The 552280-nt window shown below is 34.4% G+C and overlaps 67 protein-coding genes, 6 long non-coding RNA genes and 2 other non-coding genes across 126 annotated transcripts in view; 41 read left to right on the plus strand and 34 right to left on the minus strand.

Annotated features, from left to right (window-relative positions):
- Positions 1-1757, plus strand: part of LOC108199904 (malate dehydrogenase) — a 3039-nt gene extending 1282 nt beyond the window's left edge. The window contains exons 3-7 of the mRNA XM_017367929.2: positions 44-219; positions 479-744; positions 861-996; positions 1112-1223; positions 1380-1757. Of these exons, the coding sequence (XP_017223418.1) occupies positions 44-219; positions 479-744; positions 861-996; positions 1112-1223; positions 1380-1474 (785 nt within the window). The 3' untranslated portion in view covers positions 1475-1757. The remainder of the gene's footprint in view (positions 1-43; positions 220-478; positions 745-860; positions 997-1111; positions 1224-1379) is intronic.
- Positions 1758-2752: 995 nt separating this feature from the next.
- Positions 2753-11287, minus strand: LOC108198926 (uncharacterized). 2 transcript variants are annotated; one of them, XM_064082587.1, is made up of 3 exons: positions 11228-11287; positions 9019-10133; positions 2753-2948 (listed from the first exon to the last, which is right to left on the minus strand). In XM_064082587.1, exons 2-3 carry the CDS (start codon positions 10130-10132, stop codon positions 2935-2937), a joined length of 1128 nt encoding a protein of 375 aa, XP_063938657.1. In that variant the 5' UTR covers position 10133; positions 11228-11287; the 3' UTR covers positions 2753-2934. The 2 variants fall into 2 exon arrangements, with proteins under 2 accessions (XP_063938657.1, XP_063938656.1); XM_064082586.1 differs by lacking the exon at positions 11228-11287 and having other exon boundaries at positions 9019-11221.
- Positions 11288-16328: 5041 nt separating this feature from the next.
- On the minus strand, positions 16329-18584 carry LOC108198920 (transcription factor MYB4-like). The gene is made up of 3 exons (XM_017366689.2): positions 18279-18584; positions 17666-17795; positions 16329-17109 (listed from the first exon to the last, which is right to left on the minus strand). The coding sequence occupies exons 1-3, from the start codon at positions 18409-18411 to the stop codon at positions 16695-16697; spliced, it is 678 nt and encodes a 225-aa protein (XP_017222178.1). The 5' UTR covers positions 18412-18584; the 3' UTR covers positions 16329-16694.
- A 1554-nt stretch (positions 18585-20138) lies between these two features.
- Positions 20139-25891, minus strand: LOC108197322 (uncharacterized). The gene is made up of 7 exons (XM_017364905.2): positions 25698-25891; positions 25498-25592; positions 25106-25206; positions 22761-22830; positions 20819-20846; positions 20674-20734; positions 20139-20502 (listed from the first exon to the last, which is right to left on the minus strand). The coding sequence occupies exons 1-7, from the start codon at positions 25708-25710 to the stop codon at positions 20394-20396; spliced, it is 477 nt and encodes a 158-aa protein (XP_017220394.1). The 5' UTR covers positions 25711-25891; the 3' UTR covers positions 20139-20393.
- Positions 25892-26849: 958 nt separating this feature from the next.
- Positions 26850-34937, plus strand: LOC108199533 (cryptochrome-1). 6 transcript variants are annotated; one of them, XM_064082835.1, is made up of 6 exons: positions 26850-26923; positions 27454-27843; positions 31237-31458; positions 31667-32373; positions 33310-33958; positions 34596-34937. In XM_064082835.1, the coding sequence occupies exons 2-5, from the start codon at positions 27531-27533 to the stop codon at positions 33955-33957; spliced, it is 1890 nt and encodes a 629-aa protein (XP_063938905.1). In that variant the 5' UTR covers positions 26850-26923; positions 27454-27530; the 3' UTR covers position 33958; positions 34596-34937. The 6 variants fall into 6 exon arrangements, with proteins under 6 accessions (XP_063938905.1, XP_063938907.1, XP_017222868.1 ...); XM_017367379.2 differs by lacking the exon at positions 26850-26923 and adding an exon at positions 26979-27354; XM_064082836.1 differs by lacking the exon at positions 26850-26923 and adding an exon at positions 27110-27127.
- Positions 34938-35784: 847 nt separating this feature from the next.
- LOC108199749 (serine/threonine-protein phosphatase PP1) lies at positions 35785-41290 on the minus strand. Its single transcript, XM_017367702.2, has 4 exons — positions 40846-41290; positions 37858-38417; positions 37554-37775; positions 35785-36181 (listed from the first exon to the last, which is right to left on the minus strand). Exons 1-4 carry the CDS (start codon positions 41018-41020, stop codon positions 36176-36178), a joined length of 963 nt encoding a protein of 320 aa, XP_017223191.1. The 5' UTR covers positions 41021-41290; the 3' UTR covers positions 35785-36175.
- A 3686-nt stretch (positions 41291-44976) lies between these two features.
- Positions 44977-46614, minus strand: LOC108198429 (tetrahydroberberine oxidase). Its single transcript, XM_017366184.1, has one exon. It carries the CDS (start codon positions 46612-46614, stop codon positions 44977-44979), a length of 1638 nt encoding a protein of 545 aa, XP_017221673.1.
- A 9992-nt stretch (positions 46615-56606) lies between these two features.
- Positions 56607-57937, plus strand: LOC108210173 (geranylgeranyl pyrophosphate synthase, chloroplastic). Its single transcript, XM_017381454.2, has one exon. The coding sequence runs from the start codon at positions 56712-56714 to the stop codon at positions 57807-57809; it is 1098 nt and encodes a 365-aa protein (XP_017236943.1). The 5' UTR covers positions 56607-56711; the 3' UTR covers positions 57810-57937.
- Positions 57938-59229: 1292 nt separating this feature from the next.
- On the plus strand, positions 59230-63904 carry LOC108211374 (probable prolyl 4-hydroxylase 9). 3 transcript variants are annotated; one of them, XR_010286604.1, is made up of 8 exons: positions 59230-59572; positions 59701-59814; positions 60398-60555; positions 60826-60928; positions 62186-62281; positions 62869-62934; positions 63026-63293; positions 63388-63904. XR_010286604.1 is itself a non-coding variant. In XM_017382960.2 (8 exons), the coding sequence occupies exons 1-8, from the start codon at positions 59432-59434 to the stop codon at positions 63481-63483; spliced, it is 891 nt and encodes a 296-aa protein (XP_017238449.1). In that variant the 5' UTR covers positions 59231-59431; the 3' UTR covers positions 63484-63885. The 3 variants fall into 3 exon arrangements, 2 of the variants coding, with proteins under 2 accessions (XP_017238449.1, XP_017238457.1); XM_017382960.2 differs by having other exon boundaries at positions 59231-59572; positions 63026-63142; positions 63388-63885; XM_017382968.2 differs by lacking the exon at positions 62186-62281 and having other exon boundaries at positions 59231-59572; positions 63026-63142; positions 63388-63887.
- A 15075-nt stretch (positions 63905-78979) lies between these two features.
- Positions 78980-79968, minus strand: LOC135148370 (uncharacterized). The gene is made up of 2 exons (XR_010286508.1): positions 79780-79968; positions 78980-79400 (listed from the first exon to the last, which is right to left on the minus strand). It is a non-coding gene; the product is annotated as an uncharacterized LOC135148370 (long non-coding RNA).
- Positions 79969-82503: 2535 nt separating this feature from the next.
- Positions 82504-82905, plus strand: LOC108198430 (extensin-like). The gene has a single exon (XM_017366185.1). It carries the CDS (start codon positions 82504-82506, stop codon positions 82903-82905), a length of 402 nt encoding a protein of 133 aa, XP_017221674.1.
- Positions 82906-83702: 797 nt separating this feature from the next.
- On the plus strand, positions 83703-94595 carry LOC108214560 (uncharacterized). 21 transcript variants are annotated; one of them, XR_010286321.1, is made up of 14 exons: positions 84336-85633; positions 86061-86173; positions 86351-86398; positions 86670-86725; positions 87095-87200; positions 87728-88739; positions 88827-88940; positions 89668-89751; positions 89890-89947; positions 91255-91420; positions 91805-91929; positions 93288-93375; positions 93757-93856; positions 94022-94595. It is a non-coding gene; the product is annotated as an uncharacterized LOC108214560 (long non-coding RNA). The 21 variants fall into 21 exon arrangements; XR_010286328.1 differs by lacking the exon at positions 86351-86398 and having other exon boundaries at positions 84338-85633; positions 87728-87797; positions 87934-88739; XR_010286323.1 differs by lacking the exon at positions 86351-86398 and having other exon boundaries at positions 84340-85633; positions 87728-88205; positions 88645-88739; positions 93731-93856.
- A 5617-nt stretch (positions 94596-100212) lies between these two features.
- Positions 100213-100590, plus strand: LOC108198432 (proline-rich 33 kDa extensin-related protein-like). The gene has a single exon (XM_017366187.1). The coding sequence runs from the start codon at positions 100213-100215 to the stop codon at positions 100588-100590; it is 378 nt and encodes a 125-aa protein (XP_017221676.1).
- Positions 100591-102730: 2140 nt separating this feature from the next.
- LOC108197755 (repetitive proline-rich cell wall protein) lies at positions 102731-104023 on the plus strand. Of its 2 annotated transcripts, XM_064083447.1 has the most exons (2): positions 102731-102905; positions 102969-104023. In XM_064083447.1, exons 1-2 carry the CDS (start codon positions 102731-102733, stop codon positions 103754-103756), a joined length of 963 nt encoding a protein of 320 aa, XP_063939517.1. In that variant the 3' UTR covers positions 103757-104023. The 2 variants fall into 2 exon arrangements, with proteins under 2 accessions (XP_063939517.1, XP_063939516.1); XM_064083446.1 differs by having other exon boundaries at positions 102731-104023.
- Positions 104024-108944: 4921 nt separating this feature from the next.
- LOC108198802 (ethylene-responsive transcription factor 1B) lies at positions 108945-109714 on the minus strand. Its single transcript, XM_017366579.2, has one exon. The coding sequence runs from the start codon at positions 109609-109611 to the stop codon at positions 108976-108978; it is 636 nt and encodes a 211-aa protein (XP_017222068.1). The 5' UTR covers positions 109612-109714; the 3' UTR covers positions 108945-108975.
- A 12640-nt stretch (positions 109715-122354) lies between these two features.
- On the plus strand, positions 122355-123844 carry LOC108198433 (RING-H2 finger protein ATL16). Its single transcript, XM_017366188.2, has one exon. It carries the CDS (start codon positions 122742-122744, stop codon positions 123789-123791), a length of 1050 nt encoding a protein of 349 aa, XP_017221677.1. The 5' UTR covers positions 122355-122741; the 3' UTR covers positions 123792-123844.
- Positions 123845-126637: 2793 nt separating this feature from the next.
- On the plus strand, positions 126638-130473 carry LOC108197530 (electron transfer flavoprotein subunit beta, mitochondrial). Its single transcript, XM_017365177.2, has 4 exons — positions 126638-127099; positions 127559-127639; positions 129673-129767; positions 129955-130473. The coding sequence occupies exons 1-4, from the start codon at positions 126746-126748 to the stop codon at positions 130178-130180; spliced, it is 756 nt and encodes a 251-aa protein (XP_017220666.1). The 5' UTR covers positions 126638-126745; the 3' UTR covers positions 130181-130473.
- An 890-nt stretch (positions 130474-131363) lies between these two features.
- On the plus strand, positions 131364-135019 carry LOC108198434 (uncharacterized). Its single transcript, XR_010286485.1, has 3 exons — positions 131364-134523; positions 134669-134733; positions 134806-135019. It is a non-coding gene; the product is annotated as an uncharacterized LOC108198434 (long non-coding RNA).
- Positions 135020-143777: 8758 nt separating this feature from the next.
- LOC108218374 (protein FAR1-RELATED SEQUENCE 5-like) lies at positions 143778-147161 on the plus strand. Its single transcript, XM_064083807.1, has 2 exons — positions 143778-146061; positions 146347-147161. Exons 1-2 carry the CDS (start codon positions 143778-143780, stop codon positions 147159-147161), a joined length of 3099 nt encoding a protein of 1032 aa, XP_063939877.1.
- A 1536-nt stretch (positions 147162-148697) lies between these two features.
- LOC108197316 (CASP-like protein 5B3) lies at positions 148698-152587 on the minus strand. The gene is made up of 3 exons (XM_017364898.2): positions 151983-152587; positions 149216-149348; positions 148698-149100 (listed from the first exon to the last, which is right to left on the minus strand). Exons 1-3 carry the CDS (start codon positions 152111-152113, stop codon positions 148906-148908), a joined length of 459 nt encoding a protein of 152 aa, XP_017220387.1. The 5' UTR covers positions 152114-152587; the 3' UTR covers positions 148698-148905.
- Positions 152588-153528: 941 nt separating this feature from the next.
- LOC108198436 (1-aminocyclopropane-1-carboxylate oxidase homolog 1-like) lies at positions 153529-155105 on the minus strand. Its single transcript, XM_017366190.2, has 3 exons — positions 154503-155105; positions 154074-154395; positions 153529-153908 (listed from the first exon to the last, which is right to left on the minus strand). Exons 1-3 carry the CDS (start codon positions 155009-155011, stop codon positions 153624-153626), a joined length of 1116 nt encoding a protein of 371 aa, XP_017221679.1. The 5' UTR covers positions 155012-155105; the 3' UTR covers positions 153529-153623.
- Positions 155106-160590: 5485 nt separating this feature from the next.
- LOC108199070 (1-aminocyclopropane-1-carboxylate oxidase homolog 1) lies at positions 160591-162398 on the minus strand. Its single transcript, XM_017366825.2, has 3 exons — positions 161848-162398; positions 161290-161611; positions 160591-161196 (listed from the first exon to the last, which is right to left on the minus strand). Exons 1-3 carry the CDS (start codon positions 162390-162392, stop codon positions 160945-160947), a joined length of 1119 nt encoding a protein of 372 aa, XP_017222314.1. The 5' UTR covers positions 162393-162398; the 3' UTR covers positions 160591-160944.
- A 995-nt stretch (positions 162399-163393) lies between these two features.
- Positions 163394-172906, minus strand: LOC108199068 (1-aminocyclopropane-1-carboxylate oxidase homolog 11). The gene is given in 9 exon segments (XM_064083922.1): positions 163394-163891; positions 163996-164317; positions 164422-164767; positions 164853-164857; positions 165767-166020; positions 166163-166316; positions 166318-166527; positions 166796-166998; positions 172453-172906. Coding segments are annotated over 9 exon segments (2067 nt in total). The 5' UTR covers positions 172774-172906; the 3' UTR covers positions 163394-163639.
- A 286-nt stretch (positions 172907-173192) lies between these two features.
- Positions 173193-174986, minus strand: LOC108199067 (1-aminocyclopropane-1-carboxylate oxidase homolog 1). The gene is made up of 3 exons (XM_017366823.2): positions 174233-174986; positions 173812-174133; positions 173193-173712 (listed from the first exon to the last, which is right to left on the minus strand). Exons 1-3 carry the CDS (start codon positions 174778-174780, stop codon positions 173458-173460), a joined length of 1125 nt encoding a protein of 374 aa, XP_017222312.2. The 5' UTR covers positions 174781-174986; the 3' UTR covers positions 173193-173457.
- Positions 174987-175663: 677 nt separating this feature from the next.
- On the minus strand, positions 175664-177386 carry LOC108199071 (1-aminocyclopropane-1-carboxylate oxidase homolog 1). Its single transcript, XM_017366826.2, has 3 exons — positions 176806-177386; positions 176251-176572; positions 175664-176108 (listed from the first exon to the last, which is right to left on the minus strand). Exons 1-3 carry the CDS (start codon positions 177312-177314, stop codon positions 175845-175847), a joined length of 1095 nt encoding a protein of 364 aa, XP_017222315.1. The 5' UTR covers positions 177315-177386; the 3' UTR covers positions 175664-175844.
- A 392-nt stretch (positions 177387-177778) lies between these two features.
- LOC108198437 (1-aminocyclopropane-1-carboxylate oxidase homolog 1-like) lies at positions 177779-179609 on the minus strand. The gene is made up of 3 exons (XM_064083921.1): positions 178814-179609; positions 178402-178723; positions 177779-178303 (listed from the first exon to the last, which is right to left on the minus strand). The coding sequence occupies exons 1-3, from the start codon at positions 179332-179334 to the stop codon at positions 178043-178045; spliced, it is 1104 nt and encodes a 367-aa protein (XP_063939991.1). The 5' UTR covers positions 179335-179609; the 3' UTR covers positions 177779-178042.
- Positions 179610-180207: 598 nt separating this feature from the next.
- On the minus strand, positions 180208-181882 carry LOC108199065 (1-aminocyclopropane-1-carboxylate oxidase homolog 1). The gene is made up of 3 exons (XM_017366822.2): positions 181225-181882; positions 180721-181042; positions 180208-180621 (listed from the first exon to the last, which is right to left on the minus strand). The coding sequence occupies exons 1-3, from the start codon at positions 181824-181826 to the stop codon at positions 180367-180369; spliced, it is 1179 nt and encodes a 392-aa protein (XP_017222311.1). The 5' UTR covers positions 181827-181882; the 3' UTR covers positions 180208-180366.
- Positions 181883-181946: 64 nt separating this feature from the next.
- LOC135146709 (uncharacterized) lies at positions 181947-190277 on the plus strand. Of its 2 annotated transcripts, XM_064083920.1 has the most exons (14): positions 181947-182445; positions 182553-182594; positions 186524-186918; positions 187056-187268; positions 187351-187443; positions 187522-187644; positions 187742-188242; positions 188341-188601; positions 188713-188993; positions 189084-189245; positions 189339-189440; positions 189539-189605; positions 189697-189795; positions 189901-190277. In XM_064083920.1, the coding sequence occupies exons 3-14, from the start codon at positions 186538-186540 to the stop codon at positions 189988-189990; spliced, it is 2373 nt and encodes a 790-aa protein (XP_063939990.1). In that variant the 5' UTR covers positions 181947-182445; positions 182553-182594; positions 186524-186537; the 3' UTR covers positions 189991-190277. The 2 variants fall into 2 exon arrangements, with proteins under 2 accessions (XP_063939990.1, XP_063939989.1); XM_064083919.1 differs by lacking the exons at positions 186524-186918; positions 187056-187268; positions 187351-187443; ... (7 more) ...; positions 189697-189795; positions 189901-190277 and adding exons at positions 182922-185406; positions 185487-185592; positions 185678-186433.
- Positions 190278-191263: 986 nt separating this feature from the next.
- Positions 191264-193074, minus strand: LOC135148291 (1-aminocyclopropane-1-carboxylate oxidase homolog 1-like). Its single transcript, XM_064082742.1, has 3 exons — positions 192299-193074; positions 191887-192208; positions 191264-191788 (listed from the first exon to the last, which is right to left on the minus strand). Exons 1-3 carry the CDS (start codon positions 192817-192819, stop codon positions 191528-191530), a joined length of 1104 nt encoding a protein of 367 aa, XP_063938812.1. The 5' UTR covers positions 192820-193074; the 3' UTR covers positions 191264-191527.
- A 618-nt stretch (positions 193075-193692) lies between these two features.
- LOC135148290 (1-aminocyclopropane-1-carboxylate oxidase homolog 1-like) lies at positions 193693-195445 on the minus strand. Its single transcript, XM_064082741.1, has 3 exons — positions 194710-195445; positions 194206-194527; positions 193693-194106 (listed from the first exon to the last, which is right to left on the minus strand). Exons 1-3 carry the CDS (start codon positions 195309-195311, stop codon positions 193852-193854), a joined length of 1179 nt encoding a protein of 392 aa, XP_063938811.1. The 5' UTR covers positions 195312-195445; the 3' UTR covers positions 193693-193851.
- A 2993-nt stretch (positions 195446-198438) lies between these two features.
- Positions 198439-212741, plus strand: LOC108199064 (actin-related protein 9). Its single transcript, XM_017366820.2, has 21 exons — positions 198439-198572; positions 198660-198732; positions 198862-198980; positions 199085-199144; positions 199477-199542; positions 202479-202581; positions 203735-203943; positions 204024-204144; positions 204896-204960; positions 205509-205598; positions 206138-206188; positions 206517-206648; positions 208164-208253; positions 209008-209078; positions 209175-209374; positions 209456-209499; positions 209578-209627; positions 211564-211609; positions 211780-211830; positions 212055-212200; positions 212354-212741. Exons 1-20 carry the CDS (start codon positions 198570-198572, stop codon positions 212196-212198), a joined length of 1788 nt encoding a protein of 595 aa, XP_017222309.1. The 5' UTR covers positions 198439-198569; the 3' UTR covers positions 212199-212200; positions 212354-212741.
- Positions 212742-213471: 730 nt separating this feature from the next.
- Positions 213472-213598, plus strand: LOC135148603 (U11 spliceosomal RNA). Its single transcript, XR_010286680.1, has one exon. It is a non-coding gene; the product is annotated as a U11 spliceosomal RNA (small nuclear RNA).
- Positions 213599-213820: 222 nt separating this feature from the next.
- LOC108197081 (enoyl-CoA delta isomerase 2, peroxisomal) lies at positions 213821-216239 on the minus strand. The gene is made up of 2 exons (XM_017364570.2): positions 215640-216239; positions 213821-214299 (listed from the first exon to the last, which is right to left on the minus strand). Exons 1-2 carry the CDS (start codon positions 216092-216094, stop codon positions 214032-214034), a joined length of 723 nt encoding a protein of 240 aa, XP_017220059.1. The 5' UTR covers positions 216095-216239; the 3' UTR covers positions 213821-214031.
- A 2476-nt stretch (positions 216240-218715) lies between these two features.
- Positions 218716-226070, plus strand: LOC108197020 (DNA repair protein RAD5B). 2 transcript variants are annotated; one of them, XM_064082827.1, is made up of 19 exons: positions 218716-219739; positions 219863-220402; positions 220791-220924; positions 221059-221194; positions 221281-221334; positions 221424-221567; positions 221670-221821; positions 221958-222042; positions 222235-222453; positions 222595-222738; positions 222833-222985; positions 223276-223343; positions 223441-223563; positions 223645-223744; positions 223972-224084; positions 224187-224760; positions 224863-224934; positions 225026-225124; positions 225731-226070. In XM_064082827.1, the coding sequence occupies exons 1-19, from the start codon at positions 218867-218869 to the stop codon at positions 225851-225853; spliced, it is 3906 nt and encodes a 1301-aa protein (XP_063938897.1). In that variant the 5' UTR covers positions 218716-218866; the 3' UTR covers positions 225854-226070. The 2 variants fall into 2 exon arrangements, with proteins under 2 accessions (XP_063938897.1, XP_017219975.1); XM_017364486.2 differs by having other exon boundaries at positions 218716-220402.
- Positions 226071-228725: 2655 nt separating this feature from the next.
- Positions 228726-231227, plus strand: LOC108222944 (protein MAIN-LIKE 1-like). The gene is made up of 3 exons (XM_017396935.2): positions 228726-229605; positions 229707-230190; positions 230343-231227. The coding sequence occupies exons 1-3, from the start codon at positions 229034-229036 to the stop codon at positions 231225-231227; spliced, it is 1941 nt and encodes a 646-aa protein (XP_017252424.2). The 5' UTR covers positions 228726-229033.
- A 1044-nt stretch (positions 231228-232271) lies between these two features.
- LOC135148528 (uncharacterized) lies at positions 232272-234651 on the plus strand. The gene is made up of 2 exons (XM_064083808.1): positions 232272-233354; positions 233452-234651. Exons 1-2 carry the CDS (start codon positions 232272-232274, stop codon positions 234649-234651), a joined length of 2283 nt encoding a protein of 760 aa, XP_063939878.1.
- A 4323-nt stretch (positions 234652-238974) lies between these two features.
- Positions 238975-239310, plus strand: LOC108198697 (hypothetical protein). Its single transcript, XM_017366475.2, has one exon. The coding sequence runs from the start codon at positions 238975-238977 to the stop codon at positions 239308-239310; it is 336 nt and encodes a 111-aa protein (XP_017221964.1).
- A 9025-nt stretch (positions 239311-248335) lies between these two features.
- LOC108197642 (protein PSK SIMULATOR 3) lies at positions 248336-250730 on the plus strand. 2 transcript variants are annotated; one of them, XM_017365314.2, is made up of 2 exons: positions 248339-248749; positions 248895-250730. In XM_017365314.2, the coding sequence occupies exon 2, from the start codon at positions 249005-249007 to the stop codon at positions 250415-250417; it is 1413 nt and encodes a 470-aa protein (XP_017220803.1). In that variant the 5' UTR covers positions 248339-248749; positions 248895-249004; the 3' UTR covers positions 250418-250730. The 2 variants fall into 2 exon arrangements, with proteins under 2 accessions (XP_017220802.1, XP_017220803.1); XM_017365313.2 differs by having other exon boundaries at positions 248336-250730.
- A 4288-nt stretch (positions 250731-255018) lies between these two features.
- On the plus strand, positions 255019-256505 carry LOC108197690 (AT-hook motif nuclear-localized protein 20). Its single transcript, XM_017365380.2, has one exon. It carries the CDS (start codon positions 255429-255431, stop codon positions 256272-256274), a length of 846 nt encoding a protein of 281 aa, XP_017220869.1. The 5' UTR covers positions 255019-255428; the 3' UTR covers positions 256275-256505.
- A 21253-nt stretch (positions 256506-277758) lies between these two features.
- On the plus strand, positions 277759-278223 carry LOC108198438 (zinc finger protein 11). Its single transcript, XM_017366193.1, has one exon. It carries the CDS (start codon positions 277759-277761, stop codon positions 278221-278223), a length of 465 nt encoding a protein of 154 aa, XP_017221682.1.
- Positions 278224-281002: 2779 nt separating this feature from the next.
- On the minus strand, positions 281003-284016 carry LOC108199173 (cellulose synthase-like protein G1). The gene is made up of 8 exons (XM_017366904.2): positions 283366-284016; positions 283175-283258; positions 282878-283009; positions 282579-282791; positions 282371-282470; positions 282080-282258; positions 281628-281975; positions 281003-281556 (listed from the first exon to the last, which is right to left on the minus strand). Exons 1-8 carry the CDS (start codon positions 283957-283959, stop codon positions 281092-281094), a joined length of 2115 nt encoding a protein of 704 aa, XP_017222393.1. The 5' UTR covers positions 283960-284016; the 3' UTR covers positions 281003-281091.
- A 2075-nt stretch (positions 284017-286091) lies between these two features.
- LOC108197233 (uncharacterized) lies at positions 286092-299953 on the minus strand. 5 transcript variants are annotated; one of them, XR_001801966.2, is made up of 10 exons: positions 299797-299953; positions 299587-299668; positions 298457-298576; positions 297018-297093; positions 295575-295831; positions 294944-295060; positions 293571-293619; positions 290863-291453; positions 286491-286553; positions 286092-286402 (listed from the first exon to the last, which is right to left on the minus strand). XR_001801966.2 is itself a non-coding variant. In XM_017364794.2 (9 exons), the coding sequence occupies exons 3-8, from the start codon at positions 298550-298552 to the stop codon at positions 290885-290887; spliced, it is 1164 nt and encodes a 387-aa protein (XP_017220283.1). In that variant the 5' UTR covers positions 298553-298576; positions 299587-299668; positions 299797-299953; the 3' UTR covers positions 286092-286402; positions 290863-290884. The 5 variants fall into 5 exon arrangements, 2 of the variants coding, with proteins under 2 accessions (XP_017220283.1, XP_017220282.1); XR_001801967.2 differs by lacking the exon at positions 299587-299668 and having other exon boundaries at positions 299797-299931; XM_017364794.2 differs by lacking the exon at positions 286491-286553.
- A 4524-nt stretch (positions 299954-304477) lies between these two features.
- Positions 304478-318066, plus strand: LOC108199355 (TNF receptor-associated factor homolog 1a). 3 transcript variants are annotated; one of them, XM_017367137.2, is made up of 13 exons: positions 304478-304617; positions 305203-305405; positions 307591-307702; positions 308851-308939; positions 309019-309087; positions 309188-309317; positions 310087-310245; positions 310433-310781; positions 313024-313136; positions 314160-314310; positions 314760-315226; positions 315306-315501; positions 316236-318066. In XM_017367137.2, the coding sequence occupies exons 2-13, from the start codon at positions 305222-305224 to the stop codon at positions 317847-317849; spliced, it is 3633 nt and encodes a 1210-aa protein (XP_017222626.1). In that variant the 5' UTR covers positions 304478-304617; positions 305203-305221; the 3' UTR covers positions 317850-318066. The 3 variants fall into 3 exon arrangements, with proteins under 3 accessions (XP_017222626.1, XP_017222627.1, XP_017222628.1); XM_017367138.2 differs by having other exon boundaries at positions 314163-314310; XM_017367139.2 differs by lacking the exons at positions 304478-304617; positions 305203-305405 and having other exon boundaries at positions 307588-307685.
- A 2843-nt stretch (positions 318067-320909) lies between these two features.
- LOC108199213 (inhibitor of trypsin and hageman factor) lies at positions 320910-321662 on the plus strand. The gene is made up of 2 exons (XM_017366941.2): positions 320910-321066; positions 321237-321662. Exons 1-2 carry the CDS (start codon positions 321042-321044, stop codon positions 321428-321430), a joined length of 219 nt encoding a protein of 72 aa, XP_017222430.1. The 5' UTR covers positions 320910-321041; the 3' UTR covers positions 321431-321662.
- A 254-nt stretch (positions 321663-321916) lies between these two features.
- LOC108197792 (syntaxin-related protein KNOLLE) lies at positions 321917-324057 on the minus strand. Its single transcript, XM_017365495.2, has 2 exons — positions 323208-324057; positions 321917-322469 (listed from the first exon to the last, which is right to left on the minus strand). Exons 1-2 carry the CDS (start codon positions 323814-323816, stop codon positions 322140-322142), a joined length of 939 nt encoding a protein of 312 aa, XP_017220984.1. The 5' UTR covers positions 323817-324057; the 3' UTR covers positions 321917-322139.
- A 903-nt stretch (positions 324058-324960) lies between these two features.
- Positions 324961-325990, minus strand: LOC108198943 (uncharacterized). The gene is made up of 2 exons (XR_001802223.2): positions 325673-325990; positions 324961-325436 (listed from the first exon to the last, which is right to left on the minus strand). It is a non-coding gene; the product is annotated as an uncharacterized LOC108198943 (long non-coding RNA).
- A 741-nt stretch (positions 325991-326731) lies between these two features.
- LOC108197740 (DNA repair protein XRCC4) lies at positions 326732-331108 on the minus strand. The gene is made up of 5 exons (XM_017365436.2): positions 330846-331108; positions 330595-330737; positions 329841-329969; positions 328156-328278; positions 326732-327101 (listed from the first exon to the last, which is right to left on the minus strand). Exons 1-5 carry the CDS (start codon positions 330979-330981, stop codon positions 326865-326867), a joined length of 768 nt encoding a protein of 255 aa, XP_017220925.1. The 5' UTR covers positions 330982-331108; the 3' UTR covers positions 326732-326864.
- A 2866-nt stretch (positions 331109-333974) lies between these two features.
- Positions 333975-339992, plus strand: LOC108197102 (ureidoglycolate hydrolase). Its single transcript, XM_017364610.2, has 12 exons — positions 333975-334334; positions 334538-334623; positions 335035-335109; positions 335474-335602; positions 336136-336222; positions 336377-336579; positions 336659-336761; positions 337182-337273; positions 337539-337601; positions 337887-338127; positions 339323-339363; positions 339617-339992. Exons 1-12 carry the CDS (start codon positions 334134-334136, stop codon positions 339712-339714), a joined length of 1419 nt encoding a protein of 472 aa, XP_017220099.1. The 5' UTR covers positions 333975-334133; the 3' UTR covers positions 339715-339992.
- Positions 339993-342182: 2190 nt separating this feature from the next.
- LOC108197058 (protein WVD2-like 4) lies at positions 342183-346590 on the plus strand. 3 transcript variants are annotated; one of them, XM_017364538.2, is made up of 8 exons: positions 342183-342364; positions 343298-343370; positions 343736-344681; positions 345032-345123; positions 345228-345321; positions 345419-345490; positions 345672-345782; positions 345999-346590. In XM_017364538.2, exons 3-8 carry the CDS (start codon positions 343749-343751, stop codon positions 346293-346295), a joined length of 1599 nt encoding a protein of 532 aa, XP_017220027.1. In that variant the 5' UTR covers positions 342183-342364; positions 343298-343370; positions 343736-343748; the 3' UTR covers positions 346296-346590. The 3 variants fall into 3 exon arrangements, with proteins under 3 accessions (XP_017220027.1, XP_017220026.1, XP_017220028.1); XM_017364537.2 differs by lacking the exon at positions 343298-343370 and having other exon boundaries at positions 342184-342364; XM_017364539.2 differs by lacking the exon at positions 343298-343370 and having other exon boundaries at positions 342186-342364; positions 345035-345123.
- An 11612-nt stretch (positions 346591-358202) lies between these two features.
- Positions 358203-364306, plus strand: LOC108199719 (uncharacterized). Its single transcript, XM_017367662.2, has 6 exons — positions 358203-358735; positions 360801-360966; positions 362430-362603; positions 362696-362779; positions 363529-363610; positions 363713-364306. Exons 1-6 carry the CDS (start codon positions 358350-358352, stop codon positions 364168-364170), a joined length of 1350 nt encoding a protein of 449 aa, XP_017223151.2. The 5' UTR covers positions 358203-358349; the 3' UTR covers positions 364171-364306.
- An 862-nt stretch (positions 364307-365168) lies between these two features.
- LOC108197142 (small ribosomal subunit protein uS19x) lies at positions 365169-367272 on the plus strand. Its single transcript, XM_017364657.2, has 4 exons — positions 365169-365310; positions 365430-365578; positions 365685-365742; positions 366825-367272. The coding sequence occupies exons 1-4, from the start codon at positions 365308-365310 to the stop codon at positions 367071-367073; spliced, it is 459 nt and encodes a 152-aa protein (XP_017220146.1). The 5' UTR covers positions 365169-365307; the 3' UTR covers positions 367074-367272.
- Positions 367273-369808: 2536 nt separating this feature from the next.
- Positions 369809-370877, minus strand: LOC108198439 (transcription factor bHLH92). Its single transcript, XM_017366194.2, has 2 exons — positions 370531-370877; positions 369809-370325 (listed from the first exon to the last, which is right to left on the minus strand). Exons 1-2 carry the CDS (start codon positions 370843-370845, stop codon positions 369933-369935), a joined length of 708 nt encoding a protein of 235 aa, XP_017221683.2. The 5' UTR covers positions 370846-370877; the 3' UTR covers positions 369809-369932.
- Positions 370878-373367: 2490 nt separating this feature from the next.
- LOC108198646 (transcription factor bHLH92) lies at positions 373368-375606 on the minus strand. Its single transcript, XM_017366419.2, has 3 exons — positions 375216-375606; positions 374452-374751; positions 373368-373745 (listed from the first exon to the last, which is right to left on the minus strand). The coding sequence occupies exons 1-3, from the start codon at positions 375534-375536 to the stop codon at positions 373626-373628; spliced, it is 741 nt and encodes a 246-aa protein (XP_017221908.1). The 5' UTR covers positions 375537-375606; the 3' UTR covers positions 373368-373625.
- A 2473-nt stretch (positions 375607-378079) lies between these two features.
- LOC108197497 (phosphoribosylformylglycinamidine cyclo-ligase, chloroplastic) lies at positions 378080-383182 on the minus strand. 2 transcript variants are annotated; one of them, XM_064083492.1, is made up of 9 exons: positions 383053-383182; positions 382169-382558; positions 380354-380450; positions 380175-380274; positions 380035-380094; positions 379297-379469; positions 379047-379149; positions 378802-378960; positions 378080-378560 (listed from the first exon to the last, which is right to left on the minus strand). In XM_064083492.1, the coding sequence occupies exons 2-9, from the start codon at positions 382530-382532 to the stop codon at positions 378390-378392; spliced, it is 1227 nt and encodes a 408-aa protein (XP_063939562.1). In that variant the 5' UTR covers positions 382533-382558; positions 383053-383182; the 3' UTR covers positions 378080-378389. The 2 variants fall into 2 exon arrangements, with proteins under 2 accessions (XP_063939562.1, XP_017220625.1); XM_017365136.2 differs by lacking the exon at positions 380175-380274 and having other exon boundaries at positions 380356-380450.
- A 2250-nt stretch (positions 383183-385432) lies between these two features.
- LOC108199789 (CRM-domain containing factor CFM3A, chloroplastic/mitochondrial) lies at positions 385433-390927 on the minus strand. 2 transcript variants are annotated; one of them, XM_017367765.2, is made up of 10 exons: positions 390647-390911; positions 389866-390556; positions 388752-389235; positions 388537-388667; positions 387264-387614; positions 386784-386940; positions 386419-386711; positions 386105-386164; positions 385923-386012; positions 385433-385840 (listed from the first exon to the last, which is right to left on the minus strand). In XM_017367765.2, exons 1-10 carry the CDS (start codon positions 390757-390759, stop codon positions 385565-385567), a joined length of 2646 nt encoding a protein of 881 aa, XP_017223254.2. In that variant the 5' UTR covers positions 390760-390911; the 3' UTR covers positions 385433-385564. The 2 variants fall into 2 exon arrangements, with proteins under 2 accessions (XP_017223254.2, XP_017223253.2); XM_017367764.2 differs by having other exon boundaries at positions 389866-390927.
- Positions 390928-391663: 736 nt separating this feature from the next.
- On the plus strand, positions 391664-394094 carry LOC108197879 (DNA-directed RNA polymerase V subunit 7). Of its 2 annotated transcripts, none has more exons than XM_017365614.2 (2): positions 391664-391904; positions 393390-394094. In XM_017365614.2, exon 2 carries the CDS (start codon positions 393402-393404, stop codon positions 393927-393929), a length of 528 nt encoding a protein of 175 aa, XP_017221103.1. In that variant the 5' UTR covers positions 391664-391904; positions 393390-393401; the 3' UTR covers positions 393930-394094. The 2 variants fall into 2 exon arrangements, with proteins under 2 accessions (XP_017221103.1, XP_017221102.1); XM_017365613.2 differs by having other exon boundaries at positions 391666-391852.
- Positions 394079-397728, minus strand: LOC108198440 (E3 ubiquitin protein ligase DRIP2). The gene is made up of 7 exons (XM_064082387.1): positions 396696-397728; positions 395967-396066; positions 395541-395874; positions 394997-395388; positions 394853-394903; positions 394651-394723; positions 394079-394547 (listed from the first exon to the last, which is right to left on the minus strand). The coding sequence occupies exons 1-7, from the start codon at positions 396835-396837 to the stop codon at positions 394329-394331; spliced, it is 1311 nt and encodes a 436-aa protein (XP_063938457.1). The 5' UTR covers positions 396838-397728; the 3' UTR covers positions 394079-394328.
- An 8557-nt stretch (positions 397729-406285) lies between these two features.
- LOC108199234 (DNA-directed RNA polymerase V subunit 7) lies at positions 406286-406813 on the plus strand. Its single transcript, XM_017366963.1, has one exon. It carries the CDS (start codon positions 406286-406288, stop codon positions 406811-406813), a length of 528 nt encoding a protein of 175 aa, XP_017222452.1.
- Positions 406814-408033: 1220 nt separating this feature from the next.
- On the minus strand, positions 408034-409865 carry LOC108197634 (auxin-responsive protein IAA14). Its single transcript, XM_017365304.2, has 5 exons — positions 409517-409865; positions 409002-409234; positions 408755-408890; positions 408359-408420; positions 408034-408225 (listed from the first exon to the last, which is right to left on the minus strand). Exons 1-5 carry the CDS (start codon positions 409726-409728, stop codon positions 408188-408190), a joined length of 681 nt encoding a protein of 226 aa, XP_017220793.1. The 5' UTR covers positions 409729-409865; the 3' UTR covers positions 408034-408187.
- A 4507-nt stretch (positions 409866-414372) lies between these two features.
- Positions 414373-415730, plus strand: LOC108197580 (auxin-responsive protein IAA4). The gene is made up of 3 exons (XM_017365232.2): positions 414373-414789; positions 414882-415181; positions 415285-415730. Exons 1-3 carry the CDS (start codon positions 414599-414601, stop codon positions 415358-415360), a joined length of 567 nt encoding a protein of 188 aa, XP_017220721.1. The 5' UTR covers positions 414373-414598; the 3' UTR covers positions 415361-415730.
- Positions 415731-417842: 2112 nt separating this feature from the next.
- On the minus strand, positions 417843-422117 carry LOC108197221 (transcription factor UNE12). Of its 2 annotated transcripts, XM_017364778.2 has the most exons (7): positions 421810-422117; positions 421624-421716; positions 420715-420834; positions 420538-420603; positions 419237-419302; positions 418568-418645; positions 417843-418458 (listed from the first exon to the last, which is right to left on the minus strand). In XM_017364778.2, the coding sequence occupies exons 1-7, from the start codon at positions 421993-421995 to the stop codon at positions 418231-418233; spliced, it is 837 nt and encodes a 278-aa protein (XP_017220267.1). In that variant the 5' UTR covers positions 421996-422117; the 3' UTR covers positions 417843-418230. The 2 variants fall into 2 exon arrangements, with proteins under 2 accessions (XP_017220267.1, XP_063939415.1); XM_064083345.1 differs by having other exon boundaries at positions 418073-418458; positions 421624-422108.
- A 2533-nt stretch (positions 422118-424650) lies between these two features.
- Positions 424651-434043, plus strand: LOC108199676 (acylamino-acid-releasing enzyme). Of its 3 annotated transcripts, none has more exons than XM_017367606.2 (18): positions 424651-424817; positions 425731-425906; positions 426075-426378; positions 426794-427015; positions 427108-427326; positions 427480-427554; positions 427894-428029; positions 428872-429023; positions 429108-429190; positions 429315-429421; positions 429528-429606; positions 429793-429970; positions 431148-431208; positions 431365-431487; positions 431911-432108; positions 432744-432812; positions 433390-433466; positions 433585-434043. In XM_017367606.2, the coding sequence occupies exons 1-18, from the start codon at positions 424666-424668 to the stop codon at positions 433646-433648; spliced, it is 2475 nt and encodes an 824-aa protein (XP_017223095.1). In that variant the 5' UTR covers positions 424651-424665; the 3' UTR covers positions 433649-434043. The 3 variants fall into 3 exon arrangements, with proteins under 3 accessions (XP_017223095.1, XP_063938485.1, XP_017223096.1); XM_017367607.2 differs by having other exon boundaries at positions 424658-424838; XM_064082415.1 differs by lacking the exons at positions 433390-433466; positions 433585-434043 and having other exon boundaries at positions 431911-432126.
- Positions 434044-440502: 6459 nt separating this feature from the next.
- On the plus strand, positions 440503-442665 carry LOC108197258 (3-ketoacyl-CoA synthase 20). The gene is made up of 2 exons (XM_017364830.2): positions 440503-441470; positions 441757-442665. The coding sequence occupies exons 1-2, from the start codon at positions 440715-440717 to the stop codon at positions 442537-442539; spliced, it is 1539 nt and encodes a 512-aa protein (XP_017220319.1). The 5' UTR covers positions 440503-440714; the 3' UTR covers positions 442540-442665.
- Positions 442666-444802: 2137 nt separating this feature from the next.
- Positions 444803-445494, minus strand: LOC135148393 (uncharacterized). Its single transcript, XR_010286561.1, has 3 exons — positions 445305-445494; positions 445152-445201; positions 444803-445015 (listed from the first exon to the last, which is right to left on the minus strand). It is a non-coding gene; the product is annotated as an uncharacterized LOC135148393 (long non-coding RNA).
- A 1904-nt stretch (positions 445495-447398) lies between these two features.
- On the plus strand, positions 447399-452215 carry LOC108197239 (la-related protein 1B). Its single transcript, XM_017364799.2, has 6 exons — positions 447399-447894; positions 448589-449156; positions 449223-449376; positions 449477-449567; positions 450967-451038; positions 451710-452215. Exons 1-6 carry the CDS (start codon positions 447604-447606, stop codon positions 452004-452006), a joined length of 1473 nt encoding a protein of 490 aa, XP_017220288.1. The 5' UTR covers positions 447399-447603; the 3' UTR covers positions 452007-452215.
- An 830-nt stretch (positions 452216-453045) lies between these two features.
- TRNAE-UUC (transfer RNA glutamic acid (anticodon UUC)) lies at positions 453046-453117 on the plus strand. The gene has a single exon. It is a non-coding gene; the product is annotated as a tRNA-Glu (tRNA).
- Positions 453118-477840: 24723 nt separating this feature from the next.
- LOC108200025 (GDP-mannose 3,5-epimerase 1) lies at positions 477841-481651 on the plus strand. Its single transcript, XM_017368082.2, has 7 exons — positions 477841-477988; positions 478868-479278; positions 479882-479975; positions 480070-480199; positions 480311-480443; positions 480929-481136; positions 481241-481651. Exons 2-7 carry the CDS (start codon positions 478869-478871, stop codon positions 481394-481396), a joined length of 1131 nt encoding a protein of 376 aa, XP_017223571.1. The 5' UTR covers positions 477841-477988; position 478868; the 3' UTR covers positions 481397-481651.
- An 11363-nt stretch (positions 481652-493014) lies between these two features.
- LOC108200000 (uncharacterized) lies at positions 493015-494895 on the minus strand. Its single transcript, XM_017368050.2, has 3 exons — positions 494064-494895; positions 493773-493962; positions 493015-493682 (listed from the first exon to the last, which is right to left on the minus strand). The coding sequence occupies exons 1-3, from the start codon at positions 494475-494477 to the stop codon at positions 493153-493155; spliced, it is 1134 nt and encodes a 377-aa protein (XP_017223539.1). The 5' UTR covers positions 494478-494895; the 3' UTR covers positions 493015-493152.
- A 9541-nt stretch (positions 494896-504436) lies between these two features.
- On the minus strand, positions 504437-513450 carry LOC108199562 (pyruvate kinase isozyme A, chloroplastic). The gene is made up of 6 exons (XM_064082738.1): positions 512715-513450; positions 508888-508978; positions 508593-508786; positions 507628-507749; positions 505853-506331; positions 504437-505159 (listed from the first exon to the last, which is right to left on the minus strand). Exons 1-6 carry the CDS (start codon positions 513225-513227, stop codon positions 504858-504860), a joined length of 1701 nt encoding a protein of 566 aa, XP_063938808.1. The 5' UTR covers positions 513228-513450; the 3' UTR covers positions 504437-504857.
- Positions 513451-516848: 3398 nt separating this feature from the next.
- On the plus strand, positions 516849-520310 carry LOC108197467 (protein BOLA2). Its single transcript, XM_017365100.2, has 3 exons — positions 516849-517013; positions 519801-519823; positions 519920-520310. The coding sequence occupies exons 1-3, from the start codon at positions 516951-516953 to the stop codon at positions 520116-520118; spliced, it is 285 nt and encodes a 94-aa protein (XP_017220589.1). The 5' UTR covers positions 516849-516950; the 3' UTR covers positions 520119-520310.
- Positions 520311-520449: 139 nt separating this feature from the next.
- Positions 520450-521939, minus strand: LOC108197413 (uncharacterized). The gene is made up of 3 exons (XR_001802003.2): positions 521797-521939; positions 521132-521196; positions 520450-520925 (listed from the first exon to the last, which is right to left on the minus strand). It is a non-coding gene; the product is annotated as an uncharacterized LOC108197413 (long non-coding RNA).
- LOC108197412 (fibrillin-5, chloroplastic) lies at positions 521763-524340 on the plus strand. Of its 3 annotated transcripts, XM_017365021.2 has the most exons (7): positions 521766-522181; positions 522276-522391; positions 522855-522977; positions 523677-523775; positions 523856-523900; positions 523986-524059; positions 524156-524340. In XM_017365021.2, the coding sequence occupies exons 1-7, from the start codon at positions 521887-521889 to the stop codon at positions 524238-524240; spliced, it is 837 nt and encodes a 278-aa protein (XP_017220510.1). In that variant the 5' UTR covers positions 521766-521886; the 3' UTR covers positions 524241-524340. The 3 variants fall into 3 exon arrangements, with proteins under 3 accessions (XP_063939368.1, XP_063939369.1, XP_017220510.1); XM_064083299.1 differs by lacking the exon at positions 523986-524059 and having other exon boundaries at positions 521765-522181; XM_064083298.1 differs by lacking the exon at positions 523986-524059 and having other exon boundaries at positions 521763-522181; positions 523677-523900.
- A 3146-nt stretch (positions 524341-527486) lies between these two features.
- Positions 527487-531500, plus strand: LOC108200057 (uncharacterized). Of its 4 annotated transcripts, none has more exons than XM_017368116.2 (3): positions 527487-527643; positions 527777-527994; positions 530919-531500. In XM_017368116.2, exons 2-3 carry the CDS (start codon positions 527803-527805, stop codon positions 531279-531281), a joined length of 555 nt encoding a protein of 184 aa, XP_017223605.1. In that variant the 5' UTR covers positions 527487-527643; positions 527777-527802; the 3' UTR covers positions 531282-531500. The 4 variants fall into 4 exon arrangements, with proteins under 4 accessions (XP_017223605.1, XP_063939251.1, XP_017223606.1 ...); XM_064083181.1 differs by having other exon boundaries at positions 527488-527599; XM_017368117.2 differs by having other exon boundaries at positions 527489-527643; positions 527790-527994.
- Positions 531501-532336: 836 nt separating this feature from the next.
- LOC108200056 (protein LIKE EARLY STARVATION, chloroplastic) lies at positions 532337-536608 on the plus strand. The gene is made up of 6 exons (XM_064083180.1): positions 532337-532725; positions 532871-532987; positions 533102-534844; positions 534934-535607; positions 535754-535944; positions 536075-536608. Exons 3-6 carry the CDS (start codon positions 534370-534372, stop codon positions 536442-536444), a joined length of 1710 nt encoding a protein of 569 aa, XP_063939250.1. The 5' UTR covers positions 532337-532725; positions 532871-532987; positions 533102-534369; the 3' UTR covers positions 536445-536608.
- Positions 536609-544019: 7411 nt separating this feature from the next.
- Positions 544020-545617, plus strand: LOC108197721 (calmodulin-like protein 11). The gene is made up of 4 exons (XM_017365411.2): positions 544020-544214; positions 544381-544538; positions 544738-544818; positions 545238-545617. Exons 1-4 carry the CDS (start codon positions 544139-544141, stop codon positions 545373-545375), a joined length of 453 nt encoding a protein of 150 aa, XP_017220900.1. The 5' UTR covers positions 544020-544138; the 3' UTR covers positions 545376-545617.
- Positions 545618-552280: the final 6663 nt, after the last annotated feature.

Here is a 552280-nt window from a genome sequence, read left to right on the forward strand (position 1 = left end):
TATTTAATCTGACTATAGCTTTTCATGTTACAATTTGTACCAGGTGTTGTTGCAACAACTGATGTTGTTGAGGCATGCACTGGAGTTAACTATGCAGTAATGGTTGGTGGATTCCCGAGAAAAGAAGGCATGGAAAGGAAGGATGTGATGACAAAGAATGTGTCCATTTACAAGAGTCAAGCTTCAGCTCTTGAGAAGCATGCTGCTGCAAACTGCAAGGTAACTGAATTTTTCACTATTATAGTCTATAACATGAATCCTAATGAAATCATGTAATAGATGTTTGTATATTATTGTTTATGTGAAGATACATGCATTTGATGTTTAGATTTTATCAGGGATGTACATGTATGTGTAATAAATGCCATAAGGAATTAGTACGCTCGCATTGTAGCTGCTGTTGATTATTCTTATGCACTCTATCAACAACTGGAATGAGGGATAAATAATTTGAAATTGTTGATATTTCTTGATTCAGGTCCTGGTAGTTGCAAACCCTGCCAACACCAACGCGTTGATCTTGAAGGAATTTGCACCATCCATCCCTGAGAAGAACATAACTTGTCTTACAAGATTAGATCATAACAGGGCACTTGGTCAAATCTCTGAGAGATTGAATGTTCAAGTATCCGATGTTAAGAATGCTATCATCTGGGGAAATCACTCATCAACACAGTATCCTGATGTCAACCATGCAACTGTTGGGGGAAAGCCTGTCAGAGAGCTTGTTGCTGATGATGAATGGTGAGTCGATAAGATTGTCTATTCTTGTTTATGGGTTCGTCATATTCGATGACGTTAACTATGAGAACTTGTTAAATCTGTTCCCATATTTGAACTAATGGACTGCTTTCGTTCAGGTTGAATGGAGAATTCATTAAAACTGTCCAACAACGTGGTGCTGCAATTATCAAAGCTAGAAAGCTCTCCAGTGCATTATCTGCTGCTAGTTCAGCTTGTGACCACATTCGTGATTGGGTCCTTGGGACACCAGAGGTTAGTCCTGTCTAATTTTGGTTTTCTGTTTAGTGGTACTTTCCGATGTTGGTGCTCATAGTTAGGTTATGCAACTGTTACTTGGAATTAATTGTCTCCTACTTGCACATTCTAGGGTACTTGGGTTTCTATGGGAGTATACTCTGATGGCTCATACAATGTGCCAGCCGGGCTTATCTATTCCTTCCCAGTAACCTGCGCTAATGGAGAATGGAAAATTGTTCAAGGTTAGGCTGCCTTGATATCAAAACATGCTACATGGTTATTATCTTTAGTAATGAAGTCATAAAGCAATGTTTTTAAGCAAATTTTACTTTGTTGTGCCTTAATTTATATATTATTTTGCCAAATATGTGTCTTAATTTTACTTTGACTCATTGCAGGACTTTCCATTGACGAATTCTCAAGGAAGAAACTGGACTTGACGGCTGAGGAACTCAGTGAGGAGAAGGCATTGGCATACTCCTGCCTCTCTTAAATTTCTCGTCTTCTGCAACAGTGTGGAAACTGGAAGAGAACAAGATTAATAATGCAACTCTCTTGAAATTGCAAAACGCTAATGATGCAAGTGCTCATTATGCAGATCCTCTTTGTTGTCGGATCTATATGTAGTTTTGTGTTTTAAATTCGGGCAAACTTAAAATTTAGGCTTTCAGATTACTGTCATGGAGAGTTGATATGGATGTTGCTTGCCCATTGTGATAAAAAAGGACATGTATTTTTCATTTGCCTTTGATTATTCTTAACACCGTTGCTTTTCACTGTGAGCTGGTGCGATTGTTATGTGTGTTTCCTGTGGATGTCTTTTTCACTTATAATTTATGGCATATATATCAATGTTTTATCCAAAAATGATCTCGGGGAAAACGTTTATATTTTTTCAGAAGTAAAAACAAACATCTGTAAGCGATTAAGAACCGGTTATGCAGCAAGGCAAGTGTAAGAGCATCTCCAAGGTTAATATGTAAACTCATTAGCTATAATGCTCATCTAAATGGACAATACAATTTTTTTGCTAACAGTGAAGGTTTTCACTCCAATGATGTTATGTAAAATTATTATAAGCTAAAATTATACCTAACAACCTAATTGATTCAACAAATCTATTGAATCATTCTTTGTAATCTATAATTTTTTTGCTAAAGGGTGATGGTTGGAGTGCAACTTTTTTTATATATTATGTAAAAGAGCCACGTAGATGACACATAGGATGACATATAGATTTTTAGCTAATAGTTTTCACCCATTGGAGATACTCTAACAGTTTATGAAGAAATCTAGTCCTTAACATTATGAAAAAAGCTTGATTTGCGTGCCGAGGATCACGTAAAGAAGACACGGGTGAAGTATGATCTTGTGATGGGTGAAATATATTTGTGGACACGAAGGAACCCAATAATATACGTTACTTTTTTTTAATAATTTCCTACAATAATTAAAATGTCAGAAATCTGAAGTCTTATGGTCCAATACGACATTGTAATCGTGGAAACCTGAGCTACATTATTTTTCGCGAGCAAGTGCTTTTTAGAAAAAGACGCGACTCCAGGAAGGGTCTCACTCTCCTCAGTAGGGGAGAGCATGACCGGTTCGGCTCGGTTTCCGGATAAAACCGGAACCGCAATCATATATTTTCGGTTTTTAAAATCAAAAACCGCAACCGCCGGTTCGAATTTGGTTTCAGTTTAAAAAAGCTCGGTTCGGTTTTGTAACACCCCACTTTTACAATGGGGCTAAACGATTAAATAATTCTAAATTCATTCAGAAATAATATAATAATTTAACAACCAAAATGTCAATATGGATAATAAAGTCTGAAACTCCATGATAATAAATCCAACAAAGTCTGAAACCAATAGAAATATAAGCTCTAAAGTCTTATTATAGCCCCTAACAACGAAAGCAACTAAAGGTGGGTGTCACTCATCACGATCCCCGCTACCCCTGATTACCTGCGGAAAGAAAGCAAACGAGAGTGAGCCAATGCCCAGTACGAATATAAAAATAGTGTAGGTGCAAAGAGTATCAATAATCTCGAAACAATGATTACAATAAATTGGTACAAATAAGTACCTCAAGTCACAATAATCGAGATAAACAATGAACTATAAATAAGACTCAATGATGAATAAATGACACAATACGGGTCTCTTACACAAAACTGTACTTGCTCAACTCCAATCACCGAGCAAATACAGAACAATGATTTCTTCTTCGGTTATCCACAAGAAGAAATAAAGAATGTATGAAACATTCCACAAAACAATAACGATCATGATCTTCTCACGTCTCATACCCCAGAAACGTGCTCGTATGCTTAAATCACCGATACGAGTTGGTGTCTAGTTCACCTTTACTACGAACTCCATGTGAACATTGTCCGTGATTTACCCACACGGATAAGTTTAAGAGCCCAAACAATTACAAAAGTTGCCGACTCAATGAACAAAATATATACAGTGGTACAATCATAAAACGAAAGGAAACAATAGGAGTCAAGGCAACAATAATTCAAATATATGAAGGCCAAGTGAAAAGAGTGATGTGCAATAACAAAAGAGATTTTAAGAATGTCAAAATAATAAATATCATAAATATTTATTATTTAAGTAAAAGAGAGAAAAGAATAGAATCCGTACCTGATATAACAACACTAATTTAGTTGTGATCAAAACTGAAGCTACTCCTCTTTATGAATCTATAATCAATTTAAATTAATTCAAACATATCAGTTTTATGCATTTCCAAGTTCAATCTTGTCACTATAAATAGTATATATATATCACGTAAAATACAACTAACCAAAATAATTTAGGTGTCTTCCAACTATTATTCCAGGAGCGACATATTGCATAAAGAATTAAGTAAAACAATAACCATGAAGCCAATACTAGAACCTGGTTACTACAACTAGTTATAAATAATATTATAAACAAATAAAAAGCATAATCATCGTTTAGGCACTCAAGCAGCACAGCGTGGCACCTGGTTCTATCACCAGACTTTATAAGCCATCAAACTACTTCAATTTAACCAACACTTATTACTGCATTAACTAGTAACGTCAGCCGGAAGGGTACAACTACAAATAATAATAACAACAACAACGTATAATAATAATAATAACATATAAGCATATTTAGTACTCGATAATATTGTTATTAAATCTATATATAATATATAATATAGCAAGAGAATAAACTACACACAATCATCTTGAAGTTCAGATGCATGCACATATACACATATGCTTATACTTACTTACCTTTAATTTAATAAAAATAAAATAATCTCACACTTTAATAATAAACATAAGAAATATTATTGTTTTAAAGAATGGTACTAGTTTTAGTAACGGAACACAAGCTCGAGAACATGGTTATGAAACAAGAAATTTGGTGAGGATTAAAGTCATAATTATTACAAATAAAAATAATAAATACAGTAACTCTCTATTTTAAAACACAATAAAAGGATGCAGTGATTTTGAAATCAGACTCTCAATTATTTTTAATTAAAATAACTAGCAAAACACATTATCAAAATCTAATTTACCAATATATAATAAGGCAAACTCTACTTTATAAACAATCAATCCTCCAAACACTAGTACACTGCCCAAACTCCCGTATCTACGTAATAGGGTTCGGCACATGAGTCTGGACACCTTAGGCTTATAACCACACTGAATTATCAACAAGTACCAAACGTAACAAAGTTACAGTTCCAATAAAATAGGATATTGCCAGAGTATTTAAAAAAAACAATACATGTAACCCCACATATAAACCTTTAAGAAAATAACCAACAGTAGGAAATTCACATTAATAATCACCATATTAAAATATCATAAATATATGTACCCAGATTTCAATTATATAAATAAATTAATTAATTAATATAAAACCCAAATAAAGGAAGAATATGTACAAATGTATTTTGATGTAAAAAAAATACAAAACTAAATGAATAAATTAATTGGTAATTAGATATACAAGAGGTATTTTGCTTACCGAAATAGAATGCTCTCAAAATGATGAATGCAGCACAGCGTATAATTAGTATACTAATTATGAACCTGAAATAAATTCAACACAATTAATATAATTTTTTATAAGTGTAACAAATATATTTGGGTATGAAGATTTGAATCAAACCTCCACCATTTACCAAGAATTACCAGTATGTAACTTTCTCGTCGCACCTTCCTTAATAATATGCTACACCTTGTATATTGCACCAAAATCTATCCAATCATGTACTGTGTTTTACTACCGCATGCATACTCTCTCACGCTTGCCACCAGTAGAATAATTATATTTAACTCTGTTGTGGATGACTTAGATGTGTTCTCGAAATTTATAGTAAATAAAGATAAGTATGCTTTAAAGATTAGCATCAAAATATTCAAAATATTATGCCTCATCTAAAGTTTAGTTACAGTTTTATCCTAATCCTTAACCAACTAATTAGTCGATTATGCATATCCACAATAATATTTAGAATATAAACCAAAGATTGTTTTAATATTATTTTATAATATTAATAACTAATTAAATAATAAAAACCTGGTTGTTATATCCTTCCCCCCTTAACAATAATTTCGTCCTCGAAATTAAAGGCACGAACCTGATTCAAAAAGATATGGGTACTTTGCGCGAACAGACTCCTCAGTTTCCCACGTAGCTTCTCGAACATCATGGTTCTTCCAAAGAATCTTAACAAAAGGAATCGTGTTTTTACGCAAGACTCTCTCCTCTCTCGCCAATATAGCCTCGGCCTCTTCTTCACAAGACAAGTCCTCTCGAAATGCGTCCAAAGGATACTGAACAATATGATGTGGATGGTAAACATATTTTCTCAAAAGTGATGCGTGGAATACATTATGAATCCGTGATAACTGTGGTGGCAATGCAACTCTATACGCCACTGTTCCGACTCTCTCAAGAATCTCGAAAGGTCCAATATACCTCGGACTCAATTTACCCTTTTGACCGAACCGCTGAATGCCCTTCGAAGGAGATACTTTTAGAAAAACGTTGTCACCAACTTTAAACTCATACTCTCGTCGACCTTTATCTGCATAACTCTTTTGTCTTGACCGGGCCTGTCTAAGCCTCTCTCGAGCTACCTCTACCTTATCGGTAGTGACCTGAACCAGATCGGGACCCTCCAAAAGTTTCTCACCCACTTCATTCCAACAAGTTGGTGTTCTACACTTGCGCCCATAAAGTGCCTCAAAGGGAGCCATACCAATGCTCGCCTGCCAACTGTTGTTGTAAGCAAACTCCACCAACGGCAGATACTCATCCCAATTTCCTGACCAATCCAATGCACATGCTCGTAACATATCTTCCAAAGTCTGAATTGTCCGCTCTGACTGTCCATCTGTCTGTGGATGAAAAGCTGTACTGTAGTTTAGTTTGGTACCCCATGCTTTCTGAAATCCTTGCCAAAATTTTGAAGTGAATCTAGGGTCTCTATCAGAAACAATCGAAACTGGAATCCCATGAAGTCTCACAATCTCATTCCTGTACGCTAGTGCTAAACCCTCCAAGCTCGTACTACCACGAATAGCCAAAAAGTGTGCTGATTTGGTAAGCCTGTCCACAATCACCCATATTGCATCATTCTTCCTCAAAGTCCTCGGCAATCCCATCACAAAATCCATACATATGTGCTCCCACTTCCAAGTAGGCATTTCCAAAGGCTGTAACAATCCACTGGGTCTCTGATGCTCTATCTTCACCTGCTGACAAGTCAAACACTTTGAAACAAACTCGGCTATATCACGTTTCATACCAATCCACCAAAAATGTTCCTTTAAGTCATGATACATCTTTGTTCCACCTGGATGAATTGAAAATGGTGACCGATGAGCTTCCTCCATCACTTCCTCCCTAAGTTCCTTGTTATCGGGCACACATAATCGGTTACCCATCCAAACAATACCCTGATCATCAATGCGAAGTTCGGGTTGCTTTCCAGCTTCCATGCTCTGTATAAGGTACCACAACTCTCCATCACCATCCTGAGCTGCCTTAATCCTCGAGATAAGACTAGGCTCCACGTGCATACTTGCCACCATACCAACAACATCATGATGATAAAACTCCAAGACAAACTTCTCAATATCGCGTTGAAGAGGTCTCTGTTGTGTCATCAATGCTGCCAAATTCCCAAAGTTCTTCCGACTCAAGGCATCTGCTACCTTATTAGCCTTCCCCGGATGATATTGAATACTCACATCATAATCCTTCAATAGCTCAATCCATCGCCTCTGCCTCATGTTAAGCTCCCTCTGGGTAAAAATATACTTCAGACTTTTGTGATCAGTAAATATCTCACATTTATCGCCATACAAATAGTGTCGCCAAATCTTTAGTGCAAAAATCACGGCCGCAAGCTCTAAATCGTGTGTCGGGTAGTTCACTTCATACGGTTTTAGTTGCCTTGAAGCGTAGGCGATCACCTTCCCATGCTGCATCAGTACACATCCAAGTCCCTTCTTTGAAGCATCACTGTAAATCACATAACCACCCATTCCAGATGGTAGAGTCAACACTGGAGATGTCACAAGTCTCTTCTTCAATTCCTGAAAACTAGCCTCACATTCGTCAGTCCATATAAATTTGTTGCTTTTCCGAGTCAACTGCGTCAATGGCATAGCAATGGTCGAGAAACCCTCAACAAAACGTCGATAATAGCCAGCAAGTCCAAGAAAACTCCTCACCTCCGTCACAGTGCTAGGTCTTGGCCAGTTTGTAATAGCCTCCACCTTTCCAGGGTCCACCTTGATTCCGTCTGCTGATACGATATGTCCCAAAAAGGCAACCTGATCGAGCCAAAATTCACACTTCTTATACTTTGCATACAATTTGTGCTCCCGTAGAGTTTCCAATACCACTCTAAGATGCTCCTCATGTTCCTCTTTAGTCTTTGAGTACACCAAGATGTCATCAATAAACACGATCACAAATTTGTCGAGAAAGTCTTTGAATACCCTGTTCATCAAGTCCATAAAGACTGCTGGTGCGTTGGTCAACCCGAAAGACATTACTAAGAACTCGTAGTGCCCATACCGAGTCCTAAATGCTGTCTTAGGGATATCGCTTGCCTTCACTCTCAACTGATGATAGCCTGAACGAAGATCAATCTTTGAGAAATATTTTGCCCCCTGAAGCTGGTCAAATAAATCATCAATCCTGGGTAGTGGGTACCTATTCTTCACAGTAATTCGATTCAACTCCCGATAGTCGATACAAAGCCTCATCGAACCATCCTTCTTCTTAACAAATAATACTGGTGCTCCCCATGGTGAAACACTAGGTCTGATGAAGCCTTTATCAAGTAATTCTTGCAGCTGTTCCTTCAATTCTTGCAGTTCAAGCGGAGCCATCCTATACGGAGCCTTAGAAATTGGTTGCGCATCGGGTAACAAATCAATAGAAAATTCCACCTCTCTATGTGGTGGTAATCCATCCAAATCTTCTGGAAATACATCAGGAAACTCACGAGCCACACTCACGTCATCAAGTTCAGTCTGCTCCATAGAAGAATCAACAATATGAGCCAAGTATCCCTCACAACCATGTGCAATCATCTTCTGTGCCTTAATGGCTGAAATAAATTTTCCCAGAGAAGCAAGCTTAGAACCTTGGAACTCAAACTCGGGTGAAATTGGGTCGCCAAAAATTATCTTCTTCTGCTGACAGTCGATAGTAGCCTTGTGTTGTTCCAACCAATCCATCCCCAAAATAACATCAAAGTCTCGCATCGGAATAGGTAAGAGATCAACAGATAATTCCCTATCTTCAATTCTAACCACACACTCAAGATATTGAACATTCACAGACATATTTAACCCCATAGGGTTAGCAACAGAAAATTCAGACAACAATATAGTAGGTGCAATGCATAGATGTTCGACGTAAGATGTAGAAACAAATGAATGTGTAGCACCAGTGTCAAATAAGACTGTAGCATCACAATTACCAATCGGAAGTGTTCCTGTAATGGTACCTGAAGAGTTAGCCGCATCCTTTGCAGTGAGAGAAAACACGCGTCCAGAACTTTTCTGCTCATTCTTCCCAGTATTATTATTCTGGTCCCCAGACTTCTTTAATGGTGCCTTGCAGTCCTTGATAGTATGGCCTTGACGGCCACAATTGAAACATGCTCTGGAAATCCAGTGACAAACACCACTGTGCATTTTCCCACAGTGTGCACAAGCAGACCTTCCTCCATTCTGACCAGTTTGACCGCCTGACTGACTCCCAGATTGATTGCCTGACCTGTTTTGCTGATTCCCCTGATTCCCATTTTTCTGCTGAAAGCTGCGGGTGTTGTACCTCTGATTGTTCTGTCTAAATCCGCCCGAAGATCCACCATTATTCTGGAATTTGGGCGGATCATCATCTCTCTTCCTCTTCTGACCCTGCATGTCCTTTTGTTTACGAAAATCAGCCTGATGAAGCTCCTGGTCCCTGGCACTATCAACTAAGCTGTCCATAGTGGTGTAGCGGTTGGCGATAATATGATTCCGGATTGAAGTCTTTAGAGCCCACTTGAACTTCATAATTTTATCAGCATCGTTCCCAGCAATAGACCGAGCATAATTAGCCAACCTCTGAAATCGAATCTGGAAATCTGCCACAGACTCATCCTCCTTCTGAGCAATATTCTGGTACTCACGAGCATACTCCTCCCGAACACTAGCAGGAAAATATCTCTGATCAAAATGTGCCTTGAACACATTCCAGGTGAGAGTGTCCTCATACCCAGCTGCATGAGAAGCCACCACTGACTTCCACCAAGTACTAGCATCCCCCTCAAGACGGTAGATACCAAAACGAGCTTTCTCCTCCTCAGAACAATTTAGGACCCGAAATATTTTCTCCATGTGATCAATCCAAGCCTCAGCATCCATAGGGTGTTTAGCTTCCTTAAAAACATTGGGCCGCTGCTTCATAAAACGGTCAAACATAGTCTGGCCTTCCTGATTGGGCACATTACCAGGAGTATTCTGCCTTTGCTGATTAGCTACCTCCCTAACCATGTCCAAGAAAGTTTCCCTGTCCATCACGATCTGTTGTCCTCCTGCATTATTTCTCGAGGTATCTCTTCTAGGCGGCATCCTGCAACATTTATTATGAGAACACATATAGAGTGAATATCGAGTAAATATCGCAGTTATATCAAAATCTTACTTCTACCCATACGAAGTCAACCCAAAACTCACAGGTCAAATGCCCTAAGGCTAGTCTACAGAATCATAACCTGGGCTCTGATGCCAAAAATGTAACACCCCACTTTTACAATGGGGCTAAACGATTAAATAATTCTAAATTCATTCAGAAATAATATAATAATTTAACAACCAAAATGTCAATATGGATAATAAAGTCTGAAACTCCATGATAATAAATCCAACAAAGTCTGAAACCAATAGAAATATAAGCTCTAAAGTCTTATTATAGCCCCTAACAACGAAAGCAACTAAAGGTGGGTGTCACTCATCACGATCCCCGCTACCCCTGATTACCTGCGGAAAGAAAGCAAACGAGAGTGAGCCAATGCCCAGTACGAATATAAAAATAGTGTAGGTGCAAAGAGTATCAATAATCTCGAAACAATGATTACAATAAATTGGTACAAATAAGTACCTCAAGTCACAATAATCGAGATAAACAATGAACTATAAATAAGACTCAATGATGAATAAATGACACAATACGGGTCTCTTACACAAAACTGTACTTGCTCAACTCCAATCACCGAGCAAATACAGAACAATGATTTCTTCTTCGGTTATCCACAAGAAGAAATAAAGAATGTATGAAACATTCCACAAAACAATAACGATCATGATCTTCTCACGTCTCATACCCCAGAAACGTGCTCGTATGCTTAAATCACCGATACGAGTTGGTGTCTAGTTCACCTTTACTACGAACTCCATGTGAACATTGTCCGTGATTTACCCACACGGATAAGTTTAAGAGCCCAAACAATTACAAAAGTTGCCGACTCAATGAACAAAATATATACAGTGGTACAATCATAAAACGAAAGGAAACAATAGGAGTCAAGGCAACAATAATTCAAATATATGAAGGCCAAGTGAAAAGAGTGATGTGCAATAACAAAAGAGATTTTAAGAATGTCAAAATAATAAATATCATAAATATTTATTATTTAAGTAAAAGAGAGAAAAGAATAGAATCCGTACCTGATATAACAACACTAATTTAGTTGTGATCAAAACTGAAGCTACTCCTCTTTATGAATCTATAATCAATTTAAATTAATTCAAACATATCAGTTTTATGCATTTCCAAGTTCAATCTTGTCACTATAAATAGTATATATATATCACGTAAAATACAACTAACCAAAATAATTTAGGTGTCTTCCAACTATTATTCCAGGAGCGACATATTGCATAAAGAATTAAGTAAAACAATAACCATGAAGCCAATACTAGAACCTGGTTACTACAACTAGTTATAAATAATATTATAAACAAATAAAAAGCATAATCATCGTTTAGGCACTCAAGCAGCACAGCGTGGCACCTGGTTCTATCACCAGACTTTATAAGCCATCAAACTACTTCAATTTAACCAACACTTATTACTGCATTAACTAGTAACGTCAGCCGGAAGGGTACAACTACAAATAATAATAACAACAACAACGTATAATAATAATAATAACATATAAGCATATTTAGTACTCGATAATATTGTTATTAAATCTATATATAATATATAATATAGCAAGAGAATAAACTACACACAATCATCTTGAAGTTCAGATGCATGCACATATACACATATGCTTATACTTACTTACCTTTAATTTAATAAAAATAAAATAATCTCACACTTTAATAATAAACATAAGAAATATTATTGTTTTAAAGAATGGTACTAGTTTTAGTAACGGAACACAAGCTCGAGAACATGGTTATGAAACAAGAAATTTGGTGAGGATTAAAGTCATAATTATTACAAATAAAAATAATAAATACAGTAACTCTCTATTTTAAAACACAATAAAAGGATGCAGTGATTTTGAAATCAGACTCTCAATTATTTTTAATTAAAATAACTAGCAAAACACATTATCAAAATCTAATTTACCAATATATAATAAGGCAAACTCTACTTTATAAACAATCAATCCTCCAAACACTAGTACACTGCCCAAACTCCCGTATCTACGTAATAGGGTTCGGCACATGAGTCTGGACACCTTAGGCTTATAACCACACTGAATTATCAACAAGTACCAAACGTAACAAAGTTACAGTTCCAATAAAATAGGATATTGCCAGAGTATTTAAAAAAAACAATACATGTAACCCCACATATAAACCTTTAAGAAAATAACCAACAGTAGGAAATTCACATTAATAATCACCATATTAAAATATCATAAATATATGTACCCAGATTTCAATTATATAAATAAATTAATTAATTAATATAAAACCCAAATAAAGGAAGAATATGTACAAATGTATTTTGATGTAAAAAAAATACAAAACTAAATGAATAAATTAATTGGTAATTAGATATACAAGAGGTATTTTGCTTACCGAAATAGAATGCTCTCAAAATGATGAATGCAGCACAGCGTATAATTAGTATACTAATTATGAACCTGAAATAAATTCAACACAATTAATATAATTTTTTATAAGTGTAACAAATATATTTGGGTATGAAGATTTGAATCAAACCTCCACCATTTACCAAGAATTACCAGTATGTAACTTTCTCGTCGCACCTTCCTTAATAATATGCTACACCTTGTATATTGCACCAAAATCTATCCAATCATGTACTGTGTTTTACTACCGCATGCATACTCTCTCACGCTTGCCACCAGTAGAATAATTATATTTAACTCTGTTGTGGATGACTTAGATGTGTTCTCGAAATTTATAGTAAATAAAGATAAGTATGCTTTAAAGATTAGCATCAAAATATTCAAAATATTATGCCTCATCTAAAGTTTAGTTACAGTTTTATCCTAATCCTTAACCAACTAATTAGTCGATTATGCATATCCACAATAATATTTAGAATATAAACCAAAGATTGTTTTAATATTATTTTATAATATTAATAACTAATTAAATAATAAAAACCTGGTTGTTATATCTAATTGGCTCGGTTTCGGTTATAAAACCGACTAATATAAAAATGAAAAATAATATACAAACGAGAGACAATGGCGCATGTAATCTGTGAAATCAGAGCCTCAAACTAATCTACTAAACCAAAGTTGCTGACATGATTATCAGGCTTAAAGAAAAGATGGACGAGCCTAATGTGAATGCTTACCAGATTCTGATATTCCTATGTTTGAGCTTTGAAATCAAAATTTATACTACAAGCTTATGACTTTCAAAGTAATAAATTAGAAATTTTAAGGAAGATTTACAACCTTCAAAAATTACCTGCAGTTTCTAGTTACATTATCTTATTCAGGAAGTTTCATAACACTTAAGCTAGTAATACCAAAGAGGCAGTGCATGAAATGATTTTGCAGCAGCTAAAGCAGGACAGAAAAAGAACATGAAGAATTTGGTGAAAAAATGGTTATCGGAGGTTTGAAAGGCAAGTAGATGATTCAGTAGGAAGCCTGGAACCCAAAGCATACAGAAGAAATTAACATTAGCCCAACTCATAAAATATAATATATTTGTTTCTTTAAAGTTGTTTTTAAATTTAAAATATATATTATTTATTTATTAAATAATCGGTTCGGTTTTAACCAATAACCGGAACCGAACCAATAACATTGGTTCGGTTTTTTATTTTTCGATTTCGGTTTCGAATCGATTTTTTCGGCTCGGTTTTTACCGGTTTTTATCGATTTTGGTTTTTTTCGGTTTTTTGCTCAGCCCTACTCCTCAGTCCTTGGCTCCTAGCTACTAGTCGAGGCCAGAGGCCGGCTCCAGCAGCTGGAGAACCTTAGAGCATCTGCAACACGGGGTCGTTTATTGCCTTGATCCACGAGATTTTAGAAACGGCCAGACACTTTCTTTAATCTAGCGTTGCACCAACTTATAAAAAGTGGCCAGTCCCACTTCCCCGGGCTCAGCCCACTTTGTTATTTATATTATTTCTATTCCTGTTTTCTATTTGGTTGACGCAAGTCAGCAAGATGGAAGATTATTATACACTATAAAATAGGTAGGTAAATTATTTTATATCGCTTGTGCGTTGGAGCACTTTGGCTCAAGTCCAGTTTTTAATTAGCTGGGTCCAAGAGAAGAGGAAATGGGCTCCTCCGTTGCTGATGCTCTTAAACTCTTTTACTCATGTGACATGATGATATTTCATTTGATTTTCGTTTCACTTTTAAAATAGCTACGCTATAAACTTTAAAATTTATATTAGAACTTTTTGAAATAATATATGACATATTTTTATTTTTTTCGCATCAAGTAGCAGCAATCATCCATCACAACATAACTAAGGAGATATTTTTTTTATGTTAAACTGATTTCCAGGTCAGCTTGCGCGTACTCGACTAATGTGATTGCACATACTTGCACACTCGTACTCCTTTTGCACACTCAAACCCTTGAGCATAATAGCCACTTATTCTCGGAGCGTCCGGAAATTGGACTCGTGACCTCGAGACAACACGATTTAAACGCTACTACCCAACCATCTATGTTTAATAATTTTTGGTTAAAACAAAACAAGAGAACTTGAGAGAAGAAATAAAAAGAGAAAGTGAAAATTCTTTTTCGACGTATTCTTGAGTTCATAATAAAAAGAGAAAGAAGTTTTTAGAAAGAACTTCAAATCTGACATTTCCAGCTGCATAACATGAGTGTATTTAACAAACCAACTTGTCAATAAGATAAATATTTCTAAAATGCACAAGTAAAGAATCGAAAAGGGCCCGCAAGGGTTGGTTCAGCTGGTTAAAGAGAGGACATGTATCCTCTTGGTCACAGGTTCGACTCCCGAAGGGAGCAGAATTTGTGATTATGCCTCCTGGATCAGAGCCTGTCGCGCTTAGGTGCGGTTTACCTTGGTTCACGTAGTTTGCTAAGGCTATTGTGCGGTTTACCTTGGTTCACGTAGTTTGCTAAGGCTATTGTGCGGTTTACCTTGGTTCACGTAGTTTGCTAAGGCTATTGCGTGAGCTCGTGGGTTTACCCAGTGCGCACCCGAAGGGTAGCGGCTGCGGGTTCCCACGTTAAAAAAAAATAAAAATAAAAATCGAAAAGGTACAACTTTTACTGGGCATCGAAAGTTGATTCATTTTCTATCTAGAAAACATTATAAACTGCGGATATATAACCAATTATTATATATTATAAGTATCCATTCAAGTAAGAAGCTCTGTTCTAAAAGTCGGTGATTAATCACGATTAATCACTGATTAATCCTGTTCCGTAGCTCGCCGAACTGATTAAATCTCCGATTAATTCGATTAATCCCAGATTAATTCAATTAATCACCGGTTAATCCCTATTCCGTAACTTCACTGATTAAGTTCGATTTCCGCTTTTTACAACACCGGTAAAAAAGCAACACTGGCAAGAAGATAGAGCCACAAAAGTGTGCTTATTAACAACTAGGAAATATTCTAAAAAGCAGTGTTCTAAAAATCGCCGAGTCGGCCGAGTACTCATTCCGAGTACTCGTTTTTAACCCCTTGTCCGATCCGAGTTCCGAGTAATCGAGTTCAAAACCGATTTATTAAAAAATCGGTCAGAACTCAGTTTGACTCCGAGTACTCGAGGTCAAATCCGAGTTTGACTTATCATTTTTTTATTGTTTTATTTGAAAATTATTTCAAAAGACACTAAATGTAAATTTATATATGTTTTGGCTTTTTTTTTTAAAGTATTGACATTACTTAAAAAATATATGTGTTTTATAATTAAAACTTGTGAATGATTATTATGTCAAAAACTATCAAACATGTAACTTTTATTTGAACTTCATTATTTCAAGTGTGTTATTAAAATATTAATATTATTAGATAGTTATATAATTAATCAGTATATAACTATATATGAGAGAAAAAATTCATTAAAAAAATACCCGATTAGTTATCCGATAACTCATTCCGAGTACTCTCCCGAGTTCCGAGTACTCATTTTTCCGGAACCAAACCAAGTTAGACCGATTTCCGATTTTTACAACCTTGCTAAAAAGTAAGTCTGTTTATCTTTCTTTTCTTCTACAATACAAAATCTCTCAGACGGGAAAAGTAAACCCACCTGAAATTTATATCAAAAATCAGATTTTCCCATATAAATCCTTCTATACTTCTTCCTCTCTTCCTGTATATACTGCTGATTATGTAACAATTTGACCATCCCCGTGCAAGATGGTATTTATGTCGCAGTAAATTTATAATAGTAAATATTGTAAAAAAGACTAATTTAAAGTGGGATTTGCATCTTACCTTTACATTCCACGCAAATTTGTAGAGACACACATATGTTTATTCTATGTACCATGTACATTGACTAATTAAAGAGTGCAATGTTTTGACAGTATAGAAACCAGGCCAAGCAATTGACTAGCTTTTCTGATGTTGAATCCCTAGCCAAAAGATGAAGACTTCACCAGCCATGGAATTTATTCAAACCCAAATCAGATAACATCACTAAGCATGCATCAATTCAATAATCTCCAGCAAAATATCCCTTAGAATTCTGGTAAATCCTGCAAGTCCTCAGCTTTTATAAGAAGATTATACCAAAAGTCCTTGCCATCATTCCTTTCCACATCTTTTGATTCCTGATCCGGTTCGAACCACATTCTTAAATCATGATCAGGAATCTTCGACGAATTTAAATTTTCATGCTTAACAATATCTTGAGTCAGCATGGCCTTTGAGTATGTGACAGATGAGAGTTCACTAGAACTCTGCTGTGAAATCGATCCGCACCCAAATCTGACAATCTCATTTTGGGACTGAGGTTCGAATTCCTTGATTTTCTGTCTCTTGGACCCTCTAGTGGATTGATAGTTTTTGAGCCTTTTCTTTATGCGAGTATGCCAAACATTTTTAATTTCATTGTCGGTTCTTCCAGGTAATTTAGCCGCCATGGCGGACCATCTGAAAATCAGTCCAAAACCATGGATTCATAATGTGCAAGTGCATGCTATAGTGGTCTATTTAGTAGTGGACAATAGAAAAGGTTAAGCAAATCCTATAGATAATCATGGCACACTAGCTTAAGTAGATATGGAAATTTTTTCACAGGAGTATTCTACATAGCAATAATTTTACAATTGGAATATAACAAATCAAGAAGTATGATTCAGATATCGAATCTTATCATAAGCTCTAATTATTCTATGTGCCCACATTATATATATTGCCTATTTTTTGGTTCCCATATGCAGTGAAACAGAATCCCAAGAACTTGTCAGTTTTAGCTTCAAGCGATTACACTTTTCAAATTTATGGTCTGTATAAGTTAAAGTTATAACGAAGTTTTCCATGCATGATGTGTTTGTCTCGTTGTGTTAGTATAATATAGAGTCTGAGAGGGTCTGCATTTTGTATTTATTTATTCCGCAAAACAAATCATGTGTGAAATTTCATGTTTTCTATTTATTAAATTCTGCAAAGTGAACATAATAATACTAGTATTTGTCCTAAGACTCACCTGTTGCCGAGCAATTCGTGTAGCTTAATGATGGTCTCCTCTTCTTCTTTGCTGAAATTTCCTCTCTTGATATCAGGTCTCAAGTAGTTTATCCATCGGAGTCTGCAGCTCTTCCCACATCTCAGAAGACCTGAAAATAGAAATGCATGGAACAGATCAATAGATCAACATTCAATCCATATCACATAATTATATATAATTATATAGATCATTGAACACAATTATCAGATATGTAATTTGATATCAAATTTGCATGTCTTCAAGCAAAAGTTGGTTTTCGCGAGATTAAGGGTCTGTTTGAGAGTACTGTTAAAAACTGTCGTGGTGTAGAAAAAGGTGATAAAAGAAATGTTTTGTAGCAATCATATAGTTGTTTGGTAATATTTTTTGGTATTTGTATATTTTGAGTTCTGATATAAAAAAAATATTTGTGATAGAGGTTTGATTGTGAAATTTATGCATGCTACTGTCTTCAACAGATTAGCCTTCATAGCAGGACATTTTACACAAACACTAAACTTAAACTTCTGTATCCGTAGATCAAAGTTCTACGAACATTAATTATTTTTTTTTAAAAAAAAGAATAGCTATTGGAACACAATTACACAATTACCTGCTTGTTTTGGAAGAGCCCTCCAATTTGCATGGCCATTTTGTTGGACGTGAGAAACGAGAAGTTGATCTTCTTCCGGAGTCCATGGACCTTTCTTAAGTCCCATCTTATCGCAGCAAGGAGCTCTCACCATCTCTGCTACTATACAAATACTGATCTTGATCAATTGTGACAGTCAGTCTTTGTAATTTACACAAGCTCTCCCTTCTTATAATCCTGTCATTGACGACAGATAGGGAGAGACACACTTGGGTCACAGAGGATGAATTATTTATGCACTTCGCATATATATAATTAAGTTTCTACTAGTCTTGAGTGAAATTTCCAGGAAAGAGAATATATATGCATTTCTTAGCTTGTTTTTATAAGAAAATACTATTTTATAAGACAGCTTCAAGTACTTAGGTTTTAACAGAGATTGAGTTTTTATTGGTCAGTAGAATTTTAAGAGTGCTGAACACTAGAGTCCTAATCAATTGTCCTTTAGCGCTTTGGTAAATAAGAGATATTCGGAATCAAGTTTGAGATGATTTTTTTATTTTATGGTTGATGTTTCGTTTGGGAAAAATGTTTAATATTACGAAGACGTATCCCACTATTTTTAAGTTTTAGTAATTTTATCTGTTTTTATTTTATAATTAGAATAAGTTATAATATTATTTTAATTTAACACACAAAAAATATAACACCACTGAAATGGTAAGTTTTTATTTATATTATATAATATAATAAAAGAACAAGACATAGCGAATATTGAACTTGTTTTAAAGAATTCGATTTTAAAGAATTACCAATTTTACTTCATATTCTCTTGGTTGTTCCTCCATTTCAAATTAAATATTTGTTTTGACTTTTTCATTGAAATATATATATTATATAATTAAAAAAATAATATATATATATATTATTAAGAAACATACACACTTCATTTTCAATAATATTTTTCAGATTTTCAAAAAGTATACTTCAGCTAAAGTTGGACGTGATATGCCGACTCTGTTTAAGTAAGAGATTTACATGTTTGGAACACGCTGTTAGAAAACCTCAAAAACACAATCACTTTTTCCGCTGTTTCATATCAGTGGTTACTTGATGGATTATGAGCATGTTTGTCTCGTTTAAAGTGACGATCGACAGACTTTAAAAAACTTCACTAATCAGAAAAAATAGGTTTCAAATATATGCGAAAAAAGGAACCCCGGAATTTCAAGTCTCATTCAATTTGGGTGTGAAAAATATTGAGTAAACAAAAAAAAAAGATGGTCAATTACACGTGAATATTGGTTGTTCTTATTTTCGTGCAAGGCCAAATAAGACGGAGATGCTTGCCCTCTCATGTCTCCGCACACACTCTTTTCTTAGTACTTGCACTCTTCACAAAATGAGCAGAGGATACAGCTCTTTAGTAAGTCCTCCCTCAGTCCTTCCAGGAAATTTACGTACACTGGTTACACGCATTTTGAGGCTCTCGTAAAGTATAGTTCTATAACATTTTTTTTTTATTTATCTGAATAAAAGTTTAAATCTCAAACTTTTTCCAAGAATTATTTTAAAAATATATATAATATAATTATACTTTACAAGGGCCTTAAAATGCGTATCAAAAAGTAACGTAAAAAACCTGGTGGGACGGACATAGTACTAAACAGTAAACAGTGGAGAGAGGCAGACTCACGAATTTTCATAACACAAAGATATTAACAATTTTTTATAGCATAATTGATCGGGAGATAGACTATTAGAACTAAGAGCAGAACTAGACTTCAAGCATCTTGCGTCTCATTTACTTTACTGCATTTTAGGCATTGCAAACTAATTTAATAACACTAAAATCGGTCATAGTAAGTCATAATACACCTGTTCACACCAAATATAGTTTCACTTTTCCAAAAATACATTATGGATGTGGATGGTTATCGCCATCAGGTATTACATTGCTGTATAATCAAGCTAGGGGGGGGGGAGCGTTTACACATACATGTATAAGAATCTGCTAAATATATATAAATTTCGAACATGAGAAATAAGTTACAATGACTTGTTGAAGGTTACTGCCACTCCTAATGCACAACAATGTTACATGCAATGTTTGAATTTCGATTGCAAACTATGCAGCTATCTCATGCCCATATCAGGATCATCTTCATCATCAGGATCCAAATCGCTTGAAATCCTAAATTTTTTTCCATCTCGTGGCCCTGTTCTTCCCCTTTTTGGTTTTCCCCTACAGTTTAGATACCAAAAACACTAAATTCACATCTTAAAAAATCGTGTTACCTTAACTTGTTGCATAGATCCTAAATATTAAGACTTTAAACCTTGGTATTTATTCACACATGATATAGACAAAGTGAAAGTAAAAATTGGACTACAGAGGGATGAGATGTGTGCTTACGGTCCATTGGATGTTAGGGCTCCACCCTTCGGTCGACCCTGACCCAAATCTGACTTTCCGTCTATAGAAAAAGAGAAAGGAATGAAAATCATTTATATACGTACTGAGAAATGAAAGATATAATATATTCATTCTAAGACCTCACCTTCTCTTCCAATTCCTAGCTCTTCTGCCTGTACATAAAAAAATAAAGTGAATATTTGACAATGTGGATCTAACGAAAAACCCATAGCATCTCTAGTAGTCTAGTGCGGAAGAAATTCTCTATGAACATATCACTGGATATCCCAATCCAGGAACACTGGCATTAGATAGCTCTACTAGCACTATTATGTTGATAATTGATGAGCAGATCTACTACATATATTCATTTAGATTCAGAACTTGTTACAGTTATTCCAATTGACAAACTCTCTCGACATATATCTGACTGCACACTTTACTGAATCAAACAACTATTCTTTGCCATTCAAGGCTTTGTGGTGCACACATTTTTTTATAAATAAGAAGATAAATTTGTATGTGAATATATTATTTACTTGTCTACCATCAATACTCTACTTTCATCACTTTCAGTCTTCAGAGGAAGCAACATGCTTGGCTTTCACTTATAGACCTAATCCTACTGATGGCTATTCCGGATTATGTTCATGGGTTTGCCATAATGCTAATTTATGGTCAACAACTGTACAATGTGTAATACATGATGTCTAAGGATCATATGAGTCGCCAACGAGTCCTGACTCATGATAGCTGAGACGTGATTTCCTCCACTGGCTCTGTGACTGAGCGGTACAGCTGTATTGCTAAGAATTCTACACAAGGACTGGTTGGAAAGGGTAAATCTTAACAGACAAGGTTGCTAAAATCTAAATGATAGATTGGCAACCATAAACACAGGAAAGGGCTTCAGTAAGATTAAAATTGCAACCAATACAGCTGCAAGTTTGACATCAACAAAATCATGGTATCCAACAGATATCCAATTGATTGAAAATAGTTGTCAAGGCATTGCCTAAGCGGCTAGGTGACAGAAAATGGCTAGGCATCCGAAACGCCTTAGTTTTCACCTAAGTTTGTATAATTTCATTTCGACCCAGACCACCTTACCCAAAACTATAATCTTCATCTACAAATACCCACCTCTCCCCTTTGTATTTTTCACTTAGTTTTTAGAATAGAACAGCCATTAGTTAATTAATATTTTTAATTTCTAGATCTCATTTCTCTCGCTTGTAAACACATTTTTAATTTAATAAAATCTTCATTTTCGCTCTGATCTTGTCTTTTAGATCTACTTTTACATTCACGCCATAAGCCCCATTAAAGATCCATTATAATGGTGGGTTCATGAAAGTGATTTAGCAGCTAAATTCCACGGGGGCTCCGATATATAATTAATTTGTTTATAATTCTCTCCTTTTTTTTACACATTGTTTTTATTTAATTAGTTTATTAATCGAGATGTGCTGTTCATTCCAGTGATTATGTGTGTGCGCCGGACCCTTCCCCCGTCCTTTTCTCTTCCACTCGCACCTAACCATTTCCACCGCTGCTCACACACAAAACCACATGATCTGAAGCTTTGTTTATTTACTAGTCACCGCCGCTGTTTGCATTCCCTTACATGATCGCTTTCATTTTTTATTTGTTTTTGTTAACTTGATTTTGCTTAATCATTTTTATTTTCATTTTTTTTGTTTAATATTTTTTTTGGTAATTGATTAAATAGACTTACATTTAGGTTTGGTAATTAGATTAATTTACATAACTTAATTGTTTGTAATACTAAAAAAATATTAAATTCATCTCAAAATTAAAATTTTCTAATTCAATTCAATTAAATATTAAGGATTTACGAATATAATTCTAGTCCTTGCGGTACGAACTTCACATACTTTAAAATGTTAAAACGATGATCGTGCACTTGAGATATTTTTTGCACATCAACTCCGCTATAGAGGCAATAACTTCACAGGTATGATTGATCACAAAATAAGTAGTATAAATTGTTTACAAAATTTGTAGTATAGCATTAAGCTAAAAATATAAATTAGAAAATCCAAGATCCAGATTTTTAGACATACCGCAGGTGAGGTAACTGAAGAAAGTGAGAATAGCCTATCCTCAAGCTGAAACTTCTTCGATCTCTTCATGCTGTGCAACAATGATATCCAAAAGTTATGCCATTAGATAATACAATCAAGGATGTCTTATCTTAAACAACAAATAGAGCTTGGAAAGAAACGATATGACTAACATGAATAAATAGGTTGTGGATGCCAAGAAGTGAGCATTACGAATCCGGTAAAAAGGATTCTATCTAGGGGCGAGCAGAGAAAACCGAAACCGCAAAAACCCCCTAAAAAAACCGAAAAACCACACCGAAAAAAACCAAACCGCAAATAAAACCGAAAATAACCGAGATAAAAAACCGAAATTAGTGGTGCGGTTTTATTTTCGGTTTTATGCTAAAACCGCACCGAAATTAACCGAACCGAAATATATGTATTTAAATATATATATATATATATATATATATTATTAATAATAATAAGGACCTTAGTCATTTTTAAACTTCACATCTAATTTTATATGGAGGTTCTTCTTCCATACTTGCATACTTGCTGAGTCACTTAAATAACCGGGCATCCAAATATTCGGACGAGCTCTTGATCGTAAACTAGGGCTATTGTGATTTGCCGCAAACCAGAAATATTTCCGTTAGTCTGCTAATCAAATTTTATTATGAAACCTATTCTATTATTTATGTACTTTTTGAAAACTTTTTATTTGAATTTCATGATTAGTTGATTTTAGGTAATTTTATTGACTTGACATCATCTAATTTCTTGTCAAAATATGTATGTTTTAGTTTTTATTGTGTATTAAAGTTTTTTAGATAAAAGTATGTAATGTTTCCTATATCCTCATATAGAAACAATAGTAAATAGTAACCGAACATATTGTACATATTCATGAAAATTTTATATTGTTTTTAAAAAATCATTATGCACAAGAGTAGCAAATAATAGTGGAAAAACTGAAAAAAAACCGCAACCGTCTAGTGGTTAACCGCAACCGAAAAGCTGTTTTAATTGGTGCGGTTAAGGTTAATGATGATTAACCGAACCGAACCGCATTCATCGGTTTGGTAACGGTTAATGTCCGGAACCGCATCAAACCGCACCATGCACACCCCTAATTCTATCAGTTGTAACTAAACTACACATCACACTGATGTGTGTTTATTGATTTTTATAGAATCTCAAAAATATGCCCAAAGAGCCTAATAGCCTATATTAATCAACATTGGCAGAGGGGAAAAAAAATTAGTTAATTGAGTTGACCATAAATGATAATCCAGAGTTACTAATTTAGACATTAAGCATTGCAATAAGTAGCTTTCAAGCCATTAGTCATGACTCGGTACAGGAAAAGACTAAAGAAATTCCCAACTGCCCACACAACAAAATTTACAACAGGGTTACAACCTGCGCAGGGAATATGCACTACCTCGTAAAACATTATATCTCGGAGATCACACTTAGGTCTATGTAAATTACAGTATATGTAAATTATTCATATGTTTTCGAACATTCCAGGCGTGTTCTTTTTATTTTATTTTATTTTATATAGAGCCCTGTTAGTGAAGCAGGGATCTCTTAGTCATTGATTTTTCCAATAGGGGATATTAATGAATGAAAATTAAAGTACTAGTTCATTATCAACTGTTATTATCTAGATTTAAGAAATAATTCTATACATTTTTAGGTAAATGCTACTATCTCTTGAAACATTCTAAAGTTGGTTATTAACATTAGCAGTAATCTTTTGTGCAGTAATTTTTAGAGCTTTGAGTATTTTGTTTGGGACAACTGATTTCAGATTTCAATTAAGTTTCACTATCATTTAGTTTGCTTCCATCCAATTTATGAGATTAAGACTTGATTTTAGCCAGACTCAACTGGAGATTCCTAGTGAATATGACGCACAAAATTTGAAAATATTAGCAAGCATTTTTTCAACACAAAAGATGAAGTGTCAGTGTCGAATTGCCAGTATCAAGTGCGATTGTTGAGTGCCTGATCCTTTTTTCTCGATGCGAAACACAGAGTTCGCATAACTTATGAATATATCATCTGACTTGCCCATTGGACTGTATTAGCTTCTCTATTTCTTCAAGTACTTTAAGCCTCTTTCATCTCTTCTTTATCTATTTTCTGGCCTTCTTAAAAACATGTGAATTTCTGGAATTATAATAAAGTCTAACAAACATGCAAATTAGACATTCTTTGACAGTGGAATCAACATACACTATGCTCATTAACAGAGCAAACAACAAAACATATATTTTAACAGCATATCCAACATAAACTAGGAAATAAACCTTAATGATGGGGAATAAAACTAAAACTAGAAACATTCATACTTCGTGGTGTTTTTCGTAGACGAAAGAAAACCTTCAAAACCCCTCCAGATATTTCCGAAATTGCTTGATTCTTGTAAGTAGCTTGTCTCTAACTCATAGACCTACAGCAACCCCACAAACAAAGTTCCAAATTCACCCTTATATTCGACTCTAAACAATGAAACCAACAATACATAACTTAAAAGGAAAAACATTCATTAATGGGTTCAAACACAAATACTACATGATAGTAAACTAACAATCCATTCTGCACTGCAAATATAATTTCGAACCACAAAATTTGTATTAAATATTTTTACATCTTCCCCACAAAATGTGAAATAATATTTTGGCATCAAATATCACAGAACACAATATACAAACACATTCTATATAAATTAAAACATGCGTACTTGTTTTTCGATAGAACGAAGCTCTTCCTGCAGCTTCTGCCTTTTCCCCAGAATCGAAGTAAGCATGGCTTTAGGGTTGTTTTGCCCTCTTTGCCCTAACACCCATCATCAAAGATTACATTTTTACACACAATTTGTTCAACTTTTGTTATGACAACAATATAATTACAAATAGGGGGGACAATTAGAGTACTTTTTACCTTGAGAATCCATTGTTTGTGCCAATTCCGGGCCGGAGTTGAGTTGCGAAGTCGTTAAGTCGATTGAATTGAAAAGTTCACTGTGAAAAAAGATGAAATTGAAGGGAAATTGGGTTGTGTAAATTGAATTCTAGGGTTAGGGCAACCCTAATTGATTCGAAGAGAATATAATGGGCGTATCTTATTCTTTGCGTATCGGATTAATGAATTAATTAATCATTAAATAATTGCCTCCTAATTAGATATTCCTAATTCTTTTATAATTCTACTGAAATTACATGAAATAAAATACTACTCAAAATAGTATTTTTATTTTGTCGGGAAAGGAGTTCTGATCATATCTTGTCTAAATATTTTTTTTTTATATTTAGTTGCAAAAATGTGTTGATGAAAATTGCAAAAATGTAAGAACGGTTTAACTTAATTTATAAGAAATCATTATTCTTTGTAAGTGAATTTTTTTTGATTGAAAATAATTTTTAATTTAATTATCTAGATAACTTTATGATAATTATAATTTAGTAGATATAAAAGCTATTAATTTCACAGGATAGCTAATAATATTAACTATTATTGTTCAAATTTCAAAGCGAAAAGAAATTATCAGAAAAATTAAATTTTAACTACTCAAATGTAATTATAATGCGGATATTGTTATTAAGACTTAGAACTTTAAATTTGCAAATTGAAATGAGCTCTCACTCTTTAAAATTTTTAGAAATCTCATATTTCTCTTTTATTTTTAAAAAGTATCATGATTTATGTATTATATCTTGTTGGCAAGTATATATAGGACCGTTGCTTGTTGGACTAACCTTATTTTCCGGAAATAAAATCTTATTTTTGAAGAAAATTGTATAAATTTCAATTTGTTGGAAATAAATCTATATTATTTTGTTAAATAACGAATATAAAATAACTCTCTAAGATTTATATCCGAAAAAATTATTGAAAAATAATTTTTTTTAAAAAATAAGAGCTTTGTTTTTACGAGAGGTGCCCAAACATGCGCATAATATAATTCTTTTTTTAAATGAATTAGCACCATGATTGTATATTATAAAATTCCTTAGCACAAACAGTGCAGTATAACCACAAGTAGTCAAGTTGATAACCATGCAATTTATGACAGCACAGTAACGAGTTAACTAGTGTCCAAATACAGAAGAAGATTTGTATAAAAGGAGAAGTGGGGGAGCTGTGTTGGCATCTACCAATGAATCAGTGTATTATTCCACCCCTCTTCACCTATTTTTGCTGTCACCATCAATATAATGAATTACAGATGGACTTATATCTACTACTTATTTGTTTTTTCTTTTCTACTTGTCTGTGGTGGTCCTGTGGATATTATTGTTTATTATGTGTTTTCTTTTTTTTTTTTGGGATTTCTGCAACTTACTCATGTCATACAAGCCTACTGCCTGCTAGTTAGTGCTACTATATTAAAGTTGCTGTTTTCTACACTTCTTGAATTATTTGATGTTGTTATAAACTGTTTTCTGCATCTGGGTTGCTCTCTTTTGTGTATTTTTGACTTTTCATCTGCTTAATTTGGTCAAAGTTTTGAACTTTTGTTATGGTGTAGTCGTGTTTTTAAAGATCTGAACTTTCTGGTAGAATTGTAGAATTGGGCTGTGTTAAGCTTGTATAACAGGTAGCTGTTGAAATTGAAGTTTTTGTTTGCAATTTTTTGTCTTTGGGTTTCATTTCATTTCTAAAAACTTACTTGGGTTCTTGCATATGGGAATGTTAGGTTTTAGTTGATCTTGGATTTGGAGGAGTTTGAAGTGAAAAGATATATACTGAAGTGAAGGATTTAAGTTGGTGAAGATGGATGGGAAGTGTAAGACCATTGTTTGGTTTCGGAGGGATCTTAGGATTGATGACAATCCTGCCTTGGTTGCCGGTGCAAGAGATGGTTCCATTCTGCCTGTGTTTAGATGGTGTCCACAAGAAGAAGGGCAATTTTACCCGGGACGAGTTTCAAGGTGGTGGCTCAAGCAGTCTCTTGCACATCTCCAGCAATCCATGGAGTCCCTTGGTGCTAAACTTGTCCTAATCAAAGCACAAAGTACTTTTAAAGCTCTTTTGGAATGCATCAGTGCTGTTGGGGCAACAAAAGTAGTATATAATCATCTTTATGGTATGATTAGTTCTGCTTCTCCTGTTTTGTTTTACACTTATTGGCTATCTGACCCTCACTATTTTGTTTCAAGCGCTATTAGTGGTTACGTATATATCTTAATTTTAGGAAGTAAGTTCACTTTATTTTAAGGGATCTGAACTCAACATGCCACAAGTCATTATATATGTTAACAACTCTATATATGCGTCAAGATACTTAGAGATCAAAAGAGGTCTCAGCGGAAGCTCTGGCTTGTTTATATTATTATTAGCTTTAAATACACAACCTCATTTTACAGCAATTAGTTATGTACCTGTAGAAGTTTATGCTGTCATTAATATGATCATCCTAGTGTGATAGAAAGTTTAATGCTTTACCCACACTGGGATGCAACATTATTTTTCGATATTAAGAGATTAGACATGTTATCTCATACAAACTTGTCATCTCATACGCATGTTATCTCATACAAACTGGTTTGTAATCTTTAAATAAAAAATTGTTATGTGAGTAATGTATGTTAAGTTGGAATGGAAGTTTCAGATCATTTTCTTATTAAGCGGTAAATGCCTGTAATAGATTAAAACGTGTACAGTAATGTGACTAGTACAGTTACACTGTATGGGTTTTCATGTGTTCTCAACTACTCTGAAGTCTGACCTCATATAATGCTATTTATATGTAAACTTAAGTAAACACAATATAATGCTAAATCTGTTAATTTTCTGCTAGAATGCTAAACTTTGAAGTACTGTAATTTAAGATTATGTTTGTTTGCAAGCAGTGTAATCCCTTTCTTCAGACTTCACTATTTAATATACTCGTTTTATCAGATACTTGATCACTAAAAATAATCCTATGAACAAATTTTTATCACTTTCTTGTTAGTTTTGGGGGTAAAGTTTAATCTCATCCCCTCGCTAGGTAATATAATCCCAAAAAATTGAACTTAAAAATTGGTTGAGAATCTGTCCATAAGAAAATTTAGGGTTTAATAGAAAATTAGAGTAGATAAAGTAGCAGTACAGCTGCTCTTTCCCCACCTCTGGCTCCGGATAGCAATAACATAGGTATGTTCAAACATTTGCTCATACCTTGTAGAATCAATTGCACACGTCTGCTAGACTTTGTAAAAATCTGGGGAAGTCTCAGTCTGCTATTCACGCCTGATTGAGTAGCTTAAAGGGAGGCAGGTGGAGTGTGTAGATGGGCTTTGAACAAGAGCTGGCCATTCTTTTGTCAGAGTGTAAAGAAATATAATCTGGAGAGAGAAAAATCGAAGGACATGCAAGATGTCCCCGGAAATTTAGCCGATGAAACTTTAATGTCTGTAAATAGAAATCATGTAACTGAATTGCAAGTGCATCACCTAAAACAAACAATATTTAAACCCAAAATAATAATCATAAAGTTCTTTAATTAAATTAGTAAACCTTACAAAGAAAAAATATAATAATAAAAGATAGTACAAAGTAAACCTCAAATCACAAGGGATCCCTTAAGTCCTTAACATGTAGCACATTATAAATTGTATTGAGAATACACAACATAATTAAATAGAAGGGAGTTAAGCAAGACACTAAAACTTTCAGAAATAAGTTCACCATATCGAAACTCTAGAACATGTACAATTCATCAAAATATAAGCATATACCATAAATCAGTCGCTAACAGAAAACATATAACATTATGTTTATATACAAATTCCATAAATCAGTTCAGGTACGGTGATCGAACATCCAGTATTCAAAACATTCACAATCAACACTCTACAATAATTCAAGCCGCAAAACATATCTATCTCTAAGTATTATATATGTAGCCTAGGTAGATCAGCTAGTTTACAAGTTCTGAAATCAAGCATTGGACCTTTCTAATCAAGAAATTTGTTAGGAACTTGATAAATGAGTACAAAACAAGTATACAACACATAATATATATTTTCTAATTAACATAAAGACAAGAGATCAACAGTTATATATATTGAAACTCGAAAGATGAATACGAAATCTTACGGTAATTGGAGATCCAGTATTGAGCACACTTTGACCTTTAACAAGCCCTTCCGTACCATCCATAGCATTAGACCTCACCATAATCTCCCCCAAGTGCTGCACAACTTCCAGAACCAACCGGATCGAGTGATCCATCACCTCCCACACCGTCTATATTGGTGCCAATCCGTCGTCAAATTTCACATCCATGATGGCCATTCTTTAAATATATAAATATATAATAATAATACCTGGACTCGGTGGATGACATTCCCGTGAAACAAACAGAGGGACTGGAAAATCAAGTGATGCCTGTGTGGTGGAAATGGTGCTCCTAGTGGTAGGATAAGGTCCAGACTTTATAGTTCAATTCTCATCTCCCCTCCCCATACTTGAAAAAACATGAACTATCAAAAAAGAAAAGAAATACTAGCTTACTTATGCAACTAAGCCATTTATTAGTCTTAACATGTACTCAAGGATACTTTGGAAACCATTGGTAGAAGTTTACTCTATTAGAGCAAGTCTGGTGCAATGCTATTCTTGGTTCTATAGCTACAATTTGGTACCTAAGGCAAAGCAACACAACTTTTTGGTACCAAATGAAACAACACAGCTCCTTGGGAGTTTCATATTTGGATCCAAATATGATAAACATACCTGGTTCCAAATTTGAAACTAAGGAAGAATTTATGCATCCTTGCCACATCATCATTGATCAATAACTAAATTGGAAGGGAATTAGTTAAAGAATTACTCTCTCCGTCCACCCAAATGGTTACACTTGGGTTGGGCATGGAGATTAAGAAAATGAGTGAAGTAAGGAAGAAAAAGTAAGAAAAATGAGTTGATTGATGGGACTGATTGTTAATTAATGTATAAAGTAAGTAGTGGATTTTGTTAATTTTTTACTATTTTCGGTAAGTTTTGAAATGTAAAGAATCGAAAGGGACATCCAAAAAGGAAAGTTAAAGAAATAATTGGGACATACTCAACGGAGGAAGTATTGTATTGTACATCAGCAAATACCAGAAACAAATGGAGTAGGGATAAACTTAAAAGAGTTGGTTAAATTTGAAACTAGTGTGCAACTAACATTGGAATGCACCTTTTATTTTAGCACCAAAAAGTGTTTTAGGACGAAAAAAGACTTTTTGTGCTATATTATAGCTATAGCTATAGCTATTTTGCATCTAGCAATGGACTTGATCTTAGTATTAGCAGCAGGGCACTTCTATGAAGTACACATCCCCTCACACCCGATCACAGTCTCTAAATTGGAATAATGAGTTCCAGCCCATGGTCTCTGGGGTAGGATGATGAGATAATATCCTCTTTAGGAATTATTTTAGGCTTCTCGTGTTTAATTATAAAATACTCCTTTGAGGTCTTTCTTATTTTTTTATTATTTTTTCAGATCCCGTTTCACTTGTTCGTGATCACACAATCAAACAAAAGCTTGGGGAACTTGGTATATCAGTGGAAAGCTATAATGGAGATTTGTTGTATGAACCATGGGAAATATATGACAATGATGGACATGCCTTTACAACCTTCAATGCATACTGGGAAAGGTGCTTAAAAATGCAGAAAGAACCGACATCTCATCTTCCTCCATGGCAATTAGTTCCAGTTGAAGGTACTCTAATAGTGTAATGCAATGTTTATCTAACTTGCATCTTGTTTTGTAATTGAGTTTCCAAGACTCCTACTGTTTAGACCGTTAACAAAGTTGTGGGGATAAATGACTGCATTCTCAGAGTTTAAATATTTTAGCATCAAATGAAGAAAGAAAAGCTAAATAAGTAACTGCAATATCTAACTGGATTTTAATGTGCAAATTACAGGAATAGTAAGCGATTGCTCAATTGAGGACCTGGGTCTGGAAAATGAAATGGAAAAATCTAGCAATGCTCTATTAGGCAGAGGATGGTCTCCAGGTTGGAGCAATGCCGATAAGGCTCTAAACACATTTGTTGAACACAATCTGATTGACTACTCAAAGGATAGGGTAACAGTTGCAGGGAACTCGACATCACTCTTCTCACCATATCTTCATTTTGGGGAATTGAGTGTGAGGAGAGTGTTCCACTGTGTACGTATGAAGCAGATATTGTGGACAAAAGAAGCAAATAGTGTTGGACAAGAGAGCGTTTCCCTGTTTCTTCGGGCTATTGGGTTTCGAGAATATTCTCGTTACATTTGTTTTAACTACCCATTTACTCATGAAAGATCATTGCTAAGCAACCTGAAGTTTTTCCCTTGGCAAGCGAATCAGGACCATTTCAAGGCTTGGAGACAGGGTCGTACTGGTTATCCATTAGTTGATGCTGGTATGAGAGAGCTTTGGGCAACAGGGTGGATGCACAATAGAATAAGAGTGATCGTTTCCAGTTTTTTTGTAAAATTTCTGCTTCTACCATGGCAATGGGGAATGAAGTACTTCTGGGATACACTTCTGGATGCAGATTTGGAAAGTGATATACTTGGTTGGCAATACATATCAGGGAGTTTGCCAGACGGACATGAGCTTGAGCGTCTAGATAGCCCACAGGTGAATTGTGATTTCTTTTCTGTAGAATATTAATTAATACCTGTTGACATGTACACAAGGTGTTAGCCAAAACTACGAAAGAAGGTCTATATGTCTTGGTACCTATATAGTTGTGCTATCATCATATACCTCAAAGAACTGTTCCATTTATTATTGCTATAAAATCATTTAAATGCAAGTAGACCAAAGGATTCTCCCTTAGTATAGTGGTAACTCCCTTGCTCAAATTTTGTCAAAGAAAAGGGGTGTTTGTGTGTTTAATTATATAAAACAAAAGGTCTTTCTGGTGTGTGCCCATGGGCACACACTAACAACTACATTTTGTGAAATGGAGGGTTTTTACTGGTCATGTTTTTTGTGCATATGCAGGGGGGCCATGATTATTAATGAGATTTAGCCAATAGAAGTCCTCCACCTACTCAAAAAGTGGTTGTTAGTGTGTGCCCATGGGCACACACTAGAAAACCTGTAAAAAAAATTAATTAATTCAATATGAGGCTAATTTTTAATAAAATTTATAAACAGCATTCAGTACTAGCATATTTATTTGTAAGTTACTGTACGGTGAGGTTTTCTGCAAGTACCTAGATAATTGCTTTTTCTCCTTTTCCTTCCATTTTCAGTTTTGACTAAGTAGATGACTTGCTCATAATTCTCAAAAAACCACAAATAAATTTGTAGTAAATTGTCATCTTCTTCTTGATGTCATTATTAGCTATACTCTTACGAATACAGTAGCTGTGTTTATCTTTTTTGGGTAAGGTCAATTACAAGAAATTCAAATACTCAAGCAGACATGTGTCTCCCCTAAGACCTCAACCTCTTGTTACCAAAGGTGGAGGGTCTCCACTAGGCTACAATTCTATGGATCTAAATAATCGAGTTTATGGTGCTATTTACTGAAACCTCGGATCTCATAACTTAATTACAATACAGGTCCAGGGATTTAAATTTGACCCTGAGGGTGAATATGTGAGGCAATGGCTGCCTGAGCTAGCAAGAATGCCCTCTGATTGGATCCATCATCCCTGGGATGCACCTCCTAGTGTACTTAGATCTGCAGGGGTGGAATTGGGATTGAACTATCCAGTACCTATTGTTGACATTGACTTGGCAAGAGACCGTTTATCTGACGCTTTACAGATTTTGCGGGAAAGAGAAGTTGTTTCAAGAGCGGAGAAATCTGGTGGAAATGATGAAGTTGTTGGGGATAACTCTGACTGTATTGACAATTTAGCAATTCCAAAGGTTGTTCTTAAGGAGAGGGCTCCTTGCTCTGCGACTTCTTCTCACGATCAGCAGGTACCTTCAATGCAAAATTTTAAGACTGGCTTCTCTAGTCGCAAGCGATTACTCCCTGTTGAAGAAGGAAATCTTAAAAAGAACATGAAAATAAGTAATAGTGAAGGTGAAACATCAAAGATGGATGATGACTTGTGCTCCACAGCTGTGTCGTCTTCATCAAAGAAGCAGACAACTTGTAGCAGGACTTCCTTTTCGGTTCCCCAGTCCTCTTCAGTATCTTCTGATCTAAAGCAGCCATCCAATGTAGAAATAGATATGGAGAATAGTTCAGGCAATTAAGGTAAGTAACTTGCCATTGTTTATGGCTTAGAGCTTATGTTTCCACGAGTTTCTTATATCTGTAACTTGCACGATAGGTTTCTCTTACAGAATGTTTATATTTATTGACATGTAATGTGCAGGACTAAATAAACCTAGAATACGAGCCCCCTTATAAGGTTATAGTTCATAGACTTTGCAGGTCATGTTTGCCTTTATAATATCTTTGCTCGCAATTTGATCTCCTTCGTAATAGAATCTATATTACTGTTCTAGTGTGATTTACCCAACAGCTTCATTAGAATAAAGTGGAGGGAACATATTACATAACACCATAAGGAAATCTTTCCATGAGAAAGTTAAAGAAAGACCAGATATAGACAAATATGCATGTCAAAAAACCTCCAGTCCTGGAGGACAGGGTTCTTATTCGGTTGCACTACTGTCCTTTTTATTCAGTTCAGGATTTCATAAGGGTAATGACATTTTTCCCAACCGCTCTTTCCAAATTAAGTCCTCTGTAATGTATCCCATGTAATTTTTTTTTTTTGTTGAAGTAGGTTATGAGCTCACTACGCAATACTCCATCTGATCTTGGTCTTTCTTGAAACTTGTCATCTTTGTAAAATGTAAGTGCAGTACGTTGCATTGATGTGCAGGATACGTGGGAGTATGATGGTTTAGCATCTGATTTCCTCTTAGCCGTGTATGCACGGAAAGAAAAGGATTGTTGGAGTTGCTTCTCTTTCCCAGCTGTGAGGTTGTGTATATTTATTCTGTTGATTACACGGTCCAGTGTGTTGTATCATTCAAATTTGAGTAGCAAGACGGAACCAAATATGCAGCAATGCCTTTGTGTTTGACATTGTGGATGTTTTCAGTAGTAATAAGTGACACAATGTATTCAAATACAGTGATTCTGTATATTACATATGGTATAATTTACATGTTTGTAGAACATATGCAGAATGTGCTTAATGGAAAGTTAGACTTTTAGCAGACTTTGTATGGTTCAGTCTCATTATAAACTAGTGCTGGTTACTGACGAGGTGTCTGCTTCATTATTAAATTTTTTTAACTGGGATCCAAATATCAAACTCATGTGTTAGGTTTTTTTTAAAAAACAATTTAAGAACACCAGTCCCACTTGCACGGTAAATCATTTTTTACACTCTCGAGGATACCCATCGAAATTCTTTTTACACTTTCGAGGATACCCATTTCCGATTCTCAATTCAACCCACGATCCAAATCCCCGTCGACAAATAGCAATTTGGGTACAATATTGAGCTGATTATTTTGCTATTGGGTACAATATTGAGCTGATTATTTGTCAAAGAACTCACCGATTTTCAACAGCCACTTTCAGTCCATCTTTTAATCTAGCATTTATATTTTGCTCTTTCAAAATTTTAACCAAGTGATCAATGCTTTTGCAAGACATCATCATTGAGATTGTTAACTGCAGAAGACAGGCTACAATGGATCATCAACTCAATTTTGATAATATGCAAATGGATTCCAAACGACCTCATCTATTTCAATATCCATCCTAAATGTGCAACATTAACATGTATTATATTATCGGAAGACCAATTCATGATCACCATGAAAGAAAGATTAGACAACTATCCTCTCAAAAAACAAACCAGAGACTGTCACTCATCTATTGCAGAATCAGAAAAATCAAGAACCTGTAAACATCTTACCCTTTTGAAGACTGAAGCTCTGCTTTCGGGAGGATGGACTGGCTTCAAAAACCAAAAAACTCGGGGTAAATGGGTTTGCTAGAAGATGCCTGCTTTTAAGTGATTACCTGAGTAATCTATGATGAGTAAATTATAAACATTAGGACAAACAGTGACCACATGCATCACATTAAAGTGCAAAGCACAGCATCAACAGCCTAAACTTTAGTTCCTAACAATGTTTTGATTTCCCCATTATCATTTAACTTCAAAAAGAAAAAAAAAACACAACAGTTTTCTTGTCAGGGTAGACGATCTTTGTCCCTTGCCAAAGCAATTTGCAAACATTGAAAAAGAAACGCTAATTACAACCCTCCAACTCTGTCTATCATCAGGAGGTTTGTGCTATATTTCAATCTGCCAAAGAGTGCTTCCGGTGATCTGATCTTCAAGCAAGAAAACTCCAGTTTCTTTGACAAAAGGCTTTCTCTATGTACCACAGATCCCAAACAGCATCCTTAAGAGACATCGGATATACATTAAGATGTTCATCATACCTTCGCACCCACAAAAAAAACTACATATTAGTAAAGCATAGTACTAAAATTCAGTATTGAAATATATTTTGCCCAGCAGTGCTAGCATCTTTAAGCTTTAAGCAGCAGTGCAGCACTAGGCAAGGACGGGTTGCACATGCTTCTATAGCAACACTTAAAAGCACTAGAGAAAAGGAAAAACTAATGATTATAAGGGGATCGCTGATTCAATAACATTGGGTGTGGTTGGGGTGTATGAAATTTACAAAAAGGATAAATTTCGCACTAGTGTACAGGCAAACATTAAAAAATTTCATTCCTTCCTCCTTCCCATTCCTAATATTCTAATCTGCACTAAACCCCTAATTTGAGTGGGAATGCTACTCCTTTTTTAGAAGCTCATCATATAATTTGCACCTCCTAATTTTTGGTGCTACTCTTCTCTCTCAACTCCAACTTTTCTCCATTGATTTTGTTGACAATGTTAAATTACATACCAACCAAATCTCTAGAGGTTTGGACTGAAGCCCATATGATATGGATGACATTCAAACTATGCAAAAGTAACTACAATAATATTCATGGATGTAAGCACATATACTTATCATTGCAGCAGAGACCCGGAAAAAAACACATGTATGCATCCAGAATAATTTATATTGACTCATTAGAAGTAATAGCAGTCACTGGTTTGAAGCAAACAAATATTTCTCAGCAAGTAAATTATGGTTAAAAATCTCAGACTCCAAAAGGCTAATGACTTATCCTCCAACCTACAATTGGTTGAAGGAATCATGAAATTCTTCCTACCATTATGGCCAATTTATTCATGTCTTTGAATTCTTAAAGTGATCTTAACCCCGCCACTATGACAATGGATGCTCTTTCGGTTTTACAACCCGTCTTCTTTCTTAAGTAAAGCTTGAACCCACCAATATGACAACCGACAATAAATGCTTCTTCCTTCTTTCTAACTATCTTCACAAATATTATCACAGAAAATTGTCTTCACATCTTTTCGTCCCTTCACTTTCATATATTCTAACTTTTGGTCTTTTCCCTACATTTTCCTTTCCACACAACAAAACAGGCTAGTTTCTAATTTACATGCATCACTGGCACTATCATTTCACTTGGTATATTAATAGCCTGTTTGTCTGAGCTTAAGATTGTGACTTATGACTTAACGTGACTTAATGCAATAAGCTAGGAGTTTAACATGTCTTGATAATTTTGACTAATTAATAACTTATGGGTTATCAAAAATGTAATAATATAAATAAAACTTATGGGTAATTTATGACTTATGGGTAAATTTTATCAAAAAAGTTTAATAAAATGAAGTCGCTGAAAAAGTACCTCAAACTAACTTCTTACTTAAAAGAAAATATACCTTGTTTTTAATAAAAGGGCTTCCTTGCTTAGTCGTTGTAGTACTTCCAAACCCAAATTTTGGCTTCTTTTCTGCAGGCTTTAATATTTGGAACGAGCACATCAATGTCTCATCCACACTCATCATAGCACCAGCATTATCAAATTCTCCACAGTAATTAGGAGCTGAAAATATAGTTACGAGTTGTCTATCCGCAAAAAATTCATATCCATCTTCTACAACCTGCAAAGAAGAAGTGAGCGTAAAGAAACTGGGATCCTGACTTCTGGTGACATATAAATACATAAAAAGACCCAATATCGACCTGGTGAGCGCGGCATATAAGGTCAAGATCCAGCTTCTGAAGAAATTCCGTCACCTTATCAGCTCCAAAGGTAAAGGAAACCCCCCTATCATTCATTCCCCATCCCTTTACATCGTTAGTAGGGTCTGACCACAGTAGATCACAGAGCAATCCACTATCTGGCACATCCGTTGGCCGCTTTAAGTTCCTGATTTGATCCAAATGAGTCAAGTCTGGAGAAAGGCCCCCATGCATACATAGTATCTTTTCATCAATGAGAGCAGCCACAGGTAAGCAGTTAAAACAATCTGTGAATACTTTCCAGAGCCTCACATTGAATCTTCGCTTACACTCATCATAGAATCCATATATACGATTAACAGAGGCACATTCATGGTTGCCCCTCAACAGGAAAAAGTTCTCTGGATACTTTATCTTAAATGCAAGGAGAAGGCATATTGTTTCCAGACTTTGTTTCCCACGGTCAACATAATCCCCCAAGAATAAGTAGTTGGATTTGGGAGGTAAACCACCATACTCAAAAAGCCTCAGTAGATCAGAATACTGACCATGTATATCTCCTGTGGAAATGTAAAGACGATGTATTATAAGAATGCACAATTCTAGGACCTGTACAAATTAAAGAATGTGTTCTATATCTGTGTAACACTTCAGTGGAGAAGTTTGTACATATTATCAATAATACTGTACCATTATTTAAGGACATATTAAAGTCCTCCATAATGTTAGGTATACATATAAGGAAGAATATCTTCATTCATGGGATGACCTAATAAAGAAACAAGAAAAGTTGCATGTTTTGATTTTTCCCGTCTCGTGCATTACATGACACTATACATTGTAAGATTTGACAGCATGTTATATACACGGAGTAAAGATGACAGTAAGTCTAAAAGGGGCATATTATTTAACGTCTCTAGGTGAAAATAATTTAATGCACATTTTAAGGCTCAACCCGACCTCTCCCGCACAACCCCTAATACCAATTGACCTCTAGTTGATTGGCTAGTCAGAAATTACCCATAAAAACTTATAACAAGAAAACAACAATACAACAAAACTGATATTAGACTGGCTTCACATTCTGTACCTGGATGATACAAACTTATCAAAAAGTATAAAAAGCTATATTTACACAAAATGCCATGAATTTCTATTATTATACAAGGAAACAGCTCTTTTATATGCCGTAGCTGATGGTTTGTTTAACGTCATCTGTCGGCAACAAATGGAGCACACTTACTTAGTCTGCCTAGACTATCAATTATCAAATATATGTTCTCCACCATATTTTGCAATCTGACACGACTTTCCAAAGTAGATAGACATGACGTACTTGCATATCTTGTCGCATCTAATTTCACACAAATATACAAAAACCTTAGACTTCATACTGAAAGTTAAAAAAGGGTATGAATACAATTTAGTTGGTCAAAATTGCTCATCAACTTAGAACAAGAAGAAAACAAAATCTGAATTTACGTCATCCTTCAGCAGCATATAAAATTGATGACTATCCCAACTATAAACCTATGCAGAAGCTCTCAACCATATCTTGTAATCTGCTGTGACATACCAAAGAAGAGATGAACACAAAACATTGTAATTTAATTTTAACAGCCCAGTTCAAGGAAGCTCATTTAGAAAGCACCAACTACGTTAAGCATGCCAGTAAGTCTAAAAGGGGCATATCATTTAATGTCTCTAGGTGAAAATAATTTTTTGCACATTTTAAGGCTCAACCCAACCACTCCCGCACTACCCCTAATGAGTACCAATTGACCTCTAGTTGATTGGCTAATCAGAAATTACCCATAAAAACTTATAATAAAAAAACAACAATACAACAAAACTGATATTAGACTGGCTTCACATTCTGTACCTGGATGATACAAACTTATCAAAAAGTACAAATTTAGAAGTTATATTCACACTAAATGCCATGAATTTCTATACTTTTACAAGGAAACGGCTCTTTTATATGCTTAGCTGATGGTTTGTTAACGTCATCTGTCGGCAAGAAATGGAGCACAATTACTTAGTTTGCCTAGACTGTCGATTATCAAAAATATCTGTTCTATACCATATTTTGCAATCTGACACGACTTCCCAAAGTAGATAGACATGAGATACTTGCATATCTTGTCATATCTAATTTCACACAAATATACAAAAACCTTAAACTTCATACTGAAATTCAAAAAAGGGTATGAATACAACTAGTTAGTCAAAATTGCTCATCAACTTAGAACAAGAAGAAAACAAAATTTGAATTTACGTCATCCTTCAGCAGCAAATAAAATTGATGACTATCCCAACTATAAACCTATACAGAAGCTCTCAACCATGTTTTACAATCTGCTGTGACATTCCAAAGAAGAGATGAACACAAAACATTGTAATTTAGATTTTAACAGCCCAGTTCAAGTAAGCTCATTTAGAAAGTACCAACTACGTTAAACATAAAAAAGACATCTGCACAAACAACAAAGAACTAGCAAATTCCAACACAAAGCATTCAAGTCCCATAATCCCCTAATTACGAACAAATAAACTTAAAAAAGTTAGTTACAGAAATAAAAAGTCCAATCGAGTATAACATTCGATGGACAGTTCCACACGACATTTAAATTGACCTATTACCATCTCCAACCGCAACAACCTTCATAAGTTTCTATGTGCCCACCATATCTTAGCAGCTCAAATCAGTACTTCTACCACACATTACTAGTTCCAACAAAACACAAACATAAATACACAATCAATAACACACAGAGCAAATAATCAACAAACCAACCAAACAAACCATAATCATAACATAACATCAAAACCCCACATAAATTCTCACAGACCCACAATCCAAAAATCTCAAAACCCCCAAAACCCACGTCAACAAGAACAACACAAATTCACAAAACCCCATTTCACAAAACCAAAAACCCACAAAAAAAAACACAAAATCACCAACAAAAAACCCAAAAAATATACCACAGATCTTGATAGGAGCCTCAAGCTCCAACAAATTAGGCTGCTGCATAAACACATCTTTACTCTGAATACAAAGCTGCCTAATTTCAGACTCCGACAGCTGCACTTGTTTCCCCGGCTTGCCTCTCACTTCAAGCAACCTATTAATTATCCCATCAAGAGCCGCCGCTTCCATCCTCGAACTCAAGAGGGGTTCAAGAAAAGGGTAGAAAAAGAAAGATAAAGCTGGGTTTGTTGAAATTAGTACTCAAAGTAGCAAAACAAAGAGGAGTGAATTGAGGGTGTAAATGGAATTGGGGTTTTAAAACATTCGTTTCTATCGGTGGATTAGCCGCTCATGATAAAAGTGAGAAAGAGGGATTCCATTGAGAAGAAGAGAAAAGAGATGGTGGGCACGTACATTATACACACATTTTATATGGAACAACGCGGACAAGTCAACGCTGGTCTTCGACTGGGCTCATGTTTTCTAGGCTCGTCCATGGATATTTCTATTTTTATTATTTATTATTATTATATTTATATTTATTACTCCCTCCGTCCCGGTCAATAGTATACATTGGGGGACGGGGGCGCGGCACGGATTTTAATGCTTTAATAAAACATACTTCCGCAACTTATTTTTAAGATTTTCTTTTTCTGTATAAAAATATAAATGTTGTATTTTTATACAGAAAAAGAAAATTTGAAAAATAAGTTATGGAACTATGTTTTATAAGAGCCTTAAAATGCGTGTCGAGCAGTGAAAAAGAAACGTATACAATTGACTGGGACAGAGGGAGTAACTATTATCAAAGTTTTAGGGGGTGTTTGTTTCCGGCTTAAAAGCCGGATTTCTGGTTTATAAGTTAGAAGCACTTATTTCGTACAATTTGTGTAAAAAGTCAAGAATCATTTATAAAAAGCTAGGAATGCTAGCTTTTGTTTCAGGGTTTCTATTTATTTCCCAAACACTTTAATCACTTATAAGTCTTAACTTACTTCTAACTTCTGCTCCACTTTTTTATTTTAAGCAAGAAACACTTATGTTAAGCTCACTCAAACGATAAACCAACTCATCTTTCAAACCCCGCTTATTTCACTTATTTTGAAAAATTATTTAGGTTAAGAATTTCTTTTTTCCAATTTTCTATTATTGTAAAAATACTATAGTGTCAATTTTTTAACTTTACAAAACTTTTTATTCTGAAAAACAGAGGTTTTCTAAATTGGAAACATGTTTTATAATGTTTATGTGTTTTTAAACCACCTCCCAAGTCCCAATTTATAAAACGGAGGTATTACTGCAAATGAATAATATCTCTCTGTTTTTAGTACTATTTTAGTTATAATTCTATTACAAAATCTTCCAACATTTTTAAACACAAAAGAGGAAGTCACATTAGATATTTTAATTACAAGTCACGATAAAATATATTATAAAAATAATTAACTACATCATAAAAACAAAATACACAGAAGAATGTGAAATGCAATCCTGCCGATTTAGAATAATGTCAGACGCTCACAGGGATTTCATTTGAATCAAGAATCTGGGATTTTATTTCCAAAATTGCAAATCCAAATTCTTAATTTGGTAATAGAAATTTCAAATCCACGAAAGTCAAATTAAACTTAGAGGCTGGTATTGTATCATGACTTTTAATGACAAATTTTGGGAGGATGACTTTAATGGATTTTATAGACTTTTAATGACTCTCTTTGACTTCTTAAGATTTCAAAAATAATTCATGACTCCCGAGACAATGACTTTTAAAAACTTTAATAGACTTTTTTTTACAAATTCATGACTTTGAAATACTTTAATAGACTTTTATTAAAATCATAAATAGCCTATCTGAAATCCTATAGACCTTTTGCTATACCCTCTCGATCTTCTGCTATACCCAAGTTGGGTGTATGTTCACAAATCTGGCGACTACAAAGTCGAGTGGGTGTATGTTCACAAATCTGGCGACTACAAAGTCGAGTACAAGGTATTATTGCTGTATTATATATACTATAATACTGTTTACTGAATCATATTTATAAACATAATGTTAATTGTGATCTTGTATCATATTATCTTTAAAAAAGGCAAAAAAATCCAAACTATGCAAAACATTACCCAAGCATTTACTCTTCTTTGTATCATTACTGTGCGGAAGGTAATATTAAAAATCAACGCTTGCTAATGAAGCAACAAGTGGTCAAGTACAGGTGAATTACTCGTATCCTTTGTGGCTTGTAAAAGCACATGTTGCACTTGTCACTCGTCATAAACCTTATGCATTCTTTTTCATCTTCCAGGTGTGGAGAGCTAGATTACTGATGTAGCAGTACTCTGCAGTGAAATATCTTTCAATATCCGGGCACTAATACTACCACTATTGATGGCAATACAGCAAACACAATGATAATAAAGCATCATAATAGAGAAAAAAATGAACCTTTTTCACAGAGGATGAATTGGAGAGACTCGACCGGTTAATTGAGGGAAGATAAAGTCATGTCAAATCTTTTCAAGAATGGCCTGACAATTTTCTGAAAAAACATATGCAATTTTCCATAGAAAGTCATTAAAAATCTATCAATTATATTTTCCCACCAAAGTCATTGATATATTGAATAACAACTGACTTTTAATAACTCTTTAGAAGTTGTAATTCAATACCTCAAACTTTGAAAGATTTTTTAAAAATCCTGATACAATACCTCTTTACTTTTAAAGAGTATTTAAAATTGTAATTGAATACGCTTAGATTTTAAAAGTCAATAAAAGTCATTAAAAATCATGATACAATACCAGCCCCTTACTTTTGCGAATACAGTATTATAGTTTATCATGAAAATGTTTTCTCGTAGAAAAATTATTGGATATAATATCTTTAAGAAATTTATTGGGAAAATGTAAAAGAAAAAACCTCGAGAATTTTTTTAAAAAACTTTATTAGAGAAAATCTTGAAAAAAGTACTCAAGATCTGATGATATAGATTATAGGTGCAGGCAGGACTTAATCGGTTCTCTCAGGATCTCTCGATATCTCTCTTTTTGTGTGTGTCTTTGCATGGGGCGTGTAGTGTCTATATATTGTGTATTCTCATACCTCTTCTACTCCCCTTTCCTTTTGCTCCTTTCAACTTTGTCTTATAACTTTTCATTTTGTCCTTATGGTGGGGCGGTTGTCTACCTGTTTCTGTGACAGACTGCTGAGCCTATGTGTTCACGGACCATCGAGGCCTTGGACGAGTAGCATGACCAGCGGAGGAAAGTGGACTGGGGCCGTTTGGCTAGCCTAAAATAAGTGTTTTTTGCTTAAAGTAAAAAAATAAGTAGAAGTTTGAAGCAAGTTAAGACTTATAAGTGATTAAAGTGTTTGAGAAATAAGTAGAACTGTAGAAGTCTTGAAACAAAAGTTAGCATTTTTAACTTCTTTTAAGTGTTTCTCAACTTTTTACATAAACGGGTCAAGAAAAGCCGAAGCTGGCTTCTCGAAAAAAGAATTACTTATATTATGCACCCAAACAGGCACTTAATCTCTTCCCTTCCTTTTCTAATTTCTCATACCAGTACTACTGTTTATGCAGTTGAGTTTGTAAAAAATAAATCTTATCGGAAGTTGTAGCAAGTTGATCTTTCATTTTGAAGAATTTAACATAGAGTTTCTTGAACTCTATCGGTAAATATAAATAATATTTCTTCACTTTTAATCATCTTTTCACAATCCTTTCTGTCTGATTTTTATCTGACCGCTGAGAAAGCTATCAGCACTAGAAGGTAAAAATAATAGCCTTGTTTATGCAATATGACTAACTATGCATACAGATGAGACTAAAATAACTTGCCATACGTGAAGAGAAGGTAACTAATATACATCACGTAAGAAATCAGAAAACAAACAAAGTTTCATACGCATGTTGTTCAGAGCTATTCAACTTGGTAAGCATCCAAGCATGCCAACATAGACTTATAGTTTGAAAAATGTATGTTGGTTTGAAGCCATTTTGACCTGTGAAATATTCAGAAGAACAATAGCTAGATTGATTTTCCTACCAGAGCAATATGTCAAATTTATCCAACAATTATATATGTTGTAATTAGTTAATATACGAGACAAGAAGATGAGGATTATGATCTTCCATATGTTGCGATTAAATTGGGAGGGGAGGGATACTTTGCTCATGCCGGAAAAAATTATCAGGATCAACCACCGACTTCACCGCGACTAATCTGTCGAAGTTCTGCTTGAAATATTTTCTACCCCATGCACTTGCTTGTTCGTAGCTTGTCGGACCATTTTGGTTGTTCACTCCCAAATCCAGATCATTGTAATTAACGTACGCAGTTTGGAACGGGTTGGAATACGGCATTAAGTAATTGTAGATGTTTCTGATCCATCTCAGTGATTTCGCAGCATCTCCATCGGTGGTGACTCTCATGTATGTCATGTACAATGTTCCAGCGCGATGAGGGAATGGAATTGCAGACTCGGGAATCTCATCCATTAGGCCTCCGTAAGATGTGAATCGCATATTGGCTGTTGGTGGATCTGTTTGGAGCAGAATTTTCCATATCCCATCTAAATCATCTCTCGAGATTGGCCTTTCGACGAATGTTGATTTGGCCTTAAAGGGAATGGAATATAAAGATCTCCCCAGAAGTTGAGTAGGGGAATCAAGGGGACTAAAAAGGGAAGACATGAGTAATGCTTGAATATAATTCATTTCCATGAAATTTTCTTCTTTCAAACCCAATTCAGGGAGGCTTTTCGACATCAATGCAAAGAATTGGTCTCGTGGCCCAAGAAACGAGCCATAGAATCTCAAGCTCACCGTTTTGTCACCATCATTTGATCTTGAACCTGAACTGAGGACAGTCCTGAGGATTGGATTAGGCATGTTTTTCCAATAAGGAGATGCCGCGACTCTGAGATCAACTTCTTTCGGTAGCCTAGGCGCAACAAATTGCCACTTGTACAAAATCTCACTCGCATTTTGTTCCAAAAATCTGTCCACTTGAAAAATGGTCACATTCCTTGGAACATAAACGAGCCTCAACTTCCACGAAAGAATGACACCAAAACTCGAAGCCCCGCCCCCTCTGATCGCCCAAAAAAGATCTTCCCCCATACTCTGTCTATCCAAAATCCTCCCATTAACATCAACAAGACGAGCATCAACCACATTATCAGCCGCTAGCCCATATTTCCGCCTCAAAGGGCCATATCCACCACCACTTATAAGTCCAGTTACACCAACCGTGTACCACACGCCACCAGGAAACGCAAGTGTTCTGCTTTTCTGCGCAATGTTATAGTACAATTCGCCTAATGTTGCACCGGATTGGACCCATGCAGTGGCCGCCACCTCGTCGACATTGATCGAACGGTAGTTATTCATGTCAAGTAACACGAAAGGGACTTTCGAAACATAAGACAGTCCCTCGTAATCATGTCCTCCTCCTCGGATCCTCATCTGAATTCCATGTCTTTTCGAGCAGTAAATGACTGTCTGGATTTGGGAATCGAGCATTGGCGTGACAATGACAAAAGGCTTAGGAGTGCTGGGAGTTGCGTAACGAAGGTTACATATGGAGGAACGTAAGACAGAATTGTAAGATGAGTTTTGTGGAGTGTAGATAATGTTGGATATGGAAGGTGAGTTTGGAGTTAAGCGAGAAAGGCATTGTAAGAATTGTTGGCGAGAATCAGATGAATATTGTGGAGCTACTAATTGAAGGAGTGAGAGGAGGAAAACAAATGAACGATGAAGAGTAGCTGAGATTTTCATTTTTGTTAATGATACTGGAAGAGTTTAGGTAATTGTGATATTTATAGCGGATTAGTGTTATACAGATGTGTACAAAAAAATTTGTACATAATGACATAAAAATTGGGTGAAATATTTTAATTGAGACAGTTCATGTTGTGAATGTAGAAGATCATTAAAACTCACCACATATCAATTGTCATCAAATACAAATTTTTGTACAAAATTGTATATACCAAGCATTTTTTTTTATAACCTGTGTTCTCATGTACCAACATCAGCGCGACTAAAAAGATACTCCCTCCGTCCCCTTTTACATGTCCTTTTTGAAGAAAAAAAAATTTGTCCCAAATTACTTGTCCACTTCTCTTTTCAAAGCAACTTTTTGTATGTTTTTTCAAAATGTAACAACTTCCAATGTTTGACTAGCATATATATATACACAACTCTATCTAATTCATTACATTTATTAGGGATATGTATGAAAACAAGATATCCACCTAACATTTTCTTAAGATGCGTTATTTTTTCAAAAGGGACAAGTAAAAGGGGACGGAGGGAGTACATGTTTAGCAAATAAGCTCTTCTAGTTAAAAAACTCGAATAAGTTCTTATTTTTGTTTAAGATTATGGTTCAATGTATCGTTCTTAGAAGCCTGTAAATTTTCGAGAATTCAAATTTTCAAAAACTATATAGAATTAAATTGTTTGTTTGACAAAATAAAAAGAGAGCAACTTTCAGCAAAATGTGAATACTCACACAACATGATAAGTTACGTGCCTATTTTCCCTCTTGTTCCTTAGCATTTTATTAAAAGAGGCCGTTTGAGTGAACTTAAAATAAGTGTTTTTGCTTAATATAAAAAAGTTAAGTAGAAGTTAGAAGTTAGTTAAGACTTATAAGTGATTAAAGTGTTTGACAAAAAAGTAGAAGTAATGAAACAAAAGTTAGGAATCGTAACTTTTTATAAGTGTTTCTCGACTTTTTACAAAAACGGTACGAATAAGTGCTTTCAACTTAAAAATCCACAAACGGGGCTTAAAAGCCCTGCCAAACACCCACTAAGAAATTTCTATAGAAAGTTAAAAGTCATGTACCCGCCAAACACAAATATTATTATCTTTGTTTATTTATTAGAAGTGGAAGCTGTTTTTTGCTTCTATTTTTTTTGACTCGTTTGTGTAAATAAGTAAAAGCATTTTTAAGAAGTCGAGAATGCTAACTTCTCTCTCTGGACTTCTACTTATTTTTCATACATTATAAACTTATTTACTTATCACTTCTAATCCATTTTTTTACTCTAAAGAAGAAGTCATTTTTTTTAAGTTTTCCCAAATAGTCACATTAACTTCTTATTTATTATAACTAGCTTCTTAACCCGTGCAAAGCACGAGCTGTTTTAAATTATTTTATTATATATGTTCATCATTTTTAAATTAAAATTATTTGTATTATAAAAGTAATTTGGATTGTACATTTATTTATATTTTAAGTTATATTATATGATGTCTATATGTAAACATATCCTCACTATTATGATATTTATTAATATATGAATACAAAAAATATACACTGTTTAAAATTTTATTATATAATTAAATCACCACCCATTTAAAATTTTTGAAAATTTAATTTAAAAAATGACATTTTTGCTGAATTGGAGTCTTTGTCATATAGTTATATATTATATTTATAATTATTCTAATATATATATTTATAATTTTTTAAATCATAATAATTAAATATTCTAAAAATCGGTCGGTTGACTGATTAATCGATAATCAGACGGATTTTTAATTTGATTTGGTAAAATTCGGTTAAATCGGTGATTATTTGGTCAAAACTGGGTTAATTAGACTAAAATCAGGTAGAATATTAAAATTTACAAAATTTGTGAGGGAAATTTAAAATTTTGAAAATGATTATATATATATTATATATATATAATATTAAATTAATTCCAAATAATGTTCATGTTAATATTTATGGTGAGTAGGGACAGATTGATCTCTTTGGATTAAATTATCATTATTTTTGTATTAGAAATATAATAAAATTTGGCAAAATTCAATCAAAATCGATGGCTAATTGGACAAAAATTGGATTAATAGGTTGAAATCAGACCGAATATTAAAATTTGGGGGTAATTTAAAATTTTAAAAATCATTATATATATTTATTATTTTTACATATATAAAATAAATTTAATTCTAAGATTAAGTCATCTAACTTAACTGTATCTAGGTTTACTAAAAATCCCCCAGCTTATGTTCAATCTATTCATATGTGCGTCAGTTTAAGTTCAATCTATTCAGCATTCTCTCCATGACTCTTTCTTTTATTTGTGCATCTCTCTCAAATTATGTATATTTTTTTTGTATGTTTAGATAAAAATTTAGTATAACGTGTTTTGATCTCTTTTGCTCTCTTATTCAAATTATTTGATCCATCCGATTTGCGTTTTCAACTGAATCAAATATTGGGATCTCGAACTCACCGACATCTGGAAGGACATCTTTGAAAAGGACTCATTTTAGGTGAATATACTCCACAAAATTAAGATGTACTTTTTCTAATTCACACTCTTAATTGTTTATGTGATCCGTTGATAATGTAAATATGTTCATCAAATCTTAATATTATTATTCGTAAAATATATCTTTTGCATTTTGATATTTGCTTGCGTAAGAATAAGCTCTTTGCAATCTTGAGTCTTGACCAAACATAGATTTTTGATTTAGTGTTAATATGTTGTTCTTACGAGATATTAGATTCCGGGGAGATGGTGGTGGTCTGCGGTGGTGGTTTGCGATGGTGATTGTATTATCTTTGACTAAATTTTTGGCATAATTTATGATTTCGGTTTTATAAAATTGTATTTAATTTTCGGGTTTAATTGTCTGCATTAAATTTCTAATTTTTTTCGATTACAATAGAGACAAATTTTATCATGCAATATTATTTCCTTTTATAGTGATCGACTCATGTGTTTATATTTTAAATTTTGATATTAACCATTTTAGTAATTGCTATAGAAAATTTAATGATTGATGTTTTACTTAGATTCCAAGTACATTGTATAAAAATTTGAATTTCTTTAATTGAAATTTCCTTTATCATTTTAAAGTTGATTCATTTGTACAAATGGAAATTATTTGAATTTTTTTGAAAATGTCTTGATTCTCATTTAATCGGTTAGTATGTTAATTGTGCCTCTATTGATGGCTAATTTTGTGCCATTTATGGGTGGCCATAATTGATGACATATTATTGGCTTGTAAGGGGCAATTATGTGCCACTTTGTTGGCTGCGATATGTGCCACTTTGTTGGCTGTAATTATGTGTCATTTTGTTGGCTTGGTAAAAATTGTTATTTTATATTTTTGGTATATTATTTTTTTCCTTCGTGTCTCACCAAAGATCCATCTTTGGTTGAGACTTTAATTAATTTCCTTTTCACTACTTAAAAGGATATACACATGATTTTAATAATTATTATTTATTGGATATATTATCCTTTATTTTTTAATAATATATATATATAATCAGTCATATATATGGACTTATATTCTCCCTGTTTCATTTGTTTATATTTTCAGGATGCTTGGAAGAAGACGGGTTTTTCTTTTCGGACATTAAAGTTTTATTATCTAAATTTCCCCGGTCATCTTGCATGTCCGATGGTTAGATGATAAGTTTTCTTGGATGAAAGAATTATCACGGTGAATTGGCGAATCATATCGGTTGAGATTCATTCTCATTTTAAAATAAATAAATAAATAAATAAATTTAATTCTGAATAATGATCTTATTAATCATTTTGATTAATCGCCAATTTTCTGATTCCTGCTTTTTTATAACAGTGGATATTATTTATTTATTATCAAATCATAAATATTAGTTTATTTATTAAATCATAATTATGAATATAATATACAAATTTGTATATATAATAGATGCATAAATATGAAGTAATTTAATGTATATTAATGATTAAACATTAATGTCTAATCATTAACATACATTAAATTATGTCTAATAAATACATTGGTGTTAAAAGTCAATAATGACCTCTCTATATATAAAAATATGCATTTTAAATTAAGGGTAGTATGGTCATATTGAATTAAATTGATCAAAGTTCTTCTATTAGATATATAATAGATTTCATAATAATTTCAAGTTGCACAGAAAATAACTTTTCATTATTTACTAAACGAACACTTATGAGCATTTAGTGCAATTTTATTACCCACAGTTAAGAAAAAATATTAAATATTAAAAAAATAAAAAATCTTCTTAGAATTAATCTTACTTCTTAAAATTTTTGAAACTCTTGGATGAACGGTCTACTCTCATACAGACTTTCTAAGAATGTTGGAGACATTAATTCTTGCTGTAAGAGTATTTTTTATCAACTAATTTTCTTCATACATTTGGCTGAAAAAAACAAATTTTACCTCTTTTTGAAAGACGAATCGTTGTCGTCAATATAAGGACAAAATTAACCATGCAAGCCCGCTGCCCGAACCAACCTTCAACTCTAGAGTTATAACAATTATAGGAACGTAAAACAAATAAGCATATGAATGATCAAGTCTGGACTTTTATAATGGGAAAATAGGTTAGCGATTTTAAACAAATATTCGTTCTTGAATCTTGATTGTCATTTCCCCTTTTTGTTTCTAGATTCCTGAGAGCGAGGCCACCGCCAGCTAACGTGCTGGCTTACGATCACAACTGTAAATAGCGATGGATAATGTGGTATGTGGGTCAGGGACGAGCTACATAGGGGCCAGAAGGGGCCAGAAGGGGCCATACCCCCTAGGATTTCCCAAATATTATAATTTATATTATATAATTTTGAAAAAAAATTATATTTTATCTGTATATTTATAAAAATATAAAACTTTGGCCCCCCTAAAAAAATATTTGTTCGCTCTTAAGAGATAATTAACATTGTAAGATGAAGTGTTAATTTTTAGATTTATCTAATTTATATATTAGACCAAATTTATAAATAAAAATAAACAAAAATATGGATATATATACAATTATACTATTTAAGAAAAAGATCATGAAATGTGATATGTGATAAAGGTATACGTCAGTATAATTCTTTTACAAAAACAAGAATTTTTTGTGGAGGTCTTTCTTATCCGAGAAACTTATACGTCACTTCTTCATTTTCGTAGAATAGAGTTAGTCCTCGTGCATTATCAGTTTTTTAATTAATATTAATATTTGTCTGCTAATTGTCAATTCAAATTTTATCATCCAGGTAATATTTTTACTTGTTTAAATTATAGTTTGTCATCTTCTAAATAAGTATAATATTTTTTTTTGTAAGGTTAATAAGCATACTATTTAGTTTTTGAGATATTGTAAAAATTTTACTTGCTCTTGTTTAAAATACAACTAGCTTATAACCCGTGCAATGCACGGGCGGTTATAAAATTGCTATTTTATCGTATATATTTTAACTTAAACTCATATTTTTGTGAGAATAAAATTATGATAGAATGATATGATTAAATAGATTTTTTATTTAACAGATGGTAAATTCTTAATAGTTAATTTCGTCAAATGCCTAATTAAAAATTATGTCGAACATATATATTTTACTGAAAATGTTAAAATATGTTTTTTTTTCATGTTATAATTTAAGGAGATCTATAAAACCAGATATAAATCAACCAATCAATCTTTTCATATTTCGTTATCGATAATTAACAATATAGTATGGAACATATTAAGTTAAAAGAGACGCGTAAAATCAAATACTGATCCATCATACTAACCTAAATGTTTTGTTTTAATAGATAATAACATATATATTATAACATGTTATAAATTAAGGAGGTTCGTGGGTCAAATACCAACCGGCTCACCGAACTCGACTGACCGACCGACTAACTGAACTTTTCATGTATCAGATTAGATTTAACAGTATGATAATATATATTATACATTTATAATATTACTTTTAAAGTGAGTCCATTGGAGTATTTAAAAATAATGTTAATGCATGTATTTTGGTTGAAAAATATCACAGATTATTTATTAATAATTATATATAATAATATTATATTTTTATATATATGTATCCCGTGTTAATTTTAGAGGATCCGTTTGTTTGGTTAGAATATATAAAAAAAGATGATGTGTTTTAGTTAAAAAGATAATTACTTTGTTTGTCGATATTATTTTAAATAATGGAGTTTTTTTAGTTAGAAAATATAAAAAAAAGAACATATTTTAGTTAAAAAGAATAATTGGTATGTAAATAGGCCCGTATTTTGACGCAAAAACCGGCTGACCAAACTTTCAATGTTTCGGCTTTAATAATATAGTATAGATGCGTATATATTTTTTAAGGTTTGACTTTAGTTTTTGATATAGTCAAATAGGTCTTATATTTGTTTATGTTTTGATCAAATATTTGTTTTATGTTTCGATTTGTTTATATTTTGTTTGAAACCCACTAATTTTGTTTGAAACCCGCTAATTATAAAAGTTCGTATAAAAAGCCCGCGTACCGACCGACCAAATTTTTTAATGTTTCGGTTTTAATAATATAATAATATATTTTTTAAGGTTTGACGTTAGTTTTGGTATAGTCAAATAGGTCTTATATTTGTTTTATGTTTTGATTTATTTATATGTTGTTTGAAGTCCGCTAATTATAAAAGTCCATATAAAGGCCCACGTACCGACCGACCGACAAAACTTTTAATGTTTGGGCTTTAATAATATTGTTTTATTTATGTTTTGATTCGTTTATATTTTGTTTGAAACCCACCTATTTTGTTTGAAGCCCGCTAATTATAAAAATCCATATAAAAGCCCGCGTACCGACCGACCAAACTTTTAATGTTTCGGCTTTAATAGTATAGTATAGATAGATATCATTTTTTGAAGTACAATTTCATTTAATGTGTGTTACTTGCTAATCAAAGATTATCGTATAATTTAGAGTTACTATGATGAGTTTCCTGATATTTTATACTCTTATATATCTAAAGAGAAGGAAAATGCTAGAGACCCCAAAAAATTGTCCCAAATAATTTTCCCAAATGATGTGTCCAAATCTGATTGGCTGAATTCACTCCCATAATAATGAGACCCCCCTGCAGATTCATCAATCATCCAATCATAACTAGCCACTTGTTTGCCACATCATTTGGTAAAGATTTTTGGGAATTTTTTTTGGGGTCTCTAGCATTGCCCCTGAAGAGAAATAGCTAGATATTTTAATTGACACAACTATATATTTGATTTCATGGTTTAAAAGAGCGCAAGGTTCTAATATAATTTTTTTACTAGTATTTTTATATTTATTTTATATCGAATATTTTGCTGTGCTGACGAAAAACTTTACTGTGTCCGAAGAAATTTTTTTGGCCCCCCTTATAGATGTTTGCTAGCTTCGTCCCTGATGTGGGTGTTTGGCACGGACTTATAAGCCCGACTTGTGAATTATAAGTTTTCGCACTTATTTGTACCGTTTGTGTAAGAAGTCAAGAAGTACTTAAAAAAACTACGAATACTAGCTTTTGTCTCACGGCTTCTACTTATTTCCCAAACACTTTTATCACTTATAAATCTTAACTTGCTTTTAACTTCTACTTCATTTTTTTATTTTAAACAATACGCACTTATTTTAAACTCACTCAAACGGCCTCAATATCTATCTTAAACGTTCCTGCCATCTTGCTTTGAATATATCAATGAGACAATGGAAGTATGGAACCCTGTTTGAACACAATTCTAATATGCACCATTTTTGAATATTTGTCTGGAAATAGATAATATAACCTATCATTTGATGTTTTGTACGCATTAATTTTTGATAGTCAATGTAATCTATCATTTGATGTTTTATACGGATTGTCTTTGTAATTTCATTATTCCTTCGTTTTTGATATCAGAATTCTAGAAAATATGTGACAAACACATGCACTTTTTGCTTGTTTTGATACCAAATTACCAACACACATGCCACATATATTGATGCGTAAGGGCATGCACTTATAATAACCACTTAGTAATTGATTTTTCCAGAAAAACTCTTCCTGGAGAAGAAAACAAGTACACTAAATACAGAAATATTTTGAGAAACTTGTGTTAAGAGCATGATTTTTTCCTCTGTTTCAAAGCCTCAATTCACAGACGAAAGGTTACTTGCCTTCGGGAATAATTGGTTAGTCACTTGCCTGGGATTCCTTGCAGGCCCTCCTGGAATCTTGAACAGCATTACAGCAGCAGATTAGCCTGATGGTTTTCTAGATAGATGTTGGATACTAAAAATCGATTATTAGTAGATTAAAAAAAAATGTTGAGTGGGAGCAAGATCTGAAATGAGTCCTTTTTCGCTAAATAACCTTGTAACTTTCTTTTATATGTGTCAAAAAATTGGATCTCATTTGATAACAAGTGAATGACCGGATTAATACGTTTGAAATTCTTCCTCTTGAGTCTTGATTAAGATCATTTATTCATTTGTTTAGTACTACTATTATTTATTTGGACAGGACGACTTATGAAAACAGAGTCCAAAAAAAATCCAAGCCCAATAACAATAAGAATGACAAAAGTCCAGGATCCCGAGAGGCCGAGACGAGGTCGAATGTCGTGGGTGGTCCTAAAAGACACATAATTAAATGTCAAAGAATATTTGCAGAATGATTGTTTGTAAGTATGAGGAATAATACATCTCATGGTTGGCATGCACCTGTATCGGATCCCCACATGTAATGACACTCCATATAAATCTACGCCTGCCCAGGCACGCACCCTGCTCAGGTACCACTGGACACCTGCGGCGATCCTTCGATAAACAGGTTTTTTTGGCTAATTTTTGTCACACATTTTAAGATTTTTAAGCTTTTATTCAAAAAAATAAAAATTAAGAAAATGTTATTGAATTATATTTCATGAGAGTCTCAAAATACGTGCATACAGGGAAGGTGTCAGCGTAGAAATTTTTCAAAAAAAACTGTTGTTTTTAAAACATTTTAGTTATTTTTTCTATACCACGCACTCAGCTGGCAATATTTCCAAATTTTCCATTCTATTTCCCGTGCAGTGACAAAACTAGACAAGACTAATGCAGCTGAACTTCGAAATCAGTAATTTAACTAAACTTTGATGTCGACAGATAAAAATAGGAAATCTATCCTGAGCCCTTCCAAAAATGAACGACATGGATTTTATTTTTTTTCATCGGATCCCTAGAAATCGTCATCTCGTCACTATCGCCATTGGCTCTGTTTTTTCTTTGCCCCCTCTCCCATTATGTTAAAAAGATTTTTTTTAATGGCTGGTTTGTTAATAAGCAAGTACTCTAAATTTGACTAGTTTCATTAGCAGCCACATTTCATTTAAAACATTGGCAGGAAACATTAAAGCAGACATGGACTTCAGTCGTGGAAATGATGAAAATCGTTTGCGTATTTATCCAAAGCACTCATATGTTGAAAAAAAGTATTCGCGATCTTTTTTACTAGAATTTAGATTGTAGAAATATATTTTTCGCAAAAATATTTAACTATATCTTAGGAGTAAACTCTTAAGACACAAAAAAGAACTGCTCTTTGTTCCAACCAATTTTTCGCACTTTTTTTTTCTTATTCAATTTCATACATTTCAAAACTTATCAAAAATTCTCACCATTTTTTATCATTTTTTTTCCATTTTCACACTATTTTTACTCCACTGTCTTGTCTTTTTTTTTATATATATTTTTTAACCTTCTTTTTATATTTTTTAACCTCCATATACTCCGTCCCCCCGAATTGTAAGCAGACACTTTAATACTTTTCTAAAGTATAATTTTATAACTTTTTTTAAAAATATTCTTTTTCTGAATAAAAATTTGATAGTCAAAAAAAAATCTTAAAAAGAAATTATAAAATCATATTTTATAAAAAATATTAAAATGCATGCCAACGTATAAAATTAAATAAGACTGTGTATGTAAACAAATGACTCAGACCGAATGAATAATTTTTTTTGACATTTCCCTTCTTGTTTAGTACATCTCTATATCTGTACGAACCTTCACTAAGCTGCAACAGAAAAATTCTCTATACCCAGAACAAATCCTTACTTTGGAATGGCAAGTGTTATGAATCTAAGCATAACCCATTTTTGTAGCTCCCATCTTAAGCAGAAATCACCTAACAAACTTGTTTTCCATGGCCTCAACTCAAACCCTAATTTCTTGAAATCAAAGCCACCACAAAATGTCATCCCATATTCATCTCTGTCCATATCTTCCGTACAAACAACTAAAATAGTCATGGATTCATCGCCCACACCCTCCACATTTGATTTCAAGTCATACATGCTCGAAAAGGCCATTTCTGTCAACAAAGCCCTAGACGCTTCAGTCTCACTCCAAGAGCCTGTCAAAATACACGAGTCAATGCGTTACTCCCTCCTTGCAGGGGGCAAGCGTGTCCGTCCTCTTCTTAGTATTGCAGCCTGCGAGCTTTTTGGAGGGCACGAGGCCGTGGCCATGCCCTCCGCTTGTGCTGTGGAGATGATCCACACGATGTCCCTCATGCACGACGATCTCCCTTTTATGGACAATGATGATCTGCGTCGAGGCAAGCCTACTAACCACAAAGTCTATGGTGAAAGCGTTGCTGTTCTTGCTGGAGACGCGATGTTAGCCCTGGCTTTCCACCTTGTAGCTACTGAGACCAGAGGAGTCTCGTCGGATCAGGTGGTTAGAGTGATCGTTGAGCTGGCTAAGGCAATAGGCGCAGAAGGGTTGGTTGCAGGACAGATTGTGGATGTATGTTCTGAAGGTGATCCTAATCTCGGATTAGAAGATTTGGAGTTTATTCATCGGAGCAAAACTGCAGCATTACTGGAAGGTTCGGTTGTGATGGGGGCAATTTTGGGAGGTGCAAATGATGAGGAAGTTGAGAAAGTGAGAAAGTATGCTAGGTGCATTGGATTGTTGTTTCAAGTAGTTGATGATATTCTTGATGTCACAAAGTCTTCCAAAGAATTAGGAAAAACGGCTGGGAAAGATTTGGTGGCCGATAAGACGACGTATCCTAAACTTATTGGGATTGAGAAATCAAGAGAGTTTTCTGATGAGTTGAAAAGGGAAGCTATAGATCAGCTTGCTGGATTTAATTCAGATAAGACTGCGCCTTTGATTGCTATGGCTAATTACATTGCAAATCGAGATAACTGAAATGTGTTTAAAAATCAGAACTGCTTAATTCTGTTGCTCTAGCATGTTTAAGAAGAAAATGCTGATATATTTCCAGAACTAGTTGGTTAATTTTTCATGAATAATCAGCACTTATGTTTTTTCTTCCAGGTGAGTAGTTGGTTAATTTTCATGAATAATTTAGTATTCTGATATCTATAGCAGTTAACTACGCGAAATTGTTCATGACCAAGCTTCAAACTACCTTAATCAGACTTAAAGTATAAACAACCAATTAAGCTTGGACTTTATAGTTTACAAGAGAGCAACAAAAAAGACACCATTCCTAATGTAGTGCATAAATTGTTGAGCTGGAGTCAAGCAGAAAGAAACAGAAAGTCGATGCATATCTATTGAAAAAGTAATTTGTCAAAGCACAATCATAGCAGGAAATTTAGTGAAACCCTGATTGCAGATCACAATTTAGAAAGTATTGCTAGCTGGAATCCAATAAAGGTGTGAAACAGATGAGTTAACTAGTTAACAGATGAGTTTAGATGGAAAAAACCAATGAATTACAAGTGACGAACAAATATTAAAGCAATAAAAGGGGAAGATGTAATATTGCTTCAGTTCATTGTTCATCTTCAACTGATGCTCAAAGGAAGATGTTAGTTGATTGTCAAAGAAGATACTTGCTGCTCTTTTCATCAAAAAATAAGTATTTGATCTTTGAAAACAAACTGGCCGCAACATCACCTAGAGATGCACTATGGAGTCCAACATATTAGTGTAACTGTGTAACCCTACCGGACGTAAATTAGATGAGCTAGTTGACATTGAGCACGTAACTTAAGGTGTATTGACCGTTTAGTTCCGAAACATGTTTTTTTAGTTTTTCTTTTGTAAATGAAAATTTCATATTTTAATTTTTATTTGAAAAATAAAATTTTAAAAATAAAAAGTGTAGCTATGCGATTAATGAATCTTAAATTATGTGTCCGAAGTCAACGAGCTCGTATAATTTAGGACGGAGGGATTAAGCCACAACACTCGTGAGAGAGATTTTCTGAGTAAGCAGATCCTGATCCAAAGATAATCTCAGCCAGATCTCAAGTCAAAAACTCTACTCTATCCTACACCATCATGAAACATTACTGATTCTAATCACCCTCATCGAAATTTTTTATCACCACATTTATTCCATTAACAACAACCAATCATTATAATTAATTTCATTAACAATACCCGGAGGATATTTGAATTTTTGGCACACACTTTAAAGTGTTTTGATCCGATAGTTAAAAATATTATTTTTGAAATATTCTTTTTCAAAAAAGTATGCAATCAAAATTTTAATTTACAAAAAAAAAATTAATAATAATAATTAAAATTAATATAGTCTTATTTGAGATGAATTTTTTTAGTTGACCAAAATTAATTACTCTCAACATTCCCCTCCGCCTAATAATCGAATCTGAGGAGAAAAACATGGCAGATAGCATCTCTCTAAAGTGCCAAAACCTGACAAAAGTAATGTCCCCAACGTACGGGAAATGAATCCAGTGAGCTTCCACTCAGACTCACCTGCAGTGTTGATCAATAAATCGTGTTCCGTCTGTTTTGTCTGAACTTTTCAAAATCAAAAGTAATGTCCAAGAAATATGGAAATATTACATTCCAGGAAAATGAATTTTAAAGGAAGAAGTGCGGGACGGCGGAGCTTACGGGTGCCTCCCACTTTCTTCCTTTGCTTTTTCTTCTTCATTTGCGGTCTTTTCGCTTCGAAGCTTCTCTCTCGTCAGGTAGCTTCTCCGAATCTTTTGTCTTTGAGATATTCAAATGAAAATCTGAGACGAGTTGATCAGAAAAACATGCAAAATAATAGTCGCTTTGACTTTTTGCACGTAATTTGATTTTTAATATTTCGCAGGAGGTATCAACTGGATTACACCCAAAATTAAAAGTGCAGGAGGAGAACAGAGAGTTTCATCCATTGTCGCATGGTGAGACGGGAGAAGATTCGTTAACTCATATTCCCTTTCAGGTCTTCGATTTTAATACCGTTCTCCAATTTCCTTTGTAACTGGTATATGTCGAATTGGAGTAAAGACTCCTGTGTAACTTAGTGTCGGCCCATATTAATTGAGCAATATAATCTCTTTGTGTGCGCTATAGAGATGTTGATAATAAGGATATATAGTATTTCATTCAATAAATTTTTACATAATTAGCCACACAAAAAAAGTATGTACATTTCTGTGACGGCAATAAGATGGAGGCGAGGTAACGTTATGCTAGTATATATGATATATGGTCATTACTTATTTTTTAAGTAGAATGCTTTCTGGGAAGGGGATTGAAAATGCCAACTTTATCATCGATTCACATATTATCTGTCAGTCTTAATGTGAATAGGCCAGACAGGATATGGATAACCTATGTCTTGTATGTTCTTATGTTGCTTCCAAGACTTCTTGTGTGGCAAATTTATTGTTTTTCATGTGATTTCTACTGACATAATTCAATATTTTAGGTAGGTAATGTTATCATAGTTTGGATTCTTTATGTTTTAGGTTAATGCTCGTTCTCTTTTGAACATATTTGCTTGCGGCCTTGTACTTGTGTAGGTTCTAAGTTGGAAACCTCGTGCGTTATACTTCCCTGGTTTTGCAACGCCTGAACAGTGTGAAAGCATAATTAAGATAGCAAAGGCAAGTCTTGAACCTTCAACCTTGGCTTTACGCAAGGGAGAAAAAGCAGAAAATCTTAAAGGAATTCGCACAAGGTACATATAATATTATGTTGTGCTCCAACTAATGTGGAGACATATGCACATACTTGGCAGTTGGCATGCAGTATCTTCTCAAGTCTATTCTATTTCTTGATCTACAATTTGAGTACCTTGTGCATCAGATTGGAGGAAACCTTAGTCATGTAAAATTCTATCAAAAAATCAATTATATATGAATTTAGTTATTTTAGCATGTGACTAAGAATAACACTACCATATGGAAAATTTACAACCTTAATGTGATCGCATCTCTGTTTATATTAGCTCCGGGACATTTATAAAGGCATCTGAAGACAAAAGTGGAACCTTGGACATCATTGAAGATAAAATATCAAGCGCCACAATGATCCCTCGCACTCATGGTGAGGTATGCAAGTCCAACTTTAGCTACTTTTCCAATCTGTGCTATCCTGTTTAGTGAAAACAATTTGGTCAGTTAGTTAATGTACCTTTAGTTATGTAGATTAGTTTCCTGCTAATGTAATTTTTTTGTAAATTAATGGTGTCTCGCCAAACCACAGAAACCAGGTAGTCTTCTTCACCATGTAAATCAATGGTACCTTATAAAACTAGAGTTACCAGCTGCTGTTCTCAATGTGGCAAAGTACTTGTTACTATTGGTGTATCCAGACAGTTCAGTAGTTCAATTTATCATGCTAGGTGTTTCAGTAGACATCATTAGAACATATATAGTGCTCTGTAATAAACACAGCACAGTACCAATATTCGAATTCACAAAACTTACAGAGCATAGTATCAAAAACTATAAAATTAAATTGTCATGTTTCGGCATTGTTATATTCATTTATTTACATGTATATGTTTTAGTATTAAGTTTTATCTTGAACTACATGCAATAAATATAACTGCATATTTGAGCAACATGCTTTAGAGCACAGAGTGCTGCTGTCGTGCTGTACTGAGTACCATACTTGTAGCACATGCCGATAGAGGAGAATGACTAAATATATTAAAATCTGTACCAAACTGATAGATTCAAGCAAGCGACGGCGCAGCAAAATACATATAAAATAGCTCCAGGGAAAGGATTGACACGCTTATTGGGAAGGTGACCACCGAAAATCAAAACCTACCACATCTGATTTCCCAACCTTGTTGTGATAAATATTTAGATATTATCCCTAGTTAATATCAATCTCTTGGTTCTTAGCACTTCGCTTCCCCCTAGACCCTCAGCTTGCAGAAATTCTACAGACTATGCAAGTAATAAAATCTACATCTAATGGGAGAGCCAATCACAAAATTACATATTATAGTGTAGAAGTCTTTAGTTTAAATTAATTTATTTCTTGCTCGTAAAGTGTCTTTTTAGAAAATCAAAGCAGAGTTAAGTATCCTGTTAAGTAGGTTTTTTACAGCCAGCTTATCTTCTACTTTATTACTTAATTACATATGATAGCTAATATTGATTTACTGGCTATATGATAGCTAATATTGATTTACTGTTAAGTAGGTTTTTTACAGCCAGCTTATCTTCTACTTTATGGTTCATTACTAAATCATCATTAAATTATATCATTATGCTTATTGGTTCAAGGGAAGGCTGACCCCTTTGTGTTTTATTGGAACATGAGAACATCTAAGCTCAGCAGTTACGTTTCAGGCGTTTAACATCTTACGGTATGAGATTGGACAGAAATACAGGCCACATTACGATGCATTCAACCCTAACATATATGGACAAGTGAAGAGCCAGAGGGTATAAATGAACCAATACTTCAGTCAGTGTTCATCCTCTTCAGATACTAACAGTATAGTGTATGACATGTGCATTTCTTTCATGCACATGAAAGCAGCATTCTGAAACCTGTAGTGGGTATTGTTTTTATGAGTATTCTGTTTATTTCCTTCCCATTTCGTTTATGAGTATCGAGTGGTTTTTCTGGCTGAGTAACCATTTTACTACTCTAGTCGGCCATTGATTTTGGTTTAGCTTGTATAATCAATTTTTGCACCTTGAAGGAGTCACTAATTATATTTAAACCAGTTTAGTGGAATGCTTTCAGTAAGTCCTTTTTAAACCGGGTACATAAATCCGTGTTACATCTTCAAACTATGCTTGATTGTAGTCTTACTAGAACTAATAATGATCTTGTCCCCAGTAAATATCAAGGTAAACAATGAATTTTACGCTTATCCGTAGTTCTTGATCTGCATCTGATAAAAAATTTCATGCTGTCTGAAAACATACCAAGCAAACAGGTTTATGTACTCATTGCTTATCAGTATCAATTAGCAAGTTTTATTCCACAATTTTAAACTCACTTGTGGTGCGTAATTCCACAGGTTGCTTCTTTTTTGTTGTATTTATCCGATGTTGAAGAAGGTGGAGAGACTATGTTCCCGTATGAGGTTATCTCACAACTAAAGTTTTCTATATTTTGTTTTTATGTTTTCCCTTTTTTTCCTCTCTTTCTGATGAAACTATCGCTTTACTTTGCAGAATGGATTAAATTATGACAATTACGATCCTGATGCGTGTGCTGGCTTAAAAGTAAAACCAAGAAAAGGCGACGGGCTTCTATTTTATTCTTTGTACCCAAATGGGACAATTGATAAGGTAAGTTTTTTTTCCAAAATTACCTATTCAGAGCGGCAATGGAAATATGCAATATTAGCTTCCTGGGATCTCATGCCATAGGCTGAAGATGCTGCACTGCTACATATCTACTCACAAGTATAGTGAAGTACTAATGCTCATTGTGAAATATGTGTGTGCACACAATGCAATGATCAGTTTCTTGATTAATGCTAGCTCATTGTGACATTTTCTTGGTTTTAATTATCGGAGTAATTACACTGCAGGCATCACTTCACGGGAGCTGCCCTGTAATTAGAGGGCAAAAATGGGTGGCAACAAAGTGGCTCAGGAATCAACTGTGGGTACCTAAAGGAGGGTGAGGTCCTGCCCTAAAGTTCTGAATTTTACCTAGCATTGATCCTCTTGTCATATACTTTCTGCATCCCACTTCGCGACAAGAAAATAGAATAAAACTGACCACCGGACTTGGTTGGTAAAGGAGGTCCAGGTTACTAACCGATCAAATTTTCATATTCAAAGCGGGGCTTGGTTAGTAAATGTAACAAACTGAGGTCCAGGTTTAGTTGCTACCAACTCGGTTCATTTATACTCTCGAATTGCCATAAGCCATTGCTGCTAACTCGAGAACTTGCTGGCACTTTAATCAGAAAGTGTAATCTGTATTCTTGAGAGAACTACAAATCTTGTCCTAAACATAAGCCTATAAACTAAAGAAAAGAGGCTTGAAATGAAATACTGTAGGCAACAAATCATCAATGATGAGTTCCTTAACCAGGATTCATGTGAAACAATGAAAATAAGCAACAAGTTGAATTTGGAGTAATATACACGAACCAGACATGACTCATGATTCATGCTTAATTCACTAAAAAAAATTGTCAACTTCCGACCCCATATAGCAAGTCAGACATTGCACTAGTTTACTTGAGAATTGCCAGCTATCTTAAAAATAAGTCTCATGGGATTTACACTCAAATTATCTCTGTTATCCCGTGTTACGTTAATTTACTTTTTGAACACAAATATCAAACTATTTAGGTTGTGTTAGCTTGTATAAAATGAAATGACAAGAGAATAGAATGAATTTGTACTCTATTTGTTTTGAAAGTAAGTAGAGAAAATGTGTATAACTTTCATTCCTTTCATCATTTCATTTTATCATATTTTGAACTATAAATCTAATTCACATGTTTTTGACGAGGAATGCTCCATTCCATTTTTTCACTGTTTTCACAACAATCTTTGTCATAGAAAATCTATACTTATTCTTTCACTCACCATTGTCTGATACGGAAATAGACAATTTTCAAGTTTAAAGTCGGAAATGATTCAAAGTCGGGAGCTACAAGCCCCACCAAACAGCCTCTCTATCGCCAACGGGTTTCCTGCAGGGAAATGCATATATTAGGAAGCGTAACAGCTATTCATGTCAGTGACAACTTACCAGAAACTCATTTTTGACTATTGAGTACCTGTTTAAATTTTAGATTTAGCTTAGAAAAGAAGATCATGGTATGAATAACCATCTAGTATCCTGTCATTTCTGATGCCAACTGCCAAGTTCTCTTCACAAAATGTGGCTCAGAAACGATTACAATGTCCTTGCCATTATCATCAATCAATCCATTTTGCAATCTCATCAATTGCTTTTCAGTCTTACCTCCTTTTTATTCTTCATAATAATTCCGACATCTATCTCGAACCTTCACTAATGCCCATGGGCACATGCTAAGCGCGGAATTTGATATGTTTGGGAGATTTTGATTGGTGTGGTTGTTATATTTGCAGAGAGTCCACTATTATTAAAATATGAGAGCCAATCAAAATTTCTCAAACTTCTAAAAATCTACGCTTAGCATGTGCGCATGATCACATACTAGAAAAACCGTATCTATAAGGGTTCCTCGATTCCGTATCAATTTAAAGTTTAAAACTTTCTCAATGGATTACAACCAGATCAAGTCGGCTCGTTCTGTTCAGCAATGTCAACTATAAAGACAAATCTATCATTTTAAATTCACAGAAAAGTTAAAATATTCGCTCCCCACCTATGACCAAAATGAAAATTCAATTTAAACCAACCATGCTTACAAATTACAATGAGCTGACCCAATCTTGTATATAAATATGTAAAACGTGCCGCGTTTATACAAGTTAGAGCACGTAGACTGATTTTGACTAAAATCTCGTGAATATCAACCCATCTTGTGAATAAATACATGATCGATTGTAACACAACATCCCATAACGCCAAAATGTCATTTATCTACTTGAGCCTGCTACTCATTTTCGGATCAGCGGTCACTAATTTCCCCTCTGCTCTTCGGTATCCAAATCACAGTCCCGTGTCAGTGTCAGAGTACAAGCCAATACCACCTCCCAAGCCTTCACCAGAAGACAAACAGCTGTTCCATAAACCACCGATCCTGGTCATTTTACGACATCCAGAAACATCAAAGAAAGCATCAGCCGGGAGCCACAGGCCAAGTCCTGCCTCCTCACGCCCTGTGTCTTTCAACAAGCCACTACTGCCACCAGCACGTCCTGAAGACCCCCCGTCTCCTGCTAACAACCCTCCACCTCCTACTCGCGAGGCCTATGTTGGACAGCCTCGGGGAAGGAATACAGGGAACTAGATTAATCTCTTCTGAATAATTGTATTTTGATTCATCAGTGTGTGCTATTCTAGTTGCAGAAAACTACTTTATCATATTACATGATTTAAGTTTTAACGAAATCAATAAACTTGGCCCAGTGCTTCTGAAGTCCAATGTTCCAGCTTCAATCAACTTCAAGACAACCACATCCTGTTTATCAATGTCAAATGTCAACTAATACTGACAGTTTTGCGCCTGTGATTTCCACAACCTCCAGGTCCGAAAGCGGAATTATTGTGAATCCTGTATTCTTGGCCTTGAGAAAAAAAAAAAACTCTTATAAGAACCCGTCTTCTCTATATGATCATACACCATCCGAAACCAAACTGCACCACATGTCTGTATACTACTTGCACCTACTACTCGTTTTAGGAGCCGTGGTTCTCACTGCTCCGTCCCTGGCTCTCCGCTATCCAAATCATAAGCCCCAATCGAAGTACACGCCAGTATCAACAGAGTCTGGACCGCCAATTTTCAAGCCTCCACCAGGATACGAAATGTTGTTTTATAAAATACCAGTTCCGTTTAGTCCTCAACATCCAGAAACTTCAAAGAAGAAACCATCACCCGGGAATCACCGGCCAAGTCCTGCTTCTGCACCTCCTGTGTTTCCAAGCGAGGCGCCACCAAGCCCCCCTCCGCCTTTGCGGTCAGCACCAAGCCCACCACCGCCTTCGCGATCTGACCACATGTATGTCCACCACCCTTGACAGGATCCGCGGAGAATAAACTACACCAGTAATATGTAACCTTTCTATACATAGGATTTGATTTCTTGTAAACTTTTGATTAAACTTTAAGAAGCCGTCTTCTTGATTGAATAATGATGTTTAAATTTTGTCATCAAATATATATACAATTTAAATTTATAATTTCTTGATTAAGAATGAGGATTTGATCTGACCAATGCAACCATTTAGAACTAATTTGTATCACTCGGGATATTATATTAAGCCACCACCGCCTTCTGACCCTCCCGATTTTGCTCGCAAATGTTTACACCCCATGACGCCATTCGACTGAGTATTCCAGGAACTCTATTACCTCCAGTCCTCCAGTTTATTAGGCCACTTTATAGAAGCTGCGACTAGTTGACTATGCTTGTCCTAACATTACAATCAACCAAGTATTCTCCTATGAGAATAAAAAAACGCTCCTGTAATCACTTATTACAGCAAGTTCAAATAACAGACCAAGTTTTTTTGTTAAAATAAATAATGTCTTATATTGATTCCAATTTCAGTCAGAACTATTGATTCTACGCATGCTTTACATCTATACTATACTATAATAAGCCAACATGGTTATAATTTGTAGTTCAAGATTTTAGTTATATTTTTTGGTTTGGTACTCTCTTTTGGTACTACAAGTCTACAAATGTGGAGTCTATTTGTATTATAAACAGTTTCAAATACTAAAAACACTCATAGCAATACATTATCATATAATATTTTATGAAAAAAATTATAATTATGTTATAAATAAAATTATAAATATACAATTTTGAATACCTTTTTTTAACAAGAACTTTCGTATAATTTTTTTTAACTTTAACGTATTCTATTTCAATATAACCATTACATAACCCTTTCTAAATCTAATATTAAAAGTTATTGTTGTCAAAAAAACCAAGATCACAAAATTACGTTGAAATTGGATTGAATAGATTACTGAATCTTTCAACGGTATTACACGATCGGCTATGTTTGGAAAAGATTAGAATTTTCTGATTTTTTTATTTTTAAATCTACGTGTACTAAATTCGGAGTAAATGTAATAAAATCCTAATATATATAACTATATATATATATATATTAGGGTTTGTCCATTTTTAAGTAATCAGGAGAAAATATAGTTAATTGAATAATAAAATTTAATTAAAATTCAATCCATTAATATTAAAATACTAATAAAATAATGTTAAAATTTAAATTATAAATAATAAATTACGAACGATATACCGCTCGTGCTTCGCACGGGTTAAAGGCTAGTAAATCATAAAACATGAAGATAACATAACCACTAATGAAAGAAGCGCCTACTTGCCTTTAAAATCAATCATACATTTGAATCTATATTTTTAAAATTATCACATAAAGAAAGTTTTCCCATTTTTGCGCTCCCGTTCCTATTCTATTTTCTAAATTTTTCTATATTTTCCAAGCAGACAAGCGTAAACCTAAAGACCATTCACAATGGGAGGCCATTTGGTGAGTCGGGTCACTCAAAATGGAAATAGACAGTTGTTTTATCTCTTTTTTGCGTTGCATGGTGGGTAAAGCAAAAAGTAGACATGCCCGCTTTCCTGGCCACGGCCAACTCCTGTGACTTTGCAGCAGTCGCAGATTTTTATTATATAATAATTATATGTCCAAACAAGCGCAGGTCATGTTTTGTGTTTTTTAGAAAAATGAAACAGTATACTCCCTCCGTCCCAGTCATTTGTATACAAATGGCTGGGACACGGAGACCAATAAATTGTGTAAGAAATGAGTAAAGTTGGATGAAAAGTGGGTAGAGTGGTGGGACCCATTAATATTTAATAATAGATTTGAGATAGTGGAGAAAATTAGTGGGTGTAATAGTGTTTATATTATTATAGAATAGAGATAGTGGAGGAAAGTAGTTGGTGTAATGATACTCCCTCCGTCCCATTTTAGTTGTCACATTTGGTTTTGTGCCGGTCAAATTGACCAAAGTTTGACTGAAATTTATTAATATTTTATCAATTAAAAAAATAAAAAAAAACATGTCACCGAAAATAACTTTTAATCTACTTTAAGATGTAATTTTCAGTTTTTTAAAATAATAAAAGAGTGAATTGTAATCTTTGGTCAAAAATTAGTCAATTTGACCAACAAAAAAGGAAATGTGACAACTAAAATGGGACGGAGGGAGTATTTTATATTATAAAAGTTTACTACTTTTGGAATGTATACAATTGATGGGACGTCCAAAAAGGAAACTGTATACAATTCACTGGGACGGAGGGAGTAGTAATAAGAATGTGGCCAACCTGAGTTGGTCTTATAGCAATGGAGTGCTTTGGCCATTTTTTTCCAAAAGCCATTTGAAGCTTATGTGGCTACAGATGGGACTGGCAAAAAGAGAAATCGGGCGAAACTCACTGGGATGCTCTGTGTCCAAAGTTTTCCAGCTTCAGTGAACTCCAAGACAACTTCATCCTGTTCATGAATGTCAGCTAACAGTAAGGGCGAGCAAAAAACCGAATAAATCCGAAACCGCTAAAAACCGTTAAAATCTGAACCATATAAAACCAAACCGAAACCGAAAACTTAAAAACTGAACCCGAAACCGATTATTCGGTTCCGGTTTTAGCTAGGAACCGATCTGAAAAAACCGATCCGATTTTCAAAATAAAACTTATATATATTGTATATATCATCTATGTCATATATTAATGGACTTAGTTTTGTTCTAATATGATCCCAGTTGATATAGTATTTCTACATCTTGCAAGGTCTCTGAAAGACCATACTCTTGAATTATCCAAATTCAAACTGTGAGCTAATTTTTGTTTAGCATAGCTGATGCCTTAAGCTGTTTTATATAACTTCTCCCCATATATTTGACAATTTAGAAAGAACTTAAGTTTAATTCTTTAGTCTACAGCTTAAGACAATTGTAGTGTTGCGTGCTGCATAAATGAACCAGACTGGTTCCAGATGAGAAACTGAGGCCTTATGAAGCTTGTTGAAACAATAGAATGAGTGCACAAATTAATATATTGATATCATTAATTCTATCGTATCATTTGGCGCAATTTTTTATTGTTTATGTATAATAATTTATTTTTATTTTTTTCATGCGGTTTTTTAACCGAATCCGAAATTTCGAAACCGAAACCGAAACCGACGATGAGGTTGCGGTTGAGGTTCTTGATTTTCAAAACCGAGGGCATGCGGTTCTGGTTGCGGTTTTATCCAAAAACCGCACCGAACCCGCTCTCCCCGAACTAACAGCGACAGTTTCTTTGTTTGTGACGCGCAGAAGCTTTAGGTCTGAAAGCGGAATTGGTATCCACAATTATTACATATACGATCTGTAGGCCTATAGGGATGACCAAGAACTCCTTATAAAACACCTCCACTCTAAATGATTGTACACCATCCAAAACCAAACTAGGCCACATGTCTGTCGACTACTTTCTTCTCCTACTCGTTTTGGGAGCAGTGGTTCTCACAGCTCCTTCCATTGCTCTTCGTTATCCGAATCATAATCCCCAACCAAAGCACAAGCCAATCTCATCAGAGCACCAACCGCCACTTCATAAGCCACCACAAGAACACAAACTGTTGTTTCATAAACCACCAGTTCCATTGAGTCCTCAACATCCAGAAACGTCTAACAAAAAGCCAATACGCTGGAATCCCTGGCCAAGTCCCGCCTCTGCACCTCCCGTTTATGCAAGTGATGTTCCACCACCGCCCTCATCTGTCAGCTTGAATAATCACCACGCTTGACACAATCCACAAATAATAAACACCACCAGATACAGAGCTCAGAGGTAGCATAGGGTGACCTATCATATAGGAACGAAAATATGCAACCTCTTTATTTATATGATTTCGTTTGTTGTCAAATTTTGTTTACAAAGAATTGTACTGGCCGTTTAGTGATTGAATAATGATGTTATCTAAGCTACTTGATATTCTTATTATCTTCAGAAAATTGTGATGATATATAAACAGACTAATCTTATGCAACACGGCAGGAACATCCTGTGTATACCAGGAAGCCACCAAAAGGTCCAGAAGAACCAGAAACTCCTATGTGCCCTGGTAACGAGCCATCGCCGCCTGCCTGCGAGGCTTGCACTGCATATGCTTACTACTATGGACACCCTCCGGCAGATAAAACAGGGAACTAGATTCACCTACACATAATTAAATATAAAGATTCCGTCTCAACAGCCCTGCCACTGGTTTACTATATACCAAGTAACATATAATCTGCATGTCATAATTTCTTTACTGCAGTTTCATGTAGTTATTAACGTGTAAGAGGTTAATTGATAGTTAAACCATGTCATACTATTCCAAAAAAGAGCATCAAAGTGAGATAAGAGGAGAGCTGTTAGACCTATGGTCATATAAAACACTGCCCTGTAAAACTTTCAACATGTAAAGCCTATACAATCGGAATAATAAGGGGGAACTATGTTCTTTACATGATTCATTTTAGTTGTTAAGTTATTTGACTGCTTGTAACCCGAAGTCTGCGATTCTTGCCAAGGCAGAGTAGAACTGTTGGAATTATGATTCAAAATTGTAACCGAAATATTAATTAGTTAATTTTGTTTTAATGTTGATTGATTGGAGAAATATTTGTAATTGATTAGGCTATATGAGTGGCACTAATCATGCTTATTTGTTTGATGTTAGCTCTATATAAAGAGCCTTTTGATTAATGAAAATATAAGTTTTCATGTATCTCATATAAGCTTCCACCTAATATTATATCTATCTCCCTCTGTATCTTAAAACCAACAAGAACACCTCCCTCCTCTTTCTTCTTATTGATTTACAACCAGGTCAGTTCTAACGTCCAACAATTCAGCTCCAATGTTACCCTCATCCTGTTCTTAGATGTCCACCAACAAATACTTCTCGGAAAGTCACAGAGCCTCGAGGCCTGAAAGCGAAACTAATATTCAGAGAAGTTGTAAATTTTGTGTTCCAGGCCTGTAGTGATGAGCAAGGATTCCTATAGAAGTCATCCATCCTCCAATACACCCAAATGTTCCTCAACTTCTTGATCCTATTCCACATTTTTGGAGAAATGGTTTTCAACGTAGCACGAATGAAATTGTGAAGTTAAGGCTTTACATGATTACATTTCTTCATTAAGTTCATAATTTGAGTAGAAAATAGAACCTGAAGAATGACATGCATATAAAAGGAGTCCAGGCGTCCAGCAATTCAAACTCTTGGGTGCTCAGGCCGGGCTGTTAAGAATTATCAGACCTACTATGAGCTCCAATTGAATCAAGCCAAAAAAAAGGTATAGCATAACTAAGAACTTCTATAAAACCCTTCTAATCTAAATGATCATACACACACTCTAGAATCAAATACACCCAATCTTCTACTTGCACCTACTAGTCACTTTGGGAGCAGTAAGAACATGGTTGTTGACTACTTGCACCTATGATTACCAGTGTATGGACCACCGGTCCATACACTACTATGATAATGAACGCTCCTGTGATCACTTCACAGTTGGTGTCATGTCTTGTACATCATCATCACAAGTAGCGAAAAAATCTAGAAAACACAGCAGGAACAATGTGATCACTAAAGTTGTCACATTTTCCCCATTCCTATTCTATTTACCGGATGGTTTACAACTGTTAGCGCCTTAAGGCCAATTTTTGTAGCTCGAATAGGCTCAGATAACCCCATCCTTTCATGGTCATAATTAAAGACAGTTCTAATCTTGTTCACGACCTTTACTCCTCTATATTCTAGGCCTATAGCTGATGACCAGGAACTAATACTTCTATACAAAAAAACCACCCACTGCTCATTTCTTGATCAATATCAAAACGAAAATACATCAAAATTGATGGTAATGATCAACTACTTAAACCTAGTGCTCATTGCGGGAGCAGTGGTTCTGACTGCTCGTTCCCTTGCCCTTCGCTATCCAGATAACAGTCCCCAATTGAAGCACAAGCCAGTATCACTAGAATATGGACAGCCAGTCCATAAGCCACAACCAGAGTCTAAACTGCTGTTTGGTAAAGCACCAGGTCCAGTCATCCATCAACATACAGATATGTTGAAGAGAAAACCTTCACATTGGAATCACATGCCAAGTCCGGCCTCTGCACGTCCTGTGTATACCATCGAGCCACCGAAGCATCCTGTGTATCCAGGTAATGAGCCACCACCACCTGCTTGCAAGGCCTCGACTGCGTATGATTACCATTATGGACACCCTCCAACAGATGAAACTGGGAACTAGATTAACCACCACTTAACTGAAATTAACCATCCTATTCCTGTCTAGCCATGCTATGCAACCAGTTTACTATTTCAGCAAAAAAATCAGCCATGATGGAGGCAGTTATTGTATTTTAACTTTATTTTAGCAACAAAAACCATTGTTTTGTGCCAGAATATAGTAATAGCTGCAAATGTATTTAACAATGAATTTGCTCTTAAGCATTGATTGAACCTAGTCAGTCCAAGGCTTAGTTATGTTAAATATTGATCACACATTTTGGCTGTGATTACATTCAATCTAATGTACTTTGAGTTAATAACCAACATGAGGTAACATCTAATAGCTAAAACAAATTACAAAAGTATTGAGAAGAATATGCAGCAAAGTGAGATAAAACGAGAGCTTATAGTCAGAAGATCGTATAATCACCAGGCTGCAAATAATTAAAGGCTCAAGTCCAGACAGGATCATTCTACTTATTGGCTCAATAGAAGACAGGATCATTCTTCTTATTGGCTGGTCCCGTGGTCCGGCCTGGAAACACCCCATGTGACATAATTGCTACAGACCGTCCCCCCTTATGGTGATATCCCTTTCAAAAATGAGTTAAGAGACTTCATCAACGACTTGTAAGCTGTGGTCTTCAATTCTTGCGTTGGCAGAGTCGATGAATTCCTATTCTCTCTTATTTTCCAAACGGTTTACAACTAGCTAGTAAGTCTTAAAGTCCAATATCTCAACTCCAATGTACACCAAGACATCCTCACTCGTTCATCAACGTCAACCAATAAAGACAGGTCTTTTGTTAAAATCCACACCTCTACATGTGGAAGAAAAAACTAACATTCAACAATGTAGACTTGCATCTTTTCAAGTCCTGTAGTGATGATCAAGAACTCCTATAAAAAGCCATCCTACATTCCTTCCATCCTAAGATACAAAAAAATGTCTCTCGTCTACTTGAACTTACTCCTCATTTTCGGAGTATTGGTTCTCAATTCCCCTTCCCTTGCTATTCGTTATCCAAATCACAAACCCTCACCAGAGCACAATTCTATATCACCAGAGTACAAACAGTTAGTTCACAAGCCACCACCAAAATACAATCTGCATTTCCACACACCAGCAGTCCCAGTCATTCCACAACCTTCAGAAACGTTTAAGAGAAAACCAGTCTTAAATAACAGGCCAAGTCCGGCTGCTAGACTTCCCGTGCATTATATTCCTAGGGTTAAACCGCGTGCACCACCACCACCGTCTACTCAAGAAGCATTGACAGCCTATTTTCACCACCCTGGACACCTTCCAGCAAAGAAAACAGGATACTAGACAAACCTACAGTTCACTAAATTCAACAATCCGATCCGCGATGCTATGCAACTAGTTTACTACAAATAATTCTTGTGATTTCATTGTCATTGTGTCCTAAACTGGGCTTTAATAACTCACCTTGATACTGGACTAAATCTGCCCTTTCAAGTGTCTATTATTATTTATCTGAAGTTGTAATTAGGAATCAAGCCAAAAGGTAGTTCTGAATTGTCAGTTTAAGATGTTTTAGTCTTTGTTCAGTTTAGGCTTTTTGGAGAAAAAAAATCACCTCCTGAATCCCAGTTATAAAATCTTTATTGCAGAATTCAGACTCTAATTACATATTCGGTCTAGTATTCTTGGAGAAGAAATCGCCTCTAGACTCTGATAAGGTTTAATTAAAAAGCTTTTCAGTTAACCCATTAAAGGCCTAAGAATTTATCTATTACAGAACTTTTAACTGCACCAAACTAGATCTATGTACAACATCTGAACCAAAATGCCTCTTTATTGCTTGAACACGAGGGCGAAAAAATACACATATTCTTAAGAGTACAGAAAATTCGGAGTGTACATATAATTCCAGTTGACATGAATGACTAACATGGATCTTATGACGTAGCTGGACAACGTAGCTGGACATAGGGGTGAGCATCGGACGGTTTGGGCGGTTTGAAGGGTCTAAACCAAACCAAACCGAAATAATCGGTTTCTCAAAATCTCAATCCAAAACCAAACTATTATGTTTAAAATCCAGACCAAACCAATCCGTTTAAAATGGTTCGGTTCGGTTCGGTTTGGTTTCGGTTTAAACCGTTTTTTATATGTAAAACAAAGTTAGCAACAAAATTAAATTTTAACTTGAAAAATAAGGAATGAAAAATTCAATTTATATTTTCTATTTAATCATATTTAAAGAGGATACAAGAATATATTAGCTTGATAGATAAAAAGAGACGGAAGAAAATAAAAAAAAAATGTGATTCGTATACTTTTATAAAAATATAAATAAAAAGAATGGAAACATTATACATACATCGAAATTAATATCATAAAATAGAATAAATAATATTATTAAAGAAAATCTTTACTAGGATACATTTTATATGTTTAAGATTTTACATTTTTTCGTAGATTATAATTTTATTTTTAATAATACATTATTAGTACATGTATATTAATATTTAAATCTACACATTCGGTTCGGTTCGGATTTATCGGTTGGTTTGGAGGTAAAAACCAAAACCAAACCAAAATAATTCGGTTTTTATAATTTGAAACCATAACCAAACCAAACCGTTATTAAACCGTTAAATTCGGTTTGGACGGATTGGATCGGCCGATTTCGGTCGGTTTGGAGAATTTTTGCTCACCCCTAGCTGGACATGAGAGCACGTCCTATAGATTAGCTAAATGAACTCCTTCACTCATAGATGTATCAAAAAAGAGGTACTTCCGTTGCCTAAATCCCCAGCACATCCTCAAATCTTCTACCGATTACCTATTTTTTTAGTAACCTCTAGCAGTAATCTATTCAATATATATGAATAAAAAATTCATCTCCCTCTTCTTTCTTTATCTTTTCCCCACTTCTCTCTCAAATTTATTATTTTGGAGTTGACACAGATTACCTAAATCACTAAAAATCACTAAGATTCATTATTTTGTATTATTAATAAGTAACGAGATAGGTAATCTATTGGACTTGCTTTAAACTAATACTAACTTGTCCCACTCATTTCTTACAGTAACATTTTTCACGGCTTGACACGCATTAAAGTGTGTGCCACATCCCTGTCTCACAATGTTAAGAATTGAGATAGACAGAGGCTGTATAGTTCAGTACCCTCTTTGTAACGCTTCAAGGTAAATAGCGGGACATAACGGATAAGGACATGGTCTTTGTCGCATTATACCCGAGCCTCAGGCCCAGGGGTGACGATTTCGGGTAACGGGTCGTGTTCGTGTCAGCAATCGGGTCGATTTCGGGTCAAGTTAAAATCACTTAAAATTGAATAAAACTGAAAATTGAAGTTATTAGAAATGAAATTATAATTTCGGGTCATCTCGGGTCCATTTCGGGTCAATCGGGTGATTTTCGAGTCACTTTCGGGTTTCCGTCTCAATAAATCGGATTTCAGGTTGGGTCGGGTTCGTGTCGGGTTTCGGGTCGTGTCTGATGTTGCCACTCAGCTCTCAAAAATGAAGTCACCGCCTCACTGGTCCCATATAACACTCATCCATGCATACAGAAGATTATTAATATAAAACTCAAGATTTCAAACTTTAAAGTATTAGTGGAAGTTTGTTAGGCAATTTAAGCACCTGCAGTAGTACCAGTGGCCAACTTGGTGCATATCGGCATATACATATCAGGATCATATTGAAATTTATACTTAATTATTACATGATTCCCATGCATGCTCAAGACGTATCAATCATTTGTCATTTGTGAGTTGTGACTTCAACACTAAATCCAGTTAGAATTTACATAGATGGAGACAAGTGTGTGAAGATAACAAAGGTTGTCATTAAGGGCACAGCATAATAGGCTTTTATTGTGTAATAGTATTTCTACTTTTAAATTAAAAAAAATAGTGGATATTAATAAATAAATTTTATATTTTGATTATACTAATGAAATTATATGTTTGATAATTATTTTTATAGGGGTGTTAGCTGGTTTACTAAACATGTTTCATATTCTGCTCACATCCAATCAACTACTACCCTCATATATTTTACCTATATTATTTACACGAGTCAGTCACTGTTTCTTCATAAAACTACTTCCTATTTTCATTTATATAGTAATTAATATTATTACTGAAATTTTCTTTAAACAAGCTTGTAATCTTGTAACAAATCTCTGGTCGAGGGGAGATTAACTAGGTTTGTCTGTTTATTTTCTGTCTCAGCAAATTAGCCAAAAGAAACATCTTTACGCACATGCTCTAATGAAGTACTGTAAAAATTAGTCCCCGATTGAAGCACAAGCCACTATTACTAGAATAGGGACAGCCAGTTCAGAAGCCTCAACCAGAATCTAAACTGCTATTTGGTAAATCACCAGTTCCAGTCATCCATCAACAGCCAGATATGTTGAAGAAAAAACCTTCACATTGGAATCACATGCCAAGTCCGGCCTCTGCACCTCCTGTGTATACCATCGAGCCACCGAAGCATCCTGTCTATCCAGGTAACGATCCACCACCACCTGCTTGCAAGGCCTCGACTGCATATGATTACCAATATGGACACCCTCCAGCAGATGAAACTGGGAACTAGATTAACCTACACTTAACTGAATTTAACCATCCTGTCCCGCCATGCTATGCAACCAGTTTACTATTTCAGCACAAAAATCAGCCATGAATGGAGGCAATAATTGTATTTTAACTTTATTTTAGCAACAAAACCATTGTTTTGTGCCAGAATATAGTAATAGCTACAAATATTTTTAACAATGAATTTGCTCTAAAGCATTGATTGAACCTAGTCAGTCCAAGGACTCGTTATGGTAAATATTGAATATACATTTTGTCTGTGATAACATTCAATCTAATGTACTTTGAGTTATTAACCTATAAGAGGTAACTTCTAATAGCTAAAAAATTCACAAAACTAATTAGAAGAATATGCCGCAAAGTGAGATAAAATGCTTAGATCATTCTACTTGTTGGCTGGTCCGACCTGGAAACACCTCGTGTAACAGGATTGCTAGAATCCCTCCCCCCCTTGTGCCGATATCCCTTTCAAAGATGACTTAGAGACTTCATCAATGACTTGTAAGCCACGGTTTTCAATTCTTGTGTTGGCAGAGTCGATGACTTCCTATTCTCTCTTATTTTCCAAATGGTTTACTACTAGCTAGTGTCTTAGGTTGTGTTCACTTGGGTAGAATGGAATGGAGGGAAAATTTAATGAATTTTATACACTAAAATGGGGTTGATTAGAGAAAATGTCTTTAATTTTCATTCCTTCGATCATTTCATTCATATTATTTTAACTAGAATTTTAACCCACATGTTTTGGAAAGAATGCTCATTTCATCTTTACATATTTCCTTACAATCTTTATCAAAAGAAATTAACACCCATTCATATTTAGTCATTATTAGCTCTTGCTTTCTTCTTTCTCCATAAAATTTCTGTATAATTTTTCATCCCATTCGCCTCTCATTCCATTCTATCCAAGTGAACACAGCCTTATAGTCCAATATCTCAACTCCAATGTACACCAAGACATCCTCACTCGTTCATCAACGTCAACCAATAATGACAGATCTTTTGTTAAAATCCATACCTCTTCATGAGAAAGAAAAACTAACATTCAACAATGTAGACTTGCATCTATTCAAGTCCTGTAGTGATGACCAAGAAACGGTATAATAAGAATGTGGCCAGCTTGAGTTGATCTTATAGCATTGGAGACTACAGACGGGACCAGCAAAAAGAGGAAGCAGGCAAAACCCACTGGGGGTGCTCTAAGTCCAAAGTTTTCCAGCTTCTTCAAACCCCAAGACAAGTTCATCCTGCTCAGGAATTGATATCCACAATTATTACACATATATTCTGTAGGCTTACAGGGATGACCAAGACCTCCTTATAAAACACATCCACCCTAAATGATTATACACCATCCAAAACAAAACTACACCACATGTCTGTCGACTACTTGCTTAGCCTACTCGTTTTGGGAGCAGTGGTTCTCACTGCTCCTTCCCTTGCTCTTCGTTATCCGAATCATAATCCCCAACCAAAGCACAAGCCAATCTCTTTTTCTTTTTTTTTGCTAAATAAAATTTTATAAGAAAACAGGGAGAAACAAGATCTAGGGGCATACCCCGCGGCAAGGACTTGATACAAGCATCAAAGTCAAAGAAAGGAAATCTGCTAAAGACAGGAATCCACTGAGGGAAACAGCTAAACAACAAGAACTAAAAAAAGACTAGCCCAGGAACAATACACAAACTACAAAAACTACAATTGAAACTGAGCATAAGGCAAACTAGTAAATAAGACATAAGAAAGATGGGTCCCGATGCACCCATTTTCTAAATCAGAGCACCAACCGCCACTTCATAAACCACCACCAGAACACAAACTGTTGTTTCATAAACCACCAGTTCCATTGAGTCCTCAACATCAAGAAACGTCAGAGAAAAAGCCAATACGCTGGAATCTCAGGCCAAGTCCCGCCTCTGCACCTCCCCTTCATTTAAGTTCTGTTCCACCACCGCCCTCATCTGTCAGCATGAATAATCACCACCCTTGACACAATCCGCAGAGAATAAAATCCACCAGAGGCAGAGCTCAGAGGTAGCACAGGGTGACCTATCATATAGGAACGGAAATATGCAACCTCACTATGATTATGATTTCGTTGTCTGTAAACTTCTTTTACAAAGTATCTTATTCCCCGTTTAGGGATTGAATAATGATGTTTGAATTTTGTTATCATCAGATATCTTTTATATTTATTAGAATTTCATTAATTGTTTATAAGGGGTTCATTCTCAGAAATGTCACATAGATATCCCATGTCTGTGATCCACCATACCAAGTTGCAACTAGTTTACTATATAAGCTTGCTGTTTCAGTTATTAACTTATAAGAGATGAAGTATAGAAACTAGAAAACACCATAAAACAAATTAAAAGACTATGCATGAAGTGAATATAACAGAGCTCACCGTCCGGATTGTAATACTTACAAAAATTTAACTCCCTCGTATACTGAAGGATGTGGACTGTTGCTTCGGTTTGGCTAACTCCAAATTGGATCAGGTTTTACATTTTTTGTAGGAAAGTTATTCATCAAAAACTGTATTCTACTTTATATTTTTACTTTTTTTTAAGCTACTCAATATTCTTATTATCTTCAGAAATTGTGATGATATATAAACAGACTAATCTTATGTAATACGGCAGGAACACCTGTGGCTACTTAAAAGTTGTCACATTTCTTCCATTCCTATCCTTTTTTCTTCTTTTCTCAACGGTTTACAACTTGGTAAGCCTTAAAGTCCAATGCTTGTAGCTCCAGTAGACTCCAAGACAACCCCGTCCCTTGAAAACCTTTACTTAGATAGCGAAATTAGTGTCCACTGTTGTACATTCTACGCCAATAGTTATGACCAAGAACATCTATAAAAACCAGTGTTCTAAAAGTCGGCGATTAATCGGGATTAATCGCCGATTAATCGCTGTTCGGTCGGCCACCGTCTCGATTAAGCGTTAATCGGTGAAAAAATCGTTTTTTTAGGAAATCGGCCAAAATCGGGATTAATCGGTCAGAAGTCGGGATTAATCGGAAAAAGTCGGTCAAAAATCGGTGAATTTAAAAAAATTAAAATAAAAAGAATTTTTTTTTAAAACTTTAAATTTAATTACCTTGATTCTTTTAATATTAGCTTCTAAACTATAATTACATAAATTTGCAATATCTTCTTTCGCAGAATTAATTAAATTCAAGTTTATATATGAGATGACTGGACTTGTATATGTATATCAGTGTTCTAAAAATCGCCGAGTCGGCCGAGTACTCATTCCGAGTACTCGTTTTTTACCCCTCGTCCGATCCGAGTTCCGAGTAATCGGGTTCAAAATCGATTTATTAAAAAATAGGTCAAAACTCGGTTTGACTCCGAGTACTCGAGGTCAAATCCGAGTTTGACTTATCAATTTTTTTATTGTTTTATTTGAAAATTATTTCAAAAGAGACTAAACGTAAATTTATATATGTTTTATTCTTTTTTTGCAAAGTATTGACATTAATTAGACAGTATATGTGTTTTATCATTAAAACTTGTGAATGATTATTATGTCAAAAACTATCAAACAAGTAACTTTTATTTGAACTTCATTATAACAGTTGTGTTATTAAAATATTAATATTATTAGATAATTTTATTATTAATCAGTCTATAACTATATACGAGAGAAAAAATTAATTAAAAAAAGCCCGATTAGTTATCCGATAACTCATTCCGAGTACTCTCCCGAGTTCCGAGTACTCATTTTTCCGGAACCAAATCGAGTTGGACCGAGTTCCGATTTTTACAACATTGATGTATATAAAGGCATGTTTTGTGTTATAAAAAATCATTAATTTTTTGATTTTATATGACTATAAATTTATACTATATATATATATATATATATATATATATAATTTAAAAAAAATATTAAATTGATTACGATTAATGATCCGATTAATCACTCCGATTAATCTCCGATTATCCGATTAATCGCTGGACGGTGCCTTCACCGACTAAGTCCGATTCCCGCTTTTTACAACACTGATAAAAACCATCAATACGTCTTTCTATGATCAATATCCAAATCCAAATTCACCATAATAGATGTTTATAATCAACTGCTTTAACGTGGTACTCATTTTGGGTGCAGTTGTTCTGACTGCTCCCTCCCTTGCTCTTCGCTATCCAAATCATAATCCACATTCAGTGAACAAGCTGATATCACCAGGGTACAAACCACAAGTTCATAAGCTACCACTAGGATACAAACTACTAGTTCGTGAACCACCAGTCCCAGTCATTCCTCAACAACCAGGACCATTGGAGAAGATACCATATTCAGAAAAATGTGTAAATTTTAAATTCCAGGCCTGTAGTGATGAGCAAGGATTCCTATAGAAGTCATCCAGCAGTCTACATTACAACATCTATCCTCCAATGCACCCAAATGTTCCTCAACTTCTTGATCCTATTCCACATTTTTGGAAAAATGGTTTTCAACATAGCACGAATGAAATTGTGAAGCTAAGGCTTTACATGATTACATTTCTTCATTAAGTTCATAATTTTGAGTAGAAAATAGAACCTGAAGAATGACATGCATATAAAATGAATCTAGCAAGTCAAACTCTTGGGTGCTCAGGTTGGGTAGTTAAGAATTATCAGACCTGTATTCGAGCTCCAATTGAATCAAGCCAAAAAAAAAAAGGTATATGATAACTAAGAACTTCTGTAAAACCCTTCTACTCTAAACGATCATACACACACTCTAAAACCAAATACACTACTTGCACCTACTATTACCAGTGTATGGACCGCCAGTCCATACACTACCATAACGCTCCTGTGATCACTTCGCAGTTGGTATTATGTCTTGTACATCATCACAAATTGCTAAAATCTAGAAAACACAGCAGGAACAATGTGATCACTACTAAAGTTGTCACATTTTCCCCATTCCAATTCTATTTACTGGATGGTTTACAACTCTTAAGGCCTTAAAGTCCAATTTTTGTAGCTCGAATAGGCTCAGACAATCCCATCCTGTTCATGGTCACAAAGAAATATCCACTGCTCTATATTCTAGGCCTATAGCCGATGACCAAGAACTAGAAATTCTATAAAAGACATCCACTGCTCATTTTTTGATCATATCGAAACCAAAATACATCAAAATTGATGGTAATGATCAACTACTTAAACCTAGTGCTCATTGTAGGAGCAGTGGTTCTGACTGCTCGTTCCCTTCCCCTTCGCTATCCAGATAACCGTCCCCAAATGAAGCACAATCCAGTATCACTAGAATATGGACAGCGAGTTCATAAGCCACAACCAGAATCTAAACTGCTGTTTGGTAAAGCACCAGTTCCAGCCATTCATCAACATCCAGATATGTTGAAGAAAAAACCTTCACATTGGAATCACATGCCAAGTCCGGCCTCTGCAACTCCTGTGTATACCATCGAGCCACCAAAGCATCCTGTTTATCCAGGTAATGAGCCACCACCACCTGCTTGCAAGGCCTCGACTGCGTATGATTACCATTATGGACACCCTCCGGCAGATGAAACTGGGAACTAGATTAACCTACACTTAACTGAATTTAACCATCCTGTCCCACCATGCTATGCAACCAGTTTACTATATCAGCACAAAAATCAGCCATGAATGGAGGCAATAATTGTATTTTAACTGTATTTTAGCAACAAAAACCATTGTTTTGTGCCAGAATATAGTAATAGCTGCAAATGTATTTAACTATGAATTTGCTCTTAAGCATTGATTGAACCTAGTCAGTCCAAGGCTTAGTTATGTTAAATATTGATCACACACTTTGGCTGTGATAACATTCAATCTAATGTACTTTGAGTTAATAACCAACAAGAGGTAACATCTAATAGCTAAAACAAATCACAAAACTATTGAGAAGAATATGCAGCAAAGTGAGATAAAACGAGAGCTTATAGTCAGAAGATCGTATAATCACCAGGCTGCAAATAATTAAAGGCTCAAGTCCAGACAGGATCATTCTACTTATTGGCTCAATAGAAGACAGGACCATTCTTCTTATTGGCTGGTCCCGTGGTCCTGCCTGAAAACACCCCATGTGACATAATTGCTACAGACCGTCCCCCCTTATGTTGATATCCCTATCAAAAATGAGTTAAGAGACTTCATCAACGACTTGTAAGCTGTGGTCTTCAATTCTTGCGTTGACAGAGTCGATGACTTCCTATTCTCTCTTATTTTCCAAATGGTTTACAACTAGCGAGTAAGTCTTAAAGTCCAATATCTCAACTCCAATGTACACCAAGACATCCTCAATCAACCAATAAAGACAGGTCTTTTGTTAAAATCCACACCTCTACATGTGGAAGAAAAAACTAACATTCAACAATGTAGACTTGCATCTATTAAGTGCTGTAGTGATGACCAAGACCTCGTATAAAAAGCCATCCTATAGTCTACAAGGTAACACGACATTCATCTCAAGATACACCAAAATGTCTCTCATCTACTTGAACTTGCTCCTCATTTTCGGAGTATTGGTTCTCAATTCCCCTTCCCTTGCAATTCGCTATCCAAATCACAAACCCTCACCAGAGTACGGACGGTTAGTACACAAGCCACCACCAAAATACAATCTGCATTTCCACACACCAGCAGTCCCAGTCATTCCACAACCTTCAGAAACGTTTAAGACAAAACCAGTCGGGAATAACAGGCCAAGTCCGGCTTCTAGACCTCCCGTGTCTCATATTCCTAGTGTTAAACCGCGTGCACCGCCACCACCGTCTACTCAAGAAGCATTGACAGCCTATTTTCACCACCCTGGACTCCTTCCAGAGGAGAAAACAGGAAACTAGACAAACCTACACTTCATTAAATTGCAACTTGTTTATTGAAATCAGAGTTTCTGATTCCATGTTCTACCTTATATTTATCAAATATTCTCCTTTGTAGATCAACGCTCCTGAGGTCGCTAGTATCAAGTCTTGGTAACCAAGAATAAGTCCTATATATCCAGTATTCTAGACGTTCTTTCTTTTATTTGCCTATAAAAATAGATTATACACACTCTTGCACTTGTGAATAAAACTATCTGCTCCATTGTATATGTATCTCAGAATGTCACCTTAGTTCATCATGAATAACAAAAAACTACAACTAAAACCTTGCTTGTCAAAGTCTCAAAGAACAAGGTGCTCTTTCACACAACTATACGCACAAATTAACATTAAATAACATTTACAGAAGCTTGTGATTTCATTGTCATTGTGTCCTACCTGGGCTTTAATAACTCGCCTTGCTCCTGGACTAAATCTGCCCTTTCAAGTGTCTATGTATCTGAAGTTGTATTTAGGAATCAAGCCAAAAGGTAGCTCTGAACTGTCAATGTAAGATGTTATGTAGGAATGCATTGTCTTAGTCTTTGATTCAGTTCAGGCTTTTTGGAGAAAAAATCACCTTTGAATCCCAGTTATAAAATCTTTCTTGCAGAATTCAGACTATAATTACATATCCGGTCTGGTATTCTTGGAGAAGAAATCGTCGCCTCTAGACTCTAATCAGCCTCTAGATTTATGTACAACATCTGAACCAAAATGCCTCTTTATTGCTTGAACTGACGAGGGCGAAAAAATACACATATTCTTAAGAGTACAGAAAATTCGGAGTGTACATATAATTCCAGTTGACATGGATGACTAACATAGATCTTATGACGTAGCTAAACAATGTAGCTGGACATAAGAGCACGTCTAATAGGTTAGCTAAATGAACTCCTTAACTCATAGATGTCTAAAAAAAGAGGTACTCTCATTCCCTAAATCACCAGCACATCCTCAAATCTTCTGCTCATTACCTATTTTTTAGTAACCTCTAGCAGTTATCTATTCAACATTTATAAATAAAAAATTCATCTCCTTATTCTTTCGTTATCCTTTCCCCACTTCTCTCTCAAATTTATTATTAAAATAAACTATATAATACATCCTACTACTCTTTTTGCCACTTCTTACCAGGGCATACCCTAAGAGTTCATGCCTAATTACACTCCATGCCACTGAGTCAAATATTGACTGTCCAAAACTTTTCACTGCTTTACTACACGTCAAACGACAAACGCAATTCTTCTTCCCTATTTCAGAAACAAACGAAACTGCAGCTGTAGTACCGTCTGCTTTGCTTCCTTATTTGCTTTGCTGTGATTTCAATTCAAAATTCAAATTCATATCATTCAAACTCATTCAGATCTCATCTCTTTTCATACCGAAGCTCTCTCACCTCACACCTCCACCTGCTCCATGTAAGTGCTCTTCTCTCTCTCCCTCTTTCTGCCCCCTCTCTCCCTCTCTCCGGTTGTCTCTATATCTCTCTCTTTCTGTTTCTTTATGTTTCCATCCGTCTCTCTCTTTCCCTTTCCCTATTCCTCTTTTTCAGTATGATATATGGTTCGTAGATATTTGACTCCGGCACATATTTTTTTTCTTTTACATATCTGAGTTTTGATGTTGCAGCTGTTTAGTTTATTTTTTAATTTACATCCTCTCATGTATTTATTGATGAACTTGAGGTAATGTTTGTCTGGGAATCTAATTTTGATAGGTGATTTTACTTATATTCACGAAGTGTTTGATAAAATGTGTCATTGAATATTTTACTTTTTTCATTAGTTATAGTGGGTGTGTGTGTATATTTTTGTATTCTCATATTTTTATTCTCAATATTTGCAGTCCTAGGTGTACTCGGTGAAGATTTTGGGGGACGTTCAAACTTTGTGTTATTGGATGGAAGGCAAAAAGATGATGGTCAGTAGTGCGACATTGGAGAATTCTGTTTGTTGCAGGTTTGACGAATTTGATGTTACTGCTTTCTTTGTTGTTTCTTCAACATTATTGTTTACCATTTATTATAATGTTTATTCTTTTCCTTGGTTTGCTATTGTTTGTCTGTGCATAAGCATATAGTAGTCATAAATAAGATAACTGGGTAACTATACTAACATTACACATGACTACGATAGATAACAGGGCAACCAAGTGTTCTCTATTATGTGAGTTCAATCTTTCAGGTATTTTATGGTTGTGAGGCAAATGCTGTAACTTTCTTATGTTATGCTTTTGTGCAATTATCTCATCCTCCCTCAGTATCGGATATAACTCACCTGAATTGTTTCAATCACCCTCACTGAAACCCAAAAATATGATACATGTGATTTTTTAATAATGATAAAAATTTAAAGATAGTGGTACTGGTACTTTCTAAATTGTTTGTAATATCAAAATGAATGAAGGTTTTTAGATGTATCTGTAATTGTGTGATTATGCTATTGAACACTGCAGGATTCTCTGCGGCTTCTGATGCAACACAAATCTCAGTCCTTACTGATGCCTTCAAGGTATGTACCTTCAATTTTGACTCAGGGAAAATGAGAACGAATTCAGGTTCTTTTATATGTTATTTTATTTAAATCTTGCTGCATACTCACAATTTGAATTCAACTAAAATTTTAAGTTCTCTATCATTTCAAACTGCTCATATGAAAATGAAAGAGGTGTTCTGAACTCTGATTTTAAGTTCTTTATCATTTCAAACTGCTCATATGAATTTGAATTAGAACAATTATGCTACTAAACAAGTTAAACTACTTTGAATTTGCATCACAGTCATACACACAACTGATATCTTACTAATAAACTTAAGCAAATGGCAGCATAGCTTAATTGAGATTTTTTGACTAATCTTTGTAAGTTCATTCTGAATGCAGGTGGCACCTCTGCTGTTTCAAGCATTTTCAACTATGGATGGAAGAGGAACGATATCTCTAGGTTTCCGGGTGAAACCATTGCTCAAGTTCTTCTCCAGTTTCTATGGTGAGGGTGTCAGTGTATATACTTAAAACTTTGGGCGATAATATTTCTTCGTTCATTTGCCTTCCTTGCGAGAACTTATATGTGTGTGTGTGTGTGTGTGTGTGTGTGTGTGTGATGCCTCTGTAGTGTATATAGATTTGGTGGATCCTAGCAGATATCTATTTTGTACTGCATCAGTAGTGTTCCTTTAGCTATAGATTGAGTTTTCAATTATACAAATGATTTGGAGTTGTGTTTAAATTTCAGTTGCATGTTTGCTGTTTATAACAGTTTTTAATTTATTAATAAATTGTCCTCCTGTTGATCATCTGTTTGTGTATGACATCCTGACCATTTTTTCATTATTACAAATTAGTTTCTAAGATCAAAATTGTGGGAGCTTCTCACATTTGGTATCTGTTGTATGGAAGTATGGTATTGGCATTTTTTTGAGGGTTGAATAGGCCTCAGCAATTTATGTTGTTAAAAATGACGTTAATGTGAATAGTTAAGATGCTGATCGATATGCCATTTATGTTGTTATACAGGCTTGGAAGCTCACAGATCGCAATTGTTGTCACCACTGCCATTTTTCTCACTTTTCTATCCTATTTATATGTATGTTTATGTCAAACCCCCCCCCCCCCTCCGGCATTCATATTTATACAAGCTATGGATATCCGGTTTTAGTTCAATAAAGTCATGCTTTAACATCATTCATGTCGAGGGAGCATTTCTCTCTACATTGTTGCAGGTGACAGGAACTCTGCAGAAACAATTGCTAATGTGCTCACATCAATTCCTCGCATTCCAGTTGAGCTGCTGATTTGGTTAAAGGTTGGGGATTCAAGATTAGAAATTGCCAGTCCAAAATCTGCAATATGTGCAACCATGTTTTTATCAAGCAAAACGTTGCCTGGTTTTAGCAATGAATTATGCTAGATATGCAGCGATGATGGAGATAATTGAGTGCACAGGCTACATCAATTGCTACTTTTATTCTGGCATGAAGGCTCAATATTTGAGGTTTGATGGGCCTATCATTACTAAAATATTTATGAATACTCAGTTGCACAACACACATACAAATATAATGCTTTTTTTTACTACTCAGCTTGCTCATTTTCTTTACATTCATTTTTAGGGCATTTCTTTTCGAGCTTTCTTCTTCATAATCTCCATCTCTCTCTTTCTTCTTTTTTTCATTTTCTCTTAAATTTAAGCAAAACCACTTGACTACTCCATAAATATATATACCTATGTTTTAGGCTGCATTGTTCACTATTCCACTCACAGGAAATTGACTCCAAATGTATGAGCATGTGTCTCGGAGTGCATAGTTTTGTACATTTTGAGGAATTTTGTGGGAGTAAGAGAGATAGTAAAAGGAGCACACATTCATATCTATGTTGTTAATGTGAATAGTTAAGATGCTGATCGATCTGTCATTTATGTTGTTAAAAAGGCTTAGAAGCTCTCAGATCCGAAGCCTCTAGCTGGATACTTCGTCATTACTTGCAACTTCCTAACAGACAACAGGCTGGTGGAAGTTTGTACACAGTACACGCTTACTTAAAAAATGGTGGAAGTTTGTGAAATTTGGTGATATTAGTAGAGGTTAATTCTGTGAATTTTTGTGTGTTACAGGGGAGTGAGTAGTCATCTTCTGATGGCAACATCACCGTCTCTGAATTCTTCGCCTTCTGCTGACCCTCCTATACCACACCTCTCAAGGTGAAATCAGAAATTTAGAGAGTTTCGGTATGTAATTCTATTACTTCTGCTATTAGATTTCTGTTTGATACAGTTTGATTATATGTTGAAATCCATATTATGTCATGAGATATGTTATGCAGGGGGCACTTTGTCAAGTTAAAGGTATTGCTTGGTTGGTTCAAATGCCTAATTGTACTATGAAAAGTGCTTTGGTCTAAAATGAGATTTTGCATGATATTGTTGAAGTGTTGAAACACCAGTATATGGGAGATGGAACAGTACAGGAGGGTGAGAAAAATAAATGAGTTGGGGGGAATGCAGTGGTTGAGGGTTGACAGTTTTGCAGAGTCCAATATTTGGGCTCTGTATGACTCTGTTACTCTCCCCATATCCCCTTATAAAAGTATTATCTATAAGTTGACTATCTCCCTTATTGGTGTGAACTTAGTGGCCTTAGATGTAGTCTGATATGCTTCATCATTCCATTCTCCAATAAGGAGATAGAAATTATTACTCCTAGATTTGATCTTCTTCTCTGATTAGGTGATCGGTTAGGATTGTCATATAGGAGTACAATATATATAATGCACCAAGGCTTTTCGGGGAGCTTCTTATGCTGATTTTGTTTTCGCAGCCTTAATCTCAATGGCTGGGGAATGATGATATCTCTTTGTTTTTCTTTGATTTTTATTTACAATATTAGATATTAACAAAATATCTAGCATGTATTTGATGAAGTTCTGAGATAAATTTTTTTTGTTCCTTTTTGCAGGTCTAAAATTTATAAGGTTTCCAGAATTTATAAGCTCAAGTTTGTTCTCTAGGAGGGGCAAACACATTGGGTCGTGCGACAAAGGTTATTGTCATGAACCGTATTTCTTCTACTTCCTGCATAAGCTTAGTTCTTCATTTTATTTCTGAATTGTTATTGCATTCCTACTGTTTGATAAAAGCTCTAAGAGAGTTTGTAATCACTTTTGAATTGCATTTACAGCAGTAGTGGCTACTGAATGTTGAAGGAATGATGAAAGTTGTGGATGAGAGCAGGAGAGGTATAAGATAAGTGAATTTGGAGGATTTTGTTTTATGTTCAAGGGTATTCTCTAATTTTTACTGATCATGTATATTTGCAAGTGTACATTTATGTTTTTATGTTTACAAATCAGTGAAAAAATGCTCTAGACACCATAATATGTCTACCTGCCTCTGATTTTCTTTAATTTGAAGAAGAATTTGGTTAATGGTTTGGTAGGCTTTTTAGATTCACATAAATCTTCATATTGAAGTTAAGATGAAACTTTCATTGGAACCTCTTATTTGTTTTTGTCTGATTTCTTATTTTTTAATCATATAATTGCTTTGCAGTAATAGCTACTGGGCCACAAGTAGACTAACCTCAATAGAATAAAGAAATTTCATCGACCTAACAAGTTCTATATAGTATAGTGTTTCAGTATCTTTTAATTGTTTCTTTCTTGATGCAATACCAGGGTAATAACATGGTGGTGCATAAAGATTAGAATAAACGTACCCAGTATATTTTGCTTCTACAGTACAGTTTTGGGTGGGTAGGATGTCTGCAGACTTCACCTCCATCTTAGTATTAGTGAGTCTGTTTCCTAAACGACGCCTGGCTCTGTCAATGCCAAACGGTGGTGCCTATGTAACAGTCTGATGCTCTGTACTTCTGTACTTGGTTTATGATAAGATACTGATTGCGGTCACTGTATTTGGCATCATTTGAGAAAATTGAAGCAGCATTGTCAGCTTAAAAAATGTACCATTTTAAACTTGCATGTGAGTGTTAACTATATTTTCTTAATCAATGACTAAGCACATTCATTACAAGTGATAGGGTTGAGGCGACCCAAGTACACACTTTCTGTAGGTTTGCCTGTCCATTCAATTTTCGTGGAAATTTTCTGATTAATATATTGAACTGGATTTTTGCTTAATTTGAGATTCCTAAATATTGGAGCTTTACATATGGGTTTGCAAAAATCAAGATTGATTATTGTTTTGACTCTTGATGCATACATGGACTGATTTGACCTTTATATAATTGAGAAGTACCCTTTGCTAAATTTAACATATTTTGATCTTGGTTCTTCATTTTGTGAATACTAAATACTATAGCCAGCCAGTCAGATCCTTCAATTAATATTGTCAAAGGTGTTTTGGTACATTCTTATGAGTCTAATAATAAATTGCATTGGGCTGGAGTTAATGTTATGCTTACTAAGAACTAGCCAGTTTTTTTCTGCTTTTGATATCATCATCTAACATTAAAAATGATATTGTTTTTCTGTTGGTTTTAATCAATACTCCTTTGGATTGCTTTTTTATTATTGTTTGACAGGCTGAAGTAAATTCAGTTGTAGCTGTGGAACATAACAGTGAACGGTCTAGAGCTGCATTTGTCATTGGTGAAACAAGAATCCTGTGTGAATTTGCTGACATTGCTCCTGATGAGAATTCTTTTGTCCAGAAACAGGATGAGGTGTCCAGCCTAGCCTCTCAATCAAGTATACCTTCTAACTGGTTACGTACTGAAATATTGAAAATGCAGCATCTCTAGAAAATGCATGTTCTGATCAAGCTCAGAACCACATTGTAAATAAATAAAGGTCGGAGATTAGTTAATTAAAATTACTAAAACACAATAATATATATTACACACAAAATTTATTTGTTTACATATTTAATTTAGAAAAAAATTAAATATGATTAGGAAGTAATTTATCGAGAGGAGTTTGGTAGGGATTGAGGAGAAAAGTAATGAGTAAGAATCTATTATGAGTGAGAAAAGGTACAAGAATCCTAATTTTTGTATGTTGGAATTTGATTTGAAGTTATCACTTAGAATTTGAGTAATGGTGCTTAAATGGTTGAAATTCTGTTTGTTGCAGGTTTGATGAATTTGATGCTTCTCCATTAACGGTAGAGCCTATTACTTCAGCTGGATATATTCAAATGACCAAGGTGCAAGAGGCAACAATTGCTGCTTGCCTTAAATTTGCTGCTTGCCTTAAAGGTATGTTGACTACTAAATAAACATGTAATATTTTAATATTAACCATCGTGTTTACAAGTATATTTTTATGTGTCCCAATTCTTCCAATATTGTTCATTATTAATGATGTCAAGTTTTATGAAGAGAGGTAGACCAATTGATTTTGTAGGATTTAAATGATTAGAAGCTCGAGATCTTTCTTGCAGTATTTGTTTATGTGGCTGCTGACAGTGTGGTCACTTTGTATAAAATTTGGAAACCAACTACATAAGCAGAGAGAACAGTATAAGAAAAACTGTAAAGATTTATCGAATCAGATATTGCATTCAGACTGTTTTGTATGCTGGTAATGTTCAGAGGGACTAATATATGAGAAGACTTCAATTTGGCCTTGCACGTCTATTAAATAACATCAAAGAGACAAGAACTTTTCAAAATCTCGCATCCTACTACATTGTATGAGGTTATTAATTTTTTAATAACAGAAATATCATTTCGTATAGCATTATAACATCTGAGTTACGTGTACAAAGAAAAAAACATTCAAAATGTGTTCATGTAAACATGCCTATATTATATGCTATGTTATAGGGTAAATAATGGGTGATGAAAGTCCTAGAAAGTGCAAGGGCCTCCCTGTTTCATTGAAGAGAAGCACTCCTAAAGAAGAAAGCAAGAGATATTGCAATGTCAATAACATTTCCCAGGAAATATCATGTATCAAAATTAAATTTTGCTATGTTTCCTTAGGATGATAAAAAAAAAAAGGTTATTATTTGGTGTAATGTTAAGGTTTTAGATTGACAACTAAATATTTGATTTGGCACTCTTTGCCTTGGTGGCTTCGGGTAAGTTTGTTTAGCATTCTCTTAACTATTTCTGTTACTTCGCTATCTGGAATGGATAAGTGTAGGAACTATGCCTATATTATTCAGTGTAACAGTTGAAATCTATAAACTGGATTAGGGACTTAAACTTGGCTGTAAGTTGTAACTGTTGCAACTACTTTGTTAAGAATCTCGCATTTTGACTTCTAGAGCTTGCTCTTGGTTTCTCAATCCCTAGCAGATTATAGTCTCCAACTACTTCTACTTGGTGCTATTACCTTGCATAAAAAACTAAATCACTCTATTTTGTTTCTAAGATTATATATCTTTTTTGACTCTATATGTATTGTTAATGAGTACATAAATGAGCAACAACTGTCTTTTTTTATGTATAGTAATTCCTATATTTTTTTTAAAATTTCTATCTTAAATTTCTGGAGCTGCTCACTGATGTTGGCATGAGCTGATGAGCATAACAGATTAGAAAGATTTTCAGGACTCTACAAATTCTTTATTGCTTTTCCTATTTCACATTATTGTTTTCTTTTGCAGCTAATAATTGCAACACAACCGGATCCAGAGCATGGGAATTCGCCAAAAATTGTAACTGAAGATAACATCAAGTTACAGCTGTGTCAAGGTATGTATTCATTTGTAGTATAGTTTTTAAACAAAAATTTATATTTTAGAACTTTTTTTAAATGAGGACTAAATGAAGAATACATCGCCAAGGAAACATTCTAAATTCTAAATTTATATGCATATGATATTTAAGCCTTTTATATTATTTTGATATTTCCATCGGTAAGATCGTGCAAAGAGGTAAATGCTTTTGCTAAAGGTAGTGAAATAATTTGAGATGGGGAGAAATCCTTGCTGGGAGAAAGTGGGATTGAAGAGAGGGATATGGACTGCTAGAGAAGACGAAATCTTGACAAAATTTTATTACCCTTGGGGCCTTATTGCATTTCTTTACCACTTTTTACATTTTATAGAGAAGTTTGTGCATGTTTCTGCGTAGAAGTACATAGAGGACTGCGCGGGTGCGACTGCTGTTGCTGATCTGTCACCTCCATTAGCATGTTCAATACTGCTTCATAGCGTTCAACCAGTTCTTTCTGGTAAAGTTGTGTGAAGTGTTGTGTTAGTTTCAAAGACTTGGAATCATGAATCATAATTGATTTTAAAAAAGGAAAAAGCCACTTTCAAAATATTTTCCATCACAACTATCTTTCAGTTTGTCACAAATTAGCCACTACTGACCGACATAGGCGTTTCTTTTACAGAGGTTGCTGTTGGGGCTGGCTATGCTATTACTTAAGTGGAATTCCTATTTGATTTGTGCTTGGCTATGCTAACCAATTGCAATTTAAAGGGAGTCCGTCTAAGTTATGTCGACTTATGAGAGTAGAAAATATATTAAAGAGTGATGATCCCTAACCATCGATCGCCAGGAGTGGCTAAATAATATTAACAAAAAGGAATGTATCTTAAATTATAATCCAATGCGACCAAATCATATGTAACAAATGTGTGCATATACATGTACTTTGTGGTTGATGTCTTTGGAATTTGCTGCCCAATGTCAACCCTCAGGCACCCTTAGCTCTGTGTTGACATTTAGATTGAAAAATGTAAGCTTTACGTTCGTTAGTTGATATGGAATGGAATTGAAAATTGTGAGTGAAATTTAAGGAAGGAGGATGTGATAGTGAGGAATAAAATGATTGGGATTGCTGTGAAGAGGTTGAGTGAGGTTGTGTGATTGGAATGAAAGTTATGAATGATTGTATGTGTAGTTTTTTCTTAGGAATTTGTACAAATTACATATATTTTAAATTAAGTTGAGCATTTGTATTATCTGGACTGATGCTAATGTAAATGTATTTTGTGTAGATGTGTAAAACCTTTCTTATATGCGCTTTTATTTATAAAGAAAAATCAATCCTTTACAAAGTGAAATTCTTTCTTTGGAAGCAAATTTTCTGTAGAATGAATGAAATATCCTATCCAGACAAATGTATACTTCATACAGATTTGGGCCTCTTATTGGTTCCCTCTTACACCCTTTTTTGTTCAAAAAATCTGTTAAAGCTGATGTAGAATTCACAGAAGTTTTCAAAATGCATAAAGCCTGCACAAAGAACACAAATATTTACTATAGTTGTTGATATGTTTCAAAATTGTCTTCTGAACTTTGAATTATTAATTTCTCGCACTTAGCTTCTGATTGATTCCTCGGGGTAATCAATATATCTTTTACATTTATCATCACTGGATAAAAGTTTTGGTCTAATGATCGACTTTGATACAAAGTACTCAAGCTTCCAATTTTAATTGAGGTCCATCCAGACATGACTCAATTAGCCTGATAAATTATAAACAAAATTTGTCTTCCAGTTATAATCAATAATTTTTATAATAATAAAGTATTATATATTATATTTAAAGTGGATCTAATATATTTTCGTAAAATCAAAATTCTAAATAAATATAAATCTTTAAAAAAACTTGGGATTTTCTACTTCTCAGACGTGACCAATATAACATTCAAAAAGAGAAAGAATTTCAAAACAATTGTTTTACACTTTCTAAGAAGTATTTGTAACTGTAATTGTATATTTTAATTTAGGCAAATGAGACGCACACTTTAAAATATAAATTTATAATTTTTTTCTCAAGATTACATTATCGTAAATACACATAGAAGATCATTTATAAGGTCTAACTATGATTCATGTGCCCGTCGACAAAAATGACATACATTATTTATAAATATATTTTAAATGATTGAATTTTAAGTTTAAAAAAATGAATGAATTTTATAAATATACAAAATTTATTTAAAATAAAAATCATTAACCATGCGTAAAATAAAATAAAAATCATTAACCATGTGTATTATCATTAAAGATCGAGGTATGGCCGCCAGGCCATGCCGAGAAATTTTTATCGAAAATAAAATATTTATATTGAATAGCTTTTTATTTTAAAAAATATAATATATTCGAGTCATAAGATCATGTTTACATATCATAATTAGATATAATTGATCCATTGAGATTATCTTAAAATAAAATGCTTATTACTTATATGCGAGATATTAATCACAAACAAAAACTAAGATTCAATTTATGAGAAATTAAATAATAAAATCAGTTATTTTAATAATATAAATAAATTTAAGAATTTTATGCTATTATTTTTATAGAATAATGATGATATTTGAATTTATTGTCATTAAAGATCGAGGCATGGCCGTCAGGCCATGCCGAGAAATCTTTTATCGAAAAGAAAATATTTATATTGAATAGTTTCTTATATTTGAAATATATAATGTATTTCAGTCAGAATATAATGTTTACATATCATAATTATATATAATGGGTCCATTAGGATTATATTAAAAGAAAATGCTTATTACTTATATGCGAGATATTAATTACAAGCAAAAACTAAGATTTAATTTATGAGAAATTAAATAATAACACCCGTTATTTTGATAATATAAATAAATTTGATAATTTTATACTATTGTTTTTATAGAATAGTGATGATATTTGAATTTATTATCATTAAAGATCGAGTCGTGGCCGTTAGGCCATGCCGGGAAATCTTTTATCGAAAAGAAGATATTTATATTGAGTAGTTTTTTATATTTGAAAAATATAATATTTTTCAGTCAGAAAATAATGTTTACATATCATAATTAGATATAATAGATATAATGAGGCCATTGAAATTATCTTAAAAGAAAATGCTTATCACTAAATATCGAGGCATGGCCAGAAATCTTTTATTGAAAAGAAAATATTTATATTGAATAGTTTCTTATATTTGAAAAATATAATGTATTTCAGTAAGAATATAATGTCTACATATCATAATTAGATATAATAGATATAATGTGGCCATTGCGATTATCCTAAAAGAAAATGCTTATCACTAAAGATTAACGGCCATGCCAATAAATCTTTTATCGAAAAGAAAATGTTTACATTGAATAGTTTCTTATATTTGAAAAAAATAATGTATTTCAGTTAGAAGATAATGTTTACATATCATAATTGGATATTATTATAGTTTTGAAAAAAAAATGTAATAGTTAAAACAATATTATATAATGTATTAGCAAAAATAATACAACAAAAACTTATGATCTCCTTTTTAATATGTGTGTTCGATGGAACGGGAATTTCTAATGAGTATGTTCAATGGAACAGGAACTTTCACAATTTGTTTTGAAAATAACCCAACATATTTATTTGGACCTAAGGATTTATAGTGTGTCTAATCAAAGTAACATTTCATAACAAATTGTTTAATTTATTTGGGCTTAAGGATAAAGAATTTATAATATTTTTTTGGTATTTCCTTTTTTGGATTTCATAAAAAAAATTGACATTGCGACCTACAATCATTTCAGGTTCTAAAAAAAATTGTAATAGTAAAAACTATATTATATAATATATATCTAAAAAAACAACAACAAGCACTTATGATTTAGTTTTTAATAAGTATGATCGATAAATATGTTGCCAAAAAAAATATTTTTTTTGGACAAAAGTTGAATTTTTGTTATGAATATGAACACCTTAAAATAAAAATTATCTTAATAATTAGATTATTATATACTTCAATAATATTATCAAAATAAAAAAATCATCGATTTCCATGCGTAGCGGGCATAAATACTAATGTTCGGGAATGATTCTCACACTGAATCTTGAATCTAGACCACTGTTTAGAAGGAAGAATACCTATCTGAATCAGAAGCCCTTGACAAAATGAAACAACCCATTAGACTTATTTGGGCCTAAGAGCCTAAGGATCCACAATTTGGCAGATGAAAGAAACATTTCATAATAAATTGTGTAATTTATTTGGGCCTAAGAATTAAGCATTTATAATATTTTGTTGGTATTTCATTTTATGGATTTCATAACATAAATTAACATTGCCACCTGTAATCATTTAAGCTTTTCAAATAAATGTAATAATACAAAATATATTCTATAATATATTTCGAAAATAAAACAACCAATTATACAACTCAATCTTCAACAATGTTTTGGGCCTGAAAATCCACAAATTGACAGATCAATGTAACTTTGCATAAGAAATTTATTTTAACTATTTGGGCCTAACAATTGAGAATTTAGAAAAAAAATTGCAATATTTCATAGTACAGCCAAATAGTATAGACATTTAATTTTGACAAACAAAATTTCATAAATGAAAAGAATTAAATATTCAATTAATACACAATATATATAATTATAAATATGTCTTCAATGCAGAGAAGAACAACCGTCACATTAAAAAATGTTGGGGGAAGAATATTGCACAGCACCATAGACTTGACATGTAAATAGACTTGACAGTATCACAGTAAACATGCATGAAAAATGAAAAATCAAATCTTACGCTTACTAACTTATCACTATTCAAACATATATTCCATTCTTCTTTTTCTTCTTCTTTTTACAACTTCTTCGGTATATATAAATAAATATATGTCAACATCTAATTTTGCAAGTTACAAAATATACATTATCGATAACATAATATGTATTTCATAATTTAAAATAACTTAATTACGTTGAAAGGTACTTCTAACAAATATAATAATTAGAATATACAACAAATTTATTGATATACTAAATTGTTTCAAAGAACGACTACTTTTAGGGAAATGTTGAAATATTTTATTTATACTTTCAAAACTATAGTTCCACGCCAGTAAGTTTTTTCCTCAAGTTTCAAACATTTATTTTGAAAATAAAAAGATTACTAAATATAGAGGTTTTGAAAGAATACAAACATAAATGCAGAAGTCATAACGTTTAAACTAAATTTCGATGATACTTCTATATCATTTAAATTCAGTAACTTAACATTAATATGTATGTATTTCTAATATGTATGTTCGATGGAACGGGAAATTTCGCAAATTGCTTTGAAAATAACCCAATAAAATTATCTGCGCCTAAGGATCCACATTATGTCAGGTGCAAGTAACATTTCATAATAAATTGTTTAAATTATTTGGGCCTAAGAGAAGAATCAAGAATTTATATTATTTTTTTTGGAATTTGTAATAGCAAAAACGATAGTATATAATATATTTTAAAAAAAAACACCAACCAATGATTTTTCTTCGAAAAAACATGAATTTCCTTTATAAATATGAACACCTTAATATACCAAATTATATTAATAGTTAGATTATTATATATTTCAATAATATTAATAAACAAAAAAATCATCGATTTCCCATGCGTAGCGGGCCTAAATACTAGTAGTAATAAGGGAACAAATATATGAATTGTTATTGGAAGTGACACAGATTACATGAATCACTAAGGGGGTGTTTGTTTCATGGTTAATGGGCCCGGTTAACGGGAATCGGAACCTTAATCCCATGCATAGTTGTTTGGATTAGTTATTTGGTGCTAGGGAATGAGAACTCCAATCCTCTTAAGTGGTTAAATCATACAAATATATTTAACAATAAATTTGCTCTAAAGCATTGAAACACATTTTGCCTGTGATAACATTCAATCTGATGTACTTTGAGTTATTTAACCTATAAGAGGTAACATCTAATAGCTAAAACAAATCAAAAAACTATTGAGAAGAATATGCAGCAAGGTGAGATAAAATAAGAGCTTATAGTCCGAAAATTGTATGATCACCAGGCTGCAAATATTTTAGCTGTTAGCGGTTAGCTGTTAGCGGATTAAATTAGATGTTTTGACTAGTGGATTGAAATAGATGCTTTGACTAGCGGATTAAATTAGTTGTTTCTCGTAAAACTGTTTGGTTAATAGCTGATTGATTAGCTTTTTCTAACCCAAACCAAAACCTCTAACCCAAAAATCAAAGTAGCTTTTTCAAAATTAGCTTTTTGAGTCCAAACCTCTATTTCAATCCGCTAACTACCAAACACTTGTATTAGCGGATTCTAGTGGTCAAACCTCTAACTCACCTCAAACCTCTAATTTTGCCCCAAATCTCTAACTTCAAAACAGAGCCAATATCATTCTACTTATTGGCTGGTCCGACCTGGAAACACCCCCTGTAACAGAATTGCTACAAGTCGTCCCCTCTTATGGTGATATCCTTTCAAAAACGAGTTAAGAGACTTCATCAACGACTTGTAAGGTGTGGTCTTCAATTCTTGCGTTGGCAGAGTCGATGACTTCCTATTCTCTCTTATTTTCCAAATGGTTTACAACTAGATAGTAAGTCTTAGAGTCCAATATCTCAACTGTGATGTACACCAAGACATCCTCAAGCATTCATCAATGTCAACCAATAAAGACAGATCTTTTGTTAAAATCCAGACCTCTACATGTGAAAGAAAAACTAACGTTCAACAATGTAGACTTGCATCTATTCAAGTCCTGTAGTGATGATCAAGAACTCCTATAAAAAGCCATCCTACATTCCATCCATCCTAAGATACAAAAAAATGTCTCTCGTCTACTTGAACTTACTCCTCATTTTCGGAGCATTGGTTCTCAATTCCCCTTCCCTTGCTATTCGCTATCCAAATCACAAACCCTCACCAGAGCACAATCCATTATCACCAGAGTACGGACAGTTAGTTCACAAGCCACCACCAAAATCCAATCTGCTTTTCCACACACCACCAGTCCCAGTCATTCCACAACCTTCAGAAACGTTTAAGACAAAACCAGTCTGGAATAACAGGCCAAGTCCTGCTGCTAAAGCTCCCGTGTATCCTGGTGATAAACCGCGTGCACCACCACCACCGTCTACTCAAGAAGCATTGACAGCCTATTTTCACCACCCTGGACACCTTCCAGCAGAGAAAACAGGAAACTAGACAAACCTACACTACATTAAATTCAACCATCCGATCCGCCATGCTATGCAACTAGTTTGCTAGAAATCAAAGTTTCTGAATCCATATGTTATTATCAGCCAAAACATTCTCCTTTGTGGATCAACGCTCCTAAGGTCGCTAGTATCACGTCCTAGTGACCAAAGAATAAGTCCTATATATCAAGTATTCTAGACGTTTGAGTCTAAATTACATATTAGTTCTTTCTTTTATTTGCCTATAAAATAGATTATACACACTCTTGTACTTGTCAATAAAACCATCTGCTCTACTGTATATGTATCTCAGAATGTGACCTTAGTTCATCATGAATAACAAAAAACTACAACTCAAACCTTCTTGTATGCGAAGCTTGTCAAAGAAGATGGTGCTCTTTCAAACAACTATGCGCACACATCAATATTTAATACTCCCTCCGTTAGGATATAATAGACTCTTTACTTTTTTTCACGACTTTTTTTCAAATACTTTTAAGAGTTTTGACCGCATACTTATAAATATTATTTTCAAAATCCATTTTTGTGAATAAAAATATTAGTAGTATCAAACTTTTATTCTAAAAAGAAAATTTTAAAAATAATATTTATAAGTGTGCGGTCAAAGCTCTTAAAGGTACGTGAAAAAAAGTCAAATGACTATTATATCCTGACAGAGAGAGTAACATTTATAGAAGCTTGTGAATTCATTGTCATTGTGTCCCATAAACTGGGCTTTAATAACTCACCTTGCTCATGGACTAAATCTGCCCTTTCAAGTGTCCATGTATCTGAAGTTGTTGTATTTGGGAATCAAGCTAGCTCTGAATTGTCAGTATAATTAGATGTTTATATAGGAATGCATTGTCTTAGTCTTTGATTCGGTTTAGGCTTTTTAGAGCAAAAATCACTTTCTGAATCCCAGTTATGAAATCTTTCTTGCAGAATTCAGACTCCAATTACATATTTGGCCTAGTATTCTTGGAGAAGAAATCGCCTGTGGACTCTGATTAGGTTTAATTACTCTTAACTGAACCAAACTAGATTTATTTGCAACATCCGAACCAAAATGCCTCTTTACTCCTTGAACCTACTAGTTTATGAGTGCCGAAAAATACACATATTTCTTAGAATACAGAAAACAGAGTGTACATATAATTTCGGTCGACATAGATGACCACTCATCCATGCATACAAAAGATTACTAATACAAAAATCAAGATTTCAAAGTATTAGTGGAACTTTGTTAGGCAGTTTAAGCACCTGCAGTAGTCCCAGTGGCCAACTTGGTGCATATACATATCAAGATATTGAAATATCAGTAGTATACTTTATTACATGATTCCCATGCATGCACATGACGTATCAATCATTTTGATTTGTGACTTCAACACTAAATCCACTTGATAGATTCATGGATATTAAATTTTACATAGGAGGAGACAAGTGTGTGAAGATAACAGATTTACTAATCATGTTTCAGATTCTGCTCACATCCAGTAGTAAATTACCACCCTCATATTTTACCTATATTATTTACACGAGTCAGTCTCTGATTCTCAATAAAACTACTTTCTATTTTCATTACTATAGTAATTATTATTACTGAAATTTTCTGTAAACAAGCTTGTAATCTCGTAACAAATCTCTGGTCGAGGGACGAGGGAAAATTAACTAAGCTTGTCTGTTTATTTTCTGTCTCAACAAACTAGCTAAAAGAAACATCTTTAGGCACATGCTCTAATTAAGATGAAGTAAAAATTAGTGAGAGTGGGTTGGTGGTGTATCTGCAATCACAAAACGTAATCTCAATCAGATCAATTTAAGTACTTAATTATACTTAGTGCTCCACTAATCCAACTTCACTCTGGATCACTATTCTTTCCGATTTTAAGCATGCATTCACATTTCAAATTTTCTACTTTCCTCATACTTTTAGTAAAAGAATGTCTTAAGGTCCATAATATCGTTCAACACTTGTCTAATCACCTTATAAAATACTGCAACTCTTGTTGAAAATCATTACAAACACTGCAATTGTATAAGCAAAACAAGAAAAAGTATTTGTCAGGTAGTGATCCCACACTCCTATAAAAACCCATGCAGTATCACTCAGAAGTTACAACATTAAGCAGCAACACAGAGCAATGTCTCTTAAACTACTACTCTTCATTGGGGTGGTGGCTCTTGCCACTTCTTGCCTGGCTGAGCTAAAATTGCCGATTCATGAGAAACCACAACCGGTTCACAAACCACCATCATTTCACAAGCCACCCGTTTATGAGCTAGAAGGACATCATAAACCACCATTTCACAAGCCACCTGTGCATAAACCCCCGGTTTATGATACAGAAGAACTTCACAAACCACCATTTCACAAGCCACCAGTGCATAAACCCCCGGTTTATGATACTGAAGAACTTCACAAACCACCATTTCACAAGCCACCAGTTCACAAACCTCCGTCAGTTAATTATGAAACAGAAGAACTTCACAAACCACCATTCCACAAGCCCCCAGTGCACAAACCACCAACAGTTGATACCGAAGAACTTCACAAACCACCATTTCACAAGCCACCAGTGCACAAACCCCCGTCAGTTAATTATGAAACTGAAGAACTTCACAAACCACCATTCCACAAGCCCCCAGTACACAAACCACCAACAGTTGATATCGAAGAACTTCACAAACCACCATTCCACAAGCCCCCAGTACACAAACCACCAACAGTTGATACCGAAGAACTTCACAAGCCACCATTCCACAAGCCCCCAGTACACAAACCACCATCAGTTGATCCCGAAGAACTTCACAAACCACCATTCCACAAGCCCCCAGTACACAAACCACCAACAGTTGATACTGAAGAACTTCACAAACCGCCATTTCACAAGCCACCAGTACACAAACCCCCTTCAATTAATTATGAAACTGAAGAACTTCACAAACCTCCATCTCACAAGCCCCCACATGTTCCTGAACTACAAGAACACCACAAACCACCTTCTTACAAGCCCCCAGTACACAAACCACCTGTAGCTTTCCTGGCAGGAAATGCGCGTAAAACTCTACCTAGACAGCAAATAGAGGGCACAGTTAATCCCGAGGGAGTGAAGCCAGAAGGACATCACAAACCACCATTTCACAAGCCACCAGTTCATCACCCATAGAGAGGTACCAGTGCAAGAGCTTGCATGATCAAGTTGCATAATGTATCCCTAATGAGTTACTAGTAATGTTTGGTCTGAAATAAGAGAGTTGCTGCTTAATGAACTTTAGCTTCATATAACCAGTATCAATCATCGTCTGTATTGAGAATGCTTGTAAGATGAGCAATAGCTCAATGCATTTTTTTTTTGCATGTTTTAAATTATGAGTGTGTTGTTCGTTGAGTAACTTCTTGTAATCTGTATGACACATGTGTGCATTTTGTTCAATTATATTCAAATTTTCACACTATAATCTAATAAGTATTAAACAAATTAAAATTTTAAATAATCATTATAAGTGATAATATATATAGATATATAGATATATCTACATATTTATAAAATAGTTCACGTACCAATTTAAATTAGTACTTGTATATAATAAAAAGTAAAGAATAAAATCAGATTTATTATAACTAATTTTGTGACATCATAAATATTTTGCGAGAGATTTTAAATGGAAAATTATTAGAATTAATATAGTGAATTAAAAGAGATGCCGGCGAGTGATTTTTTTAAATAAATTTATTATATATTTACTTGAAGTGTTATATTTTATGTATGATTCTTATAGGATTTCAAACTTAAGCCTCGAGAGCAAATTGTAAAAATGCATCTATAGGATTTTAGGCAAATTATTTGAATTATGCTACATGTTTAATAGATTAATATTGAAATTATAATAGTATTTGTTGAGATCAGATGACTTCGTTATAATTTGGGTTGGAATTATAAAAGGTATTAAAAAGATGTTGCAAATGAGGAGCGGAGTGGAAGGGGATTCTCGAACGTGACTTTGAAAGAATTGAACTGGCTGAGTTTCGAATAAGTGTAAGAGATCAACGTACAAGCCCAATACTTCAATTTCTAGAAGCCTTACTTTCACGATGGGTTAAGAATTTACATTGAGCCTAATCTAATTTAGAAGCCCAAAATGACAATAGAAATTTGGGTTAAACGAGAAAATTTTAGAGTGTTGCAGCATTTTTGATGAAATTGATTAGTATAATGGTTGTCCTTTGATGATGCTGTACTTTGATCATCAATAAAGTCGATTTGAGTTGTAGCTTGCTTAGAAGCGGTAAGAAATTATGCTTTTATTGTATTTTGCTGATTAATTATTGTTCACATGTTTATGTTGGTCGGTACTCCCTCTGTCCCAATCAATTTTATACAGTTTCCTTTTTGGGACGTCCCATCATTTCTATACATTCTAAATATAGTAACTTTTAATAATATAAAACATTATTACACCCACTTCTTTCTTCCACTATCTCCATTCTATAATAATATAAACACTATTACATCCACTATTTTCCTCCACTATCTCAAATCTATCATTAAATATAAATGGGTCCTACCACTTTACTCACTTTTCATCTCACTTTACTCACTTTTTACATTTTTTCTTGGTCTCCATGTCCAAACCAAATGTATACAATCTACCGGGAGGGAGGGAGTATATGATACCCATGATGGATTTGGTGGTTTTGTAAGTTATAGTGTTTTTTATTGAAGAAAATTTTGGCTTTATATACAGGGCAGATGATGGGTTTGAGTATTCCCCCTTCACCTTTTTTAGTTGTCATATTTTTATTTTATTGATCAAATTGATTAATTTTTGACCAAAAAATATAAGTCACCTTTTCTTTGAAAACTACATATTAAAATAGATTAAAAATTATTTCTGATAACATATTTTTTTTCTATTTTATCAATTAATTAAATTTCAGTCAAATTTTGGTTAATTTGACCGGCACAAAGCCAAATGTGATAATTATCGTTTGTGTTGTGGGTGGTGTTTGCGCAAAGGTCGTGTTTATATTTAAATTGGAAGTGGATAAATTGATGGAGCAATAAAAATAGGGTTTGTCTAGTGTGGTGTGGTTGGTGTGAATGCAGGGGCTATCATTATTATTAAAAAAATATAAGTCAATCAAAACATAGAAAAAGTATCAAATTTTGTGTTTATTGTGAGCCCATAGACACACACTAGAAAAACCAATAATAATACGGTTTTTCTATGGTGTGCCCATGGACACACAATAAGCCCTAACTCCTATGAGTTTGGAGCATTTTTATTGGTCATCTAATCATAAATAAGAATGGCCCCCCTACATTTACATCAAGTCCACCAATCAAAATCCACCAAAACCATCAATTTTAATGTATAATGTGTGCCCATGGGCACACACTAGACAAACCCATAATAATATGGTAAAGTAAAAGATCGACTAGAATATTGAAGGACTTTTCAGTTTATATAAACCCATGCAGCATGATAAGCGACAAACTAGTCATAGGTGCTTCCGCTTGGTCAAATTCAAAACCCCCAATGTATCTGAGTCGTATCGCGACCCAATACATCGTCCGCATACGAAACATTCAACATACATCACTTCTCTATTCTCATTAAATTTACTGTCGGTCAAATTAATACTCCCTCCACCCTTTTTAGTTGTTACATTTGGTTGTGCCGGTTAAATTGATAAAAATTTGATTGAAACTTATTAATATTTTATCGATTGGAAAGGTAAAAAAAAAAATTCACCGGAAATAACTTATAATCTACTTTAAGATGTAGTGGGTGTTTGGGAGCATGGTTTATGAGCTTAAAAGTCCAAAAGTCTATTTCCACTTATTACTTGTGCATTTGGCAAACGTGAGGAAGTGCTTAATTAAACGAAAAGAAGCTCAGAAAAAAGTTAGGTTTCCTACCTTTTTTTTGGACTCAACTTCTGCTTCTTTCGATTTCTAATTGAAAATGACTTCAAAATTGCCAAACTAGTACCAACTTATAAGTTAAACACTTAAAAAACTTAAATTCACAGTATCCAAACACTTTTGGTAGCTTATAAGTTCAAACCAATTTCTCACTTCTAATCCAATTCTTTACTTTAAGCAATAAGTCACTTCTTTTAAGCTCAGCCAAACGGCCCCGTAATTTTCAGTTTTTTAAAATAATGAAAGAATGACTTATAATCTTTGGTCAAAAGTTAGTCAATTTGACCAACAAAAATAGAAATAAGACAACTAAAAATAGACGGAGGAAGTATAATTCAAACAATACATCCCCTCTTTTTATTTATATGATTTACGCATTTGAGCAGGGTTGGATAGCTCAATGGTGAAGAACTTATTCCTGTCGTCCCAAGTCTTGGTTCGACTTTGGCTCACCATTTCTGACAACATATAAGGCTATAATGTCAAGGAACCAGTTACTCTAAAACCTCAAGGTGTTAGAGAATGGCCCTTTCCAGGATCTTATATTCTAACATTCCCCCTCACTCGAGAGCCCATTTATGGGTCGAAGAGTGGATCACGGGCGCTCATCTTTGGAGCATTAATTTGCCATTCGTGCCACTATAAATTGTGAGAATATTGGGGGTGGCAGGGATCGAACCCGAGTCCTCCGCCAACCTGGTTCTGATACCATGTCAAGAAACCAGTTACTCTAAAACCTCAAGGTGTTAGAGAATGGCCCTTTTCAGGATCTTATATTCTAACATATAAGTCATATTTATCAAAAAATAATATGATTTACACATTTGGAAAAAAACATGTAAATGGGGACGGATTTTGAAAAAGGATTCTACCAATACTCAGACCAGTTTTCTTCTTCCTCCAGTTTCTCATAGTTTGTTCATGACAAAAATTTACAGGATTGGTTAACAGAACACTAAAGCAGACAAGATAGGATGCATTGTAACCAGGGCCGGCTCAATCAAATTTGGGGCCCTAAGCAAAATCTGAAAATGAGGCCCATACATATTTATATATAATTTTTTTGGTGTAATATAAATTTATTATTATAAAATCCTTACCTCAATGTTGGATGTTGAATGATGAAGATGAGAAAGGTACCAAAAAGGATTACAACTGTTTAGTATCTTACATATGAACTGATGCACACAGTGAAAGCTAAAAAGACAAATTGAAAGAGTAATTTTTTATTCTTAATATTTTATCATTTATATAAACAAAGAAAAAAAAACTAAGTAATTTTAATATTGATAATTAACATTTACTTTAATAAACTTGATATTACATTTAACTAGCAAAATTATTTATGACACATACTTGTCTTTAGACTTCTTTTACGTCTGTTACTATTATTTTTTGTATTTGATTCTATACATTTTGTACATGAAATATATTGATAAATGGTATAATATTTTCATCACAATTATCCGTGATATATATTTTAATTTTTTTGAACAAATATTTATATAAATATGATAAATTTTATTTATAGAAACATGATAAAATAATTTATATTTCAAAAATATTTCAATTAAATGATAAATAATTTAATTATTCTAATTTTTAAATAATAAGTCATTTTATATTATTAATTAAATGTATTAAAGAAATTAGAATTGTTTGATAAAATTTTGTTTTCAATAAATTTTTTATTAAAACAAATATTAATATTTGTGTATACATATATATAAAGGGATTTTAAATTTTTGGGGCCCTTTTTGGTTTGGGGGCCCTAAGCAACTGCTTAGTTTGCTTTAAGGTAGAGCCGGCCCTGATTGTAACTACAATTCCTGAACACAGAATTCAGATAAAATCTGTAATAAGATGGTAGATCGTAATCGGTGTACAAGACATCGGACCAATAATGTTTATAGAAGGAAAGGTAGTTCGGCTGAAACACATTGATTTGGTTCTGGATGCCGAAACGAGGTGTGTGCTTGAAGCATTGCAATAGGCTGCAGGAAAAGGTCTCCAGTTTGTTTGTGTTGAGACGGACTCGTTGTTAATTAACAGTTCAAGCTCTGCAAAATCGAATAACCAGTGTGCTAGAGATTGATCGTGTAGTTGAGGACTACTTGAATTACTTACAAGAGTACCTTCATTTTTCGGTAATGTATGTTCAAAAACAAGCAAACAAGGATATTTTTCGCTAATATATGTTCAAAAACAAGCAAACAAGATTATTCATAAACCGGCAATATATTCTTGTTTAATTAGCTGCTTTCAGTTATTTACGTTTCCTCCACATATGTTTAATTAGCTGTTTTCAGTTATTTACGTTTCCTCCACGTATGTTATTGGAGACTATTATGTACGATGATTTATCTTAATGAAATAATTTTGTTAAAAAACAAACATCAGACCAATAACATATAAAATCAGAAAATAAAACGAGATGAAATGAAATGCATTAATCTTCACCTAGCAGTACTCGAATCATCAGTTAAATTCAAAAGCTCTTCCAAATACTCAGCACCCAAGTCCTCAAACACAACATTATCTAACATTTTCACTTCCCCTAAGTTGGTCTTACTACTCGTCCTGTTCAAATTTCTTCTCCTCATCGAATGCTTCTTCTTCAAGGCCACCACTGGTGAACAACCCTCCTCGCAACTCTGCTTCATGTCGCGCAAAGATTCTCGAACTCTCTCCACTGGAAAATTCAGAATTGCACCCGAACCACGCACCGAAAATGCAGCTTGATCATAGGCCAAAGCAGCTTGCTCTGCACTGTCAAATGTGCCAAGCCAAACCCTCACTCCATTTCTCGTCGAATCTCTTATTTCTGCTGCGAATTTTCCCCAAGGCCTTCTTCGGACACCTCTGTAAGATTTTTGTTTATTTTGTACCAAAGTTTTCTCGCGTGTTGAGCTAGCTTCGTCGTTAATTAGTGATGATTTTTCCTGTTCTGCTTGTGACAGGACTTTGTACAGAAGCATTTCTTCCGAATCGTTTATGTTGAACGGAAGATAATTGTTGGAATTTTCCGGGGATCCGAACGAGGATTCGGGGGAGTAACTAGAATTCGAAAGATGGAGAAGTGATGCATCCATTTAGATTTGTTGGGAATATTTGATTGTAAGAACTAAGAAGTAGTTATTAGATTTGTTCATGTTTCTTGTGGCTGCTATGAATATATAGGAGTGAGGTGGTTTAAAATGGATATTAAATGCATTAATGGACTAATAAGATGATGGACTTTGAATGGGTTGAAAACAGTAAATTGGAAAAAAAAAAAATGAATGGATGAGATGGGGAGATGGTCAAAAACGAGAAAAATGCACGCACGAGTCGGGTGAAATATGTACCTCGATTGGATTTGTCAACAAGATGAACAATTGAACATGCATTGATTTCTTTTTCAACCGCCTTATAATTTCTCTCGTGTGATTCTTCTTTTAAAAGTTTGCCCAGTGAGTTAATCAATACAAACTATCTGGTGTCTCGAACTATCTTGTGTCTCGATTTATATTCGGCTCAAAATATGATAAAATCTCATATTTATTTTAAAGATGATCTAAATCTGACGGAAAAATTAAGTCAGATGACCCAATATGAGCACTCCTATATGTGATCACATTAGTTCTCATATTTCATAATATGGTCCTACCTGAATATGATCTACCTACATAAAATCATAAGTTTTAATTTAAAATTATTATATTTTATAATATTATGTTTATTTAGGCTAAAAAAAATATTTGAATAACTGAAATAATAATGATATTTAATGTTATTATATCATATTTGGTGGAACATAAATTACGCGGTTAAAAAATAAAAAATATGATATTGAATCATATTCCGTTGAGATCTGACCTCAAATACCCGAGATCGGTTTATATCAGAATAAAATATCATGAACTCAAATCTGGTCAAACTAAAACTAATATGATTCCATGGCAAAAAAAAAAAAACTAATATGATTCATTGACAAATCATTGGCATCCCAAAAAAATGGCACGAATAACAATTTTGATAACAAAGCACTCGACAAAGATTCATCCAAAAAAAGTTGATCTCGGTTTTATTAGAAAACAAAAAACTATTATGGGAGAGTGAAAGGGGTAGCAACTCCAATGGACTCCTCAAACAAGCTCTTAACTCTAAAATTTAGGAGGATATGAAAAATTAGAGCTCCAATGGGCTCCTAATAGCTCTTAAAAATTTAAGAGTTTCATCTCTTTCCTTTCTTTTAAAGAGTATCTAGATGCTCCTAACTTATTTTCATTGAATAAGAAAATCACTTCCTTTTATTTCTATTCACTTCTCTCTCCAACTTTTCTCTCAAATAATAATAAAAATATGAGTTAAGAGCAACTATGAAAAATAGCATTGGAGCTCACACGTTATTCAATGTACTAACTCATTACAAGCCACATTTTATATTATTGTTTAAGGAATGATTTAGAAACACCATTGGAAATGCTCTTAAGTCTTAATAGGTGAAGGTGAAGAAAGGAGAAGCGCTAGTTTTTGAGTCAGACTCTTAAAACACTAATTTCAGAGAGGATAGTAAAGTTGAAATATGATATATATTTTTTTAGCGGTTTATGCTCGAAAAAGACTCAGTTTGATTTCTTGCAACTCTTAATATTTTTATAATTATTATCAACATGGAAACAAATTTATAATTCAAAAATGGATATTTCTGATTCACTCTCGACGGGAAAATGTTAAAATGCAATATATAACTTCTACCACTATCATTATGTTAGATTACCACTTGTTAATTTTATCTTATATCTTCTCAATAAATTTAATAAAAGTAAATATATATATATATATATATTTGTAGTTTACATACATTATTGTAATAACTATCATCACTATATACTAATGGATTACATGTTCGTATAATAATTTTATGTAAATTCTATATTTCACTAAAGAAAAATAGAAAAATAATGCATGACATTCATTGAATATAAAGTTCTAGAATGGTCGTACTGACGTCCTGCAGTTATAGTAGTAGTATTCGTATAAACTTTAGCGGTAGGAGAGTGACCACTGCTTATTCAGTTGTTCTGGTCCACAAGGGTTGCTGGTATCTTTGAAAGGGCGCAACATTTCTTTAATTTCTTTAATATAAGAAACTATTTGTCATTTTCATTACTTCAATTATTCTTATGATTGTTCGAAGAAAAATGTACAACTTTCAAAATTATTTCTAATAACGGGTTATCGATTAATTATAAATATATTTTCATAAATACAAGGAATCTCTCATATATTTGATTAATAATAATATAAAACCTAGTGTATTTATCAATTAAACATTCCCTAATGAATTCAAATTACATAAAAATTAACTTCCTATTAATTAATAACCAAATAAACACTTATAATTACCATTATCCTCGCCTTAATAAGTTAATGGGACGACGGATCAACACACAATGCCATTAATAGGAAGACGAGCATGACATGATAGAATCTGCATAAATAGATACTGTATCAGCTTCTAGAATTCAAGATGTTAATATTGGAAATTTCGAAAACCGATGGACTATTAGATCAATATTTTGTTTTAAAATTGTGTCGGATCTATAGAGGAAAAAAAAGTTACAAAATTGTATTAATAATAAAGTTTAGAAGAAAATTGTTTATGCGTTCTTTATTTCTAATTTGTTTCATGTTAACGTATTTTATATTTAATTTATTTCATATTAACATATTGTATTGTGTTTGGTTATTGATGGTTTTCTACAGGGTATTGGTTACAGATATATTTATTTTAGAAAAATAAAAACCATGAATAAATTATACTCTATAATTAGAATCAACATTTACTTAAAATTCATATCATATGTCTGAAAATTTTGGTGTATTTGTGTCTTCAATGTTGAATGACGAAATTTAGCCAAAACAAAATGTTGAATAACGAAAATAAAAAATTACTGTCAAAATCATTAATCAGTAGGCAAAAATTAAAGTCACTCCATGTATTCTTGTTCAAAGATGCAGTGCTCCCTGTTTTCTTCTAGACAACTTGTATTTATGTCTTCTTTGTTTTTGTGCAAATTAATGGATAACCAAGACGTCTCTGCTTTGTCTTTGACTTCCTTGGTTGAATCACCGAATACGTCATCTTCTTCATTCCTCTCCAAGGAAGGAAGTGGAATATTTTGAGGTTATGCGGGGATCCACTAACATAAATTTTGCCTGGTCTGGTCCCTTGAAAATTTATTTTATGATTTGTTACTCTTTCCAAATCATGAATACACAGTCAAAATCGAATCTTGCTTGCGTCCAACAATTCATTGACATGATCCGGGTAAATTTACAATTCAATAAAATATAATAAGATACCGCGTTCACTTGTCTGAAATAAAATTTATATGTGAATTGAATTCGGGAATGATTGAAAAAAATATTTATAATTCTCATTACTTCAATCATATTATTTCAAATTATTAATCTAATTCGCAAATTTTGGTAATCAACATTCAATTATTTATATTTATGTAAATCTAAGCGGTACACCCGTAGACTGTATGCTCACGGAGGAATGAACAAAACCGCAAAAACAATCAAGATGAATATAATTATGAAAATGTTGATCTTCATGGAACTTACTCCCTTTGTCCTGATATGTTGTTTTAAGTTCATTATTTGTCCGTGTTTTAGAAATGTTATAAAATATAATCTCATAACAATTTTGTGAAAAAATTGAATAACTATTTAAATGTCAAATGTTTATTTGAAAAAAATATATTATTAAATTATATTTTACAACAATCTTAAAATACATGTGAAAAGTAAAGTGAACAAAGGGAGCAATTCTATTATATAGAGTATGACAAATGAAATATTTATTTCAAACTCAATCAATAAAATGATCCTTCACGAAACTTCTATATCACAATTAGTGCACTCATCATGCATTAATCACAAAATGTGATAAGCGACAGTTACAGTCATTAAATATATAAGAGTATCAGTGTATCTTTATAACGCTTTATTGATATTAATTGTATATTCATTTTTGTTTTATCTTTTAAAATTTTATTTTTGTACAAAACTTTTATTTTAATTCTAAAAAATGTCATAGAATATAGAATAAATTTTTTATCAAATTTTATATGACAACTTTTAGTTGATTTCCTCCTACAAATAATAATGAGGCCCCTCTGCATATACACTAATTTTCTAATTAAAATAAGTCATCTAACTAAAATCAACCAAATTGATATTTATAATAATTTTAATATTATTAAAAAATATATAATAATTAAAATTATAATACAACACATAAATAATTAAAAGTTACTTGATAAATGTGAATATTTCAATTACCTTGTTAGTAATTAATGTATTGTTACAATAACGATGCATTATATACAAAAAAATTAGATATAATAAATGCTTAAAATTCATTCAGATCAGAACCTGTGCCCTGAGGGCACAGGTTAGACAGCCCCTAATCACAAAGGATATGATCACCGTAGATCAGAATATGATCACCCTGAATTAACAAATACGAGAATGTTAAATTACACACCCCATTCCGGTCAAATCTTTAAGTTTGGCTTGTGCATAGAAATTAAAAAATTATGTATAAAGTAGTGGGAAAATGAAAGAAAAATAGAATGTATTGATTTTTAATGTATAAAATGGAGATAGTGAAGTAAAAATAGTGAGAAAAAAAGAAAATGGGAAGATAATAAGACTCATTAACTATTTTTGATGCGTTTCAAAATCAAAAAATTGAACAGAACAACTTAAAAAATTATAAAGAAATGATCGGGACACACGGGAGCATAATCTGTATATACCCCTTTCTTCGTGGGTCAAAGATGAGTTCACCACGTGGTGGTCAAGACCACGACTCTAAATTAGGGGAGAGCGGATTCGATTTCGGTGCGGTTTTTGGAAAAAATCGCAATCGGAATCGCATGCCCGCGATTTTAAAAATCAAAAACCTCAACCGCAACCTCATTGTCGGTTTTGGTTTCGGTTTCAAAACTTCGGATTCGTTTTTTATCGGTTCGGTTTCAGTTAAAAAACCGCATGAAAAAAAAAGAATAAATTGTTATACATGAACAACTAAAACTAAAGCCAAAATCAGATTTCACTGGTGTTAAGTTTTTGCAGGTCTCTTTTATCGTTTTCCTGCAGTGAATTTTACACTTTCATACAAGTTTAAGCATAAAGGAACCAGAATTCATAGAATCCCACAAACTTAGTGAATAGAGGATGGCTTCTGCTGTGCTTCACCAAATCAACTGTAAATCAGGCTAAGAATAAGATTCATACATAAATTTAAAATCTAAATTTTTTATATAAATTATAAATACTATATATATAATATATATATTATATAGATATAATATTTTAAAAATCGGATCGGTTCGGTTTTTTTCGGATCGGTTTCTAGCTATAACCGGAACTGAATATTCAGTTTCGGGTTCGGTTTGTAAATTTTAGGTTCGGTTTTATACGGTTCGGTTTTAAGCGATTTTTAGCGGTTTCGATTTCGGTTTCGGATTTATTCGGATTCTTGCTCACCCCTGCTCTAAACAACAGAAAGTTACATGCTTCGAACGTGTCGAAACTTATGGGGCCAACGGGCTCCGAGGGAATCAGAAATTTTTATACATATATATAATAATTATCAAAAAAGAAAGAAAAATGATTCATACGTAGGACTGATATTTAATATATAGAGTAATTATAATAAGAAAAATAATAGATATAATAATTTTTATATTATAAAATTTTATTTTTAATAAATTTTAAAATGCAAGTGTAAAAGAACTGGTCGGATTAGTATTTAAATATGTAAAACTTCATCACGTTAAACCCTAGTTTCTTCATCAACGAGGTGGATGGGAATCTAAGGAGGCAATCAAAAATGGCACATTGTATTTTGAGTCCTAGTCCAAGAGCGTACATGTGTTTAGACGTTTTATGCACCATATATACAGTTTTGTGATCATTTGATAAATATCGAGTTTAAAATAACTATTTATCTCTTCAACAAATTTTTTTAGCTAGGTGGTCGAAATGAATTTTTACACGATTAATTATCATAGATGTTAAAAAAATATTATAATTAATACATATATATGTTATAATCATGATTACTGAAAATTTATGTTGTATAAGAGATCTCAGCATAAAATTGCATGTTATATAAGAGGTCTCGAAATACATCTGCTCGGATAGGCGTCCACAATTAAGCATTTATTGTTAAATTTAGCAAATCAAGTGCTTAAATTTCCAATTCCAAGGATACGGATATATGCAGATTATAAATTTGCACTCAAGTACAGTGTACAGGCTAAGAATAAAAATACTGTCTTTTGATAATTTGCTGCTGAATTTTTTATAAAAAAAATTCTGTTTTAAGATGATATTGTGCTCTAAACTCTTGCACTTCGTGTGATCTTAACACACAAGTGTCACCTCGGGACGACATTTTTAGCTCACATAAATTATCTTTGTCGCACTATTTATTTTGATGGAGTGTGACAAAATAAACAGGTAAAACATATTCCTATGCCAGTCTAATCGATGTTGGGGACTTGGGGTAATACATCGTGATCGGTGTGATACGAGTATCTGATCGAAAGATGCTCTATCACAAAGAATAAAGAAATCATGCTAACTGGCAATTTCTTCCAGCAAAAGTGACTACTGAGTTGAACATTCTTTGCGAGTCTCGTGCGTGGAAAATTTCATAAGAGTCGAGAATTTTTTGTTGGGATAGGACTGATAGAACTTTTTTTTGGTGAAGAGAGGGACAGATGGAACTTTAGTAGTTCATCATTCTGTATTTTAGTTGGTGTTTAGATCGTGACTGGTAACAAAAATCAGGATTGAGAATTGAAAAATGAGAATGAGAGGTATAAGAATTAGTATTGTCAAGCGGAATGTAGAGAATGATTTATCCTCCAAGTAGAATTGTGGTTCTCATTCCTTGATATAAAACTGCCAATCCAAACAAAAACATAGTTTGGTGTTCCGATTTCATAGCCTGTTTGGGAATCGGGATTTCATTTGAATTACTTGATTTGATTAAATAAGCTGTTTGAGAATTTAGATTTGGATTTCATTTGAAATCCACACGTTCAAATATTAGTATAAATTTGAGAATTTGAAATGAAAACTCAAATCCTGTCATTTAAATCCATCGTTTGAAATAAAATGCAGGTTTCCAAACGGCCTCTTAACTAAATTCATTAATGATGAACCAAACTGAGGTGACGTTCGAGTATGATTGATGAAAATAGCTACAGAAAATGGAAAAAAACCAAAAGTCTGACATCGTGGTGTTGGACGACGACCACGAAGGAAGTACACGGCAGAAATTCGAGATTTGTCTCAAAATGGACAGCAACTGTGGCTCAGAACATTTGAGACTGCTAGGAAGCTGCGTTTAGTTTAAGAGGTCATTGTGCTATCACAAAATTTCCGAATGAGTATAAATATTCAGCTGTCCAATTGTCATTATCAGCTATCATCATCTTCATCTACTTTTACTAATGATGGGAGGTCACTGAGTGAAAAAATTCAGATACAAGTGATCGAGTTTGAGGAGCTTCTTGTCTTGCTATGAAACCAAATAAACATGAGTCTAGGTTGCCAAGAAACAAATAACACGTACGATCACAAATGCGAGATAATATTAAAATCTTTTATCAGCAAAATAAACAAGAAAAAAAAAAGTTGCTTGGTTATACAGTCGTTCTAGTCCATTAAATAGCCGACTGTGCTGAGAAGTCTCATGAAAAAACTATCACCTAGCTGGATGTTTTGATGTCTAAACCGGAGATTTGGTGTTATGCAGACATTCGTAACAACTTTTCTATTGAAGTTTTTCACTTGGAAACAGTTTTCAGAGAAAGGAAGCTCACAAAAACACTATTTGTAGCTTCAAATGTTATCACATATATTTCGCTATATATTCTCATTAAAATATTATCATTTTCCGATATATTTCGGTATAATAAAATATTTTTGACTTAAAAGTCAGAAACTTGAAAAATGCTTGGCTAAACATTTTCATAATTTTCAACTTTTCTAATAAAAGAGTGCTTTTCATCGAACTCAATCTATGCACTCAACTGAGTTATTTATATTTACATAATTTGTTTTCCTAATGGGAAATATTAGGTGTCTTACAAATTATATTCATTTTCCTTCCAGAACTTGATTTGCAATGTTTGATTGGTTACACTCAAATCAATAATAATAAAATCGTCTGTATTTAAATAAAACACCCAGCTAAAATCAGCTATTTATTTATCACGATTTAAAAAAATAAAATAAAATTTGAGAAACATAACACTAATATTTAAATTATCGTGTGTTTCACATTTTACAATTTATATTATCTTGCAGTGAATATTTCACAAAACTTGTGATCATACTCGAGACCGTGTTGGCGCTTGTAAAACTCACTTAAACACCACAATTACAGTATTACATTACATATATCCGGCATTATCATTACATGGGTGGTTTTCTTATATTTATGAAACTTGCCTTTCAAAAAAAAATAAAAGAATATCCGGAATTATTTAAAAAAAACAAGAACAAAGATTGTTGTATTAAACTAAGGGGTCATTTGTTAAATCTGGACAAATTATTCTGAATGGTTAAAATTTCTGAATGAATTATAAATCTGGATGTCAGAGAGTAGGGTCATTTGATAAAATAAAGTCAAAATATCTGAACAACAATATTTATATTTTTCTAAAACTTAAATTATTTATTTATTTTTATTATATAGAACATTATTAAATTAATCCTATTTAAGATAAAAAATTGTAATAAACTAATTTCATGATTATATTATTTTAAGATAAATTATTTTTTATTTTTATCAATTATCTCACATTTATTTATAATAATATTTGCATGATAAAATTCATGCAACAATTAATTATTTTTTTAATCATAAGTAGCATTCACATGTATATATGTATATATATTTGTAATTTAATTAGGTATTTAATCTTTTTTTATATAATAATTTAGTGTTTCTAAAAAAATTCTATTTAATAAGTTATGTAAAATAGAGTTACGTATATAATATTATTAAAATTACATAAAATGTGAATTTAATATAATATACAATTAGAATGGGTGCTTATCTTGCATGAAGTAAATTTTTATAAATAAAAGCAGAAATTCCACCGACAAGAGTATCTGGACGGGTTCAGTTAAAAATTTTGGAGTGACTCGTTAAGAAAGATTTTGTGTCGTTCAGTAATCAAAATGAGTAATCAAACGTTATTAACCAAAGAAGAAAGACTCGTCCAGTTAACATTGTTCCGTTCACCCGTTATCAAATGAGACCTAACTCGGACATGTTAATATTTAAGCTGCTGGTATTAAATTATTCATTTTATCATGCAATCGGGTCGCACAGTTGCATTTCAGATTTGAGATACTCCGTTTAATTAGTCCATTGGGCTTGAGCAAAAGTATCCTCGAGCTTCAATAATTGGGTCAATACTCGATCACCCGCATGCAGCATGCTCTCCGATAAAAAATTTAACGAAAACCCGTGCTGGGGGTAAAGAATTGTGTGCAAAAATTTGCACATGATTGTTATGTGTAATGTTTTAATTAAAATTCGTTATTATGTACAAAATTTTACACACAATTCTGTACATCAAACATTTTTCTTTAACGAAAGATATGATATACAACCTTTTACCATTATAATTACACTGTTGGAGCCCGTTTGTATAAGATTATAGCCAAAATCCAAAATAATTGTATAAGTTGGCATTCGGATAGTTTTAATCTTAAATATTTTGATTTATACTCCCTCCGTTTCTCCCATTTCTTATCAAATGGGTTGTGCGCGGATGTTAAGAAATATGTATAAAGTAGTGGAAAAAAGAAAGAAAAGTGGGTGAATTAGTGAGACCTATTAATTTTTAATGTATAAAAAGAAGATAGTGGAGTAAAAGTAGTGTGAAAAAAAAGTAAAAATGAAGAAGTGGTGGGACCTATTGACTATTTTTAATAAGTTTTCGAATATAAAGAATTATATGAGATACCTTAAAAAGGAAAGCGTAAAGAAATGGGAGGGACGGAGGGAGTATTAAATTTCATCCTTACATTAAGATAATTTTACTTAATATCATAATGTCAAATTACACTACATCCCTGAGTAGTACTCCCTCCGTCCCCCTGAGTAGTATACATTGGGGGACGGGGACGCGGCACGGATTTTAATGCTCCTGCAAAATGTAGTTGTGCAATCTATTTTTAAAATTTTTCTTTTCTGAATTAAAGTTTGGATGTTATATTTTTATACAGAAAAAGAAAATCGCAAAAATAAGTTACGGAACTATATTTTATAAGAGTATTGAAATGCGTGTCGAACAGTTAAAAAGAAACGTATACAATTAAATGACACAGAGGGAGTATACAAGAGCAAGGATGATCATCTTCGAGGATTTAATCATTGTTTTGTACTATTAGAGCTTGATATCATAATGTCTGGCATAATATTTTCGATTATTATGCATTGAGTTATATCTCTTTTATTTCTAAAAGAAGGTTTGGAATAATGTGCTCCAATTTTGAATGTCTGGGTGACAAAACATACTCACAAAGACCATGTTTTCTCCAAGAAATGCACGTTCTCCACTAATATTTAGTCATTTATAGTATTTCAATTTTCACAAGCAATGTTGAATTGAAGCGTTAATGTGAGCGGAAATTAAGCAACATATACTTCTTTGAAGTAGTGTTATAGAAATCGGGAATCGGACCTAATCGGCTGAGCTACCGATTCAGGGATTAATCGGAAATCGGGGATTAATCGGAAGGATTAATCGGTGTGAAAATCGGATTTATTTTATTATTAAAATATTATTTAATATTTAGTTATTATTATATTAGCTATTTAGTAACTAATATATTTACTATATTCATAAACTTTATAATTACTCATATTTAAAGTAATATAGTACTTTAATTCTAATAATTTATCATATATACTTCAATTAAGAAATATATATAAGGATTAATCGGATTTTAGAAATCGGATCGGTGGCCAACCTTGCAGGGGATTAATCGGTTAAATCGGGGATTTTTAGAACACTGCAGTTTGAAGTAATATTTACTTTTTTAAAAATTAAAAGTACTTAAATCAGATTATTCGGATGCAGTTGGATCAAACTGATACCAATAGGTTATGACAAAAAAAAAAAAAAAAAAAACTGATACCAATAGGGTATTTATCAAATCTTAAAAAAATTACCCGAGCAGAACTCAGTCCAAGGGATAAAGGTTCTATTTTATTTAACACATTGTTCCATCCTGCCATTTTAATTTGTAAGTGCAGACTTGGTGGGAAAATTAAAATGAAACCATGACCCACGAGGTTCCCGTTCTAATAGTGTTCGCACCACTCCAATCCCTTTCATATATTCAAATTTCATGTTCTAAACATTTTCATACCTCTTTATTGTCACACTACTGTTAGCCTGTCATAATTTAATTATTTTAAGAAAAGAAAATTTGAAAACGGTATCTATGAATCTAATAGTTGGAAATGAATAAAATTTGGCAGGTTCAGAGAACATTGTTATTATTTGATTCTCATTTAGAAGCAGATGGTAGTGCCAGCACCAAGGTTGTATTGTGATAATGCAAGGCAAATAATTAATGGATCCCATACAAGTATTACCCGGATAGGTTGACAATGAAAAAGTCGGTTGGATATAAAGTTCTTTATCATGTTTTGTTTTAAATATCGTCAACAAGGGATGAGGAAATCAAATCAAATTATAAATCAATCGGTTCAAGTTGGGTGGGTGACACACATGCATGAAATATGTGTCTTTTGTTTGATTCATTGCTTGTATCTGAAATTAAAGAGTGCAATTTTGTAGTTTATGTTCTGTTATATCCAAGAGAATACAGACATAATCGTCGAATTTCGAATTCGACAAAATTAGTTCTTTCAAGTGTATACACGGGTAAGCAAAGGTGAAAAATTGATAGGTATTTGGTTTGGTGGTAATTTTATGGAAATTAGGTTTATTCAGTCTAAATTGAATAAACTGAAATACAATTCGGTTCAATTTGACCGTTTCAATTTTAAAAATTATATTTCGGTACGCATCGAATAAACAAATCCAAACATTATATAATATAGATTTATAGTGATATTTTATGTATATATAACTCATATGTTACATTGTAATATTTAATTCGTAATGCATTTATCTTCGATGAAATAGTGGTGATTTATTAATATTTTCTTATATAAATCAATGAATTTTAGTTATATATATATATTAGTTTTTTTTTTTCAGAAAAAATCGGTTCTTTTGATCTAAACTGGAATTGAATTGAATTATTATTTTTATTTATAATAGCATTTCAACCCAGTTCGATTCAAAAAATTAAAAAAAATTCAGTTTTCAGTCAATTCGATTCGGTCCGATTTTCAGAATCTATCGAGACTCACCTGTAGAATGCTCACCGCTAGGTGTATAATTATCAATGCGGTTCTATTACATATGCTCTCCTCGTCCCTCGATACATGTTTATTTTAAAACAGTTAACAGTTAAATTGACTATGATTTCAATCAAATTCAAGAGAAATGTACGCAAGTATGACACGGGCAACTCACAGAACTTAGAACTAGTAGTGTAACCAAAGTCATGCTGTACTAGTATGAAACACAAATGTTTATAGGAAAACCAAAACAAAGTCTCAACTTGAGTGTGAAAAGATGCACTGTAATAAATTCCTCATCCCATCTTCAAGGTTTGGTTCACAGATTCATATCAAACACTATAATACTAGTAGTAGTTATAACAGTCATGCTACTATATACCAGAACTGCAGATTAATCAGAGAAAAAACACTTAAAAATTCCATTTGACAGCCAATCTCTCTCATTGGTTGGAGAGAGATTCTCCTCAAGGTCCCCCCAACAACTAGTCTCTCTCCCTGTGCTTCCACATTTCTCATTTAAATATATGAATCTTGTTCATTACTCTATACAATTTACATGTATATATCACCTAGACATTTTAGTCTCCTCCTTGTCTTGATACTAGGCTGACCACACTTGCATTTCTTGTTTTTTTGTGCTTTCTCCCCATCTCTCTCTTGACATCTTCATGTGTTTTCAAGATCTCAAAAAACAAGTCCATTTTTTTATATATCTTTGGTGATAATACTAGCTCATTGTCAATGAATCTCATGAGTTTGAGCATTCATGTATCTCAAACTATGTCCCAAGCAATAAGCCCACCAAGCCCTTCTCATCTTCATTCTTCACACAATGGCTTTCCAATTATAGTAATTGCTATAATTGGTATATTAGCCACAGCTTTCTTGCTTTTGAGCTACTACATTTTTGTCATCAAATGCTGCTTGCATTGGCAAAGAATCGACATTCTAGGACGTTTTTCGTTGTCTAGAAGTCGTCGTCGAGATGACCCTTTAATGGGCTTCATGTCGACGTACGACAACAGGGGATTGGACGAATCGGTGATTCGTTCAATCCCCATTTTTCGGTTCAAAAGAGGAGAGAAAGAAGACCCTCAAAAGGGGAATATTTTTTCAGAATGTGCAGTTTGTTTAAATGAGTTTCATGAGCAAGAGAAGCTGAGAATGATACCAAATTGTGGTCATTTGTTTCATATTGATTGCATTGATGTGTGGCTTCAAAACAATGCAAATTGTCCACTTTGTAGAACAAGCATTTCATTTGCACTTCAATTCCCACTATTGGATCCAAGTTCAACATCTCAAAATCAGGCCCAGTATCATGACAATTTCATGGGCCGGGAAGAAGATTATGTTGTGATTGAATTGGGTGCAGAAGAGAAAACTCCAGATGGATCAATGCCAAGGATTCAAGAAACAAGACCACCTAGTCCTAGTCCATCCCAAAAGAAGTTAGGGCCCAAAACTGTCAAGAAAAGGTCCAAGAAAGATGGGCTTAGACAAACAAGTATGGGGGATGAATGTATTGATACCAGAGTTAAAGATGAGAGATTATTAGTCCAGCCCATTAGAAGATCATTTTCTATGGATTCTGCTGCAGATAGACAGCTTTACTTAGCAGTACAAGAAATTGTGAATCAGAAGAGTAATGGGCATGTTGTTAGTGAAAGTGTGAGTTGTGAAGGTTGCTGCAGTAGCAGAGTTAGAAGATCAATTTTTTCGTTTGGGCAGGGGAGGGGATCAAGAAGAGAAGTTTTACCAGTGCAATTAGAAAAAAAATGTAGTTTATAATTTTATTTACAATTTTTGAATTTTTTTATTATTGAGGATTTGTCTGTTTTACATATTACTTGTGTATATAAACTTATACAAGATTTTGTACTGAAAGTCTGAAACAGATTAGTATGCAGTAGTTCTCACATTTTGGTTGAGCTGATGGAGTAGCTCTCTCTGCAATTCTGCATCATTTCTTGGCCTCACTTTTTATGTGCATCTATACTCTGCTTGATCGGAGTCTGTTTTTATGAAATAAGTACTTATTTTTTCATAGAATAATGAATATGAAGTATTTCTTTAACATTTATATTCAAATAAGATGTAAAAAAAATTAAAAACTTATTTTTTAATATAAGATATTGCCCAGACACATGTTGCCCTTAACTTAGAATCTTAGATGGGCCCAACAGCTCAGGTAATTACACTCATCCTCCGTAAGCCCGTATTATCCAGGGTTCCTAAGAGCAACCCAATGCAACTTTCCTTATATTTGGTCTAGGTAGACAAAATTTAGGGGTTAGGTCCAACGCAACTCCCTATTCTCTAAAAATTTTAGGGGAGGGAAAACTCATCCCCTTATTTGAGGGAGCAAAAAGCCAACCCCTATAATGCCACATCATCAATATTATCTATAATATAACATATATTTACTCCAACTCTACCTCTTCTCACATATATTATCTTAAATATTGAATAAATACTAATTTTTAAATTAAAAGTAACATGTATAGGTAATACCATTGAAGTAAAATAATTTTTTGCTTACTTATATTTTAAGTAATCATTATTTTATTATATTTTAAGTAGCCAATATAGGGATTACCCTTGGAGATGCTCTAATATCGCTTGTCAAAATCCTTATTGCCATACTTCCTAAATTGCCTGCTAGTGTCAAAAAAAAAATTGCCTGCTAGTATCAAAACTCAAAGCCTAATATCAATATCACCAAAAACAAGTTAACGCGTTTCTTACTAAAGCTATAAAATTAAATAAAATAATGAAAATGCAGTAAAATGGACACTCTGACACGAAGAAATAATTACTTGAAAAGGAGTAAATCAAAGTATGAAATTTGAATTTTAGCAAATTAACTATATGTGATTTATGAAAGTGTAACTCGAATGTAAAACCCTTAGCTAAAAAAGTAAGCTGTTTTTGAACTCACCCAAACAACACTTTTTGAATTCTCCGATTCCAGCTTATAAGCCTGTAGTTAATGAGACCATTTGTCCTTACTTAAAAATTTTGCTTATGAACCGTTTGGATGAGTTTAAAATAAGTGTTTTTTGTTTAAAATAAAAAAGTGGAGTAGAAGTTAGAAGCAGGTTAAGACTTATAAGAGATTAAAGTGTTTGGGAAATAAGTAGAAGTCCAAAAACAAAAGTTAGCATTCCTATCTTTTTATAAGTACTTATTGACTTTAACACAAACGGTACAAAATAAGTGTTTCTAACTTATAAACCCAGAAACCGGCTTTACCGTTCAAACAGCCTATATATTGCGGGTGTTTGGGAGTCATTGCTTCTTGCTTATTTTGACAAAAAACCAACTTCTATATTTTAAAGTGACCGTTTGGGAAAGAAGCCGGTAGTGCTTATTGTTAAAGTTGAAGAAATAAAGAAACTACACATTCCCTAGCTTTTTTCTCGTACTTCTTCTCTTTTCACTTCTTTGTGTTCATTTATATCATTTTATATTTTAAATAAATTTGTCATGTATCTATTTATATTAATAATTCACATTATAATAAATCAAATTATCTTTTTGAAAAAACGGTCTTATAAATTAAAAATAGTGAACCTACAAATTATGTATTAGCCAAACACTTACAGGGGTGTATTCGATTGGGATTTTAATGCATTGTTTTTAGTCTATGGATTTTAATGGATTGTATGAGATTTTGATTTTGTGCGGATTCTTGATGAAATGTCGCAGAGTTGATAGGATTTAGGTACAATGCTTCAAAATCTCATTGAATTTGGTGGGATTTCAAAAAACTTAAAATACACTGAAAAATGCCACAAAATCCATCATTTTATGAAATGAAAAAAAATCCATGAGCGTTTGAATACCATCAGATTTTAATGGATTTTAAACAATCCCAATTGAATACTATCGGATTTTAAAGCATAATTTAAAATCCTAATTGAATACCACCAGATTTTGTGGCATAATTTAAAATCCCAATTGAATACCTCAAGATTTTAATGGATTTCAAACAATCCCAATCGAATACCCTCGGATTTCATGAATGCAAAAAAATGCTTTAAAATCCCAATCCAATACACCCTCTTAACTTATAATTCTGAATTTATTTATCATTTATAATCAACTTCTCCACTTTAATCAATAAGTAACTTCTTTTAGGTTAAGCCAAACACCCCCATTATAAGTAAGAAGTTATTTATCGGTGCAAAGTAAATTTTAATTTATATTTTTGGATAACTTCTTTTGGTATTTATAATTTATAGGATATATAATTATTAATATAAGTTATATATTATCTTTTGTAATGAACCTTTATATTTTTATAAAATTGAATTTGTAAAAATAAAATAAGTGACTAAAAAAGGTATGATGTTCAATTTATATAAATTTTTAATTTTTCACTAATAAATTATTTTTTTAATTTATAAATCAGGATTTTTAGTTCCAGCCAAAAAAAAACGTGTATAACTCATTTACGCAAACAGTACAAAATGTAGGCTTCGAAATTTGAAAACGACGGCCAAACGCCCCATAATTTATTCGACAAAAATGTTTTTATTATTGAAACTTCAGATAAATGTTTTTTCAAGATTATCGAAAGGGGTGTGCCGTGTGCTAACTGCTAAGCAGCCTGCCAAAAATCATCCCATAATACATCCACTGTGTATTATTAATACTGTTCCCCAGGACGCTGGACTAGATCACTAGCCCCCTGATTTTTAAAATCAAAATTAGATACCGATTCCTCATAGTTTCAAAAAATGAAGATCATGGTTGCAATCAAAAGAGTGGTTGATTATGCTGTAAAGATTAGGGTGAAATCAGACAAGACAGGTGTAGAAACCAACAACGTTAAGATGTCAATGAACCCTTTTTGTGAGATTGCTTTAGAAGAAGCCCTTAAGATCAAAGAATCTGGTTTTGCCTCTGAGGTTGTTAGTGTTAGTATGGGTCCCACCCAGTGTGTTGATACTCTTAGGACAAGCCTTGCTATGGGTGCTGATAGGGCCATTCATGTTGATACTAAAGAGATGCTTTATCCACTTTCTGTTGCTAAGCTTTTGAAAGCTTTGGTTGATGTTGAGAAACCTGGGATTTTGATTCTTGGCAAGCAGGTTTGTGATTTGTATGTTGTTTTGGTGTAAAGATGATGTTTTTTGAATTGGGTTTTTCTTGGATTTTGATTTTGTTGAGTACTGAATGAATTTGAGTGTTCTTGTTCATCAGAGGATAGGTTTGTGTATTGTTTGTGTGTAGGTCTATTAGTATGTGAAAATTGTTTTATTAATTACTTGGCATTCATCTTGAGCTTGCGCATTGCCAATCTGAATCTCAAGTTATGTTTTCTCATTTAGAGATTTAAATTTATGGCATCACTTGGCTTAGATTGATTCAGATATGTCTTGTTGTAATATATTGGGTCTTTGTGGTAATGTGGGTTCTTGACTTGATCTAATTATGCTTGTTAAATTTATTGGCTGATTGTTGCTCCAAGATTATTTAGCGGTTCAATAACTGGATTTTGGTTTAGTAAGCTTGTAGTTAGTGTCCAATATCTAAAACTTTTTGCATAGGCAATTGATGATGACTGCAATCAAACGGGTCAAATGGTAGCAGGGCTTCTGAACTGGCCGCAAGGGACCTTTGCTTCTAAGGTTAGCTCCATTATGCACAACCCTGAGATATAAAGCTAATTTAAGAGTTTAGCCTGTTTATTAAACGTGGTACCATCATTTTATGGTTTTTGTAATCTTAAAATGGCCACTTTTGTCATGCCCATGTATTTTTTTATTTTTTTTGCATTTGTATGTGCTTGTTGTTGTTTGGTAGATAACTCAGTAATAAATATAATCCTCACTTCAATGAGTTGTCTAGGAGGCCATAAGTTTCTTTAAAATGTAGAGGAACCTATATTTCATGTTAACATGTAAGGCCTTGTTAAACAGCCTATGTAGAGTGAAGCATGAGTTGCAATATGGATCTCTAAAGCCAATTCTCAGTAATATGTTTCCCACGAGTTCCTTAACTACAAGACGACCACTCCAATTGACCTAATACTATCTATGAACACTGAAATTTGTACAGATGTTTGACCAAGTATTGTTAATTAAATTTTTCTAAATTCTGATTCTTCTTATCATTGCTGCAATTTGGCCGTCAACTCCGTTTCATAATCCACCTTTATATGACCTGTTTACCTGTAGAATCCGCTTCTTCTGTCAATTAAGTCATTGAAGTGGAAAGTCAAAGGGTATTTTTTTTTCTCACGGTCTATATTGACCAGTGACGTAGCTATGTAGGGGCCAAAGGGGGCCATGGTCACCCCCGGGGCCCGGAGGTCCTTGTCACATCAATACATTTTTTTTTTTTTATATGTATTTTAGTTTTTGGCCCCCCTCCCAACCGTTAAATTTATTACATATAGGATTTGGTTCACTTTATTCTTTATAATGTTGATAGTTTAATAGATGAATTTCGAGATTTTTATGTTAATTACTTTATATTTTTATTTTTTATATCAAATATGTTTTAATATTATTTTAAATGGACCCCTGTTGAGTTTTACGTCTGGCTTCGTCCCTGATATTGACTCAGATGTTATGATGTTGTGTCCCAATTCTATGAGCTCCCTCGTTGCTATTTACTAAAAAGAATATGCTTCACCATATGGATTATCAGCTGGTGCTTTTGCAGACTCCGATAACAGTCTCTGTTTCAGATTCTCTGCTCCTCATCAATATCCATTCCACTTATGCTGTCATAATATGATTCTGCCGAATTTCTTAATATCCAGTATATCTTTTTTTAAAGTTTGTGCTTCTTCAACTCAGGCACGCAGTCCATGTTTTATTGAGTAATAGTCAATTACAGTAGTCCAGAGACCTGCACATCCTACACCCACTACGGTCCAACTCTCAACCTCTTGTTACCAAGAGAAGAGAGGTATCCACTTAGCTATGATGCTAGGGATGATTGCAGTCAACGTTTAGATTTGAAGTCAGAGATACTCATAGTTTTCTACTCCTTTTAGTATTAGTGAATGATGAAGCTCTACTATTTTCAAATGTGTGGCATTTTGTTTGCTAATCCACGCAATATATGTTTATGATCTGTTTATATTAGGAAATTAAGAGGTTAATGGGGTTTTGAAGTTGGCAGCTGATGCTTCCGAATTAATATCATAAGCTAATTGTATATTAGAAATTATTATTGTTATTATTTATTATATTTCTTTAAAATAAAAGCTGGAATATATATATGGGCCATCGCTACATAAAAAACACCCTTCTATAAAGAGCACTATAGAATTTAAGCCTATAATTTCAATTACATTCTGGTTTTAAATTAGTTAAGCTTTTATTATGATTAATAATAGAATTTAACAACAAATTCGGATTAAACGTAACTTGATTTTGTGTAAATTTTATTATTTTATTATTCAAAAATGTATATAAGATTCTGTCTTACATTCTATGCACTATTTTGTAACATGTGATTTTCAAATTTTATATGGGACTCAGATATTAACTTCGATATGTTATGCTTATTTTTTGTCAAAAATATTGACTCTAACCTTGACGAATCATCTTTTATTGAAAAATAAAGTGTTAAGATAGTGTTTTTTATTGGTTCTCCGTGAAGTGCAGCCATATATATAATGATGTAGTTGACCAACCCTTATTTTTAGGTTGTGCTAGACAAGGAGAAAAATGTTGCAACAGTAGACAGAGAGGTGGATGGTGGAATCGAGACTCTGTCACTAGACTTGCCAGTAGTACTCACGTAAGTGCTGATTTTCCCACTCATGTGTCTTGTATAGCTTTTAAAGTGGCAAGTAATGTGCTTGGTTGTTTCAACGAAACAACCACCATCAAAATTCTGCAGGGAAGTGTTTTTATTTTATTCGTTGTATGTTTTTTCTAGTCATTATCTGCATAAACTCATGGTTGGCAGTACATTTGTCACACAGTACTGATTTGAGGCTGAACCAACCGAGGTATGCAACACTCCCTAACATAATGAAAGCAAAATCCAAGGTCATAAAGAAATTTACACCACAGGATCTGAATGTCGAAATAAGGTCCGACTTGGAGGTTGTTGAAGTTACAGAACCACCAAAGAGAAAAGCAGGGGTTCTCGTTTCTTCTGTGGACGAACTAATTGACAAGCTAAAAAACGAGGCTCGTGTCATCTAATTACTCCAAGTTTGGAGAATTGTCATCTACAGCAGAAGTACAGAACAACATAATCTAATCTCCAGCCTTCCTACTTGGGTGGGAATTTCAACAATCAACATTTGATTTCAGAGGGAATGTATTTCTTGTGCTGAATATCGAGTGAAATGTTATGAACTACATACATATAAGAATTTCTTCATTGCATCAACATTCTACCATGGAATGCATATAAGAACATTCCCCAGTAAACAAATAAATACTGCCATCTGAAATTGAATTTTATATTAATAAAGATTGCATGTTTGCATTAACATGGCTTCCAGGGAGTGATGATAAAGTTAGAGGAAGAGAAACATTGTACGATGTTTTTTTACTAATATTGTTGTGCAGAAAAAAAATGACTTAATTAATTTATCTTTTGAATTCATTCTTCAATTAATATAAGTAATACAGTTAATAAATTCTCATGTATAATAAAAATATCTGAAAAATAATTATTTTTACACAGTTACGTTGAAAGTGGATATGTGCTCAAGATTGTCAAATACTTATTTTTAAATTAGATTGGCATTAATTACGGGATTTCTTTTATTGTCTATTCATTATTTGTCTCTATTAACTTTAATTAGAACAGTTACATTTTAAATTGTGATTGTGATCGATAATAATTCTTTATGAATATTAAAGTACCATTTATGTGAGTAATTAATTATGATTTTATTGTGCCTTTAATGGTGTTTTGTTCCAATTTGAATGTCATTTTTATGGCTTTTTTACCTCTTTTGATGACCATTATATATAATATATTTAATCAATTTTTATTGGTTTTTCGATATGAATTGAAAATAAGTAAAAAAGAGATATTAGTTAAATCTAAAATTAGAAGAGTTGAAGGAGAATGACATATTTTATTAACTAAATATCAATAAATTGATAAGTCCAATTATTTCCCTTTTTTGATTTATTTTTATATTTGGATTAATACTTTATATTAAGGATAATAAATTTTATTCTATTTAAAAAAAAAAAAAAATAGACCAAGTAAATAGTGAAAGAGAGATAGATAGTGGTTGGTGGATCTCAAAACTTATCAAATCCGATTTATGAGCACTTTAGAACATGTGGCTAACTCTTATTTGTTATGTAGGTTTGTATGATTCCAGCTTCTTTAAAAAGCCTATGTTTCTTTCCATACAAAATGTTACACCTCTCTTTCTCTTCATCTTCTATCTTCCTCAGTGCAGATCTTTCTCTCAGCAATTTTCATCTGCAATCAATTATATTCATAATCGCAAAAATCATATGCGTTTGTCTCTGTGTTCTATGTTGATAGATCTATTTCGCATCATTTTATGAACAAAAGCTACATGTATTTTATTTTGTATCTATGAAAAATTATGCCTACAACAATTTTTCTTTGTTTAAAGAACATTAATTATAATTCATTTAGGAACACAGTGATAGTCTATTTTTTTCAGCTAGGAGATCAAATATGCTTCTTTGTCTTGTTGATGGGATTAATATGTTCCTGATCAATTCGTTAACAGAAGCAACATATACATGGCATTGTGCCCACTTTGTTATGTGGTTCATATCTGTGAACAACAGTGTGGGCTATGTCTATATTATTAGACATTTATAATACAAAAATATATTTCATCAGGATTTTAGAAATCATATATTATTAATAAGATATATTATTTTGCAAGTATGGTTTATATTTCTATTAATAATTTTCACTACTTAAATCTTGAAATTTCCAAATTTTTTTTAGTAGAGAAAACTTAACAAATTATATATTTTGTAAGATTGTATTCATTTATATGATAGTTCGGCAATGAAAATCAGATCATATTGATGACTAATAATTCTTAATCTGTTATTTTTTCTATCAAAAGAAAATTATAATTTTGTGAAATTAGTTTATAAGCCCTAAGGGATTGCAATTATCTTATAATATATATTATAATTTAATCAAATAAAATAAATTAATAAAGTTTATAAAATTATATATCTCTAAAAATTAATATAATAATTCATAAATTATGATCTACTCAAACAAATATGACCTGAATAATATAATAGGTACACACTATTAAAACTTGATTTCATCTTTTGAATTTATTTTAACTATAATAAATAATAAATTCTTTAAGACTTATTTTTAAATAATGTGCTATATCTTTATAATTATATATATATCATTTTAATATACATAACTTTATTTTTTTTTGAAAAAAATATACATAACTTATTGAAAATGAACTTACTTTCAAATGTCATGTTATTTTAGTTAAAAAGCAAATTGAATACTTAAAATATAAATTCGTTGGATATATATTTTAAATATTTTTCAAACACAATGAATTTAGTTAAATATTATTATTTCTCAAACAACAATCCACAAACAATCCATATGTTATCTAGGTTGACGGGTAAGCTGTTACAGCAAATCCAAGAATGCCCTAAAATCATGTCCTAAATCAAAATTTAAGGTATTTGAAGTAAAATGGTGCTCCAACAATATCGTAGTAGTGCCTCAAAACACTAGGACATCAAACAAATGCCTTATTTTTGAGTCACAATCATGCACGCCCTAAACCATTTCTATCAATAAAATATTAGTTTACCCACATTCCAACACACCTCTCTTCTCTTTTTTTTTTCAATTCCCTCCAACAATAATTCAAATATACTATTATTTAAATAATAAGGCACAATAATAAGGCATATTGTTGGAGTTGTTATATTAAAATGATGTCCTAAATCACTAGGACATTATTTTTTTATTATATATATAGGGCACTTGCTAGGACATTGCTGGACTTGCTCTTAGGTGGTTGAGTGGTGGAATGAATATGGTTGAATTATAATATTTATAGTAATTAATTTAGAATATTATTAAATTAATATTTATATACATTTTTGAGTTATTAATTTCATTTTGTGTTAATAATTTACATAAACTGATATAAATGATAATGAAAATAAAAGAAAAAAATTTTGATTCCTGAAATCGAGGTTTCATATCCACCTCCCCATGAGTATGAGATTCACGGGTTTGAGGAATAGGTTTGATGAAACAAAATTCTTAACCAAACACCAGGTATTGAAATAAACAAAACTCATGCGAGAAAATCGTTAGCCAAACGATTCCTTGCTATGAATGAATATATAATTTATATTTGAAAATTGTAATATTCAGACTAATTAAGATTTTAGATTTTGAATATAGTACGAGTCATTGATTTTTGGTTGGAAAACCAAAAGCAGTATTAGACAATATATTCGGAAGTTTGTGAAAAATAAATTGATTTTAGTTTCGAATTGGTCGGAAACCAAAAATAGTATTACATCGTATATTCGAAAGTGATGAAAATAAATTGATTTTTTTTAATAATAAATATCACCAAAATTAAATTGATTTTAATTTCGAATTCCAACATTATTTTTTGATTTAGTGATCTCCTTCCTGCCGCCTGCATTAACCAGCATAGCACCGGATAGATGTCAAATGACTTTGTCAACGAATTTTTCTAAAATTTCAAATAGGCTAAAATACATTTTTATCATTCAAATTCGTCTTGGTGGACACACCAACCATGCATGTTCAAAAAAATCCTGTTCGACCATACTAGTTTAACCAATCGTACTCCCTGACCACAAACCGGAAAAATGAACCCAACACACAGGCGTTTGTTGTGCACTCGCGGTTCAGTGTAATGCAAAATTGGCAAGCTTCTCTTCTTCCCTCTTCTTTCTCGCACTCGCACAGTGCATGAATCAACATAGTTTGTGAAATTAAATCAGTTCTATGTATATGTTGTTAACTTGTTATTACTCTATTGAAAACTCGTACATCTTCAACATCTAAACTAACCAGCTTAACTCAATTTGATGGCCACTTGTATACTCGCAACAGCTCAGATTGCCGGCAATGGAGCTCCGGTCTCCATTGCCGTCGTTGAACCACTGTCGTCATTTACTTAAACCGTTTTTGCTGTAATTCTTCTTCGTAATACTATTTTTCGCAGGTAAATCAAATTTTCATGCAATCATGTAACTCCCAGTATCTCTTTTGATATGTCGTAGGCTTGTGTCTTTAGGTTTGCTTATTCTGGTAGTTCTAAGTTTTAGGGCTTAAATTTGAAATAACCATCCAAGTTTGCACAAATGTACACACCAGCCACCAAAGAAAAAAACTCGATAGCTTGGGCATCCAGCTTCTGAATTTGTACAGTACGGCCATTTCCAGAGCTAATGACTCGGGTTCGTGAGAGAGTGATTTACACTCTCTGATTTCTGCAGGTGAATGGTGAAGAATTCAGGAGTAAACAGTGGTGAACATGACAACCATCAAGGTTTGTAACTTTTTCATTTAAGTTTCCAACGGTTATAAACAACAAGCACCACTCATTTCATTGCATTTTCTCCATTACACAATGTCTTCCTGCAGTTCTTGTAGTTACTTCTCACCAGGTTTGTGTTCATGTGGTCTGAGTCCAGTGTTGAGGACTTCATGGACTGATGCTAATCCAGGGCGTAGGTTCTGGGGTTGTAGCCAATACATGGTATGAAAACCAGCTTATGTATGCTTTAGATTTCATGCATTAGGCTTGTAACATTTTGGTTGTCAATTGCAGAGAAATCAAAGACGAGGTTGTAACTTCCACTTGTGGCATGACCCGGCTGTTGGAGATAGAGCAAAGAACATCATTCCTGGCTTACTCAGAAAGATTCAACGACTCGAAGAAGAAATGAAGAGAAACAGAAAGAAGGAGAAGATGCTTGTATTTTGTTTGATTACCACAGTTGTAATCATATTTGTGCTTCTTGCAGTTTGTGTGTCCATGTTCATTTAAGGAAGCTGAAATGTGTGATTTCATTGTTGTTGTTTTAAGTTCCTTGTCATTCTGGTTTGTTTAATGTAATGAATTCATTCAGTTATCTATGTTTTGAGTTGATCATCTTTGTTGCTTTGTGAATCGACTTTGTAATGGTTCATGCAATACATAACCAATTTAAGAAGCTAATTTTATTTAATTAAAAGATCTGCCAGTTACATGGCAGCATTCCATCAGACCAACAACCCAACCAACACAAGACAAACACACAATAACAGAATCCAACTTAAAACAGAAATGAAGAAACATGACACAGACTAAGCCCTCTTGTCTGCGTTCAAGAGGCCGCGGATGAAGCTGGGAGGAACCTCCAGGTCTTGAAGGCCACCATCTCCAGACAAGGCCCTGGTGGCAAGAGCATTTGCAGGGAGATACTGGGGATGTGGACCAAGTCACACATTTTCCAAGCCTCAGACATGATCATCCTGATCATGCACACCAGCTGGTAAAGATCATCGTTTTCATCAGGATGAAGGACCTGATGGACAGCAACCTCACTCTCACATTCCACAGTCACTGTCTTCCTCCCATTCTCCCAAGCCAGCTTTAGCCCATACCAAATCGACCACAGCTCTGCAGTGACCGGAACCGCCAAGCCGATCATGCTCTCACAGCCCCCCAACCACTTACCATCACTCCCTCTCATTATGCAGGCTATGGAGGCCCTCAAATGAGACCTATCAAACATGCCCTTCACGTTCACCTTCACCGAACCTACGACTGGCTTGCTCCATGTCGACATTTTTGCCTAATACTAGTGTATAAACTGAGATGTGCTTGAATGAAAAAACAAGCTGGAAGAGGGTTTGTTCTTATAGCCAGAAATCTGTCAATGCATACAATTCCAAGGTATGAACCACCAATGGGCTGATGACCACTATCCTTAAAACATGTTCCCAGTTAACTATGGCTAAGTAAAAGGCTAAGTTCCAAGAACAGAAGACTAGACATGCATTGGTTGAACTGTCAGCTTTTGAAGTGAAAATAATGTTACACAATAAATGAGTAAATTTAACTGAAACTATAAATTAACCACTACAGTAAGCTTGTAACCGTATATATTAGCATATCAAATAGTTCAGCAAAATACGGTGAGCATTTAGTCACCTTTAATTTAGAGTTAACATGTTACAAGCATTAAAATATTCCAAAAGAGCACTAATAAGACAAGCATAAGTTAGATAGAGATAGTGACATATAACATTCTAGGCCTTGGTCACCTTGTCAGCATCCACTTGTTCATTCCCTCCAGCCTTGCTCCCTTCACCTTCACTGCTATCCTGAACAGCACCCTCAGCACCAACATTCTTAGCAGCCATCTCTCTTGCCTTTGTTAGGGCACCTTGAGTAACAATGAAATTTCCACCTTTTGTGAATGAAGCTGATGAAATCTGGACACCCCCTACTACTGACTTCACTTGAGGCACCTCACAAGGCTTGGCAAGGCCATGTAGATTAGGCCCAAGGTAATTAGTTGGAGGAGTTTGAGCTGAAGATGTCCTACCACCACCACCTTTGCATGTTGTTCCTTTCTTTGTCTTCCCCTTGCCTCCCTTCAATATCAGCTTCTCTTTTTGTTTTCCACGTTCACAGCCAGGGTTCTCAAATGGTGGGGTAACATGATCAGTCCTTGAAGGCCAAGCTGGCCATTCAGTTTCAGGTGCCACAATCACCTCAGGCCAAGCAGTTTCAGCACCCACATTCACCCCAGTCTCATGTGCCACCTGACTTCCTTGTGTAGCTGCCACTTGTTCAGGCACATCCATTTCAAGGATGCAGTCATGTTGGTCATCCCCCTCATCATCAGCAGCATTACCATCTTCTTCATGTGTTGAGGCTGTAGCTCTCCTGCAGGTTCTTTTATTGTGTCCTGGCTTGCTACATCTTGAGCATCTCACTGTCAGTTGGCAACTCCTTAGCAAATTGGTGCTTCCCCCAATCTGTGCTTCTTCAGTGTCCTTCATGTCATTACCATCATGCCTCCTTTTTAGTTTAGGCCTTCCTGGTTGCTTCTGCACAAATGGTGGAGTGACCACATGGCCACTCTTTGCCCATTGTGCCTCCCCATTCATAGGGTAGACAATGCCTGAGTAGCACATCTTGTAGGTCCTAACAGAGTAGGCCACATCAACAAAATCAACAGGATCAAGACCAAGCCTATTCATAGCACAGATTGCATGATGACAGGGTATTCCAGTTAAATCCCACCTCCTACATCCACAAGTGCCTGTGTTGAGGTCCACAGAGAATTTGTGACCACTGACAGTGTTAATTTCAAACTGATTATATCCTGCATAAGCAGAGTAGCATCCACCACTCCAATTCCTAAATTTGTTCAGTAGTTTGTTTGTCTTTGGAGTAATCTTTAATTTCCCCCAGTGCTCAGCTTCTTCCCTCTTAATCTGAATCCTCCTCATCAGATACTCTCTAATCATCTCCAACATAACTAGAATCCCTTGCTGCCTAGCAAACACAATGGACCTGTTAAAGGCCTCACACATGTTGTTCAACAAAATATCACATTTGTTGTCCAACTGAAAGTGTGACCTTGACCAGTGGTGTGCTGGAATAGCAGCCAACCAGTCATAAGCCTGAGGACTCTCTCTCTTTATCATGTCCATATACTCTTCATACCTATCCACAGTTGTGGTTCTAGCACAACACCAGAGCTTGTCTTTAAGAGACCTTCCAGGAAATTTTTGTTTAAAATTGTTGTGTAAATGTCTCACACAGAATCTGTGCTCAGCAGCTGGGACCTCTTCTCCTACAACATTGATCAATCCTTTCTGCCTATCACTTATTAGAGTCCACCCTTGTCCACTACCCATGTCAAAATCCTCCTTAAACAACTTCATAAACCATCTCCAGGTGTCTGCTTTCTCAGCTTCAACTACAGCATAGGCAAGGGGGAACATACAGTTGTTTGGATCAACTGCAACTGCAGTTAAGATCTGGCCTTTGTACATGCTCTTAACATGAGTACCATCAAGACCAACAACTTTCCTACACCCTACTTTGTAACCATGTTTTAGGCCTCCAAAGCAGATGTAAATTCTTTTGAAAACACCAGGATGACCTATAAACAAAATGCAGAATCATAGTAATAAAACAAGACAACCATATTGTAAATTCATACATAGGGAACATAGTGGAAACATACCTTGCTCAAACTCAAGCTCAACTGTTGAGTTTGGATTTCTGGCAAGCAGCTCAGTCCTATAATCCCATAGTTTAGAGTACTGCTCAGCATCTGATCCATGAATTATCTTCATTGCCTTCCTCTTTGCTCTCCTTAGAACATGTGGCTTGAAATCTATGTGCAGATCTGTGATAGCCCTCTCCCTCATAGAATTTATTGGCCAGGTAGGATTGCTCCTGAACTCATTAAGATAGTGTTTTGCAAGGAAGCCAGAGTGAACCAAGGGCAAGCCCCTTTGCTCCCTAACACAGTTGTGTTCTACATTTAATTGATGGGTGGAAAACATATAGGGTTAGTAAAGAAGGGTTAACATGGTAAATAGCAAAACATAAATAAAAGGTTAAAGTTAATAGAAAACTGCAATGGTCCACATGTTTTATAATACCTGGACCCATCTGTTTTAGCTGGAATACTTTATCAAAGTTCTGAGATGCATACATAAACCAGGGGCAAGGTGGTTTGCATGCTGCCCTCAACCTCTTCCTATCAGACAACACAAACCTCACCATCCTTCCTTCCTTGTAACTGTGTTTGGTGATTGCTTCCCTGCACTCATGGTGATCTTTGAAGGTCATTCCAACTTCCCATTGAGGGTCATCACAGTCTTTGTAGACAGGCCACTTGATCTTCTTCATCCCTGGAACTTCCTCTGCAAATATTTCTTCAAAAAAGATCTCCAAAGAGTCAGAATCTGAGGTATCAACAATGCCAGCTTCTGAATCAGATTTGTCCTCACTTATGTCATCTTCATTGATCAATCCAAGATGATTTTCAAGCTGACCAACCCACTCTGCAGCACAATCCACATTTTCAGCAAATAGGTGGTCATCAACCTCACCAAATGAGTACTCACTGTCGGAGAAGTGGTAGTCTTCGTCTAGCTCTTCAAGGTCAAGAAATTCATTTGTGTCAGCTATGAACTCCTCAGGATGCACATTGTGGTAATGCTCAGCAGTAAGCTCCAACTCAGTATAGTGCTCCACATATATATCAATCCTATAGTTGTTCTCTTTTCCATACCCAATCATCCTTACACAGTCAGTTTCATTCTGAAGTAGCTTCATACCAGCATCCATTGGGAGTGTGGGTACCTTGTAGTACATAGTTTTCAACCCACTATACCCCAAGCCATCAACTTTCCCACGGATTTCATCATAACTTATATCATTAATACCCCAGAAATCATACACAGTAAGCTGTCCCCCTACGTACTCAGTGTGTGGCAACCACTTCATCATTCCTCCATGATACAATCTAACACTTAGCATATTATCATCATGACCTAGATTTTAGTAAATATGAGGCACATTAACACATGTATGTCTAACATAATTCAACACCGTATGCCAACACAAGAACATTAATTAAATACTAAGCTTAAAATACTAGGTTCAAACATAAGTACATATATATTTCGACATTGTAATATCAGTCCTCAAATAAAATGGAATGCAGATGTGAAGATGTAACTCACCGTAAGGTGGAGAATCAGCTTGGTCCACAGGTCGAACAACCATTGAAGGGCGAATAATCCTTCCATTCATCTCTTCCATTGCACTTACCAAGCTCGCTCCCTCTGTTTTAGCTCTCTGTTTGCTCTGTTAGACAAAATGTTCAGATCCACAATTGTGTTTCGAGGGCTCGAAAACTAAACTTTAAATCACAAAGCTATCTACAGTCTTACCACTGTACTTTGTTTTAGATCCTCGCTTCAATCTTCTCAGTGAACCGCATCTGAGCTACACTCCCTTTCCAAATCGATGGTTCTGGCCAATGTGTTGGGTTTTCAGAAGTTGGATGCCCAAGCTATCGAGTTTTTTTCTTTGGTGGCTGGTGTGTACATTTGTGCAAACTTGGATGGTTATTTTAAATTTAAGCCAAGTTTTACAGAGGTGTATTGGATTGGAATTTTAAAGTATTTTTTTGCATTTATGAAATCCGATGATATTCGATTGAGATTGTTTGAAATCTATTAAAATCTTGGGGTGTTCAATTGGGATATTAAATTATATATACTACAAAATCCGGTGGTATTCGATTGGGATTTTAAATTATTCTTAAAATCTAATGGTATTCAATTGGGATTGTTTAAAATCCATTAAAATCTGATGGTATTCAAATACTGAAGGATTTTTTTGCATTTCATAAAATGATGGATTTTGTGGCATTTTTCAGTGTATTTTAAGTTTTTTGAAATCCCACCAAAATCAATGGGATTTTGAAGAATTGTGCTTTGATATTTTATGAAAAATCCGCACAAAATCAAAATCACATACAATTCATTAAAATTCATAGACTAAAAACAATCTATTAAAATCCCAATCAAATACACCCTCGTTAGTTTCTTTTCGGGGTCTCTGTCGTAGACTCTTCTCTTAATGAATTTCCTGACTTAAGCGGGAAAAAAAAAATTAAGTATCAAATTTTGATTTCTTTAAGCATTTAAATATAGAGATAGTTTGATTTATAAGAAGTTATTTATTACTTTTTGATAATATATGGTAATTATAATCGATAAATAAATTTATTAAATTTATCTATAAGTTAGTGGTTTATTTGATAAATTAATTTTTAATTAAAAATATCAAATTTATTTAAATATTTATATAATTTCAAATATATAAGGATTAGTGAAGGGGTATACGTGTATATTAATTTTTAAACTATTTCAAATTTATATGTAAAGATAATATAATAAATATAAGTAATTCAACAAGTGAGTAAAAAAAATTATGATATAAAAATGGATTTATTTTTTAAACATATTTTTTTTTTACTTTTAATCAAAATTATGATGCTTCAAGTTGGTTAAAAAAATAAATATAAATATTTAAATAACCAGAATAACAAGACCCTTATATAGGAAAACGTTACAAATTTACAGGAAAATTTTGACGTCTTAATCGTTATTTATATATAATACACGTGCTGAAAATAATAAAAATTTTATTATATTAATTTTGAAAAAAAATATGTTGTAAGTAATCGAAATAAATAAATGATACAAAATATATTCACGAATTAGCTGGAATGAACCGGAATACTAACTGAATTATATTAAATTGATGTAATAAAATTTAATTTATTATACTAGTTTCTAAAAAATAATTTAGTGATTAGTCAAAATAAATAAATGATACAAAATATTTGGGAATTATTCGTGATTAATCGAGGTATTATCGGAATATATTATAATAATATAATAAAATTTGATTTATTATACTACTGTAATTTTTTAATATTTATGTTTTGATTAACTAAAACAAATAAATAATATAAAATATATAATTTCTAATATTAAATTTATTCAGAAATGCTAATTGGAGATAATAAACTTTGATAATAATATAAAAATTATTTTTTTTTTTTTTGAAAGGCTAAATTCATTAATATAAGAAAACTCCCTCGGGAGGGAGACAAAAGAAACACCGGCCAAAGCCACCCATATCTCTAGCTTATATCATGAACGACCAAACTAGGCAAAACTATAGAAACTAGCCTAGCAGTACAATGGGAAACAAAACAACCAAAATAAACTACGCCGAAATGGGAAAAGCAGGAGAGATGCTCGCAGAAAAGCGACATGGATCATGCCTGCATGACCATGCCTCCCTCCTCCGCATCCAAGTCGTCTTCATAGACGAAATCATGGAGATCTTCCTCCTGGTGAGCTTGCGCTGGAGGGGCTAACTGGAAACCTGCATCACGCAAAAAGGTAGCAGCTGGACCTATCACCAGAGGACCATCCACTTCGTTGGCCATGATTGCTTCCAAATCTTCCATTTCAGCCTCGACCAACTCCACTTCGAGAAACTCAGGATCATGCGGACCAAGACCAATGTCCAGGTCCATAAGCTCTGCCGCGCGCCCTAGGGGTTCCGAGAAGAGAAACACCCTCCTAAACAGCTCAGATCCCAGAAGAGCTAGGTAGGTTGCGACCTTGTTGCGGCTAGCATACACAAAACGCACAGCACAGTTCCAAGTCTGATTGTTTTTCAGCACCAAGATCTGTTGCACAATGCTGGAAATTTCAGTGGTGGCATTAGCAGCCGGGAATTTAATCGCCCCAAATGCCTCAATGTTGTCAGTTTCAACAATGACACGACGGGAGTCCCCTAGAAAGGCTCGGCGCATCCCACTGAAAATCGCCCACAGTTGGTTACCCAGAGGAGAGAGCCTTGGCATTGAACCCGCAGCACAAAAGATGAGTTCACCATTAAACCTACGAAGAATCCATCCCAAAAATTATTTGCATCTTCTTTAGTTAGAAAGGAGGGGTGGTGAGCTTTTGTACGAGCATGGTTATCAGCTGTTGCTACAAACAAGAGAATATACAAGGAGACAAGCACTCAACATTCATCTACCACTCACTCTCTTTTCAAGCATCTGTATTCTATGGGTTATGGTCGGGGAGTTTGTTTGTTGAAAATTGCATAGTTGAATCGTATTTTTTTGAACATGCATGGTTGATGTGTCCAATAACGCATATCTTAATGGTAAAAACGTATTTTAGCCTTTCAAATATAATTATGTTTAATATCAATTTACATTGTATTTTAACCATTATATGTACGCTTTATGTTAAACAATATTCAAAATAAATATAAATAAAAGATAATTAATTTCCTCCCATATTTCGAATAAACAAGGATCCAATTCAAATTAATCAATTTTCTATCTCTATTAATATTCACAGTTCACATTATTTTGTCTTTTTCCAAACTTCATAGATCTTTAGTGTTGGCAATTACACAATTAGAATGACAAATCTCAACATCAAAGATAAAAAATCTTATTTTATATTATTATACTTTATAGATTTTATAGGTATGCTTTTTTATTTTCATTTTCCACGCAATGGCCATGCCAATGTAGTTGGGAACCTGGGATACGTATCGCAAATTATTCATGCTAGCAGGTTGTCTTCGTTAAAAAAAGTACTATAAGATGATCCGTCACAAAATTGACTACAGTAACTTCTTCCTCTTTGATTGGGCAATTCAAAGCCTTCTTCTTGCATGCTCAGTTCAAAATCAAAGGCTTCCCCCCCCCCCCCCCCCCGGCCCCCCGCCGCCAAGTATTTCTTGGGCTGGATATGAAGGTCATTCAAATAAATCTTTACATATAACAAAAGGGTCCTGTTCCCTGGTTGTCAGGGAACGTTTATTTGACACATGGTGCCACAGCCGTTGGATCATCGGATCGATGATCCAACGGCCGTGGCAAAAGAAAATATTTTTTTGTATCCGCGCTTAAAAACCGCTGACACTATGTCTATCCGCGCTTTTTTGCGCGGACACATACCTTTTCCGCGGTTTTTTACCGCGGACATTCCAAAATGTTTTGCACGCACACTTTATAACCTAGGTGATCAACTTCACTTGTGTTCTTCTTTTGGAAAGTGCAGTGCTGATTTTGTGTCCTTCTGTGGCAAGAATCTGATCCATCTTCCATCTTTGTCTTGGGTAAGCTTAATTTGTAGTAGTGTTTTGTTGATTTTGTTTGTACAATAATGGATAAAATGTTTGCAAGATTTGAAGGTAGAAAAAGTTTGAAAAAAACCAAGAATGTTGATGTACATGATGATAAGGTTGAATGTGGTCATGATAGAGACAATATTAAGTATGTTGAAGTTGTTGATAGTGATGATGAGGAGTTAGTTAGTGAAGAATTTGATGAAAGTGATAAAATGTATGATGATATAGGTAGTATGCATGAAAGTAGTGGTAATTTGCATGATCATGGTGAGGATAATGTTGATGGAGATGACCCTATTATTATTCCCCACTTGAATCAACAATTTCCTAATTTACAAGCCGGGGAGAATATGTTTAGGGCGTATGCTTTAAAGAATGGTTTTGCAATTAAGATACAAAACACACAGAAGCGTGCCAAAGATAAATCCATATATGGTCGATTGTATGTTTGTAATTTAGCGGGAGAAACTCGTGGGAAAAACCCCGTTGATGACGATGAAATTTTGATTGGTAGTCTTGGTAGTGTTAAGGGCAAACGGCGTAGAGATGTGCTTCCTAGGAGTGGTTGCAAAGTTAGAATGTACTTGGTTAATAAGAAAAAAACAAGTCATTGGGAGATAACCGGTTTGGAATTAGAACACAATCACCAAGTTGTTACCCCTTCTAAGATGAGTTTGATAAGACGGGAGAAACGTGTTAGCGCGGCACAAAAAAATTTGATCAAGAGCTTATATGTTTCGGGTGTCCAACCAAGACAACAAATGAATATATTTGGTAAAATGCACGGAGGAGCGGAACAAGTAGGTTTTAACAGCCAAAATTTAAGAAATGTCGTACGTGATTTTAGGAAGGACAACATGGGAGTTAATGATGCTCAAGCCGGTTTGGATTTGTTGTACCGTTTGCAAGAAGAGAGCGGCGGTAAGTTTTTCATCAAGACTCTCCTCGATGACGAACAAAGATTGAAGTGTCTTGTATGGGTCGATCCCCGCTCTTTGATGGCCTACAAAAACTTCGGTGATGTGGTTGCGTTTGACACTACATATCGAACTAATAGGTATGCTATGCCGTTTGTGCCTTTCACCGGAGTCAACCATCACTATCAATCAATACTTTTTGGTTTTGCACTCGTTCGGGATGAATTGAAGACAACTTTTGAGTGGGTTTTGAGTACTTGGCTAGAAGCAATGGAAGGCAAAGAACCCTTGGTTATCATAACCGATCAAGATCAAGCCATGGCCGCGGCTATTGAATCACAACTTCCGAACACATCACATTTGTTATGCTCATGGCACATTAGCAACAAATTCCCCGAGAAACTTGCAACATATTATTCCAAGGAAGGGTTTAAATTCGATTTCAACAATTGCATATATCACTCTTTGACTGAAGTTGTGTTTGAAGATCGGTGGAATGCTTTGGTTTTGAAGTACAATTTGGAAGGCAATACATGGCTTCAAGGGTTATATGCTTTGAAGCATAAGTGGGTCGAGGCTTACACAAGAAACACTTTTTCTGCGGGTCAAAAGACCACATCAAGAAGTGAAGGAATGAATGCATATTTCGATGCCTATGTTGGTTCTTGCACCGGTTTGAAAGATTTTGTAGAGGGTGCACAAAAATCTTTGGAGAGGCAATTCATGCGTGAGAAAGACGAGGATTATGTGACGTTTCATAGAAGTCGTTGCATGCAAATGAAAACCGCTATGGAGCACCACGCAGCTTCCATTTATACGAAAGAAATGTTTCGAAGATTTCAGGAACAATTGGTTGAATCATCTAAGTACTTTGTGGAGAAAGATAGAGATCGGTCCTTGGAAGATGTTCAAGACACGTTCTACAAATGTTATAGACCGTTGATGCGTGCTTCTCAGAGAAACACGTATCTTGTATCATTCAACAAGGTGTCATTATGGGGTTCATGCATTTGTAAAATGTATGACAATGTTGGCATACCATGCCGTCACATTATTGTCGTCTTGACGAAGAGGTGTGTGGCGGAACTACCGGAACATTTTGTCAAACGGCGTTGGACAAGGGACGCCAATAGAGTTGATGGCAAGTTGCCATATCACTCGTCCGAATTTCAATCACAATCTCATGAAATGACTCCCACGGAAAGATTCAACCACATGACATTACTTACCATGGCGTTTAGTCATAGTTGCATGGCATCGAAAGAGCGGTATGAGTATGCCGTTGGGGTTATTAATCGGGAAACAGAAATACTTGAGAGCATGCCCGTTGACGGGGTCGAAAATGAAGGAGGTGAATTAAATCCAAAAACAACTCAAGAAGGTGGTGAGAAATTGCATGAGAGTATCCTTGACCCCTTGGTGTCGAAAACAAAGGGACGGAAAAAAGAGCACCGCTTTAAAAGCACCGTTGAGGAACTTACAAAAACAAAAAGAAAATGCCGATATTGCAATATGTTGGGACATGATGTTAGGACGTGTCCCAAAAAAAAAGAAGATGATTTAAGAAAAGCTCAAACTGGCCAATTGTAATTCACATTTTAGAAAAATTTCTCTTATGTTTTACTTGTGGTTTATTTGTCCTTCGTATGAGTTGGTGTAACTAACTTGTTCTTTGTTGGATTTGTAGGTGAAATGGCCGACGGTTCGGATGATGAGTCAGTGTCACACGTCAGCAACTCAATCTCGGACTCGGAAGAAATGTGTGATTCACCTAGTTTTAGCTTCTTGGAGGACGCGATTCGTGAGCTCGACGAACTTGCAGAAATGTACGAACCACCATCCCACTCGGAAGAAATGTGTGATTCACCTAGTTTTAGCTTCTTGGAGGAAGCAATTTATGAGCTAGACGAATTGGCACAGATGCACGAACCACCTCCCCAATTGGAGGAAGAAGACACCGAGTTGTACCCGCCTGAGGAAGCGGCCTACCGGTCAAGAAATTGGACCGAAGCTTGTCAGTGGTGTGCAAGCGATAACATGTTCGAAAGGGTGGCTTATAACTTGACCCCATATTTTCTACCTATTTTGAACTTGGGTAAGGACTATCCCGACGGGCCAAACAAAGTATCGTTGTGGGATGGTGGTGATATTGTGACGTGTGATAGGATAGCCGACATTATGAAGTTGAGGCCTCGCCCGGGTTGCACGCGTGACCAAATGCGAATTGAATATGTCAAGGGGTGGGTGTCCAACCTTCGTGGTGATGATACGGGAAAATGGATAACGCGCAAAGAACCATGGAGCAAATTTCGTCTCTACGATGGGTCTAATAGCATTCATGTCACACTATGGAATGATCACAATACGCATGCCAATGTGACCGAAGGTGTGCTCCGTGAAGGTTGTGTTGTTGTGCGTATTGGGTGGCATGCTTCATTAGAGCCGATGCGACGCCCGGGCATTCCACACACCGACTATCGGGAGGCTTCTCCAACATTTTAGCAGTGTTTAGTTAGTTAGCTTCCCCGTACCTGATTAATGTTGATTTCAGGTTTTATATGTATTTTTGTGTAATCGCAACAAAATAGACACCGTTCGATGTATTATTGACATTGAAATGACAATATTATGTAGTAATTTCTTTGTTAGTGCTAACATTGTCAAAATGGTACGAGGTTTTGTCATTACTTTAATTATGGTGTTTCTAGTCTATTGTAATTTATTTATGATTTTGATTTTTGAACGTGTCTATTCGCGGCAATATGCATGCAAAGTTCACAAAATTGTTCAAAGTGGTCATTTTCCAAACAAATGGCAATAGGTAATGAAAACTTATTGTATGAACTTTTAAAAGTCATAATGTGGTTAAGGGGTCCTAGAAGAGTATATATGAGCATGAAAGACAGTAAGAGGAAGGGAAAAAAAAAAATCTTCCCACTGGAATATCCGCGGTAAATAACCGCGGACACTCCAGTCCATCCGCGGTTTTTTACCGCGGATACTCCAGTGGGGACAGGTGGAATGTGCAGTCTGTTTCTGCACATTCCCACCTGTTTTCAACAGTGTCAAACAGTTCAAATTACATACAAACCTGAATAAACAGCATTCCAACAACAATCTCCCAAAAAAAAATTTGACCAAATTTTTCGAAGCCTTCAAATATGCCCCAAAACGTCAAAAATTCTCAAACATCCAAAAAATGAGCATACTCCAAAAATTCTCAAATTTAATCACAAGATAGAGATTGACATTCCTAACAATATGCAATAAAGGGGCGGGGGAAACTCAAACGAGAAACACATAAACAAAAATTGAATGAAAGGGGTCGGGGGGTGGACACGGTCGATAAACGACCGATATAATCAACAACCAAGATATATTGAGATTGAAATAAAGTAAACTACATCGTTCAACTTGAATATATATAACGTAAATGTCATAAACTACGAAAATGTCATAAACTACGAGACTAAGAAAATGTCATAAACTACGAAAATGTCCTATTCCTTGGCTCCTTCTAGCCTTTGCCGCATAAGATGACTAGGGATTCGCCTCGCTCTCCCTTTCTGAATTATAAGATAATTGCACTTGACATTCTAAATGATACTGCTCCAAAAGCAAGCTGTTAAACCTTCTTTGGGTCAATAGAGCAGAATTATAAGATAATTGCACAATGCCTCATAATTGGTAACTTTTCAACACACAGTAGCTTGCTGAAAATTGGTTGCTATATTGTTATTTATAACAACCACTAGGCCTGGTCTCAGGGGCGGAACCAGGATTTGGAATCCACCTGGGCTAGGTAAAAGACACAGTAAAATATTCGTCGATTACTCCCTCAGATCAAGTTCGAGGTGGGGACTTCATTTCCCAGCCTTCCCCCATATATATTTTTTCCGTCCCATCTCCGTCCCATTCCCCGTGGGATATCTTCATTTCTTATTCAACATCATAGTTGTGAAAGACATCAGCTGAATGAATAGAGATATACCAGCTTTCTTGTAATTCTAATATCTTTGCACTTCATTTATAACATGATTATGAGCCTTAAAACTAAAGTACCATTTTATACATACCATAATTCTTTACAAAACCTTTGAGCAAGTACAAATACATTTCTGCTTCTAAGTATACTTCCAGTTCTCTTTGGTGTAGACACATTACAGTATATCAAACCCACACAAAGAAAAAAATGAAAGAATTCAAGACATGGACTGCACAGTATAGCGAGAAGTATGGAACGGGCCTAGCCTGCAGCCAAAATCCAAAACATAATTACAGAGGATATTCCTATTGTTACCCAGGTTAAGAAGGCCAAACCAACTGCCATCTGATATTTTTGACATTCTTCCCCGAAACTGCATCCACCCAAGTCACTGAAGTACAATACTGTAATACCAGCTGAGGATGCTGCTGCAGCAAGGGACAATGTTGCTGTGACCTGTGATATTCAGAAGAAAACTATGTAAGACAATTTTCATAGATTATATCGTAAATAAATTTTTTAGTTGGTATAAAATTAAGAATTTAGATAGTATGATGGTTATGATCCTCACCCAGTCTCCGACTACAAAGAGGCTAACTAGACCAGCATTGTGGATCACTTTCTTCTTTGCCAAGGCATATATATCCAAAATTGCAAGACCAAAACTCCAGAGAATTTGCAATCCCATTGAAGCAATCAAAAAGCTGAAAACACAACTTTGGAACTTACTCAAGAGATTAGGAAATGGGACAACAAAGTAAAATTGTGATGCATTCACTCAAAGACCACTGTTTGCACATCTTAATCTTGAAAGCTCTATTTTACAACCCACAAAGAGTAATAATTCTAGGCTCATACATATAAATTTAGAAGTCTGGCTAATATTTAAATCAATGTTCTTTTGTCAAAAGGAGTGTAAAATAATGTGTAGGTTAGTGTCAGGAGGGTGTCAGATAACCCTGAATGCATAATTATATAAACACTTACGTATTGCATATGTTCTGACTTGTGACTGGAAGTGGAAACAAGATGTGTATGCCTTAACTTTTGAATTGTTCGGCAAACAAGCAATACCAACAACAAAGTAACAAGTATACAGGATATTTTACATGACAGAAAGAGGATTCAATTGTCATGTCTTTTAGAGCCAATAGTAAGGAAACTCTATTGATGCAAGCAACATTGGTAGTTGATTAATTAGCTTTGGCAAGGAAAATATATTACTTAGGTTGCGTTCACTTGGATGGAACGTAATGAGGAGCGAATGGAATGAAAAATTATAAAGAAGTTCTATGGAGAAAGAAGAGTATATGAGAAAATAGTGACTAAATATGAATGAGTCTAAATTTTCTATGATGATGATTGTAGAGAAACATAATGTTGAAGTGGAATAAGCATTCCTTCCAAAACATGTGGGTCAGATTTTTAGTTCAAATAGTTTGGAATGGAATGATTGGAGGAAGGAAAACTATAGACCTTTTCTCTAATCACCCCCGATTTTTCTCTAATCACCCCCAATTTAGAGTACATGTTCCATTCCATCCAAGTGAACGCAGCCTTAGCATCCAAGGGCAACTGGGCAACCAGCTCCTCTTTAACTTTCAAGTCCAATGTACTAATACCAAGAACTTATGAGGCCACATCTTAGACTTTTAAAGTTCAGGAGCTCTGATCAACAGAACCAAAAACTATAAGATATGAGAGTATATTAAATACAGTCACACAACATTTCTAGCTCTTGGCTTTCCAGAGTACATATTGCTTTGAATTTGATTATGTCTGCACTTCAGTTGTAACCATTTTGATTACAAGAGATGCAGGTCAGATTATGCCGTGGCATAAGTTTTTCCATCCACTTTCTTATTACTCAAGTTTGTGTCAGTTACATGGATCAAATTGCCCTTTTAACCCGTGTACCATATCTGATAGTGTATAACATATGTTCATATGATATGAGTGTGGTTGCTGGAAATTTATATGCAGAGTTTAGCCAAAAGACAATAAACTGATCTTTGTATATGAATATACATGCAAAGCTGCTAGAAGCCTGACAATGGTAAGCTATGAGTAGCTCACTAGTATTATGGTAATAAGCTCTAAAAACTAAATGAGTGAACAACAGATAAAATTGCCGGTATTATCAAATTGCTTATCAATATCAGTCTATGTATATAAGCATGCGACATAGTAACAGATCAAGTAAATAACAATTTGGAATAAACATCAGGAAGTAATGCTATCAGGATTAAGGACACTTTCTTGCTTCAATAAAAGATTGTTTAAAGTTTTGAATTTCTCAAGAATTCCAAAGTCCAACCTCTATATAGCAAACTGCACTCTGCTCTAGCTGTCAAGCACAATCACACCACCCTTCATTTACATTAACAGAGCTAATTAAGCCCAAGTCGGCCACGTGTGATCAATTTACTTACCTAGTTAAGGCCCAAGCGAAAAATGTTTTAGGAATAAGATAACTACAATGATGGTGGGAAATCCAATCTTAGTTATTTAAAAGTTTAACCAGTTATGATGATAAAAGGATAAAATAGGTAGCTTGTGTTGATATAATTAACACATATAATGGAAGTTAGAGCATCTTCAAGGGTAGAAAACCCTTAGCTAAATTATCTATGTAGCATCTAGGTGGCACTCTAAGAACTCCAACCTTCTATTCCCCTTCACAAAAAATATTGACAATGATATTTCTGTGGCTATATCTATTGAACCAACAAACCTCTAAGGTATAATTTTAACTAACCATAATTATACTTAACACTATTTGAGTAGTATACACTGTTCCCTTAGCTAAAATATTACACAGTAAATATTTCATCATATTTTAGCCCTCCATTTTAGCTATTACCATTGAAAATGCTCTTAAGAATTCATCGCAACCATCCACTAGTTATAACCTAATGGTTTCCAGTGTAACTGATAATCAGTATCTTGTTTTTCGTCCAAGATGATTTTTAGTTGAACACCATCGAAAGTAGATATAACGTAAGTAGAATTGTTGGACCCAAACTTGTACTCCTAAAAGTAGAAAACCTACAAATAAGTAAACGGTCTTTCTAATGTGTGCCCAAGGGCACACAATAAGCACCAACTCTCATGAAAATGGCTTCTTTTGATTGGTGGAATTGGTGTGAATGCAGGGGGGCCATCAACATTTATTATCTATCCACCAATCAAAAGCTAGTAATCTCATGGGAGTTAGTGACTATTGTGTGCCCATGGGCACACCATAGAAAATTCGATAAGTAAATTACCCCTTCTTTGTTGTTATTGCAGATAGAAATTGATGCAGCAAAACAAAAATATGAGAAAGAAGAATATACCAGAAAGCAGTGAACTCAAAAAAGGTACTAGTAGTGGCCATAGAAGCAATAGAACCAGCTGCAAAGAAGCACTGCAACATTCTAAGAATAAGTGCAGTAACAGTCCCTGGTGTCCCAGCAAAATCCCTCATTTCCTATTCTCCAAAAATCAAGGGAAAAAACACAAAACCTTGACAAGTTAATCTAAACTGAAATCCCCCACAATCATCCAACCAAGAATGATACAATATCATGCACCAACAAACACCCACATTCTTTTCCACCTTCTACAGATAATTCAAGAAAATTACCCTTCTTGATTACCAGAAAATCCAAAATTAAAGCAAAAACAAAATCAAGAAACTCCAAATTAGGATATACCCAGATACGAAATCACAAATGGAGAAATACCCAGATGAAATCACACAAAAATAGAGGCACCCAAATGAAGAAAATCAAATCTTGATGAGATTTCGTTTTGTTGGTTAGAAATAGTTGGAGAGAAATTTAAAGAAAAGGAACAACTTTTCACTTTACGCAACCCTGTGAAATACAGTCAACTAGCGTGGGCAGGTAGAGCCAGATAAGCAGTGAGGGGGGAAATTCTTGTAATTTTGCACTAGCATTAATGGCAAAATATAGTGAGGACTCACCAATAATAATATTTGCGGCAATTAATTCTAGAAGGTGAAAGTAAAAGTTGACACTGGGATGCTGGAATTTAGGACATGACAAAGAGCACCAAACTGTTTGTGTCGTGTGTTGCAGTAGTAGATTTGACAGTTTACCTAACACTTGTGTTCGAGATTTGACATTTTATTCTTGTCCCCAATTTGACGTGTATCAGCCCTCCAATTTTATAAAACTATTTTATGAATGAATTTATTTGAGAGTTTGAAAAAAATTGAAATTTGTTTATAAATTTTATAAGATGATTTTGATTGTCCTAATTAAAATTAGCAGATTATCAAATTCTAATATTTTAAGATTAAATCACTTCTGGTAAAAGAAAAAAAATTTGTATTTTTGTTATACACTTATGATAAATTTTAAGATTATCATTATGGAATATATTGTATCAAATTCTAATATATTTAAAATTATACTGTGTTTTCTAACTAAATTGGAGCCCTGCATGGTCAAAACACACTTAAAAGTCCAGTTTCTTGATTTATAAGTTAGAACCAAACTAGGAGCAGTGGAAAAAAAATGTATTCAAATAACACTTTTGCTGCTACAATTTTGGTTTCATGTCAAAACCGAGTGTTACTGACCGATCCTCGCATCAGAGTTTTGGTTCATGTCTTAAGTTTTAACTACGTCTTAGCTTAGAAGCTCTGAAAACCTTGTACAATTCACGAGTTACAATTATTTTGATCAGAGTTACAGAGATATAGTATATGATACAACTGAGACCTCCTCCGTTCCTCCCAACAATTTATAATCATGTTACTGATTTTATCTTCATTTTAGTACAGGTTTTTGTTCAAGTGCAAACCAATGTATATGCAATTGTTTTTCACATTATGTGAAGTAAAATTCTTAGAATTGGTGGTGGCAACTTATACAAGCAGATGCAACTGAGAATTACAAACATTTCTTTTACTCAACAATGCTCCGTGCCACGAAATTTCATGTATAGACTACATTCTTGCACATATATTATGTTCTTCTAGTTATAGGCTTATAGCCAAGCTTAAAAGGCAAAAGTGCAGAGGTTCCATCGAGGCCTTTGTTGTAATAGTGTGTGATGAACTCCTTAACAGTAGTCTCCCTATAGCAACACGGGTTTGTTTCTGACAGCAACTCCTTAATTGGGCCATATGACCTCGATGCAATTTCCTCTCGAAAGTGTGTTCTAAAGAAACTTGCCACTGATATCCTTGGACCAATTTTCTGTGCCAAAACTCTGTGATTTACACTCTTGAATTTGTCGTTGGTTATGAGCTGCACATACACAGAAATTCATCATCTTATAAAATGTTACGTATTCAATTTTTTCATTATTATAAGCATTACACATTTCCAATTTATGTTGCAGAACTAAGCAGGATACTCCTTCTATGACAGTAATTAACAAATGACAGGATAAAGTGACGAAGGAAGCCTTACTTGCAAGAAGTCACCAATGTTGACGACTAAAGCTCCACGAACAGGAGTAACATCGATCCACTGGCTCTTATGCATGACTTGGAGGCCGCCAATATGATTTTGCAAAAGTATGGTAATGAAACCACTATCAGAATGGTTGCCAGTAGCTAGAGTAAGTTCGGGTTCAGGGCACGAAGGATAGTAGTGACCAATTTGGAAAAGCCCTTCAGCACAGGCTATATCTTTCAAGTAATTGGGAGCAAGTCCAAGAGCCTCAGAGATCAGTTCCAACACACTAATCCCCATCTCCATTATGTACTTTGAATAAGTAAACATAACATCTCTGAAATTTATTGTATCACAAAAATGTAACATAACGCAATAAAATTACATAAGATCTAGTTTACATATAGCCTAGAACAGCGAAAACAGAGTTAAATTTGTGAATACCTGCAAACTGCTGGCATTTCTTCGGTTTCAGGGCACTCTGGAGACATAATACAGAAAATGGTATCTCCCCAATTGGCAGCAGGTCCTTTATACAGATCAAAGTTGCTATAATACAAAAACTTTCTAGTGAAATCACGCGAGTAGAATGGCTTCTTCAGCTCGGTATCTTGCTCATGAAACTTACGAACCCCCTCTATCATTTCATCCATCACAGTTACCGGTATATTGTGATTGATAACTTGGAAAAAGCCCCAGTTGAGACAAGCATCTTTAACTTTCTCAATCACTTCACGACGTAAAGTTGCATCATTGTCAATGCCTTTGAAGTCGATGTTTGGGAGAGTAAACTTACAGTCTTTGGAGCCTGATTTTTGATGATAGCGAGCTTGTTCATGCACAAAAATTCGAGGGATTTTTGTGGCACCAGCATCTACAATCCCCTTGACACCAGCTTTCGAATCATCAAATGCCTTGAGTTCTTTCTCTCGATCATATTCTTGTGTGCTCATTGCTTGGATATCTCCTATATAGTTGTGAACACTGGCCTATCTTTAAATTTTAAATAGAGACTCACCTTGTGATCTACACTCTTGCACAAATTTAAGACTTTGCAGAAAGGAATCTCACTATATCCATAACAGTGAGTAATATATAATATCCGAACTGCACGTGGGTTAACAAATAATTTAGGTTGTCTACGACTACAAGTCCAAGAAGATCCCATTTGCATTAAATTGCTAGGAAGTTACAGTCTTAGAGAGTTACAGCCACGTTTATTTGAAATATATTTTGAGAAATTTATATAAATATAAAGCAAGTATTTAAATAAATAATATATATTAATTATTTAAATATTTATTTTGAAATTATTTGTCATTTATTTTCTTATTGATGTGAATATTTAAATAAATTAAAAAGTGATAAATATTTTGAAGAGACGGAAACATCTTTTATTATGTAACCGGCAACATGAATAAGATAAAAAAAATCTTGAAATAGGTTGATTTGCTTTTCCTATGGGAAACACCGATGACTTGACTAGACAAAAAGTTCTGTGACAGGAGAAGGCTTAGACAGAGCAGAGTGAAAAAAAGAGTGAGAGAGTGGAACAAATCCTATATTATAATACCTGAGTCTACCCAGGTATGCAGTTAACCAATCAGAAAAGAGGAATTATTTTAGGACCAATCAGAATTCATTCCTAAATTTTAGACCAATCATATTGATTCTCCAACTTTCCTTCTACCACTGTATGCAGTTAACCAATCAGAAAATAGGAATTATTTTAGGACCAATTCATTCCTAAATTTTAGACCAATCATATTCATTCTTCAACTTTCTTTCAACCACCTTATGCAGTTAACCAATCAGAAAAAAAGAATTATTTTAGCACTAATATTATTTATTATACAATATAATTAATCAACTCTTTTTCATTATCTGATTATAACTCAACTAATTAGACTTCTTTTCATTATCTAATTAAAAATAATCTAATTAGATAATAATAGAATTTGAGATTTACTTTAAGTAATTTAATTTAATTCAATTCAATTTATGAAAAAATAAATTATTTTAGAATGTTAACCAATAAAAAAAAAGGAATTAATTTAGTACCAATATATCATTCCTTATTTTAGGCCAATAATATTTATCCGTTAACTTTAGATAATTTTAAAACAAATCAGAGTCCATCCTCAAATGCAGTTAACCAATCAAAAAAGAAGAATTATTTTAGGACTGATTAGATGCCAATCCTAAATTTTAGACCAATCATATTAATTCTTCAACTTTCTTTCAACCACCTTATGTAGTTAACCAATCAGAAAAAAAGAATTATTATAGCAGTAATATTATTCATCATCCAACTTTTCATCTATTAAATTTTATCCAAAATATTAACCACATACAAGTTAATCATGAGTTAGTCAATACAATTTTTTATTATACAATATAATTAATCAGCTCCTTTTCATTATCTGATTATAACTAAACTAATTAGACTCCTTTTCATTATCTAATTAAAAATAATCTAATTAGATAATAATAGAATTTGAGAGGGTGAGTGCCTTTTATAACCACTTTACACAGAATATTGTCCAAAATGACCATGTGCGGGAACAGTGCCCTAAATGACCACTCAAACACGCATTCACCACATGCGTGTATAGAAAACAAAAAGAAACAAAGAATACGCATTCGTGATATGCGTATCTGGTGTTGAATAATCACATCCACGCATTTTCTACATGCGTATGCCACCATTTATGTGGGCCATCATTTATGTGGGCCACCTATCATTCTGCAATATTTGCATGCCATCTCACGTGGTCAACTGGTACATGTCTTTGCTTAAAATATTACTCCCTCTGTCCCATTTAATTGTATACGTTTCTTTTCAACTGCTCGACACGCATTTCAATGCTCTTATAAAATATAGTTCCGTAACTTATTTTTGAGATTTTCTTTTTCTGAATAAAAATATAACATCCAAACTTTAATTCAGAAAAAGAAAATTTTAAAAATAAATTACACAACTACATTTACAGGAGCATTAAAGTCCGTGCCGCGTCCCCGTCCCCCAATGTATACAACTCAGGGGGACGGAGGGAGTATAACACAGCTTGGAGGCAACTGAGCAGAGTGAATACGCATTTGCTATGTGCGTCTTCTTTACATTTAAAAAAATAAAATACATACGCATATGTAAGATGCGTGTTTGAGTGGGTAAAATGAACACATTTTCTGTATATGGTTATTTTGGACACATGACCCCTGAAAAACAGTTATTTCTGGCATTTTCTCAATTTGAGATTTACTTTAAGTAATTTAATTCAATTCAATTCAATTTATGAAAAAATAAATTATTTAGGATGTTAACCAATAAAAAAAAGAGAAATTAATTTAGTACCAATATATCATTCCTTATTTTAGGCCAATGATATTCATTCGTTAACTTTAGATAATTTTAGAACAAATCAGAGTCCATCCTTAAATTTTTTTTATATGAATAATCAATAATTATATGTTTAGATCAATTTGATAAATCTTTTTTAAAATTATACGAGTCTCCACACCCTACAGATTAGAACGAGCTTTTTATTTACTCGATGGCAAAGAAAAACAGTTTCCTTATGTTGCGGTGGATAAAATATTAACATGTTACATGACGTGCATGGTCTTTCGAGTATTATATGATATATAAAATTATATATTTACTATTTTAGAAAATTAAATTCACACTTAGCCAATATAAACATCGTTTTTATAATTATAAATATATAATTATAATGTGATTGGTTAACTGCATACCTGGGTAGACTCAGGTATTATAATATAGGATAAATACAAGTTAGCATCCAGAATGACCAGTTTTCATAAACCTCACAGTGATTTTATAATTTACTAAGACAAATTTTTTATTAAATCCATAAAATTTATTGACATAAGTGAATTTTTACAAGATATACACTTTTACGGTATACTCGATTGAATTTAATAATTTTTATTATTTCATAAATATGTTAAGTGCATACAAATTATCAGAAATATGGCTATAATGACAATTATGCAAATTAAATGAATATGCGTATAAATCAATTAAATTATATAATATAATAATAACGACTGATATTAGGCATGTTCCACCCGATCCGATCGACCTTAACCCAACATTACTTTATTCAATAGAGGAAATTAAAAAACATTATGACCTTGAAATTACTCGCCCGCTCGCGTCCCCATTCACTAACTGGCTCCCCAGTTCTCATATATATATTATAAAAAATTTATACATAAATATTACAATATTGTTAAAATTAAAATAATTTTATACAAGTCCACCCATAAATTTTCATATGACTAAACAATATTTCTAATTTGTTGCGGTGGTTAAAATATTAACATGTATTACGTGACATACATGGTTTTTTGAGTATTATATAATATAAAATTAAATATAAAATATTTATAATTTGTTGCGGTGGTTAAAATAATTTTATACGAGTCCACCCATAAATTTTTATATGACTAAACAATATTTCTAATTCATTGCGGTGGTTAAAATATTAACATGTATTACATGATATACATGGTCTTTTGAGTATTATATGATATAAAATTAAATATTTCATATTTTATAAAATTAAATTCATACTCATCTAATATCGTGAAAATGCCCTAAATAACTAATATTTATGTAATGCATGCCCAAAATAACAAACGTCGAGTTTGATGCCTTTTTGATGCCTCTTTTAATCAATCAGTGGCGCATTCAAAGGATGCGCGTATATGAATCAAGTGATTTAACCACTACGGGGTACTTCTGATCCAAATAAAGACAACCCATGCATATTTCTTCATATCCAAAATAGCTTTGGACTCCGTGATGCTGTATGTATGATCATATATGTGTTTTCAAAAGCGAACAAAAAAAAAATGACACGCATTCTGACTATGCGTGTTTGTTGGTCACGCATACTATATATGCGTAACTTGCAAGCAAATTCAAAATTTAGTCTAATCCTCACACACGATTGATGCTCATGCACAAAATCAGCCAAAGCATGCGCATTAACTAGATCCGCACTCAGTATTCGCATTCAGAGAATGCGACTCTTTGTGGTTATTTTGGTCCATTTTAGTGTGGGTGATCATTATGGACAATATGCGCAGAAAATGAGTTATATTGGATATTCACCCTCTAATATAAACATCGTTTTTATAAGTGTAAATTTATAATTATAATGAGAAAAATAATATAAAATAAACACAAGTTAACATACAGAACGACAAATATAGAAATCTCACAATGACTTTACAATTTATTAGGACAAAATTTTCATTATGTTCGTGATTAAAATAGATATAGAAATAAAATATATTTATCTTCTTAAATTCATAAAATCTTATTTACATGAGTGATTTTGTTACAAATTTATACCTTTAAGGCATGCTCCATTGAATTTAATAATTTATATTACTTCGTAAATAAGTTAAGTGCATACAAATTTTCTAAACTATGGCAACGAAAACTAATCATGCGGATATAAATGAATTTTTGCGTACAAATTAATTAAATTATATATTATAATAATAATGACTGATATCAGGGGATGCATCCACCCGACCCGATCGACCTTAATCTGACATTACTTTATTTAATACGGAAAATTGAAAAAATTTATGGCCCTCAAATTACTCGCCCAGCTCCCTTCCCTGTTTACTAACTGCCTCCCCAATCCTCATATATACTATAAAAAAATTCATACATAAATATTACATAATTGTTGACGATAATATAATTTTATATGTACATTTTTTATTCTCATATTAGTTTTCAATATCTCATATTATAAAAACAAATTAGTTTAGATCAACATCGGTGCAAATTCAGGATTCAGTATGAAATTGAGATAATTCAGATTTTGGATCCGAAACCGGGAGCAGGGATTGCATTCGCATTCCATGATCTCTAAACGATAGTCGATCCTTATATAATATTTGATTGAAAAGAAAATATGATTATTTCATTTCATATAATATGAGGGTGTTGAGCAGAGTATTTAAGAAATAATATTATTTTTCTTAAAAATTTATACCTATATTATGTAATAAAATTATATAAATGATAAAACAATATGTACTTGAATTTGTAAGTATACAAACTTATTTTTATTTTATAAAAATAACCATTCGGTGCGTAGCACGGGTAAAATGCTAGTGAGAGATAAATTGGCAGTAGTGACTAGTGAGTGAAAGAGCAACTGTGCATGAGATTAGTATTTAGTAGGATTGAAGGTGACAACATTTTTGGTTGCATAAAGAGGGATTCCACTTTCTCCATCACCATAAATCAGAACAGTGTCTGCATTAACCGATCTACTATGTAGTCGACCTCTCATTAACTAACCAAGATGTACAAATTCTGCACTAAGCGCATGTGTATATTTAGATCTTATGTGAGGATTATTTGTCTATAAGTGCTATTTTGATTCAGATATGACATGTGGGTTTTTAATTGTTTCGTTTTGATAGATAGTGACTGTTTGATTAACCTGTTTCATTAACCTTCATATAAAATACTATATACCAACCAAACACAAATTTGAACTTCCCATTTCTTATAATTTTCATAGTAATGAAATAATTTCTCATTGTTAACCAAACAATCATATATATGCATCAAACTTTTCTTTAAAGGAAAAGTATTATTATGGACCTATATGTGAAGACTTCCTATGTTTACCACAGGGTCTTCATTCTTCAGGCACACGATGATTATTAACACACCAGGCTTGCAAAAGCATTATTCCAATATATATGACTTATCAACTTTGGAAATTTTATTACAGGACAAATTATTCGTCTGATTTTTATATTTTATATTTATTCATATTATTTATTTTGGCGTCGAGTTTATTTTCATCTTAGTTGCTGAAGTTTAGAGCCTGAAGGCCAGCAATGGAGCTTCCTTGTCGAACCCTTCTGAGAAGGAGTGTGACGCCAATTCTTTAACAGTTGTTTCTCTATACTTGGGAGGATTGTCTTCAGAAACCAACTCTTTGATAGGTCCATATAACTTTGTAGATGGCATCATAGCCGTGCTAAAGAAGCAAGCTACTGATACCCTGGGGCCAATATTGTTCGCCACAACTCTGTGCATAACGCTTTTAAATTGATCATTTGTTATAAGCTGAAAAACAACCATCAAACAAGAATGAGAAACTTGAACTAATCTTCTTTTTAGTCACTCGATGTACACTACATTTGAATTTGTAATGCTTGCCTGTAAAAGACCTCCAACGTTAACTATAAGCGTTCCTGTAAGAGGTGGAACATCAATCCAATGGCCTCGGTGACGAATTTGGAGTCCACCAATTTGATCTTGAAGAAGTATTGTGAGAAAACCATTGTCAGTGTGTGGGGTGGCACCTTGTGTGAGTTCTGGCTGCGGACATGGGGGATAATAGTTGCAAATAGACGTAAGCCCCTTGGCACATTCCATATCGTTCAGGTGATTAGCATCTAGTCCCAGAGCCTCGGAGAGTAATTCAAATAATGTAAGCGCCAGTTTCATCATTTGCTTCGCATACTCCATCTGGATATCCCTGCACATTTTAAGCATGAAATGTTCAACTTTTAAGGCATTTTTATAACCATTATAACCCAGACCGAGCCATAAAAATTTAGATTTTAAATTTTTATTAAGAAAAAAAATCTTAAAAATAAGTTATAGAACTATACTTTATACTTTACAAGAGCATTAAAATACGTGTCGTGTCCCTGTCTCCAAATGTATACTATCCAGGGGGACGGAGGGAGTATCATTCAGAATTAAGCATACCTGTATGGTGCTGGCAGTTCCTCTGGTGTTGGAGGAGAAGGAGCCATAAAACAGGAAAGTGTGTCCCTCCAATCAGCTGCAGGTGCTCTAAACAAATCATAATTGCTATTATACACCACTTTTTTGCTATAGTCACGCGTGTAAAACTGTCTTCTCACCTCAGTGTCTTGATCAAAGAACCTACTCACACTCTGAAGCATCTCTTCTAATACATTCACAGGAATTCCATGATTGGCAACTTGAAAAAACCCGAATGTCTCTGATGCATACCGCACTGTTTCCACTATACCTTGACGAGTCACCAAATCCTTGTCAAGGCGTTCAAGATCAATGACAGGAATGCTAAATTCTGAGCACTTGTCATATGAGGTCTTGTACAAGGTATGAGGTGGATGAATGAATATCTCCGGAACCTTCCCAAGTCCAGCATCTACAAGTCCTTTCACCCCGGCTTTCGTGTCATCAAAAGCTTGTACTTCTCTGCGACGGTTGGAATAAGATGTGATCAAAGGTACTGCTGCTTCCATGGTTCTACCACTTACCATGCACCATCTTGTGTTATCTGCATCTTATATAGTTATATTTTGAATGCTTGGATTTCATGGGCCACACCAATAATGAAAAAAATTAGTTAAGACAGCTCCAGCCAACAACAAGCTGTTCCCCAAGAAACTACTAACGTGCAGCTTTGCTATATTCTTCGCCACACAAATTATTCATAAAGTTCATTGACAACTACATAGAACAACCGCTTTCTAAATAAAAACATTAAAATAACACTCGCCAACTCCATCTTAAAGTCATGTATAATCGCAAGTCATATATAATTACCAAAACTTCATTTTAGTGTCATACATTATTAGCAAAACTTTCACTTGACAAGTATTGATGGATAATTAGAAAAAATTTAATATCACAACTTGACGACTTCGTTTTAACAATTATTTTCATAAAATTTCTTCCCCAGACTGAGAAGGCTTCGATTTCATATGTTTGATTCCTAAACCCGTGTTCTTGTGAGATTTTTTTGCTAAACTGAAATCTATGAAAGAAGTTAAATGTGTAAAATCAAACTCTGCAAATACCTACGTTCCTCTGAGAATAATTTTAGCCTAAAATCTCCCTAGAAGTACAAACGAGCTCCAAATTTCGTTTTAATACTTCTATAGAAATGGTGAAAAAGATTAACACTTTCATTAAAATGACGGCATGGCAGACCATATGTAATCCACATGACATTCTCAGAGTACTCTGCATGTAATATTTGGTGTTTTATAATCTAAACTTAGTCATTAAAAAATTGAAATATTGTATCAGTTTCGTCACTGACAGATGGTATCCTTGGACCTTGATTCAAATTTTCAAAGTAGTGAAATGACTCATTTGATATATTTGGATACAACAAGTGATGTATTTAATACTTAACCCTATAAACTACTGTAGATCTGCATCATGTGTTTCCTGAACTTTTTGCATTTATGCTCAGTGAACTCATGTTCTTTATCACAAGGAACTGTGTAATGAGGGATCTATAGACCATTGCATGATAACAGTTAAGACTATGGTTTTAAAATTAAATTCCACTGGCAGGCATGAATTAGAATTTTATTCTGTAGACATAGCAGTTGATGCAACTACATTCTTTGGATTCGACTTAAACATGTTCTGAAACAAGCACAACATTCCCAAATCTCAATCACTCAATTTGCAGAGTAATTCATTTCAAACCATACAATCAATCATAGCAATAATTTTTTATTCTGGTGTGGAATTTCATCTCGGTTGATGAAGTTTAGAGCCTGAAGTGCAGCAATCGAGATTCCCCACCAAGCCCTTTTGAAAAGGCATATGATGAAAATTCTTGAACAGTTGTTTCTCTATACTTGGGAGGATTATCTTCTGAAACCAACTCTTTGATGGGTGCATATAACTTAGTAGATGGCACTACAGAAGTGCTAAAGAAGCATGCTGCTGATACCCTGGGGCCAATAACATTCGACACTACTCTGTGCTCCACGCTTTTAAAGCGATCATTAGTTATAAGCTGAAAAACAATCATTACACAAGAATCAGAAGAAAAAAGAATGGAAAACTTGAACCAGTCTTTGCTTCAACCATTTAATGTCACATTGGAACTGCACTACTTGCCTGTAAAAGATCTCCAACATTAACTACAAGCGATCCTGGCAAAGGCGGAACATCAATCCATTGATCTTGGTGAAGAATTTGGAGTCCACCAACTTGATCCTGAAGGAGTACAGTGAGAAAACCACCATCCGTGTGTCTGGTGGTGCCTAATGTGAGTTCTGGTTGCGGACATGGGGGGTAGTATTGGCATGCAGATGTAAGCCCCTTGGCGCATTCCATATCTTGAAGATGATTAGGGTCCAGTTGAAGAGCCTTTGATAGTAATTCAAATAATGTTGTCCCCAGTTTCATCACATGTTTTGAATAATCCATCTGGATATCTCTACAAATTTTAATCATTAATTTTTAAATTTTCAGCTTCACTGGTAGGAAAATATAGGTCACATTTACAAAGATCCAGAATTATCATATTAAAATTAAGCATACCTGCATGGTGCTGGCAATTCCTCTGGTTCAGGAGGAGGAGCCATAACACAGTAAAGTGTGTCCCTCCAATCAGCAGCGCGTGCACTAAACAAATACAAATTGCTATGATACGCCACTTTTTTGGTGTAGTCACGCGTGTAAAACTCTTTCTTCACCTCAGTGTCTTGCTCAAAGAACCTACGTACTCCATGAAGCATCTCTTCTAATACATTCACTGGAATCCCATGATTCACAACTTGGAAAACACCAAATGTCTCAGATGCACACCGCACTTTATCCACTATCTCTTGATGACTCTCTTGATCTTTATCAAGGCCTTCAAGATCGATGACAGGAATACAAAAATCTTTGCACTTGTCACCTGAGTTCTTTTCAAAGACATCAGGTGGATGAATGAATATATCCGGAATCTTCTTAACTCCAGCGTCTACTAGTCCTTTCACCCCGGCTTTGGTGTCATCAAAAGCTTGTAATTCATTCTTCCGGTTGGAGTAAGATCTGTGGGACTGTTCTGCTGCTTCCATGGTACTATCAGTGACCATAAACATCTTGCATTATGTGCATTATATATTGTAATTGCTATTATTTCTTGCCACGCCAGTAGTTCAAAGATAAATAATTGACAGCTCCATCTAACAACTAGTTTCCCAAAAATACTCAAACGTGGAACTTGACAGCTTCATTTTGATACGTCATACATAATTAGTAAAACTTCATCTCAGCAAGTCATGCATAATTTGCAACAATAATGATAATATCTGCGTGTTATAGTTATCTTTTCGAATTGCAAATGCATGAATTTATCATATTTGCTGGCAAATGGTTACAAGATAACATTTGATGCATCTCAGAGCATTCGCATCTGGTGCCTTGTCCTCATCCTTGTTAAAGCAATTCTTGGCGGCTGGTGAGGTAATTGAGAGTTGTATCATCAACAAGTTTCAAGTCACTGCTCCGATTTAAGTAGGTGGCTGCGCACCAGGGGCGAACGCACGTAAAATGATGAGGAGAAATTTGCTAATCAAAGCAAAAATTATTATCCTTAAATCATAGTAATATATTATTTTGACATTGTATTACTTGTAACAAGTCAAATATAAAAACAAAAAAAATTCCAGAGAAACAGAGTAATCCATAGACATATTGAATATCCCCTTTAATTCACATACAGACATGGTACATAGGTGATTAATTTATCACTAATCAACTATGATAATTTAACTACCAAACAATTCATCTTGAATCTTTAGAGCCTGATCTGCAGTAATGGAGGAAGCCATTAAGCCCTTATGAATACGAGCACATAATGAGTTCCCCTTGATCCATATCAATAGCCTAGTTAAGCAACTTAAAAGCTGATAGTGCAGAGGTTCCATCGAGACCTTTGTTGTAATAGTGTGTGATGAACTCTTTGATAGTAATTTCTCTATAGCGTGGCGGGTTTGTTTCAGATAGCAACTCCTTGATTGGGCCGTATGACCTTGATGCTATTTCCTCCGGAAAGTGTGTTCTAAAGAAACTTGCCACTGATATTCTCGGGCCAATCTTTTGTGCTAATACTCTGTGGTTCACACTCTTGAATTTGTCATTAGTAATGAGCTGCACAGATAAAACAAGTTCAAACAATTTGTAATCTAGCCATAGTTTTGTACATAATGATCAGTACTACTAACATAATAAACTGTTACTGCAAATGAGCTAATATATAATGAGTTTTTCATGACATATAACATCCCTTTACCTGTAAAAGGTCTGCAATATTTACTATTAAAGATCCGGGGACATGAGGGATATCGATCCACTCATTGTCATGAATAACTTGGAGGCCACCAATGTTGTCTTGCAAGAGTATGGTAAAAAACCCGCTATCAGAGTGATTGCTGGTGGCTAGAGTCTGGTTCAGGGCATACAGGGTAGTAGTGGCCAACTACGAAAAGGCCTTCAGCACAAGCTATGTCTTTCAAGTGGTTCCTATCAAGTCCAAGGTCTTCAGCACAAGCTATGCCTTTCAAGTGGTTCCTATCAAGTCCAAGAGCCTCTGAGAATAGTTCCAACAGTGTAATTCCCATTTTCATTATGTGCTCTGAGTAATCAAACATGATGTCTCTGCAGTACAGGATAATGCACAAAATCAAAAACCAAGAACTTGTCAATATTCAAAATATTATGTATCTGGTTTTTGAGTATATATGATACTACTCAATTCTTGGATAAAATTGAGCAGAGGCAAAACTAAGCAAACATTTAATTTTCGACCTACTAAAAGAAGAGTAAGTTTTTTTTAACTGAGATTATCACAACCATGTAGTAGCTTATAGGTTCAATCAATTTCCATCCACAAAAACACGCATAATTCAGGAGTCTTGACATGTACCTGCACACTTCAGGCATTTCCTCCGGCTGAGGAGGCTCCGGAGCCATGTTACAGAAGATAGTATCCCTCCAGTTAGCTGCAGGTGCTTTATAAAGATCAAAATTGCTATTATACAGAAACTTTTTCGTGAAATCACGCGAATAAAACAGCTTCTTCAGCTCAGTATCTTGCTCATGAAACTTATGTTGGGTTTTAGTTTCTATCTATGAGATTAAAAGCCCAATAGGATTACCCTTGTTTTGGCCCACAAGGAGATAAAAATAAAGGGAACCCTATATATAAATATAGGAGGATATTTGTGAAAATAAGCAAGAGAGAAAATAGGCAAAAGAGATATATTGTGTGAAAATTCGTAGGTAATTTTCTGGTTGCGTTGGCTGCCTTATTTTTGCGTTTCCCGGAGTTCCAACGGTCGGATCGTCCTGAATTTCGGACAGCATCTTCCTAACACCGATATCTAAATTCTGAACGGTGGAGATCGGATTCGGAGGTGTATTTGAGGGGCTGGGCAGTAGCTAAAGAGCCGTGGAGAGGCTGAACCTAGCCGTGGGTCTTTGTTCTTTTGTTGCTTATTTGATTCCATACTTCTTGACGAGTTATTCCAAGAGTGTGAAGGTGATTGTATTCCTCTAGTTTTATCTGGAGAAGAACTTGGTGTATTACCCATATAATTTATCATAGTGAATTGTTTGGGTGGACTACGGTCCCGTGGTTTTTACTCCTTTCATTGAGGGGGTTTTCCACGTATAATTCTTGGTGTCTTGTTTATTGTTTATTGTTGCTTTACTTGTTTGTTTCATCGAAGGTTCATACAAGTAGGGATAAGTATTGTCCAACGAAGATTAATTCCGCACTTAGTTGTTGCCGTTGTGGTCACTTTTTCCCATCAGATTGGCATCAGAGCCAGGTTATTGTTTTTGAACTTGTTTGAACGATGGAAACGAATACGAGTAGAATGGTTAATTTGAATGGTTCTAATTATCATGTTTGGAAAGGGAAGATGGAGGATCTTCTTTATGTGAAGGAATATTATCTTCCCGTGTTTACTACGGAGAAGCCTGCAAATAAAACCGAGCAAGAATGGACTATTTTGCATCGACAGGTTTGTGGGTATATACGGCAATGGGTGGATGATAATGTTTTGAACCATATTAGTGGAGAGACACATGCGCGTACTTTGTGGAACAAGCTCGAGCAACTCTATGCTCGAAAGACGGGAAATAATAAGTTGTATTTGATTAAACAGTTGATGTCTCTGCGATATCAAGATGGCACTACAATTTCTGATCACTTGAATGCATTCCAAGGAATTATGAATCAGCTTGCTGGAATGGGTATCAAGTTTGAAGATGAGATACAGGGATTGTGTCTTTTGGGTACTTTACCAGATTCTTGGGAGACATTCAGGATGTCTTTGTCGAACTCAGCTCCGGATGGTATTATCAGTATGGAACTAGCTAAGAGCAGTATTCTGAATGAAGAGATGAGAAGAAAGTCACAGGGTTCCTCTTCACAATCAGAAATCCTAGTCACCGAAAGGAAGGGGAGAGCTCAAAGCAGAGGTCCAGCCAATAGAGGTAATCAACGGAGTAGTTCTAGAGGTAAGTATTCTAATGTTGAGTGCTATCATTGTGGTAAGAAGGGACATACGAAAAAGTTCTGCAGAAAGTTGAAGCGAGAAAATAAAAAGAGCTCAGACAACGATCAGACGAAAACTGACAGTAGTAATGATAATTCTGTGGTGATTGCTACTACTGATGAGCACCTGATCTGTTGTGATGGAGACATTGTTAACCTTGCACAAGATGATTTGAGTTGGGCTATTGATAGTGGTGCTTCGTGTCATGTTACGTCACGAAGGGACTTCTTTACATCTTATACTTCTGGTGATTTTGGAGATGTTAAAATGGGTAACAGTGGCATATCAAAAGTTGTTGGCGTCGGTGAGGTATGTCTGAAGTTTGACACGGGCATGGAGTTATTTCTTCATGATGTGAAGCACGTTCCAGATATGCGAATGAATTTAATTTCAACAGGCCTTCTTGATGATGAAGGGTATGTTAGCAGCTTTGGTAATGGTCAATGGAAGCTCACTCGGGGTTCTTTAATTGTTGCAAGAGGAAAGAGGTGTCCAAAATTATATATGACACAACCTAAAGTCTCTACTAGCATTGTTAACGCTGTGGAGAATGTTGATATGATCGATTTATGGCATAAGAGACTTGCTCATATGACTGAAAAAGGAATGAATATGCTGTCGAAGAAAAAGGTACTATCTGGTCTGACTGATATACATTTGAAAAGATGTTCTCACTGTGTTGCTGGCAAGCAAAACAGAGTTTCTTTTAAGAGTCGTCCTCCCTCTCGTAGAGAGCATATACTTGACTTGGTGCATTCCGATGTTTGTGGTCCCATGAAAACCCGAACCAATGGTGGTTCATTATATTTTGTTACATTCATCGATGATCATTCAAGGAAGTTGTGGGTTTATACCTTGAAGACTAAAGATCAAGTATTAGACGTGTTTAAGCATTTTCAGGCTTTAGTTGAGAGACAGACTGGGAAGAAACTGAAATGTATCCGGACAGATAATGGAGGGGAGTATACAGGTCCCTTTGATGTGTATTGCAGACAGCAGGGTATTCGGCATCAAAAGACTCCACCAAAGACACCTCAGCTTAATGGTTTGGCAGAGAGGATGAACAGAACACTAGTGGAGCGGGTCAGATGTTTACTTTCACATGCTGAGTTGCCGATGTCTTTCTGGGGTGAGGCACTGAATACTGCGGTAAATGTGTTAAATCTCTCACCTTGTGTTCCTTTACAGTTTGATATTCCAGATAGAGTTTGGAGTGGTAAAGATGTTTCTTATGATCACTTGCGTGTCTTTGGATGCAAGGCTTTTGTGCATATTCCCAAAGATGAAAGGTCTAAACTAGATGTGAAGACTAAAGAGTGTATATTCCTTGGTTATAGCCAAGATGAGTTCGGTTATAGGCTCTATGATCCAGTTTCAAAGAAGATCGTGAGAAGCCGAGATGTTATCTTTGTTGAAGATCAGAGTTTGAAAGATGTTGGAAAGGCAGAGTCAGTTCCTCAACATAATAATGATCTGGTTGATTTGGATCCAGTTCCTCCAAGACATGTGGACTCGCAGGTTGGAGACGATGCTCATGATAATGACCAACATGACACTAATACTGATATTCCCGAAAATAGTGACATGGATGATGATGCCCATGAGGAATCACCGGTACAAAATGTTCCACCATTCGTTCCACTCAGGCGGTCTAACAGAGATCGTCATCCTTCCAACAGGTATTCTGCTGATGAGTATGTTCTATTGACTGATAGTGGTGAACCTGAATCTTATGCAGAAGCTATAGAAGATGAGCACAAGAAGGAGTGGGTTTATGCCATGCAAGATGAGATGAAATCCTTGTATGAGAATAATACTTTTGAGTTGGTGAAGCTACCTAAGGGAAAACGAGCTTTGAAGAACAGGTGGGTTTACAGAGTGAAGCAAGATGAGCATACTTCACAACCACGGTACAAAGCTAGGTTGGTCGTCAAGGGATTCAGTCAGAAAAAGGGTATTGATTTTGATGAGATTTTTTCTCCCGTTGTTAAGATGACATCAATTCGTACGGTGCTTGGTTTAGCAGCTAGTCTTGATTTGGAGGTTGAACAAATGGATGTCAAGACAGCTTTTCTACATGGTGACTTGGACAAAGAAATCTATATGGAGCAGCCTGAAGGTTTTCAGGTTAAAGGTAAAGAGGGGTATGTTTGTAGACTTCTAAAAAGTCTATATGGTTTGAAGCAAGCACCAAGGCGATGGTATAAAAAGTTCGAGTCATTTATGAAGAAGCAAGGCTACCGTAAGACTATTTCTGACCATTGTGTTTTTGTTCAGAGATTTTCAGATGATGATTTTATCATATTATTGCTTTATGTGGATGACATGCTTATTGTTGGCAAAAATACTGAAAGAATTTCCCAACTGAAGCAACAGTTGAGTAAGTCCTTTGCCATGAAGGACTTGGGGCCAGCGAAACAGATTCTTGGCATTCGTATTCATCGAGATAGAGTGGCCAAGAAGTTGCATATATCACAAGAGCAATATATTGAGAAGGTGCTTTGCAGGTTCAACATGGATAAAGCTAAAGTTGTTAGTTCTCCTCTTACTACCAACTTTAAGTTAACTGAAAAGGATTCTCCTTCTACGAAGGAAGAAATTGCAGAGATGGATGGAGTTCCATATGCCTCAGCAGTAGGAAGTTTGATGTATGCTATGGTATCTACGAGACCTGATATAGCCTTTGCAGTTGGGGTTGTCAGTCGTTATCTTACAAATCCGGGTAAGAAGCATTGGGAAGCAGTTAAGTGGATTATGCGATATCTTCGAGGTACTTCCAAATTGGGTCTTACTTTTGGGAATGATAAACCAGTGCTTATTGGATATACAGATTCTGACTTGGCAGGTGATAAGGATACATTGAAATCCACTTCTGGATATTTGATGACTTTTGCAGGGGGAGCAGTCTCATGGCAATCTAGGTTGCAAAAGGGTGTTTCACTTTCTACGGGGGAGGCAGAGTATGTAGCAACAACCGAAGCTTGTAAAGAGTTGTTGTGGTTAAAGCGGTTGATGCAGGAGCTTGGCTTCCCGCAACAACGCTATGTGGTTCTTTGTGATAATCAAGCAGCTATCGATATTGCTAAGCATCCAACATTTCATGCAAGGACGAAACATATCGACATGAGGTATCATTGGATTAGAGACGCTCTTGAAGAAGGGTTGTTTGAAGTGGAAAAGGTACACACCGATGATAATGGTTCTGATATGTTGACAAAGTCTTTAGCTAAAGGGAAGCTAAAGGTATGTTGTTCGATCGCCGGAATGGCGAACTCTTTCTCATAGTTAGAAAGGGGGAGATTTGTTGGGTTTTAGTTTCTATCTATGAGATTAAAAGCCCAATAGGATTACCCTTGTTTTGGCCCACAAGGAGATAAAAATAAAGGGAACCCTATATATAAATATAGGAGGATATTTGTGAAAATAAGCAAGAGAGAAAATAGGCAAAAGAGATATATTGTGTGAAAATTCGTAGGTAATTTTCTGGTTGCGTTGGCTGCCTTGTTTTTGCGTTTCCCAGAGTTCCAACGGTCGGATCGTCCTGAATTTCGGACAGCATCTTCCTAACACCGATATCTAAATTCTGAACGGTGGAGATCGGATTCGGAGGTGTATTTGAGGGGCTGGGCAGTAGCTAAAGAGCCGTGGAGAGGCTGAACCTAGCCGTGGGTCTTTGTTCTTTTGTTGCTTATTTGATTCCATACTTCTTGACGAGTTATTCCAAGAGTGTGAAGGTGATTGTATTCCTCTAGTTTTATCTGGAGAAGAACTTGGTGTATTACCCATATAATTTATCATAGTGAATTGTTTGGGTGGACTACGGTCCCGTGGTTTATACTCCTTTCATTGAGGGGGTTTTCCACGTATAATTCTTGGTGTCTTGTTTATTGTTTATTGTTGCTTTACTTGTTTGTTTCATCGAAGGTTCATACAAATAGGGATAAGTATTGTCCAACGAAGATTAATTCCGCACTTAGTTGTTGCCGTTGTGGTCACTTTTTCCCATCAACTTACAAACTCCATCGATCATTTCATCCATGACACTTTCTGGAACACCATGATTCACAACTCGAAAAAATCCCCAGTTCTCACAAGCATCTCTAACTTCTTTAACAACTCTGCCACGCGAACTCTCATCGATATCAATATTTTTCAAGTCTATGCTTGGAAAACCAGATTTGCTGTGCCTTGAAGATGGAATTTGACTTATTTGAGCTTGATTATGTACAAATATTCGAGGGATTTTGGTGACACCGGAGTCTACAAGTCCCTTTACACCAGCTTTTGTATCATCAAAAGCTTTTAACTCACTTTGTCGATCATATCCTTGTTTCTCCATTGTTTTGGTAGCTCAAATGTTGTGACTACTGAGCTAAAATAGTGAGCAGATAAGATGATGTGGCGCGATGTGGACGCATTTTTTCCTGTATGACAAGGAAAAATTTAATCAATACTTATCAACAACGTCACTGCCTCCGTCACTTTTTGGTCATATGTTATAATCATATTATTAATTTGGAATCTCTAGAGCCTGATCTGCAGTAATGGAGGAAGCCATTAAGCCCTTATGAATACGAGTATGATACATAATCAGTTGGTGTGTTAGGAGTTGTCCCACATCGGTTGTGGGAGGGGTATAAAGCTAGAATATGAGTAGTCAGAACATTTCTAAGATGTTTTATTGGAGGTGTCCAAAAACAAAATCGTGCGGATATCACACATAGTATCGTCGTGATTTTAGATTTACCAATCCCGTCATCAGTAGAAAAAACAACATTTTAAAACCATAACAATGTTTTCATATGATACATGAAGAAGATTTCCTGCGTGTGCCACAAGAGATCCAGGAACAAGACAACATTAACTCAGTGATTACCGAGAGCGACTAGTAGGTCACTAGTCTTGCAAAGTATCACTCAGTTTAATATATCATAACAGCTAATCAGCTTGAGTGATTTTGTCACCAAGCAAATTATTCTTATATTATTATACATATTTATCTATTTTGGACTACAAATTTTATTCATTTCAGCCTGAAGTGCAGCAATCGAGATTCCCCGTCCAGCCCTTTTGAGTAGGAGTATGATAAATATTCTTGAGCTGTTGTTTCTCTATACTTGGGAGGATTATCATCTGAAACCAACTCTTTGATAGGTCCATAGAGCTTCGGAGATGGCATTAGACCAGTGCTAAAGAAGCATGCTACTGATACTCTCAGGCCAATTTTGTTTGCAACGACTCTGTGCTCCACACTTTTAAAGCGATCATTCGTTAGAAGCTGAAAAAACAATCATTAAACAAGAATGAGAAACCTGAACTTGTCTTCACTTCAATCATTCAATGTACACTACACAACATCTAAATTCGCAATACTTGCCTGTAGAAGATCTCCGATGTTAACTATAAGTGTCCCCGGAAGAGGCGGAACATCAATCCAATGATCTTGGTGAAGAATTTGTAGTCCACCAATCTGATCTTGAAGAAGTACAGTGAGGAAATGAAAATCAGTGTGTTTGGTGGTGCCTAATGTCAGTTCTGGCTGCGGACATGGGGGATAGCAATGACAGAACAATTCAAGCCCCTTGGCACATTCCATATCTTCTAGGTGATTAATGTCCAGTCCCAGAGCCTCGGATAGTAATCCAAATAAAGTAATCCCCAATTTCATTACTTGTTCTGAAAACTCTATCTGGATATCTCTACAAATTTTAATCATAATGGTAAATTATAAGCTTCACTGGTAGGAAAATATAGGTCACATTTAAGATCCGGAATTATCATATCAAAATTCAGCATACCTGCATGGTGCTGGCAATTCCTCTGGTTGAGGAGGAGGAGCCATAACACAGTAAAGTGTGTCCCTCCAATCAGCTGCCGGTGCACTAAACAAATAAAAATTGCTATAGTACACCACTTTTCTTGTAGAGTCACGCGTGTAAAACTCTTTCTTCACCTCAGTGTCTTGCTCAAAGAACCTACGTACTCCATGAAGCATCTCTTCTAATACATTCACTGGAATCCCATGATTCACAACTTGGAAAACACCAAATGTCTCAGATGCACACCGCACTTTATTAACTATCTCTTGATGACTCTCTTGATCTTTATCAAGGCCTTCAAGATCGATGACAGGAATACAAAAATCTTTGCACTTGTCACCTGAGTTATTTTCAAAGACATCAGGTGGATGAATGAATATATCCGGAATTTTCTTAACTCCAGCGTCTACTAGTCCTTTCACCCCGGCTTTGGTATCATCAAAAGCTTGTAATTCATTCTTCCGGTTGGAGTAAGATCTGTGGGACTGTTCTGCTGCTTCCATGGTATTACCAGTGACCATAAACATCTTGTGTTATGTGCATTATATATTGTAATTGCTATTATTTCTTGCCACGCCAGTAGTTCAAAGATAAATAATTGACAGCTGCATCTAACAACTAGTTTCCCAAAGATACTCAAATGTGCAACTTGAAAGCTTCATTTTGATATGTCATACATAATTAGTAAAAGTTCATCTCAGCAAGTCATGCATAATTTGCAACAATAACAATGATATCTGCATGTTTATAGTTATTTTTTCGAATTGAAAATGCATGAATTTGTCATATTTGGTGGCAAATGGTTACAAGTTACAACTGGTGCCTAGTCCTCATCCTTGTTAAAGCAATTCTTGGCGATAGTCTGAACTTCCTAGACACTAGTGAGGTAATTGAGAGTTGTAAATTAATTCTTGGAAGTTTGTATCGAGTTTTAGTTACGTTTATTCAGGAAAGTGCTAGTAAGGTAGTCAGTAGTGTAGGAAGTATAAATGGAGAAATTACGTAAAATCAAATAATCAATAATAATATAACAGTATATATTAGAGGCACTTGAAAACCACACTATATTTAAAACAAATAAGCTCTTTCACATGGTGTTTGAAGGTGTTGTTGCTTCCATCTTCCAGGATACAACGAATAGAGGTGATCTAAAGCACTAGAGACCCGCCTCCTACAAACCGAAAACTGAACAAATAGTCTTCTATCTCACAAGAACTGAACCCTGAACCTACAGCTCTAACATGAATGAGTACAAGAACGGTGGCTGTGCAAGGGGCGAACGCACGTAAAATGATGAGGAGAAATTTGCTAACCAAATTAAGAAAATGTTTTTATCCTTAAATCATTGTGATATATTATTTTGACATTGTATTACTTGTAACAAGTCAAATATAAAAAACAAAAAAAAAATCCAGAGAAACAGAGTAATCCATATACATATTGAACATCCCCTTTACTAATCAACTCCAATAATTTGACTACCAAACAATCTATTTGAATCTTTAGAGCCTGATCTGCAGTAATGGAGGAAGCCATTAAGCCCTTATGAATACGAGCACATAATGAGTTCCCCTTGATCCATATCGATAGCCTAGTTAAGCAACTTGAAAGCTGATAGTGCAGAGGTTCCATCGAGACCTTTGTTGTAATAGTGTGTGACGAACTCTTTGATTGTAATTTCTCTGTAGCACGGCGGGTTTGTTTCAGATAGCAACTCCTTGATCGGGCTGTATGACCTTGATGCTGTTTTCTCCCAAAAATGTGTTCTAAAGAAACTTGCCACTGATATTCTAGGGCCAATCTTTTGTGCTAATACTCTGTGGTTCACACTCTTGAATTTGTCATTGGTAATGAGCTGCACAGATAAAACAAGTTAAACAATTTGTAATCTAGTCATAGTTTTGTACACAATGATCAGTAGTACTAACACAAAGTACCAAAGTGTTGTTAATCTACCAGATTAAACGAGTTTTTTATGACATATAACATCCCTTTACCTGTAAAAGGTCTGCAATGTTTACTATTAAAGATCCGGGGACATGAGGGATATCGATCCACTCATTGTCATGAATAACTTGGAGGCCGCCTATGTTGTCTTGTAAGAGTATGGTAAAAAACCCGCTATCAGAGTGATTGCTGGTGGCTAGAGTTAGTTCTGGTTCAGGGCATGCAGGGTAGTAGTGACCAACTAGGAAAAGGCCTTCAGCACAAGCCATGTCTTTCAAGTGATTCCTATTAAGTCCAAGAGCTTCTGAGAATAGTTCCAACAGTGTAATCCCCATTTTCATTATGTACTCTGAGTAATCAAACATGATGTCTCTGCAGTACAGGATAATGCACAAAATCAAAAACCAAGAACTTGTCAATATTCAAATATTATGTATACTGTTTTTGAGTATATATGATACTACTCAATTCTTAAATAGAATCGCGCAGAGGCAAAACTAAGCAAACATTTAGTTTTCGACCTACTAAAAGAAGAACAAGTTTTTTCTAATTGAGATCATAAATGTACACAAAAACACGCATAAATCACAAGTCTTGACATGTACCTGCACACTTCAGGCATTTCCTCCAGCTGAGGAGGCTCCGGAGCCATGTTACAGAAGATAGTATCCCTCCAGTTAGCTGCAGGTGCTTTATAAAGATCAAAATTGCTATTATACAGAAACTTTTTTGTAAAATCACGCGAATAAAACAGCTTCTTCAGCTCAGTATCTTGCTCATGAAACTTACAAACTCCATCGATCATTTCATCCAGGACACTCTCTGGCACACCATGATTCACAACTCGAAAAAATCCCCAGTTCTCACAAGCATCTCTAACTTCTTTAACAACTCTGCCACGTGAACTCTCATCGATATCGATATCCTTAAGGTCTATGCTTGGAAAACCAGATTTGCTGTGCCTTGAAGATGGAATTTGACTTATTTGAGCTTGATTATGTACAAATATTCGAGGGATTTTGGTGACACCGGAGTCTACAAGTCCCTTTACACCAGCTTTTGTATCATCAAAAGCTTTCAAGTCACTGTGTCGATCATATCCTTGTGTCTCCATTGTTTTGGTAGCTCAAATGTTGTGATTACTGAGCTGAAATAGTGAGCAGATAAGATGATGTGGCGCGATGTGGACGCATTTTTTCCTGTATGACAAGGAAAAATTTAATCAATATTTATCAACAACGTCACTGCCTCCGTCACTTTTTGGTCATATGTTATAATCATATTTATATACCCCTACTTCCGAAAAATTGATAACTTAACTACCAAGCAATTTATTTTGAATCTTTAGAGCCTGATCTGCAGTAATGGAGGAAGCCATTAAGCCCTTATGAATACGAGTATGATACATAATCAGTTGGTGTGTTAGGAGTTGTCACACATCGGTTGTGGGAGGGGTAGAAAGCTAGAATATGAGTAGTCAGAACATTTCCAAGAGGTTTTATTGGAAGTGTCCAAAAACAAAGTCGTGCGGATATCACACATAGTATCGTCGTGATTTCAGATTTACCAATCCCGTCATCAGTAGAAAAAACAACATTTAAAACCATAACAATGTTTTCATATGATACATGAAGAAGATCTCCTGCGTGTGCCACAAGAGATCCAGGAACAAGACGACATTAACTCAGTGATTACCAAGAGCAACTAGTAGGTCACCAGTCTTGCAAAGTATCACTCAGTTTAATATATGATAACAGCTAATCAGCTTCGGTGATTTTGTCACCAAGCAAATTATTAATATATTATTACACATATTTATCTATTTTGGACTACAAATTTTGTTCATTTCAGCCTGAAGTGCAGCAATCGAGATTCCCCGTCCAGCCCTTTTGAGTAGGAGTATGATAAATATTCTTGAGCTGTTGTTTCTCTATACTTGGGAGGATTATCTTCTGAAACCAACTGTTTGATAGGTCCATAGAGCTTCGGAATCGGAGATGGCATTAGACCAGTGCTAAAGAAGCATGCTACTGATACTCTCGGGCCAATTTTCTTTGCAACGACTCTGTGCTCCACACTTTTAAAGCGATCATTCGTTAGAAGCTGAAAAAACAATCATTAAACAAGAATGAGAAACTGAACTTGTCTTCACTTCAATCATTCAATGTACACTACACAACATTTAAATTCGCAATACTTGCCTGTAGAAGATCTCCGATGTTAACTATAAGTGTCCCCGGAAGAGGTGGAACATCAATCCAATGATCTTGGTAAAGAATTTGTAGTCCACCAATCTGATCTTGAAGAAGTACAGTGAGGAAATGAAAATCAGTGTGTTTGGTGGTGCCTAATGTGAGTTCTGGCTGCGGACATGGGGGATAGCAATGACAGAACAATTCAAGCCCCTTGGCACATTCCATATCTTCTAGGTGATTAATGTCCAGTCCCAGAGCCTTGGATAGTAATCCAAATAAAGTAATCCCCAATTTCATTACTTGTTCTGAAAACGCTATCTGTATATCTCTGCAAAGTTTAATCATGAAATGTTCAATTTTCCTAAGCCAAATAATAGGCAATAGTTGTAAGAACATTATGATTTTATATTAAGCATACCTGCATGGTTCTGGTAATTCCTCTAGAGGAGGAGAAGGAGCCATTGAACAGGAAAGTGAGTCCCTCCAGTTAGCTGCACGGCCAGTAAACAAATCAAAATTGGAATTATACACCACTTTTCTGGAAAGGTCACGAGTGTAAAACTGTTTCTTCACTTCGGTGTCTTGCTCAAAGAACCTATGCACCCCATGAAGCATCTCTTCTAAGACAGTCACCGGAATTCCATGATTCACAACTTGGAAAAAACCAAATGTCTCTGATGCACACCGCACTTTGTCTACTATCTCTTGATGACTCATTGGATCTTTGTCTAAGCATCCAAGATCAACTACTGGAATGCTAAATTCTTTGCACTTGTGATTTGAGTTCTTGTCAAAGGCGTCAGGTGGATGCACGAATATACTAGGAATCTTCTGAACTCCACTCTCTACGAGTCCCTTCACCCCGGCTTTGGTGTCATCAAAAGCTTGTAGTTCTCTTTGGCGATTGGAGGATGATGTGGTGGACAGTGGTGCTTCCATGATACTATTACTGACCACCTTTCTGAACTCTCTGTATTATACTATATGATTGCTCTTATTTTCTTTGCCACATATACAAGGGACAATGATTTAAAGATAAGCATATGACAGTTCCATCCGGCAACCACCAGTTACCTCAGAAAAACTCAACTCTATCTTGCAACTAATATCTTGAGGGGCTATATTTATCTTGTATGGTCTCAAATGCATGATCCTTTATTCATAAATTGTAAATCTCTATATGCTGTTAATGCACAAAATTCAAGTTGAGATGAGGCCAATAATTCAATGAAACAACTACATGCTGCAACTTGCCAATTTCATTGACTAGCTCAGGATGACACACACTTAATAATATCAACTCAACGAACTACATTGATTATAAAAAATCAAAAATATCAGCTAATGTTCCTAAATAATTCTCATTTCATTCCGTTTTCTGCGACCAAACACAACATTAGATTTCAGCGACGCCACACAAACCAATGAGCTGATTAGAACATAAACCGGGCCTCCTGCAGAATTTATTCACTTTCTGACATTTTTGGCCTAGTAAGCCAACTTCAATTTCTGTCAGATAGCTTGGATAGACAAGAAGGGTGTATTGTTGTGAGCTAAAAAGAAGTTGGAGAGCTCCTGCAGCTCTTGTACCACAAATAATTTATTAAATGAAATATATTTTTTTAATTTTCTAATCTAGCAAACTCTTATCAAAAATAAATTTTTATACTGATTATTTACTTTACAGTTTGCGTAATTTTTTAAGCTTTATAACATTTTCAATTTATGATTCAAATTTCATGTATTAATAAGTTTCGTATATTACATAAACTCAATTTTTTAAAACTATTTGAAAGCATAACTACGTTCACATTCGGAGAAAGATCCTCAAGTTTTCTAGAAGAGAAATAGGAACATCAACTCACTGTTTATGATGAAGAACTCTTAGTCCAGTGATCTTGCAAACATATGGCTATAACAACTAATCAACTTGTTGATTTTGATGCCAAACAGATGATACATTAATTATTTTCATATCAGCCTAAAATGCTGCAATCGAGATTCACCGTCAAGCCCTTTTGAGAAGGAGTGTGACACATACTCCTGAACTGTTGTTTCTCTGTACTTGGGAGGATTATCTTCTGAAACCAACTCTTTGATGGGTCCATATAACTTTGTAGATGGCATTACAGAAGTGCTAAAGAAGCATGCTACTGATACTCTTGGGCCAATATGATTCGCCACTACTCTGTGCTCCACGCTTTTGAAGCGATCATTAGTTATAAGCTGAAAAAACAATTATTGAGCACAAAAGGAATAAGAAACTCAAATTTGTCTTCACTTGAATCACTCTTAATAAAATACATTTGAATTTGCAAAACTTGCCTGCAAAAGATCTGCAATGTTAACTATAAGCGCCCCTGGCAATGGCGGAACATCAATCCAATGATCTTCGTGAAGAAATTGGAGGGCACCTATCTGATCTTGCAGAAGGACGGTAAGGAAACCATCATCAGTGTGTTTGGTGGCGCCTAATGTGAGTTCTGGCTGTGGACACGCGGGATAGCAATGACCAATAAATATAAGCCCCTTGGCACATTCCATATCTTGTAGGTAATTAGGGTCCAGTCCCAGAGCCTTCGATAGTAATTCAAATAATGTAATCCCCAGTTTCATTACTTGTTTTGAATACTCCATCATTATATCTCTAAAAATTTTAATGATTAAATGTTAAACTTCCCAGCTGTTGATAAAACCAAACCAGGCCAAATATAGCCTCGTAGGTAAAGACAGGTTCATGCATATCTTAACGGGTATCATTTGAATCAGTAAAGTCATGCATATCTTAACGAGGTATCATTTGAATCAGTAAAGTACAAATAGACATACCTGCATGCTGCTGGCAATTCCTCTGGTTGAGGAGGGGAAGGGGCCATAAAACTGGAAAATGTGTCCCTCCAATTTGCTGCTGGTGAACTAAAGAGATCATAATTGGTATTATACACTAATTTTTTTGTATAATCGCGCGTGTATAACTGTTTCTTCACCTCACTGTCTTGATCAAAGAACCTATGAACTCCATGAAGCGCCTCTTCTAAGACACTCACTGGAATCCCATGGTTGACAACTTGAAAAAAACCAAATGTCTCTGATGCACACCGCACCTTTTCCACTATGTCTTGACGACTCGTGGGATCTTTGTCAAGGCACTCAAAATCGATGGTAGGAATGCTAAATTCCTTACACTTGTCACTTGAGTTCTTGCCAAATGCATCAGGTGGATGAATGAATATATTAGGAACCTTCTGAATGCCAGCATCTACAAGTCCTTTCACCCCGGCTTTGGTGTCATCAAAAGCTTGTAGTTCTCTGCGGCGGTTGGAATAAGATGTGATTAATGGTACTGCTGTTTCCATGGTACTACTAGTGACCATCTTCTTGTGTGTTATCTGTGTTATAAATTGTGATTGCTCTAATAATCTTGGCCACATATACAAGGGCCAATAATTCAATGAAACAATTACATGCTGCAACTTGCCAATTTTGTTGACTAGCTCAAGATGACACAGACACTTAATAATATCAACCAACTACACTGACTATATCATTACTCTCATACATACTAGAAAAAGTGCAAAAGACATCACCCATTTAACAGCGGTCGGTGATGCCACCGATGTTAAAAAGGTTTTTAACATCGTCAAGTTTTTAACCGATGTTAAAACCATTTCTAGCATCGGTTTATAAAAGAACCGCTGTCTAATCTCCATTTTTAAAAAAATTTAAAAAAAGCGCCCAGTACTTGTAATTATTTTGTCTATCTTATTACACACCCCGCTTCTTTTATTACACAAAATACACCTCCCCGCCCTTAACCAAATATTTGCTCCCCGTTTTCCCCCCTTTCTCCTCTCGACTCTGCACTGCTCTCTCTCTCGACTCTCTCTCTCTCGCATCTCCTCCAGCTCTCTCCCTCTCATATCCATCTCTGAGCATCTCTCTCTCACCTCCATCTCTCACCAGGCTTGAACTCATCTCTCAGCAGCTGTGACCAAAACCCTAGTTTTGAATTAGCTACAATGGAGCTTGCTTTGGGTTCCTAACTTCTTGGTATGGTTTTGGGTCTTTTGATTTTGCTATTTTGCTCTTAATTTTGGGTCTTTTTGCTTGTTTGCTCTTGCTTTGTTTTGTTAATTTCTTGCTCTCCTTTTCGGCAGATCTGGAAGTAGCTTTCGAATTAGCTTTCGGGTTGTTTTAAGGTATGAAGTTTCTCATTTTTTGTTTGATTGATTTGATTTTAAAATTTTAACAGCATGCATTAACATTCTTGTGTTCGATTGGTATTTTTTTGTTTGTATATTTCATATCTAAACACCAGGAGATGCTAAGCTTAGCATCTTACAGTTATGTGTACATTTTTATATATCATATATAAACATTAGGAGATACCTTGCTGGTTTTGTGCTTATTTGTTTTTTATATATCATATATAAAATAATTTAGGATCCTTGCTGGTTTTGTGCTTATTTGTTTTTTGTGAATATGTATTAAATTGTATTTCTTGTGTATGTTTGAATGATAATCAGGTAGGTTGGTTTGGTGATACCTTCTTGTGAAATTTATGGATAAGTCGTGGATTTTGAAAGATAGGGATTCATTAGACTACGAAATAGGGGTTGAAAATTTCTTGATCTTTGCCAAAGAAAATGCAGTTGATTGTAAAAACATTCCTTGTCCGTGTGGTCGTTGTGGTAATTTCAAAAAATTTTCTGTGAAAATCATCAGAGGTCATTTATATGAGAACGGTTTTAGTTTAGGGTACACTGAATGGATTTGGCATGGAGAAAAATGTGTCGAAACTAGGTCTTCAGCTGGTAGTTCATACCCTCCTGACTTGAACAGAGTTGCTGCCACACAAACAAAACAAGTTTGTGAGGCAGCATATGGTACTGGTGATTATGATGAGGAGGCACATGAGTTTAAGAGGTTTGTGGCCGACGCTGAACAACCTCTGTTTGAGGGTAGTGAGTGCACTAAGTTAGAGTCGATGTTAAAACTGCATAATTGGAAATCGAGGTTTGGCATTAGCGATGCTGCCTTTACCGACTTGTTGTCTTCTGTTGGCTCTTTCCTTCCAAGTGGTCATGTTTTGCCTGTTAATGCATATGAAGCAAAAAAGAACCTATCTGATCTAGGACTTGATTATATAAAAATCCACGCATGTCCTAATGATTGCATACTGTATAGGGGTGTATATAGTGAAGGTTCCAAGTGTCCCAAGTGTAATTTATCTCGTTGGAAATTGGGGAAGGATGGTAGAGTTAGGACCAATGTTCCAGCAAAAGTTTTATGGTACTTCCCTATTATTCCCAGATTTAAACGGTTGTTTAAATCTCCTTCTACTGCTGAAATGATGTCTTGGCATGCAAACCACCGAATTCAAGATGGCCTGATGCGCCATCCAGCCGACTCTCCTTCTTGGAGGAATATCGATCATAGGTGGCCCATCTTTGGTAGTGAGTCTAGAAATCTTCGCTTAGCGTTGTCGGCTGATGGTATAAATCCACATACTAATAAGCTAATCAATAGGTATAGCTGCTGGCCAGTGGTGTTGGTAACTTATAATCTTCCTCCATGGCTATGCATGAAGAGGAAGTTTATGATGTTAACATTATTAGTTTCTGGTCCGCATGAGCCGGGAAATAATATAGATGTATACCTACAACCAATGATTGATGATCTAAAAAAGCTCTGGGAAGAGGGGGAACCAAATGTTTTCGACGGGTATAGTAAATCTTATTTCACTTTAAGAGCAATATTGTTGTGGACGATAAATGACTTCCCTGCATATGGTAATCTGTCTGGCTGCGTTAATAAGGGGTATATGGCATGTCCAATATGCTGCGATGATACCATAGCTAAATACTTGACTCATAGTCGAAAAATGTGCTACCAAGGCCATCGTCGGTACTTGCCTCGACATCATCCATATAGGAGGCAGAAGACAAGTTTTAATGGAGAACAAGAGCATGGACAGGCACGTGAACCCCTTTCCGGAGAAGAAGTATTAGCGCAGCAGCAAGAAGTGAAGTTTACTTTTGGGAAAGAAGTGAAGAATTCCCAGAGGGTAGAATGTGTATGGAAAAAGAAGTCAATTTTCTTCGAGTTAGAATACTGGAAGTTTCACCACATTCGCCATTGTCTCGATGTAATGCACATCGAAAAAAATGTCTGTGATAGTCTCATTGGTACCCTTCTAAATATGCGGCATAAATCTAAAGACAGTGAAGCATCTCGCCGTGATATGATGGAGATGGGTGTCAGGGGTGATTTAGCTCCACAAGTAGGAGAAAAAAAAACCTACTTGCCCCCTGCACCTTATACTCTGTCAAAGGCGGAAAAAAAGAAAGTTTTGTCATCATTCTTATACATGAAAGTTCCTTTTGGACATTCATCAAACATCAAAAATTGTGTGTCGATGTCTGATATGAAAATGTACGGGCTAAAGTCCCATGACTGCCACATCCTCCTCCAACAGTTGCTCCCTGTTGCCATTCGATCTGTTCTTCCGAAACATGTTAGAATCAGCATAATTAGATTGTGTTTCTTTTTCAACTCATTGTGTAACAAAGTTGTAGATGTATCAAAACTAGATAAACTGCAATCAGATGTGATAGTGACTTTGTGTGAGCTTGAAAAGATATTTCCCCCCTCGTTTTTCGATGTAATGATACATTTGACAGTCCACCTGGTTAGAGAATTGCGTTTATGTGGACCAGTTTTCTATAGATGGATGTATGCATTTGAAAGGTTTAATAAAGTGTTAAAGAGTTATGTTCGAAATCGTTATTATCCGGAGGGTTGTATAGCCGAAAGCTATATAAAAGAAGAATCAGTTGAGTTCTGCTCAGAATTTGTTGGACAGAGTGGCACTGCTGGACTTCCGAATGAAAAAAGCAAGCTTTCGGGTCCATTATCTGCTGCAAAAGTAATATCAGTTGAAGAAAACGAGCGAGACGAGGCACATCTGCATGTCCTTCAAAACAACTCTGAAGTCTATCCTTATATTTTGTAAGTCTAAGCTATTACTTGTAACTACGTCTTCTTATATATTAGATACATCTTTTTTGTTTAATATTGTCATTTTTCAGGATGCATAAGGAGTATCTTGAAAGACTTTACCAAGGGAAAAAAAAAAGTGCTCAGTGGATGATGGGTGAACACAATCGGCTATTTGCTGATTGGTTTGAAAAAAAAGTAAGTTTGGCCATTGTTTATTTTTATTCAAGTATTTCCAATCATGAAATAAGATTGAATTCATTTTTTCCGGTTATATGTGCAGGTTAGCAATGAAATTAAGGAGAATGTTGATAGTGTTTCTGAAACGATTAGATGGTTGGCAGGAAAACCATCTTATTATGTTTTGACATATGGAGCATATCTAGTTGATGGAGTCCGGTACTTCACAAAGGAGCGAGATGATTTGAGAGTTGTCCAAAACAGTGGTGTTTCTTTAGTGGCGAAGACAGTCCAAGTCTCCAGTGCTAAGGATTTGAATCCCGTGGAGAGCGATATGAAATTTTATGGAATGATCTTAGATATATGGGAGTTAGATTATCATGAATTCAAAGCTCCCCTGTTCTTGTGTAAGTGGGCAGAGAATGAGAGAGGAATTAAGGTAGACGACCTTGGATTCACACTTGTGGACTTTAGTCGACAAGGGCACAAGAAAGATAAATTTGTGTCTGTTGACCAAGTAAAGCAAGTTTTTTACGTTGAAGATCCGATTGATGCTAGATGGTCTGTTGTATTAACCTCTACGACTCGAGACTATCACGATGTGTATAATGAAGATGATTTAGGAGACACGGTCTTGGAAAATCCCCCATTCTGCTCTGCTATACCCACATGTGATGTTGATGCCCTTGAGCATAGTGTTAGTCATTGTAGACAGAACATTCAGGGAATTTGGCTTAAAAAGTCAACCTAGGATAAGTTTGTTGTTTTTAATATATTGCATCTTTTTATTTGCCTTTACCATGTCTGATTGTTAGACTTTAATCTATTGCAATATGTGTTACGTGCATTTTTTAATTTTTCAACGTTATTCTTTTGCCTGCTTACTTTCTAACTATTCACCTGTATTTTATAATTGTTCACCTGCAATTGGCTTATATTGAATCAACAGATTGAAGGAAAAGAATGGCACCAAAAAAGCAGAAAGTTAAGAAATCCAAGAAATCCAAGCCGGCAGCTGTGCAGGATAATGCTGATCAGCTGGTTGATGCAGGACAAGAAACACAACCTGAAATTACACAATCAGAAACTACTACTACAGAAACTAAAAAAAAACGATATGGAGGTGCTCGAGGTCCTTCGTCTATGTATAAAGTGGTGGTAAAAAAGGCTCAGGGCAAGAAGTTCAAAGTTAGATGCAATTATATTGGAGTTCCAGTGGGAAGAGTTAGGCACACTTTGCAGTCTTACATAGGAATGTTGGCGAGGACTATGATTCCGATCGATATTAAAAGCTGGCCATTTGTCGAACGTGAATTAAAAAATAAGTTGTGGATGGATATCCAGGTAAAATCTAATAAAATAATAAAATTACATAGTCCTATAGACTTATATATAGTTGTTAATTGTTTAGTAAATGAATTTTCATGTGTTATATATATATTTAGTACTGTTGACTTATATATAGTTGTTAATTGTTTCAGAATGCTTTTAAAATTCCTGAGGAATGTGAGTCGCTTGTTCTGAAGTCTGCTGGAACAAAGTGGAGACAATTCAAATCTGAATTGACTACTGATTATGTCATTCCATTTAAGGGAGACAAGAAGAAACTGCGGAAGCCTCCAAAAAAGTACGGATTTGTTGGTAAAGATGTTTGGAAGAGATTTGTTGCTGAAAGGACGAGTGATAAGTGGATGGTATTGTTTTACATTTATTTTTAAATCACATTTGCATTTTAAATTCTTCCTTTAATTCCTTTATTGTCTATTATTTTTTCAGAAACTTCGTGCAAAACAGAGCAAAATAGTAGAGCAACGGAAGTATCCACATCGGCTGTCCAGGAAAGGCTACATTGGTTTAGAAGAAGAAGAAGTACGAAATTCCTTACTCTTATTGTAATTTCCAGTTTCATAATTAATATGATTATAAATACTCTTCCATTCTGATCAGGTGAAGGCGGGAAGGTTGAAGCCTGGAGAGAAACCCGATCGAGCGATTCTCTGGAAGAAGGCACGTCAAACAGCGGAGGGTATGGTAGTTGATACCGGGTTGAGTGATGTTCTTAAAAAAATTGTAAGCTATAGTCTTTGTGTTTTGTTTTTTAATTGTTTTATTAATCAATTATGTGCATTTTATGCTTTCTTTCTGAATGCACACGTGGTGTTTATAGGATAACTTACTAGAGATGAAGAAAAAAGGTGAATTTCAGCCGTCTGGAAGTGATGACGTATTAACTAGAGCACTCGAGACTCCCGAGCATTCAGGCAGGGTTCGAGGAATTGGAAGTTATATCACCCCAAAACTATGGTTTGATTTGCCAAAAGAAAAAAAAAGAAGAATTACCAAGAGTGAGCTGGAAGATCGTGATCGTATAAGGGATGAGGAAATGGAGAGAACAAGACAGGAGATGGAGAGAACAAAGCAAGAAATGGAGAGTTACAAGGAGGAAATGGAGAGAACAAAGCAAGAGATTAATGCGCTTAAATCTCTTCTTAGTGCATCCAATATTACATCCTCTCCACTGTCGGACAAAGACAGTTGTCCAGTAGAGAAAGCAACACATAACCAAGGAGCGGTTATACCAGCAGCTGCACCAACTTTGAGGGAGGAGTTGATTGTTGATGCCGATATTGAATATGTTGGTGGGGACCCCCCTCCACCCGCAAAGAAGGTAAAAAGTTGTGTATATATACTTATAACTAAACAGGAGAGATAATTGTCCATAGAAAACACTATATGTACATGACAATAAATACTATCTGAATGCAGGGTCCGCGATCCTGTGAGTTGTCTGTAGACAACATAGAAAACAAGGTTGCATTCGGCACGATTTTTGATGATACAGAATTGAATACTGTAGTTCATGGTGTGCCTATCCAGCCTGGACATGTTCGTGTTGCGGTGGACGGAGCCATCCAGGGAGATGCCTTACTTCCTGTGCCAGTAGAGGGTGAACTAGAGACTGTGAAACAAGCAATTGGTTCTATGGTTTCTTGGCCAGAGGACTTGATCACTATTCCACCTGCTGTGGTATTCCTTACTTTGTATCCATTTTATTGTATTTACGTGTGTTTTATTTACGTGTCTGTGTTATTTCTAGGAAAAAAATGTGTTATTGAAGTTCTGATTATTTATTTGCAGAAAACAAGAAAGGATGCATCGAAGAAAAAAGACAAAATTGAGATGCGAAATGTGGTTGCTAAGTTTAAGAAAGTGGAGGTAGCTAACAGTGTGCCCAATGGTTTTAACTCGTTGTATAAACATGCAACAACCATAATGAAAGAGACTGGGGACTCTATTGCAATTCCATGTGACGTTGAGGTGTTTGGTTGTGATAAGGTTATCTACATATTGCATGAGAATTTAATTGCTTTATTAAAATTTGAAGAGATTGGCCAAGCTGCAATAACAGCACATATGTCGTAAGTTTTTTTACTCCATATTCTTGTTTCATTTTCGATATTAATATTGCAAAATACTGTGATATTTTATTAATATTTATTTATTTGTAGTTACTTGCACGGTATGATTCGTGAGAATAATGAAATGGATGTGTATGGCTTTATTGATCCTGGGGCCACATTTAACCTTAACAAGGAGTTTGAAACTTATGTTGTTAAGCGGTTGATGAATGGCAGCTATGATCGCATGTTCTTGATGCCGCATAATTTCAAGTAAGTTTCGACAGCCTTTGTAATTATGATCTCATGTTCTTGATTGAGATTTGGTGATGAATCTGACCTTACTTAAATTTTAAATGAAAACAGTTATCATTGGATTTTGGTCGTAATTTATGCTGGTGAAATTTTTATCCTCAATCCTCTGTCGCATCCAACTCATTTTCCTCACTTGGAAAAACCATTATTAAGGTGAATTCTTTAAATTTGTTTGTCAAATTTAAATGTATCTATGTTGAATTTTCTTATTGTCCCTAAAACTAAGGACACGAAAACATTCTTTACTGTAGTGCATTTAAGACTTTTAAAGCTCAGACTGGAAGGGGAAACACTGTTCCTAAAATTAAAAATTTGGCTGTAAGTATATTTTAGCATTTGAATATCAGTGATCAGCAGATCAAATTTTATGTTTGTTGTGCTGATAAATAGTAAACTCTAATTTTATTAGGGATCTCCTAAGCAACCAGGTGGCCGTGAATGTGGTTACGCGATTATGCGCTATATGAAAGATATAATCGAGGATAAAGAAATGACTTTTATAACTAAGGTATAGATTTGGTGTTCTGATGCAAGTACTTGACTATTATTGCTAGGTTTTTTGTTTTATACAGCTGCTTAACTATTATTGTTGTCTGTTTCTTATACTTTTCAGTGGGCTAACAAGAGTCGTAAATCTTACAAGATGGAGGAGCTGGATGAGGTTCGTGTAGAGACGCTTGCCTATATCCAAGACAAATTGTGATAGATATGGCCTCCTGTCCAGTAGCTAGTTGTATATATCCTGGTCTGCTCATATTTTGGTCTAGTACTTGATCGATCTTCAAACATTATGCTATAACATTTTGTCTAGACATGTCGTACTTATGATTCAGATCGATAGGTACTAGTTAATGAGGTTGGTAGTTTTTGGTTGGTTGGAGAAACTAGTGGTATTATTTGGTTGGTAATTGTTTGGAATTATATATGTTGGATGGATTCTTGAATGGTACTTTTAGAAGATATTGGATGTTTGGATGGAATTTATATAAATGGTGATATTATTGGTAGTTTTTGATTTGTTGGTTATTGGTAGTTTTTGGTTGGTTGGTTATTGGTAGTTTTTTGTTGGTTTCTTGAATGGTGATTTTGGTTTTTTGGTTCATATATATATAAAAGGCAGGGGTGACTTGTAAACCAAAGCAACAGCGGGCACAAAATAAATCAATGTTGATACATGTAAATGACAACGGTTATAATTAAAAAAACAATGTCTTTAAACACAGAACACATCAGTGCCTTAGAAGAAGATGATGTCCTATTGAGTTTTTACATCGGTTACTTATAGGCAAACAAGAACCAAAAATTTGATATTACATTGGTAAATCTAAAATAGAGATGTCTTTGTACTATTTTAACATTGATTTCTTAAAAAAAACCATGTTAAAACAAGTTACTACATCAGCTAACTAGAAAGGGGTGATGTTAGAGGTTCCTATGGACATCATATCGTTTTTAAGAAACGATGTCTTTATCTTATTTTCTCTGTAATGTGACATGCTAAAATTGACATATATCAGGAGATAAACCAATATTCAAATAGAAATACTGTCATTAAATGTAATACAATTCAAAAACGACATCAGAAACTAAGTGCGAGACGATGTCTTTGTTTGTATTTAACATCGGCTCACAACCGATGTTAAATATGTAGGACCTTTCTCTACACATGCGAAGACATCGCTTACAAAATTTTTTAACATCGGTTGTGAGCCGATGTCTATTGCTCTGTTTATTTTGAATCTTTAGAGCCTGATCTGCAGTAATGGAGGAAGCCATTAAGCCCTTATGAATACGAGTATGATACATAATCAGTTGGTGTGTTAGGAGTTGTCACACATCGGTTGTGGGAGGGGTAGAAAGCTAGAATATGAGTAGTCAGAACATTTCCAAGAGGTTTTATTGGAAGTGTCCAAAAACAAAGTCGTGCGGATATCACACATAGTATCGTCGTGATTTCAGATTTACCAATCCCGTCATCAGTAGAAAAAACAACATTTAAAACCATAACAATGTTTTCATATGATACATGAAGAAGATCTCCTGCGTGTGCCACAAGAGATCCAGGAACAAGACGACATTAACTCAGTGATTACCAAGAGCAACTAGTAGGTCACCAGTCTTGCAAAGTATCACTCAGTTTAATATATGATAACAGCTAATCAGCTTCGGTGATTTTGTCACCAAGCAAATTATTAATATATTATTACACATATTTATCTATTTTGGACTACAAATTTTGTTCATTTCAGCCTGAAGTGCAGCAATCGAGATTCCCCGTCCAGCCCTTTTGAGTAGGAGTATGATAAATATTCTTGAGCTGTTGTTTCTCTATACTTGGGAGGATTATCTTCTGAAACCAACTGTTTGATAGGTCCATAGAGCTTCGGAATCGGAGATGGCATTAGACCAGTGCTAAAGAAGCATGCTACTGATACTCTCGGGCCAATTTTCTTTGCAACGACTCTGTGCTCCACACTTTTAAAGCGATCATTCGTTAGAAGCTGAAAAAACAATCATTAAACAAGAATGAGAAACTGAACTTGTCTTCACTTCAATCATTCAATGTACACTACACAACATTTAAATTCGCAATACTTGCCTGTAGAAGATCTCCGATGTTAACTATAAGTGTCCCCGGAAGAGGTGGAACATCAATCCAATGATCTTGGTAAAGAATTTGTAGTCCACCAATCTGATCTTGAAGAAGTACAGTGAGGAAATGAAAATCAGTGTGTTTGGTGGTGCCTAATGTGAGTTCTGGCTGCGGACATGGGGGATAGCAATGACAGAACAATTCAAGCCCCTTGGCACATTCCATATCTTCTAGGTGATTAATGTCCAGTCCCAGAGCCTTGGATAGTAATCCAAATAAAGTAATCCCCAATTTCATTACTTGTTCTGAAAACGCTATCTGTATATCTCTGCAAAGTTTAATCATGAAATGTTCAATTTTCCTAAGCCAAATAATAGGCAATAGTTGTAAGAACATTATGATTTTATATTAAGCATACCTGCATGGTTCTGGTAATTCCTCTAGAGGAGGAGAAGGAGCCATTGAACAGGAAAGTGAGTCCCTCCAGTTAGCTGCACGGCCAGTAAACAAATCAAAATTGGAATTATACACCACTTTTCTGGAAAGGTCACGAGTGTAAAACTGTTTCTTCACTTCGGTGTCTTGCTCAAAGAACCTATGCACCCCATGAAGCATCTCTTCTAAGACAGTCACCGGAATTCCATGATTCACAACTTGGAAAAAACCAAATGTCTCTGATGCACACCGCACTTTGTCTACTATCTCTTGATGACTCATTGGATCTTTGTCTAAGCATCCAAGATCAACTACTGGAATGCTAAATTCTTTGCACTTGTGATTTGAGTTCTTGTCAAAGGCGTCAGGTGGATGCACGAATATACTAGGAATCTTCTGAACTCCACTCTCTACGAGTCCCTTCACCCCGGCTTTGGTGTCATCAAAAGCTTGTAGTTCTCTTTGGCGATTGGAGGATGATGTGGTGGACAGTGGTGCTTCCATGATACTATTACTGACCACCTTTCTGAACTCTCTGTATTATACTATATGATTGCTCTTATTTTCTTTGCCACATATACAAGGGACAATGATTTAAAGATAAGCATATGACAGTTCCATCCGGCAACCACCAGTTACCTCAGAAAAACTCAACTCTATCTTGCAACTAATATCTTGAGGGGCTATATTTATCTTGTATGGTCTCAAATGCATGATCCTTTATTCATAAATTGTAAATCTCTATATGCTGTTAATGCACAAAATTCAAGTTGAGATGAGGCCAATAATTCAATGAAACAACTACATGCTGCAACTTGCCAATTTCATTGACTAGCTCAGGATGACACACACTTAATAATATCAACTCAACGAACTACATTGATTATAAAAAATCAAAAATATCAGCTAATGTTCCTAAATAATTCTCATTTCATTCCGTTTTCTGCGACCAAACACAACATTAGATTTCAGCGACGCCACACAAACCAATGAGCTGATTAGAACATAAACCGGGCCTCCTGCAGAATTTATTCACTTTCTGACATTTTTGGCCTAGTAAGCCAACTTCAATTTCTGTCAGATAGCTTGGATAGACAAGAAGGGTGTATTGTTGTGAGCTAAAAAGAAGTTGGAGAGCTCCTGCAGCTCTTGTACCACAAATAATTTATTAAATGAAATATATTTTTTTAATTTTCTAATCTAGCAAACTCTTATCAAAAATAAATTTTTATACTGATTATTTACTTTACAGTTTGCGTAATTTTTTAAGCTTTATAACATTTTCAATTTATGATTCAAATTTCATGTATTAATAAGTTTCGTATATTACATAAACTCAATTTTTTAAAACTATTTGAAAGCATAACTACGTTCACATTCGGAGAAAGATCCTCAAGTTTTCTAGAAGAGAAATAGGAACATCAACTCACTGTTTATGATGAAGAACTCTTAGTCCAGTGATCTTGCAAACATATGGCTATAACAACTAATCAACTTGTTGATTTTGATGCCAAACAGATGATACATTAATTATTTTCATATCAGCCTAAAATGCTGCAATCGAGATTCACCGTCAAGCCCTTTTGAGAAGGAGTGTGACACATACTCCTGAACTGTTGTTTCTCTGTACTTGGGAGGATTATCTTCTGAAACCAACTCTTTGATGGGTCCATATAACTTTGTAGATGGCATTACAGAAGTGCTAAAGAAGCATGCTACTGATACTCTTGGGCCAATATGATTCGCCACTACTCTGTGCTCCACGCTTTTGAAGCGATCATTAGTTATAAGCTGAAAAAACAATTATTGAGCACAAAAGGAATAAGAAACTCAAATTTGTCTTCACTTGAATCACTCTTAATAAAATACATTTGAATTTGCAAAACTTGCCTGCAAAAGATCTGCAATGTTAACTATAAGCGCCCCTGGCAATGGCGGAACATCAATCCAATGATCTTCGTGAAGAAATTGGAGGGCACCTATCTGATCTTGCAGAAGGACGGTAAGGAAACCATCATCAGTGTGTTTGGTGGCGCCTAATGTGAGTTCTGGCTGTGGACACGCGGGATAGCAATGACCAATAAATATAAGCCCCTTGGCACATTCCATATCTTGTAGGTAATTAGGGTCCAGTCCCAGAGCCTTCGATAGTAATTCAAATAATGTAATCCCCAGTTTCATTACTTGTTTTGAATACTCCATCATTATATCTCTAAAAATTTTAATGATTAAATGTTAAACTTCCCAGCTGTTGATAAAACCAAACCAGGCCAAATATAGCCTCGTAGGTAAAGACAGGTTCATGCATATCTTAACGGGTATCATTTGAATCAGTAAAGTCATGCATATCTTAACGAGGTATCATTTGAATCAGTAAAGTACAAATAGACATACCTGCATGCTGCTGGCAATTCCTCTGGTTGAGGAGGGGAAGGGGCCATAAAACTGGAAAATGTGTCCCTCCAATTTGCTGCTGGTGAACTAAAGAGATCATAATTGGTATTATACACTAATTTTTTTGTATAATCGCGCGTGTATAACTGTTTCTTCACCTCACTGTCTTGATCAAAGAACCTATGAACTCCATGAAGCGCCTCTTCTAAGACACTCACTGGAATCCCATGGTTGACAACTTGAAAAAAACCAAATGTCTCTGATGCACACCGCACCTTTTCCACTATGTCTTGACGACTCGTGGGATCTTTGTCAAGGCACTCAAAATCGATGGTAGGAATGCTAAATTCCTTACACTTGTCACTTGAGTTCTTGCCAAATGCATCAGGTGGATGAATGAATATATTAGGAACCTTCTGAATGCCAGCATCTACAAGTCCTTTCACCCCGGCTTTGGTGTCATCAAAAGCTTGTAGTTCTCTGCGGCGGTTGGAATAAGATGTGATTAATGGTACTGCTGTTTCCATGGTACTACTAGTGACCATCTTCTTGTGTGTTATCTGTGTTATAAATTGTGATTGCTCTAATAATCTTGGCCACATATACAAGGGCCAATAATTCAATGAAACAATTACATGCTGCAACTTGCCAATTTTGTTGACTAGCTCAAGATGACACAGACACTTAATAATATCAACCAACTACACTGACTATATCATTACTCTCATACATACTTCTCCAGTGACGCTCTCCTCAAAGATTCCTTGTTACAGAATCAAAAATATCAGCTAATATTCCTAAAAGATAAAATCATAGTATTGCAATAACAAAGTATATATATGCAAATAGTTGTATAAAAGCATCAACAAGACAGTTCGATATTAGCAACTCAACACAAACAAGTGAGCTGACTTAAACATAGAACATAAACCTTCCAACGTGAGGAAACTACAGACAACATATGTTGAACCCTCAGCTACCAACAGGGGTGTAAATGAGCCGAACCGAGCCCAACTCTAGAATGCTCGCTTATCGTTTGTTAAAAAATTAGCGAGCTCGAGCTTGGATTTGAGCCAAAAATATTGTTTAATAATCGACTCATTAAAAAATAACTCTATTTACGAACGGCTCGCAAACCGCTCACAAACATGTCTCACGAGCGGTCTCACGAACTTTTGCTCACGAACCGATCATTAACTTACGCTCACGAACATGTCTCACGAATTTTTGCTCACCAACCGCTCATTAATTTTGTTCACGAGTTTATTTAATAAATTTTGCTAAAGAGCTAGCTTATGCTCATAAATATATTTACGAGTTTGTTTGCTATTAATTTAATTAAAAAAGTAAATCAAGTATTTTAATTTATGCTCTAAGGAATCATGAGCCAAGTTCACGAACCATGTTCCCGAACTCATAATTCGAACTTGTTCGCGAACTATCGAGTCGAACTCTACTGTGCTGGTCAAGTTCAACTCGTTTATAAAATGAACCTTAAAATTGTGCTCAAAATCGATTCGTTTATGAATCAAACTTTTTTCGAACCGAACACCGAGCGGTTATCGAGCGTATCAACTTATATACAGCCTTAACTACCGCCTCTTGCAGAATTAATTCACCTCTGCTAAATAAATTATAATTCTAATATGTTTAATCAAAATAAATTAATTTTAAATTTTGTCGATATGTTATATAATTATAATTTCAAATAATAATGTTTTTCTCTTCAATTAAACCTATTTATAATCAACTACATTTTGATAGAATTTGATACTAATAAATCTTTTAGACTCTAATAAATAATAGATTCTATTTTGAAAAAATATTAATCAATTTTTTTCAAAAGTTAGAATCAATTTTCGTCAATTTAAAATCAACTAATATATTAGAATCATATATTTTTATTAATATATTAAATTATGAATTAAATACACTTCTTTTCTACAAAATGAATACTATAATTAGATATCTAAGATAAATGAAATTTAATATATAATATTTATTTTCCTCATAATTTATATTATTTATTATTAATTTACAACATATACATTATTTTATAATTAATATGAGTTTATAATTTTGTTATATATTTTATATATATTTTGCATTTTAACTTATTTAAACTATCTTTTGTATTTTCATCTTACCACACAACTAATTCATGAGTTTAAGCTCCCCGTCATTTGTTATTGATATATTAAGTAAAAGTAGGTATAAGTAATTTAAGATTTGAGGCTCCAACTAAGAGCAAGTCCAATAGGTTACCTATCTAATTACTTATTAATAATATAAAATAATGAATTATAGTGATCTTAGTATTTAGGTAATCTATTTTTAGTGCGAACTCTAATAGCGATCTCTATATTTGTTCTCCTAAGATTATTTTAATAATAAATTTGAGAGAGAAGGGGAAAGGGAGGGAAAAGACAGAGAAAGAAAGAAGGAGAAAGATGATTATTTTATTCATCTATACTATACTATAATAAGCCAACATGGGTATAAATTGTAATCCAAGATTTTAGTTATATTTTTTGGTTTAGTACTCTCTTTTTGGTACTGCAAGTCTACAAACGTGGAGTCTATCATTTTTTGGTTTGGTACTCTCCTTTTGGTACTACAAGTCTACAAATATGGAGTCTATTAATATCATATTGTTAAACATTTTCAAATACTAAAAATACTCATAACAATCCATTATTGTATAATGTTTTATTAAAAAAATTATAATGATGTTATAAATAAAATTATAAATATACAATTTTGAATATCTTTCTTTTAACAAGAACCTTCATATAACTATTTTTAACTTTAACGTGTTCTATTTCAATATAAACACGAACTATTACATAACTCTTTTTAACTCTAATCTTAAAAGTTATTGTTGTCAAAAATCAAGATTACAAAATTACTATAATAAGCGGGTATAATTTGTAGTCCAAGATTTTAGTTATATTTTTTGGTTTGTTACTGCAAGTCTACAAACGTGTAGTCTATCATTTTTTGGTTTGGTACTCTCCATATGGTACTACAAGTCTACAAATATGGAGTCTATTAGTATTATATTATTAAACAGTTTCAAATACTAAAAATACTCATAACAATCCATTATTATATAATATTTTATTAAAAAAATTATACTGATGTTATAAATAAAATTATAAATATACAATTTTGAATATCTTTCTTTTAACAAGAACCTTCATATAACTATTTTTAACTTTAACGTGTTCTATTTCAATATAAACACGAACCATTACATAACTTTTTTTAACTCAAATCTTAAAAGTTATTGTTGTCAAAAAATCAAAGTTACAAAATTACGTTGAAATTCGATTGATTAGATTACTGAATCTTTCAAAGGTATTATACGATCGACTATGTTTGGAAAAGATTTGAATTTTCTGATTTTTTTATTTTTAAATCTACGTGCACTAAATTCAGATTAAATGTACTAAAATCCTGACACACACATATATATTAGGGTTTGTCCATTTTCAAGTAATCGGGAGAAATTTAATCCATTAATACTAAAATACTAATAAAATGATGTTAAAATTTAAATTATAAATAATAAATTACGAACTATATACCCGCCCGTGCTTCACACGAGTTAAAGGCTAGTATATATTAAATAGGTAATGGTTAGGAGTTACTCATAAATAAGTAATGGTTAGAAAATCTGAGGTTGTGCTAAATAAAAAGAACTTTTTTTTAATACATTAACTAAACGTTAGTTTAGGAGTAAGTTTTGGTAATCTATTGGACTTGCTCTTGTTGGACCTGTATGCAAAATCAATTGATTATTTAATTCGGTTTCTCCGCCAGAATTTGAGTACACTGTCAAGTTTGGGTATATCACAATGGTAAGAAATTCGAACCCACTAATTTCTCAAATAATCACTCTGATTCTACAAGCATTAATCAATTCTTTTGTAAGTTTTGTTTCACAGGATTACCTCAAAACTGTAATTCCTTCTCAACTCTTCGCTGAACGTGGCTCCAATCTCGTTGTTATCAATCCCGGTACTCCCCTAAACCCTAATTCACAGAGAGAAAGAGAGAGAGAGATATTCAGAGAGAGAGAGAGAGAGATTATGTTGTTTATTTATTATTTAATGTTCAATTGCAATTGAAATGAATTGATGTTGTTAGGTTCTGCAAATATAAGAATCGGACTAGCTCAACAGGACACTCCTATTACTATTCCGCATTGTGTTGCTCGTCGCACTACTGGAGCTAACTCCACTCCAAGACGAAATGTGCAGGATCAAGTTAGAGTTTATCCTCTTTTGTGTTGTTCTTATCATTTTTTGAGGTTGTAATTGTGTTTATGTGTTATTGTTGTTGACGAGTGTGGTAAATTTGTGGAATGTAGATGCTCAATTCTCAAGTTACAACTGCTCAGCATATGGAGCGTGAGAAGGCTTATGATGAAGTAAGTTGACGAGTTCTTGTTTTCTCGACTTTTATGGTCAACTTGTAGCAAATCCTATTTATGGAACTAACGTGATTGGTGAAAATTGAAGTATAGTGTTTTGTGTTAGTAGTACTTTTACTAAATTATTACAGTATTTATTTGGAGTGAACCAAAATTGAAATTGCTCACTTCAACTTGAGGTACAACATATGCTCATTTTACTTTGTGAAGCCAAAGTGTCGGTCTTCTTGTCTTGTGGACCAGGGGTGGTATAATTTTATGAGTCAGGAAGTGTGCGTATGTGTTTGATTAATCAACCAGTTTTTGTTTTTCGAAATTTATTTTTGCAGATTGCATCATTATTGAAGATCCCATTTCTAGATGAAGAGCTTGGAAACAACTCAATACCGCGTAAGGTACAAGTACAACTAGATTAATGGTCAAAATTGATGTTTGGTTATTGTTGTATTTTTTATATACACCTCTAGTTTCTTTTGTACTTATATGTGCTGGTTTTATTGACTTTACCAAAAAATTGAAGCCTGCAACTATTTGTAGCCTACTATTAGTTTTGTCTAAATAAATAAGTACAGTTAGATGGTGAACTATGTAAGAGCATCTCCAATGTGAGGTGCCAACCAAAGTTGCTAAACATGCTTATTCATCAAAAATATCAATATTTTATTTTCTCTTTCTTTTAAGTTACTTTTGGCACCCCTCTTATCAATATTCACTCCAATGGTTGGCACTTGAAGTTGTCAAAAATACTATAATTTTGTTTATCTAAAATTAGATAGAATATTATAGGCTTTCATGACAATAAATGAATTTTTCCCATTTTGGGAGGGTGCCAAAAATTGGCAACTTTGCTTGGCACCCCTATCACTCCAATGGGTAGCCAAAAAGATTGTTATGTCATGTCATGCCACATGGCATTTTAGCACCTCTCTTGGCACCCCCGTTGGAGATGCTCTAACTATTAACAATTTTTTATAATGTTAGTTTGTTCTCAACTATATCATTCATCATATATTCTGTAAATTATATTTTAACATGTTTCTGGACATATATTTTGTAATATGTTTGTTTTTACTACTATAATTTTACAACATACTTCAAATATTTTCTCAACTATTATTAAGATGTATTAAGCATCAATTAGACATGTAACCTGGATAATTGAACCTTAACAATTCCCATGACGGCTAGCCGCCATTGGCTTTTATTGATGAATTCTCATATTAACACAATAGATGACTTTTTCATGTTGCATTAGAATATGAGTATCAACTAAAGGGGTTCTCCCTATAGTGGGGATTTGCCCATTAGAGTTGGCCCTATGAGTTGATGAGTCGGAAAGTTCTCACATTCTAAAGAGCTAGTTGTGGAATGAGTGTCCTATTAGACTTGATTATTGGAGTAAGATTGAAATATTTGATTGCCTGTCTTCTTGGGTTGTGATCCATAATTTTTTTTCCTTTCCGTGGTTGGGAAACCCTTGAGGTAGTGGTTTTTTTGTTGTTAATCCACCCAAATTCATCTTGATTATTGCCTTTATATCTTAATCGTTGTTTTCCCTGTCAAATGGAATCGGAGTCAAAAAATTGGGAATTATTTACTTTTTTCAGAGTTACTGTTAATAGCGATGTTACTTACAAACACCCCCCTCTTATATGCTCGACGTGGCCGGGTAGAGCTCTGATACCATTTATAACATTCCAAGCCCACAACTAGATGCATACCGGACCCAACAACCCACCACAGGTCGGCCCAAAAGTGCTAGCAAATTGGTATACATAGTTATTTACTTGTGCTTATAAAGGCCCAAATACTCTTCATCTAAACGACGCGGAACGATGTGGGATGTTACATTTAATCCTCCAGAAAACCCTAATTCTGTATAGCTCAACTCGGAACTTGAATACACCTTGAACTCCTAATTTCTAAACCTTGATTCCAAGTCAAATTATAGTCTGAAATCCATCTTTAACATGTTGTTGCCCTAGTCGCCTCCAGTGCATGCTATTGTAGGAACACATCATTTGGTAAAAACCGGTACATATATCTTATATATTTATTTATTAGTAGACTTAATTATGGTCGAGCTGTGTGGTTTTGTATCTCCTTACATATGTATGTTGTAAGTTTTAACTGCAGACTGTTTGAACTTACAAATTTGGGGATAGTTTGGCCTTGGGTAAGATTGGATGTAGTTCAATCTCCCAAGATCTGTAATCACTGTTCTTGTTTTTTGTTTATCATTATATAAAATAATTTGCTTGTTGAGTCTTGTTCATGTTATTGGGCTGCGTCATTAGGCCATGTCTGCACTCTGCAGGAGGCAGAGTTGGTGCAAGAGTTGGCACGAGTGAGGAGAATGGATAGTATATTGGTTGAGAGGATTAAGAGGATAAGATGATTCACTAAAGCTAAATTTCAATGAGAAAATTTTTAGATAAGAATTTCTGGAGACATCGAATTAGAGTAATTTATTTCTTTTAGGGTAGGTTGAAAGTTTTAGCATGAGGGAGTATTGGGGTTGGGGACAGTAGTTGGTGGTTAGGGTGCTTTTGCATGCTATTTTCTGCACAATGTTTTTATGTGTTTTCATGTCATTATTTTGCATGCTGTTTATTTGTTATTTTAGTTTGTTATTTATCCATCTTTACTCTTTAGCTATATACTATAGCATTAGATTTTATTAATGTTTGGTGTTGCTTAAGTTGGGTTTATGCGGAAATAACCTCTCTACTTTTTGTGTGTAGAGTATGGTTTGTGTAAATCTTGCCCTTTATGCTTCTTTATGAGCGGGATACACGGGGTGTTTGGTTTAGTGTTTTTAAGAGCATCTCCAATGGGCTCTTAACTCTAATTTAAAGAGGATGTGAAAATTTAGAGCTTCAATGGGCTCCTAGTGGCTCTTTAAAAATCTAAGAGTTTCCTCTCTCTCTCCTCTCTTTTAAAGAGCATATAGGTGCCTATAACTTATCATCATTGAATATAATATTCACTTTCTTGTAATTTTATTCACTTCTCTCTCATTCTCTCTCCAACTTTTCTCTCAAACAATAATAAAATATAAAATAAGAGCAAGTATAAAGAGTAGGGTTGGAGTTGTCACGATATTCAATGCATTAACTTGTTAGGAGCGATATATTATATTATTCTTTAAAATATGATTTAAGAGCACCATTGAGGATGCTCTAACTGTTGCATACTTTTTTACTTTGACCCTAAATTGTAACTATGACCAAATCTTTTATATAATTTTTAAGCTGTATGTGAGACTATAGGCTTAGGGATACTCTATGAGTGTAATGCACTATAAAAATTGATGAAAATTATGGTGCAGATGGGTCGTGTTGATGGAGTGGTTTCGCAGGGTAATAAAAAAGAGACCGCCTATACTTGGACTGATGTACTTGAAAGAAATCCTGAACCATCTTCTGTACTCGGTTAAGTAAATCTTCTTATTGTTTTTGTAATTCTTTTCTTTTGTATACTTTTTTCCTTCTATTAAGTGACTCTATCTTACCAGCCTTGAAGGACATACTGACATTTAACATGTATAGTAAAACAATGATTGCTCATATTTTATTTAGCAAAAAAAAATGATTGCTCATATTTATATTTATAATAATTGGGTCAATCTGTGACATCAGTAATTGTCTTTTTTCCTATACAATATATTATTATCTATTAATTGCTAATGTTGCTATGGTTTATATACAGAAATGTGCACTTAGAGTGGCACTTCAATGTTTAAACAGAAATTACTTTTAATTGACAGATAGTGTATAATTAATATTTCTGTTTTTTGAAACATTTCTCAGCTCCCATGGTTTGATTGTCACTCTGATCTAAAGAGAACCTGGTTTTACCTTGAATTTCCTTGCACCAAAAATCTCTACCCTGCAATTTTATTGATGGTTCACTTGCCTTTTTGAATGCAGAATTTTATAACTCATCCATTTTCTTTCATCCAACTTCTTCCCACATTAGTGTTGAGTACATCTACTTCATTGTTAACATGAGGTTCATCTTTACTTTGACTTGGGTGTAATCTGTCCTATTTCAAAAATAGTTTCATGAACTTGAGTTATTTGTAGTACAAAAGAGCTGTAAAGGTAATATTATCATGTCAACTGACTCAACTATGTTGCTTATATCTTTGTAATATAATATATTGGAGTATGAGCTAAAGAGCCTGGAGACAAGGGAAGGGTTATTTACTCGGTTCTTGAACACAAAATTAGAGACATTTGAAGTGTTTGAAACTGATTCCATTCTGTAATCTTAGCCGGATCAATCATGTTCTCCCTGCCAGTGTAGCCTAGTGGGTACCCCTTGTCAACATATCGAGCCTCAACAGAGACATTGCATGTGAACATGCGAACATTTAAATTTCTGTAATTGACCTCTACACAAAAATAAAATAAATTAAGAATAATCATGTTTTTCTTGTAAATATTATCAGAAGTATCAGATATGGAAGTGTGTTTCTAAAGATACCATATCTTGTGTACTTTCTTATATATTTTTTGTGTTGTAGTACGATGCTACTATGCAATGACTCCGTGTTGAGGTAATAGTGCTTGAATGTTGCAGAAAGTTCTTCTGATAAAGGTGAAACAAGTGCATCCCCTGCACAGCTGGAAAACACTAGTATTAGTGAGCTTCATTCAGGTCAACGGAAATATAGAGAATGTATCTACGGTGAAGAAGCTCTAAAAATATCTCCCACAGAACCATATTGCTTACGCCGTCCTATTCGCAGGGGTCATCTCAATGTATCTCAGTACTATCCTATGCAGCAGGTAATGTTAGTTCGTTGCCAATATGTTTTCTTGCATGGAATGGGGATTGATGTACACTTATCGATGATAACATAACATAGGTACTTGAAGATCTTCATGCTATCTGGGACTGGATATTAGTTGAGAAACTGCACATTTCTCAAAATGATAGAGATATGTATTCTGCTTTGCTTGTCGTGCCTGAAACCTTTGACAATCGAGGTAACTAAATCGTTATAACTCTCATTTCCCTCTGACACCTCAATATATTTTATCATCCATCTGTTACCATGTATACAGTAAAGACTAAAGATCAATACCTCTATATTTTATGGAGACATAAAAATCTTCCAAGATATAACACATTAACACTATATCTTTAATTTCAAATTAGTTGGTATTGTGACACTTATATGAGAATATGGCATTACTCAACGGGGCCTCTTCCCATGAACATGCTTTCAGAACTCAAATAATGTCACTATTAATTCCCTAGGTTAGTCTTTCTTTTGTTTTGAGAAGAGGTTCCACAATTATCATTTTTTTCCCATTAATATTTAGGTAAAGACCATTGGTGATAATTAGGACATTGCTTTTAAAAGGTAACCTATATTCTGGGCATCGATGAACTGAAGGTTATGCAGAACTGGGTTAACGTAATAGAATCTTGAGAAAAATCCACTCAAATATTATACAGTTTTATATTAGTTTCTTGCAGAGTATCCAAAGCTTCTTTATAAAGTTCTCACTGTGCAGTGTGGCGAACATGCCATACAGTTAGTCACTAGACTATGTGCTTCACATCTTTTTGCCTTCCTTTCAGTAAAGCTTTGCATGCTATCATGGTTTTTCTATGTCAAGCTTTTTACAATTTTTAAAAAAAATTGTATGCTAAATGATGTAGTCAGTTACTTTACTATCTAGATTTTTATTTACTTAATGGCCAATGGCTTTGACTTTTTGTGGTTCTTAGAAGTAAAGGAGATGTTGACTATTGTACTACGGGATTTGGGCTTCAACACAGCTGTAGTTCACCAGGTTGGAATAGTTCCTTCAGTCATCTAATATATCTATGTTTCTCTATCTTAAGCATATGAAGGTCTAATGAATAAATGCTGTTTAAAGACTAATATAGATCGGTTGTAGTTATCCTATAGTGTGCATTCCTTGAACTATCATTAGCGCTCCAGCCTCCAAGATAACATCTTTAATGTTGAAGTTTTGGACTTTCTTTTTATCACTTCGCGTTGATTATTGCAGATATTCCAAAAGTAAGACAATGTTGAATCTTGAACATATTATTCGTCCAAACACGTTATGTATATGAGCCTGAAAGAAAGCCGACTACATATGCTAGGGTTTATACATCTTGAGACCTTATTGTTCACCGACTATTGCTTTTTCTTCCTTTTTTTCCTTAATTATATAACATCATGTGGCACTGTTGTCTTCTAAAATTTTCTTTTTCTAGACATGCATGCATATATTTTGCCCTGATCTCCTATAAATTTATTTTTTTATATATATGTTTTGCATTATATTTACACTTTTTTTATATATGTTTTGTTGTGGACTGATTGACCCAGGAAGGTCTTGCTGCTGTATTTGGGCATGGGTTGTCAACAGCCTGTGTTGTTAGTATGGGTGCTCAGGTGACTTCAGTTATCTGTGTCGAGGTAAGATAGAATTCTTTTAAGTACTAGGTTTCTGTTGGGCAATCTTTTATTGACAGGGTCTGTAAAGTATCTTACTACATTACAGTAAAGTTGGAAAATTTGAATCTGGTTTACCTTTGCTGATTTTGTTTTAATATAGTATATTAAGATAAAAAAAAACTGCAGTTCCATCAATCGTGAGTTCTGGCATATACAATCAGCAGTGAGCACTGTTAACACCTAGATAGTGCTGTGACAATTGTTAACAGTAGAACAACTAGTTAAACAGTAATACAGTACCTGATTTGTTCGATATTTTCCACATTCACTTGAAGTACCGCCATCTGTTTATTAATGTCAGTAGTAATCTGCCTTCTATATGTCGTTGCTGGTACTCAAACTTGCAGTATATCCTTGTTGCTCTCGACAAATATAATCTTACATAGATGACTAATTGACTTAAGTTTTGTCAGTATTGAGAATTTCAGGAATGATAGCCACCAACATGTTAGTTTTGTGTATTTATCTTGCATCTCCTTATTTATTATCTTACTTTTCAGGATGGAGTTGCTTTGCCTAATACACAAATTATCTTAAATTATGGCGGAGAGGTGAACTCTTTTTTCTTTGTTCTTCAACCTTGTCCACTAATATTTTTTAAATGAATCTTATTAAATTTTCACAAGTCACTAATTTCATTAGTATTATCTGTAACAACCACAATCTTTTATTGGATGACTGATTGAGGTAAATAAACTTAAATGAAACATTTTCGCTAGAGGAACTTATAAAACTTTTATGACATTGCTGGCTTGCTGCACTAAATTAGTTTTGTTTCCTACCCCTCTGTTGCTGGAGCTTAATTCTTTTCTCAGTTTCTTTGCCAAGCATATAATATTGTCAGTCGTGGCTAAATATGTTACAACTGTACTTTCTAAGGATATATCAAGATGCCTTCTCTGGACTCAGAGACATCATCAAACATGGCCACCCATTCGTACTGACACTCTCATGAAGCCTGTGGATTTGTTAATGCTGAACAGACTGAAAGAGTCCTATTGTGAGATCAGAGTGAGTATATGTTAATTGCTCTTTTGTATCATTGTTAATTTTGCCTTGTAGTATTATTTTTGTCATTTCATTAGCATTATCCAAACTTGCATGTTTGAAGAATCTTGAAGGAAAGCTTAGTAATAGCATCTACCCTTGGCAAACTTAAATAGAATAGAGGATTGTGTTCATGGGAAAAAAATAATTATTTGTATATAAACTCTGTTGTGATAATTCCCTTGAAGTAAATAAAAATTATAAACACTTGCGTGTTTTACTAAACTGAACAGCAGAATTAGAACTTGTATATGTGTATGTGTGTGCAATGTGTGTCTGCACATAATTAAATGTTTATTTATATTTGTTAGCTTGTACGTTTGTACTTTGTAGTAAAGTTGATATTTTGTTACCAAAGCAATAAGTAATGTGAAAGTTCCTTCAATTTGAAGGAAGTGGGAAGCCAGGATTACCACAATAAGAGGGTGACTGAGTGGCTCCCACATATAGCTTTCGCAAAACCCTCGGGAGTAATTAATATAAACCCATTAGGAGTCAATCTGAGCACAAAGCTGCACTCATCTCTGAATACACCAAAGCTCCAAGCCACTACATGAATGAAAACAGCATATAGGGAGAACACGATCTACACTGATCAGGGTCTAATCCACTACCACATTAATTAATGGGGTTTTATATCAAACTAGCCACCCATTACGTCAAAATATCTCACTTGACCCACCCATCTCATCGGGGACTCATTTAAGCCACTATAAACTAAATATATATCATTAAACCCACATCACTATTCATATCTCTTTACTTAATCATTTATCAAAAATTAACAGTTTAACTTTTTACTGCAAAACCACTTCGAGTACTTTCATAATTGTCTCGGGTATTTATCAAAATAATTTGGGAATTCCTAAAGTAACATAGCGACGTAGTTGAAAAAATATATAGCTATAAATATATATATTTGTGTGATCACCCTAACTATGTTGCTCTATAAATTCCCAAATTATTTTGATAAATACTAGAGACAATTATGAAAGTACTCGAAGTGATTTTGTAGTAAAAAGTTAAACGGTTAATTTTTGATAAATGATGAAGTAAAGAGGTATGAATGATGATGTGAGTAAAATGATATATATTTGGTTTATAATGACTTAAATGAGTCCCCGATGAGATGGGTGGGTCAAGTGGAATATATTGACGTAAAGGGTAGCCTGTTTGATATAAAACCCTTGATTAATGATAGTGTTGTTGAATACTCAACCTCTCAATGCTATCAAGGGAGAAAAGAACCTTTAGGCCACAGCTTCTTGACCACATTAATATTGATCTTACTCAAAGTGTTCCTATCTGTAAGACAATCCCTTAAGTGTGTAACACCTTATTATTAAGTTTCTGCCTTGAATTTTTTTTCCTTATATCAGGTTTTTCTGGGGAACCCCCCATCATGTACCATAAATTAAATGTGATTGGCAGACAGTAGTTATATATATGTAGAATAATTTTTTTGTCCTTTTTCTGCAGGAGGGGGAGGTTGAAGCTGTTTCTACAGTTCATTCTTATGAGGATGGCATGCCAGCTGGGTCGCACAAGACGAAACTAACCGCTCTTAACGTATTTACATATTGTTACTGTGATTTATTGTTGTTATGTCAGATTAACTAATGTTTGTGTTATACCTACTAAATTTGACCCGATAAATCACTCATTAGGATGCATGACTTCGGAGAAAATATTATCTTTTTCTTAAGTAAAATCAGTTACATATTTTATTAAATACTCAGGCATGACAAGTCTTAAAACTTTTCATCTTCTAATTGCTGAAAAAGATTTGACAAAATCAGGAAATTTAAATTATTTGATATTCTGCTATTCTTGCTCTCCCTATTTCCCCAATCTCTTTCATTGCAAAATCCTTTTTGATTAGTATCACAATTTATATGTAATGTACTGTCAATCAATCCAAGAGGCAACTATTTTTGTGTATCTGCTTAATCTTAGTAATTTATTTCTCCATCCGCCCCATTTTCACTTTGACTTTTGGCATGAATTTGTAAGTTCATAAATTAGTATTTATATATAACATTAACTTATAAATTATAATTGTTATATCAAATAAATTTTCTAGATTCAAAATTTAAATTTGATACAAAAATTAAAATTAAAAAATAGACATAAATGCTATTCTTCTACGCTTCAAAATGCATGCCAGAAGTCAAAGTACAACTGAAAGGGGGCGGAGGGAATATTTGTTACAGTTTCATAGTTAGTGCTAATAGAATTTGTAATATATACATTTAATTATCCTATTGAGATGTAAGTAGTCTACTTTAGCGTCGACATGATTCATGATAATTTCTTGAAACAGGTTGCCCCTATGGGTCTGTTCTACCCAACACTTTTGGTTCCAGATGTGTATCCTTCACCACCACGGTCTTGGTTAGTGATAACCTTCAGTTATATCTACTGTTGCTATCATTTACTTTAATTAAAAAAAAAGTGATAGCCTTCTTCGTACTAATGATTTTACTTCAGGTTAAGTGATCACGAGGATATGCTGGAGGACACATGGCATATGGAGCTTCCCAGAAGAACAGACATGTCAGATGGATTTTTTCCTGGGATGAGTGGTGGAATGCCTATGTGGGATAACTACCCCATATTTCAAAACAAATCCAAGAAAGAATATAAGATTGGTCTGGCAGATGCTATCTCCAAGAGCATTCTATCAGCTGGTATGTGAAACATCTAATATGTTCAATTGTGTTCCACTCTGATTTATAGATTTAATGAATCTATATCATATACAACTGCAGGGCGCATAGACCTTCAGAGAAGATTGTTCTGTAGCATGCAACTGGTGAGTTTAAGCTGCATGCAAGTATGTTAATTAAACATTTAGTAGCTAAAAGGAGATTACCTTTCTTGGTGCTTTTAGATTGGTGGAGTGGCTTTGACAAGTGGTCTTATTTCTGCTGTAGAGGAGAGGTGTGTTCCAACTCCTATATCTTTCAGTTATAAAATTTATGAATGCACTTGTGCGAGGATGTTACAAAAATTGATGCAAAATGCTGTAAAAAGTTGTGAGTTGTGACATATTAAGAGCTACCATCTGAATAACTATTAATTTCAGAGCTTGTTTACAAGGCTCGGAAATTTATCATCAAAATCTTATTTTTCTTGCCTTTCAGATGTTGCATGCACATGTTGTAATACTAACTACAGATGTCTTGAGTTGTTGCCAAATTGTCATGTCTGAAAATAATATTGGTAGAGAAAAATAAAACCAAATGCTAATTTTACAATTGATACCTTGTTTAAGGTTCAATATTTCGATTACATATATGGAGTGTAGGAGCATTAATGGAAATGTGTAAGAAGTTTTAGGATATCTCTTGCCCATCATATTATCTTTCGACTTTAATCTCATAAATTACTTCGTATAGCAATCCATTAGTTTTGTTATTCATTTATGTTAATTAGACCAAGTGTGCAGCTTTCTGCTTACATGATGGAAGCAGTTGTCAGATTTGCCTAATGATTTTTTAATGGTCGTATCATTTGTTATTGTGGGTATATAAACTAGATCGGCAAGATTATTATACTGATCGGCTAAGCAATAGGATCAGAATATCATCCCTTCAACACCCAATTAAGCATTTAAGCTTTAAGTTCTCATTTTCCTAAAGCTTTTTCTAGTACTTATATTTTTCTTAACAGAAGAAGAACATACACTTTTATTTAGGCGTGTATCCGCATCAAGTCTTATCAAGAGACATAATCAAATATTTGTTATAATGCATGATATTGTTTTTCAAAATTTCAACATCACACCTGGAACACTTCTTATCCTTTACATGGATACTCGTATCTGTAACAGTCCATTAAATTAGAAGATTAACATCAGGAATATTATTTTTGCGATGCGCCATAATTGGCCTGTGATAAAAAAAATTTATTTTTCCGTCATTTATCTTCAGCATTCAGATCTCCTTTCTTTTAATATAATATTCAACTTCCTCAGAGCTATGTAATGTGTAGTTTTTGTGTTGGTCAAGGCAACTTTAAAAATGTTCTACAGTTACAGTACAATTTTCAGTCTCCTAATAATTTCACTCATATGTAGTCAAGTCACCTTAGTGTTTATGTACATTTAAAGTGATATTTAGAGTGTCCCTTTGCATTTTTGTCCTGTGATTCAGGTCTGCTGTCCTGTTCTCTCTGTTGTCAATGTTTCTTAGCAGTTAGCTCCTAGTTCAAGGGTGGTGAAAATGGAAAGATAATGTAACTTGGCTTTTCCAAAATCCGAGACTGAGGGAAGGGGGTTGGTGATTTCTAGAGCATGTTATAAATTGGTGGCTGTAGAAGTATTTAAGTTGATCAACTTGCATTAGCAAAATCCAGAAACATTAGGCAAAGGTCACTCCACTACTTTTGGTGTGGGGTGATATTGCTTTTATGTTACATGTCCTTTGTTTCATATGAAAGTTGACAAAGTGAATTATTTTAACAAGAAGGAAGCATCCTGCTAAGATTTGACACCAAAAGGTATTTTAATTAGAACTCCTTATGGAAGAAACCGTACTGCTTAGTTATTAGCGGATCCTACATCCTAGTTGTTGTCAACTCTAAATATGCTATGAGAGATCTTCATCCAGAGCCAAACCTCTTGGTGTATGCATGTGCACCAGTTCTGTGGCTAAACTGGATTATAGAGTACTCAGTATTTGTCAGCAGTCTCATTAGTAGTTCTATGTTACATCTATATTACCTATTTGTCTCATTGAGGATACTACCCAATCTTGAACTCTACCAGTAATCTTTACATGTATTACAGCAAGAGACTTGGACAACTACCTTAAGAGATTAATGTAACTTCTTAATTTGTTTTTACACGTGATTAGAACTTGATTTTCTGTTGCAGAGTCTTGCATGCAATACCTTCAAATGAAGCAATTGATACTGTTGAGGTTAGTGTGTAGTCTTATCACTCTCGCTTATCTTAGTCCATCCCTTAAAAAATGATTGAGATTGATTATCTGCTTCCTCATTGAGTCAGTTGAAACTTGCTTGATATAAGTTATTCATTGCCAATATTTAACTTGGGCTGACATGATCAACTTGATATGTGTTTCGATAGGTTCTGCAAACAAGAACAAATCCATCGTATGTGTCGTGGAAAGGTGGAGCGGTAATTCAACCACATCCTTTTATCAATAAGTTATTTCATGTGCTCCACTTCATAAAATACAAAAGACTATCTCTTTAATATGTATAATGCTGATAGCTGTAACTAACATATTAAAGACCCTAACTAACGATATTAGTTAGTTGAGAGATCTTGTGGAATGATTGGCTCAGAGCTTCAACTTTATGTGTCATTAATTGTCTTTGCATCTGACCTGTGAATTGCAGATCCTAGGTATTTTGGATTTTGTGCGGGATGCTTGGATACATCGGGTGGACTGGATCAAAAATGGGATTCACCCCGGAAGTGGCAGGAAGTACAAGGACTCTTATTATCTTCAAGCACAAGTAATGTGTTACATGAATAACTAGAGGTGATCTCAGTTCCTTAAGCAAGTATATATCTTTTACTATAATATTCATGTCACCCGTAGTATGCTGAGTTCCCCTTCATATAAGATATAACTAATCCCCTGGCCACGTTCATCAGTGTGTTCACATTCTCACCTAGGATATATTACTTGCAGGCTGTTTTTTCCATCCCATGTCGCAGTTTTGGGAGATAAGTTCATGTTATGTCAAAGCCCCCCTGCTATAAGGTTTGCAAAAGAAGTTGAAGTTGGATAAATTCTTGAAGACACGAACAGGAAGGAAGAAAGTGGAAGTTAGAAAGTTTAATGTAGTGAGGATGGGTTTTATCAAATGTTGAGAAAACATGGAGTTGATAGCTTTTTTTGCCAGGTGGAGTTGGTAGCTTTGACTTGTGTTAAAAACTTAAAATGTAAACTTTTGTCAAAATTAGCGTCTCGTAACCCAGTGTAAATCTTCACAGATGTGATCAGTTACCAAGCTGAAACCTTGACCAATTTGACATGCTACCAATTTATCTTGTTGCGCTGGTCAGTAGCACACTTATCTCGATATAATGTAGTATATAAATTATCTACCAATTTATCTTGTTGATACATGTATTTAATTGAATGTAACATGAATAACTAGCACTGGTTGATACATATACTGACAAGATGTTGTGATGTTGTCAGGCTATAAATAACACCCCCTTCTCGATGGTCCTTTGTAAAAAAATTATTTCGACTTAGTTGAGTCTTTTATTCCTTTTTATTTATCATTTTTATTATACAGTTGAACTTCGATAAAGTTATAATTGATAATGTAATATTTTCAATAAAGTAATTTTTTCCTGGCTCAATATAATGTAGATAATGTATGTATATTCACGATATAATAATATTTTTTGTTGGTCCAATGTTATTAAAAGTTTAACCGGTTATTTAAAAAAGTTTAACTATATCATACATCTACCTTGTAGTAAATCAACATAATACAATGGATAACATAACAAATATCGATAAGGATGAAAAGATGTTCTTTTTCATTTGTCTATTGTTTATTTAATATCATAGAAGTCAGCACAACATATATTTTTTAAATTGGGATGGAGAAACTGAAAAAATGAAATTATTGGAATGATTTTTGGCACACTATTCTGTAAAGAAGATAGATGGCACCTTGTTGCAGTCTTGCAGATGCGTGAGAGAGAGGAGAAATGTCCCACATCGAGGAAAAGAAGATATACACACCAGGGGAGTAGTATATTAAAAGGGGGCACACAAAGGGTGAATGTTAAAAGGGTCAGTTGGCTAAATATGCCACGCTCATCCTTGAATGGTGAGTGCTGTATGGCTATCAAGACATATGGCTGACATAATTTGTGCAACTCAAAGGGTTGGCTCGCTTTGGTCGACCCTACTATTCTTTAGTCCTAAATCTTATCATATTCTAAAATTTAAGAAAGAAAACATTGTTTTCTTTTAAGAATTTCAAGAGGTATAAGAAACCGAGGAAAAACCAAGTTTGAGTTAATTGCTACTGGTTCTATATCAAGAATACTAAATTATTCTCTGTTGAAATAGTTACAAAGACCTTTTTAATGCTAAAACTAAAATTTCATAAATATTTATTAAGGGCTGGTAGATGAAAATAGCATTTTAGTAATTCATTGCCTCTGGTAAAAAAACAATAAACTAACTCCAGGTCCAGAATTTAAAAATTACAGAACTCTGCTTTACAGTTCATATTCAATTGATCCCATACTCTACAACATCATCAATATCTTATTGCCAATTTTTACACCAAACACAACATCAACGCTACTCAACTTATTCCTAACACGGCTGAGCAAGATCAAAGCCGTGATGTTGTTGTGCCTGTACCATCCAATCCCACGAGACCACATAGTTCTGGATACAGCGACTTTCTTATCTCACTGTACACTACTCCGTCCCATTTCCTCTTCCCCAATTTCTCCGCCAGCTGCATTGCTGCTTCCACTGTCTTCTCTCCGTCATCGTGTGCTGAGTCGATTAATCCCATTGCCACTGCATCCTCTGCCTTCACCTTCATTCCGTTCAACAACACGTTCCTCCGTGCTGCTGGAGATGCCACCTTCGCTCTACAGTAAAATCAACAATCGACAACTACATAAAAACTTCATAATTCAATCACAAAATAGCATTGATCTTATCAGCTTAATTTGTACTCTATGATGCAACCAAAATTTAACTCAAAACTGAAACCCTTGTGAATTTACTAGTAGCCGTATCATTTAATATTGATTCTTGAACTACAAATCAGAGTGATAATAGTCAATAGCTAGTGGCCGGCTGCCCGGATCAATCTAAATTGAGACTTCAACCTTAATCCAAACCCCAACGAAGCTACTAGCATACTGGTTATTGCACCTCACCTCGGGCACACCACATCCTACAGTAGTTGAAATTTGAACCTCTGGTAAATGACTACTATATTGAACCTCATCTTGCGAATGACTTGAATCTCGATCCAAACTACTAGCATACTGGTTCTTCAACCTCACCTCTTGCACACTACAGTAGTTGAAATTTAAACCTCTGCTACATTACTAGCACTATATTGAACCTCATCTGTTGTAACTTGTAACACTAAACCTCAAAGCCTAAGAGCAAGTCCAATAATGTCCTAGCAAGTGCCCTATATATATAATAAAAAATAATGTCCTAGTGATTTAGGACATCATTTTAATATAACAACTCCAACAATATGCCTTATTATTGTGCCTTATTATTTAAATAATAGTATATTTGAATTATTGTTGGAGGGAAGTAGAAAAGAAAGAGAAGAGAGGTGTGTTGGAATTTGAGTAATCTAATATTTTATTGATAGAAATAGTTTAGGGCATGCATGATTGTGCCTCAAAAATAAGGCATTTGTTAGATGTCCTAGTGTTTTGAGGCACCACTAGGACATTGTTGGAGCACCATTTTACCTCAAATGCCTTAAATTTTGATTTAGGCCATGATTTTAGGACACTCTTGGACTTGCTCTAACTTTAATTCCAGTAATTTATTATATTCACCAATTTCTACCGAGTCTTGCAACTCGAACTTCATTGAACTTCATTGAATTACAAAAAGCATACTCGAATCTTCAGCCTCTGTTAAAAACTGCCGTACATTTTTATGTATCGGTGCTAAGCCTCAACCTCAGTATAGAGCTATACACTCAATTGAACCTCCAACCCCCACTTACAACTCTAGTAACTTATGATTATTACAGTAAAACCTCGATTAATTAATGACCCACAATAAATTGAACTACAGATTTTTGATCCCACCAGCATAACCCTACATCGATCAACTAATAATCTCAAATAAATTAATAAAATTTAGCAATGTGATGTATTGTAAACTAAAATTAGTTAAACTATATCAATCATATCAAATATCAACAAAAAAAAAAAAATCCAATTCATACCTGAAAAAGGTACTAAAATAATCCGGAAGAGTCAACCCAATATCAACCTCACTCATATACATAATCCCACGATCCCTCCTCATAAGAACATGATCATGGCTCAGCGCCAGCACCATCCCCGCCGCCGCCGCATGCCCCGTCACGGCGGCCACCGTCGGCATCGGCAAGTCCATCAAATCCGCCACCACCGGCCTGAACAGCTCGACCATCTCGAGAAGCTTGTCCCGGGCCGACCCAGAAGGGCCGGCGGTCTTCTCAGCCCAGTCCAAGTCAAAGCCGTTGGAGAAGAACTTGCCTTGGGCTAGAGTGAGAAGAGCAGAGCCGCGCGTGGACTGGGCCTTGGCTTGGGAGAGATGTGATCGGAGGGTGGAGATTAGGGTGGGGTTGAGGCGGTGTTGGTCGTCGCCGGCTAGGGTTAGGATGAAGATGTTGCCGCGTTTTTGTAAAGTACACATGGTACGAATATGATAGGAGAGGATATGATACGATGGGTTTTGCGCTTGTTGTTTGGGCGAGCGAGGAAAAGTACAGGAATGGGATCTGAATAATCTGGTATACTGGAGTCTTTACAAGTTTTGAAAATGTTTTGTTGGACACGATAGCGTAAGCATTTGAAATTAGAAATCGGGTTAAATGGACATTAAATGTTTAATTCAATATTATTTTCAGTCATTTATTGAATTAAATTTTTTATCTAAATGTTTTTGTTCATTGTTAATAATAATATTTGGACAGTTTTTAATATACAACTAACTCAAACGAAACCAAACATATTCTGTATATCTCGCTTGGAGCAGGATCTGATGAGGGTAACATGTACGCAGATCATGCCCCTACCCTTCCGACTTAATTCACAATAAATAAAATAGTGTGTGATATGATATTAATATAATACCTTAACCTATGCCTTCTTCACATCAGATTTACCTAAAAAGTTCCCTTTGTTGATGATGGATGACAATGATCAAGAATGAAAATATCATACTGGATAAAAACTACCATTGCACACTTTCTTGAATTATATTGATTTCTTTTTGTGTAATCCATTCATGTGGGTTCTCTTTTATCTACGCTGACAAAGCAACAACCCCCGCTACACTAACCGTCACAAATCCAACGGAGCCTATTGTTTTCCCACCCCATGTAATACATTGTAGATTATGTTGACACGAATTCAGACACCCCATCACAAGAGTACGGTCACGCCAAAATTATTTAGAAACAACGTGGAACCTTGTCAAATCTTCCGACGAACCAACATCCGTGATGATCCATTGGTATGCACGATTTTAACGTAGATGATTCTAAGCTATGAACGTTGATCGCATGTTGCTATATAATTTATGTGAATGAAGAAATTGTAACAGTATATCAGGCAAAACAAACCACCCATTAATAAGTTTGATTTTACCCGAGCAACCTGTTAGACTTGTTTGTGATTTAGTTTGGTTGATTACTGTTGCAAAGATAGTTATAAATTTGTAATACAAGTTTCCTATATTTCACATATCGTGTGTATAAACCACAACATGTCGGGTCTGAAAAAGAAATGGATTAAATATCTAAAGTTCTTGTCTTCATTTGAGCGGGCCAATAAGTGCTTGTTTGGTTACCAATAGGAAGTTAAATCCTATGTAATTTGAAATTATTATGGAAATTATAATAAATGGGAAGTTAAAATTTGTGTTTGGTTGATAGCTGATTTTTAATTTCCTACAGGAAGTGCAAGTTACCAAGGGGGGTCAAGGTCAATAACTTCCTATGTTTTGTAGCCCTTCGACTCATGTGTATAAGAAGTATAGCAACATTTTACAATAATTTTACGATATGAAAACAAGATACAACATAAGCATTAATATTAATAGTGACTATGATATGTCACTTTTAATCTCCCATAGTCAATCCTCATGTATGATTTATGAAAAGCTCCGGTATATTTAGGAGTCGTTTGGCGTAATTAAAAAAATAATTTATTACTTCAAATAAATAATAGAATTCTAAGTGATTTTATCATTTGATTTATAAATTATTAAAAGTGTTTGGATAATTTTATTTATAAGTCAATTAAGATAATTTAAATTTATAAATTGAAAAAAACTCATAATATTAAAACACAAGAAATTTTATATATAAATTAAATCTATTACACATTAAGAATTTAAAAATTCTATAATAAATTGCAAATCAATGAAAAGGTCCAAAAAATCAGCATTTCCGACATCCAGCTTGTGACTTTTAAATCCAGAAAAAAAGGACTTGTTTTTGTTCTTGCGTGGTTAATGTAAAGATTTTGGATATGCCGGATTTTATGGAGTTTGATTCGGTAATAAAGATTTGATGGCGCTGTAATTATGGTCGACAGCTCAAACTGATTATGATAAAATCGATATATGTACATATATGAAATTCAACAAATCAATTTATTGTGCCTTCATAAAACTATATTAATCAGTGATATGATCTATTTTATGTTTGTTGTTTTTAAATGCGGTGTAATATTATTGAATTAATCCCCCTCTTTCTAAAGGAAAAAGTTTGAGCTATATGAAAAAATGAAAATGGTACCTGGGTTTTACCAAGTCCAGGAACAAAGAAGAACAATGTCGGCCCATATTCTTTATCACCTGACTCATAAAGACGTCTCCGCTTCAAATCCTCACTGAATAAAAACAGGTCAATAAATACAGTAAACATGTATAGTATGAATGTATGATACATCAATTTGAGATGTTTTAATCGATAAAATTATTATATAAACAGATTTATTATTATATTTAGTAAAATCATGACCAATTATATATGATTAAAAAATACTTGAATACTCAAACATTTTCAGATTAAAATCAAAATCAGGAAATTAACCAGTAAATGTGAATCTCGAAATGTATTCAATATTCCTCCCCCTAATTACCCGAAGAATCACGGCAGTAAATTATTCTACTTCCCCGCCAAAATATTCACCAAACCCAAGGAAATTTCACCTCAGTAAAAAAATTCTCCCTCTCGCGCCAAACAATCAGTGTAGCCTATTAAACATTTTCGAAATCACCCGCGTAAGTATTATTAAACCCCTTCCCGCCACTTTTCTCTTCTCAATAAAACCCCTCCACTTTTTCCTAATCAGACCATTCTCTCTTAACCCTTCATTTCTCTTCACATATCAATCCATTTCAATTTTATATTTTTTAATATAATTTTAAGGGTTTTGATCTGGGTTGGGTCTAGAAATGGAAGCAATGGCTTTAGATGGCATTGATGTAAAGGAAGAGGAGAATATGAAGGTAATTAAATCGATATTTGGGTGTGATGTGCCTGAGAGCAATGTTAAATCCGTGTTGTTGAAGTGTAAAAACGATCTGGGTGTTGCTATTAATGAGATTCTTGATAACCCTTTGGTTTTGTCTTCGGATTTCGGGGTTAAGAAGACGGTTACGAGCACCGGGGCTCGTGTGATGGCGCAGTTTAAGGGGGAAGAGGGTGAGGAGTGTGTGGATGTGAAACCCCTTTTGGAGTGGAAGGTGGAGGGGAAGGGAGAAGGGGAGGTTGATATGGGGCCTCACTGCGCGTTATGTGTTCAATGGAATCGATGGAATGGTGGTGAGGGGGGAGATGAATGTGAGGGTGTGGTTAAGGTTGAGGAGGAGTGTGGACAGATTGTTCGAGAAAATGGGGATGGGATTATTTGTGTTGAGGATGAGGGAGGGAGTGAGGGTAAGGGTGTGGTTAAGGTGGATGAAGAGTGTGGAAAGGGGGATGTTGAAATGGGGTGTGAGTGTGGACCGGTTGTTCGAGAAAGTGTTGATGTGGTTTGTGTTGAGGATGAGGGGGGGAGTGAGTGTAAGGAGGTAGTTAAGGTTGAGGAGTGTGAAAAGGGGGACATTGAAATGGGATGTGAGTGTGCACCAATTGTTCGAGAAAATGTTGATGTGGTTTGTGTTGAGGATGAGGGGGGGAGTGAGTGTAAGGAGGTAGTTAAGGTTGAGGAGTGTGAAAAGGGGGATATTGAAATGGGATTTGAGTGTGCACCGATTGTTAGAGAGAATGTCGATGTGGTTTGTGTTGAGGATGAGGGGGGAAATGAGTGTAAGGAGGTAGTTAAGGTCAAGGAGGAGTGTGAAAAGGATATTGAAATGGGATTTGAGTGTGCACCGATTGTTAGAGAGAATGTCGATGTGGTTTGTGTTGAGGATGAGGGGGGAAATGAGTGTAAGGAGGTAGTGAAGGTCAAGGAGGTGTGTGAAAAGGGGGATGTGAAGATGAATTGTGAGGGTGAGCCGCCTGTTGAAGAGGGTGTCGGGGAGAATGATTTTGTTGAGGATGAAGCAGAGAGTGCGTACAGGCCTCTGGTCAAGGGGAAGAAACAAGGTGGTGTGAAGCGAAACAATGACAGAGCTCTTGTTGTGAAAGATGGAGCAATCATGGTTGAGCCGTTGTCTTCGGTGCCTGCGAAGCCGAAGATGTCTATGTATGATAGGTTGAAACCTTCTGGTGTGAAGAAGCAAAAAGTGGAGGATAATGTGTTGAGTACTGTTGTGATTGATGATGCGGATTTTCCGGAAGAGGAAGATTGGTTGTTGGTGGGAAGGACTGCCATTACTGGGCTTTCGACAACTAGAGGGAGGAAGTTGGAGAATAATGAGGTTGTCCACTTGGCATTTCCTGGCAGTGACATGAAATCGAAGTGTAGTTCACCATTTATTCGGTCAAAGACAGTTGCTGCCTTGTCGGGGATTGTTCGTTTTTCAACCACAAGATATGGAGAGGTAAATATCTATTTTCAATGTCAAATCCAAATCCTTTTACTTTCATTCAGTTTCCAAATCAAATTAACTATATTTGTCAGTCATTTGGTTCACATTGTTAATATTAGCATTTTTTTAATCAGTCACTTACAGCTACTTGAACTATTGGTCTTTTGTAGTCGTGTTATTGCTATATTGTTCTCATTATACACTTGAAAGTTTATGCAGTTATTCCTTTAGCCCCAATGTTGGTCACCAATTAAATAATGATCTCGAAATGTGTTTAGAAATCTAAGTAGGTTTTACTTTCTTATAAACCTAGGTGTTAATAGTTGGGCTGCATCAATTCGAGCTCACTTGTTAGTGTATATACTAATGCATGAAATTTGTATGTTCATGGTACAAACAGATTGGTCGTCTTCCAATGGAGTGGGGGAAATGCCTCATTCCACTAGTTAACTCTTCTAAGGTGAAAGTTCTTTGTCGGTGCATAGCTGTTCCTACAAATCTGCAGTTGATGCAAGAAATATTGTTGTATGGAAGGTAAATTGACATTTAACTTGGCAAGATGTTATCTTTTGTTTGTAATTAGCTTTCTTATTTATACTATTGGTTACAATTATATTTCCTAAGACAAACGTAAAAGTTCTTACGTTTATTCTTTCTTTTGCTGGCAGCTTTTATATTCATCGTTCGCTTTTCACAGAAGTCACCAACTCATCCTGGAAGCTAGATGCTCCTTCTAACATTGACTCAACTATTTATCCTCTCTTGACTTTGTTCAAGTTACTAAAGATACAACCATATCAGAAGGTACTTTACATAGTGGAACTGAGACTTTTCAGATGCAATTCAATTTTGCTGTCTTATTGATATGTTTTTCTATTACTTTCAATCAGGCTGAATTTACCCCGGAGGAACTTCAGTCAAGAAAACGTGGTTTGAACTTAGATGTATGTTTGAAGGCCTGGCTCAACGTGTTTTATTTGGAAACTAGATAGGTTAAGATAATTTTCAGCTGTAACTTTTTAAATATTGACAGGATGAATCTAAAGAATTTGCTGGTGTGTTGCCCGTGCTGAAACGAGGCAAAGGTTGCCAGCCAGACCATGGTAAAGATGAGCAAGCTATACTGGAATCATCCTTAAACAAGCTTGTTGGTGCTGCAGATGTGTATAACTTGGAGGTAAAATTATTATTGCTCAAACATTAATATATGAGTTATTAAATTGTGAGTTTTCAATTTTGTTTTTCTCTCTTTATCTTTTGGTTTTTTTATAATGTATAGGAGATGGAACCCCCAAGTACTCTTATGTGTGACTTAAGACCATACCAGAAGCAAGCACTCTACTGGATGACAGAATTGGAGAAGGGAGTTGATGCCGAGAAAGCAACAAAAACACTCCATCCCTGCTGGGCGGCATATCGCTTATGTGATGAGTATGTTTCCCTGCTGAATCTTCAGATGATTAAGCAACAGTGTTACAATGGAGTCTTCAGTAACATCCTAGGTTGCACTTATCATATTTGTTATATTATGTATAGTTGATGATTGAAGCTTTTTATTTTTTAACAGGAGGGCTTCTTCCATACATGTGAACGTCTTCTCTGGTGAAGCAACAACTCAATTCCCAACTGCCACACAAACTGCCAGGGGAGGGGTGAGTTCTTCTTTAGCCCCTTCACGTATTAGTTTAAAATTATATAACAAATATGCATAAAGAATATAATGAAATGCATACTGATATTTTATTCTCTCTTTTAGTTCTTTTACACACTCTTTTATGTTATATAATCTTGTGCATGTTTTTTAATTGCTGGAATTGCTTTTAACTCAACATGCATATATCTAGATTTTAGCAGATGCAATGGGGCTGGGAAAAACTGTAATGACAATAGGTCTTATACTTGCAAGACCTGGGAGGGGAATTCCTGAAGCTAAGCATATTGTTCCGGAAGCACCAATTGACACAGAATATCCAACGACAAAGAGAACAGATAATGGACTGTCAAGAAAAGCAAGAGGTGGGACTCTTATTATATGTCCTATGGCATTGCTAGGCCAGTGGAAGGTTAGTAGCTTCACTAGTGTGTGGTATGAGTAAATAGGTCCTTGAATTCTTCTGTCAAGTTGAGTTTCATTGGTTTGCAAGTGTCTAATTATATCATCTTTCTTTGATTTTCTTGGATCAACATTCTTATTATATGTGCAGGATGAGCTTATAACCCATTCCAAGCCAGAAAGTATTACAGTATCTGTTCACTATGGTGGTGAAAGAAGTAATGATCCTGAGGTCATAGCAGAACCTGATGTAGTTTTAACAACTTATGGTGTCCTAACTGCAGCTTATAAGAGTGTAAGTTCAAATTCATTTAACTATGTTTCTTTTGTTAATACCAAGACGAATGAATTCTAATGGCTGCTTGTTACTTTTCTAATATTTTAACCAGGATCCAAATAACAGCATCTTTCATAGAGTAGACTGGCACAGGGTGGTGTTGGATGAAGCTCATACCATAAAATCCTCCAAGACTCAAGCTGCACAGGCAGCCTTTGCGTTGTCCTCATATTGCAGGTGGTGTCTCACCGGTACACCTCTTCAGGTATTTCTCCACTATTTTGCAGAAGTGCCTCTTTTGTGTGGGTATAAGCCCTGACTATTAATAGATCCTCACTCTTTTAAGTGCCTTTGCAATGCATGTGTATTGTACAGCTCAAGGGGATTGCTTGTGTGATTGGGGATGCTTAAATTGGTTGTAATTAAAAATTATGCTATATATTTGCTATTTTCTGTGTCCTGTCTAAAAGCTGTTCTTAAATTAAAACAATTTTTATGCATTTTGTGCTGTTAATATATGCCGATCTAAACAGACACAACTACTTATTTGTGCAGAATAGCTTGGAAGACATCTATAGTCTATTATGCTTTTTGCATGTCGAGCCATGGTGCAACTGGGCATGGTATAGCTTTTTTGACATAATTTTCTATCTGAAGTATCTCCAGAAAAACTACTTCGAAGGCAATATATTTATGCTAAAACAAAAATACTTGATACAGGTGGCACAAGTTGATTCAGAAACCCTATGAAAATGGTGATTACCGAGGACTTAAACTGATAAAAGCTATTCTGAGACCATTAATGTTAAGGAGAAGTAAAGATACTGTGGATAAACATGGAAGGTAAAATTCTACTCTGTTTTTTATATTACTGTTTTGCAGTATTGCTAGCATATTCATGTGACTAGCTGCATGTCAAATCAGGCCAATTCTTGTTCTGCCACCAACTGACATTCAAATCATTGAATGCAAGCAATCAGAAGCTGAACGTGACTTTTATGATGCTCTCTTTAAGAGATCCAAAGTAAGGTTTCCTTTAAACATATATCGTCCTTGTGTAGGTCTGATTAATTAGTCTCTATAAAAATATTGCTATATGATTGACAACGGATTCGTGATCCAAGTTACTTGTACAGTTGTACTGTAGTTTGAAATTGTAATGCATCTATATCAGTCCCTAAATGCATTGTAAATTTACTTGATTATAGTTAGGCTGCTTACTAATGAAGCATCCTTTAATTCTATTAACAGGTTCAATTTGACCAATTTGTGGCACAAGGAAAAGTTCTCCACAACTATGCAAATATTCTTGAGTTGTTACTTCGGTTGAGACAGTGTTGCAACCACCCATTTCTTGTAATGAGGTGGAAATTCAAATAAATCTTTAAAATATAGTAGAACAAAAGTCTTTTCATTTTATTTTAACAATTTTCTCACAGTGACAATGTCTTGTTCTCAATCTGCAGCCGAGGTGATTCACAGGAGTACGCTGATTTAAATAAGCTTGCAAAGAGATTCCTGGAAACTGATCCTGATTCTGCAAATCCAATTCAAGTTCCTTCTCGAGCATATATTGAAGAGGTTGTTGATGGTATCAGGCGTGGTGATAACACGGAGTGTCCTATATGCCTGGAGTCTGCGGATGACCCTGTACTCACACCATGTGCACACCGAATGTGCAGGGAATGCCTTCTCTCCAGCTGGAGAACTCCAGCTGCCGGACAGTGCCCAATATGCCGCCATATACTGAACAAAAATGAACTCATCACATGCCCATCTGAGAACCGGTTTCGAATTGATGTTGATAAGAACTGGACAGAGTCTTCCAAGGTGTCACATCTCTTAGATTGCTTGGAACAAATTAGGCGTCAAAAGTCTGGTGATAAAAGCATCATATTTAGCCAATGGACTTCATTTCTGGACCTCCTGGAAATTCCTCTAAAGAGGAGAAATATTGGGTTCTTGAGATTTGATGGAAAATTGTCACAGAAACAAAGGGAGAAGGTTTTAAAGGAGTTTAGTGAGACTAATGTAAAAATGGTAAGAAATACAAACACTACTTTGCATCTGGTACAATGTTCTCCAGACAATAAGTGATGAACTAGTAATTGCTAAATTAAATTCAATTTTTGCAATTTTCAGGTTATGTTAATGTCATTAAAAGTTGGCGGAGTGGGCTTGAATTTGACTTCAGCATCAAATGTCTTTCTCATGGTACACTTTCATATCAAGTATCTTTATTCCCCACTCACATACCTTCACTTTTATTACTGTCATATTTACACTCTGATCATAATTTCTATAGGATCCTTGGTGGAATCCTGCTGTGGAAGAGCAAGCAATCATGCGTATTCATCGCATTGGTCAAAAGAAAACAGTTCGTGTCAGAAGATTCATTGTTAAGGTAGTTATCTATTTCATCTTTCTTCTCACTCTCTGAACTTTCAATTTGCTTAAATTCAGATGATTAGCTCAGAATTTTGTATTCTCCTTACTTTTGCAAAGCTCTGCAGTACAACCTCAAATAGATTGCTTCTGCAAACTATAAGTTATTTTAAATGCCTTGTGACTAATTGTAACTTATAAGCATTAATCTGGGTATAATATTCTTCTATAAACTAAAATTAATGCAAGCAAGGACTAAGCACCTGCTGCAATGTGTGATTCTGAATCTGATTATAGATTAGCATGATAAGATGTGATAAGTTTCGGTTCTCTGATATTTTATCTTTCAATCACATTCTAGGCTCTATTATCATGAGTTCAAGTGTTCTGAATTGGTCTATAGTTTGCAAGTGTTTAACCTTGTTATGTGTTATTCTATTAGCAACTAGTAATCAGTCCCTTTTAGAGTTTTAGTTACATCAAAAACAGGACTCTCAACTACTGGTAGTTCAACTACTATAAAAAAAACTCAATTGGTCGAAAGACTTGAACTGATTTAATAATTAGTGTCAATAATCAACCAACCTTGCAACGGGTTTATATAATTCTTTTTTTATTAATGCAGGAAACAGTAGAGGATCGAATGCAACAAGTTCAAGCGAGAAAACAAAGGATGATTGCCGGAGCGTTAACTGATGAAGAAGTCCGTTCTGCCAGAATCGATGAACTCAAAATGCTGTTTAGATAATTCATTCTTTCTTCATTTTTCATATTATCTGGATTAGCAGGTAGTAGTATTATGTAGCAGTTAAGATGAGTAGTGACACATTTTCCTCATTTTAGCATGGAGGAATGCTTTTGTTACTAGTGATGCTACTCTATTGTAAAGCAAAACTTAACCGAGGCCTATCTTCAACTTTTGGTGCTTGTATATTTATGATATGGAAGTATATATTTTCAGGGTACATGGTTTTTCGTTGTTGATATTTTCTTGGAATAAAATGTAATAATCATGATATATCGAATCTTGTCAAAAAGATACAAATAATCCATGTTTAGACCAAATAATCTGAACCAATCAAACTGAATGAGTTATTTTTCTTTTAAACTGAATAAATTGTACTGGGTTAGAATTCAAGTAATTTAAACTTGAAATATTATGAGTGCTTTGAATAGTTTAAGTGATGAGATTACTTTATATTGTCTGGCAATCGGATCGACCAATCGGCCAACCAAATTCATGTGCTTAATGAACTTGATAAAACACGTAACAAAAAATATGCTGCGTTCTTTCAAAAAAAAAAACCTACGTTAAAATTAAGAGTTGTTTTTGTGTATCACGGAAAATAAGGGGTGTTAAAAAGTGAAACGCAACTAATTTCAATAATACCATAAAAATACAATTATTTTGTTGAAAAGGAAAACAATGGTCCACATATGTTGTTTATAAACACCACCCACAATTTCGTAAAAGTTTGAAAAACAAACAGAATAAAATAAGTGTGGGACCATATCTTTCTTGTTCTTGTTCATTCAAATCGTATTCAACAGTCGCCACTTTGACTGACAAATAAAGAAACCCATAAAAAGATAAATACTCGAATATTCTAAAGACGAGAAAAGATAAATGAGTAGCTACTCCCTCCGTCTCTAAATACTTTTCCTGTTTGTACTTTTTACGTTTGCCAACACACATTTTTAATCGTTAATATTTTTCATTTCGTAGTAGCATTAAAAATAAAAACTTCACTGTATTAAAGTACTCGTGAATACGAATCTAACAAGATCACTCATGACTATATTTAGTTTTATAGATTAGATGTAAATTAGTAATTTGTCTCATGTTATGAACAGTACCGACATCCCAAATAGGAAAAGAATAAAGAGACGGAGGGAGTATTTTTGACAAGGAAATGAATATTATTTTATTTTGAATTTGCTTAGATCAGAACCTATCCAACAGTAAAAAGGCCCTGAATAACCATATTTTAACTTTTAATGCCCATAATAACAATATTTGATAAAATGGCCCCTAATAACCATTAGAGACGCGGCTGTATTAGCGTCTATGTCTGAGACTAAGACGCTACAGCGTGTAGCGTCTCCCCCTTTTTTAATATAGACCCAAACGCTACACGCAGTAGCGTTTCCCTTTAATATAAATAAATCCTCTTAAAAACAACGGCTAACATCACAGAGGAGAGGAGAGTAGTGATATATACAGAGGGAGGAGAGGGTGATTTCTTAAAGTTATATATAACCATCTACTGAAGCGAGCTGATTCAACGACTTATAACCTATGGATTTCAATGTATGTTCTTCATATTTGGGCGATTTTAATGTCAAAAATGTTTTAATTTTCACTGTTTTGACATGCCTGCTATGTGTTTGATGAATGTTTCTTAAAGTATTTCAATGCCTGCTATGGATTTCAATGTATGTTCTTTCATATTTGGCCGATTTCTTAAAGTGATATATGCCTGCTATGTGTTTTGACATGCCTGTGTTAATCTATGTCCTGCTATGTGTTTGTTGTATGTTTCGCAAGAATTCAAAGACAGCTGACACAGATTCTTATCAAACTGATATCATACTGTATGGTGCTCAATTGCAGACCTCACGCCAAGCAGCAATGTATATGTATTAATTTGAAAGAAATATAAGCTGTAAATGAAAAGAATCAGTACTGTTAGGATAGCATTAACTATGAAAACACCTCTAATATCTTGATATAATTATGGTCTCTCATTCGAATATAATTATGCTCTTATCATCTGGGGGAACACAAAAAAATTAAAACAATAATAAAACAATGCTTAACTTTTATCTTGCTCCGAAGTATGAATTTCTTGACTAGTTTTCTCCGTAATCCGCCTTTCGGGCTCCTGCCATTTTACAGTATGTTTTTTTACTTTGTATTATTAGCCTGTGCTCAAGATTGCAGTCTCAATATGTGCTCCTAGCTTGACTTATATTTGGATGTATTATCAGATTACATCTTAGTTTTTGATATTTGTAAAACGATAGAAATTCCTATAAATTTTAACAACAGGACTCCTTATAATTCCGTGCACTGTTTCTGTTTCTTGAGATCACAGAAGTTTAATTCATGACAATTTTTTAGATTTTTGGAGGCAGATGAGTAAATATTGTCATGACCGACCAATATACCGATTTTTAAACTCTGCCGATTATTATTTTGTACTGCACCCCTGCAGGCTGCAGCTGCTTATAAACAAAAGGTTTCTTGATCTAATGCACCAGAAGTGAAACAAAAGGATTTTTAATGACCTAGCTAGCGTTACACTACTTGAAAGTGTTGAGAACTTATTTCCGCGCACACATACATTGCTTTTGTTATTAGCATGATTAATATTGACAGGATATGACTATCTCTTTATTATGTATTATTATATGTCTTTGGATGGCTAATTAATTATGAGAATTGACATTAGCATATTAAGACATGATTTATCGGTGAATAATATACATGCTATTTTATTATATTATTGGTTATTGGATTTACATGATACTATTATATACCATTCTGCGGGAATCGTAGTATTTGTATTGTGTTAATTTAATTAGTTTCTATCTAAGGTTAGTATGATGTGCTGACTTTGTATTTCCTTGTTTTTGTTCACAGGCTATTATTAGAGACCAGGGACCTCGTGATCCTAGCCTTCTTCACCTACAGGCCACTCATAGGTCTCGTTCTGTCTGGAGAACTGGTGCTGCGCCCTCGCAGTATTTCAGGCGTCGTGATGCCAACCAGTCTGATTTGAACATTGATGTTCGATTGATCCCCATTCTGCAGGCAGCCGGTTTTTATGGGGTAGCTCGGGTATCCACTCTTCAACTTGATTGGAGTTTGCTTGGTGCTCTGGTAGAGAGATGGCGACCAGAGACACATTCATTCCACCTGCCGATGGGAGAGTGTACTATTACACTGCAGGATGTTGGTGTCTTGCTCGGGTTACCCATTGACGGAGAGCCCGTTATGTGTCCTGTAGGCCCTCCACCTGGACAGAGATGGGAGACCATCGTTGGTGAGATTTTTGGACAGATTCCTCCACCCGAGGCTTTCAATAACTCGAGGCTACGGCTCACATGGGTAGAGGGTCTCACTCCAGCGAGATTACGTGATGATGCAGGCGTTGAGGAGATCAGGCTTCACGCCAGGTGTTACTTGCTACAGTTGTTTGGGGGGTCACTGTTCACCGACCATTCTGGTGGACTTATACACTCCTCGTGGGTTCATTTTGTTCGTGACCTGGAGGCGCTCGGAGGCTATGCATGGGGTCCAGCTGTTCTAGCTCGTCTATACAGGGAGCTTTGCAATGGTTGCAAAGCGAGTATTAAGGAGGTAGCTGGATGCCTTCTCTTACTGCAGCTATGGGCATGGGAGAGGTTGCCCACTCTTGCCCCTGTTCGGACCACTGTTCCATTAGAGGATGTTGCTTTTTGGGGGCATCAGCTTCCAGGACCACATGGAGCCAGGTACATAGTAGCTGTGTTTTTACTGGTTTGTACATTTCAAGTTGTGAATTGTCTTTTTAAATTGACTAATGTGTTTTTTTGTATTCCTATGATGTCTATAGGTGGCTTGTTGGACATTCATTCGTTGAGAGTGATGGAAGCACTGTGACTACGTCTCGGGCGGCATTGGATGCGCTTGCTCCACATGAGTTTATTTGGGAGCCTTATGCTGGGATTCTTGATACACTGCCAGACTATTGTTTAGCCGGCCGTCATCTCTGGCGCTTTCGCGGCCCCATGATATGTGTTTACATAGTCGAGCCACATCAGCCGGACAGAGTTGCTAGACAGTTTGGCATGATACAGCGTATTCCCGATCAGCCACACTACTCCCACGAGCATCACGGTATGACGCTGAGGGGCCAGAAGGTCTTGGATTATGCAGTCGTACATCAGCCCAGTATGACACACTGGCAGCATCGTCTGGAGCATATTTGGATTGATGACGTGATTGATGGTCATGCTACAGTCCCAGAGTACATGGATTGGTACTTGCCTCGGACTGTGAGGTTCATTAGTCAGTTGGGTGCACTGCATACCCACCTGGTAAGTATTTTTTGACTATTATATCTGTACTTTCTGTGATATGTGTCGTGTGTATTCCTTATCTGTAGTTGGGGTATTAGTTGTATTAGTCGTCATGCTTTATTTGATGGGTTCTAGTAGTTGATATTGCATTTGTATTCGTTGTATTTCAGGGAGTTGTGCTAGAGACTATAGCAGCCAGGACAGCAGACGTCCTCCCGGATATGTCCCAACTAGCCACTCAGAGTCTGCACCATCTCCGAGATCGGAATGCATACAGGTTTGATCCACGTCAAGTTGAGGAGCAGGATGCTAGACAGGACGGGGGAGGGGAGGATGCAGGTGGTAGAGGAGGCCGTGGTGGTGGCAGGAGAGGCCGTGGTGGTGCCGAGAGAGGCCGTGCTCGTGGCAGAGGAGGCCGTGCTCGTGGCGATGGAGGCCGAGGCAGTGGACGGTTAGTTGATGAGCCGGATGATGATGCTGATCATGCGGATCATATAGGTACAGGCGAGGATCGAGGCCCAGAGTCTTCTGCTACTGCTGCTACAGCTACTGTTGCTGATGCTTCTGCTGCTGCTGCTACTGCCACAGCTACTGCTACTGTAGCCGAGGCTTCTACTCCCCATGCTGCTGCTGCTGCCACAGCTACTGCTACTGTAGCCGAGGCTTCTACTCCCCCTGCTGCTGCTGCCGCTGCTACTACTACCGCCGGTGACTGGTGGCCTAGTTTTTCTCTAGGCCTAAGTTTGCCTTCACAGCCAGTACCTGAGCAGCAGACTTCTCAGATGCCAGATACCAGTACAGAGCAGCCTCCTCCTGTTGTGCAGCGTCAGCATAGGATTCGACCTTGGCATGGTACACCAGAGGTACCCCCTTTTGACTTGGGCAGCTCATCACAGTCTACACAGTCTACGCAGCCTAGTCAGCCTAGTCAGCCTAGTCAGCCTAGTCAGCCTGCTACGCAGCCTATTGTACCCCTTTTTGATGTCTTTTTTGTTCGCCGGTCAAAGAGGGCTAAGAAGGTTCCTGACTGTGGTACTGGTTCACATAGGGGATGATTATATTTGTCGGTTTTTGATGATATTCTAGTTATAGGATGCTGAACTTGTGATATATGATAGCACGGATCTTGTAAATATTTTAATTTCATGTCGTATGTTTCTGTTTTAGTATAGCTTCAATGTTTTAATAATTAAATTGGCCGACGGTTAGGGTTTAGGATGGAGGGAGTAGGGCCGGTAGGCCCTACTCCCTCGAGCCTAAACCCTAATTAAGCGAGGCTGAAGGGCCGAAGGCCCTGAAGCCGAGACGCCGGCGGAATGATAATTTTATAACCGTTAACATTTAGGGTTTAGGTTTGGGTTTTAGAAAGATTAATTCATACTGCATATAAATTGGCCGACGGTTAGGGTTTAGGATTGAGGGAGTAGGGCCGGTAGGCCCTACTCCCTCAATCCTAAACCCTAATTAAGCGAGGCTGAAGGGCCGAAGGCCCTGAAGCCGAGACGCCGGCGGAATGATAATTTTATACCTTAATTTAACTTAAATTAAGGCAAGGTTTTAATTCAAATTTCCAGCAAAAAAGATTTGATATTTTTACAAATCATTTTTAATATACATTTTTAATTTAATATACATTTTACAAATTCATTATACATTTTACAAATCATTTTTAATTCAAACAAATGCGTTTTTAAATTAAAAGAAATTCAATAATTAGTATGATGAACACGCTACTGGCAGTAGCGTTTCTTTAGTTTATATTAATATAACATACAGACGCGAAAGCGTGTAGCGTTTTAACAGTTAATGAATATAACTTGCAGACGCGAAAGCGTGTAGCGTTTTCCTTTAACAGTTAATGCATGAAAACGCTTTTTAAAATAGCGTTTCAGTTTTCTATAAACCTGCTAGACGCTAGTGCGTCTAGCGTTTTTGGTTTTAAACCTATACCCCAACAGCAGAACGCTATACTCCCAGACATAACACTTGTACTGCCATACACATATACACCACACTGCCATACATTTTGTGCCCTAATTCACCCTAATTCACCCAAAATCTGCCCTAATTCATATTTCAAACATTCTATACATACAATCATGGCTTCTGGTTCGGGCTCGGGTTCGAAAGCTGGGAATACGGTTGTTGGATGGATATACCATGACGGTAATATTATCGAATCTCAATTAGAAGGTTTTATTTATGATAAACCTGTTTCAAAGCATGTTAGGCTCGATTTATCTATGAATTATGCCAATTTATGTGCTTTGTTACATTCCAAGTTGAAGATTGATAGTAGTAGTAGGTTGAGGATATTTTATAGGTCTAAAAATCCCGATAATTTGAAATTCGGGATTATACCTATTGAGGATGATGATGATGTAGAATTAATGTTTGGTGTTGTGGTGTCAAAAGGGATGCCATTTTTTGTTGAACTTTATGTAGAGAAATTGTCTTGTGATGGAAATTTGGTAAGGAGTAGTTCGAGTGTGGGGGAGAAGAGTAGTGGGCGTGATTCGGGGGGTAGTCATTTTAGACATGATCAGGATGTGGGTGATAGCTATATGTCTGTGGATACTTCCCATTTAGAGAGGATGACCTCATTCGACGATGTCGAGGTTGAAAATAATGAGGTCCCGTTGGAGTTGAAGGAGGGAAGGTTATTTAGCACGAAAGAGGATTTGATGCATGTGGTGAAGCAATACCACATTCAGAATCACTTAGAGATTGGAGTGATACGATCAGATCCGAGTAGTTGGTATGTTGCTTGCAAGTATAGAAATGATGGTTGTATTTGGAAGTTGAAAGCTAGAAAGAGGACTTCACATGGTAAATTTCAAATCATGGAGAGTGTAGGACCACATACTTGCTTGAGCACTACCATCACACGAGATCATCCCAACTTGACAGCCTCGGAGATTGCTGGAGTGATTAAATCTCAAATTGTTGCTGATCCGACAATTAAGGAGAAGGTGTTGTTAGCCACTGCTAAAGATAAGTTTGGATATGAGCCGGGCCGAAAGAAGATTAGGAATGCAAAGAAGATTGCATTGGAAGATATTCATGGCTCGTGGGAAGGATCATATGAGGACTTGCCACATTTGATGGAAACTCTTCAGTCCTTCAATGTGGGCACGAAGGTGGACTGGTGCTTTAAGGAGGATGATGCAGAGCACCTAGAGGTATGTTCTATCACCGTGTAATTTAATTCATTTTCATTAAGTATTTGGACTCCGTTATTCATTTTCTAATGTAATGTTTGTTATTTATTTGGAACAGGAAGTGACATTTAGGAGATTGTTCTGGGCTTTTAAGCCATGCATTGATGGCTTCGAGTATTGCAGACCCGTCATACTGATAGACGGGACTCATTTGTATGGACCATATCCGGGTGTTCTTCTGAGTGCAACAGCTGTAGATGGTTTTAGTCACATTCTACCATTGGCGTGTGCTATAGTGGAGTCGGAGAACAACTCTAGCTGGGAGTGGTTCATGGATAGGTTGAGGAGCTTGGTGGTTGGTCGGAGGCACGGGATATGTATCATTTCTGATAAACATTTAGGGATCATGGCAGCTATGCAGAAGGAGGGATGGTGTGAGCCACTTAATCATCATCGGTACTGTGTGAGACATTTTGCCACAAACTTTGCCACCAAATTCAAGAAAGCTGGATTGAAGGATAGATTGGTTGAGTTGGCATATCAGGTCCAGCCTAAGAAATTTGAACTACTATGGGGTGAGTTGTTGGCACTAGAGCCTCGAGCACTTGCATGGTTTGAGGACAAACCAGTAAGGAACTGGTCACTGGCACATGACTACGAGCATCATCGTTTTGGCATCATGACTACCAACCATGCTGAGAGTTGGAACAATGCAATTGTCGATGCTCGGAGGCTCCCGCTTACTTCATTGGTGCGAGTACTATTCCATAAGACGGTTGAGTACTTTGATCAACGTCGCCTTGAGATTGCAACACAAGTATCGAAAGGTAATATTTTCACCAAATATGCATCCCATCTCTTGAATCGTGCTGTAAGACGTTCCACGGGTCATAGTGTGAAGATATTTGATCGGGGGACTTGGTTATTCCAAGTAGTTACAAGGAAGGATGGGTTGAAAGGGGGAAACACACACACGGTTCGTCTTATGGAGTCTAGTTGTACTTGTGGAAAATTTCAAGCTTATAGAATCCCTTGCTCCCATGTAATTGCATGTTGTTCACATGTGAGGATGGACTTCCATGGGTTTGTTGGTGATTGGTATAAGTTAGAGAACCAATCGAAGATTTATAATGGTATCTTTGAGCCAATTCCAAACAAGGGTGATCCTCGATATCCTACCGAGCTTGCTTTCCCGAGAGTTGTGCATGACCCCGATATGGAGAAGAAGAAGGGCCGAAGAAAATCAACGAGGTACAAGAACGAAATGGATTTCCAGAGCCGGGGAAAGCATGGAGGGACTTCATCGAGAGATAGTTGATTCTCTAGTTGTTTTTATTGTTGTAGTACTATGGTTCAAGTACAATTTGATATGGTTGTTTGAATTTCGCGAAAATTGGAATTGTATGAATGATTTATGATATAAATTAAATTTTATGTTGTTATGAATTAGTTTATATTGTCCATGCAATTTACATTGAATTGGTGTTTTAAAGTTTTGGTTTTTAAGTTGCGGTTGGAGTTTTGTTTTTTTAGTGGCAGAAGGCAGTAGCTTCTGCCTTGGTTTCAAAAATTTAACAGGACAACGCTATTAGGTGTAGCGTTTTAGTGTTTTTATTGAACTTAGACGCTACACGGTGTAGCGTTTCTGCTGTTTAACAAAAATCTATATTTAGAACTGAGACGCTACACCGAGGAGCGTTTTTGTTGATTTAAAGAACTGAGACGCTATACGATGTAGCGTTTGTTGTTTTAACAAAAAAACAACTTTTTTTGTAACTTAGACGCTACACGATGTAGCGTTTTTGTTGTTTTAACAAAAACGCTACTCTAAAAACGTCTCTACTGGTTATTGAGGGCCATCTTCCGGGTATTTGGTTATTTAGGGCATTTTGAACCTAAATATGGTTATATGGGGCCAAAACCCATCCTGTTGATAACAATATTAATCTCACCCACTCTGTACTTAACGTGCACCACTCTTTTTTTATATGGAGTTTTAGGGGACACGTTGAAGCAATCCTCGCCGTTCGATCACTCGTTTTATTGCTTGTTTTGTGTTTTGTGCGTTGGAAAACATGGAGGATCTCACGTGATGGCGAATTCGATATGATTTATGACATGATTTGTCGCACCTAAATTCAGCACAAATATTATTTATAAGATTCTTTTTCGGGTAAACACTATGTCAGTCACTATCCCAAACTTAATTAACTTGTTTAATTTTAATATACTACGATTTAGAGTTTACTGACAGTATAGTCATACAATTTATTTTTAAAATTTAATTTTATAAACCAAAATGTTAAATATAAATTTTTTGTTTATGAAAAAAATTAAATTATGGAACTAGACGGTCAATATATCTAAGTTATGTGTTTGAAATTAATTAGCTCTTTTAACTTGAGATGAAAGGAATAATAAAAATTCATTCAACTTGTCAACAAAATACGTCTGGAATTCATTAATTAATTAATTTACTTTCTTTGTTTTGAATTTTTATCACACACTGTCAAATGTTTTAACTATCTATCTAAAATTATTATATATAAGCCTTTTTGTGAATAAAAATATATAATATAGTATAAAAAAGTTATCTTATAACTAAAACAATTATAATATATGTCCAAAAATTAAATAACTGCAAAAATCAAATAATTTATACAAAAATCTATACTATACTATTAAAGCCGAAACATTAAAAGTTTGGTCGGTCGGTCGGTACTTGGGCCAAAATACGGGCCTATCTATATAACCAATTATTCTGGGCCTATTTATATAAATAATTTATTCTTTTTAATTTGGGTCAAAGTACAGGCCTATCTATATAACCAATTAATAATAATCCTTTTAAAACTGAAACATTAAAAGTTTGGTAGGTCAGTACTTGGGTCAAAATACGGGCCTATCTTGGGTCAAAATACGGGCCTATCTATATAACCAATTATTCTGGGTCTATCTATATAACCAATTATTCTTTTTAATTTGGGCCATAGTACGGGCCTATCTATATAACCAGATAATCCTTTTAATTGAAATATATTACTTTTTTATATTTTTGACTAAAAAACTCAATCTTCTAAAATAACATTGAGAAACATGGTAATTACTTTTTTAACTAAAATATATTATCTTTTTATAAATTTTCCAACTAAAAAATTAATCTTTTACAATTAATACGGACATGGGCGACATATTTATACGTAAAGATGTGTGCCAAAAGTATAAAAGTCAAATAATAAAAAATAGAGGGAGTATTATTATATTGGTCGGGCGGTCGGTACTTGGGCCGAAGTACGGGCCTATCTATATATATAACCAATTATTCTTTTTAACTAAAATAAATTATCTTCTATATATTTTTTAGATAAAAAAAAATCAATCTTCTAAAATAATATCGAGCAACATAGTAATTGTCTTTTTAATCAAAACGCTTTATCTTTTTTAGATTTTCTAACTAAAAAAACCGAGTTTTTACAATCAACACGGGCGCCATATATATAAAAATATAATATCATTAAATATAATTATTAATAAATAACATGTGATATTATTCAACCAAAATACATTAATAACATTATTTTTAAATACTCTAATGATCTCATATTAAAAGAAATATTACAAATCTGTCATATACTATATATTATTACACTATTAAAGCCAAAAATAAAAATTCACTTGGTTGGTCAGTTAGTTGAGTTTGGTGAATCGTTTGGTATTCGACCCACGGAGCTCTTAAATTTATAACATGTTATAGTATATTTTTTATTATCAATTAAACCAAAACATCAAATTTAGGTTAGTATGATGGGGAGGTATTTGGTTCATGCGTATGTTTTATACCATATTATTAATTATTATTAACTAAATATCAAAGGTTGATTGGTTAGTTTATATCTGAGTTTATAGGCCACCTTAAATTATAACATGTAAAAGAAAATAATTTAACATTCTCATTAAAATATATATGTTCGACCTAATTTTCAATTAGCCATTTGACGGACTTAACTATGAAGAATTTATCCAACTGTTAAGTAAAAAATTTATTAAACCATGTTATTCTATCATAATTTTATTTTTACAATAAAATTAGGTAACTTTAAAATATATATAATAAAATAACAAATATGTTAACCGCCCGTGCATTGCACGGGTTATAAGCTAGTATCATATAAATCAAACAACTTATAAAGAAAAATAAAAGGTTCTACTCAAAATTATACCCGTAAAAAAAAAGAAGAGAGTGACGTCGGTACGGGGAGTCGTGAGCTTTCGGTCAGAATCTGGGGGTGGAAAGAGTTAAAGAATACACGGGTGCCCGTTAAAGGGGCGTCAAAGATGCACAATTTCACTACCTATTATTTTTGTTATATTCCCCTACACTCTTTTGACCATTTTATATGCATCTTTTATGTCTATTTTCATTTTGTTTTTGCTTCCGGGTGAAGTGAAGTTTGTTCAACTCACAAATTTTGAAAATGTATCTCAACTTTGATTGCTTCCTCACAAAGTCTAATCAATCATGTGGAAGTCTTATTTATATGATTAGGTCAAAATATCCATTTATTTGTCGAACATCGTTTGGATAAGATTAAAAAAAAATAAAATCTTATTTAAAATTAAAAAATAAATTAGAAATGTGAATTAAATAAGTTAATAAAATGTTTAGAAAAGAAGTATAAGCTCCGAAGGAATAGTTAGCATTCTTAACCAAAAGTACTTACTCCCTCCGTCCTCCTAGGTAGTTTACCTTGGGGACGAGACTCGAGAGTTCGGCACGCATTTTAATATTCTTAGGAAAAATGTTTTCGTAATTTATTTTTTAATTTTTTCTTTTAAATAAAAATTAATGTTTGAAGAAAATCTCAAAAATAAGTTACGGAACTATGTTTTATAAGAGTTTTAAAATGCGTGTCGAGCAGTTAAAATAACTGTAAAAAAATGAGTGAGACGGAGTTTGTATTACTTTTTATACACATAGATAAAAAAACAAAAATTGTTTCTGTGAAACAAACTGCCCTGAGACGTTAATAAAACTGAGTTAGAATAAAATATAATTTTTATATATAAATCGATTTAAGCAAGAAAGTTTGATATTGAGGTGTTCAACCTTAAGAAAACCAGCTAACAATTGTTGTTAGTCAAATCAACCAAAGCCGACTTTTTCAGAAACCCAACTCATCCCAGCTACTCCCTCCCTCCCACAATACATGTCTCTTTTGGAAGAAATTTTTGTCCCATAATATTTGTCCACTTTTAATTTCCAATGCAAAAATATTGATATTATTCCAAAATTACCCTCCTTGAAAGTTGTATGACAATTAATAAGGGTTGAATAAGAGTCTACATTCATGCATTTATTAGGGGTATAAGTAGAAATTTTTATATAATTAATATTTTCTTAATATGCGTAATTTTTTCAAAAGAGACATGTATTGTGGGACGGAGGGAGTAATCATAAACCCAACTTCTCACATCCAAAAAGACACACATTTGCCAAACACGCCCTTAATACGTGTCCTCCACACGCCCTCTCTCCCCTTATATAAACCACTTATCTCTCTCCCCTCTCTCACAAACAAGCTCTCTCCGTTCACACTTTCACATCCACAGCTCATCTATACACACATAAATTATATCTATCATGTCCGATACATCCGTGAAGAGCTCCGGCAATCGGCGACTATCAAGCCGCCTCCAAAAACGAGCTCCGGCGTCGATAAAAATCTCTCCGGCGACGGACTGGAACGTCGCGATCCCGTTATTATCGCCGCTCGACGGATCTCCGCCGTCTCTCCCGCTCCGTGCATCGGAGATAAAAGATTGTCGAGATAATGCTCGGAAAAACAACGTGACTGAAAAAGCTCCGGCGCCGGTGGTGTATAAGAAGTGGCAACATCCGGCGGCGCCGTTTTGTTATAACGAGACGGCGCCGATGAGGCCGTTTATGTTTTGTACGGCGGTTTCGGATAGATCGTGAAGAAATGTGATTGATTAGATCTAGATATGTATGTACACTGTAGTATGTGTGTGTGTATACATGTATTGGTGTATGTATAACTCACTTTGACCGGTTTTAATTCGATGTAGATTATATTTTTGGCAACGAGATTTTAATGGATTCGAGATGATGGTGAAGTAGTTTGCTGGTAACTGCATAAGTGAATCCCGTGAAGACAATAGTATGAGTAAGAGCATCTCCAACGGCGTTGGCTATAATTGTTGGCTAAATTGGACCTGTAAGACATTATGTAAAATTTGCTGAACCTGTAAGACATTTTGCTTCAATGGTACTGGCTATATTGGTTGGCTATAATTTAAAAATAGTATGTTATTAATATTTTAAATTGTTAAAATAGAATATATCAGTTCAATATGGTAATAAATGATGTACAATCTTCCTACAGATTTTCTTACAGACCTGTAGAGGTTCGACAAATTTAGCCATCCATAGGAGGTTGGCTAAATTTATAGACAACAGCTGATCATGGTTGGAGTTGGGTTTTTGGAGCTGTTGGCTAAATTTTTTTATTTTAGGTATGCCACCTCACTTTTTAGCCAAGGGCTTTAGATGGTTGGAGATGCTCTAACGCACTAAAATCACCTCAAATAATATTACATGGCATCAAAAAATATCTAGTCAAATGTACAATAACTTTTTAAATAATGCTAAACCATTCGAAATATAGAATACATATTTCAAATTTTGTGTATAATAGGATTATTATATTTATGAGGGAATATTTATAAAAATGAAATAATTTGTTATTTGAATTTTTTGAGAAATTTTCTAGATGTTCTCGTATTTCCCTTTTATTTCCGCAAATAGAATGGGGTAAATAATTAATTTTAACTAGAAACGGAAGTCATTTTATTTGGATGATTTATATACATGCAATGTCTATCATTATTAGCAGAAGTGTACACGATTCCAACCTTCGGGTTGGATGGGTTAACAGAATTTATTAACCCAACCCTAGTTAAATCGTATTTGCAAAATTTCAACCCAAACCAATTTGTAGTATCAGTTTGGATCGGTTTGATTCGGTTAATAAATATATTCATAAATTTAATCTTATATTCTCATTCATGTTTGTTTGCTACTTAGATATATCAATTTAAGGCTATAAATATATCTACGTAACAAACAAACAATATTCATGTTGGTATGCTCCTAAACAAACATAATAATGAATTTAATCTCATGTTCTTATTCATAATTTTAGTCTCATATATATATATTTAAATAGCAAACAAAAATTATTATATTAAATTTAGGGAGCACACAGATACAATAAAACTAAATGGACTAAGCTAATATGTGATGGATGGATAAATTTATTATGTTCTCGTATTTTTCAATCGGGTTCGGTTGGATCGGTTTATAAAATCCGAAACCTATGTTCAACCCAATTAAATCGGGTTAATACTTTCTCAATCCAATTATTTATCGGGTTAAAAAATTCTATATTGGATCGGACGAAATATGATCGGTTTGGATCGGTTTGACCAACCCGTGTACACCCTTAATTATTACTCCCTCCGTCCCCCTCATTTGTTTACATTGGGGGCTCGGCACGCATTCTAATGCTCTCGTAAAACGTAGTTCGATAAATTATTTTGAACTTTTTTTCTTCTGAATAAAAATTTGATGTTTAAATTTTTATACAAAATAGAAATTTTTTAAAAATAAGTTATAGAACTATGTTTTATATGCGCCTTAAAATGCGTGTCGAGCTGTTAGGTATCAGCCCATTACAAGGTAACATGGACTTTGGTGATCCAAAATATATAAGGATAATAATTGTATGTTTAGACAATTATTAAAAGATATGTCTTGGTCACAAAGATAGAAGACCTAGTTGGAAATTTTAGTTGGAAATCAGAATTGGATTAGGACTATGTGTAGCTGTTTTAGAATTAGATTCTGATTTGTCTAGTTTGAGATGGCTATATATACATAGTCATATTGTGTTTGATAGGTGTGCTCAAGATGTAGACTTAGGTATCGCTTGCGGGCGGAAACCTGAGTAGTAGGCTTGAGTATCCAAGTTGGTTTGACTGTATTATTGATAACGGTTTTTATTAATAATACAAGTTGGGACGTGGGTTTTCCGCGTCAAATATATTGTTTTGTGTGTGATTTGCATTAGAAGATTGAATCTCGTGTTTATCCCTAACAAGTGGTATCAAGAGCCCAGGTTAGGATCGTGATTGATGGGGTTGAGGATAAATTCGGGATTCAATCGAGAATGTAGAGTATGGTGAATTTTGTTAGCAGGAAGAGACAAAGTTATGTGCGGTTTGACGGTTGACTTGCACCGTGGATCAATCATGATGGACTCAATATGGAAGAAGATTGGATGGTTCTTCTAGAGGCCGGAGGATTGTGAAAGCAAGGATCGGGTGACTCATGGATGGAAGAGCACTCGGGGTTGATGCACGTGATTTTGTAGATGGATAAAATTTGGAAGAACGAGACATGGAGATTCTTGTTCGAGGGGAGGCATTGGCGGATGGAGGTCGATGTCTTGATCGTGATTGTTGATTGTATTGGGCTGAAGGGGAGGATTGTTAGGTATCAGCCCATTACAAGGTAACATGGACTTTGGTGATCCAAAATATATAAGGATAATAATTGTATGTTTAGACAATTATTATAAGATATGTCTTGGTCACAAAGATAGAAGACCTAGTTGGAATTGGATTCTGATTTTAGTTGGAAATCAGAATTGGATTAGGACTATATGTAGCTGTTTTAGAATGAGATTCTGATTTGTCTAGTTTGAGATGGCTATATATACATAGTCATATTGTGTTTGATAGGTGTGCTCAAGATGTAGACTTAGGTATCGCTTGCGGGCGGAAACCTGAGTAGTAGGCTTGAGTATCCAAGTTGGTTTGACTGTATTATTGATAACGGTTTTGATTAATAATACAAGTTGGGACGTGGGTTTTCCGCGTCAAATATATTGTTGTGTGTGTGCTTTGTATTAGAAGATTGAATCTCGTATTTTTACTCCTAACATCGAGCAGTGTGAAAAAATTGTAAACAAATGATAGGGACAGGGAGAGTAGTATAAAATGAACTAACCATACATTATCAACTACATATTTCTGAGAAAATAATCTGAGAACACGAATCAAATGATCCCGAAGTGTTTTTAAGCTGAACTGGACTTCCGATTTCAAATGGTTAGAATACGCAAGTTTTAGGTCGATTTTGATTTCAGTTCGGTTCTTATGCTGGCCCCTGAATGAGTTGGATTACAGACTGGAAAATTGTTGAAAGTTCACTCCAAATACGAAGGCACGGGCCACAGTGTTGTCCCAACTCCCGATATAGAAAGTAAAATTGTTTTGGCAACTTTGGTTTAGCTTAAAATAGAAGAGCTTGCTATGTGAAATGGGCTTTTATGCTTTATGGGTTGAATTTAAAACTGGGCTGTAACGAGATTTGCCTAAATATCTAGACCAAATATAAGAGATGCTAATAATTGTGGCTCTTCTTTTCATTCATTAATTTAACAACGATATATAGTCAGATAATGATTTCGAATGATAGATGATGAGAAAAGAATTGATAATCTCAAGAATGCTTTCGCAACTTTTTATTTTCTTTTCTAATCACAAAGTTTTTAATAATTCAACATAATTATCCAAATCAAAAGATTTGGCCACAAAAGGCACAAGTTATTGACCAGAAATGAGTAGTCACTTGTTAATTCATCTGCATATTGCTTTACTAACTTTTAACATAGTAGTTAGAATATTGGTGGCAAAAAGAAGAAAAGATTGTCAATAACACAGACAAAAAAGCAACCTCTCCATGTTCATGACAAGCAATCTACATATAAACATGTCAATGAATATACAGTATTGGATTTATGTAAACCTGAGCTTTTTACATAAGTTATTATATATAATTAATTTATTTGTTAGATAATGTAATGCCGAATAGAGATACCACTAGCTCTATATTTTACTTTTTTATTATAATGAAATGCTTATCAAAGCATAATTGGGTTACATAAATTTGGAACAAAATACTAGTGTGTTTGGCCACGGCTTAAAAGCCGGCTTCTGGATTTATAAGTTAGAAGCACTTATTTCGTACTGTTTGTGTAATAAGTCAATAAGCACTTATAAAAATCTGAGAATGCTAACTTCTGTTTCTTTCCAAAACACTTTAATCACTTATAAGTCTTAATTTGTTTTAACTTTTATTTTACTTCTTTACTTTAAACTAAAAGAACTTATTTTAAATTAAGCCAAACGACACATTAATTTAATCTAAAGATTGAGTAACAAGTCACATACAGATACAAAAAGTATATGGGAGCAGTTGAAGTGTGTAGACTTATATTCTTACACGAAAGTGACACCAAACACATACTTCCATGCAAAGGTAGCGAAAGTTGGTGCAAATTTATCTGGCATTTGTTCTATTCTCTATTTTCTTTCTTTTGGACTGCTAATTCTTCTAACCTTCTCTACTAAACTTACATTAGTTCTTTATGTATATTGTCTGTGTTACAACTGTATCCTTGATCCCATGTTTAGGTAAATGAAGTGAACTGAACACGAATAAAATCTGAATTTGGCCGGTGAGACTCGTTTAGTTCAATTTGATATGTAATAAACTCTAGGTTGAATATGAAAAATGTGCTCCGTAAACGAGTTTGAGCAGTGTAAACTAAACTAAATGATAGAAATATCAAATATGACCAGATAGCATAGGATATGTCAAAGCAGTTTGAAATATTCTGCCGCGTGTTTGAATAATTTTTGGAATAAATATGTTTGGTTTTAAAATTTTGTATTATTAGTCGTCATAGATTATTTACATAATTATATATTATATTTAATTATTAAATAAAGAAGACAATACTTGAAATAAAAAATATTTTATAAATGATTTTATATGACATTAGTGACATGATATTAAAAGTGATTGTTAACCCAGACAGTCTTTTTTTTTTTTTTATATATATTTATAATCAACAAAAATATGATTTCTTATACTTTTAGAGATATAATTTAGGGGCCGTTTGGGTGAGCTTAAAATAAGTGCTTTTTGCTTAAAATAAATAAGTGGAGTAGAAGTTAGAAGCAAGATAAGACTTATAAGTGATTAAAGTGTTTGAGAAATAAGTAGAAGCCTTGAAACAAAAGCTAGCATTCTTAGCTTTTTATAAGTACTTCTTGACTTATTACACAAATGGTACGAATAAGTGCTTCTAACTTATAATCCAGAAGCTGAACTTAAAAGTCGCAAACAAACACCCACATAATATTTTAATTCACGCACAAACTTAGGAGTAACTTTCAAACAGACACTCAATTTATTCGGAAGGAGTTGAACACTGTGTAAGATGGGATAAAAATATTTTAGGTGTACAATATGAGATAAATTAATCAATAGTATAATTTCTCGATGGATAAGCACACGATGATCAGAGGTATACCAGTTGTAACATGAAAAAAAATGGTAATCAAATCAATAATCATCTGATTTTCGCATAATAATTGACATTCTGCGTATGTCTTTACTCATTAGTCAAATGCAAGGCAACAACTCCCACTCAGTTTTATGTATAATGCAGAGACGAGAAAGAGTTTCGATACATCCGATTTTAAGTATAGCTATAATACTCATCGTGTATGTTGTATAATATTTTCATTTTTGACATACACTTTTAACTGTTTTGAAAAATAAATCAATATGTTATTCTTTAGAATTATTTTAATATTATCAAATTTTTAATTCATCAATTATTTTATTATCCGCTCGACCATTTAGAGCATCTCCAACCTTACAAAACCTTTAGGTAAAAAACGAGTTGGCATACCTTATATAAAAAATATAGCCAATCTGTTGAAAAAAGCACACTCCAACCACATGAAACTGTTATCTATAATTTTAGCCAACCTCCCATGGATGGCTATATTTGTCGAACCTCTACAGGTAAGAAATCTGTAGGAAGATTACACATCATTTATTACCATATTAAACTGATTTATTCTATTTTAACAAACTAAAATATTAATAACATACTATTTTTAAATTATAGCCAACCAATATAGCCAATACCGTCGAAACAAAATGTCTTACAGGTTCAGCAAATTTTACATAATGTCTTACGGGTCCAATTTAACCAACGATTATAACCAACGCCGTTGGAGATGCTCTTAAATATGTGTGTTAAAAATCAAAATCTCAGATTAAAAAAACAAAAAGAGTATATTGAGCTTGGACGAGTATGAGCTCTAACTTATGGACTTATAAATCTTAAGTAACTTGTTCATACGATAAAAAAATTATAAATGTTTATTTTTAGTCACGAATCAAATTGTACTTTATTTTTAAAAGAAAGTATTATCGTAAAAACTGAGAAAAAATTCCTTAAAATTGTTTATACAAATAATGTCAAGTATATCTCGCAGCGACTGACTGAACGACAAATCGCGTTGAACGAAAACTGATTTCGTTAGAGCATCTCCAACGCTAACATTGAAAACTGTTAGCTAAATGATGCTTAGCTAAAATTTTATTGAACCTGTGATTTTTGCTCCAATGGGGTTAGCTATAGCTATCAGCTATATTTAAAATATTATATTTTTACTTTTTTTGAATATATAATTAAAATACATTTAAATAAATTTGCTATGCATGAAAATCAATGTTGCATTGTATAAAACTATAACAAAATTATAACATTTTTATATTTATGTCAATATGTTAAAATAAACATTATAAAATAAAAAAATAATTATAACACTTAATAATATTACATAACATCATAACTTTATAAATTAAAAATATAAATAGTATATCTATATATAATATAATGATACACATATACATAATTTGTATATTATAATATTATGTAACTTAAACTTACTTGAAATATGTCAAGTTATATACTGATTATTAGAATTTTTAAATGTAGGTAACAATAAAATCATATTTTTACACTTTTATTAAATAACATTTTTATTTATAAATTAAAAATTTAAATAATACATCTATACATATAGTAATTATGAACATATATAAATAATTTTTATATTATATATTTAAACTATAATTTAGATATTTTAAATTAAATATTGAAAAAAGATTCAAGTTAGTATGTTATATATTATAAATAAAAAATAATAAGATTTGGACTAAATAAAATAATATATGTGTGTGTGTGTGTGTGTGTATTCAATATAAGTAAAAATATACAAGTTAAATATATATATTTTAGCTATATATATTCAATATTTTAAATTATATATTTAAAAAGTGATTTAAGATATTATATTATATGTTATAAATAAAAATAAGAATTAAAAGAAGGCTTGGTTTAGACTACTGAGAAGATGTTTTGCAAGTTAAAGGTGACGTGGATTGTTTTAGATGATGGCAGGAGGATCAACAAATGTGACGTCCCCTTTTTTCGGTAGGTAAAATTATACCTAACAGGAGCCTGCGTTGGAGTAGTCATTTTATAAGACAGTGACACGTAGATATTATAGCTAACAGTTGTATAGGGTCGGAGATGCTCTTAGCATATACTAAAACAAGCAACGATCTTTGGCAATTGTCTACCATATTTCCTTATTGATAGCTTTTGACTTTGAAATACGTGTTCGCACAATTTATATTCTCCCACCAAATTGTTACAATATGCAAATTTCAACCCTTTTAAAGTAATATATGTGCACATATCATAAAGTAGTTCAAATCATTTTCCCCCTCCATAACTTCCTCTCCTTCACGGCAACAACTCGCATATTGTGCATGTTCCTCCTGTGAAGTTTAATACAAAACACATTCTCAATGCTTTCCCCTCACCACAAGATTTAACCATAGATTAATAGGTATAAAACTAATTTCACAAAATTATTATATTACTTTTCATTCATTTCTCATATCATATTATCATTCTTGTCCTGAGGTTAAGTAACCATTTCATCAATACCGGTTTAAGAGCGGTGTCAGGTTCGAGTTCCTCGACCCCTATTTTTAATTTAAAAATATATTAATATATGTGTTTGTTATTAATAATTTATCTTCGATCATGAAAGAGTGAAGAGTGTTGAAGAATACGATCATATTAGAACTTTTTATCTGACATCTTAAAATTTTAGATCAACTCGAGTTTTAGTCCAATTACAACCCGCTGAAATGGCATGCCAACTCACAGTCATGGACATGGCATATAGGTAGGGCTGTACATTCAATCCGCTCAACCGCATCAACCGCAACAACCACCCGCAACCGATCCGTGTATTATGGATAACCGCACAATGTGGGCGGTCGCGGATGAATTTTTTAATAACCATTAATTTGCGGTTTGGTTGCGGATTCATTTTTTTTAAAACCGCAAAAAACCAACCGCAACCGCCAACCGCACATTATATAAATTTAAATATTTTTATTATATATGTTTATATATTTACATATAGATATGTAAACTACAGAGTTTGTCTGTTTGAATATGGATGAAGACTTGGATGGTTGATGAAAATATGAAGTCTGGAAAGCTCTGCTTCAAGTTATATATTCCAAGATTAGTTTGCTTTTGTAACATGTAATCAGATTTGTGTATTAACTTTATGCAAGATTTTAAGTGATAACTTATATATTTTTGAGTTAAAGCCTCTAATTTATTTCATGCTCTGACTGGAAACTTATATCAGAGTATATGATATGATAGAACTTCTTTGTCTAACTATTTTAGCGGTTGAACCGCAACTCAAACCGCAACCAACCGCAATTATGTGGATGGATTTGGTTGATTTTTTTTAACCAACGGTTTGATCGCGGTTTGAGATTTTAGAAAACCGCAAGTTGCGGTTTGATTCGGTTATTACCCTCCAACCGAACCAATCCGAACCGCGTACAGGCCTACATATAGGTATGTTGTGCACACGTAACGCTTCAAAATGCAACTCTCCGAATAAACAAATATGAACAAGAATCTCTATACAAATAAAAATGAACAAGAAAAGACCAAAAAGAAAAGACGTAGAAAAAGAATGCCACTACTTTGTGGATCTATCAATCAAATTTGTGATCCCAACACATCCTTTATCTCCCTTTGTTTTTCTTAATTTTTTCCAAATCTTTTTATTCAACACGGAAACACTCCCACACGTTTCTCAAATTATTTGCATGTAATTTATGTACTCGCATTTCTTCAAATTTTTGTCTCCAATTTGAATTCTAACTCATTATTAGTTGACTTCGTTTTTTCAACTAATGGAATCCAGTGTTGTTGCATGAACTTAAAGTGTTCTTGATTATACTTCCCGCTGGAGGTTCGGGTTTGAGTTCGAGTTCATATCGGATATACTGTGTATAGAGTATATAGAAGCTGTGAGCAATGGTGGTTGAGACGTGGCTACTGAAGATGACAAGCCAAGTAAGTGCAAATTTCAAGCATGCCCTTCTTGAATCTTCAAAAAAATCAAATGCTAAAAAACAAGAAGTAAAAGAAAGTACTGGAATTCTCTGTTTTGAAGTTGCTAATTTGATGTCGAAAACTGTTTTACTCCACAAATCATTAGGTGATAAAGAGATTTCTAAGTTGAAGAGTGAGTTGTTGAATTGTCAAGGCATAAAGAACCTTATATCTTGTGATGAGGCTTTTATTTTTGAGCTTGCATTATGTGAAAAGATGGAGGAGTTGAATAGAGTAGCTGGGGTGGTTTCGAGATTAGGGAAAAAGTGTAATTTACCAGCTTTACAAGGGTTTGAGCATGTGTATGGGGATATAGTGAGTGGAGTTCTTGGAGTGAAGGATTTGGGTTTTTTGGTTAAAGATATGGAGGCAATGGTGAGGAAAATGGAGAGGTTTGTGAATTTAACAGGTGCCCTTTATGGCGAAATCGCGGTTTTGAGAGAATTGGAGATAACCACCAAGAAGTTTCAGCAGAGTCATCTTGAGGAGACAAGGAAGGCTTTTGAACAGAAATTGATGTGGCAGGAGCAAGATGTGAAGCATCTTAAGGATGTTTCACTTTGGAACCAGAGTTTTGATAAGGTTGTGGAGATGTTGGCAAGAACAGTTTGCACCCTTTATGTGAGGATTTGTAATGTTTTAGGGTCAGAATCAGGGCAAAGAAATGATGGTTTACGTCAGTTGAAGGCGGATTGTGGAGTGAAATTTGGTCGGATTGATGTGAAACTAGAGAATTCTGTCGTGATCAGGAGAGGCTTGAGGAAGAAGAATGGGGGTGATATGTCTGGATTGACTGAGAGAAATAGGATGGAGAAGAGAAAATCAAATGTCAGGCCCAAGGTTGAGGAGCAACTGTTTCGAGCAGAACATTTAGATATTCTGTGCGGCATGGGTCGAGGAGGGCTATTCAAGGAGTGCCTAAATTTAGGTAGTCCTGGTACAAAGGTGGATGATGATAATGAGTGTAGTGGTCTTGAGGATAGAAGTGTCGCAGGTGGTGAGAAGAGGAATAATCTAAAACACTCAGGCGGCGTTGTTTCATCTCAAACAAGTAGTACTTTCAGTTTCAGTGAAGCTAATTGTTCCAGATCTACCCTAAAAAGTAGTTTCATGGACTATGCTACTCCTAGCACCATTGGAGGCTCCGGATTAGCATTGCGTTATGCTAATGTAGTAATTGTCGTAGAGAAGTTACTTATGTATCCTCATCTTGTTGGGGAGGAAGCAAGAGATGATTTATATTTTCTGTTACCAACCAACTTGAGAATGTCATTAAAGACTGGTCTCAAGTCTTTTAAAGAAGATTTTGCAATATATGATGCTTCTCTGGCTCATGACTGGAAGGAAAGGCTTGACCAAATACTGCAGTGGCTCGCTCCTCTAGCACATAACATGATCAGGTGGCTAAATGAAAGAAATATTGAGCAGCAACAAGTTATTAAACGAACAAATGTTCTCCTGCTCCAGACTTTGTATTTTGCTGATAGGGTGAAGACGGAGGAGGCGTTATGTGAAGTTCTAATTGGTTTGAATTATATTTGTCACTACGAGCATCAACATGATGCATTACTGGATTGTTCCAGCAGTTTTGATCTTGATGATTGTGTGGGGGACTGGCAGTTGCCATAGGGAGGTTCTCTATACATAAATGTTGGCTTCTTTGTCGGATTAAAATACAATGATTGCAGTCAGTTTGCTGATCTGAAAGCACTTCTACGATGAACTCTCTGACAGATAAACTTTAGCATAGTGTAAATATATTTTTCTCTTTGGACGAGTAGCGTACTTTAGTGTTTTGTCACTGAAGAACTCTGCTTCAGGAAATGGAGTTCATTGCATTCTTTGTGAAGTTATACAGTTTTAGTCTTTCAGAGTAACTAATTCAAAACTATGGATATATATTTTCTATCATTTTTGTACATTATATCTTTTTTCTTTTAAATTTGTCCCGTCTTTTTTGAAGACCTATATTAATGTTTTTTATGAACATTTGGAACATACTGATGGTAAGGACCAAAGTTACGTCCACCCTAATGGTCTGTCCAGTTTTAAGGGCCGAGGCCTGGGAATGGTCTGAGTTTAGAATCCGACAGACTGCATGAGCTAGATTTCCTGTTTCAAGAAGCTCAGTGATCTGGAGATGATCAGGCAGAACTTCAAGAGTTCTCTTCTGTTATCTGATATCTAAAAAGGCTGGCAGAAATTTCTGTCACCTGAAGAGCATATGCAAGAAGCAAAATTCATATGAGTTTGTAAGTTTACTTTGCTATTTTGTCAGAGTTACAGCTTCGTCACTCAACTTTAGATCAATATTAAACATGGTGAAGTAGTGCTGATTTATGTTTGTGAGCTCTATCACATAAACTTAAAACGACACACCTAAGTTATCCGAACTAGTAAGGTGTACATTTGGAGAACTCCTGACTGAATCACAGGTATTCAGTCAATGTAGAAGTGTGATTCTTGAAATTGTAAGTTATGTGGATCATTTGGAGTATGACTCTCGCAAAGTTTCAGTTTAAACTTCCTCTTTGTTTGCAATGTTGGTTTTTCTTGCCTCTGGTATTTACTTAATTAATAGTTTAAGATGTATATATTCTTATTTTCATGTTGCCAGTTATGGCGGTTTCTATAGTCTGATACATCCATTTTTTGCCCAGTGCGTTATGCCACAGTGCTCCAGGGGTGTGGTTTGCTCTTGCCAGGGATATAGTATGTGATCCTTATACACTTGCGACGACACTGAATAACCATTTGCCCTGCAATCCCAACTTCTTTGTAGTATGCAAAAAGTGTTATTATGTTAAGAAGTAATACATCTTACTCTGATGCTCGACTTCTGTTTCACTTGCACTGAATGTTTCTTTTTCATCTGCAATTTTTTTCCCAGACAATTAAAAACACTCACCCACCTGATCCTCATAAGTTTTACCTTGGACATTCCGGAGCGAGAGACATACTCTTAGCTGTCCCGTTTAACTTTGAAATGATCAAATTAGTCAATTATCTGCTGGCTTAACTTTTAAATTGTCAAATTAGCCAAAATTTGACTCAAACTTGCGTATATACCCCTCCATCCCAATTTAAATGAGTCAGTTGATTTTGGGAACACAATTTAAAATGCATTCACCATTGTACTCCTAGAGAGCATTATTCACAATTTAAACGAGTCCGTTGATTCTGGATATCTCGGTAAATGATGCGGAGGTCGTGATGGAATGGTCCATAACCATTATTACTCCTAGAGAGCATGCCCTGTGGTTGAATTCTCTGAGGAAGCGCTTAGGCGCTCAAGCTGTTACGTCCGTAAGTAACATTGAATTTCATTTTCCTTTTTGTTAATATCGTCTTTGTATATATTGACTTCATTTCATTTGTGTTTTCTTGTAGATCATAGCTTATCTTCAGGCTGTCGTTCTAACCCTGAGGAAGTTGAGGACTGAGAAGACAGTCTAGAGAGGCAGTTGTCCCGTCAAGAGGGCAACTACAAAGTTTTGGTTAAATTCGGAAGGCGAGGTTGATTCTCAGGACTCAGGAGGAGACAGAGACCACCATTGGAACCTCCTTAACTATTTCTTCTTAGTATTTTTAAATATTGCATTCGGTATGTGTGATATTTGCTTCTTTATATATTTCGTAATATTTTTGTGTGTTATCGGTTTAAATTATTATATTTTATTATGTTCTTTTTGAGTTATCTGTTTAAATTATTATATTTTATTATGTTCTTTTCGAGTTAATGTCAGAGTTGCTCGCTTTACTTTTCGATATTTTTTTGTTAAAATAAAACCAGTGATAGACAACTTGCGACGGATATTTATGATGAAAATTCAATTTCAAAATTTTTCTTTATTTTTTTTCCCTTCCGGACATATTGTTTAAATAGTTATCTTACGACGGAAATTAAATCTCTGATTTTTCTTTAAATTTTTAATTTTTTCTCCGGACATATTGTTTGAATAACTATCTTTTAAACAGTTATCTTGCAACATTTTATGACAAAAACTTAATATGGGAATTCTCGTGACGGGTTTTTTACGAACTATGTTTGTGTATTTTATTTTAATTTTTTTTTCATAATAGTTTATTTTGGATACTTAAACTTGCAAAGGAAAACATATGACAATTTGCTTCACGGAAGAAACTCATTTTATTTTATTTGTCGGTATTAAAATTTTAATACTAAAATATTATATACGCGACGGAAACGATTCCACTAATATGCCATATGTTTGTGACTGAACATATGCTGATTTTAATATTCTGTCATACGTATTTCATAAAACCCAATTTTATTGTAATAAATATTAATTAATTTAGCTAAGTATTATATTCAAAATAATTTTTTGATATCTTGATAACGTTGGATTTGAGAAAATACTCTACAAATTTATCATAAATCAAGAATCATCTATAATCTTTATTCATTTGAGGTTATTTTGTTTTGCATGCACTTTGTCATATACGGATTTGTGTATTGAGTACCGGAAAATCTCTCATAATTCAAGAATGATCAATCATTTTTATTCATGTAAAATTATTTTATTTTTCAAGACACTTTGTCATAGACGAACCTGTGTATTGAGGAGAGGCGTCTTACTCAACTTTGCATTTTTTTTTTACAGATGGTGAGTGTATTGAGTATTAAGAACGTACGTGCCTCACTCAACTTTTCTCTCAAATATAATAAGATAATATAAATATTTACATTATCTATTATAATTTATGTGATCTCGTTAGTTTGAGAATACTCGTGAATGCGATTTTAGTGAATTCAAACCTTTTGAATACTTGGTTTATGTGATAATTAAATGGTCATTTATTTGACAAATTAAAAAATGAAAAAAAATCAACAAATCATTGCACTAATCTTTTAAAAATTATAGAATGAAATATGAATGCATGCTATTCTTTTAAATAAAATGTCCCACTTAAAATAATTTCTATATTTATCATAACATGTTAAACTCAAGTCATACAAGATCTCCAACTATATTATATTAGAATGAGAGTGTTCCACGGCGCACACATTGCGACATACAATGCACAATCTCAAAAACCATATCCTTTAATCAATCACACAATAACTCTTCGCTCTCGTATGTTACCCTCCGTCCCCTTTTACATGTTATTTTGCTTTTCGAAGAGTCAAATTGATCAAGTTTTGACTAAACATTACTCCCTCCGTCCCCCTGAGTTGTATACATTGGGGGACGGGGACGCGGCACGGACTTTAATGTCCTGCAAAGTGTAGTTTTGCAATTTATTTTAAAATTTTTCTTTTCTAAATTAAAATTTGGATGTTATATTTTTATACAGAAAAAGAAAATCTCAAAAATAAGTTACGGAACTATATTTTATAAGAGTATTGAAATGTGTGTCAAGCAGTTAAAAAGAAACGTATAGAATTAAATGGGACAGAGGGAGTACAAATTATCTATACATTATTTTTGAAATCTGAAAGTTACATATTAAAATAGATAAAATACACCATCTAATGATATAATTTTTATTATTTTTCTTAATTATCTAATATATGTAAATTTCAGTTAAAATATAATGAATTTGACTGGTCAAAAGTCAAAATAGACATGTAAAAGGAGACGGAGGGAGTATATCATCTTGTTTGAAACATCGATCAGGTGTACAAAGATTTGTTCTTAGATTACATTCAGAAGGTTTCATTATTTTCATTTCGGACCAAGTTAGCCCACAACCAAAGACCGACAACTTTTTAAATTAAATCGGCCGTTTCGAGATTAATCCTTTTTATTTCTTATACCAACATTGCAAAATAGCAAGTATCTACAAGTACTTCTAATATGACGACGAAGTAGCTCTTTTTCATTCTAAAATCAGTATTTTTAATGGAAGCATGACATATTTTCCCACTTTGGCAAACTCTTCCCTCCAAATTCATTACTATCTCTCAATCTGTCCATCTCGGGCCGCCCTGCTTTTGTTATCGAGACAACGACGTGCAACCTACCTTGGGAGGAGCATGGGACCCACAAAAACCCTAAAAGTTTTATAGAGCAAAACAAGAGCTAAAAACCAAAACTCCCCAATAAGCAAACAAATTAGCTCATCAAATCAAAGAAACCAAGACCATTTCCATGTACAATAATACCAACCCTACATACAAACACTATTGTTTTAACATTTTTTAATATTCTAACCGACTGTATATGTTTGTATCACCATAGTGCCCTACAATATTTTTGTCTTAGCTTTAGCCCAATAGTATATATAGCCTGGTGTGCCTTTACACTTTAATTTCTCTTTAGGTGCTCATAAGTGATTCTATTAACCCATTATCAATTACACAGCTTTTGCATCTCACCTTACTTTGTTCTCTTAGCTCTAATCTATAAGTACTAATTAATCCTCTACTTTCTTAACTTTCTCTCTGTTTCTGTTATCTTTCTGTATCTTAGTTATCATCATACTTCATCCTCCAAACTATTGCATCTAATTCTCTCCTTTACTTTCCCTTATTCATTTCATAATCATAAAATATATATTTGTTCAGCATTCGAGATTGTTGTTGCTGTTTCTTCCCTCTAGGTCAAGAAATTAACGATTTTTTTTCGTTTTGAGTTGATTGCTCGGTAAAATTAAAGCCGTTTTTGTTGTAGTGATGGCGAATCCGTGGTGGACGGGGCAGGTAGGGTTGCTTCCGGGGATGAATCCCGGAGGCTCCCCGCTTATGCTAAACAACAAAACGCAACAAGATGTGGCGATTAATAATAATAATAGCGGTGGTGATGAGGAAGATGAAGATAGAGATAATTGCGATGATCCCAACGAAGGAGCTGTCGTGGTGGGATCTCGTAGACCTAGAGGCCGGCCTCCAGGTTCGAAGAACAGACCTAAACCGCCGATAATCGTGACACGTGACAGCCCTAATTCGCTTCGCAGCCACGTCATGGAGATCGCAAGCGGAACCGACGTGGCAGAAAGTATAGCTCAATTCTCTCGGAGGCGACAGCGTGGCGTTTGTGTGTTGAGTGGGAGTGGCTCGGTAGCTAATGTGACTCTGCGGCAGCCAGCCGCGCCTGGCGCGGTGATTGCGCTTCAAGGAAGGTTCGAGATTCTGTCCCTCACAGGCGCGTTTTTGCCTGGGCCAGCCCCGCCTGGATCGACGGGGCTGACCGTCTACTTGGCAGGAGGCCAAGGCCAAGTAGTAGGAGGGAGTGTCGTGGGGTCCCTTGTGGCCGCGGGACCCGTTATGGTCATAGCGGCCACTTTCACTAATGCAACTTACGAAAGACTACCGCTGGAAGAGGATGAGGAGGAGGGAATTGTAGCTGGAAACGGCGGCGCTTCGCCACCCGATATCGGAAGCAGTGGACAGCATTCGGGCTTGCCTGATCCATCGGGTCTTCCGGTTTACAATATTCAGGCGAATCTGGCACCGAATGGTGGACAAATGAGTTCTCATGATGCGTATGCTTGGGCTCATGCATCTCGGCCGGCCTATTGAGATTGATTTTTCCAAAAAAAAAAAAAAAAAAATCGGAAAATTAAGGTAATTAAATTAGTGAATAATTAAGTTGGTGTTTTGTGTTACGAATGTGAGAAATTAAGTTGAAACAAGTTTGTGTGTTTATATGTAGGCCAGAAGAGTGATGTGTAGAAGAGCAAACACAGTCTTTAATTTTTACATATGTAAATATTCAACTTAATTATCTGTTCTCTTGATTGCACTTTGTGTTGGCAATAAAATGTTGTTTCTTTAAAATATTGTTTTATAGGATGATGGATTAAGTTATCATATACACAATCTGTTTATCACAGAGTAAACATGAAAATATGTTGAGCAAAGCATAAAGAATGAATGATGAAGAATGTGAGCTGTTAGTCTATTGGGTTTCATATCCTAGGATTTCATTATTGTAAGAATTAACAACTTTTGAAGCTGTTAATTAGAATATTTAAGTAATACATTATTGTACTTGTTCAGATTTCTGTCACTAAATTAAAGGGATGATCACACTTCTTCCTCTCTTCTGGTGTTATATTAGCACAGCCTTCGCTAAATATATTTTTAATTTACGAGGATTGATGTGATCTCGTTATATATTAGTTTACAACTTCAGGTAGTCGGACTATTTTCGTCTTAAAAACTTTAGAAACGAACTTGTTTTATGCCTATCTAGCTAGTGACGTACTGTTCTTCGCTAACACTTGAGACTTTTGCCGAGGAATTATATATTAGCTAAGCTAAAGTAAATTAGGGTTTCAACGAAACTAGAAATAATTAAAACAATACTCTTCCTATTCAATACGTATCCCATTTTAATTAATATTTGACTTTTCAATACGTATGTTAACTATTAAGGTGTTTAAAATATAGTAGTTACGTCCTGAACAAATTTAATTTTTTTTTGAAATTAAAATTTAGATTCTGGATTTTTATTTGATTTAAATTTTATTAACAATAATTATAATCTACTTATCTACTTATTATATTATATATATAGTAGCCCAACACGTTCGTGTCAAGCCTCCCTCCTGAGCAAATAAATTACCAGCTCCGAACCCGAGCCTAACTCCGAACCTAACTTCTTCTCACATATATAAAAAAATGTTTTTCTTAGGAATTGAACCCAAGACCTCTCCAACACAATTACACCACTTAAACCACTTGAGCTACACAATCAATTAGTTTTTTATTCAAAAGCATTAATCACATACATTAAAACTGTTGTATTTATATTATTTTCAATGTCTTATTTATTTGAGATAGGTTATTATTTGAGTTAAGTCTCATATGTTGTTTGCATGATAGATTAATATCTGTAAATTAATTATTTGCGTGAATAAATTTAAAATTTAAAAAGAATCTGAACAATCGGGCTCGAACTGTGATTCAGATTTCTAAAAATAAATATAATTTTTATTCAAATAAAATTAAGATTTCAGTGAGCATCTTTAAAAAGAAAAATTGATGGACTTTCAACATGGACTATGTCATATTAATGTTTTTAAAAAAATTATAGATATAAGAATAGTGACAAAGACATTATAATTTATATTCAAATAAAATTGAGATTTCAGTGAGCATCTTTAAAAAGAAAAATTGATGGACTTTCAACATGGACTATGTCATATTATTTTTTTTAAAAAAATTATAGATATAAGAATAATGACAAAGACATCAAATTTGGTGTTAGAAAATATATCTAAATGATGTACTTTTGATGATATATTCATTTGAAATATTATGACTTGTGATATAAAGGTTAATTTAGGGTAATTCTATATTGTTAGTCAAAAGTCAACCAAATTATAATAAAAAACATTTATGTGACTTACTAAAAATAATTGAGTTATAAATTTTACTTGGTTAAAATAAAATAATGCAGAGAAATAAGTTAAATAAAATGATTCAAACTACAATTAAATTAATTAATCATCTACAAATTAAACTAATAAAATATTATTAATTCTGAACCGGATAATCCGACGCGATATGGTGAAAACTAATATCTGACTAAACGGGACTAAAAAAAGAATAATTTTCCTATAATCCAGAATATCGAGTACCTGCTTTGGTCTTTAACAATTGAACATGATATGCTACATTTCTCACCTTAAGAAATACGAGTATCAACATATTTAAAAATGTGAGTTTGCACAAAGCTATAAACGTAATTACACGACTAATTAAACTAATGTTATTATGAACTTCATTGGTATCTACTCTCTTTTTGCTATTTGAAATTTCAGCATTTTGAAATCTAAGACATTGAATTAGTATATAATTGATATGAAAATTAAAAGGGTAAGCCACATCAAAGGTGTCAAAAATTTTGTGGGTAAAATTATAAGGTTAGTAGTTCAATCGATGCTTTTATAATAAAATAAGTATGAGTGTTTTTTCATAAAACACATGTTACAAATTCTATTTATATGTGTGCAAAATATGCTAAAAGAGAATGTGTTTGATGATTTGCCCTATCATGTATCGCTTAACTATTACACAAACCCGCGCTCAAGAAAGAAGAAATAAATTTAAAACAGCGCGGACCACACATCTTCATCTAATCATGATTTTGGATATCGTAATTCACATATCAAGAATAAGTTTTCAACAAAATCATGTTTTTTTTGTCAGGTCACATCATGTTATATCAGATGAAATAATCTAATTTTCAACAATAAATTACAGATTCTATTGATGAGGTATAATATAGTTAATATCTAAAGGTAAAATCAATTTGAGATCTAAGACATTGAAGTACTATATAATTGATATAAAAAATAAAAGGGTAAGCCACATCAAAGGTGTCAGAATTTTTTTTGGGTACAATTATAAGGTTAGTAGTTCAATTGATGTTTTTATAATAAAATATGGTATGGGTTTTTTTACATACAACATATGTTTCAATTTCTATTTGTACAAAATGTGTGCAACATATGTTATAAAATAATGTGTTGATGATCTGCCCCATCATCACCATGTATCACTTAACTATTACGCAAACCTATGATAAAAAAGAAGAAATAAAATTAAAACAACGCGGACCACACATCTTCATTTAATCATGATTTAGGATATCGTAATTCACATATTAAGAACAAGTTTTCATCAAAATCATGTTAAAATAGATGAAATGATTTAATAATTTTCAACAATAAATTACAAATACTTTTAATGAGGTATAATATATTTAAAATCTAAAAAATCAACATTAATTTCAAATATAATTTTGAACATGTAGATAATATGATAGTGGACTCTATATCCTAACGAATCTGAATATAGAATAATCAGTTCAAATGGAGTTTTTGATCCATTTTTTTTAATAATATGGTACTTATTGTTACTATTAATATTATTAGGTTGCAAATATTACATTTTTATATTTACATATTTTGTCAAAGAATAAAACGTAATAGTTACATTCGAAATAATATGATGACACATGAATATTATTTATGATACAAACACGAACTAGGCCCGTGCCTCGCACGGGCTTTTATGCTAGTTATACTTATATGTGATAGTTTTACTATTTTGAAATACGAATCACAAGTCTAATGAATTCTAACCGTATTTTAAGGCTAATGGTTGTCTTTACATTTGATTAATGATCGATCGCCATCAAAAATTTGATTGATTCTTTAATTAATTCGATGATCTAAATTAAATTTATTATTATTTATTTAAAATTATGAATTAAACACCTTTTAACTTTTAAAGTTTCAATCTGATTTTTGAAGGTGACAATAAAGAAATAAAAGTTGTCTAGTTTGACAAAAATAATAAAATTATGATTAATTTATCTAAAAATATAAATTGAACTCTAATGAATATTAAATAAAATAATAAATTAGGGCAACAGATCGAGGGATGTCTTCATGTCTACACTAGAATGAAAAAGAAAAATAAATAAATTACGAGATGTTAGATACGACATGCTTGATAGTTCGTTATCCAACAGAAAAATGATTTTGTCCTTGTAAGCACCCCATCCACTCGTTTTTAATATACAGCAGTGCCCCGTCCATATATCCACTTATATTTATTCCAAGAACAACAAGCATTATTAATTAATCATCAATATATATATATATAAAGGAGGATGCGGGCGTCTCTAGAATTGTTCGATTCAGTCTTCTGATTTTTCTTAAATTTCGGATAGAAAATATAGTTATAATTCAAAAATTCAGGTTTAAGAATTCTAAAAGTAATACAACTCTTTTCTTATCAAATTCTAAACATGATACAATTCTTTTCTTATTTAGTATTTCTTATTGAATTCTAAAGATAAGACAATTCTTTTCTTATTTAGTAATCCTAATAGAAATAGGATTATATTTATTCAAACTAACAAAATCATAGATAAAATACAATTTATATTTAAGATTTGTAAGGTAATACGTACAATTTATATTATTGATTTACTCTTATAATTTTCTTAATTTTCGAATAGAAAATAAAGGATTGTAAAGATAATAATCATTAAAAAAACTGATAGCAACAAAAATTAGAACCATAAAAGAATAATAACTTTTAACTAATAAATAGGCATCAAAAAATAAAAAAAATTAACAAATAAAATAATATATAAAAAATAGGAATCATATATTAATTTTATGATAATGTAAATGGGTCTTGATTAGTATTGTGTTTGACGGGCACGGGAGGCGGCCCAAACTAATTTTTATCTAAATAATAATAATTTTTTTATTAGTATTATGTTTGACGGGAAAGTCGCTAAAATAATTTTTATAAAAGAATAATAATTTTTAACTAATAAATTGGAATCAAAAAATAAAAATAATTAACAAATAAAATAATATATAAAAAATAGGTATCATATATTGATTTTATGATAATGTAAATGGTTCTTGATCAGTATATCGTTTGACGGGCACGGGAGGCAGCCCAAACTAATTTTTATCCAAATAATAATAAATTTTCTATTAGTATTATGTTTGACGGTAAAGTCGCTAAAATAATTTTTTATCTATGTTATAATATATTTTTTTGTTACACAATTTAAAATAATCTCTAATTTTGTCATAATTAGAATAATTTTTATTAGTATTGTGTTTGACACTAAAACGACTCAAACTAATATCTAAATTATACTTCCTCCATCCCATTTTAAGTGTCCTGTTTAACTTTTGAATGGTTAAATTGACCAAATTTTAACTGAGATTTACACATATAATATAATTTTTAAAAGTAAAAAAAATTATGTCATTATAAAATACATACAATATACTATAAAATGTAATTTTTAGTTTTTCAAAATAATAATGAATTTGTTTTTTATGCTTGGTCAAATTTGGTCAATTTGACCGTTATAAGTCAAAACAGGATGCTTAAAATGGGATGGAGGGAGTAATGTTTTGTTATAAGTATTGTGTTTGACAAGAGAGCGACTCAAACTAATTTTGATCTAAATTATAATATTTAATTTATCATAAAAATAATAATTATGGATTAATATTGTTTTTGACGGGAGTGGGGTTCGAACTAATTTTATTATTAGTATTGTGTTTGACAGGATGATCACTTAAACAAATTTTTATATCAATTATAATATTTTTTATTTGTAATATGTTTAATGGGAAGATGACTCAAAATAATTTTTATCCTATTATAATTCTAATTCATATCAAAATTTATCACGCCGCCGCGAAGCGCGATATATAATGGAGGATGCGAGCGTCCTATAATTGCTCGATTCAGTCTTCTGAATTTTCTTAAATTTCGGATAGAAAATATAGTTGTAATTCAAAAAATCAGATTCAAGAATTCTAAAGATGATACAATTCTTTTCTTATTGAATTCTAAAGATGATACAATTCTTTTCTTTTTTATTTAATATTTCTTATTGAATTCTAAAGATGACATAATTCTTTTCTTATTTAGTAATCCTAAAAGAAATAAGATTATGTTTAAAAGAAATCAACTTGAAGGATTTCAAAAGTTAATATAATTCTTTTTTTTTTCAGATTCTAGAGGTAATACAATTTTTTTATTATCTAGGAATGCCAAAAGGAATATGATTATATTTATTTAAACTAATAATCATAGATAAAATACAATTTATATTTAAGATTTGTAAGGTAATACGTACAATTTTTATTTCCGATTTAGTCTTATAATTTTCTTAAATTTCGAATAGAAAATAAAAGATTGTAAAGATAATAATCATTAAAAAACTAATACCAAAAATATTAGAACCATAAAAGAATAATAATTTTAAACTAATAAATAGGAGTCAAAAAATAAAAATAATTAACATATAAAATAATACATATAAAATAGGAATCATATATTGATTTTATGATAATGTTGATTAGTATTGTGTTTGACGGGCACGGGAGGCGGCCCAAACTAATTTTTATCTAAATAATAATAAATTTTCTATTAGTATTATGTTTGACAGGAAAGTGGCTAAAATAATTTTTTATCTATGTTATAGTATATATTTTTGTTAAAACGGGACCACAGTTCAAAATACTTTTTGTCCAATTATAATCTTTAATTTTATCATAATTAGAATAATTTTTATTAGTATGTGTTTGGCAATAAAGCGACTCAAACTAATATCTAAATTATAATGTTTTGTTATTGGTATTGTGTTTGATAAGAGAGCGGCTCAAACTAATTTTGATCTAAATTATAGTATTTAATTTTATCATAAAAATAATAATTATGGATTAATATTGTCTTTGACGGGAAGGAGGTTCAAACTAATTTTATTATTAGTATTGTGTTTGACAGGATGACCACTTAAACAAATATTTATACCAATTATAATATTTTTCATTTGTGATATGTTTAACGGAAAGATGACTCAAATAATTTCTATGTTATTATAATACTTATTCATATCAAAATTTATCACGCCGCCGCGAAGCGCGGCTTTTTTCACTAGTTATAAATAACTTCAAATCAATCTAAAACTCCAAACGAAAAGTAATTCGCGAGCTGCTCTGCGCGCAGTTCTAATGATGATTACTTTATAATCTAGCTTTAATTATATATAAATTAACGAAGGTCTCGCAAACATGAAGGGCCCTCTTCACATGAAATCACGTGTCATGGTGCTTAAACAATCACTAATTATGAATCACCCTTTGTTTTAACTTTAATACAACATTCCAACGCTAAAGTCGTAGTGTTCTGGACCCTCTATTTGTTCAATAATTGTTCAACGTTTTGGATTAAAGAAATCAACAATGAGACATATTCACCCAATTAACAAGTGGCCTCGTTTGGACCACTTGCAGATGAGTGCAGATTAGATTAAATTAATCCAAGTCGTACATCACCATGAAAGCAAGCGAATCCACTAATTATGGATTAATGAAATTCAGACCGCTAATTAGTATTTAATTACTGGCAAACATTGAAATCAGTGGTGGGGGCTGCAATATTATTATAAATGTCATCAGCAGTGGTAAATTATCTGCTCTAACAACTATTTGTCGTTTTTGTTAATTTCAACTCTGTGTTTTGATGACTTGATGGTGCGATCCAATCGATCAGTTGCTGATTGCACTACCTGTTTTGTGGACTACTCCGACTTAACTTCATACTCAGTAATCAGATATGATCTAGAGGGTAAGATAACGGGTGTGATTATGTAAAGGACCTTCTCATGATGCAGCAAACAAACCGAGCACAACATGTAAAGTAATTATAGGGGAATAAGGGGTGCCACCGTGCCTGGTGAATGCCCTCCGGAATCTGAATTTAAGAGTCATTTGGACGAGTTTAAAATAAGTGTTTCTTGCTTAAAATAAAAAAGTAGATTAGAAGTTAGAAACAAGTTAAAACTTATAAATAATTAAAGTGTTTGGAAAATAAATAGAAGCCGTGAAACAAAAGTTAGCGATCCTAACTTTTAACAAGTGTCATGGTTGTCACGGCGCTCGACTAGTCGACGACTAGTCGAGCAGTCGAGAATGGGAAGTCGACTAGAGAAAAACTCATATTTCGTCTGACTTGTCGACTGACTGGTCGATTGGGCGACTAGTCGAGTCGACTAGTCACTTGGATCCTCGACTGGTTTTAAAATTGACCCAAACTTGGTCAAAACTCGGTCAAGATCGAGCTGAACTTGTTTTAACCTATAAAACATATCTTCAACCTTAATTACATCATATAACAGCTACCAGCGACGACTAGTTCACTGCGTTTGTTTTCCACTAGTTCACTGCCCAGATGTGCAGATTGCAGAGTCAAAATTCTGCGGTTTTATAATCTGCAGGTTTTGCATTCCGCTGCTGAATGTTCTTAATTAACTCTGCAGTTAATTGTGTTTGGCATGTTTTATATAATTGTTAGGTCCAAAGTATCGTAGAAGGGGGGGTTGAATACGATACTCACTACAATTTGAAATTCTTTCGAATCTTGCGGATAAATAAATTGCAGTCCTGTAATGGGTTTCGTGTTCCGGATATTTATTGGGTCAGTTTCTGAGGATATGAAAATATTAAACCAACACACAATATTTTCCAAGGTATATCCGTATATTGATAAATACCTCGAAGGTGCTATAAATCCAAACCCGAAGGTTGGCTGCAGAGACTACAATACACTCTACACACAAACGCCTATCAAAACAGATCTTCTATCTAAGCTCTCGTATGTGTGTAGTGTGTGCACTTTACAAAGTGTGTAATGTGGGTAGTTGTAGTTGTATATTCAAAATGAAACACAAAGCCTCTATTTATAGACTTGGGATTCAACACTCAGCTGGTGCTTGTTCTTGGCGCAAGGAAGCTTTCAACCAATCAGAACAAAGCTTCCTCGTTCCTTGTATTAGCTTCCTTGCTCCAATCTACCTTGCTCCTCCTTCAACTTGCACCAAAACAATTCAGAAGAAATGTTTACATGATTTAAATGGCGCAAGGAAGAAATAAGAATTGGAAATTCCTTCCTCGTTCCAGTTAAATCAATTTAACAGAATTGTTTAATAAACTGGCGCAAGCAAACCAATATCTTCCTTGTTCCAATTGGCGCAAGGAAGACAATTCCTTCCTTGTTCCAATTGGCGCAAGGAAGAAGTGGCTGGATGATGAATTTGGCGCAAGGAAGAATTATAATTAATAATTCTTTCCTTGTTCCATTCTTGGCGCAAGGAGGAATTATAAATAATAATTTCTTCCTTGTTCCATTCTTGGCGCAAGGAAGAATTAAAATAATTAATTCCTTCCTTGTTCCATTCCTTCCTTGTTCTTTTCTAGCTTGCTCCATTTCTTCCTTGTTCCTCTCTAGCTTGCTCCATTTCTTCCTTGTTCCTCCTTCAACTTGCGCCAAAACAATTGTTGAATTCGTTTTAGTGGCGCAAGGAAAGAATAAAAGTCAGAGGTTCCTTCCTTGTTCCAACCAAAACAATTCAACAGAATTGTTTAAGTTGATTCTAATATATTTTGGCGCAAGGAAGTCTTTTGAATAAATCAAAAGCTTCCTTGTTCCTCCTTTAATATCATGTGGCGCCAGGAAGATAATTGGCTCCATTTATTCCTTGTTCTAACTTAGAACAATCTAGCACACCTATATATATACATATATGTTACACATATATACATATAAGTGTTTACTAGTTAATTTGGAGGTCGCTTTGCCTTGACTTGATTAAGTTATTCTTGATTGAATCCTTCGAATCCAATTCACACGTACTGACGTCCTGTGTACTGGTCTGGTTCACGAACGACTAATACAGAATTGATTCTCCGTCTTCTTTTCTTGACAACGTACTTAATCAGTCACACCAGACTTGAGTTTTGCTTCAATTTGTTGATTATAAATAACCAACCAAGATATCCTGAAATATCTTGCTTCAGGGGTTGCACTGAAATCTTTCGAGTACTTGGACAACATCTTCATTGCTTCCACAATCTTGAATACTTCAATCTTTATTCTTCACTGAGGCATGAACATATTAATGAACTTCTTCCAGTGAACTTATTCCTTCAAGACTGTAGATGGCTTCTTCAACCTTTGTCTTCGTATCTTCCGATTTCGGTGCAGGCATAGTGTTATTTACTTGTCCTGTTCTATTGTTGAGTTATCATCCCTATGTAACAGATAGAGTTGTCTTTACATTTAGACTTACAATAATTTTTTGTTTTCTGCTCTGTTTTTCAGCATTAGAACTGCAGTGTTTGTTTTACAACTTGCTCTATTTTTCTCTAGTTGTTTTGACCATAATGCATTCTTGTTTGCTATAGCCTACATGTTCCATTATACGGTGTTATTGTAGTCAACTACATTTGGTAGGTAACTAGGTATATACTATCGACTCGCCTCGACTTACCGTCGTGACAATCATGATAAGTGTTTCTCGACTTATTACACAAACAGTACGAATAAGTATTTCTAACTTATAAATCTAGAAGTCGGGCTTTTAAAATGCAGTAAACAAACACCCCCTTAGATTCATCCGGTATAAATTCTTTTAAGAAAGTAATATTAAATTCAATCCTCATAATATTAAATTTACATATATATTGAGATTCATATGTAAATTTTGAGGCCGGGCATTGCAGATGATGACGGCAACATTGACACAAGCGGAGGTGAGGAAGAGAGGTCCGGTACAAATTTCGAAGATCGTTAACTATGCCAATCACCTAATATTAGATCATAAGGTGGTCGTGTGATTAAGGATTAAACTCTTTTATATGTAATTTAATTAACGGCGCAATTTTTGTAACTTTTGTATGATGACAGAGATAAAATTTTGTAATAACGATTACATTTTGTTAATCTTATGTATTAAGTAATTTTTTGTGTTTAATATTTGAGATATGAAATTCTATTTGGTTGCGCGTTTGTGTATATGTAATTCAATTTTGAATAGATTCATGAGTTTGAGTTTATGTTGTGGACATGTGTGTATGTATATTGGACGCCGAAACAATGACATGAAATCGGAAAACAATAGTAGACATTTTTTTTTTGAAAACTCCCAACTTGTAATTTATGACGGACATTTTTGTCCGAAGTTTCTATATCCCAGAAATTAATGACGAATTTTTTTCCCGTTATTTCTAAATGATATAACAAAATTTTGATTGTATTAAATCAACTACCGATGAAAGTGTCTCCTTGTTAATTCAACTTAAAATTTGAGAAATGAATCTCATATTTTAATACAACTAGCTTCTTAACCGCAAAGTACGGATTGCTTTAAATTATTTTATTTAATACATGTTATATCCTTTTGTTCATCTTTTTTAAATTGAAATTTCATATTTATTTATATTTTAAATCATATTATGTTGATATCTATATGTACACATATACTCACTATTATAATATTTAATAAAATATAAATACAAAAAATATATACTATTTAAAATTTTATTATATAATTAAATTACTACTCACCTAAAATAATTGAAAATCTAATATAAAAAATGAAATTCTTGCCGAATCAGAGTCTTTGTCATAAAGTTATTTATATATTTATTATTATTCGAATATAATATATATATATATAATATTTTATTAAATCATAATAATTAAATATTCTAAAAATCGGCCGATTAATCAATATTCAAACATATTTTTAATCCGATTTGGTGAAATTCAGTTAAATCGATGATTAATTGGTCAAAATTGGATTAATCATTCAGGTAGAATACTAAGATTTATATAATTTGTGAGGAAAATTTAAAATTTTAAAAATGATTTTATACATATATTATTTGCATACATAATATCAAATAATTTTAAATAATGATCATGTTAATCATTTCGATTAATCGTCAATTTTTTGATTTTCATTTTTTACGATACGGGATATTTATTTATTTATTAAATCATAATTATAAATATCATATGCATATATGTATTGGAGTTTTAATTATAAAGCAATTAATGTATATTAATGATTAGACATTAATGTCTAATAAATACGTCAGTATTAAAAACCAATAATAACCTTTATATATATAGATATTGTATAATGAGCAAAAGGTAGAGTTGTCATTTTGAATTAAATTACTCAAGTTTGCTCTATTAGATATATAATAGATTATAATTATGTTATAATAACTGAGGAAAGTTAACTTAATAAAATGATAAAAAAAAATCTTTCCTTAATCTATCTTGAAAATTTGGGATCATACTTGATAATATGACGATAATTATGTTGTAATATTAGAATATAACATGGCAATGCTCGGTAAGCAATTTCAGGGACAAGAGTTAAACACAATTTTGGTAATATGGCGGACCGTTTGATAAAGAACACCAAATTTCGGCGTTCTTTATTAAACGGTCTGCTAATAGAGCAGCTTATCAATTAGCTAGAGTCTTGTATTCATTTCCAGATCGAGTGTTTGATCATAGGAGTTCTGTCCCTATATGTGTTAAAAATGTTTTATTGTCTGATTTTGTGACTTAATAAAATCTCCTTGTTTGTCAAAAAAAAAAATGAAAGATATCCATAAATATCTCAGAATTTTTATTCTTTTTGTAATATATTAGAAAAATACAAAGTATTCAAAAATATCTCAAACTAAAGTATCCTTGTTCGAACTATATTTTCCACATCATGAGAACACCCTGGTGGGTGGAATCTCCTCCACGTTCTTCAGGAAATTCATTCAGATCAACGTCTAATTTGACATCATGATTCAAATCAATTTTTAAGTTTGTAATGCTTTTTTCTTCATTTTTGTCTACTCTTTTGTCTTCATTTGCACCCTCCATTATCTAAAAGATGAGTACTTTAAAAAATAAGAATGAAATAGTGTGTAGAACAAGTATACGTATGAGTTTATATGGAAACAGAGAAGGAGATGAAAGAGTTCAGATAGATGACATTAAAGAGAGAGTAACGAGAAAATGAGAAAATTTTATAACAAGTCAAAAAGAATCAATTAAGAATAAGTAGGTGAGTGAAACTAGATTCTTGAGGATAAAAAACGGCTAATAAAGAACGTCTAATATAGTGGAATTGAGGGAATATAATATAGAGATTAGGGGTGATCGCGGTCTGGTTTGGTTCGGGTTGGAGGTAGAACCGGAACCAAACCATACATTAGCGGTTTTTTAAAATCTCAAACCAACCCATGACCCGCAAACCAATTAACTCGGACCAAGCGGTGCGGTTTTTGATGGTTCAGTTAAGCAGATTGATCGGTTTATGACTAAGGCTTATAATCAAAGACGAGGATTTATGAATAATACTAGAAAATAAAGTATCATTTTGTCTCCATTTACACAATTTCATGTAGTTAAATTAAAATACAAACTTTAGTGTAATAAAATGCATAAACTTGAATCGAAGTCGTGGATTACTGAATTGATATGACTTGTAGTTGGTATTGATAAGGTAAGTAACTAAACAACAGCCTAGCAATTATAAACTAAAAAAATGAATATATTTATATAAAATTAATATTATATATATAATATTAAATATTTATATTATATATATAAATACGCGGTTCGGTTTTATAACGGGTTGATTTAATATAAAACCGAAACCAACCCACAAACCACGGTTTTTTAAATTAGTCGAACCGAAACCGTAAACCTCATTTCGGTTTCGGTTTGGATCGGATTAATATCGGATTGGTTTATGCGGATTTTGCGGTTTAAACCAGACCGTGATTACCCCTAATAGAGATATTTATGGATATATGTGACAATTTTAACATGAAAAAAAAAAATTTGTTCAAGTTTGTAGGAAATTTAATCCCCACATCAATCTCAACCCTCTCATAAGTCATAAGAATCATTTTTCATTATTACACGTCATCATACCAAGTTACCAACACCCACATATCAGTCACCTTTGTCCAATGTGTTTTCGCCGATAGGTGTGCTAAATCAAGTCTTAAATCCAAAAATAGGGAATATGGGATAAAATTGCACTCCAACACTATGCTAGTGATGTGCTAAATCACTAGCACAAGCCTCCCCTTCCCTATTTTTAGAATATGCTAGCCACTTCTAAACTATTTTTATCATTAAAATATTCATTTCTCTCTCTCCTTCACATCATTTCCTTCTCTTTTTTCCCTCTCTCCTCCACTATTTAATATTATTATAGTAATAGGGAATGGATATAGGGAGTACTATTGGAGCTCATGTGCTAAATCTTGTGCTAAATCACTAAGACATATTATTTTATAATATTTTTAGGGAACCTCTTAGCATAGTGTTGGACTTGCTCTTAATGCGTGAAGATTGAAATTAAGAGTGAATTTTTAAGTCCCCGCCAAGTCTAGTTTAGCAGGCTGGATCGCTTCTGTAAAAGAAGTACGGGCCTTAAGGCCCAAATTCAACATTATAAATCAGTTTTCCCTCTGTTGTTTCAACGAAAAGCCCAGATGAAAATCTTAGCCCGCCCAGAATCCATCATGCTTTATCCGGACAAACTTTTCTACTTCATTCTCATAGTTTTGGATCCGAACGCATTTTTTTTTTTTTTTGCTAAATGATCCGAACGTATTCTTCTACTAATTTATCTTGTTACATATAAATTTACGTGGTCAAATTTATCCGTTTTTAATTGTAGTGAAAATAAGTCATTTCAAATATATATATCCTACCTTTTTTTAACTTTAAACATGACTTATTTTAGTATTAAGCGACTTTCTAATTTATTAAAAATAAAAAAGTTCAGTTCAAAGTCGAAAATAACCTAAAATTAAAGATTTTAGATTTGCAAATTAAACAAGCTCTTTTTTTTCTAAAGCAGGCTCTTAGTATTATCATTCGCGTGCTTCCGAAACTGGCAGCGACATGTAATTAGTGATAAATTGCAGATATGGATGCGGAATATATGAAGAATCAATGTAAAACTACTAATCTATGGAGAGTTTATACAGTAAACTTGAAGGTGTTAACAATGGTGATTACAGCTCTACATACTTGAGAAACAAAGAGTACAAACTAAACTGTAAATCTTAAGCTACAAGAAATGAATGTCTAGTTGTTATATAGGCATATGGACTAACTGACTACTCTAACAGAACCCAGCTGTCAACTCTGTAACAAAACCACTACTGCTATGCTGAGCTGGACTAACTATATCAGCTGTATTCTCAATATCCCCCCTCAAGATGGGAGTAGGAACCATTCCCAGCTTGGATAATAGAGAATTAAAGTGAACAGAAGGTCCAACTTTAGTCAGAACATCAGCTAGCTGGGATTTAGTTGGCAAGTATGTCAGTTGAAGTAAACCTTCCAAAACCTTGTCTCTAGTAAAGTGGCAATCCAACTCAATATGTTTTGTACGCTCATGAAACACTGGATTCTTAGCGATATGTAAAGCAGACTGGTTATCACAATGTAAAGTCACAGGCTTAAGATCACGAACATCCAGTTCCTCAAGTAAACGAACTGCCCAAGTAACTTCTGCAGCAGCTGAGGCCATTGCTCTATACTCAGCTTCTGCTGAAGATTTAGAAATGGTGTGTTGTTTTTTTGATTTCCAAGTAACAGGAGACTGTCCTAACAGAAGTACATAACCAGTAACTGAACGTCTTGAATCAATACACGAAGCCCAATCAGCATCTGAAAAAGCTTGCAATGTTAATTGATCAGTAGCTCTTAATAGAATCCCTTGATAAATTGTCCCAGCCAAATAACGAATTGTGTGATGAAGAGCTGCTAAATGAGTGTCCTTTGGAGCATGCATGTACTGGCTCAAGGTTTGAACAGTGTAAGATAAATCTGGCCTAGAATTGGTCAAGTAATTTAACTTCCCAACTAGAGACCGATATTTCTCAGGATTAGAAATGAGTTTGCCATCATCCTGAGACAATTTCAAATGTACTGGTAAAGGAGTACAATTTGTCCGTGCACAATCAATCTCAGCTTCTTCAATAATCTCTTTGGCAAACTTTTGTTGACTCAAAATAATTCCTTCTGCAGTATGAGTAACCTGGATGCCTAAAAAATAATTCAGTTCCCCCAGATCCTTGATACCAAACTGAGTATCCAAATGTAACTTCAAACTTTCAACTGCTGATAAATCATCACCAGTAAGAACTACATCATCAACATAAACAGCTGCAATGCAAACTTTACCATTGTTTCTTCGAATAAACAGACTATAGTCATTTTTGGATTGTTGAAACCCTTGACATATCAATTCTTCAACCAATTTTCCATGCCACTCTCGAGATGCTTGTTTCAAGCCATATATCGACTTTCGAAGTAGACAAACCAAATTTTCAGGATTAGGCAAGCCTTCTAGGACACACATATATACCTCTTGTTTCAATGTACCATGCAAAAATGCATTATTCACATCTAGTTGGTGCAATTTCCACTTCTTTGAGGCTGCAACTGATAATAGAATTCTCACAGTACTCATCTTAATAACAGGAGAAAATGTCTCCTCATAGTCCACACCAAACTTTTGATTATATCCTTTAGCAACTAAACGAGCTTTGCACCTTTCTAAACTTCCATCAGATTTTAATTTGACTTTGAAAACCCATCTGGAACCGATTGCTTTCTTGTTTGGTGGAAGAGAAACAAGATCCCAAGTATGATTAGCATGCAAAGCATCTAACTCTTTTTTCATTGCCTCAACCCACATAGGACTAGCTGCAGCTTCCTTGTATGATTTAGGCTCAACTATTGTACATTTAGGAGCTGTTAAAGCAGAAGGTGATAATGTGACTACATTACACCAATGTTCAGATGAAACCTGATCAATTTGTGACTCCTTAACAGCATGATTACACTTATAAGAAGACAAGTATGCTGGTGGCTTAGAGACTCGAGTGGATCGTCTCACAGGTTCTGGAACTTGAACAATATTGTCTAAACTTAAATCATGAGTTACAGAATTATCATGATCAGCATTAAGATGGCTGTGAGAAGAAGTACTGGGAACATTATTAGAATGACAATCAGTAGGATGATGATTTTCACTCTGAAATGTGTTCTCAGGAAAAAGAGAAGAACTGTTGTTATCATCAGAAACATAATCATATGTTTCCAAAGAAGTAACAGCAGGTAGATAGATGTGTATGGGAAAATCATCAGTTTTATCAATTGAATGATAGGGAAAATGTTTTTCATGAAAAATAACATCACGAGATATAAAAACAGAATCTGTCTTAAGATTTAAGAGTTTATATCCCTTTTGAGAGTTTGAATACCCAAGAAACACACATGCCACAGAACGAGGATCAAACTTACTCCTATCTGCAGCAATTGTGGAAGCAAAGCATAAACATCCAAAAGTTTTGAAGTGCTCATAAGATGGAATCATACCAGTGAGTCTATGGAAAGGAGTGTCGTTGTTAATACTCTGCAGGGGAAGTCTGTTGATCAAGTAAGTGGCACAAAGAACACTTTCATTCCAGAATTTAGCAGGTATTTTGGATTGGAACTGTAATGACCTAGCAGTTTCAAGCAAATGACAGATGCTTACGCTCCACAACTCCATTTTGTTGTGGAGTATAGCTACAAGAGGTCTCCTGCAGAATACCTTTTGACATGAAAAACAGTTTCATTGCTCCTTGACAAAGTTCTGGTGCATTGTCCGAACGGACCCTCAACACTTTACCCTTGAATTGAGTATCAACATATAGTAAGAAATTAGACATGATTTGCACACATTCAGTCCTTGATTTCAACAAATGAACCCATGTAAAACGAGTAAAATCATCCACAATTGTCAAAAATTGATTGCAACCATTATGAGAGCGTATCTTATACGGTCCCCACACATCAATATGAATTAACTCGAAAGGAGCACTAGTTTTGATAGAGCTACTAGTAAAGCTTAACCTAGTTTGTTTAGCCATAGGACAGATCTGGCAAATAACATTGGCAGAATTATTCTTCAAATGAGATAGAACTGGTATCTTCTTCAATCTATCAAAAGGAGCATGTCCAAGTCTAAGGTGCCAGATGTTTAAGTCTTCTTTCACACTAAGTTGAGCTGCTGGACTGTGATGTTGTAAAGCTGAAGTAGTGTACAAACCACCATGTAAGCTACCAAGAAGAGCTGGACTCTGTCTCTGCAAAGGGCTCTGTAGCATACATTGAGTTCCATTAAAAATCACAGAACAATTTAAATCTGCACAAAGTTTCTGAACAGATATAAGATTGTATTTGAATTTTGGAATATGCAACACATTGTGCAAAACCAAATCAAAAATCTGTACTGTACCAGTATGCAGAATAGGTACTTTAGTGCCATCTGGTATGACAATGAACTCAGACTCACCAGAAACAGGTTTATAAGAAGTAAACAGACCAAGATTAGAGCAGATATGATCACTAGCACCACTGTCTAGTACCCAAGTAGATGTATTAACAGTTCCTGATGCTAGACATATCTTACCAGCCAACATAGCATGGTGAGTAGTATTTTGTGCATCTGAACTTTGTTTATTGAGTAGCTCCATGAGTTGCTGGTATTGTTCTGCACTAAAAGTATTAGTATTGGATGGTTCTTCAGAATGTGCAACTGCAGCTACCCTTTTGTTCTCCTTGAAACCTTTAGGATATCCATGAAGCTTGAAGCAACGATCAATGCTATGACCTGCCATCTGACAATGAGTACAAAAGTAGGTATTTGGTTTCTTGGTATTGCTATTACCTCCACTGCCATTGTTTGAGTTAGTAACAAATTTCTTAGTATATGATCCTGGTTTCTGAGAATTGTTCTTGAAATTCTTTCGTGTATCAGCCACAAATGCTAAGGACTCTGTCTGTGTAGTGAGATTAGACAAAGTCTGATGTCTTTCCTCTTGGGCAAACATTCGATAAGCATTAGAAATGCTGGGCAAAGGTTGCTGCATCAAAATATTTCCACGAACATTAGCAAACTTCTCACTAAGTTTCATCATAAACTGAAGCAATTGATGATTCTTCTCCTTCTGGACAATCCTCTGATTGACATTACAAGTGCATTTGTTGCAAATACAAACCACTGTAGGACTAGCATCATTCAAAGCTTCCCACAAACCCTTGATTTCAGTAAAAAAATCAGATATAGTTTTGGTGTCTTGAGTTAAGTCAGCCAATTGCTGTTCAATAGAGTAGGTTTGTGTCATGGAAGCACAACCAAACCTCTCCTCAAGATCAAGCCATATTTCTCTAGCAGTTTTGAAGTAAAGAACACTTCGAGATACAGATTCATCAAGATTATACAAAATCCAAGTGCAAACAAGATCATTACACCTCTCCCAAACCTTGAGTTCATCAGTATTACCAACAGGCTTGATTGCAGAACCATCAATAAAAGGAAGCTTGTTCTTAGTAGACAAACAAAGCAACATGGAACGTTTCCAACTAGCATAATCAGATCCATTAAACTTGAAACTAACCAGTTGAAAAGTGTGAGAATCAGAAGGATGTATGTAATAGATGCTAGATGGATCAGAATTATTGGTAACAAGACGACTCCAAGGACCAGAATTACTAGAACTAGCCATGAATGAACTCAACAAGAAATTAGGGCACAAATTTCAGAAGATCAACAAATACAGAGAACTATGTGAAAGGAACTGTAAATCAACAAGAATTAGAAGATTTACACCTGAGTCAAGTAGAAACAACAAGAACAGATCGCTCATGGAGATCGCACATGGAGATCGCACATGGAGATCGCACAAATGGAGAAAACAACCGAGAATCGTGTAGATCGCTCTGATACCATGATAAATTGCAGATATGGATGCGGAATATATGAAGAATCAATGTAAAACTACTAATCTATGGAGAGTTTATACAGTAAACTTGAAGGTGTTAACAATGGTGATTACAGCTCTACATACTTGAGAAACAAAGAGTACAAACTAAACTGTAAATCTTAAGCTACAAGAAATGAATGTCTAGTTGTTATATAGGCATATGGACTAACTGACTACTCTAACAGAACCCAGCTGTCAACTCTGTAACAAAACCACTACTGCTATGCTGAGTTGGACTAACTATATCAGCTGTATTCTCAATAATTAGTTCTAAGGATTTAGGTTCCGCATCGATAAATACGAAGCTATATACGTATATGAATATTATAGTCGCAATTTAACATTAAATAATAATAATTTGAAAGAAAAAAGGATCATAGACGGAAAATTTCAAATATCCGGAAAATCGAACGGGACGGTGCAGGCTTTCCCGTGACAGTGTTGTGTAGCTTTGGCCGTCTGTTTACGTATTTGTAATAAGCACACCAGCTGTATATGTTAGTCATTTCAGGCATTTGGTTCTACGTAACGAAATTGCACATCTGTATACTGCACTGCAACTTTAGGTTCGAGCCACTTGTTTACTTCCAACATAAATAAATACATTCATCATTACGGAAGACAGTATGCGCACGGCTTTACTTGATCAAATTCGGCGTTGATCATCTCAAAATAACGAGGGAATTAATTAAATATGTGCAACAAATCATTAATTTCCGTCCATATTTGTACACATAATTATTCTTGTGAGGAGCTATATCAAGTATCAAGTAGCTAGCTGTGCCATATGGTATCAACCGAAACGCTTTCTTACGCGCTTTGTTCCATCTCGCATTTATTTTATCACTACACATATAATGATCGACTTTTAACAATCGATTCATAGAAATTTAGATACTCGGACATGCACTACAACAAAACACGATATTTACGTCGTAAATTAAGACTAAAATATGTTATAAGTTCCAAATTTATGACAAAATATTTATGTCATTTTTCTCAAGTCGTAAGTTCGGTGCGCAAGACTTCCATCGCGAATATCATGTTTTGTTGTAAATGAAGAGTATTCACTACGATATAATAAGATAAAATTTAATTAGTGCGAGTGTAATTTTAGATAAATACACGCATATGTATAAAAAATCGGTTTTATTTTTCATGACCCATTTATATATGTAGAGAACCAGAAGCGAGTAGGAATATTAATCCCATTATAAGTATAGAGAAAAGAGGATCGAAAAGAAGTGCAGATGAGTCATCCTACGAAAACCTAGAAATAGTCGCATTGACAATGAATGACTTGTGTGGAATCAACCTAGTAAGAGCTTCTAAAACAAGACACGAGAACGAGAGACGACGGAGAATGACAGATTCATTTGGAGCCAACTCACTCGTATATATATGTTCATGTACATCTTTTCTCAGACACAAACACAACTAGCTTGTCGGTTTTCAACTAGATACTTTCAAATTTCAAGTCTCTTTAGTAGCTACATATCAGTTTATTCATAATCCTTACTTGTTTAGATATATAGGATCACGTTTCAAACCAGCCGAATGGAAAGGCACGGTTCATATGAATCTCAAACATTGTTTTCGATATCAATTTCCTCATTTAATAACCCACATTTATTTTGTTTTTTCCAGAGAAAAATTAAATAAAAACAAAGTAGCTTTCAACTTATAAATCAAACACAGCCTCTTCCATTGTCTTTCTTAGTCAACCTGATCTGCTCTCACATCTTTAACTTCTGCACAAAGAAACAAAGCTTTTTTGCTTGAGATCAAGAATCGAAGTATATATGGATAAGTCTGGACAGGAGAAGGTTCCGGAAGCTTCGGTCATCGACAACGCTGCAGGCACGGGGCGCTCCTACGAGTGCAACTTCTGCAAGAGAGGGTTCACGAATGCGCAAGCTCTCGGAGGCCACATGAACATACACCGAAAAGAAAAGGCCAAGGCCAGTAAGCCAAGTGAGGTCTTTCGTGGGACGTCTTTTTCGAATCCGTTCTTCAGTGATCATGAGTCTAATTCTAATTCTAAGTGTGGTGAAGCTGATTATAGTCGTCAGTTTAATTTGTCAGTTCCAAACCCTAGTCAGGTTCCGTATGTGAGTTTGAAGAACTTAGGTCCGAATTTGAGTCTGGATATGGGGTCGTGGAGGAGTTTTAAAGAGGATGAAGTTGGAAGAAGAGATGAAAAGATGGAGAATGAAGTGGATCTGGAGCTGCGACTTGGTCATGATCCGAATAGACCTAATAACTAGTAAATTGAGTTCGAACTTGGTATATATCTATAGGTGTTACATGAACAGAAAAGTTTGATTGTGCCTGTTGATCAGAAGGGAAATGAAGGTGTTCAAGTGCAAGATCGAATCGGAACAAGTGAAAGACTATATATGTAAATGAAGCTCTAGTTTCATTCGCGGTACATGCGGTTAGTTGCAATTTAAGTTCCTCGCTCCATATTATATTTGCAGTAAATAAGTAATTAGATCATTGTATATATTGCATAAGAATCTGAAAGTGATCACGCGTTTATGATCTGGTTATAACTGATCAAACGTTCTGATTCCTGATTAATTACTATGATATATATGTACATTAATTACTAGTTAAAATATCTTCTTGTTCATCATCATCAATACGATTTGCTGTGATGCTAATTAATGATTATGATCAGTAAGTACTGATCACTGATCAGTATGATAATTAGACAGCAAACATGACTGAGAATGTATACCAGATCATGTAATCATCTGCTAGGAGTCTTGATTTCTCATCTAACCACTTATAATATTGTAGCTTAAATCTTAATTAGCAAAATAACTAATCAGTAACATCGATGTTGATCATCTCGAGTTAGCAGCTGAGTACTGCAAACTGTTATACATTTTATATGTACTTAACTAATAATTTATAATATGACTAGAATGGAAAAAATTAAGAATAAGAACCCCCGTAGTATGATTCTGATCAGATACATTGATCTCAGCATATAATTAAAGTAGCATATATCATCTCGGTTACCTTGTATGTAACATGGTATCACTAGGCTGCCTAGTTTCTGCAGTTGTAGTGACTAGTGTACATACATGCTGTTGCTTGTTTGGACTAATTCATGATGTTGCAGTTGCATGTCAATTTTAAAGGAGACAAAAACTATAAGGATATAGTAAAGCTTATTGATTTGTGATATAAGTCAGAAACTATATCAAGCTGGATGGATATATTTTGTTCATCTGCTTAGTTGTTGTCTCCAAAAGATTAAAGACAAGAAAATTTTAGATTCATCAACTACATACACTTTAGGTGTTTGGTACATGAAACATTCTTGAAGCTAAAAGAATAGTAGTTCATTGCCCAATTTATGTATTCGATACATGAAACATTCTTGAAACTAGGTTTAGGTATTCGTTACATGAAACATTCTTGAAGTAGTTAAGACTAGTTGATTTTTGTCTAGTTTTGGTATTTGATGCACGAAATATTCTCGAAACTAAGAATAGTAGACCATATTATGCTACATGTATTACAACAAATTAACACGGACATAAATTTATTCTTCCTTAGTTATAATGTAAAAACGGCGTTGTACTCGGACACTTTTTGATTGTTTTTTAATTAAGAAAAAGTATTCAAATGAGTAACTTATGGCGGCAAAGAAAGGACCATCATCATAAATACGCGTCGTTTCTTCTCACGGGAAAAACTAGTATTAGTCAAGTACTTTATATCATAATTTAATAATTGTACTTGCGACGGGTTGGATCTCCGTCATAATATTGAATAACTTAGGATCAAAAGGACCATCTATCATATATACACGTCGTTTCTTCTCAGGAAAAAAACTAGTATTAGTTAAGTGCTTTACGTCATAATTTAATAATTAAAATATTGTACTTATGATGGATTAGATTTCCGTCATTATGACAGTTTTTAAATTTCGTCGTAAGTTTAGGCGCGCAGTAAATCAATCACAGGTTATCCATCATAAATCAGTGATAGTGATGCATACATGATATACTTCTCATCTGTTAACAAGAATTCTAGTAACTGTATATTCAGAGCATCGCTGCGCGCAGAATCACATTGATGTGCGAGTTTTGCAGTTAACCTTGTTTATAACTTAGCTCAACTATAATAACTTAATAAGCCTCACTCAGCGTGACACATATATACATAGAACGGCCGAGGAAATGACTATGTTTCTTGTTTTAACGGGGGATTATCAAGGATAATATATACTACTCCCTCCGTTTCAAAATACATGTTCACTTCAGAATAAAAAAATTGTTTCAAAATATTTATCCACTTCAACTTTCAATGTAAATTTATATTTCCAAATCAAGCATACCCTACATATTATATTGAATTAATGACTTAATACACCTCTTTTTTCTCACAATCCACTTTTCTTAAATTATATATGATTTTTTTAAAATGGACATGTAATCTGAAACGGAGGGAGTAACGTATAAGAATTTGGGAGTCTTGAAACCGCTGTACTAATTCATAGTATTGTTTTATCGATTATTGTGTATGCTTTTGTTTGAACGAGCAGTCCAGGCCGTCTAGCTTTGGTAATATATTTCATAAATCTTTTTTATTTTTGTAATATATGTGAGTTCAGCATTTCAGTTGGATTTGAACCCGAAGAAATTCGGATGAAAAATTTGACTGCTTTTGTGCAAATAATTTGATTTCGCTACAACAATTTCTGCCATTTCCGACTGCTATTTAAGCTTCTCGGTCAAAAGCAGGATTTCTCCAACACTCCTGGATATCGTTTGGTTGTTGCTCAAAAACAGGCGAAAAATTATTTGATAAAACGACTTTTCTTTTCTGAACATCACTATTTAGCTCAAAACTGTTTTTAGGAAAATCACGTGCTCTCATGCTTGTGTAAAAACTAAAAAGCTGTTTTTCACTATCAAATAATCTCAAAATATGCATATATCAGAAAAATTTATCAAACAATTATCTGACTCCTACGACAACACTATTTTTACCCGCATTTTTCCCTTTTATCGGAAGATTACCGCAACACACTCAATTCATCTCCAGTACATAAAATAAAATCCATGTGTTTACAAGAGCTATAGATTGTACATGCCCAAATTAAAACGCATTCATCACTTGAATCTTTTTGGTATGAGCCCCTGAAGTATGGGAAGACTGAGGACTAAATTGAATGAACAAAGAAAAGCCTGTCCGAACATTTCTTCCCAGTTGTGCTTTGTCATTAGCCTTCTCATGCCACCTAGAAAACATACTGTGTTAAGTATGACTAGCAATGTTAATGGGATCATGAACATCTTGGCGCCACTGAAATCGAATTTTCCCTTCATATATTTCTCCAGCTTTTCTTGATCCACGGCTTTGTTTGTCAGTCTGAAGCTGGCTTTTGTCATGCCTAGCCACTTCATTAGGACATCCAGGCTTCCGAAAAGCAATGCTGTAACGGACTTTATCATGAATATTCTTTGCTCATTCCACCATGTCCTGATGGATCCGCCACTGGATAGGACTTCGTATAGATGTTGAATGAGGGATGATGTGTACACCCCAGCAAATGCTGCAAACCATGGGCTTGAAACCTGCAAAAAGAATAACCGTGGTGAAATGAAATGATGGATTTCATTTTAAAGACGGGGGGTGGTTCGTGTACCTTAGGGAACAAGGGAATGCCGGTTAAGAAACATAGGGGAGAAATGATTCCGTATAATAGGCAAGGGACTGAGAAAAGTGGCATGAATGTGAAGTATCCGTAGCAGAGACTTTGAAGCATTGTCGTATTTGACAAACCATAAGTCATTGGACTAAACTTGGAGAGGCCGACTTGAAGCAATCCAGAGGACCATTTTATGAGTTGAACCAATGCATCTTTCATATCAATGGTGGTACATCCCAAGAAACATGGCCTTTTGGGATACAGATAGACCGAACGCCATCCTCTGTTATGCAAACGATAACCGGTGAATGTACTCTCCAATAGACAATCATAGGAGTAGCCAATCTGTCATCACATGAACAGAAACTTAAAAAATTTCCCATGAAACTTACATATTGTCGTATTAAGCCTAGCACGCGTTTCAGAAAGAAACATGTTGTGATACTTGCCTCTTTACCCCATTGTGTGTCCTTTTCGTAGTCACAACAAGCCAGAGCCTCTGCCTCTTTCATGACTGCTTCTGATAAATTTTTCATTTTACCGGAGTTGTCCTTGTTACTGCCTTTTAAGGAGGCAATGAACTCGGTGGAACTGCCAAATTGCTTCTCTGATTCCTGAAGAATTTTCTCTGTAAATCAAAGTAAATGGAAACATCAACAACATATTGACTAGTTTCTTCCTTTTACAGCTCTTAGATATAGACTCGATGTTTAAACAATTGCTTCAGAATATGAGCAAACCTTCTTGATAGGGACTACAGTATAGTGCCTTTTTGTTCAAGTAATATCCTGTCCCTGCACAAACCGTTCCTCGTTGGCCATCCATACCTTGATATTTTGTCTGAGACAAACAGATTTTATCAGTCATTTTCCGTAGCTGAACTACAAAGGGTCAATTGATTATCAATAACTAAGGTACAGAAGCTGCAGCTGGTTTAATTTACTGCACCTTGTAAGCTGCTCTTGCCTGGCCATCATAGATATCGTTGTCACTGACATTATAGAAAATTTGAGGGTACTGTACATAAGAGAGATCGCGAGACATCTGAGGATCAAGATGGAAGCACATGGATTGTCTTGCAGAGGCAGGGTCGTTGCAGTACATATCACAGTCCAACACAAGTATGTAAGGGGCATTGCTCATTATGCCAGAAACGCGAAGCTGAAACAATGTTGGTATGCAAATTCATAATCATTATGTAAAAGTGACAGAGGAGAGTAAAGTAGCAAGATTTTTATTGTGCGTACAAGTGCATTGAGGGCTCCAGCCTTGAAACGATGAGGACGAGTTGGCCTTTTCTCACGAGACACATAAACTAGAAGAGGCATCTTATGTTTCTTGTCATTCTCCCTGTCCTTGCTCTTATCATCATGTATTACCTAAAATTCAATGAAAAATACATGCCAGTATTATAATATGTGATATCTGATCATAATTCTTAAAGGCACTGACAAAATTCCACAACAATTCTTGAATTAAGGACCTTAACTAAGGTATGAGTTGTTCTGTCATTGAATTGAATTCAGTTTTGGATTAGTACATACCTCAATGTAAGCAGATCGATCATGCACAACACTGTCTTCTAAAGCAGCTTTCTCGACGTTCACCTTGAACACCTCATATGCAGACTGCAACACAAAATACTCTTTAGCTGGTTCTGTTTTTCACTATCCACTCTAAAAAACACTCTGACAGTATCATACTCTAAATTTCCTCTTACAAACAACATGATTACCTTCAATTTTGCTTCCTCCGCCTTAAACTCATCGCTCCTCAAAACGCGTTCATCATCTCCCAACTTGGAAAAAAATGCCTCAGGACATCTGGTCTTGACATCATATTCTCTACAAAAGGGCAACCAAGACTCTGCAAACAGACACGCTTCCTTAATAGCATAAAGTGTTGATGCAGCACCCCCATCATCAGACAAATAAACGCTAAGCCTATCCGACGGATAATCAAGAGCCATAGCTGACAAAACAGTGTTCATCACCTCAACAGTAGGCTCTTTAGTAGGATCAGCAGTGCAAATAAACACATCCACTCCCGGTAACTCCCCATCTGCAGGAAGATTCTCAGGAAAAACTGTCCTAGCCACGGGCCTCCATCGAAAAGCCTGCATCAGTATCCAAATAAAAGTAAACATGATCTCTGCAATTGCCATAAGCCCCCAAACAAAAACTGGCACAGTCCCATCATTACCAAAGATGTGAGAAACTCTGTAGTATAGTAAGCTTAGTATAGCTAAGAAATGAAAAATAATGTGAATTCTGTTGATTATAGTCCTCGGAAGCTCGAGTTTGCAGGTCTGAAGAGAGACTGTGGCCATTTCTGATCTTGGTCAGCTCTGGCTGCTTGATCCTTAGTATTTGAAGGGTCTGAAAATACATATTAAAAATGCAAATCTGTCAACTTATAATTACAATTCGGATGTTTGTAGTTGTTTAATGATCCGTGTTGACATATGTTTTGAACATTACTCATAAGGTCCTTTTCATGCAAGTATTTTACTACTCAGTTGATTTCTTGTAATAATCTACAGTACAATGTATGAATTCAACTGAGTTGGAGTGTGACATCTTTGTAAGTATGCTTGGCTTCATGTTTAAGGATTAAGCACCTTGTTAATATGTTCTACCGAATAGAATAAATTGCAGGGTGAGTGGAAGGTTAATCCACAATTGCTTAGCTAAGTAACGTACGGAATTCATAGTTGATCGTTAATCAAGTGAAATCTTAATAGACGAGGATCGTGCTTGTTTCTGTGTGAGTGGCCTATAATTTTACCGTGTACGTTGGTTTTTGATTAGTTTTACTGTCTTGTAAACGGATCAAGTTCAGATTAAAGGAAAATTATTTAAAACGGCATGAAATTGAATATCTAAATTTAAGATAAATAAATTTGTATTTGTATCAGTTTCGATACCGCCGTCTGATACTTTAACTAATTGTCCACTACTACGTGTGTTTTCTATGTAGTACTTAAAGCATATCGGTTGAAGTAGATTCTATGAATTGAAAGCCCTTTGAGTAATACCAGTTTCTTTCAAAACATATGACCTTCCGCATGTCATTTTCAGGTAAATTGGAAATAATCTTGATAAATTTAATTGTGAACCGGATCGTGTTATGTGTTTAATTCACCGGTTATTTCATGACTGCACATATTGTTTTCCTAAAATTCAGGGCCGGACAGAATATATGTGATTTGACCTACGTCAGTTTCTTTTTCTTACCCTATTAAAATGCTGTAATCAAATTATGCTAACTGCTGCTGTATAAGACAAAACCCCTTACCTTCTTCCTCGTTTTGGAGGCAGTAGCATAATTTAGGGTCCTCGTCTGGGTCTGCGACGCGGACCTATGATCATTAATTGAATATTTTACGATAACATTTTTCTGACATGTCCAGCATTTTTTAACTAATTTGCTCACAAATCTAACAAAAAAAGGGAAAAGTAGTTGTCTCTTATCTTTGCTCTCTTCCTTCTTAAATCATTTTCTTTCGCTTATTTTACCTTTGTCTAATTCTTTCACATTTGTCTTATTATATTTGAACATAAGCATTTCTTTCTAAATAGTAAATTCCAACCAGCCTTGTATCTTCTTAGTTCTTACCAACATATAGTGTTAATCAACACACCAGTGTTGATTTTAAATCCTAAAGAATTTCAATCATATCCAAGAATAAATAGGGCGTAAAAATTATGCAAGGCGTATGTTTACAACTCATGTAGAGTCTTCTCAATTCTGTCTGCGTTTTCGATATTTGTATTTTATTCTTTAAAGTGAAATTTTTTTAAAAGTAAATTGACCACATAATTGTTTTTAAAAAGGAAGAATAAGCGTTTTTAGAATTTTGATTTATAAACAAATATATGAAAATTAAATCATTATCTACAAAAGGAATAGTATAAAGGGTTTGTCTACTGTGTGCCCATGGGCACACACTAAGCACGGAAACTCATAAATTCGGTGTGTTTTCATTGGTGTGGTTAGTGTGAATGCAGGGGGCCATCATTATTAAAGAAGTGTAAACCAATCAAAACAAGGAAAAACTATCAAATTTTTGTGCTTATTGTGTGCCCATTGACACATCATAGAAAAACTGTAGTATAAAATAAAGTATAACATCAGCCAGGGTACATAAAAGTCAAACAACATATTTAAAATATGTTGGTGGCTACATTTTCCATTTCGCTCAAGAGAAGGCATCAGTTTCTTCATTCAATCGTCTTTGTTTTAGTTTTAAGTTTCAATATGTGGATCTTTCAGAGCAATTCTACTCTGGTAGACTACATAATATTACTATACAAGCAGTGCACTGGAGTTGGTTCTAAGCTTTGCTTTAGCCTATTCCATGAATTTATTTTTTCGGGAGTTCTCTTGTGTGTTTCAGCATTTGTACACTGAACTTGGGTTTTATTTATCAAATTTGAATGCCGTACGCACATACCAACCTGCGCGAAAATTGGACTAGAATATAACAAGCTTGCAGTGAACAATCGAGTAACGCGTTAATTATATGTACAGACCTTTAACTGTTACAATACATGTATGCATATCAAGTTGTTTCAACTCTTCCTTTGCTTTTTCTCGAGCCTTGAGGAAAAGCAATATCACCGTATTTTGTCAAAAGCTTCAGCCATAGGTTCAACAGAACAAGCTATACTATGCTAGCAGCCCAAACAATTCCCAATTTCCTTTGGATATATTCAGCAGGTCTACCAATGCGACCAATTACAGATCCATCTCTTTAAACTTGAGTCTGCCTGAAATTTAAACATATTAACAATTTAAAAAACTACTGTGTAAGCAGTAATGCAATATGCAGAGCAAAAGGAAAATTTATGCTATTACCCCTGAACATGATGCAGATATGATAGTTGACATGGGCATACAAAATAGATCTTCACCATCTATCTGCAATCAAACATCATGAGAGGAAGATTCTAGATGTCAAAGAAAGCAAATAATCAAAACCTGTCATCAATTACCTAAAAACTTGCTAAAATTATTTTTCAAATTGAACAGGGACAAAGTTCCAGCTAGGGGGGGGGGGGGGGGGGTGTCAACAAGAAGAATATGAATAATTTCCATACACAGTGACAATAACAGTCATTTTAAAAACATATAGCAAGATCGCACTATGGCTGCAGAGAACACTTCAAATGATAACCCTGTGACAACCAAAAGATGTGTTTTTGCAAAGATAAAAGCATAGTATCTGCGAAGCACATGAAGTTTATGATTTATTATTTAGATGACAAGTACTGAGCAGGGATAAGCACAAATGTAAACATACATGTAATGATGTAAATAACAAAAATCATCTTATTAATGATGAGGGTGACCATGTTTTAATTCATGATGAGGATATTACAGCGAGATGAGGTCGGTATTTTGAGGATATTACAGCGAGATGAGGTTGGTAATTTTCAGAGTTATTTAACGCAACTTGAAGGAGGGACATTGTATTAGAACAAAAGATCGTTTACAATGATATTGGTATGATTCAAGATATTACTGTAGCATAGGAGTGGTGTTAAAATTGCGATTAATTGCGCTTCGCAAGTAGGCGAAGGTTCCGTGATTTGAGCGATTTAGCGCAATTATGAAATTGGCTAAAAATCACGCTTATATTGCGATTACTCGCGGAAACTCGCACTAAAAAATGAAAAACTTGCAAAAGTATAAAAAACTAAAATAGCCAACTCTACTTCTCTCGACCCTCTCTCTTCATCTCTCTCTATGTCAACACTTTTTCTTTGATAGCATCGTCTTAAATATTTAGCATTTATGCTAAATTTTAAATACCATTTTCAACGTTTGTTAGGTGTTCGATTAAATTCTCCTTAGAAATTAACCACTTGGGCCATAGTAAAAGATGACTCGAAATGTTGGCATTGGGTCATAGTTAAAGATGACTCGAAGTGTTGACATTGTATGAAAATATGAGAATCAATTGGAGAAAGACAAGTGAAAAGTTCAATATTCATTTTGCAAGCATACTACATTTGAGCTTGCGTCTTTCTTTATTTTGCATGTTCCACAAGCAGAGCTGTGCACAACCTTATGCGTGATGGGTAAAGGTAAGACATTTGCGCTACATCAGATTCCAATTAACGTGTGGCAGTATATGACTAAACAGGGTGTACGACGGTTGAAGGCTCTTTTTAATGTTATACTTCAAACAACCAAGATGTCGAGTGAGTGGCGGTTAAGTGTTGTACCTATCTATGAAAATAAAGGTGATGCCCAAAGTTCTAGTAACTATCGTGTTACTCTCTCCGTCCCTTTTTAGTTGTCTAGTTTTGACTTTCAATGGTCAAATTGACCACATTTTGACTGAACTTCATATATATAATACAATTGAAAAAATATTAAAAAATTATATCATTATAAAATACATAAAATCTATTTTAAAATGTAATTATTAGTTTTTTTTAAATAATAAAAGAATTGTCCTGAAACTTTGGTCAAAAAATGGTCAATTTGACCATTAAAAGTTAAAAGTGAACAACTAAAAAGGGATGAGGGGAGTATTAAGTTGCTTAGTCATACGATGAAAGTCCGGGAACGAGTTATTGAGTGCAGGATTAGACGAATTGTTACCATTTCAGCAAATCAATTTGGTTTTATGCCAAGGCGGCCAACCATTGGGGCGATTTATCTCATTCGTTGCCTTGTGGAGAAATATCGAGAGCATCGTAAAGATCTTCATATGGTGTTTATAGACCTTGAAAAGGGTTATGATAATGTATCACGGGTGTTTACGAGCGAGAGAGATTCCGTCGGTATATATTCGAACCATCCAAGATATTTGTTCAGCGATGGGAACATGTGTTAGGACACCGGTTGGAAATACTCGGTATTTTTCAATTGAGACCGGACTTCATCAAGGGTCGGTATTACGCCCTTTGTAATTATATTCCCTCTTTCTCAACCATTTCTTTACACTTTCTTTTTTGGGATGTCCCGTCCAAATCTTTATGTTTCAAAACTTACCAAATATAGTAAATTTATAATATAAAAATCAACTAACACCATCACTTTTCTCCACTATACTTTATACATTATATATCAATCGGTTCCACCACTATCTTCACTTTTTTAACTCTTTCACCATTAGTTTACCTATTTTCTTAACCTCCATGCTCAACCCAAATGTAAACATTTGGGTGGGACGGAGGGAGTGGTTGTTTTGGATGTGATTACCCAGGACATTCAACCTCTTGTGCCTTGGTGTATGATTTCTGCTGATGATATTGCCTTAATCGTTGAGTCTCGAAACGAGGTTGATGCAAACTTATAACAGTAGCATGCATTGTTGGAGGTTTACGAATTGCGTCTAAACCGTTCCAAAATTGAGTACCTTTTTGCCAATTTCAGCAAAGAGATTCATGAGGATGATGTAGTTGTATGTATTGCTGAGGCCTGTGTACCACAAACTAATACCTTTAAGTACTTGCACTCTATCACCTAGAGTAATGGTGATATTTCTACGAATGTGACGCATTGTATTTCGGCAAGATGGCTTCGCTGGATGTTACTACTATAGCATGTTGCGTGATGAAAATATAACTTTTAGGTTGAAGGGTAAATTCTATTGATTCACAATCAGACCGTCATTACTATATGGTTCTGAGTGCTAAGCATTAAGAAAGGTTCAAAAGCGTAGGCTAGAGACAGTAGAAATGCGTATGTTGCGTTAGATTTGTGGTAGCACCATGACAGATCATATACCGAATGTTACTTTGCGACACCTTTTAATGTTGAGTCTATTTCTAAAAAGATAAGAGAGGGGCGTTAACATTGGTATGGACACGTTCGACGCAAATGTAACTTGGTCCCGGTTAGAAAGGTTGAAAACATATTAGTACGAGGCAAGAGAAAAAGAAGTCAGCCCTGTGGAATGTGGGTTGATCAATTAAGTTTAGACCTCGGAGACTTAAATCTCACGAGTGATATGACATGATATGACATTAGACAAGAATGATCGGAGACGGCGTATTAGAGTGGTTGAGTCTTAGTCTCATGGTTTAGTCTATACAGAGGGTCAATTCACTCTAAAGAAACTCATGGCTCAATTCTCATGGTTTATAAAGGGTCAGTTCACTCTAAAGAAACTCATGGCCCTTGTTGATCCTGTTTTGAGGGTTACAGCACTTTGGTTTGAAGAAAAGACTCGTTGATCCGGTTTTGAGGGTTATGGCACTTTGGTTTGATGAAAAGACTCACATCATTCAATGACGAAGAATTTCACAACAAAGGTAAGTCCCATGTAAAGAAAATCATGGGCCAAGATACTATTTAGATATATGTCACACAATACTTTGTCTAGCCCTTAGTTATATTGTCTTGCCCTTAGTTGGGGTCTTCACAGAAACAACCTCCCTACTCTTTCAGTGTTACCCTTACATTTTACCCTCCAAGACCCTACTCTAAGCGGGATACTCTGGATATGTTTGGCTTGGTATCTACTCCCTCCGTCCCAATTTATTTGTCTTGTTTGACTTTTCATGGTCAAATTGACCAAACTTTGACTGTAATTTACATATATTAAATAATTTATAAAAAACATATTACTAGAATCTATATCTATTCTACTTTAAAATGTGTTTTTCCAATTTTCAGAATCATGTAAGAATAATTACTAATTATCGGTCAAAATTTGGTCAATTTGACCATAAAAAGTCAAACAAGACAAATAAATTGGGATGGAGGGAGTATTTACCATTATACTACAAGCAAAGTACTTTCCTTTCTAAAAGGTAAACTAAACAGATTGTACCAGCAATTCAACATGTAAAGCAATTATATCACGAAAACACCACCACGCAACATTTTCAGCTTCATCAAATCACGTACTTTTGAACATCCGCTGCTTTTGCAATTTGTGAAACTGCACTTTTCAGTGCAAAAACCAAGTAATTAACTATAAACGTGGCACTTGTTCAAGCAGCAGCAGCAAAATGAACTGAAAATAAATGCAATGTAAACAGCAAATACTTGTAGAAGGTACACATAGACCGTACTAGACTTGTATATGCATCAGAAGTCAAATGAAATGCACTTAACCAGAACCAGTGTGCAACTAATACAACTTCAAGATTCTATATTGCATTCCACCAAATTTGGTCGCTCTCAGGAAATAATAGCAAATCTAAAAGATAATGAACCCATGCTTGATTGAAGATTGTGTTGTACAATATCAAGTATGCAAACTTACATTTGCTTTTTCTGGAAAGCAGTCATTTTGGTGTGGAAGATCCTCGGTGTTCCACAAGCTTCCATGAAGGCGTCGTACCATTTGGCAAAGGAATTCCAAAATCTAAAAAGCCCTTCAGCCACTGAATCTTGTTTGCAAGTTCTTCTAAATCCATAATCACAGCATCCAGTGAGTTAGAGACCGCGATATTCAAAGGAGGACTCCCGCCAGTTTTAACCTTCTTCACCGCTCCCTCAGAATTATCTAAGTCTTCAGTGCCAGTGTGGACAGCAGTCTCATTAGAAGCACATTTAATATGTGAACTAGAAACACTATCTGATAGACTTGGTTTCTCAACAACACTATCCCTCATGTCCAAGTCCTCAAGTCTACGTGTCCTGGGTACAATGCTCCCAGATGCTCTTGACATGTCCCTCAGTTTCCCGCTGCCAGATTTTTCGGCAGTGTGTAAAGAGTTTGCTGAATTATTAGAAGAGATCGAACCATCAACTGGTGATACAGTTTTATCGACAAAATCCTTTGATCCTTCATCCTTGTAATCGATGTCACATTTCATATGTCCCGCAGCAGGTGTATCGGTGTTTTTTATTCCTGAAAAGGTAATCAGGTAAACAATACAATTATATGCCACATACTTCACAATACATGCTTTAAGAGCTGGCAATCACAACAGTTATTATTTTGCATAGAGTTATAACTTAGAACACTACCGGTGCTAAAAGCATCAAACACAGTGCAATTACAAAGTAAGAGGAGGAAAACAATATGGCTTCAACTCACAGACCTAATGTCTAAGCCCCAATGTCTAAGCCGCCTTGATTCATAAAGGCAGAAAAGATGGACTTGTTAGCATTCAAACATAAGCAAATTTCCCGATTTCAGATATTACAGAAGTCGCTGCTTATAGCTCATAGTACCGATCAAGTCCAAGAAAAACAAAACTCTGAATCCAGACTTAAATGTGTCTCATTATGACTCGGCATTCCGTAGAGTAAAACAATCCATAAATCGCATTCTTAAGACTTGAATTCAAACAGTTCATGAACCAACCATAAGATCCTCGATTGCCATTATTTCCAACCACTCTCTTCCACATCCTCGATTGACACCAACCAACATCCATTACTCCCAATAAAAATCATAAGATCTAGAATTTACACATGATCCAAAATTTGCATTACTAAAAACATAGTAAAGATCCTCAATTGGCATGACAGAAATCCCACGCTCATGTACACAAAGTACTACAGCTTTAACGACTACGTGATTCACAAAACAAGGTATTTCAATTCTAAAACACTGTGAGAATTCATAGCCAGGCTACTAATTGTAAGGCTGGTTCAAGAATCCATCACCGGGCTACTAACTGCAAGGGTGGTTCAATATACATACGTGTCAGAAATGGAGTTCGCTGTCTAGTGCTAGTGAGACTCCGATGACGATGACTATAAAAAAAATGGTGTGGTAAAAGGGGGAAGGAGGATCAGGGGAGTGCTAGATGAGGTACTGACGAGAATATGTCAGTGATGAGCTCGTCGTCGGGTAAGATGAACTCACCAGGGTGGGAGAGTGCTGGAGTGTTAGATGCGGTTTGACAAGAATATGCCGGTGATGAGCTCACCTTAGAAGAGAAGTAAAGTATGACAGAGGAGAGTGTTTTTAGGTAAGGTGCTCTGAAATAGGGAGGTTGGGGTTTGGTTCGGATTAGATGTGCTATATTTAAAATGAATGATTAAAATTAGTTTCTAGTTTTTACTGTAATTTTGGTTTTCATTTGAGCAAAAGCAAATATATATATATACTGCACACACACACACACACACACACAGATATATATATCTTATCTCTGGCTCCTTAATTGTCCTAATTCAAAGTATATGAGCCCTAAACTTCACAAGTCTATGTTATGCGGACTCTACATCTCTACCTTAACAATTTTCTCCCACGCTGACTTCTGACACAACATAGGTGTCCAATCATCTATGTTGCATCCAAATACTTGACCCTGTCAAACAATTTGAGGCCTCCAAGGAATATAGGTCATTTATAATACTTCTATTTTATTGGGATTGCTCGGCATGAGGGTGCCCTCAAGTATAAAAACCTTACGTTAAAACATTTATAAGTGTGAGATCAAGAGTATTTTTGTGAATACCGAGGGGGCTGTATTTACGAATTTGCCCTTTCAAATTGTATTGCAAGATCTTTAACCTCCGGAAAACTGCCGAGGAAACCCTCCCAGCCAGTTCTTTATTTTATCATATGTATACTCGACTATCATTACATCATATATAACTGGTACAACTTCAGGGTTATACAATGAGAACTAGAAATGACAATAATTATAACTTCTGCCCTCATTGATTGATTATTTCAGGCTCTCCTATTTTATCTACATCATTCACACTCTCTCCATTATACATTATAAACAAGATTTCCGACACATCGAATTATGTTTTGAACCAATTAAAATTTCTAGACAAGTGCAATGCATGTTCTTGCAAGCCCTCGCAATATCCCTGTCCTCTTAAGTTAGAAACAGCTACTAAAAATTTAGTGGTGAACAATAATTAAATACAGAACTAGTTCTACCAAATCTTTACTTGTTAAGTAGCAACAATTGGGCAGTCTTCTGACACTTCTCCTACCATGGTTATTTTGAAGTTTGAACAGTGCTAATATTTAACCATAAAAGCTACTGGTGTTACCTTGCTTCAGCTGTTGCATAAGGCGAGAATAACTGTAACTTTCACCTTCCTGTAACATACACCAGGAATAAGTTAGGTCATACAATAACACAACTAGACTGCTTCGCAAATATTTAATGCTCATAGATAAGTTAAAACTAGAAAAAAGTAAGATAGTAAGAAAAAATGTCAAACAGAGATAACATCAAGCCCAGGTGCACAGCTGAAAATAAATAAGATTACCACCACCCCGGTTAAACAGACTTGCAAAAGCCAACAAAGGACAGGAAACACATAAAATGGATGAGTAAGCATACAAGTATCAATGTACTATATAAATATAATTTAAGTTGAAAAAACAAAAACAAAAAACCAATGATCCTAAAATGTCTTATAAAGTAATCATAGTAAAGCATATTATTTTTTTATTATAAATATATATAATGTAACTTGTAAAACAAAAATACTAGCTTATAACCCGTCCACGCACGGTTTATTTATAATATTTACTATGTTATCGTATATATTGTAATATTTATTTTTATTGTGAAAGATAAAATTATGTTAAAATGATCTGTGTTTTTAGAGTAAAATAGATTTCTTAAATAATTAATAAATGTGTTTGAGTTAATATATTCTTATTGGGTGTGCTAAATAAGTTTTTAAGTCAACATGTTGAATAAGTTCTTAATAGTCAAACCCGTCAAAAGCCTAATTACAAATTGACCCAATAAAATTATGTTGGAATAATATGCGTTTTTCAAGTAAAATAGGTTTTTTAAATAATATGTAAAGGTGTTTGGGTCAATATATTTTTATTGAATGTGTTAAATAAGTTTTTTATTAACATGTTGAATAAGTTCTTAATAGTATTACGCCCGTCAAAAGGGTAATTAAAAATTGGCCCGAATAGATATGTTTAATGAGAATGCTTGAACATATTTAATTATAATTAAAGGACTCATTAAAGGGAGGCCTGTAGGCCCAAAAAATCCGACCGACCGACTCAACTTTTAATGTTTCAGCTTTTATAATATAGTATAGATTTGTGTCAGAAAAATCTGTGTTTAGCATAGAAAATTAACCATATGTGAGACACTAATAAACATGGGCATAAATATTTGGCATATTAGCTTACAAATAGTGAACATATCACATGTCATTAATCGAATTCTTAAAAATACGTAATGATACAATATTAAGGCGGCATATGACACTATCTATATGGAGTTAGCAAGTTTTATTCGTATCAGTATGATTCCTGTATACACTCTCAAACTCTTATGCTAGGTAGAAGCTAATGTCTGCAGATCCTTATGTTGCCCCAGCAACATGAAAGCATCTATTCGAGGAACAGTGTATAAAAAGAAAATATAACGCACGGAAGAAACTACCTGCAAACTAGGAGCTCTCCAACTGCTTTCCGGAGACCAATCTAAAGATGGGCGTAAATCCTTGCAAGAGACGATATAGGTTCTGCCTTCACCCACAGGAGGTGGTATTAACGTAACCTAGTAAATTTGAACATTACAGTTCCAAGATTAAAGAAATACATCAATAAATATATAATTTTACTATATAATATTCATTGATACAAAAGCAATACATTAATTGATATGAACAAAATCTTTGGGAAAGTAGTTTGTAGTGCAAAATCTTTATAATTTAATTTGTTAATGTCATGCCTTGCTGAAACAAACATACTATCTCAGCTTTAGCACATCAGGGCCCTTTATGAGGTGCATGTCTCAAATTTGCAATCATAAGGAGGCATTGAATATATATACTCCAATAATTTGTTTACTTCTACTGGTGCACCTCATTTTAGTAAATAGCGCTCCAGCCATTAAATAGGAGTTGAAGGCTTCTTGCATCAACAATAAAACTTTGCTATGATAATTTCGGTATTTATAACAAAGGTAGTCAGCTTACTGGATCTTGACAAGTCCCAGGCGATGTTTTGTAGAAATTTTGATATTGAAAGAATTTAGCTTTTGATATGGTTTAGCAATTTAGCAGTCATACCACAGCTTTTCCATCATTAAGAACTTCGGTTAGTCTTCCGGTCCAAAAACAGCCATCAGTCAACCAATCTACCATATCACCCACTTTCCAGACATCATCCGTTCCTATACTTACTTCTGTGATCCCCTTGACAAGAGGTAAATTGATTTCTTCGCACGTACGAGGATACTGTGGGCGCACCATTAGTTGCCTTTCTTTCTCCTTTCCCTTCATCTTTATCCAAACTGACAATTGGTAGATCTTTAACTTCTTGACCTCTGTACAAAAGCAGTTCAGGTAACTTGAGGAGTATATGTGCAAGATATGCTCGCTACTCTCCATAATAAACATCAGGAAAGTGGTAACTTTTATTTTATATTCAAGTAAAAAGTAATGGCATAGCTTATAATTAATAAGTAGCACCTCTGCCAGCAATTTTGCATTAAGCTAGAAAGTAAAAAAAACAAAACGTGGAAAAGAGGTGCACAATCAACACAATATTGCAGTTTATGAATGATACAAAACAATAAATTACTTGAATACGAGTCATTTTAGATGATAGTATATAAAGGGTGTCATCCAGTGAATGGGGATTATGAAAGAACGCATAACATGATTTGTTGAGTGTAATCTTTTATTTAAACAAAGGTCCCCGCGGATTCCCTGTGTGAACTCTAAACATTCATGGTTTGTTTCCACTACCCTCACAGAGCATAAATGAAGCAAATATGTAGAGAATCCCATTGCCTATGATTCCAAACAATCACAGATTAGTCAGTGTAAGTGATTACTCAACTCCCAAAATTTCTCTTACATAAAGCACCTCTCAGAGATTTACACCCACTCACCAAAAGCTTTCTCACTCACCAAAAGCTTTCTCAATTATTCTTTAATCTAAACCCTAAAACCGAACCCTAGATTCAAAAAAAAATAAAAATTAAACTTTTAAATTGATTTCCTAGTGGCTTGATAAATAAATGATTTTGAATGCGCCATGAGACCTCCTACATGTAAAGTAGGTTTTACATGTAAAGGAGGCTTGTCCGTATCACATAAGTGAAGCTTGTTAAATAGGTTATTTGATCCAGAGCACCGCTACACACCCGGTGGGCATGTAAGATGCCCCCATTAATTTGATACAGTTTCAAGGATTCATAAGTTATAATCATTGACTGGTATTCTCTGAATTGATTACGAAGGTTACTTGTGTCCATGTAAATAATCCTACTTTCTCCTAATTTGTCTTTTGTTAATTTTGTTAACTTTATATTGAGGATAGCGATATTCATGCATAAGCTTTGACAAATAATAATTCCATGACCTAAAGTAAAAAATTCCTAAAAATTACACCTCTTGACCAAACCCTGACTGACCAAAGTGGGCATATGATGCATACAAGTAATCATGTGGAATAAGAAGATAATATGATTATAAGAAAATAATATCAGCAGACAGGTTACTTACTCTTTTTTTCATCTGGGAAATCAATATATTCCAGTGCATGCCAAATGTGGCCGTTCTTCACATATATCTCATGTATCTGACAAATGAAAACAAATTATGCACTTAATGTGTGGAGAGCAAAAGTAAAAAAAAGAACATAGAATGTTTAAGAATTTAATAACAATAAAATTTAGAGAAAAAATATTAGCAATTGTATTAAAATTTATTGGAGCGCTAAATTTCACTCTAGCCATTGTTCTCCCATATCATTCATCAAAAAACCATAGTAGGGGAACTAAGAGATTTTGACATCACAAATTAGGAGTGAGCTATAAACTCCAGAAAATATTAGGAGGGGGCGAGAGAGAGCGAGAGAGAGGGATGAAGGGATATCACAAATTAGGAGTGAGTCATAAACTCCATAAGAAATTACGGGGGAGAGAGAGGGAGGGGGAGGGGGGGAGGGAGAGAGAGAGATCCTGATGTACTTTTGGATGATCCCGATGAGGACGAAGATTAGTTCCCGATGTACTTCTGGATAATCCCGATGAGGACGAAGATGAGTTCTAGTCAGGCCTTAGGTTCCAGCTATTACAGGAATCAAAGAACTATGACAATAATTTAATATCTTTGGAATTCTAAAACTTGTGATACGGGAATTAAAGAAGTATGTCAATAATTTAATATCTTTGGAGTTCTAAAACTTATGATACGTACTTTATTACTTTTATTTTATTGTAATATATAAGAGTATACTAAGGAAATTAGGGTTCTCATTGCTTTACATGAGCTCACCTTCTCATCATCACTTCGTGACTCAAGCTTTGAGAGACCTTATCACCTCAGACTGCCTCACTCTTTTTTCAACTAATCTGAGAGCCGCTAATGATCTATCATGTGGTCGTGTTCTTAAAATCAACGTAACATGTTATAATCATTAGATGATACTCACTGTACATCAGTATTAGCATCAATTTTCTTGGATCACCAACAACTTGCAACAAAACTTAGCCCCAACACAAATGTTGCAACGTTTTACTCACTAAAATGACACGATATGCAAATTTTTACTAAAAAAATTATAACAAAAAACTTGAATGTAAATATGCTTTTCTCAAGTGGTCAAGCCTGAAAGGAAAAAAAAATAGCAAAAACTCATTCTATGAAGAGAATCAAACTATTTGGCACCTAGGGCCTGCCCTACTTCTTAGGCAGGATTGCCTGGGCTGACAGACACCATAAAATAGTACAAACTATTACACATACATTAAATGTGTATATATCATTATAACGGCAAGTATGACGTAACTTAATATTGTTTCTGGTAATCCTGGTTCCCACATGAAAAAAAAAAAAGGCCAACAGATAACATATAGGAATATAGGAAACTCATAAGAGCTGGAATAGGGGTGCTTTGATCATTTAAGTCAGCTATAAGATATAACTAAGTTGGACGATACCTTGCATCTAAACCATGCACCACGATAACCCTTCTCAAAAGACTTTGCCTCAGCCAACTGTCCAACTTTAAAAGGCAACAGATCAGGGTTCTCCATGTTAATTTCACAACTGTGATATAGCTGCACCAAAGAAACAGATATATTTAAAGCACACTTCTTGAGACATTTCATAACACAGGGAAAGTATATCTATGAATTGACAGGGATACTTAATCTTGATATACACATAACAATCAATATGCGCAGAACTTCTGCATATTAAAATTCAGTTCTCTTTTCCAGCTTCTAAGAAATCGACCTAAGATTTTTCATTCCGGAGAGCAACAACACATTTGTCATTGTATCATAACTTCTCCAAGTATGCAAGAATTATAGGACAACTTGCATCACAAGTTAATGTTAAAATGCTATACACAACACCTTAAGTTTTTTAATTTAAATTTTAATAGAAAATTATTGGACCCGAAAAAACCTCATACCCATAAAGCCAAGGACTTGATGAAAAACTGGTGACCAGAACTATCAACGCAAATGAGCAACAAAAACAAAATTTGAGCAAAGTTTGCTGCATCTCTTGCAAAATATAACATTCAAGAATCATTTCATGAAGTGAAAGATTTTTGGGGTGAAATGTAAGCTTCTAACCAATATTGCATGCATAAGCAAGGAGCAACCTCATAGATCATAGCGGTGAAAGCGAAACCAACGCCCATATCCTGCCCAATATCTTTCAGGACTACATAGATCCGGAGTCCCAATTGACCCTAACCGAGCTCCTCTATATACCTAAAGTATCCTCTATGTGCAGTCTAAATACTCTAAACCAAGCATGAATTATACCATTAATTCAATACTCCGCAAAATAGATCAAGTTTCCAAATAAAATTCTCAAGTCCTCAAAACTTGTGCATTCTTGTCACAATTACGCAACTTTCAAGCAAACAGCTTATCGAAACCCTAGACCTAATTTAATTTCACAATTATATGAACACGAACACACCCACATATCGTAATCAACAATTAGCAAACTAAACAAATATCACAACTTATCAACTATCATGCGTCCAAAATCAAGACCCGATAGCAATTAATTATACATACATACACACATAATAACATCCAATTCATACCTTGTACTTGGAGATTTCTACTTGTTCAGTCAATTCAAGAAGATTGAACTACTTAAAGCTAAATATATATGTATGAATGATCCTGCCAAAGTTAAGAACATGCATTGTATTAAGTGCAGATTTTGTGGTCACAAAAGGAATTAAAAGATTAATTAATGAAACTAAATTAAAATACTAGAAAGGATAGAGAGATAAATAAATAAAAAATACCTAAAAAACGGGTATATTGTTCAAGAACTGCAAAGCCCTGACTGAATGAAGGTGAGAAGCCGGGAATAATATAACCGGGCGTGCGTGATGCGAACGTTGGGATTCGTGCCCAGAGTTATGTGCAGATGCAGCGTACTACAGTTTAACATAAATTTTATACTCCCTGTCACATTTAATTCTATATCTTTTTCACTGCTCGACACGCACTTCAATCCTCTTATAAAACATTCAATCCTCTTATAAAACATACTCCCTCCGTCCCTTTTTACATGTCCACTTTGACTTTTGACCAGTCAAATTGACTTTATTTTGACTGAACTTTACATGTATCAGATAATTGAGAAAAATAATAAAAATTATATCAATAGAAAGTACATTTAGTGTATTTAATACGCAACTTTCAGATTTTAAAAATAATGAGTAGATAATTTGTAATATTTAGTCAAAAATTGGTCAATTTGACTCCTCGAAATGCATAATGGACATGTAAAAAGGGACGGAGGGAGTAGTTCTATAACTTATTTTTAAAATTTTCTTTTTCTGAATAAAAATATAACATTCAAACTTTTATACAGAAAAGAAAAATTTTAAAAATAAATTATAGAACTATACTTTACGGTAGCATTAAAGTCCGTGCCGCGTCCTCATCCCCCAATGTATACAACTCAGGGGGACGGAGGGAGTACTATTTACTACTCCCTCGGTTTATTTTTATATGACACTTTTGATTTGTGCACGTTACCTTTAGGTAAGTTGACCGGACAGTAGAACTTATTATTTTTAATTAATTTTTTTTGTGAATTAAAATTTTAATTACATATTTTTATTCAGAAAAAGAAAATTTCAAACATAATACATTTAACTATCCGGTCAAAGCACTTAAAAATGTGTGTCAAAAAGTCAAACTGTCGTATATTAAAAAACAGAGAGAGTAATTACTGTACTCAGTTTATTTTTTCTATACAATGGTCAACCGGTTTAAAATTAGGTGCACAGAAAAAGTTCCCCCAAATCTCCCATATTCTTCAATTAATACTCAAAATAAAGAATTATAAAAAATGATCCTAATATAGATGTCGATAATTTAATATTTTTAATTTTGAGATGAAAACGTGTTTCACCTAACCGATGCAGTGTTTTTAATAATAACCAAAACGCCACACGATATAACGTTATTATATGGTATTTGAGAGTCATTTTCCTAGTTCTTGATATTCAGGGCATTGATGATGAATACATGGGTAGTCAGACTCAACACCAAAATTATTGATTGGTAATTTGATAGTTATAAAAAGATTCGAGGATAAAAATTTTAATTTTAATATTATATAGGCATATAAGGGGTGCTCTGCGTTGATTATTTGTTACTATTATTTATTATTTATTATACTAGCTTATAACCCCTTGCACGGGAGCTTTTTAATTATTTAGAAACTTTTTAAATGGTGTAGAAAAATTTAAGTTATAAATAATAAATTAAAATTTGAAATTATGATTTGTTTGTAAGTTAGAACTGTTGTAAAAATATATAATTTTTATATGTTGTTGGTATAATTTAACATTTTATCTTAAATTTTAGTTGAATCGAATCCAAAATATTGATTTTCCATGATTTAACGGTTATGAGTAACTTAATTTAACACATTTGTCTTTAATAATAAAAATATTTATTTTGGATTATAAAAAATCATAAACACATGAAAGACAGATTTTGTTTTGGATTTAGAAAAGGAATTATAAACATGCAAGTAGATATCAGTTATCTTATGGAACAAAAGTTAATTTTGTTCTAATCTAACGGTGCTTATTTTTTTAATATACGATCCAACAGGTGATAAGCTTTTGGACCATACAACCATGCGACCAAATTATCCCACTTACGCTTGTTATATATAAGTATATAATATGTTTTAGTTATGCAATTTTTATTGGACATTTTAGATAAGTTTTGATTATTCAAACCCATCAAAATATTTATAAATAAATTGGTCCAAGATTCTTTTTAATGAGAATGTTTAAAATTATATGTGAAATATCAATTATACTTTTGTTTTCTTGAAACAGAAGTGTTAATCTATGATAAAAAGCAATATGGCATCTATATCAATGATCGAGTTTTTCAAATACTAAATTGTAATCACATGTTCTCGTAAAGAGACAATTAAATGATATTTTGAAGAAAAAATATATAAAAATACAAGTTTCCGCTTCATGCATTCTCGTTCAATTACTAGTATTCTATGTCCTAATAAAACTATCGATTAGAACTGCGATTCCATACAAAAATTCATTAAAAGATAAAATTCTTTACTAAAATGTAACATATCAACGAGTAATCAATTTGTTTGGAATATATGTTTAACAAAATAGAATATATACATGTGACATGAGTATTAACGAGTGAGCTGCGTATTTCAGAGAAATATGTTTCTTTCAAATAATTAGAATTTAATATTTACATGTGATATATTTTATATTTAATTTATATTTAATTTTTTTAATAAACACACATAATGTCATGTATATTATAATACTAAATTATGAAGGTTTAAAATTAGGGAAATCTACAAAACTACCTACCTTTTCTTTTATTGTTTTCAAAAATACTACCTTCCAGAATTATTTTTAAAAATACTTTTTCATAAAATTTTTTTTTCAAAAATACGGTTTGCAACTTTTGCAACCTCATTTGCAACTCCAGGCGGCGCCAACCGTGTTGCAACCTTATATATATAAATATATATCGATTCCGAAAATGAGGTCGAAAATGACATTTGAAAACTGGAACTTTAAATAAGGATTTGTAATTGCATATATGGTTGCATATGGTTGTATTCAGTTGCATATGGTTGCATTCAGTTGTTTCTATTGCAATCTAATGGCCCCGCCATGGGCACGCCATACATCTGTTGTTACTTACAGTTTTCAGTTGCATTTAGTTGCAACTGAGGTTGCAAATGAAATTGCAAATGAAATTGCAAAAGTTGCAACTGCAGTTGCAACTTCATTTGCAACTTTTGCAATCTCATTTGCAACTATATATATATATATATATATATATATATATATATATAGAGAGAGAGAGAGAGAGAGAGAGAGAGAGTCATGCTCCACTACAAACCCTCTTATTCTACAAACTAAAAACTCAGCTGCAATATCACTAAAACATAAACACGAAATCACTAAATCTTTCAACAACCCCACTTCCACCTCCATCATCTCAATCTCAACCTCCACCTCCGGCAACTCCAGTCCGTCGCCCCCTGCCGCCTTCTCCACGTCTATCGTCCCTCCAGTGCGCCTCCTCCATGTCCGTCGTCCCTCCAGTCCGCCTCCACCTCCACCATCCCATCCACCTTCTCCTCCTGCACCACATCACATGCCTCACCTCCCGCGACTCCGTCGCCTTCATCTCCACCCCCACCTCCACCACCGCCACCGACATCAGAATCGAGTACAAGAACAGATCCCGTGATTTTCACCAAAATTCTGGAAATTTTCACCAATTTTACAACACAAATCACTGAATTCTGAAGAGAATATCACTAATTTCTGAAGCGCGTATCACTAATTTGTATAGCAGGAATCACCGATTTCTGTAAATATATCAACAGGTATTTCAAAGCTTTAACAACGTTATAAACCATGACAGAGTCTAGTCGTTCACGAGATTGGGAGAGTGAGAGATAGTCGAAAAAAGATCAGTGAATCAGAAGGGAAATGACGGAGGTGGTGATGGCGGAGAGCGGATGGAGGTTGTGATGGTGGAGAGACGGCGATGATCGTGGGGAGAGGGAGGGACATAGTTGGTGAGGATGACGGTGAAATCAGGGCGGTGAGGTGGGTGGTTGCGTTTGTCTGGGTGTGAAGCAGACGTGGAAGAAGGGGAATCGGGCAGATCTAGGGGTTGCTTTATGCTGGGTTATTAGTTGAGGTGAGTGCCTTTAGTAATTTAGGGAGTTCCAATAGTGGTTTTTAGTTTTTATTTTAAGATTGGTTTGTAATTGATCATGAGCCTATATATATATATATATATATATATATATATATATATATATATATGTCGAAATAGAGGTCGAAAATGGCAACTGAAAACTAGAAGTTGCAACTTACAGTTTTCAGTTGAATTAGTTGCAACAGTTGAAACTTTCTATTTTTATTTGCAACTTTTGTAACCTCATTTGCAACTTTTGCGGCTGCGCCGCCCAAGGTTGCAAATGAGGTTGCAAAAGTTGCAAACCGTATTTTTGAAAAAATAATTTTATGAAAAGGTATTTTTAAAAACAATGAAAAAGATGGTAGTATTTTTAAAAAAAATAATTTTACAGATGGGTATTTTTAAAAAGATCCCTTAAAATTACTCTTTATTTTAAAAAAGCATAATTAGATACAAGTCAATAATAAAAACAAATAAGGATTTTTTAAATAAATTTGTAAATATCATTAATTATCTTGTTTTCAGTTCTTTTTAGTTAATATTCTTTTATTCAAATTTTGAACTTTGTCTTTTCATACAACAATCGTAGGATAAATTTTTAGTTTGCATTTAATATAAAATTTTACTCACTACATATGTATATATTATGTTATGTTATTAAAATTGAATATCTAAATTATTAAAAATAATAGAAGCACTTAAAGAAAATATTATACTAATTATTATTTGCGCGGATGCATTCCCCGTTGCTCTGACCTTATACCCCAAAATCTCTATTTATTTTAACCTTTCCTCGCTTCACCCTTTAGACCTTTAAATAAACTACACTGTGCGTCCCTGTGTATCTATCTCTGCCATTGACGACCTGCTCTTATTTGCTTAAGGTTCGTTTTTTTCATCGATCCACTTCTTGTGATTTTTACCATATTGCTTATCTTCTTTAGTATATTTTTTGTTGTGGGGTTTTAGAATAAGCTCCAATTAGTCTATTTTGAGAATCTTTAGCGATGATATTTTTTGGGTTTTGATTTTCTTGAATTGGGTTGTGAATAGATTTTTAGGTAATGGGTTGGTAATTTTTGTATTGATTTATTAATATTTTTTTTGTTAGTGATGATTTTGTGGAGTTTTACAAGTCTGTAAAGGGTTTATTGGAATTTGAGGTTTGATTAAACCCTTCCGTTTTAGTTGTATTTTGGGCTGTGAATTTTTTAATCTGGATGACTTATGTGCATACAGATATTTGTATGTAAGTCGAAAATATGGTTGATTGTTGGAAAAAAAGACACTTTTTGGCTGAATGTTTTTGGAAAAGCATATATTTTTGTATTTATGAGTACTGTCTAGTCAGCATGTACCCAATTTTTGAAGTGGTGTTTTGAGTTGATGGTATCTTTTTTTTATGTCATGAATGCTAGATGGATTAAAATTTGAATTTGTTATTAAGTGATTGAGGTTCATGTGTTCAGGAGTTTCTTGAAATTAGACATGGCTGGAACTGCAAGTGAGGATTCGGCAGTTGGAAGATCTTTTGAAGTTAGTTTGGGTGGACAGCAGCATAGTCAAGCTACCAGTGAAGCATTAGCAGAATGGCGGTCTTCTGAGCAAGTAGAAAATGGGTCCCCTTCAACTTCACCGCCTTACTGGGACACGGATGATGATGATGATGGTGGTATGCTATTTTTTTGTAATTATGTTTGTGCTTTTTATGTTGGCGATTCAAGTATGTGCAGGGAGAAAAGAGTAATAAGTCTGTCTGGGTGATTTTTCATTTTTTCTTAGTTTGTTGGTCCCCCATATTTTCCCTGTTGCATGTTTAAATTAAATTACTATGTTTCTAACTGAACTGTGAAACTGGAGCTGGGAAGGTATTTCTGCTTTATGATCACTTCTCAAATTGTTTGTTCATACTTGTTGCATTTAAACCCCCTTCTGTGGTACATACCTAATATGTTTTACTCAATTAATTAAGTTGTGGCATGATCCATCCTCTTTTTCTCTGCTTGAATATGTATATATGGTGACTAGCCAACTATATAGTGATATATTCTGTTCAAGCTTTGCAAAGTTTTTATCATAATATTTCCATAGGGAATTATATCCCTGGGTCATGTTATATTTAGCATACAAATTTGAAGATGCGCTATATAAACAAGTAAATATCGATAGAATATCCGACCAAGTACAGATAGATGTCAGTAACTCCAGATGATCTTCAGCATACAGCTAATGGGTCAATCTGACTGATTCATGCATGTGTTGATGACACTAGCATGTTTTGATTCTCCAACTTAATGGCAATGGGTAGCTTAGCAGCTGAAGGGGTTCATGTTGATGCAAAAACTTCAGACGTAATTAATGAAGATGGAGTAGAATATGTCTGCAATGATGTGAAGTGAGCACATCAGGCATTTGCAGGGAAAACAGAGAACTTTTTATCAGTCTGATGCTTGGTTTGTTATGCTGAAATTTGTAATAATTCACCGGTGAATGGAGATAATTTATTTAATACATGAAAGCACATTAATCCTTGATGTGATTATGATAAGATATGTTTGAATCCCTTCCTCGTCCTTCCTCTCCTTCAGATGTCTTGCAGTTGCAAGGTGAAGAAAATGATACAGTTGCTCTGAACAAACAACCTAGCCTTGTGCGAAGGATATTATTTCCTTACCCTAAATTTCTTTTGGCATATGATTTGGTTAAAGGTCAATACCGTGACACCAATACACAACAATGATATATGTGTGTGTGTGCATGTGTGTGTGTAATTCAGTCAGTAAGTTGGTTTTTATAATACTCCATTCTTGTGTAGCTATTAAAAAAGTATGCCACTGACTACAGTATATATGTACGTGTTTGGTAATTTTAAGACAATATATTATTTAGTTTTGTTATATTAGAAGTTTGGAATCATAATTAATAGCAAGGAATTAAATCGTTGTATATTAAAGTATATATTTCTTCTCAATATTCCGTTCTTGGCCTTTTTTTGCCGCTTCTTTGTATCGTTGGCATACAAGGGACTTCTTTTAACAATATTACTGTGTTGGTCATACAATCTTACCATAGTTGTCCTGTTTGTATCCTATGATAAACTGTTAAATTGATGAATCAAGGTATTTCCTAGCACTGAAAGTAATGTTGTGTATTAGTTACATATTAAGAACCCTAATTACACATTGAGTTAATCATTGATGCACCTGTATACACATTGAACTGAAAAATATTTGACCTTTTCAGAGATCGTTACATGTCACGTACATTCCTCTTTTTTTGACATGTTTGGTCCTTCGGATCTGAACTTATTGCCTTTAGTACTTCAAAAACGAATAACCACCTCTTCTTTTGAAAAGATAAGATGCCAGTGAACTTTATCAGGCCATAAATCCGTATTTTTAGATATTTGTACAAGTGGAAGTAATGAGCTGCTTCCTCATTTGTTGGCATTTTGTATGTGTTGGCTTTTTTGAAGGCCTCATATCTTTGGATATGTGTAGGCATGCCTGATTGGTTAAAAGGTACGTTTCAAATCTGATCTTAAGAAAACAAAAGGCGAGGATGCCAAACTCCTTTAAAGCGTATTATCTTTTAAGTTCTATAGCAAATTTGGAAGGAGCATATACTGGATTGTTGTTAGCAAATTCCTTCCTCATAAGCTGTTGATGATGGGGTTTTCAAATGTGCTTTTAGTTTTGTTGTGAGGCTGTTCTTGTTGTTTTCATACTTTGAATTTTGTTATTCTATTGAGTTTCCTCTTCGGCATTGTACATGAGCTATATATTACTACTTCTAGGCTTTGTAACTAGTTTACATTGATTTTTTTACCATTCATCAATCCCTTCATTGCGTTTCAGGGCCAAAACCTTCTGAGTTATATTATAAGTTCACTTGGAAGATTGAGAAGTTTTCCCAAATTAACAAGAGAGAACTGAAAAGTAATGCCTTTAAGGTTGGCGACTACAACTGGTAGGCCTTATTAGCACATATATTTTGGCAAATTCGACTGCTGCTTTGTACTGTTATGATCTTAAAAAATGTATTTTTATATTAATTGGGTAAATTTTAAGAGTTGATGTTAACGAACTTGTTTGTGCTCCTCATGAATTTTATATGTATGTGCTGTGCATGCTCTGCTTATGGATGAGTGCTTCTCTGACTCATAAAATTACCGTGTACATAATTGTTGTGATTACATGGATTCCGATACTTAACATGCATATTATTTCTTATGAATAGTGTGTTAAGGTGTGCCTCAAGAACTGTACTTGTCGTAAAATGTACAACTAATTTTGGAATGTAGACAATGCAGGCTTGTGTAATTTTATTTTGGGATATTCTCTTAAAGTTTTATATATAGACAGTGTAGGCTTGTGTGATTTACTTTTGAGATGTTCCCGGCAATACGATGGTGGTTTTGACTTTTATCACTGGTACTATCTACTGATAGTATTGGGTTTTGCGAGAGGTACTGTTGAGAACACCCCATTGGAGATAAACATTAGAGAAATCATAGTGAAAAAAGACGATTAATGAGAAGACTAAAAATAAGACAAATGAAGGTCAATATCCTAAATTGTTTGTTGCTTTGAGAGATGAAGAATATTGAAGGAAGTTTCGCCTGATCTTACTTGTATTTAATCAGTAATTGTTGATTAGTTTCTTGGTTTGTCAACACGAAGGGCCTAAGACTTCCAAACTCAAAAGTTTAGGTGTACCATGAGTAAGTCAAAAAAACGACCTGGGAAAAGCCAATCTCACAATGGTGCCACTGAGAATATTCCTTGATTTTTTGATCCTTCTCAAGGAAGCCCGCCATAATATTGCTGCGGTGTGAATGAGGTGCTTAAGTGATGCATCGTTTAGACAAATGTTCCTTACACTTGACCTTTTTCTTTTCTTGTCGCTCTTCCTCTAACCAAAGATTCTCTTTGCAGCAGTGTATAGGAATTTTATGTATCAGTTACACTTTGTCATGTCACTTCTCTTAGTTAATGTGGATTTCCTTATATAACTGGAATCATTCTACATGGGATGTCGTACTATCTTATGTGGTACGCTTTATTAAAATGATGTGATGTTACAGGCCCTTGGCTTAATTGCATATATTATGGCAGGTACATATTGATTTACCCTCAAGGCTGTGATGTATGCAACCATCTCTCGTTATTTCTCTGTGTTGCCAATCATGACAAGCTTCTTCCTGGTATGATAATGCAAGTGGTGTTTTTTCATGCCATAGTAATAAATAGATAATTTTATATATACTGTTACTGTTAAAACAGGATGGAGTCACTTTGCACAGTTTACAATTGCTGTTGTTAATAAAGATCCGAAGAAATCCAAGTATTCTGGTAAGTTGTTACTTTATTATGTACAGTTTTATGTTCAGATTATAACAACTCATTTGCTGATTATGGTTTTCAACTTTATCACTGTATTCAACTTCTGGAGATACATTGCATCGATTTTGGAAGAAGGAGCATGATTGGGGATGGAAAAAGTTTATGGAGCTATCAAAAGTGTTGGATGGATTTATTGATGCAGACACTCTTATAATCAAAGCTCAAGTGCAAGTTATCAGGTTTAACACTGTTTTTAAATGTTCACTGACATGCTCCTTTTTTTTCCAAAGTTGTTAACTCACCTAGTTAATTGGCTGTTCATCGTTATAATATATTTTCAATGGCCACTGTATTCTAGTATCTTCTTTCTGCCATATGATATTGAGATGCTGATGAATCACGTGTATGTCAAACCATTCTCATGCTTGCAGAGTTGCAGTTAGTATCTAAGGGCAAATAGCATGCATGGTAAAGAAAATACTCACCTTGTATGAATAATTTTTTTTGAACATTGAATTACCAATATATGATGATTTTAAATATAAAGCAATTCTTCAGGAATCCCCACTCAGTGTTGGGCAGAATATACTCTCTCTGTACCCCAATCTGTACCGAATATGAACTACTTGGCTTGATAATGGTTTTTACCAATGGGGTCAAACTTGGTCAAATCGGGTCTACTTGGTACAAACTTGGATATTGGAGTTTTTAAACTATATATATCTCCTGGTACACTTTATTTAGTTTTGCCACCGTTAAGAATTTTTTTCGTTCTCGTGTTTGTAGATATTTATGATTCATGGCTCAGATGCTGCTATAATGTTATCATATATATTTAATTTGGTATCCTTGTATTCTCAAGTTCTTCAGTGTATTGTTATTTCGATGTTTTGGTGATCCACTGATATTTTGAATTTTTTTTATCATTGGTTCCTGAAATGTCTTTGGTTGTTCCTTAAGTATCTTTTGTATAAGTTACTGACTACAGCTTACTTCATTCTTATTTAGGGAGAGAGTTGATCGCCCATTTCGATGTCTTGATTATCAGTATAGGAGAGAACTTGTTCGAGTATATTTGACAAATGTAGAACAAATCTGCCGTCGTTTTGTGGAAGAGAGAAGAGGCAAGCTTGTAAGACTTTTAGAGGATAAAGCCAGATGGTCCAGGTAGATGATGCTATATGTATTCAGTTTATTTTGGAGAAGGAGACTTTTTCTCTTTGTTACTATCACTTCAATATTATCTGTCTATATTTTGATGAGCTTCTTAACTTTTGTGTTGTCAATCCTCTGATAGTTGTGGTTCATGATTTGGTTGTCATATGTTCTAATAAAAAAATGTGATCCCATTCAGCTTTTGTGCTTTCTGGCTGGGAATCGATCAGAATGCCAGGCGTTGTATGTCGAGGGAGAAAACTGATTCAATGTTGAAAGTAGTTGTCAAACATTTTTTTATAGAAAAGGAAGTCACATCTACTTTGGTTATGGATTCCCTGTATAGTGGGCTAAAGGCCCTTGAAGGTCAGACCAAGAGCAAGGGAGGAAAGGGAAAATCTTTAGAATTGGAAGAACCACCAGTCCCAATTGTTTGCATGGAGAAAGACACATTTATTTTAGTGGATGATGTCTTATTACTACTTGAGAGGGCTGCCATGGAACCGTTGCCACCAAAGGATGACAAGGGTCCACAAAACCGTACCAAGGTCAGCAGTATGACATATTTTGTGTAATGATTTATGTTTCTATTTTATTTATTTTATTTAGAGTTTGTTAGCTTGAATTACAAAGGGTAGTAAAGTAAGTGTGATAAGTGTCCATATATCTCCGAATTGCAACTGCGCTTAGGGTAAGGAATGAAGCCAACCGATTGGTGATTAACCTCAAGGCCTTGGTAATTTTTGGAAGATCAGCACGTGCAGTATATGTATCTGCATATGTGTACTTTCATAGTGAAAGTCAATTTGTGATGCTGGACAAGAGTTGAAAAGAAGAAAAATTATAAGTAGATAGGTTTGGCTAGATTAACCGCAAAAAACCCAGTAGTCTTAAGATGACTTAACTGCAGAACCTCTGGATCTCTATAGCACAAAAGAGAGGAATTCTTTTGAATTGCAACCAATAACAAGGAAAAAAGAAAAATCTCAATTTCAATATGAAGGTCTTCTTGTTTCCCATGTAGGAGTAAAGCTTAACCCACAAGGGTCCTAATAACAAGGGAACTACTAATAAAGAGAAAAAAAAAAAAAATCCTTTTATTACTCAAATGTCTTCAACTAGAATGTTTGTAATACTCTGTCGTAATATGATTGAAATCCTATTAGAATACAATCAATTTTATTCCTGATTAATAAAATTAAGTAAATTCAAAATAATTCGATAACTCCTTGTTCTGCATCATTATGAAAACAATGAGCAAAATATAAAGTAATATGGAAACTTGTGTGTATTGTTGGTTTTATTAATATTTAATGCATTATGTTGTGACCTCGGTCCAAGCTTAGTATTGCAGGTATTTAATATGTTCTAAGAGTTATATGTATATTACAACTTTATTCTCAATAACTTTAAACTCTTTAGTTCAAGTAGAAAGTCAGCATGTAAGAAAATCATAACGTAAAGTTATCTCTGTCTATGAGAAGATGTTAGTGTAGATTTATCCAGTGTTAACTAAGGCTTTGTGGTCATCTGCACTAAGTTTGCAGGTTGAAATCATTTCTGCATGAAACTTTCCTTGCAACTTCACTCAGAAACAGAAAGGATGAAGATGGTGATTTTATTATTGAGGGGATTAATGGATTATATGCCAAATGATCCTATTTCTTTAAGAAGCAATTTAAGAAGTTCTTAAGATTTTTTGCTTCCAGAGATCTGTTATCTTATGTTTCTCGTTATATCTAGGATTGGATATTGATATTAGAATTATGTATTTGACAGGATTATCTAGTATGCTTTCTTTTACTTCATATTATATACAAAAGAAGGAAAAAGATTATCAGTTATGGGGCTGTTTGGTTAAAAAATTTCTTGCTCTTATAAGAGGCAGATAATTACCCCTATAGTTAAACAGGCCCAAGGACATTTTGATCTTGATGTGGATGTTAGACCTTGTTAAGAGTACAGGTTTAATAGAGCTATATCCAAAAAAATTAATGAGGAGTTAGAGGTCAAAAAGTAGGAAACATGGGTTCTGTGAAAGAGAAATTAGAAATTTGAATGAAAAGATCACAGTAATATGGTTGCGAATTCTAGCTGGCTAATTACAGGTTTTTAATAGCTCTTGAGTGGGGACTGAAGTTCTGAGTTTATAAACTCTGATTCATTTATCTGGAGTTAAAATAAAACAAGTATTTGATTGTGCAATATATTTTAGCTATTTATAGGACTTTCTTTCTTTCCCTTTCCTCTTATCTTAACAGGCTGGTTTCTATGTAGTAAATCTGGTACATAAAACTGAATGTCAGAGTTAGAGTAATCTTGTAATTTTGATTCTACAAATGATGTGGAGAACGAAACGATTGTAGTAATCAAATTTTTGATATGATTATTTGAATATGGGTATATTTTTTACTTGAGCATTTTAATTAACTATATGAAATATATTAATGTTATATATATGGCAATAGTTATCAATCAGGTTCTCTAAAATGATTAGGATTAATTTTTTCTAGATGTAGTTATCATATGTTAATCAGATCAAAATTATATTAGCTGATAAATATTTAATAAGCTTAAGGTTTTTATTTGTGTCTATGCCACTTACTTGAGGTTCAATCCCTTGTTTTCTGTCCATTATTAACCTTTACTGTCAATTAACTGAACAGAATTCATTCTGATTTGTGACTGGATAGGATAATTTCTTGTAGCATATCACCCTCTTTTTCTTTCTATGTAATATACTGGTTTGGACTGTCTGCTATTCCCCAATTCTTACCCTTTACATGTCAGGATGGTGGTCCTGGGGAAGACTTCAGCAAAGATTCTATCGAGCGCGAAGAAAGGCGCCTTACTGAACTTGGTCGCAGAACTATCGAAATCTTTGTGTTAGCACATATTTTCAGGTACCTATTAGTAGTGGGAAGTTTCTCTTTGTTTCTAAAGATCTATATTATATAATTCTATACGATCACTTTATTTTGGTTGTTGAATATTATTTTCTGAGAGTATACATGTCTTTCAATCATTTTCATCTGCCCGCGAAGGTGTAAACGTTGCTTGTTGTGTTGGATGTTAGCTTGTTGGTTATCTGTCAAAGGATTGTATTTGCTGGTCAGTCTCGGTAGCATTCTGTAGATAAAATGTTACTATAAATTATCTTGTTACTATGAGTCGAATTAAAAACTGTAAGTCTAAGGCTTATTATGTTATATCTATCTTGAAAGCTCACATCTCATTTTTGTAATCCGATGTACAAATTTTCCAGTTCTTCAGTATGTCCCAATTTAAAATGTCACGACATAATTTATTAATGCTCCAAACTTCACAAAAGAGAACCTTGAACTTCTCACAGAATATAGTTGTATGTCAAACATTTATAATACCGAACTAACAATATGAATAGTCAGATACAGGGGCTGAACACACTAAAACAAACAAATAATATACTGATTAAATAAAACAATTACAAGCACACATTTACTCAAATCTAATCTTCTACATGTGTGCACTATGAACTGTCTAATGCCTCTTAGTCATCAGCGACAGTAATAGAAGGAAGTGCTCCAGTTTCGTGCTCCGCTTTCTTAGGTGTTAAATACAGATTGCTTTGTCTTGCACACCGAAAAATCATAATCAACCTTCTTCAGGGTTTAGCGGAGTTCTTTAGGAAGAAAAATTGGTTTTTAGAATTTCAGCAGATAAAGGTAAAGGGTTATCAGGTAGAAGGTAATAAACTATCTCAACTGATTTAATCCTTCTTTCTATGTAAATGTATATGCATTTGAAACTTAGGCCTAGTCTGGAGTTCTTTGATGATGGTTTGCTCTAACTTTTGATATGGGACACTTAGTCGTATTATTAGTGCTTGATAAACATTTATATGCTTTTCTTACTTGATCTTCAAGCCTTTTTTCTCTATTTTACAGCAGTAAAATTGAAGTCGCATACCAAGAGGCTGTTGCTTTGAAGAGGCAAGAGGAGCTCATACGTGAAGAAGAGGCAGCCTGGATTGCTGAAAATGAGCAGAAAACAAAGCGTGGTGCAGCTGATAAAGAAAAAAAATCTAAGAAGAAACAGGTTTGACAATATTTTTACATTTAAAGAGTTTCAGCAGGACCACCTTCGGCTCATAAGATGAAATATATATGGTCCATACATGATTATGTTTTGCTTCGTGTGCATGTAAAATTCAAACCCCATTCTGCTGATAGATATTTACTTAAATTAAATATTGCCTGCTTGTAAAGTTGTATTCCTCATATATTTTCTCAGTGTGGGTAAAAAGTGAACAACATAAATGGGAAATAAGTACAACTCATTATATAAGTGCGCACTTTTAGTTTTTCACAAACTTGAGAACTCTCTTTCCTTATAATCACTCACTCTTCGTAACCAGTTAATGCTTGGTAGCTCGTAGTTTGTCTTGATATTTGGAGTATTGGTGGGTGGATTGTAAATCTGACAGTCTTTTTTAAAATGCATAAAATGTTTAGACGCAAAATATTTATTCTTTTCCTACACTTCAGGGAAAACATAAGAGAAATAATAATCGGAAAGGGAAGGACAAAGGGAAAGATGAAAAGCATGGTATTGTCGTTGAAGATGAGGCTGAACTAGAAATCAAAGACGTCAGCAGAAATCAACTTTCATCTGAGGAACTAGTTGGGGATCCTGATCGAGTTGAAGATGTTTCTGATATCTCAGATTCTATAGATTGCGTTCCTGAACTACTTCATCCTGATTCTGAAGATAGAGATTCTAGCGCTGTTAATTGGGATACCGACACCTCAGAAGCTAATCCACCCACAGAAGCCAGTAGCAGTCGCGTGACTGATATCTTAGCTGTACAAAATGGAGAAAAAAAGAGTTCAACGATAATGGATGATAGTTCATCAACATGCTCGACTGACTCGCTGCACTCAGTTACTACTGTAAATGGGAAGTACAAAGTGAACTCTTTCCAGAAACAGAAAATCCAAAAATCACCTAGCAGGTAACCTATACTTTTTCTTCTTCTTTTAATGTTGTAAAACATGGCACTTCTTAAAATCAAATGCTTCAAAATTTTTTAGAGGTGAATACCAGCAAGGTAGAGTGACTTACGAAGCAACAAGACTGGCCGTTGATAGCAATTCGTCCGATGCTATATCTGATGGGAGGCAGTTACATGATGTATCTGAGAGCTGCAAAGCTGTTGATTCTGAGGGTGCCTTCTTGCACTCGCCACAGCACCATGTGCAATGGACTGAAATGCGTGCCACAAAGAAGGTATTTGATTGCTTTCTTGCGTTTTATATTTTAAGCCATTCATGCCTTGCAATTTGCATATAGCTTACAACATTGATTATTGTTGCTTCTCTTTTTGTTAATGGTCAGGGACATTAAGTTTGCTTTAGGATTGTTTGTGTGTGTGGTCTATTTTTACCCCCTTTGTCCTTGTGTGTTTCAAATGATCAGTACAAAATTTTAAAAATTATTTGCAGAGACGAGTAATCAGAGGAAACATACAAAAAACTGTATCCCTTCGCTTATTTGTTGACTGTATGTGTGCAGGGTCTGTTCTGGATCAACCAAAAACTCAAAGTAAAAACTTTGAATCGCTAAGATTCAACAATATAATTTAGGTTGTGACAAAAAAATAAATAAATATAATTTAGGTTGTCAATTCTTCTTAATCACTGCCATATTTTCAGTCGAGGGTTCACTGATCCCAACCTACGGTCTAGTTGCTTGTTCTCATCAATGTCACTCCATTTAAGTCATATCTCCCTCAAGTTTCCACCATTTCCAACTTGGGGGTATGGCACATCTTAAAAATATGAAGATTTAGCATGTAGATTACTGTTGGATATTAGGCTGAATATACATGTTGTATTATGTGCATGGATGTAGATGCATTAGACTGCTAGCTTCTTGTTTCGTTCATAGAAATACAATTCATTTGATCTTAAATTATATGGATCCTATGACATTGTTTTTTCATACCTTTGTAATAACTCCAGGAGAAAGATAAATCTCTGCAAAGGAAATTGATGGAGACGGAGGATGTTGATGCAAAAAAGCCTGCTCAAGTGAGGACAACCGGATCTTTATCCACTCCCAGAAGCCCTGCTAAGAACCTTCCGACCCCTGTTCGGTTGAGATCTGAGTCACAAGCTACTGTTTCATTGAATCTTCCATCCCCTGTTCGTTTGAGATCCGAGTTGCTAGTGACTTCAGCCAATGACACAGTCACGGTTAGAAAGGCGTCCTCAGAAAGCCCCATACTAGCTGATCAAACAGCACCGATAAATTCAACCGAAACTGTAACGGAAGCTTATTCTCATAAAAATGCAAGTCCAAGACCATTAAAAAAGTCCACGGCTTTGCATGTTCCCATCTCAACTGCAAATTCGATAGCTCAGCAGGTTCCTGTTCCTACTGAAAAAGCTAAGGTACAACTGGAAGTTACAGCTGAAAGGCCCATATCTAAGGTCTCAGTTACAACTGAGAAGCCCACAGTTCAACAAGTCATGTCCAGGCCTCTAAGTGCACCCTTAGTTCCAGAATCCCGACCACCTGCTGCTGTTGTTTCTGTGGTTCAATCAGCACCTGCATTGTCACGTTCAACCAGTGCAGCTGGTCGGTTGGGACCTGAACCATCGCCTGCCACTCCTAGTTATATTGCCCAGTCATATCGAAATGCAATGATAGGAAACCACGTCACTATGTGTTCAGCCAGTTACAGTCAGCCTCAGTCTCCAAACGCAGCTGTTAACTCAACTCACTTGCACTCTCACTCACAGCCGCCCTCCCTGCTCGCTCCATTATATTTTCCACAGACTTCTGAGAGGATTGAACCAAACTCAATCAGACCGGGCCTTTCATTTGGTATGGTTGGTCATGGTTCTCGTGCAGATAATAGCAGCAGAAGCATTAACTTTGATCCTTCTATGCTGAGTAACCTGCGGAACGGATCTCAGTGGACTAACAATCTGCGTAGTGATAGCAGCAGAAACATCAACTATGATCTTTCTTTGCATAATGACATGCAAAACTTTGATATTCACAATTCTATGCGGAGCAATCCTCGAGATCACTTCCCCATAGAATATCCTGCTGGACCATCAGGGCGTCAATATCAAAATGTGCAGGCTGAAGATTTTCCACATCTCGACATTATTAATGACCTGCTTGATGATGAATATGGAATCGGGCTGGCAGCCGATGCAAGTTCAGGAGTTCAGAATTTTGTCAACGGACCTCACCATCTGAATCGGCAGTTCACTTTCCCAGGTGAAATTGGCATGTTGGGTGACCCTGGTCCCTCAAACAGCTCTTGCAGGTTTGAGCGAAGTCACAGTTATCACGATAATCAATTTCGTCATAACTACAACTCTGCAGGAGGTCAGTTCAATTCTAATCTGAATCCTCAGGCTAATCTTCAGCCTTACCCAAATCTTCCAATTGATGGGTTAATACCACCGAATCAGTGGCAGATGGCCGCTACTGATTTATCTTACTCAAGTATGAGAAGACCACAGGACGATGGTTTGTCGTATCACATTCCAAACTATTCAAACTTGGCATGTGGAGTTAATGGTAACATCCTGTTCCGCCCTTCAAATGGACGCTGAAAAAGTAAATTCAGGTCGGAATTGGCTTGTCCATAATATAACAGGCTTCTGTCCCCTGGTAACGAATAATGTTTCGATGCACAAGTATTGGTCCCATTAGATTTGATTGAAGTTGTAAACCTTTGTTGGCAAGAAAAGTATTTTGTAAAGAATGATAACCTTTCTCTATATTCCCCACAGTTAGATTTTTTAATTTATAAAATTTGGGTTTTGTTAATTACATGGACTATGGATGTTGGTTAGAGGCTTAGAGCTTTAGCAGCTTCCTTAATTGATACCTGATACTTTACAGTGGAGATAGATTAGATGACCATACTAAACATGTTGGCACACCAGGTTTTATTTAATCTGTCATTTTCAGAATGAATTGCAACCATGTACGAGGTTAGTATTAAATTATACACCAAATTCCACAGATTAAATAAACAAGCTCTAAAAAGTCAAAGTCAGTGACTTGGCCAACTGAAACACTTCCAAAGAAATTGTTAAGCGAGAAAGTTCCCATCAGGAGCCCAGCATGTTTATCCAAATTACTCAGAGCAATCCAAGCATTAAGATGATCATAATAATAATATAGTAACAGGTTATGTTCAGAGAAAACCATTAGGGAGTGAACCTTAGAACCATTACCTTATTTCCAGTATTAGTTAGGATCCTGGAGCAGAACTTCAAATGAAAATAAGTATTAGTTAGGGTTCTGCAACAGAACTTCAAATGAAAAAAATATCTTGTTTATGTATTATATTTTAAAATTACATTTGAACACACAACGATGCAAAAAAACATTTATTTAGATTTATATCCTAAAAATTTATGAAAAATATAGGGTTTCGTAGCAGACCTTAGTGGTTCTATGGTTCTATTTTAAGTATTGGTTCTTTATTAAGCGCGACTCTAATATAACATATAAATAAAGTTATTATCATGGTCAATTACTGCAAATTAGTTGTATGCTATATGGATTTGAAAAATACCAGAGGATAAGTGAGGAGTTATGAAACCTTAGTTTTCAAGTTGAAACCTTCTTATTTATATATCTGTATATGATTAGCCAAGAGCCTAACATACGGTCAAAAATCCACACCCCTTGGACAAGTAGATATAATAAAGAATGGTCAAGTTGTGCAAGATTTGTCTATAAATACTCACATATATTCTCCAGGATCACAACATCTCAATTTCATCATAATACATTAGAGTATCTACAGTACTCTACAGACAACAAGAAAAATGAGAAAAATCCTGAGCTCTATCTTGGGAATTCTCCTGCTTCTCCAGGCATGCAAAGGTGGTAGAATTCTAAATGAAAAACCAGGCATAGAGCTGCAGTCTCTTGAAAGAGGACTAGTACCTCCTTCTGGTCCCTCTGGCTGCACTCACATTCCTGAAAGTAGCGGAACCAAGTGTCCGATGATCGGAGAAATGCACGTTGTTGGTCGTGCCATGGATCGATTCGCAGCCTACCCCAACGTTGTCAATCCGTTTTCTGTTGCTACTTGAAGCCAGAACAGAAGCAAGGCTTCAATATGTTGTGATGTATAGGTGCATCACATATTCACATGAATATACACTGCAGGCGTAGCTGTGCTGTGCAGGACTTTGTTTTACAGATTTCTTCATGTAGTTATTTTATTTATTGTTCAAATAACATATTCCATTTATTTCTTGGCGGGATACATAATTCGATAACCATGAAAAGATTGGAATATTTATATTTGTTATAGGATAAATATAACAATATTTATGTATTTATTATCATGCTCAGTGTCTGGATCATTAGTTTACGCGCACCTTAGATAATTCCAACTTGGAAGGTGACTTTGAAATCATCCCACACGGCCACACCATATATATACACAAAGAGGTCTGACAAGGCTGTCGCATACCTATCCAATAATAATTTTAACAATTCTTCCTAACAGTGTAGCAGGGCAAGTCAGAATCGATCCCACAAAAATAAATATATCAAACACCAGTTATTTCTGATCAAATTCTACTAAGCAAAGAATACATAATATTTTAGAGATGATTATACTAATTATACGAAAGCAAATAAGAATTTTATCAATTAATTTAAAACATCCAGAATTAAGTAACCCCATTAGCATGAATCAATGCAATTATGACTCGCTACCCCAACTAATCAGATATAATACTCAAGAGGAAAGATGTGCCCTATAAAATACCAATAACCTCTTCCGAGTATTAATGGCTTGGTTATCCGAGTATTAATGGCTTCTCTAAATATACAATCAAGCCTGTTTCCATGATATCATGCAATTTAGAGACATTAAACACAACATCCTGACTTCCTAACAATCCATTCTACCATAATGTAGCATGTATTGTTTGATCAACCGAGCACTGTGTATTTACGACGGAAAGGATTTCTTTGTAAGTTTTTACGAAGAAAAACCCATCCATCATAAATTCATTTATTTAATTTTTTTCTAATTAAAAAATAATCAAAAAGTTCTTGTCCTCGAACGACGCTTTTTTGGTAATAAAACATAAGACGGACTGCATGTTGTAAATTTTAACTATGATCATAATGAAATTATGGCCCTATCAGGTCGACTTATGAGTCCCGTCCGAAACTTGGCCAGACTTAAAAAAATTGCCATGGATTTTTGAACTTACTATTTGAGTAAAAATGACGGAAATTTTCCGTCGTAAATTGATAATTCATGACGGATTTAAGACTTAATTTCCGCGATAAATAACCCAGCTTGCTGCAGTGAAGGTTACAATCAAAGACAAGGACTAAATAATGAAAACAGAAGCTTGCTGAAATAAAGAAATAGGAGCCAGCCAGGAAGCTCAGAGCTAATGGACAATTGAACAACTGATCAATGTTCAGACTGGTTATCGGCCCATATATAGATGCTCTGAATAAAAGAAAGAGAGGCCTGCATGTTTCATTGACTACGTATTCATATCCAAACGAGTACAGACTAATAAATTTGTACAAAACGTGTTTAAACTGCTCGTTCAGCTTGCTCTAATCGATTTATTCTGGCCGGCCAGCTTGCTAGACTGCAGTTTAAGCTTCTGATGCTCACACACAAAACCATAAGGTCCCTGTGCTTATAAATACTCCTTCGAATCAACTCGATTTCCTCATCCAATCAGATATCAAGTTTATTGAGTATAAGTGTTTATCAGCAGCATCTCAGTTTCATTTTTCTGAAAATGTCGAGCCGTAGTTGCAGCGGAGGTAAAAAACAATTAACATAGAATGCAATTCTAGTTTTCTTGACAGTTATATACTCCTTCCGTCCCTCTCATTTCTTAACTTCATATTTAATTACCTACGACGTCTATGCACCTGCATTACGTATTTCTGCATATGTATGTGTAATGCTTATAAATAATTCTATATGACAGGTAAGAGTTCATGGAGCGAATTAAATGGCATTAACGGGGACCTAGCAGCACAGATCATCGAAAGAGAAAACACAAGCGTGAATGCTGTTGTAGTTTCAGAAAATACGCTTGGTACAACGGATTTCAACTGCTTTAGGGTCAGGGTAAAAGTTGATAGCAATGGCATTGTCACTTCCACCCCAAGAATCGGTTAATCAGCAGCAGCAGCAGCCTATTATGCGATTTAACCAGACGGAAATTGATTGATGTGATTTTTCTTCTCAACTATTACACATTGTTGTATTTATGGAGTGTTGCTCAAAATTTGTTATTTGTGTCTTTATCATCTAATGCATTGGTTGTGTGTCTGTTTGGTGATGTATCATATACTGTATTTATTATCTTTAAATTCCTGTACCCGGTGTGAAATGAGACTGATTTTAAGAACCTCTGATTTGTTTTTGAATTTTTCTTTTGATGACCTCAAATCCCTGTGATAAGCAAGCATTGAGCTGAAGGGAACTGGTCGGAGAATTGAATAGACCTTGTCCGACTGTAAAGTTCAGGTACAGAAGATTAGAAACCGCAGAATAGTTTATGTTCAGACCTACTAACTTGCGATAAACAAATGGATCAGGGGAAATCACATCAGAGTCATAGCAGAATGCATTGTGCATATGTTAATCTTACTTTACAAATCATTCGACCAATTAAAATATTTCTATAGATTGTAATATAAAGGATACAACTCGAATTTGACACCATCCCTAAAGGACAAGTCCTAAAACAGGACTAGCCATTTTCTTAATCAGTTTCATGATGCCTTAAACCACCATAACATCTCACGAGACTGGAGTTGATAACATTCTAGATTCCGCGAATCACAACCAAAACCCGAAATTTAATACTCTTCTAGTCTTCTTCCTAGGACTTGCTAAAGCTGGTTGCAATTGGGATAACAATCACAAGAATGAGAATCAACAATAGTATGATGCCAATGCACATACACCTCCTGCTGCTCTTCTGGTATCCCTTTGCAGTCTTAAGATTCTTGGATCCATCACTGACATACTGTGCTGCATTCATCACATGGTGCTCAATGTCATCCATTTGCTCCCCTTGAGCCTCCACCATCACGGCCATATCCAAGAACACCTGGTGTAGCTCCAGCAAGCTCTTCTCTATCTCTTTCGCTGCGTCGTGCCTGTCCTGTATCTCAACCACTGTCTCAAGCACTTTTCCCCTCCCATGTTCCTACATTAACACCACAACATCACATTATTATTTTACACAAAACAATACGAAACCTTAAAATTCATTACTGATATCCATTTAGCAAAAAACCATCAAATTAATTACCATATACCAAAAGCAAGATACCCCAGGAGCAAAAGACTAACAAACACACTCACACGATATACCCTCATATTACAGGATTTCATCTATAAGAAGTTCAAGATACCTTAAAAAACCATTAAATTAATTACCATATACCAAAAGCAAGCTACTGTACCCCAGAAGCAAAAAACTAACAAACACACTTATTATGTACCCTCAAATTACAGAATTTCATCTATAAGAAGTTCAAGATACCTTAAAAAAAGCTTCTTTTTTTTCCACACTCACGCTCACACTCACACATACACATGACCTATGACCAGATCATCAAATCAGCGTAAAACCCGCAAATTGCAGATATTCATCGAATATAAAATTATTACCATAAGCAAAACTGGACAGTACCTAACAAAATACTTTTAAGTATTTTTTTTCCTTTATAATTACTCACAATTCACAAACAATTAACAAATTGCAAACGGATAGACCAGAACCCCTATCCAAGTTAAACATAGACCACTTTCTACTACTAATAGACACACACACACAAATATTTGTCAAATTTGCAGAATTAAATACCAAATTTCCTGATTCCAACATCGAACAAATAATACCAAATGAATTACATAAAATTTGAATTGAGTTAGGTTATACCTGAATAGCTTTAGCCAAGAATTTTTCACCACCATTTTCATTAGAAATAATTGTCTCAATCACATCCTCATTCGGGTATTCACCAGTCACCGTATAGTACTGTCTTCCAACACTATCTTTATACTCAGTCATCATCCTCTGCCTCAACCCCTGAAAATCCATCATCAGCTCCTTCAGCTTCTTCCTCAGCCCATTCGTAACCGCAGACCTAGTACGGTCCACTGGAGTGCCCTCTTTACACCCCGAAAGCCTCCTATTCACAGCATTAGACCGGTCCATATCTTCCAACTGACCCCTAATTGATTTGGCCTTTTTGAGCACCAGCACAATGTTTGAATTGATCTTGTTCCGTATCGATTTCAAAGCTTCGGGCTTGTGAAGTGACTTGCTTTCTTCACTTGATTGCTGAAGCTGATTCAAGATTTCCCTGATTGTATTCATCTCTTCTTTGACAGTCTCTGCTTCGGATAAAAATGATGTGAGGTTTTGGTCCATCTTGTTAGTCTTGGACATTTCGATATCATCATCGAGGCCAGCTTCGAGATCTTTAAAAGCTTCTTTTTTTAGATTCTTATAGCTCTCCCATGATTTTGTCATTAGATCATTCATCTTGTGTGTGTGTGAGTGAGAGAGAGAGAAGGGGGAGAGAGAGAGAGAGAGGGAGAGAGAGATAGATAGATAGATAGATAGAGAGAGAGAGAGAGAGAGAGAGAGAGAGAGAGAGATGGTGCTATCAGATTTGGAGTGAAGAAGATGGAGTGAGCAAGGATTAGATTTGGGAAGATGTTTAATTGAAGTACCTAAGGTCTGAGTTCTCTGGCAAGAAGTAACCGTTGAGGTTTTCTAACGGCTAGTTTTTGGGGGAAAAAATACCACAAGGGATGAGAATCAATAAATATGTACGTAAATATTTAAATAAGTTCCTTTTATGCCATTTGTTCCTCGCCCTATATGCAAAGTGTAACTTTGTCAATTGCAATATAATTTTTTAGAGAAACGTTATTATTTGAAGTTTTTTGCTTACTTTTTTTCCAAATGACAGTGATAAATATATGTATGAATTAAATTGGATAAATTTTTCAAATGACGTGATAAATAAGTGTGTGTTTGTGAATAGGGCTTATCGGCTTAAAAGTTTAGAAGCCCACTTCCTCTTTTTTATCATCTGTTTGACAAATGATTTGAAGCACTTAATAAAGACAAAAAAAAGTCCAGAAAAGAAGCTACAAAACCTGGTTTTCTTGGGACTCAGCTTCTTTCAGCTGAGTACACTCGTATCAAAACGTACCGGAGATTATGTTAGACGTAATGATGTATTATTACAGCATAAGTTACTCTACATTATCACAAATATATTGTCATTTTATGTTGCTCATAACTAGAGAAATAGAATTGTACTATTAATTCTCTTGTTATTTGAGTTTTAGTTAATGGTTTGTGGAGTTGCTCCAGATTAGCACCAATATATTATCATTTTATGTTGCTCATAGCCAGCAAAGTAGAATTGTGTGATCAATTCTTTTGTTATCCTTATTTGAATAGTACATAACTGCACATATTCAATGGCTGCAGAATATCTTCAATGGCAATGATTTTTGTTCCATGCTACAAAGGTATGAACTTAATTTTTTACTCCCCTAATCTATATGCCAGTGGCATCCTACTCTTGTTTATTTTTCTAATTAATCATGATAAGTAATTTTGATCTGCAAAAAAACTATCGGCTCACAGTCACACTGATAAGTCCAATATCTGTAGCTACAAACCAAAGCCATCACTATATAATATAATTTTTATGACTTTACAAATGAATCATTCTGTTAATTACAAGGAAGTATTGATTTTGCAGGATATAGCCATAAAATAAGCAACTGCATGCAGCTCTACAGAGTTTAAAAACTAAAATCACATAGAAGAAGCATGATCATCAGACAAATAATAATATTGTCTGTCAAGAGACCATAAGATTGTGTTATTCTTCGCAACACTCATCGCTGCAGAGAAAACAGAAGATTTGCCTAAAACACGTCCCACAACATCTGCAGCATCCACAGCATTCACAACATTCACAGCATCCACAACATCTGCAAGTACATCCACAACATCCACAACAAAACCAACATTTACAGCCTTTTGATTTAGTTTCTACTGGACCAGCCGGTTGCGGAGCTGCACCTCTCATCGGGTAACCAGCCGGTTGCGGAGCTGCATACGAGTCTGGAAACGCACCTGCAATACACGGATTAGTTCATATTAGTTCCATATATAAATTGATTGAATAAGTACTCAAATCACGGATTTTGTTAATAAACTGTTTGGAAAAGAAGCAGAAACTCTTATAGAGAAGTTAGCATTCTTAACTTCTTAGAAGTGTTTCTACTTCTTTACACAAACAGGTCATAAAAAGCAGAAGCCAGAAGCAGAAGTTGCTTCTGTGAAACAAACCGGCCCTTACTAACACAAACCTTGTTGCTGCTCTATATTTTTGTTTACCATGACTACTGTAGTGTTTTAGTGTAATGAATTTAGAGCTGTAGTTGGAGCTGAATATATGCAGTGTTCATGAATCTTCTTGTATTGTTTACAAAGTCGAGTTCATAAGTCTCCGATGTAACAAAGTCGTCATGACAGGTCTGCTACGTTGCGTGTCGAGTCAATGTATAGTATCGTGTGGAAACCAAAACTGCACCAAGTGGTGGATTTTTTGTGTGGCTGAAATTCTAAATATGTGGAACGTGATAGCCGTTTCATATATTTGAAAGTGATTATTTTCGTAATTATATCCGACCCATATCAAAAGAATATAACAATCGTAATTTTTATAAATATGAATACTATGCTCAATATCAATGTCGAAATCATGTCCATGCCCCGGCCACACTAGGCAATTAATGGTAGAAATTTATGGATTTTGACGGATTAGAATTAATTTAATGTATTTTGGTTAATTTTAATTCTACACAAAATGTCACATAAGTTTGTAGATTTGAATATAATTTTGTTGATTTGAAGGGGAATGGTGATGATTATGATATGATATAGTTTTCGACGATTATTTCAGAAACTCATATTATAGCAAATTTAACAAAATACATATTCATTTTTATTTTCAAGACATTGACTATATTTTTCATTTTTAATATGTCAACTCACTTTTTACTTAATTTTGTTTTTTTTTTTTTCTTTCTAACTTGTGCTTGTACTTTGGCAAACTCAGTAGTCAATATAAGAAAATGCTTTAGGATCTTGTTCCCTGACAACCGCGTGTTAGATAAGGGTTATCTAGGACCGTAGATTTATATTTCGAGGGCCCAGATCCAATCTGAAATTTTAATGTATCCGCTATAAATATCCGCGGACAGGCCTTTCGCGGAAAATATACGCGGATACATTAAAAACCCAATCTGAGCCTTTGAAATATAAATCTAACAGCCCTCGTACACTGTGTTAGATAACCCCTTATCTAACACGCGATTGCTAGGGAACAGTACCCAATGCTTTATATCTGGAACAAGTCTAAAAAGGGGAGGGAGAAGCCGATATGACTTAGAAACAGGGTTTTGTCAGTTTCATGTACATTTCTAATGATGAGATGACAGAAGATTTGTAAATTGTCACAACTCCACATTAGCCACGCTTGGCACAATTTAGACTTGACTACTTTCTCTTTCTACCATGAGGCCTGCTTGCTAATATATTCTTTGAACTACTGGGAAGATCCTTGGAGAGCTCGTCCTCACCCTTCTCATCATCGCTTCTCTCATCAAAACTCTCAGTTTTATCAGTAGACACTTCTTCGTCTTCTTCCTCCAATTTCCCTGAGGCTCCTTGTTTTGATAGCCGATCGCGAAGCTCTCTTAGTTTTGCCTTCTTCGAGTTTAGAACTCTAAGAAACTGAAAAGCAAATGGGGTCAATGCCAATTTTAGTAACTAATGTATATAGCAACCTTGGTTGATAACTTGATATAGATCATCCTATGATTTTTCACTAGACATTTTAAACTCCAACCATACAAATAAAATGTAATTGTGAAACTTAAAGAGTATATCGAATTTCCATATAATTTGTGAAAGTTAAAACTATTATTCCGCAATACAGAGTTTATAATATTGGAGCTATAACAAATTAATGCCCGGAATATTCACTTTACGCGCACACAAATGTCCAAGCACAGTAAGAGGCCATCAGAAATTCAGTGCACTATCAAACTAGAGGGGTTTCCATCAATTCATTTAACATTGGGTTATAATTCATGAATGTCAATATCCAAAAGGCGATTATACCTATATGTAATTGCTTAACAGAAAAGATAGACATCATAGAATTATTAAACAGGCTTATTTGCCGCACAGTGACATTATGAACTATAAACTGATTTGACCAATTACTAAGCACCTATCCAAATTGAAAAATATACTTGCATAGACTTTTAGTTAAAAATAAATACATTTTGTGTATCTAGGCTATGCCCATGGTGGCTTGGTCTAAATCTGTAAGTTAGGTCCTCAATTTGCAATAGAACCCAAGTACATATCCTACTGTGAGCAAATTTCACAAGTGACAAAAGAAGTTCACCTTTTAGTGGTTGAGAATATAACCCTAGATAAAGGAAACAGAAGCACATAGTAAGCCAATTACAACATTAATTTACAATGCACACATTTGATGAAAATCGGACCATCAAACTAACCGTTCAAAGCCTTACTCTAACTATTCAGTAGGGACCTCATTGTGGCAATGAAGTATTAAAGTTGTATTGCTTCTTTTGTAATTCCAAGTGACATTAATTTGGATTATAAAATTCTAACTAAAAGCATTTGTGAAATATTCACGATTTTCTAGAACAAAAACCACCATAACATATCATCTAACGACATAAACTTAACAACTCTGAACATGAAGACTAAAGATAAGATAGGCTAGGGACATTGAGTATCTAAAACACACCTTTTCATAGACTGCAGTCTCAAATTCTGCTTTCTCGCTGCAGAATTTCTCACTTTGTGCTAGACATTTTTCAGCCTCCTCTTTTAGCTTCTCAGATAACTGGGTTTTTTTAACCACTTCCTCCTATTCATTCAAGATACAAGAGGAGTAAAGGAGCAAGTCAGTCATCTAATATTTGACCATTTACTTCAACATAGAACAGAAAATTGCTCAGAGATAACAAATTTCCTTTGCAAACCACTGAACCAGTAAAGAAGATAGTGAAATATACCTATATAATGATTTATAACATAAACAAACATAAAATATATATAAAATATATAAATAGAACTTCACTTGTAGTGAAATATAATGTTGTGGCCTAACATTGTAAATTTAGCGGGGAGCAAAGGTTCCAACCCAAACAGAACTGCAACCTGAACTAAAAGAACTGAAAACCACAATATCAAAATTATGATAAGTGAACCAGAACTGTTTTATTGAAATAACCGGACCGGAACCAACCCGTTCGGTTCCGAACCAAAAGAACCAAATTATTATTTTGAAGTCAAATATATTTATTTTACATAATATTTCTTGCTCTAAATTCATTAAATTTGGCAGATATATTTGATAATAAAGTATTATTTATTAAGTGCAGATCATCTTGAATGCAACTACACTGTACAAACTACAAAAACAGCATATTAAAAAAAACAGAATCATAATACATAACTGATAACTAGATAACTAAAAAATATAATACAATACAATATATGAAAAGTATATATATATATATATATATATATATATATATATATATATAATATTATAACATATATATTTGGTTCAGTTCTCGATTCATGGTAATGGAACCAAATGAGAATCGAAATTCTAAAAAATTAAGAACCAAACCAGACTCGAAATTTTGGATTTAGTTCGGTTCCCAGGTCAATCCTCGCACCTAATTGTAATACAATGTAAAGTTCATAGGCTAAAATTGTAATACAATGCAACCATGTGGAGATGAGGCCATCTAAATGCATTCAAGAAGCTGTTTCTTACAATTAGAATCTACTCTGTAACACAAATCTAACAGATACGTTACATTAAGTACTTTAGTGACTTGGGGATCTTGATCACAAAACTTCCAACTTGAATACAAAAAATATGCACAGATGTCTTAAACAAATTCAGCAGAAAAACTAATGAATATAGATAAAATCTTTGACTTTCACCTTCGGTTAACACCTAAATGAAAACTCTTTTAGACATCCTCGTGGGAACACATTATTGTGTTCCTTAATGCTAGGGAATTATTTTTTAGGGTGGAGATAGTGCATTCTGACTCAAGATTCGACAACACCAGTGATTACCCTAGAAAGAATGCAATGAAAGAGAACAAGTTATTATCATTATTTACCACTGTATGGAGGTAATGCATTCTTACTCAACGATCGACAAAACTTGTGATTACCCTAGAAAGAATTCAAGGAAAGAGAACAACATATTATCATTATCTAACAAACTACCACTATAAAAACCATATACAGTCTCTGCCAATTAAAGAACACGATGAAAGAAGATGTATACTCAGCTCACTCATCTATAAAAGATGCTAAAGTATCATGGAAACAGTGTAGCATCATTTTAATACAGCATATATTGTTAGTCATAAAATACAGAAGATTAAGGAATAATCGTACACTCAAACGTATGTTTGAATCCATGAGAAAGTCCAATATTAAAGCTGTACTTTGCTTGCTGTTAGATGATGGCCGACACTTCCATCGCCACTCTAGCTTAGTCCCTTCCCTTTCGAATGTCCATGATAACTGCATTAGCACATCAAATTCAAGTAAATTTATCCAAGCTTGTTGATACTCTAAAAGACAAATTCCAAGCATATGCAATTTCTTAGAGCAAGTTACTTACTGCAATATAAAATATATAATATCTATATTTTACAGGATTCTTATAAGAAGAAATCAAAGCTTAAAACACATCGCATATTACAATATTAGTAGGAAGTTTAATAATGGCAAGCATAAGACTGCGAGTTTAGTGATCACACCCGTAAAGTGCTAGCCTGCTAGGTACAGACTAACCAACATATAGGCACCCACACACATCCATAAACAAAAGAGAACACATAAATATGAAAACTCTGATCCAATTTCCACACAAGCTTTCTTCTTTATCCTTCGTTGAAACTTATCAGCCACCAATGTTAACCATCAATCTTTTAAAAATATTTTTACCATCGAATGATTACAATGAAGGCACTCGATTAGTCATTACTAATATGCCAACATATTTCTGAATTACCAAGAGTAATTAATATGATTCACAAAAAAAAAAATTTAGCATTGCCTTGCAAATTTAAAAAGTAACCACCTCATACAAATCACACGATTGGGGGGGGGGGGGGGGGGGGGGGGGGGTAAAGCAAGTACTAACTCTTTTATGGCCATTGGCAGCATCATTGAACCCGTAAACCGACTCGGGATGCTGAAACCCCAAATAACGTTCAGCCAACTGAATATATTCAGAAACGGATTGATCCCACTGAAAAGCCCTATCCTTAACTTCCTCTTCTGATCCTACACACACACATAATAATCATAATTTCCTCTACACAAACATGATACATAAACATATACTCACATACACAAAAATGAAACTAATTTGTGGATAAAAAATATAAGTACCATTGCAAGACCAAGCATTAAGGCCATCAGTTATCAAGAGTTCAAAGTGGGAATTGTACCAAGTGCCTTTTACAAAAACGGGTCCGGAGTCGGGTCCGATATCCAGTTTTAAGCACGTGTGTCTGCTTGCTTCCATTGTTGCACGCCTTTTGTTCGACGTTATGTCTCAGTAAAAGAGATAGACAAGAGTTCCTACATTTAAATTCAAGTGGCTTGCAAAGCTGTTATTTATAGACACTGTTTGGTTTTGTCAAGGTTGACAAAGTGGAGTGGTGTGGTGTGTTCAATAAGCTTTTGGTTCTTCTGTGTGTGTATTTTTACGGTTTTATAAAACTAGTGTCAAAATATCTTACTTCACCAATTCATCTTATTAAAAACTCATTTTAAATCATTATAAATTAAAAATATAAGTATCATTTTATCCACGTCTTTATTCATACATCTTATCTAATTATTTATTAAAAATTAATCATTTGTCTTTTATTATAAAATCACTTCGAGTATTTTCATAATTATCTCTGAGATTTATAAAAATAATTCGGGAATTTTTAAAATAACATAATTACGGTGATCACATAAATATATATACACACACCTGTATATATTTTTAACTACATAGCTAGGGGGAAATCGGATCGGGAATCGGAGATAGGTTTGAAGAAATGTGAGGAGTTGTACCCAACCCGATTCGAATCGTCCCCGTTTCTGACCCATGCCCGAAAAAATCTCTAAATCCCCGCATTATCTCTGTCTTTTTTTTTGACTTTAAATCAATTTGTGATTTGTTACACAAACGACTTTCATTTTAAATTTACAACCAACTTTAAACTCCTAATTTAAAGCCTAGGCAACCAGACTCTAGAACTTGTGAGTTTTGAATCAATGAAAGTCAAAAAGTGTATATATATAACCGCAAAAGTGGAAAAACTAAGAGTCATAATATACATATATAATATATTTTACATTTTATACTTTACAAATAGATGAATCATGGGTGTTTTTAGTGTGTCTGTGGACACATCAATAACTACTCTTTGTTTATATGAAGATTTTGGTTACTTAAATGAAAATTTTTGATTACAGAAATTTTTATACATATAGAAAACGTATTATCTACTTCTATATATTAAAAGAGAACAAGGGGCAAAAAGAGCCAATAAAATGGCTGTGAAATGACTAACATATCCTTATTCAACAAAAAATAACAAAAATGCCACCATTTTATCATAAATGCAAAAATTGATTAATTTTATTGAAGTGAGCATTCAAACCTCTATCCTCGAGAATTTAATGCAAGATCATAACTTAATAAATCAGTAAATCTTTTAGGATGCTTTTGATTTTATTATAACTTTTAAATAATATTACGGTTATCCAACTTTCATATATTAAAAGAGGACTATGGGTAAACGTAACCTATAGAAAATTATTGTTATATCTTTATTTAACAAAAAAATAATAAATATGATAATATTTTATGATTATTGTTAAAAATAGATTAAATATTATTGTTATGGGATTGTTAAAATCAGACAACACTCTCATAATATATATTGTATTTATATTAATTATTATTATTATTGAATAATATAATTTGATGTTATTATATATATATATATATATATATATATATAAAATATGTTTTGTTACGTAAATGCACATTATTTATCATATCATAATTTTATTTGTTGTAAGAATTTTCAAATAATATAAATTAGTTTAATTTTTATTATGACATTACATATAAATAATAGATGTAAATTCAATTGTGAAGTTAAGTTTGTTATTTTTGTTATTAGACTTATGTTGTTTGAGTTTAAGTTTTATGCGAAATGAGTCAAGTTTGAATCACTTGTGAACACCTCAAACAATTTCAATATTTTATTTTATTTTTTTAGTTTTGGTTCGTCTAGAATTTTGATTTAACATTATTAATTTAAAAAAACTTATTAAATGAATTCCAATATAATATTACCCAATATCGCAAGGAAAAAGTGTACAAGAAAAATATAAAAACATATAATAAAAATTATTTATTTTTATCTATAAACAACTCGAGTACGAGTTTAAAGGTTGAGTTTGAATTTACACAATAATAAAACTCTACTCAAATTCCTTAACGAACAGTTTTTGTTGTTTGAACTCGACAATGAACCGAGTCGAGTCGAGTTCCTGACAAACATTTGTGTTTGTTTACGGTCCTAATTTCATTCTTCTTCTTCTTCTTTTTTTTCAACTAAAAAGTCTAAAATCTTCAAACATAGGAAAATGAAAGATGTCATTTCGATATTGGTCAAAAGTTAGGGACAAGACATGTACGATTACCTTCATAACACAGAATATAAAAATTGTCCCTAAGAGCACAATTTTTTTTTTCATGAATAGGATGTAGATATTAAAGAGAACGTGATCAGCGTAGAAGCATCGGTAAAAAGCCTATTATCGATACTAGAAATATCCTTCTTCAAAGATCGCAAGAACGTCTTTAAAAGAGTGTATGAATATATCTTAACGTGCATGATGAAATATGTCACTTATATGATTTTAAAATGTCCACTCAACTTGGAAGAGAATTTGATTATTATTCGATTATAAAAACTTTATGTTCATTTTCAATCTAAAATTAATAAATAGTCCGACCACTTGAATAAAAAGAGCATAAGTGGATGTAATATATGATATTGAATATAAGTTTAATTTTCTCATGTCGAACACCATCAAGCTTTTTTTGTCTAACCGATATATAAATTTTGTCAATAATTTCACATCTGGCATCATTTACATTTTTCAAGTACAAAAATATATTAAAAAAAATAGATGAATTAATAAATATATATTTCAAAAATAAAAAAGTATCAAAATTTAAATTTGTTAAATATATTAAATAACAAATTTAGAATGTGATTTTAAATCAGAGACCCGTGCCTTGCACGGGTTTCTACGCTAGTTACTAATTAAATCTGAACCAATAAAAATTTGTAACCTGAAAAAAAAAGAGGATGATTGTCTACTCATTTTATTAACTGTTGTGACAAAGGAATCTTTTTATATCACACCAATTCACATAACTGGAAACAACCGAGATTTGTTTATTAAGCAAAGATTCGTCGTTTATTACGACACTATCCGCATCACAAGTTCATAACCCACCTGCTCCATAATTTACCGTTCCACTCATACTCTCATGTGTACTCCACTGCAGTACTTTGTACTTATAAACTCATTTTCACATATACACATCTCTCCGTGCAATCAAACACCCCACAAGCACAAATCACAAACACAAAAATGGGTTTCAAGCTTTCATCTTTTCTTGCAACCCTTTTGTTCATATGTTTTATTAACTATGATACAGTTTTGTCTAACAAATTTGAGCAAGACCCAGTTACAAAAACTATGCATGACTTCTCTGGGTTCCCAATTCAAGAAACCCACCTGCCCAATTCACTTTCTTTGCTATCTGTTGATTCCCAGACTTTGCAAAAACAGGTTGTTTTCTAATCTTCAAGATTTTTTTATTTCATATATATTGTGGAAATTTTTGAAGATAATAAGGGATATATCTCATAAGAATATGATTGTTTGAATATGAATAATGCTAAGCATTTGATTTGTGTTACGTTTCCCTTAGTATCCCCCTGTTATATCACTTTTGTTGCACTTATTCAGAATTATTTGCCTGCCTTGCATAGATTGATGAGCTTTCGACTTTTTCGGATTCACCCGCCCCATCTGTAACAAGGATTTTATACAGTGATATGGATGTATTGGCTAGAAGGTAAGCAGTGATAGATTCTGTCTTTTTATTTGTCGATGATTCGTACAATGCATTGATGTATATGGGAAGTATATATATTTTATCTCTGAAATGCGTTTTTATGAATGAAATGATACAATTCATATATTCATTTCAGCTATCTTTCCAAATATTTTAATGTTGTTGACTTTGGTCCTGTGAACTATAAAGCAGGAACCATATGTAAGGCGCTTAACGAATAACATATAAGATGTGGTTTGATAGTTAACTAGCCAAGTTAGCAGGCTACAGGCTACAATCATATTTATTCTTGAAGATCATTATTAAGTAGTTGTCAGTCCGTCAGTTAACTATCTGCATCCTCTGTTCATTTGTTATAAATCCAAAGTGTAAATTTTACCCTTACATGGTATGGTTCATTTAAACTTGCAGGTATGTTAAAAATTTAATGGGACTTGCTGGTCTCTCTGTCAGAGAAGATGCTGTGGGAAATATCTTTGGTCGGTGGTATGTACGTGTCGTAAAAGTTCTATATCATAGTTATGGTTTTTAGGGTTCTATATCATAGTTATGCCTGGAATTGTATTTGATTGAGCCTAAAGCATGTACCTGTTGGCGCAATGCCGAAGTCCCAATTGGTCTTAATCATACTCATACTATCTGCTGCAAATAACACAGACCATGATACCATGCTTAATCAGCGATCTCAATAAGTTGCACGCCAACAGTTTCTAGATCTTATAGGTGTAAATCATAGTCTCTCAAGTCATTATTTATATTTAGCTTTAAACTTTCTGGAATCATAACAAATCAGTCGGAGGCTTTACATGATATGATTTTTCTTTTACACTGCTTTGTACTCTTGATCCAGGGAAGGCTATGAACCAGAGATTGGTGCTGTTGCAACTGGTTCTCACATAGATGCTATTCCATACTCTGGAAAATATGATGGGGTTGTTGGTGTATTGGGTGCTATAGAAGCCATTAATGTACTGAAGAGGTGTGCTGATACTACTATGCAGTTCATATAAGCTATACTATAGTTTATAAAACACACACACACACAGCATAGTATCTTCATATATGATAGTTTTGTGCCAAAATGAGTCATTTTCTCATGTCCATCGGAAAGTGTTTCAGTAGATTGAGGACCTAAAGTGATGGAATGGCAATAAATGATATGATTGGTAAGGATTACAGTAGACATGCTATATTTGGTTGATGGTTCTATGTAAAAAGACTCACCATTCTCTCCTCAGTTGACGTAATCTATATAGATGGCATATATTATCCCCTAAATGTGAAATTGCATGCTTCCTCTAGATGATTTAGGTATTATAAATGCAAAACTATACTGATATCTATATCCGATGCCAACTTGATTTTGCCTTCATTTGACCAATTGAAAAAACTTAGTTCCAAGAAGCTGCAAGTTTTACATCGATATATGGCACTATTAACAGTATGTAGATATTCTTATGCCATATCCTTTTCTGCAGCTAATTTCTATCTACACCTTTTCAATATGTACAGGTCTGGCTTTAAACCTAAAAAGTCATTGGAGGTGATCATGTTCACCTCTGAAGAACCAACAAGGTTTGGGATCAGCTGCTTGGGAAGGTATGGACCATTATTAATTCTGATTTCTGTTTATTGGTAACTGTTTAACCTTTTCATTTTGTCTTTAATATCTTGTTTGTTTCTTGCCAAGTATATTTTATGTGAATACATGCTTTTCTGGTGGCGTTTATCATATTTTGTTTGTAATGTGCAGCCGCTTACTAGCAGGGAGTGAGGAGCTTGCTAAAGCGCTGAGGAATACGGTTGATAATCAAAATACTTCATTTTTTGATGCAGCAAGCTTTGCTGGTTATGAAAAGGATGAAGAGAAGCTATCAAGTGTATTTCTAGATAAGGGAATTTATTCAGCATTTATTGAGCTGCACATAGAGCAAGGCCCTATACTGGAAAAAGAAGGTTAAATTCTATTTTAATAATCATGTTATGGTCCACAAATTCTGTTTACCAACCAACATACTCTTATTTTTTTGGTCAGGTATTTCAATTGGTGTTGTGACGGCCATTGCGGCTCCTGCAAGCATCAAAGTGGATTTTGAAGGCAATGGAGGTCATGCAGGTGCCGTCTTAATGCCAGATAGGTAAGTATATCAGGGGATACTAGTTGCCTGGCCTTGGCCACACTCTAAATTATATATCTATTCTGATCTCAAAGATGAAAAAAGATAACCATGAAATACTTTTGACTTTTTGAGGTATCATTTTTTTTTTTTGCATATTCAAATATATTAATATCGACTAGATTTCTGAACACAGCAGTACATATTTTATTTTTGTCATTTATATTTCACCAGTATCGTATCTATATTAGGCGATGTCTTATATCTGCCTGGAGTATATATCCTGCTTATTTGGCTTTCAATAGTTTCAGAGTAATCTGTAATTCTGTCAAAAACTATAATTTTTCCTTTCTTGTTTTTATTTTATTTACTATTATTATGGTGTAGCACTGCTTTGATTATGCCTATACACCTTAGTCCTTGCGTAAATAGTTGAAGCAGAAATGATGCAGGACTGGCTGCTGCGGAACTGGCATTAGCTGTGGAGAAACATGTACTGGAATCTGGATCAGTTGACACTGTTGGCACCATTGGTTAGGTTTTTCTTTGATCTTATATATGCACCTATATATGCCATATCCAAAACACAAAAATGTACCATCAGTCATGCTAGAGCTTTGGGTGTCTAAAGAAATCACAAATCTACCATATCAGCACTAGCTTTAAACATTCTTGTAAAACTGGCCTTTGTTTAGTCAGATGACACAGTATCTATTTGTGTCCACCTAAGCAAGTGGTCACTTTCTATCTGGTGTTGACACTATATTTCTCAGTTTAAAATGGTGTATGTTTCTCAAGGTATCATGGACCTGCATCCCAGAGCCATCAATAGCATTCCAAGTAAAGCACACCTGGAAATAGGTATGTCTCACAGGTGATATATCTGCAATTTTTACTTTTTTCAAACTAAAGCTGAAAAACTGCTGCCAACACAGGCTAGTTCTATTTTTTTTCTTATGTTTGTCTTGTGTTTACAAGCTTGTGGTGATATATTACCTACACTGATATTGCACTGTATCTTTTGGAAGCTAACACTAACCAACTATATTTTTATATATTAAACAAAATTTTCTCACGTCTTGTGCATTGCAAATGGTTCTTACATCTCGTGCATTGCAAATGGTTCTTACATCTCGTGCATTACAGATACACGGGACATTGAAGAAAGCAGAAGAAATATTGTAATTGAGAAAATTCATCAATCGGCTATGGCCATATCAAAAAAGCGTGGTGTCAAACTTTCAGAATTTCAAATTGTCAACCAAGATCCTCCTGCCCTTTCTGACAGTTCAGTAATTAAGGCAATGGAATTAGCAGCATCAGAGCTAAATCTGACATACAAAAAAATGATCAGCAGAGCTTATCATGATTCATTGTTTATGGCCAGGTAAGTTAAGTGGCAACCAAACTTCAATCCTAGATACTTTAGACCTTCATACTTCACAGCAACTGCCCTAACTATTAATATGTTAATGAGAAACAATAGTTTGGCCTTACTGTTATTGTTTTCACTTCAAAATTTTTTGCAGTGTCGAGATTAGTCTGTGAAAGCATAAGGGTTTCTAATTAATGGTTTTCTCTTATTAGAAAATCAATACAGTATCAAGATCTTAGACCAGAATGATCATTGGATGAGAGGACACATTAGAAATATCTGGGAATACAAACACCATTTATTGAAACTGCATTGCCATTATTAAATTTATAGTTATTCTGCATAAGGGACCATTCAGGACTGGCCTAGCTTTAGGCCTTCAACTCTATCACAAAACATGTTTCATTGTTTATATTATTTTTATTAGCATTCTCCTTAAGTTTAGAATCTAGATGGAAACAATAGAACCAGCTGTAATTGTCATTGGCTTTTTCAACAAATCAGGTTGTTTGTAGACTTGGTATTAAGAATTTGTGTTATTGTGTATGTATATGAAAATTTGATAGTTGTGTATGCCATGAAAGCCTGTGAGAAGCTATCATTATGCGGGACTTTAGAAAATACTACTCCACATGCATTTCAATGAATAGTTGATGTTAATGTGATGAATATAAATCTAGATGCAGCTAAGATTAGGTATGGAACTTCTCATATAGCATCATAATCGGAAAATAAAGTGTGTGCAATGATAAAAATGAGGTGTAGGTATTAAGATCATAGAACTTACATCTAAGACGACTTATATTTGTTCCCCTAAAATTGTATATTATCCTTGGAATGCACTGTTGTCTCTTGTAAAAAGCTTCTGTCTTGAGAGATTATGTTAGATGTAATGATGTATTATTATAGCATAATGAAAGCTCGAGCCTGTAATCTACAAAATCTTCAAATTCAATTAGTTAATGGTTTGAAGAATTACTTCACATTATCACCAACATATTATCAATTTATGTTACTCATAAGTCATAACTAGCGAAATAGAATTGTGCTATTAATTCTCTTGTTATTCGAGGTTAATTAATGGTTTGTGGAGTTACTCCACATTAGCACCAATATATTATCATTTAATGTTGCTCATCGCCAGCAAAGTAGAATTGTGTTATCCTTACTTGAATAGTACATAATTGCACATGTTCAATGGTTGCAGAATATCTCCAATGGGAATGATTTTTATTCCATGCTACAAAGGTATGAACTTAATTTTTTCCTCCCCTAGTCTATATGCCAGTGGCATCATACTCTTGTTTATTTTTCTGATTAATCATGATAATTAATTTTGATTTTATAACTTTAAATTAAAGCGGAAAAACTATCGGCTCATACAATCACTGATAAGTCTAAAATCTGTAGCTACAAACCAAAGGCATCACTATATTTTATATTTGTTGTGACTTTACAAATGAACCATGCTGTTATTTACAAGGAAGTATTAATTTTGCAGGTTATAGCCATAAACCTGAAGAATTTGCATCCCTTGATGATATGGCAAATGGGGTCAAGGTATTGGCATCGACCCTCGCCAAATTATCCTTACACTGATGACCACTTCCTTGACATCCCTCTACAACTGAAAACCTTCTCAAATGATCGGAATTCTGCTGTATTAAATTTATCTGGCATGTAATGATTATTAGTATATGATTTAGTTTATATAAACATAAAGAAACTGTCAGTTGTTACTGTAACCGGTGAAAATGGGATCTGGGGAGCTGGTATTAGCAGCACAAATAATTTCAAGTCCCCCTTAATTGATGTTCTCTTTGAATTCAAATACTACAGTATATCAGGTAGTAGAAAATAGTACCTTTTGATTTGCAGTTGTGTGGGGATCAAATTTATCAAAAGGATAATCTGCTGTCAGCCATACAGTTTTGATATCAACAACTGCATATTACTGGAGCCCGTTTGATTGAGTTTTGACTTATAACTTAACATGACTTAACATTATGACTTAACTGAAAGCTTAAAATGTTTGTTCGGGTAATTTTGACTTATTAATAATTAATGGGTCATTAAAAAAAAATAACAATAATAACAAAAATGATTTATATGTAACTTATGTTTTAGGAGTATTTTTATTAAAAAAAAGTAAAAAAAAAGTAACTCAATGAAAAAATACATCAAACTTTACCTAATTTATAACTTTTAATCAACTTATTACTTATTATACAAACACATTATTTTTCAACTTAAAAGTCAAAAATAACTTAAAACTCTTTCAACCCCAGACTCTGTTGCTGAAAAGTATTCTTTCACGTAACAGTATTCTGTGATGAAAGTATGAAACACATAACATCAACACAACCGGAATCAATAAAACTATCTTGTGCCACTAATCAATTGCGACGTAACTTCTTTATGTCAGAAGGATTTTCTTCATTATGCTCCTGGTTGGACCTCATTCTCTAATTCCTTGGTATTGGATGTTCCTGATTGTTCAAGAGCTGCTGGCTGTGGCCTCGAAGCAAAATTATCCAAGAATCATAAGTTGAAAAATCATTTGAATCCAACTACATATGATAAGTCTCTTAGATAATCTTCAACTTTATCTGCAGCGGCTGCCACTTCTTTTGTGATCTTACAAAGCACGTAGCTTTGGTAGTCAGGAAGTAAAAATTCATGCATATGCCCCTCATCATCCGTCGATAAACACAAAATCCGGTTGCTAAAGTGAAGTGTCAACGGAATTACCAACGAAATAAATTATTAGTAAATGGTAATATCCTGGTAAACTGTTATCAACAAAAATATACTACCCGTCGAGAAATTTACAACTTATTTTAATTAGCAGATAAATCATTATCCAAATTAAATATCCATAGAAGTTAGATCATTATTCAACATCATATCATGTAACCCACTCATTTAAAAGTTTAGGATATTAGAAGAAGAGTTTATATGAAAAACATATTATTTGGCATAAATAATTGATAAAATGATATTTATTATTATTCTAAAAATTAATTATTAACTGTTATGAAAATTAGTCCAAATGATACTAGATGTCTTCCTCTAACTTGCAGTTCCCCTAAAAAAGAATGAAGCCTTCCTTGCACTCCACTCTCCATGCTCAAGCTCAACCAACTCAGCAAATTCATTTTCAGTGGATTTATTAAGTTTTACATAGGACACTGAATAATTTAATGAATTTTCTTTTTTATTTTACAATTTCTTATAAGAGTGTGAATTCTTTGGATGGGTGTCGGTCATGGACCTATACGAGTCATCAATAAAATATAAAGTTACTTTTCAATAGCTAACAGGCTGTGCAAAAATAGAGCCAAGCCAACTCAAATTTTGAAAATGATAACTTAGCCATTTGTAGTCAAAACGTGAGATGATAAAAAGGGGAACAGGTAGAAAAAGATTATAAGTGGGGGTTGGGATAATTAATTAGATGGTGTTGTGGCTTTATCGAAAGGGTTAAGTGGAGTCATCATATGAATCTGGCCCTGCATAATAATTGTGATTAGCCCATAATAGTTACTCTTTTAGCTGATATAATACCAACATTTTGACAAATCATCTGCTTAAGAAGATAATTTGTCAATTCTAGGCTTAATTTAGTAGTAAATAAATTTGTAATTATTTAAGTGGAGATTTTGTACCAAATCTGTTTTTCAAAATGACGTGAAGTGTTAGAAATATAAGCATAAGATCCATAAATTAGCATCCTCTAACACTTTGAGATTTTAGATGGAATGATTCTCTATATGATATCAGAACTCAAGTTTGTGGGAGGTTTAAAATTTTAGATGGAGTGATTATCTGCATGAATACTTAACATTTTTAATTATTTATAAATGTAATTTAGATTTTCCAAGCAAAGAGCACGAATTGTCATATTATCGTTAAATCGAAAGATGACACAAAATTAATCGACTAGAACGCGAAATATAATCCGAAATTTGAATATATTTTACTTCGAAAGGATATAACTGTCATTTTCTCATGCTTATGTTTCACCTAAAATGAAAAAAGCACTGAACACCCCTCAGCAAATTCAGAAAGATTCTGTTAAGTGTACTAAACGAGACTTTAATTTAAAACTTCTAAACGCCGTTACTGTACTTTAACCAGCATACCCCTGTATATAAATATGTGTATGTTCTGTAGCAGACACACACAAGTTCACACACTAGCTACAGCAAGAACTCAGATAGCCCACCAAAGATCAAAGCTTTAATTTGTAAGAAACCTCTCTATTTTTCTTTACTTGCAATCTTTTTTTACTTCTTGATCTCTTTGTGCATGCTGTGATGTTCTTTTAATCTTTTTGGTTGATGAATAGATCTATGTAAATTGATGATCTTCATTGTATATGGTGCTTCATTGTGTTCAAATATTTTTGTTTAAGTAAGGTGGTGCTTTAAAATTAATTGTTTAAATTGATGATCTTCATTTTATATGGTGAATACTGGTAAGTGAAAGAATTGGAGCTTTAAATTTTATATGGTGAATGCTGGAGTGGTGGGTTTTGATTGTTTTGCAATAAGACACAAGATATGAAATTGGGTGGATTTTAGTTGTCAGACTTGTATATTTAATAATATTTAAATCTGTGAGAATATTTGGCATATCATTCTCTTTTGCTTCATGTTCATTCTGAGAATATTTTGTGTTCTGTTTATTCACCTTTTTAAGTTATATTGTGTGTCAGTATCTAAATTAAAAGTTTTGTTTAAATTGCAATGACAACAAAATGACTGTAATCGTTGGTATAATATGGCTTCCGAAAATGGTTTTTTGTGCTAAGAATGGACTTGCACTCCGATGTTAGTTGCATTTTGCCACTAAATAATTCCAAATTTTACTAAATTTTTGTATATCTCTCCCAATTTTCATTTCTAGTGCATCAACTTAAATTTCATTTAAGGTTGATTGGTGATGTGCTAGGATGCATAATCCAACCTTGGTTGCAATTTTGGAACGAAGTGCGCATTTATGTGTATTTGTATGTAGATATGCGACTTCTTTGGAGTTGTGGTTTTCTGAACTTCTTAAAAGTACAGAATGCAACCAAGTTAGTCATTGCATTGGACTTGCTCTTAGCAAATGTGGGTGTGTGATCACATTTGAAATAAAATTTTGTACTAATCCAGTTATTCATGTATGTTGGGAGGTATTGTGTATACGTGTGTGCGCGCCTGTGAGCAAATAGCTATCTATTATGATGTTCATTGGATTCGGACCAAGTAATGTCTACCCACCTTGCTTTTCTTTAGTTGTAACTTGTTTGTTGCTTTACTGGCTTCTTACTTGGCTTGATATTTAATAATTCTTCTTATCTGTTTTTTCAATAATTTATTCGGAAGACTTTTTTATATTTTAAACATCTTCTATTTTCTGTCTTGTTAATTTTACATATTCAGGTGTTTTTGGTCTGTGTTTTCATCTACTAGTGTGTTTAGAACTCATCAGAATTCAATGTATTTTAGTTGATAACATAACAGAGGAAACTGATTTCCTGGATTTTTTGGCACATGTAGCATATTTTGATTCTCATGCCTGTTAAAAATTTAGTCTTTTAATACAAATTTATTTTTGCTTGTTTATGTAGTTGTAATCTTTTGATGGAAGTTACTGATATCTGCATGGATAAGGAGCCGGATCATGTTGTTTATGTGAATGGTGATTCCCACAATTCAAACCATGAAGCTGGATGTTTTTATGATTTTCTGGATTCGCACAAGAATACTATAGAAAGCCTGGAACCCAGTATGCAGAATATCAATGATGAGAAAGAAATTACCGAAGCTAGGGATGCTGATGTGAAGGGCTGCACTGCTAAAGTCTCTGTTCAAATTACCAAAGCCTTGAAAGATGAAGAAAAGGAGGAACAAAAGATACCAAGCTCACAAGATAAGTTCTCCTTATCAGACGAGAATATCAAATCGGAACCTGAGGCTCAAAATGACAGGAAAGTGATTGCCGAAGCTAAGGATTCTGAAGTTAAGGAATGCACTGTTGAAGTCTCTGTTGAAAATTGTGAAACCTTTACCGCTGAACAAAAGGAGGAACAGGATATACCATCCATTAAATGCGAGTTAAGTTTATCAGAGAAGAAGATCAAATCTGAACCTGAAACCATGAAGGATGAGTGCCTGAAAGAGATTTCTGAAATTAAGGAGTGTGAAGTGAAAAACTGCATGACTGTAGACTCTGTTAACATTTCTAGAGCCATTGAGGCTAAAGATGAAAAGGAGCAAGTTATCACAATCTTGAAATGTCAGTCTAGCTTATTCGAGGAGAAAGTGGAACCGGAAACTGAAATCAGAAAGGACGACTGTAAAAGCAATGGAGGTTTGGTGAAACCTGCAAACAAAATTATTGCTGGAAATGCCAAGACAAAACATACTGTTCCACAGCCATTTGCTTTAGCAACTGAAAGGCGTGCTTTAAGTGGAACGCGCCCCACTAAGCCTGAGACGGAAATTTGTGCTCCTCCGAGTAAATCACCTCATCCAAAGAGTTTACAGACCCCGGTTTCTAAGAAGCAATTTGAGGTAAAGGCCATTGTTAACAGCTATGTCGTCATGCTTTAATCTTCCTTTTTTCCCCTTCTTTTACATTTATTCACTTCACGCTACAGACAGGAGTTATTTTTCATAACAATGCTACTGTATTTCTCTGTTAAGTGTTTTAACTGTTGATAATATGTCCTCGGATCCTCATCTGCTCTTACAGAAGCCTATAAATTTAGCATTTAAGCCTCATACGTATTTAGCTGGTTTTGTGAGAACACAATCTATATGGCCTCCTCTTGTACTTGCTCAAAGATTGTTTCCCCTGAATGTAATATTAAAGGAATGTTCATTAAGGTATTCTTGGTACTTATTTTCTAATCATTCCTTAGCAGATTGTCTCACCCTTGGTAGCAAGGAGACCATTACAACCTACTAACAAGAAGCATCCTGATGATGATGATTCCTGTTCTGTTGCTTCCTCGTATCCTTTTCATCTCAATAGTTACCTTCTGTGCTTATTTAATCCTTTAATTCCTGTATTTCCCCATCTAACATGGTTAAGTGATGATCCTTAACTATGCAAAGAATGGCTCCATCAGCAAGGACTACTAAGCACAGGATAACTTTTGCATCTGCTCCTCTGTTCAGGTCCACTACACGTGCTGAGAGACGAAAGGAGGTAGTTTTCTTATCCCTAATTTAGCAAATTTTACATCTAAGAATTTAGAAGTAAAAAACATGCTACCACATATTTATATGTTTTTCCCATTTATTAGTTCTATACAAAATTGGAGGAAAAGCACCAAGCAATGGAGGCTGAGAAATCTCAGTGGGAAGCAAGGACCAAGGTAAATCATTACATTCGTAAAAAAAAATATAAATCTGAACCTGATACTGTGAGCTATCAGTTTTTATACTAGCAGTTTATGCACTCTTAGTCTGCAGACACAATTTCCCACTACATATGCATCTTGCGTCGTACATTAGTCTTTTATTTTCTGTAAATAAATCCATCTTTAAATTTTTTAGGAAGAGAAGGAAGAGGCTCTTAAGAAACTAAGAAAGAGTTTGGTGTTCAAGGCAAACCCAATGCCAAGCTTTTATGTTGAGGGACCACCACCAAAGGTTGAATTGAAAAAGGTAACCTGACGATTATTCAGCTTGAATTGAGAAGTAGGCTCTCTTGATTATCAGTTTATGAAATTGAAGTGGAAAGATTGAAAATCTCTGAATTTAGTAGTAAAATTTATTTAATTAGCAGCAAAATCTGTACCTAAACTCTCATGGCAGGTTTTGGATTTCTTTAATCTACTTACAATGTAGAATTATATAAGTGATCACTTCATTAAATTTCAGCCACCGCCAACTCGTGCAAAATCGCCCAAATTGGGCAGAAGGAAGAGCTGTAGTGATGCAGCTGGTCATGATAAAGGTATAGGAGTCTCTGGCCAAGGAATGCGGTACAGTCTTGGCTGTCACATAGATGGTGCAACAACTGCTAAGAAGGATATGAAGGACAATTTAACCGTCAAAAATGTGAATGTTACTTCTAAATTTCAAGATGAGCCCAAGCAGATATCAAGAGACAAGAAAGCATCCATTTCACCGAGGATGAGAGCCCAAGGGAATTTGAACATTACTGTTCAATCATAAGTCTTGAGTTTCTTAATAATTTATTCAGGAGAAGAAATTTGTTGTGATTCTCGGGGCTACATAAAAAGAGTGCCTTTGGATTTCTGAAGCTGCAAGTACTTGTTGCAGTAGTTTGCGTAGTATTTAAGTGTAAATTATCTTTTAAGTTATTCGCATAATCAGGAACTTAAAGTTCCTATTTTATTGACATCTTGTAAGTTTAATGTGTGGAGAGGCCAAATTTTTTCTTTAACTTGTTTAATGACATGGACATTGAATATAGAAGTGTGGATGTAAACACACCCCTTTGCTTCCAGATCCTTCATTAATAGTTGAACCCTCGACCTCTTGTTATCAAGACAACGGGTTAGTCACTTGGTCACGAGACTGGGTCATGACAAAGTCTTGAATCATCAGAGAAAACATGCCTAGCCGGTTTTTATGTCACGAATAAGATTAAAGCGCAGTACATGCTAAATAAGTAGAAGAAAAATTGTTATGCAAAAAGGTCCCAAGCTTTGTTCAGACTTCTTATAATTCCAAACTTGAATTCAATCAGCAAGTTCTTATAATTCAGACCCTGAATTCATTATTCAATCGGCAAGTTTCACAGACATATTTTCCGCTCTTGTGCAGGGGTAGGTACCCCGAGCTGGACGCAAGAGCCAAGATCAAGTGGTAGAGTGGATGCCAACTTTAGTCCCATATCAAGTCCTGTATTGTGTTAAGTTAAAAGAAGAATTTTCATGTATGTAAGGAGCCAAACAACTTATCTGGAGTTAACGGGTGTCGCGTTGCCCAGCAAGTAGCATTAGAGCTCATGGCAAAAAGTTGATTCTGGAGCTGTAGGTCGTGGTTGGAGATCTTAGATGGCTTGTGTAGAAAGTCTTCTTGACATTATAGTTGGTCACGTGGCGTGAACTTCACTTGAAGATTTTGAATAACTTATCAAAAAATTTCCATAAACTAAAGTAGGTCGAGTTGTCTTGAATATAAGCACCCAGACAGTGCTTGAATCATGACTCGATATCTTGGATAGCTTGTGTCGAAAGTCTTCTTCACAAGATGATTGCGTATCTTTCTTTTGGCTTATTTTGATAATTTTATAATTTACGCAGGCAAAGAATCGGTCGGTAACATATCTATGAACAAAAATTGAAAACTCATCGTCATATATAAAAGCGAAGAAAATACGAAACTACAGGGCGGGTTAATTAGGCCATCTACAGTACTGCACGATACATGCAAGCTTACAGAGCGGACAAAGAGTAGTGATAATTGCACTTGGTTCTGATATGAGTTCGTTGGCAAGTTGCAGACACTAGTATTTTCGAACAAGACACCAGTTAAGCCTTTTAACCATCTGGAATTTGTGTATAAAAGCCGGAGTCCAATAATTGAATTTGTCAGTACAAACCCTACCTCCTTCTTTATTCGTCAAACCAATCATACTTGTAACAAAGCAAGTAACGTTTAGTTGCTTTGGCCCGTGAAACTAGTTCAGCGACATGGTACTTCAGATTAAACATTTCAGACCAGAGTAAATTTCACTCACAAGAATGTACGATAGGGTAAAAATGTATGAAAACATTATTTTTGTTGATTGCAAATCCATCGGCCACCTCATTTCTACTCGCTCGATTCTTCACTAGATCATTTCTATCGGAAAGACGTATTTCATCTTTAATGGAAATTTATAAATATGCGATTCATGCTCTTAAAACATAGATGAAAAAAAGTCGAGACTAATATATTCTAGCAGATGGAGTATAAACGATACGATTATCGAAATATGACCATCAAATTATATATATAGAACAATAACAATATATTATATCTTTAAAATATAAATATAATTATTAGAAAATACCATTTAACAAAATTTAAATATTTATTATTCTATGTTATAAGTAATGTTTTCAGCTTCTTCAAAACGAAATGATCTTTAGTGCATAATATCCTTGAATTTTGAAGATTTCAATTCAGTTCAAACTGATTAGCTAACAAGAAATATATCAAAATTTCATTTTCATGTGATTAATGGATTATGATGTACAAAATATGATATATCAATGATTTATAGAATTACAAAATAATCTGACAGATAAATAATTTATTTTAATTGGACAGTTTTTATGTATGTAAGAGTAATGTTATTAGTTTATAATTACTTAATTGAGTGAATCAATCATATATTATCAATTAAGATTTAGACAAAAAAATTGATTATATTTTTCAGGATATCTAATTTTTTTGAGATTATAATGAGTTAAGTTTCATGTAGTCCACATATTTACTGTAGTACCGTAGACCACGTATGTTCTGCAACTATAGAATGACATAAAAACATTGTAAAATGTATGAAACTTGTTATTTTGTGAAATACATTCTATAAATATCACTATTTCATGAAAAATATTGAAAATCATTTATGTTCGACAAGTAGAACACATATGTTCTGTAATATGTAAATATGTTCTGCAAACTTAACATGTTTTGCAGAATAATGTGTTTTCACTATTTACCTTGTAGAATGTTTAACAAAATAATGATGTTTATAGAACATGATTTGCAAAATAACACATTTTGCAATATTTTTATGCCATTTTATAGTTGTAAAACATACGTGGTCTACGATACTACAGCCTGTTTAACTGCCGAAAGCTTTTAACTGGGGAGCAGACACCCTGTAATTCCTTTAAGCTCAAGCTTAGAATCATCACATTAACCAATTCACACTTACGTATCACATTATTTCTTTTTCCATAAGTAGGAAAGTAGAGGGAGCTTCCTTCACTTCCATTTCAAGAACTAGCTACTTAGTTTTGTATTTTTAGCTAAAAGTCATAGCTTAATTGGGCAATATCGTTTCTAGCTAGATAATTCTCTATCTTTTGTTATTGCTGTTAGTAGATCCCACATAATATCTTTCTATTCAAAATTTTTATTAGGAAAAAGGGCTTTTTTTAAAATATCTAAATTATAATTTAAAAAATAAAATACGATCCAACTATATATGTAACCTCAATTATTAGTGGCAAAAAATGAAAAACAACTGTTTGCAACCAGCATTTCAATAAATTGTATTTTTTGAAAATAATGTTGAAATTTTATAAAGATAATAATAAGACTACCAATATAATGCAGAAAAACTAACACTTATATTTACAAACCAGAATACACTTAATGACTACATTGTGTTCTCTCTGTTGTAAATAAAACTGAACGTACATGTAGGATATATATACCCTGATAGAAACTGAATGCAAGAGAAACACTAGCTAATAACTACTTCCTACAAATACTCCAACATCCCCACTTATTCAAAACTCCTCTTGGTATTACTGAAACAAACAAATAACCTATTCTATCTCCTGTTAACCTGGTTTACGTGATTCAGCACTAACCCAAATAAATAATACATAATAAAAATATTATTATCTAAAAACATGTTTTAGATTAAATCCCAACAAATAATTTTAAAAGTATGACTATTGTTACAAATTCCAAAAAAAAAAATGCCTAAACAAAATTCTGTTTCAAAATATTTTCTTCTCAGGTACATGTAGCCATGTAGGCGCAAGAATAATGAAATGAGTTTCCTAATGAAATTCCCCTCTCTCAAATCTGAAAAAATAAGAAGTGAGTGGTGTGACATATTATACGCGTCAAAGTTACATTACCTTATAATTGTCACATGTCAATCAAACTCATTTATCTTCTCCGCAGGTATATAAAGGGGCCATGAATAACCTTGCATGGTTACATACAAACTCAATATTTCTCCTTATAGTCTCTCTCTTTCACACACACATACTCTGATACTCATAAACATGGGCTGTGGGGAATGCCGTCTGGTTCGAGGCCAACCCGAAGCACAATATCATCGATTCATCGGAATGATCTCGGACCAGGCTTCATTCCCCCCAGCTTCTGTGAATGATCACTCAATTCCCAGAAAACTGTTCATCACTTGCTTCTTTTTCACTCTTATCATTTTCCACAGATCTCAGGTACATTTACACTGTATTTATATATAAGTTGTGTTGTTTGGCTGTTGCTCATTATGTCTGTTCTCAGAAATGTATTAAATCAAGTATTACTATCATACTAAATTAATCTTCATGTTGATTTATGGTGGACAATTCAATTATATGCATGTTGATGATATTATCTTAGTTTTGCAGTTGCATTCATAATTCATATCCATTAATTGATTCTTGAGTTATGGCAGTTTCTTCTTTATTTATGTTCCTTCTGCATAGAAACTTGGCAGTTGGTGAATCAATTATATTGCTCATCTTTGCATTATGAAAAAGTTGAAATACTTATCTAGTGTAAGAATGGTAAAAATGAACTTATCTTTGCATAATTGCATGATATCCCAATTTATTGCAGTAACTAGAACAATTTTGATATTTTTTTTAAATCCATTTAATGAAAATCTAAATTTTAATTTATCTTCATTTTGATAAAGGGAACTAGTACATTAGAATCAGGACTTTGTTTTCATTAAACAAGTGTTATTCAGAATTTTGTGATTCACAATTTCTGTGTCTTGTGAGAGACAGAATTATTTAATTATATTACCTGATTTGGAGGTTGTATATCTTAAGCTTTACTTTCGGATTTGGTCCACTTTGAACCATTTATTTCTTGAAGTTTTCACCAAATACCAACTTTGATAGATAGTGATGATGGGCTAGTGTGTAAATATGACTATTTACAATCATATAAAGGTCAAAAGAAAAGTAACTCTTTGTTTAATCTTTTCTACCCTTTGTTTCTTTTTTACCTTGCTCTATACTTTGCTTGTGTTGAGTAACAAAGAATATGAACCAACAAATCTACAAAGACCTTTAATCAATAAATATTAACTTTAACTATTTTTGGGTTTTTATACCACTTTATTATTGTTGTGAATAGAAAACCAAAAATTGAGATTGTGATTTACCATTGAGATTTTACCATCTTTCTTTTTCAAACCTTATGGGGTTAGGCCCATGTAATCATGACTTTCTTATAAGTCATTGGCCCATTCTAAAATTGATAGTAGTAGATACATAGTAGGGTCAAATTCTACCCAACTAGGGACTTATGGACATTTGGAAGGAGATGTAAAACCATGTGGGCTTGTCCTTGGACATTATGTACCATATTGTCCCCACGTTAAAGTGTCTTAATCCACAGTTAATTTTGTTTGTTGTAGCTATATTCAAGTACTTGAAAAGAAAAAGGGTCACAAAATTTAACAAATTTAATTAAAATAGTTTATTTGTAAATAGATTTATATAACATGTTTTCAATATAAGCATGTGCTTGTTTGGTAAAATAATTCATTCAAAATACAGAGACTTATTTTCATGAAAAAGTATTTATTTAAAAAATTTCTAAAAGATAAATAATTTAGAGACTTATTTTCATGCAGAAGTATTTATTTAAAAATTTTCCAAAAGATAAATAATTTAGATGTGTGATATAAATTGAATTGGTTATGAAAATTAATATTTTCCCGTGTCTGGTACATAAAAAAAAATACGATTAAAAGGAAAAGAACAACGTTTCAGACTGACAGGTGTGGGTTATGGCCATATTTGGGGATCAGCGGTTAGCGGTTAGGGCATTGAATTAGATGTTTTGACTAGCTGATTGAAATAGATGTTTTGACTAGCGGATTTGACTAGCGGTTTCGTGTAAAACTGTTTGGTAAATATCTGTTTCATTAGCTTTTTATGACACATACTAAAACTGCTAACCCAAAAAGCTTCTCAAAGTAGTTTTTTGAAAATTAGCTTTTTGAGCCCAAACCTCTATTTCAATTCGCTAACTATCAAACACTATTATTAGCGGATTGAAATGGTCAAACCTCTAACTCACTCTAAACCTCTAATTTTTTTCCCCAACCGCGAACTTCCAAACACGGCCTATATATATTAGGGCCCTGTTTGGAAGTCAGAGGTTTGGGACAAAATTAGATGTTTTGAGTGGGTTAGAGGTTTGACCACTAGAATCCGCTAATATAAGTGTTTGGTAGTTAGAGGATTGAAATAGAGGTTTGGACCCAAAAAGGTAATTTTGAATAAGCTACTTTGAGAAGATTTTTGGGTTAGAGGTTTTGGTTTGTGTCATAAAAAGCTAATCAATCAGCTATGTACCAAACAATTTTACGAGAAACAGCTAATTCAATCCGCTAGTCAAAACATCTATTTCAATCTGCTAGTTAAAACATCTAATTCAATCCGCTAACAACTAATCCCCGAACAGGGCTTAGGTGTCTGAAAATAAATTATATACAGAAGGGGGCTAGCACTTCATGTCATATCCTCTTATATCAAGTTCCACTATATCATTACAAATGTGTACATAATATATTAGCCACCGACCTATCCAACCGTGCTCATTGGCATATATTAACTTGTCTAGAATCTTGCAAATTTACTATTTTTTAAAATATACAAGTAATTAAATTACAAAAATACCTTATTTACATCCTCATTCCTTTCGCGCCCTCCTCTTACTTTCCTCTTTTCGTGACTATCTCTTTCGCACTCTCTCTATCTATTTCTTCTACTTAATGGAGCATCTGTCTGAACATCTAAACACACCCATACTATAACTAACCCAAACGACACGGACGAAGATGACGACAACGACGTTGGAGTATAAGACTCTATCTTGGACGATGAAAGCGAAGATCGAGAAATCATCGAAAGAGATCTGGTGGCTGAAGTTGATCCAGGAGTGGAGGGGTTGGTGGGTGCTGGTGGTGATGGAGAAAAAGTTGTTATTGGCGGAGGAACATTGATTGATGCCGACAGAGGTGTTGACGGTGCCAGACGTAGTGGAAATGACGGAGATATTGTAACATTGATTGGTGCCAACTGAATTATCAAAAGATGATTTGAAGCTCTTTGTAACTGCTTATAATTGGTTGTTTTTACTTGATTTTATCGGTTTTTTTAGTTAGATTTCATGGTTGATTTTGTGATATTAATATCGGCCGGTACTCATTTTCGTCATTTGCAACTTATTATACCGTTAAAAAATTTACTATTTATGTATTAAAATCCAGCATTCTAAAAAAATTTCTGAGATATCTCTAGTATTTCTCTTTGATAAAAAAACTAAGATCAAATTTTGATATCAGACCAGTGTCCCCCGCAATATTATAAATCCCGAATAATATCTTAAAACCCGATTTTAATGCATAAAATTTTGGAACAAACAGGGGGAACCATGTATTGATAATCATTCTATATGATAGTTAATGACAGAACTCCGGCTTTTATTCTATCATAAAGACATTGAGTTGACAATTCAAAATCATGGAACTACAACATGCAAACATTTTCCATTGTTTTGATTTGTTTTTGGAGTCAACACAGGGGACAAATTAAAAAGCGAAAAATGATTTTGCAGAAAAAGAAAAAATATTATTACGTTCTTCTATTATAAAGTATAAAGCTACCACAATATGAAGATTGAGCAAACCTTTGAATATTACACTTTCTATGACTTGACTATAGCTGATCTTCATTATTAAAGCATCCAAAGACGAACACTGAAAGGACTGGGAAAAGTAAAATCTGTCTGATCTTGAAAGAGAAACTGTAATTTGTTGGGGGCAAAAAGTTGTATTGCGATTCGATCCCACAATGTTCTCCTACCAGTTTTCGTACTCTATCTTCCTCAGATTAATGAAATGTGATTCCCATTTTTTTTTATTAATATGAGTGTAGCCAATCACACATTATCATATAGATTTGAGAAAAAAATTTGAAAACAAATTTTGAGATGCTTAGCATTTTTTTATTATTATCTGTTTTGTGATGAAATCCGTGTAAGTTCAATTTTAAAAACCTCTCTAATAGGAGATATGAGATTCGATTTAGGTGACTATGTTGATTTTACCTGGCTCCCGTTTCATTTGTTTAATTTTTTCTAAGACTAAATATTTATATTTTCAAAATTATTATATAAAAAATATACTTTATATCCTATAAACTCTTTTTCATAACCAATGCATTCATATAAAATATAAAATTTTTGGTCGACCATTCGGTATTAGAATCTCAAGATCTCCTTATAGACCGTTTGGTTCAAATTTTGGAAACGGAATGAAGTGCTGAAAGGGAAATGAGAAGAATGGAAATGAATGATACTGAATTGTTTTACCATTTGGTTCTGATCCCAAAAGAGAATGAAAATTCGTGTGATTAATCTTATATTCAATTTTTTTAATATTATATAATTTCAGAACAATCAAATATATTTATATTTGAAACCAAAATAATTTATTTACATTCTTATAAATTAAAATAGTTATTAATTAACAAAAATAATAAATTTTAAAACAAATTGACATGTGAATTATATCACAATTATATTTAATTAAAAAACTAATTTGAAATTATTTTTGATTTTAAAAACAATTAATATGAAATTTTTTTATAAATTGTTTAAGAGATGATTTATAGCTCAAAATAGATTAAAGGTGAAAAAATGGAAACCAAATAGCTACGTGAGCGTGGAGAATGGGTTACGAGTAATATGAGGTAAATTTATTACTAAAATAGGGAAAAGGCAATGATGATTTTATGAATGAGGCTTATTCTTTTTCCCCATTATTTTATAAATGAGGCTGATTCCCTTTCTCTTTCTTAGTTATTTCTTGGTACTTTCTCTTTCTTAGTTATTTCTCACCAAACAGCCCCTTAATATATAACATTTTATTGTTGATATTTTTATTATCAATTTAAAATATTAAAATTGTGGTGGATATTTGCGCCCACACGTCTCCTTAATTTATAACATGTTTTTATGAACATTTTTTTTATTATAATTCAATACATTTAAACATTCTCATTAATTAACATTTTAAATTAATTTTTTGATGAATTAAGTATTACAAAATATTCAAAATCTTTTAATAAACATATTATATTTTAATAATTTATAAATCATTACTTTTTTTATAATTTATAATATAACCTTCTTTTAATTCAGTGAAATGGGCCATACACATAATATAGTTGTTGTCTGCCCAGCTGCGCTGATGCCCGTGAGGAATGAACATAGGGGAGTTTGGACAAACTTAAAAAAAACGATTTCTTGTTTAAAGTAAAGAATTGAATTAAAAGTTAGAAGGTAGAAGTTTGAAAGAAAAGTTAACATTATCAGTTTTTTAAAAATACTTTCATTTCTTTACACAAATGGATCAACAAAAGCAGAAGCTTTAGATTCCTCAAAACAAACAGCCCCACAGTCATTTTAGTACTTTTATTATTGCTCAAAAGTTGAATTAGTTGGTGCTGATACAAGGGACAAATGTAACAGATATTCACTCTTTGACCGATTGTATATTTAGGTATAGTTTTATACACATCTGGTATACCACCTCATCTTGAATATTAGACAGTTGAGGACTTGATGTAAGAGCATCTCCAACGGCGTTGGCTATAATCGTTGGCTAAATTGGACCTGTAAGACATTATGTAAAATTTGCTAAACCTGTAAGACATTTTGCTACAATGGTACTGGCTATATTGGTTGGCTATAATTTAAAAATAGTATGTTATTAATATTTTAAATTGTTAAAATAGAATATATCAGTTCAATATGGTAATAAATGATGTACAATCTTCCTACAGATTTTCTTACAGACCTGTAGAGGTTCGACAAATTTAGCCATACATAGGAGGTTGGCTAAATTTATAGACAACAGCTCATCATGGTTGGAGTTGTGTTTTTGAAGCTGTTGGCTAAATCTTTTTATTTTAAGTATGCCAACTCATCTTTTAGCCAAGGGCTTTAGACGGTTGGAGATGCTCTAACAACCGCTCTAGATCTGGCTGTCATTTATATGATCACAAAGTTAAATTTATTCTTTTAATTTAATAAATATATGCCGGGGCTAAAGTTAAAAGACAATGTTCTATCATATTAAGGTTAAGAAGAAATGCTTGACAAAAAAATGAAAAAGATATATTAATTAATATGTTAAAGGCTCTCTTTGTTGAATATTCAGCTATGATATCTAACTCTTTAAGATAATAATATAAGGGATCAATTCTTTAAGATAACAAGATAAGGGATTGATTGAGAAGGTCGGGAGTTTGATATACTACGGTCGGATTGAATAGAGGATGGAGATCAAAAGGCTAAATTGTAAAAATTATTTTGAGAAATTTTTTGAGGCAAAGGTTTTGACATGTGTCATAAAAATCTATTCAAACAGCTATTTTCTGAACAGTTTTACAAAAATCGCTAATTCAACCCGCTGGTCTAAACATATATTCCAATGAGTTAGTTAAAACATCCTAATCAATCCGCTAACAACTAAGCGCTAACCGCTTATTGCCAAGTAGGGCCCGTACATAAATTCTTCCATTCTTTGAGATAAATTATTAAAGAAGTTTTTTGTAATTATCTACTCCCTCCGTCCCATTTAATTTTATACGTTCACTGTTTGACATGCACTTTAATGCTTCTATAAAATATGGTTGTCTAACTTATTTTCACATTTTTATTTCCTGAAAAAAATTTAATAATTAAATTTTTATTCAGAAAAAATATAAAAATAAATTATAAAACTACTCCCTCCGTCCCAGCCAATTCTTTACGTTTGGTTTGGGCACGGAGGTTAAGAAATATGTATAAAGTAGTGGAAAAGAGGAAGAAAAGTGGGTGAAGTGGTGGGACCCGTCAATTTTTAATGAATAAAAGAGAGATAGTGGAGTAAAAGTAGTGTGAAAAGGGAGTAAAAGTAGTGTGAAAAGGGAGGAAAAGTTGGGAAGTGGTGGGACCCATTGACTATTTTTGGTAAGTTTTGGAATGTAAAGAATTGGATGGGACATCCCAAAAAGGAAACTGTAAAGAATCTGGTGGGACGGAGGGAGTATATTTTGAAGAAGCAGTAAAGTGTATACCGCTCCCTCGTGTATACAAGGGACAGAGGGAGTAACTTACAGTGATAAAATTATGGGATCGTTTGTTTGAGTTTAAAATAAATAATTCTCGCTTAAAATAAAAAAATGAAGCAGAAGTTAGAAACAAGTTAAAATTTATAAGTGATTAAAAGTATTTGGGAAAGAAGTAGAAATCATGAAAAAAACTACTATGTTTAATTTTTTTAAATACTTCTTAACTTTTTACATGTGATACAAATAAATATTTTTAACTTTACATCTCCTCCAGTTTTAAAAGCGGGGCAAACACCCACTATAGTTAAATTTTCCACAAGTACAAGCACAAGCACATAAAGCATAGAGAGCAATTAATTTTAGCTAACAAGTGTGAAATCATTTCTGAGTTCTGACTATGAAGTATGAACTGGGTAAGGACAAGCTGAACAGTTACTTAACTGGCCTGCAAATACCTGTACACAGATATAAAAAAAATGAAAAATGAAATAAAAAGTACTTCCTCCGTCTCTTAATACTTTTCTCATTTGTACTTTTCACGTTTGCCAATACACACTTTTAATCATTAATATTTTTAGTTTTGTATTAGTATTAAATATAAAAATTTCACTGTATTAAAGTACTCATAAATACGAATCTAACAAGATCACTCGTGGCTATATTTGGTCATATAAATTATACGTAAATTAGTAATTTGTCTCATGTCGTGAACAGTTCCAACATCCCAAATGGGAAAAGTAAAAAGAATCAGAGGGAGTATAATATCTTTCTTACAAGTTACGTACAACTCACTTCCCCAATCCATGCCCACTATTTTCTACCAACAAATTATATCCCCACGCAAATAAAATAACAAAATATACTTATCCATCTACAGCTCATACATCCACGCGCCTACCTTCTCCGTTCGTTCCACGCGCAACGCTTTCCATTTCAAACTCTCCGCGCGTAATTCACACGTCCCCTCATCTCCTCTCCACACCTCTCTCGCATCCACGTGTTTCTCACCGTTTTTATCTATAATTAACTCAATCTCTCTCTCTCTACACTTTCCCTTCTCTCTTCCTCCTCTCTCTAGAAATCCCAATTATCTAACAACCATCTATACATACAACCATCTGTACGTATACATGTATGTATAGATCGCCTTAATATGGAGGATTTCTTCTTCGATTTTCTCGATTTCGTGAAAAAGCCTTCGATCATCGAAACATTCGTCGACATTTTGTTGTGCTCCGTGCCGATTTGGCTGGCCGTTGTTATCGGCCTTCTGATTGGCTGGTCGTGGCGGCCTAGATGGACCGGTTTGGTGTTCTTAGGGCTCCGGCCCAAGCTCCGGTTCGTTTGGACCTTTCCGCCCGGGTTTGGAGCTCGCCGGCTTTGGCTTGCGTGCACGGCTTTATCGGCTTTTTCGGTGGCGAGCCGGTTGTGGTCTAATTTTAGGCTGAGTAGGAGGAAGAGCTCGGCTGAGTCTAAGAATAGAGTTGATAGTGGCTTGGATTTAGGCGACTTGTCGGAGTCTGGTGGCGGTGAGATTCGGTGAGCTTTCGTGTTTTCGGTGTCGTTTTTCGAAGAATTGGTGTTTAATTTGTTTTTTTATGAAGTTGTATGTGCATATGTTTTTTTTTCTCATATGTTATTGCATTTTGTTGTTTTTTATATTAATTATGATAATTTAAGTTTAGAACTAGCTTGGGTTGATAATTGGGGGGAAGTTAGGTTAGTACAAATCGTGCGAAGTTAGGATTGGTGGATGAGGTAGTTACGTCTGAATATTTCGTGGTCGAGCTCCTTTTTACTTTACAGTGCAGGTTAATTGACTACTACTAATTTACTTAGTAGTCAGTTAAAGATATGTGTGTTTCTGTGTCTCTGTTTGCGATGCCTGTGTGTGCGTAATTGCTCAACTCAGATGCTTCAGCTGTTCATTAAATAGATTAAACGGAAAATGCATATAGAAGTACTCAATTGACAAATTACCGAATGCTTAGGCAGAAGACGGGAGATTGCAGAATAGAGATAACAAGCATTATATACCATAGAAATGCATTTCATGAATAGAAGATGAGGTTTTGCACCTCCTTATAGTTAAGTTAGAGCTTGGTATTGATGGCAGTAGGTCATGATACGTTTTGGTATATATGTATGATATGCTTGAAACTATCATAACATTTCTAATATTTAGAGAAATGAAGTTCTAGGTATATTACATTCATTCATGCCAGCTACCTTCATCTTGTCGAGCATTTCCTACATATATTTGAAGTTGCTATAGGAATTGAATTCCTAATTGTCATTTGTCAACTCCGTAAACTGTCTCTGTTTTTTATTCTGTCTGTAATAGGCTAATAGCATTGTAGGCTTGTCGTTTATAGAGTTGCAGGAAATGATTTCTGAAGAGTGCAATTTAAAAGACATTGCTAAATAGTAGATCCTGCTGGAAAGACTTATTTTTAGGTGCATTAGTTAATAAAGTTTGTTTGATGAATTACTACTCTAGTATTGGGGCGGAAGTGGTTGATTTGTTTTGCTCTAGTTTAATTCCATGTAATCCAAGGGTGTAATGTGTTCTGAGCTTGGGGAATAGGGAATTGATCCAGGCTGCTACATCATGTAATGTATGGTGACTTTTTAATGTTCACTTCTTGCTTCTGTTAAATGAGGCAAACTAATTTCACATATGTATATCATGTCAGATAGATGTCCTCTGATTTATGTTTGTCATTGATGTAAATTAATCAAACTGCAAATTACAGCTACGGCATACTTATTTAGTTTTGCTGCAAGTGATTTTTTTAAACATGAAGTTGGAGACTGGTTATATCTGATTATTTGCTGGTACCAATATGATTAGTCAGATAAGCTAGCCGTGAATGTATAATTGTGATGATTTGGCTCTACTGCTGGAACTTGGGTAACTGAACCGCTTTTGATTGCACAGAATAGTCAAATTACCGTTTTCGTAATTAGCATTCCATGACAGCAATGACACACATTTGATATGCAGGGAGTATAGACTAGACTATTTCAGGTTGTAGAAATAGCAACTAGATCAATGCAGGGATTCCAACTGGAATTTCTCGAGGATATGTTCTGAGGAACGGTAACTGTACTCTCAAGGAAAAGCGTCTTCCTTCCAATCTGAATGCAGCTGTGAAATGGAAGCATAGCATAGCTTAGTGCTTCTTTGGAAGATATATCTTGTTTCAATAATAAGATTCATACCTTTATAGGCATTAATAAAACAAGTAATGTTCTCTTTAATTTATAACTGGTCTAAATTTTAGAGTTTTTAGTTATGAAAACAAACTGGAATATTTGAATTGCTTAATCAAACTGCACAAACTGGATAAAAGAGGAGTGTGGATTTATTATAGAAGCATACAGATGCATCTGGCATTGTGCTGCTATATGCTTCTATTTAATTTTTTAGCATGCTCTATTTTTGAATGACCACTTCTCTGTAGTAAGAAGTATAATTTTATGCGACTTTTATTTAGCCTTCGGTTCAGATAATAATAACCCTAACCCTATATGAGACTATGCTTGAAGTTATATAGGATGAAAACAGAAGTTCCTTCTCTAATTGCTTTTGTATCTGAAGGCTGATCAATGGAAACTCAACTAAAGAACATGATCTTGTCACGAAGAATGATCTTGAACACCTGTTGCATCTTCTAGATGGAAAGGGATGGGATAGGCCGTGGCAATATCTCATGGATCGCTCTACCTCAAACATGGCATATCAAGCCTGGCACCACGAGCCTGAGGTACACTTGAACTTGACATTGTTATCTGCTTTCACTTGCAATGTTTTAAGTGTTGTATGTGGTGACTCTTTGTGTCAAATTAGGAAGTGTTGAAGACTTTTTGAGTTTGTCTCAGTAATAAAAGTTTTGATTAGTTTGTTACATTTTAAATTTTATGTACTTAAATAGGAAAATGAACATGGACTAGTTACTGAATTGGCATTTAATATGTTCTGGATGATAGAGCTGTGCTTTGTTATGAGTCTTATGACATATATGGTGAGAACCTTTTGGCGTTGGGATGAATATTTGAAATGTGAACTTGAAGTTGTTGTGAACGTACTTTCTTGAGGGAGCATCTTTTGCTTAGACATGCACAAAATCAGTGGACTCTGGCGCATTTTTTTTATTCACTCTCTTTTATATCATCATAGATTATTTGGTCTGTTATTTAAAATAATGCGATGATTTTGATAGGAATAACAGTTCATTACACATTTTTTTTTTAAAATTAGTAGACTCTTCTATATAATAGTAGAATCTTGTTTTGTTATGCTGACTGTGATAGGGTCTGGTCTCTTAAGGACTTAAGGTTTTATCTTCTATTTATACTCTTGTTGGATGGCTATACTTTCACACACTTTACTTTTCCACATCATTGTTCTTTGCGGTCAATTATTTTTCTTATGTGGTTATTGTACTCTTGGTAGTGATGACTTTGGGGGTTCAATCACGGTGAATTCCCAAGATTATTACTGTTTTATTACTTATAATTATTATCATGCATCAAGTGGGTAGTGTGTTATGGATGTAGTCCTTGATCATCAAGTTGCAGTTGTGAAATTTCATTAAATTTTGGTTTTCTTTTGATAATTGTATTGAGAATCAAGAGGACATCCTACATTGATGTTATAAAAGACCTTGCAGGAGTTGCAACTTGCAACATAGAGGATTTCTTTTTCACCTGTGCCACTTGGTAATGGTATCTGTATTTACTTGTTAGATAATTGTGCACACTGCCGTAGTATTACAAAGAAAGTAGTTAATGAAGACGTCCTTGCTAGGGGTCATTAGTAAGCTCAATTGGATAGGAGAGAGCGCAAACAAAAGCTTCAAGTATGTTTTGTTTATTTGGATACAGAACTCAATACTTATAATGACTGTAGTCTGATGCAAGAAGATGCTTAGTTGCTTACATACCATGGATATTGGACTGTAGTAATTTCGAGATATAGTAATATGTAAAATTAATCTAGATATTTACGCGTAATTCTATGCCCTATGATTCCTTTATCATATATAAAGATGTCAGAGCTGACTACCCCAAGTGTTGCCTAATTTTTTTACTATATGAGTAAACCTTGACTGCACTCTGCATGTATTAGTTCGTTTGAGATTTCGCTTGTGCATCAGATATTTGTGTTCTATTTTGTTGTTTTCCATTTGTGAAAATTATTAGCTGATAATGCTTTATAACATGTCAGACTGGTGTCATATACAAAAGCAGAACTGTCTTTGAGGATGCAACTCCGGAGCTGGTTAGAGATTTTTTCTGGGATGACGAGTTTCGGCCTAAATGGGATCCTATGTTAGGGTACTTTAAGATGTTAAATGAATGCCCTAATACAGGGACATCAATTGTCCACTGGATCAAAAAGGTTTCTTCTTAAGCTTGCATCTTTGTTGTAGAATATTGTCTTGATACCTGTTTGTTCCAACAGTGTGTAAATTGGTGTTTTCTCCTATGCAGTTTCCATTCTTTTGCAGTGATCGTGAATATATCATTGGTAGAAGAATATGGGAAGCTGGCAACACCTATTACTGCGTGACTAAGGTGCTCAGCTCTTATTCTTAAATTTCTCTTTTGCTTTTACCCCCGCTTCAGACATTCTGATCAGTTTTCATGTTAAAAACCAACTTGAAGCTTGCATACAGTTAAGACTAAACATGAAACCATCCATTACATTTTTGAGCAAACTCTTTTGTTGGTGTGGTCTCTTTAATCTTATATTCTCAGAGTTATGGCCAATGTTGTTATGAATTTGAGCTTTATAAACACCATTATATGATTTAACAACTTAATTATGAATGACCTTCTCCATATGTGGATCTATATCTTTCTTTAAGTTTGCGCAGTGGGTTTCTGTCATCACATCTATTTTTTCTCTCATAAAGTTGGGTTGCAATATTGTTGTGTTTGAATACCATACAGTTGCAAAACCATGCCTCTTTAGGAGGTCGGGATTGGGTTGCATGTAATATACAAGCATGTGGACAGTGTTTAGGTTTTAGTTAGTTAAATCCTAGTGTTTAGGTGGAGCAGTAGAATTTGTGGGGATAGGGTTTACTATTTTGTAGGGGCTTGTGTTCACGTACAGGGCCTATTTAACGACTTGAAGATGTATTTCAAATATATGCATTATGACTTGATAGAAGAGTTGTGTTTTACTTCTATATTACTTTTTTTTTTTTTTAAATCTTTTATAAAACGTTAAACAGCATTCGCCATTCCTTTTTATTTTTTAGAAACATGTGTGTGCACCAATATTCAATTGCCAAATAAAATTTGTGAATGTTGTGCAGGCAGTTCCTTATTCAGCTTTGCCGAAGCGGGACAAACCTCGACGTGTAGATAGGTACTTCTCAAGCTGGGTTATCAAGCCTGGTAAGTATTCTCTTACAAGTTGCAACTACTAGCAGAAATGGAGGATTTGTATAATTAATTATCTCATGAATGCTTATTGGTGCATCTATCTACCGAGTGCAGTACAATCTCGCAAGGGAGATGGACAGTTGACTGCTTGCGAGGTTACTCTTGTTCATCATGAAGATATGGGGATCCCCAAAGATGTAGCAAAGTTGGGTGTTCGTCATGGGATGTGGGGCACTGTCAAGAAGCTACATAGTGGCTTTAGAGCATATCAGGTGGCAAGGAAATCTGAGGCACCTCTGTCCAGAAGTGCACAACTCGCAAAAATTACTACAAAGATTTCAATTGACGGGAGCTCAGATTCTTCGGAGTCCGTATCAGGAGCAGAAGAGATAAATGGTATGATGGATGTTCAGAGGCAAGGGGATCGGAATGGAATAGACTGGAAATGGTTAGTTGTAGGCGGAGCTGTGGCTCTGGCTTTTGGACTTCGTACAGGAGTGATAGGAAAAGCAGTATTATTTGGGGCAGGGCAAAGAATGGCTAGAGGGCGAAGAGGCGCCCCTCGCAGATGAGAACACCCTGAGCTTAATGAATTTTTTTACGGCAATCTGTTTGTTCAATTATGATCAGCATACAGAACCTTAATTTTAGCAATAAATATGATTTTATATATTAATATAACTTGCTGATGGTCAGTTGGATGATGTATTTCTTCTCTTCTACAATTGCCACAGTTCACTTGTTCCATGTGAAAATATAATCACTTAGAGAGTTGAGAGTAGTGATACCCAGAAAAAGAGTAATATTAAAATATTCGCTCTGCGATACACAGGATTGCGTGTTTTTGGAACCGTCCCGTTTGGCTGGGTTAACTAAAATTGTTTCATTTAAATTGTCTTTCTCTTCGGTTCATTAGTTTTAAATTTATCCAATATGGTTTTAATTTAGTTATAGATAAAAAATAATTTTGATATATAGTATATATCAATTACTAAAAAATTAGATTAAAAATATTTAACTTTTTTGAAATTATATAATATTAGAATAAGACATAAAGATAATCATATCTATATATTAAAATATGTGTCAAAATCTCAAAACATATGTATCTCAAAATAGGGAAAATATATACTGATGTTTAACTTTTCGATCAATAATTTTTTTTATAAAATATAATGACATACTCCCTACGTCTCAATTTATAGGTCCATTTTGGAATAAACACATAATAAGAAAAAAGTTGGTTAGATAGAATCTTATCTCATGTATCATTGATTAGTGCATTGATAAGTGAGAATATAGTTGAGTTTCAAAAAAATCACAAGGGATTTAGTGCATTGAGAAATGAGAATAATGTTGAGTTTCAAAAAAATCATAATTAATATGTAGATAAATTTGTATTGAAAGGAGAGAGATACAAGTATTTTGGGATAATTTTTTTTTTTCAAATCGGATTTATAAATTGAGACGGAGGGAGTAACATTTTAACAAGAGGCTAGACAATAGGAGATAGGATCTAGCATAAACCGGGCCTAAATAACACAATACAGGCCCAACTTAAAAGGATAGCCCATAACTTCGATAACCCTAGGCCTTGACATTTATAAACACAGTGATATACATTAGCTCCTCTATCTATCATTCTCAAAACCCTAGCCGTTCAATCCCTCTGTACTCCTCAAGCAAGAGCAGCAGCACCAGCAGCAACCATGGTGAGTCATCTTTCTCATTCAATAAAAATCTGCATCCTTACATTCTCATGTATCTATCGATTCAATTGTGCCTCTTTTATGATTTAAATATGTATGTGTATGTATATGTGTGTGTATAGGCGGATGTGGAAGTAGACGTGACAGCAGCGGGAGCGCCGAAGAAGAGGACGTTCAAGAAGTTCAGTTTCAGAGGAGTCGATTTGGATGCTCTTCTTGATATGTCTACTGATGAGCTTGTTAAGCTCTTCGGTGCTCGTGCTCGCCGAAGGTACTCCCTCTCTCCATCTCTCGCTCGCTCTCGCTGCATTTTATATCAATTTCGGTTATTCAATTGTTGTTTTGAATTGTGGTTTGTGTTGGTGGAATGATAATAGGTTCCAGAGAGGTTTGAAGAGGAAGCCAATGGCTTTGATTAAGAAGCTCCGCAAGGCGGTATGCTTTTACGTCTTTTAGATTTTTTTATTTGTGAGATTATTTTTTGGGATGTAGTTTTGTCATTATTCTAGTATATGTGTTTATGGAATATGTGTATAGGGTGATTCTTTATATATTATGTTGCAAGCACAAAACTTTAAAAAATTATGTAGAATGTAGTCTGATGTTATTATCTGAATTTGAGAATGTAATTGTGTATTAGTAATGGTTTTTTGTGGGTGGAATAGGAGGATTGCTAGCTGAAGTGTTAAAATTTAAGGTTTGCAATGTTCTATCAAATGCATTTTTCCTAGTTTGCTTTTATAGTTTTGTTCGCGTGATACACCCAACTTCATATTAAAATGTGATACACCTGGTTGGAAGTTAATTCTTAACTCAACTATAACTGACACCATTAGATGTTAGATCTCTCTTATTGCTCATTTGGTCATGTAGTTTCTTCCTTTGGAATGAAAATTATCTTTTAAGGTCTTTGGATGATATATCTTCACTGGTTAGTGGGAAAAGTTGGTTGGTTGCACTATTTTGTAATTGCTAAGTTGCCTTTGAGAAAATTATCTAACAGAACTTTCAATCTGTAATGGATTAGGTGATGATGTGCTTTTTTTCTTTATGAGGTTGAGGCGTGCTACTCTTATCGTGTATTTTTTTTTCTTAGTTACATAAACATTGTTTTGTTAAGTTATTACTTGAATTTGACTTTTTGTCTAGTAATATTTCTTTTGGAGTGGAAGATTAGTGTTTGAAATTTTAATTTGTTCAGGTTTGATCTACTTGTCTGATATGATCAGATTAAGTAGGTTGATCTAATTGTTTGTCATAAAAGATGAAAACTCTTTTTTCTAGGAGTCATTGAAGCTCATCATGTTGTTTCATATCAGTTCCTTCAATACATCAATTTTGCCTTTTAATATCTTAAAAATTCTTATCAGCAGTTTTTTGATGATTTAATGAGATTTTGTTTTAATATTTCAATTACATTTTATGTTTCATAATAAGGTAGACAGGTAGTAGTACATGTTTTATATGTTGAATGCATCAAATAATGATTTAGTTATTGTTTGTTTTCTTGCCATCAGAAACGCGAGGCCCCAGCAGGTGAGAAGCCAGAGCTTGTGAAGACTCACCTCCGTAACATGATTATCGTACCTGAGATGATCGGAAGCGTTGTTGGAGTTTACAATGGCAAGACTTTCAACCAGATTGAGATAAAGCCTGAAATGATTGGACATTATTTGGCTGAGTTCTCCATCTCTTACAAGCCAGTTAAGCACGGAAGACCTGGTATTGGTGCCACCCACTCCTCTAGGTTCATTCCTCTGAAGTGAGATCTTTTGCTGCCTGCTTGTAGTGATAAGCACATTTTATTTCAAGGATGCTCTATGTTACTGAGTTTTGCTATTTACTTTCTTGAAATTATGTTGGATTTTCAGTTTGGATCTGACTGATTAAACTGTTTAATTTGAAGAGTTATCTGTGGTGATAGAACAGGAAATTGTTATATTGAAATTTGTTCTGTTTCCATGATAGGGAACTGGTCAGTTGATCAGTTTGTATCATTAGTTGTGGCTTAAGTGCTAATATGCAAAAACATAGTAATGTGTCACCTGGAAAATTGACCTAATATGGATACATAATTATTATGAAAAGTAAATTTGTACTCAACTAATGGAGACAACCTGCCTTGTGCTGTGTCTTTGTTAATGTTAGATGTTACTCCCTCTGTCCCATTTAATTCTATACGTCCCTCTGTCCCATTTAATTCTATACGTTTCTTTTTAACTGTTCGACACGCATTTCAATGCTCTTATAAAATATAGTTCCGTAACTTATTTTTGAGATTTTCTTTTTCTGTATAAAAATATAACATCTAAACTTTAATTCAGAAAAGAAAAATTTTAAAAATAAATTGCACAACTACACTTTGCAGGAGTATTAAAGTCCGTGCCGCGTCCCCGTCCCCCAATGTATACAACTCAGGGGGACGGAGGGAGTACTCTATTTCTTTTAACTTGACAATTTTTTTGGTGTTACAATGTTTAAATGATTTGGAGGTATGTTATCATATTACACAAAAGAGTATGTTACTTATCATATTACACAAAAGATAGTCGAGCCTCACTAATGAAACCTGTAATTTGATGGGCAGATGAATAAAACACCACAAAGCTTTCATTTGGCCTCTCGATTGATAATTCTACCCTCTTCATCAATCACATTTTGAGTCATTTGTAATTTGTAATATATACCGGTATTTGTAATAAATCAAGGCACATCTCTACTTTTTGTAAATTAATGGCACGTCACAGCTGACAGAAGGTGAATATTTGATAGGACCTCAGAAGTGAAATATGGAACACTCTTGTGTGCAAAGGAGTTGGGGCCAAAATCTACTTTATTTTCTAGTACTACTAGCATCTTCTAAATGTTTCTGCTGCTTTTTTGAAATAAAAATTAAAATTATTATGTCATAAATTTTTTTTTTTTCAAAAAATCGCGGGAATGCATTCTGAATGTTTTTCCCACCCCTATACATTCTGAGTGTGTCTGCTCTGCATAAGCCCTGTTAAACGGTGAGAATTCTGAACGTTTGCTGAATCCCTTTTAAATTATTTTTAAGTTATTTCCTAATGGTAAAAAATCTGAACGTCTCCTGAATCCCTTTTGAAAATCTTTTTAGTTATTCCTGAATACCTTCCGAAAATCTTTTTAGTTATTCCGCAAAACCAGTGTAATTGTGTAAACTTGCTCAACTGAGGGTCTGGATTCCTTTGTCCGGCGCCACTTTAATATCACAAGCTAGTTTCTTCCTGGCTTTGGTTGCATTCTCCATGGTGGATGTTCCCATTAGGAAAGAAATAGACAAAGATTACCAAATGGTGAAATCATCTTAGACCCTATGTATCCTGGGAAGCACGAGCGCGGGTCGGGGTACGGGTGCACAGTGCGAGAATACGAGAAATTTAAAAAATATGGATATTCGGAATATATATATTAAAAATATATATTATGCATGTACTTCAAGAATTAAAAGTATATTTAAACCAAATGATCGAATAACTAACTTCATTATCCATAACAATTTACATTGTTTGATACACAATTATTACATTATAAAGTAGTTAAGTGATAAAATGTTCTAACTAATTACATAACTAATTATTAACAACAATCCCTTGTTTTCCAAGAATGCTAATAATCGAGTGTACGGTGCGGTGGGTGAGCGAATAATTCTTGATTTCTAATGATAGAGAGCCTGAATTAGTGACAAGCTTGACAGAGAGCCTGGATCAATGACAAGCTAGGTAGCTGCCGCCGGTAAGTTGATTTCAGTTTTGAGTGTCAAACGTGTTAGTTCTTACTATTTTTTGTCACCCTGGCAACGTACAGGATCACTGCATTTTCATGTTGATGAGCTTCCCGAAAGAGTAGGAAAAGTCTCAAATATTTCTGTGTTAGAAGTCTCATTTCAAAAATTTTAGTTTCTTCGTGTTCAACTATTTGCAAGGCGTTTACCTAAGCTTTATTAAAATGCGTTTTCACACTCTTTACCAAATACCACAGAATTGACTGAGCACATAGTTACACATTAACATTCAGACACCTCGTAATAATACTATTATAGGTGAGGACACAAATAGTAGACCTGGTTAGTTATATGTTTACGTCACTCCAACCAGGTTTTAATAACCGTATTATACAGTTAAACAAGGTTAGAAGGTTCCGTCCTTGTAAGAAGCTTCTTTATTGTTGATGCGAAACCTCTGCTCTGTTTGGACCAGCTTTCTGTGGATTGCACTTTCTATTTCTGCTGCTCCAACCTATATTCAACTCAGCTTGTTATTTATCAAAATTATAGATATTACTTTCTTTTTTCTTTTTGTCATAAGTATACTTTTCTCAATGAAATCTCTTCTAATACTTCTATAATTATATATTCTATAGTCTATAATTATAATATATATATACTTATGTTCTAGAAAATGATAGCATATCTTAATATTACATGCTGCGGCTAATATTAACTTCTATTATTTCCATAGACCTAAAATGCTAAAGATATAGATACTGAAAAAAGGAAAAATGGAAAAGCTCAGGCTCAACTATTTGACCAAATATTTTAGAATAGTTTTGAACCTAGTTGTGGTTTTACTCTATCTATTTATTTTATGTAACCATATAACCATCTATAGAAATGTAATAAAAATCAACCAAATTTTAGCCTCATCAATAATTTTTTTATGTAAATGATTCTGGATTAATATGATTTTTACCTTGGTTTCAACTCCCAGCACCGCAGAAAATTGTTGAGGTAAGAACTGGGATTGGACGAGTCTGGTACTAGAATCAGTCTGTTTCAGACATTTTAGAACCTCCAGCATTGAATCAATACCAGATGAAGGATGTTCCACATTTATTCTTATCTTTGCTTCCTCCATTTCTGATCCCTGATCACTACTGCCTTCTCTTGCTCTCAACATCTTATTCATCTCACTGTTGTGCCTTTTCAACTCTTCTCTCCGCTTCTTCAATCCCTCAACCTCTCGTGCTGCTGTTACTGTTATTGAAAGTTTATCCGTCTGCCAACAATTGAAAAGAGCTCAAAAACTTACACTATAGTCTTATGTCTAGAGTTTTCATCACAAGCTTTAGTAGTAGACCGCGTTTCATCAATCAAGTGTACGATACTGATGTGGATTATGTGTATGATTAGTTGTTACGTGAATGGTTTAAATTAGTTCATGTCACTTTGCCATTCGGTTATAAAAGTACTGAAACACAAACCTTGGTTCGAGAGGGCAGCATAGAATGCAAGCGCATGTAATTGTGTCTCTGCTCCTCTCTTCTCATTCTCTCCTTCAAAACGTGTTGTCTAGACCGTGTTTCTTCCAAAACCTCGTTTCTTTGTGCACTACTAGTAGAAACAGTAGTACTGATCAAGAACTCTCTCATTCTTTTCTTTATGTTGGTATTGTTACTCTCAAAAGCTGGAGTGTTGTCGAGTTTATGTTGCGTATAACTAACAAAAGCGCTTGGTTGTGCCCAAAACATGACCTCTCGAAGCCAGGTGAAATCTGATTCATCCAATAAGTGCTCCATCAGGTTGATTCTGTAACATACACTCACCAGCTAAACTATCTTTATCCAGGTAAGTTTCAAATACTCTCTTGTCTGCAGAGCATTCTTGTCTGAAGGTATTTATATACAAGTACTTTGGTAGTGAAAATGACACATTGAAAATGTGGATCAAATAAGAGAAAGTCTAAAAATAGAGCAGGGTTTTTGAACTTTTGTGTGTGTACACGAGTCACGACGTTTCGATAACATAAAATATATCCTACTCGGCTACTCAACTGGTTAAAAACAATGGCTAGTTGTTCTATTTTCGCCTTCACATTCCAGTCCTTGGTCTTCACTATTTACACTGTAATCTAGTAATTATTTGAACTAGGCTTATATATCTTCTCCCTCTCATATTCTCAGGCGTCAGCACATGCATGCAGGTCGTATCTGCTCGCTCTTGTGTTTACACCACAACACAAGTTGCCACGTATCGGTTCGGTTGGTTGACGGGCAAATAGCTAGAATATAACCCGTTAGATAACTCCCCTAGTACGAGGTTTTTTGAGAGTTGTCTAAAAATAAACCCGTATGAGATATGATCAAAATGAATAATATTATACTATCAGGGAGTTAGGCTCGTTTAACTGACCCAATTTCATCATATGCTTCATTTCTCTATAATATTTTTTTTTAATTATGTTTTAGCTCATTTATATATGAGGAAATGCTCCTGAATTTAGGTTATATTGATTTCTAACCCCTGATTTACATTATTAATACCTACATAATTGTATTCAAACCACATTTACCCTTGGAATAAGGTCACTCTAAGGTCTGGCAATATTTTTATACATATATATTGATAAGTTCAGAAACTACAGATTTCAATGCAATAATATAACTTGAAAATATATTGTTATATAGTACAACTTGAGAATAATGATATCTCAGAGATATTCAACAAAAACACAATCAACACTCAATTCTTTAGACTTTTCTCGGTTAATTAGCGCAGGTGATATCACGAGACTATGTCAATATTTAAGGCATGTAGTTCTTGAAGTTCCTACTTTTCTCTTCTGGTTCTTTTTTGCCAATACTTAATTATGATTAAAGACCCACCTCCACAATATGATCATCTTCACCTCCGCAATATGATCGTCTTTGTCGTACCTCACATTATACAAAGATATTAATTATCAAGCTCATTACTTAAGTCGATAAAAAATATCAACTACATCGTTGATCTCCACAGTGTCTCAGTTTACTTACTAAATAGATTTAATAGTATCAAAAACATCACTGCCTCTTAGCCTCTTAGCTAACAGGTTAGGCAGTACAAATGGCAAAAAATGGTTTACGGCAAATGATGAGTGAGTTGTAATTTTTTTCTTGCACCTTTGTACCAAACAAAGACATGGACACATATTTGTATTTTTTTTCAAAACTAATATATATATATATATATATATAATATATATATATCTTAACTATGTATTTGGAAATAAATGAGAAGAATGCAACAAAATATTTCAAAAACTTGAATAAGAGATTCGTCCATACAACACCTTTTCTCTTATTTTAGTTTTCCATCAACAAACATTTTTTTTTGTTTCTTCTTCAGTAAAATCGAGTTTTATTCCACAAAACACGAATAACCCATTTGGATTGTTTCGTTTCGTTCTTTTTGAATTATTATTTGTGTGTTTGAGTGTCTTGATTTGTTGATGTGTCTCGATTTAGGCGTTGTGTTGGTTATATTGAAGATGAATTTTATGATATATTGGGAGATATGAAAATCTCGCATCAAGAAAACTTCCGGCAGTTATATAGCTAGTGTCCGACAGGTATATAGTTGGGTATATAGTTGGGGTGCGTTTCGACCGATTGTGAAAATCGCATCAGTTCACCTCACAAAAAATATATGTTCATAACACCGCATTATTCATGAAATTATTATGAGGATTGATTGTGAAGTTACAGTTATCACATATGTAGGATAGATTGCTCGGGAAATCATTATCTTCACGTAATTTTCTAAATATTTGTATTCAGTTAGTTAAGCAATCCACAAACAAAACGACTAATTATTTATTTATTTTTCAACCTTTATATAACAAACAGTAAGAGTAAAAGAACAAATACACATTAATAAATAATATTTTATCCTTTTTAGTTTTATTACGTGGTACCAATAGCAAACCAGGTAAATTCTTTTGAATTCTTGCATTCTTTTTTCGCTTTTCTAATCTTATTTATTACTATCATTGTAAATTAAATAAATTAAACTCTTTTCGCTACTAATGAAAAAAGTAAAAATCTTTTCATTTATAATATAAAATAATAATATTTCAGCTATAACAATAATGAATAATACTATTACTTTGATGGGTGAGTATTACTCTAATGAAAAAAGATCTTTTCATTAACCATACAAAAATAAACAATAATTATATATATAACAAATCAATTATTTTTAAAAAGCATATATAAGAAATGACACTATATACATGCATCCATGCGTTAAAATAAAATACTTTTACAAACATTTTAGAAAGTAAACAAAAGGCCGGATTTGAGATTTCCATAATTTATTCATCCATGCGGTTCTACTAAGCGATATTCAAAAAGACTGCATTTTCACACGTTTGGCAACTAGATTTGACTAGTACTTCCAAACTATGCATGTCAAATACACACTACTCGGATAATAAACACTATTGTTACACACGTGCTCTTGAAGTACACATGATTGAGCAGGTGTGGCTAGATTAGAAGCTTCGTTAATTACAGGCATAGACAGTTTAAGACTAAATTCAAGAATGAAACAAGAAGCTCCCATGCGTGTGAGAAGGTTCTACGCGGCTGTGGCGAAACTTCTTCTCTACTTGGAATAATGTTCTGTGTACTTCCTGTTCTACTTCCGCGGCTCCAACCTACATATAACAAATCCCAGCTTGTGCTTAATTTTTGAATTTGTTTGTTTATTGTCTTTATTTAGTTATAAAGACAATATTATTTGCAGAGTGCGAGTAAAATTTATTTTCCGCATTTTTATTGTATTCAACTGTATATTCTCAATAATAAAAAGTATAAAGAGTATTGTTTGCAGAGTGGCGAGTAAAATTTATTTGTATTTTTAAAACAAAAGTATATATTTTAACTTTGTTTGACTGTACTTATTTTCTTAAAAGTACGATGCTAGTTTTGGGAAAGAGAATATTTATATATTTTTTAAAACATAAGTATTTAAAAGCTATTTACAATTGATGAAATTTCAGTATTAATTGCAATTTTTTTTCAGAAATAAGTATTTATTTTTCAAAAATAAGATATCGAATTTTTGAAGTTGAAGTAGATTATAAAGCAGTCTTCAAGTTTTACACCGAATTTTTAAGAAACCTCCAAATTTTTCGGTTTGAAAATTAATGATTAGTTTTATATTTTACGTTCTAAAAGAATAGTGCTTGCTAACTTTATTTAAAAAATGATCAGATTTTGAGAAATTAAAGGGAGCCATTTTTTCAAAAGACACGGAAACAAATCTGATTATTTATTTATGAATTTTCAAAAATGATCAATTTTTTGAATTCCCTTTTAAAATACTTCACCCACTCTGTAATCTACTCCAAAATTTCTTACCTTAGTTTCGATTCCTAGAACGGCAGAAAATTGTTGAGGCAAGAACTTGGATTGTATGAGTCTGACATTTGAGTTGGTATGCTTCAAACACTTCAAAACCTCCAGCATTGAATCTACTCCAGATGAAGGACGTGCAACATCTATTCTTATTTTAGCTTGCTCCATTTCTGATTCCTCCTCACCTCTACTTCCCTCTATTGCTCCCAGCATCTCTTTCTGCTGTCTCCTCAGCTCTTCTCTACATTTCTTCAACTCTTGAACCTCTTGAGCCGCTGTTAATATTATGGAATGTTTATCCCTCTGCCAACATTTATAAGACCACAACACTATTTTCATATCACTTGTACCATAGACAACACTAATGGGGTCTGGAATTTTATGCAGGTTCCATCATTATTAATGAGATTACAGCAAATAAAAATCCGTCACCTAACTAAAAATTGATTGTTATTGTGTGCTCATGAACACACACTAGAAATAATCGTATACTCTATCTGTCTGTCACACAGTAGGTTCTTTACGTTGCTTTTTGGCACGTAATTTGAGGCTATTATAAAATATAGTTTCATAATATTTTCTTAAACTTTTTTTTCCCGAATAAAAGTTTGACGTTCAAACTTTTATTTTAAAAAATTAATTTAGAAAATGTTATGGAACTATATACTTTATAGGAGTCTCAAATACGTGCAAAAAGTGAATGCAAACAACCTGCTGGACGGAGATGGTATATAAGTTGCTTAATATTATGAAAGGGAAGAACAAACCTTGGTTCCAGAGGGCAACAAAGCATGCAAGCGCATGTAATTGTTCTTCTGCTTCTCCCTCCTCATCCTCTCACTCAGCATGTGTCGTCGACACCGTTCCTTCTCCGAATAATCACACATTTCCCGATCACTAGTACTCATACTCCTCATCAAGAACTCCCTCATTCTTTTCTTCACATTAACACCACCACTCCCAACCGCTGGAGCTTCATTCACTGATTGCTGTGTATAAGAAACAAAAGCACTTGGCTGGGCCAGAACCTCCTCTTGGGGCCATGAGAAATCAGCTGGTTGAGAATGATAAGCAAAGAAGTGCTCCATCTCTTACTAATCCAGCTCACTAGCTAGCAACTTAAAAGTTAAAATCTTAAAATAACGGTCTTGTTTGGATGAAGGGAGATAGGGCGTGTTTGTTTATATATCAAGTGAAAAGATGCATGTTGAACATGTGGGTCAACAGAAAAAAGTCGAAGCAGAGTTATTTTCGTTGAGTGGTCAAAGTGTTCGCGTTTGTTTGTGGTGCAAACATTCTTCTTCGAGATAGTGAGTATCCGTACAAAACTATTTAAAATTCCCACTTGTTTTCAAAATCCTTGTTAAGAATAAAAGAAATATATGTCCACATGTAAAATTCTCATTCCTTCCGCGTTTTGGCTCCCGGTCTTTAATATATTATCTCAAGATTTTGTAGTTCTTGAACGGGCAGTTAGCTTAAACGCTCAAAAGTTTAAATTAGTTATTATGACAAGCGATCTGAATTATATATTTTATTTTTTTATGAAATTATGTTATATATAACTAGTTGAGAACCCGCGCGTTGCGGCGGCCTATAAAAATTATATTAATGATTTAATTTTAATATTTGTAGAATAAATTAATTTTGTGGCTATTTATAAAAAATATATTGATGATTCAAAATTAATATTTGTAGGATAAAATAAATTTTGTATTATAAAAATCTTGATGTGATACCAATACTAATATATAAAATTGTAAAATTGGACTATAATTCATGGTGAAAAAATAAAAAAAATTATACATGTAATTAACAATTTAAAGCCTGACGAATTTTAATTTTAGTTTAGTTTTTTTTGAAAAATAATCATGCTCTTGCATTGTCACCTTCCGCCAATTTTTTTGGATTGATTGTGCACAAAAACATCTGACTTAAATCCGTGAGGTTGTAGTATTGAGAGAGAGGAGTTTGTGTTTAGATGATCCAAAACCTTACGATTATAGGGGTATTTATAGGTGCAGAGAGACTTGTGTGCTACTCTTTCCCATAATTAAATAATCAGATTAAAACTTTCAAGCTAGTATATTCCGTAAATAATCAGAAACAATATCAGATTCTGAAACTTACTTCTAATGTACCAGAAACTAAAAAAGGTAGTTCTAATTTTTGATATTTTTCATCCAAAAATTAAAAAATAGAACAGAGAGATGTGAAAGGCGCCACCTACACGCCCCTCGCTTCACCACCATATTTTCCTGTATACAAAATAAATCATATAAAAATTAACAACGAACATGTCCGATGAACAAAACAAATATTATAAAACAATAACCAACAAACATACATCACTAATAGTTAATTTATTGATATCATCCATCAATATCATGTCAAGACTATATTCTTTTCCCCTGTTTCAATTTGTCGACTCCCACATAGCGATCTATAACTACATTTGCTTGCAACAACCTTTATATTTTTAATACTATATAAACAGCCTTCACTTATCGTTGCAGAAGAACGGCATCACCGAGTTAGAAATCAAGCAATAGAACTATCACCGAAGAGAGGTAGAGTTGTGGTATTGAGAGAGAGGAGGTTGTGTTTAAATGATCCAAAACTCTACAATCCATAGGGTATTTATAGGTGAAGATAGACTTGTGTTCTACTCTTTCCCATAATTAAATAATTTGGAAAAAAATCAGATTAAACTTTCAAGCTGCTATATTCCATAAATAATCTGAAACAAAATCAGATTCTGAAACTTGCTTCTAATATACCCGAAACTAAAAAAGGTAGTTTGTAATACTCTTTCCCATAATTAAATAATCTGAAACAAAATCGGATTAAAACTTTCAAACTATCATATTCCATAAATAATCTGAAACAAAATCGGATTCTGAAACTTACTTCTAATATACCCGAAACTAAAAAAGGTAGTTCTAATTTTTGATATTTTTCATCCAAAAATTCCAGAAAATTAGAAAAATAGAACATAGCGATGTGAGAGGCGCCACCTACACGCCCCTCGCTTCTCCTTTATATAAGTATATTGATTGTTTAATTATTATTATTATGTTTTAGAAACAGCTACATAGCTAGCAAACTTGCAATTAAGAAAGTTTTTCCGAATAGCTTTTTTTAAAATTAATATTTTCAATTCAGATCGATGTTCCAATCTGCTAAATATTACTCCCTCCCGTCCCTCTCAAGGCGCATATAAAACATAGCTTCATTATTTTTTTGAAAATTTTCTTTTTTGTATAAAAGTTTAGATAGTAAATTGTTATTCAGAAAAAAAAAATTAAAATAATTTATCTAATTATATTTTAATAAGAACATTAGAATGCGTGCCTAGCCCCATCTTCGAAAAAATTGAGGGGCACCGAGGGAGTAACTGTTAACCGGTCTAATTTGAAAAAAAAAAAGAAAAAAGACGAGTGTTAAGCAAGGATTACAATCAGAAATCTGGAACTCTAATAAGCCTAGAGAAAATACTTGCTTTTCTCATGAGAGAACTCTCTCAACATCAGTCCATTTATAACAAAAGTTCCACAAACCTTTTATGATATTCATCAAAGTGCTTGAAGCAAATACCCAATTAGGGATGCCTTCAGCTTTAAACACGAAACTACCGGAATGAATAATCCATAAAACTGCATATAGTACTCCCTGACAAGTAACAAACTCAGTTAAAGAATGAAAGTTCCGGCAATACAAGTAACACATTTTGACGTTTCTGTTATACACCATCCCTAAGTATATCTTTCTTCTTTCATTATGCCTGTATCGTAAGTTGCAGATACAACATTAGTCAATACATTCATTTCATGATCACCCCTAGAACTGCATCTCACAACGTAGCTAGTACTTTGACAGTTGTAGCTGCAAAAATCTAACCAGGGAGATGAAAACACTTGGTTACAAAAATCAGAGGCATACTACTGATAGCTCACTCCATCACCCTTTACAACTTCACCAATCCGATATGCTACATTTGTTGCTTGTGCATCTTCCAGTAGTCTAAGAGCTGCCTCCTTGCTAACGACAAGGACCATTCCAATTCCCATATTAAATGTACGCCTCATTTCAGCATCTTCCACACTTCCGGCCTTACAGTTGATAAAAAACAGAGATAAAATGGTAAGAAAAAATTTATGAAGTAACGTGAGCAAGACATTATTGGTGGGAACTTTAAAGTGAGCTTGACAAAACTGAAACTACAATGTTTGCCAAAATTTTAATTGCTTCACTCAGGCTTTTATTTGCAAATGACGTTCCGTATAGTCGATGGAAATGACGATGCACTTTAGCAACAAAATTATAGATAAAGATGCATATAAAATGTCTCACCTTTTGTATCCATTTGAATATAGGAGGAACTACCCAAGAATCCTTAAAAATAACAGCTCCAAGACCTTCTGGAAACACCCGGGGAATATTATCCGTAAAACCACCACCTGTGATGTGGGCGATACCTTTGACACCGCCCTTGCTAATTATATCAAGGACCTGCTTTTGCCAAATTTGATTATAATCTAAAACCACCTGTAAATAATAATATTTACAAACATATGCAAAACATATATGTACTCTACCTGCTTCACGTATATAACAGTAGGAGCCATCAAGGCTTCAGCTAGTGTAGCCGATTCACCAGGAAGATTGTCTTTCAACGAGAGCCCACTTCTAGTAAGGACCCTGCAGATATGCACCACAAACATTAGGCAAAGTGGAAAGAATAGAGTAAAAGCAATCAACAATCAATATATTTTCAGATACATAGATATTCTAAAATAATCGAACACAATGCAAAAATTTGACATGTATTACAAAGGAGTTTAAGACCTTCTGACAAGAGAGAAACCGTTCGAGTGAATTCCACTAGAAGGTAGGCCAATTAACACATCTCCATCCACAATGTTTTTTCCATTAATAACTGAATCCTTTTTTACGCTGCCAACCGCAAAACCACTAAGGTCATACTCACCATCGGCATAGAAATCTGGCATTTCTGCAGTCTAGAGGGCAAAAAACTTCAACTAGAAATTTCACATTTGCAGGCTTAACATAACACTCGCATGCACACACAACCGAATGAAATTCTATATAGGATATGTGCCATTTCACTGATATCATCAAGTAACAGTGTTTTTGTGATTAGAGAGGCTTAGTCAAGTAAAGAACACAGAATAAAGCACCAAGCAGGAAGATGCAATTGTCTAGAACTTGTAAATATATCTAAAGGGTCAAATAATCTCCCTCTATCCACTTAATACTTAATATGTTCTTAGTGTGCCCACCACAAATTCATAATCATATAACCGTGCCAGCAACATACATTATATACTGACATTATTAAAACCTTGAAAATACAGAAATTAATGTTACGTAAATAAAGTATTATGTACAGGTTCTAATACATTACAAATCCCCCCTTCGCAAAATGAACAAATGTATAATGAAATGGCATAGCAGGATTTGTTTTAACTAGATATACTGTCAACACATTGAATCATGTACAGCGGAAGCAGCCGACTTGCTCATTTAAATAATTTATAAGTATTAGAGAGCAACCACAAATACCTCTCCTCCTAAAAGAACACACTCGGATTGCTGACAGCCTTCAACAATGCCTTTTATAACCTTAATAACCAAGAAAAAAACATTAATAAGATAAATTATGTATTCAAAGACAGACACGAAACTGCAAACACATTGCTTACCTTCTCAGCAAGATCAACATCAAGACGACTAGTTGCATAGTAATCAAGGAAAAATAATGGCTTTGCACCAGAAGTAACAATATCATTGACACTCATAGCAACCCAAATGAAAGTGCATTAGTACACTTTAAGGGAGTTAAGCTTTTGCAGTAAAAGATGCAGAATCAGTATTGCTATTTACCAGATCGATGCCTATAGTGTCATGAATTCCAGTTTCAAATGCTAACTTAAGTTTGGTTCCTACACCATCTGTGCCAGCCACAAGATAGGAATCCCCTGCTCCAAAAAGGGGTGATTTATCAAAATCAGAACTCCAATACTCAAAACCATTGCTTGCACAAACAAAAACACACATATATATAGCCACAAGGCAAGCATCAAAAGATTATCTCCCTGCTTATCTTAAACTTAAATCACAACAAAACCTCTAAAAACTGACACAAGGTAAACTAATCACCTCTAAAACAATATTTTCCTTTGGCCCAGACATGGGAAATCTCAACAAAACAGGGATTCTAAGAAAATTATAATATTTTTAAATAAACTTGTGTAATTGTCCTGTCAAGTTTGTATATTGTACTTCTCAAAAATTACATGTGCGCGCAAATTTATATACCTAATAAACCGTAAATAAAAATATGTAATTTTATTACAGAAAATGTAATTATACATGTATATAATCAATATTTTACATTCATTATCATATCATTGTTGACACAGCTTTTTTCCAAAGTAAATTGGTGCAGAATTAAGATGAGCCAGACTTAAAAAATTGAATAAAAATCGTCCTCAGTGGGCTTGGATACACATTCAGTCTATCTCCCAAATATTCGTGAATAACTTTTAACCAAGTCTAGTAGTCACCCTGTTTCTCTTTTCTCTATTTTATTTTTTGCACATGCCTAGAATCAACATCTTCACTCGTCAAACCAGTGCACTTACAGGTGCACGTTATACTTGAAATTTATTTTTTAAATATGATACATCATAATATCAAAGTTGTATTTGTTAAGTTAAGAACACTCTTAAAATTCATATATGATCAATTTACAGTTTATCTAATACATCACAAAAAACCTTGAACATTTATAGTGCCGATTCTATATATATACAGCTAAATCAGCTAACACTGGGATTAACGGATACTTCGTGGACCAATTATAACCTCAATAAGTGCGAGATAGTAAAATTGTTATGCCATGTCAAAAGGAAACTGTAGATTTATGTGTCTAAGCCTATGTTACCCGGACTCTTCATTTTGCCTCGAGTACCCGTGTCGGACACTCGACACTCGGACATGGGTATGGACACTCCGACACTTACTTTAGGCCAAAAACATGTGAAATTTTCAAGATATTGCCGAGTCCGACACTCGGACATGTATCCAGTTTGGACACTTTCAGCCGAGTCCGGGTAACATAGGTCTAAGCTGAGAACATGCGCAATAAACTGATTACCTACTTGCCTCACATTACTTAGAAATATATTCTCTACAGTGATAGATTTTTCCTGTTATAGTTGTCAAGCACATAAAGGTATAAGTTATAACCTACATAATATGATCAACTTAAGCCAACAAGTATGAGTAAGCAATCTTGTAAGTGAGAAACCCAACTCAATCATACAAAAAACGATTCAAATTTGTAATATATACAAGCAGGTGTAAGCCTGAACTTCTCCCAACATTTCTATTTATCATCACATGAGTCGCACATTTATAGACTTGAAGTTCTAAGCCTATAACATAGATAATACTTGTCGAATAATACTAATGATAGTTCACACATTATACACACAGCTGCATAATATTACCATTTGCAAGTTAAAAATCATAAAAGCACAAGTTGATTTCAATATGACACTAAAAAATGAGGTTGGTTCTGATGTGAACGATATTTTTTAATACCAAATACTTCCAAAAAGATTGAAAACATTATCAAAGTTAGGTACAAAGCCAAGTTTCCATGTAGAAAAAAAGAGGGAAAAGGAAATACCAAAAGGATAAAGTCCACCGAATCCTCCTATCCCGGGGGTCATTTTAGCGATTCTTTTTACAAGCTCTGATCCAGCATCAATGTCAACACCGGCACTTTTGTAAGTAAGCCCCACCTCATTTTTGTTGCTCTCGTCCACATATGTATTAGAGATTGAGTACAAAATTCTAGTGCTAGCCTTTCTAGATCTTCTACACAACGATTCTTTGGGAGCGAATGAATATGCAGAAAGCCTATTTGAGAAGTAACGGAGAACAGGGACATGCAACTTCGCCACAGATATTTCCAAGTTTGGACTACAAAGGCTAAGCGATGTCGAATTGCATCTTGCAAGGTCAATACTTGCTCCAAAATTCGTGTTCATTGATCCAGGACAAGAGTAAGGTAGGACTGTACAAATATTATACAAGAAATCAAACAAGATTTAAAAGCATTTTTGAAAGATATTTGCATACTGAACTTCCACCCACATGCTAACTTATTGAATGAAATTTTAAAACTATTTAAACCAATATTGCATAAATACAACCCTATCATATTAGCTGATATACATATAAGAGTGAAATTCCACAAACTGTTTAGTTAGAAAGCTCAGTTGCATAAAGTGAAGTCTGTTTTTGAGTCATCCGATTACGAAACAGAGCAATTAACACAATCAAATTTAATAAGATCGTAGCAATATTGTTAACATCTGTTAGTTGAAATACGCCAATAATCATAAAAATCGTAGATACATACTATTAGAGCTACACTAAGTATAGTATCAGTTATTATGCTATAAAATGCAATCGTAGGGGCAATAAATTAACACAGAAGGTAGCAATTTTGTGCAACAGAAAATGCAGGAGAGAGAGAGAGAGAGAGAGAGAGAGAGAGAGAGTTACCGGAGATTGGTGGTTGAAGCAGAAGCAAGGTGAAAAATGAGAACGGTCGTGAGGAGGGTTTAAGCTAGGGTTTTGCAGCTCAGCTCTTCCCTCTTTTTTATTTTTTGTTTTTATTTCGAAGGCGGAAAGAATAGGCTTGGAGCTTTTGAATTGGGACGGTATCTATACTATAATATAATAAGGCAACATAGGTTTAATTTGTAGTCGTACAAAATTTTGGTTCGGTCACTTTTTTATAACTACAAGTGGGTGACATGTAGACTTCTCTTACTCTTACAATATTAAAGAGTTTTATACCGTTCAAATTACTAACACTTGTGATGTTATACAAGATAAAAAAAACTCCACCATTATTCTTTTAAATATAATGTATATATTATTTATATACTATATTATAATAAACCGATATTGGTAATAATATAATAAGGCAACATAGGTTTAATTTGTAGTCGTACAAAATTTTGGTTCGGTCACTTTTTTATAACTACAAGTGGGTGACATGTAGACTTCTCTTACTCTTACAATATTAAAGAGTTTTATACCGTTCAAATTACTAACACTTGTGATGTTATACAAGATAAAAAAAACTCCACCATTATTCTTTTAAATATAATGTATATATTATTTATATACTATATTATAATAAACCGATATTGGTATAATTCATAGTCGTCCAAAAAATGTAATCAGTTGGTAAATATAATCTGGTTAAAATCTAATTCATTAATACTAAAATACTAATAAGATGATGTAAAATTTAAATAATAATTAACAAATTACGAATTTTATAATCGCCCGTGCTTTGCACGGGTTAAAGGCTAGTATAATTATATTCAACATACACTCACCGTGCACGGCAGTAAAAAAGGGGAATCGGACTTAATAGGTGAATGCACGGTCCAACGATTAATCGAATAATCGGATATTAATCGGAGTGATTAATCGTAATCAATTTAATATTATTTTTTAAATATTATATATAATTAATGTAGTTATACTATAAATTATAGTCTTACAAAATAAACGATTAATCGGATAGTCGGGGATTTTAATCTTAATCAATTTAATATTACTTTTTAAATATTATATATAATTAATGTAGTTATACTATAAATTATAGTCTTATAAAATAAGAATGTTAATGATTTTTTATAATACAAAACATGCTTTTATATTCATATACAAGTGTAGACATCTAATATATAAGTTTGAATTTGAATTTGCGAAGAAAGATATCGTAGATTGTTGTAATAGAGTTTAGGGGCTAATATTGAAAGAGTGAAATGTAATAAAAATAACTGACTTCTATGATTTGTCATTTTCGTGTCTTTTGTTTTATTTGAAATTAAATTTACAATTTTTAAAATTTTTACTTTGAATTTTTAAAAATTTTAATTTGACCAATTTTTGACCGACTTTTTCCGATTAATCCCGTCTTTTGACCGCTTAATCCCGTCTTTAACCGATTTTTCAAAAAAAATATTTTTTTCACCGATTAACGCTTAATCGAGATGGCGGCCGACTAGACATCAATTAATTAACAATTAATCTCTATTAATCGCCGACTTTTAGAACACTGTCATGTAGGGATTAATCGGATGATAGCAGATTAATCGGAGTTAATTAGATATTATTTACAAATTTATATAGAAGTATTATTTTTTATAAAATCAAAACAGGATAAATTTTATATATCACAAAAATATTTTTTCATCATATATATAACAAATATCATCAACAAATTTAATAAAAAATAAATTAATATAATATTAACAAAACAATATATGTTTTTTTAAGCTTTCACACAAAAATTTACATCACTTTTATCTTTTATTTTAATTACATTAATTTTAGATTTTCACAAAAAAAATAAAATCACATATAATTGACCAACTTTTGACCGATTATACTGATTTTTTTAAAATACGATTTTTAACCCAATTAATACGTAATCGATACAGGACCTGTCCAAAATATCGACCCTTAGAACACTGTTAATAGATGGTGTTTCAAGTTTCAAAAATCTTCCTAATATAAAAATTATGTCAAAATATTTGTAATAAAATATTTTTACATAAATTTAAATTATATATTAATATTATTTTTTATATAATATTAATGATAGAGATTGATTAATTTTTTGTTAAAAAATAAATATTTTGACCACTAAATTAAAAATTTGTATATATATCTATTTTTACTAGATATTAATATATGTATAATTGAATTTTTAATTAGAAGTATAAACACTGTGAATTTGAGACTGACGGAATAGTATTAAAAAAACTTGTCTATGACATTTAAATTCTCTTTTTCAATTATATATAAACAGCATTAGAATATTCTTGGCCTATCACTCTTAAATTGGATTATTGCAGTCTGATTGAAACCATGTTCTATAAATTTCTATAGAATGCACTAGTCAATTTTCAGTCTTGAAAACTGGATGTAGTCAGACTAAAAAATTACTACAATGATCTATCTACATTCTGCAGTGCCCAATGGAAACTAGTTACAGGTCAGCAAATAACTCTTCCGATGAAGCAGTTATCAGTTCATCTTCTTGTGCTTTCTCAGTCTCACTTTCGTCAGCTCTTTCTCGCAATGCAACTGAAACCGATGATGGATCGTTACTCTCTACTACTTCAAAGTCCTTATCTTCGAAACCATAGGGAAAATTGGTCTCCATTTGAGCTGTGTGTGTCATATTATTACTTTCATATTCCTCGTCATCATCAACATCATCATCACTGTCATAAATTTCGAGGAAGGCATCATCTTCTTCCTCCTAATTAATGACATCAAAGCAATGGAATGAGAATTGGCTACAGCAGAAGAGGAATATAGATTAAGAAACAGTATTTTTTTACCTCACTGTCTTCATCTTCAGTAGGATAAGCGGACTCTAGTTTATTATAAAATTCTTCATCTCCGTGGTCTTTGACAATTGACATGTGATCCTACAAATGGAGAACATGTGATTTTGAAATTTTAATTGAGAAAATTGGTGGACTTATAACTATGAAAATAGATACAGTAAAAAGGGGCTTACAATTTCTGAACGCAGAGCATCAACTTTTGTTTGCAAAGTCGATATATGACTTAAGAGAGCCTGTTTGCAGAAACAATGTAGTACAAGTCAATATCTTGTTTCAAGAACGTTACTGAATATGCATGTTGCAGAGCTATGAAATTGCATTTGTACAATATTTCAAATGAATTGGCTTGTACAATATGGCACCATTTCTTGTCAAGAGTTAATTAGTGACATTGATGTTTTAGGTGCTATGACTATGCAGCAAATCATGCATAGGACTTGAGCATACTCTTTATACCATATAAAGTTTGTGAAGACTGAGATAATACCTCACGCCTTTGAATCTCAATCGAACGAGCCAACGCCTTTCGCTTTGTTAAGAGATTCTTTGGCCTCAAAGCAGGAGGTCGCTTATATTCCTTACCCCGAAATACTACGACAGCATACCCCTTTGAAACTTTGTCAACCGATACTAAAACACCACCACTTTCAGCTTCAAGAGACAACGCAATCTTCTTTACATGCTCAAAGTTTTTACTATTCACAATTATCTTTACCAATTCACGATATTTCCAATGCAAGTGCATGTTCTCCACTGTACCATCAAAAACTCCACGCCTTCCTGAAACAAGAACAGCTTAGCTCATACTCGAGAACAAAACAAGATGACTGGGGCAAATAAGAATTTTCTTACCAAGTAGTAAGAATGCTTTCATTCTTAATCCAAGCTTGCGAAACATGAATCTCTCTTCATCAGTTATGCTTCCTGGGTCAGCAGGACGATCTAATGGATTCAGAAATGCTTCAACCTTAGATAAGTTCCGCTCTGCTTTCATTAGCTTTCTATCAGCCTGTAATGCAAGTGGTTACTTATAATCAGGACACATGAAAACTCTAGAAAGAGAATTCCGATAGTGCACAAACACACTTCCAGTAGATCATGATCTATAACTGATACTTGTCCAATGAAAGAATAATGACTGGCAGAAGAATATGAACAATTAAAAAAATTGAGATTAAGATGCCTAGCTTTCGTTATTTAGGAGAATGAGTTTGCTGCAAACTGAAGCTTTTGTGTCTTAACTGGCAGGAAAATGTGGTCTACTTCATGTTTGGAAATACAACTAGCAGGTACAGAAAAACTCAAATAAAGACAGATATTTAAGAAACTTACAAAAGCAAGCTTTTTCTCGAGCTTCTTGACAAGGTTGGCATGCCTAGCGACTTCCGCTTCTTTCATGACTTTTTCCTTGTCCTCGTCGTTTAAAATCTTTCCCCACCTAGCCTTTGCATCCAAAGTTTCTCCAAGAGTCCCAGCAGTTCCAAAATCATCAGCTGGCTCGATCATTGGTTTATAAAATGTTGATGATCTTAATCGCGCCTGTTCTTCTTCATCTTGCAGGGACTTTGCTAACCTCTCTTTCTCTAATAGTGCCTCAGAAACTTCTGGAGTCAGAAAATTTTTTCCTCTGTAGAATACCAAGAAGTCCTTGTTTCTAGAGAGAAGCATGCCCCCAGTTAATTTCTGCGTGGATAATGAAATTCCAAATTATTCGTGACAAATTCTGATATATATAGGGCCGCGCTCAAGAGAGAACTCATCCTTAAAATAGAACCATAGAACCACTGAGGTTCTGCTGCAGAACCCTAAATTTTAAATAGATTTTCAGGATCTAAATCAAAATACATGTTTTTTGCATCCTTGTGTGTGTTCAAAAATAATTTTAAAACAAAATACATAAACACGACACTTTTACATGTGCAGTTCTGTTGTAGAACCCTTTTTAATACTAGAAGGTTCTAAGGGTTCTTAGGCTAAGGGTTCTAATACGAACATGACCCATATATATGTTATCTATCAATTTCAAGTAAAATTAACCCTTTTATATTCAACTCAATGTTAATGAATCGTCAACAACTATATGTATGGAGCTATCAACTGATAGAATAGCATCATTAAGAAATATATGATTTTAAAACAATCCATCACATAAAAGGAACTTTTCTTCTCTAGTTACCTACCATCAATCAGGTAATGATTAATGTGTCCTAATTCAAATTAAACATAGCTTTATATCCCTATATATCACAAAACTAGACTACTTTCCTAGCACGAATTTAATTACAAGATAACAAGAGATTAGATAGTTAGTAGATTCTTTTTTATGAATATGAAAATTATACATAATTCTTTTAATTATTTGCCTTGCACAATCTGGCAGGTTTTCCAAAAATTGCAATAATGACGTTACACTCAACACTTGTAATGAAGAGATTACAATTTGCACATTCAATTAAAAAACTTTTAGAATAGTATACTTTAAATAGATCACTCTATTAGTTTCGCTGAAAATAGGTTGATAATTTCATTCTAGAGCTACGGAAATAGTTTTGCGAGGTTGAGTCATAAAATACAACTTCCCCCAAATCCATTAAGCAATTGTCACCTTAATATCTTCAGCCATTCTCTCACTTGTTGTCAGCTGCACTCCACGCTTCAGAGCAATTTTTGCAATTGAACTTCTTTCCCATAACTTGATCATGGCCACGGCCAAACCTTGATGCTGCCTGCTTCTACCTGGTTTTGCAAATCAATGTATTAAGAAGAGTCTGAAATAATGACTCTGATGACAAAATGTACATCACGAAGAAAGTACAGAACCTAAAGCAAAGTGTGGAGGAAGAACTCTTGCAAGCCTTCGCAAAGATGTTGCTTCCTTCCCTCCAACAGTGGATCTCACTCCATAAGGAAGTAGTCTGAAAGGTGGTTTGTAACCGGGAACAATGCCAGGGAGTAAATCTGCATCTACAGGTAATGGATCACATCCAGCCCAATCTTCATATCTAGGTCCCAGACCATTTAATAGCACGTCCACTTCATCCTCGTATCTGGTTTCTGGCAATGATTTTGAACTTTCTTCCCTAGGAGCAACTACTGCTTCTGCTTGGGGAACCCACACATCTTTTGAAGGACCAAGTTCGTAAGTAACCCTTTTTCCAGTTTCTGTGGGGGAGGGTCCCTGTGAATTTGCCTTCTTGTTTTGCAATTGTTTGCGCCGTTGTACCGAAGGATCAACATAACTTACACCTCTGTAAAGAGCAACAGCACTGCCAGACCTCCAAATCACCAGACCTCCAGTTTTTCTCTGAAATAACATATAATTGATATAAATGAAAGGCTTCAAAATTGCATTTTAGAATTATAACAAGAAGATATAAAATATAGAAGTGTACTGCAAATGGTTGAGTGAATATTTGGCACACAATCAACTAGTAAGGCAGGAAGGTACGTTTAATTAATATATGCATAGCTGGATCAGATCTTTGCCAATAAGGAAGTCAACATACAATAAAAGATATATAATTAATATAAATTAAAAAATACTTAGCCAAAATAGCATAATTATCAATTTCCTGAATGAAAAGTAGCCTCTTTTTGTCCTTCGTACATAGTTCCAACTTCTGACAAACATTAGCTGTTATATTATTAATAGACAAAGCCAGCATAGCATTGTTTAGCTTGACCAATCACCAAGAGAATGATAGTACTTACATCGTCTAGCTAGGAGTGAGAGGAGTAGATTATCAAACACTCTAATAGTTTAGTATTTCCAAAGCTTGGTATACACTTCTCATTGATGAACAGACATTTTGTACCACATGTAAAAGTATAGCTACATTGTACGTGTGAAGAATAATTTACTCAGGTCATGTCTAATAATTATCAACAAGGCGAAAAAGTTGCAACATAATAAATAAGTATGAAAGACGCTCACCTCCAAAATCTCATGCATTCGCTTCATATTAAGTGCAGGAGGTCCCTCGATTTTTAATCTCACAACCTCCACTGATTTCCACTTATCACGGATAGAATCAACAACTAATTGTGTAACACCTGCACCACCAATCCTTGTCTTATTCTTTGTTCTCATGGCCAAATTCCTCAACCTCCTTAACTCTGAATCCGGAAGTGTCAATTCAGCCAGAGATGTCTTACTCTTCTCTCTCACCAAACTCCCTCTTTCATCACTCGGCATCAGCTTTTCCCACGGAAACCTCACGTCTCTGCTACCTCCACTCACATGTTCCATCCCCAACGGTGAATCAGGCGAAAACCCCCCACGCGAATTCGGCAACATCCCTTCCTCCACATAAAATATATCCTCAATCGACCCTTTCTCAATAACTCTATCCCCAATCTCTTGCTTTTCCTCGTCATCATCAACATACCCAAATTTCTTCAATCTCCTTACAATCTTGTCCATTGTACTCCCACTTCCACCCCCACTCTCCCCATCACTACCACCCTCATAATCCGAACACGAAGAACTCTCACCATTTCGATAATTCAACACCTCTTGTCTAGTTTTAGGCCAATTCTTTTTATGGGTATCATTCCAATTATCTAACCAACTACTCCTACTACAAAATCTTGCATTATTCAAACCAAAGTTTGCACCTTTATTCCTAAACAACACATTACACTTATTTTCTTGATTTATATAACCACAAACAACAAAATTACATCTTTTTTCAAAAGACACGTGAGAATAATACCTTAAAAATCTGCTAGGAGTAGAAAGATGAAGCTTGTAGAGTGATGTTTGAAACGAGTCCATAAAGATTGTTGTAGTTGGAGATAGTGAAGCACTGGGGACTGCAAGAGCCATTTGAACCCAAATTCTATATCATATATACTGAAGAAGAGATAGATGATTATTGAAAGATTTGAAATTGGTGAAGAATTGGACAAGCCAGTTGAAGAAATTCAAGGTTTGTTTGTGAAGTTTTAGCTCAGATATCTTCAAACACTGTGTAAGTGTGTATTTTATCGTCTTGATTTTTCTAACTCGACCGATGATAGGTTAAGGACCGTCGACAAATAACCCGGGGGTGTAGCCGGATTTTTATGTGATTAATAAATATTATATTTAATTTTTTTTTCAAACAAAATATTATATTTACTTAATTATCAATAATATAATAATTTTTTTTGTTAATAGTATGTACATATATACGAGTGAGGACAATTGTGACCATATTTTCGTGTATTTAACAGATTAAATTAATTAAATTTACTTATCAATAACAAATAACAAATATTGTTTTGCCGCGAATAACAAATATTTAAGTGGCAACAATTTTAATTGGACGTGACAAAATGAGAGATAGCCTGAAGAATCAATGATCAAGTTCATTCATAAATGTTCATATTTTTTTTAATTAATTGTTATAGAATTCAAGGCAATCTTGTTGTCATGAAATTTATAATAATAATCCTGACAAAAAAAAGAAATTTATAATAATAATAATAATAATATTCTTTTAAATTAGAATTTTTTTTGAAACAATTCATATTTTTAATACAACAATATTATATCAAAATTATTATTTTTGAAAATTTTGTTATATACAAAATTGAGTGGGACATCAATGAAAAAAGTGTTCACATAATGAAATATACGAGTATCATGTTCAAAATCTATACTATACTTGGTCAAAATAATAAGTAATTTATATTATGTAGTATTTATTTATTATTGATGGCAATTACTGTACCATAGTTGATAGTCCATAGCAAGAGTTTATTGTTCCCGCATCGTATGTGTTTTTTCCTCGTACGGACGTACACCCACACTGCGTGTTACTTCTCCCTAGTTTTCTCTTTACCATTTTTGTGTTTCTTTTTTACAGAGAAAGATCGAGCAAAGACAAGACCCATTTGGAATCACTTCACTGAGTTCACTCTCATCGATTATTGTTGTGAGTTGTGTTCTTTAACTACTTCTTTATCTTCTTACCAGTCTAAACCCTCGTATGTTGTCCTAAATATTCTTATTTTGTTTGTTCTTTGTGTGACTCTTAAAGTATTTAGCCTTGATAATTATTTCTTGATGTTGTTTGTTTTTGCATGTAACAAATTAGTTGAATTTTGCTCTCAGGGTTTTGTAAAACAGGACATTTACTTGTTTTTTAATTAGGGTTTTGTAAAACAGGACATTTACTTGTTTTTTAATTAAATGCTAAACCCCACAGTTGTTAGAATGAGATGGAATTATATGAGGTGATTTGTTTGTTTATCTGGCTTAGAATGTTGAACTTCTTTTTATGTAGCATCTCTTTTTCGAGAGTCAAATTCATGCTTCTTTTAAGGGTCTCGCTCCCTGGCCATGGCCAGGGAGCTGTTATGTAGCTATGAGTTTTCCAGCTCTTGGAATTAAAAATTCTAGCCCCGTCCTGTTTGATTGCGTAGAAAAAAAGTTATCTGAAGGAGGTTTGAGTTCCAGCAAAAAAATTGTGCTGGTATGGGGGATGAGAATTTTTATTTTAATCCCATCCAGCGGCCTTGATGGCTGTATTAATAGTCCTTGGCCGTCAATGGCCAGGAATGCACCCTTGTTCTAAATGATTATAGTTTCTAGGCTACGCCCTCCCTTCTTTCTTTTTTTTGTAATTAAAGGATTATTATTCCATTGAACAAGATTTCCACCATCTTTTTGATTTATTTCTATGGAATTTTAATACCTCCTCTAGGTATTATAATCCCATGGAAATGAACTAAATGTGATTAAAACGTAGATATATGTGATAGTAGTTATTTAAATTGATCAATATAAGGAAATAATCCAGGTCTCCTGAAACAAAAGTGCAAATTATAAATATTCTTTACAAGCAAAAATTACTCATGTTATGTGTAGTTATTCATATCGCTGTGCAACTCACATTTAAAGTGGTTAAAAGAACTATTAGGAAATTTAAAGCCATAAACTGAGTTCGTATTCCAGTCAAGCTAATACTTATAAAAGAGAACATACTTTGTTTATTATGCTTAACTGGATTCAATCCAGAATTGGATATAGCAAGCAAATTAAGTTACCCGTGCCATTATAAAAGCAAAAACAGTTCATAACAAATTTTTGCAAGGTCTGAATATTCCTTTACTATTCTTATAGCTGTTTGTTGATCATATGATGATTTATTTGTTTGATTATTGGTTTTCTTGGAACTTTTTGATTGTTTACATGATTATTAACATCATATATATCATAAGAAGTAGGAACACTGCCATCTGTGTCTTTTCGGGGTTATTTTACTTCTATCCATGCCAACCACTTGTGCGAACAATCGCTACATAATTTTCTTGCAGTTTAGTCTAGACAGTGTTCTGCAGTCATTTGTCTTGTTAAGCTAAAAATCGGTAGTAAAGGATCTAGTTCTCATCACTGCTTGTCAACTTGTTAAGCCTTTTTTTCACTTAAGTATATTAATTATCATATTGTTATTGTTTATGATTGTGAAGGTGTGACCAAAAATGTTTCTCAAGGCACAGCTACAATGGAATGTCATAATTCCTGCTGATAATCTTGATGCCAAAGGACTGGCATTGCAGAAGGCAATAATAGTTCGCCTTATGGATGAGTTTGCTGCCAAGAAAGCTACAAGTTCTCTTGGCTATTTTCTTGCAGTAACCTCTTTGGACAAAGTGGGAGAAGGAAGAGTGAGAGAGCACTCAGGGGATGTGCTTTTTCCTGTAACCTTCACTTGCTTGACCTACAAGGCTTTTTCTGGTGAGGTTTTAGAAGGCGAAGTGCACAAGATTCTGAAGCATGGTGTATTTATTAGGTGCGGACCAGTGGAGAACATCTATCTCTCTCATCTGAAGATGCAGGGCTACAGTTTTGTGCCTGGTGAGAATCCAATCTTCATGAGCGAAAAAGCAGCTAAGATTGAGAAAGGTGTGAAGCTGCGTGTTATGGTAATTGGTGTGAGGTATATGGAGGCTGAAAAGGAATTCCAGGCAGTTGCCAACTTGGATGGCGATTTCCTGGGGCCTATTTAGTAGTTTTTGTACTTTGACATGAACAGGGTTCATATGTGCAAGTAGACTACTAGACTCTTATCTGTATTTTGTGTTGGGGTACTTTTGGTAAATTCAGTAGATTTGGTTTCAAGTGACTATCAAAATTTCAAAATTATAGCATGGCTCTAGAGTTTAATGGTTTCAGGCTTTTATAATCAAGTTTGCTAAGGTGAGTAACTGTATCTTCCTAAAGCTTTAGGTGTTCAAGTTTGAAGTAATTAATACATAAAAAAAAAAGTCTGTACCATGAACATCTACTGCTAAAATAGTCAAACGCCAAGATGTTGATGCCTATGGGTAATCTTTAGCACATTTGCTGTACCTATCTTGTATGCATGGTGGCCTGCTGGGAACTGTCTCGGAATATATGGTTGAAAGTCATATGTTATCATCATATCTTCCTGGCATGCTAATCCTTCTGTTACGTCGGCACAGATACTTTCGACCATAACAAAGTACCATGACAAAGTTTTCAGCAGACTCTCCCACCTTTGCTGAAAACTTTTCTGAACTTGACATTGTTTGTGACCACAAATCAACTACTGCATGTAGCTCCAAGCTGGAAGGAAGAGCCGAACCGCGCATGGTGATCTCAACCTATCATACCACATTTTTTAAAACAATCAGGAATGCTATTTCACAGTTTGTACCTACAAATTGATAAACTGAAGAAGTGTTCTATATAGATAACGTAGGTTACCTCTTCTTTGCTATCAAGGCCCAGTTTCTGCGAAAGGTACTTCTTAATTGACGAAATTGGTACAGTAGCGTCCCTGTGATGCACATAATGTGAAGGATATTTACTGAACTGGCAAATGCTGATTATATAGAAAGCATGATATGGTAGAGCAACTAACACAAAAGCTTAATATATGATTCCAGCGATAAAACTATTGACTCACTTAATCATCAAGAAGCGGCAAGGGATTTGTGGCAGTGCTCTTACTCCTTCCCTGCAACCATAAAGCATAGGCAAAAGTTACACATATGTACCAAGGCTATAATATGGAAACAACCAAATTCTCTTAGCAGATGTATAAGCTCACTGGTTAACAGCAGAAACTAAGGAAAGCCAAACTGGAGCTACTCGTTTCGTATGCTGAGTGGTTGCAGTATCTTCAACAGCTGGTGTAGGAAATTTTGATCCTTGTTGTTCGTCTGCTTGTTTGGTCTGATAACGAGTCTTCCTTATAGGTCTAGTCGGAACATCACAGCTTCTTAAGTCCTTTCCTGAGCTCGTGGCTTCACATTTTGATATACTGGTAGTCTTGCAGGATATCTCCCCCTTCTTAACAGATTTAGCATAGTTTCTAATGTTTTCTAATTCTGTTGGAGGTTTCAGCAAATTACTCACCAATTCCATCCGCTTGTCATTTTTTTGAGTTCTGTCTCTACTTTTTCTCCGGATTTGCTGCTTAGACGACTCCACAGCAGAAAACTTATGCAGATGAAGATAATAACACAATCAGCATATCAAGTTAAGGTCTGCTTAAAGTACAATTGTCACATACAATTGACAAAAAGATTGGCAAAAATGTCAGTCTACACACAGAGACACAAACACACTTAAATAGAGAGTTAGAGACTTACCTGCTTATTAAATGAATCAGATTTGCGTAAATTCTTGTCTGATCTTGAACCCTGTGAGCGTCCATCCGTTGATTTTTGTGGATTGTCTAGGGGTGAATCTGATCCTTGAGAAGAAAATATTCTTCTTCCATTTTCTTTTTTTCTTCTCTCAAACGTATATGGACTTGATGCGCTTCCTTTGTTCAACAAAGAAGAGAGACGCCTCTTCTTTCTTCTAGCAGGCGATGGGGAAGATTGCTCTGCTTCTCCACTAGAAATCTCATCATCAACCTTCACTGCCTGTCCTAGAGAAGGTCCAATTGATGCTGTAATCGCGCTCCAGCTGTGGTCTGGCCTGAAAATATTAACAAATTTTTGTATTCAACAAAATAAGGGTTGTAATTTGTCTTTTCGCTTCATGTCAACAGAAAAGAAAAATCTGTTTACCTTAGCTTATCCAGTGGCATAGAACCAAGATATAAGCTGCACACAGGGCATCTGTTCAAATTTTCCTCTTCTATCTTCTCGCGTATGCATCTGTTGCAAACTGTCGAGCAAACTGAGATGAGAACCAGCAATTCAAGAAATTTATAAGAACAAGGAGAACACTAAGTGTCTAATCATAAAATAGTATAAAATAAACAAGAAATATTTACAATCACTATCGTGTAATATTAACTCCAAATGGAGAAATAAAGCTGATGAACTCATAATCAAGTTCATACAAAAGCCCCATGGAACTTGGTAATGCTATTAAGTTGTCACTCAAGTGAAATGCAGCTGTAATTGTTAAGCTACCGCTTCTTCTAGGATCTCAGGGAGTTAAACGAACGGCTTAATAGGATCATATATTATCTGAACTCTGGCCTATAATTTTCAAACAGAGAAGTATATAATTTAGTAAGATATGAACTTGGATGAAATTAAGACAATTGCGTATTCCTGGTGGCCGAATCAGGGAGGCTAACTTCGCTAAACCAGGACATTGTAAATTTTTACAGGCAAAATCGATAGTTGATTTAGTAATCTATGAGAAATTTATTATTCCAGATTTCAAGTCGAGACTTGAAACAAAATATCAACCGACTTAACATTTTTATAATTTTTTTAATACAGTCAAAACCGTCGCATAAGGCTAGCCCCCTCTGGTTCGTCGTCGAATATATGCACACTTACATATGTGGAGGCACTCTGAAATATTAACAGGATCCTTGAAGATGTTGTTGCAGATGGAACATGTCAACAGCTTAGCCATAAAAGCCTTCCTGATAAGAACCTTCTCTCGATCATTATTGTTGTTGCTGATGGCCATCTTCATATATATATTTACCGTCCCTCCACACAATTTGACACTTGACTGTGACAGACTGTTTTACATGTACCTATAAATCAGTCAGATGCATATCAATCAAAAATAACGGAAGCTCGGATTATTTTTTTTGGTTGCCAAGTATCCACCATCATTGTATACCACGAAATAAAATGTGTTCATGAATCATGTAAAGTACAAGAAATTACAAAATAATAAACTCTACATTACCGTAATCTATTTTCTGCAGATCTGAGGGAGTGTGCGAGACTGTGCGCGAGAAGAAGAGGTGAGACGGGGAAGGCGGTTTTGAATGAACAAGGTGATGAGATTGAATTATGAATTGAAAATTGAAATATTATGATTCCTGAAAATCGCATAGTATTATATGAAATTAATATGTAATAGGTAAATAAGTGTACCATGTTGAAAATTGTAATATTACAATTATTAAAAGGAGCATAATTTTATATCAAATCAATATGTAACAGGTAAATTAACGTGTACGACGCTGATAACAGCGAGTCTGTTACATGCGAATAAAGACACGTCTTTTAGATGTATAGATGTCCACATATCTTCAAAAATGTCAAATCAAACGTAATCGCATCAATGCATATGCACATAAATACAAATATTTTTGATAGATATCATATACGTATTAAGTGATAGATATCATATACTCCCTCCGTCCCACCAGATAGTTTCGTACCCTATTTGCACTCATTTTGAGGTTCTCGTAAAGTATAGTTCTATAACGTATTTTTATTTATTTATTTTTTTTGAATAAAAGTTTAAACGTTAAATTTTGTTTAGGAATTTTTTTCAAAAGAAAATGGACCTGACGCGTTTCCTTTGTTCAACAAAGAAGAAAGACGCCTCTTCTTTCTTCTAGCAGGCGAAGGGGAAGATTGCATACGTATTAAGTGATAGATATACTCCCTCCGTCCCACCAGATAGTTTCGTACCCTGTTTGCACGCATTTTGAGGTTCTCGTAAAGTATAGTTCTATAACGTATTTTTATTTATTTATTTGTTTTGAATAAAAGTTTAAACGTTAAATTTTGTTTAGGAATTTTTTTCAAAAGAAAATGGACCTGACGCGTTTCCTTTGTTCAACAAAGAAGAGAGACGCCTCTTCTTTCTTCTAGCAGGCGAAGGGGAAGATTGCTCTGCTTCTCCACTAGAAATCTCATCATCAACCTTCACTGCCTGTCCTAGAGAGGTGCAATTGCTGCCTTAATCGGGCTCCAGCTGTGGTCTGGCCTGAAAATATTAACAATTTTTGGTATTCAACAAAATAAGGATTGTAATTTCTGATTTTGCTTCATGTCAATAGAAAGCAAAATTTGTTTACCTTAGCTTACCTAGTGGCATAGAACCAAGATATAAGCTGCACACAGGGCATTTGTTCAAATTTTCTTCTTCTATCTTCTCGCGTATGCACCTGTTGCAAATTGTCGAGCAAACTCAGATGAGAACCAGCAATTCATGAAATTTATAAGAACAAGGAGAACACTAAGTGGCTGAATCAGGGATGCTAACTTCGCTAAACCAGAACATTGTAAAATTTTAAAGTCAAAATCAATAGTTGATTTAGTAATCTACGAGAAATCATTATTCCGGATATCAGTCGAGACTTAAAAACAAAATATCAACTGACTCAACTTTTTTATATATATATTTTTTAATTCAGTCACAACCGTCGCATAAGGCTAGCCCCCTTTGGTTCGTCGTGGAATATATGAACACTTACATATGTGGAGGCACTCTGAAATATTAACAGGATCCTTGAAGATGTTGTTGCAGATGGAACATGTCAACAGCTTAACCATCAAAGCCATCCTGACGAGGACATTCTCCGGATCATTGTTGTTGTTGCTAATTGCCATCTTCGAATATATTTACGGTCCCTCTGCACAATTTGACAGCTGACTGTGACAGACTGTTTTACATGTACCTATAATGGGTCAGATGCATATCAATTTAAAATAACTGAAGCTTAGATTATTATTTTTTGTTGCCAAGTATCCACCATCACTTTATACCACAAAATAAAATATGTTTATGAATCATGTAATGTACAAGAAATTACATAAGAATAAACTCTACATTAGTGTAATCTATTTTCTGCAGATCTGAGGGAGATATAATTCATGGGTGTGTGACTGTGCGTGAAAAGAGAAGGTGAGACGAAGAGGGCGATTTTGAATGAACAAGGTGATGAGATTGAATTATGAATTGAAAATTGAAATATTATGATTGCCGTATTATGATTGCCGATAGTCATATAGTATTATATGAAATTAATATGTAATATGTGAATTAAAGTGCAGGATGTTGAAAATTGTAATATTACAATTATTGGAAAGAGCATAATATTATATCAAATTCATATGTAACAGGTAAATTAACGTATGCGACGCTGATAATAGCGAGTCTGTTACAGGCGAATAAAGACACGTCTGTTGGATGTATAGATGTCCACATATCTTCAAAAATGTCAAATGAAACGTAATCGCATGAATGTAGATGCACATAAATACAAATATTCCTAACAGATATCATATACGTATTAAGCAATAGATATCACACACACACATACACACACACACACAACAATTCTACAATAGAACCATATTCATCTGAAATGGTTCTATAGTAGAACCATATTTAAAAATTATATTATAAATATTTTTCATGCTCCGATAGTCAATTATATGATAAAATATTTTTCATTAAATTTGAATCAAAATTATAATTAAAAATTAGTACCATTTTAATTGATTACATTGTGAATTCTCGATTTAGATAATCTAAATCCCGCACATGTTTTTAATTTTGGTATCGAAAATGAGATATTATTCTCATTCCTGTCAAATTGAATACTTTGGTGTTTTATTTATCCGCTATATAATTAGGAGAAAGTAATTTCTACGTCCGCCGCCGTTACATCCATTCACCATTGTTGCAGATAAAGCTCGAGCTGAGAAGGTATATTTGTCGCAATTTCTTGTTCATTGAATATTGTAAGTGTTAAGAACACGCTTTTTTTAATTAAATTTTAACTAATTTCCAAAAACGTCCACCCATATATTTTTTTGTGCACGAAACATTTAACTCTATGTCTTGGGCCGGGTCTGATTTTACATTATTTAGCCAGTGTTACAAATTATTTGTGTATGATATGTTGTTTGTGCACGCAAGTAGATCTTCATCATTATGCTTATTATCGTTTTAGTTCCTTTAAAAAATGATGAGAATACCTTGCTTAAATGTAGTTGATTAATTTTTAGGCACCTCTGTTCTTTATGAGTCGATTTTTTTTCCTTTGTGAGTCATCTGGATGAAGGATTTTATCACTACAGGAACTCCATCTTGTCAGGCCAATGTCCTCTTATCTAATTGTCCCAATGATGCCATCAAGTATAACTATATACATTTTCCTTATTCAAGTCCATCTACCATTTTTACTAGTGTTAGCCTCAAACTACCATTCTAGAGCTTTTCACTTACAATCAAGCTGTCATAGACAAAGTCATGGAAAAGGAACTTTATGATACGTGAGTTATAAACAACACTTGGTCAGTTGTCTCGTCACTTGAAGGCAAGAAAGTTGTGGGGTACTGTAAAGGGGTTTACAAAGTAGCATCCCCGTAATACAAACAATGTGAAGAATATTTACTGAACTGGAAAATGCTGATTATAGAGAAAGCATTATATGGTAGAGCGATAAAACAAGTAACTCGATCACTTAATCATCAAGTAGCGGTGAGGAATTTGTGACAGTGCTCTTACTCCTTCCTTACAACCATAAACCATAGGCGAAAGTTACAAATATGTAACAACGTTTATAATATGGAACCAACCAAATTTCTCTTACCAGAAGTATAAGCTCACTGGTTAACAGCAGAAACTAAGGAAAGCCAAACTGGAACTACTCCTTTCATATGCTGAGTGGTTGCAGTATCTTCAACAGCCGGTGCAGGAAATTTTGATCCTTGTAGTTCATCTGCTTGTTTGGTCTGATAACGAGTCTTCCTTATAGGTCTAGTCGGAACATCACTGCTTCTCAAGTCCTAGCCTGAGCTCGTGGCTTCATATTTTGATATACCGGTAGCCTTGCTGGATATCTCCCCCTTCTTAACAGTTTTAGCATAGTTTCTAATGTTTTCTACTTCTCTTGGAGGTTTTAGCAAATTACTCACAAAGTCCATCCGCTTGTCCTTTTTTTGAGTTCTGTCTCTACTTTTTCTCCAAATTTGCTGCTCAGACGACTCCACAGCAGAAAACTTACGCAGATGAAGATAATAACACAATCAGCAAATCAACTTGAGGTCTGCTTAGAAGTATAATTGTCACATACATTTGCCAAATAGAGAGTTAGAGACTAACCTGCTTATTAAATGAATCAGATTTGTGTAAATTCATGTCCGATCCTGTACCCTGTGAGCGTCCAACCGTTGATTTTTGTGGATTTTTGTACCGAAAGCCATATAGTATTATATGAAATTAATATGTAATAGGTGAATTAAAATGCACGATGTTAAAAATTGTAATATTACAATTATTGGAAGGAGTATAATATTATATGAAATTCATATGTAACAGGTAAATTAACGTATACGACGTTGATAATACCGAGTCTGTTACATGCGAATAAAGACACGTCTGTTAGATGTATAGATGTCCACATATCTTCAAAAATGTCAAATGAAACGTAATCGCATGAATGTAGATGCACATAAATACAAATATTCCTGACAGATAGCATATACGTGCGATAGATGTCATATACACACACACACACACATAATGGTTCTACAATAGAACCATATTAATCTGAAATGGTTCTATAGTAGAACCATATTTAAAAATTATATTATAAATATTTTTCATGCCCCAATAGTCAATTATATGATAAAATATTTTTCATTATATTTGAATCAAAATTATAATTAAAAATTAGTACCATTTTAATTGATTACATTGTGAATTCTCGATTTAGATCTAAATCCCGCACTTGTTTTTAGTTTTGGTATCCAAAATGCGATAATATTCTCATTCCTGTCAAATTGAATACTTTGGTATTTTATTTTTCCCCTATTTAGTTAGGAGAAAGTAATTTCTGCGTCCGCCTCCTTACATCCATTCACCATTGTTCCAGATAAAGCTCGAGCTGAGAAGGTATATTTGTGGCAATTTCTTGTTCATTGATAATTGTAAGTGTTAAGAACACGTTATTTTTAATTAAATTTTAACTAATTTCCAAAAGCGTCCACCCATATATTTTTTTGTGCACGAAACATTTTACTCTATGTCTTGGGTCTGATTTTACATTATCTAGCTAGTGTTACAAATTATTTGTGTATGATGTGTTGTTTGTGCACGCAAGTAGATCTTCATCATTATTCTTATTATTGTTTTAGTTCTTTTAAAAAATGATGAGAATACCTCGCTTAAATGTAGTTGATTAATTTTTTAGGTACCTCTGTTCTTTATGAGTCGATTTTTTTTTTCTTTGTGAGTCATCTGGATGAAGGATTTTATCACTACACAGGAACTCCATCTTGTCAGGCCAATGTCCTCTTATCTAATTGTCCCAATGATGCCATCAAGTATAACTATATCCATTTTCCTTATTCAAGTCCATCTACCATTTTTACTAGTGTTAGCCTCAAACTACCATTCTAGAGCTTTTCACTTACAATCAAGTTGTTATAGACCTTCGTTGAGTTAAAGTCATGGAAAAGCAACTTCATGATACTTAAATTATATACAACACTTGGTCAGTTGTCTCGTCACTTGAAGGCAAGAAAGTTGTGGGGTACTGTAAAGGGGTTTACAAAGTAAAGTATTAATTAGCTGATGGTTCAATTAATAAGTTTAAAGCTCATTTACTATCAAAGGATACACTCATATTGAAGGTCAAGATTACCATAATACTTTTTCTCCGGTTGCAAAAGAGTAATGCTACGTCCACAGAATTGGTTACAGAAAAGTGTACAGAATGACCTAGATTTCACTATCTTCTGTACACTTGCATCCTTTTCGTATTTTGTAATGATCCTGTTCGTATGTTGTTATTGAGATTGTCGTGGTAAAAGGTTGGGACATCCACTGGATGTAAATAATGCTTTCCAAATTTACAAGAGAAAGTGTGCATGGAAATTGGATCGTAAAGGTCATTCACTTTGTAACTCTAGTCTAGTATGCAAGTTTCACAAACCTTCAAATTTGAAGTAATTAATACTTAAAAAAAAAGTCTGTACCATGAACATCTACTGCTAAAATCGTCAAACACCAAGAAATGCTGTAAGCCTGTAACTATCTTGTATGCATGGTGGCTGGCCCCTTCATTTTTCTAGCCATTTTGCACATTCAGTTGACAAATCTAGCACCCAAGTTCCTTTTTTAATTTTTAGAACTTTATATAGTGAATAGTGATATTGGCCAAAAACGTGAAAACGGAGCTTGGGTGCTAGATTTGTCAACTGAACGTGCAGGGTGGCTACAAAAATTAACACAAGGAGGGCGATTTTGTATGAACAAGGCTATGAGATTGAATTAGGAATTGAAAAGTGAAATATTACGATTACCGAAAGTCATATAGTATTATATGAAATTAATATGTAATAGGTGAATTAAAGTGCACGATGTTGAAAATTGTAATATTACAATTATTGGAAGGAGCATAATATTATATCAAATTCATATGTAACATGTAAATTAATGTATACGACGCTGATAATAGCGAGTCTGTTACATGCGAATAAAGACACGTCTGTTAGATGTGTAGATGTCCACATATGTTCAAAAATGTCAAATGAAACGTAATCGCATGAATGTAGATGCACATAAATACAAATATTCCTGACAGATATCATATACGTATTAAGCGATGGATATCATATATATATATATATATAATATATATATATAATATATATATATATATATATATATATATATATAATGGTTCTACAATAGAACCATATTCATCTGAAATGGTTCTATAATACTCCCTCCGTCCCTTTTTAGTTGTCACCTTTGGTTTTGTGCCGGTCAAATTGACCAAAGTTTGACTGAAAATTATTAATATTTTATCAAGTGAAAAAATAAAAAAATTATGTCATCGAAAATAACTTTTAATCTACTTTAAGATGTAATTTTCAGTTTTTAAAATAACGAAAGAGTGACTTATAAACTTTGGTAAAAAATTAGTCAATTTGACCAACAACAATAGAAATGTGACAACTAAAAAGGGACGAAGGGAGTAGAACCATATTTAAAAGTTATATTATAAATATTTTTCATGCCCCAATAGTCAATTATATGATAAAATATTTTTCATTAAATTTGAATCAAAATTATAATTAAAAATTAGCACGCACCATTTTAATTGATTACATTGTGAATTCTCGATTTAGATCTAAATCCCGCACTTGTTTTTAATTTTGGTATCCAAAATGCGAAATTATTCTCATTCCTGTTAAATTGAATATTTTGGTGTTTTATTTTTCCCCTTTTTAGTTAGGAGAAAATAATTTTTACGTCCACCGCCTTACATCCATTCACCATTGTTGCAGATAAAGCTCGAGCTGAGAAGGTATATTTGTCGCAACTTCTTGTTCATTGATAATTGTAAGTGTTAAGAACACGCTTTTTTTAATTATATTTTAACTAATTTCCAAAAGCGTCCACCCATATTTGTTTTTGTGCACGAAACATTTAACTCTATGTCTTGGGTCTGATTTTACATTATCTAGCTAGTGTTACAAATTATTTGTGTATGATATGTTGTTTGTGCACGCATGTAGATCTTCATCATTATTCTTATTATTGTTTTAGTTCCTTTAAGAAGTGATGAGAATACCTTGCTTAAATGTAATTGATTAATTTTTGGTACCCTCTGTTCTTTATGAGTCGATTTTTTTTGTTGAGTCATCTAGATGAAGGATTTTATCACTATAGGAACTCCATCTTATCTAGTTGTCCCAATGATGCCATCAAGTATCACTATATCCATTATTCAAGTCCTTCTACCATTTTTACTGGTGTTAGCCCTCAAACTACCATTCTAGAGCTTTTCACTTACAATCAAGCTATCATAGACCTTCGTTGGGTTGAAGTCATGAAAAAGGAACTTCATGATGCGTAAATTATAAACAACACTTGGTCAGTTGTCTTGTCTCACTTGAAGGCGAGAAAGTTGTGGGGGTACTGTAAAGGGGTTTACAAAGTAAAGTATTTAATTAGTTGATGGTTCAATTAATAAGTTTAAAGCTCATTTAGTAGCAAAGGGATACATTCATGTGTCAAGATTATCATAATACTTTCTCTCCGGTTGCAAAATGGCATGTTCATACGTTATTGCGATTGTCATGGTAAAAGGTTGGGACATCCATCAATTGGATGTAAATAACGCTTTCTAAATTTACAAAAGAAAGTGTACATGGAAATTCGTAAAGGTCATTCACTTTATAATTCTAGTCTGGTATGCAAGTTTTACAAATCTAATCACAGTTTAAAGCAAGCTTCTCATCTTCGGTTTGATAAATTGGCATCTGGCTTGTTAGACCTTGGGTTCACTCAAACTGTCACAGATTATTCCTTATTTGTTTACAACTTAGATTGTGTATTTGTCGCTGCTTTAGTGTATGTCGATGATATTATATTTATATGTAATAAAACAAACTTTATTGTTCATGTTAAAGGTGTTTTACACACCACTTTTACAACCATACATTTAGGTTTGGCAAAATATTTTCTTGGCTCTGAAATGCATAGGACACAATATGGATTATATCTATATCAGCACAAATTTGAGCAATTTTAAGCATGATATACTTGTTGAAGCGGGAGGAAAGCCTATGGCCCTGTGTGGAAGTTAGAGGTTTGGGGCAAAATTAGAGGTTTTGGGTGATTTAGAGGTTTGACCACTAGAATCCACTAATATAATTGTTTGGTAGTTAGCGGATTGAAATAGAGGTTTGGACCCAAAAAGCTAATTTTGAAAAAGCTACTTTGAGGAGCTTTTTGGGTTACAGGTTTTGGTTTGTGTCAGAAAAAGCTAATCAATCAGCTATTAACCAAACAGTTTTACGAGAAACAGCTAATTCAATCCGCTAGTCAAAACATCTATTTCAATCCGCTAGTCAAAAAATCTAATTCAATCCGCTAACAGCTAATTCCCAAACAGGGCCATATGTCTTTACCGGTTGATGAGGAATTGTTTTAATTTTGCACAAAATGACACATGACAACTGAGGTGGGATTTTTTAATTGGTGCTATTAATGTATGAGGCTCATTCCAATCAAAATTTAACACATACTCATTTTGTGAATGTTTTTATATCCAATTTTGTGCATGAAGCATTTTTCTTATTATTAATTAAATGTTTCTTGATGTTGTGAACATGTTAAAGTTATACTTGATGTTGCAGGTGTGACCAAAATGTTTCTCAAGGCGCAGTTGCAATGGAATGTTGTAGTTCCCGCTGAAAAACTTGACAAAGGACTATCATTGAAGAAGGAAATCGTTGTTCGCCTCTTAGACACATTTGCTGCCACCAAAGCTACAAGCTCTCTTGGTTATCTGCTTGCAGTAACCACATTGGAAAATCTGGAAAAAGGAAAAGTGAAACGGGACACATCAGGAGATGTCGTTTTTCCAGTCACTTTCTCGTGCATGACCTATAAAATTTTTGTGGGCGAGATTGTGGAGGCTGAAGTGCACAAGATTCTGAAGCAAGGGGTGTTCCTTAGGTGCGGACCAGTTGAGAACATTTTTCTATCTCGTTTTAAGATGAAGGGTTACAAATTTGTGGCTGGTGAAAATGCGATTTTCGTGAGTGAGGAATCAGGGAAGATTGAGAAAGGTATGAAGCTGCGTGTTGAGGTGATTAGCGTCAAGTATATGGAGATTGAGAAGGAATTCCAGGCGCTCGCCAACTTGAATGGTGATTTTCTGGGGCCTATATAGAAAGCTTAATTTAATTGTCATTTTATTTGACAATGGCTGTTTCTTGTTTTTCAACTTCTGGTTAGTTCGTGATTGGAACTTAATTATGATGTTTAAGTTCAGCGTGGTGCACTTTTGTTAAGTGACTATTTTGCTGTCAAATTTGTGGAGTTGGATCCTGAAATATTTTAAGTTTTGAAATTTTTGTATTATTTGCTTTTGAGTTCTTTTCATGCTTTTGAGGATAGCTAGGTTGTCTTGCTGGGCTGCAGTACAGTGAATATTCCAACATTTAAGAGCCGGAGGTTGACTATGTTTTACAGTATATGAGAATTATCCTGACTGTCCAGCTGCAAGCTACCAAACAAAAGCGACCGATAGTAAAAGTCACAGTTTTCGGTCGCTTTTATGCTTCAGTCTCCTAGAATTTGAATTGACTTTAAAAGCAACCGCTAGCGATTGCCTTTATATTTAGTGGCTTTTAATCGGTGACTTTTGGCCGGTTTTCTTATACTAAAGTGACGTCAATCCTGTCATGATGACACTCTTAAGGAAAATCAAGAAATATGAAAAGGCAATAAATTGGTTCGAGATAATCTTCTGAGCCATATGACACATGCGTTATTTGATCTATTTATTAATCTGTTGAAGCTATTTGGGAGACTCTTTTGAGAAGAAGTATGGAACTGATGATGCAGGGAAGAAGAAATATATATGCTGCAATGGTACAACGCAGGATCGATTGATGACAATCGGATTATGGATCACATTCATGAGTACCAGAATACGAATTGAAGAAGCACATTTGATTGGCTTACATTCTTTACTAATGATATGGACCTCATGTATTCACAACAACCACACCAATCCAAATACATCAAATCTATAGATTTTAGTGCTTAGCATGTGCTCATGAACACACACCAGACAAACTCTATATAAAAAAAAAAAATATTCGGTGATTAATCAGGCTAGCCTAGCCTCATTGTAATTCCCAGAACAATGAAACCAATCAATAGTCACATGGTCTTGCTCCCTTCCTCCATCACGTCTCCATTATGAATCAATGAATATTGTACTAGCAATTATCATAAAAATGAATAAACACATACTTTAATTGAAAAAATATAAGCGTAGAAGCCAACAGCTATGGCAAACAATTAAGACAGCCAAGAAACACCAGAACAAGTATACAAGCAAGCAAACCACTGGCTATTGAAATAGAGAAGGCAGACAATATATATGTAAGAAAGTTGGTTGCTTCTTCTTGTCCATTACACACGTCCCAAATTTTCACCTAAATGTCTATACATATGTCTATTTAATATTGCATCCAAAGCAAAATCATTCACAGATGAACTTGATATATAGCAGGCCGGTCAGTTTCTGCAAGCTTTAGCACCTGCTTTTGCATTTTTGCATGGCTCTTGGGGCTGTAAAATTGATATAAAATTAATTACTCCAGGCTTTTAGGCAAATATTACATTAAGTAAATAATTAGTACTCTGCTTATATTTCAAAGATGAATTATAAATACAAGTAGAATAATTTATATATAGTACATACCCAGTCCAATTGCTTCTGATCCTTTCATTATACGCAGACGCTTGCACGAATCAACGAACATCCTGCACACGTTTAATTAGCACCATAATTTCTTGAATGGAGTTATGCTATCTGCAAGTCTGCATAGCTAGCTATATATTGACCTATATTATTTCTTTCAAAATATATGAAACAATTATATAGCATCTATTTTATAACATCATCCATAACTAGATTCATACGAGAACCAATAACCCATTACAAATTGGTATACATTAGTTATTTCCTTGTGTTTACAAATAATTCAAATATTCATTATATAATCGACGATGTGGTACGTTATAACTAGTGTACTATATATTGGACTGTAAATTTAGGGTTTAAAGTGAGGCTAGATTATATGATGAAAAAACTTACTCCCATGGCACGTCACCGACAAGCATCCAATCACCGTCTTTATCTTCGTAGCTGGGCACATACTCAGAACTGTTTAGTACATCCATGAGCTTGCTCTCGTTCATAAAATCTATCAATCCTTCGGACCCATATTTACCTATATATAATCGAAGTAATTAATTAATACAAGGTTATTATTTGACTTTTTACACATAATTTAAAGTTAGCATAAAAAAGATAAAAGCCGCGGGTGGTTTATAGAGTTTACCCAGGGTAAAAGAGCTGAACATTTTAGCCAAGGCATCGGAGAGTTGTTGGTAACTAGTATACATCTTTAAGTCCACTTTGCGAAGATAAGGCGCTCCGTCCATCGAAACCTTGACAAAAGCAGCACCACCGCCCGGTAAAGCCTTCGTCGTCGTCTCCTCAGCGTTGCTCTTCTGTACTGCCATTACATTCTTCCTGTATGACCGCACTGGTGGCCACCCTACAACTTGTGCCCTGTAAATAAATCAATCAACCACTTCTTGCACTAACAATACATCATGCAGGGGTTACACGTGTTCTCCTAAATTATTATTTTTTACAATTTTTCATCGTTATAATTTTTACTAATTTATAAAGTGTCTCCATAAAATTTAAAAATATATAAGTGTTTTTCAAAAATTTGAATCCAAGATTCACCCCTGCATTCGTGTATACATTCGCTACAAGAAAAAGGGTCATTTCCTATACGGACTAAATTAGATATCAAAAAATAGATAAATAGATAGATTAACGTACTTGGCTGGTGGCTTGCTGAGAGAATGCTGAGGCAGGGTTTTGAGTTTATGATTGAGATCTATATTAGCTGCAGGATGGTCATTTTGATGAAGGTTGAGCTCGAGATTAACGGTTTCGGAGAAGCCTCTTTTTCCAGTTATCTTGGATGATTGATCAGCCTCTTCAACGCCGCCGGGCAAGCCAAGGCATAACTCGGTTTCTTTGAGGTTCATTATGCTTCTTGAAGCTGAAAGTGGACTCTTGTTGTTATTGATGTTAGCTAGCAATTTATGTTTATATATTGCTTCTTGCGTTTCGGAGAGATGAGAGGAGGGAGGAGGCAAAGCAATTATAGAAGAAATGGGGAGGGATGCATAATGTTTGATATAGTACACAATAATTAGAAAAAAATATTAGGTAAAATTAGTACACAATAATTAGTTAATGGCTGCATTTTTCATTCGAGTTCTGGCGTATATCGTTATGACACGTGAATTAATTGTTTTGTTAATCATGTTATGGGAGCAAGAGCTCATTAGGCGCTCGAAAAGTAATAATGAGTTCATTATCTGATTATCTGGTTTCGTTAAAATCTCGTAATTGATGAATTTTCTTGCACCAGACTGCTTCGGCATGTCAAATAAAGTCAGATAACGAGATTAATAAGTTAAGCCGGCCATTATGGTAACCGGAAATGAAAGAGCAGGTCCCGCAAATAAATAAATATAAGCAAAGAATCTTGATATCAACCATAATAATATTCTGTATGTAGGTTCAAGTTGAGACAATGGATCCTTTGTGGGGAGGGCACTCGCCCTTTGGAATGTCTACTGCTTACCAGTTTTTTTCCTTAGTTAATTGCTCACGCGGTTTTCCACTTATTATTACATCTTAAAAAACTGTCCTGCTTCATAAAATACAAATCAAGAGTTTTCTTTGATGATTAAAAAGAAAAGAAAGAGAAAGATTTAATTTCGTCGGGATGTTCAAATTTTGAGAGAAAGGAAAAGAAATTTAAAGATCTGGAGAGAAATCTCTTATATATTTATTCAATAGTTTTTTTTTCCTAACTTTCGAAAAGATTCGGAAAGAAAAGAAAATAACCAATTTTCTTTTTTTTTTCCCCCTTTCTTCAACGTGGGAGCACAGTGTTAAAAGTATATTTGGTTGGTTTTTTATGAAGTGTAGTTAACTCTATATTTCTATATGGTCTCCTAATCTTTATTTTATTTTATTAAGATTTTTTTTTTGTTACGTATCTATTTTTATTAATTGAGATTTATGTGAATACAAGATCGTCGTTGTAATAATGAGATTGGAATCAACACAAAGTCTGTCACCGAAAAGTAAAAGCTAGAAAATCCGTTATATTAATAACTATCTAGAGGTGGGAAATGATAAGGGTTATAATTTTATGGTCAGAGTAAGTGAATGGAATGGTGGCCTCACCTCATGAATATGTACATTGCATATTGAATGGTGCACAAGTGATGAGTAGGGATGGAGCTTTGTGCTGCGATATCAAAATGGATTATATGCAGTGGTCCTGTACAATTATACATGTAGCTTGGTTAATTGATGGCTGTATTATAGCAGATACGTTATATTATTATTATCAACTCGACATCTGAATGCTCACGGATTTATTGCACAAAAATACCTCAACATTCCCCTCGCCCTTTTCTCTGTGTTTTTTTCTTTTTGCGAGGTGTCTTTCTTTTTCCCCGGACAAACTTGATTCTGTTACTTTCTCCCGGTATCAGTAATAATTTTTCTGGTGTGTGCCCTGAAGGCCTGAACGCATGATAATAATAATTTTTTAATTAAGTAGGGATGTTTATTGACCTCACATTGCACAAAAATCTCTATCGATGAAAATTTTATACTTAAATAAAAAATAATTATTATTATGTGTCTATAAATACGGACACCAGCACACACACGAAAGACTCCACCGATAATATGCAAGACATATAACTTTCACTTAATTCATAAATCGTACAGCAGTCCTTATAAACTAACTCTCGGCGCAGAAAAAAAGTGCATCCATTATTCATCATCATATAAAAATCGTCGGTGCTAATTTTTAAATCACCTTTCTGTCTGGGTTTTATAAGGAAAATAAATGAATAAAATGTGTGATGGTCCTAAACGGCTGCACTAAGTTAAAGGAATATGTGCATGCATCACCCACTGCTATACCATTTATAGGATAAAGCTAAATTATGTAATTAGGTTGTGATTATAACTAATAAGCAGACATTATCATTTTATATTTGAGTATTCTAATGAAACATATTGATGATTATTCAGATGGTTGGGAAATGATTACCTATTTAGTTATTGTAGTACTGGTACCTGCAGAACATCTTCTGAGAAGTAAGCTCATACTAATGTTGAAATTACATATGCGCGTAATGATGATTTTGTAATTATAAACAGAATTAGTTATAATCACTACTGTTAATAATTCATTAAATTAATTAAAAAGGTGGGATTTTAGTTGACTTCAGAAAATGCATGGGCTGAAACATTTAGCAACGAAGCATGTGAAAACAGATCTTCATTGAATGAGTCTTGTAAAATTCACCTTTATAAGTTTAATAGACAAGGAACTGACACATAAATCCGAAACATATGCATTTTCCTAGAACTGGCAGATGGATCCCATGCCTAGTAGCTATCTAGCTTGTCAAGTGTATGCCTGTATCATATACAGCGATTTAGGATTCAAATTTGGGGATATCAAACAAATTTTGATAAAACACTTATATATTTCTAAATTTTACGAGAACACTTCTAAAATTTTGTAAACTTCTGAATGGCGAAAAAAAGTAAAGAAAAAATTAGGAGAAAAACGTGTCTCAAACCTCTTCTTGTCCTCCGACACGGAACGAGAGTGGTAATTCAAGAATCACATCGGAAGATTTTATTTAAAATACATCATGGATGACCTATGATGGACCTCAGCTGTTCCAAATTTTATGCATCAATATTCTAAACCCCGTTCTTTTTTAACTTAGGTACAGATGGATAGATACTTTGTTCGATTCATCTCCAATCTAGCTAATTTGGAGAGATGTGCGGCATTATACTAATTAGTAGTGTACTTTTAACAGGGAACACAAAATAGTACTCCCTCCGTCCCCCTGAATTGTATACATTGAGGGATGGGGACGCGGCACGGACTTTAATGCTCCTGTAAAGTGTAGTTGTGTAATTTATTTTTAAAATTTTCTTTTTCTGAATTAAAGTTTGAATGTTATATTTTTATTCAGAAAAAGAAAATCTCAAAAATAAATTATGGAACTATATTTTATAAGAGCATTGAAATGCGTGTCGAACAGTTGAAAAGAAACGTATACAATTAAATGGGACAGAGGGAGTAGTATCTTCTTTCTATAATCATCCGTTCACCGCACACAGTGACACAGATACTTCTCACATAATTTTTTTTTGAAAAAAAAAATTAATTCTAGTATTTATGTGAATATATATAGAAACAATATTTAAACATTTTATCAGTAGCAATATTATTAGTAAAAGAATAAAGCTGATCTGTACTGTTCGTCTGTTATCCATCAGCCAGTTGCCGTAGGGTTGTTCATGTTCTACAGGTTTTTTTGCGTTTGGACTCTAGTTAACAGCTCCTAAAACAGCATCATAATCACAAGACAAAATCTGCCGGAGCAAACAAAATTCTAACGTGCACACGGTGTGGATGGACCATGTTGTTGATAACACTTTTTCCAATACAACCCGTGAGTTATCCTATCGTATCCAGTACACAATTCTCCCGAACACTATCTTATCGTAACCAGTACACAATCCTCTCGAACACTAGACAATTGACACGTGATTTTAATGAATCAATTTAACTCACCGGAAAAGTTCAAATTCAGTGTCCTAATGATAGATGCAATCATGCAAGTCAACGTTTTGGTTTATAATCAGAAAATACAGTAATGAGCTCAGAATTAGAAATACATTCTTAACCTGAATTTATGCATGAACTTCTGGAGTATTATATTACAGCAGCAAGAAAGAATCACAATGAGAAGAATCACGGGCCAACAGAAATATTAATTAGGCGGCACTAGGTTCTTTGTTTTATCAAACAATAAACAGAAGAAACCGAATTCAGTGTAATAATACTCCCGCAATTTCCTCATCTAACCAAGTAAAGATAAGATGAATGATTTAGTTCCAAGTCAACATACATTTGAGCAGAATGATATGCAGATTGCATGTGATACAGACATAGATCCAAAGTTTTCGTTTATACCCATTCAAGAATTGCAACAATAAGAATAACAGTTAAACCTCTTTAAAGTAATAACGTTGGTGTTGGGGTGCCCAGCATCTCCCTAACTCGAACCGTGGTGCTGGCTACTACATTATAAAGGCTTAGTTGCGCCATCTCCAACAAGTAGCTGCTTTTGGTGTAGTGGTTAGCGCTAGGGTCCTAAAAGTTGGTATCATAGGTTCAACTGTAGTTAGTTTTCCATTCCCAGGTGTTAGTGAGGTTATTACTTAATCGAGGTTCAACTGTAGTTAGTTTATTAGCCCTGTACTCATCAGGATGTCGAAAAATGATAAGTTACTAACTAAAAGCTTAAGACAGAGCCATAAATTGAAGGGATCAAGTGATAAAATGGTTGTGAGTGTGTGTGGCCAATAGCTGACTTATGGATACAACACATGTAATGTAGCAATAATAAGCTCCAAGAATATACCAAACTCAAAACCAGCCAAATGCTAGACCCACATGGTCATCAACTGCCCATACCAGCACCCATGTGAGCCCCTTGATTTCACATGGGATGCTAACTAATTGAACCCCCTAATACAATCCCCTAAAACGCATCTTGACCCTCACTTACATTTAAGTCCTTGGCTATTCCATATGGGCTGATGCCCTTGTCCAACTCCTGTCCCCTTATTGTAGGATCACTTGCCTCAAAGCTGCTGCCTTTGCCACAGACAACTTAGCTTTCCTTTCTCTTCATTTCATTGCCTTGATTCCATTTCAAGTCTTTCAAGCATACATATATTTTTCACTAGCTAATCTCAAACATTTCATTCTTGTACACATAAGAGAAAATGGAAAGTGTTATCACACATGAAGGTCTGAACCTTAAGGAAACTGAACTAAGGTTGGGATTACCGGGGAGCGATAAGCCGGAGAAAGAAACCATCTACAGCTTGAGAAACAATAAGAGAGCTGTGCCTGATTCAGTTGAGGACAGGGAATCAGTTTCAGATGCCAAACATGAAACTGCACCACCTCCCAAGTAAGTAGTACTAGGCATGTCATATGTTTAGAAGAATGTACATTTTTTCGATTTTAATAAATTAGGAAACTAACAGGGGAATAAAATTACAGGGCACAGGTAGTTGGATGGCCACCTATCAGATCCTACAGGAAAAATTGCTTCCAACCAAAAAAGGCTGATTCAGAGACAGGGAATTATGTCAAAGTAAGCATGGATGGGGCACCATATCTTAGAAAGGTTGATTTGAAAGTTTATAAGTGCTACGCGGAGCTCCTCGAGGCTCTGGAGAACATGTTTAAACTCACTATTGGTGAGTACTCTGAGAGGGAAGGTTACAAAGGATCTGAATTTGCACCGACTTATGAAGATAAAGACGGTGACTGGATGCTGGTTGGTGATGTTCCCTGGGAGTAAGTTCCAAATCCCTCACTTTATGCATCAATCTACCTCAAATTGAGATTTCCATTCTTTGGTTCTGTTTATGCATTTGTCTGACTAGTGTACATAATGCAGCATGTTTATGTCATCTTGCAAAAGACTAAGGATAATGAAAGGATCAGAAGCTAAAGGCCTAGGACATGGTGTCTAAAACAACCTATAAAACACGGGAGAGTACAACAGAAATGTGAATCAGGGATTATCCTGTGTGGAGAGACAGCCTTCCAGCTTGGACTTTCGAAGATCTTAAATACGCTATCGTAGCTTGTATGTATTACTGGTTTTCCTGTCGGTTTCGACAGGGAAGTAATAGCAGAATCTGCAAGTGTTAGAACTTATAACTTCTCTAATGAGGTTATGACAGGTACACTGCTTGTGGTTCTGAAGATTTGTGATATTTGTTTGTAATGTGATCTGATCGGATCAGAAATGTGTACATGCATCTGCAGCAATTGTATAAATGAAACATACTCAAGTTCTGATCATGTATAAATATTTTTACTGCTGGTCATTCACTATGACATCTTTTTTGTTGATGCACAAGTGAAACTACAGTTTGTATTGCCTTTTAATGCTTTTGTATGAACTGGCTTTTAATGACAAGCTATAAGCATGAGTAATCAATCTAAGTGCCAAATCAGCTCAACAGAGAAAGGCTGTGGTTTAATTTTTAAGGATCTGAAGTGCCCCAGAAGAGTGCCAGACAGTTCTAAGAAAAGTATTTGATGCAGTTTGCAGCATAGAAGCTTAAAACCAGGCTAAAAAATATCAATAAATATACAAACAAATAATAATTGAATACATTTTGCAATTAACATCCACAATTTTGAGCCTAAATAACTACGGGGCGTTTGGTTCATGATTAATGGGAATCGAAACCCTAAATCCATGAGTTGGTATTTGGATTAGTATTTTGTGGTCTCGAATGAAAACCACTTAATAGGTAAATCGATCCATCCACACCTATTACGACACTCATTCTCATACTCTTCATTCACATACCCGTCATTTTCATTCACGATTCCAATTTTCATCTAGCATCCAAACGGCCCCTATATTTTTAAGGCACTGTAACCTATGTAATAAGATGGAATTTCCATGAGATTTGGTCTGCATGGAACATGCCACCTCCAGAATATAAGAAGATAGAAGCAGAAACCCTGCTAGGTTGTTCATATGGTTGTAACTACACCCAGACATACCCTATATGTGTGGTTATGGATATGGACATCCTTGAGTTGTGCAGCATATGTGTGTTTGAGGTCCAGGACAGGGCACCCAAACTCTCATTATTAGTAACATGTTAGCACTAGTTGGTCATGGTGGGCTTGAAGCTTCCAGGAACAGGGGTCTCAGCCACGAGAATCTTTTGGAGCAGCGCACAGGCTGTGGGCTTATATAATGATTTACGAGTGAAAAGCGCCGATAAAAATCGAGAATCGGAAGCCACACTTTTTAAAAGTGGAGTCAAAATTTGACCACTTTTTCGAGAATTTAGAACTCTAGCCAACTTTTTGAAAATCGGTGTAAACTTTGGTCACAACTTTGAAGTTTACTCTCTTAGTTGATCTGCTGATTTAGGATTAGCGGGAATTTTTAGTCAAATCAGATTGCAATCTTAAATCAATAAAAAAATTTTAAGGATTAATCGAGACATTTTCAATAAATCGAAGATCTTCAGAACACCTGCGAAAACTGTTAAATCATTTATCTGCGGATTAGTTTCTAACCAGGTGCGGATTTAGCTTCTGCTTTCACAAGCAATTTTCCGTTTGGACAACCTAGCATCCATTACAATTGGAGGCGAGTAATCTTAAGCACATAACAATATATGAAGTAAAAAGGAGACGAGATGAAAGGAAGATTTTAGGGTTAAAAAGAACATAACACTAACATGTAGCGTTTTACTACCTAGAGTTTTTTTTTTTTTTTTTTTTTTTTTAAAGGCCGGCGTTCTGCTAGGCTGTTAACAAAAATGTTGGGTTAACAAAATAGAACATTACACGAAGTAGCATTTTACTGAGATTAACAAAACACAACACTACACGATTTAGCGTTTTCTTCCAAAATTGAAAACACTAGATTAAATGATATTTGAAGACATTTTTCCCAACTCCCTCATTCAGGGCATTACTTGTCCGAGGCCTTTTCTCAAGATTTTAAGAGTCAGAGTCTCTTAAAACTAACTCTATTTACTATTTAGATCAAGTCTCTTGGAACTGTATTTAGACCGAGGCCCTCAAATTTTCAACTTTAAAGCTCACAAATTTTCTACTTAAAAGAACTCGCGAAGAGGGAGAGAGCTTAATTAAGTCAGAGAGCTCCTTGAGAAGCTCTGAATTGCGATACTTCTAGGAGGTGATCCTTACAGAAATAGATATGGGCCATGCCTCTCTGATAATTCAACATTGCTTAAAGCTAGAAAAGCACTACTTTCTAATTACACTCAACAAGCATAGCACCCTGGTTTGCCTTGTCCTACAAAAAAATTGTTTTTGCTTGAATTTACCAACTTATCAGACTTTAAGCATAAACTAGTTCTTGTTAGTTATAATAAATTTGCAACTAACTAACTAATTATAAGTTAAAACCTTGCTAGTACCACAACTGAAATTAAATTTAAACTACACAAATACAGGTCAAGCAAAAATCAATTATCTGCAACTACTTGCAATAGGCACATTTCTTAATCCATCTATGTCCTTACTAAACTAATTCATACTTTTTGTCAACATCCTACTGGCCACCATGGAATATACGATTTCCCACCACAAAAAGAAAGACTTTGCTTGCCAAATAATCTCCCTTTCACCACCTTGTGTAGGAAGACTTTAAGCAACACCAAAAAGACTAAAGGGAGGGAAAAGGTACAATGGTGGCATCTGACTTTGATTGCATTACGGGGGAGAACGACAGGTAATAGAAGATAATACTTAATTACAGGATAAGGTTTGATGTAAAGGAGAATAAGACATCACGCTGATCAGGAGTCGTCATAGGCACGTGCAGTTGGCGAGAGGTCTAAGATGGCGCTGGAGGTTCAGGCTTGACAAGGGAGACGTCTGACTGATTAGTAGGATATATAAGAGAAGCAAGTGAGATTGGCATAATACATAATGCTTTAGACTGGAGGAATTGCATGGCAGATCCAACATCTTCTTCCATTAGTTTAGCTACTTCTTGTTCCATGTCATCATCAGACCAGTTCTCCCAAACAGGACGATCACCTCCATTTTCAGTCATGCCCCCCTATAAAAATTTTAAAGCCATACTTAAAAAGAAACCTTACATATAAGAGATCTAGAACAAAGCTTCTGATACAAAATAATGGCCACAGGACGTATGAGTTAGATATTACCTCCACTGATTGCAATGGGACATCTGATACAAGCTGAGCCACAGCACTAGCTCCACCCAGCCTACTCATGCTCAGAACCTGTCGAAACCATAATTAAAATAGTCAACAGATTAATTTAAAAGATATATAACCACAAGCTGTCAAAACTATGCATCGTCATCTCTTGGTTCTGGAAACATTTCAATAGATATGGCCCCTTGATGTACCAACATAACAAAGAATAGTAGAATACAACTTAACATATGAGAGCTATATGAATCAATGTTCTTCACAAACACCCTCATGAGATATACCAATTTACTAAAAACATCTCTATCTAATTGCTAATGCTTTGCAGCACAGTGCCATTATTTGGTAATAACTTCAACTAACGTGAATCCCTGGAAACTAGAGTACAAGATCATACCAAGAAAATACAGTCATCTAATAAGTGCTTTCATGTAAAACATGCATTATTTTACAAATGTTCTATGTTAATGAAACTACTTTGAAGAAAATACGTAAACAACAATTCCTGGACATACTCAGGTTATGAAACTATCAAACTACTTTAAAGAAAATGCAAGTCTGAGTAAAACTTTGATGAAATCTTGACTACAATAATTCACATAGTGTACAAGCCTTTACTTAAAGCCTAAAAAACATTCAGGATAGTCCACAACTACATACCTTTACTTGAAGCCTCAAAAACTTCACATATTCCAGGATCTCATCAAGCATAGCAGCCTTGTCTGACTGATAACATATGGGATGTATCAGCACTACGAAAACTTATTTCTTGGTAGAAAAATTTATCACAAACAGGGGCATATATACACATATGTACTCGTGAATTAATCTGAACCCTAAAGTGTTCACATAGATGGAATAGAATAGGAGAGAATGTAATGAGAAATTATAGAGAAGTTTTATAGAGAAAGAAGAATGTACGAGGCAATAGCGAATTACCATGAATGAGTCTAAATTTTTATAATGAAGATTGTAGGGAAAATGATGAAGAAGTGGAATGGAGTATTCTTTCCAAAACATGTGGGTTAGATTTCTAGTTCAAATAGTTTGGAATGGAATGAGGGAAGGAATAAAAATTATAAATAACAATAATAAAATAAGAGTGCAAATTTCATTCCATCCTCCACCCCATTCCATTACATCCAAGTGAACACGGCAATTATGTGTATACAAAATAATACTGCACCATTTCCATTCAGAAAATCTTACCTTCTATATGTTTACATATTTAATGATAAACTTGCGAATATTAAGCCAGGAGTGAAATTTCTAAAAAAACAAAGCTAATAACAAATAGGATTCCATTGTGTAAAAAAGAGAGTCGATAACAATAACAAGGTAAATATGGCCATGTTGCACATATTGTGTACACTTTAGATACATAAATTAACACAAATTTCTTATATTTATTTATTTGTGGAGAATCCATATTTGTAACTATTCTTGATATTGATAACATATGTCTACTCCATTCATACATCTCTACGGTCAACATGTACATAACAGTGATGATGTCCTGTAATACTTAAACTATACGCAACATATAGAGGTATGAACTATGTGTATTACATTGAAGATTATGTGTACCTCAAAAGAGTTATCCATTCTCATGGCAATCATTTTTTGATTTAAAATAAATTCATATGAACATAATTTGAGTGATATGACAGTAGATGGTAGACACTAAACTTTATACACATCGGACAAGAATACATATACGGCGAATTGACCCATCTCTGACTTCCCATAACAGAAATAGAAGGCAAACAATGAGTCTTTGGCATATTATACGTGTAATTATATCTGTTTTATACAGATCTGGTAATAATTATCCTAAATGTTCACGTTTTGAGGGAAACAAAAGTGTAATGTCTTTTGCAAGCAAGTCATAAATAAAGCTAATTAAATGCAGGAATTAATGACACGGACTAATATAAGAATGATAACTATTAGATACAAACCTTGTTGCAGCTGGGAACGAGTGCCTGCAAGGCCCTCATCCGCTCCGCGATTCTTTCTCTACGCAGCTGCAAAAATATACATATTCATTCCAAGCATGATAGTTAATTTCTGTAATAAGGAATTAACAAGCAATGCCAAGTAATTAAAATTTCTTTGCTTATATTTACTCCAATTACCCTTTCAGCAATACTATGGGGATCTGTAGCTTGTCCTCGTCGAGCTCGTACCCTTGGACGCATATTAGGAGGGTGTGGAACAGTCACTGCAGTGCTCGTTGTTGTCTGGTTTTGAAAAGGCTGAGAAAAAACGTTATGCAAGTCATGGTTCGCCAACTTAGCTTTATAAGCAATGCAAATAACAATATCTCACAAGTTAATCATTGATTCTTCTATTTTATATTTTCCAGTATCTACTGATATATTCAATTTACTGAGCAATAGTAAGCATCAGCATTTCATTCAGTTCACAAACACAAAAAGCTCACCAGAGTCACCACAAAACCGGGTCTAGAACTATAATGCATGCACTTAAAATTTGCAAATTCTCATTGCTAATGACAACTTGACCTAATTTATACAAATAACTCATATTAACGGGAAAAAAAGTTGATCCCGCCAAAACATAATCGTGTGTTCCGCATCTGGCCATGTATAATCCTGGACAACCTGGATATGTCACAATGTGGCATACTTTGCACAATCGCCAACAAAGCGAATACCCCAAAAGTTCAAAACTTTAATCTCCAGTCTGCAAATTCCATTTTACCCTAATGAACCCGAATACACTCAGAAAAAGGTGTAGCACCCCTCAAACAACTGTGTCAAATCGAACAACCAACATGTATTACAAATTTTGACAGAAAAACAAAACCAGACAAAGAATCACCGAGAATGGCAGCTTATCAATCACAAAAACAAAATTAACTAATATGGAACCCCGTAAGGCCATAAATCATTGTACAAGTCTACCCATAAATTCATCAACCAAATATAATAACAATAACACTTCGCCAACAAGACAAATTCAATTTATTTATCCATAACCATAGTCAAAAATCACTTTAAAAAATGGGTATTTAACAAGACCTGGTGCATTTGAGGAGCAGCTTGACGCACAGAGTGAGGCTGTACATGATCAAACACTGGAAACATATTCCCCATGTTGATCGATCCTCTCTCCTGCACAACACACACACACACAAAAGCTTCAATTGCACACATGTAGTAAATGAGTGAAAAATCAACAAGGGACAAAAGGGGTTGTAAGCTTACGCGGTGGCTATTATCTAAGCTCAAACCCAAAGGGAAAAGCGGCTGCTGAGAAGCTCCGGCGGTGGAGAGATGAGATGGGGTCAGGGTGGAATCAGTGTTGGACAAGGCAGCATTGTAAGAGGGGATGGCGAGAATTTGGTCGAGGAAGTCATCGGAGTAACCGTCGGGCGGTGGGTTGTGCGCCATGTTTTCCGGCGAGAGAGGTGTCGGAAATAATGGCGACCGAGAGAGAGTAGAGAGTGAAATTATGGAAGGGGGAGTTACTTGAAGGAATGGGGATGGGGTAAAAGGGGGTGATGGGCTGAGTGGAAGTAAATTATTATCTTTTCTTGTCCTACGTCAGCGTTATTTTTATACGCGTTAATTTCATGGGTTAAGGCGTTAAGCGGCGTTTTGGTTACCGAAATGAATTATAACTTTCACTTTTCGTACCTATAAAACTGTCGATCAGGTTATTTAACTAGTAAAAATATGCAATTTAATCATTAGAGATAATAAAAATTTCACAGCCATTAAATTTCATTGATGGTAGACGGTCCTCCGTTAAATCTTTACACTTATGTTGTCACGTTAGTTTATTAACCCGCCCAACAATAAAACCACTCCTCACTCATTATATTTTCCTGATTCATTTCATTTAACCAACCTATCTACAACCTAAGTGATCTAAACAATAACAACGGCCTCTTGAAGAACGTCATCAACTCGACGACAAAAGTTTTGACGGAACGTGACGGCGGCTTGCAGTTCTAACTGGTGAACGAAATCGAAGTCTCGATGGTGAATGGTGCGGAGTCGGTGAAGATGTGAGGTGTAGGGGAGCAGCATGGGGAGAGACTTCAGGAGATTGTAGCTCCGGTGTGATAAAGCTATCATCGAGATTCGCGCGAGAGAGAGATGGGGGTTTGATAGAGACGAGCTGAGAAATAAGATTTATATGTTTATGTGTATATTACCGGTTATATTGCGAGTCGTGTGTGTGTGTAAAATAGGGAGAAGAATTAAATATCGAGTGATTAATTCGATTGATACAAGTATCAGTAATTGTTTTTCAATGACTTCTATACGAGTTTGATGAATTATTAACAAAAAAGTTTGAGGCTGAGGAGTTTCTGGATGTGGATATGAACTCTGATTTTGAGATGATAAATTGAAGAAGATGCAGGGGAGATTAAAAGATGCAAGGGAGATAAGAGAAAAGAAGGATTTATAGCTTTTCAAAGAAATGGACATGGAAGAGGGTTGAGGAAAAAAGATGGAAGAGAAGAAATGAATAAGGAAAAGTTAGAAATGGATTATGGGTGCTACACAGGTTGCTAATTTGCCATTTAAGCAAGCCAACTCAGTTTTCCTTCCAAGAGTTAAATCAATAACGGTTAGTGACTTAATTGAAAGTTTTTATTAGTGCACATGAGTTAAATGACGAAAACGCCATTTAAAATTTATTATTCCATTCATCCCGTCTTCGTGTTTGAACTAGATGTTATAAAAAACTAAAAAATTCTATATAAAAAAATAAAATTGAGTAACACGACAACAAGATAAAAGCAATATCTTACTGATATTTTAGGAATTTTGTATAAAAATAATGGATGAGGTGATCCTTGTATTATATAATTATATTATGTTTAGAGAGTTCTGAGAATTTTCATAAAGAGTTTGAGCATATATATAATTCTGTACTTCAAATATTATTTTGAAATAATGATCAAATGAAATTTGAATGATATATGTCTATGATATGAAAATTGATATTTATATTTATTAAATCGAATGTAATTCAAATTTTGTCTCAATATTTTTTACCAAATAAAGTGATATATAAATAACTGATTATAATCGGATGATTTATGTGAATATGGATTATATTATTATTAACTTTATTAAAAATATAATTTTTATTATTGTTAAATTTCCGATTAGAACTCTACTTTTTCTGTAGAAAGAAGTTTTCTTTCTATTAGCTACTTCCTAATAATAATATAATTTTTTTATAAAGACGTGACATGTCTTTATTCATAAATATTTTAATTTTATATATCCGTTAAATTTTTTTTATTTTAATAATAATGCAATGTCTTTAAATATATAAACAAAAGGAAATTATATTAGCATAACATTGTTCAAATGTTTCGTGATTTAAAAATTTTCGATTAATTTAAAATATATTTTATCAATTTGATTTTAAAAATTCAATTAATCTCTCTCCAATAATTTTTTTTTGTATGTCTTCTTTTTTTGCTAAAGTTTTTGTATATTAAATTGTATGTCTGAGATTAATAAATATTTCTACATTATTTTATTTTTTCTCTATTTTTATATATATACTATTTCGTTTTTACTTTTATTAGATTTACAATCCTTTTTACATTAATTAAATTTGAATATATATTTTTTTCTTGTATACTGATTTATGTTTTGTTTGATTTGTTTGTTTTTTCAGGGTACTTTGGAAGCAAGCTTTTCGTGACTTCCTCCATGGCTATTCTTTTCTCATTCATTTAAGTTTTATTGTCTAAACGTCCGTAGTTGTGCTTGCATGACTTTCAGTTTGATGATAAATTTTCTTCAAAGAAAGAAATTCCGGATGCGATTTATTATATTTCGATACAATTAATCTACGTGTATGTAGACCTTAAAAAAATTACTAAAAATTAATTATTAAATTAATTTTAATTACACAATAAATATTCAAGCAACAAATAAGCTGATTAATTTTTTGATTTGAAATCATCACGACAACAAACCGGAATATGGCCATGTGGGTCGAGTAATAAAAAGATTGTATAGCGCTGAGGCAACGTGGTGAATATAAAATTATAAAGTACTGTATTTAATATCGTATATTATATTGAAATGAGAGTATTAGCTTCACTCTCACTCTCAGCATCTTCATCATCCCTATCAGCATCTCCCCACTATAATTTCTTGAATTCCCTTGCATTTATTCCTTATATTTCTTCCTTTTCATCTCCTCGTCCCAAGCATTCCCTTTTATCTCTCTCCAGGTGATCTCTCCCAATCTCTCTGTATGTATTCGTGTTTCTTTCGTTTTTATCTAGATTTTTTTGTGGATTGTATGTTCTAGCTGTGACATGGGGTTGACTTATCACTCAAAGTAATTATATTTATTCAAATGGGTTTTTCTATTTATTGAAATTAATATAAATTAGACAAATTAGACATCATTGTTTCATATATGAAATTTGGTCATTGGTCTTAGTCACTCTGTTTTTATTTGTGAAAGTAATCATTTTTAAAATGGGAGATTTCTTGTTCTTGGAAATTGAATAAATGATGGGCATTACAATGGATGAAGGAGAATTATAGTCACTATTTTAGTGTGTGTAACAATGGTCTTAATTTTTCAATGTTTTCTTTAAATCTTGATGGATGTGATTGTGTAATTCCACTTGAAATTCGAATTGTGCAAGGTAGTTAACTTCGTGAAACTATAATAGAATGTTTGCGTACAAGGTATGAAAATAACATGAATGTCAATAGTTTTTAAGTTTACATAACATCAAATTAGCACAAAGTTGTTGTTAATATAATTAGCAGAAACCACTATAACTCACAAATATGAAGTACAAATAAATTTTTGCAATTTTTCAAGATTCTTTTGCCGCTTTCTGCCAATCTAATAAGAATAATGGTCATCGACATTCGCTTTCTGTGCTGTTTTATGATGCATTTTATCGGACTCAGTAATTCACTTATGACCCTATGTTCAATATCCTGACTGTAGTGATGTTAATTGTGGTTACATTCACAAGTCAAGGGATTGTACCTTGTACTTATAGTTCACTTTTATTACTAAGTTCAGTTCTTTGCTAATAGGCTAGAGGTACCAGTGTGTACAAAATATTTCACTGAAGAGATTATTAACTATTTTGAATTGTTTTGACTTCAAATATGTAGTCAAAAAGTGTCAGCACTTGTACCAATGAATAGTTCTCAAAGTAGCTCAACAAAGGAACTTCCAGCAGGTCTGGATGCTGCCATGGAAGAAGAGTATGCTTCACAATCAGTATTACTGAAAGAATTCGCAAATATATCCACCATTGACAAGGCTTGGACTTTTAAGTCTAATGTTGGTAAGTTTGCTTATTGTTATTAGCAGATTGAGGCTTATTATGTTGTTTTCTGATTTTCACAGAGGCTTATGTTAGTCTTTGATTCATATATTCAAGTCTTTTTGTTTTGTGCTGTTTATCCTATTTCCTCTAACGCATAGCACTTTATGATGCAATATTTTGGTCTAGGCTCCCAGGCAATGTTTTCAGTAAGCCATCCAAATCTCTTGGCCAACAAGAGGAGGAAACATATTTTGTCCAGTCAGATCTTAAAAGAAAGTGATGATTCTGTAAGCTTTCAGTGGGCCCCATTCCCTATTGAAGTAAGTGGAGCATCAACGATGGTCCCCTCACCTTCAGGTTCCAAGCTTCTGGTAGTACGGAATTCTGAAAATGAATCTCCGACTCAATTTGAAATATGGAGTCCATCTCAGTTAGAAAAGGAGGTCCATGTTCCTCAATCGGTCCATGGCTCAGTATATTGCGATGGATGGTAAATCTTTGATCAATCTAGAATTCGTATTTGTTAAAAATTGTCAAGTAAGACCTCTATTGTATCAGGCATCTGCAACTCTGCCAGGTCTATTTCATATTCAAATGTTTAGTGAGAATGGAACGATTTGGATTTTAGCTTAAATTCACTCTTGCCATCCACTTTGTTCCACAATTTCGCTATGGTTTATTAGCTCCTTCCTAGGTTACCGGAATTGCCGATTCTATTCTTCCACTTCATCCTCTTCAGAAAGTACATAATCCTCTGAATAAACTCCATCATCACTTCACATCGTCATCTCTTATTCAAATGGAGAAGAAAGAGAATGGGAAATAAATTTTACAGAAATTCTATATAATCTCTTATCCGGTTAGTCTCTGTACTACATTTGCTGACATGTTTATTATTTAAACAGGTTTGAGGGGATCTCTTGGAACTCAGATGAAAGCCTTATTGCTTATGTGGCTGAAGAACCTGCTCCCTTAAAGCCTACATTTGGTGACTTGGGATACAAGAAAGGAGGTTCTACTGATAAGGATTGCAGTAGCTGGAAAGGCGAAGGAAACTGGGAGGAGGACTGGGGAGAAACCTATGCTGGAAAAAGGCAGCCTGCACTATTTGTCGTCAATGTTAACAGGTCCCACTTACATTCTGGCTAATATTCATAGTCATAACCCATAATGCTAGATGCTTCATTAAAGTTAAAATTTAAAATTTAACATCATGCAGTGGTGAAGTAAATGCTGTTGGTGGAATTGGGAAATCCTTAAGTGTTGGACAGGTTGTATGGGCACCAATAAATGAGGGTATGCATCAATATTTGGTTTTTGTTGGATGGCCATCAGACTCTAGGAAGCTCGGTATCAAATACTGCTATAATAGGGCTTGTGCTTTGTATGCTGTCAGGGCTCCAACTAATAAGTCAGAAGCCAAATCGCTTCAGCCTGGGTAAGTGCGGTTGCTCTTTTCTTGTAGACTAGTAATATTAATTCCGATTTTGAATTACTTCAGATCTGATTACTGCATTTGCAGGTTTCAGAGTTACAAAATTTATTTGATCTAAACTCGTTGATCTCATCTATACACCTTTTGTCTATTCAGAGGTGATGCAACTGATGATGTAACAGCATATAAACTCACTCAAGGCATAAGCAGTGCGTTTTTCCCTCGTTTCAGGTCTGTTTATTCTGACACTCTGTTACAGACCTGTCCAGGATGTCACGTACTTTACACTTTATTGTTAACTGTTCATATCTGTAAGGGCTATTAAGTTAAGTTGATTTTTTTGTAGAAAGGGCAGTATAAAAGTTTTACCTTGTACTTTGGAAAGACCAAGTCTTGAAAATTGCTATCAACTGTTTCTACTTGCAAAGATAGCTTCAGTGAATTACCTAGTTTTGCTTTGTTTTATATTCTGTGTAACTCTCTCCATTTAATTTTGTAGCAATAAATTAATATTCCCTATCTTATAAAGTAACCTTGAAATTGCTGATTGTTAGATGGTTTTTTTTGCAGTCCTGATGGCAAATTCCTTGTATTTTTATCTGCAAAAAGCTCTATAGATACTTGGGCACATTGTGCAACTAATTCGCTTCACAGATTTGAATGGCCAACTGATGACAAGTTCTCTTCTATGAAGCTTGTTGATGTGGTGAGCATCTAAATCTGTTTAAATCACACAGTAACAAATAACGTTTTTGTGCAATGCATCTCACTTTTCTTCATTCCCCTCTAAGATATAAACAAGCACAAGAAAGCTTTGCACAAATTCATTCATACCCCTTTAGCACGCTCAAGTTTGACTTAGATTATTTTATGTTACATGTCTTGGCAGAAGTTAATCAGCAATGCAAAAGATATGAAAAATTATAAACATATGTTTTGATTTAAGTGATAAGTTGATACCTTGATCCAGCTCCAGCGTCATCCTGCGTGATGCAGCTCATACCTCATTTAAATTAGACAACTGTGCACTAAAAAGTCTTTGATGATATGTTCGCAAAAAAAAAAAAGAAGAGACAAGAAGTCTCAGATGGGCTGATACTAGCAACATAGAAAAGTCACTAATTCACCTTAAAAGCCACAATTGATGTGAGCGAACATATTAATGACAAGGAACACTTTTTTATTAGGCTGCTATTGCCTGTAATTGATTTTCTATCTTCTCCTATTCTTCTCGACTTATAGCGCGTAAAGCAAACTGGTCAGCAGGCATATTGCATTAGTAAGGACTGTTCATGACAGAAGTTAGATGGTACTGTAAGCTATAACTTCATGTGTTTACACAGTTGAGGTAAGAGTAGAAGACCATTGTGGACTTCCTTTTCCCATCAGAGATGAAACATCTTGTGCGAGCTTAAATTTTATAGACAACACAACTTTAAACATGTTATAAGGACCTTAAAAGGACTTGGTATAGTATGATCGGTTAAACTTCAGTCAACAGAAGCATTACATTTATATATGACCATAACAATGTAACCTTTCTTTTAGGTCCCTGTGGTCATGTGTCCCAAAGATGGCTGCTTTCCCGGGCTTTACAGTTTAAGCATGCTAAGCAATCCATGGCTTTCTGATGGTTATACCTTGATTTTATCTTCCATTTGGTGCAGCATGCAAGTAATACTTTCTATAAATGTGTTGAGGTAACTGGAACTGTAAAATATTACTTTGTTATACAAAGAGAACGTTTATTATATTTTGTTCTAATATATACCTATTGTTTGCAGCGGGAACGTATCACGTATCACTCCTAACAACTCAAACTATTCTTGGAATCTTCTTACTCTAGACGGGAACAATATAATTGCTGGTAATAGAAGTTAATGTTATTCTATGTGACCTGGCTGTTTATATTGTAAGATATTTGAGCATTTCAAATTGTTTTCTGTCTACTGATACTTCTCTTTTTATAATATTTGTGCGTGTGTATAAAGTCTCTAGCAGTCCTGTAACTGTTCCTGAACTCAAGTATGGTAGCTGTGCTGGTGCGACATGGAGTTGGCTGGATGTCTCAAGCCCCATATTTAAATGCCCGGAAAAGGTTCTTTTTTCCTCATTTACAGAAACAATATGAAAACGAACATTCGTGACGGCTTGTGTATTAAACTAAAACTGACTTATTTTATTTCACCATGTTCTTCCTACAGGTTACATCTTTGTTGTCAGCACTAAAATTCAGTATTATGCAGATTCCACTAAAAGGTGTTCCTGAAAGCCTTCCAGAAGGTATATACTAGCTAACATGCCACAAAAGTCTATTAATTAAATGTCTAGGCAAGTGTACTAAGTATTTAATACCTATGAAACAAAAGATGTTTTTGCTCTTTCTTTGTTTTGTATGCTAAGCTTGCTCATATTTTCAATCTTTTCAAGCTTTATCTAACTGCTATATGCATAATTACCAAAAATCAGGTGCTAAGAAGCCATTTGAAGCTATATTTGTATCCTCTAATACGAAAAGTCATGATGTATGTCAGCCCCTCATTGTAATGCTTCATGGTGGCCCTCACTCTGTTTCTCCGTCGAGCTATTCCAGGTCCATGGCATTCCTTGCTTCAACTGGATACAGCTTGCTCATTGTAAATTACAGGTAAACCGAGAGTTCTACTGCAAGCTTATTCGCTGATATTATATTTTATTTTTATGTATAAAGGTATCATAAAACTAATTTAAAATAGAGCATATTATATGTTCATTAATGTCAACAACTCGTGTATATTATATGAGGATGGTGAACTGGTGTTGCGGAAGGGGTGTGTTTGTTGTAGGATAGAGCGGGGGGTAATGACACACTTGGTACTGTAATTCTTCCCAGATATTAAGGCTCTGATAAGATAAAATGTTCCTAATTATGCTATATAACTGGCAGTTATATTGGTGGCATATGAACTCTACAAGATGCAACTTTTTAGAACTTGTTGCATATGTCTCTGCTTTTATACTTGGTATTAGTTACTAAAGTTTTGCTTGTTATTACTAGGTATCAGGAACTGAACCTTCTGTAAGAGTTGCAAACTGTGAGATTTGTTTTTATGTGGTACACAAAATATTTGCCAAGCAGAAACATGCCAAGGAACCAATTTAGTCACGTATTCATGTTCCAATTGAACACTTTCCTTTTATGATTATTCTCAAACTCAAAGGAGAAGATTATTCTCTTTACCAAACATATGTGTATCCAGTCACGATCTTATAATAAGAACAAGAGATCTGGGAGATAGTTGTTATAAAGTTGATAGAACCTAAAATGGATGAAACACCAGATAGATGAGGACTAGAAATTGCTGAATCAACTGCTCCTCCAGAATGGCTGGTCATACCACTTAAGGGCGGATAGACTGTCCACCCAGTGCCGCTACCCACTTCTACTAAGGCTGGGCTTAATAGGAGCAAGAGACTTGGTGGCAACAACCAGAATGAAATATTATTTAATTGTGGAAATTCCATGTCAGGCGCACCTATCAGCATGGCCAGAGCATCTCTCCGGTTTCTACGAATGGTCCATTGAAAATAAATTAGATTCCTTTGTGGAATAGTATTATTCTTTCTAATCTATTACAGAGGAGTTTTTTGCCTTTCTAAGATAATAAAGTAACTATTTTATAATATGACCGAGGTATTCATGCATGAAAAGTAAAATAATGTCAAACAATTAGTAAATTAACATTGTTATTATCTGCATTTTTTACTATAAAACATCTAATTTTATGGATATATTCTATACTTTATTCAAGCATCTATTGACAATGAAGTGAATCTTATCATAGAGGTTCCCTGGGATTTGGTGAGGAAGCGCTGCAATCTTTGCTTGGGAATATTGGCTCCCAGGTGTTTATTTTATTTTCAAGTGCATTTTTCTACTGCTAACTTTTCCAACTGGAATATTATTGTTCAAACTTGAAGTAATATAGCTTTCTGACAATATAAAATTTAAATGTTACTTTTGCATCTAAAACTTTGCTAATCTCTTTGATATTTATGCAGGATGTCAGTGATGTACTCGCAGCAATAGATTATGTTATAGACATGGGACTTGCGGATCGTGCTAAAATTTCTGTGCTTGGTGGTTCCCATGGCGGATTTCTGACAACACACTTAATTGGCCAGGTGCATTATTGATACAAAAATCACTATCAGTTTTTTTTTCACTTCTTCATGTAACCCCACATAAGGGATTACAATACAATGATGTATGTATACCATAAAAGTTCTTGAAGAAAAATAAAATTCCATGATAAGGGGAGGAAGGTCCAGTAAGCCGTAAGGGTGAATAACAACACACACACGGGCGCGCGCGGGGCAATATTTTTAACATCTAACCAAGTGGTTGCAGAACTCAGAATATTAATCTTACTTTCACTGCTTGGACCTTATCATCACTATCTACTATAAATGATGTTTGGAGACCCATAAGCACATGTAGCAATGGTCTGCATGGAAGTGACTGACTTGCGAATTTTATAAAGTATTCTATTTTTCTCAGGTTAGAATATATGTCTCATTAATTTGCTGAAACATGAACTACTGCAGGCACCAGATTTGTTTGCTGCAGCTGCTGTAAGGAATCCTGTATGTAACCTTGCCCTGATGGTTGGTACTTCAGACATTCCGGACTGGTGCTTTATTGAGACATACGGAAGGGAAGGAATATCTAAGTTTACCGAAGCTCCTTCATCTGAAAATCTATCTGTCTTTCACAGCAAGTCTCCTATTTCACACCTTTCGAAGGTAGCTTTCTAATCATAGGTATACCCACACACACACACACACACACACACACACACACACAATCTGTTTACTGTAGTAGGCACTGGGATGAAATTAGGATGTGGGACAAGCTTTTCAGGATGGGTGTAAATAACATAGGACTATCCCTATAGGCACACGCACACCAGTATTGTGCTTGGCATCCATTCCACAAAGATCAAAATATAGTATATTTTTAAAAAAGAATACTATGGTAAACAATTTGGTTTACAGACCATCTATCAAATTGGGTTTCAACTTTCAAGTATTTTAAACCTCAAGTTTCTTTATACCTAAATTGTTGGTTCAACTGGAAAACTTAATTTCAACTTCTTCAATTATAAATTACTTGAAGATTTCCAAAATGAAGTCGGAACAGTCACCCTTACATTTTCTACCTTTTACAAAAATAATGGGAAACTGGCCTGTTGTTTCTCTCACTCATATAAGGTACATAATTGGCCAGCAGCAGTCGAAAACTAAATAAAGGTTTAAGGGGAGAGTTTAATCTGTTTTAATGACTTCTACTGTAGACGACAATTCATACATGACCATAACTAAAATAATTTCTTAAAACTTTTGATATACTTTTTAATAATCTTTCTTACCGTGTGCAGGTCAAAACTCCTACACTGTTCCTTCTAGGAGCAAAGGATCTCCGTGTTCCAGTTTCTAATGGTTTGCAAGTAAGAATTCATATTCTGTTTATAAAAGAAATTGAGGGACATATATGCATTGTTCCTAACTATTCAAGATGGATTAACACGAATCAAATCTTCTGCAAAAATATTGAGAAATGCACTAGTTTAAGATACACTTCATATACACTGTGAAAAGCAGATTATCCAAAAACTAATACAGATAATCACAATTTAGAATGTTAAAAACTGTATGCCTACCAAAAGATATTGTGCTTTATTTATGGTTAACATGCCAACTGTTGCAGTTTACAGACTCCAGTAAGATTTGAACCTCCAGGAAACATTAATTAAACTTTTAAGTGTGGCAGAACTTTTATTAGGGAAGTGGTCTGCAAAAAAAAATATATCTGGACCAGTGCACTTTTTTGTTCTGTAGTATTACATCAAACAGTTTTTCATCTCTAGCTATGACAGGATGCTTCTGGTGTAGTGGTATTTATCTGCATAGGGATGTTACTTGGTTCATAATGAAGGCAACCCTGTGGTTGAATATCTGAATGTGTATTATTGATCAAAAATGTATTACAGTATAACTAATGGCATAATATATTCTGAAATACAGTATGCACGGGCACTGAAAGAGAAAGGCGGTGAGGTCAAAGTGATCGTCTTTCCTAATGACACTCATGGAATCGAGAGGTAAGCCATTTTCTATCTACATTGTGCGGATCTGATGACGTCTTAATATATATTATGCAAAATGTACAATAAATAAATTCTACATCATAAATGAACTTATGCATGTTTCTGTTTTCAGGCCGCAGTCTGACTTTGAAAGCTTCCTTAATATTGGAGTGTGGTTCAAGAAATATTGTAACTGAGCTTCAAAATTCATCTTCACATCCCAAAACTTGATGTAATGAGGTACAAAGAAAATTATGTTGTACACTTTACCTTTCTTATGGATATGGATAATCTGTACAATTATTCCATTTGGACTACGACGAAATGCAGTTGTTTATGACATCATCAGCATAGTGAACCACCACAATAAATCGTATGGAGCTGATGATAAATAAAATCAATGATCTTAACTAGATACCACCTCTTATATTCCCAGTTATGCAAATCATGTAACTTTGGCAGGAGGATAAATTGATGATTTCACTTGTATAGGCTTTGTGGTGGGATGTCTATTTTTTTTTATTAGTGTGGTGGAATGTGTTATTGTCTTACTGCAATTCTTAAATGTGTTTGTAGTATACTTTTAGATTCACATTTTATTTCTTATCACATTTTACATAATCTAAACCACTTTCCATTTTTTTAAAAACCACTTTCCATTTAAAACTGATAACTTTGTTTAAACTTATATAAGTAGTGAAGGGCCTTTTAAATCTCTCATCAAGTTTTTATTTCTAAAACAAATGCCATAATAAAGAACAAAGAAGAGGGGCCGGACATGGATCAAATGTACAAAATTGAGCAAATAGAGTATTACCAAATCTTTTGAACCAACCTCGACTATTACATCAAAACAAGTACATTCAAAACACAACAAAATTAACAAACATTATACAAAATTGAACCACTAACATCCATGCATTGAACCAACACTATCACCAACTCCAAGTCCCAACCTCAGCTCCTCCCACTCAAAATCAACCCCTTGATTCCCACTAACCACCTCAATCTCCACCATCAACAACTCCATTTGTTGCACCACCTCAACCATTCTCACCAACAAAACCACCTTCTCTTTCACCAACCCTAACTCACCCTCCCCCTTCCTTTTCTCAACCTTGTACCCCAACTCTTCTCCAACGAACTCTCACTACTTTCTCTTCTACTTCTCTCATTCTCCATCTCGTTAGAAACCTCTCTTTTCTCATCCCACCCGAATCAAACATACCCGATAAATCCAACCCGTGCGACTTGATATTATATCAAACGCTTTCATTTCTAAACTACCATTATTCTTACCATCACCCAACACACACTCCAACTGATCATTCTCCCGGTCCGATCCGCAAAGCGGATCTGACTAATGATTTTTTAAACCAACCCAATCCCATCAAATCCTCAACCCCTATTCTCGTAGTCGAGTTCGGGTTGAGTAACCGGGAAATAACATTCCGGGTTGATTTCAAAATCCAACCCGGAAAGTTAATTTTCCTGGAACAAATCTTTTTATACATATTAGCAATATTACTGTCCCGAAAAGGAACAAACAATAGGCGCTAAACTGCTAACCTCTTGTTCAGGTTAAGAACTATCGTGAGAGAACAAAATATTACTACACATGTTTAAGTAAAATCAAAGAATATTGACAGAACAATAACAACCTGATTTTTAAAATTCCTTCAAGTCGAAGAAACTTCAGAATGAATTGATGATACTGAATCAAGAAAGGGAATAATTTTAGAGGGATCATACATGAAGATAATGGTTTTGAGTCAAAATCAGTGTCACGAAAAAGTACTAAGATCACTAGGAAACTACACATGTCTTCAAGTATTACAATGGGAGACGATCATATTGAATTTTCATTCTCCTTAATGCTTGGAAGTTGGACCTATTCTAGAGCCACAGGTCCTAATTTTATCACCCAACAAGTTCCACTGATCAGAGACTCAGATTTTTCAAAGTTGTGAATCAGCCTCCAAAGCACCTATTTTTAGGCTTTCTCATTACAACCTCCAAAACAGAGCAGGCATTCCCAGGACACCATACCAGATTTTTGGATCACCCCAATGTAGATAATTTAATGAGTAAAAAATGATTTTAGCGCATTGAGTACCTGCACAAGATGAAGTTTGATACCAATAAGAGATTAATCATGGTGCATTTATATGTAGATCATTCATATAAGGATTTTTCATGATACATATATAGCATACAGTATACTTGCATGAATATAAGTATAACGTGTCTAAAAAGGATTAACATGAACCTCCAAAGCGCCTATTTTTAGGCTTTCTCATTACAGCCTCCAAGGCAGAGCATGCGTTCACGGGACATCATACCAAATTTTTGGATCACCCCAGTGTAGATAGTTCAGTGAGTACAGATGGTGATCTTCCACTAATAATAAGAAAAGGGTCAGCGAATGATAGAGAAAGTCAGATGTATACTTTAAGTTTAAGAGACTATATGTGTTTTGGATAACTGAACTTGGAGTTTTAGGGTATGACTCGCTGTAAATTTCTGAAATGCACGATTGACAAATCAGACACAAATATTAGAAAAGAAAATGACAATTTAGCTACAACAGTTTATCAAACAAATATGATACAATGCAGAGTGATGTATCATTATTCATATTATACACAAACAAATTATTATCTCTCATTAGCCACACACAACAATAGAAGTGTTAAATTAAAAACCAAAGCCATAAAATTTGCAAATTGTAAGTACAAATAAGACAGTCTAATAATAATTATGACTTTATACTATATGTATTATGCATAGTAACAAATTAGGGATCCAACCAAGTACAAAGAACATTTATATCATAAATAATGTTCTAATGAAAATATAAACAAACATACGTGCAAAGGGAATTAAAAAATTATAAGCAAAGAAACAACAAAGAAAGAGCTATATACTTATATACCTTGAGACTTGAACTCAGATCTTCAATCTTCAATTAAATCAAACATCAAGCTTCAATCGAAAGAAATCCAACCTCCAAACATATTGAAAATTAATAAGAGAGAATTGAAAGTTTGGACAAATTTATAAACGAAAAATGTTCTCAAGGGAATATAAACAAACACCAGATACACATATAAAGGAAATCAAAAAACTACTTGCAAAGAAGTTATAATGAAACAGCAGAAAACACATAAGATTTTAGATAATGAAAAATATAAGAGAGAGACAGAGAGAGGGAGAGGGAGGAGGGAGGGAGGGGGGAGGAGGGAGGGGGACCAATAATAAATAAATTTTTAACAATTCTTTCCTCAAAAAAAAAACTCTATATAATAAAAAAAAAAGAAATACTAGCAAGTATTTCATATATTTAATATATTAAAATGAGAATACCTGCAAACTTCAAATCACAAGACATCTTGATCATGGAGCATTTTCTTCATTATTTACTGCAAATAATTCAGAATTATAAATAAAAAAGAAATATGTTAAGTGACTTTGGCATTCAAACTTTCCAAGGCCGTAGTAAAATTTTGCATTAAAAATAGATAATAAATTGGATTGAAATATTTATGTTGTAGTAAAGCTATTTAAATCATATGTTGGTTAATTCAAAAATATTTAAAGTTAGTAACAGAATTGACTTATAATTGTGATATTCAATAATAATCGTAATCAAAATCAAAATTTGAAAACCAAAATAAAATATTACTATAAGCATACAAGATTCAATTTGTTTTAACAAAATTTAAAATATATTACTATTAAAACTAAATAGATTGAGATCATCTACGGATGAGCATAAATATATAGCAGATGATTGACTTACTTGATAATCTGGAAATACTGGTGATTAAAAACTTCCACAAGCATAATAAGAAATGTTTTGCAAATCAATCCAAGATGTCAAATGAATAAGTTGAAGTTGCACAACATTCCAATATTTTAGTAACTATATCGATTTTTGAATTTGTTGAATTAAGAGAGAAACGAAAATTTAATAGAACGAAATAGAGTGGAGATATCCGAAAATGGAGTAGTGAGCAGCGATCAAAGTAAGTATTTATTTATATATCAAATTCAGAAGGATCGAGAAGAATCGAGAGATGATAGTAGGGCCGGACTTATGTTCTTAATTACGTTGCAGATGGCCCACTTTTGTTGGGCCCGATTGTGTAATATTAAAATTCTTGGTTTCATGTCTTCGTTAAATAATTTTAGCCATATAATAATTGGTACATGTTTAATTAGCTTTCCTTAGTTTTTACATTCAAGACAATTTTTAGCTCCTCGGTTTTAAACTTTTATAGTACGGGACAAAGACAAATTTAAAATAGTCTTTGAACCTTTACAACAAAATTAAAATTTTAATTTATTTCATAATTATTTATGTCTCTTTATTTATGCACACTACTCCATTTTCAGATATCTCCACTCCCTTTAATTCGTTCTATTAGACTTCTGTTTCTCTCTTAATTCAACAAATTCAAAAATCGATATAGTTACTGAAATATTGGAATGTTGTGCAACTTCAACTTATCCATTTGACATCTTGGACTGATTTGCAGATCATTTCTTATTATGCTTGTAACAGTTTTTTAATCGTCAGAAATATTGATCAATCGTTTCCGGGTTAGTTATACTTCAGTTGTTGATTATAAATAACCAACTAAGATAAACTGGAATCTTCTTGCACTTCACCTAAATCAGAATTAAAAAACATCTGCAACCCTGAAAGTCTTTGTACTTTGTTCATCATCAAGGTTGAGTTCTGCCATTGTGATCTTTAATAAACTTTAGGATTCCTTGATATTTTAATTCTTCATATGTTTGGTATTCAAAACTTTTCGATTCCACTTGGTGTTGTCATTCATAAATGAATAAGTATTGCTAGTACTTGATTTAGGAGTGCACTGAAACCTTGTGAGTACTTAGACAACAACTTCATTACTTCCACAATCCTAAATACTTCAATATTTGTTCTGCATTGCAGTGTGAGCATATTAATGGACTTGTTTCAGTAAATTTATTCAATTAAGATTGTAGATGACTTATTTATCCTTTATCTTCGTATCTTCTAATTCCATGCAAGCGTAATATTATTTATCTGTCTTGTTATGTTTTGAGTTATCATCCCTGTAACAGATATGGTTATCTTTATATTTTAAACTTACACAAAATCAAAATTTGTTATAATGAACTCTCATATAACAAACTCATTTGTGTTAATTCTATAAATTTATAACTTTAGTATTTTAGTTTGTAATTTTTGGAGAGTTTTTACTTGCATCTAGCACAAAGTCAAAATTTGTTATAGTACACTCATATAACAAACTTATTTGTGTTAATTCTATAAATGTATAACTTTAGTATTTTTATTTTTACTTGATATCATTCTTGCAATTGTAAGTTCTAAAATTCCTCATCGAAGAACATAGGTTGTCGCATTTTAGACTTGATAAAATATCATATTAGGATTTAGATGTGTGTTACTACTAGTACTATCATTCTTATCTGGCTCCATTTTATCTCATGCTTCACAAAAATTCATTTATTTATTTGTATTGTCTATAAATGCTGCTTAATTTTATTAAAATCATAAAACAATACACACACGTCAACCCCAGCTCACACAGTCACAGGTCAAGTCAAATATATATGTTGTATATTACGGGGTGTATTCGATTGGGATTTTAATGGATTGTTTTTAGTCTATGGATTTTAATGGATTGTATGGGATTTTGATTTTATGCGGATTCTTGATAAAATGTCGCAGAGTTGATAGGATTTAGGTACAGTGCTTCAAAATCCCATTGATTTTGGTGAGATTTCAGAATACTTAAAATATACTGAAGAATGCCACAAAATCCATCATTTTATGAAATGAAAAAAAAATCCATCAGCATTTGAATACCATCAGATTTTAATGGATTTTAAACAATCCCAATTGAATACCATCGGATTTTAAAACATAATTTAAAATCTCAATTGAATACCACCAGATTTTATAGCATAATTTAAAATCCCAATCGAATACCTCGAGATTTTAATGGATTTCAAACAATCCCAATCGAATACCCTCAGATTTCATGAATGCAAAAAAAATGTTTTAAAATCTCAATCCAATACACCCCAATTAGACTCAAAAATGATTTTTATCTCCGTATAATAAATATATGATTGGATACATTGGGCCGTTTGAGTGTGCTTAAAATAAGTGCTTGTTGCTTAAAATAAAAAAAATGAAGTAGAATTTAGAAGTTAGTTAAGACTTATAAGTGATTGTGATTAAAGTGTTTGGGAGAAAAGCAGAAGTCATGAAACAAAAGTCAGGAATTCTAGTGCTTCTCGACTTTTTACCCAAACAGCCCAAACAGTACGAATAAGTGCTTATAATTTAAAACTAATGAAGCCGCCCAAACACCCGCGCGACCGCGCGTTCGGCCCCAAACTCCCCTATAATAGTTACGCCGGATGTAAGGTTCAGTATTCATGTTTCGCCATGTGAGCGTTAAATATTAGTCATGGGCTCATGGCGCAAATGAATACACATTAAAACATTAAATTAAATTACCTGGAGCCACCGTCTACTAGTCATGTTCGCACAGAGGGCAAAGTGGTCAAAAGTAGGTCCACCTATCGCTGCATATTTATATCGTAAACAGAGTTAATTAGGTAATTAGGTTATTCTGGTCGCTTGCACCATTTTGATATCAAATTGTTTGCTGATCTCGTTACCATTTCATACTGTACCGAATAGTTTGAAATTATTTCTTCATAGTTTAAGCAAATCTTAAAATCAATGATCTGATTTTTCATCTTATTGTGAGAGAAACAAATTATGTTAAGATTATTAACCTAACATGCATCTCTGTCGAGCACGGTTGGATAACTCAAATGATAAAAGAATTTATCATCTGTCGTCTTAGGTCTCGGGTCCGATCCTCGCTCAACCCGAGTTACATAATTTGTACATTGCACCACGCAACAGTTCTAGTTGCCCAACCAGAGAATTGAATGCCATGCATTGCAGGCTATCCAGCTATTAAAGTTCGTTGGTGGTAGTTGCACTACCCTCACCTCTTCTCCTTCCCCTTTAAATTCTATTCTATCGCTCGATCTCCTTCAATCATAAATCATCTCGATCTTTCTTTCATTCCTCATTTTCATTTCCAACCAAAAAGTAGAAAAAAAAAAATTCACCTGTATACTTTTTCTGTCCCCCTTGTTCCGTTATCTTTCACGTCATATTTTCCGTGATCACAAGTACTTCTTCTATCTTCGAAAATAATGGCGGTCGAAAATTCGGAACCCGAAATTCCGAAAAACAACGCAACCACCATGCCGAATTTCCTCCTGTCAGTTAAACTCAAGTATGTCAAGCTAGGTTACCATTACTTGATCTCAAACGCCATGTATCTTCTCCTTGTTCCGTTACTAGGTATTATTTGCCTTCACATTTCGACATTTTCGTTACAAGATCTCGCGCAAATATGGAACCACCTTAAATTCAATCTTGTGACCGTTATAACGTGTTCGACTCTAATAGTATTTTTAGCGACGCTCTACTACATGAGCCGGCCGCAAAAGGTCTATTTACTCGATTTCTCGTGTTACAAGCCCGAACCAGCCCGAATGTGCACAAAAGAGCTGTTCATGAAAAGATCCGAGCAGAATGGGAGCTTCACCGAAGAGAACTTGGCATTTCAAAAGAAGATCGTCGAGAGGTCAGGATTAGGCCAGAAGACGTATTTTCCTGAGGCCGTTTTGGAGGTACCTCCGAATTTAAGCATGGCTGAGGCCCGAAAAGAGGCCGAGATGGTCATGTTTGGAGCTATCGATGAGCTTCTGGCGAAAACAGGAGTTAAGGCCAAGGACATAGGGGTTCTTATTGTGAATTGTAGTTTGTTTAATCCGACACCGTCTCTTTCGTCGATGGTTGTGAATCATTACAAGCTTAGAGGTAACATTTTGAGCTATAATCTTGGTGGTATGGGTTGCAGTGCTGGCCTAATTTCTATAGATCTCGCCAAACAACTTTTGCAGGTTAGTTTTATCGATTTTTTTATGATGTGTCCAAAGGCACACAATAGTGACTAATTTTCACGAGAATATTAGCTTTTGATTGGTGGATAGATAATAAATATATTTTTCTCTGTTGCTTTAACGAAATTGAATGTGTGTTTATGTGACATTTTAATACATTGTCCTGATGGAAATGTTTAATTGCATATACGTGCAAGTTCCTGTCATTCAGGAACGCTCAATTATATATCAGGACTCGGAAATATTTTTGGTGAATGTTAATAAACGATTTGATTTTATGCTACAGGTTCAACCGAACTCCTATGCGCTAGTTGTGAGCATGGAAAACATAACTTTGAACTGGTATCTCGGCAACGACAGGTCAATGCTAGTCTCGAATTGCCTCTTTCGTATGGGAGGAGCTGCGATTCTCCTCTCCAACCGATCATCCGATGTTCGACGTTCAAAGTACCAGCTCATCCACACTGTCCGGACTCATAGAGGAGCCGATGACAGATGCTACAATTGCGTGTTCCAAAAGGAGGACGAGAACAAGAAAGTTGGCGTCGCGCTGTCAAAAGACCTGATGGCCGTGGCAGGGGAGGCCTTAAAAACGAACATCACGACACTCGGGCCACTAGTCCTTCCAATGTCCGAACAAATCTTATTTTTCGCAACATTGACGCTTAGGAAAATATTTAAATTCAAGATCAAGCCCTACATTCCGGATTTCAAGCTCGCGTTCGAGCACTTCTGCATCCATGCAGGAGGCAGGGCAGTATTAGATGAGCTAGAGAAAAATCTCGAACTTAAAGAGTGGCATATGGAGCCTTCGAGAATGACACTTTATAGATTCGGCAACACTTCTAGTAGCTCATTGTGGTACGAATTGGCGTACATGGAGGCTAAAGGGAGGATCCGAAAGGGCGATCGGACCTGGCAGATAGCATTCGGGTCGGGTTTCAAGTGCAACAGCGCGGTGTGGCGTGCAATGAGGACCATTAATCCTGCAAATGAAAAGAATCCATGGATTGATGAAATAGATGAGTTTCCAGTGCATGTGCCTAGAGTAACACAAATGGTTTCTTGAAGACTTGAACAAAACCGTTACTTTATATACCGAATGATTGATTGATATTTATTTGATGTGTAAAAAAGATTGTGTGATCAGTGTCTATTTTCAGGACTACAATTTCGTGTTCATATTTCCTATCAATTTGATTTATAGCGTCGCGTTTAGTTTTACAAGCAAAACTTCACTAAAGCATGGATCAAAATAAAAAGGAGAAAGAACTCCCCTTCCGGATTTCTTTTTCTTATGAAAAGTTGAATTCCATAAATAAAAGTTGAATATAGCATGCAGTGATCTTCAACTTATTTTAAAACATAAGGATGTCTCTGATGTTGATTGTGAAAAATTGTTTGGGATATTAAAAGTACTAAGAAAGTTTCAAAAAAAAAAATACTAAGAATTATTTTATTAAAAAAATGCTAGGCTTTTTTAAAAAAAATTCAAAAATTTCCCAAATTTCACATGTCATCTGATTGGATATCCAATCAATAAACAAAAATAAACCCCTCACAATTACATCAACCTCACTAATGTAACCATCTCAAATTGACAAAACGTCAAATATGTCATGTATATATGAATAATAAAAAGATTTGATTGCTTTCCAAATATTTTATTGTATTTGCAACTATTTGAATGAGCTACTTATTTAGGAACTAGGAAGCAATTAGTCAGGAATGGAACAGTGCCACCCTCCTTTGGTGACCATACCAGAAATAGCAGAGAAATGAATACATTATGCGCGTCTCCACGTTATATCCACGGGGCTTTAATTCGGCGACTCAGTCATGGATGGAAGTTAAAATAAATGCGAGAAAAAAGTAGGTGTATACATAAGAGTGGCATGCAGTTTTCATTCATTGTAATTGAGTTCTGTCATCTGTTAGCTCATTAATTGGGACAGCAACGAGAGTTAGTTGGCCCTGGACTCGAACACTAGTTGTATATATTGTACGTACAAAATTGGGTGCTTCCCAATTCTTGCTTTCGAGGGTTTGCATACAATAATAGTATCAAGTCGGTATCGGGGTTGGGGGGCCTAAATTCCGAAGGAACTTATAAAATTTGAGGCATCATATGACTTTTTTCCGTTATTTCTTATATTGGAAAGGGAAAATATTTTTCGCTTTTCTTAAGACAATATTATGAAGATATATCCTCATATTGGTTTCCTTTTCTACTATTTTTATTTTTTAGACCACTCGGTGTTTTAGAAATCCATGCATTCCGATTCAATTTAGACGGTGAGTTATATTTTTTTCATTATTATCTTATTTATTTTGAAATATAGAAAGTTAAGTACAAATCATTTCCCAAAGTGGCCAAATAGCCTGTCAATTTTAACTGGGATTTCAAGAAATGTATACTTATGAGGCTCAGTTATAAATGTATGTTAGTACAACACTCCCCTACCGTCGGCCCAGTTTACAGTGGGCTTTTTGAGAATAACTAAAATCACAACAATTCCTTTGGGCTTTGGGGCTGATTACATTTTTGTACAACAACTTTTGAGGAAGTAGATAGTCTTTACAATATCAAACTCGCAAAATCAAAATTTAGCATCATCACGCACCATGACACCAACCTCATCATTATTGAATATTGATACAGAATCTTCCCGTACCAATAAGCAACGTCTTCCTCTTCAATTCATTTAAATGGAACATCTGCAACTACAATTTAAATGGAGTAACGTCACAAAATTACTGAATTCATAGGAATCAGCATAGTTTTAACTACAGAAGATTGAATAAATGTAACACAGTGCCAGTTTGGGAAAGACCATTTCTGACTTTTTTCGATAAGAGGTCGGCTTCTACTTTTCTTGACCTATTTGTGTAAAAAGTCTGAAACACTTGTAAGAAGCTGAGAATGCTAGCTTTTGTTTCAGGATTTCTATTTCTTTCTCAAACAGTTTAATCACTTGTGAGCCTTAATTTATTTCTCACTCCTAGTCCATTTATTTTACTTTTAGCAAAAAACACTCTCTTTTTTAATTTGCCCAAACGGCCTCCGTAGTCTTGGGGAAGAGGGGCTAGGTAGTAGGTACCACTTGGATTGCAGTACTATACTAATTCTCGAAAGAAACCATTAAATCTGGCTAGCCACTTGTCTGAAAACATGCAAGAACCAATCACTTTTATAATGTAGTAGCTCCATGCATGACTTCTTGCAGAACTAACCTTCTTGATCTGTTTATTGTGAGAAAACACAGATTTATATGTTCTTCGAGCTCCTTCAATTGCTCGTTTAGGCAAGTCTCTCCAATCCAAAACTCCCTCACTACCTCTTTCAAAACCCCTGTCTTTTTATTTCTAACACACATGTCTGCCATGGCTTTGCTGTGCTCAATTTCATCGTACAACCTCATTACAAGTCGGCTCATGGTATTAAAATCATTGGTCAAATGTACACCCCTTTTGCTGCAACATCAAGCTGTGCTACTATTCTTTCCATAGAACTTGCCTTGATCTTCACCACCTTATTATGTTTCCTGAGTAATCCAAAGGAACAAGTACACAAAGCCGGATCAAGTACATTTTTAATCATACGGTGATTGGCTCGGATCTAATGGATACTCTGAACAAGTACTTCACAAATAATGCAGGTTTCTATTCATCCACATTTACCTTGTTCACCAAGCTATCCTCACATTCTTTTCGTCGTTTTCCACCTCTCCCTGAAAATTATAAATCACAAAGATTACATTCAAGAAAATACATCGATATCGATCACAATATTATACTACTCGGAATTAGCAGGAGGCTAAGATATACGTAGACCTTACTCGAGAACGAACCTCGTATCCCAAAAGGCGATTTGAACTTGAAGCAGGGCATTATTCTGAACCTTACAAAATCGTGAATGAAAGGAACGGTAACATGAATTACAATCTCTCAATATATATAGGCAGGACAGGTGGAATGTGTATTGTTATCTGTTGCTACAAACGAGGAAATGAACTTGGAGAAGGAACCAGTTGGCAACAAGCACAGGCTTAAATTGGAGTATAAGCTTGTTGTCTTTCTTTACACCCTAACTTCTTGCCTACGTTCCTCTGCTACCTCCACCTGCTAATTTGGTAAAAATGATGTTATCTATATTTGATAAATTCATTGTAAATAAGAAAGATAACAGAAAAAATAACAGATTAATAGCTTGCGGGGAATTTGTGCCTTTGAAATGTTTGAATACGTCAGAGTGTGGTAGTTTTTTTTCGAAATTATGATTATAAATAGAGCTTATTGCACTTTGTAATCCTACACTTTGGTCAATTAGCAAATCAGACCCCACCTTTTGAAACGTGACACATTGTAACCTTACATTTTATTTTCCTTTCAGTTTGTAACCCGGACCCACTATTCCGTTAAAAAACCACGTTACCGTGAAGTGATTAAGAGGTTAACAGCTGCAATTTCAGTTTATAACCCCCTATTACCCCTATACTTGATGTAGGCCTGGTAATTTAACACGTAACAGCCCGCAAGGGTTGGTTCAACTGGTTAAAGAGGGGACAAGTATCCTCTTGGTCACAGGTTCGACTCCCGAAGGGAGCAGAATTTGTGATTATGCCTCCTGGATTACCTTGGTTCACGTAGTTTGCAGGCTATTGCGGGCTGCGGGTTCCTACGTTAAAAAAAATTAACACGTAACACGCTAACACAAAACGAAATGACACGAAAAAAATGGATATGAGTTTTGATTTTTAATACACGAAACACGAAAGTACACGAACACGAAATTATACGATAGATTTCGTGTCGGATATGGATTTTCATTTTGAGTACACGAAATATTTGTACATAATTTTTATTATATATGTGTTATAATATATTATATAAATAATTGTGTAATATATATATATATATATTAGAGATTCGTTAACAAATTTGTAGAGAATTGTATGCAAGCATAAATATATTATTCATATTTAATAAAATTATATAAGAAAATATATATTAAAATTATTTATTGATTAAAATTATATTAATATTTGGGGGTTATAAACTGAAATTGCAGCTGTTAACTCTTAATCACTTCACGGTAACGTGGTTTTTTAACGGAATAGTGGGTCCGGGTTACAAACCGAAAAGAAAATAAAGTGTAGGGTTACAATGTGTCACGTTTCAAAGTGTGGGGTCTGATTTGCTAATTGACCAAAGTGTAGGGTTACAAAGTGCAATAAGCTCTTATAAATATTGAAAAGTTGATTGGATTTTTTAAGCTTTTGATTGAAATTTAGTGTATTTTATTTTATAAATTGCAATAGGTACCTGATAATTTTGTTTGATGCACATTTGAATTAATGTACTAGAATAGAGAGAAACAAAAAAGAAATGTTTTAAAGTATGTGATTACTTTTCCATCTTATTACAAGTGTGTGTCAATGAAAAAATATTTAACTTGTAAATAAAGGTATTATATGTCTTAAAGTACCTCCCTCTACTATCTTTATAATTTAGGTAAGCCAATTATTTAACATGATATCACCGGTTACTCGATATAATTATTTAAAATAAAAATTAAATTTTAATATTGAATTCATAGCTAATTATATATGATTATTTTAATATTGATCTAATTTATTGTATTTTTAGTATATGGTAATGTATATGATAATTATTTACTTTTTTAATTTGTTATTTGGTATGATATGATAAAGACGTATAGATTCATTTTTAAAACTAAATATAAATTAAAACTAAAAATATTTAATCACTAGAAGTTTGTCCTTGAATAGCTTAGACTTTTTTTTAAGATAATTTGAATAGTTAAGACTTATATAATGCATAAATTATTATTATTATATTAATAAACTTTAAGACTCCGTGGAATAATAAAACATAGACTCACAAACACAAACAAAACCCAAACACTGAAGATCATCGCATCATAATCATAACAATATCTATCATCCCCCTCTTTCTCACAAGCCACTCTGTGTCTATTCTTCTCTTCTGTGTCTATACCCGTGTTTGTTTAATCACACTCCCCGTGCCAAACACACCTTTAAACCCTAATTATTATTACTTGATAATTTACTATCTGTTTCGATTTAAGCCTCGTTTTCTTTACAGTGCTATGCCCGCAGATATAACGTCTTCTACTCCGATTCATTCTCTCCCGAAAAAGTCGGCGACGGGAGACGTCTCCGTCGCCGCGGCCGTGCCGGAGGAGAGTTCCGATGACAATGCTGCTGGTGGTGGTTATAGGAAGTCTGTTTGGAAAAGTGTAAACGGCGTCGTGGAGCCTGCTCCGGTTATGGGAGGTGATGCTTGGCCTACTATTACTGAGTCCACTCGCGGCGGTTCGTCTAAATTAGTTTCGAGTTCTTCGAAAAATTTATCTGATGGCTCCGTTTCTGTTGTGCAGGTAATTGTGTTTTGTTGAGTTTGGATTGCGATTATTTAGTTCGAATTGAGTGCTTGTTAGTTTAGTAGCATAGTGTGTACAGAGACATGTCACGTGTGGCACTAATAATCGGTAATCGTTTAGTCTGGAACTTTTATATGACATTGACAATCTATTGTTTAATGAATGTTAATTTAATGATCACGAAGATGCCTGCTTTAATCCTGATATTAATGAGTATTGGTTTTTATGTTTAACAGCTCTGTTTGTGAATGTATGTATTGTAGCTATTGTTTTTTGATTTGTTAGCCCTAATTTTGCTCTGTTTAGTAACATAGTTTTTACATGGACCTTTGATTATGTAATACACTAATACAAATATATTGTAAAGTCTAGACGAGTTTTATATGGCATATTGATGATCTATTCTAGTGTAATTGATTCATATAGCCGATCTTGAATGCCTTGTTTGCTCTGATTGTGAATGAATGTTCTTTTTTATTTCAAACAGCTTGGTTCGTGAATGTATATTATTTTTGATTTGAATGTATATATTTTTTTTGGTTTATAGCACTGAATCTGCTTCGCTTTGAACTGAATGCCTTACTATTTGTTAGTTATGACTTATGAGAGAGTGTGATGGGAAATTTGTGAAAACAATTATGTTCAGGGTTTTTTTTTGGTTTTATTGTGTTTCTGTTTCATTTGAATACAGGAACAAGTAACATTACACGCATCCCCGAAACAAGCTACTGCTAATGGACACCATAATTCTAATCATAATCGCAAACAACCTCATCGACAAAGGTCTATGAAGAAAGGTGGCAGTGCGGGGTCTGGATCAGGTCAGAGTGATACCATTCGCCCGCCTCCCCCGCCCCCACCGCCTCCATTTCCAATACCTTTTGGGAATGTATTACATCCTAGGACGGAGATGCCTATTAGAGATCCAGCTTCATTTAAGGGCAATAACCGGGATGCAAGACCACTGGCAGGTGGAGGGTCTCATTCACCAAGACATCCTTCTAGACGGGGTAACTTTGGTTCACGACCTGCTGGAGATGGAGGATATAACCATAGTTATGGAGCTCGACATGACCACGATCGCGAAAGAAATGCTTCTAGAAATTCTTCTGGAAGAGAAGTTCATATGCATCATATGGTCCCCCCTCCACCACCACCACCACCTCCTCCTCGAGGTTTGGCAAGACCAGTGCTGCCAGGACCAATCCCATACATTCCTCCCCCACTCGTGAGACCGTTTGGGGGTCCCATGCCTTTTGGTAAGTTTATATGGTTTGTTATCACATCAGAGTCTGTATTGAACTAATTTCGATTTTTTTTTACAGATATGGTCCCTCCATATATATATGGTCCACCAATGTCACCTGACTCCTTTAGGACCGTACCACTCATTCTACCACCACATCCTCATATATATCTTCCTCTAATTGATCCACATTTGCGGACTTTGTTACTCAATCAGATTGATTATTATTTCAGGTATAAGAACTTACTTGGAGTGGACCCCTTAAATTGTAAACTTATCATAGTTAGATTTCGTTTCTAGTAGGTTTATGTGCTATTTGTTTGCTTGCTACAGTGAAGATAATTTGGTTAAAGATGACTTCTTAAGGTCAAACATGGATGATCAGGGATGGGTATCTATTAGTTTAATAGCAAGTTTTCCTCGAGTAAGTAAATATTCACTTCACATCGTTGTTATTCTCCTTGAACAAGTATTAGTTACAGAGTTTGCCTACAAAAAATAAAAAAATATGTCATGACTATTATTCTGCAGGTGCTCTTTGCAGAAAATGTACTTGCACTTGATTGAGTGCTATTTTGTAGTTGTAAACCCCCCCCCCTCCCCCCCTGCTGAATGAACTATTCTGAGTTGAAAAGGCTGTACTCCGACAAGGTGCCTAAATTATCCTACGGATCACCTACTATTTTCAACATGGGCGGAGGCAGCCATATTCTATCTTAGTGCTTAACTATTATTATTGAATGAATCATGATTTTTCATGACTCGAGTAATTTGGATTTCCAAAACTTAATTTACATGACTCACTTACCTACTATTTCACTCTATATATCTATTCAAATGGAAGATTACGTGAAACATAATCTTTGTATTAGGTGTGTAACAATAAAGGGACATTCCGCTAAGAACTAAAAGTACGAGTCATGTTACTTTTCAAATCCATTATACTGTAATTACCTTAATTTCTGATATGGCGGTGATTTTAATCTGACATGTAGACATCAAATCCTTTACAGCTTTTAAGCAATCTGACAAGATTTTCCTGTTTTATGGCTTATCCATTCAATTTTTGCTACAAAGCTAGGTTAGAGTTCCATACCAATTTTCTTTCCTGATAATTATAGGTGTAAATACAGGAGTTGGCAACAATTTTACTATATTTTGTGGACTTTGAAAGTCATACTATTTACTGTTATTATGAAAAGCAGCAAGTCCTTTTATATCTTGCAATTGCGTTTGAATTTCATACTTGAAGTACTTATTTAGGATAAAAATGAAGGCTTGACTGGCACAGAAATTTAAAAAATCGATTCGGAAGTACTTGTCCTATATTTCGTGGTAGACTGGAGGGATACATATTCTCGTTCTATTTATTTGTTTAGGAAAATAGATGGTAAGAAAAGTTGATGGCTTTAGATCATTCGTATGGTCAGGTTATATACATTTACTTCTTTGTTTTTTTTAATGCCTGAGTTGCTGTATTTATGTATGAATCTGCTTCTCAATTGTAGTAATTTATTTATTTTATATATTCTAGTCTTTTAAAATGTTATAGATTCATTTATATTTTAACATGCGTCATTTGCTCATATACTTGTCTAGCATATGAAGTGCTATTAGTCTATTACTGGTACCACTTTTTATGAGTTAGGTATCCCATGTTAAGCTTAATTGGAGCTTGCGTATATAATCGCATAGTTAATTGTCCTGGTTTGGCTTTACATCATATTTGTCAACCCCATTCTGATATTACATTACCTTTGGACGTAATCTTTCCTCTTATTTTTTTATTTGGTTTTACATTCAATCTTTGTAATATATGGCAGGTTTTGAAATTGACAAGCGATGTCCAGTTGATTTTGGATACTTTGGGAGCTTCAACTGTTGTGGAAGTGCAGGTAAGGGTTTTTAGATGATGTGTTGCCTGATCAATTCGTGTCTTCTTATGTTTACAAGTTTTGTAAGTGCAAGTCTGTATTTTTTACTTTATAAATTCTATTGACAAATTTGTGTGGCGTGCTAAAAGAATGTATAATGTTCTTAAACTGTTGATCCGTGTTCACTTTCTGTGGTGCTTTGTCTGTCGTTAGTGAAAATGTTATGACTTCGTGGATCGCTTTTTTGGTAGCTTCTACATATTTTAAGTGACAGTAAGAGGGAACCACATAGGATGTTGAAACTCATAGGAAAAATTATGCATTAGATTTATATATAGAAAACACTTCTTCCATGTTTCATTAGAGTACTATATTTATTCTACATTCATTAGTAAAAGGACTTTTTGCAAACGGTTATAGAATCTTAATCACCCTTACATTTTACACATGATGCCGTCGAGGGCCATGTCAAGATGGTAAATGAATTGAATCAGATAACTGTCCGTCGAGGGCCAAAAATCTGATTATCCCCTTAATTTTACATTAAATTTCGTGTTTAGCTGTGCGTATGAGGGATTACAGCATGTTCTAGAAAATTTGTCTGAAGGAGGTTTTACACCTGCACCTGTGGTTGTGGATGTTCTAAATTTGTTTTTTTTCAAATTATTATTCTTTAACCTGTTTATTCGTAGGGAGACAAGATTAGGAGGCGTGACAATTGGAACAAGTGGATTCCCTCATTTCGTCATAGTTTGCCAGACCTTGGTTTGCAATCTCAAAGCGAGTCAACTGACATCATGCTGGCAACTTCCATTCAGGAGGTCCATTTGGACAAGGAGACTACTAACGGGATCAATAGTACTGACGCAAAAGTAGAGCACTCGGAGACAGAACCCAGTAGAGTTCCATCATCGGACTACACGATTACTCAACTAGAACCCGGGAAAGGGGAAAATTTAGCTGAAGCATCCATCCAGGGGTGTGCCTAAGCAAGAGCCAGCTACTGCAATTCCCATAGATGGATTTTTGAGAATTATGATAATAATTCTGTAGAGCCAAGTTGGGTCCAAAGTTTAAAATTGTTTGGAAGTTTCTATTTTGCTCTGATAATTGTTACATCTTACTCCTATATAGTATACCTTCTGTAGAAATTACTCCCTCTGTCCCATTTAATTGTATACATTTCTTTTCAACTGCTCGACATGCATTTCAATGCTCTTATAAAACATAGTTCCGTAACTTATTTTTGAGATTTTCTTTTTCTGAATAAAAGTATAACATCCAAACTTTAATTCAGAAAAAGAAAACTTTAAAAATAAATTACACAAGAGCATTAAAGTCCATGCCGCGTCCCCGTCCCCCAATGTATACTACTCAGGGGGACGGAGGGAGTACTGTTTTAGCTACAGTTTGGGATGGTAATTTGTACTGAACCGATGGTCACCGAGACCCGTTTCAACCCGAATGGACCCAACCAAACTCGAAGTTATCCAAGCTGTGTTCGAAAGTCCGAAGTGTAAGTATAGTTTGTACGGTATAACATGTAGATGCACAAAGTGCATTTTACTCTAATTCATAACCCACAAAGTGTGATTCAGGAATCCGACAAATTCACTGAGTAACTAATTACAGTACTAATTACAGTACAAATTATGATTCTACACATGCTTCTTATGAATTATAATTCAAAATGAATATATTTCTTTAGTTGCACTAAATTCATGAGAAATCCTCTCCCACTTTATTTTCAAATTTTGTGGTAGATGATGATTGTATTTGCACAACGTTAGGAACGTTATTTTTTTATGGGACAAAGAAAATATTCGTTCATTTCCTATAATTTACAAGTTGTATTTGATTATTCTGTTTTCGTCTTTTCGAAAACAAATGCTATTCACAATAGAAAAAAGTGAAAATGTTTTATCTTATTTAGCAAAAAAAAAAAAAAAGAAAAGAAAAAAAGAAAATGTTTTATCTTAAAAACTATTTGCACGGTCATATATTACGTTTGCAGAAGTTCAGCATAATTCCATTGTCGTCCAGCGGTTAGGATATCTGGCTTTCACCCAGGAGACCCGGGTTCGATTCCCGGCAATGGAATTTTTTTATATTCCACATTTCCATCCATAAACCTCTGTATCTTTGGGTAAGATTTAGATAAAAAAAACTCGGGACTTTATTCATTTACTCCCCCTTTTTTACCTTGATTTAATCTTATTGCAGCTATCATGTTTGTTACTATGCCTCACTCAACTTCCAATGCTTTAATTTATTGTAGCTAGTTGATGTTTACATTACAAGAAATTGTCAAATGCTTGTTCATTTACAATCTTGTGGCATAAAGTTTGGTTTTTTCGTAAAGTTAAGTTGTGTTTCTTGATTTTTAGGTTTTTTTAACATATTTATCGAGATTCTGAATGTTTGAAATTTACTGCTGGATGATAAGCCTAGCATGTAATTTAGTTTGTCATAGTATGCATCAAAGATGCAATGCATTTGATACAATACCTTGTTTGGTCATTGCCATTCTTTTAGTTCGTTCGTTCTTGAGTAGGCATACTTTACATTTCCGCAAGTAAATGGTAAAAATATAGGATGGGAGAGAATGAAGAGGAGAAGAAAGTGTGATAGAAATGGGAATTAGAGGGGTTATATAGACTGCGAGTAGTGTTTCTAAATGTTATAACTAAATAGTACATATTGGAAATACGTCATATGATGTTTGTTGCATTACGTATTTAGTTGTAGAATTAAGTCTTAAATATGCTACTTTGATTAAATGCTTTGGTTGCTTTGGTGGTTCATTATCACCATTCATAGAATTGGAGCATGTAACTAAGAATCCGTTCAAATGAAAGCTACATATATGCTGCTGTAAGGTACTTTGGCAGCGAGAGCAATGAGGAGACAAGTGAGACTTTCTGATTGCTCTCATCCTGAAAAAAAGAGTAGAACATTTACTCTGACTCAGCTGCAAGCGTCCAACATGGATATGTGTCCGAGTGTCTGAATTGGAAACATTTTAAAAAATTTACATGTTTTTGGCCTAAAATAAGTGTCCAGGTGTCCGTACCCATGTCGGAGTCTCCGACACGGGTACTCGAGGTAAAATGCAGAGTCCAAGTAACATAACTTTAGTTGCATCACGGGCTTTGCTGAAGACTCTACAGCCATTTATAGTAAACGTTGTTATGCATAAATTACGCAGGTATTTTTTGTTTTGGTTTTTTAAATTTTCTAGATCTTTAGGTATTTTGACATGTCTCTTTCTGCAGAAGTTGTAGCAATGGCTAGTAAAGTGATTAAAACTGTGGCGAAATCAGTGGGAGTCTACCAGTATCCTTGGTAGGAGAAGTTGATGAAACACCAGAATGATCTTTCAAAAGGGAGTCTGGGGCTACTGGCACCTCTGCGCGTGGAAGCATAGCGGTATTAGTGCCCTCAATCGAGCCTGAGTCCGAAAAGAAGTACTACTTGCTGGAGAAGATTGGCATAATGACCCAGAAAGGAAAGATGTTGATTGGCATAATTAACATCTACATATATTTTGTTCTAAACCTTTATCTTTTGAGGGAGTGCATGTAATTTGTTCAGGACTTCTATGAGTAAAAAAGATTCATTCACTTCTCTATCTTTCTTATTCTTTGTCAACCTTCTAGTATCAGAGCTTCTAAACTACATTTATGTTATGATTCTTTATAATGTCCATGCCCCTTCACTGTATTTAGGACCATTCTTTGTATTAGTATACTTTGATATGTGCTAAACATGTATAATTCTCCACAAACTTGCCAATAGTAGTTCTCGTTATTTATGTACAGAGTCTCCATAAATTGTTAGTGTGACTCATTGTATAATGTTTGTCTAGGAAATTATCAAGGATCAGGTTGCAAATATGATCTATGGCCCAAAGTACTTGGAGTGCAGATCATCCTGCAAAGTAAGTGCAAATGTTTTTCTTTAATTAAAAAATGCCTTTTTGGCCAACTAGTTTGAGCATTATTCTATGTCAGGGCCATGCAGAGACCTGTTAAATACTCAATGTGAAGGTTGTTAGGGCGATGAAGCTTAAGAGAAAAGATCTTTCAGGAGCTTCAGACCCATATGTTTAAAAAATTACAGAGCCTGATGCATTCCAGATATATAGTAATAAAACCAAACAAGAAGCAAATAAATTTTTGTATGTTGGACATATTAGCCTGTCAATTTTAAGTTTGAACTGGGATTTGAAGAAAATGTATACATATGGCCCAGTTATAGTAATATAGTAACAAGTATGTTACAACACTCCCCTACCGTCAGCCCGTTTACATGGGCTTTGAGAATAACGAAAAATCACAACAATTCCTTTGGTCCGATTACATTTTTATAGAACCAACTTTTCAGGAAGTAGAATAGTAGATATAGGGCTTTGTCAAGGGCTTATTTTTCTAAAAATATTGCATATTTTGATATATATATATATATGTTAAGAATGTGCTTAATATTGATTATATGAAGAAAAAAAATAAGAGCACATTTCAGGAAAAAGTAGAGTTTTATGTAATTTTCTGCAAAAATAAGCATTTTTTTGAAAAATAAATTTAGCCGACCACATGGTCTTTACAATATCAAACTTGAAAAATTAAAATTTAGCATCATCACGCACCATGACACAACCTCGTTATTGAATATTATCACACTATCCTCCAAAAACAATAAGCAAAATCATTCTCTTTTTTTCATTCATTGAATGGAGCATCTGCAATTACAATTTATGACAGGCCTGTTTCTCTGATTCATGAATGCGTTATCAGAATTTAAATAAAGAGTTAATTACAGTTTGTAACCCCTAGGATTGCTCCAAACGCACTTAAGATCCTGAACTATCAAACGTGACATAATGCACCCTGAACTTTACATTCCTGTGCAAGTTGTAACCCATAGTCACTATTCCGTCCAAATATGCCGTTAACTTTAACTGTTTGAGAGGTAACAGTGTGTATATTAGTTTCTTACAGCTACTTTACCCCTTGTGACTCCTCAAAATTTATGTATTATATTTTGAAATTATTTCTGAACACACACAACGATGTAAAAACTATTAAAATAATTTTTAAAATATGTATTTATTTTAAAATTTTAAAATAAGTTGCATCGTTTATGTAAAAATAATAATAAATTTTCAGATTCTAAATCTAGATACATATTTTAAACTTATTTTAAATTTTTTTACATCGTTGTGTGTGTTCAGAAATAATTTCAAAATATAATACATAATTTTTGAGGGGTCACAAGAGGTAAAGTAGCTGTTAGAAACTAATACACACACTGTTACCTCTCAAACAGTTAAAGTTAACGGCATATTTGGACGGAATAGTGACTATGGGTTACAACTTGCACGAGAATGTAAAGTTCAGGGTGCATTATGTCACGTTTGATAGTTCAGGATCTTAAGTGCGTTTGGAGCAATCCTAGGGGTTACAAACTGTAATTAACTCTTTAAATAAATTATTGCAATGAATTTGTCACATATGTTAATCTACCTTGTGTAGATATGTCATCAAAACAAACGGACATTATGGCAGCATGCAAGAAACCTGCAGCTCCCACCACTCCATCAGGCCATCCCCATGCCATATCATTACTCACTTGTAAATCCATATATGTAGCAAAAATCAGAAATTCAATTTTTAACTTCATATTTTAATATTCTACACTGAATCAGAAATTCAATTTTCATATTTTTAACTTCATAATGTTAAAAAGGAAGTACTATAGATTCCACATTTTTATTATTTAACTTAGAATATTGAGTCATTACTAACATTGAATATTGATCACCATTCAGCAGCCATGATACTCCATTTTCTTTAATTCACGGCACCTTATAATATTATTATCCGGCTCCAGCTTAGAGAGTAGTACATGTTTGGTGTACCTGCCGGCTGCTGAACGAGCATGCATCATGTCTAAACCTGGTATGGAACAAATCTAATTAAATGATTTCCCTCAGAAGGATTAATTCAGAAAAAAATAAATAAAATCCAACCACTTTTAAGTTCTAAAGAAAGTGTAATAGAAAAATTATACAAAAACTATTATTTTATTGAAGATTCTAAAACTATATATGTACTACAATAAGACATGTTTTGTGTAATAATATACTTACAATCAGAACATATTTTGTATAATAATATATTTTAGGTGGACGTATATAGTCTTCTTCCATATATAGCATCCACCTAGAAAAAAAGAGTGATTGTTAAAATTAATTGGTTTGCGACATGTATAGGGTTGTTTGTTTTAACCTAAAAGAAGGGTTTAATCCTTATAAGTGAGAATTTATTTGTAAGTGAAAAATGGATTTTATTTTATGTATTTGAATAATTTTTTCAATATTTACGAATAATCAGGTATACAAATTATTAATATATTGAAAAATTATTACTATCAATTGTCTTTTAAAGTGGTTTTTTAAATTTTTATAAAATCAAATTTCAAAGTAAAAATAAGTACCCAAAAACTAAAATTCTCAACTTTTAATATTCTGGTTTATAAGTCGGAAATTCATTTATAAATTCTTTACATATACAATACGGATAATTTACTTCTCATTTAAAATCTCAAAATCAGCTTAAAAGCTCATTCAAACACCATCATATATTGAGGATTGGAATACCGTAACAAACAACGCCCTTTGGTTTTAAAAACAAATAAATAAATTGCCTTTTAAATAAGTCGTGGCAAATAGAGCGTAATTCAAAAGTTATACACAAGTTCATTTCTACCGCATATTCTTAGTTCCAGACTTCCAGTCTAATTTATTTTGTGTTTAAAATTAGTGATAATTATTATTAAAAAGGTTAAGTGCTGTAAACAGAGAAAAATGATAAACACGTTTTCCTCCGGCTTTAAATTTCCGGTCAGTACCATTGTATACAGTCATGTGCTATATCAAAATTCAAATGTATATGATTAATTTTCTACTTTTATGGACCCTCTTGCCCAATGCCCGAAAAAGTGCCCAGGTCTTTCAATTATTTGGTGTGTCCTGGGTCTGTGTGCTTTGGTCAGTTACAAAATTCAAATGTTTATTTGGGGGCTTAATTCTACTGCCGATTTGTTCAGTTGCTAAAATTTATTTCAGTTGTTTGAATAGTTTTTTTTTAAGAAAAGAAGATAGTTCAATATATAATAGTCATACGACATCTACAAGAATGATCGTGTCGAACAAACATAGAAAAAATCAACAATGCATGTCTTCATACCAAGAAGATGAGACAAATAAGCGATTTTGAAATCGACGATGGTACATGTACAAATTTGCTCTGTGTTTACTAGGACTCGCAATTTCGATTTTCGGGTCGGGTTGACAGTCGCGGGTCAAAAATTTTACCCAACCCGAATCTGACCCGAAATTTTAATGGGTCAGAATACCCAACCCGAACCCGACCCGCATTACCCGCGGGTAACCTGAACCCGACCCGAAAATTAATTTTTATTAATAAATATATTTTTCTAATTATAAATAATTATTATTTTAATTCAAATAAATTAATTTATATTAAATTAATAATTTTTTATAAAATTTAAGTAATAAATATTAAAAAAATAATATGAATATATGTATTTTATATTCATATATATAATATTTATATTATATATTAATTTTTGGGTAATTTCGGGTAACCCGAATTCAACCCGAAAATGACCCGTTTTTTTTGGGTTGATTTTGGGTCAACCCGAATTCGACCCGAACCCGAAAAACTCCAACCCGAATTCATATTTTACGGGTTGAATTCGTGTCGGATTGTTGGGTTGGGTCCAATATTACCACCCCTAGTGTTTACCATTTTTTCCAAAAACTCTATTTCAGTTATCAACCACAAATGCTATTCTCGGAAGACTTTTATTCAAACCAACTATCACAGAAGAATGAGAGAAAAATCACACACTCTCACCAGGGAGAAAAATCAAACTATAATCAAAACAAATTAGAGAAAATCCAACTACAAATTAAAACAATTAGATCTGCACCACGACGTGTATAAGATAATCGATCCACTCACAAATCCAAAAAACCCTCTGAAATCGAATAAGAACAAAAATCGACAGTCTCAGTGACATTGATCTAAGAAACTTTCCCCGAAGAAGGAAAATTTCAGTAATAAATTAGTATATGTACAAATCTACTTCTACTTATCTATACTATACTATAATAAGCCAACATAGGTATAATTTGTAGTCGTACAAAATTTTGGTTTGGTCATCTCGTTTGTAACAACAAGTCTGTCACATGTAAACTTCTCCTACTCTTACAATATTAAAGAGTTTTATACTGTTTAAATTACAAACACTTGAGATGTAGTACAAGATAAAAACTCTACCATTATTCTTTTAAATATATTTACATATTATATTATAATAAACCGACATTGGTATAATTGTAGTCGTCCAAAAAATATAATTCGTTGGTAAATATAATCTGGTTAAAATCCAATTATCAATTCTAAAATACTAATAAAATGATGTTAAAATTTAAATTATAATTAATAAATTACGAATTCTATACCCGCCCGTGCTTCGCACGGGTTAAAGGCTAGTATATATAATAGTCCAACAGGTTCGTGTCAAGCTTCCCTCCTGAGCAAATAAATTACCTAGCTCCGAACCTGAACCTAACTCCGAGCCTAACCTCTTCTCATATATATAAAAAAAAAATGTAATCATAAGACTCGAACTCAGGACCTCTCACATACAAATACATCCCTCAAACCATTTGAACTACACAAACAATTAGTTTGTTATTCAAAAGCATTAACCACATACTTTAAAACTTTTGTATTTATATTTGTTTCAATTTTATTTATTTGAGATAAGTTATTATTTCAGTTAAGCCTCATATATTGTTTACATGATAGATTAATATCTATAAATAAATTATTTACGTAAATAAATTTAAAATTGAAAAATAATATGAATAATCAGGTTCGAGCCATGATTCAGATTTCTAAAAATAGATATAATTCATATTCGAATAAAAATGAACGAATTCAAATCTAACTTAATAGTTTAAACGAGGACCGATACAATATAATAGAAATTTTAACTCATGAATGTGAGAAATAAGCACAAAAACTGAGGTTTAAGCTAGCATCTTTGAAAGGAAAAATTGATAGGCTTTCAACATGTACTATGACATATCAATTTCTTTTATTATAAAAGCGATTTATAAAGAGATTAAAATATTTTGGAGAACACGAAATAAGGTAACTCATAAAAATGAACGAATTCAAATCTAACTTAATAGTTTAAACGAAGACCAATATAATATTATAGAAATTTTAACTCATGAATGTGAGAAATAAGCACAAAAACTGAGGTTTAAACTAGCATTTTTGAAAGGTAAAATTGATAGGCTTTCAACATGTACTATGCCATATCAATTTCTTTTATTATAAAAGCGATTTATAAAAAGATTAAAATATTTTGGAGAACACGAAATAAGGTAACTGAAAGAATATTACTATTTAGAATATTTTTTTTATTTTAAAACTTATAAATTCAAAATTTGATGTGTGACTAAATCTTTTTTTAAAAAAATTATGGATATAAGAATAGTGACAATACATCAGATTTGGTGTCAGAAAATATATCTAAATGCTGTAATTTTGATAAAATATGTATTTGAAATACTATAACTTGTGGTATGAAGGTGAATTTAAGGAGATTCTATATTGTTAATCAAAAGTCAACAATATAATAATAAAACACGTTTACGAGAACTACTAAAAAGATTTGAATTATAAATTTTACTTGGTTAAATAAAATAACATAGAGAAATAAGTTGTATATATTAAACTCTTAAAACTATAATTTTTAATTTGCCATCATTAAATATATAACATACCAGTTAAATAAAATGATTCAAACTACAATTAAATTAATCATTTACAAATTAAACTAATCAAATATAATAAATTCTGAACTGGATAATCTGACGCGATATGGTGGAAACTAATATCTGATTAAGCGGGATTAGAACAAGAATAGTTTTTTCATAATTCAAAATATCGAATATATGACTTGATCTTTAACAATTGAGCATGATATGCTACATTCATCACACCTAATAAATACGAGTATTAAAATACTTAAAAATGTGAGTTTGCACAAAGCTGAAAAAGTAACTACACAACTAATTGAACTAAATATTTCATGGTTTTATGAACTTCATGATGCCTAACTCATATCTACTCTCTTTTTGCTATTTCAAATTCCAGAAAATCATTTATTTGGGATCTGGGTTATAACAATTACATGAAAAATCATTGAAAGTCTTAATCGACAAGCTCAAAAAACTAATTATAAAAAATTAAAATTTTATAACGAGATAATGTTATAACATACTGTATCAAAGTCATAATCATCTAATATTTTTAAATTAACAATAAAAACATAATACGTTGAAGTACTATATAATTGATATGAAAAATAAAAAGATAAGACACGTCAAAGGTGTCAGAAATTTTTGGGGTGCAATTATACGGTTAGTATTTCAATTGATGCTTTTATAATAAAACAAGGTATGTGTCTTTTTACATACAACACATATGTTCCAATTTCTATTTATACAAAATGTGTGCAACATATGCTAAAAAGAATGTGTTGATGATCTGATCCATCATGTATCACTTTAACAATTATGCAAGCGTCCGCTCAAAAAAGAAGAAATAAATGTAAGGCAACGCGGACCACACATCTTCAATTAAACATGATTTAGGATATCAAGAACAAGTTTTTATCAAAATCATGGTATATTAGTTGAAATAATTTAATAATTTCAACAATAAATTACAGATACTTTTTATGAGGTATAATATATTTAAAATCTAAAAGTTTCAGTATTAATTTTAAATATAATTTTGAACATAGATAATACGATTGGTCTCTATATCCTAACGAATTTGAATATAGAAGTATAAGTTCAAATGTAGTTTTTGATCCATAATAATTTTTTAAAATATACTTACTATTACTTTTAATGCTATTAGGTTGCAAATATTACATTTTTCATATTAACATATTTTGTCAAAAAAATAAAACGTAATAGTTACACTCGAAACAATATGATGACACACGAATATTATTTAAAACACAATACAAGTTCAAGGCCCGTACGAGAACAAAATAATGACACATGAATATTATTTAAAATACAACAAAAACTAGAGACCCGTGCCTCGCACGGGCTTTTATGCTTTACACCGAATAATCCAACAAATCGCTGCATGTCCCGGTCATTTATCCATATACTAATTTATCGGTGTAAAATAGCCCACGGGGGTTCAAACTTCAAACACCCTAAAGAAAAGAGAATACACGACCGGTTCTTTGCCACCGCCTATCACTTACTATCTTCTTCTCTTTGCCAAGTATATTATTGTCGATGTTGGCATGCTCCATGCTATTGAATCCGCCCAACAAATTAGCAGCCCATATTTTGGAGAATTATTGTATAGCAACTTACTAGCAAAAAGCTCAACTTTGTGGGGGCTGTATATTCTCTTTTTCCTTTTGGAATATGCGGATTCCGGAGATATTTTATACGCCTTTCTATAATATTTTCTGGTCCCTACAATTTATTTACGTTTTTGAGGCTTCTGTATATAAAATATAAAGATATTGTAGAACTACACTTCATTCGAGTCTTAAAATACGTGTTAAACAATAACGTAGAGAATATGAGCATTTGCATTTCTATTGAAATCATTTGTGAATTGTGATTATGTTTTTCGTTTTCCTTTTTTGTTTATCCATTTTCTTTTCTCTTTTTAGTAAAAATGTTATAAAGTTTGGTAACTTTCATTTGTTTGTTTAAAATAACGCAAAGGACTTGGTTGGCGAGGTATATTCAGCGCCTGAAATTCTAAATTATATCTGTATAATTTTGAAAATTTGAAATCTACATTATAAAGTAGACTATATATATGTTTTATGATATAAACCTTAGAATAATTTTTTATTGTTTAGTATTAATAAATTTTAGTTTTGATCGATAGGGATAATTATCTTCTTAAGAAGGATGTGAGTTACAAATCTTATTCAAGAAAATTGTATATTTCTATTGTCCACTTTTACATGTTCTTTTTGAAAAAAGTATGTATTTTATAAAAAAGTTAGTCAGGATTTTTGTTATCATGTCTATTCTAATCATCGGAGTGAATTAAATTAACTTGTGTGTGTATATGTATTTTACTCAAACATCAAAAATTATGTTTCAAGGATATTTTTTGAAAAGATGCTCAAAAAATTGCTTTGTCAAATGAAATGAAAAATATATTGAGTTATAATTTTCAAAAGAACTTGTGAAAATGATGGGAGAAATATTTTTTGAGTACCCCGAATCTTATCTCATTTTTTTCCTGAAAGACACGATAAAAAAAATAACTAATTTATTTTTTGGTCAGAAAAGAAAAGCGCTTTGATTAACCATAACATAATACAACCGCACAAACCCTCAATTGGTACGATCATGTTGGAAAACAAATAACATACTAAAAATAATTAGCTTATTTGTTTTCTTATTGTCTAACACATATAATTTAAAATTTTGTAAAACTTAAAATGAGATCAAAGATATTTCAAGCGACCCAAACTGCATCAATATTTCTGAAAGTAATAATTTCACAATTGACATTATCACATAAAAATTATTATTAGACCGGTATTTCAAAACCCTGCCAACCACATAAATTGAGATTGGATGAGCGGCAGACAACTATTTACATGTTGAATATCAGTTATAAACATATCAAAAATGTAAACTCTCATGAACAATTTTTTGGTTGTGAAAAATGAGCTCTTGTCATAATTATAACCGTCTCAAATTTGACGCATACTTTTCAGATATCCGAAAATATTAATAAAATTATTTTAATAGATTCAATATCGAACAAACCCCAAATACAATTGAATGAAAACATAATAAAATATTCCAAAACACAGAGACAAAACAAACATCCAAAAAAAAGAGACAGATAAACACCCAAAAATGGATTTTGTTGGGGGAAATTCAACGAAAATCGGAAAATGAAAGAAAATAAGGGTGGTAGAATTCCACCAGAGAAAAACCAATAAAAATCCTATCGCCTAACTTGAAAAAGGATAAAAACAAAAGTTACGGGTACTCTCCAAACACTATTTTTAATAAATAATTAGTTTTAATTACACAAATTATATATTTAGAGAAGCTTCCATTATTAATATGGGACTGATAACGCCAATCTCCGATCCCGGTCCTTCCTCCGCCGTGACTGGTGGTTCCGTGGTGTAGCTGCTGGATGGGAGCCTACAAAACAACGCCGGCGGGGGGGTTTTGCCCCAAAGCGCCTCCGGCGTGAGAGTAAGCGTAGGTTTCGGAAGGATAAAGATTAGAGAAAGTGCTATCTATGTGTGGTGGGTGAAGGTGTTGTATGGTGGTTGTATGGTGGCTTGGTGGCTTTAGTGTTTGTTTTAAGCTGAGTGCAGGTGTGTGTAGGATGAGTGTAGAGAGAGTGAAGTTACCCTTGAACTCTTGATCCTTGGTCTATTTATAGGCCAAGGATTAGGGTTCAAGGATGCGTACCTGGATCCTGGTCCTACACGTGTAGGGGTTTGATCCCCTACACGTGTCCAGGTGTCAGCGTAGGAGTAGTATTTTGGAATGTTCCCTGGCTTGTCTCTATCGCCAGTAGTTGACCGTTATGTTTGTCTTTATCGTGTCAGTCTGTGTCTTGTGCAGCAAGTGTCGGCTGGTACATATGCACCCGGGTAAGTAATGGGTTTTGCTGTACCCGGGTTATGTGGAGCGTAGAGGGCGCCTCTCGGGGCTGGAGGCTATCGGGGGTGGGAGCCCCTTTATAGGACCCGGGTCCGGTCGTAACCGGGTAACACCCTATCATTTGCCCCCCACTCCCTTATATAGATTATCTATGTGAGGGAGTAAAGTGCAGTTTTTGTTTTTGTTTTTGCTTCCCCGGCTGAGTGGATCCGAGTAGTCGCAGAAGTTCGTGTTTGCTTTCTGCCCGGGTAGACCTTTGTAAGGGTAAAAGTTTGCGCTTGCCCCCCTGCCCGGGTAGGTGATTTTGTGTTTTCGTTGTTTTGTTTGTCTCTGTTGGTCAGCCGTCTCAGTTCTGAAGGGACCCGGTGGGAACGTGGCCTTGTGTCATTCGTCTTTGTGGGGATCCGGGTTAGACTGACCTTGCTGGGTTGCATAATACTGTGTTGGTGGATCCGGGTTGCTAGCTGTGTCCGGGTCGTGGGTCAGTGAAACGTTTGAGATGTGCGGAAGACGAAGTGTTTCGTGTCTCGGAAGTTGAACCGTTACACGTCTTTTAAGGTGCCGAATTATTACAGCTGTAATAATTATGGATTGTCCAATAGGGTGCGGCCACGTGGCCAATGATGTGAGGTGTGTATATATATAAACCCCCCCTCTTACTTCTTCATTTTTATTTCGGTTTCAGTTTGCTTTCTCCGCTTTTTCTTCCAAAACCGCTTCGAGTTCTGCTGTTGGGAGTTCGCCGGATTTCGAGTGCCGCTGCTTGCTCCGTTTCTTCGTTCTTGTCTCTAATTCCGGTAGGTTTCTCGTCCTTTTCTTCGTTTTTTCTTTTTTTCTTTCCATTGTACTACTGTTATTTCGGAATGTGTGGCTTTTTCTTCGAAATGTTTGTCCTTGGTTGCTACTGTGTTTTGATTTACATTCTCTAGAGTTGTATAGACGGATTTGTGTGTTGATTTGGGGTAGTTTTGCGTGTTTTGGGTTTGGAAAGTTTGGGTTTGGGGTTTGGAATTCTGGGTTTCGGTTTCAAAGGTTTGGTTTTTGGTTTTTTGTTTGAATGTTCTTGGTTGCGTCTGTATAGATATGTGTATATTGGCTGGGGGTTTTGGGCTTTGATTCTTGATTGCGTTTTGAAATTGGTATAGAAACTGTTCGTGCCTGTTGGGTTTCTGGAGGTTTGAACTGAACCCGGGTATGACAAGTATGCCCGGGTTGGGTAGTTTTAGGAGGTGGTCGTTTTGGGTGTTTTGGGGATCGTGTATATGATGGTTGAGGGTAGAATTTCTGATCCGGGTACGTGTGTTATGTCCGGGTAGATGTTCGACCGCTTTGTTTGGTACTTGGGAGGATTTGTCGGAGTTTGGTTGTGCCGTAGTAGGCATATAGGACCCGGGTACACACATAGGAGCCATACATGGATTTGGAAAGAAAAAGAGGGCCGGGTAGGCATACTTAGGATTTTTGTGTGTTTTCCTGGTGTATCCGGGTAGCTTTAGTAGTGTTGTGGTAGTCTTTATTCTTTGTGAGGGTTTGTGTATTGTTGTAGTATGTGTCGGACCCGGGTAGCTCTTTCATGTTGTACTTTGTTTTTTGCTTCCCCTTTGGTATGTTTTCCACATAGAATTAGGCTGGGATCCGGACCTAAATAAAACTTGCAACAACTTGTGTGAATTTTCTTCCTTTAAAATTGACCCGGATTGCTTCTTTATTTAGGTCTATGGTCCGGATCCCTTCGGTGGTTTTTGAAGAGTCTTCCAGCGATAGTGAATCGGACGGGTTTCACGCCCTTGCTCATCGTGCCCGGGTCCGCCTTTCTAAAAGGCCAAGACAAGAGATTGTTGCTTACTCGGCCGTCCCCGGGGAGTTCTCTAGCGATACTGAATCCGACGAAGTTCAGACCCTTGCCGCGCGAGCCCGGGTTAAAATGTCGGAAAAGGAGGCTTCGTCTTCTGGAGTGATTTCTGAGTTTCAAAAAGTTAAGGAGGCCGTTGGGCGGCAGGTGATCATGTCTCCGGAAGGCATGTGGTGTGACTCAAAATCCTTCTTTATTATCAAGGCCCCTCTCGTCGAGGAGAAGGGTTTTTACACCAATATGGCCGGGTTCTATCGATCTAAACACCCGGATGGTCCGTTGGCTCCTTACGACGAAGGGGATTTTGATTACCGGTTCAGGTTGTCATCTGTCGCCCGGGCTCCTTTTCCCCTTAGAGACCATATAAAAGAGATGCCCGCGGATGTCGCGGATAAGATGATCCGGGCAGCTTTCCAGATTCCTCCTGACGTGGAGTGGAGATGGCCTGAGCCCGAGGAGAGGATATACCATCGCCCGGCTGATGGTTTTGTTCCTGTTTGGATGGAGCATCTCAGATCCGGGTGGAACCCGAGGTGGCACATCTTTTTTAAGCACCTGTGCAAGTATGAGTTCAAGTGTTCCCCGATGCAGCTGACTCCTAATGCCATCAAGTGGATGACCTGGTTCTTGGCGGCCTGTAATAAGAAGAATTACTACCCGACCTTCAAGCTCTTCCATATTCTGTTTCAGTTCAAGAAGTCCGGGGTGAAGCCCCTTTACGAGTTGCGTTTTCGCTCCAAGGAGCTGGGTTTGGGAGCCGGGTTCGTCAGCCCGGTCATCCATCAGAGTTCCCTGAAGGGTTGGAATGGGGAGGTTCTCATGTTAAAGGGTCTAGATCTGGCTTTTATGCCGTATATTGTTTCTGATGAGAAACAAGTGAAGACAGATTTTGGGGCTCTGGGTGCCGCGGGCGCGTTCCGGGAACAGCTTCGCGAGTTTTGTGGTTGCCTCGGGTCCCAACTGACCCGGGATTCATTTATGCAACACGATAAGTTGCATGGATATGGCTGTAAGTAGTGTTGTTGACCCGGGTTGTCTCTATTATTTGTACTTAGAAATTTTTCCTCGTCCGCATCTGTGTTTACCTGTTGTTGTTCTAATTTTTTGTCTTGGCTATATGTTATGTTGTTTCTGATCCGGGTATACCTTTCCTGATTGCAGGTTTGCCGTATTTTGATCCGGGTTTGTGGACAGAGATGGCTAGCGATTCTTTCGCCGCCCACTTGAAGAATCTGGGGGCAGCTCATGTTCTTCCCAAGCCGGCTCCCAAGAAGTCTGGGAAAAAGAAGAAGAAAGCTGAGTCCGGGTCTTCTCGGCAAGAGACTGAGGGGACGGGCACGTCCGTTGCCAATCCGGACCTTGTGCTTCGGGATGAGGACCCGGAGCCTACTGATGTGTTGGGGGAGAAGAGCCCGGATCTCCAGCCAAAGCTGAAGAGGATGAGGGCGAGTTCTTCTGTTAAGCCGGCTGCTGAGGCCGAGAGTGTGGACCCGGGAAAGTCGCCTGTTGAAGTCCTTGATCTGGACGTGGAAGGTGAAGAGGGGACCCGGGTTGTTACTGGGGTGGGTAAACCGGAGTTTGGCCGGTATTCTTTGAAGAAAGTCATCGGATTAATGTCTGAGCTTCCATCCGACCAGGATTGGGAGGCAATGGAAGAGGAAGGTCTTGTGGAGAATTTTAAGGGGCTTGGGAGTCTTTGGGCCGAGGTAACTTTCCTTCTTTCTGTTTCCTTTTGTGCTCCCTGCTTTTTCTTTATGTTGTTCGACTTGTTGATCTTGTTTGGATTTTGTTTTTTCAGCTTGGTGGTCGCTTGGCCGGGTTCAACACCCACGCTCTGAATCAGTTGAAGAAGGAGAGGGATTTTTCCTCGTCCACATTGGCCCGGGTCGCAAAGCTGGAGAAGAGTCGGGATATGGAGAGGTCGGCCAGGGAGGTCTTGGAGTCAAGTGTGGCGACCCGAATCAAAGAAGCTGAAGCCCGTAAAGAGGCTGAACTCGGTCAGAGGGCTAGGGATGCTGAGACCCGGGCGGATGAGGCCGAGGAGAAGGTTGCCGGGCTGGAAGGGCAGGTAGCTGAGTTGAAGAAGCAGTTGGAGACCCGGAAGGCTCCTGCGGATGTCATCTCTGATTTCAAGAAGTCCCCGGAGTATGGGGATGCTTTGTCGAAGGCCGCAGCCGCTGAAGTTATGCGCTGCTGGACCGTGGCCGAAAAGCATCTCAAGACGGACCCGGGTGCCAATGCTCAGAGCTTCATCGACCTCTATATCGCTGCAAAGGACCAAATCGCTGCAGGTGGGCCGGAGCCCGAACCATATGTCGCCCCGGGTCAGGAAGTGGACTCGGATTCCTCTGATGAGTCTGAACCTGTGGATGAAGAGATTCCTGTCCAAGATCTTCTTGCCGATGATCCTTCCGTCCAAGTCCCTCCTCCTGCTTAGATTTATTTTTGCTTTTGTTTTTGAAAACAATGTTTTGTAAGTCTTCAACATGCTTGTATCTCCGGATTGGTTGGTTGACCGGGTCTGTGTGGACCCGGGACTATGGATGCTGGTTTCGCTTATTTTGACCAAATATTTGTTTATCGTGTTTGCTTGTGAATGCTTTTATATATTTCTCGTCCGAATTGATTGTTTTCGTAGCTTTGTACTTAGAAATTTTTCTAAGTAAATGGAGTAGATGGACCCGGGCAAGCTCTACCCGGGTTGGTTGCTTTATAGATGCTTGTACTTAGAAATTTTCTAAGTAAATGAAATAGATGGGCCGGGGTAAGTTCTACCCGGGTTGACTGCTTAAACATATTTGTACTTAAAAATTTTTCTAAGTAAATAAAATGGATGGACCCGGGTAGATCTTTCCCGGGTTGACTGCTTAAACATGTTTGTAAGTAAATAAAATGGATGGATCCGGGCAATTCTTACCCGGGTTGATTGCTTTATTATGCTTGTACTTAGGAGTTTTTCTAAGTAAATAAAATGGATGGACCCGGGTAGATCTTTCCCGGGTTGACTGCTTAAACATGTTTGTAAGTAAATAAAATGGATGGATCCGGGCAATTCTTACCCGGGTTGATTGCTTTATTATGCTTGTACTTAGGAGTTTTTCTAAGTAAATGAACAGATGGACCCGGGCATGTTATACCCGGGTGCTTTTGTTTGCTTTTATACTTAGAAATTTTCCAAGTTAGATGATTGCATGGATGGACCCAGGTAGATCCTTCCCGGGTTGGTTGTTTTCTTTAGCTTTTATACTTAGAAATTTTCCAAGTTCGATGATTGCATGGATGAACCCGGGTAGATCCTTCCCGGGTTGGTTGTTTTCTTTAGCTTTTATACTTAGAAATTTTCCAAGTTCGATGATTGCATGGATGAACCCGGGTAGATCCTTCCCGGGTTGGTTGTTGATATTGTTTGGTTGCCTTAGAAATTTTCTAAGTAAATAATAACATAGATTCATTGGCAGCAAAAGACTTCATTGATATTAAAACTATTACACAGCTTTGAGAACGATCAAAAGTACATGATTGCTTTTAGGGATTTGTAGCTGTCTTCTAGGATCCTTGTCCTTCTTTTTCATTCTACTGGTAGAATTTCCTTAACCTGAGTCCGTGCCAGGTGTTGGATACCTCTGACCCGTCCATGTGTTCTAGTTTGTAGGTACCCGGCCTTAGGACTTCTTTGACCTTGTAAGGGCCTTCCCACTTAGGCATCAGCTTGCCCGTGTTGGTTGGATCAGAGGCTTCGGTGTCTCGTAGGACCAGGTCTCCTGTTTGAAAATTCCTAACCCGGGATTTTTTGCTGAAGTGATCCCGGGTCTTTTCCTTGTATTTTTCCATTTTAGCGATTGCCTGATCTCGAACTTCATCTACCAGGTCCAAGTTGACCCGGAGTCCTTCTTCATTCGCAATTTCATCAAAGTTGATCGCTCTGTGGGAAGGTGACCCGACTTCGATTGGGAGCATTGCCTCCGTTCCATAGGCCAACTTGAAGGGAGTTTCTCCGGTGCTTGTCCGAGGACTGGTTCGGTATGACCAGAGGACATGAGGTAGTTCTTCTGGCCACTTGCTTTTGCTTTCCTCCAGCCTTTTCTCAATTCCTCTCAGTAGGATACGGTTGGTGACTTCTACCTGGCCATTTCCTTGGGGATAGGCGACTGAAGACTTCTTGTGCTTGATGCCTCTTTCAGCCAGGTAGCTTTCAAAATCTGACCCTATGAACTGGGGCCCATTATCTGAGACCAGGACTCTTGGTAGCCCGAATCTCATCAGGATGTTGTCCATAAACCGGATGACATCTTGCTGATTGATCGTCCGCATCGCCTTGGCCTCAACCCACTTGGTCATATAATCAATGGAGACAAGAAGGTATCTGAGGTCTCCCTTAGCCCGGGGAAAGGGTCCCATGATGTCTATCCCCCATACAGCAAAGGGAATCGGGGATAGGACCGAGGAGGGTAGGACAGGGCTTACCCGGGGCACGTTGCTGAATAGTTGGCAATTTTTGCACTTCTTAACAAACTCGACGGAGTCTTGATGAATTGTTGGCCAGTAGTAGCCTTGCCGGATGATTTTGTATGCCAGGCCTTTTGCTGACATGTGATCTCCACAGATCCCTTCGTGAACTTCTCTCAGACAATATTCGGCCTCCTCCGGACCTATGCATTTCAGGATTGGGGATGAGTAGGTCCGGCGAAAGAGTGTTCCTTCTTCGACAAAAAATTTGGCCGCCTTAGCCTTCAGCCGTTGCGCTTTCCCCTTGTCTTCGGGTAACTCTCCCTTCTCTATGTAGTTGATCAGGGGAGTCATCCAGGTAGGGTCGTTGCTGATCTCGAAAACTTCCTCATGTTCTATTGTTGGCTTGTGCAATTCCTCGAAATAGACTGAGCTATCTAGGTCCGCTGAATTTTGGACCAGCCTGGAGAGGTTGTCTGCTTCAGCATTTTCTTCCCTGTTGATTTGCAAGATCTTGCATCCGGGGATCAGAGTAAGGTAGCTTTTCACCAAGGCTTGGTACTTGGTCAGGATCGGGTCTTTGGCTAGGTATTCTCCATTGGTCTGCCTGACCACGATCTGGGAATCACTGTAGATGGTGAGATTTCGGATAGACAGGGTTCGGACTAACTTTAACCCTGCTAGAAGGGCTTCGTATTCTGCTTGGTTGTTGGTTGCTGCGAAGTTGAAAGAGATTGCTGTTTTGATAGTGAACCCATCCGGGCTCTTCAGGATTAGCCCGGCTCCTGACCTTTCGGTCGTTGAAGAACCGTCGACATGGAGTATCCAAGACCCCGGGTTAGACTCTACCGGGGCTTCAGGTTCGGTCTCCATGGGAGTTGTTTGGTTTTCTGGGAAGTTGCATTCCACTACGAAGTCTGCCAGGACCTGGGCTTTGACTGCTGTCCGGGGTAGAAACGTTAGGCTGAACTGGCTAAGCTCGATTGCCCAGTTTACCAGTCTCCCGGATATGTCTGGTTTGTGGATAATTTTCCTTAACGGTTGGTCCGTGACAATCCTGATCTCTCTTCCTTGAAAGTAGTGTCTGAGTTTCCTGGACGCGGTGATCAGTGCAAATGCAAATTTTTCTAAGTTGGGGTATCTGGTCTCCGCATCTTTGAGGACTTGGCTGACATAGTAGACAGGCTTCTGTTGTCCGGCTTCTTCCCGGATCAAGGCTGCCCCGACGGCGAAGGGACCGGCTGACAGGTATAGGTAGAGGGGTTCTCCGGGTAAAGCTTTTGTCAGGATTGGGGGTTTGGACAGGTATGCTTTGATTTCATCAAGGGCTCTTTGGCAATCCGGGCTCCATTCTACCAATTTCTGATTTTTTGCCCCTTTTAACAACTCAAAGAACGGTAGGCATCTTTCAGCGAGTTTGGAGACAAACCTTCGGAGCGCCGCTAAGGACCCTGCTAGCTTTTGGACCTCCCTCTGAGTCCGCGGTGGTTGCATCTCTTGTACAGCTTTGATCTTCTCCGGGTTGGCCTCGATACCCCGGTTGCTTACCATAAAACCCAAAAACTTCCCAGCCTCTACTCCAAAGGTGCACTTGTCCGGGTTGAGCTTTAGCTTAGTCCTTCTCATGTTCTCAAAACATTCTTTGAGATCAGGAATGTGACCCAGGACCGAAGTGGATTTGGAGATGATGTCGTCGACGTAGCATTCCAAATTCCTTCCAAGTTGATCCTTGAAAATTTCGTTCATGGCTTTCTGATATGTGGATCCAGCGTTCCTTAACCCGAAAGGCATCAGTTTGTAGGCATACACTGCCCGGTGGGTTATGAAGGCTGTTTTGGCTATGTCTGCTGGGTTCATCTTAACCTGGTTGTACCCGGAGAAGGCGTCCATAAAGCTTAACATCAGGTGTCCTGATGTGGCATCAATAAGCTGGTCTATGCTTGGTAGAGGATAAGGGTCCTTCGGGCATGCTGCATTCAGATCCGTGTAGTCAACACACATCCTCCACTTTCCGTTTGCTTTCTTTACCATGACTACATTAGCTAGCCACTCCGGGTATTTGATCTCGCAGATGATATCTGCCTTCATCAATTTGCCAACTTCCTCATCTATTGCCTTCTGCCTTTCTGGTGCGAAATTTCTTCGTTTTTGTTTGACTGGTTTCTTCTTGGGGTCCACATCCAGGCTGTGCATTGCTAGTGACTCATCCAACCCGGGCATGTCATCCGGGCTCCAGGCAAAGACATCTGCGTAACTCCGAAGTAATTGGATGAGTTCTTCTTTGAAAACGGTATCCAGGCCTTTTCCAATCTTGACTTTCCTTGTCGGGTTGTCTTTCTCGATTAGGACATACTCGGTCTCGACCGCAGCTTCGACCTTGGTTAATTCTTGTGCCGAGATCATTTGCTGGATCCGGGCGTCAGTGTTCTTTTCCACAAAATCTTGAGCTGAGCTCATGGTTGCTTTCTGGTTGCTTTGTCCAGGACCAGGATTGATTGCTCCCGGGCTATGACAGCCCGGGTCTAGGTCGATGACCTGGACTTCACCCTTAGGGTTTGTTCTCGGGTATGGTCGATGCTTCTTGTTACTTCTCTGTTTTTGGAGGACGGTAGCCTTTCTTTTGTTGTCCATATGGGTTTCCGCCATAACCAAGGCTTGGCTGTAACATACCCCGGCTGTTTCCGAATCTCCCTTGACTTCGCCTACCCCGAACGGAGTTGGGAATTTGAACTTCAGGTGCGTGACAGAAGTGATGGCTTCGATTTTGTTTAGACCCGGGCGACCAATGATCACATTGTAAGAGGAGGGTGTGTCTGTGACATAGAATTTGATCATATGGACGACCTGGGTTGGGGCTGTTCCAAAACGAACCGGGAGGTAAAGAGTTCCTAGGACCGGGACAATGCTGTTCCCGAATCCGTATAAAGGGTCCTCCCTGTAGTCGTTCATCCGGATGTTCCCTAGTTGCATTCGGTCCATGGTATGTTTGAACAAGATGTTTGCTGAGGAGCCGTTGTCGACTAGGATCCGTCTGACCTCATTCTCGGCTATGTCTAAGGTTACCACCAGGGCCTGATTGTGACCCCGGGTGACACCCTCGAAGTCCTTACGGCTGAAGGAAATGACTTGTTCGGGGAAGGTTTGGATGGACATGACTTCTTGACAGGAGTCCGGGCTGGGAGGAGGGGAACAGGATCCGCCCAGTACTACGTTGACAATGTTTTTCTGTTTCCCGGATCCTCCCGTTTTGTCAGCCGTGTTCCGGGCTATATATTGCCCCATGTTTCCTTTGCTGATCTGCTCTTCAATGAAGTACTTGAGGGATATGCAGTTTTCGGTTTTGTGACCATGAGTGCCATGATAGTCGCAATGTCTGTTGGTGGGTCTGCTTTCTGGAGGAGTCTGCATAGGTTTTGGTGGGTAGTAGAAGGGTTTATCTCTGATTTCTTTGAGTATATCCTCTCGGGATCTGTTTAGAGGGGTCCATTCGGGCTCTGGTTTTGGTTCCCTGGTTGCTCTGTTTGGACCGGGGTCACTCCTGGACCCGGATCCCTGTTGGCTGGTTCTCTTAGAACCTGATTGCTGGATGAAGTTTGTTTGTCTGTCTGGTTTGAATTTCTTATCCTGGTGATATTCTTTCCTGGGTCTATCTTCGATTTGTTTTCCTTTTGAACTGCCCTGTCGGGTCATCCTCATTGCTTGGAGCACATCGGTTTCCTTGATGAATTTTGCGGCCATGGCATAGGCAGCTGCCAGGCTCTGGGGCTCCTTGTTGATCAACTCGACCACATATCTCTCATTTTGTTCCGGGTCCAGGTTCCTTCGGAATATGCTCAGAGCCTCACGCTCGTCCAGGTTGGAGATTTTGTTGATTGCTTCCTGGAAACGTTTCATGTAATCTGAGAGTGCCTCATTGTCATACTGACGAACCGTTTCCAGGTGACACATATGGAGTTCATGTGTCTTGTTTGCTCGGAACCTTCTGAGGAAGGCTTCCCTGAAGTCTTTCCAGGACCCGATGCTCCGGGAGGGGATCCGGCTGAACCATCTTTGGGCCCCTCCCTTGAATGTGGATGCGAAGAAGCGGCATTTGGTCAGGTCATTGTAGTAGTAGATCAGGGCTATCTGTTCAAAATAGTGTAGATGTTCTTCCGGGTCTCCCAGTCCATTGAAAGATTCAAAGTTGTAGTGCTTCATACCCTTTTGTCGGGGTTTGGATTCCAAGGAGTGGCTGAAGGGAGTCAGGGTTCCCCCAATTTCAAGCCCGGAATCATTTCCGATTTTCCGGTTGAGCTCATTGATCATGTCTCTGAGGTTGGTTTGCCCCGGTCTCTCATCCTCGTCATCAGAGATGAGTTCGGGTGTTGCTTCCTTCCGGTAGCGCTTAGACCGGGATCCTTTCGTCAACTTTTCCTCCTCGAGTTGGATCCGGAGGGCGATTTTTTGCTCAAGTTTTTCTTCTTCCTCTTTCCGGATCTGTTCTTTCCTTTCAGCCAAGATTTTCAGCCGGGTTTCCTCACTTTCCTTTTGTTTCTTTTTCTTTGCTTTGTCTCCGATCCGGTCAAAGACGGAACCCCGGGATTGACGGCTGTTCCCGGAGTCCTCGGATTCGCCGATGTCCTCAAGTCTGCGGTTGCTTTCCCGGCGATCATGGTACTGCCGGATGGCTTCAGCCAGCTCTACATTGGTGAGTTGGGATAGGTGGAGGGTGGTGACCGGGACATCGGTGTACTTGTACTGGTTTGCTTCGATCGTGACCCGGGCATCATTGGGGTTGATGGTTTGGTTCTCCTCCGGGTTCACATGGGTGAAAAGGGGTCCTGAGGCATGATCCTGGTTCGGGTTGTCCTGGTCTGTCTGAGGGTTATCCGGGTTCTGGGGAAGACCCAGGTGGGAGCGCGTCCTTTTTGTCATGGTTTCAAGAACTCACACAGGGTATATGGTTGCTGTTTTGGTGGTAGTGCGCACAAATAGTATAGATAGTGACAGGATGACAGAAATAGTGTGCACAAGTAGTCAACTTACTATTTTCAGAGATACCACAAATAGTTAAGTGACAAAATGTGTGCAGGTGTGAGACAAAAGATTTTATGTGCTACAGACAAGATTAGGGTTTTGCTCAGGCAGGGTTTGCTATCATGCTCTACTACAGACAAATTTAGGGTTTTGGTCAGGTGAGGTTTTCTACCATGCACATATCAAGAAAAGCCATGGCTGAAGGTTTCAAGGAGCTGGGTGTTTTATGAAAGCTTACTGGTGTGTTTGGACCCCCGTTTCGGGGGTTTGTTGAAGGAGATGAGTCCAGTGGCACCGTGACCACAGGACAGAGGACACCTTCCCCTCCTTCTAGCGCCAAATGATAACGCCAATCTCCGATCCCGGTCCTTCCTCCGCCGTGACTGGTGGTTCCGTGGTGTAGCTGCTGGATGGGAGCCTACAAAACAACGCCGGCGGGGGGGTTTTGCCCCAAAGCGCCTCCGGCGTGAGAGTAAGCGTAGGTTTCGGAAGGATAAAGATTAGAGAAAGTGCTATCTATGTGTGGTGGGTGAAGGTGTTGTATGGTGGTTGTATGGTGGCTTGGTGGCTTTAGTGTTTGTTTTAAGCTGAGTGCAGGTGTGTGTAGGATGAGTGTAGAGAGAGTGAAGTTACCCTTGAACTCTTGATCCTTGGTCTATTTATAGGCCAAGGATTAGGGTTCAAGGATGCGTACCTGGATCCTGGTCCTACACGTGTAGGGGTTTGATCCCCTACACGTGTCCAGGTGTCAGCGTAGGAGTAGTATTTTGGAATGTTCCCTGGCTTGTCTCTATCGCCAGTAGTTGACCGTTATGTTTGTCTTTATCGTGTCAGTCTGTGTCTTGTGCAGCAAGTGTCGGCTGGTACATATGCACCCGGGTAAGTAATGGGTTTTGCTGTACCCGGGTTATGTGGAGCGTAGAGGGCGCCTCTCGGGGCTGGAGGCTATCGGGGGTGGGAGCCCCTTTATAGGACCCGGGTCCGGTCGTAACCGGGTAACACCCTATCAGGGACCAATCAAACATCTACGATGGAGGTCAAAAAAATGAAAATAAATCTGAGTGCATGAGATTTTCCAATAAAAGATATTTATTTAAACATATCCGTTTTCGGATTGGCTTCCCAAACTGTGCAGATATTCACGTCCACATAAATTCTGCGATACAAAATGATATATGCGATTACCATTTACTGTACATCTTTACGTGTTTCACTTTCCTCAACAAATTATTAATTCTTCATTTGCTAGTGATATCTTCTCTGCGTGAAATATCTTTTGGTAGTAACATTTTCTTTCTTAAAAATCTTTAATATTCATGCCCATATGAAAAAAATCATACTTATTTTAAAAAGGAATGAAAGGAAAGGACCGAATATTTATCTAGAAATTATTAATAATTGAACAATAAGTAGAAAAAATAAACAAATCTAGTAGTCCAGGGACGCTGTTTTTTTTATTAAGTGCTCCCTTTTTTACACGTCACTAAAATTAATTATATTTTGACTAAAATTTACCTGTGTCTTATACTTGAGAGAAATAATAAAACTTATATCATTATAAAATATATTTAGTATATTCTAATACATAATTTTAAGATTTTAAAAATAATAAATAAATAATTTATAATATTTAATCAAAATTTAGCTTCTAAAAAATTAAAATTTACTCGTAAAAAGAGACGGATTGAGTAAATTACAGGACACTTGATTAGTACCTCTACCTATATAAACAAGCGGTGGTCTTGGCTCAGACAGGAGAGATCTGGTGGTAGCCTATTATTCCATACAAAACATACACACACGAACCCCATATCTCTAAATCCTCGAACCCTTGGAATTCAGCGTTGTTCAAGGTAATGAATTTCTTCTTAAACTTGCTCTTTTGGGTTCTGTTTAATAAACTCTGTAATAAAAATTTAATCTTTATATGTTTGACACTCTATAATTTAAATTTGAGCACTTTGGTGTTTGTTAATATAGCTGTTTTGGTTGAATTTTGATTTGGGTTTGTTTTGTTTGATGATTTGTTGCATGTTTGAAGATACACTTACATGTTCTGTTTTCTACATTGCTTTGTGTGTAATTGGATCTGTTTATGTTGTGTTTTTGTTAATTCATGGTAACCCCTAAGCTTTTGTTTGGTTTGTTTCTTTACTTAATTTTCAGAATTTGCTTCTCCCACTAGTGCAGTGTGTGGTGTGTCACCATTTTTTTGTTTTTGTAAAGTTATCTTGATGATTATCTCAAGAGCTGTAGGGTTTTTGTTTATTCCACTTTAGGGTTTTAGCTTGGGGGGATGTAAAAAATTAAGTGCTTGCAATCAAAATCCTTGGACTTCATTTCCTTGGAACTTCCATAGGGTAAAGGCATATTTAAGAATGTAGAGAGAGAGTTATGCACTGTAGATGATTTAGAGGATTTAAATTGGTATTGAATTTGTCAAAAGCTTCTTTTAGATGATTTTCAATTATGTGTCGGTTGACAAAATGTATAGGGAGGAGTCGGCTATTCTCCTTTTCTATTTTCGTTTTCCGGTATCGTCCTGAATTTGGAGTTGATTTTTTCATTGAAGTCGGCATCTTTAACCTTTTTGTTTATATGTTTCTTGTAATGTTCTTTCTGGAACATACTAAAGGTTACTACTTTTGACTATTGTAGTTACTTTTCTGCTGCTGTTCTATCACAATTATTCGCATTGATATCTTCATACCTGACATATATTTCATCTGCAGTATGGGCAGCACTGAGCAAAACCTCTACGGAGCATACACCTACGAGAGCCTTGAGAGGGAACCTTACTGGCCTGCTGAAAATCTCAGAATTTCCATCACTGGAGCAGGTGGATTCATTGCCTCCCATATTGCGAGGCGTTTGAAGAGCGAAGGACATTACATCATTGCTTCTGACTGGAAGAAAAATGAGCACATGCCAGAAGACATGTTTTGTCATGAGTTTCATCTTGCTGATCTTAGAGTCATGGATAACTGTTTAAAAGTTACACAGAATGTTGACCATGTGTTTAATCTTGCTGCTGATATGGGAGGTATGGGCTTCATTCAGTCTAATCACTCAGTGATAATGTACAACAACACGATGATTAGTTTCAACATGCTTGAAGCAGGAAGGATCAATGGCGTCAAGAGGTTGGTTGTCTTAGACTTGATGTTTTAATTTCCATGATTGTTGTTTCCTAGATTATTATTATGCCCCGTTAGAAGTGGTTTTCTAATTGTCTGCCTTCTGAGGCAAGTTTTCCCCATATCACGACAGAGACATTTTTGTTCCGTGACCTCTAATAAGAAAACAAATTGTATGATATGTGATTCTTACCTAAATGGTTATCTTTCTTTTGACTTGCTCGTTGAAAGTATAATTTTGTTACCAAAATATCTATCAAATCTGGTGAACGACAAGGTTCTACCTTGGCATGGCTTTAGAGCAAAGATAAAACATCCTTTGAAGCATTAATTATCTCTTTTTCTCTGGCATTAAAATCTTGTAATTCAAATGAACAACTTACATGCGGTGCTCTAGTGGCGTTTGTCCTTTAGCACCTCTTTTGTGGGTTCTGAATATGGACATATACGGCCACTTAAACCTTTACCTTTTAAGACCAACCAAAATTGGATGATCGGAATTTTACCTGTACTTGTAAGCATTTGCTCATTTGTAAATATTAGCTTGAAGCCTCCTACTTGGAAGGTGTAATATAAATGTAGATCATTAATATTAATTGTGTTGTGCAGGTTGTTTTATGCGTCTAGCGCTTGTATCTACCCTGAGTTTAAGCAATTGGAAACTAATGTGAGCTTGAAGGAGTCTGATGCGTGGCCTGCAGAGGTTTATTTTCTTAATCCATCAAGGTTAACTGTATACATAAATATTCTACCGTTGTTGTGCATACTGAAGAAACTATATTATCCTTGCATTGTAGCCTCAAGATGCATATGGCTTAGAAAAGCTAGCAACAGAAGAATTGTGCAAGCACTACACCAAGGATTTCGGTATTGAATGCCGAATTGGACGCTTCCACAACATTTATGGACCATTTGGAACATGGAAAGGTATGAGAGACATTGTTTATTGTGGATGTTGGTTTTTGATACTCAATTTTAGTCATATATAGGCAGTAGAATCATATAAATATTGAACACTTGTCTGATTGACCTTTGCAGGTGGAAGAGAAAAGGCCCCTGCTGCTTTTTGTAGAAAAGCACTAACTTCTACTGATAAGTTTGAGATGTGGGGTGATGGTCTGCAAACTAGATCATTCACTTTCATAGATGAATGTGTTGAAGGTGTCCTGAGGTAAATATGCCTTTTACGATTTAGTAATCTTTTATATCTAAAGCTTGTGTCAGGACTTTCCTTTTACTTAAGGAGAGGTTTTATCTAGTTTTATTGCGTACTATTAATAATGCAACCATTTCATTAAGATTTTAACTAAATTGCTTGTGAAAGAGTAAGACTTTTTTTTTATAATGATATTTTGATAATGTTAGTATTGATTTTTGCCAAATTTTGTGCATTTGAATTACTTGAAGGCTCCTATTAATATTGGTACTTAATATACTCTCTTGGAGGTTTTTGTGTGCTTTAGAATTCTGGTGATGTTGAAGTTTTTTCTTTATTTCAAACCATTAAGTTTAAGTATTAATTGATAAACTTAACTAGCTTGAAACAACTTTGAACCAGCTGCAAACCAAACAAATAATTTCCGCGACTAAGTTTGTCGCTTTGGCATGTGGGTCATGCTACTTTATCAACTTCATAGATGTAAGTTATGTTAACAGGTTGACAAAGTCTGATTTCCGAGAGCCAGTAAATATTGGAAGTGATGAGATGGTAAGCATGAATGAAATGGCGGAGATCGTCCTCAGCTTTGAGGATAGGAAACTTCCTATCCAGCACATACCTGGCCCTGAGGGTGTCCGTGGACGGAACTCGGATAACACTCTGATTAAGGAGAAGCTTGGTTGGGCCCCTACCATGAAGCTAAAGGTATCTACTTGTAGCTGTGGTATCTGACCTTTTTGTTATGTTCATACCCTTCCTGTTAGGATGTCTCTGACTCGTCGTCTTTATCTTTATCTCGATGAATACAGGACGGATTGAGGATCACATACTTCTGGATAAAGGAGCAAATTGAGAAAGAGAAAGCTAAGGGTGGTGACATGTCAGTTTATGGGTCATCAAAAGTTGTGGGGACGCAGGCTCCAGTCCAGTTGGGTTCTCTTCGTGCAGCTGATGGCAAAGAATGAAGTAAATAATGCAAACGTTGTCTTAATAAAACGCTTTAAGTGCCATGTATATGGTGCTGCCATATTTTAGAGTGAAAAGTCTGAGTATGGATTTATTTAAGATTGCAAGCTCTAAATTTGATGTTCTTCTTTCCTGCTATTATTACCATTGTAATCTAAGCATCCGCTCCTCGTAATTCTTTTACGCCTGAGGTAGTTGGTTCTTGTATGATGATTACGCAGTAAAGCAATGAGTATTTGATCATTTTCTTGTCATGATTTCCTTCTATGTTTACATTTACTTTTTGCTTTCTGGAGTCCATTTCTCGCAATATTGCTGGCCTTGAATGTCATTTTTATCCGAGTTGACATGTCCAGTTTTAGTTAAACCAAGAAATGGGTGGACAGTATGAAGAAATGTGGAGCAAAGGAAAGGAGACCATAGTTACATGTGGTTGAATAATAGAATTGTGGTTGATTTGATTTGTCTGCTGTGCTTTAACTTCAGATAGAGCTATTTCAAGAGGTCCAAATGTTGACACAAATTTAGTGGGACAACAGAAAACAACTCTCACATTATACAGCATGTTGTTGAGGGTGTTTACATTATGTCGTGGTTGGGATAAATGACTTGAATATAATTGAACTCAGCAGTATTATATCACATAATTGAACTCACTGAACTGTGAAAAATTGGAATAAATAACTAAAACATAATTAAACTCAGAGCTAACTTGTCAAGTAGGTCACTGAACCGAAAAAATTTGAAGTCAATTATTAGACTATAATATTTGATCGTTAGATGCCACATCTAATCAAAATCAGGTTTAATTCATCAGAAATTATATTTTTGTATTAGTTCATTTGAGTACATCAATAAACACATTGCAAGTTAAATAGTGCATTTAAAAATTGTACATACATATATTTTCTATGCGAGAACAAAATCAAACAGTTGTTCTTTTCGGTGAAATCAAAAAATTGATATTTGAAATGAAATTAAGTACTTTTACCGGAGCACGGTTGGATAGCCTAGTGGTTAAGGGCTTATCCTCTGTCGTCCCAGGTCTTGGGTTCGACCCTGGCTCATCTCGAGAATATCTTAGAACAGATACTGTAAGGCTATAAGCCATATTTGTCAAAAAAAAAAAAAAAAAAAAAGTACTTTTACCGAAAAGTACTGCTTCCATTTCTTCATTATGGGAAGAAATAAACCACCTCTTGTTTGAACCACTGGGCTGACTATAGTGTAATTTAGCAAGACATTCACATGGACTCTAGCGTCAAGCCCACAAGAAAACCAGGCTACTAGAAAGATGTGATGGTCTATAATCTCATTGAAATTGGGCTTAGAACTCAATATGTTTAGATACGGGTAAATTGTAAAAGACTTGGCCCTTGTTTCTCTACTAAAGATTTTAACAATGACAAGAGAACCGTTCTTGGGCTCGAAGATACTAGATAGGACATAGGAGTACCAGATACTGGGTAAGGCGGACACACTTAAATATAGCTAAAAAGAGCACTAAAAAAAATCCATTTACACTTAAAAAGCAGGTCCTACGTGTCCTATAAATATAATAAAATATAGTGTACTAATGATTTTTGTATATTTATCCTAACAATATGTCTTGTAATTGTGTCTTATGATTTATATAATATCATATTTGAATTATAATTGGAGAAAAGAGAAAAGATGAGAGATAAGAAATGTGTAGAATGGGACTGAGAAATTTGACTTTAGCATTTGAAAATATATACATTACATATATGATTTTTTTTACCTAGAACTTAATATGCTATATTTCACTTATTAGAAATGTGTATTTAATTTAATCGATTGATACATTAACAAAATTGAGAATATATGGCCGCGTTTATATACCCTCCGCCCCTACTTCTCGTTAAGGGGACGACTGTGAGAATGTAATAATGATACAACTCTGTAATTTCAGTTCTGGTCATCTAATGTTCACATTTGTCTGATTCTAAAATTTGTCCAACGCCGATTTCTCAACTACCTAAGCTAATGTCACGATATTTAACAGAATACAGAGAATTGTGCTTTGGTTGGTCGCCTAGCTAGTTGGAAATAGTTTGTTAGTACTTTCTGAACTGTATGTTTTTCTCAATATACTTCCCAACAACCCTACTAATCATGGTTGGTTGTTTTCGAATTATAAAAATAAAATTTCTGATATTAGATTTTTGAACATCAAAACAATTCAGTATTCACCTAAATTTTCGAATCATATATTGGGGAACATCGAAACATAGTTTATGTTTACTTAGGTGTTATTTGACATGTTTCTCTACTCCTTATGTCCCATTTTAAGTGTTGTGTTTTGACTTTGAACGGTCAAACTAACCAAATTTTGACCAGGTATAAAGAATAAAATCGTTATTATTTTAAAAAACTAAAAATTACATTTTATAATATATTGTATGTACTTTATAATGACATTTTTTTTTATTTTTCAAAATTATATTATATGTGTAAATCTCAGTCAAAATTTGATCAATTTGACCATTCAAAAGTCAAACTAGACACTTAAAATGGGATGGAGGGAGTATTTGTTTTCGTAAGAAAAATAACATTTTCAATTTTTTCAGTTTTCTACTTCCTAAAATTATTTTCTGATTATTTAAAACAGAATCAAACATTATATTTATTTTATAAAATCATTGTTGTAAGTGTAAAATAAAAGTAACCGAAAAAACAACTATATAGATTTCTTGGTTCTCAAGATTTTTAAACACCATGTAAACCCCTCTACGAGCATTGGGTTGCCTCTTTCCATGCAACTCGCAAATCACTGCTCCTAATTATTTATTGAAAAATCTTCCTACTAATTTTTAAAATATATTTTACTAATTTATCAATTATATATATATAATTTATTTAAAAAATTCTAATAAATACTAGATCGATAGATAAACTGTTTTGTTTGGATTTTCAAATTTTCTACCGTATACGTGCTTCAGTAATGCGATGGACTAGTAAAGTACAGTCCGTCTCCACTCTCCAGTGTTGAATTTGAGAACACATTACTAAATTAGTACTAGTAGTAGTTTACCTACTTAACATACTTACCAACTAAAACATATATGCTCGTTAAAAATTATCCTAATCACTCCATTAAATATAAATCCTTTTTTTTCAATTAGCTGATGAAGTATTACACATATGTAAAATCAAGTTGCAGGTGACACACATGTACATATATGATATATGTGCGACTAAAAAAATAAGAAATGAACGCACTTCTCATTGACTTGATGATTATGACTGCGTTTCGTTTTTTGCTAACTACTCTTTACTTCTAGTATTTACTTAACAGTTAACACTGAGAATTAGTTAATAATCAACAATAATGTTGTGTTTGGTTGGGGTGAATGATTCCGGAAGGAATGGAATGAAAAATGAACTATATTATGGGTAATTGTTAACAAATTTGATCCGATCCTCCATTCCATTCCTTACATTATGTGCTAGAGATCATACCTTTAATTTGGGATGGAATGCTCCATTCTCTCCTACCCCCAATTTCTTCTCAAATCTCATCATAGCAATTTTGCACTCACTTAAATTTATTCTAAAATTTCCCTCCTATCTCTATTAGTTCCAAGTAATTTTACTCATTCCATTCCATTCCATCCATTCTCCCCAACCAAACACAACATAAGTATTACTCCTTTGTTTTTATGGATTATTATATTGTCCCACTAAGTTGAATACAGTTTTTTGCCATATCTGGTGCTTCTCAAGTTTCGCAAGTGGAGAGGAAAAAAGAGTCGAAATAGATATATGAAAGGAGTAAATATAATGTCATTTATCATAATTTCGTTCAGGGTCATATTCTAGATAGAACCATTAGAGAGAGAACCATATAACTCTTACCTTACCATTAGGAGTAAATAGTTGTTATATATTTTTTTCATTTTTAAGGAATATGACTCCAAAAACTCTCTTTAAGCGTAGACTTCACAAAAATTAACTCTTTTTTAATATATGTAAGTTATATCAAAGGTGACATCTATGGGTATATAAGATAAAATTCTTCATTCTTTTCTCCAAAATGAAGTCAAGAACACACCCTTTCCCCTCAAAGCGAAGCATACTACTAGCATTTATAATAATTAAATTAAAAAAATTATATACATATAAGCTGTCTTCAATCACAGAGACCAGATTTACAACTCATATTAAAACTATACAGGAATAAATTAACACATAGAATAATGTTGTAGACGTTGGCAGGTGGATGATTAGAACATTTGTTTACGTTAATGATAGTATAATCCTCTTCTTAGTATATAATTATAGCATATCTGGACCGGCCTGCCAGGAGATTAATTTAGTAGTGTTGGATGTTTTATAAATCCAATATTCGGTAGGCAGACAGATCCATAATGCATTTAATAATCAATATCTCAACTAGTCATTTGTTATCTCTAAAATTTTCTCTAATAATGCGGCTTTAGTAAAATATGTATCACATGTTCTGCACCAACAAAAGTCTCCACAAAATTTGGTACAGTTTCTTGATTGGAGTATCTTTCTCGCTGTGTAATTAATAAATATAGATGAGAAATTTAGAGAATCCAACTTCAATATTTAAACTTTTTTAATATTACGTTGATGCAGTTAATTTAAAAAATTTAATCAGTAAAGTTATATACATACGTAAATTTATTATATTTAATTGAATCATAGGGTGTTTACCTGGTTTTATAAGCCCAGTAGCTTATTTTTACCATTTGTTTAGATAATTATATAAGTCAGTTTTCGACTTATAAATCATAATCTGATAAGTTAAAATTCTTATTTCTTTTGTGATTTGTTTTACTTTTTGAAACTTGATTTAAAAAAATGTAGAAAATCACCTTAAAAGATAATTTACAATAATTATCAAAAAAATACCATGCACATAAACTAGAAGTTGATTCTCATTTATAATTATTTTATAATTTATAAGTACTCCCTCCATTCCAAAATAATAGTCGCTTTGACTTTTTGCACGTATTTTGAGGTGCATAAAAAACATATTTCTAAATATTATTTTTCAAATTTTCTTTTTTTGAATAAAAATAGGGATGTTAAACTTTTATTCAGAAAAGGAAAAATTCAAAAATAATGTATAGAAGCATGTTTTTTTTACACCTTAAACTATGTGCACAAAGTCAAAGCGACTATTGGAATGGAGCCAGTAATAAACATTTTTTAAGTTACGATCAAACGAATCCACAATCAATCATGACACTTAATATTTGAGATTACAAAATGCTTCAATGATGACGGAATCAAATAAGTCTCATTTTCAGCAACTAAAATAACAAATCTATTATCAAAGAGTAAAGCACCAAGAAAAAAAATTGAACCAGTAACGTAGTAAAGGTAAAACACTGTATTGGTGTTCAAGATATCTAATTTGTTTTCATATCTTATGATCTCATATGAAATATTTTAAGGCAGTAAGGTGCAACTAAAGTAACGTCCTGGATGGGTTGTGCTTAAATTTGTAATTTTGAAGTCTAATTTGTAGTTAGGCTGCCTAATGATGACATAATACAAGCCATTTAGAGAAAGGTGGTTTGTATTTTTCATAATGTCTAATTTTAAAATCAATATGCGGCAATTTAGTCTTATTAAGTTAACCATGACTGTCTGTCTAACACTACAATTAGCCTAATCACTAATTAATTGTTATTCACTTTTACTTTTATGACATACAGTGTACACGATCTACGTGGCATATGAGCTTTCGGTCAGTTCGGTCTACGCATACGGATACGAGTGATAAATATAAAGTTAATAAAAGGTCATTTAGTGTCAAAATGTGGTTACGCAGTGTCCTTTATTTAGTCAAATGCGTCCATCTAGGCCGAGGGACTTTGTATTGTGAGATTTCCGGTTTGGATCGATTATGAGACAATTAAAAAGAGACGGAATTGATCATGAGATAAGCGATGGAATAACGTTAACATGTATCCGTATTTTGACGATAATGTGAGACACAATAAGCAGCAAGTCTGTAAAGAGGTCCCCAACGGTAGAGAGAGATCGGCCATAATGTAACGGATAACTACATGCGTATGAGTATGAGTCCAAAATCCCCCATTGCATTCCTATCTTCACAAAGTGGGTGTTTCAACAGCTTTTCATCCCTTTCACCTGCAATATTGTTTTGTGCCTCCCAACTTTTACTAAAGTACTCCCTGTGTGCTACATTGCATCCTTAGTCATGCATAAAAACATAATTTTTTTAAAAAAAATATTATGCGAGGAATTCTCCAAAATTTTAAAATGTTGGAAGAGGGACTTATCATATTATAGTATATGATATATCACATTTCTTCTCATTTGAAAGTTCATTTTTGGATATGAGAGTGGAACACGGATTTCTATTTTCGAGTTCATATTTAAATATGAAAATGTTGGGGGTCGAGGAGTTTGAATCTGAATTTCCTGCAAATCTGAATTTCGATACCATCTTAAATGACTAATTCTCTGACATGTTTAGGGACGACGTAAGAATCATATTATATTATACAAAAAAGTTATTATGTTGTTTTATAAAAACCTAAATTTTGTTAACTAAATCTCCGATATCTACATATCCATAATGATAAGAAGTAAGTTGAACTAATCTTTCGATAAATCTGGATCGATCATGGATATATAAATGCAGGGGTTGTCATCTTATTATTATTATGAAAGTAATGTACAGTTGAATAAAGGGGTAATAGTGGTATGGGGTTTCTTGTGGGCATGGCAAGCTCTAAATGTACACATCTCAAGCAACCTCAAAATTCAATACCAATACAAAATACACAAACAAGAGAAAATAAAGTGTAGGAATAGTAGGTAGGAGGTTACTTTCATAAAGGTATATTATTGCCAAACTTTCCTCGAATGCTTTAATTTTTTGCTTTCTAAAAGACTCTTGTGCCCCTGCACAGTATTGAAAATCAAGTAGAGGGACCCAGAAGGGGCTCTAGTTCTAATTTCTACTACAACTTTTATAACCTGCCCTACCGGTTTCTGTACATTGAGATAACATGATTAGGATATGTATATTATGCAAACGTAATGGATTTTCAAGCGGCCCCACCACAATGATTGACATGAGATATAGGAGTAGTAGTACTTCTACTTTGTTCATCACTAGGCATGGCAAAGTGGTAGTACAATTTCCCTTTTTTGTTTTGGTAGTTTAGTTTTAAACACTTTTGAAAGCAGATTAGGCCTTTGCTTATGGCAAATCATACTGCAGTACGTAGGGGAGTGGTGTCGACCGATGCACATCGGCAACGGCTTAAAGTTGGGTTTATAAGTTAGATTTAGAAGTATTTATTTTGTACCGCTTGTGTGATAACTCAAGAAGTACTTATTTTCAGGAATGCTAACTTTTGTTTCAGGGTTTCTACTTATTTTTCACACTTTAATCACTTATAAGTCTTAACTTGTTTCTAATTTCTATCTATTTTTTTATTTTAAGTGAGAATCACTTATTTTAAGATCACCCAAACGGCCTCATTGTTTACAAATTTGGAAAAAAGTTCTACACGTATTTTGATGTTCTCAGAAGTACAATTTTATAAATTTTTAATTTTTTTCATTTAAATAAAGTTTTAACAAAATTTAAAAATAAGTTACGAAATTTTATTTTATAAAAGTTTAAATATGTGTCAAAAATTGAATAATTTTATAAAAAACGAATAAGACGGGAGAGAGTATTAAACAGTATAAATATTAAACTAGTGAAGATAAAGAAAACTTGACAATTTCTTGTAGCAATTACTACTTGCTAGTCTTATTTAAACTAATAATCTGCCACTTTATAGGTGGCCCGAAATCTGGGATCAAAGGCAAATTGTCTCAAAAGATGACAAGCATTGTTGAACTTATACAAATTTCGTTTTATGTTTTTCATATATTGGGTGCCTCGAACTTTTGTATGCTTGAAGATTGGTTTGGTAAATTTCCAAAACCAGTTCCAAAGTGAGAAAAATAAAATCAAGGTTGCTTTTCACGTGATTTACTAGGAAAATAGAACTTCTTATTTAAAGCTTTCTTCTTTTCTTTTTACTCGATGGTGTATGAATGTAGGCTATGTATTGTAGCATCGTAGCAACTTAAAAGGGTCTTTGCTAGGGTTTAGTTACTACTCCTTCAGTCTCTTCATATTTTTCTTTTTCTTGTTTGTGTTTCTTACGTTTGCCAATACACATTTTTGATTCTTAATATCTTCAATTTCGTATTAGTATTAAATATAAAAATTTCACCATATTAAAGTACTTGTGAATTTGAATTCAACAAGATCACTCACGACTATATTTAATCTTATAGATTAGATATAAGTTAGTAATTTGTCTCATGTTATGAACAGTATCGACATCACAAACATGAAAAGAATAAAGAAAAGGAGGGAGTACTCTATTAGAGCATCTCCAGCAGTTTCCCTATATGATATCCTAAGCTACTAATATAAGGAATATGACATAAAACACAACTCCAGCAGGGTCCTAGCCATCCCTTAAAAAGTTAGAATGCCCACTTCATTCCTCATTTTTAAGGATTGTGGAACCATTCCATTATACTATTTTCAAGAATAAAATATTCACTTCTCTCCTTTCCCTCCTCTTTCCCTCCTTTCTCTCTCCTACTCACAAGTTGAATATAATATTATAATAATAATAGGGAATAGAAATAGGGAATGTTGTTGGAGTTCTCATTCAATAAAATGTAGTAATCCCTTAAAAATTGAATATTTTATTATATATTTAGGAAACATGTTAGGACTCTGCTGGAGATGCTCTTGGAGCATCTTCAATAGCCTCTTTATAGTGGCTCTTAAATTGAAATTTGAAGAGCATTGTAATTTTGTTTGCTCCAATAGACTCCTAGTAACTCCTAAATTCCCTAAACTTCTCTTCTCTCTCCTCAATTGTAAGAGCTACTAGTCACTCTTAACTAATATTTTATAATAAATTTGTAAGCACTCATTCTCTCTCCATCCACTTTCTTTTGTACTTTTATGCACATGACTTGCTTTTAATAATATAAAACAAAATAAGGAGTGAATACAAGAGATGTTGTTGGAGTTGAACCTACATTAAATCACTAAGAATCAATATTTTATATTATATTTAGAAGTGATTTAAGAGTCCATTGGAGATGCTCTTACTCTGTACTCGTACGTTGGTTTCTATTGTCACGATATGGATCGGGATCACCCCTGTTGGTTTATCAGAAACAATTAGAGGGTGATCGCGGTCCTGTTTGATTCGGATTGGATGTAGAATCAGAACCAAATCATATATTTGCGGTTTTTTAAAATCTCAAACCAACCCGTGATCCGCAAACCAATTAATCAATTAACCCAGACCAAGTGGTGCGGTTTTTGATGGTTCCATCAAATGGATTAATTAGTTTATGACTAAGGCGATGAGGATTCGTGAATAATACTAGAAAATAAAGTATCATCTTGTCTTCATTGACACAATTTCACGTAGTTTCGTTATAATACAAACTTTTACCTAATAAAATGCATAAACTTGAATTGAAATCATGGATTACTGAATTGACAAGGCTTTGTTAATAAACCATAAAGATAAGGCTTTGTTAATAAATCAGAAACAAAATTTGTTAATCCGTTAAAAAAAAAACCTTTTAATTTGTTAAATTTTCCCGACCAACATCACATATTCGCATCACAAGACTCTGTACAACAATCTTATCGGGCAACAAAAAGGAGTTAAACGAAGCTATAATAACCAAAATCGTGCGTAGAAACAGCAAAGGTATTTAAAATTTCCATTTAATACATATACGACAATCCAAAAAGATAAGCATTGGTTGCGTAAGAGAGATGGTGAGGTCTTCACATTTATAAAATCGAAGCAAAATGCACCACGTGTGTGCTCCGAATTCAAAGAAAGGTAAATGCTCGAAAGCAGCAGCCCCATATCGACTTGTCTGGTCAAAGTAAAAAGGCCCTCATTTTCACAAGACAAAGTGGTGGTAGTAGTAAAAACTAGAAACCGTGAATACATTGAGTAAAACGTACTCCAGCTACGCCCATATAGGGTTGTAGCCTGTTCCCAAACGATCTAGACACCTTTACATCGAATTCGCCGAAAGTTTAGAATTTCGTGTGCTTAAGATTTGGAATATGAATACTAACCGAGTAAAATCTGCTTTCCCGATCTTTAATTTTATTTCCACAGATTTTTTTTACATATTTTGTCTCTGTTTATTTGTTCATTTACACTTTCAAAATAAATTTAATACTAGTTATAATTTTTGAAAGCTATCACCATAATTTTTATTTTCAAAACTTGACTTATTTAAATTAAGATTATTCCATTTTGTACCCCTGGACTTTTATCATTAGCAAATGAGTACCCACGTCTTGAAACGTGGCAGTTCAACCCTAAAATTTGTATTAGTTTTCTTTTCAGTTGTAACCATGACTCACCACTTCGTTAAAAACAGCAATTAACTTTAACTATTTGAGAGATTAATATTGTGTATATTCGTTTCTAAATCTACTTTACCCCCTGTGACCCTTTAAAGTTTATGTGTTATATTTTGAAATTATTTCTGACCACACACAACGATATTTTTCTAAGATAATACTTAATTTTATTGAAGTCAAGTGTCGTTCACCCCTCTCCCCCTCCCAAACCCTAACCTCCATTAAAGTTTTTTGGAGGGTTTCTATCGGTGGAAAGTCCCAATTCCTTTTTTCGGTTTTCTTGTCTGAAATTTTAATTTTCTTTCAATAAATTCCTAATCTATTTGGGTCTTGCTAGTCTCACCTTCTTGTGGGGGTTGGTTTATTTTGTTCTGGTGTATTTAATGTTCTCCATGATCGAAATTATAGATCTAACATGATTTTTATGAATTTGATTCGGGTTTAAAAGTATTTATGAGAATGTGTTTATGGTCAATTTTTCAGAACAGTCAGATGAAAACCAATCCGGTGATCATCAGATCGCTTAGTTAATTCTTCAAGAAAGAAACATTCAACAGCGATATATTTCGATGTCTGTCTAATTTCGATTATATTTATAGATGTCGTATGACTTTTAATTAATGAACTGATTTCTTAAAAAAAAATAAAAAAAAAAAAGGGGTTAGCAGGGAGTGTTAACGGCACGATTTCAAATTTACAGCACGAGAAAAGTTATTGTTACCGTGATTTCTCTTTATCTAGTTTTAAGAACTTTGAAAAACGTAAAATAAAGAGAGCGAATATCACGTTTTTCCAGTGACCCACGCCCCCCTGCCTTTGCCTGCTCTTCACGAACTTCCATACCCCACGACCCCTCCCTTCTCTAATCTTCCTCCCCTTTCTGTAATCTACTCGTACTATTTTATCATCTTCTCATCCTCAATCTGCTCCTTCAATTATAGTAGTCCATTATTTTTTCTTATTTTACTGCAATTTGTTCGAGTTCATCCACTTTGTTACCTATGTAGAAACATCTGACAATACAGACACTATAAATTGATTAAATGACTATAAAATGCATTTCTCTCCATTTATTTATGCTTTAATATAATTGTACTCCAGAGCCTTCCTTCTTGCGTACTCTTGATAAGAACAAGAATGGATAAATTCAAAAACTACAAAGTCAAAAACAAGTTGTAAATATGATAGAGTAGCTCTTTCCTTTGTTTCTTGTACATATTTTTTATATTATTTTTAATTAGAGTGGAAAATTTTTAAACATAAAAAAAGAAAGTTATTAAAAAATACAAAATTTCAAGCTTTCTCCTTGAAGAGAGAAGCTAATCCGGTAACAACTGCCTTGCCTCCTCTGTCACAGCTCTTCGGCTTCACCGCCGGTGGCTGCCAGGGCGACGTCACGGCCGTTGTTTTCTCATCGCCACCGTCACTTTTCTCCGACGAAAAACTATCACTCTTCCCAAAAATTAACTCCAACTCTCCGCAATCGCACTCTACACTCTCTTCTTTCGCTAATTCCTCTCCTGACTCGGGGGATGCTGTGGTTCTGGTGTACGGAGACAACCATTTGGCTCTCATGTACTCCGCTTTCCGCCACGGAGGAATGTGCATTCCTCTCTTCTTTAAGCTCTGTTTCGCTGCTTCGGAGATGATCGAAACCACTTGTTTCAGACGATCGGCTTTTCCGACGTAGATGTACGGTAGAGATTGCAGAATTGTTTTGTAATTTGATGTCGATCTTGCTATCTCGAACTCTGATTTGAAGTCTATGTCGATTAGTATTCTCTCCTCTCCGTCCACAAGCACGTCTATGTATTCATATTCACCTGTTAAACACACATTCATAAACACATTAATTTTCGATCAATTCGTACAATTCAATTCAAAGTGTTGCTGATCTCAGTATATGTAATTACCAGCTGGATATAGAGCAGATTTCTCCCACCGCGATTTACAGATTGAGGCATTGTAACCGTGAAACACTAATTCATCGGTGAGAATTCTTCTCAGATCGTCCTTTTGTTTGCAAATTTTGTTCTTCTCGACGATATTCGAAGTATCTGCTAACAAATTCCTTTCCGAAACGCTTGCGCATTGAATCAAATTCTGGAAAATCACAAACAAAATTCATCTCAATCAACCGGAATAAAATCAAACAGAAAGCGCAAATTGAACAAATGCAATTCCGTTTTCAAATTTTAGTTTACCTTAATCGTCTCGGAGAAGTCGCCGCACCAAGCTTTAGGCTTCAAATCATCACCAAAACCAGAAGAAACATCAAACTCGTCGTCAGAACTATCATTTCCGATTCCGTTAAAACAATTACATCGATTCCGTCCGCATTTCTGCGTCAACTGCTTTTCATTACTCTCTTCTATGAAATTCTGCACCATTTTCGTCAAGCAAACAGAGCTCGGCTCGAACAATTCAGCACTAGCTACTTCCGCCTTGCTGAATTGAGCTTCGCCACCAGTACTCGGCTTCTCCGTCGACGAGACGCGAAATTGTCGGTCAAAAAGCCTCATAAGCCGCGATTTCAACACAGGCTTGACCGCATCACTGCGGATCGGCACTTCTCTAATCGTCTGCGAATCAAACGGTAAAATCTTCGTCGGCCGCATGATTACAACAGCTTCCTCAACAAACTTTCGGAAATTAACAAACTACAAACACGAACTCTCTCAATTGAGTCTATATCGATCACCACAGCACCAGATCACGCCGTTTGTCACGATTACAACAAATTTTACATGAAAAAATCAAATTAGTACCTTACTTAGAAACAGAGAAACGAATAACTTGTAAAGAGATTTTAGTTTAATCTTTCAGCATTTTTCGTGTAAGATGTGCCGGCGATGAACAGTCAAAGTAGCATTGCGTGATGAGAGAGAGTTATCTGATGCCGGAATATTCATATTCCGGTAAAAAGTTTCGCCGGCGGTGAAGTTCAGAAAGAGAGATGTTTGTTTGTATGTATAGGTGTGTGTATATTTGATTTTATCGTTGAGGTGCTTTTGAAGTAAAAATGAAGAGTGGATTGGGATTTATATAGGAGTTGTGAGGGGATATATTAGTTCACCTGGGCGGATGTTATGGGGATTAAAAATTTGGAGGGTATGCTAAGGTGACAGTAGTTTATGAAGGTGAAGCACGTGGCGGGTGATGATTGGATTGTTGTGTTAAATTGAAATGACGACACTATTTGTAACAGTCCAGTAGTCCACGTCCAAATGCCCCCAACTCACAGTCACAGCAAGGTAGCGGCTTATTTCGTGTGGTAATGGTGTGATAATTTGGTTGTTACATGTGAGATTGCAAAAGTGAAATACATGTTGATATGAAATTCTGGAAGTTTAAATGTATGAAAAATACATATACATTTAAATGGTGTGAAATTTTAGGTATTAAAATTTTAATTAGAAGGAAAAGAAAATTAAATAATTTATGAAATTATACTTTATAAAAATTTTAAAATGAGTGTCGATTCCTATTCACAAATGTATAAAATCCGGTTAACTTTTATATAAGTACTGAATAAATTATTAATATAAAAAAATTACATAATCATATGAACTTAAAATTATTTTTCACTAAAAACTAGTATTCTAAAAATCATTTAACTCATCCGAGTACTATTTTTAACTACTCGTTCGATCCGTGTTCCGAGTACTCGCATCCAAAAATCATTTTGTAAGAAATTAGTTAAAATTTAGTTTGACTGCGAGTACTCTTAGTCAAACTTGTGTTTGACTTTTTTTAGTAAAGTTTGGACAATAACCAGAAACATAGATGTAGCAATTATTAATATATTTTTTTTATTATAATACGAGATAGTACAAGAAGATATATAATATATACCTGAACTGTGAACTCAATTATTGTTAATGTGTTATTAATAATATTATTTGTTTATTAATAAATTATTGATAATATTAGATAATTATTATTACTATATACTCTCTCCGTCCCTCTCATTTCTTTACAGTTTTTTTTCACTACTCAACACGTATTTTAAGACTCTTATAAAATATAGTGCCGTTACTTATTTTTTGAGATTTTTTTTTGTGTATAAATATTCAAACATCAAATTTTATTCAAAAGAAAAAAAATTGGAAAATAAGTTACGAAACTATGTTTTCTAGGAGTATTAAAATGCATGCTGAACTCTCTTGAAAAATAAGTTACAAAATTATATTTTCTGAAAACATTAGAATGCGCGCCGAACTCTCGTCCCCCAAGATAAACTACTGAGGGGGACAGAGGGAGTAACATATTCTATTATATTAGTAACAAAAAATCGTTATACTTAAGTTTCAAAAATAAACACTTGTGATTTGTATACTAAAAATTGATTGAAAATGATTTTGAAACAAAAAAATATTAATATTTGAGTAGCTTTCCGAACACTCTCCAAATTTTGAGTACTCATTTTTTAAGAACAAAATCAAATCGATTTGATTTCCGTTTTTTACAACTTTATTAAAAACACATTTCTTTTGAAATAAGCCAACTGAACTTATTATCTTCTCTTCGATAGTTCGATTGGTATAATATTTAAGCGAAGTTAGAAATCGTAACTTGTATTAGTCGTTGTATGATTTGGATAATCCAATTTAAAAAGGTTACGTGTACGTCTCTCAAGGTTCTGATTCATTAATTTTGATTTTAATTTGGAGTTACTAATCCCAACATGTCACGCCAAATAAACGTTCTTCCACCCGCTAAGGTAAAGAGCAAAGACCCTAATCCATTGACTCCAATACTTGGCGTCATCTCTGCAAACTTGAACTGTTTTCACAGTCTATCAGATTCAGATATACTGTTGCACAGGTGACCATTTACACGAAATGTAACATTAGAGTCTTGTATACGTTTGCATGAAATTAAATGTATGCTTCACATTATGAATGCTCAATTCTGCTCCTCCTCCCTTCCGTCCCAGCCAATAGTTTATATTGGGTTTGGGCACGGAGATTAAGAAATATGTATAAAATAGTAAAAAAGAGGAAACAAATTGGATGAAATGAGACCCATTGATTTTTAATATATAAAATAAAGATAGTGGAGTAAAAGTAGCGTGAAAAAGGAGAAAAAGTGGAAAAATGATGGGACCATTAACTATTTTAGGAAAGTTTTGTAATGTAAAAAAATGGGTGGGACGTCCAGAAAAAGAAACGGTAAAAAATCCGGTGAGGCGGAGGGAGTACATACCAAGTTCATGGAGATTTTATGTAAAAACAAAATAAATTTGTACAGAATAATAACATTCACTCAATCGTATGACCGTAGACATACATCACTCTTATAAAATTAGTAATAAGATATAAATTATAAACAAAAGTGCACCGAATTTAATCGGTTAATACAAAAAGAAAAAGGATTAGTAAAAAATTAATTATATTAATTACAAATTAATCACATGATTAATGAGAAATCGGAAACTAAATCAGTTCAACAAGTTATTAATTACCGGTTTTTAGAATTAGGAATGACGATAATATGAGAAACTATTCATGCACGCAATATAGATATATTCTATATACATTATAAAATTAAAACAAATGTACAAAGTTTTGAATAATCCGTTGGGAGATGTAGAACTTTAGTGAGACCAAAGAAGTGATGTGAATTTGTTGTGATGATGTCGAATTTGAAATTATTGACATTCCTCATCACTCATTATCCTATTTATGCTTTTATATACTTTTGGGAACATGGGTTTGTTATTTGCTTTTTCATACTCTTGTTGCTTTTTGCTACTCATCATTTTCGTTTTTCCGATGTGTTTGTTTTTCTGAGAAATACATCCATTAAAATATGTATTACGGGACCCATTCTCCATTATCTGAGTTGAGGATCTAATTTTAAAATAGGACCCAATATTTTGTGCTTTATCCTTTTTTTTTAATGGAACTATTTTCTTTAATATAGGGAATCATGTAGAACAATAATAATGCTGCCATACACAGTATACACTTATACATAGTTGATTTACCAAGTCATAAGTATGTACTCCCTCCATTCCACCAGGTTCTTTACGGTTTCCTTTTTGGGATGTCCCATCCAATTCTTTACATTCCAAAACTTACCAAATATAGTCAATGGGTCCCACCACTTCCCAACTTTTCCTTTCTTTTCACACTACTTTTACTCCCTTTTCACACTACTTATACTCCACTATCTCTCTTTTATTCATTAAAAATTGATGGGTCCCACCACTTCACCTACTTTTCTTCCTTTTTTCCACTATTTTATACATATTTCTTAACCTCCGTGCCCAAACCAAACGTAAAGAATTGGCTGGGACGGAGGGAGTATGTTGTAATAATTATATAATTAGGTTGCTTTGTCGTGACATGATATCACTTTGAACAAGTCATTTGGTAGTATAAGATTTTGAATAAAATACATCATAGGATGTGCTAACATAAATATATAGGTATTAATATAATTATTTTATTAATTTTATAAGAGCATAGAATGACTATTAGTATCATTATGGCTGAGATACTGGTTTTTTATATTATCTAAAATTCCAAGAAATATAATAATGTCGTATGTCACAGTAGAATGTTTTATAAAATGCTGTTTGCAGCGATTAATATTATTATCGCCACATTAAAATATGTTTTTCAACTGAAATTAATAACATAACTTATTATTTGTATAAAATAGTATTCATTTTAGTAAAGAATATTCTTTTTAAATATAGAAATATAGTACGCATGTGGTAGGTATGTATCTTATCTCAATCTCCACTTTATACATAATCATAAAATCTGATACAACAAATAAAGAATAAAGATGACAAATCTAAATCGTTCTAGTACATGTACACTCTGCACAAAATAAAATCAAAAGGTTTACATTTACATGTGATATTTAAGAAATTCTTATTACTCTTAGAGCATCTCCAACCATCTAAAATCCTTGGCTAAAAGGTGAGTTGGCATACTTAAAATAAAAAAATTTAGCCAACAGCTCCAAAAACACAACTCCAACCATGCTCAGCTGTTGTCTGTAAATTTAGCCAACCTCCTATGGATGTCTAAATTTGTCGAACCTCTACAGTTCTGTAAGAAAATCTGTAGGAAGATTGTGCATCATTTATTACCATATTGAACTGATATATTCTATTTTAACAATTTAAAATATTAATAACATACTAATTTTAAATTATAGCCAACCAATATAGGCAGTACCATTGAAGCAAAATGTCTTACAGGTTCAGCAAATTTTACATAATATCTTACAGGTAGGGGTGTACACGGGTTGGCGAAACCGACCAACCCGATCCAAATCGATCATATTTCGGCCGATCCAATCCGAAAATTTTTAGCCCGATTAGTAATTGGATTGAAATAATATTAACCCGATTTAATTGGGTTGGACATGGGTTTCGGGTTTTATAAACCGATCCAACCCAACTCGATTGAAAAATATGGGAACATATTGAATTTATCTATCTCATCACATATTAGCCTAATCCAATTAGTTTTATTGTATTTGTGTGTCCTAAATTTAATATTTTAATTTTTGTTTGCCATTTAAATATATATGAGAATAAATTTATGAGTGAGAATATGAGATTAAATTTATGAATATATTTGTTTATTATTTGTTAATACTTATTTTTTTAACTAAATTCAATTTTATGTCTTTGACAAGATTGTTAAAGTAATTTTTAATGTAAAAAATTTGATGTTAGAAGACCTATTCGACACCGGCGGTTATAACCAAACCAATCCGAACCGATCCAAACCGAAGTACTACAAATTGGTTTGAGTTACAAATTTATACGGTTCGGGTTGGGTTGAAATTCTAAAAAACTGATTTAATTGGGTTGGGTCGATAAATTCCGCTAACCCGCCCAACCCGAACCGTGTACACCCCTACTTAAAGGTCCAATTTAGCCAACAATTATAACCAACGCCGTTGGAGATGCTCTTATCAAGTACTAAATATTTCTAATTTATCAAAAAATCTTGATTGATCAACCGATTAATTCTGATTTTTAATTTATACAACAATATTTACGGGATAAATTAATTGTACATATTTATATAAAGAAGATGGTCATGACAAAAATAATTGTTAATAACTAAATCGCGGATAGGATATCCCATAAACCCCTGCAAACTTATATAAAATTCGATATTAAGTTTCATTTTAAAATAATTCGAATAATTTATTGTAATAATCAATTTTCGGGAGGGGACCCTTACACTCTAATACTCCAATCTTTTAGGCCTACCAAACTCTAATGTCTTTTCTTGTACAGCTGGTTAATCTTATTTTAGTCCCCAGTTTACATATTTTAATTTTTAATAAACAATTATGGTGTGATCCACACACTCATTTTATACTTTATTAAGTTTCGGCTCCCATTGATTGATTTGATGTTTCTAGTTTAATCATACTGTGCTTTCCTTACCTTGTTATTGTCTCTGTTATTTCGACAAATTAATAAGTTCAAAAATATAAGCTTCTTATCGTCATTTCTTTTATAAAAAATATTACTGTAATTATAATAAATTTATAGCAGACGAATATATGTATATATATCGATCCGGGTCAAATAATAATCATCAACTAATTTGATAAAAATAATATGATATAACAGAATTTTGTAAAAAGTACTTTAAAAAATTAATGTATAATCATGTCAATTTCCATGACCTAACACATTTCCGCAGTTAATTTGTACATATATCTGGTGTTTTAAATTTTTTGATTAATTCTTAATTTTTTTTATCAATTTACTGATCACGCTTCGATTTGACTAAAAATCTCAAATTTGATTAGAAAAAATCTCTAATCACTCCCTTAAAATCAAGATGAATAAGTGGATCGACCGATTTGTTCTAATCTCAACCTATGCAACCATGCATATATCATGTATATTATGTACGTGTACACAGATGGAGAGATCTATGGAAGAGCATTATAAAAGTTATAAATTAAGCAGTCTTATTTGATCCAAGAACATTTCAAAACCGAAGACGCTGATGGGATAATAGAATATTATTAATCTAGATTCCTCTTGTGAAATAAAAATAATAGCGTATGATTATTTGGCCACAGCTGACTTGCCGGGATCTCTCAACTATTTTTCTGAAGTCATTAATCGAATATGTGGGTTTTAAGCATCTTACTTGTCATTTTCTATCTATTTTCACTTGAGATCATTAAGGTTTATGTGTGTTATCCAAAGGTTTATTGCAGTTTGGATTATAATCAAAGATATCAGATATCTTTTTACTTAACAAAAGAGAAAAAACTTTGCGAGCCCATTGATTATTTGACACAGTCATGACAAAATATATAAATAAAATAATAATTGAGTACAGAAGAAATTATGAAGACTGAGATAAATAGTTGGGATAAATTGCATTTAATTCTATCATTAAAAATTTGAATATCAATTCGTATTCTGAATGGAAATGTTAGATAATCTAAAAATTATTCTCAAATATGATATTTGATTAGTACCACTCACATTAATAATAATGAGGTTCCATATGAACACATAAATAATCCAATTAAAATCTGTTTGTACGTTATGTCGTTTGAGAAAAAATCCGGTTAAAAATTCTGAAATATGTAGCATTATTTTTTATGAATATCAACCGAACCTTCAGATATATATTTAGTTAAAATTTTAAAATTTCTGAAATCAACTTTTGCTCCACTATGTTCGACAAATATGAACAGATAAATTAAATTTTCGAAGACCGATATTTAGAACTTTATTTAAACACATTGCTAAATATATGTACACACATGAACATATAGTAAAAATTATACACAGAGGTCAATATCTGTGTGTGGACTAGAAAAATATACATAACGTATGCGTCAGCCATAGGAAAATTCACACATAATAATAAAATAAAAGAGCGATGAAGACATAAAGCTTAAATTAAACACAAGGAAAGCTCCATTCTACTGTACCAGATTGATGCATTTGTATTTGTCCTTGACACCTACTGATACTATTATCCTCTCTTGTATAATCAAATTATTGGCACATAGCTATTCGCCCATTGTTATTACTCTGTTCTTTCTTGTTCTCTTGTCACCGGTTGATTTGGTCTTTTACTTGTTTTACCAAGTCCTCTGATATTTTTTCCTCCTTCCCTCTCATTTGCTTACGTTTAAGACTCTTATAAAATATAGTTTCATAATTTTTTTTTTAAAATTTTTTGTTTTGAATAAAAATTTAAACATCAAACTTTTATACAGAGGAAAAAAAATTTTAAAAATATATTATGGAGGTATACCTTAAATGAGTGTGAAAAAACGTGCCAAAAAGTAAAGTAAAGAAATGAGAGGGACAAAAGGAGTACTAAACAGGAAATACTCTCTTCGTATCTCTCATTTCCTGACGAAAGAATGAGTAGAGACACAGAAGTTAAGAAAGATGAATAAACTGGTTAAAAATAAAAAATATAATAGTTTAAATGATAGAACAGATTGATATTTAATGTATAAAATAAATATAATGAAATAAAGTAGTGGATTTAGGTCATTTTATATTATTACAAAACTTTTTTAGATTTTAAGATACAAAAATATAAAAAGACAATTTACAAAGAAAATTATAAATAAATGACGGGAACGGACGTGCTTTGTTTCAGATTTCCAGATGCATAATTGCACAAAACACAGATTTATTGAAAATGATAGTTATTCGAAATACATTACTTGTTCCGAGAACCATGTACCATATATATTGGATTATCACGAGATTAAAATTCCAAAAAGTCATTTATTCGGATTATTTAAAATTCTTTTCATATAAACAATAAAAATAAATGATCTATATCTGGTAATATATACGACATTTAAATGAGATGAACGAGATAAAATATTTTGTCATCAAATTGCCGCAGAGTTGAGAAAATGCACTATATTCCATCCAAAAGAGGACGACACTGATAAACTGGTGGGCCACATTAGTGGGCTCCGGTTCTTATTAATGTGTTGATGAGATAACAGGGGCACTTCGGAATTTATAATAATGGTAATTATTTTTTTACACCTTAAATAATTTGTTTTTAGATTGGGTTGAAGAAGTCTATCTATTGAGGAGTTGGTGGGCCAATAGAGGCTTTAAACAGCATGGCCCAATGATAATGATGGAATGAGAGATATCATCATCATCTATCAAATCCATCATGGAGTTTTTCTCAATGTAAAGGAAATTTCGTTGATGTTAGTGAGTAATTATACACAGAGTTAAATAAAAATTGCAGAGTATATACAATAAAATAATACAAACCCTCTCCTCAGAGCCAAGTGAGCAACTCTGAGCTAGGAAGATTAGCTTTTGATCTCTAGATTATTTTAGAGATATTTTTCGTGCGAATCGATTCTCGCTCATCTTAAAATTTAATTATTCATTGAAAGGAAAAAAAGGTTAAAAACGGAAATAGAAAATAGAACAAAGCTAGATTATTTCAGAGATAAAATTTCTGTCAGGTTTGAGATTCGATTCTCGTTCATCTTCAAATTTTTGCTTATCTCACGGAAAAAAAGGATTAAAAATCGAAATAAATAAAGTAGAACAAAGTTTCGGGATCAGTTATTAAACATGAGTGGTCCGAATCATAAGCGATGATTCAGGTTTGTTGTACATGGATTGAATAAAATGGTACAAGTGGTTGTGAATAAAATGGTACAAGTGATTATTGAGGATTTCACTCATTTGTGACTTATCTTGTCAATGTAAAAGTAAATCCCACCAATGCATTGTAATTTGGGCCTACGCTTTCTGAAAATTGCATGAAAATGAGCAAGCTTTGAAAGGAACTTGTACTAGTAGTACTAATAGTGATGGCATTTAGGGTAAGTGTGTAAATTGCAATAGAATACAATAATTAAAGAGGGTGATAACGCCGGATATTATGCCTTTTTCTGCATGTTTATGTACATAATCAGTGTTATCATTTTACCTGCTTTTCGTGTTGCATCTCACACACAAACACACACAGTGAAAGTGAAAGTGATGTGCACAATCTGCTGTACATAGAATAATAGAGTAAGTTACAAGAGTACCAACAAAACCAGCCAGTCATGACTACTACGTAAAGGGAAGACTTGGTATGGCTATCAGCCAGCCAGCCAGCAAAAATGAGAAAAAATCTTCCTGTTGCAAGTCATAGTCTGAAGACTGGACTTTCATCACAGGAGATGACTTTTAACAGCTCAGATAGAAAATGAACTGGTTCTTGTCAACTAAGATTTCTTATTTTTCTCCGTCGTACTGACACGGGAAAGTAGGGTCTAGTACGCGGGAAAGTAGGGTCTGGAGTCTGGACGGGTAACGCCGTTACCCGTCCGAAACTCGAAAACGCGACCCCTAGGTGAAAAGGGGGTATTCGAGGTCCTGGGATGACAGAGGATAAGCTCTTAACCACTGAGTTATCCAACCGTGCTCGGCGGGTATTCGAGACTTAATACTCAGGAAAAACAGCGATATGCATTATAGCAAAATACACTATCGACGATATATAGAGCATGTTCAGGTAAGTCCAAGGGAAATACAGTAAATACTTTTAAAATTTGACACTAGCAATTACAATAGCGGAATAAGAGTGCTTCCGTTATTAACTTATTATTACTGTTAATGTTTCTCACACTACTATGTCATAAAATGGAAATACCTAATTCAGTTTACAATGCCAAAAGAGAGAGCAAGAACAAAACTAAATGACTACAAGCATAGATTCCTATAAGATGGTGACAACCACCATGAACAAAGGCCGCAAGTTGGTATTAATAAAACATACAAGTTTCTGTTGAGTTGCAGTGCATTAAAGCAAAGGAAACACCTTCTGAATCAGACAAGGACGAGACTGTGCTAAAGATCAATTTCTCACCTCTTTGCGGAACTTAAGAATCCAAGAATACCAATGAACACTACATTCTCAATAACAGCACAAATATCACATAGGTAATCCTCCCAGGTGAGCCAGCGAGGTTCCGAGCCTATGTTCTCATGGAACATTCATGACTTGAATGGATTGCAACATATCAGAGACTGCAATGACGAGGTCACCTGATTTAATCATTCCCCTGGCCTTGAGCAAAGCAAAAGTCTTGTTGAGGTTGGTTTCCATATCGTCGGTGAAGCTTAGGCGGAAGGGTATTAGACCCCACTGCAAGTTCAGTCGTCTTCGTACAGAAGTTGTGTTTGTAAATGCAAAGATTGGGCAATCAGGGCGGCAACGTGACAAGAGAGATGCCATGTGTCCATTTTTTGTGTAAACAAAGAGTGCATCCACTTCTAAGTTGTTAGCTGCAAGATCAGAGCAAAATTCAACAAGATATGGAAGTATGTAAAGTTCTAAGAATACCTCCAACTACAACCTAAAACAGCAGCAATAGAAGGAATAGTAGAAGGTCGGTAGCAGGCTAAAAGGTACCAGGGAAGATGACATAACTTATTAGAAGGAAATGTAGAATTGAAATTCTATAATGTAACTACCGAGTAATGAAGGAGGACCTTTCTACACTGTTAGCAAGCTTGAATTGAATATAAAGGGATCAATCCCAAACGAAGGAAGATTCAGAAAAACCCGTTAATCCATAATACACTAGCATACCACTAACTAAATGGCCCTGTTATTTGCAATACCATTACAATTGCAATTTGCATTAGATGATTATATTATATTATATAGCACAATCACAAAAGCACAAACTGAACTAAACTATCAAAAGAAGACAAGTGTAATATACAGACCTGGGAGTATATTATATCGCGCCCCTAAAAGTAGCAAGTTTAAGGAAAAACATGTGCTAATGCTACAGGTTTCAACAATAAACTAAACAAAAATCATTCATGCACAACAATATTCACAAATTTCACTTCACCTTAGAATTATAGCTTTAGCAATGAACATAATCATGTTTAAACACACACACGCATATATATATAAAGAGAGATAATACTGAACAATCCACAAAGGCACATGGAAGTTTGTCTTACCCATCTTGGCCGCAGAGTTGCAGATCTCTTCTGAAATACTGTCTGAGTATGAAGATGCTATGTCTGGGAGTTCCATAGCTTCATGCCTTTTCTCTTCCCTCCACCACCTCTCAATTCTCAAACTTACACTTCTCAGAACAGTCAGTGCCTTGTCAGGAAACTGTCCCATGGCTGACTCACCAGAGAGCATTAAAGCATCAGCTCTTTGCCTGACGGCTTCTGAAACATCAGCCACTTCAGCTCTCGTCGGAGTAGGGTATTCAATCATGGATTCAAGTAACTGAGAAGCAACGATAACAGGCTTGTTTAACTGCCTGCACACTTGAACAATCTCTTGCTGAGCCGACGGAACCTGTTCCAATGGGATCTGAGCACCCAAATCTCCCCTTGCTACCATTGCTCCATCTGATGCTAGGATTATCTCCTCTAAGTTCTTCAGGGAGTCGATACTCTCTATCTTTGCAATCACGGAGATATCACTGCATAATCAGAGTTCAATATATAGATCAACTCCGACTCCAAACTAAGTCCAAAAATTGTGGAAAGGTAGTTCCAATTTTCAGGAAAGACATTTTTCTGGAGGATCAATTGTATTGAGTTGAGGACACTACAATACTATCCCGTTAGTTTTCATTCTGTTTTAGTGAAGTTCTTAGTTACACAGCAATGACACAACTGAATTATGATTTATATTATCTATTTCTCAAAATTTACATATTATGTCATAAAACTAAATAATACATGACATTTTGATAACATAGTACATGTGACAAAATAGAAAAAAATGCATCTTAATCTCTCCTAAAAAAGAGTTAAAGCCAAATATATCAATTTACTTCTCTATCAGATTGTCTTGAATCAATCTACTTAAAATACGAACAACTTAAAGACAATATATTTCACAACTTGAAACTTAGTAAATTACTGGTTCCTGGTTAAGAATTTTACATGGAAGATGCACTCTTCAATAAACAACTGTGGCAACATTTATAATCTAAATTAGAAGTTGTATGACTTATTTAGGTGAAAGTTGCAAAACCACATTGTATAAATTGCATACCAGACACATACCTTAAAATGAAATGGCTTTTATGAGATGGTAAAAAATCAAATGCCAAAAGAGATCACGTAAACTGAGATTTGAGAGCAAATCGATTGTGGGTATTAGACTATTAGGTATAGTAAAGATATGCTAATAGAACCTAAATTTTTTGTGTCGTACTGTCTTGAGTTTATATGATACTCTTAACATGTGAAGTAAAAAACACAAGGATAAAACAGCATAACTCACATGAGGAAAGTCAAAAATGCAAGGAAAAAACAGCATGACTTCCATGAGGATATAAATGTACGCCTAATCTATTTTTGCTGATTTCTACTTCCATGAAGACATAAATACCAGGTGGATAAACATTGCAATTAAAAAGTCATATGACAGAATATATATGAATTGGAACTTGAAATTCAGCAGATTCTGGCAGGAACTTTTGGGAAAACAGTTGCTTTAAACGCATACTAGATGACTAGATTGCTATTATGTACGGTGGAAACTGGAAATCAATGAGTTCTACCAGCATACTAGGATTTTGAATATGTGTTTCAACTTGCTATATATTTTATAAGACATACCTGTTCCAAGGATATCATACATGAACTAAATAAGAGTTCCGAAGATTTCACAGATTTTGGATCGACGTAGAAGGGTAGAGAATAAGTCCAATCCAAACGAAACTGATATCAAGGCTGTAATATATGAATAAGATATATAAATGTACCTATCACGTGCTCGTGCTTTTATATAACTCTTTAGATGGTTGATCACTTCAGCCGACTTCACAAATGATACTGCAATAAAATCGACACCCTCCGCGATCCCAAAATCAATGTCCAACCAATCCTGAAAAGTGAGTACAAAAATTAACATGAGTGCAAAAATTAACATCCTGCTCAAGTTAAAATCTTAAGCTAAAGCGACTTAAATTAGGCCACAAACACTATTGATCACCATTACCAATGTCTGCATAGCAATCAAAAGAAAAATATCCTTCATTTTCAAACCTAACTAATACTCCAAATGTCATGACTATAGCATTCAATACAATATGGTGTGGCTCGATAGGGAGGCCTGGACTACAAGAAGGGGAAGACAACAACCAGAGGGATATCAAGTCATAAATTTTTTGATTAAACCATAATAATGTTACAATGTTAAAGACAGATCTAATATAAGAAGGTTTGTTCTTGGCAACACTGAGCCCAAAAAGGGAAGAGCCTTGCACACGAAGAATTGTGCAATTAAAAACCAAGGAAAAATTGTAAGAACTGACAAGCTTTAGGTTATGCATGGAGGTTAGAATCAGTCTGAACATATCAATGCACTTTATGCTTACACTTAAGTCAAGACAGATCACAGAAGTACGCTGTATTCTAACAGTCAAGACAAAAAGTATAGTTCACTGTCTATACGTTATGACATTCACATTATAATCCTCGACTCTCCAAGTGATGTTGCCTGTATGCAAATGCTTGGCTGTCATATAGTGAATCATTATATAAGCCTGTACAAGACAATATCTTTGTATGCATGTAAAGCATTACGTAAGTTAATTATTTGACTGTATTATGCTTGCTTCTGTTCAAGTATAATCTTATGTCTTCCATAACGAGAATGATTCAAGAAAAATTATTCCACATTTTTCCAAGACAGAATCAAAAGTTGCACGAAGACAGAGAGAAGAACCTTGGAGGACACAGTAGGAAGCATGGCGTTGCGCTCTCTTACTAAGCTTCCATCTCTCCAAAAGGTCAGGTTAGCTCTAGGTAGAAGAAGCCCAGGGTCAGTACATTGGCACTTGACATCCGGACCAATCTTCTCAACAACCTCAAACCTCACCATTCCACCATCTACTAGGAGTTCGTCTCCAACTTTCACATCTATTAGCAATAGTTCATTTAAAAATTGATCAGATTTTACATGCCAAATATGTGATAGGACACACAAAGAAGACGTATCATTAAGAGAGTAACTAGCGAACCTTCAGCAAAACCATCGTAGTTCACAGTAATGGTGCGCTCTGGGCGAGGTGCATCAAAAGCTCGAACAGTAAAAGTCCAAAGCTCACCATCCTGCATATAAGAAATAATAATCAAATGCTGTAAACAGAATTTCAGAATCCAGTAACATACATGTTCTATGCTAAACAAATGAGAAATTCATTCAAGATAAAGACTACTATATGGGTCTTTCAGAGGACGGTCAGTAGTTAGAGATCAGGCATTCAGGTTCCCTCAAAGTGAAACAATATTCACTTTGAAAAAATGCAATGGTATATGTAGAAGATTAAGTTTTCTTCTTAGCTCTATAGTGTTTCAAATGTCTTTTTGCATTCTCCAAATCCGCTACTAAATACCCACTAAGACTACTTACACATTACAAGCCAAGAAAGGCTAGAACATCAAAACCTCAGGAGTTTATCATGAATCAGCTTTAAGCCTTCTAAGAGCGAAATCCATCTAGTTTCACATATACCCTTATTATCATTTACCAATAAATGATACATACAGGCTTACCCTTCTCCATACAAGTTGGCCCACGCCGCCCACCACCTTGTTTTAGCTTCTTCTGATATACTCTGACTAGAACACCCTCAAAGAATTAAATGTGCAGAAGCCCTAAAGTTGACTACTTCACAGGATTTTTTTCCAACTGGAATAAGAGTTTAGGAATTGTGATTAAGAGCATTGTTGTGAAAAGCACGATTGCTTAAGCCCAAAGAGAAGGCCGGTTTTGGGCTTCATTTAAAAAAAGCAGATTCCAATAAGCCTAAGCTCAAAAAACCCTAAGCAAAAAGCCCCAAAAAGCAGATTCCAATAAGCCTAAGCTCAAAAAAAGCAAAGCAAAAAGCCCCAAAAAGCAGTAAAAAACAGGCTTTTTCAGAGAAGCAGAAAATTTTTGCTATTGTGGACTGGTACAAACTCAATATATATGTTATAGCTTTGGCCCACTATGACTTTCATAAGAGAAAGAGTGACTTTTTGTTGCTCATATTCATCAAAGTCTCCAAGAAATGATTAGCTCAATAAAAGTTGAATGATTTGGGCTTTGTCAAATATAATAGAGCTTTAAGGCGCCAATATGAGCTTTGTGACACTATTGACCCTATTTTGTTGAGCAACATAGTTGTGGTCGGAAAGCTTGATGGTGATGCAAACTACGAAAATGAGCATGTGTTTGATAAATAATATAATTTGACATGGAAAGACGTAGCCAGTGCTTCCGGAGCCACAGCTCCTTTTGGTAGGGCTCCTTTCGACGTAGTTGATTGTGACCAAAAGGAGCTACGGCTCCGTCATCTTCAAGAGTAGCAAATCCAAGATCATCATCTCGTAGGCTTCTACTTGATGAAGATGAGGATGATTTTCAGAAGGTATGGAGGAAGAGATTGAATTTGTGGAGTAAAACCATTCAAATTCAGGATGATAATGATTTTGAGATATCTTGCGATGAGGATGATGCTTAATAACATAAACTTAACTTAATTACAGTGGTATTTGCATTTCTAATATTGACTTTAAGCTATGTGAACCACTACTTGTTAGATTATGTTAAATTTCTATATCCTCCAAATTTATATTAATTATATATATGTTGCGGGCTTCGCTTTATGCTTTTCGCTTAAGTCCCTAGAGACCCTTTGTTCTTCATTTCACTTGTCGCTTTTAACAACTATGACTAAACGCCCTCTTAGTTTTGCTTTGGAAGTGAGTTAACGACTAATAAACTAATTTTTATTAAGTAGTCATCTCTTCTGTAAATCAATTTCCTAGCAGATTACAAGTTACACAAAAGCAGAAACAGAAAGTATTTGGTATAGTAATTTTAGTCCAACACTTGATACCGAGGGTATTAAGGACTCTCCACTTCTCTGAGATCCTAGCGTATAAAAAGCATTTAATAGGAATCATAAACCACAAAAATATATACTTCCAAGTTGTTGCAAAATATGTAAGAGAATATAACAAGGTGTTTAGGCCACTCTGACCCGAAGTAATCCAAGTAGTGCCTAAGATAAGAGTAGCATCAAGAGAAAGGGGATGATATTAGGTTTGTCAAAAAATTCTAATTTTTTTGAAAAAGTAAGGAGGCAAGGGGAAAGAAATAGCAGACACTTAAAATAAGAATTATTTTAGGAGAAAAGCAGCAGAAATAAGATAGCATCGAAATTTAGTTTCCTTCAAGCAATTGAATGACATCATGGTTTGTAGGAAAATGATGCTAAAAGTCAATAAACTATTGATCAGTCGTGCCTTGATAAAACAACCACCTTCATCTTTACAACTTCAAATTACATAACTACTGTAGAGAGAACACAAATAAAATAAGAAGACCAAAAGTAGACCATAACAAGATATGTTTAACTCTCTCTCTTTCATGTCCTGTCTCTAGAATAACACCCTTCTTTGTTAATTTTAGTGTTTCGTATAAGATCTTTAGTTTCAACAGTTATCTTAAAATCTTAAGAACCTACCTTGTCTTGCTACTAAATGTTTTATCCATTTGTGTGCCAAAAGCTATGTTTGTTTGTGTTTCTTAAAAATTGTTCAATTGACAAATTTTGATAACTTTATAGTTTGCTTTTAGAGGCCTATTAACTAAAAATTAGATATCCCATGCAAAATAATTTAAAGATAATTGAAATTTATTCCATGGACAACTTAATTATCAACTAAAATGTAGAATTAGAACAAATTGGTTAAAAGTCCAATTAACAATCTCATAATTTCAAATATTGCCCAAGAGTATACAGTCAGGTATATAAGTTGTAAAAGTGCGACGTCTCCCTTTTAATCTTGTGGAGAACCAGCATCACACTTCCTATCCTCCCTATCTTAACTCTTGAACGCATTTAGCTTCTAGTTATTCCAACCCAGGAAACAAAAATTAAGTACTAGTTTTCATATGAATCTCAATATGGGTGTGCAGCTAAGCTCAAATGATTTTTCGGCCCCAAAATTTTAAGCTCGAGGGACCTGTTATTCCTGTAAGATATTATTTTGGTAAATTTCATGTCCCCTCACTCATTCTATAGCCCTCTTCTCTACCTAAATTTTGCGCACACCAGTTTTCCAAAGTTATAAATTAGTCATTTAAGACTCGCGGAACTAAGTAGGGAATTTTCATATGAATCTTAAGAAGTCTATCAGTGGTGCAAACCGGCTTTGCCCATAATCATTTCGGTCAACAAAGAATGTTTCTTCTATATAGGCAGCAAGTTCCCTTTCCACCATCCTAACGTCAAGCTAAGTCACCTTTTGATTTTCCTATGATCTAGCATAAACACCCATCGAGAAGAATAATTTCGTAATTTTTCATAGCATAGTAAGAAAAAGGCTACGCACATATGACCATGAAACAAATAATTCTTGACACATTATGACTAAGAAAATTCAATAACCAAATGCCAATACACAAACCTGCTAATTCAAATTTAACAATCACCCAAAGATCACAACTTCAAATCAATTCATAAAACTAACAGCTAAACCTCCATAAGTAAATACCCTTGGGACCGTAAAATTCTATCCATTTATGTTATGGTCATGGAGGCTCAAAATTAATTGTCTCTATCATGTTAGCACCATTAGAAACTATGAATTATCGAGGTTATTCATTTATCCGATATAAACCCATCAAGATTCGACCATTGAGTTATGGAGAATTCTATTTATTTATGTTATGGAGGCTCAAAATTAATTGTCTCCATCATGTTCGCACCATGAAAAACTATGAATTATCGAGGTTATACATTTATCCAATTTTAATTCATCAAGATTCGACCATTGAGTTAAAATAAACAAATACCTCAGCTTTGGCAGACGGAGCACCACCAAGATCACCCATATGAATCTCACTCCCTTCCGTATCCATCATAATCGCAACCGCATACCCTTTATCCTCATTCAACTTCCTGACTCTCTCAATAACCCTCTTATGCCAATCTCTAGTCCCATGACACATATTGATCCTAGCCACATTCATCCCTCCCACAGCCAATGCCTCCAGCTGCTCAAACCCACAAGTAGCTGGCCCAATAGTACACACCAGCTTAGTCCTTCGAGTACTCCGAAACCCATTTTCCTTAAGCTCAGTCTCAGTCACAGAGTCAACTTCAATTGAGGTAGAATCAACTGAGATGACCCCATTGGCAAGAGTGGCTGGAGTGTGATCTGAAGAGAGGGCCTTGATGGGTCTTGCAAGATGGGGTTTTGGGAAAGATAGGCGAGGATTGAAGGTAAAGATTGGGTTTTTAGAAATGGGGTTTTCTTGAAGTGTGGGATTAGAGGAAGAAATGAAGAGGTTGAGTGATTGGGCCATGATGGGGTTGTGTTGAAGGAGAGGATTGAGGGGTTGTAAGTATAGAAATGAAGGAGCTGTGGTGTATGTATAGACGGACAGAAAGAGGGGATGGGATGGGCGGAGTGAGCAAAGCTTGGAGGAGTGAGTTGGAACCTCGAAGTTGTCGTCAGGGAAGATGAGTGGGATGAAGATGAAAACAAAGTTGGTTTTTGTTGAATTTCTTCTTATTTTACCATTTCTTTCTTCTTCTTTTTTTTCTTTTTAACTCGGAGTAAACTTTACTCGGTATTTGACTTACTTTAAAATAAATATTTTAAAACTTTTTTTAACATTTTAATTTGTAAAATAGATTTTTTCGCCACCCAACTTATTATGTATTTGGAAACTTACCACTAAACTATAATTTTTTTTCTTTTTATCACTAATGTTACGGGTCTTTTTTCCCACTAACGTTAGGTTTGGATTTGATTATTAACATTATGTTATATTGTAGCATTATTAAACATAGTGGTAGTCTGTAATATTATGGTGATCTGATATATATCTATAGAGTTAAGTTCTATGAGGTACATAAAAACATTGGAGTATTAGAGTACAAATCATAAATTTTAAGTTTAATCATAAATAATATCTCCGATTATCCAGATTTATATATAATTTATCATTTATATGCAGTATTAAACATAATTATCAATTAATCATTAATATCTTTTAACTTTAACAAGTATTAAGATTGTTGTTCTGCTTATAAGTTATATTACAGAACATAATGTCCTACGATTAATAAAAGTAATTGTTTTATCTATTGATTACAATGTTTATGTTGTAGAAACAGGTTGTCGGATCTTTACAATTATTGTACAACCAAAAAAATTAAGATTCAAATGACTAAATTATATTTTATCAAATCTTGTACTCCAATACTCCAATATTTTTTGTACTCCATGGAACTTGACTCTATATATCTTTATATAATACTCCCTCCGTCCCCCTGAGTAGTATACATTGGGGGACGGGGACGCGACACGGACTTTAATGCTCCTGCAAAGTGTAGTTGTGCAATCTATTTTTAAAATTTTTCTTTTCTGAATTAAAGTTTAGATGTTATATTTTTATACAGAAAAAGAAAATCTCAAAAATAAGTTACGGAACTATATTTTATAAGAGTATTGAAATGCGTGTCGAACAGTTAAAAAGAAACGTATAGAATTAAATGGGACAGAGGGAGTACTCTATATGTTTCCTAGGTAGTTTACTTTGGAGGCGAGAGTTTGAATAAAAATTATATGATCGTGTATTGTCTACACCCTCCGTCCCAGCCAGTAGTTCAATGTTTCAATGTTTTAATAAATTATAGTTCTGCAACTTATTTTTGGAATATTCTTTTTCTGTATAAGAATATAACATTTATATTTTAATACAAAAAAAGAGAAAATTTTAAAAATAAGTTGTAGAACTATATTTTGTAAGAGCCATAAAATGCGTGTCGAGCAGTGAAAAAGAAACATATGCAATTGACTGGGACGGAGGGAGTATATTATATACTGTTTTATAAAAATCAAGATTAGATGTCATCTGCAATTATCTATACTATTGTACAAAAATAAGGACAAATACTGTAACAAAAATTGGCAATAACAATTATAAAATTGCTTAACCTTGATTTGAGGTTTATATGATATCTAAATTGGTTGTTGAACTCCACAAAAATATAATATTACTTGACTCAATTTTAGTTGAGAATTGATTGTAGATGATAAATTGTTTGAAGTCATTGATTTCAGATCGAGGATTTAATAAATTTTTAGAATTTTAATTATAATTTTTCCCGATTTTATCGCTCATTTATGTTATTATTACTCCATCCGTCCATCTTTTAGGAGTCTTAAAATGCGTGTTAATCTCTCGTCCTCCAAGATAAACTACATAGAGCACATATGGAGTACTACATATAAAGAAATAGACACATATTAGATCATGATAATATTGCAGACTACCATTATATTATAATAATGAAAAAAAGAATTAAATAGTGTTAATAATCAAATCAGAACCAAACTTTAGTGACAAAAAAATAATCCAAACATAACATTAGCGACAAAAAGGAAAAAAATTATAGTTTAGTGGTAAGTTTCTAAATACACAGTAAGTTGGGCGGCGAAAAAATCTATTTTCCCTCTAAGTTTCTATGTTTTATTTAGGCAAAAAAGAGTGCTTATTTTGAATATTTTTTAAACTGAAAGTCATAAATGCTAGTTTTTTTTTGGTGATTTGTATTTTATCACGACGTTTTTAAAATTTTAATATGTAATAAACTTTATTTATTAATAAAGTTTTTTCTAATTTTAAAAATTTGATTATTTTTAGTTTAAAATTTTAAATTAACAAACACTCAATTAATTTATAAATAAAATTGTCCAATACTTTTGATAACTTATAAATCAAGAACTTTAATTCATATTATAATTAGGGGCCGTTTGGTTAGCCGTATCCAGGAAAGGGAAAGGTAAGGTAATCAGCCTATTTGATTCCCTTTATACGTGTTTGTTGTATAAAAATCATCATTCCCTTTCCCCCTTTTTAGTAGTGGGTTTACCCAATATTGCTCATAACTCATTTCCCACCTCTTATTTGGATTCCCTTTCCTCACTTTTTTTTTTCTATTTTGAGTTGTAATTCATATTTTAAAAAATTAAAATAAAATATTATCATATAAAGTATTTTTAAGAATTAAAAGCAATTTTTAATTTAGTTTTTTCAATTAAATATAACTGTGACATAATTCACATGTTAATTTATTTAAAAAAATAATAGTATGGTTAAATAAATTAGATTAATTTATTAGATTGTAAATAAATTATCTTGTTATAGATATGAATACATTTAACTTTTTTGAAATTATATAATATTAAAAAAATTGAATATAAAATTAATCAGACAAATTTTCATTCCGTTTATACAACAAAACCAAACAGATAAAACAATTCAGAATCATTGTTTTCCTTTCTCCGCGTTCCCTTTCTCGATTTCATTCCGTTTTTCCGAACGAACCAAACGGCCTCTTAACTTATTTTAGGCAAGATCTGTCCCTTCATAATGTCGAGAAGTCATACTAAACGATCTCTGATACAGAGGATATTCTCCAAAAACTTCCGTAATTCTAAATCACTTCTTTGTAAGCGCTTTATTTGCAAGCATGTTTTTGGTAGTAATATATATGTCCTTTTCTTCGGATATACACATTAATCTTCAAAACACAATATTTATAATTAATCTGCAATATCGAAAAGAGTTCATAAAATTATCACACATTTCTTCCCGACTTTCAAAACCGTTACCACTTTCATGTTTTCTCGTAATCATCCGGTCAAAATAAATTTCAGTCCTAGAGATAGCTTATTAATCTAATACAGACTATACAGTTCATATAAATAAATCTATTATATATTTTTTGAAAATACCGTTTTCTATAGTAATGCCTAACAAATAAAATTTTTAAAATTTATAGTCCAAATACTAATTCTAACGGCATATTTTAGAAAGTGGATTAAATTTGGCATATTACAACTATTGATGGGCCTTGTTGTCGAATAGAGTCCACAGACCTTGGAAAATAGAATAATAAGCACCAAAACAAGCTTAAAAATAAAGCTGAGATTTTTGACAAAAGAGCCTATAAATATACAAAGCACACCAAGAAAACCCCAAGACTATACATAAATTCATACAGAAAAAGAAGAGATGGGAGTAACAAAGGAGCAGGTTGAGTCATCTCTTAGGTCAAAGCTCAGTCCTTCCCATCTTGTAAGTTGTTATTACTCAATTTTTAATATTTTTATGATATTGTTATTGTTTTATATTATGTATGTATGTATGTATATCAATCATACCCATGTTTTTAAGTTTTGTTTTTGTGTATGTTAGTGTAAATTTGTAGGTGTAGTCATTAGTTATGGCGGATATTCGGGTGGGGCATGTTTTAATTAGTGTAAAGGTTGAAACTTGTGTTGTTTATGTGGTTTGGGAAGATAGTTTTGTTTGATATTATGTACTGAATGGTGAGATAATTTGGAGTTGGGGGAAATAAGTTTTCGGGCGTTTGGAGTGTCATGGGATAAGTGGAAATGGGGGTGATTTTACGTCCCACTGGTGAATAATGGAATGAGTTGCATGTTAGGATTGCTTCACAATGTGTTACTGAATTAACGACGATTGAAGAAATATATAATATTGGCTTTCCCTGTAATTTTTTTTTTCTTATTAAGAATCCAAAGTATAGAGAAAGGAGAATGGAGATAATATGTCTGGGTGTTACAGCATGTTACAGCATTTATTTTAATTCAGGTATTTCCTGCCTTCCAAAATCATAGACCGTTGGCATAGTGAGGGTGTTTTTAATTCCCTTTTACCTTGTTATGTTGTCCTCTCACTCTTAATTCCTAAAGTCCCTTGTCCACCCATGTCCCTGCCTGTTGCTCCTGTTTCCATCTCAACCTCTCCATGTGAGTCGAGATTATGCAAGTTGAGAGTGACAATCAATAATGGCAACGTATGATATATATAAATCTATCATGAGTCAGTTGTTATCCCTCTTTTCATAGCTACCAGCCTACTACCATAAAAGTTTAAGCATTGTGTATGGGGACAGGGCTAGGATCTGATTAGTGATTACTGCAGCGGCAGATTATTTATGTATAAACTAAATTAAGTTTATATATTAATTTGATACCATAATATAATTATATAAAAATGTACAAAATATTAAAAATTACATACAATTGATAGTATATTATTAGTAGGAAGTTTAATAGTATTACAAAAATTTTCTATTAAAATACTAAATGTAAAACAGTTGTATAAATACTTCATAGTTGTTACACCCAAGTTCCCAGCTTTAGGGTAGCTGCCGCCACCTCGTACATTTGTACCTGATTGCGGCTTTCCCTACTTTGTATCATATTAAGCTTCGGACATTCCATTAAGCTAAGTGAACCTCAGAGTATGTCATAATCATAAATGACCACAAATATAAAAGAGATACATTTCATCCTCCCGGATGCAAATTAGAACCTATGTTATCCGGACTGTTCATTTTGCCTTTAGTACCCGTGTCAGACACTCGATACTCGGACATGGGTATGACACTCCCAACACTTATTTTAGGCCAAAAACATGTAAAATTTTGAAGTTATTGTCGAGTCCGACACTTGGACATATCCATGATGGACTCTTTAAGCCAAGTCCGGGTAACATGGATTAGAACTGTATGAACTTTGGCATACTTCTAGTCTTGAGCAGTGTCAAGTGTTGTACGTTTATATAAGTGTTTCAGGTCCCCGCCTAAATTAGCCTTAAAATTTGTAATTAGATAGCTCGGGAACACAATACTGAGATTTTCCTTTTCTCCTTTTCCTATGACACAGTGATGAAGCACCCACTAATAAAGATGTAACTGCAACAATAGTTCTAGGCACTTGATGTCAGGATATAACAAGTCCTTGGATATTCCATGATCCATAGTTATATCTAGGGGTGCCCGTAACCTGATCAAACCGACGCAAACTACCCCTCTTTTTTGGTCAACTAAACCCGCCAATACCTAAACCGAATTTTAATTCAGTTAAAAAAAAAATTTAAAACTGAATTAAATGGTTTGCCATAGGGTGTTATTATTTTTAACCCAACCCGACATTACAAGTTACAACCTGCAGCCTGCACTAATTTTTACTGGAAAGAAGTTCAAGGAATGCCACTTCAAATGATATAATCATCAACATCGGTGACAAGTGATTCAACTGGCATCTATATAAAGTTGATTGAAGTTGGAGCCTTCTGTCTAAATTAATTATGTACCTTCTGTTTATGTTAGACTCAATTACTTAGCTTTTGAATGTATTAAGTAGCTGAACTGCTGAACTACTATTGTCTACTGGTAACTAGAGTCTGAACTGTAATATCATTGCGAAATGCAAACTATTGAACTACTAGAATATTATTGTTAGTTGTTACAGTTAAGTTGGATGTTTTTATTTTTAGGTCTTATTAATTTATATCAATCCGACCAACCCGAACCAACCCCCAGGTATTAACTATTAAGATTTAAGAATGAATTTCTGATGGTGAAGGATCAAGTCTTGAGAAGGTACAAGACTTTAGTACTGTATCAGTATAAATCAAACTATGCCATTTATTTTCATTTAAAGCTTCTCTCTACAAATTCTGATCTCCTCGGGTCTTCTCATTTCATTTCCTTGTTATTCTATGGATCTTTTTCGGGCTGAAGTACTAGTTCTCTAGGATTCGAGCTGACATTAGTTGTCCATATTATGCCTTCATGACTTGTAATGGATTACAAACACACAATTACTGTCGCCCATATAATGCGTTTGTAACTTGAGCTGGTACATACATACAAGTGGGAGTGTTGGGTCCATAAGGTCCCTTAAAAAGCGGTATGCTGTGGTCATTATATACAAGCTTGGTATTTTAGTATCATCTCCTTCTGGATGCATATTCATGGTTTTTATTCTCTTTTTCCTGTGTCAAATAATCATATATGTAACCTAACCTTCTTTTCTTTATTTTCATCAGGACGTTGTTGACACATCTGGGGGGTATGTTCTCCTTTCCAGAAACCTATGCAATGAATCTATAAAGACTGGTTTTTGCTATCTCACTTTCAGTTTGTAATGAGTTTGTATCTTTGTCAGTTGTGGTGCCAGTTTTGCTGTTGAAATTGTATCGGACCAGTTTGAAGGGAAGAGGTTACTGGAGAGGCATAGGATGGTGAATGCTGCATTGGTGGAGGAAATGAAGGACATCCATGCTCTATCCATAACTAAAGCTCTGACCCCCGAGCAGCAATTGAAAAAGCAGCAGGAGTCGGAAAAATCTCAAGTTGCCATTTGAAACTATTCATATTCTATAATGACCGCCTTAGACAAAGCCTGATGACAAAACATACTGGATTGTAATAAATAAAGAGTTGGATGTATGCTTTACTTGCTGGAATTTGCATGTAGATGACTTTTTGCATTTTATTTTGAAACTTTCTAAGATTATAATTGCATATAACGAAAATATCAGGGGAAGTTCATTTTAGTGCTTCCAAAATGTATACCTTATACAGCTTTTAGATTTTACTTCTCCTCTGAGCTAGGCAATATGGTTTGTCTCTTTTACTGAACTCAATTGTCATACATCTATAGCATTGGTATCAAATAATATATAACTTTCCAGATTTTGTATATCATATTACATTGCATTAGTATCCTGAAGACCCAAAAGCCTTGGCCAGATTAAAGAAACTCCCCCATTGTATGGGAAACATTGTTGCCTTGGTGAAACCAAGCAAAAAATTAGAACAAAATCATTTTGGGAAAAGCTTCCCACGTATATTCATACAAATGAATATACTTATATTCATACAATATGAAGGTAGGCACAATAGCCAAGTTCTTAAAACACATACTCCACAATAGCCAAGTTCTTAAAACACATACTCTCTTATACACAGTTTCAAAACTGATAGGGATGGTATGTGTTATAAAGCAAGGTACGCAAATGCTAGTCTCAAGCTCAATAATCTTGGCCACAGATGCATCTCCGACCTTTTGGAAGATCACAGCCCTGTCTTGCGATTTTATAACTCGCAGACTTTCCATGATCAAGTGGAACCTTAAGTGCAGACTCATTTCTTGCACCAGTTGATTCAGCCTGGAAGGAGATAAAAATAGCATTAATATGTTTCCCAGATGAACATAAACCCCAAATAAAGCAAGTACACTGGAAAGCCACCAGAACACAAGAATAGAAGTCACAACCAAATTAATGTTGCAAGACTAGTTATATTAGCTGCAATACCCCTGCTAAGTGCTACATAGCTTTCAATGAAAAAAATGCACCTGATTATGAGAACTTACAGGATGACGGGGATCGGCAAGCATAGGAAAAAGCCTCTGACAAAAAGTGCTTGCCTTGCCTAAGACTTCATCAGGAAGAGGAGAATAATATCAGTTTATGTATTAACAGGTTGTGCAAAAAATTAAAGAGGGTACAAAGTCAGATTACATAAAGGACAACTAATTTTAACAATCAAAATTTCAACTCTACTCTTTCAAAAAAAAAAAGATATCAACTCTATCCTTCCTTAGCACTTGACCAATATGAAAAAGAAAACAGGGACGAAACCATCTGACTGATAAACTTGTAGACTTCAAAAAATTAGACTCAACAATTAAGATTATACCAAAATGAGAACTAGTATTAATACAATTACACCTAATTTAACAAAATTGAGCTCTTTAAAAAGTTTCGGATCCAATCAACCTAGCCACAGTAAGAAATTTGCAACATTTTATGTAAAAAGCATTTTGAACTTATGTTAGTTTAGCAGTTTATTTCATCTTTTTTTTACTGGGGATGACAATCTGTTTTCTGTTTATTTAACTGACCTTTTTGAACTACTATTAATCTAGCAATTTATCAACCACTTATTTCATATCCATACAATCTAATAATCTGAATAAAACATCTTGTGCTTATATATTTAATACTATTTAAGAATAGAATATTTAATAGTACTTACTATGGTCCATGGATGAAAACCAAAACGGCAAAACCTATTCACAGATAAAATTTGAGCTTGCCCAAGAGCTTCATCTTCACAGGAGACAAAATGGCAGCAAAGCTTGTCCATTCTCCAATCCCTGTTCCTAGTGTGGGACCTACAACATGTGTTATTACAAATCTGATGAGAACTCCCAGAGCATTCTCAACCACTGACATAAGTAACAAGATGAACACTAGGATTAAGCAGCACCCAGATGGTTTCAGACCCAGTTCTACTGTCAAAGTTGCTGAGCAGACCTCTACTGTGGTGGGAGATGAAGATGATGAGGAGGAGGCAAAAGGGTCAGCAAATTGTAAGACAGTTGCTCAAGTAAAAGCAGAACTTTATCATATACTACAAGGTAATTCAAGAACTTTCTAAAGTTTCTTAGCACTCTTGCCGTGAATATATTTGGTGTGCAGTTAATTTAGGTGTTTCCATGAATTGTTGAAAAGGGATTAATAGAGGAATTTTCGGGGTCCCCATGGAGGAAAAAACTGAGATTGAAGATCTTGTTAAGCTCCTTGAATCACAAAATCCAACTCCAGATCCAACTCAGAATCTTAATAAGGTGCGTGAAGTTCTTACTAGATTATTTTCATTTATTCTTGCATTGTAATTTTTGGAGTTCTTTACTTTTTACAATTAAACAAAAGCCGATCTGTTTTTGACAAAATTGGAATTTTCATCGTCTCGTTAAGAAAATGACGGATATCATTGAATCAAGAGTTCATTAATATTTAAAAAAGTGTTTTTGAAGATGATTTAGTTATCCAGAAGAGCGGGTATCAAAATAACGCTCAGAAAACATATAACACGTTTTACTTAATAAAATGGATATGATAGAAGAGTAATCAATAATAACTTAACACATCACTTTTGAGAAATTTTTGAGATATATTTTTGGGACCTTTAGCATTTCCCTATCTAAAAAGGCTCGCCTAATCTCTACTCGTTAATCTTTCATCTTGGTGTAATTATTTGAAAAAGATATCAAAATTTTGATTTATCTGTTTTCATGGATAATTGATAAGGTGGCTGGATGTTGGAAACTTCTTTATAGTACAATCAGAATTCTTGGATCAAAGAGAACGAAGCTGGGACTGCGTGATTTTATTAGTTTGGCAGATTTTCTCCAGATCATTGATGTTGTTGAGGTACTTCTATCATTACTCCATCATTACTCTAATAGATGTTGTTGAGGTACTTCTATTATTACTCCATCATTACTCTAATAAATGTCATTAGTCATAGATTAATACAAAATCATCGATTGAGAAAATAAGTTTGCCAAATTTTTTTATTAATGTTCTTCCTATACTTCGTTCTCAACCGTGTATATATATTTGTCTACTCTCCAAATAATTCATGAAAGATACAATGATGACATTTTTGAGGTTAAGTTTTTTTAAAATTAAAATATAGGCATTATTATATTTTTAATGAAAAGGAATGCAAGCAAGATATGTATTGAATGTGTAACCATAATATATTTTCTAAATAAGTGGCATATTTTACATTTGGTGAATCATTCAACATATTTAGATGTGTTGTTTGGACAATTACCCTCTAGCATTTTCAGTTGTGCTATTTTCGGTACTTGCCATCTTATTTCCATATACTATTATAGTCACTTTCGAAAGAATGGCTTTAATTGAACTTGAAAAAGGAAAGAAAGAAATAATCTTGCATATTGTATAAGTATTCAGAGCAGATATTAAAAGAATTTTAAAAAAAAGTTGTTTTTAAAAAATCTTTTTATTTGTTCTTATATTTTTTATGTGTATAATGATATTTGTAAATCTTTTTTATATATCTCATTAAATTTGAACCTTGTGTTATGCTCCAAAATGGAGGGAAAAGCAGTTAATGTGATCAAGTTCAATGCAAGAGGCCTAAATTTATTGAATGGCAAGTTAACCATTGAAGCCACGTTTAAGGTTGCATCAAAATCAGTTAAGAATCCACACTTTTGGTTATGTTGTCTTCTTTTTTATGTTATACAAGACACTAATCCATATACGAGATACTGCAGAGAGTTGATATTAGTTACAGGAACTCGAGGATAACTCCTGATCAGGTACATAAAACTACTCTACAAAAACTTCCTTTTTAGTCTTTTACTTAAAGATAACTTCTCGTCTTTTGTTGATTCAAAACATTAGCTGATGAATTTGTTCCGGAAGAACTATGATACATTGCTTGGAATCTTCAACCCAGAAGGCTGGCTAGAGATCACGTAGCCTTCCAATCTTCTTGCACAATTTAAAAAATAATTAATTTATAACGAAGCAGCTATAAACTGATTACTTTGTGTTTATATTGCTCATTGCAGTTATGTTGACGATTCATTGAGAATAGGGAGGGATGATAAAGCCAATATCTTCATACTAGAGAGATCAGACGAAGACAATCTATGAGCATTCTTTCTTGATAGATAATTTATAGGACGCATGATTGTGTTATTGAGCATTATACATGAGGAACAACGAGGAATAATGCATTGAGTTACATATTGAATTCGGTCTTCATATTTTATAATTCTGATGAAGATGCTAATATTTTATAGGAACTGTGATCGGTCTAATTACAACAATTTTAAAAGAACACCATCTCTTCTTAGCTTTTTTTTTTCCTTCTAAATTTTATTAATTTTAAGTAGATGGATATAGGTAATGAAAAATTTGGAAATTCATAACTAGGGTATAGAGTGTTGATAGATGGTCAGGGATCGAGTTCGGTTTAGGTTTAGATAAATTCAAATTCAAATTAAGATGTATTCAAGTTTTAAATTTCAATTCAAATCCAAGTTGAAATTCAAATTCAAAAACTAAAACTAAATATTCAGGTATGATTCATTAGATTTCGGATCAGATCAATTTTTTTGCAATATATTAAAAATTTTAAAATAATAAAGTAACTTTGAGAGATTTACTAACAGCAACTTAGTTGCTTCATTGACAGTAGCTTCTTTTATTTCAGAGTAAAGAGAATTAGAAGTAATATCCAAAATATTTTCTTCAATATACTCCATGATTCTTTGTTCATCTATCTAATCACTACCTTCCTTTCCAAGAGAAAGTCCTTCAACAACTTTGATTAACCTCAGTCATTTCACTAATTTCATGGCTATATATTTAAGAATTTTTGTAATCTCGATATAATGGTGCCTTGATCATTTGAAACTTCGACATTGAGAAGCATATGAAAAACTTTTATAATTAATTATTTACACCTTATATCCATTTTCTCACAAAACAAGACTATTCATCGAACCGGTAAAAGAATATGACACTGTGACTTGATTTTTTTTTTTTTTTTTGACAAATATGGCTTATAGCCTTACAAATGAGTATCTGTTCTACGAAACTCTCGAGGTGAGTCATGGTCGAACCCAGGACCTGGGACGACAGCCACGACACTGTGACTTGATTTAAATATACTTCAATCATAAAATTGGCTATACTTATTACTTACCAACATGCATGTAGGAAGAGAATTATACTTTGCTTTTAATACCATGGTCAAGGTCTTTACATACAGGAAAATAGGATAAGATGAATCGAATTTTCTATGATGTGCCCAAGGGCACACAATAGTCACTAACTTTGAGATGAATACTAACTTTTGATTGGTGGATAGGTAATAAATGTTAATGCCCCCGCATTCACATCAATTCCACCAATCAAAATAGCCTATTTTCTTGAGAGTTTGTGCTTATTGTGTGCCCTTGGGCACACATTAGAAAGACCGACAATGAATTTCTAGACATAGACTTATAGAAAATTGTGTCTCTCGAATACAATCAAAAACTGAATATGGGCAAGCTCATTCTCAGGGAGCTCAACCCATGGCTCATTATGCCCATCCATAAGAGCTAAGACAATTTTCCTTCCTAGATTTATCCAGATAACTTTAAATTATAAAAATAATTCTTAGCTTGACTTGCTAATATAGATAAACAAAGAATTAATTATTTTTAAAACTAATGTTTAAAACTCTATAGAACATCTTGGTGTTACATGCACCACTCTTGAGGCTCTCACATGGTTGTTTGGCCGAATGACCCTCGAATTTCTTTCCAGATGAAAACCAACCTAATTTTGAGAGCAATTATAATAATTTATGTGAGAGCAAAAATTTCTTCACACTTATAAGCATTATCAACATCCTGCGAACAAGTCTAATGAATCAACTGTTCAAAAGAATTTAGACCCAAACATATCGTCCAAGATATCACATATACTAAATTATATTTTCAAAATTAATTATATATTATATATTATAAATATAATAAATATGATTTAAAAGAAAGTTCTTAAAAAATTATAAATTTTATAATACACATAATTTTCCTCAAAATAAATCTATACTATACTATAATAAGCCAACATGGGTATAATTTGTAGTCCAAGATTTTAGTTATATTTTTTTGGTTTGGTACTCTCCTTTTGGTACTACAAGTATACAAATGTGGAGTCTATTAGTATTATAAACAGGTTCAAACACTAAAAATATTTCATTAAAAAAGTTATAATGATGTTATAAATAAAATTATAAATATACAATTTTGAATATCTTTTTTAAAAAAGAACTTTCATATAACTCTTTTTAACTTTAACGTGTTCTATTTCAATATAACCATTACATAACCCTTTCTAATTCTAATCTTAAAAGTTATTGTTGTCAAAAAAACCAAGATTACAAAATTACGTTGAAATTCGATTGATTAAATTACACGATCGACTAAGTTTAGAAAAGATTAGAATTTTTTGATTTTTTTTATTTTTAAATCTACGTGTACTAAATTCAGATTAAATGTACTAAAATCCTAATATATATATCGGGAGATAATATAATCAGTTAAATAATATAATTTAATTAAAATTCAATCTATTAATACTAAATACTAATAAAATGATGTTAAAATTTAAATTATAAATAATAAATTACGAACGCTTTAACAATTTTGACTTGTCTTCATGTTACTTGTTCGCATCATAAACCCTTTGTAAACAAGAAAAGAAATTAGAATATTCTAATATCCATCGTGGCGCAGACAGCATCAACCCATGTATACTTACGCAACTATACATACACACATCTCCCTCTGTTGTTTCTTAAAACTGCCAAGACAAAGAAATGAATAACAAATAAAACCACTTTCACCATCACCCGCAAACATCATACATATGGACTGGGCACGGAGACTAAGAAAAGTGTATAAAGTAATGTAAAGTAGGAAGAAAGAGCAAGAAAAGTGGGTAAAGTAGTGGGATCCATCAATATATAATTGATAGATTTGGAAAAATAGTTGAAAGAAGTGGGTGTGTGGGATTTTTATATTATACTCCCTCAGTCCCATTTTAGTTGTCACATTTGGTTTTGTGCCGGTCAAATTGACCAAAGTTTGACTGAAATTTATTAATATTTTATCAATTGAAAAAATAAAAAAAATATGTCACCGGAAATAACTTTTAATCTACTTTAAGATGTAATTTTCAGTTTTTTAAAATAATGAAAGAGTGACTTGTAATCCTTGGTCAAAAATTAGTCAATTTGACCAACAAAAAAGGAAATGTGACAACTAAAATGGGACGGAGGGAGTAAAACTTGACTATTTTGGGAAAGTTTTAAAATGTATAGAATTGAGTGTGACATCCAAACAAGTAAAGTGTATAGAATTAAATGGGACGGAGGGAGTACTAATTGCTTCTTCGAATCAAATCCCATCTCGTTTAACCAGATTCAGAGGCACTTGCCGCCCCTCAAGAACCAGGTTTCTACCAAATCGCACCCCTAATTCATATTTCTCAAATCAAGGTTTGATATTGACACTGACCCATTCCAAGATTTCATCTTTTTGATCAACCCTTTTTTGTTTTTCTCGTTTTACTGTAATTTTGATGTGAATCTTGAATATTTTTGTATCAAATGTTTGATATTTTGTGTAAAGTTTTTGTTTTTAGGTAAAAGAAGAAGATGGGGGTGCTTATGTCAAGATTATGGTTCATGATGTTCCCTGCCAAAGAATACAAGATTGTTGTTGTTGGACTTGATAATGCTGGAAAGACTACTACCCTTTACAAATTGCACCTTGGTGAAGTTGTTACTACTCACCCTACAGTTGGTAGTAATGTTGAGGAACTTGTTTACAAGAATATTCGATTCGAGGTGAGCCGATAAACAATTCTTGATCATATATATGGAATGATTATGATTTATATAGCAAGCATATATTGTAATATAGGTTTCGTCTGTTTGGTAATTGTTATCGAATTGTGGTAGTCTAATTTGGTACTCTCAAATTACTTTAAATTATCAGGAGAGACATGAAAGAAGTTAAGGATGGAAAAAAAGATAGAGTGATATATGATTTTCATTCATCGCTTAACTTTGAATTCTATATATAGGTAATGAATGAGCCTTTCAATTCCGCTAATAGGCAAGGTCGTAATTAGTTAGTACAACTTAAGGAATATATATACAAGCTAACATTAAACACCTAGGCGTGGTAACTCAGAAAGATGATATTAGTGTCTCATGCATCATCCTGATTTTTAAGCACTGAAATGCTGACAAATGCGTTCTTTGATTTCTTGTTTTTCCTTTCATGCCTAATTCGTCCCAATTGGAATTGTTTCATTATTATTTTGTTCCATGATTTCAGTTTTTAGTTCCCTTGTAGTCATGATAGTTTGATTATGATTACAGTATTTGAATTAGTAATTGAATATTATGAGCCATTTTTTTTGCGCATACTATGTCTCAATAATTATCAGAATGCCCTCTAGAAAAGAATGGATATGCAGCTCTGTAATTCCTATGAGTTTGATATGTAGTCTGCTTGGGTTTGTTTCTTCAGTAATATTTGTACTTATTCCTTTCTGATATTTTAAGGAATTCGTAGCACTCATTCGTTAGCTTTTGTTCTGTTTTACTTGGCTATAGCCTATAAGATTGAAAAACTGTGTTACGCAATTCTAGAAACTTGGGCTGTAAGCTTCATCAAATAATTTTGGTGACTCAGTTTTTACAGTTTCAAGGAATAGGTATATAATAGATAACTCTTCTGAATGGTACAGTAATTTGGCTTTGCCATTGTCATTGGGGTGTTAATAATTTTTTATAATATTTCTAGGTTCTACGTCACTAATTCTGATCCCCATATTAGTCAAATTTGTCTACTTCGCCTATTTTTCATATCTAATTTGGCGGTATAGGACGAACTGAGTGATTTATTAGGTTACTGGTTCTTGCTGTAACTAGAGCCCGAGCAAAGCCTGTCAGGCAATTTATATCTGTAATGTACATCAGTCTTGTGCATGATCAATTGTTCTCAAGTAAACTAACATCACTGTTTATGTTTGCTTCTGATGATTCTAGATATCCCTTTTGGTTGTTTCCTGATCATCAAGCATTTACAAACAAAGGTCCTGAAACTCGGCATATAATTTTTGTTTAGTATTTTAGGAGTGGACGCAAGTCTGATGGATGGACTTGTAATCCAGTCTTCTTGTTGATGTGAATTACTTATATGTTATTTGCTTATATTAGATGATTTCACCTTTTGTTTGTATAAATTTTAGACCAGATTTATGAATCTAGTTCATGAGGGTTAATTACTATTGTAATCACCGGATTTGTTCACTACAGAGTATTTATTTATGGAAGAGTATTATGATATTTAAATCGGCTGTGATCAATATATAAAGTACTCTAGACCCATTGATTTTCTGTGGTCTATCACCCTTGTATGTTTTCAAAAGGAAGTTGCCAACAAAGTTTTTTAGCAAACCTTTCTTCCACCTATCAAATTTACCAATTCTAGTGTTAAATGAAATAAAGTGTGCATTGTTAATCTTTTTGCACTTTCAGATAAGGCATTAATAGGATGCATACCACATCTTATTGAACCGCGGTTTTCTTCAACAGATGACATGCTTATTGGAGTATATTGTATGTAGCTAGTCCACTGCTGATTATACCTTATATCCACTTTCTCTCCTTGATATCTGTGCTTTCACCCACTGTAATCTTAACCTTCTTCTAATATTCCAATAAAATTTATTCACAATCTTGAAACTAATCCAAGAACTTGATATGTGTACATACCGTGTATAATAAATGGTCCACAGAGCAACTAGTTAGGTACTAGTCAGTGAAAATGGAGAATCTCTGGAGAAAGAATGAAAATTTTCGCTGCTCACCCACAGGCCACATCCAACACCAACAATCTCAATGGGCGTTCTTCAAAATACGTATGTATGTGTATATGTATATATAGAGTGTAAATTTATGAGAGAGAGGGATTGAAGTGGAAAAAATATGGAAGCATCTTATTGATGCGATTCCAGTTTTTGGTTTGCTTATTTTGAAGCGTATGCGTTTCAAGTATTTGCATAGTAGATCACTAAATCTAGATACCTTGAGGTGAAAATGGTCCAAATTCTCAATCTGGTATCTTGGGTACTTCTGTTTGAAAAAGTGTCAAAAGGGCCAAGCAGGTTATATGTTTTGTCTAGCTGAGCAAGTCCAAGAGTGTTCTAGTTGAAGCCCTAAATATAATATAAAATATCATGTCCTAGTAATTTAGGACATATTTTACTAACTTGAACTCCAACAATGTGCCTTATTCTTACAATATGTTTAATATTTTATTATTTAAAGACTCTCTTTCATCATTAAAGCATAATATGAAAGTAGAGAGAGAAAGAATTTAATAAAATATGGCATAGGGCTAGGAGAGATGTGCCTCAGGGCTTGAGAAGGTTGTCCTAGTGATATAAGGCATCACTAGGACATTGTTGGATCAACTTTTTTCATCAGATGCCCCAAATTATAACTTAGGATATGATATAGGGCATCTCTTGGACTTGCTAAATTGACTGGAATCTTGTGATGCTTGAATGTGGTAATATGTGTCTTTATGATTGCTTGCAGTTACCAGTGCATCAGTGAGTAGCTATCATATTAATAACCTTTGGCTTTTCCTTTCATTTGAAAGCTTTATCCTAGTCTTTATCTGTCAGATGGCATTATGTTGTAGAAAATTGTTGTAGTAATTGATATATTCTGGTTGCTATGCCCAATATCAGGTATGGGATCTTGGCGGGCAAGACAGACTACGAACATCATGGGCAACATATTATCGCGGTACACATGCTGTTATTGCAGTAATAGACAGCACTGACAGAGCTAGGATTTCCATTATGAAGGATGAATTATTCAGGCTGCTACCGCATGAGGATCTTCAAAGTGCAGTTATACTCGTCTATGCAAATAAACAAGATCTTAAGGATGCCATGACCCCTGCAGAGATAACCGATGCCTTGTCCCTGCACAGTATCAAAAACCATGATTGGCACATTCAAGCTTGTTCTGCTCTCACTGGGGATGGGCTCTATGATGGCTTAGGGTGGGTTGCCCAGCAAGTTGGTGGAAAAACTACCACCAGCTAATATTTAAACGTTTAAAGAGGCCGTAAACTGTCTTTTTCATGTTGTTAAAGGTACACAACTCATCTGTATTTTGTTAATTGAGCTTGTAACATTCTGCACAATGTATCTGCTTATAGCATTTGCCAAGAATAGTTCTTGTATAACCTGTTCTTCTACAGGTACAGTTTGCTGAAAAAGTTGAATCATAGGTTAATAAGATTAATCTATTTTAAGAACAAATTTATCATTGTAGATTTTGTCATGGTTTGTCGCAGGAGAAATTTGGAAAACTCTGAAATATTATTTCTTCCTCCTGCAAGTAGCCTTCAGTGTATGTTATTACAGTAGCTAAAAAACTAGAATAACGACCAAGCGTGGCTCTGATGTGCTGATTTACAAAAATTTGCCACAATATCCAGAATCTTTGATCTTATGCACCCCGAGGCCCGAACCCAGTTTGGAACTGTTAAGGTAATTTGTCGGCATGAAAGGAAACTGATGAGCAATCATAATGCTCTTAGTTGGGAGCGGTGGATCTGGTGTTGATTACACATTTATATGTAGTGGAATGGCCACCGTAACAGAGGTAACAGAATACCAGTCACTCAGTCGCAGTCTTATCCGTAGTTTGTAATTAAGCAATTGCGACGCGAATATGTTAACAGCATGGCATACCAAAAGTATAAGAGAACTATACTCCTTGAAAGAATATAAGCAGCAATTCAATTTTGATATGGAGTCCGTTGAGATACTCGGATTTTGGGTGAAGAACATACTCCCTCTGTCCCATTTAATTGTATACGTTTCTTTTCAACTGCTCGACACGCATTTCAATGCTCTTATAAAATATAGTTCCGTAATTTATTTTTGAGATTTTCTTTTCCTGAATAAAAATATAACATCCAAACTTTAATTCAGAAAAAGAAAATTTTAAAAATAAATTACACAACTACACTCTACAGGAGCATTAAAGTCCGTGTCGCGTCCCCGTCCCCCAATGTATACAACTCAGGGGGACTACGGAGGGACTAGTATGTTGGTGTAGCACAATTTGTATTAGGTGAATAAAATCCAGACTTGAACAAGATTAATCTCCCAAGATGTTAAACAATGTGCAATTTGGAGAGAACGAATGTGTGAAAGAAAATTGGCTTGAGCTTACTCAAAGGAGGTTGAGTAGCAAGTTCGCATCAAGTAAACTGGACTAAACGTTTAAGCCAGAGGTTAAAGAGCAACAAAGAGAGATTAAATGTTTGAGTATAGAGTCCTGGTTCCCGGGGCTTATTCAACATACAGTCTTATAGTCATTGGATGATATATCAAACGACCAAGATTCTAATAAATTTCTAACACGTCCATCTCTTTTTTCCGCTGAACAGGTAATATACTCATTTTGATCGTCTAGCTAAAAAAACCGTTGGATATTCTGCACAGAACGTGTGCCTCAGATAACACTGGTCATCGGGTAATAGTAATACAGTGAATCAATGATCTATTAAAACCCTTTTTTTTTTATACATTTGTAGTTACAATATTGTAATCCAAGATTCATAAGCAGAGATTATGGGCCTAAAAGATTTTCTAATTTTTTTCATTCCTGAAAGAAGCAGAATCATCTTGTAGATGAGATGTCGTTACATCTTTGCTGACTGAGATAATTAACTTGGAACATCCGATGTTCAAGGCAATCAATATACGAGCTGAAGAACAGGGAGGAAGATTCATAGGTACTTGAAGAAAAGGAATGAATGGAACTTCAGCTGTATAATCAATGTTCCCTTAATTATCATTTTACTTGGCATAGATTTCATGTTTGTGATACTAACAACAATGTTATGTAGATATGCAGATGCATGTTGATAAGACTTGCAGATAGCAGGCTCAGAGTAGAGGAAACTTTGCAGAGAATAGTAATATCGAGGGATAACAGTAGAACAACTTGTAGAACCCTTGACGAGGACACATATGATGATGTTGGGAGGCCATTCAAGTAAGTTTCATAACAAATTGTACTTGAGTTAAAACCACAATCTTGTTTCAGCCTCGTTTTATGCTTCTTTTAACATCTTTGCTCATATCGACAGGATAGGTCATATACTTGTAACTACTCGAAAATTAAGTCTCAGACGAAGCCATTAATCTTCTGTGATTCTGTTAATTTCCTATTTCGGATGGATATGGGTATATATTCCCTTAACAAATTAAGTCTCAGTGGTTGTAATCACATATATAACATAGTTCTTGTTGCATGTAAAACTACCTATTTAAAGCTTGCAAGTTAATCAACATAGGAATATATGCCTTCCTAAAGAAGGCCACACCACGTGGACAAGTCTCCCGTGTAAGCATAAAAAATGTCCAAATAGAAGCAGTCTCATTCCTATTTTCTTATAAAATTGTATCCATGTAAATCTTGTAACTTAAATCTATGGAGGAAACAGTAACTACCTTATTGAAGAAGGCCGTGCCATGTCTAAAGGAATCGAATAATTGTGCCAAGTTCAACCTTATTTCCTATTCAAAATCCAAATTCACGTGTTTAGTGAAATTAATTGCACAAATCTGCTGTCTTAATGTACCTGCATTCTCGTGTTATTCTTACCCCTGCCTTGGTGTTTGAGTATAGGATACCTTCAGTCTGCAGTCTGCTTGATACTCTAGGATTGCTTCAGATTGTTACATTTAAGATTCTCCAATATTTACCCTTGGTAAAATTATTCTCTTCTAATTGTCTTTCTACAGCAAGCTTGTAATCTTTTTTGTACAATGCTCCACAGAGTCCACACTATACTTGAGCTTTATGCCTTTACCTTTATAAAATGCTTAAAAATAAGATGATGAATGATGCAGTGTATTACTCAGAGTTATAAATGTTTGATCTCACAAGATGTTTGAACTTCAATCAACTTAAAGTGCATTCAGAATCTAACATGTATGTGCTATTATTCTGCCACCATGTATATTCAAGAATCACTACCTTCCTTGAATTTCAAGAAATTCTTGATTTGCTTTTGCTCAGAAAAAATTGTAAGTAGCGAAAGAGATTTTTTTTCAGTCCTCTTTAAATGACATCAACCAACCACTCTTCTTCACTAACTAAACTTCAAAAATGGCCAGCCAGTTCACCATATCTACACGCATAGACCCACGCACAACCTTCCTTCTGTTACCAAAATGCAGATACTTGCGGGGGGTGATCAATGTAGGATCACTTCACCTCTCAAAATCAACTAGAAGTTGGGGAATCAGGGTCTCTGATGGGGAAGATTCGTATCTTGATATGTGGAAGGAAGCAGTAGAGAGGGAGCAACAAGTGGGGGAGTTTCAGAAGATAGCAGAGGAGAGTAGTGAGGAGGACGATGTAGAGACGGAGGAGGTTTTGAAGAGGAAGAGTAATGAGTTCAAGAAGCTCTTGGAAGTTCCTACAGAGGAGAGAGACAGAGTGCAGAGAATGCAGGTCATTGATCGGGCTGGGGCAGCCATTGCTGCAGCCCGATCAATCCTCAAGGAGGAGAGTTCTTTGATGAAAACAAATAGTGATCAGGGCTCTTTGGTACCACTTAATTTGGAACAGGAACTACAAGGTAAACTAACCATCTAAAGTTGTTTTACTCTGCTTAACATGTTTACTTCAGTCATTTTTATAATTCATGTTTGATTTTGATGTGTTCAGGAAAGAAGAAAGACATTGTTGTCCCAGACTCGGGAAATGACAAAATATATACACCAGGTCCAAATTTCTGGTCCTGGACACCACCTGAAGATAATACTATGATATCTGATACTGAAAGCAATATGGAGTCACCTGGAATAACTTATCCATCCATCAGCGATACCGCCCCTGTGATGGTGTTGAAACGAGATGTAGATATTTTGTCAATCCCATTTGAAAGTAAACTTGAAAATGATCATAACCCTCCTCTCACCCCTCTACAGTCACTAACAGGGATTGAAAAAGTAGAACTGTCTAGCTCAACTCCTGAGACGCCTCAAATAGAAGTGGAACGTGATCTCAATATCATGTTCTGTGAAATTGATATAATGTTTTCAGAAAATGCAGCAGAAGCAGCTACTGCTCTTACTGAAATTGAAATAGAATCACCTGAGGGAACTTATCCAGATGGATCAAGGTGGTGGAAGGAGAGCGGAACTGAGGTAAGGCCTGATGGTGTGGTGTGCAGGTGGACGATAAAAAGGGGTGTCAGTGCTGATAAAACCGTAGAGTGGGAAGAGAAGTATTGGGAGGCTGCTGATGATTTTGACTACAAGGAACTTGGTTCTGAGAAATCAGGGCGTGATTCTAATGGAAATGCTTGGTATGAATTCTGGAAAGAGTCCATGTACCAGGTAGTTGATTTTGAGCTCCAACTTGTTCTGATGTAGTTTTAATTTTATTCATTAGTTTTAGCGACAATGTATTAATGCAGGTATCTCTATTCTCACTGTTAATTGCTTGCTTGACTTGTGCAATTATTATTTCTATTTTGCTGCAGAAAGATGGATTTTTGCATCTTGAAAAGACCGCAGACAAATGGGGAAAGAACGGGGAAGGAAGTGAGTGGCGGGAGAAATGGTGGGAATCCTATGGTGCCTCTGGCCAAGCTGAGAAATGGGCTCATAAGTGGTGCAGCATTGACCCAAACACTCCCCTTGAGGCTGGACATGCTCATGTTTGGCATGAAAGGTGCGATTACAATGTTTTAAAGATGTTACATGTCATTAGTATCTGTCGTGTTTAAATATTTCAATGATGAATACATTATTTGTTTTATAGCCTAGTATCTCAAAGAAAGTTTGTCAACATGATTTTTCAGGTGGGGTGAGCAGTATGATGGGCAAGGTGGCAGCACAAAATACACTGACAAATGGGCTAAGCGTTCTGAGGGCGACGGATGGTCCAAATGGGGTGACAAATGGGACGAAAATTTTGACACAAATGGTCATGGTGTAAAACAAGGAGAGACCTGGTGGAAAGGCAAGCATGGAGAACGCTGGAATCGGACATGGGGGGAAGGTCACAATGGCTCTGGATGGGTGCATAAGTACGGAAAGAGCAGCAGCGGGGAACACTGGGACACTCATGAGGAGCAAGACACATGGTATGAGAGATTTCCACATTATGGATTTGACCATTGCTTTGAAAATTCAGTCCAGCTACGTGATGTTAAGAAGCCATCTGAGTGATCTCTTGGAAATTTTGATGTTTTGGTTTCAATTTTATTCTAGAGAAAGTAAATTGCTTGCCACCAGTATATGAAATTAGCACAAGATCCTTTCATTCTTACACAACAGGGGCCTGATGTTTGTGCATAGTAACTCACCTTATGCAATAAAATGTGATTGTTTAATCTTCTTGCTGCATACAAATTCTACTGAGCAGTTTGTTCACATTTTGTTCTTCCAGATTGATTTTCTTTCCTGGAAACATTTTATTTTTCGAGATTGATTTCTTTCACATATAATATTTTTCGAGATTGATTTTCTTTCCTTCGACATAAGATAACAACCTCTGTTATTACAACAGTTGGTTGATGCCAAGAAAATAAAATAAGAGAAAACCTTATAGGAATGGTTCAACATAGGATTAGGAATAGAGAGCTTTGATAAAACTCAAGTTGGTTAAAGAAAATATAAAGGGTTGTGTCAGTAGGTTGAAAAACACAGACAAGCCTCCTACCATTAAACAGTGATGTTCGTTTAGGCTGTGTTGAGTGAAGCATGAGTATAGAATATTCATGGACAAATATGTAGTTGCAGAGTTGTCTTCATTTACTTCTACAGACCAAGACGGTGTGCTGATCAGCTCGAGTCCAGCTATGTCTAAATTTTTTGTCCTTACACTAAAATTTATAAATACTTATAAAAAAGTGAGGGTTTTAATAATATCCCAGAAATGTCTTGAAACAGTAAGATATCCTCTAAGGCGTCTGGTTCATGGGTACGATTTATCCATTCCAAACCCATACCTATACCTGGTGTTTGGTTGATGAAAATAAAATCTCAAACCCATACCTTAAACCCAAGGTATGAGTTTTTGATACCTAAGTGGGGAGGGGTATGAGATGGAGGTATGGGAATCCATCATTTTTTATTTTTTTGTCTCTATTTAAGTAATCAAATATTAATGTTTTATACAAAATTAAATCAATGATGCAAAAATATATAACAATAATAATTTTATTAATTTTTTCAATTAATATAAATTAATAATTTATTTTTTACAAAAATTACATATATTAATTCCAGCACTCAACCAAACACATGATATCAGATATGATACCTCAACCCATACCAGCTTAACCCGATTCCTCATTCCAACCCGATACCACTCTTCGAACCAAACAATCCTTAAGTGTTTTCTTCTTAAGATGATTATGTTTATTCTAAATCATTATAAGACATTTGTTAATATATTGCTGAACTTGCCCATACATGTTAAATAACGACTTATATCATACAATTATTTTTAAAGTTGTACTCTCCCGATCCTGGCGAAATTTTATGTCTAAGATATAATGTTCTAACACGTATTTTAAAAAATATAGTTTTATGAATTATTTTGAATATGTTTATTATCAATAAAAAGTTAGTGTTTAAAGTTTTGTTCAAAATACAAACATTTAAATATAAATTTTATAAAAGTCATAAAATAACAGTTAAATAATAAAAATAATGTATAGAGTTGAGACAGAAAATATTTATCTTTTTGTTATTTATAACAATAATCCAAGTTTCGCAAAATGAGAAGGAAAAACAAAATCGAGCCGAAGTATATCGCACATCTATCAGTAGATTCTAGAAACACGCATGACCAAACTGCTTTGATTCTCTGACCCGATCCTATGGCTTTATTGTATTCGTCTATCAGAGAACAAGTCAATCAGGATGTACTCTTAAGGTGAGTTATGTAACTTTTGTGGAAATAAGCTGCCTAGTAGTCTTTAGAGCAAGTCCAATAGGTTACCTATATGATGTCAAAACTCACATTTAGGTAATGTGTCAAAAAAATGCACTCCAACACTATCATAGTGTTATCCTAAATCACTAGCACAATCTTAATTCTCCTAGCCATTACCTATTTATAAGTAACCGCTAGCCATTACCTATTTAATATTTATGAATAAAATAATCATCTCTCTCCTTCTTTCTTCGTCTATTCTCTCCTTTTCTCTTTCTCTCTCAAATTTATTATTAAAATAATCTTAGGATAACAAATATAAGGAATACTATTAGAGTTAGACACTAAAAATAGATTACCTAAATCACTAAAACATACTAGCACTCCTTATTTTATATTATTTATATTATTTATAAGTAATAGGATAAGTAATCTATTGGACTTGCTCTTACCCGGGTAAATTTGAAATTGACTTAAAAGTATCGAAATGATGACACATGGGATAGAACCATTCTCCCTTGTATAATGGGTATGCAATGCGCAATCAATAAGTACTTATTTCGGAAAAGGTTTTCATAGATATATAAATGGTTTTTGATCATATATATTCAGCGCAAAAATATTATTGGATAGTTTTAATTATACTATATATATACAAAATGTTATATAATAATGTTATTCAGTGAAAAATTATTTCGCGGGACGTAATACTAGTATCATTTGTATGTTTTGAACTCTTATAAAAAAATTTAATATTAAGTGTTTCAAAATATTTACATTTCTTATTCACATAAATAACTCACTTATTTTCAGGAATAAAAAAATATTTATATATAAGAAATAAGTGATTTATTTCTGGAAAATTAACATAAATCAAACCGGGTCTGTCTACAATATTTGATCTGATTTCTTGTGAGCTAAGAGCATCTCCAACCGCGTTGGTTATAATCGTTGGCTAAATTGGACCTGTAAGACATTATGTAAAATTTGCTGAACCTGTAAGACATTTTGCTTCAACGGTATTGGCTATATTGGTTGGCTATAATTTAAAAATAATATGTTATTAATATTTTAAATTGTTAAAATAGAATATATCAGTTGAATATGGTAATAAATGATGTACAATCTTCCTACAGATTTTCTTACAGACCTGTAGAGGTTCGACAAATTTAGCCATCCATAGGAGGTTGGCTAAATTTATAGACAACAGGTGAGCATGGTTGGAGTTAAGTTTTTGGAGCTGTTGGCTAATTTTTTTTATTTTAAGTGTCAACTCAGCTTTTAGCCAAGGGTTTTAGATGGTTGGAGATGCTCTAAGTACTTCAAAATAATACAGTAATACTTGTAGTCCTTTAGCATTTTAAACGTGGCTAATTCGAAGTTTTCATTATGATAAATATTGGCGACCCTTTCTTTGTATCTCAGTATTAAGTTATTGAAATCAGATAATAAATAATAATAAATTTGTAAAATAGTAGCAGGACGTTTACTTACTACTACCGAGTTGGAGAAATTGAAAACGAAAGAGGGAGAGGAGGACAGAGAGTATAAAAAAAGGCGATGACATGTGTTTAGACCTGGGCAGCTGAGCCGGTGACAGAAATCAAAAACGCGTAGACAGCCATGCGCATTTAATTTCCTCTTTCTTGCTACTCTCGCGCCTTGTTTTAATATTTTTATCTATTTTAAAATTTACTGTATTATTTATATTTTTATCGTATTTGGATTAAAATTTTGTGGTCCCATACATATTTTTATACTTATTTATTTTTAAATAATTAAGACTCTAGAAAATATATGTTAAATATAACTAATTATTTTTATTATTCTTATTACGACTGTATATGTTTGGTTTTCAGAAACTGCATCTATATATTTTTCTGTAGAAATTACTAACATATATTCAAGATTATAGATTAGACTTAGTTGACATGAGATTTTGAATGTTATGTCTAAGAAAAAGGTTCAATTCATTTATTGACAAATAAGTTAGTGACAAAGAGGTTTTGAATGTTATGACATTTGTAATTTTAAACATTAATGTAGAGATCACTAAATTTTTGAGCCTAAGTATCGATAATATTAGATCAATTGACCAATTCAAAATTTAAAAACATAATATTCTGAATTAAACAATTATTTATATTTAAATTTAAAGTATCTATCCAGAATACTCTACCTGTCAGCTACGTGCCGATATAATTATCATTTATCAGTACCATAATGAGTTCACCCCTAAATTGACATTTGCATGGCTAAATCACCCTGGCCCGTTTAGCAATTATGAGCTGACGGGGTGAATCGAGTTTTCTGTTTTATGTGATAGTTTCACGTAGCATCCCCGGCTACGAGAAATCCTTAACTAAAAGTTTAGTTGGCATATCAAATATAAAAATTATAATCAATGTCTTCGAAAACTGACACTCCAACCACACCGATCATTTGTCTATGTGGGTGTTTGGCAACCCCGCTTCTTATTTATAAAAGAAGTGTTGTCTGCTTTTTGATGGCCTGTTTGACAAATAAATTTAAATACTTATCACGGGTATTAAAAGCTCAAAAAAATAAGCTATGGATCCTAACTTTTTATGATTCACCACAACTTCTTGTTTTAATTAACTTCAAACTTATAAGTCACCATATCCAAACACTTCTAACAACTTATAAATCCAAATCAACTTCTCACTTATAATATACTTTTTTACTTTAAGCAATAAGTCACTTCTTTTAAGTTTAACCAAACGGCCATAATTATAGCCAACCTTTTATGAAGTGCTATATTTGTCGATCCACTGTAGATGTGTAAAAAAGTCTCACTTATTACCATATTAAAGTGATAGATTATATTTATAACAATCTAAAATATTAATAACATACTTATTTCAATTTACATAAACGGAGACCGTATAAATAGAAATAAGTTTGATGTGTTTAGTATTTCTAAAAATAAATTCTGTAAGAGCAATAAACATGATAAATATGCTAGTTTAATTACTTTTAATTATAATCCAAATAATGATTTTGTATAGATTTATTAAATAGATATCTTTTGAATCATAATTTATATTTTAAATTTTGATAATACAATGTCGTAAACATATTTTTCAAGATACATATCTTATAACGAAAACGGGTTGTTAAGAATGTAAATAAGATGATGAGAATAGTTTTAAAAAATATAAATAAAATAAGATACATGTATAGTAGGTGTTTGACAACATGAGCTTATGACTTATTTATAAGAGAAGTGGGTTTCAGCTTTTTTTGGAGCGTTTAGTTAGCAAATAGAAATACTTAAAACGGTGCTTAAAAAGCCAGAAAAATAAACTAGAAAGCATTATTTTATTAATATTTTGTTATATTAATTTTCAGTGATGATAACTTTCTATCAATTTTTTTTAATATTCTTGCCTCTCAAAATTTAAATCATAATCAACTAAATCAAACAATGTAATTTGAAATGATATGATTCGTCCCGAAAACAATAATTCCGTCCAGATACGATAAAATCGATTCGGTTTGATGGTTGAAAAACATCGATCTTAATATAAATCGTATCAAGAAATTATTTTTACAAAGAAAAGAGATTGAATTCCAATTTTGCAAAACCACCAAGTCAATATACTATTAAATTAAATTGTATAATCTAATCTTTTATTAGAATAATTTTTTCATCAAAGCCACTTATTTTTAAACATTTTAAGCGTCTATTACAACCAAATCTTCTTTCTCAAAAATTAGGGTTTGAAGCAGCAGTCCTCTTCTTTGTCTTGTTTCTCTTTCAAGTTAATAGAGGCGTTTTCATTGGTTTTCCACCGATGGAAAGCCCTGACCTTTTTGTTTTCTTGTTGATTGACTTTCAATAAAACTCAATTTTTTGGGTGTTCGCGTGTCTCTCTTTTTGGTGGAATATCTTTGAGTTCATTTTTAGTTTTAAAAAAAAATTCTATGTATTAAACGATTAGAAAACAACATTTTATTGTTTTTAGTTAGGTTTTTGTTTTCCAACCGTGTGAATAGTTGGAGATTTGTCCCGATTATATTTTATTCTGATTAATAGAAGTGTGTTAAGCAAATAATAAGACAATAAGAAACATTTTAAGCGCCTCAAATAATAAACAAATGTGAATAAACGAAAGTTAAGACAATAATTACAACTTCACGAGTGTAGATCTCATGGAGTTGAAGATGAGACTCGGCAAAAGGACAGAGAGTACACACCTCCCTATACGGCCATATCCCATAGTCTTCTCTTTGAATTCAATGCCCTCATTTTTTGTCTCCGTAACACTGCATCTTACAGCTGTTCCGCGTCTTTCTTTATTTCCTCTTTTTTTTTTTCTTTAATATTCTCATCTTGAAATTTTTTATTTTGTTATTATTACTATATGGGGACCTTTTAATGTACTCCCTCCGTCCCTTTTTATCTGTCCATTTTGGAAAAAAACACACATACCAAGGAATAATTGATTATATAAACTTTTTCATTAAATACCTCTAATTAATATCTTGAAAATGGTGGAATACCCCTACTTTATGTCTTGAAAACATGAATTCAAACAAGTTTTAAATAAGTCAAGTCTTGAAAATTGAAATTATGGAGATATATTTGAAAAACTATCATTAAATTAGTTTTGAAAGTATAAATGGACAGATAAATAGGGACAAATTTTTACTTCCAAAGTGGACAGATAAATAGGGACGGAGGGAGTATATTATTATTTACATAAGGACTTTGTTGTCCAGGTCCTACTCTCTTCTATATCAATATTTATAAAAAAAAACATATTACCCACTTACGTATTAATATTTTATAATAGAAATATTAAATATTATACTAACAAGTTTGATTTTTAAAAATTTGATCATTTGACTTAAATTAAAATAAATGTTATAGCTTATAAATGAAAAATTAGCTATAAGTGATTTTTTTTTAAATTTATGTGTTTGGATAATTTTGTGATATTTATAATTTATCGATTGTAAAAATTATTAATATAATAATATTATTATAGACTATCTTATAAAATGGTTCCCTACATTTTTGTAAAATCAAAATTTGAAATTAAAATTAGCCATTAAACGAAAATAGGATTTTCAACTTATCAAATTTTGACTTGTAAATCAAAAATTGACTTATAATTATTTATATAAGCGGTACAGATAAGTTACTTCTGACTTATAAGTTTGGAAGCCGGCTCAAAAGCAGCCGAACACCCCTTAATAATTTCACATTAATAGAGTTTTAACTTGGAGTTTAAATTTTGTGATTTTAAATTAATTTTGGACCTAATTTTCATATCCTATTTTTCTAATAAAAAAAATACAGTTTCAAGATGAACTTAAATACTACTTTAAAAAATTCTTTGTAAAAACGTGAATCGAAACTAATTGATGAAGACACCTATTAATGATTAATTTAATATTATTTATAATATAAGAAATACATATAATTATTTTAATTTTAAATTTTCACAAAATCTTATTAAATTATTGACCGACTAAACCGATTTTGACATGATTTATTTGATTTTTGATCGATTAATCATCAATTAAGTATCGACTCGACTTATTTCTACATTAATCAATTTTAATTGACCCGATTTTTATTAAATCATAGTATATGAATCCGTTCGATTAACAATTAATCAACCAATTTTCAAAATACCTAAAAAAACTATATTCTTGATGATATTTTATATAACAAGAAACTCCTTTTTTTTGTACGGACACCCTAATATCTTTATGGTTTGAGTTTGTTACTCGTTTATCAACAACCCTCTCCCCACGCTTGAATAGACTTCATATATTTTCTTAATATTGTGTAAATGTAATATTATAACACATTTGGACAAAAGGGCGCACCTCAGCATTTTAGAGTTCTACTTAAAGGCCAACAAGCTGTAAGCTTGTTATCATTCTTATCATACAATCTCTCTAAATCTCTCCCATTTTTCACAAAACAGAGTATTCAAGAACAATGGCAGACCTATTGAATCAAGAACAGATTGTCGAGTTTCAAGAAGCTTTTAGTCTTTTCGACAAGGATGGCGATGGTTAGTTTATATACAGTTCTTACATGTTTTCAACTGATCAACTCCTTGTAGATTCTTCTGTTTATACGTTACAAATCTACTATATGAATATGCATGTACAGGGCAAAAATGAAATGTGTTTATACTTGTAGTCTATGTGTGTTTAACATAATGTTTTGTGTAATAGGTTGCATAACAATTGAAGAACTGGCAACAGTGATAAGGTCCCTAGATCAAAATCCATCCGAGGAAGAACTACAGGACATGATTAGTGAAGTTGATGCTGATGGTAATGGAACCATAGAATTCGTCGAGTTCTTGAATCTTATGGCCAAGAAAATGAAGGTATGTCCTATGATACATAGTATTTTAATTTCTCGGGCACGTCAGGTGGCATGATCAGGATTTCGAAATGACAGCAGTTAAAAATATTTTACTAAATTTGAAGTTAGGGAGAAACTAGAGTGAGTATGTGGATTGTGGACCAATTATATATTTGTTGTGATGAGGGGTATATAATATTGTGCATAATTGTTATTACCAGGAAACTGATGTTGAGGAGGAACTGAAAGAAGCTTTCAAAGTGTTTGACAAGGATCAGAATGGTTTCATCTCAGCTACTGAGGTAATTAAATTTAAATTCCCTTTCCAAAACCAAAGTTGTTCTTAATTACTCAGACAGTTGTACTAATTGAAAAAATACATGAATTAAAACATGGCTGTGTTTTTGTACTGAAATATAAAGGATTCAAACAGTTAATCTCTTACAGATCTGTGTTCACATCACATGTATGTGTTTTTAACAGCTGTTTGCTATAGTTTAATCTACATGAACTTGACTTGTATTTGGTTTTAGCCACCTGGCTGCCCGGAATAATTGTAATCTAGTGAATATCTCTCTTCTGTCTCGGTAAATAATATAATTCGGTTTAATTCAAAATTTTAAAAATATCCATATTACTCGTTAAGGGGACTGTACTTGCAGCTTCATATCTTCTTTGGGTTGTTAAAAAAGATTGCTAATCAAATCTTTAACATGTGCAGCTGAGGCACGTGATGATAAATCTAGGTGAAAAGTTAAGTGATGAAGAGGTGGAGCAGATGATAAGAGAAGCAGATTTAGATGGTGATGGTCAAGTCAACTATGATGAATTTGTGAAGATGATGATGACCATCGGATAGAGTTCTTATAAAATCTGCATCGTTGAATTAAGATTCATTAACCCGTTCAAATTTGTTGATTGTTCATTGTACCAGTGTTCTTTATTTACTTTAGTATTTATTGTGCCTATATATGATAAATCTGCTTGACAATCAAGTTTAGATTCATGTATTCATGGAAAGGCCTGGATGGGGATTCTTGTATTCTTTAATATCTTGTTAGTTTGTTACGTATTTAGTTCTAATAAAATTCATTTTGGATGTGTCTCGTCTTTTCACTCTCAACACAAAAGAGCTACAGGAGTATCTTTTACAATTATTTTTATATCTTACGCGTAATGATTTTTCTATGAATCCTTTCAAAGTCTTGGCACATAATTTTAATATACTTTTGAATCATATAAATCGGAATTATATTGAGATATAAATATTAAAGTTCGGTTATGAAATTTAAATATATCTTACTCAATTTAATCGATTTACATGACATAGAGATCTATTTCACGCATTTTTTAATAAGGACTTCAAATATATAATTTATTTTACAATCTGAAATTAATTTTATTAAATTGTACATAACATTAGGGTATTATTTGTGAAAAATTATAAGTACAGAATTATCAAGAATATAAGTCAAAAGTATAATATTATTGTCGGAAAAAGTTTAAATCAAAAGTGTATCTTCTGTCGTCGCTGGTCCTGGGTCATCCAAGAGTTTCGTAGAACAAATACTCATTTGAAAGGTTATAAGCCATATTTGTTAATAAAAAATATATTATAGAATATTCCTGAGATATAAATATTAAATTATATTTTATAAAAGTGATTATGCGTTGATAATCATTTACAGACATACTTAAACAATCTCGAAGGATATTTAAGGCCTTGTTTCCCCAATTTTGTAGGTATGTACATTCAAAGCAGATTTAGACGTTGGAGACTCATTTGCCATTTTCCTTTTGACGTTTTTCGCTTTAGTTTACGCGTAGTTGTTTTGTTCCTTACAAAAAGACGTCCAATTAGTCTTGTAAACGAAGGTCTTATTGTCGGGTTTTCTTTTAACAGAAGCGGAATATTTAAAATCGAAACCGAGTCATTCATCAATGTCTCTGACATAACGGAGGAAATCAAAAAATATTTAAGCAATCCATCATACAAAATCACCCTAACTAATAAATAGGCAATCTTATTGGCTTTATCCATCTGAATACAGGAGTTTGTTCCGATCAAAATTTAACGCATGTCAAAAAAATTTATATCCAATTTTGCACACGAGCCGTTTTCCGTTTTTCAGTGAAAGAAACAGATATATCTTGACGAGAACATAGCAGTAAACGGCAAACTTGCAACACAACTCCCACCTCCAAGTAGTACTCTACGCCCTTTGTCAATGCATTAGCAGTAAGCACTAAGCAGAGAGTCACTTTGGAGATCTACACTGGTTACTTGTATTGACTGAGGCCAGCCAAGTGCTTCGAGTACTCCTCGAGTTTCAGCTTCGAACACTATAATCTCACCTGCACATCTTCAATTCTTTGATCGTATAAAACTGCCTTTATGATCCCGAAGAATCATGCCCTCTGTAAATGAAGAACTCCCTAGGAAAACTGATGCATTATATTTAACTTAAATCTTTTTTTAGCAGGAGCTCTCCATTTAGACGAACTGCGTGTGCCAAGCCACATGATCACAATTCACAAACCTGACCTCTGGGAATAGGTGTTGCCACAATTACTTTAGCATCACCATTGTGAATAGATTGTTCACTTTTTGAATATCCCATTTCTTTTCACCAGGAGTGAATAGATCACATACTTTAACTACAGGTGATCGGTTAGTATTTGTACTATCTACTTTAAAATCAGCTTTCCCTCTTAGCCATGCATCCTCAAAAACTCTAATTTCCTTCCCATCCCCAAGAACTCATCTAAGAACCTGTTTCAAAACCTCATTGGCTTGCCATAATCCAGACCAGATATGGCTCTCCATGCGTTGCTTCAGAAAGAGAACTGTTTTGGAAAAAATCTGGCCTTATAATTACGTGCAACTTATAACTCTGTCGGATTCGAAAATATCTGTCTTACCTTCTTCCACAAATACAGGATTTAAATGATTTTGTATAGTGGCACCAAATCCAGAACCCCGAATTTGAGGGATTACAGTGCTGCTTTTGATAAACACTTCACACTTCACCCCTGAATTCTTTTCCAAATTCGATCTCCAAGAAATTTAAAAATCGATTTCAAGCAATGTAAACTCCTGAAACGAGAAATCAGCTAATAACTCGTTATTCTGCTCATCTGAGAATACAGAGTCACCAGCTTCTACCTCCATATATATCTTTCTCCCTCACTCCCTTATCAAAAAGCTTCAAAAAATAATCCTTTACTATCTGACATCTCCTCATGACCGTCACCAACTCCCCATCGTTGTTTTTCAGCTTCATAACGTGATTTAATTCCTTCATTGTTGTTGCATAAGCGTGAAAAGTGTTAATTTTACGGATATTTTTAGTTTTAGCTATTTTTGTTTTTGTTCATTGCTTACATTTGCTGAATAATGAGTATCGAAAGAAATAGATATTATCTAAATGAGATGTTGGGTGTTGCATCAAATGATGTATAAATATTTTTTTGGTTCAAGCGTAGATCAACCAGTGTTGTAAAAAGCGGAAATCGGACTTAATCGGTGAAGTCACGGAACAAGGATTAATCGGGGATTAATTAAATTGATCGGAGATTAATCGGATTGATGGGTGATTAATCGGAGATTTTATCAGTTCGGCGAGCTACGGAACAGGGATTAATCGTGATTAATCAGCGATTTTTAGAACAGAGAGATCAACATATATTTTACCTGTATGAAAATTATTAACAAATAAATTTAAGTCAGGAAAATTGTTCAAAATTCATTAAAATCCGATGATATTTAAATGTTATGGAATTTTTTGGACTTCATGAAATGATTGAGTTTGTTGGATTGTTTAATGTATTTTAAGATTTTTGAATCCCACCGAAATCAATGAGATTTTTAAGCATTGTGCATATATCCTAAAAACTCTCATCAACTCTACAACATTTTAACTATAATCCGCATAAAATCAAAATCAGATAAAATCCAATAAAATCCATAAAATCCCAGCCGAATACATCCTCTTAGAGCATCTCTAATAAGATTTGATTATAATCGTCGGCTAAATTGGATCATAAGTCATTGTGTAAAATTTACTACACTCGTAAGACATTGTGCTTTTGGCTATATTGATCGGTTATAATTTAAAAATAGTATATTACTAATATTTTAGATTGTTATAATTAGAATATATTGGTCCAATATAATAATAAATGATGTGTAATTTTTCTACAAATTTTCTAGAGACTTGCAGGGCTTCGACAAATATAATCATACATACAAGATTGACTAAAACTATAGATAAGAGGTGAGAATAGTTTGTATGTGATACTATTTTAAAGACATTAACTATATTTTTTATTGTTAGTATAACAACTCACTATTTTAGTTAAAGTTTTATAATGATTGGAGTTGCTATCAGATAAGTTTGTTAATTTTAGACGCGTAATTTAAAAAGTATTGACCATTTTTTTCATATTTTAATTTTCTTAAAAATATTCTTTTATAAACAAAATTTTCATATCTAACTTTTTTTATAAATATAAAATTTTAAAAATAAATCATATATTTACGCGGGTCAATAAAACTTAAATCACGTGTTCAAGTGATCCATTTTATCTACTTTGAAATTAACCATTTTATCTTTGAAATGGAGAGAGCATTTATCGTCGCACTGGTTGTGAGCTCTCGTGCTTCTCGCCAAAAGATTTGGTAGGAAGTTACCCGCTGGTTGACTCAAAGAACATTATCCGTAGAATTTAGAGAGGTTTATACCCGTAAACTACGAAGCAAATATCATGCGTGCAGAATTTCCATATCGTAGAATTTTACGATATGAAATTAATTCTATTAAATTGTACATAACATTAGGATATTATTTGTGAAAAATTATAAGTACAGAATTATCAAAAATATAAGTCAAAAGTATAATGTTATTGTCGGAAAAAGTTAAATCAAAAGTGTATCATCTGGCGTCCCAGGTCCAGGCCGACTCACCTCGAGAATTTTGCAGATACTCATTTGTAAGATTATAAGTCATATTTGTCAAAAGAAAGTGTATCATAAAATATTTTTAAACTATAATTATTAAATTATATTTTAAAAAGTGTTATAATATGCGTAGATAATCTTTTTCAGACATACTTGAACAATCTCGAAGGATATTAAGGCCTTGTTTCCCCAATTTTGTAGGTATGTTATATGTACATTCAAAGCAGATTTAGACGTTGGAGACTCATTTGCCATTTTTCCTTTTGACGTTTTTCGCTTTAGTTTACGCGTAGTTGTTTTGTTCCTTACATATAGACGTCCAATTAGTCTTGGAAACGAAGGTCTTATTGTCGGGTTTTCTTAACAGAAGCGGAATATATTAAATCGAAACCGAATCATACATCAATGTCTCTGACATAACGGAGGACATCAAAAAACATTTAAGCAATCCATCATACAAAATCACCCTAACTAATAAATAGGCAATCTTATTAATCTTATTGGTTTTATCCATATGAATACAGGAGGAGTTTGTTCCGATCAAAATTTAACACATATCAAAAAAAATTATATCCAATTTTGTACACGAGCCGTTTTCCATTTTTGAGTGAAAGAAACAGATATATCTGGACGAGAACATAGCAGTAAACGGCAATCTTGCAACACAACTCCCACCTCCAAGTAGTACTCTATGCCCTTTGTCAATGCATTAGCAGTAAGCAGAGAGTCACTTTGCAGAAGAGTGAAAGAATATATGTATAAAAGGTTGTAAGTATCAACATTTGGCGCTAGAAGGAGGGGGCTCCACTATTTTCCAACAAAAGAGATCTTCGATTCAACCACAGAATGGCCGGAGGAGAGGAACGAAGGCGGAGCGCACGCTCCACCGTTAAATCGAAGCTGACCAGAGCAATCAGCTCTCCAGAAATAGATCTACGTAGCAGTCTACCCCCCAAAAAGTTGCTATTCGGTGACACTTCCCCCGAAGGATCAGTAGCCGCTCCGGCGCAATCTGACCCTACGGGAAGGGGGCGGAAACGCGGTCCCAAGCAAACAGTGCTCACCCCACAGGGGAAACACGTCCTGACCAGCGATGCACGTCTCCATCTCGAGAGAATTAAAGCACTAAAGCAACACGATGAGCGAGTGAAAGCAAACGAGGCTATAAACCTCGAAGACGAGCTCCAAGCCCTAGATACTAAGAGGCGTATGCTCGCTGCCAAGGTGAGACAACAGAGGGAAATAGCTCGCCTCGAAGCAGAGTTAGGCCACGCTTCACAGGAGTACCAAACCAGAGATGATGAGGAGGTTTCCTGGAGGCCCTCGGCCAACAGCGAGTATTCTACCAGGGCCGACTCGGCGGGCTCATACAGCTCTCGTCGCCATAAGAAAAAGTCGACTCGTCACAATGAAGAAGAGGAGGAGGAAAGTGGATCTAAGGCTAAATCTAGTTCAGAAATCACGGAAATCAAAAGCGAGCTAGCAAGGCTGAGAAACCAAATTAAAACAGGCTCTGGAGGCGTGGAGGCCTCATCTGAAAGCCCCTTATCCGAAGAAATTGAGAATTATCAGCTCAACAAACACCAGAAGATTCCATCGATTGGCCAATTTGACGGGTCCACAGCCCCATCCGACTTCATCAGCCAATTTGATGGCAGAATGAGCTACTACGGCCACTCAGAGATATCGCGTTGTCGCTTCTTCTGCACTTGTCTCAGCGGTACTGCTCTTGAATGGTTCGAAAACCTGCCCCCACGGTCTATTGACTCGTGGAGCACCTTGAAAAACAAATTTCGAACCAGATTCTCGAGCAACAAGAGAGGGGGAAAAATCACAGCATCCCTAATGACTGTGCGCCAAAGGTCTTCGGAGTCTCTCAGAGACTTCCTAGCCAGGTTCAGGGACGAGGTCGCCGTAATTCCTAACCTAATCGACGAGCTAGCAATTAACTACCTGGCAGCAGGGGTGGACAAGAACCGCCATGGCAGAATTTTAGAAGAATTCTTCGAGAAAAACCCTAGAACACTCCAGGCTGCCATGGAAATTTTCGAACACAGACTCACCATCCAAGAGGCTGTGGGCAGTATTCAAATGGCTTCGCCTCCAACAAAAAAGTGGGATAAAGGTTCAGGTTCAAACAGCAAGTGGGAGCCAAGGAGGCTAGAAGGCCGCCTTTCTCAAGGGGCCGAAAAGCCAGGCCTCGGACAAAACGCCCCCACGCCTCCACAGCTCCTTGATGCCCCGCCACCTCATCGGCCCCGGGGCTCGTGGCCTCCACGCCCCCCTAGGGAAGAAAAAGACTTCACTAAATTAAACACCGAAATAACATCTATCCTGGCGATAATGAAGACAGATCCAAACTACCGCCCTCCAAGGCCGATGAACCCTAACAGGCCCCCAAGCTCAAAATACTGTGATTACCACGAGGATACAGGCCACACAACGGAAAGGTGTTACCAGCTCCGCAATCTAGTCGAAAACAAAATCCAGAGTGGAGAACTAGCACACTTTGCATTACGAGAAGAACTCGCTCAGCCAAATTCAGGGGGCACAGACAGGATCATTGACGTCATATCAGGGGGTTTCGCCGCCGGCGGAACATCAAACAATGCAAAGAAGCTATACGCCAGAGAAGTATACAGGGTTGACTCTAAGCGCCCTAAACAAAATCCTTCGCCAGTAATCTCATTCTCCGACGCGGACTATCCAGAGGGAATAATAAGGACGCATCAAGACGCAATGGTCATAACAACAAAAATCGGCACAAACACAGTCAAGAAAATACTGATAGACGACGGCAGTTC

The sequence above is a fragment of the Daucus carota genome, chromosome 8 (genome assembly GCF_001625215.2).
Source record: "Daucus carota subsp. sativus chromosome 8, DH1 v3.0, whole genome shotgun sequence".
In the NCBI taxonomy this organism is placed as follows: domain Eukaryota; kingdom Viridiplantae; phylum Streptophyta; class Magnoliopsida; order Apiales; family Apiaceae; genus Daucus; species Daucus carota.

Excerpts from the sequence above, each read along its gene's own strand:
- LOC108198926 (XM_064082586.1), bottom strand. The coding sequence starts at position 10,159 with ATGTGTTCTCATAATAAATGTTGCAGGATGCCGCCTAGAAGAGATACC.
- LOC108198920 (XM_017366689.2), bottom strand. The coding sequence starts at position 18,411 with ATGGTGAGAGCTCCTTGCTGCGATAAGATGGGACTTAAGAAAGGTCCA. Across the intron at positions 17,796-18,278 it reads GGCTCTTCCAAAACAAGCAG|GTCTTCTGAGATGTGGGAAG; the intron begins GTAATTGTGTAA and ends TTCTATTTTCAG. Across the intron at positions 17,110-17,665 it reads CACGAATTGCTCGGCAACAG|ATGGTCCGCCATGGCGGCTA; the intron begins GTGAGTCTTAGG and ends ACTGATTTTCAG.
- LOC108197322 (XM_017364905.2), bottom strand. Across the intron at positions 20,847-22,760 it reads CTTCAGTTACCTCACCTGCG|GCAGAAGAGCTAGGAATTGG; the intron begins GTATGTCTAAAA and ends TTTTATGTACAG. Across the intron at positions 20,503-20,673 it reads GCCCTAACATCCAATGGACC|GGGAAAACCAAAAAGGGGAA; the intron begins GTAAGCACACAT and ends TCTAAACTGTAG.
- LOC108199533 (XM_064082835.1), top strand. The coding sequence starts at position 27,531 with ATGGATGGGAAGTGTAAGACCATTGTTTGGTTTCGGAGGGATCTTAGG. Across the intron at positions 27,844-31,236 it reads AGTATATAATCATCTTTATG|ATCCCGTTTCACTTGTTCGT; the intron begins GTATGATTAGTT and ends TTATTTTTTCAG. Across the intron at positions 32,374-33,309 it reads AGCGTCTAGATAGCCCACAG|GTCCAGGGATTTAAATTTGA; the intron begins GTGAATTGTGAT and ends ATTACAATACAG.
- LOC108199749 (XM_017367702.2), bottom strand. The coding sequence starts at position 41,020 with ATGGAAGCGGCGGCTCTTGATGGGATAATTAATAGGTTGCTTGAAGTG. Across the intron at positions 38,418-40,845 it reads GGCTCCTATCAAGATCTGTG|GAGATATACATGGTCAGTAT; the intron begins GTATATTTTTTG and ends ACATTTCCACAG. Across the intron at positions 37,776-37,857 it reads TTATATGCCGCGCTCACCAG|GTTGTAGAAGATGGATATGA; the intron begins GTCGATATTGGG and ends TCTTCTTTGCAG.
- LOC108198429 (XM_017366184.1), bottom strand. The coding sequence starts at position 46,614 with ATGAAAATCTCAGCTACTCTTCATCGTTCATTTGTTTTCCTCCTCTCA.
- LOC108210173 (XM_017381454.2), top strand. The coding sequence starts at position 56,712 with ATGGCAAGTGTTATGAATCTAAGCATAACCCATTTTTGTAGCTCCCAT.
- LOC108211374 (XM_017382960.2), top strand. The coding sequence starts at position 59,432 with ATGGAAATATTACATTCCAGGAAAATGAATTTTAAAGGAAGAAGTGCG. Across the intron at positions 62,282-62,868 it reads GACAAGTGAAGAGCCAGAGG|GTTGCTTCTTTTTTGTTGTA; the intron begins GTATAAATGAAC and ends GTAATTCCACAG. Across the intron at positions 62,935-63,025 it reads AGACTATGTTCCCGTATGAG|AATGGATTAAATTATGACAA; the intron begins GTTATCTCACAA and ends TTTACTTTGCAG.
- LOC108198430 (XM_017366185.1), top strand. The coding sequence starts at position 82,504 with ATGGTAATGATCAACTACTTAAACCTAGTGCTCATTGTAGGAGCAGTG.
- LOC108198432 (XM_017366187.1), top strand. The coding sequence starts at position 100,213 with ATGTCTCTCGTCTACTTGAACTTACTCCTCATTTTCGGAGCATTGGTT.
- LOC108197755 (XM_064083446.1), top strand. The coding sequence starts at position 102,731 with ATGTCTCTTAAACTACTACTCTTCATTGGGGTGGTGGCTCTTGCCACT.
- LOC108198802 (XM_017366579.2), bottom strand. The coding sequence starts at position 109,611 with ATGGATGCATCACTTCTCCATCTTTCGAATTCTAGTTACTCCCCCGAA.
- LOC108198433 (XM_017366188.2), top strand. The coding sequence starts at position 122,742 with ATGAATCTCATGAGTTTGAGCATTCATGTATCTCAAACTATGTCCCAA.
- LOC108197530 (XM_017365177.2), top strand. The coding sequence starts at position 126,746 with ATGAAGATCATGGTTGCAATCAAAAGAGTGGTTGATTATGCTGTAAAG. Across the intron at positions 127,640-129,672 it reads AAGGGACCTTTGCTTCTAAG|GTTGTGCTAGACAAGGAGAA; the intron begins GTTAGCTCCATT and ends CCTTATTTTTAG. Across the intron at positions 129,768-129,954 it reads GACTTGCCAGTAGTACTCAC|TACTGATTTGAGGCTGAACC; the intron begins GTAAGTGCTGAT and ends TTTGTCACACAG.
- LOC108218374 (XM_064083807.1), top strand. The coding sequence starts at position 143,778 with ATGGATAAAATGTTTGCAAGATTTGAAGGTAGAAAAAGTTTGAAAAAA. Across the intron at positions 146,062-146,346 it reads TGGTGAGAAATTGCATGAGA|GTGAAATGGCCGACGGTTCG; the intron begins GTATCCTTGACC and ends TTGGATTTGTAG.
- LOC108197316 (XM_017364898.2), bottom strand. The coding sequence starts at position 152,113 with ATGAGGGATTTTGCTGGGACACCAGGGACTGTTACTGCACTTATTCTT. Across the intron at positions 149,349-151,982 it reads TTTGAGTTCACTGCTTTCTG|CTTTTTGATTGCTTCAATGG; the intron begins GTATATTCTTCT and ends TTGTGTTTTCAG. Across the intron at positions 149,101-149,215 it reads TCTTTGTAGTCGGAGACTGG|GTCACAGCAACATTGTCCCT; the intron begins GTGAGGATCATA and ends TGAATATCACAG.
- LOC108198436 (XM_017366190.2), bottom strand. The coding sequence starts at position 155,011 with ATGAGCACACAAGAATATGATCGAGAGAAAGAACTCAAGGCATTTGAT. Across the intron at positions 154,396-154,502 it reads GAAATGCCAGCAGTTTGCAG|AGATGTTATGTTTACTTATT; the intron begins GTATTCACAAAT and ends AATAAATTTCAG. Across the intron at positions 153,909-154,073 it reads ACATTGGTGACTTCTTGCAA|CTCATAACCAACGACAAATT; the intron begins GTAAGGCTTCCT and ends GTGTATGTGCAG.
- LOC108199070 (XM_017366825.2), bottom strand. The coding sequence starts at position 162,392 with ATGGTAAGTGGTAGAACCATGGAAGCAGCAGTACCTTTGATCACATCT. Across the intron at positions 161,612-161,847 it reads GAACTGCCAGCACCATACAG|GGATATCCAGATGGAGTATG; the intron begins GTATGCTTAATT and ends TAAAATGTGCAG. Across the intron at positions 161,197-161,289 it reads ACGTTGGAGGTCTTTTACAG|CTTATAACAAATGATCAATT; the intron begins GCAAGCATTACA and ends GTTGTTTTTCAG.
- LOC108199067 (XM_017366823.2), bottom strand. The coding sequence starts at position 174,780 with ATGTTTATGGTCACTGGTAATACCATGGAAGCAGCAGAACAGTCCCAC. Across the intron at positions 174,134-174,232 it reads GAATTGCCAGCACCATGCAG|AGATATCCAGATAGAGTTTT; the intron begins GTATGCTGAATT and ends TAAAATTTGTAG. Across the intron at positions 173,713-173,811 it reads ACATCGGAGATCTTCTACAG|CTTCTAACGAATGATCGCTT; the intron begins GCAAGTATTGCG and ends TTGTTTTTTCAG.
- LOC108199071 (XM_017366826.2), bottom strand. The coding sequence starts at position 177,314 with ATGGAGACACAAGGATATGATCGACACAGTGACTTGAAAGCTTTTGAT. Across the intron at positions 176,573-176,805 it reads GAAATGCCTGAAGTGTGCAG|AGACATCATGTTTGATTACT; the intron begins GTACATGTCAAG and ends CCTGTACTGCAG. Across the intron at positions 176,109-176,250 it reads ACATTGCAGACCTTTTACAG|CTCATTACCAATGACAAATT; the intron begins GTAAAGGGATGT and ends TTATCTGTGCAG.
- LOC108198437 (XM_064083921.1), bottom strand. The coding sequence starts at position 179,334 with ATGGAAGCACCACTGTCCACCACATCATCCTCCAATCGCCAAAGAGAA. Across the intron at positions 178,724-178,813 it reads GAATTACCAGAACCATGCAG|AGATATACAGATAGCGTTTT; the intron begins GTATGCTTAATA and ends TAAACTTTGCAG. Across the intron at positions 178,304-178,401 it reads ACATCGGAGATCTTCTACAG|CTTCTAACGAATGATCGCTT; the intron begins GCAAGTATTGCG and ends TTGTTTTTTCAG.
- LOC108199065 (XM_017366822.2), bottom strand. The coding sequence starts at position 181,826 with ATGTGGCCAAGATTATTAGAGCAATCACAATTTATAACACAGATAACA. Across the intron at positions 181,043-181,224 it reads GAATTGCCAGCAGCATGCAG|AGATATAATGATGGAGTATT; the intron begins GTATGTCTATTT and ends TAAAATTTTTAG. Across the intron at positions 180,622-180,720 it reads ACATTGCAGATCTTTTGCAG|CTTATAACTAATGATCGCTT; the intron begins GCAAGTTTTGCA and ends TTGTTTTTTCAG.
- LOC135146709 (XM_064083919.1), top strand. The coding sequence starts at position 182,957 with ATGGATAAGTCGTGGATTTTGAAAGATAGGGATTCATTAGACTACGAA. Across the intron at positions 185,407-185,486 it reads GAAGTCTATCCTTATATTTT|GATGCATAAGGAGTATCTTG; the intron begins GTAAGTCTAAGC and ends GTCATTTTTCAG. Across the intron at positions 185,593-185,677 it reads CTGATTGGTTTGAAAAAAAA|GTTAGCAATGAAATTAAGGA; the intron begins GTAAGTTTGGCC and ends TTATATGTGCAG.
- LOC135148291 (XM_064082742.1), bottom strand. The coding sequence starts at position 192,819 with ATGGAAGCACCACTGTCCACCACATCATCCTCCAATCGCCAAAGAGAA. Across the intron at positions 192,209-192,298 it reads GAATTACCAGAACCATGCAG|AGATATACAGATAGCGTTTT; the intron begins GTATGCTTAATA and ends TAAACTTTGCAG. Across the intron at positions 191,789-191,886 it reads ACATCGGAGATCTTCTACAG|CTTCTAACGAATGATCGCTT; the intron begins GCAAGTATTGCG and ends TTGTTTTTTCAG.
- LOC135148290 (XM_064082741.1), bottom strand. The coding sequence starts at position 195,311 with ATGTGGCCAAGATTATTAGAGCAATCACAATTTATAACACAGATAACA. Across the intron at positions 194,528-194,709 it reads GAATTGCCAGCAGCATGCAG|AGATATAATGATGGAGTATT; the intron begins GTATGTCTATTT and ends TAAAATTTTTAG. Across the intron at positions 194,107-194,205 it reads ACATTGCAGATCTTTTGCAG|CTTATAACTAATGATCGCTT; the intron begins GCAAGTTTTGCA and ends TTGTTTTTTCAG.
- LOC108199064 (XM_017366820.2), top strand. Across the intron at positions 202,582-203,734 it reads TGAACCATCTTCTGTACTCG|AAAGTTCTTCTGATAAAGGT; the intron begins GTTAAGTAAATC and ends TGAATGTTGCAG. Across the intron at positions 204,961-205,508 it reads ACACAGCTGTAGTTCACCAG|GAAGGTCTTGCTGCTGTATT; the intron begins GTTGGAATAGTT and ends TGATTGACCCAG.
- LOC108197081 (XM_017364570.2), bottom strand. The coding sequence starts at position 216,094 with ATGTGTACTTTACAAAAACGCGGCAACATCTTCATCCTAACCCTAGCC. Across the intron at positions 214,300-215,639 it reads TATTTTAGTACCTTTTTCAG|AGCGAAGGTGGCATCTCCAG; the intron begins GTATGAATTGGA and ends ATTTTACTGTAG.
- LOC108197020 (XM_017364486.2), top strand. The coding sequence starts at position 218,867 with ATGGAAGCAATGGCTTTAGATGGCATTGATGTAAAGGAAGAGGAGAAT. Across the intron at positions 220,925-221,058 it reads GAAATATTGTTGTATGGAAG|CTTTTATATTCATCGTTCGC; the intron begins GTAAATTGACAT and ends TTTTGCTGGCAG. Across the intron at positions 224,085-224,186 it reads CACCCATTTCTTGTAATGAG|CCGAGGTGATTCACAGGAGT; the intron begins GTGGAAATTCAA and ends CTCAATCTGCAG.
- LOC108222944 (XM_017396935.2), top strand. The coding sequence starts at position 229,034 with ATGGGAGAGTGTACTATTACACTGCAGGATGTTGGTGTCTTGCTCGGG. Across the intron at positions 229,606-229,706 it reads CCAGGACCACATGGAGCCAG|GTGGCTTGTTGGACATTCAT; the intron begins GTACATAGTAGC and ends TGATGTCTATAG. Across the intron at positions 230,191-230,342 it reads GTGCACTGCATACCCACCTG|GGAGTTGTGCTAGAGACTAT; the intron begins GTAAGTATTTTT and ends GTTGTATTTCAG.
- LOC135148528 (XM_064083808.1), top strand. The coding sequence starts at position 232,272 with ATGGCTTCTGGTTCGGGCTCGGGTTCGAAAGCTGGGAATACGGTTGTT. Across the intron at positions 233,355-233,451 it reads ATGATGCAGAGCACCTAGAG|GAAGTGACATTTAGGAGATT; the intron begins GTATGTTCTATC and ends TATTTGGAACAG.
- LOC108198697 (XM_017366475.2), top strand. The coding sequence starts at position 238,975 with ATGTCCGATACATCCGTGAAGAGCTCCGGCAATCGGCGACTATCAAGC.
- LOC108197642 (XM_017365313.2), top strand. The coding sequence starts at position 248,711 with ATGGTGGTTGAGACGTGGCTACTGAAGATGACAAGCCAAGTAAGTGCA.
- LOC108197690 (XM_017365380.2), top strand. The coding sequence starts at position 255,429 with ATGGCGAATCCGTGGTGGACGGGGCAGGTAGGGTTGCTTCCGGGGATG.
- LOC108198438 (XM_017366193.1), top strand. The coding sequence starts at position 277,759 with ATGGATAAGTCTGGACAGGAGAAGGTTCCGGAAGCTTCGGTCATCGAC.
- LOC108199173 (XM_017366904.2), bottom strand. The coding sequence starts at position 283,959 with ATGGCCACAGTCTCTCTTCAGACCTGCAAACTCGAGCTTCCGAGGACT. Across the intron at positions 282,792-282,877 it reads CTGGAGCCCTCAATGCACTT|CTTCGCGTTTCTGGCATAAT; the intron begins GTACGCACAATA and ends ACATTGTTTCAG. Across the intron at positions 282,259-282,370 it reads CTGTAGTCCCTATCAAGAAG|AGAAAATTCTTCAGGAATCA; the intron begins GTTTGCTCATAT and ends TTTGATTTACAG.
- LOC108197233 (XM_017364794.2), bottom strand. The coding sequence starts at position 298,552 with ATGGAGAACCCTGATCTGTTGCCTTTTAAAGTTGGACAGTTGGCTGAG. Across the intron at positions 297,094-298,456 it reads GTGCATGGTTTAGATGCAAG|ATACATGAGATATATGTGAA; the intron begins GTATCGTCCAAC and ends TTCATTTGTCAG. Across the intron at positions 295,061-295,574 it reads TTAATGATGGAAAAGCTGTG|GTTACGTTAATACCACCTCC; the intron begins GTATGACTGCTA and ends CAAATTTACTAG.
- LOC108199355 (XM_017367137.2), top strand. The coding sequence starts at position 305,222 with ATGGCTGGAACTGCAAGTGAGGATTCGGCAGTTGGAAGATCTTTTGAA. Across the intron at positions 305,406-307,590 it reads GGATGATGATGATGATGGTG|GGCCAAAACCTTCTGAGTTA; the intron begins GTATGCTATTTT and ends ATTGCGTTTCAG. Across the intron at positions 314,311-314,759 it reads AAAAATCTAAGAAGAAACAG|GGAAAACATAAGAGAAATAA; the intron begins GTTTGACAATAT and ends CCTACACTTCAG.
- LOC108199213 (XM_017366941.2), top strand. The coding sequence starts at position 321,042 with ATGTCGAGCCGTAGTTGCAGCGGAG. Across the intron at positions 321,067-321,236 it reads GAGCCGTAGTTGCAGCGGAG|GTAAGAGTTCATGGAGCGAA; the intron begins GTAAAAAACAAT and ends TCTATATGACAG.
- LOC108197792 (XM_017365495.2), bottom strand. The coding sequence starts at position 323,816 with ATGAATGATCTAATGACAAAATCATGGGAGAGCTATAAGAATCTAAAA. Across the intron at positions 322,470-323,207 it reads TCTTGGCTAAAGCTATTCAG|GAACATGGGAGGGGAAAAGT; the intron begins GTATAACCTAAC and ends GTGTTAATGTAG.
- LOC108197740 (XM_017365436.2), bottom strand. The coding sequence starts at position 330,981 with ATGGAAGCAAGCAGACACACGTGCTTAAAACTGGATATCGGACCCGAC. Across the intron at positions 328,279-329,840 it reads ATTCAAACATACGTTTGAGT|GAGGAAGTGGTTAAAAAAAC; the intron begins GTACGATTATTC and ends TTGAATGAATAG. Across the intron at positions 327,102-328,155 it reads AGACTGCAGTCTATGAAAAG|TTTCTTAGAGTTCTAAACTC; the intron begins GTGTGTTTTAGA and ends TTTGCTTTTCAG.
- LOC108197102 (XM_017364610.2), top strand. The coding sequence starts at position 334,134 with ATGGGTTTCAAGCTTTCATCTTTTCTTGCAACCCTTTTGTTCATATGT. Across the intron at positions 338,128-339,322 it reads GATTCATTGTTTATGGCCAG|AATATCTCCAATGGGAATGA; the intron begins GTAAGTTAAGTG and ends CAATGGTTGCAG. Across the intron at positions 339,364-339,616 it reads TTTTATTCCATGCTACAAAG|GTTATAGCCATAAACCTGAA; the intron begins GTATGAACTTAA and ends TTAATTTTGCAG.
- LOC108197058 (XM_017364538.2), top strand. The coding sequence starts at position 343,749 with ATGGAAGTTACTGATATCTGCATGGATAAGGAGCCGGATCATGTTGTT. Across the intron at positions 345,322-345,418 it reads GTGCTGAGAGACGAAAGGAG|TTCTATACAAAATTGGAGGA; the intron begins GTAGTTTTCTTA and ends CCCATTTATTAG. Across the intron at positions 345,783-345,998 it reads CAAAGGTTGAATTGAAAAAG|CCACCGCCAACTCGTGCAAA; the intron begins GTAACCTGACGA and ends ATTAAATTTCAG.
- LOC108199719 (XM_017367662.2), top strand. The coding sequence starts at position 358,350 with ATGGAGGATTTCTTCTTCGATTTTCTCGATTTCGTGAAAAAGCCTTCG. Across the intron at positions 360,967-362,429 it reads CCTGGCACCACGAGCCTGAG|ACTGGTGTCATATACAAAAG; the intron begins GTACACTTGAAC and ends ATAACATGTCAG. Across the intron at positions 362,604-362,695 it reads TTGTCCACTGGATCAAAAAG|TTTCCATTCTTTTGCAGTGA; the intron begins GTTTCTTCTTAA and ends TCTCCTATGCAG.
- LOC108197142 (XM_017364657.2), top strand. Across the intron at positions 365,579-365,684 it reads GGTGCTCGTGCTCGCCGAAG|GTTCCAGAGAGGTTTGAAGA; the intron begins GTACTCCCTCTC and ends GAATGATAATAG. Across the intron at positions 365,743-366,824 it reads TTAAGAAGCTCCGCAAGGCG|AAACGCGAGGCCCCAGCAGG; the intron begins GTATGCTTTTAC and ends TCTTGCCATCAG.
- LOC108198439 (XM_017366194.2), bottom strand. The coding sequence starts at position 370,845 with ATGGAGCACTTATTGGATGAATCAGATTTCACCTGGCTTCGAGAGGTC. Across the intron at positions 370,326-370,530 it reads TGCTGCCCTCTCGAACCAAG|ACGGATAAACTTTCAATAAC; the intron begins GTTTGTGTTTCA and ends AATTGTTGGCAG.
- LOC108198646 (XM_017366419.2), bottom strand. The coding sequence starts at position 375,536 with ATGGAGCACTTCTTTGCTTATCATTCTCAACCAGCTGATTTCTCATGG. Across the intron at positions 374,752-375,215 it reads TGTTGCCCTCTGGAACCAAG|AGGGATAAACATTCCATAAT; the intron begins GTTTGTTCTTCC and ends AAATGTTGGCAG. Across the intron at positions 373,746-374,451 it reads TTCTAGGAATCGAAACTAAG|GTTGGAGCCGCGGAAGTAGA; the intron begins GTAAGAAATTTT and ends TGTTATATGTAG.
- LOC108197497 (XM_064083492.1), bottom strand. The coding sequence starts at position 382,532 with ATGAACACGAATTTTGGAGCAAGTATTGACCTTGCAAGATGCAATTCG. Across the intron at positions 380,095-380,174 it reads ATGTTGATCTTGCTGAGAAG|GTTATAAAAGGCATTGTTGA; the intron begins GTAAGCAATGTG and ends TTGGTTATTAAG. Across the intron at positions 378,561-378,801 it reads TATTCAAATGGATACAAAAG|GCCGGAAGTGTGGAAGATGC; the intron begins GTGAGACATTTT and ends ATCAACTGTAAG.
- LOC108199789 (XM_017367764.2), bottom strand. The coding sequence starts at position 390,759 with ATGGCTCTTGCAGTCCCCAGTGCTTCACTATCTCCAACTACAACAATC. Across the intron at positions 389,236-389,865 it reads GAATGCATGAGATTTTGGAG|AGAAAAACTGGAGGTCTGGT; the intron begins GTGAGCGTCTTT and ends ATGTTATTTCAG. Across the intron at positions 386,941-387,263 it reads TCGAGAAAAAGCTTGCTTTT|GCTGATAGAAAGCTAATGAA; the intron begins GTAAGTTTCTTA and ends CTTGCATTACAG.
- LOC108197879 (XM_017365614.2), top strand. The coding sequence starts at position 393,402 with ATGTTTCTCAAGGCACAGCTACAATGGAATGTCATAATTCCTGCTGAT.
- LOC108198440 (XM_064082387.1), bottom strand. The coding sequence starts at position 396,837 with ATGAAGATGGCCATCAGCAACAACAATAATGATCGAGAGAAGGTTCTT. Across the intron at positions 395,875-395,966 it reads ATGCCACTGGATAAGCTAAG|GCCAGACCACAGCTGGAGCG; the intron begins GTAAACAGATTT and ends TAATATTTTCAG. Across the intron at positions 394,548-394,650 it reads GCCTTGATAGCAAAGAAGAG|GTTGAGATCACCATGCGCGG; the intron begins GTAACCTACGTT and ends GTGGTATGATAG.
- LOC108199234 (XM_017366963.1), top strand. The coding sequence starts at position 406,286 with ATGTTTCTCAAGGCGCAGTTGCAATGGAATGTTGTAGTTCCCGCTGAA.
- LOC108197634 (XM_017365304.2), bottom strand. The coding sequence starts at position 409,728 with ATGAACCTCAAAGAAACCGAGTTATGCCTTGGCTTGCCCGGCGGCGTT. Across the intron at positions 409,235-409,516 it reads CTCAGCAAGCCACCAGCCAA|GGCACAAGTTGTAGGGTGGC; the intron begins GTACGTTAATCT and ends ATTTATTTACAG. Across the intron at positions 408,421-408,754 it reads GTCGGTGACGTGCCATGGGA|GATGTTCGTTGATTCGTGCA; the intron begins GTAAGTTTTTTC and ends AAACGTGTGCAG.
- LOC108197580 (XM_017365232.2), top strand. The coding sequence starts at position 414,599 with ATGGAAAGTGTTATCACACATGAAGGTCTGAACCTTAAGGAAACTGAA. Across the intron at positions 414,790-414,881 it reads GAAACTGCACCACCTCCCAA|GGCACAGGTAGTTGGATGGC; the intron begins GTAAGTAGTACT and ends ATAAAATTACAG. Across the intron at positions 415,182-415,284 it reads GTTGGTGATGTTCCCTGGGA|CATGTTTATGTCATCTTGCA; the intron begins GTAAGTTCCAAA and ends TACATAATGCAG.
- LOC108197221 (XM_064083345.1), bottom strand. The coding sequence starts at position 421,995 with ATGGCGCACAACCCACCGCCCGACGGTTACTCCGATGACTTCCTCGAC. Across the intron at positions 418,646-419,236 it reads TTTTGAGGCTTCAAGTAAAG|GTTCTGAGCATGAGTAGGCT; the intron begins GTATGTAGTTGT and ends TGGTTTCGACAG. Across the intron at positions 418,459-418,567 it reads TCCCATTGCAATCAGTGGAG|GGGGGCATGACTGAAAATGG; the intron begins GTAATATCTAAC and ends AAATTTTTATAG.
- LOC108199676 (XM_017367606.2), top strand. The coding sequence starts at position 424,666 with ATGAGAGTATTAGCTTCACTCTCACTCTCAGCATCTTCATCATCCCTA. Across the intron at positions 427,016-427,107 it reads TTTGTCGTCAATGTTAACAG|TGGTGAAGTAAATGCTGTTG; the intron begins GTCCCACTTACA and ends AACATCATGCAG. Across the intron at positions 432,109-432,743 it reads CTATTTCACACCTTTCGAAG|GTCAAAACTCCTACACTGTT; the intron begins GTAGCTTTCTAA and ends TACCGTGTGCAG.
- LOC108197258 (XM_017364830.2), top strand. The coding sequence starts at position 440,715 with ATGGCGGTCGAAAATTCGGAACCCGAAATTCCGAAAAACAACGCAACC. Across the intron at positions 441,471-441,756 it reads TCGCCAAACAACTTTTGCAG|GTTCAACCGAACTCCTATGC; the intron begins GTTAGTTTTATC and ends TTTATGCTACAG.
- LOC108197239 (XM_017364799.2), top strand. The coding sequence starts at position 447,604 with ATGCCCGCAGATATAACGTCTTCTACTCCGATTCATTCTCTCCCGAAA. Across the intron at positions 447,895-448,588 it reads GCTCCGTTTCTGTTGTGCAG|GAACAAGTAACATTACACGC; the intron begins GTAATTGTGTTT and ends ATTTGAATACAG. Across the intron at positions 449,157-449,222 it reads TGGGGGTCCCATGCCTTTTG|ATATGGTCCCTCCATATATA; the intron begins GTAAGTTTATAT and ends TTTTTTTTACAG.
- LOC108200025 (XM_017368082.2), top strand. The coding sequence starts at position 478,869 with ATGGGCAGCACTGAGCAAAACCTCTACGGAGCATACACCTACGAGAGC. Across the intron at positions 479,976-480,069 it reads CTGATGCGTGGCCTGCAGAG|CCTCAAGATGCATATGGCTT; the intron begins GTTTATTTTCTT and ends CTTGCATTGTAG. Across the intron at positions 480,200-480,310 it reads ACCATTTGGAACATGGAAAG|GTGGAAGAGAAAAGGCCCCT; the intron begins GTATGAGAGACA and ends TGACCTTTGCAG.
- LOC108200000 (XM_017368050.2), bottom strand. The coding sequence starts at position 494,477 with ATGCGGCCGACGAAGATTTTACCGTTTGATTCGCAGACGATTAGAGAA. Across the intron at positions 493,963-494,063 it reads ACTTCTCCGAGACGATTAAG|AATTTGATTCAATGCGCAAG; the intron begins GTAAACTAAAAT and ends GTGATTTTCCAG. Across the intron at positions 493,683-493,772 it reads ATCTGCTCTATATCCAGCTG|GTGAATATGAATACATAGAC; the intron begins GTAATTACATAT and ends TGTGTTTAACAG.
- LOC108199562 (XM_064082738.1), bottom strand. The coding sequence starts at position 513,227 with ATGGCCCAATCACTCAACCTCTTCATTTCTTCCTCTAATCCCACACTT. Across the intron at positions 508,979-512,714 it reads CTCCGTCTGCCAAAGCTGAG|GATGGTGAGCTTTGGACTTT; the intron begins GTATTTGTTTAT and ends TCTTATATGCAG. Across the intron at positions 505,160-505,852 it reads CAACTCTGCGGCCAAGATGG|CTAACAACTTAGAAGTGGAT; the intron begins GTAAGACAAACT and ends CTGATCTTGCAG.
- LOC108197467 (XM_017365100.2), top strand. The coding sequence starts at position 516,951 with ATGGGAGTAACAAAGGAGCAGGTTGAGTCATCTCTTAGGTCAAAGCTC. Across the intron at positions 517,014-519,800 it reads AGCTCAGTCCTTCCCATCTT|GACGTTGTTGACACATCTGG; the intron begins GTAAGTTGTTAT and ends TATTTTCATCAG. Across the intron at positions 519,824-519,919 it reads GTTGTTGACACATCTGGGGG|TTGTGGTGCCAGTTTTGCTG; the intron begins GTATGTTCTCCT and ends TATCTTTGTCAG.
- LOC108197412 (XM_017365021.2), top strand. The coding sequence starts at position 521,887 with ATGGCAGCAAAGCTTGTCCATTCTCCAATCCCTGTTCCTAGTGTGGGA. Across the intron at positions 522,182-522,275 it reads ACTTTATCATATACTACAAG|GGATTAATAGAGGAATTTTC; the intron begins GTAATTCAAGAA and ends ATTGTTGAAAAG. Across the intron at positions 522,978-523,676 it reads AGATCATTGATGTTGTTGAG|GGAAAAGCAGTTAATGTGAT; the intron begins GTACTTCTATCA and ends TCCAAAATGGAG.
- LOC108200057 (XM_017368116.2), top strand. The coding sequence starts at position 527,803 with ATGGGGGTGCTTATGTCAAGATTATGGTTCATGATGTTCCCTGCCAAA. Across the intron at positions 527,995-530,918 it reads ACAAGAATATTCGATTCGAG|GTATGGGATCTTGGCGGGCA; the intron begins GTGAGCCGATAA and ends GCCCAATATCAG.
- LOC108200056 (XM_064083180.1), top strand. The coding sequence starts at position 534,370 with ATGGCCAGCCAGTTCACCATATCTACACGCATAGACCCACGCACAACC. Across the intron at positions 534,845-534,933 it reads TTTGGAACAGGAACTACAAG|GAAAGAAGAAAGACATTGTT; the intron begins GTAAACTAACCA and ends TGATGTGTTCAG. Across the intron at positions 535,945-536,074 it reads GCTCATGTTTGGCATGAAAG|GTGGGGTGAGCAGTATGATG; the intron begins GTGCGATTACAA and ends ATGATTTTTCAG.
- LOC108197721 (XM_017365411.2), top strand. The coding sequence starts at position 544,139 with ATGGCAGACCTATTGAATCAAGAACAGATTGTCGAGTTTCAAGAAGCT. Across the intron at positions 544,215-544,380 it reads TTTCGACAAGGATGGCGATG|GTTGCATAACAATTGAAGAA; the intron begins GTTAGTTTATAT and ends TTTGTGTAATAG. Across the intron at positions 544,819-545,237 it reads GTTTCATCTCAGCTACTGAG|CTGAGGCACGTGATGATAAA; the intron begins GTAATTAAATTT and ends TAACATGTGCAG.